Below are 576,716 nucleotides of genomic sequence, written 5' to 3'. Positions count from 1 at the left end.
TTGTATCTGTATTTCCATTTCCAGGCCCTTTATCCAAAGCATTCTATGGTTTTGACTTTCCTTCATGACTACTTAATTCACTGTATAATTTGAGTTTCGCTCATGTTTGCTCTGAAGCTAACTCCTGGGACCATCTTTAGGTTGTACTAGATTCTTGAGTGACCTCCACTTTAAATGCAATTTTTCTGTCTGTCAAAACCACAACCGTTCTTGGTAGGACTCTGATGTGGCTCTTTTACTTTGAGAAACTGTACATTTTCCTCAACCACAACTACATTAAATCCTCCACGCCCTCATCACACTGTCTGTGTCTTCCCGGAATGAATGAGAGAAATAAGGAGAGTGGGTACATTGTTTTATGAAGAAGAAGAAAACTGAATCATATATATCTCTTAGAATAAAGATCACAATTTCATGTAAAATGAAATAGTTTCAACATAGACACATGACATCCATGTCTTCTCGGAAAAACTGAAGAGTGGAACTTGTTGACTTGCAATGCTTCCCCACACTAAGGTTAATTCTTACTGACCTTTGTTTTTATAATGACTCTTTCAAGTATGGGCTTTTGTAGTGGTCTGCCTAATGTGTAGCATATGGAAGGAGAAATCACCTGTAGCACCACTGGCTGGTAGTTAGATGGCATGAGACCAATTTGTCCTATGCAAGTCTCTTGATGACAGGAGATAATCATTGCTACTGTCTGATTTTTCAATTTCATGGAGATCATTGGATTTGAGGGTAGAGCCACCTCTTTCATAACTATTGTGCTATTTATATATGACATATAATTTTATATGAAAAAGAATTTCTGCAGTATTTAGTGGTAGAATTGTCTATTTTAGGGACGGGATAACTTTAAATATAGCAATCACCCCAGGATTAAATTCACTTCTTTATATTCCCAGGACTCAACCAGTCATATGTAAAAATTACTCTAAATCTTGAATCTGGACTTAACTCCTGTTTTTTTTTTCATTTCCTAAGCAATACAGGATGACAACTAATCACATAGAATTTTCATTCTTTTAAATAGTATGAGCACAGTAGACATGATTTAAAGTCAAGTTAAGATATATCAAATTTATGCAAGCACTATACTGTTTACATGAAGAACTTGAAGTATCATGTTTTCTTATGCAAAGAAGTACTAGAATTTAGCATGGGTGTACATGTAGAAATAACCCAAACTCAAAAAGAAAAGATGGTATGTACTCACTAATAATGGATACTAGATGCAAAGCAAAGGATAACTAGACCACAACCCACAGCTCCAGAGAAGCTAGCTAGCAAGGAGGGAGTAGGTTGAGGGAGAAGAATGGGGGGAAGGGAGAGGAGGGAAGAGAGGGAGATCTGTGGTTGGTATGTAAAATTAATAAAAAATTTCTTAATAAAGAAAAATTATATACAGAAATTATTTAAATTAACATCTGCTCTGTTGTCAGTGAAAATGTTCCTCTCATGGCCATGTTATATAAGGAATGATTGTAGACATAATTTATATAAGACATACTACCTAAATTTTCCAGTTGACAAGAAGGGATAGGCTAATAAATGAATTGAAAATGACCATAATGATTTTCAATAGTTGTGAGAATTTAAAGGATTGAACAGTAGCCAGATTTCCCTTGAGTATGATTAACACATAGATCAGCAGCTGAAGCTTCTTATGGGCCAGGAACAAAGCAGCATTAGTGTCATTATAAGCAACACAATGAATTCTAAAAGAAAAGGAAAACTGAACTGTAGGATTGCCTGTGCCAGGGGTGGTTAGCATGTATGCAGCTACATTCATGGAACTCTGGCTTCCCTATAAGTAACAGATCTACAATTCTGAAAGAATGTATGGCAAAGTGATCTTTAAGAACAGTATGTAATACACTTTCAATCAACATTTTCCCCAATTGTTATCTAATTTTTTCTTCTACACAGTGAATATTATATTTAAGTTTATAAAATAAGTCATAGTTATTGGAATTTATCATTGAGACAAATTACAGGAACATATATTCTCAAATGAAGATTTCTAGATGTGGTAGAAGTTCATGAAAACATAGCTGATATTTCTCTTCTTGGGTGTAGTTCATTCTGCCTATGATACATGTACCCTTTAAACATTAGCATTATCATAAAAGGTTTATTACAAGCTTGGTATATCAAATTAGTTTTACTGGAATGGTATTAACTGCATTAGCCACTTAATATGAAAATCCATAGCAAGATATTTGATGAACTTTAACATCTTCTGCTTCTTAAATGTGTCAGTTTCTTTTCCTTGAATTTGCTGACAGGGGTTAATCTTTGACACTTGAAAACTATTTATTATTTTTGAGTTTTCAGTTGTCAATATCAATTAACAAATTTCTTTTTTATTATTATTAAGAAACTTTCTATTCACTTTACATACCCACCACAGATCCCACCCCCTTCCCTCGTCCCATTCTGCAGCCTTCCTCCCCAACCCACCATAGATCGCTGCATCTGCTTCCATCAGTCACTGGATGAAGGCTCTATGATGACCTAGGGTATTCACTAGTCTGTTCACCAGAGTAGACCAGTCCAGGCACCCTCTCGACCATGGCCAGTAGTCCAAGGTGGGGTCATCCTTGTGGATTCCTGAGAACTTCCCCAGCACCCTGCCTCTTCCTATTCCCATGATGTCTTCATTTATCATGGTATCTCTTTCCTTGCTCTCCCACTCTGTCCCTGTTCCAGCTCAACCCTCCCATTTCCTTATGTTTTTATCCCCCATTCTTTGCCCACCATCATACCCCCACCCCACCACACCCAGTTTCCTCATCGAGGTGCATAAATATGTAATGTTCTTCCTGATTTCTTTTGACAAATTTCTAAGTAAACGATGTATAAAATAGTGCTTTTAAAGACTTGTTTGTCAACACATTTGATATATTGTTAGCACTTATGAGAAAAAGTATTTGAAATACTTGTCTGCCTAGAGCTGTGTAAGGGCTATCTGGATTCTGACTGTTACTATGTATATTCACGGTAAATAACTCACTGTGATCCACTAGCTGGTAGGGATATGGCAGCTACACTTGTCTGTAGTGACTCTTAGCAATCCTCACTCAATTATAGGGTCTTAGATATGATGAATGACATGTCATATGTGAAGCCATTGCAGACAGGAGGACTCACAAAAAAAAAGAAAGAAAGAAATGTAAGAAAATAGGCAAAATACTACCAAACAGAGAACAAAAATGAATTTTCCAGTTCCTCAATCAAATTTGAATACTGACATCCTTCTCTTTCACAACTTTGTCTAGTTATTCACTCATTTACTAGGGGAAAGGTATAAAACTTCCTAAAGCAATAGTGAAAATTGTGATGGACTTTCATAAACAAAAACATCAGCATCAGATAATAGATTGCTTAATTCAGTATAAACATGTAATGCATTTTCCAAGCCAGGCTCGTTTGACAAGACAAAAAGCTCTTTTCACGATTTTGTGAGGAGAATAAGCAAAGAGGTTGACCGGAGCTACCTTTCTGCTCTTGCTCTTGTTCTTGGATTTCACAGAGCTCAAGCAGGCCTGGAGCTTCTGATCCTTGTGTCTCCTTCTTCCAAGTGCTTGCATCCCATGTTTGTGTCACCACACCTGAATATGAGCCAATCATGAGGTGTGGGCCATTATATCAGCTCCAGTCCTAGGCACTTACACTAAACTGTCACCTGAGTCACGCTGATAATCTGATGAAGACAAATGTGTATGAAACTTTTGTGTGTGATCAGGAGAACTGCCTGGTGATGGATTTCCAGAGGTTGAATTTCGCCTTGACAGATTAGGAACACATTGAGAACATCACTATATCTCTGACATATGTTTCCTAAATGAGACCCACAAGTTCTATGCCTAGTGCATTTTCAGTTCTGCCCGCAACATGCCTAAGTCCTCAATCCTACTAGCCCCTGACAGTCTTAGGAAATCATCTGAAAGCAGTGTCTTTGGGGAAGTAAATCCGTTAATGGGCAGAGAAAACTTAGAGTAACACAAGAGGAAAGTGAATCTGCGGATGCGAAATGTGAACAAAAGAAAACAATTCACCGGTAGAGCGTGAGCCGAGTTTGGTGTAGAGATGAGGATAGTGTGATTAGAGATTGATGAGTCTACAGAATTCAAATCAAATTGTAGCACAGGAAAGCTAAATGAATATGAGTTTAAGAGGAAATATGATATAAATCTACTTACTGTTTGTTGAGCTCTAAAAAATATACTTTTCTGTGCTTACTTTCTTTTATTCATAATACATCTGTGCAGCATTTATTAATCTATTTGAAATGGTACATGCCATGTAGGTCACCACATCAGCTATATATTTTTGCCACACTTACATGCACACAGAGATATATTTAATGCGGTACCAAGCTAACTAGACCATAATATTGTGATTGCTATTGTTATGATATTTTTCCTTGAACAAATAATAGGGCTTCTAAGGGTGAATAATAATTACTAACATTTGCCAAGTCCTTATGATTTTGCCAAGCCTTTTCTCAATGCTCTTTAACTATTAACTCTGCAAATTTTATTCAGCGCACCTGTGACCGCAACTGGTTATTTAAGGAATCAGTAAATGCCTTTGGTCATAAAGATGCCTGTGTAAGCACTAAGAGAGGAAAGCACATGCACCTTCCGGTTTTTTTTTTTTTTAAATAACTGTAACATGGGACTCCTGATGGTGCAGCAGCAGCAGCAGGTCTTAAGAGTGCCATACTGTGCTTGGTAGGAAAGTGCTCTACAAAGAACAAATGATTTATAATAAGTGGATTTAAGTTACGACTCTCCTCATTCCTCTTTTCCTGCTTGTACAATTCTGACTCTCAGTGTTACACTTCCTTGCATGTGAAGGTGCACATGCATGCATGCACACACAGACATGCACACCTTACACCTAGATGTAATGTTTTCTTCATGTAGGAAATACTGCTTTAATCCCAATGCTATGCTAAGACTGGAATTTAGAAAAGGCATAAGCAATGTTCTCTTATTCAGTCGGATCTCTTACAAATTCCAAATGTAGTAAAATGAAGTCATCATTAGTCTTTGTCATTTTTACAATCCAAAGTAAAGTATTTTAAGGAAATTATATAAATGAAATTCTATAACATTTTAAATCCTAGCTTCTTGTACGTCAGTAGAATAATAAATGTTATATCCAAGATGACTTATTGAGTTGATGTTTTCAAACCACAAAAAGAGTGGTTTGTAAAATATCCTACTATGATGGCAAATATAAATGATCTTGACAACAGTCACTGGTGGCAAATAGTATTAACAATGAAATTTTGAAAAATGATTTCGTCTTCATTACTATGTATGTAAATTATATATATATATATATGTATATACACATATATAACATCTTAACTTGATTCTACAACAGTCTTTTGAATTTTCTGCCATAGCAAAACCCACGGCACATATGTCACAGAAACCTGTTGGTCTAGATTGTATTTTGAAACAATTACTTGGGGTTTTATTAAAGCCAGACATTGTTCAGTGTTCTATCAATGACTCTGCCTGAAGCTGTCTCTTAGATGTCTCCATGAGACTACATTACGAAAATGGGGCTTTAAGTCTCTTATCTTACAGGGTGGTGCTATGAAGGCAGCAGTAAACACTACTAAGCAGGGTATGTCTCATAAAAGCAAATTACTAACCTCTCATGTTTCCTCTGCACTGTGTGATACAATGCTCACTGGATAGTTAATTTCAGTGATCCAGTTGAGGCTGTAAATTCCAAATGAAAAGATCAATTGTTTTTTCATCAGGTTCCATGAGATAGCCACTTTCTCTCAATTTGTTTTTGTATGTAGCTTCAAATATAATAGAAGTTGTATTGAAAGAGAAGAATACACTCACCAACAAAATCCTTAAATTTTAATATCTAAAAACCTCATACAAATCTATTGAGAAAAGATTTAGTGTATCTCTAGTCAAAAATTTAAAAATTAAAATTATTGTGATAATAAATAATACTTATAAAGTTCTTAGATACTACAGAGTACTCTTGAACACAATAAAACAAATTACAACAAACAACTTTCAAAAATCCTATTTTAAACTTCAAAACATTGAGCTGATGAGATGGCTTAGCAGATAAGGGCATTTGCCATCAAGCCTCATGAACTAAGTTTGATCCCTGAAACCCATAGTTAAAAGAACATTACTTCCATAAGTTGTCTTTTGACCTCCACACACACGAGTACACACACACACACACACAAATGAATGGATAAATTCAAACATTCATACGATAACCCATTAAGATAATATAATTTTAAAGAATTTGAAAATAACTTTGAGTTCAGTATTTTGGGTTCATTTATCTCACTGACTGATTTGAGAGTGTCCATTCCATTATGGAACACATGCATATCTTCAGTCTCAGTTGTGGAAGTAAAATGCTTACAGGCTTGCTGTATCTTGTGTCTTGAAATTAAATACTTTACATTTCCCATGTTAATAATCCCTTTCATAAAACTAATGTTTTGCTAATGACTTGACATGATATGATTACTTCAAAGTTTATCATATCATATCACATTTACAGACACACATACACATAATCATTTATCAAGCAAATCACCAACTCTTATGCTGAATCTTACTACATTTGCTGCATTAAACCAACTTGTAATGACTTAGGGGTTCATTTTTCATCTGAAAGCTGTTTCTGGTGCTTATTGCTATTGTCATTTCATAAAAGCAGCACTCAAACCCTCAGGGCTTAATTCCTTCACAGTTAAAGTTAACACTTGACTGTACATATTATAATTGTGCTGGATTTTTCTAAGAAAGTGCAGGGAATGGGATACCCAGGAACTGGATGACCCAGAGACCTAGTAAGAAGCAAACCTGACTGGAAGAAAAACATGTCAGTGTAATGATGCCTAACGATATTCTGCTATACACTCAGATTGGTGCCTAGCCCAATTATCATTGGAGAGGCTCCATCCAGCAACTGATGGAAACAGATGCAGACTTGCAGCCAAACATAAGGTGGAGCTCGGGAATCCTGCAGGAGAGGGGAGAAAAGATTGTAGGAGCCAGAGGGGTCAAAGACACAAGAAAACTCACAGAATCAACTAACCTGGGCTCATAGGGGCTCGCAGAGACTGAACCTACAACTAGGGAGCCTTCTTTGGGACTAACCTAGATACTCTGCATACATGCTACAGTTGTGTAGCTTGGTCCTCTTGTGGGACTTCTAACTGGGTACAGGGGCTTTCTCTGACTCTTTTACTGGATTTTATGACCCCACTCCTCATACTGGACACCTTGCCCAGCCTTAATACATGGGAAGGTGCTTAGTCTTACTGCAATTTGATATGCCATGCGTTGTTGATACTCATGAGAGACCTGTCCTTCCCTAAACAAAAATAGAGGAGGAATGGATTTGTGGGTTGAGACAGAAAGGCAGGGTGTGTGTAGGGGATTAAGAGGACAGGAGGGAAGAGAAACTGTGGCTGAGGTGTAAAATAAATAAATAAATTTAAAAAAGAATGAGGGAATGGGGAACTGTAGGCACAGTTGAGGCCAGGGTTTATCTAGGAGATCACAAGAATGTCACAAGCTGGTAAAAATTGACAATGACCTAAATTAAAACACCAAGATCTCGATTCAATAACAAACAACGACAGAGGAAACTATAACAGTGGGAGAGTTTCTCAGTTTCTCTAGGTTTCTGTTCATTATCTCTAAAGCAAAAAGGTTCTGGATAACATAGTAAGTGTTATGCGTTGTTTTGTTTTAGCACTTAAACGGAAGTTATACAAGAAACATGCTATAAAAAAAAAGCTCAATTTGTATATTTCCTCTTCCAATTTGTAGCGATAATGCTGTAAAACAATAGTTAACATGCTTACTTTTCACTCTACAACATTGCTTCACCCCATGCATCTATGATGAAAGACTTCTCATCATCTAAAGCAGTTAATTAGGTTGCTACAGTCCCAAGGAAAGATTATTTAATATAGCCAAGAAGTGTAACAGACTGGTTCAAGCACACCACTTGGAGGAACATTTGCATAAAAATTTTTCCATGCACTTTTGTCCTTTTGTGTATCTATGCACCTGTGTACTTCGTATAACAAAGAGAATTTAAACATTCCTTGTATCCAGAGAAAGAAAAATCAAGAAGTGTGTAGGCAGATCTTCTCTGTCCCATCAGTCAGTCAGTTCTGTCCCATAAGCTGCTCCCAAATAACCACATAGAGTCTTATTATTAATTATAAATGCTCAGCTGATAGCTTAGGCTTGTTACTAACTAGCTCTTACATCTTAAATTAACTCATATTTTTTATCTATGCTCTACCACATTATGGTACCTTTTTCATCTCCTGCTTCCTGTGAGTCTCCTGATGACTCTGCCCTCTTCTCCTTGTGCTCTTTTTGTCCACAAGTCTCCCCTAACCTCTTCCTGCTTAGCTATTGGCCAGTCAGTTTTTTATTAGCAATGAGAGCAACACATCTTCACAGTGTGCAAAAGGATTACTTCACAGCAACAGTGTAATGTTGAGGACCTCTTGTGTCCCAGGATCACAATACCCCATATATGTGGTGGCTGTGTATGGCATGCACAGTTTGAGACAGCTGGGCCTTAAGAAAACTTGCTTTTTGAGCTACAAACCAGTGAAGATGGCAGATGTTTCCACCATATCCTAGAAAGGGAGGCAGTAAAGACACTAAAACTATAGCCAAAGTCAGGGAGCTACCCCAATAAGTTCTCTGTGGTTCCCAAGTAAGCTGAAAGAATATCTGAATTCTCACCAAACACTGTGTATGGGTAAAAAGGGAAACAAACAACAAACTTGTCAACCATTCCTAGGAATGGAATTAATGAGTTCTGTGTTGTTTCCAAATTCCTGTGGTGGGGGAACTGAGTATTTGGAAGGAATCTGTGCTTTAAGCTGGCTACTAGATGAGAATATTGTCATGTGATCAGATGACAACATTAAGAACCAGCCTTCAAAGCTCTCACAACAAATCTTGCATTTTACAGACATTGAATTGACTTAGATGACAACTCAGTTGTATTTTTTCAAGAGTTAAGGAGATGGACTAACAATATATTTATAATCAGCATACATTCCCCTCCCTCCATATCTCTATTCTCAAAGCCTTCTCTTTTTGACAATATCTGTTCCTCTTTTCTTACAGTTCCCACAAATCCATCTCCTATACTGGCAGAAAAGTGGCATATGAAAAATATCTCATAGTAAAAAATACAATTTTATGGCTACTAAGAAAGAGAGATGAGATATAAAGGAGGAACTGAGAATATACTGTAATCTGTCATTAATTCATTTTGTTAAGAAATCATCCTTTTTTTAGATGACAGTTATTACCCATAATGTTATATATTTCTAGTGGTTGACAGAAAACAAAGGAGAAAAATGGACAAGACTACAAATAGAGAAATTGCTGGAAAGTTATTCATATGGTTAGCAAACACATCCAAAGTCTCAATTTACACATAAATAAGATATGGTCAGGCCCCAGGTGGAGCTCCAGGAGTCCAATTGGTGAGAAAGAGGAGGATTTGTATGAGCAAGAATTGTTGAGACCAAGGTTGGAAAAAGCACAGGGACAAATATACAAACGAAAGGAAACACATGAACTATGAACCAATAGCTGAGGAGCCCCCAACTGGATCAGGCCCTCCAGATAAATAAGACAGTTGATTAGCTTGATCTGCTTGGGAGGCATCCAGACAGTGGGACCGGGTCCTGTCCTCAGTGCATGAACTGGCAGTTTGGAACCTGGGGCTTATACAGGGACACTTGGCTCAGCCTGGGAAGAGGGGACTGAACCTGCCTGGACTGAATCTACCAGGTTGAACTCAATCCTCGGGGGAGTCTTTGCATCCGGGAGGAGATGGGAATGGGGGATGGGCTGGGGGGAAGGTGGGGGGTATGTGGGAGGGGGGAGAACAAGGGCATCCATGGCTGATATGTAAAATTAAATTTAATAAATAAATCAAAAAATGAAAAAAAATACTTCATCCCAAAAAAAGATACAAATTAGAGAAACCATATGATATCCAGTCTCACTATGAAGCAAAGGTGGGGATATGAGAAAAAAGATACTCATATTGTTAATAGAATTATCAAATGCTGCATACACTCAAAAAAACAAAAATAAGCCCTGTGCTGGTGATGACATACACCTTTAATCCTAGCACTTGGGAAGCAGAGGCAGGTGGCTCACTGAGTTCGAAGCCAGCCTGGTCTAGAGAGCGAATTCCAGGATAGCCAGAGATACACAGGGAAATCTTGTCTCGAAAAAACATCAACCAAACAACCAAGAAACAAACAAAAAAACACCACAAACAAAAAACAAAGCACAACAAAATAAAAACAAACAAAAACAAACCAATCTGGTAATAATGAATAATAATCAATAATTAATAATAATAATAACAAACTATAGTTGGATATAGGAGTTTCATTCTCAGGAAAATTACAGTATTGAGTACCACTGTCCTTGGACATATATATATATATATATATATATATATATATATATATATATATATATATATATATAATTCTTCATCTCTTAAGGTGATTTATTTTTTTCATGTTGTGTCTGTGTGTGTTGCTTTCACACACACACACACACACACACACACACACACACACACACACACCTGTGTGTGTATGGAGGTAGGAGGACAATTTTAAGCAATTTGGTTCTTTCTACCATGTGGGTTCTAGGAACTGAACTCAGGTCATCAGGCTTAGTGCAAGCCTGCACCATGCCACAGGCTGTGCTCTCTCACTGACCCTCTTAGCGTGGTTTTCTGATAGCCATCTCAGATTGACCACAGAACCTGAAACATTTCCCAGTGCAAGAAAGATAAAAAGTACCTGGCATTCTCATCACTCATTTCTCATGAGAAGTTTTAGATTTGAATTTAACTACAAAGAAAGAGATGAGAACATTATGATAGAATTAACATTTTGTGATGCTTGTTGCCATGTCACTGAGGCCATGTCCTGAGAGGAAAATATTAGGTAAATACTCACTATGATGCACTCTCTGGACAAATGAGGAAGGTTCCACTTCCTGAACTGTTTTTAAGTTTTGTATTTGTTGGAAAAGTTTCTCACTTCTTGAGTGAAAATCAAAAACTGTAAAATAAACATCAACACTGTAAAACATTTGACATATTTTCCTTTAAAAAGCTAATAAGTCCAACTTTAGTCAATAAGAGAGTTTAGGAACGAAGAGTGTTTCTTAATAGTCATCTTTCTAAACATTATTTAAAGTGCTTTGCCTGTAATTTAGGTTCTGCATTTACTTTGTCTAACCCCATTTCTGGAACTAAGTAGACTCAATAAATGGTATTTACAGGTTGGTAATATTACTATTAGTATCATGATGTTGAAATGCTAATTTATATATATTCACCATACTTTGGTTGATTTTGATAAGATAAATATTAGTTACAAAAATAGTAAATTCACATGTAAACACTGGTATCACTTATTTTGCAGGTATTTTTCAATAATTTTGGAAAGAAAGGAGAAGATATAACAAACAGGTGTACAGTTGTAATGTTTCTATGGATCACCCTTTGAAAGCATCAAAATAATACATTTGAATCTTAATTTGACCTACACATTCACAATGGTGAAAATGACATCATGACCTAATTTGTGAAAATAACTACCTATCCCTTGAATAAATGCCTCTTATACAAAGTATAATGATCACCCAGGCCAAGCATAGTAACGGTGAAATAAACTGGTTATAATTCTGATTTTCTTCTCTTCCTCATCACTAATGTATGGCTCACCTAGATGTTGCTCTCTGGGACCCCGGAAGGCCAAATAAGAACATGGGTTAGAAAACAGATTGAGGAAATATCAGTCTTTGCCCTTTCTGGAAATACAGACATAACGGAGGTGTCAAGAGCAGAACTGACAGTGACGGTTGAGCATCTGACAGCTCAAACACAGCCTGCCCATCAGTCTGATGCTGCCAGGCAGGCGATGGCAGGATTCCACTGTATAAATAAATCTGCTACCTTGGGGTTAGAAGGACTGCTTTTGTCTTCATGTGAGCAGAGGTGCTCATTATCATTAAGAGGCAGCTTTACCACTTAATCTGAAACTTTAGTGCCAATATTCGCTCTCATTCACAAGATGTATTTACAACATTATCTCATTTTAAATACACCCTATCTGAGCAATTTTCAAAATGTGGGCAAGAGGAATTATAGTTCAGATGCGTTTTTGAGATCTGTCATTTTTCTTCATTTACATGGCTCAATCAAGTTTTGAATTCTAATTTTCTGGCTTAGTCCTATGATCTGAACTGGTGATATCAGCAGTTAATGACAGTTATGTCAAGTGTTGCTTATGCCTTCTATCCTTAAGGGACTCATAAATCTCTCTTGCATCCCTAAGCTGTCAGAGGAGAATAAAAGTGCCGGTCACTAATCTTGTCATGATCAACATTGTTTCCAGCATCCTGGTTTACATCTTGGCTTTGATTTCAATGAGTAATACAAATGTGTGCCTTGTGTATTCTTTCTGCCTTTGCCATCCATTGATCCTCTTTTCAACTGACAGTCCTCTAAATCGTGTTAGACAGGTGCAACAGAAAGTTGAAAACATTACTTTCTGTGCAGAACTTCCATGTGTTTGTATTGAAGAAGTTATTGACCAGTTTATTCAAATTTCTTGGGAGTAAGACACCCTTTTAGGTGGCTCCCCACTTTGAATTCATCTGTTTTAGCTTCAGGTTAGAGTAGAAGGGAGAAGTGATGCCACAGTGATGTGACCAGCAGTAAGACCAAGGGTTCTCTGCTCAAGCCACCATGTTAAATCTACCAATGCTCCCTGGATGGCCTGTGATGGTTCATTCTTTCAGGAGAGAACACTTTGGTGCCCATGGCATATTCAATAATCTTGAACTGCTCTTCTGCAGAAAGGGTAGACATTTTCTCAAACTGTGAATGTTGAGTTTCAGAGCTTCAGAGTGAGCTGGGCTCTGCCGACTCCCCATGGGAGACCTCGATTTGGGGGATGTGGGGATGTGGGGTGGATTGGGAAAGAGGGCTGGGGGTGGGAAGATGGAGGAGGGGGCATCTGTGGATAGCATGAGGAATGAGTAGAAAATTTCTTGATATTGAAAAATAAAATAAACCAAATTGTTTTCATTATTTATACCTTCAGAGTGGATAGGCACAGAATTTCATTTTCTTTCTGTTAACTTAATTTTTATTAATAAGTATGGCTACAGTTCATGCACATGCATAGAATAATTTGATCTCATGACTATGAAGATTAAAATCTCTTTGTTTACTCCCAACCCAGATTTTTAAATGCTCATTTTTTTTCTGGGTGGAGTTTCTATTTTCAAAAATAGGGGGAATATAATTTTTAAATGAACATGTTAAAATTATTACTTTATTCTAATTTGGATCCTGGGGCTCTCTTTACATCCTACATAATTTCTTGGTACTTGGAAATTCATTACTGTGAAACACTTTTATTTTACATCTTTATATGGCGAAGAAAGAAAACATGAAGAAGGAATGTAGAGTCAGAGAAAAGGAGGAGGGAAAGAATAAGGAGAAGAGTAAAAGATGCTCTTACAGTGTTATAATTCTCCCAAATAAGCAGCTTAAAAGCATCAACAGCAAAAATGAGGTATCAAATGACTTTGAGAGCAAATTACCCTATGCCCAAGATTCCAGAGAGGTGTATTATTGACAGGATATTTACTGTAAGTTTTTCAATTCACTCATCTCAATAATGATGATAATAATAATAATAACATCATCATCATCCACAACAACAATTTTAACAATGCCAGTACTAACCATGTGAAATATCTAAGAAGCAGCCACTCCAACTTATTTCCTAATTGAGTCTCTACCTCATATGAGCAACAAGATACACACTAGCTGATAACACAATATTTTCTTTCTATGAAATCTGAAAGTATTGTCAGTGACATCTAGCTAAAAAATAAACTCCTTCAACATAGTCCTAATTTTTATGATGTATTTTGGACAATTTACTTTCCCAATGGCCATTTTATTTTCACAACAAACCAAGTGCCCTTTTGTGCCTGGAAAGAGATCTGCACCTCCACATCTTTTTCTTCTTGGCTACTTTTGATCACTTATTGCAGTAAGTTTGAGTCAAGTGATCAAATGGCAGATCATGCCAAGAATACCATGATTCAATTTGCTTCTTGGATCCACAGTGGTCAGAAAACTTTGTTCCCAATATTCACACAGGTAGAACTTGTGAAAACAGGATCATGTGGGAGACACCATGACCAAAGATATAATCTAAAGAGTGAGTAAGAGTCTGGACTTCAAAGTATGGACTTGGAGGGAGCAAAGTGGGAAATGTGATGCAAGGTTCTCTGATCAGCCCATATGTCTGGTTGAGCTTTTTCTATCTCATCTCCCCCTGATTCCTTGTACTGACCAGACTCAGGGGCAGAATTTTCTCTGCACTTAGATGGGAAACTATCTAAACAAAACAATTTATAGAATGAAACCTATGGCTCATCTCCTATAATGAAGAAAATCCATAAGTCTGAAATGGTTGAAGACTCTCTCTAGACAGTTACCTTGTTGGTTACCAAATGTTCATATTCGTAGTGCCAAGCTCCAGATGTGCAGCTTTGAGTATGAAATATATGTATGTATATATTTAAATTCACAGCACAGCTTTCCAAAAAAGTACAGTGTCTGGCACATTTGTTCTGTGCCTGGAGTTGCTTTCATATTGACCTTGCTTTTTGCTCTAATTTAGAATCAGTTAATCTGCTACTCCTGGGAGGTATGAAATTTCCATATTCTCATTGATTTATATGGATTTCCTGTAAACTGAAGACAGCAGGATGAAATCAATCACAGCGATGCCTACAGCAGTGGCCAGGGGTAGGACTTAAGAAACACCTGATGTGTTCCATTCTTATTAGGGATAAAATGAGAACATGCTGTTTGCATGATGCTCTCTACACTGTGAAGATTATCCTGAGAAATTCATGCCAATAAAAGAATAGAGATATGCTATTTCTTATACTTAGTTGGTGGCTAGTGATGGTAAGAAAAGAACAGCTGAAGGTTTCTGATGTTTTCAAGAATTCCTGATTTTTTTTTTACAGGATATCTGTGGGTTGGGTTGTGACTGGCACTCTGGAATGTCAGAAATTGCTGCCCTAAATCATTTCAGATACCATGTCCACATTCAAAGGAAAACACAATAGTTTTGAGATTCTGAGTTCTCTTTATGCCTTGAGGAGAAGACTTTGAGGACACTCAATCTAATTTGATTACTGATGGGAATTTTTCAATTTTTTTTTTGCATGTAAGGACTATTCCATGAATATTGTTCTGGAAGTCATATAAATTCTCATTATTATAATGAGAAACATTTTTAGGAAGAGAATGCAGCATTGTGACAACAACACCCGATGTTAGCAGGTTGTGGAATATTTGTTACCTTACAAAGGGAAAAAAGAGCAAGAGCCCTCAGAGAGCCACAGCATGGGCTTTTGGTAGTTGCTTCTTATTACAATCTTGTTTTCTCAGTGTCCAAATTCCCATTTGTCATGGAAATTTAAAATTAAGCCTCTCCAACGTGCACATTTTAATTTAATACGAGAGAATGTGATTTATTATTTGGCACAGATTTATTGTTGTAAAAAGCTCCCGCTGATGTCATGGTAAATTCTGTGCATGAAATGAGGGCAAACAAATGATTCATTTTCCATGAATATAAACAGTAAATGTTAACACTCCCCTCAAACTCTGGAATAAGGTTCTTTATCAAAATGTTCTACTGTATTCAGCTATATTTCTTTCACTGAGGACATGAGGAAGAGAGAAATTTTATAAAAATAGTGTAATGTATTATAAAACACAATAATACAGAAGCAGCACATGATTGAAACTAGCCAAATCTAATTGAATGAGATCTGTGAAGTCCAGTGTCAAGTGATGATGACCGCGTAGGGTAAAACTTACTTATAACTTCTGATTCATTTCCATGGCTGCCTTCCCATGTTATATTTGCTGCTGAGATGCTATGAACTAACTCGTTTGTACATATAATTGCATTATATAAAGAAAGCTCTTTTTAAATCATCTTTCATTCAACAAATAGTTATTAAGTTTATTATATGCTAGGATATGCACTTATATTTGAGTCACAGATGCTACCTCAGTGTCACTGAGCTTAAGTTTAGTGGAGGTTACTGACAATAAACCAATACAAATAGGAAAAGGATTGATTTTATGTATTATGAATACTATTGTCATTTCTGTTCTGTGGATTGGAATATAGTTGTTGTCCAAAGTCCCGTGTATTATAATGTAGCTTTAAAGAGAGACTTTTCCTCAAAAAAAAAAAAAAACAAAATGAATGCAGATTATATTTCATTTACAAATGGACACACTTTAGTTTATTTTTCTCAGTGTCTCTTCAGATATACGTTTCATAAAAAGAGCACATCAATTGGTTTTCCAGTGCCAAACTGTCAGCCCTGAAAATGTATATGCAAGTAACATTATATAGACTAAATGGGTTATATTAGAGAACATATGTATATAAATACACATAGATGGATTTGTATGAATATATATATATACATATATGACACATGTATATGAATGCAATAACAACTAGTAAAAAAAGAAATCATGAATTTGAATGGGAATAGGGAGGTCTTTATGGGAAGATTAGGAGAATAGAAAGGGAAGGGAGAAACGTAATTATGTTATAATCATCCCCCAAAATAAAGAAAGAAAGAAGGAAACAAACAAACAAGAAAGGAAGAAAAACCCCTTACTGTACAACCTAGCTACACAATCGATGAAATTGTTACAAATTTGGTCTTGTTAGTTAGGAGTGCTCATCAAGCTTTCACAAACAAAGTGGCTTAAACAATAAAACTGTGTTCCTTCTAAGTTCTGGAGGCCAGAAGTCTAGAGTCGTAATTGGCAGGGTTAGTTTCTGCTTTGACTCTGAGCGAGATTCAATTCCATGTCCTCTGTAAAATGCTTGTGGCAACAGACAACCACAGTAATTCCTCAGCTTATTTTTCATCGTGTTCACATCTGCCTCTGTCCTCACATATATTCCCTTCCAATTTCTCTTGAAATTGACCTAGGGTTCTCCCTAATTCAAATGACATGACCTTGAGACCTTTGCTTTGTATGCATGTGGACAAATTTTCTTATTTCAAGCAAGACCACATCTTGAAGTTTGAAGTGGACATTTGTTTGGGGGAGGACAACATTTATCTGATCACTTTATGACGCACACCTTATATATTCTATAGCAGACAAACAAGTGTTGTTAATGAGGGTAATGAAACAGTTTTCCCTATCAACAGTTTCAAGTGCAAATTTATACCTATCAGTCTATGTTGGCCACTGTTCTTATTATATATTCATCAGAAACAATGTGAAAGAACTACATGGAGATAGAGGAGAACTCACTGCTATAGATTTGGAATATGTACAACGTATACTGGCAAAGGACTGATCCAGCATTCATTAAACAAAAACAGAGCTATACAGAGTTGAATGTTTTTAATTGACAATGACAGCATACTTCATCTCACAATGAGGTGCATTTTCCACATCCTGGACCCTGGAATATTCCCTTTTAGATATAAGCAAATAGAAATAACACAAGCTATAATCTCATATCACAGTGGTATTAAACCAGAAATCAATAACAGAAAGGCACTTGGAAATTCACCAATTCTTATAGGCTAATAATTTTTAAATTTTAAAAATTAAAAATATTAAATACTTTGAACAAAACCATTCTACTTAAAATGTGCACATTAAGGTATTTTAGGGGAGTTTATAATATTGAATACATATATTAGTAAAAAAAAGAAAAATCTAAAATTAACATTCTATTTTCTTTATAAAATTCTGTAAGAAAATTAGGTTCAAAGTCAGGTGAAGGAAAAATATGAAAATAAGAAATTAATAAAACTGAAAGCACAAAATGAACAGATTGAGAAAATTATGTGCATGATGTTGAAAACTGTGAGAACTGTATCTAATTTTGGTAGCTGCAAATGGTTCAGAGGTAGATTGGGGTGGCTGTGTCATGTGGTAACATGTAAGAACTTCTCATATAAATTTATGAAACAATTACCACAGGGCACTCCTGAATCTGGTCTTGGGACCACAAACTTTTTGTTTTCCTTTGATATCAGTTCTAGTTTCTACTTGAGGATCAAACAAACTTTATAGTGAATCCCTAAGCAATTTGAATAATGGAAAGACGATTACTGGTAAACAGAATAAAGTGAACCATCTGTCAGTTCCCAGGATTCAGAGGAATGTAAGGTTTCAGAGTTGAACTGATATGTCCCCATCCATGTGTCAAGTCACCCCTAAACAGTGCCTTAGTCTAAACACAGTAAACTTGCTTAGGCTGAGAGCTAAAGAATCTTGGGAGCTTGGGGACTTCCAAGATCAAGTCTTGGCCCTAAGCCTCCAACTGATGTAAGTTCCAAAGGTTTTTTCCATTAGCTCTGGTTGTCAGTGAATTATTCTGAATGTTTCCTTTTCTAAGGCAATAATACCTAACACACTCATGCAGTTATATGTATTAATAACCAACCTTCCTTCATTTTCTCAGACATCTGGTATGCCACCCCACACCAGCTAGGAGCCATCTTTTCTGTCATTATACCACGCAAGCAGAGAGCTTTAATAATGGCCTGATAGTTTGAAGTCTGGACCAATCTATAACCCTGCCACTTCCCACTGGTGGAGTGATTGCAAGCCATAGAGTAAATGACACAGGAGCAAAGTCCCCTCTCTGGCTGGCTTTCTAAGACGGCTTCTAGCATCTATTATTCCTTTGTAGACACACAGGAAGCCAACTTCAGGCATAGAAAGTCCTCCGAAGGGTATTCTTGAGGCAATGCTCTTGAGATTAACTTTGAGGGAGAAAAGGCACCATTAGTCAAAGGTAAGAGTTGAGCCCTAATAGAGATTCAGTGGAGGACTCAGTTCTCATTCTCCCTACAGGGGAGACTAGGCTGCAATCACTTTTTGGAGATCAGGTCAGAATTAGTGTCCTCTACTGGATGGCTGTTTCATCCACTACATGTTTGTTTCTTCTCTTTAATAATAAATTCTTCACCTACAAGATAGCCTTTCTCAAGTCTTGTGTGTGTGTGTTTGTGTGTGTGTGTGTGTGTGTGTGTGTGTGTGTGTGTGTGTGTGTGTGTGCGTGCGTATTCTTAGTTGTCCTAGTATGGAATCCTTTGCAATGTTATCAGTTGTTTGTAAGTTCCAAGAGGGTTAAATCTCTGCTTCATTGGCCTTTCAGTATGCTAGGTTGACAATGTTCCACAGGTAAGCAATAATAATGTTGAAAGAGACTGGAGTTTCAAGTGCAGAGATGGGAACCTGTGCATGCCTGACCTAATCACTTAGAATTAAAACTGTTTCCTAGTTGGAAAAGGTCACAGAAGGGAGCTTAAATGTGGAAATATCTCCTGGATGTTTTATTGTAGTTGAAACACACACACACACACACACACACACCCCAAAACAATAGCTAACTCAGAACTCTTTAGGGATTGTTAGAAAAGCCAGAGACCACCTAACTGGATCATGAAAGCTGGTAACTCAAAGTAATCCACTATTCATAGAGAGTAGAGGGAGTTGCTTTGGTCGTGAGGGATCTTGTGTAGCTTCACCTCTACAGTAAGAAAATAGCAAAAAGCAATATTGAGCACCTTGCGATGCTAGATTTGTTCCTGATGCAAGAAGTAGGAGATGGATGCACTACAGTACACATTTTGTGCATCCTTTAACTTCTAAGCTATTGATTATCATTTTCTACTTCTTAATGGATGGGGACAAAATGAAAAATAGGCAATGTCATTGAAATTTTGGCAAGAAGACCATGTAAGGTTTATAAATATTGCATTTGTGCTTTACTGAAGTAGCCATTGCAAAAAGCTAATGTTTTTTGGCAGCCCTGGGTGGCCCAGTGCTGAGTGACTGGCATAAAGGTCAACTGCTTAATTCATAAGCTCTCCCTCCAGAAGAAAGACACCAGTGCTGACCCGCTGGCAGAGGAAGCTGCCATTGTCACCGTGGATACAACAGTGATGATGATTTAAAAAGAATCCATCCACCTTCTTTGATCTCTGTCTCTTGTGATCAATGGCACTTAAGCCAGGTCAGGATTAAGAGCTGGTGCTTCAAAGGCTGGACAACAATTAAAGCTAAGCTGCTAAGAAGCATCATTAACTTTTGCATTCTGTTCTAACAAACTGAACTTTCCAGACGCAGATAATTACTACCTCACTCTCTAGACAAGTTCATTTTCTATCAGTTTTAAATGGCTCAAATAAGAATTCAATGACTCCATAAATAGAATATTATTTTTAAACTCTTTCTCTGAAGTATGTTTTTCTTCTTCCTTTTCTGTGTGTGAGAGAAGGAAATGGGAGGGTAGAAGGGAGGGAAGGAGAGAGAGAGAGAGAGAGAGAGAGAGAGAGAGAGAGAGAGAGAGAGAGAGAGAGAGAGAGATTATACTTGTGTGCATTCACCCATGCAGCATGTATGTGGAGGCCATAAATTGACACCTTCAATTTCTTCTAGACCTTGATTTTTGCGATAGTACCTCTAACTCTATCCAGAACTGTCCTACCGTTGTCAAATATACTGACTGGCTCGTGAGTGTTTGGGATTTGCTCATCCCTGGTCCTGAGTCCTGAAGTGAGATGTGCACCACCAGCCCTGGCTTTTTATGTGGGATCTGGGAATGCAAAGCCAAGTCCGCATTCTTGCACAAGAAGCGCTTTCTCTGCTGAGCTATCTTTCCAGCCAAAGAACATGGCTGTTTTCTTATGTGCATGTGTGTAGGGGGCAGTCTATGGAGATGAGAGAATGAACTGTGGGAGTTAGCTCCTGGGCAATGCACTCACATCATCAGGCTTGGCATGAGGAGCCGTTAGCTATGTGAGCCCTCTTTGCCAGCCCCAATTTAGCTGTTTAGGTGCACCAGCGATCCTATGCCACACTCTTTCAAACACTGACACAGAACCGACTGCAACAATTTATGAATGCTGACAACTGTAACAGAACAAAATTTTACTTCTTGAAAATATAATCACACAGTTTGGTGGATTGTTTCTCAGTTTAGACACTAATGATATATGTTTGAGAAATTGTTAATGCATGATAGGATGTTTAGCTGCATCAATGGCTTCAACTTCTAAAATTCAGTAGAAATCTTCAGCTGTGACAAATTTATTCATAATTATTGTCAAATATCCCCATAAATTAATATCACTGCAGATTATATACTGCTTATTTAACAAATAAATATTTTTTTTTAGTTTCATCTTTCTACAAAAAAAAATGAGCACTGGGCACTCAAAAATATATATAATGGGGCTTCTATTCCCAAGTATCAGAAACTATAGTTTAAAAAAGTTAGGGTATTGAAGGAGAGATGGCTCAGTGATGAAGGCATCTGCCAGACAATTCTGAGGACCAGAGCTCAGATCTCTATGGCCCATGTAAAAGCTAGCTTGTTTTGTTATGGCCCACTTGTAATTCTAGCACTCAAAAAGAAGAGATATGGAATCAGAGCAGTTTGGCTTGCCCCATTAGTCATATCTGGGAGCTCTAAGTTCATTTGAGAGACCTTGCCTCAGTGAATAGGGTGAAGAATAGCGAATGAAAACTTCTAGTGTCAAATTGGGCTATCACATGCACAGGCATAGATACACACACATTCCTGAGCATTGTAGAATATTATTTTAAGATGTGTTACTTTTGTTTATGTTGCATTTGTTTAACTCTGTGAAGCTGTGTTATTGTTTAAAACACCTAATAGTCTAATAAAGAACTGAAAGACCAATAGCAAGTCAGGAGAAAGGATAGGCAGGGCTGGCAGGCAGAGAGGATCAATAGGAGAAATCTGGAAAGAAAAAAGAAGTAGCCAGAGAAGGAGAAGGACATCAGGGGTCAGCTACCCAGCTACCCAGCTGCACAGCAAGCCATGGAATAAAAGTAAGATTTACAGAAGTAAGAGAAATGTGGAAAGCCCAGAGGCAAAAGTTAGATGGGATAATTTAAGTTAAGGAAAGCTGGCTAGAAATAAGCCAAGCTAAGGCTGGTCATTCATAATTAAGAATAAGCCTCCAAGTGTGATTTACTTGGGAGCTTGGTGGTGGGCCACCCAAAAGAGCAAGAATAAACAACAACAAACACATGGGGGGTACATGTTCACTCACATACTTGTGAACCTGCATATACATGTACATACCACACATATTGCACATGAAGAAATTCAGTAGGTTAGTAAATGCAACTATTGATGTGTATATGGATGGTTTCAGCATTTTAAGTGCTTTCTATGGTTTAAAGTTTCTCGTTATCTAATACATAGTGTGTTGGGTGTTGTTTGTCGGTTGCTGTTGTTGTGATAACATACCTGGCAATAATTATAGAAGAAAAGTTTTACTTTGGCTGACAGTTCCATACAAAATACAGTTCATCATGGCAGGAAAGGCATGCCATTCAGGAAGCAGAGTGATCCCATTTCATCCACACACAGGAGGAACAAAGAGAACAGGAAGTGGAGCCAGGCTACAAACTTCAAAGCCTGTCCCAGTGAAGTACTTTCTCAAATGAGGCTCCACCTACTAAATAAAGAGTCTCCAACCTTCCCAAACAGCACTACAACTGGGACATCGGGATCAAACACGTGAGCCCATGGAGGACATTTCATATTCAAGTTTCCACACTGGCACTGAACCATGCATCAGTCAGTTAACGAGACCACTCCTTGTGGCTTTGCATGAAGGAACACTGAAAAACCTGGAGTTGCCAGCTAGAAACACTGAGCACAGGGGGCCATGTTTTAGGTAGGGTTTTTATTGTTATGATGAAACATCATAACAAAATGCTACTTGGTGAGGAGAGAGTGTATTTGGTTTACAAATTCTATGTCACAGTCCATTGAGGGAAGACAATGCAGGAACTCAAACCAGATAGAAATCTGGAAGTGGGTGTTGATGCAGAGGCCATGGAGGAGTGCTATTTGCTAGTGTGCTTCTCACAGCTTGCTCAGCCTGCTTTCTTATAGGACCTAGGACCACCACCCCTGGGATGCTATCACCTTCAATGGGCTGAGTCCTCCCTGACCACTCACTAATTCAGAAAAATCTCCTACAGGCTTGCCAACTGCCCAATCTATGGAAGCACTTGTTTTGTTTTCAATTGAAGTTCCCTCCTCTCAGATAATTCTAGCTTGTGTCAAGTTAACATAAAACTAACCAGGAAAGGCCATAATGAAAATAGAATGAAAGTGCTGAAATATGTGCCATGAAGTTTAATATCCTAGAGATTGATAACCTAGTATCTGAAGATGAAAAATGATGTTAATTGAAGGGCATCCATTTTTAAAGGATCTACAATGTAAATGTCATAGCTTTTTGAAACGTTAAAAAAGGATAACATTATATGGCAATGAAGCTACATTTGACACTTGTAGGGGACCAGTTCTCACACTTATTTACCCCAGGAACTCAGGAGAAATGAGGGATAAGAGACTTAGTTAGAAAAAAAAAGGGAGTGAGAAACAGAGATAAAATACAGGATAGTTTCGGTTGAGCCTGGATCCTTATCCACAAGCCCAGAACTTTATTCCAAAGGTCTATTTATAACAATGCCAAGGGGTGGAGCAGAAGACCTCCCCCTTGCTAGTTACAGTCACCTGGTACCCAGGCCTGTGGTCCAATCAACCTCTTATGCAGTCCTGCTGGGTACAGCCACGAGGAAACCTAGTGGGCTCCAACAGACACTGAATGGTATCTAATCTTACCACAGCTATTTGACCTGACATAAGAGCCTGGCTTTGCTCTCTCACCCAGTCTGCCACATTTTCCACCTCCAAATTAGAAGTTAAAAAAAAGCATCCTTTCCTGAAACTGACAAAAACTAGAAGGTGAATCCCAGCAGTGAGAGACGTGCTACCCAAGTTTGGTGCCACATACTGAACGGATAGGATGGATCCTGTTTAGAAGCCAGGCTCGGAAGGCATCAGATCAAAGGCAGTGAAAGAAGGCAGGCCTCAGTGCAGTCTTCAGAAGGAAACTGCTAATGGAACACAGTTTTCAGTCATGACACTCAAATTGAATTTGTACTAGTTATACGGCAAGAAATATTACTTAAGTCAACCATTTTGGGAAACTGTCCAGGAAAACCGCAACCATATGCAATTCTTCAATGGAAATCAATAAAACCCATAGCTGGTTCCCTATGTGAGGAGTCATCACGGCAGTTTAACAGCAGGCCTGAGATTATAACTATGCTGCCAGCAGTCCTGGGCAGGAATTTTATCTTCTAAACCCATATACCCAGTAGCATGTAAATACTCATTTCACATTCTGGGTACAAGTGTGCTGAGCAAAGCAGAAATATACAGTTTATATAAAATCTCTTTTTGACATTAATGAAAATTATCTAAGCAATTAAAAAGGGAAGGTATCTCCTAGACCAAAATCATTTTATCTTTGGATGATCAACTTTTATTTAGGATCTTAAGTACTATTCACTAACATATTCTTAAAATTCATAGTAAAGTTTAAGTTCTAAGAATGAATCAAGGTTAATAGAAATAAATCACTCAATATGAGACTCAAAATTATTATCTTTGTCTTAGGCTCAACTTAGACTCAAGAAAACATGTGCCCCATACTCTGCTCATAGATCTCTCATTCCTGTTTTCTAGAGTGAATGGATAGATGTGTACACTCAATTCAGTAGCAAGTGGCTTGATTTACTTTCTCAAGCTCCTGCTTCAGTACAAACATATCCACACTCAGGACCACTTACAATCCACTCCAAGTAAAAAGACACAACATGACAAGACAGAGTGACAGGTGCCCGCTTTGAATTTTCACTTAATACAAATACAGAGGACTCATAAGACACTCTGTGAGTTGAGCAGAAGATAAACCAAAGAAAATCATATCCTTAATCTGACTGCTATTTAGAGGAATGCAAAATAAAAGAACTAAAATAGACGCTATTTAAACATCATTAACAAAAAAAATTAAATTAAATTAAATTAAAACCTAGACTGTCCTGGAAAAGGGAACAGAAAATTACTTATTAGCTCTGGCAACTTTTAGAAATGTTTGCATATATCCACATTCATAAAATGTATTCAACGAGGTTTATTTTTTCTTGCTTATTCTGTTCTTAGTTACCAAGTGTAGACAGCACCCTACAAATATTAAGGAGGTTGTGAGAGGGCAATTTTGGAAAGGCCAGTTTGTCTTTCTCTTGCAGCTGTTGGGATTGTGCCTAAAGTTTCCTATGAAGTTGATGGTGTTCCAATCAGCATCTATGAGGACAAGAAAAAAATTCCAAACTTGTCCCAGATGTTTATTTTTTTTTTGAAACAAGTCATTCTATTAAAAATACAGCAGACGACATATTTTCAAACATACATTCACAAAGAAGCTTAAAATTTGGTGCTTTTTTCAAGCAGTATATTGCATTTGCCAATAAAATTTAAGAAACATGTAGTATTGCTTTTATTGTATGTGTTTTCATATTCTTATAATTATATTTTAATGCTTACAAGTGAGTGGGCATGTGTCTAATGACACACAGGATGCAGATTTATAGGGATGAAAACAATAGATCCTGCCTATATACCCCATTATATTTAGTTGAAATACAAACTGACTATTCAAGCCACAAGATGCATTTGCAGTCTAATTTATAACACATTTATGCTAATGTAGTGAGTTATTATATACTATTTTTATAAATTTTGGCTTCTATACTTTACATAAATTTCAATACATGTTTCTAGAGAAACCAAACTGCTCTTTACTTAACAAAGGAACTATAAAAATGGTTAACATAGATTTAAAAGAAAATATATAAAAAAGTATTGATTATTTTGAACCAGTATTGTTTTTTACTTTCCCAAATTTAAGAAATAAATCCTGACTAGAAAATGTTAAAATAAGAAAGGTATCAGTTTCAGAGAAGGTCGGTCCCTTGGTTCTACTTCAGCTGCATGTAGTTTGAAGCAGACTTCGATTTGAGTACCATTCAAGTCAGGTGAAATCAAGTGAAGCAAGATGACGCTAGAGAATCAAATCAAGAAAAAAAATAGAGATGCTGAGAAACTCTTAACTATTTAAAAATAAATTTAAACAAGAAGGCATGTAACAGGATTTATACATGATTAAGCTATTGGTGTACAAAACTACACTGAAGTCTATATCCTCCTACCTCTCCGCACATGAGAGCAGTAGACTTTGTATGGCCATAATGCTCATGTGGGAAAAGTATAATAAGAATATGCACATATTTAGCTATTTAACTAAAAGAATACAAAAGAACAATAACTAAAAGAATTAAAATGTGGTTGCTGACAAAGTTATTCCTTAGAAATCTATTAAGAGATTGCTGTCTTGTAAAAAAGACAGTGACACTTTCTTCCATTTCATTAACTAAAGTGAAGTCTTTGTAACATGTTCGATTATGACAGTGAGATAAATAGATAGACCATTGAACAGGTATGATGTCAAATATTCATAAATCTTATTGCTCTGTAGATCAACCCACTCACAAAAAAATCAATTCTGGCACTGGATTGTATCTGTGTTATAATTTATTGCCATGGAAAACTGATGTTGGGAAACAGTATGCTTGCATCCATGGAACAATGTACAAAAAAAAATCTGAAACAAGGGTGTCATTATAATAATCATCTGTAAAAGAAGGAACACAAATTATATGGAGGCATTTCAAACACAGAGCGTGGCATTACATGGGAGAAGTAGCATTGTACTCACATTTATTTCAATTCATTTTATGCTATTCAGGAAAATAGATACACCTTAGCAGGTGCTGTGCAGAAGGAAGAAAAATGAAGCTTTCTATTAGATGCACCTGTGGCTTCTGAACTAAGATAACAATAGCCAAACAAAATGCAATCAGTATGGATTGTAGGCAGTGGGACGTCACTGCTCTTCTCTGGAATGTTTTATTAAGCCTTGTGGTGTTATATCTTTTCAAATTAAGCTGGAGATCATTTCTAGCTTTTATTATGTGATTTAGCATGCTGCATACGAATGCGGTTGCAGAGTATTTTTAGGGGTGTCACCTGGGTGAGTGATTCTATAGCCCTCTATATGAAAAAGACATTAAAAAGAAAACCACAGTTTTTGAGTTATTGTTAGCAAGTGCTTCATAGTTATTAATTACTTCCTAGGCCAAAGAAATTCTAAAAATATTGGCCTATTCAAAATCAAAGGAAGTACATATGTGGATGAAGTAAGAGCTTAAACAGTATGTCCACTTCTTAAAACAGAAAATAAAAAAATATATATATGACATTATGACTGATCTGAGTGCAAAGAAATGTAATCTCTTATGATTATAAGGTCATACAATCTAGATACTCATTCTAAATGAGCCTTGTTAATGTAATCATATAAAATTGACAGTTATCAGTTTCCTGTTATTTACCAAGTGCAAGGGTAAACTAGCATTTTCTCTATTTTTATGATTGGAAATTTTTCTCTAAAAAAATTGCTAGAAAAGATCTCCAACATAATCAAGAGGATTTTTTTTAAAGGAAACTAAAAGGTTGTTTTTTGTTTACCTAATCATTAATTATCAGGCCAGGGAAAATCTTATCGGTGAAAGCATAATGATTAGAACTTGAATTCCCAGACCCCATGTTAAAGCTTGGTGCATGTGGCAGTATGCCGGTAATCCCAGCCTTACAAAGGTTGAGGCAGAATCTGGCTAGCTAGACGAGTCAAGTCAGTTAGTTACAGTTTCAACGAGAGACCCTATCTTAGCAAATAAGATGGGGAGTGATTCACGAAGGCATCTGTTGTCAAACTTTGGGCTCCACGTGCATTCATTTCATGGGCACACCACACACACTTACCCTCAGGTTTACTAGCAACACATGTATAAGAAACACATGTGCAGTCTGCACATACAAAAAGGACCTAAAGTATACATCCGAATGGAGATCAGTGGAGTCAGCTGGATTTGTCATTTTTACGGAATTAAATTCAGGTACTCTGACAAAAAAAGAGGAGCCAACAGAAGAAAGTAGGGAAAGAAGGAGAGTGACAGAGGAAGAGGAGGATGGAAGAGAAAGAGAGACTGGCCGGGAAGGAGGACGGAAAGGAAGGAAACATGAAGGGAGGAGAGAGAGATTGGAAAGGGAAAAATGTTCTAGCACATATCGTAAAAGTACAGAAACCACTTACTTATCCGAAACTACCCAGGCTCTTTCCTCCTCTGGGTTTATGCACTGGAACTTGAAGCCACGTTACCAACTAGGATGGGCCTGAGTGGGGGCTTTATCTCTTGATAATGAAAAGATCTAAAAAAATAACAAAACGCCTGTTTCAATTGTAATAGGAAATAAAATATAAAATGTTCAAGCTTCTCTCTCCCACCTTTTTGGGAGGGGGAGGTTAGGTATAAAATAACAATTAGCAATGGTAATTAACGTGCCTTGTCAGCATCTGTTCACCCAAGTAAACAGGCATAGAGAGAAGCTAACCTGGTCTACATGCGAATCTACTCATTTTAATTCCCGAGGACCAGCTTAAAGTAAAAAATTTGCCTGTTAGAGAGGAAAGAGAAAAGAGAATTCATCTTGGCTTCAGAGAATGAAGAAACAAAGCAGTTAAGAAATGGTGCAAGAATAGTGCAATCTGGGTGCAAAGAATCAGAGGACGCTCAGGAAAACAGTCTCACCAACACCTGGCTGAAACAGAAGACACACAGCAAATACAGAGGGACTAGAGTGGGTCTTGGCAAGAAGGGAGAAGACCAAAGACTAGATGACCAAAGAGCCCCGGAGGCAGCAGGGGGTAGGAGAGCTGGCTGGAGTTAGGAAGCTGTGAGAACGGTGCCAGTGACCATAGACAAAGTAGAGGCAGAGTTTGTGTCCTAAACAGCAATTTCTGTAATAAGACAGTGGGCCTGAGATTATGACTTGGATTGAAGAAGAAAAAAAAATCAGGAAAATGGGGTTGAAAAATAAACACTAGATTTCCAGCATAAAAACATATGGAAAATTGGAGCCTCCCCAACGCAGAAAGCAGAACAAATAGAGTAAGAAAAAAATATAGGAAAAATACCTTTCTGAAATCAGAAAATAGCTGAACTGACACATTGACAAGGTTCACTTTGTTCCCAGAAATGCTAATAGAGAACATTCAAAACCAAAAACATATCCTGCTTAAATTATTGAATTATAAGGGATGAAGAAAATGCCAAAGGCATTATATATATGTATATATACACATATATGTATATATAACAAGTTACCTATAAAGAAAAATAAATAAATAATAATAGAGTCCTGCACTTCTCTAGGCTATCCATGTGGACTGGAGTCAAGTCTGCAGTATTCCCAAGGAAGAAGACCATGGATTTAAAATACCACTCATGGGTTAAAAAAAAAAAAAGCCATATATATATATGGCTTAAAAGTATTAAAAACCAAAACCAATAAAGTTGGTAGAGCAAATATAATTTATAAGAAAGTGAATCAGAAGAGTGTGTGTGTGTGTGTGTGTGTGTGTGTGTGTGTGTGGTGCATGCATGCGAATGTGCAGCTATGCACATATGTACATGCATGAGGAGGCCAGAGCAGGACACTGTCTCCTCTTTCACTCTCTGACTCATTGCCTAGCGAGAGCATCTCTCAGTGGATGGGAAGCTCCCCATTCCAGTAAGGCTGATGGGCCAATGAATGTGCAGCCATGCCTGGCTTTTTATGTGAGTAGTGTGACTTTGAATGAGGTCCTCGTGTTTGCCCAACAGGCTATTAGTCCATGATAATATGGTCTCATGTGGCTGTCAAGCAGTAGGAGGTTTTATAAATGATGGGAAGAAGAATACTTTTATGAGACGTAATGTATGAAAAATAAGCTTTTTATTAATGTGTTTCAAAATACATGATATCAAATACTTCAGGTATATTCTTCACATATAAGAAAAAAATTGAGCTGGTAAAATGATTGAGTGGGTAATAGTGCTAGTTATGAAAGCCTAGTGTGCTGAGTTCAACCCCAGAACCCACATAAAAGTAGAAGGAAAGGAGAACTCCACAAAGCTTTCTGTTGACCTCTACACATGTCCCTACACACATGGAGAGTAATAATAATTTTTAAAAATGCAAAAAGTATATAATATTATTGTCCTTTACATCAAATATACCCAGATAAGTAAGGATCTGAATAAAGAAATTAATGTGACTGAGTCAAAAGAAATGCACATCCAACAAAGAATGCATCTTCTCCAGGATCAACGGAACATTTACTGAATAGGTTTAGCTTAAAAATGGTGAGGGAGAAAAACAATCTAGTAAGAATTAATACTACGAAAATAGATGCTACTCAGCGTCTATTACCTAAGCGATGATGATAAAATGCTTTGATTTGTTTACTTCATATTCATAATTATTTCACTCAGTTATCATTTGAATGCCTTAAAACTAGGAGAGTTTTACCTGGCCATGTAGACCTAGTGTTTGTGCTTATTTCAAGTGAAGCATTTAAGCAGGATTTTCCCTCTAAGGAGACTGAAAATATTTGCATCTGTGTTTCAGATTCTGGGAAGCAGCATGGGATGTCAGAGACAGATGAGCTAGTTGCTTCAGAATTCCATTTTATGATAGCATTTCAGGAATGTTAACTCTGGTGGCAGTTTTGCCAGATCAAAAACCTGTAATTCATTGAGGACATAAATGCTGAGCAGTGAGTTTTGGCTCTGCCATTTTGATGTCATCTTTACATTCACAGATCAATCCCCCATACACCACTGTCACATTAAAAAAAAAAATCAAGAGATCGTACTGTACAATTTGTCGTGATTGCCTAAGAGGCTTGGATTGAACCGGCATTAATTAGCTATGCCTCGCTATTATTCATTCCAAGTAAATTTGCTCTTGCTTTTCAGATCAGCGGTGAATTCGCCAGCACAGCAGTGGGCAGCAACAATATGCGATCAACTCACTGACGTTTGGACGAGTATTTCCTACACAGAAAAGTCAGTGCTGTAGAATTTAAAGCCTTCCAGTTTTTATTCCCATCCTTTTCAGCAGGAATGAATCACACATAAAGACAGTCCTGTTTAAAACTGTAAGTGCATCTCTGTCCTTCCTCCCCTCCCTGGCAAGTCTGTCTTGTTGAACTTCCACATCTCTCCCTTTACCTAGCATGCTCCTGTGTCTTTTATGGGACCAATTTACAGAATTCAAATGTCCAAGTTTGTCATCTTCCTATTCGTAATTTGTATAGATAAACTTCCAACATAGGTTAGGATTTATTATTTATCTTGATTTGGGAGCCCCTGGGAGGGAGAATATCTACTTCATGATTATGCCTTTACCTAAATAATATGTAAATCCAATTATATACAAGGTTAAGTAATGATCTAAGCTGGGGTAGGTAATATTAATTGTTGTGGTGGTATTGTGTTCCCCAAAATATTGTGCACCCTAATAAACTTATCTGGGGTCAGAGACAGAACAACCACTAGATACAAAGGCTAGAAAATGGTAGCACTCACACCTTTAATCCTAGCATTTCAGATGTAGAAATCCCTCTGGATTTCTTTGAGTTCAAGGCCACATTGGAAACAGCCAGGCATGGTGACACATGCCTTTAATCTCACAAAGCAAGTCCTTAATCCCAGGGAGTGATGGTAGAAAGGAAAAATATATAAGGCATGAAGACCAGAAACAAGAAGCATTTGGCTAGTTAAGCTTTCAGGCTTTTGAGCAGCACAGTTCAGGTGAGAGCCATTGGGATGAGGACACAGAGGCTTCCAGTCTGAGGAAACAAGATCAGCTGAGAAGTTGGCCAGGTGAGGTTAGCTGTGGCTTGTTCTGTCTCTCTGATCTTCCAGTGTTCACTCCAATACCTGGCTCAGGTTTGATTTTATTAATAAGAACTTTTATGGTTCCTGCTACAACTTGTGATATTGTTAATCACATCAAAACATTCTAGTGCATCTACTTCATGTCAGAAACTAAAACTTTATTCTTTTTTTAAAAAATGTCTATATTCATGCAAGAATATAGGATAGATAGTGTTTAATTTTGTTGTGAAGAATCAAAGTAGGCAGACAGAACATATAGATTGTATGCTTTGAAAGGGTAATTGAACAGCTCTGTCATATGGTTCTCCATCATATACGTGTGGAACATAGTATTAAGGAGGAAAGGAACTGACCCTGTAATGGATGCCCAAGACAAACTAATACATCTACAACTTAAGTCCTAAACCCAAGCCTCAGAGAAGATTGCGGGTAAGGGCAGCATAGATTGTATGAGATTGTGTCTACTAGACACGACAGGGACATTTTATCCATGATCCTTCAAAAATATGGCTTCCTAAACAAGACCTGAAGAAGGACAGTAGCAAAATACTTGCCAGGATAGGAGGGAGAAATTCACGGGGCCTGCTCCAGAGACAAGGAATGATGAAAGTGGATGAGGAAGTCTTCCATAGGGAAGAGTTCCCTGATTGGTTACCTAATACCACATGGGCATCCTAAAATCAAAATCATACTCATAACATTATATCGACTGAGCAGATTTTATTTTTATGTAAATGTGTGTGTGTATGTGTGTGTGTGTGTGTGTGTGTGTGTGTGTATGTGTGTGTTATAGTAGATATGTAGCAATAACTATTGAAGAAAAAAGATTAAGAATTTGAGGGGGAGAAAGGGGTTACATTTGAAGGATTGGAGGGAAAAAAAGAAAGAGGGAGTTACTTAATTATATTTTCGTTACAAAAAATAATAAAAAAGGAACTCAAGGTAGATGAGTTCAGGGAAACATAATGAGATGTAGAATATCAATTGAACAAGGCATATATATGAACGGTGCAAATGATAAAGACCCACAATGGAAAATAAACAAGTACAAAAACAAAAACAAGAAACAAAACATTTCTGCTATGAGAGCTCCACACTTATCTGGCAGAGGTGTACATTAATAGGAGGTGGTGAGCCAGGCGGTGGTGCAGGCACACGCCTTTAATCCCAGCACTGGGGGGGGGGGCAGAGGCAGGGGAATCTCTGTGAGTTTGAGGCCAGCCTGTTCTCCAAAGTGAGTTCCAGGAAAGGCTACACAGAGAAACCCTGTCTTGAAACCACCAACCCCCCCAAAAAATAGGAGGTGGTGAAGAGACTTAAGAGAAGGGAGATACCAAATCCACAGGATTTAAGTGGACACATTTCTCATCTTTTAATTTAGATGAGGACAAAGGAGGGTCTTTGACATCTCCACTCCACTGTTACGTTTATAGTCCAGACAATAGTGATCCATCTCTTACCTGAGTCACCATGTCTATTATTAGTAAACAACTACTATTCTTCAGAATGTGTCAATAAAATGGGGAAGACAGCAAAGACCTCCCTTCTCAAAGAGCTGAAATAACAAATGTTAAAATAGAAGACAAATTTGAAAGCCAAATGTACAAATAAGACATGTAGAGAACAATAAATATAATAAGCAATAAATAGTCTTTTAGAAACTTATAAACCCAATGTGGAAAAAGAGAGGAAAATGCAAAGCAAGGTGATGGTGCTTGGGAAAATGGGTGGGGTACAGTCTTCAATAGAGCATTTCCTATATTCTGTATTGAAGAGAGGTTTCAGTAAAGACTTCTTGATATTCATATTACCTCTGCTTATTGATAAGGAGTAACAGATGTATCAAATGTATAAAGTATCAATATATTAAAACATACTTCTCAATTATTTTTAAAGAAATTATGAAAACCTATTTGATTAAAATATGCTAGAAAAACTTCCATTTGATTTGATCTTTATTTTTTAATTTAATTTAATTTTATTTTATTTTACAATAGAATTTAGTTCTACATATCAGCCACGGATTCCCTTGTTCTCCCCCCTCCTGCCCCCCTCCCCTTCCCCCCAGCTCACCCCCCATTCCCATCTCCTCCAGGGCAAGGACTCCCCTGGGGATTGAGATCAACCTGGTAGACTCAGTCCAGGTAGGTCCAGTCCCCTCCTCCCAGGCTGAGCCAAGTGACCCTGCATAAGCCCCAGGTTCCAAACAGCCAGCTCATGCACTGAGGACAGGTCCCAGTCCCACTGCCTGGATGCCTCCCAAGCAGATCAAGCTAATCAACTGTCTCACCTATTCAGAAGGCCTGATCCAGGTGGGGGCCTCTCAGCCATTGGTTCATAGTTCATGTGTTTCCATTCGTTTGGCTATTTGTCCCTGTGCTTTATCCAACCTTGGTCTCAACAATTTTCGCTCATATAAACCCTCCTCTTTCTCGCTAATCAGACTCCCGGTGCTCAACCCGGGGCCTAGCCGTGGATCTCTGCATCCAGTTCCCTCAGTCATTGGATGGGGTTTCTAGGACGACAATTAGGGTATTTGACCATCCTATCACCAGAGTAGGTCAGTTCGGGCTGTCTCTAGACCATTGTCAGTGGTCTATTGTGGGGGTATCTTTGTGGATTTCTGTGGGCCTCTCTAGCACTTTGCTTCTTCCTATTCTCATGTGGTCTTCCTTTACCATGGTCTCCTATTTCTTGTTCTCCTTCTCTGTTCTTGATCCAGCTGGGATCTCCCGCTCCCCCAAGCTCTCTTTCCCTCGACCCTCGCCCTTCATTTCCCCCACTCATGTCCAGGCTGATCTTTAGTGTCTACAGTGGATGCTATCATTCCTTCTTATGTGTTAAAAATGACCATACTGATTGACTTCTTTTTTAAATGATTGACTGATAACGGGCATATTCATACTGCTATGCATAACCCTAAGTTTTACACTCACCTCTATGCCATAACCACCTAGATTTAGGACTAGCTGGAATACCACCTTTTAAAAATGAAGGTTACCTTCCAGTAATTTAAAAATTGACTTGAGAAAAAAAAGAATCATGGGCTTAAGAAGGATTGAAAAGGGAAGATTTTACCAGCTCTACCAAGGGGAAAAATGTCAATGATCAATTCTACTGATCAAAGATATGAAAGACTGCTAGATATCCCCTCAAAAATCCATTTATTCTTTTGCTGTAAAATATAGAAAGTGTTACACTTAGGTATAACTTCAATCAACATCTCTTATTTATTTCTTTGGATATCTCTCTTCATCTAGTCTCTAGGTACCTAATCTAATTGGTCATAATAGTTATTTTTTCGTCCTACAATATATTTTGATCATATTCTTTCATCTCCCTTAACTCCTTTCAAATTCCCCCTCCCTTATATATTGCAATCCAAATAAGGAAAGTAAATAATAATGGGAACACAGTGTACAGTTTAGAAATCAACCACTACACCTCAGACCAGCCCATAAAGGCAGTGCTTATCTCTCATTTCTAGAAATCTGTTGCCAGGAAGTGATAGGAAAGGATGGAAAAACTCAAATAAAAAAAGGACACGTTTACCTAACAGTGTAGTACGATTCTACTTTCCTTAGATTATATGTGGTATTATTTTTAGTACATTTAGCATATCTTGTAGGTATGTTTAGAAATGTGTGTGAAGGAAGGTATGTTAGAAGTAACAGACATTTCAAATGAGTAGTGACATTAGTGAACATGAGAAGCAGGTCAAACATTTCCTTTCTTTTTTTAGTTTTTTGAGACAGGGTTTCTCTGTGTAGCTGTGTAACTTTGGAGCCTTTCCTGGAACCCACTCTGTAGCCGAGGCTGGCCTCGAACTCAGAGAGAGATCCACTTGCCTCTGCTTCCCAAGTGCTGGGATTAAAGGCGTGTGCTACTACTGCCTGCTCAAATATTTCTTGTTTGTTTGTTTTTGTTTTTTCGAGACAGGATTTCTCAGTGTTGTTTTGGTGCCTGTCCTGGATCTCGCTTTGTAGACTAGGCTGGCCGCGAACTCACAGAGATAAACCTGGCTTTGCCTCCTGAGTGCTGGAATTAAAGGCGTGCTCCACCACTGCCCAGCTCAAACTTTTACTAATGTGAAGAAAATTCCCTCCCTGCTCCTCTGACCCAAATAATAACACTGGACCTACAGAGAAACCTTTAGCATGTGTAAATTGGCAAGGAAAGTCAAAGGAGTGTGGGAGGCCGTACAGTTAACACCATGGGGTTAACGATGGTAAAAGGAGGAATTCTGGCTACGTGGAGGGGAAGAGGATGGAGCATGGGTGACATATCTCACCCATTTCTAATACAAATGCAGGTAACTTTCCTCACACTTCAATACAGTAATTCTTATTCTAATCACTAAGAAAACAGAAGCACAAAGAAGAGAAATAATAGAAATTCATCATACAAATGAAATTTGGAACCAAGATCCAAACACAATTAGTTTCAAAATTGAGGCACACTGTTGCTTCACCTAAAGTGAAAGATACCAAAACGCTGTCCTGACTTCAAGTGTAATCAACTCCTTAATGTGTGTTTTAAATGCTGTGTATAAATACAAAGACTGCCAGGGGCTCCACAGACAGATCTAGCCACATAATTGTCACCCACATTCAGAGGGTCTAGTTCGGTCCCATGCATGTTCCGCATCTGACAGGGCAGAGTCCATGAGCTCCCACCAGCTTGGGTCAGTTGTCTTGATCTTGACCTCTGCTCCTGTGACCCCTCCTCCCTCTCTTCAACTGAAGTCTAGGAGGTCTTCCCAATGCTTGGTTGGGGATCACTGCATCTGCTTCCATCAGTTAGTGGATGTAGGTTCAATGATGATAATTAGAGTAGTCACTAATCTAATTATAGGAGAAGGTAAGTTCAGGCTCCTTCTCCATTATTGCTAGGAGTCTTATATCTTGCTCAACCTTGACACAGGGAGGAGGAGCTTGGTCCTGCCTCAACTTAGTATGCCAGACTTTGTTGACTCCCCAAGGGAGGCCCTACCTTCTCTGAGGAGTGGATGGGGGTGGGACTGGGGGAGGTGGGAGATACTGGGATTGGTATGGAAAATGGAAAAAACTTTTTAAAATAAATAGATTAAAAAAATAAAAAAGTAATGAATGATGATCAGATCTTGAATAAACAAACAAACAAACAAAGAAGACTGTGATCACAAGCTTGGCTTTTTCAGAACCCCAGTCTTTTTGTAAAAGACTATGGACTAATATTACTGTCATTCATAGCAGTATTAATATATACCTGCCTGTCAAGTATTATTCTTTCAAAAGGCTAGGAAGACTAGTGTGCAAAGGGTAAACACATGGGTAATATGATGTTGTGGTGAAACAATGAACTGCATATTTTTAAATTAAGAATTAATTTATCTCCCATATATCTCTGCTTTTTTGCCCTACAATTTCATCTTCCCTTTCTGAGCTTACTCCAAGCTAGTCTTTGACTTCTTTTTTCCAGTAAGATGATACAGGATTCAGGATGTGTACATACACAGATCTAAAAAGATTTTTGCATGCCTTCCTAATCTATTTATTCTATGGTGCTACACTTGTAAAAACAAACCTAAATCACCTACCAAAAATGTGATAGCTTGAGTAATATAGCCCTGTTAGGTCAGACAAGGTTATCTTGGATCACCCTATAGCAAGTGGACCCCAAGCATATGTAGCAGTCCATACTAGGAAATGCATCTCTGCTTCTCTTAAATGGTACTTTCTGTAGAAATTAACACTATTGAAGTAAAAATAGTTGCTCAGCTCACACATAGACTCAGGAACACTAAAAAATAGTTACTTTATTCTGTCAGCCCTCTGTCAGATGTGGTGTTGGTAAAGATCTTTTCCCATTCTGTAGGCTGTCGTTTTGTCTTATTGACCATGTCCTGTACCCTACAAAAGCTTCCCAGTTTCAAGAGGTCCCATTTTTTAATTGTTTCTCTAAGTGTCTGTGCTACTGACACTTAGAGATGTTATATTTAGGAAGTGATCTCTGGTGCCAATGCATTCACAACTACTTCCTACTTTCTCTTCAAGAAATTAGACATCAAAATACCCAACAGTCCAATTAAAAAATGGGCTACACAGCTAAACAGAGAATTCTCAACAGAAGAAGCTCAAATGGTTGAAAGACATTTAAGGAATTGCTCAACATCCTTAATCATCAGGGAAATGCAAATCAAAATGACTCTGCGATACCATCTTATACCTGTCAGAATGACTAAGATCAAAAACACCAAAGACAGCTTATGTTGGAGAAGATGTGGAACAAGGGGAACACTCCTACACTGTTGGTGGGAATACAAACTTGTACAGCCACTTTGGAAATCAATATGGTGCTTTCTTAGAAAATTGGGAATCAACCTCCCTCAAGACCCAGCTATACCACTCTTTGGCATACATCCAAGAAATTCTCAATTATACCACAAGGACACATGCTCAACTATGTTCATAGCTCCATTATTTGTAATATCCAGAACCTACAAACAACCTAGATGCCCCTCAACTGAAGAATGAATTAAGAAAATGTGGGACATATACACAATAGAGTATTACTCAACTGTAAAAAACGACATCATGAGGTTCGTAGGCAAATGGATGGAACTAGAAAATATCACCCTGAGTGAGGTAAACCAGACCCAGAAAGACAAATATTGTATGTACTCACTCATAAGTGGATACTAGATGTAAAGCAAAGGATAACAAGACTGCAACTCACAACTCCAGGGAGGCTACTTAGTAAAGAGGACCCTAAGAAAGACACAGGGATCACCCAGAGACAGAGAAATGGATGAGATCTACATGAGCATAGTGGGAGTGAGGAGGGGGTAATGGAGGGCAAGGGTCAGGGGAAAGCGAGCTTAGGGGAGGTGGAGGTCCCAGCTGGATCAGGAACAGAGAACAAGGAAAGAGATACCATGATAAATGAAGACCCCATGGGAATAGGAAGAAGCATAGTGCTAGAGAGATTCCCCAGAATCCACAAAGATATTTCCGCTATAGACTACTGGCAATGGTTGAGAGAGTGCCTGAGCTGACCTACTCTGGTGATTGGATGGCCAATACCCTGTCATGATAGAACTCTCATCCAGTGACTGGTGGAAGCAGAGGCAGAGATCCATGGCCAAACCCCAGGTGGAGTTCCAATTGGTGAGAGACAGGAGGGATTATATGAGCAAGTGATATTGAGAACATAATTGGAAAAGGCACAGGGACAAATAGCCAGACTAGCAGAATCACATGAACTGTGAACCAATAGCTGAGGAGCCCACATGGAACTGGACCAGGCCCTCTGTATAAGTGAGACAGTTGATGAGCTTGAACTGTTTAGGAGGCCCCCAGGCAGTGGGACCGCGACCTGTCCCTTGGTGCATGAGCTGACTTTTTGGAACCTAGGGCCTATGCTGAGACACTTTGCTCAGCCTTGGTGCAGGGAGGAGGGGACTGGACCTACTCAACTGAATCTACCGGGCTGGGCTGACTCCCTAGAGGAGACCTTGCCTTGGAGGTGGTGGGAATGGGGGATGGATTGGGGGGGAGGCTGGAGGAGGGAGGAGGGAGGACAGGGGAATCCATGGCTGATATGCAAAATTAAATTAATGATAAAATAAAAATATTTATAAAAAATAGTTACTTTAAGCAATTACAATTTAGAATGGTTTGTTATATAACAATGGTTCACTGGTATCGGTGACTTCATTGGGTGCTTTTTATAATACTTAGTGTTAACATCCCCCCCCCCCCGAAAGAGCCTATCCTTCTCTAGCTTCTCAGGAACTGGTGATTCTGAATGTATTGGTAGACCATATTCTTAATATAGATCCTGGCATATCTATCAAGAGAATGAGGACATCCCCAATAGGAAAACTCTTCCATGCAGCTTAAATATCTGAAGACATCTGCTAAGGGAGGCTATCAGAAAAGAACACAGTGTACCCCATTGGAGACATTAACAGATAGACTGACTTGCTAGGATACATGACTCACCATTTTGGACTACCCAGGATGTTGAAAATTTCTTGTAGTTAAACTTCTTGGAATTGAGTCATGATACAAGAAAATTAAAAACAAATCTGATCAAATTTTAGATGTTCAAAATTATAAATCCTCTGGCCTACCAGTTATAAAAGCAAAACTATCTTTCCATGCAATTAATCATGTCTGTCTTGGGTGGTTCAAGTGAAGCCAGAAGGTTTTGTCCAAATGACATTTTGGAATCCGTTTCCACCCATAAGTCCATAATTTTAATCATGGGAGGAAATTGTTACCAAAGGAATTGCTTATTCTACACAGAATACTCTTATTCATTATTGATACTTAACAGTCTTGTGTAAGTCAGCTTCAGTATTTTAGGAATCTGACAAAATCTCCAAAGATAATTATTGAGCAATTGGCATGCAATAAACCTTGAAGCCATCTTCAAAGGAAGAGAAGATTTAAGTGGGAGGATCTAAAGGCTGGGAATTACAATAATCAAATTTTGTGGCTTGTAGACATTAGATGTCGCTGTGAGGTCTCGGGAACATAAACATGGCTGAGCCCACACTGAACGAGTAGCTGACATCAACAGATTTTGTACCATATCCTACACAAACACATTGGGTGGGAAAAGAAAACTTCCAAAATTAAATGAGTTCATCATTTCCAGACAACGTTCTTAGAGCCTCACCACCATCCCAACTAGGGAGGATGTGCAGGAGGAAACCCTGAAACCCTGATAAATCATCTTGCAACCACTAAAATGTCATCTTACTTGGTTTGGAATAAGTAGAGACTTGGCTTACCCACCCAGGAATGTTCCTAGGAGTATCCTGGAAAACCTGCAAGAATAAGCCATTGACTAATGTATTACCGAATTTATTATCTGTCGTTATTCTTTATACAATTGTTTGAAGACAAGAATGATTGAGATAGTTAGTTCGTAAAAACAGTCTGTGACATTCATGTATGTGGAATTGGTAATACATTATAGTCCCTCCACAGCGAGTGTTCTCACTATGCTCATTTTTGTATAGGGAAAGCATATAGGAGTTCTAATTATTGAGTCATTTACTTCACCCATAAAAATTTCATAAAATCAATTTATGTTGCAAAGAAAGAACACAAATCTCTCTCTCCAATCTTATTTTAATGAAATATTATCTGAATAGTGTAGCTGTTGTTATCCTGTACCTGCCCAGCTCTCATGGCCCTCAGACCCAAGTAAACACACAAAGACTTATATTATTTACAAACTGTATGGCCTCATGGCTCAAGCTTCTTGCTAGCTGTTCTTATATCTTAAATTAACTCATTTCTATTAGTCTATAAGTTACCATGTGGCTTGTGGCTTACCAGTCTTTACATGTTGCTTCTCATCATGGAGGCTGACAGCATCTCCCTGCCTCAGCCTTCCACTTCCCAGATTGCTCTTCTCTCCTTATCCTGCCTATCCTATACTTCCTGCCTGGCAACTGGCCAATCAGTGTTTTATTTATCAATCAATCTGAGCAACACATTCACAGTATCCCCAGCAGAATAGATTAGAGAAATATGATCCAGTCGGTGATTGGTAAGTCAGTGCACCAAGGGTGAGTCCAAGACTGCCTGGTCTAGGAAGCATCTCACATAACAAACAATCTTGGATAATGCTGAACTTGAAGTTGAGCTATGAACTCCATCCTTCCCACAAGTGCACTTTTCACTATTCCCAATGTAAAGGCGCCTGTTTAAACCCCACGGAAGTATTTACACAATCTATGATTATAAATGCTAAATGCTAATCAATCACAAATGGCTCTTGTCTCTTCCTACTTACAATCCACATCCCCTGTCCCAAAATGACGAGTAAAAATAAAATAAACAAAAACCCCATTTAACTTATGTTCATTGAAGGGCTCTGGAGAAAATCGATAGTTACTTCACAAATCAGAAGCCAGTGTTTAGAATACCTAAAACATATAAAATATTAACAATTAAAATACAAAAAAACCTGTTACAAATCAACAAGCCAAATTGAAAGGTTACTGGGTTATGAACAGGCCTGGCAGCATGAAGAAAATAAGAAGTGAATGAAAGTGTGATCACACTCACTCCTAATGAAGTTTCTTACCTATGGACTGCCAGGTAACACAAATAAAACTTAGAGGCTCAAAACAGAAATGGTTAATTCTGTGCCTCACCTAAATATGGCTATATGGGATTCATTCTTATGTATTCAGCTTGGAGATTTTCCACACTGTCATAGCTGTCTGTTCTAGAAAATCCAGAAGCTCAGTTGTATTTGGAGAGCTAAAGGCTGGCCACCTATTTCTCTTTATTCAAGTCATATCTCCATCTATTTAGGTGACTAAATTATATAGATGCCCAGGGATACCAATGAACAAAAGCAGATGTTCCATCTGGCATAACCTCATTTCTCCCACAACTGACTAGATGAAAAAAAAAAAAATCACAAAACCACATTAGGGGAGAAGGGGCATCAGTGTCTTGATTCGAAGAAGGGTCAAGACTTTGCAATTATTTAACTGTCACACCAGATAAAAATTAAAATAACAGGAAGGTACTTACTGCTCATTATATAGGCAAAAGGCATACATTTAAATAAGATTTGTGGAAATGTGAGAAAGAAAAAATTTTAAAGGAGATAGATAGGTAGAGATAGACAGAAGTAAATTGGAAGATGAATTACTCTGAATTGATTTTAATACACTGTATACATGCATCAAATTATCATGTAGATAACAAATCTACACAAATATTATATCTCAGTATGTAATTATTATTGATTTAAAAGCACATTTGAGTTTTTGAAATCTTTTCTAAGAATTCAAAGTCTTAATTTTATCCAATTTTAACAAATTTTATTCAACAATAAATTAACATTGTAAAATGAATATATTTTCAAACAAGATATTAAGAATATCATAAACAGGTTGAAAATTTCCAAAAATATCACATTTTCTTGACCTAATTTATCTCATGATTATTTCTTATTCTAGACTACATAGTTTTTTTTAGGTTTTAAGTTATCTATGTCATGCTGAAGGGATCAGATAATATTTCCTAAATTTTATTTATTAGTGTCATCCATATTAATATTTACTCATGTAAATAATTCACTTTGAAAATGCTTCTTGATGAAACTATTAATATTTCAAGTATTGTTTACACCTTTAATGCACAAGTAACACATGAGCCACTGTTCGTTGAGAATATAATGTAACATAGCTTTACTATGTATATAGCATGCTGTCTTTACCTCAAGAGATACTTATCTTTAATTATACCTAGGTTTTATTAGCAATATTACCAATTTCAGGACAACCACTTTGAGAAAGTTTGAAATTCATTTTAGTAAGCCATCTTCATGATAGCAACTCTTGGGTCATAATGCAAATCAGTAAGCACATTGAGTCAAAATGGTTTCATAAAATTCAAGGGGCGGACCACAACTATTTCTTAGTGCTCTGTGGGATCCAGTAGTAACAATGAGTCTTCACTGACCCTGCAGATGCCAGCTGCCTCCATCATCAGACACTACTGCCATCTTTGTACTTGGTGTGTATGGAGGTGACTGATTTCCTGGTCTAGAACATACCTTAAAATTTATTTTCAAGCCATCTAGTGATGTGATTATAAGAGGAAAATGTTTTCAGTTTAATGTAGAAAATGGATTATGAACTAATTCATAAAAACCCTGTATTTCAGTCCTTCACTATGCCTTGTCCTAGCTATTCTATTACACATTTTCAGTGTAGGCATGAATCTGTCTGGCTACCCCAGCCATTTTTCTTACATTCTCCCCAAAGAATAGGACAACAGGCAAGATGGATGAGCTGTCACTTTTCCACACAGGGATGCCAGCGAGAGACACGCATTCCTGATGTAGATTTTGGCATTGAGTCTAGATTGGCATCACACTCCTCAAAGTTTCCTTAAATAACACTGATTAAAGTTTTCTACTCTGTGGTGATGCCAATCCCTGCTCCTGAGGAGAGAACTTTTTTTGTATTGATTTTGGATGGATTTTAAATTCAGCTTGGACATGTAGCTTTATTTAACTGAAGAACAAAGAGGGGGTTGTTGTTATTTGTTTGTTTTGTCTTGTTTTCTTGCAGTCACGGACATGCTGTTTTTTTTTTTTTTTCAAGTTACCCCATCCTCAATCCTCAAGAGATGTGGCTAGCTTGGGTAACAATCAAATCCCTAAAGCAAATCTCTTTAAAAACTAAAAATCAATTCTTCACAGTTATTCAAAAATGCATAATAATTGGGATTTTGTCTACTGGGAGGTATTACTTTCTCAACCATGAGTTCCTTCCATCTTGCTCAGTCTCCTTGTAAGGACACAGTGTGTGTGTGAGCCTTGGGTGGGCAGGGTGTTATCGTGATTCACTCTACAGAGCTCACATTGCCACTGTCTCGCCTAGAGCAATTGTTCTGCATTTCTTTGGGAGGCTGTTTCCTTTGTACTTTCTTCTAAAATGAAATTATGCTTGAAAGCTTGAAAATCTGATAAATATTTTAATTGCAAGCTACACATCATCAAGTCCTTTCAGTGTGGTGTTAACAATGTGAGCTCTACTGCAGAGAACACACTGAAATGATTAGCTAGAAAACTTCCTATTAAAAGGCAGGACTGTGCACTCTCTTTTTTTTTTTTTTTTTTTTTTTTTTTTTTTTTTTTTTTGTATCATCTTCCAGAAGCAGCCAAATGACACAGATGTTTGACTTTTACTACATGAAGATTAGTGAGCTCAAAATTGTCACATTACTAGAAAGGATCAAACACTGTAATCCTTACTTTAACACTGGGGTTTTCATTTATATCTGTGCTGCCTCTCTAGGTAGTCCTGTCCATATTTCTAGCCTGTTGTCTTTTCAATTGCATATAGGAGCAATTATGACACAGAGACTTTCTCTTTTACCTTTGTGTTATTGTTAAAGTAAGAGTCTGGAGTTGGCCATTGTAGAAGATCAAATCACCATACTATAAACAAATTTTGAAATGAGCTAAAAAAAATTCTCACTAAGGATTCTGTAGCATCCACTTGACAATACAATACATCAAACATCCTTGTGGATTCCTGGGGACTTCTCACCTTAGACTACTAGCAATAGTGAAGAGGGTGCATGAACTAGCCTACCCAGGTAATCAGATTGGTGAATACCCTAACTGTCATCATAGAATCTTCATCCAGTAACTGATGGAAGCAGATGCAGAGATCCACAGCCAAGCACTAGGCCAAGCTCCAAGAATTTAGTCAAAGAGAGCGAAGAGAGATTCTATGAGCAAGGGGCATCAAGATCATGATGGGGAAACGTACAGAGACAACTAGACTAAACTAGTGGGAACTCATGAACTGTGGACCAATAGTTGTGGATCCTCCATGGGACTGGACTAGTCCCTCTGTATAGGCAAGACAGTTTTGTAGTTTGTTCTACTTAAGGGGTCCCCTGACAGTGGGATCAAGACCACCCCTGGTGCATGAGCTGGCTTCTTGGAGCCCACTGTCTATGGTGGGACAGCTTACATGGCCTTGGTGCAGGGGGCCGGGCTTGGACCTTCCTCAACTGAGTGTATCAGGCTTTTCTGACTCCCCATAGGAGGCCTTGCCTTGGAGAAGATGGGAATGGACGGTGAGTTTCTGGGGGAATGTCGAGGGGTGGGAGGAGGGAGGAGGGAGATCTGTGGTTGGTATGTAAAATTAATAGAAAATTTCTTAATAATAAAAATAAAATAAAATAAATACATCAAACATATTTTTGATATTCATATTATCAAAATGGGCAAAACAATTGGTCTAGTTATTCAAGAAAGAGTCCAAGAGATATTTAAATGTTCTTGGATAATCTTAGAGGGCAGAAAAGGTTACAACATGGGTAGAAATGAAAGATTTATGAAGACTATGAGAGATATTATCATTTGATTCTTTAAAGGGCTTTCTGTGGCATAAAAACATGATGTGCAACCCAAATTTACTCCATGTTCAATATTTACTTTGGACATTAATTCTTAATATAAGCCCAGAGACTTATTCTAAGAGCCTTTACCTTTTAACTTATAATATACACATGCTATGATGAACTCAGACTGTTGGTGTTGAATGGAGATAAAGGAAGAAGGAAGAGCATGTTTTGAGCAAAACCAAATGGACATAACAAATGGAAGAGTACGCATGTGCAAAACATAAGATCTTTGTATAATTGTCCTTAGCTCCTTTGGAGAACAGAGACACTGAGGCAATGAAAAACACAAAGAAACCTCCCAAGTTCAAAGACTTGCTTTTGGCCCTTTCAGACTCTGCTGTAACAAAACACTTCTCTTCACAAGATCTTAGAATCCCTTTCGTTAACATTCAGACTCCTCTCAAGGCCTCCTAAATGAGTTGCAATTTTACATTTTGTGTCCCGATGCAATATGCTGTGGCATAAGGGCCTCTGCACAGGAAAGAACTCATGTATAATATTATAAGCCTGTCCAAGAATCCATGGCTCGGGAGGTTATAGGCTCTACTAATATTTTGTTGAGGAACATAGTATTAAACTATCTTCTAAAGACTTATACTTAGGCTCATACTTATATCTTACACCCTCACCAAAGAGACTTGTTTATGCACTGAGTCTTGGTTAGTAGAGAGACTGACACTGACAACTGTTTGAAATGCAGAGAACAAATGATTGAAGAGTGCTCAGCCCATAATGAGACATCTGTTCACATTCCCCTTCCACAAGGCTCAGCGAACATAATGGAAGAGGAGAGAAAAGATTATGTCAAATGATATATTCTGGACATGACAGGACCATTGCATTCATGAACTCATTGTAGCTGTGATTGCCAGCTCAAGGCTGCACAAGACCAAGCCAGTCAAAACTCAAGCCTGGTGATGGAAGAAGCTCAGGAGGCCTTACACCTACCTGAGCAGCTGGAACTGTTGATGCCACTCGGGGAAGGAGAGTATTTTCCTCAGCAGTGTGGGCAGGGTTGATTTCCTGTATTCCTAATGGATAATATCCTATACTTCTGCACATATGAGCAGCACTAAATAGATTCAGTGGATTACAAAGAAGAAGAGGCAGAGGAGGAGGCTGATGAGAAGGGAAAGAAGAAAGAGTAAAAGGAAGTATGGGAGGAGAGGATGAAAACATTCTTAGAAAGGGGAATGTAGGCTTGAGGGTGATCTTAATACATTGTAGTTATATATGATAATACAGAAGAAAAATAAAAGTTTTATAAACAGGACAAAACAGAAAAAAGAATTTATAAAACCCCAAGAAAGATGATAGTCATTAAGTAACGTTTCTTTTTAAAAGTTCTAAATTTGAAGGCTCTGTGGTAAAGAACACATTCGGTTATCACAGAAGATCTGAGATTGATTCCCATCGCCCATGCTGAGCAACTTCAGACTATCTGTAACCATAGTTCCAGGGTATCTGAGGTCTTTTTGGCCTCAATGGGAACCCACACATGAGGCATATACGTACTCACATACAGACAAACACCACACACACACACACACACACACACGGAGAGGAAGAGAGAGAGAAAGAGAGGTACACACAAAAATACATCTAAAATAAAAAATTAATTTATTCAAATAGTCCATATTTTATATCATGTCTTAAACTATTGTTTTATAAGTAAGGTATGTTTATTTCTTGCCATCTTAGGTATTATGTGATTTGGTATAATAATTCGAATTCTAGCTGTTATCAGAAATTATTGTAGCACATACAATGATCTTTACTAAATAACCATGTTAAAAAATCATCAGATGTTAAACACCATTAGCCAAATGCCAAGCTGTTTTTCCCTCAACATAATTCAACCCATGAGTAAAATTTCTATATTTCAACATCAACTCTTTTGACTTTCACAATGGGTGCATAAATAAATAATAAAATTGAGAACCCAAAGCACTATTTAAAAGGCATAATCGTATATGAGTCTGTAACAAATGTACTGAAGGCTGCAAGGTACCACATGTAATAAGGAAGCAGGAAAAATATATGTCCTGGTCTAAACTAACAGCTCGCTGTCCTAGTGGGAGATTTTAGCCATCTTCCACTCCTCTCAACTTTCACACAATAGCTGATAAATACAAGTAACTTATTCCCTTCTGCGAGCAGCTCTGCACACAATCCTGTCAGTATTCACTGTGCTGAAGTGCTATAATTAGAACTTGCTGGAAGCGAAATTATAGTGATAAATAATTATATTTTCTCTACTAACAGCACATGTGGGAATACAATAGAGATAAACACGACGAGAGAGGGAGAAAGAGACAAAGAGCCCTTTCTGTCTAATATCTGATTCAAAACTGCATCAGAGACAGGCAACAAACTTAGTATGCAACTAGTAACCCACTCCTAGGAACCCAGAGCTGCTCAGTTTTGTCAGTGTCCGGGAAGAAGGAGTCACTGGCATGCTTAGGAAACCTGTGGCACTGCCATGTTCAATGCTCCTTCATGGGTTACTACAGGTCAATCTATAAATCCCTCTAACCTCATTTTCCCATTATTTTTCTATTTTCTCTACCAGGTTTTAGTTTCCTTTGTTGACACAGAATGGTTAAGCAAATATCAGCACTGCCAAAAAAATGCAGGTGGATTAGCTGGGCAAACATAAGAAACACCACCACCTACAAAACGTATGGGGAATATGTTATAGAGGATGTATAATGCAGACCATAGACAAATGTTGGATTGACAGTTATGTTAAAGCATTTTGTCCACATTGCCCAGAAGAACTGTAGGATAGAAATAGAAGGCTCATTTCACAGGGGCAACCTCAGCACAAGAATGCCCCTGATCATTACTAGACCTGTCTATTCAGTACTTCTTTTTCTCTTCACTGTGTCACTTCATAAAATAAGCACGCAGACAGCCTGTTTAACCTTGAAGACTACACAGCTTAGACCTGTGTAGGTGCATGGTACAGCTGAAGTCACAGCCTCAGGGTAGATCTAACATCTTAAGAAATAAGATCCTTGAACAACAACAAAATTTAGGTTATCTATTATATGATTTTTAGGGTCCTACATCCAGTTATCTCTGTGCTACTTGAGAAATATCCTCATGAAAATATGAGCACTCTCTCATTTGAAAACATCTATTTGTAAGGAGTATTTGTGCATACAAATGATGGAAACGCAGGTAGTCTCTTTCTCCAATTCTCATTTGTTTCCAAGAGAAGGAAGTTTTTTTTATGAAGTGTGTGCATGAGTGTATTTCCAAAAGAGAGGGTGAGCAACAGGGGTTGGGGAAGCAAGAGGAACAAATACAATAATATAAGCTCAGTCATTAGTGAATTTCTCTATAAAGCTAAAAGGACCAGCTCCATGTGAGTTGTGCACTGAGTAGCACAAACATACTGTGTATGGATGCGACAGCTTATTGAGTGTGGAGAACAGAATAAATGAAGGTCACTTTCCAAAGAACCAACATTTTCCGGGTTAATTCTTACTGTTCTATTTCATTTATTTCTGCACTAATCTTTATTATTTTTTGTCTTCTGCTACATTGAGGTTAGATTTTTTAAAAAAATTTACCCCTGGGCTGTGAAATACACTGTTAATAATATGAAAATGATTATACTTCCAAAAGTAATCAAAAGAATCAGTGTAATGGCCATAAAAATTCCAAATGATATTTTCCACAGAATAAGAGAATAAAAAATATGAAGTTGGTATAGAAACAAAAGGACCACAGATAGCCAAATCAATTCCAAGAAGAAAGAACACAGCCAGAGATAGGGCATTACCTGGATTAAAATCAGTCTATGTATGATTCCACAGTGATAAATATGCCATAATACTGGCACAGAAATGGAAAGTGGACAATGGAACAAAATAGAAAACACTCAAATGAGCACTACTCTAGAGCCCTAAGTTTTACACAGGGGTCAAAAATCTCCATTAGAAGGAAGGCAGCTTTTTGCAGTAAATGGTTCCAGCAAAAGTGGATATTAACTTGCATAAGAATGAAGTTACAGAGCAGCATCTCTCACTATCCACACAAACCAGTTCAATTGGATCAAAGATCTTAATTCAAAACCAGCAATACTGAAACGCAAAGGGAATTGTGGGTGAGTACTCCAGGACATAGTTGTAGGAGAGAAATCTCTAAATAGAACACATAACACAGGAAATAGCCCTAAGGATTGACAGGCAAGATTGCTTGAAATTAGAAAGAACTTGGATAGCAGAAGAAACAATTGACAGACTGAAGAGCCTGCAGACATGAACACATGTTTGCCAGATATACTTCAGATAAGGGGTTAACGTCAAGGCTAAATCAAGAGCTGCAAAATATAAACTCCAGAAAAACAAAACTGAAATAAATTAGTAGGTGATGATCAGAGTAGAGAGTCTCAAGAGAAGGAACATAACTGGCAAGCAAATACTTTTTGAAGTGTTCAGTATCTCTAACCACCAGAAATAGATTCCCTCTCACCACAGTCAATGGCTACCATCAAGAAAACAAATGACAACAGAAGCTGGTGAGGACGCTATGAGGAGAGAGAGACAGTCATTCCCCGACGGATGGTGGAATGTAAATTGGTGCAGCAACTGTGGAAACAAGTATGGAAGTTACTCAAAGGGAAAAAAATCAAAGAGCAAATAATATAACTACAGGACATAGATATAGGTTACCAATTTCTACATGCAGCCTAGTAACACAAGAAATAACCCACTTATATGACTCATAATCCTCTACCAAAGGTTTTTGTACCCTACATCTGAGAAATTGACATTTATGGTCATCACTGCTCTATTCACATTAGCTAGGAAAGAGAATTAGCTTAGGTGTCCCTCAGCTATAAAGAAATAATGAAAATTGGCTACATATATGCAATGGAATTTTATTTACCTGTGAGGAAAAACAGAATTATGGAATAACCAAGAAAATGGATGAAATTGGAAAAATTACACTAAATGGGATAACTAACTCAAACTTAGAAAGACAAATACCATATGGTCTCTCTCATTTGCAGATCCTAGGCTCTAATTGTAAAACATGCACATCCAGGTGGAAATAAATATGGGAAAGGACAGGAAACTGGAATAAGGGGCCATGAAATTGAAACAAAATAAAAATAAAAAAGGCATTGAGGGAGAGAGGAGACAATAGGTCAAACAATGTAGACTATTTAGGCAAAATGTAGACTATTTAGGCAAAAGAGTAGAGCAAGGAAAAAGGAAAGGAAGGTGGGAAGCAGAATCAGTAAACTTGAATTAAGTTTGAAAATCCCGTATAGGATTTTGATAATTTGTAAGCTAATATTAAAAATAAAATAATTTATTTCTAAGGAAATGAAATTTTATAATTTATATTGCTTGCAACCTTATTACGCACAGCCCCTTGATTCAGGTAGGAAGCAGGACCATTTTATCTTTGCTGTAACAACTTCTTCATTAACCATTATCAAAATATACAGAGAACCAGTCATTCATTGGGCATGAAGCTGTAATCTAAATGATCACAAATCAGAGCACATACTCTTCCAGCACATGAACATGCCAATTTAGTTTTATTGGCATGGGACTTTTGGTTTAACAACTCTATCCTGTTTCATCTCCGCTCACAGTGGGTTAGGCAAACTTTCTCAACTGCTGTTCTTGGCATAGATCCTGGGCTAAACTAGGTGGTGTCTCTGAACTGGCTACTTCTTTCGGTGGGTAATACTTGTAACCTAAGGAAATTCATCTTTACACATTCTCATGTTCAGAGGCTAACTAATTTTTATTTATTATTTTCCATCCTGCTCCCATTTCCTCTTTTTCTTTCTCCTGTCTTTGCTAATCACACTTGGTCCCTATGAGCCAGGCTCTCTTAGTTTACACTCTCACTCTTCTCAGATGCTACAACCTTCAGTTATTTTACCCAGGTCTTGTATTATCACCAACAAAGTCACTCTTTTAAAAAATACATATCATATATATTCTTTCAAATGTAAGGAAGACACCTTTAGAAGCATAACTGGGGGTATTTCATATGAAAACTTAGGAACTTTCTTTCTTTCCTCTAATTTCTGTTAAACCTAAATTCTAAACACTTTTTCAGACAGACCCCGCCTTATCAGACAAAACAGTTTATAGATTTGCATCCATAAAGGAAATACCCACTCAGGCTACTGATGAGGAAAGGGAGGTTTCGTTTTATCTCATGTTTTTGGAGGACCAAGTTCAAGATTTGGTGACCTCATTTGTGTGAGTTTATGAAATGAGTAGCACACTGTAGTGGGATCATGTTAGAGCCAAAGTTCTTATCATCCTTATCTTAACAACAGCATCGCACCACCGGATTTGAGTGCTAACTCCACAGCCTGCCTGCTAGGCCTTAAATGTTAGTTGTTTTTGTTTTTTGTTTTTGTTTTTTTTTCCTCATCATGGACATCACCGTATCAGAAAATGACTCAATGGGAAGGGTTATTAGTATTGGATCTTTATTTCTTAGGTATCTGTCCATCATAGTTAGGAGAGGATGCTAGAATATAACTGTTGGTAAGTAGGGTAAGAAGAGGGACAGGAAGAGACCAGCAAAATCTATGGCTCCAAGGACATAGTGCATTACTCCCTACAACTTAACAGCATCTGCCACCTCTCACCAATGATGATATTATGTGAGTCTATCAAGGGTTCAATCTATTGACAATGTTGATTATGTCATAGTCTTCATGAGCTAATAATCTCTGAAAATACCTACACAGAGATACACACACACACACACACACACACACACACACACACACACACGTTACAGCCTAGGCATTTCTCAATACACTCAAGCTGATAATGTAATCATCATAAAAAGGTAGTAAAAATAAAAAGTAACAAAGATACATTACCCATTACCTCCTGATACTTAAATGAGTTTTATATTGTATAGTATAATCAATCACCCTTCACACAAAACCCTTATATGTGAATCTTGAAGAACTCTTAAATTATCCAAAACCCTATCAAATGATAAAATACAAATTTTATTTATAACAAAACAGATGACAACTAGTACTAATAATTGATCAGAGTTAAGTTACAGGATTGGGCAATAAAGCACATTAAATTTATCTAAATTTCTCTACTAGATATTACAGCATGATGTGAGTTTTCTTTTATCAATTTTCAACTTCCTTCTGTGAGCTAAAGCAAAACTGTTTTTCAACAGTCAAGTCACTAAGTCTTAGAATGAAGTTCATTTTGGCTCAGCTGTCCATTGTGATTCAAGCAAGAGAAATTTTGAAAACCAAACTCGTCAAGATAATTGCCCAAAATTTCTATTTCTCTTTAGTATGTGGACACAGTCTATGACTATTTCAGAAGGGATTATTTACTTCATTTTAAACAGCTGACTCCCAGGATAAATTTAATAAAAGTGATTTGTCGTCACCATTGATTAATGGTAAGTGGCTGTTCTAGGAGTTGGCACTGAAGGCTGGATTACAAAACTCTGTAAAATTCAGGATTATTACCTCTGGGAGTTTGGTCATTGAGCTGTACAGCAGGACATGAAACTTTTGAGCATCAGATGGAATATTCAGCAATAAGAATGGCTTAAGCAACATCTTCAGAGATTTTTGCCAGACATGGAGAAGAGTGTACAGGGATCACATCTTCGTGCGAATGTTCTTTAACTTTTGTCTGTCACAAGAATGTGTGTGAAACCAGCTGTGTTTGATAATGTAACTCAAACACTTCATAAAATCATATTCAGAAAAAGTAAAAATGACCTTGGATAAATTTTCCCTTTAAATTTTATCCCTGGGAGAATTCTAATTGAATGTCCTGAATTTGAGTCTGACTCATTTTTTCAGCCATTAAAGCATTACAAGTGATAAACAACACATTAGATCCTTAGTTTTATATAAAATTTCTATAGGAAGCAAGCAGGCTTTGAGATCACTGGAGGATTCAAATGTCTACCGAACAGCATCTGTAGAACAGAGTCTTGTCACTTTTCAGACAACGTTAAAGGATGCAAGATTTAAAAGAAAAAATACTCACTAACTTTCTCACTTCAGAAATGAGAAGGAATATTTTTTGCCTTACACTATCTATTTCACTGATTTTTATCAAGCATTTAAAAGTGAGCTAAAATTAATGCTTCTTAATTTTTTCCCTAAAAATCAGAAAGTAAGGAATACTTAACTCATTTTATGAAGATGTTACTCTGATATCATAGGCAGACAATGAAAGTGCAATGAAAGGAAACTGTACACCAATAGACTTTTCAACACTGACTTTTAAAAATAAGCATTCTTCTTGAAAATAGAATTACATCACTCACAACGCCCTTCCTTCCCTCCCTCTTGCCCCTCCCAGTACCCTCCTTCTATTACCTCTAGCCCCCCCAACTTTAAAATTGATGTGCTCTTTTCCGTTGATTATTATCGATACACATTACATCTATGACTCACAGAACACTGTGGAAGAGGAGGTGGTAAGGTTGTGAGATACCAGGATGTCTGTTGTGAAGCAGTCTTTCCTAGAAATAGCTGTATAAACAAGCCTGGAACGATGGCCATATTGATAGACATGCTGATGTGCAAGGGGGAGTTTTCATGGAGTTCCACTGTTAGACAAGGAACTACTGGCCACTAATGACTACTGAGAGATGGAGAATTAGCATCTCCCAGGTATAAGCTGCTCTATTGGTTCTCCAATACAATGCCATCAGTCATGGAACTAGTTGTAGTTAAACCTCAACAAAAGACTAGTAAATGGAATACACTAACATTTAATGAATTAGGGTCATGTTTCTGTAACATGGATCTTAAAAGGTCTTATAATTAAAAAAAAAAAAAAACAGAGCCAGATATTGGGGTGAAAGCTGAAAGATCAGAGAAGCAGAACAGCCAGCCACTAGATTACCTCTACAAAATCCTCAGCCTCAAGAAAATAAGTTCCTGTTTCCTCACGCCTTATATACTTATATACCTTTCTCTGCCCTGCCGCATTACCTCCTGGGATTAAAGGCATGTATCATCACTGCCTGGTTCTGTTTCTATGATGTAGCCCAGTGTGGCCTTGAACTCACAGAGATCCAGATGGATCTCTGCCTTCCAAGTGATAAGATTAAAGATGTGTGCCACCTCTACCTGACCTCTATGTCTCATTTAGTGCTCTCTCTGTCCTCTGATCCCCAGGTAAGCTTTATTGGGGTACACAATATATCATCACATTTCCCCTTTTTATCTAAAATAATAAAAGGTTATAACTAATATAAGAAAAACTATATAGTAAGTATAATAAGTATGTACAATATATACAGGCAATAAATACATCAACAACGTTTAGTCCATTTGCATTTGACAAAGTCAGAGAAAATACTCCATTATCTATCCTGTCTTTGTGAATCCAAAGGATTGTATCTAATTCACCTTCTATCCTATTTTGCATTAACAACCCAAAACTATCTTTTGATATCTTTCAAACGTATTCAATTTACACCTCCTTAGTGAGTTTCTTTTCTGAATTTGTTAATGAGGAAAACTATAACTATCTAACCTTCAATTCCATCAAAGACCCTAGAAGGATATCATATTACCTAATTAAACAGGAAGTGCTTTGTAAGCAAGTTCCAAAATCCTGGAAATGACAGAGACAGCTGGCTGCCTGGACAGTCACTTAATAGGACTGAAGGATGAAAAAAAACATGAGTCACAAATTTTTGCATTGGGAAATTTTTCTCTCAATAGAATTTTGGGTTTTGTTATTGTCATTGTTTTATTTTGTTTGAGAAGCATTGTCTGTCTAGGAGCTCACTATGTAGACCAGGCTGTCTTAGAATTCATAAAGATCCACTTGCCTCCAGAATGTTGGCATTGAAGGCATGTACCACCATGCCTGGTGCCAACTGAATGTTAAAGAAAAAGGTTTTTTTAGACCTTATGATTTCCTTTTTTTTTTCTTCTTTTTTCCTTTTTTTTATTTTATAATTTAATTTTACGTATCAGCCACTGATTCCCTTGTTCTGCCCCCTCCCGCTTCCCCCCTGAGCTTCCCCCTAGCCCACCCCCCATTCCCATCTCCTCCATGGCAAAGACTCCCCTGGGGATTCAGTTCAATCTGGTAAATTCAGTCCAGGCAGGTCCAGTCCCCTCCTCCCAGGCTGAGCCAAGTGTCCCTGTATAAGCCCCAGGTTCCAAACAGCCAGATCATGCACTGAGGACAGGTCCCGGTCCCACTGCCTGGATGCCTCCCAAACAGTTCAAGCTAATCAACTGTCTCACTTATCCAGAGGGCCTGATCCAGTTGCGGGCTCCTCAGTTATTGGCTCATAGTTCATGTATTTCCATTAGTTTGGCTCTTTGTCCCTGTGCTTTTTCCAATCTTGGTCTCAACAATTCTCGCTCATATAAACCCTCCTCTTTCTTGCCAATTGGACTCCTGGAGCTCCACCTGGGGCCTAGCCGTGGATCTCTGCATCCGGTTCCCTCAGTTGTTGGATGTGGTTTCTAGCACAAGGGCAAAGGTCAAGGGAAAGAGAGCTTAGGGGAGCAGGAGATCCCAGCTGGATCAAGAACAGAGAGGGAGAACAAGGAATAGGGGACCATGGTAAATGAAGACCACATGAGAAAAGGAAGAAACAAAGTGCTAGAGAGGCCCACAGAAATCCACAAAGATAACCCCACAAAAGACCTTATGATTTCTTAGTGGAAACCTAGTATTAGGCTTTTAAGTATCTGCCATGTTGTTTCACATGTGATTGGCTCACTTTTATGCTACCTGTAAGATTTCCTTTTATATGGTCTTACACTTTCTAGATACACTGGGAGATATTGACATCAACATGATTTTTCAAGTGTTTCATCGGTACTATCAAGAATTTATCCATCTATAATTTATTACTGATACTATATTCAACTTGAGATTTTGAAATTAAATCATATGCTTATTAAAGTAAAAACTGAGTTAGAGCAGGTTTAATGATAGAGAAAATTGTATGATAATAAATAATGCTGATATTAATGCAACGCTCCCATATGCCATCATCCTTCAAAAGGAAGAAAAGTCTAATTTGTATTGTTTTAGGTACTATTGACATATTGCCACAGTGAATATTCCTAGACATTTCAATCTCATTTTACAGATTACAGTACCTGCCTGGTTAAATAGACATGTTATTCCAAAATGTATTCTAAATATTCTAAATCTTTTCTCTAAGTGGCAAAAAAGTTATTCTTTAAACCTGTTCATGTCTTCACTCCATTTCAGTACATTGTTTGTTGTACGTCTCTAAAAATGTAGTGGAAAATTTGCTTAGTATCATATCATAATCATTGATGTGACCCCTCCTTCTTTGTAGACTGCCTTTTAGATGTGGACAGGGTCGGCTTTTCCCTTTACTCATATCTGGCTGGATGCTGTCTTAGTAAACTCTTGAAAAGAATTCTCTTCTACAAGGCCATGCATCACTCCTAAAATATCTTTTTATTTCTTCCTATTAATTGAAATGTATTTACATAAAAGCATATTAACGTCACTTATTGTCTGTCTGTCTTCTAACCAATGCTGGACCATCAAGGCTGGAAACTGTGCTTTGTGTACTTAGGTCTTACACCAGTGGAACTGGAGCTGAATAGTGTTTTATTGGCTAAAATGGTGCTATAGGGTCAAAGTTTCAGGGAAAAGGACAAGTCCTTTCCATAAGGGCTTTTTTTTATTAGGATGCAATGAAAGCATGGATTTAAAAAGGTTCAGATATCTGTAAGGTACAATAGTGGCATTTATAGCTCACCAGTATCCAAGAGCTATCTAATTGATACGAGACCACCTCAACAGGAAAGAAATTGTGTTTGGTACTGGAAACTGACCCAATTACCCGGGGCTAGTGAGGTCATAGATCTTAGAGAAGAATCTACTGTTAACACTTTACTAAATTGATGTAATTCCTATCTGCAGTTCTAAGTTTTCATAACCACAAAAAGTATATTTTTCATCTTTCATCAAGAAACCTTCTCATTTCAGCTGTAGTCTGTTACAGAAAGCCAAAACTGATCAAAATGTAGCCTACTGATCATGAGTTCCTCATCCACAATGGATACATTGAGGTATAAGTCTCACACCTGGGGCTCATGGAACATCAAGAAAGAGCAAGCAGAGAGACTGTAACAGCCAGAAGACCAGAAAGTCTGCCGCCAGATTGTATGTGCTAGAAGTGGCAAGGAAGCTATACCCATGTTTCCTCAGCTATATGGCTGCCTAAACAGGATCTGAACCATGATAAACAGAGTAAAATTGCTAATGTAAAAGGGGGAATATCACAGGGGCCAACCCTGAACAAGGAACTATAGAAAATTAATGACCGTTAAGGGAAGGAGAACTGTTCTCCCCAGGGATGAGCCTGCTATTTGGCTATCCAGGGCTAAGTTGGTAGTCCTAAACAAATACAAATATTAGCAACATTAAATGGGCTCAGCAGGCTGTATTTTTATGTTTATGCATATATAATACATATGTATATGTACACACACACAAACACACACATATACAAACACACACACACACACACACACACACACACACACACATGAGTGTGTAACAGTAATAATTAAAGGAGAAGAAGCCATGAATTGGAGAGGAAGTGAGGGGAGCATGAGTAGAGTTGGTGAGAAGAGGGGGAAATAATGAAATCATATTTTAATTTTAAAAATTACATGAAAGACTGACATTTTATTATAAGGTAGGAGATGCTGAATTATCAGGTACTTGTGTGACAAATGGACACTAGTATAGGAATTCCATGCTCCCCCGTAAGTCTTCATAGGATCTATAAAGGATCATCAAAGTTGTTGTTCTTCAAATTGATCATTAGCTGGTGCATTGGGATTAATCAGAATGTACACATTCATATAGCGTTACTTCATGTCTATCTTCGTGCATGGAAAGGACAAAATAGCAATTTGGTTACTTAAGACATCTAATTTTCTAGGAATTATTTCATAAGCCATGAATTCTTCATTTACTTTATCATGAATAGAAAGAAGAGCTCATCTCACAGAAAATGGCCTAGAAATTCTACTTCTGTAGAAACCTAACTGGGCCATGGGTAATACAAACTATTTTACAGGAGTAGCAGTCACAGCAGGTGGATTTTTTAGCCAAGAGAATGACCACAAATGGAGCCAGAGTATTTATTTTCTTGTCTGGTGTAACCACCCTACAAGGAAATGAGGAAATCAACAGAGTCAGCTAAAAATGGAGAGTCTCAAAAGGCTGCTGACTTATACATTTCATCACGTGACTGTACAGTCATTTGATATTATGCTATAGGATCAGGCAATTCTTTGTAGTATTGTTTTGCTGATTGGAATGCCCTCTTTCTTTCAGATGTAGAGCATTATCCATACTGTGTTTTCTATCATTTCCAGTGTCAGTGTCTTTAAGTTGAGAATTTTAAGACTCCAATTGAGAATTTAAATACAGTTTGAAGGCATCATTAGGGCAGAATCTTCTTGAACTTCTGGGGCTTTGACCATGACACTGTGAAAAAACTCCTGACACCTCCTCAGCTTATTTTAGTGACTTGCCTCTGTTAAATCTTTTGGGAATAGTAAATTCCTTTTGTGCTAATAAGGAAAGAATGAGTTAACGTTAAAGGAAGCTCCTTCTGGACAATGTGTAGTATCTTTCAGAGCTCAACAAAGGGCTTGCAGTTTTGATGACTGACAATGCTCCAGATGGAACCTTTGCATGAGACAGTGAATGAAATAGAACCAACTGCAATAAGCTAGCTCATTTGTACTTGGTTGTTTTCATAAAACATACCCATCAATCAACCGAAACCAGCTGCTCAGTTTTCAGAAGCTATGGGTGAAATTCTTTACTGAAAGAGATAATAAACCCACGACAAAAATACATATGAGTCTGTAATTCAGAATTGCCCTGTTAGGCTTTTATTAAATGTACACAGAATAAAATATTTTTGGTACTTTACTTTTTTTTGGGGGGGGGGGGCGGTTTTAATAACCTTTGTGGCTCAGGAAAAAAAAATCTTGGTTTTGTGCCGATTTCATGTTCTGTTCCTGCTGTATGAGTGCATCTGAGGCAATGCTGAATGGAATATTTTTATCAATTTAAAAAAACACAGTTTTAATCACAGGAACACATGTCAATTACTGCTCCGCAGTTTCATTCAGCATGGTGGTGCCTTTCTGAAAGCTGTGAGGTTTACAGCCCCCACAACTCAACTGCATTTGTATTCTCTCAGTGAGTGCCAGCTGCTTTAGTATTCTGTCCCTATAACTTCTCATCACATCCTCAATTTCTCGGGGATATAACATTTTTAATACATTTTCCATGAACAGTTATTATGCTCAAAACAGTCAAGTTTTCTTTCATGCCACTTACAGAATTTAGGCTAAATTTCTAATTTTTGATGGTGGTTTTGACGCTAAGGTATGCCCATACCTCTTTACATATCCATAAGACCTGTGAATTGAAGTGATCATGTCAGTCCTATGCCTTCCTCTTCATTTATGGTAAAATCTACACATCTGGCAAATGAATTCAGAAACCAAGACCATGTCTTCCTTTCTATTCATTTTATTGTTTGATAGTTTCATACATTTATGCGATGGATTTCAATAATTTTCTCCCTGCTCTCCTCTCCCCCATTCTTCTCTCTCTCTCTCTCTCTCTCTCACATTTGAACTCAACAGTTCCTCTCTTCATTTCAGGCCTTCTTTTTCTCGGTGGCTCACAGAGTTCAATATGACCTGAGTGTGGGTGGGAGGTGATTTGGTGCAAGAGTGACCACATATCTGTGGCCGTGCCCCAGAAGAAAATGATAGTCCTCCCTCAGCAACCATCAGTTGCCAATACTCCCTCTTGTGTGGGAGAAGCCCATGGAACCTGTCCCTCCATTATGAAATATTGGTGTGCCCAATCTTGCTCAGGTCTTGTGCAGATAACCATAACTATTATGCATTCATGATGGCAATGGCTAGGTCATGGCCAGAAGGCATCTTTTTACTTAATATCTACCCCATCTTGGTGTTGACATTCTAAGAGGGAGGCATATGGCTCTCCCACTGACAACTAAACATCGCTTATTCTTTGCACTTCAACCAGCTATGGGTTTCTGCACTTAAACCACCGCCAACAGCAGTGTGAAGCTTTTCTGTAGAACACAGAATACACCATTGATGAATGACTATGAGAATTTGTATTTAGGAGCCACTGTGACTACATGACTGTTTAGTTGAACATGAGAGTAGATCGATTGCTTGTGTCCAGTTTGAGATATTCATTAACCATCTTTTCTTGCTTTACACCAGTCCTGACCATCAGAAGACAAGGTATTTAGTAGCACTAGGGGGACATGTAGATTTGCATTTTCCTTAAGCAAATTCATTTTGCAATGCTAAGGGCCCTTGATCTAAAACTGGACACATTATGTTCATTTCAAGGCAAAAGTTGCAGATGCCCTGTCTATCTAAATTATTTTAGCAATGATTTAAGTTTGCAAGTAAATGACTCTATTAAAGCTATATTTGAATTTGTTCTGCAAGATTTGTGGATCTGAAAGGAAATGCAAAACTATTTTTGCATTAAAGACTTGAATTTGCACTATATTTTTCCCATTAACTTAATACTTCAAATATGATAAAATAAGACACAAAACACAATGACTTTCTGGCATTCAAGAAGAAATATCTGGAAGGAAAAATATAAATAGTAAAGAAATATACAGTAAATAAAAGGAAGCATACAGAGACACACAGAAATATAAATAGGTATTATAGGAGTCGTGTTATTAACACAAGCTGTAACTTGATGCTCATTTAACAGTAAATAATTCATGCAAAAGACTAGAGAAAAGAAAGATGAGCATGCAAGAGGTGCATGGAATGTTTTAAGAATAGAAGATGGATCCTCTGGTTTATTTCTCATTAACTGACACTCAGAGGTCATAAGTAAGACACAGTGAACATCAATTAGAAGTAATGGGGGCAGAGATCTTACAGTTTCAGTATACTGTTCACTTTTTTCTTTTCCTTTTTTTTGTTGTCTTTAAAAAAAATCTTGATCACATTCACTTCCCTATCTTCCTAGGTCCACTCCCCCTCCCTTGTGATCTCCCCTGAAGAAAAGAGAAAGAAGAAGAAAAAAGAAAAGAATAGGAAGGCCAATTTGTGTTGCTCAGATACTTACTTACTGGAGCATGGTCTGGTCGCATTCCCAGGGGCCAGCCCCTTAAAGAAAACTAAATCCTCCCCCACCCACACCCCTGCCAGTAGTCGTCGACTATGGAGAGCTTCACATCAGGATCCCTATCGCGATTTTTAAGAATTCTCTTCAGTGGCTTCCTGTCTAGACTGTTTCTTTTTTACTGGAGGGGGCTTGTTACAGAAGCCTTCTATGTCTCTCATTCTCAGCTGCGAGTCTGCTGTCGTCAGTATCGCTGCAAGAGCCTTCCTTAACCTCTACAGTCAGTGGCAGCATAGATCATGGCCGTATGCATGCTTTCTGGCTGCAGTACAGGCCCTGGACATCAGCATGACTTCAGGTGTTCCAGTCGGGGCTGAGCCTGCTGCACACCACCCTGCCAGCCCTACTTGGCAGCAACACCCTCTCCTGTCCACCAAAGCTTTCTCCCACACCTATCCCCTCCATTGCGTCTCCAGTTCTGCCTCTCTGCACCTCCCACGTGTTGCTCCGTTCCCCATCTTTCCCACCTCTCAATTGTATATTTGCTCATCGAAGTGGCATTGGAAACTGCAGTGTGTCCCACAGCATATAAAAATTATATATATATATATATATATATATATATATATATATATATATATATATATATATATATATATATATATAAATGTGCCCAAACAGCTTTATGTGCAAATACTCACTGCAATGCGTCATTGGTCTGGTTCAAGATTTCTGGCTTCTCAAGCAGCGTAAAAACCAGACTATTGCCAATACTCCTCTAGGACATCCTGCTGCTAGATAGGGTGTCCGGGGGCAGGATCTTCGCTAGCTCCAGGCCTCGACACACCTGCCGGTGGTGCAGGCCTCTGGGCATGACCAGTGTGCTTGCAGCCTGGGGGCAACACCTGGACAGAACTCTCCTGCTTCCAGCAAGGCAAACAGCAATAGCGACTCCATGTTGCAGGCTGACATTCAGTAATGCTGTGTTCTTTGTCAGCTGCTGCTGCTCTCCCATGTCGCTCCGATATCCGTCCCTGCCATGTCTCTAATTTATCCACTCTTCTCTAGTAGCTCCTTTGCACCATCTTTCTTTCCTTCCAATTTCATGAAATCACTTTCTAAAAGCATCTTCCCGTAGGACCTGAATTTATCTTTTTTTTTTTAAAGTTGTCCCATAGCGGGCTCTAAAGACTTCTTGCAGCAGCTCAGTGTTGGGGCTAGGGCTTGGGTTCCTCTGCTAGGGAGGCTGCAGGGCTGACTGAGAGAGTGAGAGGGACGCTGGCTTGGTTGGTGGTGGCATCTCTCATCTGTGCACTGAGCCCCGCTTGACTGCTGCGGATTATCAGCTGTAGCCTGGTGTGGCATACCCGGAGCCGGTGTGCCGGGAGACTCAGTTAGGCCTCCACCTCTAACCCACCACAGGAACTGTGTGCACCAAGGCCATCTTGGTTCCATCTCTCCTAAAATCTTAATTCTAGTCCACTGTTCTCAAATACCATTGCACCTAAAAGTAACAAGGGAGTCCGTCAATAGCATGTTTGGGGATTAATACGCAGATGTTCTGACTCTGTGCGTCTGAAGCAAAGTAAGAAATATATATATATTTGGCTCCAATATAGTGTGTTTGACTAAATATCTAAGACCCTAAGCAAGATATCCTCAAGACCAGGCCTTCCAAAACCCTGTCACAGACAGCAAAGTGTTTCATGGTGCACCACCCCTCCCTAGGATTTACATACAGATGAAAGTTGATGAGGTGGGGACAGGCATTTTTCACAGTGATACAAGCACTAATAAGGTTGCTCCTCAAACGACCCCCCAGCTAAGGTCCTACAAACAATCCCAGTGAAATCCCCGGATCAAAGAAGATGTGAACATAGAGACGTGTTAATTGGGAAGAGGAAGGATTTTAAGAACAGTGGGAAAGGGATAAGAAAATATCAAAAAACTAAGTATTATCAAAATATATTATGTACCTGTGTGGAAACGCCATATTGAAATCCATTGTTGTGTATAATTAACAGATGTCAATAAAAGTTTTTGGGGAAAAAAAAGTACAGACAGTAGGAATTATAGAAGAGTGAGCTATTCTGCTTGAACTTGCCTTTAAATCAACCCAGGACAGTTTTAAGTATTCATCCATTTGTTCATCCAAACAGGAAATAATTTGTGCATGCCTACATTGTGCCAAATATTATAGCAGTCATTGATGATGGAAACACCATTAAACAGAAGTCTCATTCACTTAAAACAGCAACAACCTGAACAGTACACAAACCTGAGCCTGGGCTTTTCTTTAGGGCTAATTCTCTCATCTGTTTATAATGAAGCGAACATTTTCATCAGGCTTGAGAAATAATCTCAGCGTGTATCCATAAGTTACCATTTCCATAATTTCAAACCACATACGGTAAATTTGTGCAGAATTGATCACTATTTGACAAATAAGCTGTTCCATGGAGCTTTAAGAGATGAATTCAACCCTGGTGTTGTTTGATTGCTTGAAAATCCAGTCTCTCCGTGGAGCCTAAATTTGTCCTGAAATTTGATTGATGAACAGTGTGTTACAACACAGTGAACTTTTTGTTCCATTTAAATCTTCAGGATAATCCAAAACTATGGTGACTGAGGCACTTAGAGTGTCATTTCCTCGAGATAATAAAATGCACAAGAAGCAACAATAGCTAGTCATAACGCCTTTTGAAATCAGTTCAAGTCTATCTTTGAACTTCAGCTTTTAATTAGTCATTAACAACAAGGACAGAGACTCAGTGCTCACAAAACCTCAATGGTCTCAGGGTTAGCACATGAAGTAGTTGCCACCGAGAGAAAAACCTCTGCTGTTTTATTTCAGAATACTTTAAAGAAAGGCATCCACCATCCAAATCACTAACAAAAACTGGGTACACAACTTAGCAAAAATAGTTCTTTAGACCTCTGTAGACAGTGTGATCTGTTCACTGAAGGACAGTGCTGCATGTTATGAGACACTCTTTCAAGTAGAAATGTAAAGTATGATCTAATGATCATACTTTAAAAGTTCAGTGTCTTCTTATATCTGATAGTGAAATTCTACTTTCATTATCTATATATCAATTTTATTAGTTTCACTGAAATCTAGAGTAATGTTCTCCAAAATAAGATGCAAAATTCAAAGAGCAACCATAAACAATTAGATACTAAAAACTTCTATTTTTAATATATGATTTTCCACTTGCATTTTTTAATATTTTATAGTATAAACATATAGTAAAGTCATGCACCTATAATATAAAACAGGAAAATATCAGATCCTTAGTACCAAAAACTACTGTGCTTATTATATTTTATGATATATCTATAATAAATCATATAAAATTTCCCATATATATTGGGGATCAAGAGTTCAAGGCAATGCTCCTCTACACAGTAATCCTGTGAGGTTAGTTCACAATTCTATATTGCATCAGTTTATGCAAATGACCTCACTCATAGATGGGATCCAGGACCAAGAACAAAAGAGAATTGTTAGCAGGTTTTTTAGCTTTTTGGTTTTGCCTTTTTTTTTTTGTAGTGTTTTGTCACTATGCATATATGCACATGTCCTACAGGCATGCCTGGTGTTAGCAGAGGCCAGAAAAGGGCATCAGAAAATTTGATACTACAGTTATAGATAGTTGTAATCCGCCATGTGGATGCTGGGAACCCATGAGCAGGTTTCCAAAAGGATATGGTATTGGGATTGGGAGGGAAAGCTCAGTAGTCAAGAATTCATATAGACCCTGCAGAGGAATCAAGTATGGTTCCCAGAACCCAGGTTGGGTTGCTCGCACCTGCCTGTAACTCCAGCTTCAGGGATCCTCTGGTCTCTGAAGATGCTACACCCACATGCACATATACACACTCAGAAACACACATCATGAAAAAAATTTTTTTAAAAAGGCATGATACTGACAAAGGAAGTTGAATGCCATAGGCAGTTATAGGACAATAGGTAAATGTGAAGTTCTCATGTACATGAAATTACCTAATATTTGCAATACATAAGCTAATCTAACATCTACCATATAGTTTTTTTTAAAGACTTCAATCTATAAAATAAATTATACAGTTCAAAATATATTATAAATGTTATTACACTAACCTGAACATGTATATAAGTAACTATCAAAAATATACACATTTATTTATGCTACAATAATTTGTTAATGTATATACATTATAAATAATACACCTTATTTCATAGCCTAACATCTAAATTATACTTATGCCAGGAAAAATATCTTAGCATTTGAACACCACATTCTGAATAACTGAGTCATTTCATAGAATTGAGTGAAAATGTTTTTTGCTTCAGCCTACTATTTGATAAAATAAAAGTTGAAAAGTATTCATCTTCAGAGTCATAATGATATTATATATTTCAGATGGGAGGAAATATATGCAATTCTAGGGATTTTAGAGTTTGGGCATTTCTGTTGTACAGAAGCAATGGATGTATATAAATTATTAAATACACACATACACAAATCACTAGTTTCATCAACTTGAAGGGACTCATCTTTTCATAGCCAAGATTAAGTGCAAGGAAATTCTAAATGGAATCAATGAGGGTCCACCTTTCTAGCAGTGCTAAATGGGAGCCTGAGCTTCATCTTTTCATTTCTTTTTATATAGCGTTCCAATTTGCTCTGTTTTAACCAAAAGTTTTTTTTTTAAAGTCATATAGCCTCTGTGAAAAGTGGAATACTTCATAACTACATAATGGCTTCATCAACAAATACGCGTCTGCTTCCTGCAGCTCAGCCACAAGTATGTTGAAAGGCCCTGGCTTTCGGCAGGATGTACAAAGATCTCCATTCCAGTCTCTTTTGGACCATTTCCCCCTCTTTGTGGTGGCAGTGGTTGTCTGGCTGTGTGGGTGTACATTTAAAACACATCTTACAGATTTCTTAATAGTGCATTTTTTGGGAAGAAGAGAAACCATTTTTCCTAAGCTATAAGTGCTCAAAACACTTCTTTTATGATTTATCATTTTTTTTCTTTTTCATCAGTAATACATGATTGATTAACTGGTGGTAAATAGAGATTGTCGAAGTATAAAAAAATACCTCAAGTGTTTTATTGATAGACACCGAAATTTTTTGTATTCATTTATTGTGAGTGCTATAAAATATGTGATGGGAAGATTAATATTTTAAATAGACTTTTTCATAGTGCGTTAAAGGGATTCTCATTTACTTGCTGTATAGGTGTTCCTTCTGGTTATGTTATGCACTTCATGTTAACATGTTCATTTGCTCACAATCTCCACTTGATACACTTAGCTGTGGGGTGCTCTGGTTCTGAAACCATTACCATCCCCAGCACATACACACAAGGAGTCTTCTAGGTCAGACATTACAGAGGGCATGTATCCTGAGGATTGTTGTGACCTACTTAGACTGCTGATATGATTAGCTGATGAGTGGGAAAGTTTCCCCAGGGAGTCTCCTCTCATCTGTGCCTCTCATAGCCAGCCAGTCTTCAGTAACGCAAACAAGCCTGGTCTCTTCTGGTTCGTTTTGTTTCAAAGCTAAGTTTTGTATCCTTTTGTAAAATTCTTTCAAGAATAATATTGACATATTAAGAGCAGTTTTCTGTGGCAACTTCACTGTCTGTCTAAGAGATAGTTTTAAATAAATTAGTGTTATTTCCAAATTCCAAAAGCCTCTCATGAAATTATTGTATCCTCACTTTGTAAACATGATTCTGTCCCTTTCCTTGTAATTACATCATAACATAAAGACAGGATTAAGTTTTTAAAAAGTAAAAATGTTGTAGGAAAATGAAAGTTTCAATTGAATTATTTCTCCTTATGTGACCTCTTATACTTTCCTTTCTAAAGATTTATTTTTATTGGTTGTGAGTGTGTGTGTGTGTGTGTGTGGTGTGTGTGTGTATGTGTGTGTGTGTGTGTGTGCGCACATGTGCACATGTGTGCCCTGTGTGTAGGTAGGTTCCTGGAGAAGCCAGAATAACACATTAGATCCTTTGAACCAGAGTTATAGACAGTTGTGAGGCACATGGTTTGGAAGCTGGAACTGAACTCCAGCTCTCTTGGAGAACAGGAAATACCCCAACCATGGAGCCATTTCTCCAGTCCCGACTCTTAGGTTCAGTACTCTGTGATTTTAAAGTCTTTAAGAGAGAGAGAGAGGAAAAAAAAAACAGCCTGGCTGACTCAGGTGTTTTCAATACCCAGGACACACATGGTAGAACCAACTCCTACAAGTTGCCCTCTGACTTACACACACACACACATACACACACACACACACACACACACACACACACACTCCCATGCACATACACTAAATAAATAAAATGCAATTTTAAAAAGTTTAAAAATTAAAGCCTTTAAGCATAATGTCTTTATCGTTCTCATTCATCTTTCTTCCTTGCAGATCTCTACAGTAAAGGAAGCTAGTCCTCATTAATCTTCCTTCCAACCTGCCCAGCCTAAATTACTCAACTTCGTATATACCATTGTTTTGTCTTGTTTCACCAAATACAGAAAAAAGTAAATCTTTGACCTTTATAAGATCACATCTTATCTTAGCAACTATAATTTATCAATTTTCCAACATCTAGATTGCTGGCAGAACCTTCTTGCTCATGTCATTTGCAGTTTTTCTTGTATCTTCCTTATTTGTGAACTTCAGTCCTTCGTGGATGGCAGCTTCATGTTTTCATGACTAAAACTCCATTTTTCTAATTTAGGCATGGCAGACACTTCCATACAGTCTCTGATTGGTTTTAAAGTGTCACCTTTACCTTCCTAAACCATCTAGCCAAAAGAACGTGCTAGGCATTGCCAAAGGAACATGCCCCGCATTCCCATTCACCTAAAAAGCTTTTAAAGCTTTACAGAGAAATTATATAATATACAATCCATTAGAGTTTACCAGAATAAATTCTCACTAGGATTTCACACTCAACGTTAAGCGTGTGCATTCACTGATAACATAAGCGGGTTCAAGGTACAGGAGGCCTTTGATTCTGGAACCAGCTGTGATGCAAGCATCCTGCCTGCAGAGGCCTTCTTCTCTGTAGGACTTCACAGTGATAGCTGCTGGTAACACTTCAGAATACAGATACCACTGTGACCCCACCGCTTCCCACTGCTTTTCCAAACCACAGCCCACCTTTGCAGAGCTCTGTCATAACATGAATCAGGTGCACAAACGTATACACATTATTTCAGGCAATACTCCTATCAGCCCTGCAATTCATGCCAAGTCATGCCATGATCTTCATAAATTCACACATCAGAAATTGAACATTCAGAGGAGCTGCAGCCTGGAGTCCACACAGGCAGGAGACAGGATTGGAATTCGAGCCCAGACAGGTTTGACTGTCATGTCAGTGTCTTCCCTATGCTCTCTGTCTGTGTCTTACTTACACTGCTCATGAGTCATGTCAGATTTGTCCCTCTCATAGTGCATTTCAGCCATTAGTCTATGTGACAGTTCCAAAGAACTTCCTTCTGAACACAAGGATAGAGCTTAGAAGGATAAACTTTTAAAAGTTACCATAGAGTTTAAAGCAACTTAAAAGGTAAAAATAATGTGCTGGAATTAACATCTGGAGTATGTGATTGCGTACACACACACACACACCCTCTTTGCTAAAACAAAAACTAATGAGTGAGCATCAATTTCTGGGTACATCGCATCTCTGCCCTTGGGAAGTCTCCTTTGTCTGGGAAGTGTAGTTAATGCTTCAATACTGTGGCTGAAATGAAGTATTTTCATTTATAGATATGTGCTTTAAATCAGTGCTTTCATAGATAGAAATTTTAATGTTTCAAAGATTGTGTCTTCATATTATAAACTAGACTCAGAGCTTCTGTAAATTGGAGAAAGTTATCCAAAACTTTCAGTCTTCCCAGCTTTCATAACACTGTCACAAGGATCCCTCTTCTCTGTTCCCTCTGACTTACAATTATAAATCAAAGATTAGAACAATTATCTCACCATAGAAGATATGCTGAACATTTCTCTAAAGGGGATCATTATTCATTTTCAAAATTTTATGGCTTTAAAAACCTTTTCAGTTTTCCTGATGAATTTTTACCAATTGACCAGTAATCAAAACAACAAAAATAGCTCAAGTAATTTTATAATGTTGCTCACTCAGGGAACTTCCAAAATATTTCCCTTTGGATGCCAGTTTTGCTTTGTTTTAGGAGTGTGATCCAGCTCCCAGTTAAAGAATTCTGGCTTTTCTTTGAAAAGTACTTATTTGCCTCCCGACTGCGATCATGTGCTTTCAATTTCTTCTGCATTTCACCACTTACTTTCTACAGCATTCTTTTATGGCTGAGCGACTGCCTGGCAAAATAGGAACTGAACCACAGTATGTAATTAAGTTCTTTGCACAATGGAAGTTAGTCATCGACAGGATTACACCACTGACTCTGGATGCTGCAGGGGGAGTGATCGGCACAAACAGAGAATTCTCCTACAGCCAGTGTCCTGAAGCAGGGCATTGAGTCCTCCATGCTGTCTTGATGCCATAACAGGAATCTCCAATAATTTGTTCTTCCAATTGAAAAAGAACCCATGATAAGTAGTAGCTCATGCCTTTTACATTTTTACAAATATTTTATGTGGTAACAACTCTGAATGGAGGTTTGGAAAATATCAGTAGCCGAGCTTCAGTATTTAAGCTGTGTTTTTGTTCATAGCTTTAAAAAAAACATTATAAATCATAAACCTACTTTGGGGAATAATAAAACAAATGCAGTTTCCCCTAATGTAATGTAAACCTAACAATTAATGAAATAGGATATCATATGAACTAGTTTAGAATATTTGAATAGATCTCATGTCTTTAGAATAGAGCATTTGTATTTAAGAGTGATTTTAAGATTGAGCTGGAGAGGCTGGTGCGATGGTTCTGCTGCCAAAGGCACCTGCTGTTGAGCCCGGTAACCTGAGTTTAATCCCCAGTTTCTGTGAGGTTGAAGGAGAGAATGGAATTATAAGTTGTTCCCTGACCTCTGCGCGAGTGCTGTGGCGTGTGCACACCTCCTTTCAACCTCACCCTCGCACATCCAAACGCACACACACACAAAAATAACAAATGTAATAGATAAACAATACTCTGGAGCTGTTTTAACATACGATGCAAAATTCAATTTCAACTTCATGATCAGATATGTACCTAGAATGAAAAATAAAATGGAAAGCCATTATGTGCTTGCAAAAGTAATAAAAGGGTGAACGGGGACAATAACTCAGCTAGTGAAATGCTTGCTGTGAGAGTAGGCGTTCCTAAGTTTTCATCCTCAGCACCCATACACAAAGGGCAGGGGCCGCACTGCAATCCCCATCCTGGGGAGGTAGAAAAAGATGGACTCTTGAAACTCCTCAACCAATCAGCTGGTGACCCCAATCCCACTGAGAGATCCCACCTCAAAACAAAACAAAAAAAACAAATAAGGCAACTAAAAGCCAGGTGGCCGGAGCTTGAGGTTAACCTCTGACTTACACACGTGCACACCCACACCCCACACCCATACCCACACCCACCCCCTCCCACCCCCCTCCCACACACACACACTCACACCTGTAGATACACATGCAACCCCTCAAATACAAAAATAATGAAAGAAGGAAACATTGTAAGTATGGCTTTCTTGGCGACATTTGTTTTTCAAGAAGCAACCCTGTTATTATTTTTTAAGAGGAAAATAATTCATATTATCAAAATGCTTCTGAATATGATTAAAATAATATCAAGAGGGTCTAGATGAGGTGCCAGTGAAGATAAAAAGACACAGTGTGGAATTCTACAAGTATAAAAGTAATCATAAAACTCAGGATTTCAGTACCTTCATTTGTTTGTGATATAGTGAAAAAGAGGCCTATAGAAAGAACTTTGCTTTGGAACTAAAGTATTCAGAAAGTCCTTGCCCAGCTTAGATCTGAAAGCATCTCATCCGCATTATCCTCTAATAATGTCAAAGTTCCAGTTCTTAGACAGAGGGTTACCTTGTATTCTAACCTGAATCCTCTATAGTCACAGACAGGGTCCTGTATCAAGCCCCTGTGTGCAGCTTCCAGCTTTCTTGACGGTGTTTGCTAACACTGTCTATGTAGTACTGTGTACTTTGGATCTCTTTGTCCAGAATCAGATGGCTTTGGCTGTGTGAGTTTATTTTTGGATCTTGTATTCTACTTCACTGATCTAAATGTTTGTTTGAGGGCCAGCACCATGCTGTTTTTATTACTACAGCTCTGTGATATAACTTGTTGTTGCTTCTTCACAGTGAATGAAATGGTTGTTGGATCGGAGACAGCCTGTGTACGGATGGAGAAAATCTTTGCCAGATATTCAGTTAATACAGAATACAAAAATAATTCAAAACATTTAAACACCAAAGAACACATGATTTGACCAGTAAATGGGCATGTGAAATGAACAAACATTTTTTCAAAAAGATGAAGGGAAAATAGCCAATAAGTGCATTAAAATTTTTTGTGATGTTTAGCCATGAACAAAAAGTGTAAATCGAAACTACCTTGAGATTTCATCAAAACCTGCCTACAATAGTTATCTTCATCAAGAAAACAAAAAATCAATCAAACAAACACATAAGCAAGCAAGCAAACAAACAAAAATACTAGAAAGTATCCAGAGAAAATTTTTATACATTATTAGTAGGAAAGTAAATTAGTCCAGATACTATAGAAATTAGTTGCAATAGAAGTAACAGTGATCTAGCTATGCCACTCTTGGGTGCATACTCCTAATAATCTAAGTCAGAACACCTTATAGTCCTGCCCATCCATGTTTATTATGACAGTACTCACATTAGCCACAATATAGAATCATCATAGCTGCATATATATGTGAGTTTAGCACACACATATATATAAGTGGTGTGTGGTGGAGTTTTAATACATATAAGAGTTTTTTGCAGTGATAACAATATCATGCAATTTTCAGGAATGTGTGTGTATAATTGGAGATCATCATGTTTTAAGAAATGTGAAATTGGAGGGCTCTGTTAAAGAAAAGAAAGGGATCAGAGAAACTGTGGGTGAGAAACCGGGGATAGTTGGGGTGAAGGTGATCAATTCAGATTCTATGCATGTATAAAAATATCACAGTGGAACCATTATTCTGTATACTTAATATGCACTAGTACAAAAGAAGAGTGGCTAATAACATGATCTTATGATTTATAAATTGCAAGGAAAAACTCTGTTTTTAATATTTTTGCTGTAAAGTTTTAATTATAATAACAGGCACTTAAAATACTGATCATAGTGAACCAAGAAAAATGAAGATGTTCAACGTGAGTATTCTGTTCAAAACTTAGGGATCACACTAGGCATGGCACTGTGGAGCTTGTGGACATACAGAGCCTGCAGTATAACATGCTTGTGAAACAGGTCACATTTAGATCTCTGCGGAAAAGTAAGAATGACTGGTACCTCATGTGGACCTGCAGGCTGTTGAGCTGGATGTACAGAGTAACCATTATTGTCAAGCCCAGAAGCATTCTGTCAGTCACCCTGACCCCAAAAAGGAGTAGTGGGTCAGGCTCAAGATATATGTGGCTTCTGCTGTCTATCTGATGTTCTTGATCCAAGATGCGTTTGGTGGACACCTGGCACACAGCTGAGCCATCATGACTGACACAGCTCACCTGCTTGCCAGTTTTGCCAACATGCTCTTTCTCCCTCTGTGTCTCTTCATGATCAGTTACCAAGACCATCATCTATTGCTGTTAGTGAGCCAAGGTAGTTGCGTGGTCTCTGCAATCCATCTGGGTGGTGACTGGTGGGCTCCTGTACTTGGCTGTGTATTGGTTGATTTCTGTAGATTATGAGATCAGAGGGACACATTTATCAGCACACTGTGGCTGTTAAACATCATACTGGGGTTGACCCTTCATCACTCTGAACAATTGGAATAGCATTGGCCAGGGGCATAGCCATGACAACAACAGCTAGCAACAGGAGAACCCCAATGTCTGAGCTGCCTTCATCCATGTGGTTGGAAACTTTGTGCAAAATGTGAGCGTATCAGTTGCAGCCTATATCGTATATGTCAATCTTGAGTACAAGTATGTGGATCCCATATACACGTTTATCTTCTCCATCCTTATCTTGGGGACAATGTTAATTATCCTAGAAGATATGATCTTTGTACTTGTGGAAGGGAAAAATAAGTTGTGGACTTCACATTTGTGAAGAATCTGCTACTATCTGTGGATAGCATGGAAGCTTTGCACAGCATGCATGTGTGGGCTCTGACAGTGGCCCACATAATCTGTCTGTCTGCATAACCATCATTCAGAATGCCAAAGTGCAGCCCATGTTGAAGACAGCCAGGGATCTCCTCCAAAGGAAGTTCTATTTCAACACTCTAACCAACCAAACTGAGAACAGTCTCAGGAAAGAAAGGACTGCTGGGAGTTTCAAGGTCTCTTGGACCAATTGCTTGGCTAGGTGCCTCAGGGACATGGCCAGGGCATGTGGGTGGCACACTAAGTGTCCAGCCAGGACTCTGAATCTTCTTCAAGTTCAGGAAATAGCTTCAGCCACTTCACAGTGGAGCCTCTCTTCCTTTCCTCTCACGAGCCTACAGGCAGCCTCAGGACAGGTATGAGGCAGATCTAAAGCCAGCATGGCCCTACTCTTCTTCCAGGGTCAGCTCCTAGCAAGGCTGTTTTAGGGCTGTATCCTGATGCCATCCCAACACCACAGCTGGGAAGGCTCTGGGGAAACAGCACAGTTTCCAGAAGGGGAATCTGGGCTTTCCTTTACCACCCAGGGTCATTATGTCTTGAACCAAGAATTGAGCAAGATACATGTTGCTGCAGAACTGGGGCTCCCTTTTGTGGGTATCTACTCTAATTGATAAAATAATGTTCAATCAAGTGTGTAAAATTATAGATATCCAAAGATAGTCTGTGACTGGTGATTCTAAAACTAATTTTTAGATTGTGAATTCAGTTTTCCTTTTATCCGAGAGCATAAATGCCTTTTAGTTGGTAGTGGGGGGAAAAGACCACTTGACTTACTCCTCTAGTCACTATAGCATTTTAAACTATTTGGATATTAGAGTGCTGGAAAATAATTGATGGAATAAAGATTATGAGCAAGTCTAGCTTAATTTTGGAAACAGTTTTCAATTTTCCTGTGGCCATTCTGCATCCACCCTTTAAGATTACCTGTAACTTTCCCCAGTTTCTTTCCTTGAATTTTAGGATTCCATCAGAGTCCTTTGCTCAGCATTTTCCTGTAGCTATTTTCTTTAGGAAACTTACCTTTTAATGAGCTGGCAAATGCCTGTAGATTAATACACTACTTCTTCATCAAAAGCAAGAAATGCACTGGTGCTTATTCCAGAGAGTGCTCCCATAGTTGTGATACCCTTCAGGCTTTGAGCATTCTTGGAAGCTATTTTATGACAGTATTCCCTTTATATGAAAGAAGAGAAACCTACTAAAATTGTCCTACAGTGGGGAGAGACAAGTCTGACCTCAGAACTAACTTTTTCTCCTAAAATTTATTTATTTTTAATTATATATATAATTAATATATAAATAATATATATGTATACATATATGAATGTTTTGCCTGCATATATGTCTGTGTATCATATTATGCAGCACCCAAGAAGACTGACAGATGGCACCAAATCCTTGGGACTTGAGTTACAGGTGATTGTTTGCTACCCTGTAGGTGCTGGGAATTGAACCCAGGTACTCTAATAGACAATGCTCTTACCCATTGAGCCATCTCTCCAGCCTCTATAACTAACATTTCAAAGACCACTTTTGCATCTGATTTTTAAAAGGCTACAATAACTTTATTTGAAGAAAAATAGTGTGTGTGTATATATATTATATATAGTTATAATATATATATATATATCATATAATTAAATCAGAAACATATCCATTTGGTCAGAAAACAAAAACTAGAATTCAAAACTGACAACTACAGTGGGTGGAAATGCTAGTAGAATATATGTTACTGGTGTATCTAATAGTTTTTTGAAAGATTAACTAGTTGAGGAATGACATGGAGTGTTTGTTAGTCATTGAAAATCAAAAGCTGGCTATAGGAAGGAATAGCGTACTACCTGGGCAGATGGGCTGTAGTCTGGAGTACATGGATTGAATGCATGCTCTGCCCTGTAGTCTGTATTGCTACTCTCTGATAGTCAGGTTTTCCTTGAGTTCCATCAACAATATTATTAGGCATGTGCATGATTTCTCATGTGATCTATTGGATTTGGGATGATTTTCAGTTCAACACATTCATTCCTTCATGAATCTTTGCCCCTAATTTATCAGCTAACCACAAATTCTCATATCTAATAAGATGTGAATGTTGATATTTAGGGAGATTTCAAATCTCAAATGAAGCATGACATTGAGATGGGTACCTTCATGGTACCACATAGGGACTTGGGACAAACATGGAAGGTACATGGAACATAGACCAGTAGGTTCTAAGGTTTTCCGAAGGAGAAGGCTGCTCTTCAACAATGACAAACAGTGAAGAGTCGGACTAAGCATCAGACAAAACGTAGCAGCAAGAGGACAAGCAAGGCTAGAGGAGAGAAGTCTGTCCTCCAGTGCTCTCAAATCATAAGCAATGCACAGCAAAAGCAGCTAGCAGAACCTAAGTGATGTTTGCCGTCATGCACACAAACCAGATCTTTAATTCTAAGCATCAGTGAACCATTCAAGTGTAAACAGAGAGAGGGCACTTTGAGTTATCTTTAACGGAGATTATTCAGGACACAGTAAATACAATTATTTGGAAGACAGCCAGAGTAAAGGCAGGAAAAAACAGTTAAGCAATTATGAGAATTATCAGGAGAATCAAGAGGATATGTTTCTCTTTTAGAGGAATAATCATGACCAGCATGCTTGTAAAAATCCTCCCATTTATTTAAATCTCTCTCCTAATACTTTCCAGGATTGTTTGTTCTCTTTTAAAGTTAAGAAATTGTGGTTTATCCTTTTTACTTTCTTTCAAATGGCCTCTCAATTTCTGGACCATGTCAGAGATGAATAAATATTATTGAATAGATGATGTCTTCATCATAAAAGCCTATATATTATGTAAATAGGCATTAAGAAATGAAGTAATAGATGTTAAGTACCTTTGTACAATGAGATACCAGAATGAGACTTAGTAGGAAAATTTCCCTTTAAGTCAGGGATCACCAAGCATATGGATGATTCATGGGTTGCATCATTTAGTTGTAAGCATGGTTTGACCACTTACAGAAGTTATTATATTAACTATTATATTAACCAGTTTTTCCTATTCATACATTTATTTGTGATGAACAGGTGTGTGTGTGTGTGTGTGTGTGTGTGTGTGTGTGTGTGTGTGTGTGTGTGTATGTGTGTGTGAACGAACATTTGTGGGAAGGGGTGGTCAGGTATGTACATGCCATAGTACATGTATATAGGTCATAGGACAAATTTAGGTGTTGGTCCTTGCCTTTCCATCTTATTTAAGACAGGGTCTCCTTACCAGTGGGAGCTAAATTAGCTGGCCCACACCTTCTAGAGCAGTCATTCTTACCCTTTCTAATGCTGTGACCCTTTAATGCAGTACCTCACGTTGTGGTGGCCCCTCAACCATAACATTATTTCATTTATACCTCATAACTGTAATTTTGCTACTGTCATAAGTAGCTGATATGGGACTTCTATGGGGGTCACTACACCCAAGCTGAGAAACTGTTCTAGCCATTCCTCAGTGTACTGGGATGACAGACATATATGCCACTGTGTGCTTTTTTTGTTAGGTTTGGAGATCTGAGTTCAGGTCACTACGCTTTGTTTTTTACTCACTGAGCTTCACCTTAACCTCTAACAGACTTTTCTCATAGAAACTGATAGAATTAAACCACTTAAATAAGATGACATTGGCGTGAACATTTATGGAATAATCGTAGTAACAAAATATGGTAATGTGTTCATAGAAAACCAAACGTAGATGTTAGTGGGTACCTGGAATTCTAACTTCAGCTAGTTTATCTTATATTAAAATAAATAAATCTAAATTTTATATTACACACTGACTGTATTTGCTGATTAAAGAGACTTTTCTTGACATCAAAATATGTGAGTTTGAATTTTAGATTTTTCTGTTGATGGTGTGCTATCATTTGCTCATCTTTCAGGGGTGTCAGATGGAATACAATGTTTATATAATGTTCTTTTCATTGTATCTAACTCTGAATTCCAGTCATGCATAAATTTCTATATATATGCACATATATATAGCAATAAGTAATGAAAAATGCAAAAATTGAATATAAACAATGGCCAATGTCTTATTTTTAGACACTTAACTTTCTACCTTAATTTTTCTAGCATTCTCTTTATGCAATGCAAATTTAGTTCTTTCTCGTCCATGCCTAACCATCATCTATGGTCATTTTTACTTAATTGCACATAAAATAAAAGATACATATGCTAGCAGTTCCAAAAGCTTAATTTGAAATTATAATGAAAGAAAAGAGTTGTATGTCTTCAAATTCTTGTATGAATGATTTGGGAGAATAAACGAAGTAGTTATCTCAAATATATGCATAAATTCTGAGAGCATCAAGATGAGCTGAAGTTCAAAGCTTGCAGAGGACCTTCAAACTCCTTTATAAATATGAAGGAATACAATTATTAAAGGTCTTTACATCCAAGAGCCACAAATTATTTATTGGTATTCAAACTCTAGTTTTTAAATGCTTTTCAGTTGTGAGTACTCTGGTACCCAAGGAAGTGAGCTATCTTAATGTGGTAACATGGAGCCTCTTAAACTTAACATTCTTCTCAAATCAATGAAACTGTGTTGACTTTTCCCTAAGTTACTTTGACCTAAGTACACCACAAATTTAAAAATTCCTTTTTGGTACCCCCAATTCATTTTTTGTGAGGCCAACATAAATTTTGATGACTTGTGTAGAACCACAGCTTTGAAAGTGCAAATGCTCTGTATATCATTTTTTTCAAGAAGCTTATTGTGACTCTCATGCTTTCTATAAGCTTTATGTATGCACGGAAATATTCTGTCCATTACGTCAAGATGCCCCCAGTAGCTGAGCAATTTTCATGTTTCGGTTAACACTACAATAAAGCCTTTGAGTGTCTGTGACAGCTAGGATCACAGCCAAGATAAATTAAGCTTTTCTCATGATCCTTTGAGCCAACGATTGATGGGCATTTCAAAACTATAAATGTGATTTGGAAAGGTCATATTTTATTAAACAAAATAGGATCATTTTGATACTCTATACTATGTTAAACACTTCATCTGTACTTAACATGACTTCCCCAGTTCAGCAAAAGAAATGTTTCCATGTTAGCTTCAACTGACCCTTATGATTACTATTTTTGTTCAAGTTTACAGAAATACAGTGTAGTTGATGGAGAGTAGTGGATAATTGACCTCAAATATAAGATGCTCACTTTTAAAAACTAATTTTCCTAATGTATAGAGTGAAATACTTCAGAATTAACTAAAGTACTGAAATTTGTGGACATAATGGGTTCCATTAAACCTAAGCTGTGAATGTGTCTGTTTCTGTGTGTGTTTCTCAGTGTATGAGTGTGTGTGTGTGTGTGTGTGTGTGTGTGTGTGTGTGTGTATGCATATGTGTGCGTCTGTCCATCTGCCTGTGTATCTCTGTGTGTGTTTCTGTCTGCGCATGTCTCTGTGGTTATTTGAGTATATCTGTGTCTGTGCATTTTAGCAGTGTGGTGCAAATTTTGGTCACAGAGGTTCATATTTTGCCATAAAAGTTTTTGAGACAATATTAAAATTACAGAATTCCATAGTATTCTTGTTTATTTGGAAATCAGAAAGGAGATAGTGATGGAGAATGTCTTTGGTTTACTAGTTATCAATGTGTATTTGAAATCTACAATAATTTGAGTTTGAATTAAATCTTTCTGCCTTAGGAAAAGTGTCAAACATATCCAAAGCAGATGGACATAGTCAAGTTAAAAAAGCATAATTAGTTTAATTTTAGCCATGCCTTTATACATTTTCAGCATTTCTTGGTTGCTATCAGAAGCAATTTCTAAAAATTATGCATTCTTTATGAATTCACCAACTTGAAGTTCTTCCTATTAAAAGCCTGAGAAATTAAAATACATTCTGTGGACTTAGGGTGGCCCCATTATTTTCTCAATCACATAAAGTTTATCATGTCTTTCATCATTTAAATAAGATATTTTCCAGGGAATGAAACTACCAGTTAGTTAAACATTCAATCTCTGTGCATTTAAAGTAGATCTTCTTCATAACAACAAAAATAGCACTGTAAAGGAAAATGGGGCAATGAAGAAAGCCTTTGTGGGCATCGTATAGAGTCATGTCAATAGCTCTCTATTGAAAAATCCAACATTATCACAAGAAAAAAAACTGACAATAGATTTCTAAGAAGACATTTGGGACATGACAGCTTCATCATAGTCAATGATCATCCTGTGAATTTGATCTTGGAGGAAAACACGTGCTGAACTGCTCTGTTTGAAGTCTTTAACTACCATCTGAGCGCTCATCACATTTGCTTGTAGGTGAACATCATTTTTTTTTGTACCCAGTCCAAGCACAGGAAAGGGTTTTGGAATTAAATTGCTCACTTTTATTTTATAGAAGAAAAATACAAGGTAGTAATAGATTAACCTATTCATACACATCTACAGATCTTAGAAGCAATGTCTTATCTTTGCTCTTCCACTTTTCTCCTTTCTTTCTATTCTACCCTCCCTCCTTTCCCAGTCCCTTTGTTTCTCTCTTTCCTTTTTTTCTCCCCCATTTTTCTCCTTCCCTTTGATGTCTTTGGTGTTCATAATATTCATAAATTTATGCTGCATAAGTACTATTTTAAGATTACAGAAATAATAGGAAATACATAGTGTATTTATAATATAAATATGAAAATCATACCTGTTTGTTCCAATGGAGTTTGTATTTTGAGACTAACAGGGATTATACACTCATACACATATTTAATATAGACAGTATTTCATTGTCAGTCTTAACATAGTAATAGGAAACATAATTTCGTGAGTCAGAGTCTGCTTGACTTTAATCCTTTTAGACATTGCAACCATTTGATTAAGTACTTTATGAGCTCTCTCCCCCAACACTCTCAAAGTGTCATCTGTCATAGCCTTTCTGTCACAGCTATAATATATGACTGTCTAATGATATTAGAACCAAGAAATATGATGCTGAGTTTGGCATTTCAGATCACAATGTTTCTTTACTGTAAGCCATAGTGAATGGTCCCTGTGTATACAAGGAAAAAGAAGATATGAACACAGTAGATTTGTGGGAAGTAGAATAAAATGGTAATGTTACCTTAGTTTTAGTTTTCTTCAATATGAAATGCAGAATATCAGAAAAATAGACTGTCACGTAATCCTCCTTTAATAAAATGTCTATAACTGTATTCTGAATTGTGAGAAGTGATGTATTTAAGTTAAATGACCTGATCAGCATCTTAGAAAATCTAGTTGCCTGGTTTAATACTACATTTAAATGGTTATTTTCTGGTGTTTAGATGAACCCTAATATGCTGCTGATGTTTAAACTGTCAACAAAATGTCATACACAGTCTCAGACTTTGGAATAAAACTATGAGTTAACATTTTCCCTCGTATTTATTTATATAATGTGACCTAGGTGGAAAGAAATCAAATGTGAAGAACTTAGCAGAAAGCTTAAGAGAAAATCAGATAGGAATGCAGTTATATTTGTCACTTCAAATGTGGTTAGACTGTAAATCTTACACTTCTCTCCTAGGTTTCTGTCTGTAATTTGAAAGTTTAGATGACTGTAATTAAAAAGTAAATAAATGAAATTTGTGAAGACTTCAAGGAAGTATGCTGTAGCTTATTGAGAAAGTATTTTCAAGAATTCTTGTTTTGATATATGTAGGCATGTATAAGTAGAAAAAAAAACATGGAGAGAAGAAACAGGCCACAATGCAGGGAAGATGGCGAGAAGGGAAAATGGAATCTGTAAAATAGAAGAGGTTTAGCTATTCTGCTAGATATGGAGAAAATCACATATTTTTGAACAAATAACTATTGAGAAAAGTGTACAAAACTCAGAGCTATCAGATCCTCCTTCCAAAACACATGTGTAAATGGAAGAACTGGAAAATACATAAAGACTCTCTGAGAAACATGCCAAGCTGAACAAAATGTACATAGGGCAAGAAACACGTGTGGAATCGTGCTGTGACGATTTCCTTGGACCTTTTTCCAAAAATGAAACAACCATGACTTCCAGCAGAACAACCATAACTCATGAAAATTATAAAAAGCAACTTCTTAAGTCTCTGGAAATTGTCCTAAAGGCATACATCTAACGGAGAAACATGTATTCCAAAAAGTCCATGCAGTCTCATTCTGTGTCATTTCATCCATAACTTGCTCCTGTTCTCCCGCACATCCATGAGACAAGAGTCTGAGGAAGGCAGGTGCGATCAGGAAAATGAAAAGTGCTCTTTCTGCTGCTTTAGTTTAATGTACTGCCTTCTTCCAGAGAAAAAAATATTTTAACATCCCTCGTCCTTTCTCCCCAGGCTCTCGCGTTGCAAAGTCTTTTTTTTTTTTTGTTCCAGGAAAGAATGCCAAGGGATCTTAGGTTCATTTTTCCCTTCTGGCTACCATGTGTAGAATGGAAACTCTAACCCAGGTATGGAGGGCCAAACAATAGTGAGGCACAGTTGTCCTGTATATAGCTTTCACATATGATAGAAGCTCCCTGATAGTAAAAGCAGGTGAGAAAATATTACCATCAATAATACCATGTACTGATGCCACCATCCCAGTGCCTTATCCTAGGCTACAGTTGTGATTAAGATAAAAAAAAAAAAAGTGCTGTACATTGTGTATGTCCTCTATCTTAAGTTAGCAAAATTACTAAATGGGGAAGATGTTAGCTACCCGACAGTTGTTATAATAATTTTCTTTAAAGGGATTGACTTTATTTGAAGTGTAAAAGAAGAAACCCGTCCTAGGGCATTGTATGCATCAAAGGAGATCTTGTAGAACGATTAGGAGATAGCTCCACAGTATGAACAAGCAGGTCATGCTTAAGTTTAACAAAAAGATTTAGGAAAAGAAAAAGAAGAATTAAACCTCAAAGGATGTTATGAAACAAGTTATTTATTCTTCCCCTATGAATGTGGCCATGCTTATTTTGGAAAAGACTGTGGAAAAAGCTAATCCCCAGAGCATTGTTGGAACAATATACCAATTAGCTACCAATTAGTGAGCAGTAACTGGATGTGATGCCACTAGAGACAGACCACCCAAAGCTTAGGAGGGAGATATGGACCAAGACAAGGAAAGTTTTATTCACAGTCATCCTTGTGGTGTTCAAAGAAAAAGCTGACCATTCACTCTCAAGGTTGTACCCTCTACGGACAATATCAGAAGCTTTATCCTGTGAGAAAGCATAGTTCAGTAAAAATAGTCCAGTCAAATCACAAAGCACAGACACAAGCAAACAATGAACCCAAGGAAGAGAGATTTCTGTTTATCCAGAGTGACTACAATTGAGTATCTAAAAATGTATATTTTTCTGTTGTGGAATATTAGTTTAAGTTGTGTTACACTTGTTTATGCAGTGGAATATTTGTTTAATGATGCAAAGATGTGTTATAATCTTTTATATGTTGCATTGCTTAACTCTGTGAAGCTGTGTTACTTTGCCTGCCTAAAACACCTGATTGGTCTAATAAAGAGCCGTAAAGCCAATAGCAAGCTAGGAGAGAGAAATAGGTGGGGCTACCAGGCAGAAGAGATTAAATAGAGAGCTGGGAGTGAGCGAATAAAAGGGAGAAGGAGAGGCAGATACTAGGGGCCAGGCACCCAGCCACACAGCCAGCCACAGAGAAAGATGGGAAGGAAGACATATAGAATAAATAAAGGTAAAAAGCCCAGAGGTAAAACATAGAAGAAAAACGGGTTAATTTGTTATGTTAAAAAAGCTGGCAAGAAACAAGCCAAGCTAAGCCCAGGCATTCATAATAAGATGAAGTCTCCTGGTGATTAAGAGTGGTGGGCCTCCAAAGAGTAAAAATAAAATAAAATATACCAACCCCAACTATACTTTTCAGCAAGGAAATCATTAGTTCCTGTAAAGAAGTAGAAAAATGTTGACCGTGTCAACTGTGATGGTGTAGATTATATTCTCAGTCATTTGGGAGGTGAAGGCAGAAGGACCACTTGAGTCAAGGATTTAAGTCTAGCCTGATGAGTGAAACCAAGTTCACAAAGAGCAAGGAAGGGAAAGAAAGCCAAGCAGAACAAAAGAGAAAGGTATATATAAATAATACCAAAGGGAGAAAAAAAAAAACAGGCAATACAAATGACCCTTTTAAAATATATAGATGAACCAGAGCAGACAGACACCACAGTTGCTGCCATAAAGATGCGAACACTGATAAACCTGTTTAAAGAATTAAGGGATGATACAGCATCCTGTCATTAATTAGTCAATTATGACATAGAAATTATTTTTGATAAAGCAAAGTAAATTCTAGAGTCATCTGTAGCTGGAAGGTTTCTCGGGTTCCTCTCGGGTTCCCTACATCCCATGACCCACTTATAAAATAATCACTCAGAGGCTTAATATTATTTATTACTGCTCAGCCATTAGCTCAGGCTTATTACTGACTAGCTCTTACACTTAAGTTAACCATAATTCTTATATATGTTTGGCCACGTGGCTTGGTGCCTTCTCTCAATTCTGCCTTGTCATCTTGCTTTCTCTGTGTCTGGCCTGCGACTCCTGACTCTGCCCTTCCTCTTCCCAGAATTCTCCTAGTCTGTTTGCCTTGTCTATACCTCCTGCCTTGCTACTGGCCAATTAGCATTTTATTAAACCAATGTACAAGAACATTATCCAAAAATAAAAAAATAAATAAATAAAAAGAACTGCCGATCTTTGCCAAGACAAGTGTGGTTGCAGCTTTGGAAAGAGGCATCCTCTGAGGCCAGGGCAATATGGCACCATCACTGACATGGCTTTGCAATCCAGAAAAAGTGCAGTGCCCCTTCCTTTGAAGGCAGCTGAGCAGGCAGTGGGCTGATGGCTCATGGTGTGCAGTGGAACGGTAGCTGGAGCAGTTATTCTTGGAGGAGTAACTAGGCTGACAGAGTCTGGACTCTCAATGGTAGACTGACATTTAATAAAGGAGATGAAGCCACCCACAAGCTGAGAAGAATGGGAAGCCAAATTCCAAAAATGCCATCAATTTCCAGAATTTAAAATCCTGAATCATGACATAACACTGGTGGAATTCAAGTTTATCTGGTACATGGAATACTCACACCAAATGTGGGGTTGAGCTGTAGGTCTTGCTTACATCCTGCTTCACAAATGAGTCTGTCAGATATGCTAAGCCTGCAACCTGAAGATGATGCCCTAACATTGCAGAGAAACCTTGGGTGACTGTCCAGGCAGTTGGCTGTTTCTATCATAACTCACAATGTTTGGAAGTCGCTTGTTTTCACTTTCTGTTTTCCTAGGTAATATTATTTCCTTCTCGGGTGTCTGAGGGAGTTGAAGATTAGATAGTTGTAATTATAGTTTTCCTTATTAGGAAATTCAGAAAAGCAACTCACTAAGAGGTGTTAAGTGTGTAAATTTGAAAGACATCATAAGATAGTTTTCTGTTGGTAATACAAAACAGGATAGAAAGTGAATTAGGTACATTTTGGACTCACCAAGATAGGATAGATAATGGAATATTTCTCTGAATTTGTCAAATGCAAATAGACTAGACATTGTTGTTGTGTTTATTACTTGTATATATTGTATATAGCTATTGTACTTATTGTATATAGTTTTTCTTATATTAGTTATAACTTTTTTATTTTTATTAGACAAAAAAATGGAAAATGTGATGATATTTTATTTGTGCTTTAATAAATAAAGCTTGCCTGTAGATCAGAGGAGAAACCAAGCCATTATAACTAAACTCAAAAGTCATGCAATGTTAGCACACACCTTTAATCCTATCACTCAGCAGACAGGGATCTATCTGGATCTCTGTAAGTTCAAGGCCACACTGGAAACAGAGCCAGGTGTGGCAGCACATGCCTTAAATTCAAACAGTAGTTAACCATGGAGGTCTGGAGGTCTGTACAGACAGACAGGAAGTGGCAGAGTTGGGCAGGAAGAGGAAGTGATGTAGATGGACAGAGAGAGCAAATCAGATGGCAGAACAGCAAGGTATATAGGTGTGGGTACACAGGAAGTTGCTCACATTTGTAAGCTGCAGAGTTGGTGAGGTGAGGTTACTATGGCTTTCCCTATTTCCTTGATCTCTTTCAAGCTTTAACCCCTATATCTGGCTCTGTGTGTGTGTGTGTGTGTGTGTGTGTGTGTGTGTTTTAATAAGATCATATAGAAATTCATCTACAGTCATCAACTACTACACCGGAGTGAAGAAATTAATGGAGGCAGTCAAAAAGAGATTTGATCAGTAATTTTAAGTCATATACTTGGAGATAGATTGAGCATGTTCAATGTGAAGAAGAGAGGATACAAAGGAATAAGAAAACATGAACAGAATTTCAGAGAAATAGAAGACACAGTTAATGAACCAATATGTACATAGTAGATATAACACAAAGGAAAGGCAAAAATATTGGAAAATGAAAATATTCTAAGACATAATGTCAGAAAACATCTTAAATTTGGTGAGATAGCATTCTATGTATCCTAAATTCCAATAATCTGCATTTTGAAGAAGCAAAAGGAGATCTTTACCTAGGCATATTCTAATCAACATGTTAAAAGTCAAGGACAAAGATGAATATGAGAGGCAGCAAGCAAAAATGATAAGTCATTGACAAGGAGCTTTCTCTAAGAACAGTAGCTGGCCTCTAATCCAGAATAATGGAGAGGCCTTGGGAATAGCTCAGTCAGTAAAGTGTTTGCTTCAACCTAAGTCCAATCCCCAGAACCCATGTGAAAAAAAACCAGGTGTGATGGTACTGACCTCTAATTCCAGCCCTAGAGAGGTGGCAATGGGTAGATAGACCTCTGGGGCTCAGTACCTAGCCAGCTGTCCTTGCTTGGTAAATTCCAGGACAGTGTAAGACCATGCCTCAAAGTAACAAGGTAGATGGTACGTACAGAATGACACCTCACCTATATAAGCACAGGTATCTGCACACATGCACACATGTGTGAGCAGACATTGATGCATGTGCACATACATGTAGGTCAGAAGACAGCACTACAGTATATTCAAAGTACTGAAAGAATCAAATAATGTCTGTTGAGAATTATCTGACCAGCAAAATAAAAGCAGAATATTTCAATATACACTATTGGTATGTGTTAAATATCACAACAAACCCCATTTGGATGTACAAATTAGTAATGTTAATCAAGTATATATACTCAAGTAAACATATATGTATTTTAATAAATATATAATATATATTAGTGAAAGGATTTCTTACTATCAAACAACAATGTAACAAATATTACAAGTATTATAGATTAAAAACAACATGAGATATTAATTCAGATCCATACAAAAAAAAATAAAGAGCACTAGCAACATAAACACAAAATTAATAATTGAGTGTTAGCTGCACTCTTTCCCAACTGATTCCATGAGTACAGTGTTACCATTCCATCATGAGCAAACAATGGCATAGGAAAAGAAAAATAAAGCCTAGAAAACTACACACCAATATCATCTCTGTTACAGATGGAAAACACCTTAGCAAAATATAAAAAAATACAGCAGCATACAAAAACTATTACACTCTATGGCAAGTGCAGATTATATGTGGGATCATTAAGCAGAACAATTAACTATTAATGGGATAAACATTATTAATAATGTGTTTTAGTTTCCTTTCTTCAATAAAATCAGCTTAAGGGATAAATGGCTAATTGCATATCATAGTTCTAAGATATATTCCATAATAGTGGTGAAAATAAAGTTTCAGGAGTATGAAACAGTTGGTCACATTAATGTCCACCATCTGTAAATAGACCAAATAAATATATGCATGCTTGCTAGTGCTCATCTCTCCTTCTCAATCTTTTTCAATCCAAGACCTCAAGCATAGGGAATAGTCTTGCCTAGAGTTAAAACAGGTCTTTCTGTATGTATTAAGGCAAAAAGGAATACCCAAAAGGCATGCCCAGAGGTACATCACCCAGGTAATTATAGATTCTGTCAAGTTGACAAACCAGACTAAATTACATCACATGATTGTTTTTATCATACAGTAATTATATTTAACAATTCCAACAAAAGTTCATAACAAAATCAGAATAAGGCATGCAGTTCTCTGAAAATACAGACTAGAGAATTCTTCTGGAAACTATGCTTGGACATTACTGGCAAACATACAGCTGCAATTTTCATTCCTTTAGATGCCTCCTGTGAACAGAATAACATTATATATCATTTGTCGGTAGCTTGTTTCAACTTCTATCACACCCTCAGTATTTATTCCTTTTGGAGAACACGTCATTTCCTCCTTTGTGAATACTGGGTAATACTTCAGTATAAGTATAGTCCATGCTTTCTATTTCAATTTATCCATCAAGAGATATTTGGATTTCTTCCACCTCATGGTTATTTCAGATAATGATTCAGTGAGCAGGAACGTGCACATTTCTCCGTAAGAGACTTCTTTGAATATCCAGAACTGGTATTCATAGATTACGTGGTATTTCTGTTTTTAACTATGTGAAGAACTTCCACAGATTTTTTCCAAGGCACCAGCATTTCAGTTTACCTCTTTGCGGTGCATGAACATCCAGTTCTTATACTACATTGCCAGCTTCATCAGCATTTGCTGCCTACTTATTTAATAGGGTCGTGACCATGTTAATGCATGTAGGTGATATTTCATTATTGTCTTTATTTGTATTTCTCTAATGATTAAGTATATGTAAAGCCCTTCAGTGTGTTTTCTGGCTACTCCTGTATCTTCTTTGGAGAGCTTTCTATTCAAGTCGTTTGACCATGTTTTTGTTTTTGTTGTTGTTGTTGTTTTGTTTTTTTTGTTGTTGTTGTTGTTGTTGTTTTTTCGAGACAGGGTTTCGCTGCGTAGCTTTGCGTCTTTCCTAGAGCTCACTTGGTAGCCCAGGCTGGCCTCGAACTCACAGTGATCCGCCTGGCTCTGCCTCCCGAGTGCTGGGATTAAAGGCATGCGCCACCACCACCCGGCTGTTTGACCATGTTTTAACAGGCAATTTTTATGCTTGCTGAGTTGCAGGAATTCCTTATTAGTTCTAATATAATTTTATTTTATATATGATTTGATAATGATTTCTTATACTCTGTAGGTTTTTCTTTGCTCTGCTGCTGCTTTCATTGACAAAGGAAAATGTTTTCAAAGATTAATATTTCTCTTTTTAATTTTTATATTCATTTTACATACCGACCACAGATCCCCCTCTCATCCCTTCTCCTGCTCCCCTACACCTTCTCCCCCAATATTTCTTTACCCAAATGTGCTATATACAAAAGTACAGTACTTCTTTAAAAACAATTAAAATTAAACAGTGCTTCCTCATGGTACTGGCTCCAGTGGCAGACACCAAGCAGGTTCTGTCATTTCCACTTCTGCTGGGCCCTGAAGACCTGTGTGAGAACCACTGATGTACCTGAGTCTGGAAATTCAACATAGATGCTGCTTTGACAGCAAGCTCAGAAAAATACATCTCACGGGCTTCAAAATGAGCAACAACTTCATGCACTTGACCAGTCAGAGCATAGGAATTTATGAAAAAATCATAACTACGATATATGACAGACTGGACTTTTGACATTTTGAGAATCTTACATGGAAGATGAGCTATGTCTCCTTAATGTAAATAATTCCTTACAGTGAATGATTGACTGACATTGTAGTTGAGACCTGTTGTATTCTATCACAGACATGCTTGTCCACTCATGTTTATTCCTGCTCTGTTCATAGTAACTAAAAAATGGAATCAGCATAGATTTCCAGAAACTGATTAATGTATGTTGAAACAGTGGTATACATATAGAATGGAATTTTTTTTCTTACAAACTGTATGGCCATGGCAGGCTTCTTGCTAACTGTTCTTATAGCTTAAATTAATCAATTTCCATAAATTTATACCTTGCCACGTGGCTTGTGGCTTACAGGCATCTTCACATGCTGCTTGTCATGGCAGCGGCTGGCAGTGACTCCTTCCACCTTCCTGTTCTTTTATTTTTCCTCTCTGTTAGTCCCGCCTATACTTCCTGCCTAGCCACTGGCCAATCAGTGTTTTATTTATTGACCAATCAGAGCAATTTGACATACAGACCATCCCACAGCACTTCCCATTTTCTTTTTTTTTTTTCTTCTTTTTTTTTTTTAAGAGGAAGGTTTTAACTTTTACTCATCTCCAAAGCCAGCTTGGTATATTTGGGAATTTGGGCATAGCTTCTCTTACTACTTCCTGCTGGAGGGGGGCACTGTAGCTTATGGGGACACAAAGAAAATTTTAGGATTATGGAGTAGTCCGTGAGGGTGCATTGTCTGAGCCAATTACCTTGAAATGGTTCTGGATGTTGGATCATCTGGGCCTTGGTGTTATCGGAGACCTTCCAGGGGGTCTTGGCTGGTCAAACCTGATGTATCTTAATCTGGAACAAATCCATAACCTCTGGCTTTCTGTGGAAACAAAAGCAGAGCCTCCTTTCCAAAGCAACATATCCTTACATCCAAATTTTGAAGTCAAGGTACCTTTAAAATATACATTTTGGCATAACAACAGCTTTTGCAATCAAATGTTTTTCTTAAGTTACGAATATCAAAGAGATCATAATCCAGATTCCCTGTGTGGTAACCATCTTTACGTGGCTTATTTTTTTATATTACCTTGAGCCAATTGCTTTAAACTGCAGCATTCTAAGACTGAAATGGCTTTGTGGCTACTGGCTCTGCCCACTTCAGCTTCCCAACATGGTGGTGGTACGTTTTCTGCCAGCTCTGGGAGCCATCAACTCTCAGAAATAGTGGGTCTATGCTTCTATCAAAGCAGCGTGTAGCCCAGAAACCTCTTTTTTTTTTTTTTTGTACTAGCAAAGGCTAAATCCACCACACAGCTTAATGTACCACTTTCAGAGGCCTCATTCCTGCCATACTGCAGGTCTAGCACACACACCAGGAACATGCCATAGTAGATAGTAGCTCAAACATGAAGGCTGCCACTAACTTGAGAGAAACAACTAGGAACTGTTTTTAGCTCTGTTTTAGAATCTTTTTTCTCAGGTTTTAGATGGAAATTCTTGCCAACACATTGGGCGCCATATGTAGTTAGAGTTTTCCTGCCTTGCCCACAGTCAGGACAAATCTCTGTTACGTGCCAGTCCCACAGCTGCTCAGACCCAACCAAGTAAACACAGAGACTTATATTGCTTACAAACTGTATGGCCATGGCAGGTTTCTTGCTAACTATTCTTACAGCTTAAATTAATCCATTTCCATAAATCTGTACCTTGCCACGTGGGTCGTGGCTTACCAACATCTTCACATGCTGCTTGTCATGGTGGTGGCTGGCTGTGACTCCAGAATGGAATTTTATTCAGCTGTAAAGAAAAAGAAAATCATATGAAATTTGCAGGTAAAAGGATGAAATTAGAAACATGTATACAGAGTGTGGTACCCCAGACTCAGAAAGACAGCCATCTCATGTTCTTTTTCACAGGTGGATCACAGCTTAAAAACCTTAGTCACATGTATTTATGATAGAGTGCCTTTTGAAAGACAAGAAGCTTGAAAGGACAACAGAGAATTGGAATACCTATGAAGGAGAATAGATCATAGTGAATTAGAGTGGGATAATGGTAGAGGTGAAAGCCTTAAGGGAGCAAGGAGTTAAAGTAGTGATGGAGATGGGGGCTACTTAACATAATGAAGGGTACATGAGAAAAGCCATAGTAGACATGCTATTTTGTAACCCAATAAAAAAACTATTGTTAGAAATGAATTAGAAGGGAGATAATCTGAATATTTGGATGATGCTTATCTTAGAAATGGTAGGTAGGGTTAGTAAACAAACATCTCAGTACTCTTTGTGGAATACCTCTGTATGAGCTGTAAGTCAAGACAGCCCCACCAAAACAATACAGCACTGGTTTCCTGTCAGAACTAGATGATAAAGTTCTATTAAGGAAGGTATCATACACCTTGGTGGCAAGATGAAGAGAAACCAAACTAGAACACTGCTGAAAACTTCTTTCTTAATATGTAGGTTTCATAGTCAGAAGATGTTACCCATGTTGCCCAAGGAGAAAAAAGACATCAATAGTCTTACCCTGCTGTGAATCTTAAGAACTTCAATACCCCTCTGCCCAATAATGTGTGTCCACTTGTGCATAGTGGCATAACTATAATGGTGGTAAACAACTGATCTCTCATCTGGAGACAGCTCCAAAAAAGAGAACCTACAAATCATACCATAACTAGGTCAAACATATACAGCTGGGGAAATCACAGACCCTAGTAGCAAACCTATTACTGTTGTTTAGTTAAATTAACAGAGCATATCTCTTCTAAATATCTATGGTTACGGCCATAGAAAAATGCTACTCTCAACTTTGATGAGAGAAGTCTCTCTTTGATTTATAAATGGAATCAATTTTAGGGACACACAACAGCGTGAGATACTGAGAATAATCTGTGATTGAATGCTAAGCAATAAACAAGACTATCCACCGAAAAGGTTTAAGGTACATTCTGGAGGAGAGGGTAGAAAGAATGTTAGGACTGGAAGATAAGAATAGCTGTGAAATGCCATGACACAATCATTACAGTATTAAACTCAGGGCAACTACAGTTACTTCCAGGGACCTGTATAGGACTGGCTCATCAACAATCAATTGTGAAAGGGCTCATGGGTTCTTTCCTACCACTCTCTGTTGAACTCGATGACTGAGAGATTTTGTGAGAGGAAGAATCATTGTCCAAAAATGTCTATTCACTGGGGATGCCCAACCTCCAACAGATAATTCCAAACTCATGGTCATACCATTTGCCTTAGTGAAACTGAGAAGGGCATAAAATAATTCATGAATGTGGGGGGAAAGATTTCTAAGGGAAAAGAGTGGTCAACAGTGATAGTTGAGAATAATCAGAATGTGTTTTATACACGTATGAAAATGTTGAAGATCAAATTTAATTAATAAAAATTGATTTAAAATGAACACAAAAAGTCATTCTTAATGCATAATTAAGACAGAAAATTACCTTGCTGTGAGTGATGCAATACCATTATATTGCACAATCATTTTCTAGATGAGCAATGATAGAGCCACTTGCATTTATGCACATATTACATGAGGTAACTTACAAGCCCCAAGATTTATTCATTTAGTTAATGTTATTGATTACATATTTTTCTCAAGGTACTTATAATTTTGAATAAAGAAAAGAGACCTCACCTTTATTTAAATAGAAAGTGTATGGAACTTACAAAAGCAAGACTGGGCAAATATACAGTATATTCGGTCATCTAGCTCAAAGTCTGTGATGTATATGATCCTAGAAGTTACAGTAGGTCCTGTCAAGTCTTAAGAGATGGACAAAACAGAGCCAGAGGATGTCAGCTAAGACAGTATTTCCTCATCAAAGATAAAAAACAGATTTCTGCTATAACGTTTCTATTAGGAATGCAGAAGCTACAACTCTAAATTTTCTTTATGATATAAATCCATATAATATTTTTCACTTATGATATTGCTTCAGTTCTCCAAAAGTTAATGACTTACTGAAAGTCCATTGGAACTTTATTGAATCTTTTATTATGTTAATGACAAGGTTTTAATTTACAAATCTCTTAGCATAGCTTATCTACATTACACTTCTCATCAGATTTTTACTATGCTCTTAAACTTCTTTCTCCCATCTGAAAACTTATATGGCATGTTTTCTGGGTTTAAGCATCTGTAATACCAAAAATACTGTTCTTATACTTAATCAGTACAGACAACATAGGGAATTTCCACTAATAATATCAGATAAAGAGATGGAATGTCAAAACTACTCAGATCCATTAACTTTTTAAAAAGTAAACATAAAGAAATCATGCCATTGAAATCTGCAATGCCTTTGGTCTACTCCAAAGAGAACAAAGCTATAATGCTCGAAGGAACGTTGTCCAACCAGCAAGGGGGACATTCAACTGAAAAGATGCTTTAATTTTAAGGTGAGCTGTTGTATATCAAGTGATGTCCACACACATGAAACAAACCAGATCCGTGCTGAGCACCCACTGTCTCCAGGGTATTCCAATCCATTCCTGGTCTGACTGAGGATGAACTTCCCAGATAAAAGATGATACATTATTGGGTTTTAGCAGTGGTGGTATTAGTTTTTCAGGCTCTTACCCTGAACCAGTGACAGGGGCAGATTTATGTTAATCCCCAAATTGGCTGGAGTACCTCAGCTTAGCATGGGAAGGCAAGTGAGATGTGAGTCACAACCAAAACAGCCCATTTCATGTGAACCTGGTGTGAGGGAGACCGTTAAATGGCATTGACAAGAGTGTGAATTTTCTTTTTTTGAGAGCTCCACCTGCCTAAAAGTGGAAGCTGCCCATGCTGCTGGCATGCTGTCCTCATTTGAGGGATGAACAGAAGTCTCTCCAAAAGACTGTCAATCCAGCACTTTGCTCAGGCACTGAATTCATTTAAAAGTGAAAAAAAACAGTGCTAAATGAATACATTGTCGAACCAAAAATAATTTTAATTTTTTAAAAGAAACGTGGCATACCAATTATCCTGAATAATTATCTTAACAATATGTAGTTTTGTGTTACCTGTTCCTGTGATAGTGAGAAATACAATGTCACACCTGTGATTCCAGTCTGTGGTTTCTATTCCCAGCAGAATTAGCAAGAAATGCTGCCAAACTGACTTGAGCAAACACTATAGAAGCTGACTGTAAAATACTCTTTCAGTATCTATTACTGAGAAAAGTATGGATTTAATTCAACATTATTAGCTTTTATTTTCTAACATTATTTACAAACTGTATTGGAAAGACTCTGCTATTTCAAACCAAATCATTATTTTAGTATATATTGACTCATTTGAACAGATTTGATTTACAAGAGAAGCTTATTAAAGCATTTACTGTTTCTGAAGGCTTTTTCTGTTTTGTGTAAATAATTATTGCCAATAGGTTTTATTATGATTTTTTTCAGGTTATTCCTCTATTCCAGGTTAGAGATGATTGTATCTTATCCATTTCTCTTTGGTTTATATATCATGCCTTTGGTTATAATGCATCCCAGTCTTTAACTTTCCAATAATCAAATTGGAACATTTTTTTCCAAGTGTTCCTTTCAAGTTCTGCTCTTCAATTTCAATTCATCAGCAGGCACACAGGGCCTGATCAAAGGTGGGATCTAGTTAATACTCCTGACTCATTGTACTCACAACAGCCTGCTCTGTTCTGTTGTAACCCCGAACAGGGCACAATAGGAGGCATTTTCGTCCTTATTGTGCATAATTATTAAGGTGTGACAAAGGGATGGAAGAACTGCAGAGGCAATCTGCTCATCTATCTGGACTGTCTGAGGGCTCTTCAGAGCAACAGAGTGTTAATTTCCTGAGAATCAACAATGAGGTTGGAGCAAACATGCTGGGGGCTCAGTTTCCTCTCTGGTGTGATAAAAACCACACATAAGTAAGAAGGTGAATTCCGTAGGTTAAGAAGCTCTTGAATTCCTTTAAGCAATTCATGTCCTGCAGCCAAGGAAAAAACAAAAAAGCAGTATTTTGAAAATTCTTGATTTCTGGAACTCACAATAACCATTAATTCAATGATGAGAAAAAGATCATTTCATAATAACTTCAACGACCATTCCTCTCTGAACAGATTATATAACACTCTTAATTTACACCAATACAGTTTACAGGCTTATACAATATTTACTTGTACATTTTGGTCCAAAAAACTGTGAAAATTATTAAACAGACTTCAAACCAAAATTATATATTACACAATAGAATTATCAACTTCAAAATCTTTTTTATACAAAATGGTTCTGATTGAATATGATAAACTAGAAAGGAAATCTTGGGTACATTTTTTTTGCCACCTTTAACATCTTTGAAGAAAATGCTCTGTTCCGGATAAAGATATGAATTAATAATTTGCCTTTGAACTTATTTGAGAAAAAATATGACAATAATAATTCAAAATACCAATTCTACCTTTTAGCTACAAATATTAGGTTATATCATACAATTGTGGCCTGCAAAGAAACCTATCAATTCATAAATAAAAGGCCATGTTTCTCAGCCACTTGAGAAGCTTCACACCCAGATGCCCTAGAGAATACTTTCTTATTTTATGCCTCCTTGAGAGATTCAGACATCAGCCTGAGAGCTAAAAGCAGTGGTCTTCTGTCAGAGGCTTTTGTCTGGAATGTGAAGCTCAAATCGGTGTGAGTGATTTCTCAATCTTGTTTAGTTCTTTAAATCTAATTGCCAATGTATTTTTGTCTATCGGATGAGTAGAAATCCAAGTGGTTCAGAGTAGAGGTAAATTACCTCAAAGGAGTATTAAGAACCTACAACTGAGATGCATCATGAAATAGAAATGTTTTAGTCACATGCTACTGACTACCATTATTCAAGTAGAACTTAAGAGGAGAAATAACTGTTTCCCACTGTCAGGGAATCTTATCCAATCTTATCTGAACATGAAACGGGTATCCTTAAAGTGTTTGGCACCCACCTGCTAAGAAAATCCCCAATATATTATACATACAACCAGTTATTGAAGATTACCACTAGTCTTAAGTCACAATATGTTGTGAATACAGATGAAACACCATTACCCTGCCCACAGACAGTTTGTAAAAGTCCCCAGAACAATATTCTGTGTAGTTATTAGTGTCTGGGATATTTGTGTCATTTGGGCTTTTGCCACTTATTTCTGTTTTATGTCTGTAGCTATATAATTCCTTCAGAGAAAGAATAAGTCTACTTCTTCTGCTGGTAAGGAATTCCCTGTTCTTGTTCTTATCTACAGAACAAAACTATTTGACTTAGGTTCTTTCTACTGTGATCTCACTCAGCTGAAAGTTGTGGGAAAGTTGCTTATGCAGAAAAAAACACTAGAAATACAATCTAGTTAAAGATTCAGTACTTGGTTTGTGGAAGGCTCAAAGCCGTTTTACTCATTTCTGAGTGGATAGAACATTTTACGCTGTGACTTCTTTCTGATGTCGGTCAACAAAGATAAATACTTCAAAGAACAAAATATCCACAAGAGTGAGCTTTTTGGCTTGGTGGGGGTAAGAGAGGCTAGGTGTGAAAGAAGGCAGAAAGGGCTGGAAATGTAAGGAAGATTAAGAGCAGAGTGATGGTGTGTTACTTTCCAGTGGCTGTGGCAACACATTGCCCCAAATTTGTTGGCATATAGCAACAGAAGCTCATAATTCAGCGATTCTGAGTCTGAAATCAGTGTGGATATGATAAATCAAAGGTAGGGCTGTGTGTCCTCTGAGATTCTATGTAGAAACTGAGGCCTTGAGTCCTCTTATTCCTTATGGCTTCAGAGTGAAATGTTTATCAGAAAAGAACATGAAAATTTTATTCCCTTGAAGCACTGGAGTAAAATATCCTAAACAGGAATTTGCACGAGATATAATTTTATCTAAATACCAAAGGGTGGTATTTCTTAGCTGAAATATAAATGGCTTTTGGTTTTAACTACATTACTTTATGGCTACTAGGAATCTGTTTTTGAGTATTCACACATTTCTGATAATTTTTTCGGATGCTTGTATGTTTTCTTTTCCATCTTTTCAATTGTTGACCTTGGCATCCCACTCTGACATGAACATATCTTGTTTAACTCTGAATGGCACACACTTATTAAAAATAAATTTAAAAAAAATCTCAGGCCCAATGCAGTAGGATATCACATCTGCCTGCTCTGGATTGTAGCTTCCATTAAGGAAATGAAATCCTCTTTTCATTTCCATTAGGATATCATGTGGTTTAAGGGGAAAGGAAGAACTTTGAGAGACAAATTTAAGAACTACGCCGATGCTTTGTAGACATGATACTTTCTACGATGAAGGACTTGGCTACCTCGACTAGGAAGCCTTTCTTTATTTAATGGCCCGGTCCCTATCAGAGGTTGTGAGAAGGTGGAAATAAAATGATTGTCAATGAATGACCTTGCATGAATTGGTTAAGGAACAAGATTGTTGTTACAGAAACTACCACACAGGGAACATTCAGAGTGCTGATGATGGCTCATGTTTCCAAAACATTCCAATTTGAAGAATATTGGTAAATGCCAAAACTATGAGTCATAGCTCTAACAGGGCTCCTGTGCTGTCCTTGCAGGGTGTCCTAATATTGCATCCCTGTTCAGAATGAAGATGAGCCCATAAAGAAGATGGTGCATGCTGAAAAAACATTTCCACCTCTGGAAGGAGGAATGGACAAGGTCTCTAAAACAACCCTCTGGAAGCTTTAGGCCTTTCCTCCAGACCTTTAGAAGCCAATTATGATTGTTGGCAAGAAAAGCCTAAATCCAGAGAAATGTGCAGGAATGAATTCTTCTTATTGCATGAGAGAAGAGGGCAGAGGATAAACTGCTCTTCTCTAGTGGGTCAAGGATATCCCCCGAGGAACAAACTGAACTTAGCCATATTCAGCTACAGAGGGCTTCCCGGGCTTCTGAGAGTTTCTTAAAAGGACAGAGCTTTTGTGAGCTAGCCCAAGGCACAGGGTATTCTCATTAATTTTAATACTCTTTAAAAAGTCCAATGGGAATATATATATATATATATATATATATATATATATATATATATATATATATATATAGAGAGAGAGAGAGAGAGATATTTATATACATGTATATTCTGTAGGCATATACATATAAATTTGAAATACAGATGTAAACATTTGATTTTTTTTTTGCTCACATACTGTTCACAGCTTTTAACAATAGGTGTAAAAAAAATCAGGGATGGAAGGGGATTTGGTTCCTGTGCTTTCAGATCCAGTTAAATAATTTTAAGGTGCAGTAATAATAATTTTCTTCTGCACTGTCATGTATCGAATACTAAAAATTAAAATAAGATGTTGGCTGCAAACCCCTGGACTTTTCGTATCACTTCCTTCACACTAATTTCTAATGCCATCCCCATGCACATCATTCCTCCTAAAGCCCTCTATGAAATGTCCTGAGCATATCTTCCTGTCACTTGAAGTGCAATAGGTTGCCTATTCATTCTATTTTTCTAAGTTTTCTTCATCCATGTATAAAATTCTTACTTCTCTGATTAACACTTACGATTATCTTATGCTTTTATACTCATACATAATCTGTTTTAAATTATAAGGACTCCATTGCTTTAAAGAGCAATCAATTTCTTTCCCTTCAGTAAATACTTTATGGACATTTTTATTAGAAAGGAATTGTGTCATATCCATTATGGAAAAAGATCGCTAATAATAAGTAAATAATCTTCAAAAGCACATATACAAATAATATTATATAGACTGAACAAGTTATATTTTGGGATATATGTTTATACACATACATTTATGCATGTAGTAATAATTAGTGAAAAAAGCCATATATTTAAGGGAGTAGAGAGGGTTATTGGGGTGTTTGGAGTGAGGAAAGCAAAGGGAGAATATTGTAATTGTATTATAATCCCCAAAACAGTACTGAAGAAATATCAAATTAAAAAATCATTGAGCACAATATATTGTGGAATATAAAGAAGAATCTGATGAAAGTTTGCTTACCAGCAGAAGTTTATTGGTATAATCCCCAAAACAGTAAAATGTGCTAAATGAAAAGTTGTGAGTTTTCAGTTAAAATAAAGAAATGTCTTGTGATGAGAACCCAATTTATGACATGGGATATTTGAGAAAATTTATGTTCCACTGTTCATAACCTCAACTTTGTGTAATTTCAGAAAGAGATTACTATGGAAATAAATACCAATTTGTTCTTATTTGTCATCATACTCAAAAGCCAAGAACCCAAAATAAATATGATCTAGTCACTAACAGCAGAAAGGCTTTGATTCTATGTAAATTACAGGTTTATGGAGTGTGTTCTAATTGAGTGAGTTTCTATGTGTGCATCAGTGTGTCAGAGAGGGGGGCAGGGAGAGAGTTCAGTACAGAATGCTGGACTTCAGTAGAAGCATTTGTAGGTATAGAATTTATTTTACTTTTTCCCTCAACCTAACCTAAAGTTCCTTTGGGGGTTTTGAAATTCAGTATACACACACACACACTATATATATATATGTATTGCATGGAAAAATTTTTGTTCAAAATTTCTGTTCAAATTTTGCAGTTTAGCTATTTTGTTAGTTTCTTTTTCTGTTGATAAAAAGCCCTGGTTAAAACCAACTTCAGAGAGAAAGAGCTTGTTTCAGCTCACAGTTCAAGGCACAGTCCGTCATAACAGGACTGTCCTGAGAGCAGGAGCTCGAAGCACTTAGGTACATGGAATCCACAATCATAAAACTGAGAAGGAAGAGGGCAATGTCCATACTCACTTCCCTTTCTACATTAACACAGTGCAGGATCCCAGTCAGGGAATGTTGCCCCCCTTGGTAAGAGGATCCTCCCACCTCAATTAATAGAATCAAGATAATACCTTATGGACAAGCCCAGTTGCTTGGTTATTTCCCAGTTGCTTCCTGATCCTGAAAGTTGACAGCGTTAGACATCACAAATACTCTATGCAGTTTGATAAACTTTTAGAAAAATCCTCCATCTCTTTGGTAATACAATATCATCAGTGCTGCAATACTGAGTGTCATTACTTTGTGTATTTCTAATGGCAGAGTGACTGAGATGCGTTTTGTGTCAGTCACCCCATCAAGATGGAAAGGGCTTCCTTCTCTTAACTCAAAACTCAGTTTGGTTATAGATATTGATGATGTCACAAACTTACCAAGAGGTTATGGAAAGGTTTATTGCTTACGTACTGACAACATATGAAAGAAAAGAGAAGCAATCCCATAACAGGTTTATGGATGGCATAAAAAAGAGAGGGGAAATGATGCCTTTAGGGTCTGTATAGTTGAGAGACAGTGGAAATGGGGTGAGCTTTTGTAGCTCAAGTCCTCACCACCACTAGTGGAGCAATCACCAGGCTCTTAATTGTCTCCCGCATATGTAGAGAAGAAAGGGAAAGGCGGGTGTTGGGACTAAAGCTGTTCACAGAAATTAAGAATGGAATCCAGCTCTCATAGCAGTTCATCTCTGATTTTGACTGGAGGTGCAAGTGAGCATTTTCTCCCTGAACTGAATTTGAACTTCCCTTAAAAAGCCATCGCTGTGCTCCATTAGGACTTCTGCCTGAGGCTGGGAAAGAAAGTGATTCTTCACCTCAGTTTTGTTTTGTTTTGTTTTTTCCCCCAGGACTTCAGTATTGGGTAGCTTTGGAGGTGAAATGAGTATTTTAAGTCACTATCAATAGGACCTAAAATACAGAATACTGTATTTTAGTATCACTTGCCATTGTGGCTTTAACATGTTTAGAATTTACAGGGTGTTTGATTCATTTCTTTACAGATTAAACATTATCCGAGTTCATTATACTGAAAGAGGCAACCTTAGGCATGCAATTTCTCATTATTGGCAATCATCTGGACAAAGCATTGGCGATGACCAAGAGTGTGTAAAATGCCCAGGTGAGGCCAATATTGGTCAGCATAATCCGTGCAAAGGTGCTTTCATAAGCCTAGCCTATTGTACTGATTCTTTGTTCTCATTATGAAGAGGGGCATTCTGGAAAAAATTGAACAAAATAATACCACTCCAGTAGTGTCCTCACTCTCACATGTGATGGTGGAACAGGTGTCCCTGAGTTATATAAACTTTGCTTTTATGTTCTCTGAGTTGGACTCAAAGTTAAGACCAAGGGATTAAGGGTAGAGTCCTTTTATTATAATGTTAGAAAGTAGCACTATGTGGGGTTAGAAAGGACATCTAAAAGATGAAGTATCCCAGAGCATATATTTTGGATTCTGTACTCCAAAATAATATTCTGAACCCATGGACTGCTGCCTCTGTGACCCAAGACATCTCCTGTATATGGTGAGCAGTGGGCTCTGGGTTTGCATGGTTCTCTGTTTCAAGCAGAGGCCAGTATAACCCACACACTGGTTAAGACTATATACTTTGAGCCCAAGTATGGAACTTACTCAACCAGGGCTTCCTGGGAAACTTATGGCCATTTTGCAAGTTTCAGAAACCAGGAAAAAAGGTTAATAACATAACAACTCTTAAGATTTTCTGGACTATAATAATAGGAATGTCTATTCTCTTATAATTTAGAAAAATTCTTGAGCCCACATTCTAAAATGTCTATAATGTTCCAGTCATGGCGAGATGATATGGAACAATATAAAAATTTTCAGTAGGACTTTAATAGAGGAATCCATTGCCTCTATAATTAAAAAATAGATGATGGCTGTTATTAAATTATGAATGTTTAACAATAGTTGTATTCTGACACTGTTGAGAATACAACAGTCCTATGATTGTCAAATAATCTCCAGGAATTTAGCCAAGGTTATATGCCTTATACAACTATTGGAGGACTAGCCAGCCTATTCTCTTCTTGTGAACTTTATTGTCTCTTTATGCCCTGAGTGGGTATATATAACATATCACATTAGAAGAGGAAGTCATTCACATAAAGTCACACTTGGCATTTCTGGAGAAAGGTGGATTGGTTGAGAACTTGCCTTCATCACTGTGTGATGGCCACACATACTGTTTCTTTCATGTGTAGCCAGATGAACGTACATTTGGGATCTTCCAAGATGAAGGTAAACTGGCCTAGCCTGCTGAAAGAAGAACAAATGTACTGGCCAAAGCTGGAACTACAGACTATGGAAGAGTGGCTGACTGGACAGAGTAAGCAGTCTTAATACAGGTGAGTATCCAGGCCTTGATTAGTAAAATGGGCACCGAGTATGGAGCCATGCAGCATAATTTCCATGTGTCCTCTTTAAAGAAGAGGGAAAATTACTTTGTTAAGTACAGAAGTGATGGAGATAGCAATACCTTTTTAAATAGGTCTTACAGAATATGTTCACCCTCAAAGGCCTTGTTTTACTTAACTTTATGATATGTTAACTATTGTAACTAATTCAAAGAAGGTAGCTGCAGTGACATTTGTTCTACCTTTTTTTAAGTGGCAAAGAATCAATTTTATTTTTATTGCTTTCAGTGGAGTATTTAAGACACTGAGAATTAAGAAAGTCAAAACAAGTCAGTATCTCCATGGCAGAGGCATGCTACTCTTTTTTATTAGTACTCAAGAAAATATGGGAGGTGCCTGAGTAAAAATGTAGTGCTATTCCAGAATTAGGTGTAATTTTAATGCCAGGAACACTTGTAGTCTTGATGCTGTGCCAGTTGGTGAACTTTAGCAGAGGTTAAAGTTGATTCATGACCTATGCTGACCCAAAAGAAAATCCAGTCAGTATTTTTTACAGGATAAATTTCTTTAGTAAAGTTCGTGTTTCCAATTGAATTACACTGAAAAGTCTTGTTTTAGATTTTCTTTGTCCCCATATTTACATTCTTCCTTTCCTCTTTGGTTACTTGTTTCACTGTTTATGAATACACACCAGGGAAGCCTAACTATGCTAACAATGGATGTTTCATATTGCTTAAAATCTATGGAATTAAGTTGGTTTGTGTTTATCACCCCATGGAACCATGAACACATCATGTTGCCTATGATCTTAAAGACCAGAATCTTTGCTATAGGATAAGGAATGGTTCTCAACCTGTGGGTCATGACCCATATATCAAATATCCTACATATTACATATTTGTATTACGATTCATAACAGTAGCAAAATTAGAGTTATGAAGTAACAACTAAAAATTTTTATTGTTGGGGTCACTACAACATGAGAAAATATTTTAAAGAGTCACAACATTAAGAAGGTTGAGAACTACTTGGATAAGACAACAGCATCTCAAAGGTAATCTGTTGGTTCCAAATTAAGAATTTGCTTTCAAAACTAGCCATGCCATGCACCACTTAATATGTCCACTGACGCTACTACTCCATGGGCCTCTCAATTGCACAGGGTGGCAATGCCCCTCTCCCGTACCAAGAATGGATTACAATCAATGTCTGGTTGGTCAAAACAGTAGGGCAAAAATTTTCCCTCTGAGCCTGTGTATGAAGATCTCTTTCCCTACATGGTACCCAGACACATGATTCAGTCTGAAATGTACTCAGAGGTCTGGACTGATCCACAAGGTACCTTTAAAAGTGGACCTTGACGTGTCCCTGGCTTGGTCTGTAAATGTCCATTGCTGAAACAAGACTTTTGCGTTACTTGAATCTGTAAAAGGGTCAGTCAGATTGCACAAATGGCATAAGGCAGCATGCCTGAAATCACGTTTGTAAAAGATAGTCAGTCCAGTGAGCAAGTCAAAGGGAGAGAGGAAAACATCCCAGAATGCAGTCACCTTCATTGGTTGTAGAAAACATTGCAGGGGGTCCAAATCCGGAGAAGTGATGATCCACCCCAGATTTGGTTCTGGTGTCAAACAGATTGTGTTTGTCAACAGAAGAAAGCAGGTTTTTAAAGGTTTTTCTACAGTGCTGCTTTCTGGGCAGAGCAGGCTGGATTAACAAGGGTGCTAAAACAGCTGTTGAGAGTAAACAGAGACTAGCTTGGGAGACCTGACGTAGATAGGGAGTGGAAGTGAAGTGAAGGGTTGTCTACTCAGGCTGGAGCCTACAGGATTTCAACTTCTCCAGTGAAGGAGAGACCTGAGATTGCTTATCTTCCTTCCCAGTGTGGGGCAGAGGCAAAAAGAAAAGCAATGGACACAGAAGTTTCTGGCAGTCAAACATTAAAAGGAGAGTCAGGTTCAATATCATTTTATTATAATCTCTCTCTCTCTCTCTCTCTCTCTCTCTCTCTCTCTCTCTCTCTCTCTCTCTAGCTTTGTGTGTCTCTCACTGTCTCACTGTGTGCACACATGTGCCTATGCCTACGGTGTTTGTATATCTTATTAATATTACAAGAAAGTACTTTATTAGGAATATTATCACTGTTTTTTTCTTAGTAGTGATTCCCAAGGAGAGGATGGTTATAAAAACATTACAGAGTTAAGAGTCAGACACACCTACATTCATATCCCTATTAGGCTACTACTGATTCTGCACTCAGTGAAATATACTTACACTTACCGTTTTCTCAGGAACCACCAGAGGAAGGATGCAAAATGAGAGCAGGTAAGCTCTTGAGGCTTGCTAGCATTCTAGCATTTGGGTATTATCAGTGCTAGCCTATCCCTATTCTTCCTATCTTTCAGCAGTTCTAAAGGGAGACTCAGATCATGGCAGGGAGGATTTTCCTGGATAACCAATTCCTGATTATTCACAAGTGAGCTGTACTCTTTGTGGAAGACGCCATGCTGTGGAAGTTTCTTGGCTGGCATATGATCTGGCCTGTGCTCTTTATCCTGGGGTAAGGATTGAGTCATACCAGTTAATTTAGTCACGTACCAAATTGGATTATACAAGGTTGTTTTCTCTATTGGGTGACTTTAAACCATAAAAAGGCCTATTTGGACCTTTATATTTAATCCTTATGAATCAATTATCTTTCCAACTTTGAATTTCAGGATGTTTAGCATGCACATTTACATCATTATATTCTCACTTTTAACAAAGATGCATTGTGTATACTGTGGTATACATTATGATTATGTATGGAGACATAGAAAGAAAAACATAAAGAAATTAAAATTTGTGTATGTAGCAAAGCAGAATATTGCTTGTTAGTAGACATACCTGGTACTGTCTTGTGCTAAACTTTTACCCTAATCAGTGTCTCATGAAAGCAGATTCATAACTGTGAATACCAGTACTTTGCTGGTATCTTCATTTATAAGGCCCATAGTTGTATCTGTAGCTCATGCCTACAATATATTGCTGTGGTTTTACATTGAGGGCATAGACTCATCCTGCTTCCACTATATCATTGGTGTGATTGATGTATTTCTCCAGAGTTGAAGATCATTCAGCCCATACAGCAAACATCCTGCAAACAGAGGTCTCAATAGCCATCAGGAGTAGCTCCCAAGCAGTGTGACGGGAGTTGGCATCTAAGGTCTCTGTCTTCCTCATTTCTTAGACAAATTAACACTGAAACATGTACTTTGCTTGGACCTCCAGAGAGCTTCGCAATGGTCGTACACTCCATTCACTCATAGGAGGCACTGGTCTTAACCTCTTACCCATAACTGATCTCATCTTTGCTCGTATATCTGTTCAGCTAATGCTCCTTCTTGCTAACCTCAGTTGAGCCACTTACTTTCAGTACATTCATTTAGAATCTACTTACACATTTAGAATCTGCTTTCTAGCTCAATTAAGATATCCATGGCAAACTTTAGGCTTAATTTGCTGGAAAATTTAGGAAGAACCAATATGTTACATACAGCCCCCTAACTCTGTTCAGATCTGTGAAAAAAATTGGGATTTCTTATCTATTTGTGAGTTTAAAAATTAGTCAATTGCATCTTCATGGTTACTAAAAGAATATAGAGGCATTCTGGTATGGCTTGCACTATGCAGAATAAACAAAAGAAACTTCTGCTCTTAGCATTTATCACTGCACCAAGGTTACAGGGCAGTCATGCACATGGACCAAGCTGAATGCTGGATACTCAGTGGGTTTGCGTCAAAATCAAGTAATTTTGCTACTTTTATATTGGTGGGTATGTAAATCCACTATACCAGGTAAGCACGCATTTGACATCCAGGACCTATAGTAAATGGCTTCTCCGATACACACACATCTGGTTTATATTAATTTTTCTTTTTGTTTTCTTATTCATAATAGCACAAAGGGGGAAAAAACTAAAATAAATCAGACTCGTCATTTCCAGTCATTCTAATGCAGAATGCATCTTTGAGTTTGGGTCTCATTCACACCTGCTATGAGACAGTGGCTGCGATATTTTCCTGAAGTCGAAGGGACCAGTGTCGACTGCAGAAAATAAAATACAGTGAGTACAAGAAAAGATGTGCAGAAAGAATGGTGGAATTCTATACCTGGCAAGAGTCAGGTTGTGGGGGGCTTCTCAATTTTCCTGGGGGCATTTACACCGCCATGACAAATGAGGGTCCCTGCAAAGACAGAGAGGATGAAGCACAAATGAAGAGAAACGGAGACAGGAGTCATTAAGATACAGAACATGGTATATTCAGGGAAGGTCAGGAGGCAGAAAAAAAAAAAACATAGGGATTAGAGGAAGTGATTAAAGTGGGGTGGATAAAAACAATGGTCAGTAGATAATAAGGGGGTCTGGAGCCAATCAATGCTGTCTTAAAAAATATAAAGTACATATTTAATTGAATGTGATATTAAGTTAATTGGGGTCTTTATATGATAGTCTTGCTTTTCCCATCATTCTTAAAGCAGTAGAGTCACATAATCTAGGGTGTGGAGGGACCCAGCAAATCAGTTGTCTCTTTGTGCTGTACCCGGCAGTACATAAAAGCACTACATAAAGTTCTCTACCAGAATACCCCTAGTCCTCACCACAGGCAACAAAAAAGTACTCTTTTAAGGACTTCTCTATTTCACTAACAGATATGAGGTAACATATGAATATTGTGGGAAGGGATGGTTCAGACATCAATGTATCAGTCTCAGAATTCAAACTCTCAATTTTCCAGCCCCACAGGGGAATTCACTTCCTACAAGACCTTCTACAGTTATATTACTTCCTCAGGTCATATTTTCTACATCTGTAAACTAGGAGTGAAGAGTTTACATTCCTCACGTTTAATGTTCTCGTGGCTTAACATGAACATTGATGCAAAGTACATGGTGAAGGACCTGGCACACATGAATGACCAAATGTGTACTCTTAGTCCTCCAATTTGAGTTGGAAAGGGATAGTATTTGACAGAACAGTGTGTGTAAAGTCAACCCTCTGAACACTCACTTGGCCATTATTAAAATAGTTAAGTACTTTTCAAACACAATGTAGTCAAGATGTTTATAAGACCTATTATTCTTGTCAATCCCGAAATCTGTTCAACTCAACATATCAAAATCTGTTACCGGGTAAACTTGGCCATAAAATTTCCAGAGTAAAATGTTTTACTTTCAGGAGTCATGATATATGTGTGTGTGTGTGTGTGTGTGTGTGTGTGTGTGTGTGTGTGTGTGTGTGTGTTATATCTAAAGCTAATTGTTTTTCTAGTTTTAACTACATCATTGACTTTTATGCTTTTGTTTTTCTTCTGTATGTGTGGTGAATAAGTACACACAAATGTAATTTATAGTGAAAGTGCACAGCTTCAGAATTTCTATCCTAACTCTATAGAAATTAATTGAGGTTTATAGACGTTGGATCAAGTTAATCTGGGTCACTTTGTTTTGTTTTCTCTTATAATTTGGAAGTTACCTACAATAAAGTTTTAATGTTGAGAAAATTCCAAAATAGTTTTAGGAGGGTTGATCTGTTGTTCACTTAAAAGAAAATTTTCATGTATTTATTTATTTTTAAAACAACTTGATGCATTAATTTCAAACAAATTGCTTCCACATGCTGTAGTTCAGTTGAAGAGTTGACATACTACCAAAGCAATGCTGAGGGTGGGTAAACGAACTTTCAACAGAAAGTAGGCAATTTAGTAGCTAAGAAATATCCAATATGGAACACTTAGTTCAATACTCAAGTTTTTCCCCCAATATATTTCCCTCTAATTGGAAATGAAGAAGGGTGAGTATGTGTCACCCTGTACCACAGGCATCTATAACACTTCTCTTGGCCAAAGCCCAATCCAGAAGCCACAAAATATCCCCCCTTGGATAAATTTAGGGCTTTCCCACTTGTATGCACACTGACCCAAGTCACAAACAATGCTTGTGCCAACAATGACATAACTCGTGATGTAGCTGTAGCGAGCCTGATGCTCTCTCTCTCTCTGGAGCACACTTATTTGTCGGTAATTTACCTTGTTTCCTGTTGCTGTTTCACTTGACCAGGTCCTCTAAGCACTGGCCCCCAAGTTCTGTACCACAGAGCCCACTCCTATGCATTTTCACTCTGAAACTTCACAGTACAGTGGATTTATTTTTAACCACAGTCTTCTATGTAGCTCTGCCATTCATGGCTTCTTAGAAGTTTGTCCTGTGTCTCCCTGCCACTTCTCTGTTGGCAGAGAGGTGACACAATTTCCGGGAATCATATGAGGGATTGTCTACTCCAACCCCATTACTTTACTGATGATAGGATCTCATTTCAGTTCCTGCTAGATTACAACATTCCTCATGGGGGTTTTATAGAAAACTTTGTAAATCACTTCAAATGAGAGGCTAATTTTTGGAAGTTTTCCACAATTGGCTAATCTTTCTTTCCGACTTATATTGATTTCTAATCATTTTATCATCAGATACAATTGCTGTCTTGTCCCCTGAGAAGGAACCTTCTTACTGATAGTGGACATGAAGAGAATATTGATTAATGACTCCAATTGTAGAAGAACAGAACTGAAGTAACTATATACCAGATAAATTAAATACATTATGGAATTTATTTCCCCCTTGGCTCTTTCTTATGAAATTTACCTATCTATATGTTTAATGCTTTCAAGTATTTCAATGTTTTTTCATACTCTACTATTACTAATAAGGAATAATGGTGTTGGGAGGAGAAATACATGACTTTATTATAAAAATTAGTAAAGTATAGATTACTTTACAACTGGGTAGATTGTAATATTGAAGAAAAGTACTTAAGAAAATATCTGACAAATGGATAAAAATCAAATGTTGATATACTTGAGATAACTGAATTCCTTAATTTATCCTCCCACAAGGCCAAGAGTTTGAAATACTCACAGATGGTAAAAATATTCAAAGTCCTTATCTCGTTGTATGCCATCTTTGGGATGTGCTAAAGGCAAAGCTGTAGGCATTTAAGAGCTACGTCTTTGAGATGGGTCATTTTAAAGTAAATTTTTATTGCTCATCTATCATTGTTCTAAAATATGGTATTCATATTTGTCTCTGCAGTTAATTTGGATGACAGCAAAGTTACTTTAAATTTTAACTATTTTGTTGTCCAAACAGCTAAACGAACATTTAAAAAGATATAAAATTGACAGTGTCTCTCAAAATACATCATACTCCATGAAGAGAATATCCTTCAATTGTTTTCCCTGAAAAGAGATTTGAAAGGAGTAAGTAACGAATGCTGTGTCTCAGTTTCCTCAAGATCCTCATTTGGAAACTTGGTTTAATATTCTACTAAGGAGATCACAAGTGAATCCATTAACTATTTCATTAGTACATGTTCATCTTAAAGAGTGAAAACCTTTCCATTGAAATTTACTCTTCTGCCATGCAGGACTACACATTAATCATTCCTTCTTTATCTAGAATGTAGGTGCTTCCTCTGAATTCCCAAGGAACATCAGTCAAACCAATCAATACTTTCCTTGTCCCTCTAAACATTATTTCTTTCACCTTATATCAAGAAATTCTATAAAAGCATATTTCCCCCTTTAAATTGTCAAGTTTTACTAATTAAAATAGATGTTCTACTATATGTCTCTCCTAGTGACAGAGCATGAATTGGATCCCTCTCGTTTAAGAAAGCTGACACAGTCCTCAGTATCATCATCACCCTATAACATCAAGTCTCTAATTCTTCACTTTACATAGCTATTCCTTTGGAAATAAACAAAAATTTATTTAACATAAACATAAGTCAGCTGACATTGGCGATCACTCTTCTAATCTAATCTTTGCACTTAATGCTATCAGCAAAAAGTCATTCACAGTAAAGTGGAGCATACATTGTTATGCTGTAGCTGTGACTAGTACATCAAGAGTGCACAATAACTATTTATTCTTCCGGCAATGGAACTAGTAACAAAAAGTCATTTAGAACTTTTCATTTTATATTTGTTAAGTAAAAAAAAAAGGGTCTAATTCAATTACTTTAAATCCTGGCTTAACTCCTTACCAAACTGCCACTCAGGTAAAAGAAACCCACAGAACAAAAGGTTCTCCATTCTCTCATCTGCCCTGCAGCAAAATAGTTAAATGAGGCCGGGCGGTGGTGGCGCACGCCTTTAATCCCAGCACTCGGGAGGCAGAGCCAGGCGGATCTCTGTGAGTTCGAGGCCAGCTTGGGCTACCAAGTGAGTTCCAGGAAAGGCGCAAAGCTACACAGAGAAACCCTGTCTCGAAAAACCAAAAAAAAAAAAAAAAATAGTTAAATGAATTAATGGCTGGCTAGAGATACATAGAAAGGCGATGGGTGGGTAGGTAGGTAGGTAGGTAGGTAGATAGACAGACAGACAGATGATCAGACATGTAGCTAGATAAACAGATACATGATATATACTGACAGACAACAGACATGTGAGTTAAGAAATATATATGTATAGATATAGATGATATAGATAAAAATATGTATAGAGTGGTAATAGACAAGTATAGAGTCTTTTAACTATAATGTATTATCCTACTTGATTTATAAATTTATGAAAACTTCCTGGTTTCTATAGGCATTTGATTGCCTGTCCTCTCTAAGTAATGTATAGTGGCTGAAGATACTGCTTTACAGCAAAAGGTCTTTTCATGGTTGGGATGAGGCAAAGATGATACGTATGTGCAGATCTTACTGAAGCATGGAGTCAATAAAGCATAGGAAACATTTGGCAAGTAAGTGCATCTTTGTATCTTTCCAAAAAGGCCATTAGGAAAAGTATACTATTACAATTTACAAATGGAAGCATCTATGTTGATCTTTAGAAAACATTCCCAGATTCAATAGCAGTGTTTCTGAACTTATTGAAACCTCAAGTTTATTTGCAAATTTATTTAAAAGGAAAGTGATATACAATAGAAAAAAAACTTCATTTCTTGACAAAGTCAAGGACTCATACCTTACTTTAAGTCATTAAATGCACACAAACAAACATGTGAATATATTACACACACTCACACACCACACAAATGCACACACACACACACACACACACACACACACACACACACACACACAAATAAAATGCAAAAGTTACCCATGCATGACAGTATGCTCATGATAAAATAAGATATTTGAAATATGTTTACTGGAGTGGCATTTTGCACTAGCAGTATTAGATTTATCAGTCAGGGATACTGCATGTGTCCATGGTAACAGATTTTTAATTGTGTTGCCTTGTTCTGAGTGCAAATGGCTTTGGCTCACTAGTAGGTAGCCATTAGTTTTCCAAAGTGTTTCCTGATGGGCTGAGGTAATTGTTTCCAAGCATAATATGAAACACAAGGAAAAATAATAACAATAATAACAGCAAACATATTATCTTGGTAAGAAACCTATAAAATATCTCCCAACAAACAAAAACAGATACCTCAGATGTCTTTGAACAAATTGCATCACTCACATTATCCTCCAACTTCTTCATCTATGATGCTCTGGAATTATGCTGGAAATTATCACAGTTGTATTTAATTGTTATTTGATATCAATTACACCTTTTATCTCACATTTGAAGAACTTGTTATTTACTTAGACTATCATTCACTACATGTTACATAGAAAACTGAGTTTTGAATCTGAGTTGAAAATAGTCAACTATTTTTTAAACTTATAAAAGCTATTCTATGTTATATTAAAACAAATGGCAGTACCAATTTAATTTATATGCATGCTTAGAAAAAAATTAAAGTTTCTTTGATTCAGACAAATTATTTGGAAGGACATATATTTCAAAATGTATTTATTGATTATCTAATATTTGCCTTCATTAATCCAGTCATTGAATGTAATGAAATAAGCAGATAACAAGGAACCACATGTTTGTTGGTAGACAGACACTGAAAGTCCCCAAATCTTACTTTGGAGTCTGAAATATAAATGCTCTCAAGGGTTGTTTGCCTCCTTTAGCTTCAGTTTATCTTTGTTTAATTGTGAATCTGAATGTATACACAGTTGTCTTCACAACATTGTTGTGAATCATAAACAAAATCAAAGTGCGTTATAGTACTTTACAATGTTGAGGTAGGTATTCCAAAAATAAGACAGTGCTGTTATTTGAAGATCTTGGTGTACTGAGGGGCATAAATCAGGACAGAAGACTAAATGTAATGAACACCCCTGGAACTTACAAAGGGCTTAATGATGTGCCAATACACTAATGTGCATCAGTTAATGAATGAAGAACTTGAGATCTCAGGTTATGTTGTTACTCAACTTTTCCCAAACACATTCACTCTTAGAATGTATGTAGGGGCTCTACCCTAGGTAGGGCAATGTTGTAAGGTGATCAGTATCCTACATGACATATGGTAATACAACAAAAATTCTAGAAAAGGCCACTGGGAGTCTAAATAAATAAACAGCTTGCTTTCCCTTAGCCCCTCCTACATAATTACTGATGACTCCTTAAAAGAAAGAGAAATGCCTCTGCCTTTTAAGAATTACTATTAATTTTTATTTTTGATATATATTTTAAGTTAAATAAGTCACTTTAAGCCTACCACATTTGCTTTCAAAATGTTGGCTTTATGTCTAGATTTAGAATTAACAGCAAGAAAAATGCATTTTTCTTTGGATCTAGAGCAGCTGCAGATGTGATCTCATCACAAGAACTGAAGTCAACTGTTCATTCTGCAAAACATTGTCCTTCCCAGACACTAGAATGAATATTCTGACTAATATATGCCAAATCCACATTATCAATGGCATCTACCTATTCTTCCACTGAATTCAGTCTACCTTGAAGGAAAAGAGGATAAGTATAATGGCCAACTATAGAAGGAACCTCATTCTAAAAATTCGCATATGATTTTGCAACCAAATATTGATTTTAGACATTTTGCCAATAATTTTATAAATAGCTAGTTGTGAAGAGGAATGAAATAAAAACATGTAGAGTAATTTTTAATTTGTTCAGCTGCCATTTTAAGAATGGCACTTTTATTCCTAATCAACTCCCCTTCCCTTTATTTTTGTTCCACATGAACTTGAAAAAAATCATGAGAAAAATGTTTTCTCTTTACCTAAAAATATTAGATATTTTAACATTTGTCTAAACAAATTTTGCTACAACATCAATCAACTGAAATAAAAGGAAAGGGGGGAAGTGAAACAAATATTGACATGAGAAAGAGCTAAGGGAAATACATTTGAAAGTATACGATCCTAGGTTTTACCCACCAACTTAGAGTTCTCAGTAATATACCTTTTTACTTAAAAATTTATCTCTCAGTTCCATGCAGGTTATCGGTTCAGACTCTGTGAGATCATATGTGTCAGGTTAGTTGTTTCTGTGGGTTTTCTTGTGATGTCCTTGGATCCCTCTAGTTCCTACAATTCTTCCTCCATATCTTTAGCAGAATTCCCCACGATCAGCCTAACTGTGGGTCTTTGCATCTCTTTCCACCAGTTGCTGGATTAAGGCTCTCTGATGACTATGGGGCTAGACACCAATCTATGAGTAGAGCAGAGTATTGTTTGTCATCATTACACTGACGTTTCCCCCCAGTTGTATTTGGTTCTATCCTAGGTCTCTTCATCCCGGTGCTCCAGGCAGTGTCAGGAGTGGGCCCACTCTTGTGGCATGACTCTCAGGCTGGACCAGTCACTGGCTGGGCACTTCTACAGTCTCTACGTCACCTTCATCCCCAGCACATCCCATAGGCAGGACAGACTGCAGGTCGAATATGTAGTTGTATTGGTGTCCTAATCCCTCTACTGGAAGTATATGTGACAGCTGTATAACTTGGTCTTTTTGTGGGACTCCTAACAGTGGGAACAGGGGCTGTCTCTGACCCCTTTACGGGCTTTTGGAATCATATTCCTCATACTGGCTTACCTTTCTCAGCCTTAATACAAGGAAAGATACTTAGTCTTACTACAACTTGAGATGCCATGCTTTGTCGAAATCCACAGGAGGCCTGCCCTTTTCTGAATAGAAATAGAGGAGGAGTGGATGGGGATGGGGCAGGCAGAGGTGAGGTGAAGGAAGGGACTGGGAGGAGAGGAGGGAGGGTAAACTGTGGTAGGGATGTAAAGAAAGAAAGAAGGGGAAGGGAGAAAAGAAAGAAAAAATTTCTCTCTCAGATGGTCCCACTCCTCACTAAGAGCATGGGGGAGCTGGCCCTGATGGTGTGAGCATAGGAGAGCTGACTCCACCTGAGTCGGGGCAGCCCCGGTGCCAGATCTGACCGGCTCAACTACCACCCAGGCCCACATCCAGGGCTTTGGGTTGGCCCACCCTAACATCTGCCCCATCTATGACCTACTGAAGCATGTGAAGAGATTCGTCCTCCTGGACGATACCCACAGGATCTCCATAACTCATGGCGGCCCACAAGGATATCTGAGAGGAGCTTCGATGAGGGTTCAGTGATGATGATGTACCAGAAACCAGAGGCCGTAAACCAGACTTAGGACTCATTGCAATGTACATTTATAAGTAAAGCTGATAGGACAAAAGGTATACTTCAGGACACACCCCAGTCCCCAATGCCACTAAAATGAATGAAGAGGTGTTGGGGAGGCAGGAAAGATAGACAAACAAAATGGGTGGGTTTTTTTGGTGGGGGAAGGGGTTGGTTTGGTTTGGTTTGAATTTTTTTAATTTTCTTTTGGAGATTGCTGCACAGGTGAAGGGCAGATATTGAGGGACTGCTAAGTGAGCAGATTGGAGTGTATGATGTGGAATTCCCAAAGAATCAATATGGAAATTATGTTTAAAAAAAACTAAAAAGAAAGTAGAGAATAATATTTCTCTCTCTCTCACTCTCTCTCTCTCTCCCTCCCTCGCTCCCCCCTCTCTCTGTGTACCCAGAATACTCATACACATTTAATGCCATGGGATAACAATAATCTGTTTTGTGTTTGTATTTCTTGACATATTGATGCTGGAACAGCAGACAATTCACAGATCACACATGGAGTTATATCTTTCTTTTGAAATAACAAACAGAAGAGAAGAGAGAACAAAAGAAGGGAAAAGGTTTTGATTAAGGTTCTCAACTGTCTAATGCACATTGGAAGCTTTTTCTTCTCTTCCTAATTTTTAAAATGTTCAAGAACATTACGTATGCTTTTATTTTCTAGTGGGTTTTTCCCTGGGTGCTCTCTTAGGTTCATAGAGTCTTTACTCAAGAGTGTGAGGTTGGGGGTCCTCAAATTTGAAAACAAATAAAAACTTGGGTAGAGGATAGAGGATTCAGAAACTGGATCTGTATAGAGTGGTAACAGAATATAGTAGATTTTATTTTTGGAAGACACGAATAAAAGATACTATAACAATCAGCAGCATTAAGGGAAGTTGCCCACAGTCTTGTCCTTCATCTCCCTGCAGGAAGGGAAAGGAAATAGTCACAATTGAACCATTAACTTTGAAGAATGCATTTTTTTAAATGGATGAGCAATCACCATGGTCATTTTGTAGCTTGGTATTTATATGTGTTTGACTATAAGAATTTCAAGTTAGACTCTTGTATCAGTTGGTTTAGATGTGGTCCTACATGAGAGGGAAAAAGACATGTAAGAGGCCTTTGGGATGCATCCTTTACCCCATTCTGTAAAGTGAAGTTCAAATGGATGCTTTCCTTCCCACAGACTGATTTAAAGATCAGATGAGATGTCTTCGGGGAGTTTCTCCAAAGTAAAATTCCTTCTTCATAATCCCCCATATTTTACTCTTCATCTTATTCATTCTTAATTATTTATTTTATGGTTATAGAAGTCAAAGAGTGTCAGGCACTCAGAGTAGTCTATATGTAGTCCTTCCTGCATGAGTTGAAAAACAGCATTTGGAAAAGCTTATGCTTATATTTCTAAGACCCTGAAATAGAAACCCCATTGAGAATAAATTTACTAAAGAAAAGCACACACACACAAAAAAAAACACTACACAAACACTAGACACTACATGTAACACACACACACACACACACACACACACACACACCATGCACGCACGCACGCACGCACGCACGCTCATACATGCACACCAAATACCGTAAAGACACTAGTGCATTCATTTAAAGTACCACTTTAATTATAATTGAGAATTGTATGTTCTTTATTTCAAAATAGCAAGTGAACTTGATTAATTTCAAGTGTGTCAAGCTGTGTGGTATTATTGTATTCTCCAAAAGCACAGAATAAATGTGCAGAACAAAGAAAAGAAGGTTTAAAAAAGTAATGATGTCTTAAAATACATCTTGAAAATAACATTTATTTCCTGAAAGAAAAATCTATATTTTTTCAAAGGATAGTAACTAGTTTCAATTAATTAATACTTTACTGTCTGTATTTGTAAAATGCAGGGATTTTGTTCTGTGGCCCATCCCCAAAGAACATTTTAATTTATCCTATTTCGACTATCACTATAGATGTTAGATTTTCTTTTCTTTTAAGGTAGGTTCTAGCTATATAACCCAGGCTAGCCTTTACCTCATATTCTCCCTGCCTGGACCTCTCAAGTTCTGAGATGAGAGGTAGATGCCACTGTACCTGGAAGAAGTTTATTACTAATGAGCAAAAGGATCATTAAAAAATGTATCTGTTCACCTTATGTTTTAGCATATGATTTCTAGCTTCAACAGCTTCCCCAACTTCCTGTTTCTCTTATTTTTTTGCTTTGTGTTTTATGTTTGTGGATGTGTAGGTGGAGGTGTGTGGGTGGCTCCATATGCTCATGCTCACGTGTGAGTGGATGTAGGCATGTGCTTGATGCTTGTGTGGAGGTTAAAGGAACACCTGGGGTACCAGTCCCCATATTCTACCTTGATTGAGATAATATCTATTTGCTCTTTTTTTTTTTTTCTTCACTGAACTCGCAGGGATTTTCCTGTCTCTGCCTCTCAATTCCATGGCTGAGCACTGGTAGCAAATAGGCGCTGTGTCTTGCCAGCTTTTACGTGATTCTGGAGATTCACACTCAGGCCCTCACGCTTTCAAAGCAAGTACTTTCTCAGCCCCACCATGTTGCTACTCTATAGCTTCTTTATATTGATTTTTTTTTTTGTAGAGGGCGACTTGCCAGATGTTTCTGTTCCCCGGCTTCCTTTCAGTCAGAAGTAGCCATGTCTTGCACCTCTGGTCTGTGAACTATGGGAAGATAATGCAGATTAATCAAAAGTGTGCTATGGTTCCTTCTGTCAGCTGCCAAACTAGATGCCGTAGTTAGAGTTGAAAGAGCCACCTTTTCTAAATATTTATTTTTTGTTCTGTCCATGTGTGTGGAGGAGGTCTGCCCCGTATATGCTCTTGCCCACGGGAAGATGGTTTTTCAGATCTCGTGTAGCGGGAATTATAGGCAGTTTTGAGCTATATGGCTGCCAGGAACTGAATTCAGGCCCTCTCCAAAAATTGCAATTGCTTTTAATCTCTGGGCCATCTTTCTACTCTGAAGCAATCATCTCTTGACAATGTGGCAGAAATATCAAAAGACAATATTTTTTCCGAGTATCATAAATATTGGGAATAAGACCTTTGATGATGTTAGTGAACTATGAATTAGCCATTCAGCTATTTGTCTCCAAGTACCATGTCAGGGATGTCATATATATTTAAAATAAATACTTCAATATTGAAGCCTCAGTCATTCAAGATTTGTGCAAATAGATCAAAGGCACATGATGATGATGCTAATTATAAGTAGTCTCACTATAAAGAATTAAAAATATTACAAAAATCTTTAAGAATCTGTAAGAAAATATTTTAAAAACATAAAAAATAGAGGGGATATATAAAAGTATGTTTTCTATATATAAATATTTAAAAATTTGGATATACAATTTTGATTTACTCCTTTAATTACAAAAAAATCCAAAATACCACTTTAAATAAATTTCACATTGTTCAAATTTTATAGCACTTTATGGTTAATAGCTATATTGGTCTTTGATAACACCATAAGTATGTGGTGGGTGTGTACATATACACTGAAAAATTTTGAACCCTGTACAGGCAATTTCTCATGTTGGAGAATGTGACTGATAGATTTTTAGATTCTCAAATATTTTCTATGAAACTTATTTCTTTCATCCCTCTGTGTTTAAAATATACAATAATCTAGCTCATTGATTTTTATTTTCAGTTTCAAACTTAGGGGGAAAAAAACAGAATTCTTCACTCTTCCTCACTCTGCAAAAACACTTAGGAGTGGGGGGTGGATTCAAAGCAGCCTCAGTTAATCAAAGCCATTCTTTTAGAAACAATCACAGATTTAACCAGATGGAAATGAGTTGTGAGGGAAAATTGATAAGAATGAGTAAGCAGCTAAAACAAGTTCCCAATCATTCTCATTATGTAGCATAAAATCCCTCCAACTCCATTCTCTAATGAACAGAGGAAAACCAGGCCTTCGTCATAGGGAGTCAGCTATGATTCTCGTTAGATGTCTTTTCTTACAAATAAACACAGGCGCCAGCTCCTTTTCCTCTCGTCTCCCGTCTTGTGCTCCCTGTCTTTAATAATGTACATCTGACATGCTAACAATCAGGCACATGTTCTGTCACTGTTGTCCTGATCTCAGCTGTCTGATAACAGCTTCAGACGAACGATGAGTGGAATCACACACCCAGGGTTCCCTTTGTTGACAATCTAGCCAGGGTGCATTTCCAATTTGCAGTTTGGTGCTGTGGATTTGGAAGTGGCACGTTTGTTTGATATCTGCTGGATGCTGTGCCATTAATCTACCAAATGCAGAGGTCAACTGGCCTGACAATGTGTGAATGGGGAATCAAAGATAAGAGCTTTGCAGAAGTTTGTGAAGAAAAAAAAAATCAAAGAAAGAATTTGTTTTCCAGGTTTCTGGAATCTGCAGATATAAAATAGTAAAATGACACTATGAAAAACTTGAAGTATGATATGTACATGCATTCTAAACTATCTATAGATTTGCTCTAAAAAAAGTTTCCTTTTTTTGCCATAATGAATGAAGAGTCAATCTGTTTTGTGTTTTAACGTTTGGAATTAGTCCAAGGCCAATTACTTTCCAGATTAACCTCACAAATGTACTGTATCTCAAAGTCTTCTTTAGGGGAAGATAAAGTTTTCCAACATTTTAAACATTTTATTCTATTCACACATGCTACTTGCAAAATAATAAAACTTATAAAAATTAAATTCTGCAACCTGGTAAAGTCCTTCAAGAAGGGATTTATTACAATTATTATACATATTACATCACACACATATATGCATAATATAATTCTATATAGAGATTATGCATATAATATTGTATTACATTATAGGCATATAACGTAATATGTATAATATTGTACATATGTGTATATATAATATAATATGTATAATTATATATACATACATACACATAAATATATATAAAACCTATGGGAGGGAGCTTGCCATGGTTCGTGTCTGTAGGTTCTAAGCCAACTTAGAGCTGTCAGTTCTCTCCTTATACTATGTAGGTTGTCCTTACACCATGTAGCTCAGGTTGTTGGACATAGGGGCAATCACTTTTTCTCACTGACCTGATTAGCTGAAATAGATTGCATTGCAAATATACTCTTAGCCTTATGCAAATTAATACTGATTAAATCTTTTCTGATATTGCAGCCACATTCACAACAAAGAGACATCATTTATCATAATACATCTTTGAATATATATGTATATGTATACACACACACACATATATATATATATATTTAAATATTTGTAAACACAAATCAACATTTGTTTTTTCCTGTTCTATCTTTGATGATAAACAAGTAAAAAATATTACTTTTTTATATCTTCTCAGTATTGATAGTTCTCTTTGCAGAGAGTGTAAAGCAGACTCATACTCAAATTGCCTTCCTACAATACTATAGACATGTGTCAGATAAGCTACCCTTTGTACCTGGATTTATGTATACTTCTTTGTGGTAAAATAATTATTTTGTTAATTTCATTTTATTATGTGTATTTTTTGACCTTGAGTGTATAGAAAGAAAAGAGCAAAATGACTCTGCATAAATTTAGTAAATGTCCTTTGAATCTCCACTCCCTTTCCTGAGAACTAGCTTTCCTGGTACCATAAGGCACTATGCCAGCTTCCAGAGGAGGAAGGCAAACTCCAGTCCAACCCAGCTATGACACATATGAACCATATCAGTGTCCAGCATACCACAATAACCTGAGGCTTCGCTATCCCCATACCTTGGAGATAACCAACAGCATTTAATTGGATTTAAAACCCGCTCAAGAAGAGGAGTACCATATCTGGTACTGGAAACCCAGCTAATGACTTGTTAGTGAAGTCATGATTATTGGATGAGGATCTACAACTACTATTTTACTAAACTAGCATAATCCCCAACAACAACTTATAAATTTTTGTCCTTATGCCCACACATAAATGTGGTTTTGACAACTCATCTATAAACAGGAGACTACTCCAGAAAACCATGTGAATTAATACTGCATTTTATGGCCACTCGTTATGCTTGTCTTTCATACCACTGTGAAAATATTCTATGTATACACCTTGAAAAGTTGTAAATCATGTATAGATAATATCTCAAGTCTGAGAATGAGGCTGACAGACTTTCAGAAACTGAGCAAAGGTCTGTAAAATAAGTTATGTCACAATGTAAAGTGCTAATAAACCGATTTCTGCTGCCTGGCTAGAGATTCTTCTTTAAGGAACACCTGCTCAGAAAAACAAACTCATTAGCTGAATACTATTATCTTCTACAAACATCAAGAGCTTGAACGGTCTTAAGTACTAACTTCTATGGCACTTTCTTTTAATCTGAGGTTTATCTATCACACCAAAAATCTATTTTTAACTTTTAGCTTTATAATACATATTTTACATTATTCAGAATGCAACCTGGTCCTTACTACTAACTACTCCAAAACCAGCTTCCATCTCTGGCGTCATGGACCAGAACCAAAGGGCTCCTAATTTCCTCACAGCAGTACAGAGGAGCACATGTCTCTTCTCAAAGAAGAATGCTGTTACTAGAGAAACAAGTCTGGCCAAGTTCAAGAGAGTATAAAAGAAAAGGTGCACAAATTGGAAGGAAATCTTTCATTAATAATGTTTTTAAACAAATTGTACACTCTATCTGTCAAATGTCTATTAGAATCCACAGAATAGAACATCAAAAGGATGAGTTTTGTTTTGTTTTTTTTTTCAGGTGTAGTGGCTCACATCTATCATCCCAGAATTAGGTAATCAAGGGGTGGAAGTATTATTATAAATTTGAAAATAGCCTGGACTACATTGTGAGTTCCAGGCAGCCAAGGTTACAGAATATGACCTGTTCCATCAAACAAAGGTGTGTGTCTTGGAAACGTGGATTTAGTAGCATCTCTACAAAAATGGTAGCTTCAGCAGTAAGTCCTCATGAAGCTTTGATACGATTCGAGTTTATTTAAATCAAGTCTATACATTCTGTATCATGGAGAAAAGTGGTATGGTATGTGTGTTTGTGTGTATACAAATTCACATATGTGTGTGAATACTGAGATTTGCATTGGGGTTTGTTTCTGTCATTTTCTACCTTTTTTTTTTTGAGAGGAGGTCAGTTGTTCACTGAAACTGGAGTAAACCAATTCTGCCACATTGGTTGAATAGTGAGCCCTCAAGAGCCTTTTGTCTTCTCCTCCCCAGAACTGTGATTAAGGAAGTATAGCACAACACCCAGCTTTTCTTTATTTCATTTATTTTATTTTATGTGTATGAGTGTTTTTGTCTGATTGTGTCTGCACCATGTGCATGCCTGGTCCCCCTAGAGGTCAGAAGAGGGAGCTGTGCAGACAGCTGTGGTGAATGGGAATTGGATGTAAGTCCTCTGGAAGAGTTTTAAAGGCTCTTAGACACTGAGTCAATCCTCCATCCCCCACACCCACCTTTTTATGAGGGTGCTTGAGAACTGAACTCAAGTCCTCTTTTTTTTTTTCCTTTTTTTGCACTGCAAGGAGATTAGCTGGGTCATCTTCCCAGCCCTAACAAGGCTGGTTGGATCATGGCAAAGAAAGCACCATATTATTCCTTTGGATGAGGAGGAAGGGGAGTATTCCAGTCACCAGGAAATATGCATCAGATCACAAAAATGAGCACTGTCTTTGGCATCTGAGAATCTAGAGACTGTCTTCCCAGGTTGCACAGATACTTTCTAATGGACTGTGTCTCAATCCCAATATAACAAAGTCTTTTCCTCATTAGTATCCTAATGAGTATCCTAATTAGTAAAAATTAACAGAGTTAATTTTTACTTGACTATATCCTATTAATTAAATTGGACTTTTGCTGAAATGTACAGCTGAATTTTTATAAAGTGATATCTAATATTTTATGCTTTCTTTCATACCAGCGATATTGACAATAAAGATAAATTTCATTTAGAATAAAAATAAGTACCAGGGAGGAAATTTTATATTAAACATTGCTGTTGAGAGGCATACATTTATAGGAGAAATTAAAATGGTATCATGTTTACTTAACTCTCTTTGGACATTAAAATGTCAAGTTGTCTTGCCAGCAATCTTTCACAGTTTTTTTTTTAAAATTTTCTTTTCATGAATTATACTTTCTAGGAAGAGTCTAGTTGCAGAAAAAATGTTGATCAATGTCCCTTTAAAATTATCTTTGGAAGAAAATCCACTTTGTCATAGAAACAACAGGGGTTAGAAATGATAGAGGATCAGAGTGAATATAAACTACTTGGTAAAACTGAAATAATTTCAGTATTTTCATTAAAATGTGAGCATAAATAGAAAAGTTGCTAATTTACTTTCACTTTTCAGAAACCAGATTCTGCTAAAGATGAGAAACAGATTTGCAATTTAAAAATACCTGAGTATCAACTGAATACCACGGTGCCTACCTGAAGTTTCAATAATTCTAAGTGCTGGGACAGAAGTTTGAAACCAGGAATTTATAGTTAACCTGAACAACATAAGGAAGTTTTACCTCATTCATATATCTTCTATCGCGCGCGCGCGCGCGCGCGCACACACACACACACACACACACACACACACACACATCGCTAGATGTATGTCAGTATGTTCTGGTTTAAGACTCTCTTTCATTTAAATTATTAATTTATTCAAATATCCTTTTCCATAGTTATCTTGCCAACTTACTTCCTTCAGATAAATGTTCTTTCTCATTTTTTCCTCTTCCCATTGTATCTCTATATATATCATGTATCATGTGTGTCTTTGAGGGATAGAGTTTGCTTGGCAAGCAACTACAGTCTTTGCATATGGAATCCTCTTATCTTCGCCATCGTATTATGTTTAAAATAGCTGTAGCGATACAATTCAATTTATTGAAAGGAAACTCAGTTTAAGAGCTGTAAATATAGCTCAGTTGGTAGGGTTTTTGCCTAGCATGTACAAGACCCTAGATTTGTATAAACCAGATATGTTGGCATTTGATTGTAATCCTAGTACTGAGGATGTATAGGCAGGAAGATCCTAAGTTCAAATTCATCCTCCAATATTTAGTGAGTCAAATCCAGGTTGCCTACATGAGACCCATCTCAGAAATTAGTAAGTAGATAGATGATAAATAGATAGGTAGGTAGGTAGGTAGATAGATAGATAGATAGATAGATAGATAGACAGGTAGATAGACAGATAAATAGACAAATTTTAAAAAATAAATGAAGAAAATGAAGAAAGAAACTCAATGCTCTATTTGCCTTCTCTGGATTGCTACTTTAAATTTTGTAGAATGTTAAACAAAAATTCTTGTCTCTTCAAATCTTGATTTTGTAAACCTATATTGTGAATGCTGTATTTGAAATAGGAATCGCTATTTGTTTTTCACTCCATTTGCACAAAACTTAATCATTTTTTATTAAATTGTCCCTGCAAGATTAATGAGAAACAGTGGTATTGATTAAAGTGCAGAAAGAGAACAAAACAAATAATATATTTTCAATCTTTAACATATTTAAAAATCTACTTTTAAGAAGTGAGGATAGTTTGAGTTTAAATTAACTTTGAATAAAATAAAATGTTAATAGTGGTCCCAGAAATCAACTAATTATTTTATGGATCTGTTTTTCTTGAGTCTTTATAAAGTCTAAGCATTGTTCTATGCCCTGGAAATGTATAATCGAAAAAAGAGGACAAATGTTCTGCCTTATGAGTGCTACTGTCTAAAAAACAAAAAACAAAAAACAAAAAACAAACAAAAAAACAAAAAAAACCTACTATTACATTTATTCTTTCCCACAGCTTTAAGTAACACACACACACACACACACACACACACACACACACACACACACACACACTGATAACATCTATAAGTTAGGGTCTACTAAAAAAACAAACAAAATAATCTCTCTAGGATTTATGGAGGAATTAAACTGAAACTCAATGGTTAGATGGCAATAGTAAGAAGTGCGGAGAGAAAACAACGAGGTCACTGCCACGTTTCACTCTCAGAGCAAAGCATCAGGTTGTGGAGAGACACAAGCTAGACACAGTCAGAGTCTGGGGTGATTGGCAGGCCCACAGAAGGAGACACCCACACCTCTGTCCTTTACCTTGCGAACTTCACTAGTGCCTTCCATTGTTCAAGCATCATAAAACTTGGCCAGCACTGACTAGGCCACTAGTGATGCAGAGCAGAAGAAGGAAAGGGGATGAGTGAATGTGACAACACACAGACCAGCCTGACATATCTTCCAAACTTCTGTGTCCTATTACTTTCCTCCTGAATTTCAGAAATGCAATTCTGTGCCTATGTCAAATTCCCTTTGAATGTGAAACCACACATTCTATTAAATATGTAAAAAAAAAAAAAACACTTGATTGCTGCCATGCATTCCCATACACTAACAAAAACTAAAATGAGGCCTCCTTATGTTTCTCTGATACAGTAAAAACCTAATATTAGTTAGTCTTATTGCTTGAGTTATTAAACTGAGGGATCAGCCTTCCATTTTCCTCTTTCTTACCCTTCTCCAGACCAGCACACTGCACTCAAGGGTTTTGTTCTGATTTTATTGTTCTCATTCTTTTGTTTTGTTCTGGAGATAAAGTCTTGCTGCGTTGCCCAGGCTGGTCTTAAATTCTGAACTCAAGTCTGTTACTAACTTAACCTCCAGAGTAAGTGAAACTTTACTACCCAGTATATCCATCATATATGAAAATAATAGTTTTAAAACTGTCGACTTTCCATTGTTTCCTCAACGGGCACTTTGGTTCAAATCACAACTATGTTTAACACAACTATAGGTGTGTGTGTGTGTGTGTGTGTGTGTGTGTGTGTGTGTGTGTGTGTGTTGTTTGTGTTTCAATGTTTTGTGTGTTTCATCCTATAGACGAGCCTCAAATTCATGGAAATTCTCCTGCAACCTGTTCCCAAGTCCTGGGAATAAAGGCTTGAGCTCCCATAGAGGCTTGTACAGTTTGAAATTTTATGGCTTTATTTTTTAGATTTGTATATTCACAGAAAAACTGAGTGAAAGATACACAGATTTCACATTTCTGTCTTGAAGATACTGATGTTCAGCCTTCACCTTTAACAGCGTCTCCCATCAGAAGACACATTTGTCATTAAACTGATGTTCTCCTTTGTACAAAACAGGCCAAGATTAAATAGACAGATTAAGTTCATGCCCAGTATTTTGTACATTTTGTGGGTCTAGATAAATGCATGATTCCAAATACTCAATATTATGGTTTCTAACATTATATTTTTATATTTTTGGTTGTGAGCCAAGCTTTTAACAGCTGAGCCATCTCTCCAGCCCAATATTACACTTTTATTCCCTTAAAGATCTTTGTGTTTTATCTACTCATTTTTTCTTTTTGTAACTTCTTTCAATCATTGAATCTTTTCACTGGATATGTTTCCAAAACACCACAGATTTGAAAGCTATAATATATAGGCTTTTCACTTCGGTGAAGGAACCAACTGAAATATAATATTATATGTGAATGTATCTCCATGTCTTCCCAATTGCCTTACCGCTCCTTTCTTCTTAGTGCTGAGCAAAATCCCAGTGTACAGATGCACCATTGTTTTCACCCTGGATTTTCACTATATGTCTCTTTTAGTCACCTATTGACCATCATGAAAATACTCATAAGCACATTTTCAGGAGAACTTATTTATTCTCATCCATGGTTTCAGCAGTTTGAGATCATGATCAGTTGGCTACATTGTTTCCTATACTCATAACACAGAGGATTATGACAGAAAGGCATGATGGAGCCAAAGAACTCATGGCTCCTGTGACAGACAGAAGTCAGACAGATGGACAGGATAAAGGTAGCCTTTCAAAACATCTCCTCAAAAGACCTAGTACCTCTAACTAGGCTGTTCCACCTATAATTTCCACTACATCCCAATAATGCCATGTAAATATGAATCCATCAACAAATAGATTGTTTCACTGATCAAGTCAGAACCCTGTCCATCCAATTATTTCCCAAGCTCCTGATGCTTTGACAGTTACAGTATCGGGACTAAGTCTTCAACACATCAGCCTGTCAGCAGATACTTCATTTGTAAACCACAATGTCTTCTAAATTTCCCCCTATGGTTGATTGTATTGTTCAAAGATGACCAAAGCAGACAAATTGTGGATATAAAACATATATAAGAAATAGACTGAAGTTTGCTTAAACACTCTGTGTGTGTGTGTGTGTGTGTGTGTGTGTGTGTGTGTGTGTGTGTGTGTGTGTGTGTTTGAGTATGTATGTGTGCACACATATGTCTTCGTGTTTGGGGAACACTGAGTGATGAAAATAAAGAAAAAGAGCTAAAGAATCAAAGGTCCCTCTTCTTGGATGATGACATTTCTCTAAAATTTGATCAAAGTAAAGGTTTTATAAACTGGTTAATATACTAAAAACTAGTGATAAGTACACTATAAAATAGAAAAGTATATATACTTTTCATATTATATATATACAGTACAAATTGTGTACTGCAATAACTATTAAAAAGAAAACCAACTAGAATTTATTAGTCCTGATAAAGGGTGGAATTACAAGTTCTCACTTAAAATATTTCTCTGACTTCACTTTCTCCTAGGATAGGTTCCAAACTGTTTTACTAGGCTTATAATCCTAAGAGTAAACTGTAAAGCTACAACCTGTCCAGAGGGCAGAGGAGATCTCTTTCAACTTCCTCCAAGTCCCTGTGCTTCAACATTTTTGAAGGGTTGATTGCTTCATATGGTCTGGATTTACTCTTCTTGTGATATCAGCATCAGATATAAACCTATACCCAAAGTGTCTTCTGACATGTCTTCCCATATTTCCATGATCCTCACCCTTCAGGTCTCAGCTTAGAAGCTCATATTTGAGAGCAGATTCACACATTGCCCCCTTGTCACTGGTTTATCCAACACCTTATTTTGACTTTATAACACTTCCAACACTACAAATCATTCCTGGGGTCTGTTTTATTTGTTTCCCCGTGTTATCTTTTGTTTCCACTAGGATTTGAGCTCCATAAGAATCCATACCTAATCTTTTGATCATTACTTTGCAACATCTGGAAGTGTGCACTAAGTACATGCTCGTTAAATATTTATTCAATGAGGAATTGTTTACTCTTGATTACTTTTTACATTTATTCTGCAACACATAATAGGCTTTTAAAACAGTCTGTGTATTGTAACCTTCCTTCTCACCTTCCATTGCTCAGGAAATCCAGGTTATCTTTACAGAAGACTAACATTATACAGCAAGGAACATCACCCTGTTCCTACCTGACTGCTTTACAAGCCATATCACTGGCATTCTCATAGCTCCAGAAATTATGAAAATAATTTACCATTTGTGTTTTTTTCCTATGTATGATGAATGATGATAATGTAGTAGACATGAAGCAGAAAATCTGAATGCTGTACTTCTTGCCTGGTTCTCCCAAAGGTATCAGATCAGTCAGCTAAGTGAGAATAAATACTGACCTTATCTTCTAGATAACATCTGAATCTCTCTCCTCTACTATGGGAGCATCACTTACAAGGGCTCTAAGAAGTGCTTGGTATAGGTCTCAGTGGTTTACTCTATTGCTGATGCCATACTTGAGGACTGTCTGAGTACCACCCTTATTTATGTGGAATTAGTCTGGGAGAGGTCATCTGGTTGTATCATACCATCCACTCACCTCCTGCTCTGGGATAACTCATCATTGTCAAAAGGCAATAGTTCAACACTGACTTTTAAACTTGACAGGACAAGCTATAAAGGAGAGGCCATGCAATGCATGTGGAGAGAACACTCTAGCTTTATCAGCCTTGGATAATGTTATGTTATGTTAACAATTATTGGTTTACCCTTTGGCCTTTCTTTAAGAACAAGGACTATGACCCACTTAATGTAATGACATTTTTATCTCAATAGCATGAATAAGTGGAAAGAATACTATATAAATATACTGAATATCACACTAAATGCTTTCCCCCTCCCTAACAGCTCCATGATATATATACTATTTGTCTCTCCATACTACACACAAGAAAACAAAGACTCAGAAAGGATAAATAATTCACCCATTGATTCAATTCACTGGAGATGAATAGACATTTCATTCAGACTGCCTGAGTCCAAAATTATTAAAGATAAATTTCATTGTCATTTTAGAATGAATGAATAAATAAATTCACTAGGACCCAACTCTTCCCAGTGGCTAAATACTTGAGCAGCAACTCAGAGAATCTTTGACTTCAGCCACCTCAATAAATATGTAGAATCGGGTATGTTTACTCACTGTTCTCCAACTCTTTGTTTTCCTTGTTTGTTTATGGATAAGTAGCTCATCTTCTACTATTAGAATTAATGAGTTGAATTATATGTCATATCATAGTTAACAGTGTAAGTAACATATTATTAGTGTCCATTTAAAGATATGTAATAAAAAGCTATATTATCCTTTAGTTTACTCAGTGTTAAAAACATCAATGTGTCAAATGCTTGAAATAAGAATTTCTATTTCTGATTCAGTATAAAAATTCATCATTATATTGAACTGAGTTTAATTCAGGCTGATAGACAGAAATTCTTACTAAATAGACTATCATATATCATCGAGAGGAGAGATAATGAAGAATTATAGAATCTATTTGAAATATTAGCACCCTGAAAATTACATTTCTATTTACATATCTGAATATAAGGACTGAACATATCTGTCATCAAGAGATTGAGTAGGTCATGATTCTACCATGTGTTTTGTTCACAAAAGTGTGAATTACTGTTAATAGTTACAATAGTGTCTACATGGGTTTAATGTTTTTGTGACTATCCTATATTAACCCTTATATAAGCACAGATAAGAATATGTGCTCTGTTTAACAAAAGTTTGAATTTAGAGTTTAAATCACTCTCATGTACAAGGAACAATGATTCCCTTAGCAAAACCCAGATAATTGCAATGCTTCTTATTATGAAATGATGAGAACTTACATGTATAAATATCATACTGATTATATAATATAAAATGAACAGATGCTCTCAGAAATAAAGTAACTTTGTGTGATAGAAAACACATTAGTAAATTCCAGCTGAACAACTAAGAACAAATTTCTGTAAAGTAAATCTCAAAAAGGCATATTAAGTGGCAATTGTGTTTTGGAGAAAGACAGAGAGGATAGGACGGTGTCAAAACTCTGTGATTCCATTTTATACCTGTCAGAATGGCTAAGAAAAAAAAACACAAGCAAAAGCTCTTCATACTGGAGAGGATGTGGAGCAAGGGGAACACTCCTCCATTGCTGGTGGGAGTGCAAACTTGTACAGGCACTTTGAAAACCAGTGTGGCAGTTTCTCAGAAAACTGGTACTCCATCTACCTCAAGACCCAGTTATACCGCTCTTGGGTGTGAACTAAATTCTAAATGATCTTATTAAATAAAAGACACAAAGCCAAATACAGAGTTAAAAGCCCAAGAGATCAGAGTGAATAGACTTTAGCTTACCACTCACTGCCATCCTTCCCCTGAGAGAGAGATCTTCTCCTGTGTGACCTGTCTTTTTACTGCCTTTCTGTTCTACTTTCTCGTTGGCTCGAAACCCAGCCACATGATTTCCCCATCACTGCCTGTCTATACAGACCTCCAGGTCTCTATAGTTCATGCTGAGATTAAAGGTTTAGGTCACCACTTGGCTTTGTCCTTGAACACACAGAGACTTTGCCTGCCATGTGATCAGATTAAGTGGGTGTGCCACTACCACCAGACTTCTGCTAAATAGGTTGTTTTTAGCTCTGTTCCCCAGGCAACTTTATTTATTAACATACAAATAAAATCACACCAGGCGGTGGTGGTGCACGCCTTTAATCCCAGCACTCAGGAAGCAGAGGCAGGCGATCTCTGTGAGTTCGAGGCCAGTCTGGTCTACAAAGTGAGTTCCAGGAAAGGCGCAAAGCTACACAGAGAAACCCTGTCTTGAAAACAAAAAAGAAATTTACAAATAAAATCACATTTCAGCACAAATAAAATATCACCATACTTGGGCATATACCCAAGGAATGCTCAATCATACCACAAGGACACTTGCTAAACAATGTTCATGGCAGCTTTATTCATAATAGCCATAACCTGGAAACAACCTGGATGCCCTCAACCAAAGAATGGATAAAGAAAATATGGCACATTTACACAATGGAGTATTACTCAGCTGTTAAAAACAAAGACATCATGGAATTTAAAGGCAAATAAATGTAACTAGAAAAAAATCATCCTGAGTTAGGTAACCCAGACTCAGAAAGACAAATATGGCATGTACTCACTCATAAGTAAATATTAGCTGTAAAGTAAAGGATAACCATGCTATAATCCACAGACCCAGAGAGGTTAGGTAACAGAAGGGCCCAAGGAGAGATGCATGGATCTTCCTGGGAAGGGGAAATAGAAGAGATCTCCTGAGTGGGCAGGTGGGGTGGTGGCACATTTGGGAAGTGGCGGGATAAGAACTTGAGGGATCATTTTGATTGAGTGGATAGAGGGGAAGAAAAATGAAAGAGATGACTTGAAGGGGGGAACATTTTGGGGTTGTGCAGAAACCTGATGCAAGGGAAGCTACCACAAAACTTCAAGGATTACAAAAGCTAAGATTCTTAGCAATAGTGAATAGGTAACCAGAATTGGCCATTTCCTGTGACAAGATTGGTGACTACCTCAATTGTCATCAAAGAGCTTTCATCCAGTAAATAATGGAATTAAATGCAGTGCTGTGGATATTGCTCTATATATAAATAAAACACTGATGGCCAGTGACCAGGCCGGAAGTAGGTTGCCAGGCAGGAAGTAGGTGGGACAAGGAGAGAGGAGAATTCTGGGAAGTGGAAGGCTGAGGAGAGACACTGCAGCCACCGCCAGGACAAACAGCATGTAGAGACTCTGGTAAGCCACCAGCCACGTGGCAAGGTATAGATTTATAAAAATGGGTTAAATTAAGATAAAAAAACAGTTAGCAAGAAGCCTGCCACGGCCATACAGTTTATAAGTGATATAAGCGTCTGAGTGATTATTTTATAAGTGGATTGTGGGACTGCGGTGCTTGGGGAACCTGGAGAGAAGCTCTCCAGCAACAATGCAGAGACTCACAGCCAAACATTAGGCCAAGCTCAGGAAATTTTGCTGAAGAGAAGGCAGAAGGATTGTAGGAGCCAGAGGGGTCAAAATCATCATAAGAAAAGCCACATAAACATCTAGCCTAGCTCATAGGAACTCAGAGTCTGAACCAACAACTAGGGAGCCTGCATGGGACTTACCTAGTCCCTCTACATATATGTGACCTATAGGAACTCTACATATACTTTTGTAGCTGGTCTACTTGTAGGACTCCTAAAGATGGAAGTGGGGGCTATCCCTAATGCTTTGGCTGGCTCCTCAGCACCTATTCCTTATGCTGGATTGCCATGTCCAGTCTTAATACAAGGGGGAGTGCTTATTTTTACAGCAACTTGATATGCTGTGCTTTATTGATATCCATGAGAGGGCTGCCCCTTTCTGAACAGAATCTGAGGAAAGTGGATTAGCAGGAGGGGGAGGGATCTGGGGGAGAGGAGGGAGGGGTAACTTCTGTTGGGATGTGAAATAAATTAATTAATTAAAAATATTTTTCTAAAAAAATGTGGATACAAAAAACAAAAAAAAACCCACAGAGAATAGTACCAAAAAGGCTCAAGCCCTGAGTTCAGCCTGCCCTGTGATGTAAAATCTTTGGAAAAAGAAAATTTGATGTTTTTTTAAGACAATGAGTCCCACAATAACAATAACATGTAATTCTATCTGAACTGAAGAAATATTTTTAGATCAGGAACACAGATGATGACATATTTTTTTTCAAACAACTATAGACATGAGTATATGATTGTGATTTATTTTTTTTTCTTGAAGGAAAGTGTGAATATGTATCCAGTTTCAGGAGCACAGAGATATATTTCCTCAAGAAATATGACATAGTAAATTATAAATGGAAAAGAAATATCACAATGATCATTTTAAAAGGTGGTTTAAAAATGGAATTCACAAGGATAACCCAGGTTAGACCATTAGTAGTGGTGCAGAAGGTGCCTGAGCTGGCTTACACCAGTAATCAGATTGGTGAGTACCCTAACTGCCATCACAGAGCCTTCATCCAGTAATTGAGGGAAGCAGATGCAGAGATCCACAGCCAAGCACCAGGCCAAGATCCAGGAGTCCAGTAGAAGAGAAAGAAGAGGGATTCTATGAGCAAGGGGTATCAAGACCATGATGGGGAAACCTACAGAGACAACCAAACCATGAGTGGGAACTCATGAACTTAGACCAACAGCTGTGGAGCCTGCATGGGACTGGACTAGGTCTTCTGCATAGTGAGACAGTTGTGTAGCTTGATCTGCTTAAAAGCCCCCTGGCAGTAGGATCAGGATCCATGCCTGGTACATGAGCGGGCTTTTTGGAGCCCACTACCTGTGGTGGCACAGCCTTAATGAAGGGGGAGGGGCTTGACCTGCCTCAATTGAATGTACCAGGTTCTATTGACTCCCCATGGGAGGCCTTCCTTTTCAGAAGCAGGAATGAGGCATGGGTTGAGGATCAGAGCTGGAGGGGCAGGAGTGGGTAAGAGAGGGGTGATCTGTGGTTGGTATATAAAATGAATAAAAAATTTTCTTAATAAAAGATAGTTTAATTATCAACCACAAATGAATGTTATTCAGGAGAGGATTTATTAGTAAGAATAAATATGACAGAAGTTATAACCATTGCTAACATTAAGTGAGCGGCACTGCAAAGAAAAAGATTTAGTAAAAAAAAAAATAGATTTGACTTTCCAAACCTGATTTAGAGAAGACTGTGGAAAGTTCAGCAGGAACTGTTTGGTAATGAGGTGGAGATACTGGCATATAGATATTACAGTGAACAGAAGTATGAAACTCAGAAGTCAGGCAGATTGCTTGCATGCAGAAGTAGATGGGCAATTGAGCAAAGATCTGAGCTGCAAGGCGGTAAGAAAATCTGTGCAGATTTTGCCATTGTTTGCTGGTAACTTTTAGTTAGACAAAATGGGCAAAAACCAACATGCAGTATAAATAAAGTTAGATGAGTAAATTGAGGATACTTACATGGATTATAGATTTAAAAAGTTTGTTGAATGAGAAGAGATATAATTACCTCCCATCCTGTACTGTCTAGGGACATCCCATCTCCTTCTGAATGAAACGTAGAGTTCAGATTGCAGTCTGTGTGAAAGAATGATAAACAGCACTGGTTGCGCTGGTGGTGCATGGTTCTGGTTACTGGTGGAAAAGTCATGAGCCATGGCCACGACTACCTAACTACAGAGAGCATTTCTGGGAGGAAGGGAGGAGAAAGAAGAGAGGAGAGCCAGGCCTAGAGAGTGAGAAAGATGGTGGGGTTGGGGGAGAGGGGTGCAGAGCAGAGAGAGTGGGGTCTGCATCTGGCTTTTAAGGGCTCCTGGTAGGGTGCTACATCATGCATGACCTGATTGTGTGACCATGCTGTGAGCACATAGTCACCAGCGCCCACTGATGACATATGACATAAGACCCTAAACTGCGCACGTGCAGTCATGTAGCTGGGGTGAGGGCAGAATTCTAACACTGTGAACATCCAGATCATTGTAGTGTCTCTGTTCTAATCCAACAAACTCAGAACTCTCCATCCCACATTGCCAACTCTGCTATAGGCACAGGCAGGTGGGTATCCCCGTCATGTCCCTGGTCAAAATATACAGGACTTTAAATTTGCAAGTTATGTAACTTCACCCATGTAAACACCCACCATACTTTGCTTCTTCATAGCCATCTGGTTTAAATAGTGTGGATGAGAATGGCCCTCACAGGCTCATATTTTTGAATACTTTATCCCCAACTAGTGCAACTGTTTAGGAAGGATTAGGTGTGGTATTTTTGGAGGAGGTGTGTTACTGGAAGAAGGATTTGATGTTTCAAAAGACTCTTGCCATTCCCAATGTGCTCTGTATGATCTGCTTGCCAATCAAAACATGAGCTCTCAACTTTCCCTGACACCATGATTTTTCTTTGCCACCATGGACTCTCACCTTCTGAAACTGTAAATCCCAGTAAACGGTTTTTTTTTTTTTATAAGTCTTTTTCATCATGGTGTTTGTTACTGCAATAGAAATGTAAATAATCAAAATAGTCTGACCCTGTGACTTAGATATTCTGAATTTTCTTTTTAACAGTTATTCCATGTAATCCAACATGTTAAAAATGCCAAGATGTTTCTATCTCTCTTTCTTCCTCTTGCCTCAAAGTGTGTAATGTAGTAGAGGATGGATTTCCTGTGTTTTCATGATTTTCTGTGCTGTGTCTCTAGTACTAGGAATAATGCCTGGGCATGGCAGCTATTCAATAATAATTGATTAAGTATGTGACTGGTAAAGTGTTTGTATGCTGATATATTGATAAAGAAGAAGCAGTTATAGAAATAATTTTCTCAGTCTGAGACTCTCTGGAGGTTGTGATGGTTCCTTGGAAAGAGAAATAGGACATAAACAGGTAAGAGCACTATTCTGGATTCAAGAGAGGATTAAGTCAAGACAGCATTTCCAGGATAAATCTCAGAAAGACTAGAACTTCTGCATCTGAAAGCTAAGAGGAAGTAGTGAACAGATTGAGGTGAAATCTGTGATGGAAATCAGAATCATTATTTTTTAAAATATAAACTCAAATTCAAGAATATTGGGGAAGAATAAAATGAAAAGTAGGACAAGAGCCTGGGGAGAGCTATGGGAAGGAAGGGGCTTTGGGTCTGTTCCATATGGTGTGAAAAGACTTCTATGTTTTGTGGAAGTCAATCCACTATAATGACCCCAAACTTCACTATGACCGATGTGCATAACCTCACTCAAATTGTGTGTATGTTTCTGTCTGTGGGAGGTGTCTATATGTTTATGTGTGTTCCAAAGAAATTTCAGTCCATCATAGCAAAGAAAACAGGGCACAGCAGCCCCATCAGTGGTGATGAGAAGTGACATAATATCTTATTTACATGGCAGCTGCCTGGTAAGAATCAGGGACAGGTGTCAATGTCAAGTGTCCATTCCTTGTAACCATCTTCAGCCAGACTTCACCTCTTAAAGGTCCCATGACAATTACAGCAGTTGCCACAAGCTACAGATCAAGCATTCAAAACATACAGCAATCTATATTGCAGCTATAACAGACCCCTATTTTACCAAGATATGGATGCTGCAGCCCCTTAGATTAAATGGTGCAGAATCTTCATATGACTTACACACATTACTATATATTTTAGATCACCTCCAATTTATAATATATAGCACAGTGGAAATGCAGTGTAAATAATAATCCTAATGTCCTTAGAAAAATAATACCAAGAAAGTTTGCTTTTTTGTCATTTATGTTCAGTAGTGATACAATTGCTCGAAGTATTTTCCAGTTATTGTTGGCTGTATCATGGATACAGAAACCGCAGGTATGGGAGGTGACTACTCACTCACTACACTCACATACATTTATGAATGTATATGTACAATCCACATACATATTTAAATACAGCAAATAAATTAGTTGTGCTTGGCATTCTTATAATTGTCTAGTAGACTTACAAGATTCTAGTAGTTTCTCTCTTGAGACTGAAATTTTTGGTCAATTCCTGGCAGAAATCACCATCATTTGCTCAGAATAATCACTGATATTTAAGTTTTAATGGGGGGAAAAACCACAGAATATTTAACCTTCTATGATGATCCATCTGCTTTATTGTATGTTGCTATTTCCTTTAAGGGCTCTGCCATTAAAAAGCAAATAGTAACTTTTTTTCTATCTTAATGTATTATAATATAAAAGTTTCAGAATTAAAAATGAAGGCTATGAACATTGAAATTCCTCTTGATTTCCCTGCCCACTGTAATCATCTGTTGTTTGCTGTATTTGTTTCCTTCTAATCTACTCTCCACATGGTTTTAATTTTAAGTGCATCAGCTAATAAAGTGTTTAATTCTACAATATGCTTTTCCACACTTTCTAAAATTTATTTTTAAAATTTCCAATGCAGATTTTCTATTTCCCAGCATCCCTTGAAGTATTCTCTTTATTTCTGTTTAAGCCTATCTTTATAACTATTTCTAGAGTTTTGTTTTAAACCAATTTACCAGGAAGAAAGTTGTTAAAATTCTGCGCTTATTCACTGATGCCAATAAATGGGCAAGTAACTGAGTTTTGGTTTGCTTTCTCTTACTCCAATTGCGGGTGTTCCTGCTCTATGACAAGTGCTGATGTGTGTTTGTTAAACTTAGTTACACCATGGGGAATAAATACACAATATGTATGATTAGCCCGACTAGATTAGACAAAGCGTTCTCAAAGCTGGGGAGTGGCCCAGTAAATAAAGGACTTTTTGTACAAGCACAAAGGCCTGCGTTTGGATCCCAGAACCTATAAAAAGCTGGGCCTGATAAGTGCCTATAAGTCTAAGACTGTAGGGTGGAGCTAAGAGGGTGGCTGGAGATCACTGAGTAGCTATTACTGACAAATGAGTGAGCTCCTGGTTCACTGGAATGCCTTGTCTCAAAAAATATAAAATATAGAAAGCATACAGGAAGGCACTTGACATCGACCTCCAGCCTCTAGGTGCAGGTACATGCACTCACCCATATATATGTGCTCATACACATAAGCATACATACCACACACATACATATAAGAAAAAACACTATTGTCAGTATTTTTGTCATGTGTTTTATAATTTTCACAGAAAATAGCGCTATTGCAGATTCATTGCAAAAGGTGGATGATGAGGTCAAGATATTCAAATACTTGAATACTGAGGAATTTGTAAGTTGTTTTTTTGAATAAGATTTTGCACCAAAATATTCTCTGATAGCGTGAAAAGCCATATTATAAGTCCACAGGTATTGCCTTATAAATGAAATACAGCTATGCAATGCTTTTCTTTTTCACTGGGCAGAAATATTCTTCCCTGATGCATTTCAAGTGCGCTTTCTCTCTGTTGTTCTTGTTCCAGGAACATAAGTGCTCCTGAGTGAATGGATAATGTTGGCTGAGAGAAGAGCGTAGCAGAGGATAAATCTCACATGTTCCTATTTGGGATTCATCAACGGCATCTGCTGATGTTCAAGGCAGACAAAGTTGCTTAAAATGCAGACATTTTGCTGTTCCCACCACAATCGATACTGCACATCTTTCATACTTTAAAAGCTGATTTTACTGTAAATCTTCCTACATTCCTTAGGTGATAAATAGCTAGCTTTTAGGGACTGGACCATTTCAGCGAATGTGGCAACTGTATTTCTAAGATTACGATCTGTGTAAGACAAACTGGACTTTGTTTCTAATATAACAGTTAGAAATGAAAGGGGCGCCCAGATCCTTACCAGTTCATCTGCAGAGTCACAGGGAAGACCATAGGCAGCATCTCCTCCAATTGCTTTGTATGTTTCTTACTGAAAGTTAAAATGCTTTATTTATTATTATTATTATTATTATTATTATTGTGATTACTATTATTATTATTTTGTAAAACAGTGTCCTGGGAATGCCAAGAAGTCTTTAAAAATATATGTGCCCCTTTGATCTTGTATATTCTAAGTGAAGGCACATGAGGAAACTTTCCTAAGTCCGATCATTTTCTTCCAGGGACACTGTTCCTAGAAGTCGCTAACATCTCCCACAGGCAAAATACCGTCTTAGTGATCAAATAAGGAAACAGTTGGTGAACTTTGGAAAGGGCCTGGAAAACACTCCCACTCACAGCTGAGCCCCAGTCTTGTGGATGGAGAAACCATGAGGGTAACTGAAAAGTAGCACTGGCTGTGTGTCAAGAAAAATACAATATGCTATGTTTAAAATTGATGTGTACTGAGGGCAACTTGAAAACAACTCGAAATTTCAAATGTTCCAGACACCATCCATTTTACAGCAAAAAAGAAAGAAATATATTTATCATTAATTTATCCTTAAAACTGTTCACACTTTTGTTCATCTGTTTTATCAGTTTTAAACAAAAATCTTCTTATTAAAATTCTGCTTTTATATAGTGAATAGGTCACTTTTGGATTAGAGTTAAGAGAATTTAATGGCAGCCAACAACTTGACTGATTGGAATCAAATTAATATAACCAAGATGCAAATAAGCAAAACTCCATAATTTAGAAAAAGGTTCTAAGATAATAGAATGAAGAAATGGTAGTTTTTTTCAGAAAATGCCATTACAGTAGATACTCACTTGCAAGAGAATTAAGATGTATACCTTATAATTCTTCTCACATGCTGCTTAAAACTAATCAAAGTAATTATAGACCTTACATGTAAGATCAAGAGATATAAATAAATTGTAAAAAAAAACCATAGGACTCAATCTTTGTTAAACAATAATGTTTATGGTCTCTTAGGTATTGAGTATCATATAAAAATTAAATGTTTAAATTTTTTAAAAAAAGCTAAGCTAAGTTAGAATTAGTATTTTATTTGATTTACTACTGACATAGTGAAAATGAAATAAAGCCATTATAATAGAATTTTGAAGAACTTGGTAATGATTAATATTCAAAATATATAAGAACTTAACAGTACTTAATAAAAATGTTAGTAATGCCATTAAAAGTAAGAAAGGGCTTTGAATACCTGTTTCCTCACTGAAAATATTCAAAGAAACCATAAGCACATGAAAAGATGATCATTCCTGTGGTGGGTTGAAGGAAAATGGCCCCCAAAGGGAATGGCACTATTAGGAGGTGTGTGTGGCTTTGCTCGAGTAGGTGTGGCCTTGTTGGAGTAACTGAGTAGACTTTGGGACCTCTTTTGCTCAAGCTATGTTTAGTAGTAGACAGTTCACTTCTTATTTCCTGTAGTTCAAAATGTAGAACTCTCACCTCTTTTCCAGCACCATATCTGCCTGCATGCTGCCATGTCCCGACAGAATGACACTAGAGTAAACCTCTGAAACTGTAAGCCACTCCAATTAAATGTCTTCCTTTATAAGAGTTGCTGTGATCATGATTTCTCTTCACAGCAATAGCCAGGTGGTGGTGGCTCATGCCTTTAATCCCAGCACTCAGGAGGCAGAGGCAGGCGGATCTCTGTGAGTTTGAGGCTAGTCTGGACTACAGAGTGAGTTCCAGGAAAGGCTCAAAGCTACACAGAGAAACCTTGTCTCTAAAAACAAAATGAGAGAGAGAGAGAGAGAGAGAGAGAGAGAGAGAGAGAGAGAGAGACCGACCCTAATTTGGACAAACCCCATTAACTATTCACTTTGTAGCAATTGCTTCTAAGTTGAAATATGCTGTCTTGGAGGAGGTTCATGACACTCAGGAAGTAAATAACCTTACAAACCAGATGGAGCTGGAACGTGCTCCATGCCAACACAACAAACACACACACACACACACACACACACACACACACACACACACACACACACACACACACACGGTTAAGGAAGCAGCAAACATCTACTAAGGGAGGAGACTCCAACCAGTCAAGCTGCCTGTATGACTCGCTGTGACCCATCAAGTTACCAGTAAATCCTGTGAAGAGTACCCGGGTTCCAGGTTTTATGAGATGTTCCCAATGTGGGGTGAACGTTTAGTGATACTTTTCCCCCTGAGTCATCTGTGCTCCTGTAATTAACCCCTCACTCATACTTAGACCTGTAAGAGGTGCCTGTAAGTGGTGTATCATTACTTTGATACTTTGGTCTGTCTTGGCTCTTTATGTGAGGTGAACAGAAGTGTGTTCATATCTGCCTAGGGATAGCACCATACAGTACCATTAAAAAAGCATAAATCAAACCCACAGTGAAAAACTATCTCACATTCACTGTGACAGCCACAATAAAAAATATGAACAATATCAGGTCCTGGAGAAAAATCAAATGGTAATGCTGGCTAGATATGAAATGGAACAAGCTCTTTGGAAAATTGGTTGGAGTTCCTTATAGGGTCAACCATAGAGTTTCAATAGGGTCTGGCAATTAAATTTCTATGTGGCTATTCAAGATATGCATGCATATATATGCAAGATCTGGAGTACACATTTTTGTAGCTGTACTGTCCATGAATTCCATAACTGGAAGCAGGCAAAGAATAGTAATGCACACCTACAATATTAGCACTCAGAAAGGGCTGGATCAGAGGAAAACATAGAATATATTATTGCTGTGGGATGTTCTGTATGTCCTGTGGGAGCCCGTTCTTGGGTTCCTCATGGCTTTACCCAGCAGGTCCACATTGAGGATGATTAGGACCACAAGCCTGAGTGCAGGTGTCTGAGATGGTCTGCACTTGTCTGTATATCAAATTGCTTTGATTGGTCAATAAATAAAACCTGATTGGCCGTGGCTAGGCAGGAAGTATAGGCGGGACTAACATAGAGGCGAAATAAAAGAACAGGAAGGCAGAAGGACTCACTGCCTGTTAGCCGCCCACCAGGACAAGCAGCATGTGAAAATGCCGGTAAGCCATGAGTCACGTGGCAAGGTATAGATTTGTGGGAATGGACTAATTTAAGATATAAGAACAGTTTGCAAGAAGCCTGCCACGGCCATACAGTTTGAAGCAATATATAAGTCTCTGTGTTTACTTGGTTGGGTCTGAGTGGCTGAGGAACTGGTGGGTGACAAAGATTTGTCCTGACTGTGGGCAAGGCAGGAAAACTCTAGCTACATATTATGTATTTATATTTTACATATAGAATGTAGAGGACAGCCTATGATACACAGCAAGATTTTGTCAAAAGAGAAATATGGAGTAAGAAGAACAGAAGAGAGAAAAAAAAATGTAGCTGGAAAGTTTCTCTCAGGGTCTCACCAAGCCTCCACAGTCCCGCAGCCCACTTATAAAATAATCACTCAGAAACTTATATTAATGAAACTGCTTGGCCATTAGCTTAGGCTAACTATTGACTAGCTCTTATACTTAAATTAACCCATAATTCCCATTTATGTTTAGCCATGTGGCTTGGAACCTTTTTTCAGTTCTGCCTTTACATCTTGCTTCCTCTGTGTCAGGCTGATGACTCCTGACTCAGCCTTCCTGTTCTCAACAGAAAAAAAAGGAGAAAACAGCCCAATGATTACAAACATATTACATAAATGAAATGGGTTATAGTCATACAATGAATACTATTTGTCAATTGAAAAAAAAATCTGTGTGTTATAACCTGGATAAATGGCAAAACTTTTATCTTCAATGAAAGAAACTTCTCACAAAAGGCCACTCATTGTGTGTTATCATTTTATATGATTTCTAGAATATGCAAATATATAGAGAAAATAGACCAGTGGTTGGCTAGAACTGGGTTGAATCAGTACAGGAAGGCTAATTCAGGGTATGAGGTTTGTTTTGAATTTGTTAAAATATTCTATATTCATATTGTAGTGATAGCTATGCATTTATGTAAATATGCTAATAAAATTGAATTTTGTGTTTTAAATGGGTGATGTTTAATCTCTGTATGGCATTTCTCAATGATTATATTTATGAAAATAATTTTAAAATTAACTTTCTAGGAGAAAAGTCCTGAACTTCCGTCCAATTCTGGAAACATAGATCTACTTTCGATCCCCAGGGATTTAGTAGGTTTGAAAAGGGATAGGCTGGCATTTGGATCAGTTAGATGCCTGCACAAGCCTACAGAGCTTGCAGATGCAATTCCATATCTGTTATACAAAGGCTGGACTCTTTGAGTTTTTCAGAAAAAGATAGTCATTATATAGCCATTTTCCTAGCAAATTTTCCTCTTGCTTTTCTGTAGGAATGGGAAGCAGTCATTAGTGATTCCATGCCTTTGTTGATAAAGTGAGGGACAAAACAAGAATGTTTGGGTGTATTTTCTATTTTTCATAAGTAAATGAGAAAATACTTCAAGCCAAAACCCATCCTTATTTATGCATATATCACGATAGTAGCATTTACATGTATGAGATTCTAACAATGGCAATAGTCTTTCCTGAGAAACTTATTGATTTTGTAGACCTTGGTGTAAGAGGGTCGTTATGAAAAGTTTTCTTCAAATGCAACATGTATACATAACTAATATTCTTCATAACTTTTATCATTACCCATGTATAAATGAAGATCTGTGTGATACATGTAAGTGTTTCATTGAGGAAACTTGAGACCTCAACTATGATTGTGAGTGTTCCCTCTGAACTGTCACAATGACGGCATAAATGTGGGTTCAGAAGGAGCATTCAGAAGCACAGTAGAGGTCTCAAGTTTCCTAGCTGTCATTGTAACAGTGTAGAGTGGTCCAGCTGTTTAGCTCATGAGAGCTGTTTTGTTGAGTGTGTTTTGTTGAGTCCCCTGCTGGTGGACATGTACTACTGATCAAACGGTTTTGGGTTCCTCTTCCCAGATGCTCTCTTGTGCTTCCCAAAGTCTACAGAAAAGCTTTCTCCTGAAGCTGATGCCGTGGACTTTCTGCCTTCTAAAACCACAAGCCAAATAAAATTTTGTTGCTTATGATTCACCCGGCCTGTCATATTCTTCCACAGCAGTGGAAGACAAAATAAGGACCCCTCTTAACAATAACATGGTGTATAGCACAAATCTTAAAAAGTCTTATTAATAAAATCAAACCCAGGACCAGGTATTAGGGTGAATGCTGGAAGATCAGAGAAGCAGAACAAGTCACAGTCACCTCACCTTGCCAATTCCTCAGCTGATCCTGTTTCCTCAGACTGGATGCCTCTGAGTCCTCATCTAAACGGAACTCAGCTGAACTGCTGCTCAAAACCCTAAAAACTTAACCAGGCCTACTTCCTCATCCTCACACCTTAAATACCTTTCTGCTTCCTGCCATCAATTCCTGGGATTAAAGGCTCTTGTTACCACATCTGGCTGTTTCCAGTGTGGCTTTGAACTCACAGAGATCCAGACAGATCTCTGCCTCTGAAATGTTAGGATTAAAGGTGTGAGTGCCACCATTTTCTGGCCTCTATATCTGGTGGCTGTTCTGTTCTCTGACCCCAGATAAGTTTATTAGGGTGCACAATATTTTGGGGAACACAATATTACCACAATAGTGAATCAGCAGTGGTATAAAAATAACTATAACTTGAATAAAGTACAAAGAGTTTCATACAGTTTCTGGGTACATTAACTAATAATTTCTTTATCTTTTATAATTGTTATTTTGATAGAGTGATTTCACTGTGAGTTGCATTGTCTTCTCTGCAAACTCCAACTCCCATCACTTTTTAGCAATAATGACAAATATATTTTAAACTAAACCTATTGAGGTATGCATATTAATTACACCTAAATTTTATTTAACAAGACCAGAGTGAAATTTTAATGAGAAAAAACAACAGTACATGTATATAAACAAAACTTGTAAATCTCCTTTTTGGTTATTAAATAATTTGTATTTATATTTGTGATCCACTAAGTAATTGAATTTTAGACATGATGATAAAACAGTCATAGGATATTGCTATTCACATTGTGTAAACTGGTAAAAACGTTCATAAAAGTAGTGAGAAAAGTGGCTTTTAGGGATTTTTTAAACCCAATAAAGCCATTAGGCATTTCTCAATGGAACACACTATAAAATTTTAACAGCTCTAATAAGGTTACAAGGAAATTATCCAGAAAAAATACTACAGCTTAAAGGCTAACAATGTACATCATCAATTCTATTATATATATTTATCATTGGATATGTCAAGAAAAATCAAGAACTTATATTAAATAGACATATTTAAATTTGCTTAGTATGACCAAAATAATGATGAAAAATTAAATAGAAAACTTGAAGTGACACTTAGTAAACTAATTAGCATAAATTTAAGAGACAATTGCAGTAAGAATTTAAAAATGCTGCTGAGAGGGATAAAATAAATACTAAACAAATGTCAGGCATGATGGAGCATACCTTTAATCCAACACTTGGGAGTCAGAGGCAGGTGGATATTTATGGGGCCATTGAGGTCAATAGAGAGAGTTCCAGGCCAGCCAGGAATACATAGTGAGACCCTACTTCAAAATAAAATAAGAACTAAGCAATTATAGACACGTAATTTCTTCTTGAAATTTTACCCATAAAGAAATTTCTATATCCCTAATCATATTTTCCCTAAAATATCCCTAATCATCAGGGAAATGCAAATCAAAACAACTCTGAGATACCACCTTACGCCTGTCAGAATGGTAAGATCAAAAACACTGAAGACACTTTATGCTGGAGAGGATGTGGAACTAGGGGAACTCTCCTCCACTGCTGGTGGGAATGCAAGCTTGTACAACCACTTTGGAAATCAATATGGCGCTTTCTTAGAAAATTGGGAATCAATCTCCCCAAGATCCAGCTATACCACTCCTGGGCATATACCCAAGAAATGATCAATCATACCACAAGAGCACTTGCTCAGCTATGTTCATATCAGCATTGTTTGTAATAGCCAAAACCTGTAAACAACCTAGATGCCCTTCAACTGAAGAATGGATAAATAAATTGTGGCACATATACACAATGGAATACTACTCAGCAGAGAAAAACAATGACATCATGAGGTTTGCAGGCAAATGGATGGATCTAGAAAAAATCATCCTGAGTGAGGTAACCCAGACTCAGAAAGACAAATATGGTATGTACTCACTCATAGGAGGATGCTAGATGTGGAACAAGGATGACTGGACTGCTACTCACATCACCAGTAGGCTACCTGGAAAACAGGACCCCAAGAAAGACACAGAGAAATGGATGAGATCTACATGAACAGCCTGGACATGAGTGGGAGCAATGAAGGGCGAGGGTCAAGGGAAAGAGAGCAGGAGATCCTAGCTGGATCAAGAAGAGAGAGGGAGAACAAGGAATAGGAGACCATGGTAAATGAAGACCACATGAGAAAAGGAAGAAACAAAGAGCTAAAGAGGCCCACAGAAATCCAAAAAGATACCCCCACAAAAGACTGCTGGCAGTGGTCGAGAGACAGCCGGGACTGACCTACTCTAGTGATGGGATGGCCAAACACCCTAATAGTTGGGCCAGAAACCCCATCCAAGGACTGAGGAATCTGGATGCAGACATCCACGGCTAGGCCCCGGGTGGAGTGCTGGGAGCCAATTAGTGAGAAAGAGGAGGGTTTATATGAGCGAGAATTGTTGAAACCAAGGTTGAATAAAGAACAGGGACAAATAACCAAACAAATGGAAACACATGAACTATGAACCAAAGGCTGAGGGGCCCCCGACTGGATCAGACCCTCTGAATAGGTGAGACAGTCGATTGGCTTGATCTATTTGGGAGACATCTAGGCAGTGGTACCAGGTCCTGGGCTCGTTGCATGAGTTAGCTGTTTGAAACCTGGGACTTATGCAGGGATGCTTGGCTCAATCTGGGAGGAGGGGACTGGACCTTCCTGGAATGAGTCTATCAGGTAGATCCCAGTCCTCGGGGGAGACCTTGATCTAGAGGAGGTGGGAATGGGGGGTGGGCTGGGGGGAAGGGGAGGGGGGCAGGAAGGGAGAGAACAAGGGAATCTGTGGCTATTATATAGAACTGAATAGTATTGTAAAATTAAAAAAAAATAAAAGAAAAATAAAGAAATTTCTGCGACAAATATTTCTTTGATCAAACCCGCTAAATATTCATCAGATTATCCATAAACATTGTCAAAACAAGAGAAAATGCTCCCTAACATAGATTTTGAACATCTTAATATCTAATGTCAAAACCTGAGAACAAAAGTGATGAAATAGAAAAGTATCAATATGACTCAGAACGTATAAACAGAAGTCAGTACATATCATTAACCAATAGGATACAAAGATGTCTTAAAAATAACGGACGATTGCTGGGGATGCTGTGAATGTGTTGCTCCGATTGATTGATAAATAAAACACTGATTGACCAGTAGCCAGACAGAAAGTATAGTGTAGGCGGGATAAGGAGAGGAGAATTCTGGGAACTAGAAGGCTGAGTCAGGAGACATTGCCAGCAGCCACCATGAGAAACAAGATGTAAGATACCAGTAAGCCACAAACCACATGGCAAGGTGTAGATTTATAGAAATGGGTTAATTTAAGATATAAAAACTAGATAGCAAGAATCCTGAGCCATTAGGCCAAACAGTTTAAATAATATAAGTATCTGTGTGTTTATTTGAGTCTGAGTGGCTGCCAGCCCTGGAAGGGACTGTAGATAACTCCAGCAACAGACTATGACTATACATTTCAGGATTGTTAATTTGTTTTAATATTCAAAATCAATCAGGCTAATTCATACTGGAATTAACCATGAAATTTTTATAATTCTTTCAAGAGAAAAAGAAAGGGCATTTGATGGCATTCAACATCCATTCACATTAAAAGCTTTTCCCTTCCTGAACAAAAAGTAATTTGATCTGATGAAAGGCAACTCCAAAGGTCTCCAGCTAATATCATTATTAGTAGTGTGCTTAATAATTTTATTACTCAGCTGGTCAGTGAGATGTTCAACAGTGTTCAAGCACTGTTTTGGGGGTTGGAGGAAAGAGATTAACATTGAAGTTGGTAAATATTGGTTAAATAAAGCTAATTGCTTTCCATATGGATTATCTAGTTGAAGGACTGAATAGACGAAAAAATATCAGACCTTTCCTATCAATCAGGAAAGGATTCTGCAGAACAACCCTGAGACTCATGTTCAGTGTCATCTCTCACTTGCTCTGCTACAGACTGCCTTTGGAATTTAGAAAATCAGCTTTTCTGGGTCTGCAGTAAGCCAGCCTCCAAGCAGGAACTTCTTACTGCTTTAACTATAAGACTTTCTATACTAAGGCTTCAAGTGAGTAGTAGGTCCTCCAGAGTCGCAATCAGATAGCCTTTATGATCTCTTCAGGATCTCTTTAGTCAACTTATAATATGTCTTTTTACTATCATCATTATGGTTAGTATATAAATCATACATTACACAAATTATGTAATTGTGTATGGAGATTTATGATTTGATCATTATCTCATGTGTGTGTGTTTGTGTGTTCAGGTATGTGTGTTTTATCTGTCCCACTTCTCTGGAAACTCTAGTTCTATGATATATTAAAGAATTTCTCTGAAAAATAAATACGAAGAACAAACTGAACACTCTCTTTAATTCGGCTCACCATTATTGCTATAGTTCCTAGTCATTTTAATAAGGGAAATAAAATGCAACTGAAAGGGAAAGTAAACACATTTCTCTTCACAGATGGTAGATTATGAATACAGAAAATCCTAAGGTGCGTACAAAACTACTTGAACCAATTAATAAATTCATCAAGGCTGAAAGATACAAAGCCAATAAATCTGAAGGATTATATTTTTATAAAACAGCTGAAAATGAAATGTACATTATTATCAGAAACCAAAACTACACAAAGAAACTTGCCAAACAATGGGCAAGATATTTATACTAAAAATGGTAAAGTTATAAAAATTTTCAGTGAGAGAAATTACAGAGGAGACCAGTCCAGTCAAGAATTCCATGTTCACAGATTGGAGCAGTGAGCATCACCAAGAAGCAACTCTTCTGTAGCTATAAATGCAATAAAAATTCAATGCACATATTTTTTGGAAAATACTAACACAAGTCATATAATCTATAAAGCCGCAAGTTATCCAGAATTGCCAACTTTCAAATGGAAGAGAAAAGTTTCAAAATAACCTAATCTTAAGACTTTCACTAAGGAAACTTGGTATTACTGAAAGAACAGAGATGAAGACAGGAGGAGGAGGAGGAGGAGGAGGAGGAGGAGGAGGAGGAGGAGGAGAAGAAGAAGAAGAAGAAGAAGAAGAAGAAAATATTGAAAAAGTATGCTGATAATGAGGTTTACTACAAAAATTATAAGACAATTCAGTGAGCAAAGAAACACATTTTAAAACATGTAGTATAACTGGACATCAATCATAGAGAAAGTATATGCACTTAAATTATTCCTCATGCCATACACAATAAAGAGCTATGAATTGATGAAGTACTTAACTATTTATACTTCTAAATTTTCTAAAATACAATCAAAGAAAAAATTTCCACTTAAAGTAGACAAATGTTACTTAAACTGGATCAAAAAGCATGATAAATATATCATGTATGCACTAGATTTTGTCAAATTCAAATCTTTTATTTAAAAATAAATTTACTTTAAAATATTTTTATTTCTTTTAAACTTCAATATAATATTAAGACAACACAATGACAGATGGCTTTAAAAATAATGGACTATGACTAAACATTCCAGAATTATAAATTTGTTTTAACATTCAAAATGAATGAGGCTAATTCATATTGGAATAAGGCATGCAAATTGTGTAATTCTTTCAAGAAAAAAAGGAAAAGCATTTGATGGTATTCAACATCCATTCATATTAAATATATATTGCCTAGTTATATTTCAAGTAATTAAAGTTCATGATATATAATTTAAATATATAAGCTACTATAAAGTAGGTGAGTAATTAAAAAGATTTCAAAAAGTATAGAAATGGCAACTGAACATTTGAAGATAAAATGCTTAACACCAATAAGGCCTCAAATAAAATGCTCCATGAAGCATAGGAACTTCCAAGGAAATATTTCAGGACTCATTTCTCCAAATGAAAAACCTCTCTATAAATTTGAATTGAATTTTATTAAATTGCAGCTTTGCTTTTCCCTTTACTTGAAAAATTTGCTCATTAGAAATGATAATATAATACCATAAAAATTGCTGAATCACTAAAATGGGTATTCAGAAAATGTATTGCTATCTATTGGTGCCTTGAATTGGTTTTCCTGCCTTTTTCTGATAATGAAAGTTTTTCTTCACCCTTTTGATTCTTAAATTCTTCAATAAATGTATGAACAAAGATGAAAGAATTTGACTTTTTGTTTTCTTCTTATAATTAACTCAATTAGTTTGGGGGCCTCAAAATTCTTCCCTCAGTTTAGTTGTAAGGCTGATAAATTAATTGCAAGTGAGTATGAAAGAGTTAAAGTCATTGTAGATTAAGGAGGAAAACAAAGAGGTGAAGTAGTGTTAATGGAAATCTGCTAACTCATGAGTATTGAAAGCAACATGAAGGACTCATGTCCTACTGTCCTCCCATGTTATCTGCTGACCCTGAGGAAAAACAAAGACTTTCAATTTCATGACTGCCAATCAGATTCTTTCCAAAGATCAGATGTTATAGTTATATCCTTGCCATTCTGCATTGAAATGTTTCATATTTATTTTAAAATATTGTTCATTTGCTGATTATCTGTGCCTCTTTGATGAATGCAACCTACCATAGAAGTAATTAAAACTACAAGTTAAACTTCTTAGGCATTAAATAACTTTATTAAGTGATTTTTCGAACAGGTTGAGATTCGTAGCGACACTAAGGAGAGACAGAGATTTCATACATATTCCTAGCCACTCCCACATCCACATCTCTAACAGAAAGGGACATTGGTCACCACAGTTTGGAGTCCTTCATTGGTACCCTACATTATTTGCCTTGATACACATGTATCCTTCATTACCATATTCTACAGAGAATTTCACTGACCCATAGAAACTTTGTACTGTTCTTATTCATTTCTTCCACTCCTGCCAAACTTTTAAGGGAAGTCTAAAAGTTGAAATTTGGATGATGTAATGATTATGTCTGCATATATTTAACATATACATACATAATAACTATTCCCTTATTATTTACATGTGTCCTAGAGCTCTCTGTCTGAGGTCTGACTTGATGGAAGCTTAACAGTATAAAACACCCTTTATTCTATTTTGGGAAAAATTATAAAATATTACTGTCAAATAATTAAAAACAAAGAACTAGGACAATCCTGCAGATGGAAAATATTTGCATAATTTTGTTGAATGAGAATTTTGTTTCCCTACCTATGAGATCAACGTATCATAAATGATAGCACATTAACATAAAGAATGTTAAATAAATTAAATGCATACACTGAAAACATTATCTGTGTTTTTAAAGAAGAGATATAAAAATTACCGGCTTAACTTTTCCAGAGTTGTAGCAATCTGTTCATTTACTCAAATATGATGGACTAAGACAATTACTTATGGCTATGCTATTATCTTCCTTTGCCTACATTTCTGAACTATGTTAAAGTCTTTGAAAATGAAAACTAAAGTCTAAGGAAGTAAGCACAGGACTGAAGTCAGGAATTAAATGAACTCCGAAAATGACAAAAACTGGGGCTGAAGAGATGGCTGAGTGAACAGGAGTGCTTGATGCTCTTGCCTAGGACCATAGTTCTCCGGACTCCCATCAGGTGGCTCACACCTACCTATAACTCCAGCTCCAGGAGATCTAACACGTTCTTCTGGCCTCTGCAGGTGCTGTATCATGTGCACAAACCCCCACATGGACACTCACAAACATACATAATCTAAAAATAAAATATTTTGAAAAGTGACAAAACAGCAAAATTATACTTTAAATATATTGTCATGCATTTGAATTATTTTTTCATTTACCCACAAAAATTGGATTGTCCATTGACTATGTGTCAGACACTGCTCTGGAGGCTGTAAGTAAAATCATAAACAAAACCAGACTAAAATGGCTCCCTGGCAATTATACTTTGCTTTCTTAATTGTATGGTGTCTTGGATGAAGTAGTTTTTGTTGTTGTTGTTTTTTTTCCATTTTTTTTTTTTTGGCAGAAACTTTGGTTACAGATGATCTGAGAGTCTTCACTGTACTTCTGTGTGGTTCTTATATTTCTTACAGTGAAGGGCTCTGGATTTATTGGGCTTCTTACGCCAAATTTGACATATCACTCCATTGATGAAGAATAACACCCCATCAAATAAAAAATACTGAGGTAGAATACTGCTAAACAAGATACAGTGTTAAATATTACGGATCTTGTGTAAGCATGCTCTCCGCAGGTCCTTAAGAGAGGTAAGTACTGCATTTTACATCAGACTTAAAATAACTTCATACATTTTGTATATCAATTAATTTGTCTTAGATTAATCCTTCATGTTCTTAGCTGTCTTGTTATTCTTTCAAAATCCTTCTTAGAAGTTTTCTATTCCAACCCAAAATGTGCTCCTTGTCACAGTTGAAAATTATGCCAGAGTAATTCCTTCTTATAGATGGGACCAAGCCACAGGAATGGAATTTGGTCTATTTCCTTTCGCTTTTTCTGAAATGTGTCTGTGCCTCTTTAATTTAAAGGACAAGGTAAGATTCTCTAATGTCTCTCTCATAGTTGTTTCCCCGGATATGTTCACTGTGAGTTCCACAGAAGGCGTGTTTTCCTGTTGTTCCTATAGGGGAAAAACTTAAATAATGGCTCCTTTAGATATTCTGTTTATTTCATTCTCAATTTTATTGCATTTCCGTCCCTTTTACATTAAATTTTACCTAAACCGTGTTTTTCAGATGATAACTTTAGTAAACTCTAAATTTACATTCATATCATTCTGATTAAATATTTTAATTGGAGGTACATTATCTCTCAAGGAGAATGAGAAAGGAGACAATGTACCACCCATCTCTGCCCTTTTTAGTGTGGAAAACTAGATTTCCCTAGACCAAGAATCAAATGTGACTCTTGGTTTTCTAACCATGATGAATTCAAAATCATATCTTGGCCAGGTAAGAACTAGATTGCTTGATTAGACAGAATTTATAGATGTGTATGGCCATTTGTAATAGTTTCAGAGTTTTCTACAACTCAAAATTAGTTAAAATGAACTAACAAATGAATCTTTGCTATTTTCTCCAATGGCCTCTCAGTAGTCTGGAACACTGTACTGAACACCTCAGTCTTCAGCAGCAGTGGCTGCTGCCTCTTCTCCGCCCTCTAGTGGAGGGCGTGCTGCGTCGCAGTTTCCCAAGCCAAGGCTTTAACAATAAGTCTTTGATGAAGTGGTTGTGTATGGTACTGCTCCTTCGTTTTGCTAGAAATGGCACCTTCAACAGACAGACTGCCTGTGTGTAAGCTTGACTTGTAAATGTATTACAGCTTTTGGACATTAGGATGAGAGTTTTTAAAAGTTGAAACAGAAGTTAAAACTCATTTTCTTGGGGCTTTACTCAAACACGTGCTTGAAAACGACAAACTATCTGAAATGTATAAACTAAGTAAATAATACAAATATCAAATATTACACATTTGAAAAATTAAAGTATAACATGCACATTTTAATTTCTTTCATTACTATCATTAAATTGTGAAACACAATAATATTTTTCTAAAATGCATAATGGTAATCAATTTTTACATCAATTTGTTAATCAAATTCTGTTTTATTTGAATTGCAATAATCTCTACAAATACATATTATGTTTTATTTAACAGGTATATTCACCGATACAAAATGTGTAGAGATATAAAAACATGGAATTTGAAATGGAAGTAACTCTCCCTTCAGTTGGGGAAATAGTACCTAACTAAGATGATTGACGTTCAGATGTGGATTACTTGTCACATATTCAATTATTTATCATCATTTAGCCACTGTATTGACATGACATAATAGGGATCATTGACCCAGAGCATAGTCTAGGAGACAAATTGGAAAAGCAGGTGAAGTTGCATGGGCACTTGTGGAAACTGGAGTATCCGTGAAAAATCACAAATGTTTAACATTGTTGAAATGAGAGCTTGAGAGCTCACTATGGATTGCTTTTCCGGTTCCCAGCAGAATTAATGGCTGTGGTCAGACAAGCACATAATCGGTTAATTATTCTGTATTGAGTAATGCTATTTTATGTTTGGGCTCACCAGATACTTATGAGACAAAACTGAAGGAATGTGATCTTCACATGTAGTATGACTTCAATGCACCACCACAGGGCATTTTGTAAGTCTATTTTCCAATCTTTTAATGGGAAGAAATTCTTTGAATGCACCTCCATTTTTATCAAGTTATTAATGTATCACCTGTTGGAACATCCTAAAATAAATCACCTTCAACTTGAAGGCCTTTGTTGCTATTATTTCTTTACTGAATCATAATACAATACACAGAGAAAATGAAAATGCCATTTTATACCTAAAATATATTGTCAAGAAGTGCAGGTTTTTTTTTTTTTTCAGCTTTAGAAAAACATTCTATTAGGCGGGTGGTGGTGGTGCACGCCTTTAATCCCAGCACTCCAGAGTCAGTGGTGGCAGATCTCTGAGTTCAAGGCCAGCCTGGTCTAGGAGCGAGTTCCAAGAAGGCCAGGGCTACACAGAGAAGCCCTGTCTCAAAAAGAAAGAAAGAAAGAAAGAAAGAAAGAAAGAAAGAAAGAAAGAAAGAAAGAAAGAAAGAAAGAAAGAAAGAAAGAAAGAAAGAAGTTAAAGAAGACAGGCAGAAAAACATTCTATTATTTATAAATACAAAGTCATTTTGTCTTTAGCCATGAGCTTGTTTTAATAATAGTGTTCTTATGTTTATTAAGCCTGAAAATTTCCTTGTGTAGTTGAAATTTGGCCTCTTAATACATCTATAGTTTGTTGAATAAATTATCAACCATTATGATCACATAATCATCACATCTGGAATAAATAAAATTGTTTTTTTTTTTTTGTGGGTTTTTTTTTGGTTTTTTGAGACAGGGTTTCTCTGTGTAGCTTTGCGCCTTTCCTGGAACTCACTTTGTAGACCAGACTAGCCTCAAACTCACAGAGATCCGCCTGCCTCTACCTCCTGAGTGCTGGGATTAAAGGCGTGTGCCACCACCGCCCAGCCCCATGAAATAGATTTTTATATATTATTTTGCCAGTGTTTTTCTCTTACAGAAGGGATAGGTATTTATTTTCTCATTTAAGAGTACCCAAAAGGTAATTCATACATTGAAAAATCAGAAACAATTATAATAATGCAAATAATTAAGTGAGAAAGAGCATATAAGAACGATTTTGGCAATAGTAATACCAGTTCACAGTAAGGAAGGCGTGGTCCCAGTTATGTACCTTCAAAATGAGAGGATTTATGGTATAGCATAATGTGTTTTACTGTAGCTGTAGGTTGACCTCCAGGCTTATGTGGAGATCCATTTTAATTTATTGAACCATATTTTATCCTTTTTTCCCATTTTGATCATGTCAGACCTCCTTGCATGTAAACATAACAAAAAGAGCTTTGCCAAGGTGGTCATACAGACATCACGAGGAGCTTTTGGTCAGAACAGTATTGTAGGCCCTGCTCTCTGTCTGATAAAGTTGATCCTTGAGTTTAACGAGGTCCCTAGATCTACTCCAGAGAATCCTAATGCATAGCATCCAGTCCAATGTGTGTATCGGGTACATGAATGATGAATAAGTCTATCGGGATGAATATGTGTGTTTGCATGGATTACTTCTCACAGATGGGCTTATATGAGGACTATATGGAACTAGAAGCTCCACATCATCCATCACCCTCTCTTATTCTCTCACCACATCAGCTCCGAAATGCTAGCTCGGAGTTTTCTTTGAGTTTTGGATATTTTCTCCAATTTTTAAAATGAGCTCCTGGATTATTTTGATGCTATTTTGACAAAACGGAAGTCGAAGCAGTAATTGTGGTAATAAAGTTTGTTTTAAAAAGTGAAAATATATTTAAATATATATAAATAGGCAATTTAAAAACTGAATCGTAAGAGTTCCTGTGAATTCTACCAAGCAAATCATATCTATGATCTATTTTTTTCCACTTCTCTTTGGGGAGCTTTACAACTGGGTGAAAAAGCTCTAATTTATAAATTTTTTTTTCAATTACTCTAGACAGGTTAATTTTTATACTGATTGCATAAACTTTTATGTTTAGTTTCAAGATATATTAACTCAGTAAGTATCAATGTTAAAATAGAGTGGATGAATTTGTACCACATATGCAGACTTTCTAAATCCCAAACTAAACTCAGCATTTTTTCTGGAAGAAAAAAACCCATCATCTTTCAGAAAGCATTCTTCCATCAAGCCTTTCTTCGGAAGACTTCTTGTAAAGGTTACGGCAAGTATCATTTTCTATATTTTACTTGCAAAACGGCACATTCTTCAAGATTCTTTCTCTCCATTTGCTTTTCACCCTGTGAGCATAATGGAGTCCCCACAGCATAATGGAGTCCCTGGTGTCTTATCCTTCTTTAAGAAAACATAGTCGGGGAGGCGTTTTGCATCTCAAAACCTAGTCTAGGAAGAGATTCTGGGTCTTCTGTTCTGTCCATTAACTACAAAGGCGATTTTCTTTTCAGTTTTGAGGAACCTTCCCCTTACTTTCGGTTGGTTGCTCACTTCCTGGACTTTGCATCTCTGTTGACCCCTCTGACTCACGCTTTACAACATACACTCTAGTTTACCATAATAAATTCAACCTCCTTTTGCATTTTTGAATACTTTTATTTTATCAGAATTCAATTCAGAGGCATCATTTCTCCTCGCTGTGTGCGATCTTTTGGGAAAATTACGTTTCTTTCTGTAAATTAAACTACTCACAATTTTCCTCTCATCTCTCACATTTCAGTTTATGCTCTTGCTTCCCTCAAAACTTCTGGCTTGGTCTCAATGTGTCTTAATAGAACTCATTTCCCCCCAAATTTAGTTCACCTCATTTTCAGCCAGTTCTTTGCATCACTGCTTAGGTAGGCACATAACCCTGCTTCTTCTGCCCCTCTTTCCCTTGACTCCATCACTGAGATCCAACTTGCAGACTTGGAGCTCGTAACCACACATCTGCCACCGCCATCATCATACTTCCACTCAGCAATCCCATTACTGGGCATACATAGGAAGGAAATAGATCTTTATGGAAAAGGATATCTGCATGCTCATGCCTAGTACCAAATTACTCACAGGAGCCAAGACATGAACTCAACTGAGATGTCCTCCAATGGATGAGTGCATTTTAAAATGTGTTAGATAGATGCAATAGAATAATATTTGGGTCGGGAGAGCTTGCATCTTGTTATTTTTGATAATGTGGATAAAAGCAGAAGGCATTACACTAAGTGAAATAAGACGAGCACAGAAACACAGGACAACAGATTGTTATCCCTTTGTGAAAACAAGAAGGTTGCTATGCAGAAGTCGAAAGTCAGAGACTGGCAGGGGAAAGCAGTGATAGGGAAGAATGAGAAAGCACATGATGAGAACCAGAAGACACAGAGGGAAGGAATTCTGATATGCATCAGTGTAAGTACAGCACATAGCAACTAATTGTCTTTTTCAAAGAAAAAATCCAGAGAAGAGTGTGAAGGTTTCCAACATAAACCTGGTGACATATGAAGAGATGGAAATTATAAATACCCTACATTGATTATTGTACATATGTTGGATATAATATTGTAGCCCACACACGTATGGGTGAAATCTAAGAACAAATGAAATATTTAAGATTGTTAAAAAAGAGAAGAGGCAGGGAAGCCTTTCTGTGTGGGAGAGATGTGTTTGTAGAATCTTACAAGTGTCAAGATGCCTAAAGAGTAGTCCTAGTCCTGGAATCAGAATACACACAACACAGGATGTCTCAACTGTACATCTGTCAGGCCAAGGAACATCAGCCAATAAGAGTCGCCATAATCTCAGCACTATTCTGCATATGTCTGAAAAAGAGAGAGTCATTAATCAGAGGGCAACAGTGTCTTTGGCCACAGTAGCAGAGTACAGGATAGGGGTAGAGGTTCATTGTAGAATGTATTACAGCCAGTAGTCACTCACCTATCAGGATCTTACTGGTGTTTGTATGCACGCTGCACTACTTAGAGTGTATGCCTGTGAAAACTCTCAAGAATATCTCACTCTTCTACTGAGCTCATCTCTTCTAGATCCTTGTCCTCCATTTCCACGTCAAGATGGTAAATATTGGTATGTGCTCCAGTTTGATCTTCAGCTGACTGATCTTGCCTACACTTTCCTTACACACATGTACCTTGTAACCTTTGTGCATATATATATATATATATATATATATAATCTCTATCAGAACAACCCAGGTAAGGTCTCTGTCTCCCAATAGCTCATTTCCCTTAGGTTATTTCAACTAGACTTATGTAACATAACAATCTCTGCCACTTTCCACCCTCAAATCTTTTTTTGCGCCCAGTCAAATGAGAACTTAAAAGGCTGCATGGACACTACTATTCCTCATTTTGTAACATGAACCTATTGTGAAGTTTTGACAATTTTCTCATGCTTGTTTGACTTGAAATTCTCTTACTACTCAGTATCAAACAGTCCAGACTCCACTTTGACTAGTGACTTTTTTTGTATAAAGTGTAATAAACGTTTTTAATATGTCAGACACTAGAATGTCATTTTCTCTATGGCATCCTAACTATTATATAATGCCTACACAATCCCTAAAAGGTAGGATCTGTTAGTGTCAAAATCTCTCCAAAAGGCAGCAAGACCAAACCAACTGCTTTGTAGAACTGATGTGAATGTAGAGCCCCACAGGAGATCTGTATCTTCAGCTATATCAGTCATCATCAAAGAGTGTTGGTGTATTACCTCCTCTTGTTATTGGTATTGCTATTTTTGTCAAAACTTTCCCATTTTAAATGCCAATTAAATCTCTTATACCCCTAATCATCCTACAGCCCCAAAGTCCTAGGAACTGATGATTAGGTTTTTCCAAACTTTCCTCTCTCTTCTCTCCCAAATCTCTGAAACCATCAATGTTCCAACAACAGAAGTTACATTTCCTCCAAGAAGCTTGTTTTTTAGTCTTTTTTTTTTTCTCTGAAGCACATTTTTTTTTGTTACCCACCCCTGCTCCTTTTCCTAGATATGGCTCAATTGCTATCTCTTTCAGGAATGTTCCTTTAACTTCTAAATCAGGTCCCTAACTCTGCTTTTTCTTGAAAAGAAAAAAAAAGTACTTTCTTCCCCATCCAGGAGGTGTTCGCTCTTTCTGATAGCTCCTAATGCTGCCCTGTAATGACTTCTGATGTAAGCATCATGTCTTGGAATATTCCTGTTTTTCACCCAGTAGCAGTTCAGTTCCAAATTACTAGGTCTCAAAGTCCCTGGTTCAGATTTCCTCTCGGTGGTGGGAAGAAGAGATCCCTTTCAATTCTCATTCTTGGAAGTCCTTCAACATCACCTGACAATGCCCAGGCCTATCCTATGACTACAATAATTTCCTAAAACTCAGACATGGTCAATTTGTCTCTCGATTTTTGACTTTGCTCTTTCTCTTTAGTCTTGGATAGGTTGCAAACATGTTGGCCTGTGGCGTGGGGATTTCTGTGCAGTTTTCAATCTGTCCTGTGAAGAATATTTCCCTAAACAATCACCATTCGCTCTGGCTTCCTTTCCATCCTCTGATGCTAACACTCTTCCTTAAAAAAAAAAAAAAGTACTTTATGCCCCACTTAAGTTGGAATTAAAAAAAAATTTCCTCCAACCAGATATTCTTCTTATCTTGTTTATCCTCCTTCAGCCTCCTGAAAATGCTTACCAGGTCCTTCTTTAACTATGGCATTTTTACTTCTCCCTACAGTTCAGCACCTCCTGTTGCACAAGAATCCACCATCCTCTTTTCTGTGTTTCCAACCCTACTGTAAGCCAAACTCATTTTTCTTTACTGGCCTGTTTTTCACATTTGTCCAAAACATTACTGGGTTGTGAGAACTTTTCCTTCTTTTCTTCCTTCCTTCCTTTCCTTTGTTGGTTCTTTCTTTTAGTTTTAGAGGCAGGGTTTCATGTAGCCCAGGATATCCTCAAATCGATTGTGTGATGGAAAAAAAAATCACCCTTAAAGTTCTGAGTTTCCTACCTTCATCTCCCAAGTGCTGCGTTACACACCCTGTTTCTGTCACGCTGGGTTAGGACCCGGGGTCTCACGTCAACACTCTACCAAGAGTGCTACATCCTCAGCTCCAGGAACTCTCGTTTTCAGATGTCTTTTGGCCTAAGGAATCTACAGATGAGAAACCCTTTATCATTTACTTTATGTGCCTGGCCTAGTCATTGCTTTAAACTCATGTTTTGTTTTTTGTTGTTGTTGGTGGTGGTGGTTTTGTTTTGTTTTGTTTTTTAACCAACTTGTAGTATTGTTCAACCATGAATGTCCTTTTCACAGGCACAAAAGTTTGATAGATGTGAAAGAGAAGTAACAGAATAGGGAGGGGAAAGCCAGTTCACGTTCATAAAGACCAGCTAATTATCATGACCTTTCCAGATGCGTTCAAATTGCAATCTGAAATCGATGTCATTTCTTTCAAATTTCCAGGGGGGGAAAAAAATCGCATTCAGTTGTGAAGCAATGGATCTGCTGTGGTGGAACTTTAAACATCTAGACAAGGTCTCCCTACCCTTCTTTTCTGATCAGCTTCTCTTTTTTTCAACAGAGACAGGTTTAGCAGTGGTGGGCTCTGCAGCCCCTGGTGGCATACTGTGAGAAGGAGTTAGGGAGACAAATAAGTCTCCCACGGAAGAGTGTGTGAGCAGGATCGGTCTCTTCCATCTGGCTTCCTCAAGCCAACCCCTCTTCACCAAGCAGCCAACAAACATATCAGAAGCCATTAGCCTAAATTCATGGGGAAATTATGCTGGGTCACCGGAAGTACAGTGCTTGTGAAATGAATATCTAATACCAGGACCTTTTCAAACTTACTCAGTCTCACTTCTCAGAGCTCGAACACTGATCATTGGTGTTAACACGGCCAACCTAGGTTTCCGTTTTGGATCTCTGTGAGGCAATCATCGTGTTTCTTTTCAGGATAGGCTGAGATGGATGGGTGGTGGGAGGGTGGGTGAGAAATCACTTTCTAGGACATATTTCAAAGATAATTGAAATATCTTTTAGTATGCATTGCAAAATGTATGTGACTGAAAGAGTTTGCAGTTAGATTGTTCAGCATGAGACCGTTTATAACCATACTGCAAAGTAAGTGAGAACGTCCAAGGGCATTATTGTCTGGCAGCTACTGGATTTTCAATGTTAAAAAGCAGTCTTCAAATATTACTAGATTAGTGGTGGCTGGGAGGCTGACCAGGGAGCTGTGAGTTATGTTGAAGTCTCACGCAACAGAAAAGTTCTAATGCTGGCTGGTGTAGGCAGGGGCATTCATTGTTCAGAGCTTGCAGTTTGATTTATATTACAATTCCAGCACCCTGTGGAGTGAGTGGTGGCCTGAAGCTACTGCTATGGCTAGGATTGCTACTGTCCTGGGAGGGCGAAGGTTACTTGGTTACTTCCCTGGTGTTCCGGACTGGACTGTGCCCTGGTTCGCTGAAATCGCTGTGCCAAATCCTTTAACAGTCTGATGCCATGTGGTGGACTGAACAGACTTTCTGATCTAGGACGTCTACTTTTGTCTTGCAGGAGCACGAAGAGAATTGTATCACACTGAACACAGTAAAGGGATAATTGCAGTGGTCCTAGCAATTATATAAACATTAAACCAATGCCTCCCATTTTATTAAAAGGATACTGATCTTTTTTTTGAACGTTAGTTTCTTTTCTACTCACAGAACCTCTTTCAGGGCTCTTCTGGAAATAGACAACTGATCAAGCATAGCAAACAAACAACTGCCTTTCAGCGAAAACGCATAGCTCCCACGACTCTCCATCGCTGTCCCAGCACAACTTCTCGCCTCCCTGACCCATTGGCAACACCCTGGACCTCCAACCCACCACGTTCCTCCGCGGCTGGGTGCATCCAACCTGGCTGCCAGCCACCGGCTGCCCTGCTCCCTCTTCTTCGGCGCCCGTTTCCGGCGGCACTAGGACCCAGCGAAGTCCCCGAGCGGGGTTCGCGGAAAGGCAGCCAGACTCCTCCTTATCTCCAGTGTCAAACTTGACATCAGACTGCGAGCGGAGCATGGTAACTTCTCCAGCAATCAGAGCGCTCCCCCTCACATCAGTGGCATGCTTCGTGGAGATATGCTCCTCTCACTGCCCGGTGCACCAGCAACATGGATTGTCACCTCTCCATCCTCGTCCTGCTCGGCTGCTGCGTCCTCAGCTGCTCCGGGGAACTGAGCCCACAGCCTTCCAACGAAGGTAAGCCAGGTACCGCGCCGCCCCCGGAACGGAACGGAGCCCACAGTTCCTGCACCCGCGCCTTTCCCCGAGGTGCCTTCCGAACGAGTGGCAGCGAAAGATTGTCTTTGCCCAGTAGCAGTCCCAATATACTTTTTGGGAGATGATTTGGGATTGTGGAAACCGTCAAAAAAAAAAAAAAATCTGGTTTTAATCTGATAGCTATTCAAGCGATTGCCACGTTTGCCAATTTGAAGCAGAAAGCAAGGAAACCCTCCGTTGTTTTTTTTTTTTTTTTTTTCTTTCACAACCTAGTCTGTTAATTGCCAAATAGCCAAGGCAGTATTTCATTTTCTAATTATGACCATGTGGTACTCTGAGAAGTTTTAAAGAAAAGGCTAGTCTTCTCTCTGGATCCCGCGGTGTGCTTTAAAGATAATGACAGGTTGCTCCTGCTAGATCCTTTGGCATTTATGAATGGACTAGAGGGAAGGGGGTTCTTTGGATCCGAGGTGTGTGTGCGCGCGTGTGTGCGTATGTTTATGTTACAACCGCCTTATTGAAGTGATGTGGATCCCGCCGGGCGATGCTGTGCTCAGCGATACAGGTTCTCAGGGGCAGCATATGCGTGCCCCATTAACAACAGTGATGTTTGCAGGGATATAAGTGAGCTTAAGTTGGGTTCTTTTAAATAAAGGGCTTTCATACAAATAGGAGTAGGCGTTTAATGATTGATTGATGAATAGCTCCTGGGCGGATACAGTAAATAACTGAATAGCAAATTAGAAAGACCGCTCATGGACAGCTAACGGCATTTCCTTGATGTTGGATTAATTATTGTCCGTGTAACGGGCATCCCTGGCTTTACAATGGATCAAAGTGTAAACCCAATATTGAGAATATTTGTTTTTGTGTGTACTGAGCAGACTCATCACGCCTTTCTACAGACTTTTCACGATCTAGTCCTAAAGATTTGTGAATACAAACTCTTAAAACGTAACTTCTCTAAATAATTGATTGCCTGGAAGCAACACGTACAACTTTAATTTCCTCTTAATGATTTTGAACATTTAATGTTTTATTGAGCAAGTTAACAATAGAGAACAAGTGATGGGCGGGAAGCACAGTAGGTGTGCAACACTCACTTACAAATACTCCGTCGAGCCAATGTTGTATACATTATTTTTATGCACATATGAAAAAAATATATATGTAAACGCCTTCTTACAAGGACTGCTCCAAAGGTTTGATGACCTACTTTCACTGCTAATGGGACAGTTTAATTTTCTTTCTTCAGTGCCCTGGCTGTCTTTATCAATTTGGCAGATTTCATAAAGTTTGTCTGTTTTCAATAGAGAAATTGATTTTATTTTCATCATGGTGGTGGGGAAAATCATCTTTGCCAAAAATATTTTTTAGTAACACAAATTAAAATGTTCATTTGAAAGAGATGATCTGTCATTCTTCATGAAAAAAATAGACACGAGTAGTCATATTTGTATGGATAACACAGCAGTATGTCAGAGTTTCAAACTATTTTCCCAAATATATTAAAACAGTAACTAGAAAACAATATAATTGCCTCATTGTTTTGATGAGTTGTATTTTTTCAAATGGAATGTATATAAACTATACAATGATTTCACAGAATTAATGATGAACAGGATACAGATGAAATTGCATTTGTTGGTCAACTTAACCTTTTTTTAAATTCCAAAAAAATTAATGCCCTTAACCTTATTCACACTCATATAAAAACAATGCATATTAATTTAATTAAATAAGTATAATTAAATCTTAATTGGCTTTAAACCACATTTATGTATGTATGATTGCATAATGTATGCCAATAGTCAGGTACAAATGAACAATTTAGATATATAATGGTAAAAATACTCATAAAACTCATGTAATATCATTTAATTTGCTTATGTGAAAGTTTTTATGTGTCTATTGTTCACAGGATTAGTCTTTCAGACTCGACCATATGCCTACTGTCTCATTTTCTTTATGAGGTTGCTAGCACTTTAAAACAAGAGTTAGGATGAATAGTTTAAGCTAGATAATACTTCAGTGATGCTTAGATTATTATCCAATAGCCTGGCTCTTAGCAATTGAGTCATATGGAAAGTGAAAATCCCAGATTTGTGCCACAATTTCTATGGAATTCCCCTAACAAAGTAATCTGGACCCCAACATAGAGCTAAGGTGAACTGAAATGGTTCATTTTGAAAACTGAAGATAATATATAGGAAGATAGATTGTGCTGAAAACTGTACTTTAAAACTACAGACAATTTACTGTGGCATATCTGCTAGAATACGTTCTCCTATCATGCAGTTAGACAGGACAGAACAAAACCAGGCCGTTGAGCTGGAGGAACTCGTCTTTACAAGAGCTTAAACAAAACCTGAGATAATTAAGTAAAACTATTGAAACTCCATGAGTCTAAGCCAAAGAAACATAACTGAGGTTTATATGAATTTTTCAACTCATCAGTTAATTAGTGATTTTCTAACCGTGCTTTCAAGAAAGTGATTCCAAATTTGACTTTCTCTCCCTGGCCTTCTTGATGATAATAGAGAAACACCATTTGGAGGATCATTTAAAATCTGGTCTTAATACCCACAAAGAAGTTAGCAAAGACTTTGCTAACAATGATCAGTTCTTTCCACTCATATGGCACAGGAAGAGACTTCCAATAGGAAATCACTTTTTCAAAGCAAATTTAGTGCTGCACTGCTTTATCAGGATAGACCCTATGCTTGTTCTGTCCTCTTGTTCTGTTTCCATCTCGCAGGGACTCAGATAATGGTGAACAGTAACTTTGGAAAAAAGTTAAAACTTATTACAGAGTCAAGTGATTGACCTTTATTAGTTCAGCCAACTTTCAGAACCGCCTGAAGTACTCTTTATACACAAGTATTTGTAGCAGTCTGAAGCAGAATGCACAGCTTATTTAACATTATATGCAATATTTTCCATCCATCAGTCCTCACAAATTGGATTCACATTTACCCATTGCACTATTTATACGGAAAATGAGTTTTTAAAATAAAGTTCAGTAAAATTCAGTCTATATACCTACATACTACTTATTGGAAAACTTTTCTGGAGTGGCTATTACACTGTCTATGAAATCTCTGCTAAGTACAAAAGGCGATTATGTGATTGAAGATTAAAAGTAAAACTTGAAGATGTCTGCTATATTCTTCTTTTAGAGCAGTAGGCAAATGTTGACACAATAAATATTTAAATAATAATTTCTTCATTGTAAAACTTACTCAGAATCGGCATTACCTTCAGTGTACATAAACTCTCACCCTCAAATAAAAACTCCCTGAGATTGAAACATTAACAGAGAGCTAAGCTATCATGTCATCTTTATGGGCTTTTTTTTTTTTTCCAAAGAAGGCTTACATTTGCTTTTAATAGCATTTCTTCATGCTAGACTAAATAATTGAATGCATTATACATTTGTGTAATTTAATAGTTCTCCTAATAGCTTGCCCCTCCACCCACCCCCAATAGTTATAACTGTGCTGTTTGCCTGGAGGTAGGAGAAACCTTAATTTCACTGCTTTATAACCCACAACAGTTAACACTTGACCTAGGTCATTAACAGGATTATCAGCAAATTTGTTTAAGCTTTTACTGACAATCTGAATTGCTATGATAATATTGGGATTGTGCCAAAAAAGAAAGTTCTTGTAACCTTTCAAAATTGATCATGAAATTAATTCATTGTGAATTTGTATCTTCCAAAAGAATAATATTGATACCACTAAATTCAAGTGAGGAAATATTCACTTTAAGACCCCACTCACCTCATTTTGACATCAGCTCTTTTCAGAAGTGAAGAACTAATAATCCTTTTAAAATACTAAGTATTCTAGCAAGTACAGTAGATTTAGACATACAAAGCAACCTTACTATGGCTATGAACTGCTTATAAGATTTTTTTCCTACTGATTCTATGATGCATACAATTTTTCTTCTCCCCTTAAACTAAAAAGTAATGTTCATAAGCCAGAAGTGACTAGACCTATAAAATGAAAACTACATAAAACACCATTGCTATGTTTAGGTCATAGCTATACTGTATGTAAATGTATCTTCTCCATAAATTAGTAGAAATTAGAAGTTTCCATAAAAAATGAAACAAATACCCACTCTTAAAGCAAAGTATATATCAAACCATAATTTAAAGGTATTTTCAAGTATTTACTAACTTGATAAAGTTTCACATAAAGTTTTCTGTTACTTGAATCTACTCATGGTTAGTTCCTTGCTCATATAAAATATGATAATTTTAACTTGATCATTAATTTGAATTTAAAGAGATGATTCAGTAAGATTCTTTATCTTGAGTGTATATTATCCCCATCTGAACATTCAAATTTCTGGATATTCTTTAAGGGTCAAATCATTTTTAATACTATTTAAAAGGACTTCTTCCTTGTAAAGATCACTAAATGTTCAATTTCTTAGGAGATCATTGAAATTTTTTTCTGAAATAAAATATACACAGCTTTTAAATATCAAATAATCAGTTACATATGCACAGGATTTTTTTAAGGCAAAGCATATTTCTACAATATATTTGATTTAGTGGCTACAGTGGAAATGGAAGCAGCACAAACGTTCCTGAAAGTTACATTTTCCAAGTCATAAAATCTTCAAGAAAGTATTAATAAAACTTTCCACAAATCATCAAAACTCGATAAGTTCTTACGGACAGTGCTTACTTAGAGATCTGGGATGTGGGCTACCTTTGATTTGAGTCATTTTCCAATGGTTTTGTTTGGCATAAACACTAGATGTACAGAGAAATATGTATTTCTTGGAAGAATACTAACTTCTATGAGAGTTTTTTTTTCCAAGATTGCCAACTTTATTTTTTAACATGCGCATTTGTCTGTAAAGTATTCAATAAACTTTGCTCTTTCAATTCTTGCTTCAGCGAGATTGAGAGCAGATTCGGTGTCTCTCTGTGGTTGTTTTAAGAGATCTGGATTTTATCACCACTGAGGGTCAGTAAGGGGCTTCTACCAAGTGTGCAAGTAGCTTTTCACACATTTTTCAAATAAAGGGTTGATTGGTGTGAAACCTTTGTTATATTATTTTTCCAGGTATATAGAAAGCTGGGATTAAACATTTACTCCTCAAAAAATAAAAAAGGCAATAAATAAGGAAAAACCTTAGATGGTTCTGCTGTAATGACTTTAGGAAGAAAAACAGTGCTGTGATATTAATAATATACAACAGTTTCCAAACCATGAATCCATCACTCTTGGAAGCCATTGCTCCTGTGTTCAAAGGACGGATTCTTGTGTGCCCTTGATTTCAAACTCTGCAGGTCTGTTCGCGGCTGTCCAGGATCAGGTATTTGTTTGAACTTAGCAGATAGCCCTCCCCCCACCAAAAAAAATATGAGCGTCAGCAATTTTTATTTTACTTTCCACCATTTTTCTTTTAAATACATTTTTAAAAAGGTAGTTCACTATAAAGAATGGCTATGCAAGTGAAAAGAAAATAAGTTGACTAGAAAGATGGAGAGGAGAACACAGGTTCTAAAGGCAATGATAATATAAAAATGTTTTTGCTTAAAATATATTTATCACTTAAATCATCTGGGTAATCATCAATTTTTTTTTATGAAACCCCCAAAACCTACAGATACAAAAAAAGAAAATGGGTATGCACGCTCATTTCTCCTCTTAAGTTTACACACTTACTGATATTTTTCTCCAGAAGCAAAAGCCTTGTCCAGGAAAGTTTTAAGAGTCTGAGCCAAAGCCTGCTCTCCCCTTTGAAAGCCTGGACTCATGCACGTGGAGGGTGGTTGGAATCAAAACCAGTTCAGCAAATAAAGCTTCAAACTTGAAGTGACATTATTAAACTGGAAGCCATGAATGTGCACCCCCCCCCCAACACACACCCCTTCATTTTCTAAACCACGTCCTGCTGTTCTAGTCAAAGCAAAGGGTGAAAATCCACATAATCCAAACCAACATGGTGAACTGAGAATAATAGGTGAGGAAGGAGGGGGAAAACAAATCGCAGCACTGTACAAACAAACTACTGTGAACGGTCTTCGTCGGGGACAGGGGTGGCCAGAGGAGGAGGCGACTGAGACTCTTTCTTTGCATTGCACTGCCCCCATTTAAAAACGCACTATGGATTAAGTTCTAGAAGTGTGTGCCCCTAGTACATTTTTAGCACCAAGGCACTTTACAGGGAATGGCTGTAAGGTTGACCACAAAGGAATCGAGCATCCCTGGCTGCCACCACACCCACGCCAGGGTGTCTTAACCCCCAGCTGCTGGAAGTGGGGACCCGTGGAGCCGAGGAAGCCGGGCGCTTCCCTCCCCAGCCCCATTCACTGTTTTCTCCCTGGAAGCTGTCTCATTAAAAGCCAGGCAGGGTGTGAAACAGCCAGCTGTAAGCCCTCCGGGGCTGGGGAGCTCTTCACGCAATTTCCCCCTCAATCCGGCGCGGATGGACCGTGTCTGGAGCGCGGCTCGGAGCCGGGATGGCCGTGGCGCGGTGGAGGGATGCTGGCTGCTCTGGACGCCCGGCGTCCCACAGCGTGCCGTGCGGTGCTGGCTGCCACCGTCACCTGCGCTGGCGGCAGTCTGAAAAGAGCCTGGACACAGAACTCCGACCGTTTCTAGCCAAAAAGCTGGCTAGCAAGCAACGAACGCGCGCCCTCTGCCTGCAGCCTCGGGGCTGCCACCGCGTTTTTCTTCCCCACCTGGCCGCCACCTGCACCGGATCAGGCCTAGAGAGAACGCGACCCCTCCTCCCTTCAGCGCCCCCCCCCCACACACAAATCCTGATCTAAGCAGGAGACCCCCAGATCTCTGTTTTCCTTGCGGCTTCTTCCGTTGGCTATCAAGCAGACCTTTCAACCTGGCGTCCGGGGGTGACCCGGTTGGTGTCTTTTCCATCTACCTTCATCCGCCCACCGGGTGATGGAGGGAGGCGGAGGATGAGGGCTGGACATGCATCTTCTCTCAGCTGCTGGCATACAGAGACCTCTGATGACCCAGTTGTCGCGTTGGCTGCTGTCTGACTCTCCTTGCTATTTTTTGCTCTCTCCACAGTCTTCTCTCCTCCAGTTTCTAAATAAAGGAATTGTTTTTCTTTTCCAGTTTTCTTTAAAGTCACCTGCCGGTGCCACCTGTTAGTCCCTGACTCACTGCTGAAGGGGTGTTTTTATAAGCCTCCTCCCTCTGACACAATCGGAGTGTCGCCCTCTACCCCCATCCCCTGCGGCCCAAATCCCCTCTCTCGGGGGTGGTACTATTTTTCTCTTTGGAGTTTGGTAAACTTGAAACGATCCACAGAGGGTTTCCTCAAAGTGGGGGTCATCCAAGTGTTCCCCTCTCCCGATATTTTTGTGGCTGTGTCAGGTTGAAAATATTCCTCTTAAATAATGGCTGAATCCAGTAGTTAAGTGTGTTTTCAATGTTCTGTCCCCCACTGGGATTATAAGCTCACTGCTCTACTGTCTATCTCTTCGTCATTCATTCCTCACTGGAACTTACATCAGTTACCCCTAAAATAAGTATTAGGGCACCTCTTTGATACAACTGAGGAAACAGATCACACTACAGGATCCAGGCTCCAACTCGTCCTCTGATTATCCATATTGACGGCATTCTCCTCTCTGCAAATCCTGTGTACCTGTGAAGTGTCCTTTCATTCCAGGACAGCACTAGATGGTCCAGCTCGGTCTCTGTGACCGAACTAGTTTGTTTTGTGACTTTGCAAACTTCACCTCAAAACACGGAGAATTTTGACAGGAGAAGTTAAGTGAAATCAGCCAGAGGACTTTGAACTCCCCAACTGGTGACGCACATAAATCATGATTATCTGTAAAGTTAGTCACAGTTTTGAATATCTGTTAGTTAGAGGAAGCTGAGGGAGAGAGCAGGAGATAAAGCCTGTGAAGGCTTTTCTGCACTCACCGGGGCCTCTGTTTTCTTTTCTTAGCACTCAGACACCACAGGCCTCACCCCCAAATAAAGTTTTCCCCAGGATTACACAGAGAAAATATGGTGAGAAAACTGTCGCCACAACCAGGGTGTGATGATTGAGGGTTTTATGTGATAAGAATGGAGTGTGATTTGACCCTGAGAGTTGCCACAGAAAGTCAGGAAGAGGGGGAAACAGACATGCTCCAGAATGTAGGTATGTAGGTGCTGCTTCCTGTGGAAACCCACTCATTATACATATATATATACCTTAAGATAAAAAATAAAATTAAGTGATTTATCTTAGTTTACATTAAAAATATTTGAGGCCTGTTTAAGAGAGTTATTTTTTAAAAGGTAGCTAAGAGCACTTTGGAAAATAGCAAATTAAGTGGGGGCCAATTATGCCTTTCATGGAGAATTTCAGCACACATGTTTAGCATTAATTGATGCAATAAATTCCCTTTACCTGCCAAAAAGCAAAAATAGCATATTGATGACATCAGGCTTCTAAGTAAGAAAGCAAGCTGCTTTTAAGTATCTTTCTTGCCTTGCTGTGATGTCAATGCTTAACCTATAAAAATGTTATTTATTGATTTTTGATTTTCTTTAAATCATGGTCTCATGTAGCCCATGCTGGCTTTGAGCTCTTGATCTTTCCAAGCGCTGAGATTGTAGAAGTGGGTCACCACCCCTGGCTTTTACTTAAAAATTCTAACGTATTGTCTGTTAGATTCTCTGACTGGAAGAGGGATCCTGCCACTGAGTCACCGGGAAAAGAAAAAGACTTAGCAGGTAGCCCTTTTCTCTTCCCTCACATCTGGAAAATAACTCAGCAATTCTTTTCCTCAAGTGTAACTTTTAAAATTTTTGTGTGGATTTGGATAACACTTCCAAATCAAAGGAAATGTAAACTTGACTTAAAAACACAATTGGTAATTAAAATATTACATGAATTTATGAAACACTTGTATTCTGTTAGTAAGTTTTTAATATCCTGTGAGATTGAAACCTATGGAAATCTGACCTTTAAAATAGTGTTGCAAAGTATGTCCTTGCATATGTCTAAGACTTAAAAATAAATTATTAAACAAAATGAAATAAATACATAAAAATCCCCAAACTGAGTTTTATTTGCTTTCAAAACAACAATCTTGACCACTTATCTAGCTGAGCCTGAAAGAGGACCAAAACAACTTGGAAAATACCATTCAATTTGGTTGCTAAATTGTACATTTGATTAATACCAGAATTGTTTCATCAACAGATTATGAAGAGGTTAAACTACCCTTTCTCTATAATAATTAAGAATGATAGATGAATAAGCCCTATAAGCATAGTGACACTGAAACCCATTTCTTAAAAATATAGAGTCCTCAATATATACTTTTTTTCCTGGTAGAGTTGGCTGATTTCTAATTCCCTTGCAATTTTAACATTTCTGATTTCCCTCGGAATGCCTAAAGGAAATCTGTGTTAGTAGTTAATGCATTTCCTGATTTGCAAACCTGGTTTAGCAATCGATAATATCTTTTGAGTAGTAATGTTAAAAGACATGTCTCTTAATTCAAAAGATGGTAGGCAATCTTCACACTGAAAAGTCAGGCTGGGAAACTGATTTGCAATGGCTTCCATGTGGCTCATTTTACTAATCCTTAGGATAAGCAAAACACTACTCCCAGGACAAGTCTGTTTGCAGCACAGGCTGTGTGTGTGTGTGTGTGTGTGTGTGTGTGTGTGTGTGTGTGTGTGTGTGTTGCCAATCATAGAGTTTTCTTAAAAAAATGAGCTGTTCCCACACTGTGACCATGATTTTATGGATGAGTATATACATGGTGGACATAAGATGCTGTAAATTCTATTCTGAAAAACAAATTGTCAGTGAGATTAAAAATTAAAACAATAATTCTTTATTTGCCATACTTTAATTTGGATCTTCCCCCCCCCTCCCACAACTGTCTTTAGTAAAGACAGTTTCCCCACAAATATGCCAAAGCAACTTAAGGTGTATGTGTGTTTTTTCTTTTTAAGAAGGAAAAGAACTAAAATTATTACCCAAAGTATAGCAACAAACTAAAATATTACAGCTTTTTAAAATATGAGAATCCTATTAAATTTAGCTACTGTGAAATAGCACAAATACTTTTTTAAGCATACTATTTTGGTCTGTTTACTTTTTCTGCCTGTTTTACCATAGATAAGACTCATTTACATTTGATAATTCAAAAGAAAAACTCACCGTCTTTATTGTGTGTTATCAACATTTCTGGCCTAGACTAGAGCCTTTTTTTTTTTTTTTTTTTTTTTTTTTTGGTTTTTTTTTTGAGACAGGGTTTCTCTGTGTAGCTTTGCGCCTTTCCTGGGACTCACTTGGTAGTCCAGGCTGGCCTCGAACTCACAGAGATCCGCCTGCTTCTGCCTCCCGAGTGCTGGGATTAAAGGCGTGCGCCACCACCGCCCGGCTAGACTAGAGCCTTTTAATGTCCTTGTTTTATGAAAAATAAATTCCTTTATGGGTAATTATGTGTATTTCAGGTGACTGAACTGGTTAATTTAATCTAAAATGAGAATAATGTTTTCCCTATATTCTGAGGTACAATTGCCTTTCTTAAAACATTTGTCCATTGCAAAATGTAGCTTTTTCTTACCCTTGAAAGCGATATTTAAAACCATTTCAAGTGTTTTAGTGTAAAAAGACTTTTGAAACTCAGAAAAAGCAAAAGGTATAGTTTCTAATATCTTTAATTTTTTTCTTCTGCAAAAGACAACCTTTAGGAATTATGCCTATTTTCATATGACCATGTTTGTATTCTAGTAGAATTATTACACTTAATAATGAAAAGGTCAGAGTTCTCAGGCAGGAGAGATAGCTCAGTGTTTCATAATGCCCAACATTCTTGCAGAGGACCCAAGTTCAGTTCTCAGCATCCACATGGTGGCACACAACCACATGGCATATAGCTCTAGCTCTAGCTCTAGGGAATCTGATGCTCTCTTCTAGAATCCCTGGGTTTCTGCACACATTTGGTGCACATATGCTCACACAGGCTCACATACAAACACATAAATAAAATATAAATAATTCAAAAAGTAATGAATCCTAAACTCAATTTCAGTCTCCTGGTTTTGGAAACGGTTAAGAGGGGTCAAGAAAAGTAAGGTACACTGAATTTCTTATTCTAGAAGAACACATCTTTCATAATCACAAGGTTTTGTTTATGTCTGTTTACCAAGAACATGTAGCTAATGGTTAGTTTCAGACTTAAGTCTGGAAAATGTTGTAAGTTTGATATGCTCTTTGCCCTTGTAAATACTAATTCTGGTGGGAAAGATGATCTTGCCATGAGTTCTTAGATAAAAACTATGCACTGATATATATATGAAAGAGTAAAAATTATGACATGAACCCCAGAGGAAGTATATTACTGTTGCAAATTCAGCATCTAGAAAAGATACATTAAATTATTTGTTGTACTTCATTTGACAGACATGAATATAACTTAAGACTTTTTAGAATGTTTGGTGAATGTTCCTGCATTTTAACAATTTAAACAAATTTGTAATAAACAAGTACATTTGAAAAACTGAATATTGAGAAATATTCCCAGCAAGCACAGATGTAAGGTGAATGTAAGTTCTATATTGGATATGCATGCATGCATGTGTTCATGTGAGTATATTGAAAACATATGTGACCAACACAAAAGGACCATCCCAAAATAGAAGCCTCTGTAGGCCGTCTTCACAATATAATTACACTACCAAGAAAAACCACACTGAAGTCCGTTTGAACTCTACCTTCTCTTTCATCAGTAAATTAAATGTTTTCTGACTGTCCCCAGCAGTCAGTTTGATATTTTCCATTGACACCATAATCCTAAAATTTGAAGAAAATGACTGGAATTTTTTAATAGATGGATCTTCAATAGACTATTACAAAGATCCAAATGTATTACAATAAAAAATCTGTTTACGTGTGTGTTTGTAGCTATCACTCAAATTTGTATCATCTTTAGTAAAATCCATAACATATGACTCTTTAAATATCTTCCTGAATATCAAGAATTCAAAGCCGTACCTTACTTCTGGTTATTCCAGATATTTAAGACACTTTATTTATAATAAAATTAACTTCTTTTTCATTAAAATGTGTGTTGAGCTATGACAATGTCTGAGGTTTCTTCTTAAGTTAAAATGTAATGTCTTATTTCTGCTCGTAAGCTTAGATTCCTTATGTCCAAGAACTTCCATGAACTTTTTTATTTCTAAAAAGAGTGTTCTATTCTATCCCATTTTCACAGCCATCAGTCAAACTCTGACTCAACAGAGCTTATCTTCAACATCTGAAGGTTACTAATCAAGATTTTATGATATTCTGGTTTCAGTGTACCAAGGCAGCCTGATTTTATAAGATAAAGACAATGCATATTTTTAGGTATTTAAAATGCTCTTTGTCTTAATTAGTGTTTTTATATCATAATTGAATTACATTTTCACTTTTTACTTTGGAATCTTTCAAAAGTCTTTCCTGAGTTGAAAGTAAATGAGTTGTTTTGTTTCTAGAACACTCTAAAAGAGACTATGCATTGAAAAGATGCCATTTATACCTAAGGAGTAATTTGCACTGTGAGACACATTTTGGAAAATAGGTCTAAACTGTAAAATGTATCTAAATGAGTCATACATTAGTTACCTGTGTGCAGAAACAGAAATTACTACTTTGTGATGGTTTCCACATTTGGGATTGATCATTTACTAAAACTTCACTGACAACCCCCCCCACACACACACCACCACTAGTTTAATAGAACAAGATTATTTGTTAGGAAACATTGCCCCACTGAAATTTTGATAGCTTCGTGGGTGTACGTTAGCCGTGCCAGTGTATAACCCTTGGGATTTTTTTCTGATTAGAAAAGACAAGCAGCAAGGTAAATGCTTTAAAATGTTCAGTGCTTAAAAACGGCACAGCTCACACCTGTGAAAGGCTCCGACACAAGTGCGGTTTGGGCTGTAATCTCCGAGAATTCTATGAAATCAGGTAAACAGGAAGTCTTATGGTGAGACTCGTGTGTTTCCATTTAAAGGCATTCTCCCCTCTATTTGTAAAGATGAAGAAGAGGCACATACTTATACTTTCTTTTACAAGTAAGCTCTGTACAGAAGTAAATCCAACATTCTTTCTTAAGGGAAAAAATTCCATAAGGACAATAGATTTCTAGGATACTGCCTTCTCCAGAAATCTTGTATTACACCCCCAAATCCATAAGTAAATACTTATATGACACTATATATTAGATTTAACATTGATATACAACAGCTAAAATACTTTATTTTGCCACTAACATATTAACAGCTGTTAGCTGAAGCACAAAACCTCTATTAAAATGTCCTATTATGTTTAGAAAGACATAAAAACATTAACACAAATCCCACAGAAGCATTCAAATGAAGAAAATCTAAAAATAGTAAATAAATTCAGGTTGGGGCATATCAACACTGACTTCTCTAAGTTTCTCCTCAATAGAATATCCCAATGTGTACAAATAAACTGAAGAAGAAAGCTGAGCTATAGTTAACTTTTGCTCAAAATATAAATCTTAATTTTGAAATTCCATTATTATTTATGACAGAGGACTACACAGAGATTTATAACACCAAGAATAATGTATATCCCTTTCTGTGTCATTTTTTTTTCCTTTTTGGACTGCTTAAGTATCATTTAGAAGCAGATTAAAAGGTCCTTCTGCTTTCTGTAACCGAAACCAAAGCTATGCTCCTTATTGTAATAGAAAGTGATGAAAACGATAAAGATAAGTGTGTATGAACTGTGGCTTGTGCAACTGAGGTGATGATGTGAACAGAGCAGAAAGCTATTATTCTTTAGTCAAAGCAAAAGGTAATGAAAGGATGGACTTGTCTTCAGTGGTACTGATTTTATAGTTATTTTTACTGGCTATAAAGGCCGCTTAGAAGTGAAGGTTTTACGAGAAAATATGTCTATTACTAGAGGAATCTGAAATCCTCTAGCTATTATGTAGCTGGATGTCCACTTTGAAATGATTACTTGATAATTATAAATAACTCCATATTTTCATGAAATGCAACCATTACATCACCACAAAGTGTGCTGATGCACTGTTAGACAACTGAAAAGATCTGCTTCAGGAAGAGACTATCTCATTTAGTTTTTACAATTTCTTAACATTGTTTGTACATAGCAGCACTTAAGCAACACATGTAGCTGTGAATATTAGGTTAAGTGTCAGTCTTTGTAGGTGGGCAAGAAGCAATTCTGAATCAAATATTAGAATGTCCTTGAAAAAATATTAATGTATTCATGGATTTTTAAGAGTGGAAACTCCAGAGATTTATGTTGTGAGGTTTTAATCATTCACACTATCTGACAACATTTGTTTTAAAATTTAATTCTGATACCTTCATCTTTGAGCCTGGGGATGTAGCTCAGCGGTAGAATATTCCTCAGCTTGTGTGAGGAATGTCAACCTCCAGCACTACAGACCAAGAAGAAAGAGTAAAATGAGGTTTGTATGATAAGAAATGTAATGCATTTCTATTAAGAATAAGAGAAGATGGAGCCAGTTCTTGTTACAGCCAATTCTTCGTGGTGTCATAAGTGAACTTGTTTATGATGGTAGGATCTAATCTTGGGTCTCCTGCAACCACCACTGAGACAGAGCTCAGGCCAGGAAAGGATTTGGGGTTGATTCTCTGCATTGTGGCAGACGATAGGAAAAGAAAAAGGAGGATGGCTCTCAGAAGCTCTAATTCATTTGTTCAGTACAGTAGGAACTGTGATAGTAAGGTTAGTCCAAAGAATGACAGATAGGTACCCCTCTTGCTAGAATTTTCTATAACCAATTTGAATTCATTTGCTCTGGACTTATTTTGTACAAGTTTAGTCAATTCTAACATGGGAATTTGCATTAAATATCACACTTGCTTGGGTCGACCAGATCTCATATTCATGCCAAACAAAGAGTCAAGTCCTGTGAGGATGGCGTCCCCATCTCAGGAATGTCAGCCCTTTGCCTCTTCATGCACCCCTATGTAAAAGCTGTAAAATGACAGACAGTAAGTATGTTGAAATGCAAAACCACGTACTTCCAAACTTAGAACAGTGATTTCCAAATAAAATTTTATTGTGAAACCCCACTAAAGTAGAATCTTAACATTGAGAAATGTTTCCAATTTAAAAATACCTTAGTTGAAAAAGTTAACATAGGCCATTTATCTGTTAAAGGAGAAAACATTATGACATTATTAAAATAATCCATTTCTATATTACACCCCAAAATATTTGGAACTCAATTCATTAGAATATGAAATATGGTAACAAGCAACTTACATCTTTCATAAGTAACTGGCATGAGTCTAACAACAGAGAACTAAATAATTCACAGGAACCTAAGAGCCTTCGAAACAACTTCCCAATTCTTCGTTAAAATTCAAATTGTGAATTTCAGTTTTCTAGAAATGGAATTAATTTCTTTCTATTAGGAGTTGTGGTTAAGACTCAGACTATAATATGACACTTGTACAAATCAATGCAGTTAAATATCTCCTCCCCATGGCATTTGAATGATGGTAACACTGTAGAGGAAATTATAGGTTCTTCATATATTTTGAGAGGAGAAAGCATACTTATCTCCAGCAATATGGGAATTAAAACAGTGTGTTTCCTCTGAGATTTAGTCAATGCACCAGAAAAATCACACACTGGTTTACTCTCAAATTCCCCGACTTTATCTACTTATCTCAGTCTGAGTGGGCGCTGCTCTCAGGGTATTCACTATAAAAGGACCACTTGCATGTAACTAGAGACTTGTTATGGAATTACCCATTCAGCAACCATTAACTTTAAAGTGTTTATGATTCTTAGACTGTGTTGTTCTCATTCGGATACAAACAAAGGGCACCTTATAAACCTAAATTAAGAACTTTAAAAAAAATGTTTTGATGTCAGCCAGTCTTCCCCATTAGGTCATGTGTTGATGGTTGATTATAAACAATTCAGAAGTCAAAGTAGAACTGTTGTTCCCTGTAGTAATTTTATGAGAACACTGGCTCCATAGCTTGTTATAAGCTCACAGTGGCTCAAAGTATATTTATATGATTGGATTAGTACAGTAATATTGTAAGATAACCATGCATGACAAAATTAAATGTTTGATAGTTAGCAGGATCAAAATTGTGAGTAATGGTGGTGTTTTCTTTACTCACTATAAATTAAGTATACTAAAAGCACAACTTATGAGAAGGTGAAAACAATTTAATTAATCTCCACACTTATTTTAATTGACTTTGTGGTATTATTATTCATTCTGGATTAGCTGTTCTTTGAGCAGAATCCAAATGCAGATGTGATTAATCTGTCCCCTTTTCTTCATCATTAACATCAGGAGCAATTTAAGGTAATTCTTTAGTTATAAAATTGCCTTCCATTGAGTTATTTACTAAGGAGACAATGTCAGTTGTTTCTTTCTTGCTTCACACATTGCTTTTTTTTTTTTTTTTTTTTTTACTGGCTATAAATATTGAAATTAAGCTAATTATTCATCTTAGCATGTGATGTGGCACACAAACATTGTCCCGTACCAATTCAACTATCACATGTATAATGACACCTTGATCTGTTTAGAGCACTAGAGACACTGGGGACAATGATCTAATGAATACTGTACTTGTTGGTTTTGTGTGTCAACTTGACACAACCTAGAGTCATCAGGGAGGAAGAAGCCTTGGTTGAGGAAATGACTTCATGAGATTCAGCTGTAAGGCATTTTCTCAATTAGTGATCAATGGGGGGAAGGCCCAGCCCATTGTGGGTGGTGCCATCCCTTGGTTGGTGGTTGGTCCTGGGCCCTATAAGAAAGCAGGCTGAGAAAGCCAGAGGAAGCAACTAAGAAGCAATATCTCTCCAAGATCTCTGCATCAGTTCCTGCCCTGTTTGAGTTCCAGTTTTGACTTCGTACAATGATGAGCTATGATCTGGAAGTATAAGCCAAATAAACCCTTTCTTCCCCATCTTTTTTTTTTTGATCACGGTGTTTTGTAACAGCTTTGGAAACCCTAACAGAAGTTGGTACCAGCAGAGTGAGGTATTGCTGTAACAGGCCTGACCATATTTTTGGTAGGACTGTGGAGGGACTTTGAAACTTTAGGCTAGAAGACCAATTGAGTGTTAAGAGCTCTGTGGGATACTCTGTGGGAACTGCGAAGAGGAAGGAGGCTTGTGAAGTTTGAGAGGTAAGGTTAAGGACTCTAGCAGAGCCATTTGTTATTTTGATTTAGCATTCTGTGAAACCCTAAGACAAATACTTTCAAGAAAGAATCTCCTATGCAAATCTCACCTAAAACACAGAAATCAACTAATGACTGTGAGCTGCAATGAGCCATCAATATATTTTTACCAAAAAGAATTTTGGCAATGCGTTTAAATTTAATAGTAAAGATATATGTTTTTATGTTTTCCAAATTCTTAAGTATAATTAGAAGATTAAATAATCAGTAAGTGGCTTTGAGGGTTTTTTCCATTGCTTTTTGAGAGAAAACTGCAATGTAGTTAAATGCACAATTAATTTTTAAACCAATATTTTAGGAATGATTGATTTATGAAAATTATAATCCATGCAGTGGCTATATTTTATAATATAAAGATAACTACTTTCCATTGAAATTAAGTTAATATTAGTTCATAATCTTTTTTAAATTATTTTATTTTTGAGATTATAAAAAAATTACATCATTTTCCCCTTCCCTTCCCTTTCTCCAAATATTCTTATAGGACCTTCCTTCCTATCTTTCAAAATTCATGGCCTCTTTTTTTGGTAATTATTGTTACATGCATATGTATACATATTCATACAAATTCTTAAATATATCCAGCTCACTCTGTATAATGTTACTTGAATGTATGCCTTTAGGGTTGACAATTTGTTATTGGATAAACAATTGGTGTGCTTTTCCCTCAGGAAGCCTCTCCCACTCCCAGCATCCCTCAGTTGCCTGTAGTTGTGTAGGGTTGAAGCCATCTGAGTTTTTCTCTATCAATATTAGCATGTCCACTGATGTTGTCCTTGTTCAGCTCATGTGTAGGCGGTCATGTCAGACTACTGCTGGAGCTTCTGACATTCATAGGAGATACAGTCATACAACAAACTCCCTCCTCCTCTGGCTCTAAGAGTCATCCCTCACTTTTTTGGCTATCTGTAATGGTATTCACCTTTTGTAGTTTCCTTGATGAGGGGTAAGGACTACTCTTACTGTGGACATAAGGACAAATATTTAGAATGTGGTTTTGGATTACGTTGGTTCATTAAAGTGATGGTTGTCGATTCTCCTTCAAGACCTATGATTTCATTAGCCCTGGGTAGTTGGCTAGGTGTACCAGTACCAGGTAATGGTTTTTCTTTTGCTGAGCTAAGTCCAATTAGAGAGCCTAGGTTTTTACATCAAGGTGTGCATATCTTTACTACACCCGGAGAGTTATTGTGACATATTTTATCATTGTGATTCGTAGGATCACAGCTGAGTAGGATTGTTGGTTCTTACCTTCTTTGGAAGCTCCTATGTCTCCGTTTGCTACCATAAAAAACAGTCCTCAGGGAGGAGGCTTTCAGATCGGGTCTAACTTAGAGACAGCTAAGACATGTTTCTTAAGTTTATGGTATCTTCAGTCACAGGGATTACATTCTACCTCCAAGGGGCAACAGGCAATACCAATAGCCTATAATGTTTTAGGAGTCTCTTGGATAACTCCGACCAAGAAAGGGGGCTTCTCATGCCTATTGTTGGAGTATTTTTTAGGTGGTTCATGGAGGGGAACATTGTCATCCCAGATGGGAAAATTTCATTTTAACTATGCATGCATGTTTACACACTGACTTACATATATTAGAGATATTTTTAGTTAGGTAGTTAGTAATATAATATGACTTTTATGGACATCCTTATTATTTTTAATTTTTAAATTTTTAAAAGAATAGATTAAATTTGTATTTTTTCATTTACAAAGGAGAAAATTCAATTTCAAGTTTTGTAATTTTTGGTTGAATGGTCAAGAGTTTTATAGCCATTTAATGTATTTATTATCTAACAGTCCAAGCAAGAAAATTCCTTGAAATTTTTAGTCATTTTTAATATTTAAGACTCTGTCACATATATTTTCTTCCTTAGTATACTGGACTATTTTGTTTCATTTGTAACAATTTAATTGGGATTTTTAAAAGAATGCAGTAATTTTCTCAGACCCGAAAACACGTGGATGTGTGGTGTCCATCGTGGGAATTGTGTTTTGACATAGGCATATTTGAGATTTTTAAAATGCAATTCTTGCTTTTATTGATTGCCTGCTCTGGTCTACATTAATAATAGATGCTTAGTTTATGTAACCCTCCTTTACACCTTCCATTAGTCAATCATGAGGTTGTTTTCTAATGTAGAAGGATGAGGTAAAACCATAGTTTCTATTATTTAACAGGTCAGAATGACAACAATAATACATCACATCAACAAAGTGAACTTTTATTGTTGATTAAATTTGAAGCACCGTTTTAATACATTAATTTCTGACCTATAAGAAAGTCAAAAATTTTGGTGCTGATAAAAATGATTTTCATTTATATTTAATAAAATGCAACTACATGCACATTACATTTTACTTTTACTTTATACATATGGCTTAAGAGTCAAACTAGTCAATAGTAATGTTATGAGGAAAATCACTTGTGCCTTTAGTGGAGTACCATTATAGGTAACCAAGGTTTTACAAGTGATATTCTAAAGCATTGCCTTCTTTACTTCAGCTACTCCTCAGCTCCATAGTGAATCACTTTGTTTATTATATATGCTAATAATTTAAACATGATAAATATAATTTGTATAATATGTTTGGTATTGTCATGTGGCAGTAAGAAGATGACATATACAATGAGGAATATTAATCATATAAGTACATATTTAAGACAACTCATGGGGGAATTATATGGTAATTCGAATTTGTTGTTTCTGTAGTTGCTTTGTGTTCAAATTAATTTCTTAACTATTTTGCATTTTTATTGTTTCCCTTGTAAGAGTATCATTCTGTCAGAATGTATCACTGTTTGATTGTTAATCTCTTCTAAACATACAAATTTAAAAGGCCATAACAACTTTAGATCTAGTTTCTCTACAGTTATTATTTGTAGCCTGCTTGTTGTACTTATCATGTATTTATAATAAAAAGAACAGTAGTGTTTATTAGACAGTAATACTCAAAACAGACATTATTAACAGAGCAAACATAAATAATTCATCGAGCTTACATTCTTTGTGTTATTTTGTTTTCTTTTAGTTAATCTACTAGATTCAAAAACAATTCAAGGGGAGCTGGGCTGGATTTCCTACCCATCGCACGGGGTGAGTTCAGTAGACCACTGAAATGAACATGATACTATCTTTTGCCTCTCTCAGAGATAATAAGGGAATGTTCAATGCATTTTCTGAACAAAGCTCTGTACATCTTATGAAAGATTACATTAATGGCCCAGCACAATTTAATGTTGATTCCCATGCAGCTACAGAAAATTTCTCTTGGATTCATTAATTGCTGTACTGAGATGATTAAATATGTTAATTATTATTGACATTTTATAGATAATCTGAGTATGGTTATTTAGATTTTTTGTGATAAGGATAAATGGTTTGACAAGACTTTGAAATTTCATATTATATTTCAAGTTTATTTTTGGTAATGATAATTTTCTAAGTTATAGCCTTAAAAATAGGAGTCCAGTAGAAGAGAGAGAAGAGGGATTCTATGAGCAAGGGCATCAAGATCGTGATGGGGAAACCTACAGAGACAACCAAACCAAACTAGTGAGAACTCATGAAATTTAGAACAATAGCTGTGGAACCTGTGTGGGACTGGAGTAAATCTTCTGCATAGCTTGTGTAGCTTAATCTGTGTAAGGGGCCCCCAAGCAGTAGGATCAGAATCCATCCCTGGTGCATGAGCAGGCATTTTGGAGCCCACTACCTATGATGAGACACCTTGCAAAGCCTTGAGACAGGGGGAGGGGCTTGGACATGCCTCTACTAAATTTACCACCCCATGGGAGGTCTCATCTTCTTGTAGGAGGGAATGGAGAGTGGGTTGGGAGGGGGAGGCTAGAGAGGCGGGAGGAGGGAAGAAGGGGATCTTTGATTGGCATGTCAAATGAATAAAAAATTCTTAATAAAATAATAATAATAATAAATGTTAAAAAAGATTAAAAAAATTAACCCTGATGATATGCCCTGGTGATATTTCTATTGTACTGAGTACAATAGAAATCCTTATTCGACTGTGGAAGCATATGTTCTGCTCATTTATTTTGAATATGTTTCACTTGTCCAGATTGTTTAAAAACTTGATTTTGTTAAGATGCTAAAACTAGCACTGCCTTAACTTTTTAGCTTTTTATATAAATTTTAGACTTTGCCAATTCAGGCACAGCTAACTAAGATGTATGGGATTTCCGTGTTCCATATGTTTATAATGAATCTTTTACTTAAGAAAATTATGTTTATTTATTTGGAAAAACCAGATCATGCATTTGGACAATTCTCATGCCTCTCAGAGCAGTAATAAATACTCAGACATACTTTCTTTGTGAGCATAGTTTGAATGAAATGCAAGCAGTTTGAAATATTTCTCATTGAAATAAATTTATGTGCTCTCCTTTTCTCTGTGACTATATTCTTTCTAAAGTGATTTTAATTACTATAATTTACTGTTGGCATCCATCTTTAGGTTCAGACACCTAAACATACTGACTTACTTGCACAGTACTATCAACTATTCCTTCACAAAGGGATGGTTTCTGTCAAGGATACTTCATCCATCTGTCATCTGTGTATCTGCTTTTCTTTCTGGCACACCTTGACATTGACAAAACGCCAAAACCCATCATCAGGCCTTCCATGTTGCTTAGGAAAGGAGAGAATGAAAGAACCCAGGATTTGCTTTCCTATAGGTGTAAGGGAATTCAATAATTGGGATAAAACACAGCTTTAATAGTCAGAAAAATAAGTCAAAACTCAGGATTGAGCTGGAGGACTCATACAGTACTACTTAGCTAAAAGTTATATCTAATTTTGCTTTTATATTTTTGAGTTTTTATTTATACCACTTATGATATATTGTGGAAACCTGTTTAAGTGTAGAAAAAACATGAATTCCATACTGTCAATTTTACTAACACATTATATACACATATGAAGCTATTTTCTTAACCACAGGAAATTAATTTGTATACCAAAACAACATTTTACCATATGTTTTTCTTTGAAAATGGCATAAAGATAATGGATTCCCACATATTAAGAATTAGGGTAAATAGATTCTTTCATATTTTGATTGCATAATTTAACATTTTCCCATTGTTAATCTCAAAGACCTTATGAGAAAATAAGTTAGGCATGTCTGTAGTGAGACATAGGTTTGGTGCTGAGGTTAAGAGTATATAAAATCCTGTAATACAAAGTATGGTATATATGTCAATCAACAGCATCAGCACCCAAAGATGAAGTGGAAATGGAAGTTATCAGGGTTGCCTCCTGTTTCCTGAATGAGAATGTATATCTCAGGGTGCTCGCTCCTCATTTGATTGTTAAGCACAAACTTGGACAAAAGTCTCCGGCCTCATTTTCTACTTCCTCTTGGCCTGGGTGTCTACCTTAGTGTACAGTTTTCAGTTTCTTCTTTGCTTCAGTGTGGTTCCCTCAGCTCTTTTCTTTCTTCCCCTTTTTGATCTTGCAGACATGATTTCCCACTTTCAGGTCAGTGCTTGAAGTTTGTCTCATAATTTTCAGGGAACAAGAAAACAATTCTATTGTTGCTGTTTGTGTATTTGTATGTGTGTGTGTATGTATGTATATGTGCGTCCAGTGTGGCATATACGTGCATACAAGTGTATACGTGTGTGCATGTGCGTTTGTGTATGTACGTCCAGTGTGGAATATACATGTGCATGAGTGTGTATGTGTGTGAATACATGTGTGTACATGTGAGTGTGTGTGTGTGAGTATGTGTGTGCATACACACACATACTCACACACACACACAGAGTGTTAACACAGGGAGTTAACTATGAAGCTGAAATTTTTTGTAAAGTTATGAATTATAATTTTACATTTTCACTTTGCAGTGAAAGGATTTGTTTGACATATTGCCTGACACTGTATTTCTTTAATTTTATAAACTGGATACAAGCAATTATCTTTCCTAGCCCTTTGATTCCTGGGTTTAATCATAGCTAGAACTTTCAAGAAGTAATTCCACATTTTTATAAATCTTTCCTTTTATGTCTCTCTATATATGTATATATATACATATATGTATTTGCATGCATATGTATAATACAGTCCCCAAAGCTTTCACTTACCAGTGTATTCTTGAACTACTGAACTTCAAGGAGATATCTTTGCGTAATCTGTTTTCTTAGTATTTCTCCTACTTTCAAATTAAAGTCACCCTAACAACAGAACTTGCTTTTAACTCTTATCAAACATCCTGCTCGTAATAATCTTTCTATAATGTCTGTTTATTATATTTTCCTTAATTGCATTAACTACTTTAGTAGATGATATATTAATTAAATAATTTAAGCCTACGTATTGCAAGACAATTGGAAACAAAACAAGTTAAAGTTGGCTTCATATTGTTATTTATAATGATTATTATCTAGTCATAAAAAATCAGAATGCTGCCAATAAATTCCTTTTGGCGAAAGAATTGAAAGCATTAAAAGTGAAAAAGAAATTGCAAAAAGTAAAAAAGAACAGTGGTGCATAAGACAAGCAATTGCTCCCCTGCTTTAAAGGACAACGGAATTTGGATTGACTTGCAGAATTACACTATCTGTGATTTTGTGAAGTCAGAATGTCTAAAAGTCTCTTGGATTTCTTACTTTCACTTTATGGTTGAGGTTTGAAATGCAGGGGAAAATATTTTGACAACAGAATGTGAGCAGCAATCACCTGGGAGTTGCCTTTGTGAATCATGGTTCAAGAGCTGGTCCAGGAAAATCAGTTTTGTGACACACAGACAGCATCCGTGATTCTTGGTCACTTGGAAGTCCTGCCTCTGCTCCTCTGCCTTGGATCTGTCACTTTCGTCCAATATGCTGATAAGATGAAAACCGTGACCAAGTTTTATAGCTTCAGAAAGCTTTCCGTGAAACAAAAGGCACCATGAAATAAGAGAAGCTATGGATAATATTAGAAGTTATCCAAGCTGAATTCTAACAACATTCAATCTGTGAAAATCAAAATGTTGTATTTTTAGTGCTTTAAAAATAGAATTCATTTTTCCACGTATGCTAAAATTTATATTTCTATGTGAAGCATCCTCTCTTTAAATTTGGGGAGACTGGGTTAGAATTCTTAAAACATAATTTGTTTTAAAATATAATACTTTGTTTCTTCTACTATCATACGTAGAATTGGGATTTTAAGTAAAGAAGACTTTACTTAAAATTTGTGTGTTTTTTATTTAATCTCACTTAAAAATTAATTTCTGCTTAAAGACTCTCACCTAGTATACATTAATGATAAAGTTAAAAAATTAAATGAATTCAAATAATTTCTCTTTCTATTTTTGAATATTTAAATGCTCCATACACTCACTGTGATCATTCCATTCTTAAACAGCTTAAAAACTCTTATCAGGAACAAATTTTTTCTTCTCACGTTCCTCCTATTGATGGTATTTTTCCTTAACACCAGTAACTTTTTGACTCCAAGATTTTTTACCATGTGCAAAATCAAAAGTTTATTTTCTGATCACATTGACAATTACTTCATTACACACACACACCTATAATGAGTTGAAAATGACATTCCTGGGCCCATGAGATAGTTGTTGTGAGCTCTTGTTGCCAAGCCTGTCAACCTCAGTTCAATCTCTAGGACTCCAATTTTTGAGGTAGAGAACTAACTCTTTCTGCATGCTGACCTCTGACCTCCATTCTAGTACACACACACACACAATGTATACACACACACACACACACACACAGAGATAAGTAAAATGTAATAAATTTTAAAATGACATTCACATTCAACTTATTAAAACTTAACTTGTTGAAATATATGTAAAGAATTGATTTAAACAAAATGCACTGCTTTACTTCTCAATAATGACTTTTACTTTAATTTTTATGAATAGTATATGTAGAATAATCATTGTTTTTAAGTTTTCTTCATTTGCATGTATGGCATAAAATACCGTCTGTGTACATATCATATCCATACAGATGGAAGCAGCTTCAATTTTCTTGTTCCACTGAATATTAAATAAGAATTTTGATTAATGTTTTTAAAAAGTAGTTATTCCCAAAGTATGGTTTATTGAAAATATTTTATTTTTTTTTTTAATTTAATGGTTTGGACCACTAGGTTTAATATGTTCCAGCTATTTATTTCTTTTCAAATATTTTTAGAGAAATTAAATTTTCTATTAGAAAAATGATGTGAAATACTCTTAATAAAAGTCTAATGATAAGTTTGCCTTTATAAGTCACTTGGCCTTTGGAAGAAGCAGAGTGCTAGAGAGATCCCCAGAAATCCACAAAGATATCTCCACTATAGACAATGGTCTAGGCAATGATCGAGACAGTGCCTCAGCTGACCTACGCTGGTGATCAGATGATCGAACACCCTAGCTGTCAGGGATAGAGCCCTCATCCAGTAACTGATAGAAGCAGATGCGGAGATCCACATCCAAACCCCAGGTGGAACTCCAGGCAAGAGAGAGGAGGGCTTATATGAGCAAGAGATATGGAGACCATGATTGGAAAAAGCACAGGGACAAATAGCCAAACTAGTGTAAACACATGAACTGTGAACCAATAGCTGAGGAGGCCCCTGGAACTGGACCAGGCCCACTGGATAAGTGAGAGTGTCGATTAGCTTGAACTGTTTAGGAGGCCCCCAGGCAGTGGGACCAGGACCTGTCCTTGGTTCATGAGCTGGCTTTTTGGAACCTAGGGCCTATACTGGGACACTTTGCTCAGCCTTGGTGCAGGGAGGAAGGGACTGGACCTGCCTCAACTGAATCTACCAGGCTGGGCTGATTCCCCAGAGGAGACATTGCCTTGGCGGAGGTGGGAATGGGGGGGTGAATTGGGGGTGGGAGGCTGGGGGGTGGGAGGAGGGAGGACAGGGGAATCCGTGGCTGATATGTAAAATTAAATTAATTATAAAATAAAATATTTATTAAAAATAAGTCTAATGATAGCTATTGGAGCTGAAATGCTGAAGGTCTTGTTGCCTACAAAGCATTTCATGTATTTGTATAACTTCTTACCATCCATTGATTTTCTATGACTATCCATGTTTTTAATGATTATATAGGTACATGATCAGTATAACACCTGAGATTCCATTGCTAGCTGCAACAGTATTTCACCTCCATTGCGTGATATACAAGAAGAAAATAGTCAACGAGGCAATATATTCTGCTGTAACTTAATTTTTTATATTTTATTTTACATCCTATGGGTGTTTTGCCTGGGTATGTCTGTGTATCACATGCATGCAGTGCCTACAGAGGCCGTAAGGGGGCATTAGACCTGGAGTTACACATGGTTCTGAACTGCCAAGTTGGTGCTGGGAATCTAGCCTGGTTCTCTGCAAGAGCACCCAGTTCTCTTAACTCCTGAACTCTCTTTCTAGCCTCTTACTTCCTGCCGATCGTCTTTGCTTTACTGAAAGTATTTTTATACAGTATATTCTGATCATGATTTCCCCTCCCCCAACTTCTACTAGATCCTCTCTACTTCCCACCCACCCCAAACCACATCTCACCCACATCATTAGAATACAAACAGGAACCGAGAAATACAATAATAAATTCAAATAAGATAAATATACTCTTATTTCCTAGGAAAACAATTGTTAGAAGTAGAATGAATGTTCAAACCATACCTATTGATTTAAGAAGTTTGGGTTGCAGGGCAGCAACTGGATTTGGATCTTGCTTTCAATATGATTCTGCTGTTACCCATAGTTTGGAACCCCAGTGACAGAATATCATTGCCCAGCATGTTGAGGTTCATTCTCACTTCCTACTCAGGTTCCCATTAGCATTTTCATTGGGGCTATACTTTACCCGAATTTCCAAATAAATCTAATACTACACATGATTCCTGAATCTTATTCCCCTATCTATCTATCTATCTATCTATCTATCTATCTATCTATCTATCCATCTATCTAAAGATTATGTATAATTTTACAATAAACACCCAGCAAGAGAAAAACAGGTCTTTTACTGGCAACTTGTAGGTTATATTAGCAATTTAAGAAGAAAGTTTGCTTTTAGAATCACGTGTCTTAGGTAACCATGGAGTTCAGTTTGAACAGCATGTATGATCTTCAGTATTTATAAATATTTATAATGTGTACATCTGGCATACATTGCTCATGATAATTTAAATGGAATTAAAATGAAAAGACTAGAAAAACCATGCGTTAAGTGGTAGGGAAATAGAAAACAACTCTGGAAGCCCCAGTCAAGTAGTTGCTACAGTATAAGGTTGTCTGAGAAAGGACTATGAGTTGTTCCTAGATCAGATTATGGTTGGTTTTAATTTGGTATGCTAAAATACATTAGTCAAAGATATCATGAATAGGTTATTACAGAGCAGTCGAAAGATGATTAGGAATCAGAGAGAGAGAGCTGTAAGAGGCTCTCAGGAGTGTTTCATGTGAGAACTGGTCCTTATTTGAACCATCATATATCTCAGTGGGTTTTGTATAAAATGGAATTCTATATAAATTTCAAAAGCTCTTCTTCCTTCCAATTGCAAGTTCCAGCTCCTTACTTCTGTTTATTCACTATTTTTCTCCCTTTCCATCTTCCTTCACCTTCCTCTTCTTCTTTCCAACAAGTTGCTTTTATAATAAAGACACAAAACAAAGAGAGCATGCATATGAAAACTAAGAAACATTTGTACTTGTGTGTGTTCATATGTTTGCATCCATGTGCACACAAAGGAAAGATGAGAGTGTTGTCTGTCTTGCTTTATCCCTGTCTGCTCCTTCCATGCAGGCAGATTGTCTTACTGAACCTTGAGTTTCCTGTGTTTCCCCAACACCTGCCTCCCAGTACAGCTGATACAGATTCCTGCAGCCACACTGGCTTTCACATGGCTGCTTAGGCAGCAAGGGCCCCTAACAATGGTGACATCTCCTCGGCCTGATTTTTGTGCCTTCTGAATTAAAACTCTCACCAAATTTTTGCAGCATATATTTTATAGTAGGATATGACAGTCTTATATAGCATTAAAATAATTAGACAGTTATAAAGTATGGTGACAATTTAAATCATCTCAAATTCTAGAAGCAGAAATATGAAACTACATAGAAATTTTATGACTCAATACTTATTTTATATGAAATTTTCCTGGATGGCCATATCTTGCATAATAAATTTTGTTGTGAAAGAAATGATCTGAATGAATGAGTAAACTGAATTATTTCAGAATGGAGAGGATGTCACATAACAGCCTCTAATGGGACAATGGTTACTATTGGCCCCAAGTGAGTGCTTTATATAGTTCAGTAACTGTTGTTGCTTCTCCTATAAGGCATGTACTGTCGGAGGCAGTGGGATGCAACAGTAGACAGTGGGATGCAATGCCAGAGTTTCTGCCATGTGACATATACTGCTCCTAGTGTTTTCTACCTATCTACTGTTTGAGGTCTTCAAAAATACCATGTAATTTTGCTCTTACTTTTAAAAAGAAGAAAGAGAAGTCCCCGAATTTAAATGAGTCAAAGATTATATGAATATAGTAGATCACATGGTCAAAAATAGAGAATAGACAATCTGACTCTTCTACCCATCATCATTGCTTCACACTAATCCGAGGGAGGTCCATAACCTATTTCTTGGGAACTTTAAGGCTTGATGGGAGAAACCACTAGGTGAGTCAGTAACTGTGTAATTGTAGCAATCCACTCACATACAGTAGAGATACAGTACTATTACATTGATAATGTTGTCAATTCTGCTGGACGGCAGTCAAGGAAAATTATATCCAGCAGTTGTGAAGCTTTGAGGAAGAATGGGGATTCAAAAAATATAATGCAATGCACCAACACAACAATATTTTGCATTGACAGATGAAACAGCCCAGGCATTCAAATGTAGAGAAGACATAAGTGATATCAATTCTGAAAGGGGAGAGAGAGAGAGAGAGAGAGAGAGAGAGAGAGAGAGAGAGAGAGACTGTTAGCCAGGATAAAGCCTTGGATATTAATGGGTTTGGATTGTTAAGTGCTCAGGACTCTAGGATAACTTTCATGATGTGCTTTTTGTTATCTTATTTGACAGTTTCTTAAACTGTTGTGCATCAGAATTGTAGCATGTCAATCCTGTATTCAGAATGAATTGGTAGTGGTACTGGTCCATGAAACATATCTGGAATGAAAATACAAGATCAATATTAAGAGATGATCCTGAAAATTTATTTGAAAAGTTTTGTTTTAAGTCATGTAAAGGGTACAAATTAAATGAACTTAAACATGTGATATACTGTCACATCACAGATGGCCTTAGCAAACAATATTTTTGAAATATTCTAAGTTGCCTATGAACATGTGCATGCACACACACACAAACATATCTATTCACAAATACACACATACATGTACCTGTAACACTTCACACAAAGAAAATAACTTCTTAAATGCTATTTCAATATTTGAAATTATACATTGTTACCATATAAGGATAATTCTTAAGACATAGTCTTTTAAGAATCTTAAGACTACAGTTTCATGCAGATAGCCAAAGGAAATTGAAAGTTATCATGAAGTAAACAAAAAAAAATCAGCAAATAAAACTGAATATTTTGACAGCAAAGTGTGGGGACACTAAAGTTAAAAGTTTTCTTCCGATAGTAATTTTGTACTGTAGTTGCATTGCAAAAATGATAATTACTTAAGATCTATCCTAAAACAGAGTCATGAATTGTTCACAAAGAGTCAATTAGAAAATGTATAACCAAATGCTGAGTACAACTCTCCAAATGCTGTGGTTGCCTACACCACATGTGTTCACCAAGTTGTTCTTTTTAATATTATCCCTCTGAAAAGCAAGGGAATGTCAGCTATAACATTTATACAAATTATCACCCTCAATGGTAACATGGAAATGTAACATGTAACAGTGTATACAGGAGATGAGTGATTTTTTTAGCCTTGATATATTCAGGGAGTATTCCACAGGTAATGTGTCCAAAGTTAGGGAGCAGGGCCCTTCTCAAGGCACTAATGACTAAGTGAACTAACTATTTTACATTTAGACTATTTTCTTGTTCTTTGTTTATCTTTTGAGTATCAATACTAATTTAATCTAGAAACATTTAGAATGAAATAAATATTTTTTAATTTTTTAATATTGAGTTATTTGATATAGAAACTAACCAGTTATGTATATTACATTCCTCAGGCTATATCCTTGGGAACTATACATATATCTGCATTTTCATCCAGGAAGGATGGCATGAGCATTCCTTAATAAGATTAATGTAAAACTGATTCTTTAAATTTTCCATAAATGATTTTTTGTTCTTGCACTTATTTGGGGTTTAGTATGATACAAGCCACTAATCCTTATGTAAACTTATTGTTAAGACCCTCCCACTCACCCAGTTCAAAATCCATTTCTACATTTTTTAAACAGAGTAGAGACTGAGCACAATGCTCAATAAAAAGCCATATTCAGAAATTAAAACAATGAACCGTTAATCACCTGTGACGTGTATCAAGTGGGATTCTCATGCAATCGTTTAACTAATTAGCCAGTGTTTTAATGAGGAAGAATCTAGGTGTGATTCACAAATTTTTAAGAAAATATAACTGAGAAAATGAGAAGTCTAACTGTACAGAATCAGGCGTGTAGGATCGAGCAGTGAGTGGTGAAGCATTTGTTTAGCATGCAGGAGCTTCCCTGGATTTGTTCTCCAATACTGTCAAACACACATAGAAAAGGAACATCGACATTATCTGGGCTTCATGTAATTCCACAGGATTTCTATATAGTTCCTTGTTTATGGTGGGGAACGTTGGTTTATTTATTTTGTGTCTGTGTGTGTTTGTGTGTATATATATGTTTTATAATTGCTTTGCTTTTACAAGTGACAAGGTTACAAGTGTGTACCACCCTATCCAGCTATATTACTGTTTACATATTTTTGCAGGCCATGTATTTATTAAGAGGCCTTATTACATCATTCCCTCTATTGTCTCCTAGATTCAACTCTTCCATGTCTCCCTGACCCTCTCTCAAATTCACCAACTATTTTTATTATTGTATACACACACACACACACACACACACACACACACACACACACACACACACACGAAGTCTGTTTTGTGGTGGCCAACTGCTCTAGAGCACGAGGCCTGCCCTGGATTATGATTAATATTCACAGTATGAATCCACTGAGGAAAACTGATTTTTCTTCTCCCAGCTGTTGTCAATTGCAAACTGCTTCTTGGCTAGGGGTGGAAATTCGTGTCCACTTCCTCTTGTGTGTGCTGGGGTTTTTGTCTTTCTAAGCTTATGTAGGTTTTATGAATACTGTCCCAGTCTCTGTGAGTTCATATTTATATCAACCATGTTGTATCTTGAAAACACTATTTCCTTGGGATTATCTAGCACCACTGGCTCTTACAACCTTTCAGTTCCCTGTTTCCTGTAGCTCTTTGAGCCTTGAGGGGAGGGGCATGATAAAGACATCCCCTTGAGGAGTGAGTGAACCAAATGGTATTCCCAGTACATTGTCCAGTTGTGGTTCTCTCTGTTAATTATCATCTACTAAAAAAGTTATTTTTCCTCATCAGGTTTGAGTGACGCAGTGCTCCATGGGTACAGTAATGTGTCGTTAGGAATCACTTTATTACTATGTTGATTTAGTAGAATAATAGCAGTGTGGTCCATGTTCTAGCTACTATCAGATTCTTGACCTCGTTAAGGGTGTCAAGTATGGGTTTCATTTCACACAACTAGCCTTAAATTTAATAAAAAGTGTCTGGCTGCTCCCATAACACTTGTGCCACTATTACACCAGTGGGTATATCTTTCAGCCAGGCCACTAGCTTTCAGTGTTCCTAGCTGGGTGGGAATGAAGATTACTTTTCTCTTATATGTATAGGACTTTTCAGCACTCTGACAACTAGTCAGAGTGAGGCTACTAGTACAGGTGAAGCTTATAATTGATCAATCACCAGCTTGATTTGTCAGTGTTCAGTGACATAAGTAAGTATGTAGTTTATTCAGCAATGGGGTCGTGTGGTCAAATTGTGGGAATATAGCCAACAGCAGGGAAAATAGACTGAAATTTGGGGGGCAGGTATGGAATCCCTTTGGTCAATGACTCATACAGATGTAACCTATTCCTGGTATTGGGGATTTTATTTAGTAGCCTTTTGTCTAGTTTGAACATATCTCCCTCACGCTATAAGTTCATGCAAATTCCTTTTATGCGTGTAGATATTTTATTACACTTCTACATAAGGAGCTTTTGATATGGATTTTCACAAAGGCCTTTAATGTTAGCTGTCCCTTTCCGTATTCCCACTTCTTCCCTGCCCCCTTACTCCCCTCCTCATTTCATCATTCTATTCTAAGTTTTCCTTTATTCCCTTATAACACTATATTCTAATTTCCTTTTGCTGGAAGATTCCTTCTCCCTTTTTAGCTCTCTAACCTCTGAATATTCTGAATGAAATAAACATATCTAAAGCAGAAGAACTAACATACACATATAAGAATAGATGCTAGTTCTTTAAAGAAAGTATGTTACCATTTAGCTTGACCATGGGAAAAATTACCACCATGTCACCAACACTAACATAATATAGAAAGAGAGGAAAACAGGTTCACCCTTACATTTTGTAAACAAACAGAAACCACATTTCGTTAGAGTTAAAATGTATTATAAAGCAACTGTTATAATGGAATCAGTATCGAGACCTGAAGGTACTGAGTAAGAGAGAGGTACAAGATTATAATGTGAATTGTGCACTTAGTGAACAGTGGTCAAAGGTCATGGTCCTTTGAAAGAGACCCTGTAGCAGGAATCTTAGAGAGTCTTATTAATAAAATCAAACCCAGAGCCAAGTATTGGGGTGAAATGCTGGAAGATCAGATGCAGAACAAGCCACAGCTACCTCACCTTGCCGGATCCTCAGTTGGTCTTGTTTCCTTAGACTGGAGGCCTCTGAGTCCTCATCCAGAATGGGTCTCAGCTGAACTGCTGCTAGAAGCCTGAAAGCTTAACCAGCCAAATTCTTAATCAGGCAAATGCTTAACCAGCCAAATGCTTCTAGTTTCTGGTCCTCATGCCTTATATACCTTTTTGCTTTCTACCACCACTCCCTGGGATTAAAGGCTTGCTTTCTGGGATTAAAGGCATGATGAGTCACCACGCCTGGCTGTATCCTTGAATACATGGATTTCTGCCTCTGGAATGCTAGGATTAAAGGCATGTGCTACCACTGCCTATCCTCTGTGTTTAATATTGTGGCTATTCTGTCTCTGACCCCAGATAAGTTTATTAGCATCACAATATTTGGGGGAATACAATACCACAAGACCCATACCTGGTGGCAAAGCAAATGGTACCTCAGTAGTCCATTGAAACATGCCAAAACGATTGTCAAAGTTTCCACACTTCAAGGGGTTTCATGGAATATTGGTTTCGTCTGAAACCAGGAATGTCTGGCATGATTTTGCAGATTCAAATATAAAGGCTGTAAGCAAATCTGTTTTCAAGGCTACTTGCTCCTTCTATAAATATTTACTTAAAGGCCCTGTGTACTGAAGCAGTACTAGGGATCTGAAAAACTACTGCATGGGCATGGACCAATCAATAGTTTTGAACATCAGTCATTTTATGGAATTCCTTTTCTGAAATATGAAACAATTACAAACTCACATTTAAATCAGACACAAAGAAGTGATATGTCATCCATCAGACTCTAGTCATAAACTTTGAATAATTGGCATGTACTTATTGAAAAACTGCCTAATTCAGTGCACAGAAAACTAAGAAAAGGCACCATATAATATCCTATAACGAATGTATAGATTTTTGTATATTTTTCAAATAGTAAGAGTAATCTATGGTACTTTATATGTGCAAAGCAGTTTACCTGTGTGTAAATATGAGTTAAGCAAACATAGGTGATATTTTAAGTAACACCAAAAATTAGGTATTTGAACCCTGGACACTCAGATTAAAAGTCTGATGCTCTACCAAATGAGCTGTTCAGGCTCACTGGAGAGATAGCTCAGTGGTTAAGAGCACTGACTGCTCTTCCAGAGGTCCTGAGTTCAATTCCCAGCAACCACATGGTGGCTCACAACCAGCTGTAATGAGATCTGATGTCCTCTTCTGGCCTGCAAGGACACATGCAGACAGAACACTGTATGTATAGCTGGGCGGTGGTGGCGCACCCCTTTATTCCCGGCTCTCGTGTGGCAGAGCCAGGTGGATCTCTGTGAGTTTGAGGTCAGTCTGGTCTATGGAGTGAGATCCAGGATAGGCACCAAAACTACACAGAGAAACCCTGTCTTGAAAAAAAATATTAGGTGTTTATTTACTTATTTATTTTATGTGTGTGCATATCTGTTTACATGTGTGTCCTGCATGTATGTAGATGCCTGTAAAGGCTGCAAAGAGGACATAAAATCACTTGATCTCTAGTTAGGTTTATGAACCACCTGACATGGGTGCTGGAACCTGAACCTAATTCTTTATAAGAGTAGCAAGTGTTCTTAACCACTGAGCTTTTTCTCCTACTCTAGGTAAATATTCGTATATCCCTTTGCTCATAGAGTAAAGAAATTAAATAACACTGTAGAGTGTTTTTGAATATAGACATGTTCTGGGGCATCATTGCAGCTCATCGGTTACCATAAATGGTTTCAGAAGTCCTGTGACTGCTGGCTAAATATTCATTTAATTCAACTTCCAGTGTTTTCAGTGCTACCAATTGGCATGGGAAGTTTTGTGATTCTTAAAACATTAGTGGCATGCTGATGTTTCTGTGATTAATTATTTAGGCTCCTACAAACTCAAATTATATGTAGTCACACAACAGACACCACAGATGTGAATGTCAAAGCAAAAATAAACAGTATGAGGCTTCTGTGGAGTTTATTTTTGAACAGATGCTTTGAATTTTAAACTAGATATAAAATAATCAGTGTTTTCTAGCAAAGTGTGATAGATATTCTAGGATATACTCTACATTCATTTATAAGGTAGAAAACAATGCACATTGAGTATTGAAAAATGAAATAAAAGAGGCCAAAATAGGTATCTATAGGAGGGGCTCATATACTTCAGTTTGAATATATACAGGAGAGTTTATTAGCAAGTTGTCAGTCTTCGAATTTGAAATTCATTTGTATCTGAGAAACAAATGAAACTCCTGTGTTCCAATTATGTGAAACTTGTATGTTGCTGGAACATGTTAAATATCTATTTTATCATTGAATTATTCACTTCACATGATACTAAAATGATAGAGTAATACAAACAGAGCAGAGCATCATTTGTGTCTGAACACATATTAATTTGACACTTTTAGTTTTGAATTCCTGAGAATTTGGATCAATTCTGACACTTCTTTTCTGCTATTCAGGAGGAGATGCTACCAAACACATGCCTGATGCATGAAATTTGTTAATGAGAGATACACTGTCAGTAAACTAAATACAGTAAGGGGGATAAAATTATTAACGATTCCTGAAAGCCGCATAGAAGAGATCTAGTTCTCTATTTTTCTCAAGATTGGAGAAGTGATCATCATTGTTAGGATATTTATGTGGACCTGATTCTATGTTTTCCCACTTTATTGACTTCCAACTCCAACTCTGTGCACAACCCCACAAATGATGGGTGGCAAAATAGCATGTGGGACTCTTACATTGACATCCAAATACAGGAAGTGCTCTCAGTCTTCTGCAAACCTCAGCCGCCTCCTGGTGCTCTTGCTGGTTATGATAAAAGGCTCTCCATTGCACAGGCCTTCCTTCCCTGCCCTCAGTCTCTTTCCCATATGGATGGCTTAACTCAGGGTCAGGACATTCAGGATACTGAGGTGATTGTAATAATCTGTTTTTATGAATAATACTCAGGCTCGGCATGGTCATAGTGTGAACATGTCACGAAGGACTAATAAAATACACACTATTATATACTCATAAAAATTCTGCAGCTTGCACCGCTATCCTCCCAATGAGAGCTTCAATCCTCAGAATCACATCTATATTTTTTTCTGAAAGACCATATGAGTGCATTTACTACTCGGTCACTTTTTTTTTTTCAAAACGAAAGTTGATATGATACAAAATGAGAACATTTTCGTTGTTATAGGAATACACCAACATAGTGCTCACAAGTTTATTATATTTTAATACATATGTATTTTTATGAGCTGTAGCAACTAGATTAAAATCTACATAGGCATGGCTTACATGAAACTGGATGATCAAATTACAAAGTACTAAGAGTAGGATTTTATCTTTGTTTTGAGAGGTGTATATGAGTCAGAGAAGTGAGACCTTGTCATATTTACTTCCCAGGGTCCTGTGATTCTGCAGTTTCCTACTTTAATGTTTACATAGCACTGGCCTCTTTTTCAGGGTTTGGCTGTTGTCTCTTGGTTCTCTGTTGCAGACTTCTCTAAAAGACAGACTCCTCAATATCTCACCTTCCCCACTTTGTCCCATTAAATAGACATTTCTTGTAGCCTTCCTCCTCTCAGTCTGTGGCCCCATCTCCTTCCAAGTGGCTGACCTAGAACCTCTGAAGCCCAGTTTAAATCTTTTCATAGTCTCACATTTTACTTTCAATGGTAGAAAAATCTTCGTGTTTTGATTTCAAAAATATATATGTAAAAATCCATAAACTTTTATCAACTTTTTTTAATTAAATTTTTTGGGGGTTTTCAAGAAACAGGGGTTTCTCTGTGTAGCTTTGCACCTTTCCTGGAACTCACTCTGTAGCCCAGGCTGGCCTCAAACTCACAGAGATCTGCCTGCCTCTGCCTCCTGAGTGCTGGGATTAAAGGTGTGTGCCATCCTCCGCCCAGAAATTAATTTATTTTTTAAAAACATTTTGTTTTCTCATTTTACCTACCAATCCCAATTGCCCTCCCTCCCCTTCTCCCACCCCTCCACCTTTTCCAATTCTACCTCCATCCACTCCTCAGAGAGATTAATGTGTCTCTTGGAGAGTCAACAAAGTCTGGCATACTAAGTTGAGGCAGGACCAAGCCTCTCCCTCTTGTGTCAAGGCTGAGCAAGGTGTCCCACCCTAGGGAATGTGTTCCAAAAAGCCATTTTATGCACCCAGGGTAAGTCCTGGTCTCACTACCAAGGACTCCCCAAGCAGACCTAGCCACATAACTGTCACCACTTACTTTTACACCACTGAATAGTTGTAAAATCGAGCCTCACCCCTCTGCACCGGTCTAGGTATAGTAAAAATCTGTATCCAATAAAAACTGGTCCTGGTAAAAATACCAAGTCAGCGAGTGAGAGAGATGGTTCAGTAGGTAGAGTGATGGCGATACAAGACAGAAGACGGAGTTCTGGTTTCCAGAATCCACATAAAGCTGGATGCAGTCACACACATCTGTAAAGACAGTTAGTTGTCCTATGACAAGGTGAGAGGGTGAAACAGAAGAATTCCCAGAGGTTCATGGGCCGGAAGTCAAGATGCCCTGACACACACACACACACACACACACACACACACACACACACACACACACACACACACACACACGGCAAAGGAGATGGCAAGACACAGCATGTGAGATATCCTCTGACCTCTGCACCCGAGTCTTGTCATATGCAATTCTTCAGCCACAGTAATACACACACAGGTATATCTAGGCATGCAGACATTTTTAAAAAACTATGTCAGCTTATGTCACGCCTTTCAAAACCTATTTTCCAATGACATACTGTCTTTCTGAGTAAAAGCCAATGTTGTCAGAGTCACCCATCGGGCGCAGTCCGTTCTGCTTCTCTGCGCTGTGATATTGTCTTCTCTCCAGCCATACAGCTCCATCCTAGGGACCCTCCATCTTGACCTGGAAGGAACCAGTTCTTTTGTGTCTGAACTTCAGCATTATTCTTGCCTCTCCCTGCAAATGTATCCCCCGCTGTCTTGCAGCCAGGAGATGCTCCCCCCACCACCCTTCATTTCAGTTCCTCTTGAATGCCAGCCTCCCAGTGGGTGTGTGCTGAGCACTGGGAGCCAAGCTGTGGTTCCCTCCCAGCACTGCCGGCACCACTAACTGCTGCTGTCTCATTACCACTTATCACCTCCTAATATTCCCTGTGGCGTATTTAATTTATTATTATATCTCCCTTTCCCCCACTTTTTTGTTTTCTTTTCTGACTTATCCCAAAGGTGCAGAAGAAAGTGAGTGCTCAATAGATATTTACTAAAAACTGAGCTAATTAAATAATACTTATAGAAAAATAGTTCCCTCCCGATGAATTTTTCCGCATATATGAGGAGTATTAATTACTGACTAATGCTTATATCCTTCTAACGAATGTGTGACCATAGAGCACAGAAAACACATTCTAACATCAATTTTGAAAACACTGACTAGGACTTGGTTTCTGCAGTTTCAATGTTTAAACACTGCAAAAAGTCTTTTAAATTATCTGATCTACCTAGGTCAGTTCTATAAATTATGTGAAGCTCTTCCATCAAAGTTTTCAGAACCAAATAGATCGTAACTCAGAACATTGGAACTGTGAGATGAAGGTAGCACGTTATTTGATATGCTTAGCAAATATCCATATATTGAACCCCAACATAAATTACCCACTCAGCCAACTTCTTTAAATCACACAAAGTATCCAAGAGCATGCATACAATGATTGTGACTGTGATAGCAGAATAACGGCAATTACAAAATGTGGCTTAATTTATCCACACCCCATTGACATAGGCTTCAGTCCCTCAATAGCTGCAGAATAGCTTGGTTACTTTTTCAGGTTCTGTTGATTGCGAAAAAGAAAAGAGATCTCTTAAAATATTTTGCACAAATAATTTTGCAGTTTTACTTCACTGCTTAAGGTACTTTCAACTTGAAATTTAATTAAAATTAATGAAATTATATCTTGAAAACTAAAACAGTTTCACCAACAAAGCAAAGCAAAGAGCAAGTGTGTGGCTCCGATGATCCACTTACCCAGAGAGCTAAGGGTAACTTTAATTAGTTCATGTTTGTGCTTTGATCTATATAGAATGTAACAGGGAATTTTTCCAATAGGAAAAATTACATTAAATTATATAAAATTTATGTTAAATCATGTTTAAATGTTGAGAAGGTTTTTTTATGGTTTCAAAAAAATCAGTAACTATAATTGAAGTCTGTTTAAAATGTCAATTATTAATCACTTACTGTGCATATATCTGATTGAGGTACATATTAAAAAATAGAAAGTTAGTACATGGCTTGAGCACCAGACTAGACACCTTTTAGAGAATATGAAGTCCACAGTAGTGTATGCACTGTTCCAAGTTATGGCTAGTATTCTTGTACCACTTTACACTTTAGTAATTTATGAATATTTCATGTGTTTAGACTATAATATGATCTGTTACTTAAAGCAAAATGCTCAAAGTTTAGGAAATATACAAAATACTTTTTTTTTAGTAATTATAAACACTTGCTTATTAACCAGCACTTAGTGAATATTTACTGTGTGTCAGATACTGGCTAATATGCTATTTTATTTATTCTTCCCAAAGGTGCATTGATATTCATTTTTCATAGTGAACAATGTATGCTATTATTAACGAGAGAGAAAAATAAACACTTTAAAGCAAGATTTTATATCACACTATTACTGCAATCTGCTTTGATATTCAGGGTGGCTTTGTTCATAGAAACTGTGAATAAAGAAAAGAGGAAGGAGCTGGAGATATGACTCAGAAATTAAGAACAGGTTAAGAGCATGTGCAGGGCTTGCTGAGGACTGAATTTGGTTCTTAACACCCACATGTGTGTCTCAAAATCATCTGTAAGTCTAGCTTCCAGAAAACTTGACTCGTTTGACCTCCGCAAGCACCTGCACTCATGTGCTTATACCCCACACAGACATGTATGCATAATTAAAAATAATTAAAATTTTAAACAGATGCAGTGGTCAGTACAAATGGCAGGTTTTGTAAGTTTTTACAGCCCCCTCCCCAAATAACAATAATAAATAAAATGAAGCAAATGCATCACTATTTTCCAGTTACATTTCGGCAGTGTTAAGATGTTTAAAGAGAGCTTCTCGTATGTATAGCTGTGTGCTAAGGGCTGCATTTTCTTGAGGGAGTAGAATATGGTTTTCATGGTCCCTTTTATGAGCTTGCCCTTCTCATCTTCACACACGCTGAGCAGATTCATGCGTTCTGCAGTGTGTGTATTGAATGTTGGGAACCAAGTCTGCAGCCGTGGTACGAGCAAGGACAGCTGTCAGTTCCTTCAACACGACAAAAGAACCTCGTTTCCCTGTTACAAGAAACAGATTCTAAGAATCCAAACGCGAAGAAAGTACAGTCCAAGGGCTAAACAGCGCGGTGATTAACTGGTAAACTTGGCCTTTCAGAGCACGCTTTCTACACTGTGGGGGAAGAAGACCGAGTTTTATAAATGCAAAACATAAATATAAACACCAAGAACCTTATCAGGAAGAAGCCAACGTCTAGAATGCTTTCCAGGAGAGAGAGAAGCCATGTCTAAAGAAACTTGGCACAAGTTCTTTCATGTGGGTTTGTTCCTGTGAGAGAACTTCCTGTGTAAGTGGGTGTTCCTCACATCTGGTTTATTTGGATGGTAGAGTTCCAGTGCTTCCTCGTACCAAACAAGAAGAAAATAGATGAAATTGGAAAAGGTTAAGACACGTTATGAAATGAGGAGCAAGTAACTGGCCTCCAATAAGTTGTTTATTTTTAAAGCAATTTGTTTTGCGTATCATGCTGCTTCTCTCATTATGGATGTGGAGGGCAATTTGGGATGCTTTGGGCAAGATGAAGCCTAAGCACCAGGCTCAGATATCTGGAAAACAGGCGAAAAACTCATCCATTATTTTTGGGTTTCGTTCAACTGTGAGGTAAGACTTCAAGACCTGGATTGCTAGTGTCTGCACTTTTTCTCTTTTTCTTAGTGAAAAAAAAATGCAACTGCTTCTCTTATGAAAGTGAAAAGGGAATGATATTAATTGGTAATTTAATTGTAAATTGTTGAAGCAAGTCAGTCTGTATATTTATAATTAGATGATCTTGATGTGTGGCAAAGAACGCCTTTCTTTTCAGAGCTCAGCAGATCCTGGGCATTCATCTGTACACATTTCTCTGTCTGTTTGCAAGCATTTCTGTCCTTTTCTCCCTGTATTGACTCATGTCTACTACACAGTCTTTTTCCTGCACAAATTGTAACTAAGGCAGCCAGATGGCCCAGGACAGAAAGCAGGACACCTCTTGTTGCTTGGATAGGTTTCAAAATTGACACAGCATCAATTCCCACACGTTGTGGATGGTGTGACAGAAGCAGAGTGTCTAATTTTTAAAGTGGAGAGTCCAAAACTGAGGGGACAATAAACTTTCATGGACACTGTAGTTTGCAGATGTAAAAGAATGAAATCATGATGAGATAAAGGATTTAAAAAAAAAAAAGGACATGTAGGCAGAGCAAACCCTGTAATATTTTAGGCTAAAGACTTTACTATTCTGAGTGATATTTTGTTCAGAAAAGTTTAGACTAAGATAGACAACTTCAAATCAATTGTCAGATAGTCTATTGTGCAGCTTTCAAACAATTGTCTGATACTGCCGAATAAAAAGAAATTGTATTCCACCCATATTAACCAGGCTGCCTCTCTCACCCTTAGCTGCTCTTCTCAACACCTGTAGCTAGTTCTTAAGGTATTCTGTCTCAAAACCAGATCCCCTGAAAAATGTTGAGAAAGGAGGAGGAACAAGAAGCATAGGTTGTCACACTTCTTGGGGGTGTTTTATGTTCTAGGACATGTGCTTAAGTCCATTGCTATCTCAGTCACCAGGCTGTTCCACACAGATGATTGTCGTAAAGGTTAATCTTGGGGGAATAAAAACAGGGTCAGGAACCAAGCCACAGAGATGCAACCCTCTGGGGCTCATAATGTACTTGTATTGATTTCACAAGTATCCTGCAGGTACTAATTCCAGGAATTTGTCTTTACATGTCTCTCAGGACGTGGAAATAAATAAAAGAACAAATTATCCTATGGGCTGTGTGGGACAGACAATGAACAATATGAATAATGTATATGATATTTAGATGGCGACATTAGCTATAGAGAGAAGAAACTCAAATGAAGCCAAAGAGAATGTTGGGGAGAGTTGGTATGTAGGGTTTCAGTTTTCAGCAGGGTTGGTAGAGAAGTCAGCTCGGTCTCTGGTGCTACCCTTTGTTGTGAAAGACTGGCATTTGTTTGATCATTTACCCATTTTACACATGTTTCCATGGCTCAATGTGTATCAACAAATTGCAAGTACTCATAGATTTAAACCACATAACACTATGTTACAGTTGAAAAAAGTAGAAGAAATATAAATTAATTACCTGATGTTTTCCAACCAGTTAGTGGGGGAGACAGAAAAGATGACTATTAAGCTTAGTTCCAGAATCTTTTCAGACATTTTGACCTGTCCCCCCCCCCCCAAAAAAAGATGCATTATCACAGACTCTACCACATTATTGTATATCATTTTCAATGAGTGTGTAATTGTTAGTTATGTGCCCATTTTGCTTACTTCTCAATTAAGTTACAACTATACAATGATAGTGTTTATTTTTGTTGTTAAACCAAGGTGGTTAAGAAAACATAACTATTTGTTGATAGTTTGAAAATGTGAAGAACTCCCCAACTTCTCCAACATGAGAGAGACCCTTCGTTGCAAAAACTGTGAAAGTTAACATTGTTTAACGAAGGTAAAAATGAATTTATGAGATGCTGTTTACTATGTCACTACTTTTACATCCACAGTAAACAATGTTAATACTTTATAGGCCTTCAGAACTCTTGCTTAAAATAAACATAATCTTTCCAGGAAATCTTTCTTATGCTGTGTCTTTTCCTTTCAACACAAGCAGCTCCCTCTAAGAAACTTGGATCAAGTGCTCTGTTTAAAACAGTTATATTTGAAAGGAGTGAAAATCTAGGAAACCTTTGCAAATGAAAAACATAAATGTATTTGTTCTTGTTTTTTTTGAACATAAAGACTTCCATGCATGTAAAATGAAAAGAAGAATGAAAATAATAATGTTTTTTGTTATTAAACTAAATAATTTATTCTAATGACAATATATTATAAATATTTTTGCTCATATCTCCATAAGAGTACATGCATTATTTACTTATTTTTTTGATATATTTAATTCATTATGTAATGTTCTGGCTGGTATGCATTCAGATATTTCTAATGTGCTTTGTGAGCTTAATAAACAACATTTATCAAACATTTACCAGACATTGTGATGATGCAATCACTTTTATTGCTTTGGTTATATCATATCAATCAATTTCTCATTTTTAGAATCAGAATAATTAGTTTTGTGCATTAGAAATCTATTGACTTCTGGTTTAACCAGGAGAAGAATTTAACTAAACCAAATGATCTGTAGAAAAATTAAAGAAATGAAGTTGGGAAGGACCAGAGATTATACCATCAGTCTCTGTTGGTGAAACCCTTGTAACCACCTCCATTCTTTGTCCCGTCCCTGGCTCTCATCACTGGTACTGCTTAGCAAAACTGTTGTGGAACCCACCTGGCATTGCTAAAGCCTAAACCCCCAAAACAAATTGCCCACTGATTTTTCTTCCGCAACAAAGTCATAGGCAGGAGTATTTTATGATGTCTAGTGGAACCTAAAAATCCAGTGGAGGAACAATTCATGAGTAGGTGCCCAAAACAGAAAAGTGATGATTAAATACATTGCATTATTAAGTAGGCAAATTCTTTAAACCTACTAATATTACTCCTGTGGCTGTGAGTGTTTTATCTTTGTAATTGTTACACTGGGGTATACAGACATGTAACATCACCTTCACATGGTGATTTGTGAGAGTCTGTGTTTAGTATTGAAGTAAGTATGAGCCTGACTACTTAGGAAGGATTACAGCTGTAGTAGGGACTCTACACACGCTTGGAAGTACCCTCCCTCCTTCCTCCTGCTGTCCTTTTGCTCTCTCCCCTCACCCTCCTTCCCTTTCTTCATTCTCCCCTCCCTGTATTCACCCTTCCTTCTTGCCTTCCTCTCTCCTTTTCAGCTTTCCTCCCTCCACCTTCTCTCTCTCCCTCCCTTCCTTCCTTGCTTTTTGAATCCTTCCCTCCTTTCCTCTCTAGCTTTATCTCTCCCTTTCCCTCCCTCCTTACTTGTTATCTGATTTCCCCTTCTTCCTTTTATTCTCATTTTCTCTCTCTATGTACATATTTTGATTCTTTACAGAAAAGCGAAAGGCTTGTAACAAATTTAGCTATATAAGTAAATAGCAAAGTCACACTTGAAACTTTAGGCTGAGACTGTAGCTCAGTTGGGATAGTTCTTGTGCGGGAGGCAGGAAGCACTGGGTTAAATCCCCAGCACTATATGAACTGGGTCTGAAGGTGCAGGCCTCTAATTTCCATAATAAGGAAGTAAAATGGGAGGATCAGAAGTTCAAGGGCATTTTCACTACACACTGAGTTCAAAAAGCAGACCTTGTCTTAAAAGCATTCTTATCTGAGAATTGTGTACTATAGAATGAAAAATGTTCCCAATCAACTTTATAATCTATCAGTTAAAGATAATGTGTTAGAAATTGATAATTTTATGGAGTAATAATTACAGAAATTCTTACTTTTAGGGGTTTCTCCTCTTACACAGCTATGAAATCTTGAGCTTCAATGTATTACATAGATACAATAAAAACCTAAATTTTATATTATCTTAAAGTTTGATAAATTATATGGAAAAATAGCAAAAGCAACACCAAGTATCTAGCCAGTGCCTGTTATTTACATCATGGGGTAACTCCCCAGGTCATTAAGAGCATGAAGGAGTCAGTATAGGATTTTAAAAATTATCAATGTCCATAAATAAATAATTATAAAATGTTCATTAATAAATAATAACTCTTTGTACTACCAGTCATAGAAAAGCAATGTTAATTCTGAATATATATTCTTTCTCCCTTTTTTCTACATTCATGTTAACATAGTTGGGATCATGTTATAAGACAAACTTTTGATGAATGCATGTTGATTAAAAGCTTTGCTTTGGTCTTAATACAATTTTGTTCATCTTGCTCACAAATGTTCATCATGCTTTTTTTTTGGTGAAATCTATCACTAAAGAGATTTGCTTTTGTTATTGTCTCACAAGCTTTCAGTATAGTTTTCATCACAAACTAGTAGATGTTTCTACATTAAAACTGTAAAGAGAAAAGTAAATTTCTTCATACTTGGTTTTTCGAATTTTTGATCTGAGGGTTATGTTCTTAGACATTGCTTTAGTGCTGGGTACATATGTGAGTTATGTCCATGAGGATTTACCCTACAGGAAACTATCCTGAGAGATTTAAAGAAATTATTAAGTCATCAAACATCAATGGGAATTCAAAACATAAAAATGAGGTCTAGAAAGTGGTGCTGAGCCCTTTTGAGGCAATAAGATTGGTAAGACAAAGACCACTTGAATTGTTAAAGTCTCTTGCCAGCTGTGAGCCAGGAAATGAATGATAGTCCATATTGACTGTGAGGGTTACTGAGATATAGGTAGTGTTTCTTTCATAGAGATCTGTTTTCAAATAAGATTATTAAAATAGTAATGAGCCATTCTTCAGACCTGAACATATTTGACTTTTTTTTTTTTTTTCCCAGATAGAGTCTTCACATTTGCCTGGAATTCACAAATTAGGCTAGACTAACAAAGCTCAGTTGTCTTTCTTGTCTCTGATTCCGCACTAGTGCTGGAATCAGAAGTGTGTAACAACATGGCCAGATTTTTTCATATGGGTCTTGTGGAGTGAACTCGGGTCCACAAGCCTTCAAGGCAAGAGCCTTATCAACTGAGCTATCTCCTAGTCCCAATCATGTTACTTTAGCAATGGTAGAGACAAATCAGTTATCTGCTCTCTTCAACCTTTGCCTTGATGACTAAGATCCATCTCCTTCCTCTGCCTTGCTGTTCTTGGTTCCTACACTCCTTCAGTTACTCTGCCTCTAACTAGACTCCAAAGTGGCCTTTCATCAGGAATTTCACACTATCAAAACTTTTTTTGTAATGATGTTGATGGGGTACCAACACAGAACAAAATCTTTAGTTGATTTGCAGGGCAGTACTGCACGGGCATTTTGAGTGACGGAGTCTCCAAGACCACCAGTTAACAAATACCCTGAAAGTATGAGCATGAAAACATAGCAAATATAAAAGGGGGAGGAGTAATATGACAGGCCATAGCCAGGAAAAACATTCCTGTATGTTGGCCCATTTCTCTTTGAAATGTGTCTGCTGTGCAATGGGGCATCCTGTGTTTCATACAAAGAAAATAACTCAAGAGAATGACAGTTTTCTGTTACATCTTTATGACCTAAAATTCAAGCACCTGAATAAAGGTAAAAATTTATATTAACTTGGAGACCTGAAGATGAGGTCATTTTAAATAACAAGTTTAGGTAGATTTTTTTTCATGCAATGTATTTAGACTCTGATTTCCCCTCACCAAACTCCTCTAGCCTCCATTTTCTCTCCCATTTTAATCCCCACCCATTCTCTATCTCCCTTGAAAACAGACAGGCACCTAAATAGCAAAATAAGATAAAACATAAACAAACTGGAATAGGGAAAACAAATAATGTTTATATTACTTTTAATAACATTTTCTTCTTTAATAACAACATGAGTAGGGATGGAGGGAGAAGTGAATGATGATGAAGGGCATCTCTAACATTCGCAGTTGTGAATAAAGAACACTTTGAAGAGTGGCTAGAAATATAAATGTATCATCTTTGATCATTAAGTTTACTGCATAGTTTGAAATTTGTATATATTTGAGATTTTGGTATCAGTGGTAAATTCATGGATTGTCAATCTATTTGTCTTAAACAAAGGCCAAAGGAGGATTCTTGAGCTTGCTAATGAATAGCAGAATGTGAAGAAAGCCTTCCTCTGGAATGTGTAGCGACTATCTAAGGGCAAATTTCATACAGAATACAAATATTTGCAGATTGCTTAAGCCCATATTTTTTCAACTGGAACACAATATAATTCCCAGGTAGATTATCACTGTATTTTGAATCCTAATATCACATACGTGCACCATTTGTAAACATCACTATCAATCAAAAAGGTTTTAATGTTACTCCACTAATTGTCATCTCTCATTTGATATATGTATAAGTGTATTGCAAATTACATATTTACCAAAATTTTAACCAGCATATTATTTAAAAAGTTCAAACTAGCTGAAAGTCACTAGAAAGAAGTCCTGAGGTTGGCACTGTCTGGAAAGACAGCCTTGAACTAATTTTAAAGTTTGCAATTAGCACAGATCACAGAGTGGCAACTAAAAGTTTTAATGATAGACTGGCCTGGGCCTTGAGCTAAATTATGCATAATTATTCATAACTGCTATTTTTGGCTTGCCTGATTTGTCCTAGACCTCTGGCTGAGGAAACAATTTGAAATAATTAGTGTACGAGTACATTGACAATGATGAATGAATTGAATGCTTCTTGTGCCAAACATAGGTCTTGATGGGAAGCAGATAACTTTGGCAATGGTGGTATTCTGTGATTGGGTCTCTAGAAGTGCAAAGTTTTATTTTTGTGTTTGTTTTGTTTTTGTTTTTCTTTATTTCCCGAAGGTTGTTTCTTAAGTCATTTTCTCAAATTATAGAAGATAGTATAATTTTAAAAAAATAAAAAAAGAGCATTTATTGGCTGCAAAATTCTAAATTTCTTATTTGCTTGTACTTAATTCTTGTACATTTAATGTTGAGTTGGAACTCTGGTGCACCAAATATATAACTTCATATTAATTAAGAAATTCCATTTACATTTTAGTTACACAGAAAATTTTTAATAGTATACTCCATCAGATCATAAATGTATTTAAAAATATAATAATGAACTAAATTCAATTTTTAAAGATTATAGGTAATATATATATATTACATGCAAATACAATAATACAATTTGTGAAAACACTGTATTTATGAGCTGTTATCTTGTAAATAGGTAACACAAAATGGATATCTAGCTGTATGTTGAATTCTTATTGCTAATATTTTACACTTAAATTTATTACTCTATGAAATAATCTTCAAACACACTAATTTATGAAGAAGTGGAAACATCAATAGTGATATAATTCTAACACACCATCAATGATAAAACTAGAAAAAAAAACTTATGAAAACATTTTCCAAGATGTTTTCATAATTCATTGCCAACAAATTGTATGAAGCTCATTTCTTAAATAAGTACTCAAAGACACAATATATTCTCATTTTTCAGGTGAATAAGCACCAACAATAGTTTATGTCTATGTTCAATTGTATCTTGGCTGGTGTTTAAGACAATCAATCTTTGTTCTGTGAATTTCAACCCTCCTTTTAAGTTGTCTGACTATGAAACTATGCTTCCTTTTCCTAAAACATAAACTAATATAAAAATATAAATATGGACTTTTCAGAGAAGCTTTAAAATTCACACTAGGCAAATTTTATCACATATTATCACTATTTTTTAATAGTTTGTTAAGGCATTCACACACAGGAAAGAGTATGCTTTTCTTTGTCTAAAGTTACATGGGTACGTGTACGTGTGTGCTACTCAGCTAGAATAAATTATATAATGCATAAATATTATGTATTTTATATAATATGCAAATAAACATATATTATACTTGATATAATAATCTTACACTTGTATAGAGTAATTGAGTTTAGTTTGGTTTCTGAAATACTGTATATAATCTAATATTATATAACCTTCTTCATTAATTATAACCGTAACAGTTATTTAAATGATGTTTGCTTTTCATTCATAGGCAAACATACAATTTTAAATTGTCTTTAGAGATGTAACATTACCAAAGTTTAAATTTAAAGACCTTGGCTATGACTGAAATAACTTCTCAGTTCCTTTTACTCACAAGCATTTGTCATATCAGATTACGTTAGACTCAGCCAGTCAAGAACACCTCTGCTCATCCTCTGTCCCACTGAAATAGAATAAAACCTCTGGAGATTTTACTGGTCTGTGGCATGAACACAACTTTGGTGTAAAATGCAGCCAAAGAATTGACATATGAACTGATGCTTTCCACAGGTTTCTTCTGTGACAAATGTCCCCTGTGACCTTTCCTATTGAAGGCAGAACAAGAAAGTGTGCAGTGAGATCCCAACCCCCAAATAAGTAATACCAAATTCCAAATAGGAACTATAATAAAAGATCATTTTCTACATGGTGTCATGGGAAAAAAAGGAAATTTTGACACCCCTGAGTAGGAAAAATCAAAAGGAATAATCTATTTGAAGGTAGCTTGTAAATTATAAAAGTATTTATGAAGAACATTGTATTTATTAATTATTGTGTTGGGTGAAGTTATATAGTTGGCTTATATGGTCTATAGGGCCATTAAAATTCCGCTCATTTCTGAGGTTTCATGATGTTTACAGTTAGAAAAGCAAATATTTTACTCTTCATAACCATTTCTTTCAAACAAATTTATTCTAATACGTTTGCTTGGCTGGCTAGAGGAATATTTTGAAGAGATTTAACATGAAAGGAAGAGAACTCTGTATCATAACAAGGCCATGCATATGCATATTGGCACAAATTAGCCTTGATAATACTTGAACGCTTTGATGTTCTAATGTTAAGAAAGTTATTTGAAAACTTTTATGCAGCAGGAAGGCTCTGTAAAGTGGAGCCAACTGAATTCTTTGAGGTGTACCTACTTCTGGGGTAAGCCTTTGGTTCCTTTTGATTACAATCTAAAATTTGCACACCATGCCATTGAAATTCCATTTCCCATGGAAGACAACATTTGCAGTTGTATAGCAAGAATCCAATACTGAAATCTATGGTGCACATTAGTTCTGAAATGGTCCAAGCATCACTAGTCAGCACTGAAGTCTGAGCTGCTGTCAGAGCAATGAATTCCGATGAACAATGTGACAGGCAGTGAGGGACGATGATACAAATTAATGCTTAATTTTGATGCTCATGCTGAATGAATATGGTGAGAGATAATATGGCACACTCTGTTTTCAATTTATTTAATTTTTAAGGAAATGATGAATGAGGAAGGAAGCAGCTTCTACAGCACAGTGAGGCTTGTTTACTCCTTTCTAAATTACTTCAGGATATACCACTGGATAGTGTTTTCAAAATGTCTTATTTTTTCTTATAGTCAGATTTTCCCCCATTATCATTATTTAGAAAGTGTTCTTAGGGCTGTGGTTCGAGGGTCTGTCTGGACTTGAATGGAAATCCTCTTGTAGGAGATGAATGAATGAACGAAAACCACCCTATTAAACACAAACACAAAGGTTTCTCTGACTTTTTGGAATCCACAATAGGATGGTAGCAGTCAAGTTTACATGCACACCTCATAGGGAGGGGACTATTTCTGATGACACTTTCTCTAAGTATCATGTAAGTCTGGCTATATAACCTTGCTTCTTTGGAATGTTTGAAAAGTAGTTTCCTCCCAGATAAATTGCAGTTTCTTCCAGTTGCTTTTGGTCTCTTCCTCCTAACCAAATGCCCCCTTCCTTTCTCTTCCCTCATCACCCCCCTTAAGTCTGAAGCCATCAATTCATGCATTTAAATATCCTTGGAAACTGAAAGTAATCTAGAAGGTTATTAGCATATTGTTATAAATGTTAATGGCCTGACACCAAGGATGGCCCTTTTCTTTTATGGGTGTTGTTGTGAACATTATGAGTTTAAATGGGGAAAATCTTCCCCATTCAGCACACAGCCCTGGCCCTTCATTCACATGTCAGGAGCCCATTGTGTGCACAAACCTTGTCAGAGGCCGGGAGCTGTTTAGTGGCAGCAGCTTGCCATTGAGTGCTGGGAAGAGGGCTGCTGGGATGAGGGAGAGACTGGACCAGGCAGCCAGGTGGTGGCCAACTGGCCAGTAACTGACAGACAATTTAACCTAACTAGCCTGTACAGTCAGACCTGCATTACAAAAGACCCACATGTGTCCTTAGCAAGCTTCATTAACTCTTTTGGCTGGGGCTGTACTCCTCTGACATATTAATTAGTTGCAATGCTTTCTCTTGCTCCAACTTAACCTTTCCATTGGTCAGTCAATCCAAGTGGATCCATTGAGAACTATTAGAATAATACATACGCAATGTTGCTGGAAAAATAAGGTTGGAAGAGAAGAAAATGTTCCCTCACTGAGATGATTTCATATAAAACCATAATGATAAAAAAGAAAATGAGTGACTGCTCATACTGACACAATGCTAATATCTCCTATATTGCTAATAAGAAATAGGACATGTCAAGTGGATGGATGACAAGAAAGAGTGTCCCTTTTTCCTTATGTCACATGGACAATACTGTGAAAATACTGTCAGACAATAGTTTTAAACTTTAGATTCTCTCCATGGACCAGAGTGAACTGACCTTGGGACTAGAAATTGATTCAGCATTTCAAGTAAATGGTACAAATTCAAAAACAAATTCTAAAAATAGGATAATATTGATACTTTTTAAAGTAAAAAGTGCAAATTATTCAGAATGTATGTTTCATGAATGCAAAAGTAAAGATTTACACTTAAATTGTCCACTGACTAAGGTGATGAGATTTTCAAAACTCTTATAATTTCATATTTAATAATTAGAGTTCTGTCATATAAACTATGACTATTGACATAGCAAATATTGAATTTAAGGATGATAAGCCCAGTTTGCATCTTTTGTTTCTCTTGCTTATGAAATATTCTTAACAGCAGTTGTCCACAAAGGAAAGTAGATTAGAAAACCAAAAGGATAAAAACAACATATTATATGTATCTGCTGTCACTAAGCAATTAGCTTCAGTGACAATACTTTCAACCTCTCTCCAGACCAGTCAGATGTCAAGTCCATTATGACAGCAAATTCTGTCTTAGTTTATCATCTTCTATCTGGTGATATTTCTACAGAGACATTATCATGGTACAATGATATTTGGCTCAATGTTGTAAAGAGAAAAGTTTGTAAGAGCAGCATCTTAGTTGTATAGTTGCTAAACATATGAAATATACTAACTCTAAAATAAATAATTCTAAAAGTAAGTTTTTACCTTTTTAAACTTCACTGAATTTAAAAAAGAAAAACCTCCTTGAATATCTTGAGACTAAGCTCTGCTTCTGTTCCTCTTTGTTTTTTTCAATTATCATACAAGGTAGGAGATAGCATTATGCCAGTTTTGAACATATTGTGTATTAGTAGACTCTCCAATCACCTTGCTTCCCCAATGTACTCACTGGACGGAGTGCTTATTGGCACTGCAATCATTTTGATTTCAGTTTATGCTTTATTTGATTAAGTGCTCAAGGATTATGTGCATATTCCATTGAGGAAAATTATGAATTAAATATCAGTGTGTCTCAGGTTCTAGTGGAATAGATGTTTTCATACATAGAAGTTTTAGTATCACACACAGCAGTTTTAGAAAGGTGCAAAACATTTAAGTAAAGATAGCAATAATTGTTCAGAAGCACACGAATGTTCTTCCTGATTGACAAGCAGTTTGAGTACTGCTGATGAAGAAAAATGTGTGGGCAAGCTTAATATGACTACTGCTTTATTATATTTAGCAGAAAAATGACAGTATCCACAGCTCCATGGAGGGAGCTTGCTATCTGTTGTTAGAGCGTGTCTGTTAAAGTCTGATTTTTAATTGATTTGTATATAGCATATGCATTTAAGTAATCTGAATATCACCTTAGGTAGTAAAATTACGTTTAGATGAATTGATTCTGGACCATCATTCTTCAAAAGACAATTCCTGCCTTGAATATAAATCAAATTAATTATTACCTTTAATTACATGTTTCCCCCCTTTTTTATTTTACATACTTTCATTCCCCTCCTTCCCTTCCTCCCACATGCCCCCTCACATCCCCTCCCATCCACTCCTCAGAGAGAGTAATTTTATAAGTTAACATTACTTATGTGCTCACAAAGGGCTTTTCCTTCTACTTTTATTAAGTATCAAATTAAGTTATAAGCATCAGAATGTGATATCAGCAGAGGTAACTACCTAAAAAAGCAAGACATTTGCAAAAACATACACTAGTTACTTTCATTAAGTACCTATAATTATAGAAATTTATGAATTTGGATTTATTTATTTTTGTTTTACTTGATTATTTTAACCTCTCTCTATCTCTCTGTGTCTCTCCATCTCTCTCTCTTTGTGCGTGCGTGTGTGTGTGTGTGTGCGTGTGTGTGTGTGTGTGTGTGTGTGTGTGTGTGTGGTATGTTTGTGCAGTGATGCCACAGCACACATGAGATCAGAGGACAACTAGAGAAGTTTGTTCTCTCTTTCCACTATGTGGATATTTTGGACAGACATGAAGAATTTTATAAGTATCATGCATAGTTTGGATATATGTCTTAATTAGAGTTTCTACTGTGGTGAAACACCATGACCAAAGCCAACTTGAAGATGAAGGGATTTATTTCATTACACTTCCATATCACTGTTCATATTTGAAGGAAATCAGGGCAGGAATCTGGAGTCAGGAGCTGATGCAGCACCCCGGGCAGGGCAGAATGCTGCTGAGCGGCTTGCTCTCAGCATTCTTATTTTCCAGCCCCCAAAGAACAACCTATTAAACTCTGAGTGCTCCCGATGGCTTTTATCACAAGGTTCAAATGTGACCACAGTCCTATCCAAAACACACGTTGTACCTATCATCTTAACACTCTGGATATCTCACTTTGTTTTGGTCAGGGTTCTCCAGAGGAACACATCTCCGATTCATTAAAGAGAGTTTTAAAAGCTTGGCAATTGCCAAATGACACCTGAGATTCTGAGAAAGCAGTACTCAGTCCTTGAGACCAGCTGCTTCAACAACCAGAGTAGGACCAGCATAGCTGTCTCTCACTCCTGGGCAACAGCTCAGATAATGTGGTCACTGTAGTCCCGGCCTGGGGTCAGGAGCTTGGGAAGTTCATGGAGAACTACTGGTCCCTAACTCAAGGTGAAAGCTTTGAAGCCGAAGTGCTGGTTTTACTGACAGAGAAGGAATCAGTAGCAGCAACAGCATAATAGATCAACTCGACAGCAAGAGGAAAGGTCAAAAGGGTCCGAGTTGCGAAAGGCAAGAATAAACCTCCTTCTGAAATATGCCCTTTTATCTGAGTTCCTACCATAATGTGCTGCCCACAACTGGGAGGGACTTCCTACATCAATGGGGACAATTGTTTACGGGGTGCTCCTTATTCAGGGGATTCACTTGTGGCAAATGGACATTAAAATTGATAATATTCAGTTGAGGCGGGATCAAGCCCCTTCCTGCTGCATCGAGGTTGAACAAGTTGTCCGACCAGAAAGCCAGCTCATGCACCAGGGACAGATCGGTCCCACTGCCAGAGGTCCCTCAAACTGACCAGCTAAACAACTGTCTCCTGTATGTAGAGGGCCTGGTTCAGTCCTGAGCAGTTACCCTTTCGGAGGAGGGGATGAGGGGTGGATGGGGTGTTGGGAGGCTGGGGGAGAGCAGGAGGAGGGATGAGAGGATCTGTGGTTGGTATGTAAAATAAATAAATTTTTTTTTTTTTCCGAGACAGGGTTTCTCTGTGTAGCTTTGCGCCTTTCCTGGGACTCACTTGGTAGCCCAGGCTGGCCTCGAACGCACAGAGATCCGCCTGCCTCTGCCTCCCGAGTGCTGGGATTAAAGGCGTGCGCCACCAACGCCCGGCCTAATGAATAAATTTTTTAATTGAAAAAACCTGATAATATATCAGTTTGATCAGACGTATATAAAAATAACGTTACCTGCTCCTGTGTTGACAGAAATGTTTTATGTTTCTGTGGTGTGTGATATGCATCTATGTATAGCCTTCCACGTGTAAAAGCCAAAGAAAGACCCTGTCTCGAAAAAACAAACAAAAAACAAAAAACAAAAGACATCAGGTATCTTAGGCTGCCCTCCACCCTAGTCTCTGAGCCAGGGTCTAATTGAACCAGAAGCTTGCTGTTTAAGATAGCCTTATTGGACACATGTAGCCATAGTGCAGGAGATTGGAATTCCGGCAGGTGCTTTTGCTTATGAAAACATTCCCCCACCCCTCAAATATTTGTAAATTAAGTAAAGCTCCAAAAATTTGATGATATAATGTTTTATAATGAAGAAATAGAGTTTTGTTTTTCTTTTTCAATTTGGCCCTGAACCTTTCACCTGAGGAAATAAACACATATTGGTTATATTTGGCAGTAGAATGTTGTCTTTGAAAATATACCCCTTTTTTGATGAAATCTAAAATAATACTTGAACAAATTGGGTTACAAGTGCCAATGCTACATAATTTAAGGTGTTGTAAAAATAATTGGTGTTTACGGGTACAATTTGCTCTGGGAAAATTTGGAAACACTAAGTTGGAAAAAATGTCAGTGTTTTAGAATATATTTTATACCAGCTGCGTCTAGGTTTCAAGATCCAGTGAACACTAGTGAACTTTGTTCTTTAAAGTCAAGTAGTGATCTATGTGTGTAATATAAAAATGTTTATCATTTATTATAGCACATCCTTAAGAACTGTTAAATATTTCAGTATGCCATAGTTTATTTTGAGCCTTGTGGATAGATTTATTCATTTAGATTTTTGACTCCATTCATAAAATTCTGCTGTCATTGTGTAGGTTTTTAAACAAGTACTCCCAACATTACTCAGCAAACTATTCCATTTTCACAATTCGAGTCATGTAAATAAAGAAAATATTTCACTAAAGGAATACCTCTCACCTAACATTTCTCTTGGTTTCTGAAAGAATCCTAGTGTTCATATTGTCTTACCTTCTTGATCTAACAAAGAAAGAGAGAGAAAGAGAGAGGGAGAGGGGGAGAGAGAGAGACAGACAGAGAGAGAGAGAGACAGAGACAGAGGGAGAGGAGAAAGGAAAGGAGATGAGTGAAAGAAATAATAAGGGCAAAAATGTTCTTTTCTCGTGGACTTTATTTCCCCTTCTGATTAGATTGATTCAGCCTAATTGTCAGTTGTTTTAATGATATAACCTCCACTTCATTCTGGATCGACTACATCAATATCATAGCAGAGCAGAGGTGATGGATATTTCAGTACAGTCCTTTACTTGAGAATATCATCTTTCTGTTTACATTTCTACTTGTGACTTTAACATAGCCCTTCGAAGTCTCTGTGAGCCTGTCTGCAGATTGAGAGCAATAATATGAGTTTCACAGAGTTTCTTAAAACTACAATATAAAGTATGGTATAAACATTAGCTGTCTTAAATCTAGTGTATCCACTCTATATGTGTAATTAAATATCTGTTAAAATACCCGTCACTCACAGCATTCCTGGTGTAAATTACTGGAAAGGCACATGGAACACACCATAGGCACCATAGGAAAATGAGTCCTGGGGATGAATATAGATTTCAAATTGACGATCAGAAAATGAAGCATATTCAGATAATTTCCTTTAGGTTTCAGGAAACTACACAGCAACAAATACGTAAACCAACATGTACTACTTACATATCACATATGTGTTCATACTAAGTTTTTCTTCATATAGAAGAATGACTGATTTGAAGAATTAAAATACTTGATGATAAGTGGCATAGACTAAAGGAATGTGTGTGTTGTGTGTGTGTGTGTGTGTGTGTGTGTGTGTGTGTGTGTGTGTGTGTTTAACTTCTCAAAACATTTAATTGTTTCTAAATACTTACAATTCCTACTTCCCTTCAAGCATGTGCAGAATTCCGGTCAGCTACCTGCCAGCAACTCTGTACACCAGATCTGCAAAAGACACTTGTCTGGCTGGTGTTCATTCCTTAGTGTGCACTGACAACTGAGTGCTGAAATCTCTAGGGGCTTCTAGCAGCAACCTCAAGCCAGATGCCCCAGTTCGCCTGTCCACAGTTGGAGTTCTAGCAATAAAAAAAGATTTATCTCTCCTGCATCTGCCTTCTCCCTTCCGATTTGATACTCCCCCACCTTGGTAAGGCCTCAGTAAACAACTTCAAAGACTGACATAAGCTGACAGCAAACTGAGATGGGGAGAGTTGGTTTTTTCCCCTCTCCTGTTGATGTTTTCATTTTTATCAGAAATTCTGGTGGAAATGATCAGTTATGCTTAAGATTTCGTTTGTTGTGAATGAACTTTGAGAAGCTATGCAAGATGCCAGTACAAGTCTAAAACAGCAAATCTCCTAGCTGTTAGTACTGCTTAGTGATCGCTAATTAAATGCACTGCTTCATCACAGCATCCTGTACCCTTCCTCAGGGAGATTCCAACTGTGGTCCTGGCATGAGCACATGCATTTTAAACATTCCTACATGTTGGTTCTTGCTCCTTCCTCTTCTCCCACCTCTCATTTGCATACTTCAAAACACCTTTTATTTAGATTGTATTCAATTTAAATGGTTGTTCACTGATGAATTAATTTAACCACATCTAGAATTTTACACAAAATGAAAACGTAAGTCTGAGGATAGTGAAAACAATATTCCTAAGGAACCAAACTTAAAGAACCAAGGGTGGAGTGTTTTGTTTTATCTTTCCATTGACATTTCATCTTTCCATTGACATTTAATGTCTCCTTTGGCATTCTATTAAAATATTGAGACAGTCTTCATCTTAAATCACTGAGGGCGCAGTCCATAAACTGCTACTAATTAATAAACTATATTTTGAGGGTTTATAATTAAGACACATGCATAGCTTATGTAATTATTAGTACATATATGCAGAATTTGTATATACATATATTCATATTTGGCTACATTAAATTCATGTTATTTTGGCTTCTAAGTATGTTTAATGGACATTTTGGTTGCTGTAAATAAATTGTACCATGAAACACACAATGACACATACACTATAGTGAGGATGTGATTTGAAAGGGAGGTCTGGCCATGGAGTCATTTGTCATTGTAAAGAGGTACCAAATTTTCTTTAAAGAAATTCTTGTTCTGAACTTTTCAACCCTGGGGAATAGTGGCTCCTCTAAGCTATTATTTATTACTAGAGATGTAACATTATCTGAGAGGTATCAGGTGTTGGAACATTATTCCATGAGGACAGAGCTTCCTTTTAGGTTCCTTGGAAAATATAAGGACTTCTTTGGTATTATTGATACTAGTAATAAAGTTTAAGCATTAAAACATTAATATTTCTGATGTTTTGCTATTCAAAATTTATTTATTTTTATAGTATGCCTATAACCTATCTTTGATGTCCTGATACAAATAAAAATTCATGTTATATTTTTAGAGATTAAAAAAATAGGAATCATTTAATATTGATTACTGCCTTTCAGTAGTACCTCACATTTTTTCAATGTGATTAAGGTCACAATATTGTACTTCCAGTTATGATACATTATATCCAACAAGACAGTCACATTTAGAAAATATTTACAGTGCAAAACCTAGATAATAACATGCAATAGCTTACTAATTGTGAAATCTTTTTAAAAGCAAAGGACAATACCATATAACATTATTTTTTTCCCTTTTAAAACTTGAAAGGCATGATTGCTTTTAGTTGACCCAGCCATTTTAGAAATGTTATTTATAATTTCTTGAAGTAATGGGTTGTTCCAGTGCATTTTCATATTTTAATGAAGTCCCAAGCACTGGAATAATATTGCAAATGAAACTGACTTGGAAGATTAATTAATACATCACCTCTGAGTGTCCTTTTTACTTTAATGTTGATCTTAAGACTTTCTGATCTGTCCCAATTATCATACTGGGAATGGAGTGCTGAGAGACTCTCAGAGAAAGAGTTTTAAATACATCTAATTAATCACACACACACACACACACACATACACACACACACACACACACACACACACACACACACACGAGCTTTGGGAGCAAAGTACCATAATCTGACTTCACTTCTGACATCACAGGACACATCCACAACATTCTCCATTGTATAACCCGAAATAAATTTTATGACCCATAATAAGGTTCTTCATGGTCTGGTTTATCCAGACCAGTCCAGGATAAAACTTCAAACTTCTCTCTTTTGTTGCTTAGACTGAGGTCAGTGGCAGGGCAGACTTGGGAGCTACATGGATAACTTCCATGAAGACAGCCTTTGGGGCCATGCTAAATGTTGCTGATATTTTATGAACTCTATCTAAAAATTCTGGAACAGATATGGACAATGAAATCCTTGCCTAGATCTTTTTATACTTGTTCCTATTACTTCAGAGGCCCAAATGAGTGAGACCAAGGCAAACACACTTGTGTAACTGCCTGCTGCTATCAGGGTTTCGTTCATGTTTAGTGCTATGGTTTGGTGCAAATCTCTCATGTGTAGTTGTTTTCATTTTTGAGCTTATCATAGGATGAAATCAGTGAGAACACTTTTTTAATACCCTGAGATTTAGAAGCTAAGTAGTTTTAATGTCTTGATTATATATTAGGAAACATAGCTCATGTGGTTTGTATGTTCCTATTAATTCAAGCTATCCAAGGATATAATAGTTACATAAAATGATGTGCTCTGTGCTCAGGGGTATTTGCAAAATCCATCTCCTTATTTTCCTATAATGGGAAAAAATCATTCCTTTATTAGAATTTATAAATAATTATTAGATCAATAATTACTTTCTAAAAAACACTGTGTTTAAGAAAAGATTTCCATTGCAATATCTATGTACTTAAACTATTTTATATGTACCTGGCTTGAATGTAGAAATGTTTAAACATTGTTTTGTTTTTCTTTTATAATTCCCAAACTGATATATATATATATATATATGTATATATATATTATATCTCCCCACATTTATATATATTTCTTAGACCTAGTTCCCACTATACTATAAACAGAGGCAGAGTCACTTTCTCTTGATTTCCAAGTCTGTGTACATACACTCAGTTCCCCCAAGCAAAGGAAAGATGAGAGCACAGTCTTAGATTTATGGTGTGCACTTTTGCTGACTGGTATGTGATGGAAACATTGGTTGGAAAGCCACAGTGATGCATTGGGTCAAGTGCTGTTTTGACTTGCAGCTTATTTTACAGTAATCAGCATATTGAACCTTGCACGGCTTTTTAATATGTTTACAATGCAGTTGGAAGGCTGCAGTTCGAAGGTTGTGCTTTCAGGCCATGCAAGGTGAAGCTCTGCTTGCCTTGGGGTGCAGCTGATAAAACAATTGAAGTTTCCAAGATTCCTCAACTCCAGCTTTGTCGATTGTTTTTCTCTGTCATTTTTTTTTCCGAGCAAGGAAAAATAAAATCTCTTAATTCCATAAAAAAGTGATGTGGCAAACCTGAAGATTGTAACTGAATCATATATGGAAATAACTGTAGCAAGTAGTTGGTATAATCTGTAAGACATATGTAGATGACAGGAGTTGACATGATTTCCAGAGAACTGAGAAAAGCAAGATAAAAGAGATATTTGTCACAGACTTTTGACCAGATGTTAAAAGCCTCATAAAGTGTTAACTGCTTTAAAAAGAATATTTTCTTTACTCATTAACATATAAATAGTTACAATCTTTTGAAATACATTGGAAAGACCTTCTTTTATATAAACATAACTATTCCTATATTGTAAGTAAGCTATTTATGTGTGACAGACCTAATAACCACTTGCTCTTATTATTTAAACAAATCCCTATTCTACTTTTCTTTCTAAAGATTTCAGTGATTTTATAAACAATTACTTGATATCTGTGTTGTTCTCAAAATTGTAGAAGAGTTTTAACAGATGTGAAAGAATGTCTGCGTTTACCGTCTGGTTGAATAATTATAACAAATGCAGAGCAAGTAGCTATGTAATGACACACACTTGGAATCCTGAATTCTGGATTAAATTATTTGAGAGAAAATGCATTCAAGTTGCTGTATTTTGTATGTAATCAGTTGTGACTACAGATGATGATAGAGCCATATAAACTCAGTAAATAAATGAAAGCCTGTATAAGGGAAATGGTAGTGGAGACAGTTTTGAAACGGCGTTTTCTTATTTAAGACCTGTATGTTTCTCAGTTTTTAGTCACATAATCAGTCAATAACAATGACTGAATTTTTCCCTACTATTTACCCTACCAACTGGACAATGTTGGGCTGGGGGACACAGGTAAAATAGCAAGTATCTTCTTCAAAATTTAGAAATTTTAAAATGGTTATGTAGGAAATATTGAGCAAAAGTCACACCCTCTCAAGCAGATAGTTCTGGGAGACAACACTTCTAAGCACAGACCCATGTGTGGCAGATCCAAGACCCTATGAGGCTTGATGGTGGAGGAAAACTAACAAACAAACAAACAAACAAACAAACAAAAACTCAATGTAGAAGTGTTTTTCAATTCTTTAAATTATTGGTTGTCAAAATTAGAGAACATTGTCTAAGAGATGTTGTGAATATCAGTAACATCCTGAGTACAGACTGTCCAGGCAATGATGGGTCCTTTCAACTACACAGATAAATGATAATCATCATGTCCACACCTTTCTGTTGGAATGTTACACTAAGGTTTTTCTCATATTTACTGGTCACCCTATCATGTATTTTTCTTGTCCTCTTCTTTTTCCTATCTTTTCTCTTCCATTGTTTTCAATTCAGTTCACTTCTTGAACCAAACAACAAATATGGATCTCACACAACCCTTTACTTCTTTTACCGGAATATGCCATGCTCAGTGGTGACCCTTTTCTGTTCCAAACATACCTCTATCCTGAAAATTTTTATTCAGCTCTCTTGACATCTGTGAATGATCAGTCTGGGAATGTCTAATTGCTGGTGGTGCATGCTGTGTGGTGCAGAAAACGTGGCTGTTAGCTATGGAGAATGGCCAGGTCATTGCAGCTTAAAGTGTGCAACTGTCATTTTTAAAGAAGACTCGGGAAATCCCGTAAAGTTTGATGAAGCAAATTTACAGTTGGAAGAGGCATTCAGTAGATTCTGTACATTCCACACAAAGATCTATTTATTTTTGTGATTATATTTAAAGGGGTCTAGTTTAAATGTAATTTCAATTTAAGGATTCTTAAAGTCAGAATCTCAATGTGATTTAAAAGCATCCCCAATATTTTTGATGATGGACCCTGATAATTAAAATAATAATTTTAATTATCCTTTTATGTGTATGTATCAAATGATAAATTTAGTTATTAAATGGGTGCTTCTAATTTTGATAAATAGGACACAAAATTGAAACACCAGGAGGAAGACAAAGTTCCCTGAATGAAAAAGAATCCATACCTATACAACATTTGAGCATAGAATGTGCAGCTTAAGCAAAAGCAGTTTTTTTTTTCCTCCTTAGCTATTAAAACTGTGTGTGAATTATATGAACATATGATCCTTTTGTTTTATCTGGACAAAGCATGTATGTGTGCTAAAGTTGAGATAGAATGAACACAAATTAATGCATCTAAGACTAAAAATGACAGAGTTAAGATTTTCACCACACTCCTTATTAAAGTGAATCTTAGAAAAACAAGAACATTCCCATGAAATGTGCAAAGTCATGTATTATTGTTTTACAGAATAAATAGCATATAGATTAATAACATCTCTAATGTTTTAGATAAATAATAATTTCCTGTGAGTAATAGGTTTTATTTTTATTGGTTCACACAAAGAAGGAACTGAAATATTATTAGAATATCTGATATTTTGAGTCTTGAAGGGCAAGGTTATTTTAAATGTAATTTCAATTTAAGGATTCTTAAACTCAGAATCTCAATGTGATTTAAAAGCATCCCCAATATTTTTGATGATGGACCCTGATAATTAAAATAATAATTTTAATTATCCTTTTATGTGTATGTATCAATTGATAAATTTAGTTATTAAATAGGTGCTTCTACTTTATGATAAATAGGACAGAAAATTGAAACACATCATAAAATTAAAATCCTATAAACATTAATGTAATTTCTAATATGCTCCACTTCTCCAAAAGCTACTGAACCCCAGAGATATCTTGATCCCATTTTGAACATTCCTAAATCATGCTTTGGGTAGAGTGAAAGGTTCAGTCATTTCTCATCTTGGACTTAGATTTCTTCTTGTTTCGTCGCTTTACCAAAGACTGTTTTATTCATGGATGAGAGAAAGCGCTGAGCTGCATGTGAAGACATCGACATTTTCAGTTTTATTTTGAACCTTTGCTTCTCTCTTAGGTCCTTAGTCAACTGCTCTTTAAAGTTCTTAAACTACTTTCTACACACACACACAGACACATGTCCACACACACACACACACACACACACACACACACCACACACACACACACACACACACACACACACACACACACACACATACACATACACACACACACACACACACACATATTTAACCTTTGGTCAACCAATCTACTTTTCCACAACCCCAATTATTTTTTTTTAAAGAAGACAGGTGTGAGTGTTAGGACTTTTTTATTAATGTGATTATTTCTTTACAAAGAAAATTTGTTCTTTCTGGTTTATGAACACTTTATATTTTTAATGACTGAAGAAGTAGCAACATAAAAGTAGACTTAATCCTTTTCACTGCATCTGAAATTCCTTTGCAATTCTCTAGAGTTTACAATATTATAACACATAATATTTTTCTATTATATTTTCAGGGTAAATAGAATTGTTAAAATTTAAATGAACAACTAAGGATCCTATGGGTGTAAAATGTACTAAGTATATTATTTTCAAAATGTCTTGTTTGCTTTTCTTGCCACTCTTAAAGGTAATACCTTTCAATTAAAATATTCATTTCATTCAAAGTAGTATTTTACATTGGGTATGTTGGTATTTTTCAAATGTTTCAGAGATCAAATAGTTGACATCACTGACAAAAGGTAATAGTCACTCCTGTTCAACTTAGAATTTGACAGAAACTTATCAACAACAACAACAAGAAAAAAAAAACCCTTCAATCAACAACAAAAACATCCCCTTATGGGGGAAATAATGTTTTCCATTGTCCTAGTGAAGGGAATATGAGGTCATGCTTGGAGAAGTAGGTGAGTGCCTGGCTGATTTGTTTCAGTGACTTCATCAAACTAGAGGCCCCTGTATGCTATGGCATCTTACAGGAAGTTCCAAGCCACAGAGATTTCTTGGCATCAAAGCTACTGCATTGTGTTTGTGCTTAAAAGACCTCCATTCATGGAGCTGGTAGTTTACATTGGCATTAATCTAATTACACCCCGGTTGTTTTGAATTTAGTTTAGATATGCCATAAGTGATTTTATTTTCAATAATCACAAGCAGAGATTGCAAAGCAGCAGTCAGAGGAGGGCTTTTCAAATAAACAAGTCCAGGAACAACCAAACCCTTGTGTTTTTTAGGAGTATAATCCAAAATATAAACACATGCTGAAATGCTCTTTAAAAAAATCAGTGTAAGATACTGTACCCACGGAACACAAATGTTTTCATGCCAGAATCCCTGGTAGCCTTAGTGAGTGCTGAAATGGAATAAAATAAAACTCTTAAGAAGCAATCGTTTTACAAGTTTTCTCTGTATCTAGTAATGGTGAGTGTGTTTTAGTGAAATGATTCGAATTTGGGCAGAAGGATGGAGGGCTCAGGAAAAGGACCTCCTGCAGAACTTGCAAATATGTCAAGTTCATAACTGCTATACTAGTATCACCAGCTTACCTAAGCATTCTCAAACCTTTGTCTACTCCCAAGAGACAGATGCATGGTGTGGAAAACGCCCTTGGTTTCTCTAAGCTAATTTTGCTGTGTTTCTCCCCTTATTTCTAGATTGTTTTTCTGATATGTTTTATGCCTCCTTTACTCATGTATTTGATAAAAGACCACATAACTATATACTTAAAATAAAAGTGCTATTGGAAACCGAACTTAAAGTTGGGCCTGGTGGTGAACACCCCAACACCCAGAAGATAGAAGCATGGGGTCAGTAGTTCAAAGTCATCCTTAGCTATTTAGTGAGCTTGAGGCCAGCTTTTGGGTACAAGAGATCCTGTCTCAAAAACAAACAAACAAAAAACAAAAACAAACTTGCAAAAAATATGCCTAGCTAATAGAATTTTTTTAAATCATCAATGATTATAAGGAAGTTCACAAGAATTCTAGCCTTTCCACGGAAAAGATTATTGTTGAGTGCAGCAAACACTTCTTTAGATTCAATGATTAAAAGAATTATGTAAAAATTAATGACATTGTCATCCCTTAGACACGCACCTATGGAACCAGTAGGGAATGTAGGGTACAGGAATTGAAGACTGAGTTTTTATTCCGCATGGCTCTCAAAGCCTCACCTCCACCCTCCCCTTCCTTCATGTCTGCTGTCAGAGTGTTCTTGATTAGTCCACTAACACACAAATGATGGTTAAGCTTTCTTATGTGATTACATTCAGGAATGCGATAACTTCCAGGCATGAAATAAAGCCTGATTTAGAAGAAGTGGTGTCTCAGTGGCAGAATGTCATTGTCTCATTAAAAGGAACCATTTTGAAGAAGAACATAATTTTGCCCATTGTTAAAACATTGATTATTTTAGCAATTCATGTTTTACTTTACTCCCTTTCCTCCTCTTTTTTTTTCCTCCTTCCTCCCTCCTCCGTTCAGTAAGAAGTAGTGCCTGTCTACTGTTTGCATTTAGAAATGGAAACCTCGACCTCAATATTGTATCACTATGATGAGTCCAGCACACTAGGGTTTAGATCTTATTTTTTTTCTCATAAACGTGTCTTCGTCAAATCTTGCCATATTTCCCAGAGATAAGTAAACTTTCCTCTTACAAGATTGGGACCTCTTCAAGGGTCCAATATCCTTCCCGTCTGTGCTCACTAAATGCCTCTGCTCTTCTACATGTGATGCAAAGATTACTCATCAATACCTACTACTGCATTTAACACAATGCAGACCAAATGGCAAACCTATAACTCACCTACAGCTTAGTTTACATTTCTTTCTTTAAAAAAACTTTTTTTTATTTCAAAGGCAAAACTGCTTAAACCATTTTCCACTGTCATAAATTCAATTATGAAGAATGAGAATAAGTCAAACTTCACAATGCAATGCATTTTCTAATATTTGTGGGTTGTGCCCATGTAGTACTGCCAATTACATTTATTAGCCTTCAATATTAAACAGCTGGCAGAATTCCACCGTATATAAATAAGACATTTGAGACCTGGACAAGTGCCATTTTGAATGCAGCCAGCTGGTGCTTTTTACAGTTTCATTCAACCTAGCATACTGATTCCACAGTGCAGTCAGTGTTTAGGTACATGACAAGAGAAAAACATGTTGTGAGTTGAGAATTCTATAGGACATTCCATTGTAGAAATAGAACACTTCAACGACTTGTTAAAGAAGGCAATGGTGGGCTGTGCACCTGTCTAAGGAGCTGGCTTTGTTAAGCTTATTGTTACCTGAGGTCTGTTTTTATTCTTTAATTATTTTTATGTTCCTGTTTAGGAATATTGCACTATTCTGTGTGAAACCAATTTCAGCTTTGTTTAGATTTCATCCTGCAATAGAATCTCAACTCTTTTCTACACCTGTGTATTGTCCCTAAAAAAATAAAAAAACCATGTAGCTTCATATGAGGCTTATACTCTCACATTTTTGTTTTGTTTTGTTTTTCAAGACAGGGTTTCACTGTGTAGCTTTGTGCCTTGCCTGGAACTCACTCTGTAGCCCAGGCTGGCCTCGAACTCACAGAGATCTGTCTGCCTCTGCCTCCCGAGTGCTGGGATTGAAGGCGTGTGCCACCGCCGCTCAGCCACTCTCATTTTCTTTGGTGAAATTTTTGGGGGAACAGTATAGAACCAAATTTTTCTCATCTCTATAATTTTAATGTGCATGTCCTTTCTTTGGTAAATTAATACACAGAAGTACTTTTACTTGTCATCAGGTCAAACTCGTGTTTTCCAGAGGTCAAGGATTTACAGGACACTTAGTTAATTTCCCTATAATAAATACACTTATGTTTTGTTTCATTGATGAGGTACAAAGACAAATGCTTATAAAGTGAATTGTTGCTAATACAATAAATGTTAACTGCTATTAATTTAAATTAAATGCTATATCCATGCAGGTAAATATCACTGTAAACCTAACACTATTTTCTTCTCATTTTTTTTTTCTTCAAGACAGGTCTTCTCTTTGTAGTTTTGGAGCCTTTCCTTGAACTCACTCTATAGACCAGGCTGACCTTGTACTCACAGAGATCCTCCTGGCTCTGCCTCCTGAATGCCGGGATTAAAGGCGTGTGCCCCGCAACCCAGCTACTATTTTCTTATTACATTTCATTTATTTATTTGTTTGGTGTGTGTGTGTGTGTGTGTGTGTGTGTGTGTGTGTGTGTGTGTGTATGTGTGTGTGTGTGTGTGTGTTTGTACAAGAACCTGTGTTTGCATGTGTGTTGGTGTCCTCTAGTTTGGATACATATGTGTAGCTCACCGTGTAACTTGAAGTAATTAGTTTCTCCTTCCACCTTGTGGATCTTGGGAATCAAAGTTATGATGTCATGCTCAGCAGCAAGTGCCTTTACTGAGAAATCTCACTGCCCTGAATATTCCTTTAATTTACTGAATATTGTCCTAAAATTAATTGCTAGCTAGCATACAAAATTTTTGTTGATACCTCTAGTATGTGTGTAGAAATGTTCATGTCTGCCTCTCTCATGGGTGTGTGGGTGTGGGTGTAGCCCGTGTGTGTGCAGCAGTCTCTCTCATGGAAGCAGTAGCTACATCAATGCCTGCAGTAGCAGGGATACTGTTTTTCTCTTGCTTTCCTTGCTGTTTCTTATGTTCTCTCACCACATTCCACTGATTTCCTTGATTTTTTTTTTTTTTTTTTTTTTTTTTTTTTTTTTTTTTTTTTTGTGGAAGAAAATTCCAGTACCCTTTCCACTTCCTTTCTCTCTCTTGACAGTTGTGACCCAGGCGACATCACCCAAGTTGACAATTCTTACTTTACAACTCTGACTTCATGTTTCTTATTCCTGGACTCTCATGAACAATTGCTTATCATAAGGCAGGTTCCATAAAGCCGAGGAGGACTTCCTTGTTAGTTTCTCACTGGCTTTTATCTACAGTTTAACTAATGTTAATTCAGAGTATGTTCTTAGTAAGTTCTTTTGATTTGCTTAAGTATAAAATTACAGTTTTCCCTCATTTTCTATCCAGATCACTTTCCTATACCAGGAGTATAATTTTTTACAAGGATTCTTGCTTGCTTAAAAAGTATGAATGTGGGGGGCAGTTATGTGGCTAGATTTGTTTGAGGAGCCCCTGGCAGTGGGACTAGGACTTATCCCTGGTGCATGAAATGGCTTTTTGCTCAGCCTTGACACAGAGGGGAGGGGCTTGGTCCAGCCTCACCTTAGTTTGCCAGCCCTCGCTGATTCCCCAAGAGAGGCCCTACCCTCTCTGAGGAGTAGATAGGAGGTAGGTTGGTGGAGTTAAGGGATGAGAGAAGGGGAGGAAAGGGGAACTGGGATTGTTATGTAAAACAAAAAAAACTTAGAAAATAAAGAAAAGAAAAAATATTAATAGCATTTTGAACATTGAGGAAGAGGAATAACAGAGTATGTCAGGGCCAGAGTTAGGAAGAAGTCCTGTGAAATGTCATTTTCTGGGCAAGACAAACCCATAGCATTTATGAACTCACATTAGCTGTAGAAACCTATACTGGGCCAGCCAAAGAACTGGGCTCTCCACGGTCAAGCATGTACTGAAGAGGAGCTCAGGGGCTGCCACTCCTCACCGTTAAACTCCTTGGTGCTGGCAGTCTCAAGACAGGCAGAAACCATTGCCTTCAGTCATGCCTGAAGTTCAAGTCCAACAGTTGCATGGATTGCCCTAGATTGTTACCAAAATGGGTTATAAAACAAAAGCGAAGTCACGAGTTTAGGATAGAGACTCGCAGGGAATAGTTAGAGGGTGGGTATTGACAGGGCTGGGAACTGATATTAAGTGAACGTCTGCCGTGTGTTTTCAAATGTTCAAGCAATAGTATAAATCCTCACTTCTTATTCAATTATAGTCTTGAAAACTAACTATTGTGGAACATGCCTGTTACTACAACACAGGCAGAGGCAGGAGTAGCCCTTATGCATTCAAGGCTATTCTGGACTAAACAGTGTGTTCCAGGTCGGGGGGCTTCAAATTAAGAGCCTGTTTGAAAAGACACCTGTAACTCTCCCAATAGCGACGAAGAAAGGAAATGTGTCCTCCAGTTGAGCGAAACTTCTCTTTTAGAAATCCTTATTTAACATATTTTATTGAAGTTTTCATTTCTTAATGACTATTTGAATTGACAAATTTCTTTCACTCCTAAAAGGAATTCTTTGCTTCCTTTTATATTATTTGTTCCTCTCAGCAACTCTTTTAAAACAATTACTGTAAATAGTCTGTTTTCTAATTTTTCAAAAAGTGGAATAGTAAGAAGGCATTGGTTTTCTGTAATACACTCTGTAATTTATTATTAATATGTCTTCCTTTGTTATTAGTCATGCTATTTTCCACTCAGATTTAGTAATAGGCAACAATTTTTTTAACTCAGCTATTTGTATTTAAAAACATAATTTCAATCATACATTTGAGTTGAAAACAGCTGTCTCATTGTGTAGAAAACTTGGACCTTCAGGCACATTTTGTCCAATAGCCAGTGTTCTCTGCCTGTTGCAGCTCCATGTTCTGCTGTTTAATCTTCATCAATGTGTGAAACATAACCTAAAAGCTACATTGCATTTCGTGACTTATGAATCTCATTGAAAAAAAGGGTCATAATTTACTTAAATTTCCCTACCACTTACTAAAAGATAGCCATAAAGTAAAATTGTAAGTTTGTCTGGACACATCTGATCATCATGAATTTTTATTAATTTCTTTTTCCTAAATCTTTTCAAAACTGTCTTGTAGCTACATCTATGAAAACAGACAAAATACCCATTAATAAAATAATATTGCAACCAATTAATTTTTCATATACAGGTATGACTTTCTTTGAAAATTAAACTGCTATATTTTGTACAAACCTTATAGCATGCAGCATGATTATAGTGAGTGACTGGTACAAAGTTCTTGATACTGGGTACCTTTAACAGCAGTAATGTTTTTCTCACCAGCTGAAATTTTTAGTTCAGAACCAGGGTGCTAGCTCTTCCAGAGGGCCTTGAGATACATCTGATCCAGGTTTGTCTCTGCAGCTAAAACATCTTCTTCCTGAGTGTCCAGATCTTCTTTTCATGTTTGTGAAAATTTTTTTTCTTTCTATAATCTCCAGCCCTGCAAAGAAATTTCAATCCTGAAGCTCCTGTAATTTTTAACCTTCCAGGGAATGTATGCCATTTTTCTTTTAATGGAAAATGTCTAAGGAAATGACTCTAGTCTAGATCTTGAATATCTCTCAAAAGCCCATGCGTTGGCTAGATTCCCAACCCAATGCAATTATGAAGCCAAAAAGCCTTTGGCTAGGGATTAGAGACAAGTCTTTAGATGACTAGGAACACAACTTTGAATGCTGTTTGCCTATCTCCCCTCTCCTTTCCTTTCACACACGATCATGTATTGAGTGGTTTTGTTCTACCATGTGCTCCTACTGAAATATGTGGCCTTATTATAGATCCAAACACTAGAGCAGCCCCATTGTGGACCAGACACTCGAAAACCATGAACCAAATGGAACTTTCTTCTTTACCAGTTGAGTATCTTGCATATTTTGTGACAATGTCATAAATGTAACCCATTTATCAATACAGTCCTAAACTCTATAAAATGGTAGGATTGCTTAGGAGGCAATGAAAGCACTCAGTTAAGGAGCAAATGACGATCATCTGAGGAAGAGTAAAATCTTATCAAAGTGTAAATTGAGTGATATCACTTTTAGAAGCAGTGCTCAGAAAAGAGACAGTTGGGTGCTAGATGAGTGGAATAAGGAAAAAATATACTTATCTGGGAACTACCAAAAATGAAAAAGTTAACAAAAATGAAAAAGAAAATGAGCTATGTCAAGCCATCAATACAGGAAAGAACAAATTCAGTCTATGAGCAAACTTTGCTGCCAGAACCTAGTATGATAAAAAACCTTGCCTTAATCCTTGGGCAACTCATGTTGGAACTTTATTAACATTTTTACTTTGTGGATTAATTATCAGGAGTGAATCAGGTTTATCCATTTTATTAACATTATTAAAAACATTTGGTCTTTCATATAGTAGACTATCCTGATGTTAGACAAAAAGATTTCCCATTTCCCATCATGTTTCCTAGTTGCTCTGCTGTTGTTTCTGCAAATGGCATTATTTTCAGATCACAAATTCAAATTAGGGGAAAATAGGAAGATAGGAAACTTAAGCACTCAAAGAATTTTGTGCTTGAAATATATTTCCTAATATATGCTATGAGGCAATTTAGTGACCCCACCATGCCCCCTTCCCAAACTTCCTCTCATTTGTAGAATTAGTTGACAATAAAGCCAACCACAGAGAACTTTTCAGTGACAAAAGGTTCAGTACTGACATAACCCATTTCCTAGAACTACATTGGTCAGTGGATTTTCAAATGTTAGCTTACAACCCCAGGGTTACTCTAAAGCTTTTAGTTTTCTCAAAGCAGATATCAACTTTCAAGTCTTAGTACCACTTCTGAAATATTTTCATTCAAAAGTTAATCAATTCTGCATTTTGATTGTTTGTGGTTTTGTGTAGTGATCTCTATCTATTGCAAATTGTTACATAGTGCCACTCATTCAACCAAGAAAGCAAAGCGATAACATTATACAAATTGAACAGAGAATACTTAGGAATATATGCATATGCATGTATAGGCATGCAATATCAATTAGTGAACAAGGAGGCCATGAATTTGAGGGGGAGCAAGGCGGGGAATATGGGTAAGTTTGGAGTGAGCAAAGGGAAAGGAGAAATGTTACAATTAAATTATAATATTAAAAAATAAGACCAATAAATTTTAAAAGCTAATTACATTATCTTCCCTTTAGTAGTTGAATTATGTGGCCTTGCTCTTGGTGCTGGGTCCCAGTAAGGGTCACAATGAGGGTACCCTGATTATTTCTCCATAAGGTAAAGGCAATAACCCTCGATTCCTCTGTCTTCATTTCTTCTCCAGGTCTCCCCAACACTTCCAGTGTAAGGTTTCCAGTTCTGTACTTGTTCTCCAGCTCTTGCTGGAGATGAGAAAAGTCCTCATAGTCTAAACCATCCGCATAACCACTTCTTAATTCTCCAACTTCCCAGCGATTTTTAACCAGCAGCTCCAATGACCACAGGGAAAAGTGAGCCTTTGTCTTCTGCTCACATCTCAAGATGGGACCCAACTCCTCTTCTCTTACTTTTCTCCCTCTCCCTTGTGACACCCAGATATTACTTCATAGAAGGTTTCTTCTTTTTTCCTTTTCTTGCATCCATGTCCCTTTATTAAAACACTTCCCAAGCATTCTTCCACTACCACAAGCCATCTTTTCAGTCTTTCATTCAAATGCTATCTTTTGAGGAAACTTTCCTGCGAGATCAACAAACAAACTCACCAACTAAAAGCCAAACAAAAATAGCCCACAAAACTTCCCACCTCTCAAGAAACACAAATTTACTCTTCTCGTTGTGGTCTCCATTGACACTCCAAGAGACACATCACCCTACAAGACAATGTACAACCTTAGCTTTTCATTTTCTCCTTCTATATGACTACAAGAAAAAATAGGACATAAGAGAGAATTCAGGTTATGTTGGTTGCCAAAGTTCCAGCATCAGCCACTAATGTCTAGCAGGTATTTGACAAGTATGTGCTGAATTAGTCATTTGAAAACCAGCCTCGGCTCACAGGAAATTGTCTAGAGATAGCCAAACTTGGATGGTATTCAGCGCTTCTCCCTTCCTGGCATGCATTCCTTTTAATGGTCTTCCTTCCTCACCTATTTTTACTAGTATTCCACTTTTGTTTGAGTACGTTGCTAAGTGCTGCATTATGATTTTTCTTTTTCTTTTGTTTCTCTGGTTCTCACATCAATAGCAGCCAGTATTTGATGATGTAAGTCAGACTCCCAACCTCCGCTCTGGTGTTGTGACTCACACTCACCCTCTTCTCCAGTGTTCCATACTCATCTCTCATCAGGTCCTTGGACTCAGTTGCAAGGTACTTCTAGAGTCCAATCTGTTCCTCCCTTTCCCACCAGTGCCATCGCTTTCTGACCTCATTATCTAAAAGCTTTGTGCTTTGTATGTTTTTCTTCCTCCACATAGCAGCCGGTCCATGACCTTTCTATACCATTCCTCCATCTCAAACATTTACTGAATTCCAATGTGAAAGGCATTTCAAATTCTTGTATATGGCTTAAAAGGATTTCCTAATCTTTAGTCAGATCCATTTCTCCTCTAGTACTTCTCCATTGATACCTGTACTCTCAGCCTCACCCACATTAACCATGATACAGTGCTTTTTTGGCTCACCCAGCATTCTCCTAGTTCTTAGCCCAGAGCCTCCCTGTTCTTTCTATCTAAGATGCTTTATTCACAGACATATCTTTAGCCTAGGTTCTCGTTTCATTCAAGTATCTTCATAAATGGCTAGGTATACTCCTTACTGTATGTAAAATTCTACTCAACCCTTTTATGTTTCCTTCTGTATTTCTATTTTTGTTTTATTTTTTCATACTGCTTTACCTATCTTTTCTAACACAGGTGCACAGTGTGTGTGTGTGTGTGTGTGTGTGTGTGTGTGTGTGTTTGTGTGTGTGTGTGTGTGTGTGTGTGTGTGTGTGTGTGTATGTGTGTGTGTGTGTTTTATTAATTGTTCCCCTCGGGTTGAATATTGACTCTGTGAGAATAGTACTGAACTGCAATTGTTGGAAGTTTTCAGGGCATAGCAGACATTCTGGCCTAGAGTGTATTTCTGTTAAATAGATAAATGACTAACATCTCCTTTATAGTCTTATACATTAAAATTCCAGAAGCTATAATTTCTCATCTTTATCATAATGTTAGTATCAGACATTTTGAGAGAATTCAGGTACCTAACATTCACCTGCTTTCCTTAGTTAACATATGATCACTGTGCAAGCACATACTTTCAGCCTGGTTTGGTAAAATCAAGGTAATTAGTAGGCATGTGCTTAGTCAGTGTCTGACCATGATGTAAACACTTACTATTAGGTTAGTAGAATACAAATACATAATAAGTACATTTGCTTAGCTAGCAGATGATTACTCTGGAATTATTTGCTCTCAGTCTCCTATTTTAAGATGAAGAATTCCTATAAAAAATTTACTTTTATAATCTCTATTTTAGGCATGCGATAACCAAGGCTAACACACTAGCCATTATAAAATTAAAAGGCAAACCAACATTTACTTTCATTTTTACTAAAGTATGGAATATATCCATCAGCATACTGTATTGATCACACATTTTTTAAATAGAACTGTGACAATGAAATAAATGTCTAGTAATAGTGTAGTGCTATGGAGCTTGGTACCGTGTGGTACAGTGCTGGCAACGGTTTTACTAGACACAGAAGTAGTGCAAACTATTTGTAAAGAAATGATGACAGGCTCATTTATAATAAAATGCTAAGGAACAAAAGATTCCCTTAACTTTTACTATGAATTATCCTCACTGAATTTTAAGAGAGTAAGACAGCTTATGCTTGTCATGAGTTGTGGTATCCTTAAGTAAAATTAAAGAAACTCTAGATAAGCATTAAAAGTGAACTGTAGAAAGCTTAAATTAAAAATGCATTCTTCTTATAAGACAATTAATCAGCATGTTGTTTTTATCTTAAGAAACGTCATGTAGACTAACTCAGCTTTAGCAGAATAATAATGTAGCATGCTTACTGCTGGCCCTGAATGACACAGGTAAAATCATTTTAAATGCACAAATTTACTTAGTACCAGCCTATGTCCAAAAGGTTTTCTACAGTATTTTCCATGTTGCCTTGCATAAGTCAAACCATTGCTTATTAAATATCTTAATCATTAAACATCAGAACTCAATTTCAAACCTAGTTTGTTTATCTTCAGAGCTTCAGCCTGTAAGTCTAGAATTCACAGGTTATTCAAGGTTAGAAAACTGAGAGTGTTTCCATGCAGCTTGGCTGCTACAGTTCTGAGGAGGTATTCCTCACCGAAGTGTCTGCACTTTTTGCCTCTCACTGTAAAGCAACTTCGATTGCAGAGACGTGTTCCTAGGAGTAACACATGCTTGGTTAAATTGTAAACTTCCTATCAGAAGGTCCATAAAACTTAGCACAGGATCCATGTCACACAAGTTAATTTCATTTCCGTCACTGTGAGTGCTGTACAGGTATATTGCAAATTGCTAAGGATTTCGGCGGCTGTGACCTATTATCAGAGCAGGAAATTACATGGTCTCATAGCTGATGTGCAGTGTGCTGCTGTCACTGCTGTGCATTAATTTCTAAGTCATTGGCCATTTGTAATAATTCTGTAAGTGCCTATCTTAGCAGTTTTCAGTCTAGACACGTTAAGCCCATGTGCATGGAATTTTCTCCCATCATTTTCAAGCAGTTACACTCAATTCTGAAATTACCTTTTTTTATTGGACAATTTCACCTTGAACATTCTTCTAAGGGTTGGAAACACGATAGCCTCATTGTCCTGCTCCCTAATATTTAGGAGAAATTTATTCTAGAGAAAGTAGAGTCATTTAGCAGTACATGTAATAAAGATAGAGAAAGTCTCTGATGAATGCCTATATTGTGTTGTTTTTCCTTTTTTTCTTTTCAGTTTTCATAGACTAAGTGATAATTCACTACCCAGTATAATTTACTTCCTCTTATCCGGTGTAATTTTGAGTGGTAGAAAACTTTTCATTTGTAGTTTTCTATTGTAGATAGAAATATTTCATTGTGCACAACATCAAGCATCTATTCTGAAAACATTTCTTATTCTTCTTTCATATTGTTATTTATAAGAAAACTAAATCCAAATATCAGATGGAGTTGAAAGTATTTAATGTTATTATGTTTAGGTATGATTCCTGTAGGTAAATCTTATACTTTATTTATATCTCATTTTCATGTATATAGGTATTTTGCCTGCATGCAGTATCTACAGAGGTCATTGGATCCTCTGGAATTGTGGTACAAGAGCCAGCATGTCGATCCTGGGAACTCATCCCAGGTCCTCTATAAGAACAAGTGCTCTTAATCACTGAACCATTTCTCTGGCGCTTGTGTTATATTTCTTGAATACTAATTCCTCTAGCTAGGAATTCCCTTACGTTACCCTGTCTTTAAAGATATTTTTTCATAGTTTAAAATGTATTCGATTTTTTCTAACACTATATTCTGCACTTCCAAATTTCTTGTCTTATAAAATTCATGTCATCAGTTCTAAAACTCTGTATAATAAATTTGTTGACACATGGTTTAAAGAAAATTTCTTTCTTACTCTGTTCCTTCTAAAATAAATTTGTCATAGGCCTGATATTCAGTCAGTTAAGGACAGTATCTGATATAACTAAAGTACTGGTTGTTTTTAATCCAATGCCTTATGTAACCAAATGCACATTTCTGTGCTTTGTTAATTGCAATATGTTTGCCACTTGGCACATCATATGCCATTTAATTTTAGTTAATCTCTACGGAGTAGTAACTTAGTTTTTTGGCACAGAGGCTTCAGAATAGAAATTGGTCCAAATTAGCGACCATCTAGAAATCAGCACTATGGGGGTGGAAGTAGAAAAATCAATGTGGTGACAGTCCATCTCCAGATTGGCAAGAAACCTTCCTCTCAAATGAAAAAGCCCAAAGATGATGGAACAAGACATCCAGCATCCTCCTATGACCTCCACATGTGGGAATGCATGCATTTGCAAATACCATTGAGGCACCGCAGTCACATACATACTAGTATTTATATTTATATGGGTACCTTATATATAATAGCTACACATACACATAGAATGGCACTTCCTTAATGACAGATTTCCTGTCTCCTTCACTGCTGAATGTCAATGTAGTGCTTGGCACATCGTGCTTAGTGCTTAATCAATATGAATTAACTGTTTCTGAAAGGACACATAGTGTCTAATGAGAACACATTTACACTTGTTTACATACGAGCACTTTGTTTTGTCCTGATACTGCCTCTCTCAAGACGAAGAGTCTTCCTGAAATTTGTTTTAACAAGAGGTCTTACACTCAGCATTTACAGCATGCATTGGGACAGCTTTTCATGTTATTTTGGGAACCTGAGTAAGCACTGACTCAGCAGAGGTGATACTGAAGCTGTCATTTAGACCTTTGAGTACTCCCTCTAAGTCTCTCCTCTTCCCTTACCTCTGAAGTGCCAACATCTCGTCCCGATCTAACTATGTGCCTCTTTTTAGAGGTTTCTCACAGAAGCAAATCAAGTATACAGGCCAATTCAGATTCTCTAGTGGCCCCAGTCTGCACCCCCCCCCCCCGCACATGCTCTAATTGTTGGTGACTGACTGACGCTGATAACAGTGTAACCATTTTTCTGTCCTGCCTGCCAGCTCTCAAATAACCACACTGAGACTTCTTAATAATTACAAAAGCTTGGCCTTAGCTTAGGCTTGCTCCTAACTAGCTCTTGCTTTTGTTTGTTTAATTAATTAATTAGTTAATTTTTTTTTTTGAGACAGGGTTTCTCTGTCTAGCTTTGGAGCCTTTCCTGGAACTCAGTCTGTAGCTCAGGCTGGCCTTGAACTTACAGAAATCTGCCTGGCTCTGCCTCCCGAGTGCTGGGATCAAAGTCGTGCATGACCACTGCTCAGCTTCCAACTGGTTTTAATAACTTTAATTAACCCATATATTTTAATCTAAATTCTTTTACATGGCTCCATTATTTTTACTCCAAAATGCCCATGCTGCTTCTTCTGCATCTGCTGGTGATCCCACTGTTTTCTTCCCAGAGTTCTCTCTCTCCAGAAGTCCTACCTATACCACCTGCCTAGTTATTGGCCATTTAGTCTTTCATTAAACTAATCAGAGTGCCACATCTTCACAGTGTATAAAACGGTCATTCCATGACATTACTGCCATCAAATGCTGGAACCCAGCTATTTAAAAGGATTCTGCTCTTAATAATCTTCAGGTTGCTTCTTCTCTCTTCTGTGTGTACCCCATACTGGTATTGTTGAAGTTGTAGTTACTGCTTCCTTAATGCTTAATCCTTTCCTGGTGTTTTCTTCTCATCACTGATCCTTCCAGTCTTTGCATGCCTCAAATAATAGCAAGTGTAATAGCAAGCGAACCTTCTTTCACTGTCAGCTCTACCTCATCCACTATCAACTGCAGGATAACAGCCACATCAACAACAACAACAAATCACAATTATTTCTCTTCTTTTTTTTTTTTTTTTTTTTTTTAAAGATTTATTTATTTATTATGTATACAGTATTCTGTCTGCATGTGTGCCTGCAGGCCAGAAGAGGGTGCCAGATCTCATTACAGATGGTTGTGAGCCATCATGTGGTTGCTCGGATTGAACTCAGGACCTCTGGAACAACAGTCAGTGCTTTTAACCTCTGAGCCATCTCTCCAGCCCTTATTTCTCTTCTTAATACTTATATATTTCTAGCTCAGGATTTATTCACAGAAATATTTCATGTATTCATGTTGATTGAAATTTTTATTAAAAAGATATTCTAAAAATCACCAGAGTATATCAACCTATAGCATACTATGAAAAAATATTTACTATATAAAAGCAATTGCGTTTCATTTACAACAGAGTAAATATGTTGGGGGAAGTAGCCATCCACTTCCTGTGTGATGCTGACATGTTTTTGATAATGCGTGGTTCACATTTATACCAGTCAGAAATAGAAGCCTGTGATTAGCTTTACTCTGTTTATCGTACTAACATCTGACAATTCTTTGTGGGAGGAAAAAGAGGTTATCCAGGTGGATCTCTGTACAAGGCATGCCAGTGTCTTGGTGAATTTAGGGTACAAAATTAATTTGGAGTACCTGTTGAGCTGAGCGCTAAACATGACATGGAAACAGTTTCACTGTGACCCAGAAGTTGTGGAAACTGACATTGCAGCCCTTTGACATGCCACTAGGGCGTTGACATTGTGAAGGACAAATAGCAAAGAGAATTCTCTGGTTCTCAAACAAATATTCATTATTTGCACTAAGTCCCTGTGTATCAGAACAAAACAAGAAAAGGTGGGGAGGGACCCACAGAACAATGTGTTTCAGAAGTTGTCTGACTAACAACTGTCCAGAATGAAGAATCACTGAAACAAGCGAATTAGACGCATCATAGTTAGAGAGGAGGCTGAGAAAACGACTTTCTGAAGGCTCCACATCGCTCTTCTTAGTGCCATCTGGGAAGAGAGAGCTGAAACTGCAGACAGAGGTTTGGTGGAACTGGGCCTTCTGTAGTTCTTAGGTCAGTCTCAACATCTTATGAAACTAAATAACCGAGAAGGAAAACAGATGTTTCCATGAGTCTACCTTGGACGTGCTGTATCATATAGTAACCAAGACAGGTGCTCAGGGGAAACCTAAAGGTCCCATCCACCCAAGCTTTCTGGGGACCAGGTGTCTTTAACAACATCCTGTTATAACTCCAGACATCACCACAATCTGCACAATATCCTGAGACTCCTAAATGGAGACCTTATGTCACTCGTTCATGACTGATGTGCTCACTCTGAAACCTTTTGCAGCCTTTCCTCATCAGTAATCCCGTCTTTGCATCTTCTTATTGGCTTTTCATCTCTTTCCAATATGTCTTATCTACATGAGGCTGTTATCTTCCCTATATCCAGTGATACTGTGCTAATATTGTTATCAAATGTCTAGAGGTTAAAGTGGGTGAGGGGATGTATATAGAGAACTTATTACCATGATTTCCAACCGCACCTTCCCAGGCATGACATTTTTGACATTTCTCTCCTTGACTCTGGTCCAAATTTTGTCTTGAATGCTGATTTCCATTCTTCTTTTTCACCGATACATTGATCACAAGGATGATGCTCTATAGATTCACATACATAATCAAAAAACTATATTTTTATAATCCTATTCATTTGTGTTAATTCTTAAAACAGTTGAACTTTTATACTAAGCTATTGGAAATATATCCCTGCATGTATGTTCACATATTTGTACATACTTTTTAGTTGAGATTTGGCTAAGAAAGCAATGCATAAACAGAAATGCAATAATTTTTGTCAACATATCTCTGTGATGAGCTTAGCAGTGGCATCCTTAATGTAGGAGAGCGTGCCTCTTCAGACTTCAAATGCTGCTTCTTGGAGAGTACTTGAATATTTATGGGACAAACATTGAGGTTTTGCAGCAGATATAGCTGTACAAAGTGGAGAACAATATGACTGAGAGACATGAGTGGATAAAAGGAAGAACACTAAACCACTTGATATGACAATTAATCATTAGCATATTAGGAAAGTATAGATTTATGGCTTCCTGTGAAGCATTGGAATCTACAAGTAGTTTTAAACAGAATAATACTATTGGTGTTATTTTTATTTTTGTCATCTGCAAATTCTTGAGAAACCAGTTTTATGTCCTTAGAGGTAAATTATGAAGTAACTTTTCTCACTTTGTTTATGTCCTCCAACATAGTGGCTTATGTATGCACTAAATAATTGAACGTTTCCCAACTTAGATCAAATGTATTTCTTCTTTCATTTCCATAACTCCCTGTTCTCAACTCATTCAAAATGTTCTCCATGAGCGGTATTAGTATAAGCCAGAAAATAAATCTTTAATTAATATAATTGTCGTACATAGGAAAGACAGTTTTTAGGCAATTAATTATTAAAAGTGTTTGTTTCCCTAAAAAGTACATATTTGGCTCCAATGGAATAGGAACTTTGCTTTCTAGAGACTATTAATGAATTCTCTTGGGGAAAAGTTGTGGAATGCTTCCTCCAAGGCAATCTGAAGCCTCTGTTTGCTGTAGTTATGGTAATATGGATCATGAAAAATAAAGAACTCAATCTGCACTCTTTGACCAGATAACACAGATTTAGCATATGGATCTGGAAAGCAGGCTAAACATTAAAATTGATGATTTAGAGAATTGAAAAAAATGTTATCATTTTTCCTTAACCTCTTCTGCAGAAGGCAAGATGATTTAGACTTCCTTTTACATTTAAAATAATGAAAAGAAGAGAAATATGCTTATTATAGCCAAATTCTGTGTATCACATCTATGTATCACTTGTATTTTTTCTCCATGTTTGCCCTAGGGCAATTGTTGTATGGCATACTGTTTGTAAGAATTTATGAATACGCACATTAGTTCTGAGTCGGGGGAGGGGGTATGACAAAGCTGAATATCTTTTGAGCTGATAAAACCATGCACTTGCAAGAAGGTTCTTAGCCGTTTTGGCATTGCTGGTGTTAAGAAAAAAAAAATGTTACTTTAGAGATTACATTTCTGCTGTCGCTTGTCCTTAGCAATTGCCAGAGTTAGAGAATCTGGTGTTGTAAATAGTTGGAGATGGCATCACTTTCAGGCAATTAGGTCTTCATTACAAATTAATGAAGTGGTAATTGCTCCCTGCGCCTGTCTCGGTGAAAGGCATGCTGGTGTTGTTTGCATTATCTTCATGCAATTCATAACTCTGTACTCAAGGACTTGCGATAGCTTGCCAAATTAAACTACAATGAGAATTCTTTAATTAAAATCATATTTTTACATCAAATTATGAAAATCTCTACAGAAGGTGCTGCTTGATGTTTAGCTGAATGTGGCTTATAGCAAAAGAAATTTGCAAAGAATCATTGATCAAGTAAGCATTTGTCTATTCTTATGAGGAAAGTTGGATTTAAAAATGCAAAGCCAATTGATCTTATTTTTTTTCTCAAGTCACAATGTCATGATCTAATTGTAAGGACACAGAATAGATCCAGACTTGCTTCACAGTCCAGTAGTAGAGCACTATATTAACACTAGAAAATTTTGAACAACAAACACAGCCCATTCCCCTTCTAAAATTAAACTTTTTCCTTTAATTAAACTTTAATTAAGTTTAATTAATTAAGTTTTAATTAAAAATTAAACTTTTTCCTTTTGACTGTGAATTTATCACTATAGATACCTTGCCATAAGCTCCTTAGAAGCAAGATATCTCTTGCATGAATTTCTTCTGAGAAGATTCCTATAAGAACACATACACAATGAATGTTGGAAAATGTTATTGGAGATTATTTTTAATTACATTTATATATTTGTTTGTGTCCTTATTGTAAGGTGGTTTTGAAGTTACCTCTTTGCACCATGTGGGTCCTGGGGACTGACCTCAGATCATCAGGGTTGGTGGCAACCCTTTACTTGCTGAGCCACCTCTCTGACTCCTAGGACAATTATAAAAAGTGTAGCATAGATATTTACTCTCCCTACATTAATATGCAAATATATCTTATATTTTGTTTCCAAAGTTATCTATAATAGTGCCAATGTGTCCCTTTCTTGCACTTATGTTGGTCATAACAATGAAGTTAAGCCAATTTTTCCTCAACAAAATTCATGCCTATGCTTGATTCTTCATGCCTATGAAGGTTTTTAAAATAACTTTTGTTACTTGCTCATATTGTTTTGTTATATTTTAGGTGAGAAATAAAAAAAATTTAAACCATGTTTCATATACTTACAAGGTCCAAAAATTGTTTTGATCATTTAAATACTCTGAGGTAAATGGTTTATATTTCTCCAATAAGGCTTAAAAGTCAAAAGGTAAAAAATGCTGTATTTCTTTTTTCTTTTTTATTGAAAATAGATATTTTTCTCACATATTATATCCTGATTTTAGTACACTTTCCCAGTACTCCTCCCAGTTCCTCCCCATCTCCCCTTCTACCCAGATCCACCTCCTTTCTGTCTCTCATTAGAAAAAAAAAAACAGGCTTCTAATGGACAATCACAAAATATGATAAGATAGAACAAAGAAAACACATCAGAACTGGACAAAACAAACAAAAATAAGAGCCCAAGAGAAGGCATAAGAAAAAGAGACTCACCTCCTCATATACTCAGGAATCCCATAAAACACTAAACTAGAAACCATAACATATATGCAAAGAACCTTTAGGGTAAAAATAGAGAAGAAAAAATATAAGTGAAATAATTAAGAACAAAAATTAAAAATAAGATAATATAAAAAATAAGAAGAAATGAAAAAGGATAAACTGTGATATGCTATGAAGAGGCAAGGAATCTCCAAAATTGCCATTGAATTCATTTTTCTTTTCTTTTCTTTTTTTAGCATTATTAAGAGATTTTCTATTCATTTTACAAAACAGCCACAGATTCCCCTCTCCTCCCTCCTCTCGCCCCAGTCTTCCTCTGTCAACCCACCCTCCATTCCTACTTACTCCAAGACAAGGTCTCCCACGGGGAGTCAGCAGAACCTGGTACACTCAGTTGAGGCAGGTCCAAACCCCTCCTCCCTGCACCAAGGCTGTGTAAGGTGTACCACCACAGGCACTGGGCTCCAAAAAGCTGGCTCATACACAATGGAGTACTACTCAGCAGAGAAAACAACGACATCATGAAATTTGGAGGCAAATGGATGGAACTAAAAACATTATCCTGAGTGAATTCATTTTTCATTGGCCATCTATGCCTGAGTGTGAAGCCTACCCTTGAGAGTAGTTGAGAGAGATTCCCTTGGAGGAAACTAAATTTTCATTTGATAGTGGATATCAATTGGAGATCGCTTCTGAGTTAGGGATGGGGGCCTGTGCCCACTTCTCCTTTCAACTCTAAGAACTTTTTTGGTGCACAGCCATGCAGGCCCTGTGCATGCTGCCTCAGTGTCTGTGGGTCCCTGTGTGCATTGACTAGTTCAGAGGACTTTGTTTTCTTGGTGTCTTCCATCATCTCTGGCTCTTACTCTATTTTATGCTATTTCTACCTCTTCTTCCATGGGATTTCCTGAGCCCTGAGGGAAGGGATTTGCTGGAGATCTTACATTTAGGGCTGAGTGTTGCAAGGACTTTTACTCTCTGTATAATGTCTGACTGTGGGTCTCTATATCTGTGCCCACTTCTCTGATGGTGGCTGAGCAAGGCCCTGATATATGAATATAGAATCATTTTATTGTTTTGCTTGTTTGTTTTTATTATTATTATTATTATTATTATTATTATTATTATTATTATTATTGTTGTTGTTGTTTTTCAGAAGGGTAATATTTGGGTTTACCCTATGTCCCTGGGTAGTCTCAAATTGTTGGTCACCCAAGCAATGTCAGGTACGTGTTCTATCTTGTGGAGTAGGCCTTCAACCAAATCACATATTAGTCAGTTACTCCCACAAGCTTTGTGCCACCATTGCCTTGGCATATCTTGCAGGATGCCATTGTAGATCAAAGTGTTTGTGGCTGGGCAGATGTTCATGCTTTTCCTTCGGTAGCATGCAGATTACATGCCTGTGCCGAAGACTCTAGGTTATAGAGGTAAAGTCTCTATGTATGCTCCAGCTCAACTTCTTCACATTCAATATGTTGTGTACGTGTTGTCTTTAGCAATGGAGCTTTGCGGTCGTACGTCAAGAGCATGCTATAGTCTTTGCAACAGCCTGATTTGTTTGTGTGTTTCCAGGGGTCCCCTTTCGCCAACAACTCAATTAGGTATAACCCAATTCCAGTACTCGATGTTTCTTTTGGTGACAAGAGGTGACCAACTGGGGATTTCTTTCAGATCTCCTTCAGATATGTATATATTTTAGGAATCTTCTAATGTATTAGGTTACCATGTTATCTTTCAAATGTCCCTTAACCTTAGTCATCTCTTTCCCACATTCACTAACTCATCTCTTCTCTCCTTTTTCCATCATATCACCCACTTCAGTCCTTCCTACAACCATCCATAACTACATGTTCTATTTTTCTTTCCTAGGAAGATCTATCTGTGCATCCCTAGACCCTTGCTGTATACTTAACTTCTGTGGTTCTGGAGATTGTAGCTTAGATATCATTGAATTGACAGCTAATATCCACATATAAGTGAAGACATATCATATTTGTCTCTCTGGGTCTGGGTTATCTCACTCAGGGTGATCTTTTCTAGTTCCATCCATTTACCTGCAGTTTTTACGATTTTATTTTTTTTAATGGCTGTGTAACATTCCATTGTGCAATGTACTACATTTTCTTTATCCATTTTCTGTTGAGGAGCATCTTGGTTGTTTCCAGTTATGGGCTACTATGAGTAGAGCTGCAGTGAACATCATTGAACAAATGTCCTGGTGGTAGGGTCAAATATCCTTTGGGTAATTGCCCAACAATAGTATAGCTGGATTTTGAGGTAGATCCATTTCCATCTTTCAGAGGAACCACCACACTAATTTCCATGCTGACTGTAGATGCTTGCATCTCCACCAGCCATGGAAGAGTGTTCCCCTTATTTCACAACCATGCTAAGATGAGCTGTTACATGTTTTATTGATCTTGGCCATTCTAACAAGTGCAACATGAAATCTCAAAGTAGTTTTGTTTGGGATATCCCAAATGACTAAATTTCATAAACAAACATTTGAGTTTCCTTTTGAGAATTCTCTTCATATCTGTACCCCATTTTAAAATTGGGGGTTATTTATTTTCTTGATACCTAATTTTTTGAGTTGTTTATACATTTTGAATATTATGTAGTTGGTAAAAAAAAAAAAAAAAAAAACTTTTCCCCCTTCTGTAAGCAGCCACTTTATCCAAAATACAGTGTACTTACTTTGCCATACAGAAAATTTTCAGATTTATTAGGTTCTATTTATTAGTTGTTGATCTTAGTGTCTGTGCTAATGGTATCATGTTCAGAAAGTCTTTTCCCATGCCGATGAGTTCAAGGTTATACCCACATTCTCTTCTAACAGGTTCAATGTATTTGGTTTTATGTTGAGGTCTTTTATCCATTTGGAGTTGAGTTTTGTGCAGGGTGAGAAGTATGGACATATTTGGATTCTTTTTCGTGTAGCCATCAAGTTTGACCAGCACCACTTGATGAAGAAGCTGTCTTTTTCTGGTATGTGTTACTGGCTTCTTTAGCAAAAATCAGGTGTCCATTGGTGTGTGGATTCATGCCTGAGTCTTCATTTTTACTCCTCTGATCAACTTGTCTGTTTTTGTGCCAATACCATGCTTTCATTTGTTTGACTTGAGTTACCCAAAGATATTTTATATTATTAAAGATTTTTGTAAAAAGTGTTGTTTCCCTGATTTCTTTCTGAGTCAGTTTGTTATTTGTAAATAGGAGGTCTGCTGATTTTTTTTTTTGTGTGTGTAAATTTTGCATCCAGCTGTAGGAGTTTCTGGTGGAATATTTAGAGTTACCTATTAATATTATCATATCATCTGAAAATACTTTGTGATTTCTCCCTTTTTATTCCCTTTATCTCCTTCAGTTTTCTTCTTGGTGATAAATTTAAGAGAACAATTAAAATGTATACTACAATGACTTGTAGTGGTTAGCCATTCCAGCTTTGATCTGGAAGTTCTAACCCCCATTGAGGCTTCGGTAACTGGTAACTATCACTGGTAACTATCACGCCTACAAAGCGGGAACCAAGAGAGGGCGGTGAATCTGGATCTTCAGGGCCCTCTCTTGGCCCTGCCTTGTAGGCACAGTTACTGAAGCCTCAATGGTGGTTGGAACTTCCAGACCAAAGCTGGAATGGCTACCCACTACAATGACTAATCTCCAAAATTTAAAAATCCTCTAACTTGTTTTTTTCATGCTGCAAATCAAACATGGAACTTTGCATATTACTGACCAGATTCTACCACTGCACCACATTACTAGCTCCAATAATAATTTCTTATGGGTTCATGCTCATGAATTATATCTGGATATATTAGATGAAAAATAATGTATAATTCGTTCCCCAATAATCTTTTTATAGAGTATTTCAAATATAAATAACTCAAAATTTCACTTTAGAAAAAAATCAAATTTATCTTAGAACACTTGATGAATCTTACAAATAAATATGATGTCTAATGGGTGACATTTTCTAAGAATAATTGGGTTATTAATGTCATGGAGGAAGAAAAACATATTCCAATCTAATAACACTATAAACAAGAGAATAAAGGCCAGAAAATCTAATGTGGCTCTTGAAAACAGTAAAACAGTTTTCATTGAAAAGACAGTTTCTATTCTCTATTTGAACTCTTTAAAAATTAACAAGTAGGTTGGGATCATTTTTGAAGAAACTAAAATTCCAAACTTCGAGAGTTTAAAAGTTTTTGCATAGTCACTTGGGAACCATTGAAGACTTTGTATTAAAAAGCATCTCAGTTAAAGACTAGTATTCCTGAAAAGTCTGAACAAAACTGTATGTGAGATATAGAAAATACACATGCAGGAATAACAGTTAGAGCAGCTGGCATAATAAATTTAGCATCATGAGTAATATAAGAAATATTGTATTAAATTAAATTTCTCAAGCTTTATTATAATGATCACAAAATGTAGTTTTTCACTGTTTTAAACTCTTAAAAATTTTAAAAATCGTTTATAGTGAGAGAAGTTATACTAATATAAATGTAACTAATATAATAACAGCACATTAACTTTTTTCCTGTCCATATAAAAGTCCAGTATGGAAATGAAGGCAGAAAGAACTGAAATGTTCACTATATGGCTGTTTCTTTTTCACATATAATAACTAAGTATTTATTTCAGAGAAGCTGGCATTTTCCCAGCTTGGCACCACCAAAATGAGTGAGAATCTTTAATCATGTTTTGTGTGAAGCTAAATGGCAATGTTATCATTTAGAGTCTCTGAATTTTACTGTCTACCAAATTTACTTCAATCATGTTTGAAAGAAAAATAGTTAGTTTTAGGCACTGTAAGTTTTCATTTTCTTTTAAAAGAGACAGACCAAACACAAAATTGTAACAAGTCTTTGATGTGAATCACTATTCACCATTTATTCCAGGTTTTCATCCTGCAGCCTTTGGCTACACATAATGACTTGCCCAGTGGCCTTTTCCTGACTATCTAAAAGCTTACAGTGCAAGGCAAATGTATTCATTCAATTATGAACTGCTTTGTGGCACTAAATTCCCAAGGCTTGCCAATAATAAACCTACGCTAGAAGGTTAGGAGTTGGTCCACAGATCTCTCAAATGTATAGCATCAAATTTTTGTTTATGCTGTTTTTGCGAGTTCATTTGCCTTGGTGCTTTTGTCCGGTGGGTGCCATCATTACACTTACCTCACTAATTCTGTCTCTCTCTTTTTGCTTTGATGCTTCAGTGGGAAGAGATCAGTGGTGTTGATGAACATTACACACCCATCAGGACTTACCAGGTGTGCAATGTCATGGACCACAGCCAAAATAATTGGCTGAGGACAAACTGGGTCCCCAGAAACTCAGCTCAGAAGATCTATGTGGAGCTCAAGTTCACACTACGGGACTGCAACAGCATTCCATTGGTTTTGGGGACTTGCAAGGAGACCTTTAACCTGTACTACATGGAGTCTGATGACGATCACGGTGTGAAGTTCCGAGAGCATCAATTTACAAAGATTGACACCATTGCTGCTGATGAAAGTTTCACTCAGATGGATCTTGGGGACCGCATTCTGAAACTCAACACTGAGATTAGAGAAGTGGGACCAGTCAACAAAAAGGGGTTTTATTTGGCTTTTCAAGATGTTGGTGCTTGCGTTGCCTTGGTGTCTGTGAGAGTGTACTTCAAAAAGTGCCCATTTACAGTGAAGAATCTGGCTATGTTTCCAGACACAGTACCCATGGACTCCCAGTCTTTGGTGGAGGTTAGGGGCTCTTGTGTCAACAATTCCAAAGAGGAGGATCCTCCCAGAATGTACTGCAGCACAGAGGGTGAATGGCTTGTCCCCATCGGCAAGTGTACCTGCAATGCTGGGTATGAAGAACGGGGTTTCATATGCCAAGGTAAGAAGAGCCTTCTCTTTTTTCTTTACAGTTGAATTTGTCTCCTGTGAGTTTATTATAAAGTAATGAAAATAAATTAACCTGATCTGATCTCACTTGGCAGCACAACACAGCTCAGAATTACTCGTCTATTTATATGCTAAATTTATCCCATTTGATGTGTTGATTCATGATCTGTTGTGAAATATTAATGGGTGTAACTCTGGGGTGCTGAGCTGCACCCTGTGGAGGTGTCATATGTGCTATTTTTTCATTGTATTTTAATTTATTTAGTTAGTAGGAAGGATGCCCACATACAATGGTGCACTTTGTAAAGGTATTAGGGCAGCTTAAGAAAATAAGTTCTCCTTTTAACATTTGGATCCTGGGCATCAAACTCAGGTTATCAGGCTTGATAATAGGCACCTTTACAGGCTGAACCATCTTCCAGGCTTGTGGTTTTCTTGCTAGCTAATGATTGATGGTGTTGTAACTGTAGCAATTGAAGTGGAATGTATCTGCCTTTATTGACATTGAGGGTGGATACATTTTGGTGCTCAATCAAGATTAGATATTTTGGTGACTATATCTAGGTTCACCTATCTCAGTAATATTGTCTTAATATTTATAAAGTATAGCCTGCTCTTCAACGATAGTTGGCTACCAACTGGATTTTTAAATACTCTAAGAAAATCATTTTATTTAAAAATCCAAAGCTAATGTATTTGTATTTGCTAATTGTGGTGTAACTTTTTATTGGTGTGAGTCAGGGAGCAAAGAACTTGAAGTTCTGGGGAAAGGGAGGCAGGGAGAATCTGTGAGAAGTTGGAGGAGGAAAACCTGATCGATACATATTGTATGAAGAAAATAGGCAAAAAAAAATGTTTTTAAAAAGAAAATTATAAATTATAAAAAGATTATCTTTCCCCATTATTTTGATTATCTGTTACTCAAAATATTATACGTATTTCCCTTGAGTCGTGTGTTATGTGTATTTTATACTTTATTATCTGAGAACCTGAATTTTGTCAATAGTTTCAGTTTTATTTTTTAAATCTGTGTATTTGATATAAAAGTCACTTAAATATATTTTTATATAATATTATAAACATATACAATTTTGTATATATCAGTCATGTAACATTATAATCCTATTACTTTCAAAAAATTTTATTTACAATTAGGTAAGATTTTTGTACTATCATGTTGAAAGTATCAATTAAATTTGAAGGGTACAAATATGTAGACAAATATTAGTGCACAGTCCTGTGGGTTTTTTTCATTTTCACACTTTAATTTGCTATTAGCCTCTGTCACAAGAACAGAGTCTGTTAGTCCACTGATGGACATTCAGTAATCACAGTTCAGAAGCCCAAGTAAAGGAAATAAAGTACTCTCTATATGGCTTGTCCTTTCAAAAACGTGAACAGACTATAGCACCTTTCTTTTGACTATAGGCATGGTTTATAAAAACTTACTAGATAAGGGACTGGCAGGGTGGCAGAGTGGGTCAAGCACTATTTGTGCAGGCATGAAGACCTGACTTAGATCTCTGGCATTCACATAAAAGCCATATGTGGTGGTATTCACATGTAGCCCCAGTGCTGATACAGGGAAGAAAGGAAGCCTTAGATCCTAGAGCTTGGCCGTCAGCCAGTCTAGTCAAATCAGCAAGTTCTGTGTTCTTTGAAAGAATTCTCTTTAAAAGAAAGAAAAAAGAAAGAAAGAAAGAAAGAAAGAGAGAGAGAAAGAAAGAAAGAAAGAAAGAAAGAAAGAAAGGAAGGAAGGAAAGAAGGAAGGAAGGAAGGAAGGGAAAGAAGGAAAGAAAGAAAGAAAGAAAGAAAGAAAGAAAGAAAGAAAGAAAGAAAGAAAGAAAAAAAGAAAGAAAAAAGAAGGAAGAAAAGAAAATAAAGAAAAGAAAAATCCAACCAACCAACCAAGCAAACAAAAAAACTATGGAGAGCAGTAGAGGATGATATGCAATATTAACCTCTGGCTTCCACATATCCACTCATGGGCAATACTACATCCTTGAGAACATTCACTTATACAGAAAATTGTTTAAACTCAAATGTATTAAATAAGCACAAATTGTATACTCTAGCATCATATTTCAATGTATTGTTCAGAAAAGTGTGATAATTATGGCATTATTAAAATGGTTTTATAAGTTCTAAAATAAAAAAAATGTATAATTACACTTTACTGAGATTCAGTATTGGAGAAAAATCTTTATATTCCATTTGAATTCTGTTTTTTTTTCTTTCTTTTTTTTTTTTTTTGGTTTTTTCGAGACAGGGTTTCCCTGTGTAGCTTTGTGCCTTTCCTGGAACTCACTTGGTAGCCCAGGCTGGCCTCGAACTCACAGAGATCCGCCTGGCTCTGCCTCCCGAGTGCTGGGATTAAAGGCGTGCGCCACCACCGCCCGGCTCCTGTTTTTTTTTTTCAATAGGATATTTGCTTATGATATATGGTATTTGTAAAATCTAATATCAAATAAAATCATGAAGGACTATCCCAAAAAGAAAAAACTGTTCAGTTTACAAATATTTACTAGATATCTACTTCATTTTTAGGATATTAAAATTTCAAAGAATTTCTTTTGCATTAGCCACTTACTACATTACAGACACTGAGCTACTCTCCTAAGAAATGCCAATGACCTATTTTATTTATATCTCAAAATAACCTAGCAAGTCTATACTGTTTGAGCTTAATATTAATAACATTAGTTGCTTTTATTTTTAATTTATTATTATTATTATTATTCTCATATCATTATTATTTACATGTATATTTATACCCAATGTGCATGCCTGGTTCCCATAGAATGACAGATCATATGGAACTGGAGTTACAGGCAATTGTGGCTCAGCCTGGAGGCACTGGGAATTGAACCCAGGATTCTGGAAGAGCAGCCAGTGCTCTTAAACACTAAGCCATCCCTCTAGCCTCTGTTTTTGTTTTGAAATTCACACCTTGCATTTAAACCTCAATGCATTAGTATTGAAATTGAGACAGGCAACCAGGCTGGCTGGACCCAAAGGCTAAGGTCTCAATGTTAGCCCAAACTTCTTTCTTGCCATTTTGCTTAATGGTGACAGAAAAGGGGAAATACAAGTGTACATATTGTATGGGAGTATTTTGAAGGAAATAAGCGCCCCCCCGAATTTGTACAAAGTCATTAAGAATCTATTATAAGCCTTATATGCATCTGTTTATTTCTATTTTGTTTTCAGAATTTTAAGGATGAATTGTTACTAAAAAGATCATTTTTGGGGGATTCCATAAGCTATGTCTGGGTGACAACAAAGAAAATTTAAATTTGAAGCTTATCAAGAATCTTACACTTGCAAAATAGTCTGTGCAATGAGAAATTCATTAAGTATTCCCCATAGTCTATTAGTGAAAAATAGTAATATGCCGGACAAGGGAGAAATGCAGATGTATGAGTCCTTGTATCTACCTTCCAGGAGCTCACAGTCTCCTCAGAATGACAGATGCATAAATTAGTAATTTTGATGTAAGACAGACCAATTAATCTTCTACCCTGTGTACAATGAGTTTTGCCACTATAGAAGAGGAAGAGATTAATATGGATTTCAAAATTAAACATAAAAATTGCTAATTAATTATGAGATGGCTTTGTGTTGGTTTTAGACTCATGGTTATTGTGCTTAGAAACTTTTGGAATAGCAAGAAAAGAAAGAGTTGTCTTTAATGAATCTTACATACTCCAGAGGACAGAGTTTCCATTTGTTATTACATCATTATGCTGAAATCCCAAAAACCTACAGAAGACACATGAGAGTGGTTTATTTATTTATTTTTTGTTTGTTTGTTGAGTCTTTGTCACAGTGACACATTTAGAAAAGTTCAAATTTCATTTCTAGGCCATTTCCTAACATAGCTAATCTGATATGTCAATTATTTTCCCAATCTAGACAGATAATTAGGACACTTAATGTTCAGTGATCTAAATGATGAAAATGTGACAATTTCTACTTGATAGGAAAATTACACTGATAAAAAGGTTTTGTATTCAACAAACACATCCATCAGTTTTCAAACAATGCATAGAAATAAAATTAGCAGTCTCCAGAGGCAAAATTCTATGTATGGAATTCTAATGTACCTAATTTATATTTTTACAATAATTCACTTTTCCTGTATTATTTAAAATTATCAGGCTGTATCACTTGAACATGAATTTAATTCAAGATTTATCGAGTCATTAAGTTGTGCTAAGTTCAGGGTTGAATATTGGAATAAAAATCAAAAGACAAATATCATCATTGATGAATTAATTTGTTTTGTACTAAAAAATGTGTGTGTTGGTGCTGAAGAGATAGATGGGTCAGTAATTAAGAGTGCTTGCTGCTCTTGCAGAGTTTTGTTCCCAGTACCCATGCTAGGCATCTTATAACCACCTGTAACTACAGCATCAGGGTATCCAACTCCCTGTTCTGGCCTCTGCATGCACATGTGCCATGCACACACACACAAAGACAAATCCTTAAAATTAAAATATGTATCTATCTTTTAAAATGATTGGATCTGCCTATGAAAGAAAATAGAATTTCAATTAAATTATTGAAGACATAAATAATAGTTTAATGTAGTGCTCACATCTGTAATCCCAGTACTCAGGAGCTCATGGCAGGTTAACTGTTATGAATACAAGGACAGCCAGAGCTACAGTGTGAGCTTCAGGTGAGGCTGGGGTATGGTATCAGATTCTGCCTCAAGAATTAAAGAGCCAATAAAAAATAAATCAATTAAGAAAGAACACTTGGAAGTGAGCTATTGGTGCTAATGTGGAAACAGGCATTCCTGTGGGAGAAACGTTACAAGACAGTAATCCCCTCTGCAATAAGATGCAATATTATGTAGCTGATCTTACATCTTTTTTTTCTTTTTATTGAAAATGGATTCTTTTCTCATACAATATATCCTGATTATAGTTTTCCCTCTCTCTATTCCTCTCAGTTCCTCCTTACCTCCCCTCCCCTCCAGATCAACTCCCTTTCTGCCTCTCATTAGAAAAAAACTTTCTTGTTTTGGATCCTGTCCTTATTACTTTGTTTGAGCCCAAGAGATAAAAATCCAGAAAAACAGAGGAAATGGTGTACCTTTGTACTTCAGTCATTATGTAGAGGCAGAGAGTAAGATAGGAAGGAAATATTGGCAATAAAAACCTTTCAATAGTTGCTTGCCAAGAAAAGTAAGAAAACAGGAAATATGTAGTCTAGAGGATAAAGACGCTTATTGCAATTAATGTGGGCAATAGATGCCCTTATGAAGGACCAGCCTTGGCATAAGCTGATGAGTAAAGTGGGGATGAATAAGGAAGGTAAGAAGTCATACATCATTTTGGCTTTCTAGAAATTCCTCTAGCATATCTCCTCTGTTTAAATTAGTCATGGCTCCCATTTAACAAAAGAAGAAATCACTGTATCTCTTTTCATTTGCAATGTACATAATTTAAACTTTATCTGGCTACATGATAGATCTTGGATAGATTACTAGCTCAGTGCTAGAAAGTTATCTTACTATCACAAGGCTTCAGCTTTAAACTCCAGCATTCCAAAATAATAAAAACAAATGTATAAATAAAAATAAAAATGGATATATTTGAATACCCAAATGATGATATAATTTTGTAAAACAATATCATCTGGTTTTGTTCAGCACTTGGTTATCTCTTACATAGCAGCATAAATCTTCACCAGATTTTTTTCTTTTCCTTTTATAAATTGAAGGTGTGGGATATTTTGCATTGATTCCAGGGAAAGACATGGTTACCCCCACACACACCTTTTTAATCCCTGCTAATGAACTGTATTATCTACTTCAGTTTTATTTTGAAAAAAAAAATGAAAATGCTAATAGATTTTTATATGATCAATTAATGGCATTTGAGGCAGATAGCAGAAGGTTACTATAAATATTCCAGCTCACACAAAATTTGTTTAGACTTAGTGTACCAAATACCTTATTACTGTCACTGAGGAATCTGTTGCTCTGTGCTTTATCTGCACTCTAATTGTGAAATGTTAACTTTATTCCATGCTTTACCACATTAGAAACTTAAAAGAAAAGTGTGTTTGATATAATATTCCAAGACAGCTAGACTATTGATGACTGCTCAAAATTGTTTTGTTTACTGATGACTTAAGATTCCAACTTTCCCTCTCCACTCTTTTCTGTGCCAGCTCAGAAACTCTTAGAGCAGCTGTCAGGTTTCAAGTACAGGGTGATTTAAGGATTCGTTGTGCTGATCAGAGGAAACACAAAAGCAAAGACTTCACTGAAATATTTTTAGTGCTTTTGAGTCTGTGCACACAGCCATAGGCACTGTCTAGAGCTTCGAAATGCTTTGGTAGTTGAATAAATTGAGAAAAAAAATACTTTCCCATAATTTCCAGAGAGGAATATCCTTGAGGATAAAGACTATAAATATCTTTTCAACACTGTCTTTCCAGAATCTGTAAGAAACTAACAGTGATTCTCAACTGCAAACTGATAGGATGAAAATAACTGTGTAGTAGTTTCTGTCAACTATGCAATCCTAGCATATAAGTTCTGAGGAGAACTTAGTTCACATTGTTTATCCAGGCTCTTCACTAAACCATGCAAATAAAAGCATGGATTTTATGTAGTCTTTGTCTATTATTAGGCCAGATACATGTACAATCAGCAAAACAAAGACACATCTAAAGTGCCATTAAAGAGTAACAGATAGATGATATGAAGAAATTATGGTATTTTCAGTATTTTTAAATTTTGTGTATTTGATAAGTATTATCTTATTTTTTATAAAAATTAGTAATGCTAAATTTATACCTGTATCCAGTGAAGAGCTAGTACCTTTTGAAAACTATTAACATTTGAAACTTTTATCCCTTTTGTTTACACAGTTCTCACAGCATTGAATCCTCCTCTATTCCTTTTAACATGAGAATTACATTATTTATAACTCAAGGATTTATCTTGACTTATTCAGATCTTTCATGTGTTTAAGATGATAGCTCCTTACTTTTCTTTGTCTTTAATATTTAATTACCTATAATCCTTCAAGTCAGTGAATTTATTTATGCTGCTAGTAACGAATAATATAAATAAGTTTTCAGATAGGAAATTAAACAGATGTGTTATGACAGCTTTGTAATAGTTATAACTTGATTTATTTGGGATCATATGTCTTCTCACAAATTTATGTAACAAGTTATTGGAACATTAACTTGAAGCTCAAACTTCAGCAAGCCAGTCCTTGAGGCTCAGCCTGCATTTAATTGTTCTAGTTAGCAAAAGGTCCTTGTCACTAGCAAGTGTGTGAGAAATGTTACTTGCTAAGTTTTTGACAAAACAATTTGATCTTCTAGTTCTTCATCCACAAATGGAAATACCATGAGACGGCCAATAAAGATCTTGCTCAGCTCATTATGTCATATCCAGCAGTATATTAAAGATACACATCATTAGTGTCTCCAGTCAGCATCTCTGAAATGTGTTAGCTTTCCTCTCTTTCTTGTTTCAGTCTGTTTCATGACTTGAATAAGATAACCCCCATTTGGTAATCTTTTTGTTATCTTTTAGTGATCTTAACAAGAGAAATATTATCAATGAATTTATTTACTTGTGTTTATTATCATCCCTTCATTGTTCACCTCTCAAACAGCTTGTTTTTCCTTTCAGGAGAGATTTATGGTTTGCCTGGGATGTAGCTCAGTGGTAGAGTGCTTGGCTACTGCACTCCAATTTTCTAAATCTTCCTGTCCCACTGCAACATATTTCCTTACCATCTTCATATCATTTTTGTCAACTTTTCTCTTTCTTCTTGTAAACACCAGTCACTTTGGGATTTTCCCATATTCTATTTGACCTACTACATTTTTTTACATAGCATGAGCCTTTTCAAGAAATTGTTTCAAATATTCCATTAATTTAAAGGTGGACTTTTTTTCTATTGCCCATTCAGAAACAGAGATTTCAACTGATGTAAGACAATATAGTTTAAGAAACAAGTGAAGAAACACGACAATGCAATTTAAAGTATGCCATAATTTGCAAGATATTTAATCTTCAAAAACATTAATCCTACTTTTATAGTACGCTAATGTCCTAATAGGTTTTTTTAAGGGGTGGGTTGTACTTAATGACCTTTTTTTGAAAGAATCATGCAACTCAGAAATCAAGAAGGAAAGGAGATATGTGTTGAATGGATTGACTTAGCTGTGAAGGAATGGTTTCCTCATTTTGGATAATCTATATATGCAGTTCCTTAAATATTAAAAAGATTGTGGAGAAGCTGAAAGTTGTGGGATATATGTGCCAAGTGATCTTACAAGAATTACTATGTGACAGTACTGAAAATCTCCAATCAAATTATGTCACTACCTAGAAAGTAATTAAGTAATTTTTTTTTCAAATAAACAGAAGGGAGTGTATTTGATTTGTGATTCCTTATGGTATCATGATTCAATTCTTTAGTCTTGCTATAGACAAACAGTATACATTTCAACCATAGAGGTGCATGTTTAAGATACTAGAAAGATCTGTGAATTCTTTCTTCTTTATAGACTACAAATAATATTTTTAAAGTAGTCAGAGATAACTTAATTGCAAACATATGTAGGAGATACATAATCATGGTTTTAGTTGGGAAGGTGAATCTTGATCCGGCTGTTCAAAAAAATCCATGCTGACTCAAGGATTAGCAATGAAGACTATGAATAATCATAAAATTCATTAGGAGTTCTACATATGTTAGAAGCATTAAACAGTGCTTTTAAAAATGTTTTCATTTGTTTCTTTAGCCCCCCCCCTCTTTCTGTGTGTGTGCACGTGCGCGTGCGCGCATGTGCGTGTGTGCATGCATGAGTGTGCAACAGTGTGCCCATGGAGCTCAGAGAACAAATTGCAGAAGTTGCTTCTCTCCTAGCATCATGTGGGTTCCAGGAACAGAGCTCAATTCATCAGGCTTGGAAGTAATTTTTATTTGCTGTGCTGATATCAAACACATCCAGCATACGGTTGCAACTAAGATTCTTGTTATAGGAAAATGTGGATTTTTCACTGTGTGTGGATTAGCATTAACTACATAATGTTATCAACTCAGAAATAAAAAGAGTAAGATAGACCTTCTTTATTCCAACCTAGAAATGATTGTAAGGGTCCTTCTTTAAGTATTTTTTCCTGAGGTCTAACACAAAACACAGATATCGCTTGTAGAATTTCTGGGTACTATCTCTTTGTGAAAACCAAGCTCTGTTTTTCATCGTCATCTTCTATTATTATCACCACTACTGCTCTGGTTACTATTATCAATATACAAAATTCTCAGGGCTGTAGATGCCTCTTCTGATCCAGGATTCAAGGTCACAAATAACAATTGAAGTAAATCTTCACTAGCAAATGTGTGATCTTTGGGAAGCATAAGTAATGGGAATATAGAGAAGTTTGTTTCTTGAGAGACCATTGTGAGTCATGAATCAAACATGCATGGACAGTGTCCTCTGGGGTAAGCCTATATGACTAAAATTACTTCAGTTTAGAAGAGAAAGTACTTCTTCTGTACTTGAAACAAATTGTTTCTATTATAATATTATTCTGTAAAACATTCTCTGAATATTTGTCAGATATTGACTCATCTGTAAAGTGCTTACACCTTTCCAAGAAAAATGATCTAACAAATCTTTTTGAGATGCTGAATAAGGGTTATGTTGAATATAAAAATACATATGTTGATGTATCATGCTTTATCTGGTAGCTCATGGAAGTGCCACAATAATTTACTATTAAACCTAACTGAGTATGCAACAGTGTGCCCATGGAAAGAAAAAAGTGTCAATATTTCTTTGATTTAGCTCAATCAACTTTATATAAATAGCGTTCATTGTTTTTAATTTGCTGAATGCTATTTCTCTAAATATGTTTTATGAAATGTAGTCTTGCTCGACTTTTGTAAAGGACATATGGATTTTATTTGTTGCACTTTATAACTATTAATATATTATCAAATATCCCATATTCTATATCATGCAAAATGCACTGCAAACTCTTTTGAAAACATGTAACAATTATAAATACATGTTAATAAATATATATTCCAATTTATTGATCTTCTAAACCAACATTTTTCCAAAGTAAGGGAGATCAAACAACATGTAAATGAAATGGGGAGTGTTGTCTTTTTCTCCCTTTCAGGTTCTTGGAGTCTGTTAAATGTGTTGGTAAGTGTTTCACAAAGGCTGCTTTTGTCCATCCATGTTCACCGAATGCTTACCACCTTGTCCCCTGTGGTTTCTCCCCTACAATTCTGCCTGTGTTTAGAGTTTGGACAATCCCTCATTAGTTCCAGGGTAGCACTTTCAAGAGCTAATGAGGGTTAACCTTACAGCTGTGGCAGCTGGCACTGAACATTAATAGAGAACAATTGTGAAGAGAAGGATAACTTATGATAACATTTGATGACAGTATTTTTCAAATAAGAGCCACTTGGAAAGTATAAGGTGCTGAGAAATGCAGTTTGCATGCTCTTTTGCTGTGGTGTCTCATCTTCAAGCATGCATACAATACATCCTGTTTGCAGGTAGACCTGAAAACAGATGCATGACTTGGGAACATATCATTAAAAAGTAAAATTTGATCATATTCCTATTGTCAATACTGCAGTGTAGAGCTGTTGATCTTTCTTTGGAGAAACAATCACAATTTCAGTTTCAAACAGACATACATGTTAGAGAATACCTGGGTCCCAATGAAGAGTAATCATGGAACTCAGAACCACCACAACTTTAGATACAGACTTTCTGTATCATGAAATAGTCAAGGACTGTGGGGATGGTTCAGTGGATAAAAGTGCTTATTATGAAAGCACTAAGACCTGGGTTTAAATCCTAGCACCCACCTATAATGTTAGCACAGTCTAATGCACCAGTAACCCTTGGCACTATGGGAATGAAGACAAAAGGATCAGGCTTGAGAGATTGTCTCAAGGGGATAAAGAAGAGAGGAAGACAACTACCTTATTCACTGTTCTATTGCTGTGAAGATACACAATGACCGTGGTAACTCTTATAAAAAGAAATCATTTAACTGGGGATTCCTTACAGTTTCAGAAAAGTAGTCCTTGATCCTCATGGCAGAGAGTATTATGGGGAGCACAGCAGCATGCAGACAGACACAATTGCTTACAGTTCTACACCCCGATCTAAAGGCAACAGGAGAGGGGATAGACCTATTCTCTAGCAAGTATTGCCATGCTTAATGACCAAGCATTCAAATCTATGAGCCTATGGGGGTCATTCTTATTCAAACCACCACAATAACCAATGTTTTCCTCTTCTTCCAAATTTGCATGTGCAAACACATGTGTACATGCATCACACAATATACTACATGTACACTTATGTACACACACATAGAATAAACTAAGAAGAAATAAATACAATTCAAAAAATATTCAATATTGAAAGACCCCAAATGTGAAAGTTTCAACAAAGAATGTTCAAATTAATGAATAAGGAAGCAAAATGTGAAATTCATAAGCAAATTTGAGTATATAACAGGTTGGGAAAGAATATTGCTCTTCTCTGGTAGCTACTACAAAGGAATATATATGTGAATCAGTGTTTGAGACCTATTTGCTGTAGTTTCACATAGCCATATATATGATGAAATCTTCAAATGATGTCATGAGGTATCAAAGTCATGTAGAATATTGAGGTGATTAACATGTAAACAGTGCAAGAAGAGTACATTTCTTATTCTCAATCTTTGTACATGAGACAAGTGCAAGCATACTGCTCCTAAGAACAAGAGTATACCAATTTTGAATGCTGTCTAAAGATTCCTGAAAACTTGTTGCTAAACTCTCAGGAAGACAGTTCCATTGCTATAGAGTAAAATATTTCAACATTGCCTTCTTTCCCCCAACAAAAGTTATGCTAACTTCTACACCAAATATTCTTAGAAATGCATCAGTAAGCAAACCAGAGAAATGCCCTACCCCCAGAGGAGCCCTCAGATTTTAAGGAAATAACAGCAAGCCAAATGCTAGTATGGGTTATTTTAGCACATCACCCATGAAAGTGTTAAGTTGACCCTTAAGTGCTTAATCAACTGATTTGATCACCTCCATCACTCCAGGACATTTAGCAATGTCTAAAAGCATTTATGTTTCTTACTACTAAAGAGAAGCAAAGAGTTACTGACATCTCATGACATCCTAACACAAACTGAAGTATTCAGAATACTATGATGAAAGCAGACACATACATGTTGAATCAAGGCAGAGAAAGCCTAGTCTATGTGAATCTTTTTGCAGAAATAAAAGGTAAAACCCCACATGAGAGTGTAAATTGAAACCCAAGCTAACACATTTTAAAATAATGTCTCAGCATCGTTTGTTCTGGATTTATTAGAGAGGAACATAACTTCTGAAGGCACAGGAGGCCTACTAACTGCTTCATTGATTCAACAGTGATGCCTACTCGTAAAAAGACAAAGTTAAGAGTATTTGGAGAAATAATAAAACTTTCAGGATTGTTCAAGTGAAGTTGCTCTCAATCAGCGAAAAATGTGTGCCAAGATCTACACAATGGCTTGATGATTAGTGGTCCTGCTTTGGTCGTGAAGAGATGAGAGTAGAAACAGAGCAGAAAAGCTGTCACATAGAAAGGGCGTAGAGGGTGAGTCTGCTCCTTCCAGACACAGTTCACATGTCTTGATTCCTTTTTGTTGTAATGTGCTGCGAACATGGCAAGTAGATGGGAGTATATTGTGAGATATATTCTATTACAATATGTATGTATTAATCACTTCTGCATTAAAAATTTCCCAATTCTAATTCTAGAACTGGGTCTTTAAAAATAAAAGCAGCATGCCAATAACAGTTACTTGTTTAAAAAAAAAAAAAAAGAAAAGAAAAGGACCATATCTTTGTCTTTTGTTGTTGTTATGTAAACCGAGCCTGGAACTTCCTGTAAGTCTCTCAGTATTCTATGAGGAGCATGCTATTATTCCTCATTTCAAAGGAACAGAAAGTGGAAGTTGGAAAAAGTGAACAAATGTCTAAGGTCACAGTTGATAAATAACCGAACTTTGAAATTTCACGGCACACTGTTTTTGGACCCCATCCCCTCCTGTAGAAAGCCAAGGAAGGAGAGGCACCTGAGGCCCTCCCATCTGCATCACAGGAGATAGGAAGCTGAGAGCTGGACTTCCTGCGAGCATGCTTCTTAATCTGCTGTCAGTGATTTCCAGCCCATTCTTTTTCTGAGACACATAATACATATTCAGCCCTGGTTCCATTGCCAAGACTCGTTGGTCCTTGGACAACTGGATTGGTTCTGTCAAGGGAATGGTCATTGAAGTCTTATTTTCCTTCCTTATTAACTCAAAAAGAATTATATGCACTCATATATGGTGAGTATATATGCAGATATGCCCTCAATATATGCCCATGCTAAATTTATACTTTAATGTTTTCATATTTTTGGTTAAAGAAACAATATATAATTGAGTGCACAAAAAAGAGAGCAATGAGCTCGGCAGTACACCAGACTAGCACCTACTACATCTTTCATCTTATATATTTCCTTTATTCTTCAACTTTTAAAATATGTTTTATGATAATCTATCCCAAACTGGACTTTGGGAACCTTGTCTTAAATATGAAAAGTATAATTACATTTCAATATCCATAATCACTAACATAAAATGTCATTGAACCCCAACAAAAAGCCTTCATTGACCATACTTTGTCACAATAGGACTAAGAGGACTTACTAATTTATGTCATGTCACAGTGGAAATTTAGGTATGGCTCTGAAACCCAACACTTGCAGTCATTTAATAAATGAATATGTTTTATCTAATAATGTTTTTCCAAGTCACCATATTGTGAAAATTTTCAAGTTCTTGCTTCCAAAATGCATACAAGCTAATTTAGTTAAGAGTTGAGAAATGAAAAATACATTGCTAATGGTTAGTTAGGGAGACCAGAGCTTCACATTCATTAACACTAACCCATTGCTTCAATATGTAATTAAGTAAGACAACAACACAAAAAGATTTTTCACAGGGTATAGTCTGGCTTTTGGTTTCTGGGCATGTGGAACTGAGTCACGCCTCTAATTACCTCTGCTTCTATTTCCATTGCCCCTGCTGTTGCTGAGGACATGATTGATGGGAGATGATGCTGAGTGAGGAACCAGCATTCAGAAAGACACTCGCTATGTGCCCAGTGTTTATGCCTGCACAATATGCCTCATTATGAGCTTGACAGATCTCCAAGTGGCAGATTGGGAATGGGTTTTGGAGATGGCTGATGTATCTGTTACAGGCTCTGTTATTTTTTTTTAAGCTCATAAATATCATTTTATGCAAGAATAGTTGCATGAAGGTAGATAGATGTGTACACATGTATACATGTGTATGCATGCAAATATGTATGTGATATATGTATATAACATTATATATGCACACTTTCATAGTTTAGGTTTACATATTAAATATACCCTATACATAATACATATCATTATGTACTTAGTATTTATATATATTAGGTAATTAAATGTGTTCTTACAAACATACTGTAAATTCTTAATTTTTAACAAATTGCTGAAATCTATAGTAAAATATTAAACCGAATTCAGATAGTATTATGCTAATTCATCCGGTCTTCTAGTGCTTTGTGTTAGTTTTTGGGTGAGGCACCATTCAAACTCCAGTTAAACTAATGCACACAGCTTCCAAAATTTATTAGGATTGTACATACTATTAATTCTTTGAAGTTTCTTAGGCATATCAGTGTAGTTCAACATACACATACTTATCCAAGTTATCAGTGAGGATGTTTCCAATAGGATCACATGTAGCTACTTTTCTATCAAAGATGATGGATCACAAGGTTCTGTGTTTCCCTGAAAACTGTTGCAAACTTTTCAGCTTTCTAGAAGTTGAAGGTGGATTATTGAAAATTTTTGTCATAATAGTGAAACTTTTAAATGTCAATATTAAAAAAAGAACAGGATGCTCAAGGGTTTCACTGTTTATGGTTGTGCGTTCATGAGGAGAAACACTGCCTCAAATGCAAATCTTGGTAATGATGGTGGGTGGTGTAAGGGAGGTGTTGGTGCTTTAGTGAGGAGCTGCACAGAAGAAGCTGGATTGAAACTGACTCTGTCCTTCCTAAGGCTGACAGTTATTAGTGATGAGAAGAAAATGAAAACATTCATTGACTTACTCTTTATTAAGCACAGTAGGTAAAGCAGATGAACACTTGAAAGCTTACTGAGCTGCCATCCAGAAATTTAAACATCCTCTCACTGGCTAGTGGCCAAGGATATGCTGTAACTCTATGGGAAGGTCACCATTTCACAAGGATTGTCAGATCTAATGGGCAAAGATTCTTTCTGTGAATTTTCCAGTAATAGAGTCAAGACTTACTCAGCAGGGTTCATGGGATTGCACTTGATTGTGGGACTATATATATATATATATATATATATATATATATATATATATATATATATTTGAACGGAATACAAAGTAATCTAAAGTTTCCTTAGGATGGGATAATGGTGTCACGAATTTAAATCTTTCTATGTTGTTTACATCAAGTCATTAAAATATGTTAAAACTATAGATACATTTGTTGTCATTGTTTTTGCATTTTTTTTATCTAGACTATTTTGTAAGAGTCCAAAGGGAACTATTAAACATGATACTAACACATGGTTAGTAAATCAGAATGCTTTTAAAGATTAAAAACACAATCTGTTGTTGCTACAGATTGCATTGATTCTAAGATAAGAGCCAGTGCTTTCTATTCCATGATACATTTTTAGAACATGATTCTGAAGCTATACACAATGGGAGAATATCTTATGTAATATGTATGGACCTTTTTATTATCAATGTGTTATTACTGATGAATTTATGTACTCTCTGAATGTCTAAAGGAAAATAGGTACCAATTGGAACTATGAGTAGTATTTTTTCATGGAAAAATACATGCTGGGATAGGAGGTTGTAGTGCTGATTCCCTCACCTTTAGTTATTTCAGAAACCCAGCATTACCCTTTTCTGTAGAAATCATTTTCCACCAAATTTATTTAAAATCTAACTTCATAACATAGACAAACTATCTGCTACAAGAACCATTCTTCTTGAACAGAAATGTAAGGTTTTGAGACCTTCAAGTCAGATGTCTTGAAGTAACAAGAAAATGATTAAGGAGATTCTACTAAATTAATGAAAACTTAGTTGGCCTCACAGGAGTTCATACTTTTTTAAAATAAAAAAAAAACTGTACAGATAAATTAATGGGATAAGGAATTGCCTTTGCCTTTATTTCTGAAAAAGAAATGTGGGTGATGGTACCATTTGCCTATACCAACATCATTATGATACTCATTTTCTTTTTAATTGTTACTGTTCTGTTTTTAAGACAAAGTGTCATATAGTTTTCTATGTTTCAGAAAACCAAATGCATTACAGGATTGCAACATGAACAAAGAAAAGTAAAATTATTCATCATTGTGCACTTGAATTATTAGTACATGCTTAAATTATATCAGTACCACTTAAACAACATGATCATTGCATTGATCATTGCATGATATATTCTGTTACACAAAAAACAAAGATGAAATATACCAATGCTTTAGTCAGTATCTGTTGGGGAATCAAAGGACCTGCGTTTTGCCATGACTCTAAATCATTCTAACTTAGCATGAAATGGTGTGCAAATTACTTATCCTTTTGGGTTAATTTCCTCACACATAGATTGGAGAACATTGAACATGTTATCTGCCTCATAGTTTCTGGGGTCAAAGGGACATGAATACAAGGTTTGCAACACATCCTGGTACACAGACAGTGCTTAAATTGGACTGACTTGTGTCCTAACAAGAGAAAATTCTCTAATAGGGTAAAGTTAACTGTCTAACAACATCTTTTCCCCTAGATTTTTCAGAAACACAAACAGCCAAGGATTTTTTCTCCAATTCCAAACCAACATAAACTTAACTAAACAGTATACAATTCATCTTATAACATAAACTATTTCTATAAGTCTAAATTGATAGGTCTTCAATTCTTAAACATATTTAGAACTTCAACTGATCCATGGTTGAATAATTTTTCAAAATCAAATTACTTTACTTGGTTTGGTAGTTGGTTTTGATGGTCTGTCTACCATGGTTTAGGGTTGTTTGCTTTAAAAATGGCAAATCATACCATTCTCAGTTCTCCATATTTTCAGGACTACTTTTCTATGTTATGTTTTTGAAGTAACATACAAGAATATTAGTTTATAATCAATATCAGATAATTCATATTTTACAAACATCAATAAACTTGAATCCTGTGCAAAACATCTGAGAGTCACTTTTAACCCCCCTCCTGTGCATTCTATTGTACAAGACTGTAAATATATAGGAAAGTGTGTGTGTGTGTGTGTGTGTGTGTGTGTGTGTGTGTGTGTGTGTGTGTGCGCACCTGTTTGGTAATGTTCACATGTGTAGGTCAGAGAGCAGCTAGTAGTTAAGACATCAGGCAAGATTAAAATGAAGCAGAAATAAGAGAAAGTGTAAGAACATTATGTAATAGGCTTTGTTCAAAATAGTAAGAGAGAATCCATCACTATGCTCGGGAGTCTGTCAATTTTATATATGTGCTCTCTGTTAGGTCTGAAATGTAATTATTCTGAATAGCAAGTTATCATACTTAAAATGTTTTAATTATTATTTCTAGGTAGTTTTATTTGCATTAAAAATAGAAGTTTTCAGGTTAAGAAACACATTATGGCTACTAATATTAAATCAATTTTAAGTGAATTGTTTGTAATTATTGAGAAATCAGTCATGGCTTCTTTAGGTAATTCTGAAAATAACCTTAGGTTTAGAGGCAGTCTTGCCTAAATATTAAAGATATAAGCTCCAGGGATCAATTTTAGGTCTCTGATTCCTCATTTATCAGTCATAATTTCTTTTATATGTGTTTCTTGAGTAAATATTAAGTGGTAGTTAGGAACTAATACATCTCTAAGTAATGACTGTTAAGTCACTGTTCAGTGTGTTAAGAAAAGCACCAATAAGTCATGACACTGATTTAAACCCTGGAATTTGAAATGAAGTTGTTTGAGTGTCTAGTGTCCCTTCAGGAATAAGCTGTGAATCTTATTTGTGTAGGAAAAATTGATTCATAACTTTCCCTATGATTTCAAGAACCCTAAAGTTATTTTTATTTATTTTAACTCTTCAGGAAAATTTACTATAGTAATTCATAGTGGGGATATCCCAGAACATGACAGCTATTATTTGGGGCAGTTTATTTTTAATGTCCCATGTCCAAGAATGACTAACTCTTGTTTAAGCTGAAAAGGTCAAATGACTTAAGCTTCCAAAAATGTATTTAGCAAATTTCACATTTGCTTTCAGCACTGTGGGTCCTTTCACAAAGTACGAACATGCTAGGGCTGTAAGCAAAGTGAATTTACAAAGTTAATTATAGTGCATTCTGCATAGCACAGTCATTTTGTTCGTAGTTCAATATTATGTTTGGCGTGTGTGAAAGTAATGCAAAGTGGATTTGCTGTGACTTTGACTTTGCTATTCTTAGTTAGAAATGACTGTTCTCTTAGACGTATTCCCCAGATAAAATGTCCACTGAGAGTTACTTAAATAATAAAAACAAAGAACTTTCTGCTGAGAATAATTTTAGTTGTTGGTTGACATTCCTGGACAGTGTGTGTGTGTGTGTGTGTGTGTGTGTGTGTGTGTGTGTGTGTGTGTGTGTGTGTGTGTATGACAATGTATATTAGGTGATAAACAGTTTTAAAAAAGAAAGCAGAGTATTGAAAGTGAAAACTTGAAAAATTTAAAAACAAATGTAGAGGATAGGAATTTGAAAACCTGCTAATACAGTTAGCATAAGTTAATTTACTAGTTTTCATCTAAAGGCTTCAGATATACATCTTATCTACAAACACAATTTAGCACATAGAGTGCATTTGTCATTCATTATATTAGGGAAGATATGGTGAGATGCAAAACAATGCTATGTTTTTTTTTTTAATGAGAAATTTGTATGTAAAATCATGGGGCATAACATTGACAAGGTAAATACTTTATGTGATGATGAGACTAGGAATTAATTGTCATATATAATTTGGTTACCTATTAAGTTTAATTCACTAAATACAGTTTTGTGCATGATTCAATGCTCATGAAGAGCATCTTGGGTTTTCAAGATACTTAAAATCACCTGGAAGATTAAATCATATGGGGATGTGGAAAGAATGTAAGAGCCAAAGGATGGGAGCATATGCAGCAAAAAAAATTCTTCTCAGCAAGAAATAACCCTTATGAATTCACTGGTTACTTGTACATGGCCTATACAAAGTTGAGCCAGTCAATATTCCATCAAAGGTGGGTCTGGGTGTGTTCTCTGAGACCTGCTTAAGGGACTATTGTCAGGAGATGGTGGCTGTGAAAGGGAGTATCATTTTATTCAGTGCTATAGGCACTGGTAAAGTTGCCTGTGATCATGCTGGTGTCTCTAATTAAACTTTAAGTAAGACACAAAAAGAAAACATAAAGTAGGGAACTGACAAATTCGGAAGATGAAGGGTTTGAGTTGAGAGATAGGCAGATACCTGTAGTTAATGTGGGTAAAAGTCATCATATACATAAAAGAATCTGTCAGTGATAAAAATAAGTAAAAAAAAATGCACAGATGTATGATAATATGGACCCATATTCTTGATACTAGTAACTAAGACACAGGCATTTAAACTGAGAAATTTCCCAGAAATCTAGAAATTGAAATCCATGTAATCTAGAGATTCAGTCTTCCCAGAGAGATATGTTATATGTATAGTTTTAAGGAAGCTAATTTTTACATACTCAACTTCTATATGTGTGAAAGATGACCTGTCTAGAAATTGTATTGTATTTAAATCCAGATTCTCAAGCTTTTATTTATTCCCCACATCTTTTCCCTTTTCCACAGTTCTCTCTCTCTCTGTCTCTCTCTCTGTCTCTGTCTCTCTTTCTCTCTCTGTGTGTATGTATGTATGTGCGTATGTGTATGTGTATCCTTACATACATAATTACAACCTGTTCAATCTCTATACTGTTATTTGTAGACATGCTTACATCAATGGTAGAAAGTCCAACAGACCTCAACTCTAATGAAGTAACTACAGGCAACTAAGGAAGGCAGAGAGTGGGAGAGAAATCTTTCCCTGGGAAGAGCAAACCTATTTGTTATCCAAGACCCACATTATTTTGAAATGTCAACATTTATAATCAATCCAATGAAATATTTTAAATTTCCAGTAATTTTTGTTTTAAGAAACTTTTAAAACATTAACTTAAAATGAGTTTATATATAGGCTTTAAAATTATTACAGAGCATGAATAATAAATGTTTCTCATTTACAGATCTAGGCCAATCACTTTATACCATCAAGGAAGAGTTAGAGATCCAGTGAAACTAGGTAAATGAGCCCAGGTCACCAAAGCTAGTGAGTAGTAGATCCCCAACTAGAAAGCAGGGTCTATAAAATAGTGACAGGTTTCATGAATGAGCTAACTGTAAGATGATATTTTTCTTATAAAATTATCTCTTAAAGCAATGGATATTTTGAAGATAGGGGCTTTTGCCTAGATTTACCTGTCAATCAACTCCCCTCCCCAAAAGTTTCATTTGCCTCAACTGAAAAATATTATTGCATTTACACATAAAGATGCGAAGTTATATTGGGATACATAACTCAGGTCAAAGGATTTTAATTTTCTTTGAATGCAGTAATTCTAATTAGCTATTGAAAATTCTTAAGCAGGAAGATAGAAACAGTACAATGTTAATATAACACTTATCAGTAAGTATATGGTACATGATTACATAAAACCAAGTTATTCTTTCAGAAAAAAAGTTTTTTATAAATAAAAGAATGTATACTTGAATGTTAATATTTGTGTGTGTTTTTATAGTATTCATGAATTGTTTTCAGAATTTAATGTGCAGATGGACACGAGGGGATCATTCAGAAAGCCTCACTTTAAGACTGCAGTATTATTAGTTTTATATTTATTTATTTACTTATGCTTTATTTTTGTACTTACTGCAAGTGTCCTTATCAGTTGAACACTCTTTTAGGCTTGAAACTTCAGTTTTGTGTGAGGTTTAGATGTTGCATTTCTTTGATTATCTGAAGAAATTGTCCTATTGGAGAGTAAAAGGATCATTATTTGCAAGGTTCTTGGCTGAGAGTCTTATTGCCAAAAATAAAGTAATAAGAAAAAAAAGAATAAAATAATCAATGTTTTCCAAGTTTTGCATGATAACAATGAAGGGCTAAAGACCCAATAAAGCTGTATTTTATCTTTAGTTTTGACAAGGAATAGTCATGCAGGTGTTGCCGGTTGTAACTCAATGGAAGCCACAAGTTCAGATGCTTTGCTGTGTACTTTCTTCTTCTTCTTCTTCTTCTTCTTCTTCTTCTTCTTCTTCTTCTTCTTCTTCTTCTTCTTCTTCTTCTTCTTCTTCTTCTTCTTCTTCTTCTCCTCCTCCTCCTCCTCCTCCTCCTCCTCCTCCTCCTCCTCCTCCTCCTCCTTCTCCTCCTCCTCCTTTTTCTCCTCCTCCTCCTTCTCCTCCTCCTCCTCCTTTTTCTTCTTCTTTTTCTCCTCCTCCTCCTTCTTCTTCTCCCTCTCCTTTCTCTTTCTCCTTCTCTCCTTCTCTTCAAGATTATAATTTAATTGCACTTCTCCCTTTCCTTTCCTCACCACAAAACTTCCAAAGTACATTTTCCAACACTACTTCAATTTCTGACAGTTTTTTTTAAAATAATTTTTATTGCATTTTTTTTCCTGCTAGAGAGCAGAACTACCGTCATCTGAGTCTCTTCAGAGGAGAAAAGAGAAGACTTTTCTGATTTCAGTGTAAAAGACCAAAGGGTTAGAATTAGAATTTTTTTCTTTTTCTTTTGGTCTCTTTTTTTGTGGGGGAGGGCAATACCCAGCTCTCAAATAATCACACAAGGAGACTTATTTCTTATGAATACCTGGCCTTAGCTTGGCTTATTTCTAGCCAGCTTTTCTTAAGTTATCCCATCGGACTTTTGCCTCCAGGCTTTTACTTTTCTCTATTTCTGTATATCTTTCCTTTCTTTCTTATTCTGTGCCTGCCTGTATGGCTGGCCCCAGTCATCCTTCTCTCCATTTCTTGCTCCTTGATCTCCTCTTCCCAGATTACTCCTCTTATTTATTCTCCCTGCCTTCTAGTCCCATCTATTCTTTCTCCAGGCTAGTTATTGGCCATTGAGCTCTATGTTAGTCCCATCAGGTGTTTTAGATAGGCAAAGCAATGCAGCTTCACAGAGTTAAACAAATAAAAAGTTACACATAAAAGAATGCAATACATCTTTGCATCATTAAACACATGTTTCACAACATATACACATGTAACTCATCTTCAGCTAGTATTCTGCAACATAGAATGACCCTTAGGTTCATTTCAAAGTGAATTATTTCAGTTATCATGGCACAAACCGCAGCAACCACACACCTTAATACAATTTTAGAGAATAATGTGAGAGATGTTCATAAGACATGTTTCTTTAAGAATGATGTGTTGAAGAAATAAAAATAAAGTATTTAGAAGTTGGGCAAAGAAGACCTATTTCTAGCCAGATTTAAATACTGAAAAGCTTTGTTACTAGGAGAATCAAAGTCCTGGCACCCCCGAGGTGTCTAGACATCTAGGCAACAGGTGCTTGTTGAATGGGATAGACAAAAGTATAAAAGGGAAACAAAACAAATTCATGTTGAAGATAAAAAGAAGAAATCAAGTGCTTCAAATAACTTTAATGAAAGGAATAATATATTTTAAGTATCATATTAAAAGAAAATAAAGATTTTTTTTAATTGCTACATTTTAAGTATGAAGTGTTACTACCAAAAGGCTAAAGTTCTGGAGTGTGTTCCCCATCTGGTAGTCTTAGTCACCATTTAGCTGTGGTTTGATCATGAGAAATCTGACATAGTTATCGGATGATTCCACTGATGGGTTTGGAATGTGAGACTATCTCTAGAAGGTGGAATTACGAGGAGAGTCCTGGTTGACAGAACTACATCTGTATGTCTGTGCTTTGGTAGGGTGTGTCCTGCCTCTTTCTCTTTGCTTCTTGTTCACACAAGGTGAGCTGCTTTGCTTCCGTGCATATGGCTCATACTGCTGTTCACCTTCTCTCAGACCCATAGCACTTAAACCAGACAAACATGAACAGAGACCTTTGGAGCACCGAGCTTAAACAAATCTTCCCTACCTTTCTTTGTTCATGTCATGTATTTTCTCAGATGCCGAGTAACTGTGATATTTTCAACTTATTGGAAAATGGGAAATTATAATTGTGGGAAAAGATAGTATTGGTAATAATTGTAATTGTGCACAGAAGCCATTTCTGAATTTGAAGGCAGATTAAATCATGAAAGATAGTGAATATCAGTATACCCTACAATCTGTTCTCTCCAACTTGAGAATAAGAAAAGAAAGACACAAGAATTGAGTTGTTTTAATTAATCTTAAAAATAATTACAAAAGAATATCTCTCTCTCTCCCTCTCTCTATCTCTCTCTCTTCAATCCAGACTCCAGTCTAGAACAGATTTAGCTGTAAGTAAACTTTGACATGCATTGAGGTCATTTTGTTATTAGAATTAGATAGAATATACATCAATTGCTTTTCCAGTATCTGAATCTACTATGTATAATAAAACACGCTGCCTTTAAAGGTGTAAAAGAATGGGATATAATTTATATTCAAACATGATCAGGATAGGACTGATAAAATATTATAATTTGTCTAATACAAGAGGATCATGGACTTTCCTAATCCATGTCTAAATGCTGGCCTTTGGGTGAGAATACAGCTCATTGATAGAACACCTATCTCTGGGAATAGAATGGTCCTATCCCCAAGATAGCAAAAGAAGAAAGAAAAAGATAAATATTTATTATATATCAATATAGTCGCACACAAGATCAATATAGTCACACACAAGATTTGGAATTTTGGAACAGAAAAAGCTCTGTCCAGGCGTATTCATCATGTATTATTCTTTGGTTCTATATATGAGGTGAACTTTATAAAACAAAAATTCAAAATGAAGAAAGAAGGCCTTCCTTGCTGGCAGCATTTTGGAGAAATAAATACAATGATTGTGCTGTCAAATTAACTGCATCCTTCCCAAGGCCTGCATTGTCCCCCCACTTTTCTGCCTTTGGCATTGAACTAGCCTGTATAAATGAGGTTGTCTGCTCTTTTTGCGCTGTTGTTAAGGCTGGGACAGCAGGCCCTGCCTTTAGTACTAAGGCTATTCATAAGATCAAAGCATTCTAAAATCTTTCCATTGTTATTGTTGTTGACAAGTCTCTCTGCTTCTGTCTCCCTGCTGAGCCAGACCCTAAGAACTCCATACCATGATTGTTTTTTCTCATGTCTTGAATAGCTGCTAGCTTTCAGACTGCAAGAGGAGAGCAAAAGGAATTCCATAGATTCTCAGTTACAGTTAGCACCAGGAAGACTTAGCAGTTTCTAATTTAGACTAGAGTGTGGTCCTCCTGCCTCTCTCTGAGAACAGGATTGGACATAGAAGATAAATAAATGCAATTAGGACTTTATTTGCTAGAAGAGGTACAAAGTAAGTTCTTCCTTCGACTCTGAATCACCTTTTCCTTTATGGAAATGTGACCCTAGGATTGCTTGAGATTTCTGAGAATTGAAATTATAAGAATGCTCCCCAATTCATTTTGGATCTTCAGTTGACTAGATCACCAATACTGCGAAGCATGCATATGTGAATGCAATGATTGATCAGGTGACTTATTTCTGTATTCCTGTAACCAATAGATGCTCCTGTGTTAGAGGAAAATAAAACAGTATTACTGGACTGCCTATCACATTTGCAGTTGGACTATGAGACCATTTCCAACTCTAGAGTAACTATTGATAGAGAGCTCTTCAGGGATAGCTCTCCATGCTGTTGTTCCTATTGCATCCAAGGACTTTGGAGTTCAATATCAATGTGGCCAGACTCAGCGAAGATGATTGATGATTTAAGATTTACAATATACAAACATTTAAAAGTAGTATTTATGCCAGGTTGTCAATGTCCTGTTAATCCTTGGAAGTTTAATAAAGCCCTCCATATTTTTCATGTGTATTCCTATAGAAAAGCTTGTGGTATGGAACACCTTTGAAATTTTTTATGGTGATGATTTACAATATTTAAAGTGAAGCCACCTAGGAGAACTTAAGCCATGATTTTAAACCAAATTAACTACCACAATTAAGTGATCAAGACTTGTCTTATGTTATATGAAGGTAAGAAGAAATACATGATGTTCTGAGGCCTCAATTAAGGTGCAGAATGTTGGCAGGCAGAACATAGGAGGAAAGAATGATTGACAGTAGGAATCTAAATGGAAAATTTCCATAGTTATAGTACTGAGTTCCATGGCCCAGAAAAAACAAATGCAATAAAGTGATATATGAATTTAATGACTAATGCATTTTAGGAAAAAGAAAGTAATAACATTTTAAAATGAAAATAAAGATCAATAAAATGTAATTTTGTAGAATAATAATGGTGCTCTATAGCCAGCAATAAAAACAGAATATGAATTTCTTTAATACCATAATTATATAAAATCTTAATATTGACAGAAAAGAGAAATTCTTTATACTAGAGCTCACATATAATTTAGTGTTACCATTGTTTCATATGATAGCTGCTTTCATGTATTATAATCAATGAAATTTTATGGTGCTTTGTAAAGCCAAATTGAAAACTAAGTATTTAAATCTAATAAATGCCACAATTCAACCTAGGTAAAATTTTATTTGTTTATTTTCTGTTAACTCTTTGACTTGGTAAGATAATTTGGTAGGTTATGATTTTAATCAATAAGAAGCAATAAAACTTTCACTTTCTTCATGAGTAGTAAACTTGAAATAGCAGATAGTCAGACTTCAATACAGTTGTATTGTTCTGAAGATGAATATTAAAGACAAAATTATGTGACTTTTCATTGTAATATGGACATTTATGTCTAATTGTGAATGTATTTATATATAATGTATTTGCTATTATGACAATATTTTACATTAACAATTATAAAGCTTTGTTTATAGTGATACTTCAAGAGATCAGACTCTAATTTCTGCCCTTCATATTACTGACAATTTTTACCTTCACTATTTTACATGCTTTTAAGAACCATGTTACCAAATGTGAGTAAAGTTAAAGTTTTTTCTTTAATATTTTTCAATACATAGGTACATGTGATGAGTATATTTTCAAAACGTTATTCTTATCTGTGAACATAGTATATATCTATTAAAATTACTTACTTCTATGAAATCATATATTTTTTCTCTATTGAGTCCATGACTGAATTTGTAATGATAATTTTTTATATTAAAATATATTTAAGGGCTGGAGAGATTGCTCAGAGGTTAATAGCACTGACTGCTCTTCCAGAGGTCCTGAGTTCAATTCCCAGCACCCACATGGTGGCTCACAACCATCTGAAATGAGATCTGGCACTCTCTGCTCTATTCATAATGAATAAATAAATAAATAAATAAATAAATAAATATTTAATATATATATATATATATATATATATATATATATATATATTTAATTTAACATGTGTTTTTAAAAATTGAAAAACGGAATTTTTCTTATCAATACCAAAGAATGCATTAGTCGCATGTAAAGAATATATTCAGGCTAATATTTAATGCAAAATGAACACAGACAAAAACTGACATTTCTCCAAAGAGTACATAGGTATATGCTGTGGGATGGTCTGTATGTCAAATCTGTTGTTCTGATTGGTCAATAAATAAAACACTGATTGACCAGTGGCCAGGCAGGAAGTATAGGTGGGACTAACAGAGATGAGAATTAAGGGAAGAGGAAGGGAAAGGAAGTCACTGCCAATGGCTGCCATGACAAACAGCATGTGAAGATGCCGGTAAGCCATGAGTGGCAATGTATAGAGTTTTGGAAATGGATTAATTTAAGCTATAAGAACAGTTAGCAAGAAGCCTGCCAAGGCCATACAGTTTGTAACCAATATAAGTCTCTGTGTGTTTACTCAGTTGGGTCTGAGTGGCTGCAGGACTGGCGGGTGACAAAGATGTGTCCTGAGTGTGGACAAGGCAGGAAAACTCTAGCTACAGGTATATTTTTAATATATTTCAGAAGATACATAAATATCATCAATGATTTGTGAAATATGAGTAGGAAGGCAAAGAGTGACTAATTCTAACTTCTTATTTGGAGTTGTATGTGTCCTAGTTTTTAAATTAGATATATGAATATTTAGGGAACTGTGATTTTGTGTCTTCTAGTATAAATATAATAGAAAATTATGGAAATTTAAATGTATTAATTACTTTGACAATTAGAATGTGAATAAAACATGGATAAGAAAGCTGCTATCTTGCTAGGTGTGTGTGTGTACTTTATAAGTACTATTCAAACTCTGTCAAATTTAGAGGTAATTTAAATAAGATTAAAAAGAAAGTAAGTTGTGATATATACACGTAATACAGTATTATACAACAAAGACAGTAGAAATACACATATAAATTATACATATACCTTAGCACTATAGTATTTAGTGAAACAAAGACCTGAAAACCGCATTTGTCGTGATACTTTTACATGAACTTAAGGACAACTGAAGTATTTACAAATTTAGAAGCACAATGAGACATTTTTTTTTCCTGGGATATCAATCATAATGGGAGGAGAGTGTGGTCTGGTTAGAAAGGTAAAGTTATGATAGTGAATTTGCAGATGCATATTTCAGTTCTGAGTTTTTATTATTTTGAACTATTATGCTTCTAGGCATTGAAGCTAGGCCTCTGAACAGTGATACCGAAACTCTCAAACCCTACATCCCCAATGCTTTTTCATTTTAGATGACGAATGTACCATTCTTATTAAAGTATTATCAGAGAAGCATTCAAATGTGTGAGTGACTAGATGACCAAATTAAGGAAAAAATGAAAATAAAGGCACAGATGAATAAATATGGGACTCATTTCCATTCATGTTCCAATTAGTTAAAATTTTCACATACCAAAGAATCATTATTCTTATTTGTAAACTCACTTCCAAAACCAAAAAGTGGCAACTGTGATGTCATAATACCCTATCTCCTTTCACATCTGTTTTCCAAATATCATTACCTGTTATTACAAGGCAATACTTCATTGAGAAATGAATGGCTATGAAAAGTTAGTTGCTGAGGAGATATTTAGAGAATAGAATGACTTTGATCTACTGGGCTGAATCATGACCAATATTCAACTTCTCAGTATAATATTGTAACAAAGATTTAATGTTTGTATTATATCTCTGTGATAAGGAAATTCCAGTTAATTTGCTGTATAGTTACACATATCTCAGAATATATAGACATCATAAATTTTACTTGATGGGTTAAAAACGAAGAGGAAACAAGATTGAATAGATAAGACAGAAGGCCTTGATCTTGGAGCAGCTGTATGAGGAAGAGTGACTATGATCAAAATGCACTGTATGAATTTTTCAATATGAAGGAAATAATGAATCAAGGAAAGATTTTTCTTTTCTTTCTAACTGAAAGAATAGCAATGGCAATGGTACATTATTAAATGCCTGATGTTTCTTACACATTGATGCAGTGGATCCATTCTATAACAAGGAGAATGTGTATTTTTAAGGAGGAAAATGACATACCATGGAGTTGCCAGATGGAAGCATGAAGCCAGTTTCTATTTAGTTTAGCATTTGGTTCAACATGATCTGCCAAAGAACAAACAGGAAGGGTTTGCATAAAAATCTCCATAAGAACAATAAAAAAATTGGGAAACTAAGACAATTTTTCCTTATCCTAGTAAATTAAATTTCCTGCCATACATTTTTAATTTTGGAGTTCAAGAGTAAGCTTTCTCTAAAGTCTTATGTCTTCTATCCTCAGTCAATGTTATAGTTAAGGACATCAGAAAATGAAGAATCTCAATTATTTTTAGCCAAACATACTGCCTGAGAAATTTATCTCCAGATTAAACAATTCTCAAATAAGGGAAACATTCTGTGTTAGTGCTTGTTAATCTACAGATGATTGTCACCTAAGGCAATATCCTTACAACCAACTTACACTTTTAGAAGTAGTATCCTTCAGCAAATTTCATGACATGATGGCCAACATAGAATTGATCTGCCTTTCTTCATGACATTAATAATTCCAATAAATGTCTTTCTTTAATGTTAAATCTTTAAATAGCAGTACTTCTAAAATAATTGTAAATATACAAAGAACTACTCATATTTAAAGAGGTTTATATACTAAATTACACCAGAGAAGTTGAATATATATATATATATATATATATATATATATATATATATATATATCTTGAGAGTTATTTGGGAGCCATGAATCTACCCCTTTATTTGTCTCAGAAACAGAAAGCAATTGTATTCTGTCTCAAAAGATAGGTTTATTTTAGGTTTTTTAAAAAGTCATACCCAATACATATATCTTAAGTGTGACCATATTTCTCTCCTCAAGAACATGTTGTAAAAAGTCATACAGTATTCAGGAATGATTAAATATATTTAGTCTTTGGACTTTCCAGATATTACAGGGGTGGGGATGGGGAGAGAATTCCATATGCTGTATCTGTAATTGTGCACATTGAATATGGATAATCAATGTCATCAGTACTCACTCAGAAAGTATTGTCATGATCAGCAACCTTATTACACAAGTTTCATTCATGATATTACCCTAGGCAAGTACATCGAAGGTAAAGGTGCTTATAATAATGTTTTACAAATGATCTTATTGTGTTCTGTATTTCAGAATACCAGTTGTTTACATTGAGATGATTCTACATTCCCAAACATTATGCTTTGTAGACAATGCTGCATCAAAAAAGAAAATGGAGCCAAACAAGCAAAATTACGATATTAACAGTAATAGTAATGGTGATGGAAGTGATGTTACACTGTAGGGACTTGATGAAGTCACTGCTGCTCCTGACAGTTTTAAACCGAAGTCATTATTTGAGCAGTCTGTAATTACACCAAAACAACACACTAGTCTCATATAAAATGGGCAGAAACTCAAAGGGGAATTTTTAAAAGCTCTCTGAATCTATTTCTTGTGTTTATAGACCTACACACACCTCCAAGACATTTATCACCCCTCCTTGTTTCAGTAGTCTTTTGAAAGGAGCATCATTCATCAAACAAGTATTTTTCAATAATCTCTGCACAGGACAATTTGCCTTTTTTCTGATCTTCAAAGTGACAGATTGCAAAGGTGGAGCCTTTGTGACTGAAACCACAAGACAGGCTCGGGTTTCAGGTGCTTTCCTGTCTTCTGGCTGACTTGATTTATAATAGTTGAGGTAGTGCAAAATTAAAAATTAATTAATTTGAGTGACCTAGTAATAAAGGGAGCTGAGAGGCTGTATTGAGATGCTAATAGGTCTATCCAGACCTATTCTGGCCATCTGATCCTCTGGAATATAACAGCTGCGGTAGTCGAAGCTGACAACTGAGCACACTCAGGCGGAAGGGTCAAGGGTTTGCCATCTCAGCCCGGTGGGGCCAGAGCAGGGGTTAGTCTTCCCAGCTTCTTGTTGGGGGATGAAAGCTTCTTGTTGGGTCAGATGGTTGAAATAACACATTTGTACGACATTACTTGAGCCTCTGTACAGAAATAGTGACGTGGCCTTACAGAGTAATTCAGTGAAGTTCTTTTTTTCTTCTTTTCATTATGTGGAAAAAAGACTTCCCAAGCAAATCTTGAAAAGCTTTAGTAACTATAATGCTTGACTCACTATTTCATTTGCAGAGTGTGTGATTTAAGCAATTAATATTTGCAAATAAGCAAAATACAATTGTTATTTTGAAATATTAGTACATATTAAATAGTATTTGACTATACATATATGTCTAGAATAAACTATGTTTAAACATTTTAGGAAACACTACTGCTGAATAAGATATCATGTTTATGAAAATAATGTTCTTTTTCTCATGGGAGCTGAATATATAAGTTATCCAATTTGCAATGAACTGGTATAGGATATTTTTCTATCTACAAAATGTACACACATAAACATACATTCTCTGATTATACATATTCATGAAGTTTTGTTTGTAGAATTTATTAATTTTTTTGAAAATTTCATGCAATGTATTTTGATCCTATTTACTCCTGCTCTTCCTCCAGTCTCTCCCCAGATCCTCAGGCAGAAGATGCTGTGTCCTGCAGTGTTTTCTTTTAAACTTTAGAGTCATCTAAAGTAATAAGTAAAAAGTATAATATTCGATCTTGTTAATATTTCCAATTTATTACCTGTATGGACAGGTCTATTATAAAGATTGACAAGCTGATTTGATAAAATTGCATCAGTATTACAGAGTAAGTTCTGACAAATATATCATGAAATATAGAAATATGTAAATATAAACAGGCTTCTTAATAATTAAACAAATGTATAAGAAATATTTAAATGCCATTTTTGTACAAAAAAATGTAATTTCCTTTAAAATTAATTCTTTACTCTTTGAAGTATATTTTATAAATCTTGTAGATTTCTATGTATAAGTATAGCCAGTCTGTCGCTTAAGAGCAGTCTAATCTAATAAGAACATCAAAATCAAAAGTTTTAAAAATTATCAGATACCGTAAATATTCATGTTTCCTCTGTTTGTTTTCCGCTTATTTTCCCTCAGGGATAATAAGGTAAAGGTGATTAGCTATTTCACTGAACACCCAATTGACTCAATGTCTCTAGTGGGAATTTTTATATCATACACTAATCACCAAATCAGCCAGTCACTGTTGATATCCTGTAGCTAAATGTCAGCTAATTGAAAATCAATGGGCATTTGCCCCTGATTCATGCACTCAACTAAAATTTGCTGTGTGGTGATAATTGTTCATGTATTTTAGCAATCCTGAAATAAACTGGTGCTGTTATATATTCCAAACCATAAGAATAAACATAGGACCACTATCATTTAAAATTTTATTAAAAATCTACTACTGCTAATTTATGTGCCACCATTAATAACACATAGCACTGTTTTCTTGTTTGTAACAGATATTATTGCACCACACCCACAGAAGACAAGTACATAAAGATATCCATATATATGAGCCATGTACATTTAATCACCATTACAAGTCTCTTTGACAAATAACAATTGTTTTATCTATTTTAAGAACAAGGAAATCTGTCATCTCTTTTTTAGATTTCCTCTATGTGTTTTAAACAAAATACTATGAGCATTTTTATTTCATTTTAAGTAGGTATGCCATCTCTATACTAGAATACAACAAGTAAAAAATATAATAGTGTATTTCATTATGGGGTTAGATTTCAAAGACATGTAATCGAATATATATTCCAACTAGCTAGCTAAATATTTCCTACAATTCTTGAATGTTTCAATTTATTTCCTCCCTAGAGATAAACTAAAGAGATCAGCAAGCAGAATTCTGAGCCTAAAGTCTTGGTCATTTATTGATGGGTCAGTAAATAAAATAACACTTCTCCACTGCCACAAACAAGATGAAGTTGTCCTTTAGTGCAATGGAAGGCTAATTTTCAACTTGGGTTCATTCTCTGAAGGTGCTTTCCAATCAATGAGGATGTGAAGGAAAATGCACAGTTGGCAGAGCTGGTAATCTAACTCAAAGACTTGAAAGGAGTGCCTTTGTCTAATTGCTACAAATGGTGCAACCTGAGCTGATGATTGGTAAAGCAATTGCAAGCCAAGAATTCTAATTCTACTGAGACTCACATTCCCGCTACAGGGTAAAATCTATAAAGGATTCCTGTTAAATACAATAGGAGTACCATAGTGATACCAAAGCTTCTAAGAAAGTATGAGTTGCTACATAAGGTTGAGATTTCAAACAGTGTCAAAGTGCACTACAAGGTCTTTTAATGTTTCTATTACAACTCCTATTTTCTGTATGTAATGAATTTGAAAAGAGGAATTTTCAAATCATTTAGATAAATATTAGGGAAACATTTATTTTCACTCCTATCTTATTTAATCTACTACTTATTATTTTGCACATTTCTACCCATTTCATTTAGTAAGTATAAAATATCTTATAGTCAGGGCAAACAAAAATAGAGGCACTCCCAACTTTCAATTTTCTCATTATCCAATTCAATAATGTGGTACTGATGCTGTGTCTTAGGAATGATGTAATTTTTCATTTGGAAACATAAAAATATTGCTATCTCATAATACTTTGCAATTTTCAGTAGGAATTTTATGTTTCATTATTGGCATGTGAGCTTTAATTCAGAAAAAATAGCACTATGAGAAAGTTGGGTCTTAACAAATATTCTAACTAGTATTTAACAGAAAAATGTCAATATAGTTGGAATTTCAAGAATGTACATTTTAATGAATCTAAAGGAAAATTAATAGTCTCATATTTTATATTTTTGTTGATGTATCTGCATTTTAATAACTTAGACTGAAATATGGTCTTCAAATATATAGCATGGTAATACACTGAGTTAAAACTGCTACATCAATTACATATGTTTTTAAATCCCATGTATTTAAGAGAAAAAAGACTTTTTCAACATTTTTATATATACCAATAATTATGGAAATAAATGTGATTTTATTTTTTTTCTTTTAACAAACATATTCATTTACAAGTATAACATTGTGTTAATAATGTTTCTATGAGCACCTGCAGAAGAGAAATTACTAGTGTAGAGTAGAATTTCAAATTGTCTTCATCTTATATTAAAATATTAATTTATCACCATGATGTCAGTACACCACAATCAATAATAGTATACAATATGAATGCTTCTTTATATGATACTGAACAATTAATTATATTATTAGAGGTCATGACTTAAACTTTTCCAAATAATTACTTTTGTGTTAAGCATTCTTTTGGTAAATCATGACACTTTGTCTTATGAATATATGGTTCAGCAGACTTCTTTGGGCACAGTTCAGTTACAGGTAACCCTCTTGTTAAACACCTCTGCTACTCATATTCCATGGCCCAGGGGCCAGTCTGAATAATAGATGGGAACTTCAGGAAGGGTGAGTGTTATTGGCATTCTTAAGGAAACATTAAAAAATGATGAGTAACCAAGCCAAAAATTCCACATGTAGAACAATTGATACTCACATCCAGATCTTTTCTTAAAGAGCACTAGTAATACTTGTCTGGAGGTGTGTGCACTTGGACTTTGTGGTCAAGCTTAGACACACCAAGACACATCTCTTTAGTGTCTTGCTTCTGAGATAAATTCAAATTAGCATATTAGTAATGATAAATATTGAATAATAGATATAATCTGAAGAATAGTCAAACACAGCAGAATGAGTAAGAGCAGTGTTTTATAATTCTGAGATGGCTTTGTGTAACCTGTGGTTGGTTGCTGACAGAAACTTGAAAAATTGTCTGCATTCTCAAAAGATTATCTCTACTTTGATTTTATGAAAGAGAAAGGAGACTTTCTGTTGATGGCTCTGATAAAATGGAACAAATACTATGTGAGGTTCTAATTCTGCTCCCTTCTGCATTTAAACCCTGACCTCTAAATATTGTTACATGACTGAGAAACATCACATCTCTAATGTAGTAATGAAAATAGAAGTCTATATTATATTTATTCATAATAGTTATAAATGTAGTGTTATCAGAACTGCAAAATCACCAAGGAATCTTCTCAGACAATGACAAAGCTCTTTTTACATCATTAAATTAGAGATTGTTTATCTAATATGCTTTACATTTTAGAAAAAGATAAAGAAAAATTTTAATTTCAAAGGAAACAGACTTTATATGTCTATATTTTTCTGATGGCTTTGACATCACTTTAACGTGACACAGGACATATCTGTCCAGAGTGTATAACATGCATCTGGTCCCCCGTTGATTTAGTTCTCTGACTTCCTGAGCAGGCTGTGTCAAAGAGCACACAAGGAACACAATGAGGGTGCCACCGTGTCGATGGGCAATGGCAGTTCAATTATTTTATGTGTGAATCTGCAGAGTGGCAGTTGCTGCTCTGAGCTGGATTTGATACACTAGACAAGCTTTCAATCACTTTTCTTGACAGAAATTTGCACAGGAGTTAGGAAAGAGAAATATGAATTCTGGTATGAAAAGTCCCAGGGTTATTTAGAAATTCATTCAGAATATCTCAGTCATTGAAATCTAATGCTCCCTTTGCTTTATATTACATTTGAAGTAATTAGCAGTAATGTTTTAATGATCTTTGGGTGTTATTTTCTTTCTCAACAGTGTCAGTCTGGATTCTAATCCAAGTAGATCTTGTTGATTCTTGCTGATACTTGACATAGGAGACAGGTGAATGTGTGTGTATGAGAGAGATACATAGTATACAAAGAATAATATGTTCCACTTTGTATTCTGTTGGCCTAGTAATATCTATCGATAAAGCTTCTCAATAGAAATCATTCAGTAAAAATCCCCTGAGCACCAACCATCGCAATACTTATCCAGATAATCAGAATTATTGCAAGGATATATAAGACCAAAGAGCTCCATACTTGGGAGTTCAGGAACAGGCAGATAGCAAGGCAATGAAGTAATCTCAGCAGGAGCATTATCTGCTGAGACTGCAGAAAACGCCGTCTATGCAAGGTAGATAGAAGAGAAGTCTACGGAGAGGACAAAGTTAAATTTGACATTGAAGAGCAAGAAGGAGGATAGAGCTGCTTGTGACTGGGTTACATTGTTGTTGGCTTCTTGTGTTTTGCATCCTGTAATACACATATTTTAAAATACATACCAATTTCTTTTAAAATATTAAGCAAAGAACTAGTAGGAGACAAGCAAACAAAACTTGAGGATGAGTACAATCTCAAGAAAATTTTACAATAGATTGGATGTTAAGAAGAAACATCAGCAAACGTGAAATACTTAGTGATATTCAAACAAGTTTTAGGGGACGTGGGAAGAGAAAACAATGAGAATTGGGGGCCAAATAACACAGTATCTCATGTATCATTCTACCACTTAGACTATGTATACATCCGTATGCATCCAGGAAGTTCTATTGAGAATAGCCTTCAAAAGGCTTTAATCACATTAGTAAGATGCAGTGTGTTGAGAGAAAAGTAAAGACAAATTTGGAGGCTTATCATAGCCAGCATTTCAAGAAACAGCAACAAGCTTTCTGGGACCATCTTATTAAATAAAGAAGTTTTGTTTGCAATAAACAAAATATATTTATATGATATCGACGGGCATGTGTTACTTAGGGGAGAGGAAGTTTAGGTGACCTAGCTTTTATTCAGAAAAAAAGAACAGGAAAATAAGATTGTGAGTAGAGTGATGGGTTCACTGAGGGACATCTGTGAATTGAAAGTGGCTGGGGAACACGCAAAGCAAAGTGCAACATCAAAATATAAATGTTAAGCTGTCTTCGTCTGTTTTTTGGTACAATAAAATGCATGAGACTAGATAATTTTGGCTCATAGTTCTTGAAATTGAAAAGTTTAACATTCAGTGGGTGCAGGCAGTGAGGGCCTTGTGGTGGAAAAGGGCATATTAGAGCACCCACACACAAAGCAAAAAAAAAAAAAATTAAATCTGTCACTAGAGGATAAGAAATCAACGCCAATGGAAACATTTAATCTCTTCATTAAGATGGAAATTCCATGACCCACATGCCTCTTAAAGGCCCACCACTTATCAATCTGTCACACTGGCAATTAAATACAAATAAGAATTTTGGAAAAGATAAAGCATATTCAAACCACAGTGAACAAACTTGGAATTTCATGACATCTAGATTGATGGTCTTTATTGATGTATATATACAGAGTTAAAAAATGTAGACATTGTAGGTGTTTGGAGATATTGGTGTTAATAGCCTAGGAATAAGGTGCTTAAAGAAATTTTCAGTTCTTAATTTTCTTGTATATTGTTTATGCTAGCCATCTGTTTGCTTGTTTGCTGTTTGTGATTTGAAAACAGTGCTTTACTTCATTACCTAGGATCACTTGGGATTCCTGATCATCCTGGCTTTTCTCTTTTCTTGGGATTATAGGTGTTTACCATCATTTCTGATAACACGTCATGAGTTTAATTCTTTCTTTTCACTTTGTCTTTGTGGGTGAAAACGTACATCGTCTAGTTGAATCACAACCCAAAGTAAAAAAAAAAAGAAATCAGTGTATTATCTTATATTACTATGCTGTTTATCTTAATTCTTTCATACAAATGTATAGGATGATGTAATTACTTGCTTACATGAAGGGTAGATAACTGTGCTGATTCAATGTAACATTTCTGTGAATTTATCCTTGTAACATTGCATGGAAATCACATTTCATACTTCAGATCATGGAGCCCATGTATCACAAAATCCATGATCCACTTTTAAAATTATTTTTCTGTTCTGTTATATAGATTTCTAGACACATTCTAGAACTCTGCCTTTCTGTATCTCTATGATTTATTATTTGTGTTTCTTTCTGAATCTCTTTTATACCAGTCCACATGATTGTTTTATTCAGTTGAAAACACAGATTCTGAGCTGCCAAGTCAAGGTAATTATTTTTAGTTCTTTTCAATCCTTTAAAATACTAATGAATTCAAATTCAAATTCAAATCCTTTGAAATGTGTAAGGAGTTTTTAGGTGTTGAACTGAATCTTGACCTCATAATAGATACCCTAAATTGAAGTGGGATAAAAAATAATGAAATTTGTATAAATTCACACCAGTAAGATGAAAACAAACATTTGCATTGGGCAATGCAAAGTACACTTTGAGGGATTGTTGATGTAACCAACCATCTTATTAAATATGAAACACAGAACCAATGTAAAAGAGAAAGCCAAGAGGTCAGAGCTCAGAGCTAAAATCTCACCCTTCCTCCTGCAGTGGTCCTAGCTCTCCAAAAGAGAGCTACTTCCTGTGTGTACGTCTTTTCATAGTTTTTTGCTCTGCCTTCTCATTGGTTGTAAACCCAAACATGTGACTGTCTCGTCACTGTCTGTATGTACAGCCCCCCAAGTCTTAAAGACATATGTCTCAAATGCTGGCTGTATCCCTGAACACACAGAGATCTACCTAGCTCTTCTACCAAGTGCTGGCATTAAAGGCATGTGCCACCACCACCACCATCACCACCACCACCACCACCACACTCTTCCATATGGCTCTAATAGCTCTGACCCCCGGGCAACTTTATTTATTAACATACAATCAAAATCACATTTCAGTACAATTAGAATACCACCACAAGGGATGCTTTGGAATCGGCTAGACAACCACCCATCAGTTGCAATGGTATGGAAGGGTAATCTAATCTGGAACACTTTAATCTCTGTAGCAATCTGTTCTCAGAGGGATACCTCAGAAATTGTTTCCATGGGACTTGTTTGTACAGAGGCTACTATCCACATGAAAATCTCAACAGTTATAGAGTCAGAAAAGCTTCCAACCTTTTTCCAAAGAAAGGCTAAGGGATCAAGCAATGTGCTGCACAAGCATATATCAGTCCATAACTTCAGCCTTTAGAAGAAGATGTATAAAATCTCATTGCAATGCAAAGCCCCAGATGCTGAAGATGTTGGGAATATGGAAAAGCTTAAATCTGTTGATAAAGCAGTCAATAGAGCCCACCCCAAAAAGAGATACCATCAATCTCAAAGTTTAAAGGCGAGGCTGCTGATGCCCTTCAGAGAACTTGAGTTCTAGACATGGTGCTAAAGGGTTTAATGTTTTCCCTGCATTGGTTCCATGCTTCAATTCCATGTCAACATTCCTTGTAAAAGAATGGGAATGGTTCATCTGTTTTATTACATCCTAGAATTACATAATTTGCTTTTTAAATTTGACAGGGGATCACAGGTACATATTTGTCTTCTATCTCAGAGAAACTTGGATTTTTACAACATTGCTGGAACTTTTAAGAGACAGAATTAGAATTGGTAATCTTCGTTACTCACTTGCCTAGCATGATGGATGCTTATGATACTAGTAAAGCATACTCTTGGGTGTCTGTGAGTGCATTTTCTGAGAGCCTTAACTAGGAGTGAAGACTTGAACTAAGAGTGAGTGGTGCCATTGCACAGGCTGGGGCTTTGGATTCAAAGAAGAAAAGGATATAGGATATGAGCATAGATCATCTTTTTATTTATTTATTTTTTTTGGTTTTTTGAGACAGGGTTTCTCTGCGTAGCTTTGCACCTTTCCTGGAGCTCACTTGGTAGCCCAGTTTGGCCTCGAACTCACAGAGATCCGCCTGGCTCTGCCTCCCAAGTGCTGGGATTAAAGGCGTGCACCACCACCGCCCGGCAGCATAGATCATCTTTCTCTCTGTTTCCTGACCACGGTGATATGACCTACTTTATTCCATCACATCTGCCATACAATGATAGGTCAGGGTTATTTTAATCAGTTTAATTACTTTTAAAATAGTTATTACCTGATAAATCATTTGATGTAGACTTCACTTACTTTATTGTATGGTGATAGATTTCTGCTATATCTGTATCAGAACAGTTATCCAATTGCCTCTAATGTTCAATAATCTTTGAAGATATGATGAAGGCTGGTGATATAGTTCACTGGTAGAGTCCTGGCCTGAGATCTACAAGTCATGTGTTTAAACTGTTGAGTAATAAATAAATAATAATTTCATGTCTAATATATTACCATTGCTTACTCAGAAACTGGGGAGTTTAGGTAACACTCATTATATCTAAGACTACACTTCTGAAATTTACATAATTAGTATCTCTGAAATATGTATTAAATCACAAGGATTATCAACATCATAGTCAGGAAAACCAGTGTGTTTGGAACCTATGCCTAACCTCCTCCCCAAGGCAGTTTCTAGTTTTTTAAGATATTAAATTGAAATTGCACTGTCTTAAGTACATTCCTGGGAAAAGGACAGGCATCTTGGTTTTAAGACTGTAAACATTGCCCACCATTATTGTTATCTGACTTTTCTCAGCCACTTTTCCAAGTTAGTAGAAGCTCATTTACCCTTACTTAGAATCATGGGATCTTTATAAGCTCTATGGTCTTCACAATCATCCACTTGCTTTCTGCTCTTAGAACTTTATCGGGATTCTTCTGTAGCTTCAAATTCTCTAGAATAAATTGTCAAGCCTTTAACAAGACTTCTCCCATCTAATACCAAAGTATTAGTATTTACAACATTTTTGTCCCTTGTATTTTACTGGCTCTTTCATTCAAGAATAAAACTATAAAATTCAGATATTTTATATAAACTACAAAAGTAGATATATTTTTTCCTAAAATATGTTGTCCTGTATGCATCACTTTCCTATTTAGTTTTGATACTTCCCATTAAATACACACACACACACACACACACACACACATACACACACACACACACACACACACACACACACACACACACACGAGAGAGAGGGGGGGGAATCATATCATTACATAGAATTTTAAGAACTGTCTCAGACACTTTCCACTTTTATTCCAATGTGATTCTTTCCTATCCTAAAACACCTTCTTATATATCTGCATGGTGTTGATTTTAGAATTCTTCCACATACCAAAATCTGTCAGTGCTCAAGTCCCTTAAATATAATGGTGTGGCATTCAAATATAATTTATGTGCATCCTTCTATATACTTTAAATAATCCATAAGTTACATAGAAAATCTAGAACAGTGCCACTATTTACTGTGTAAATAATTATTCTGCCATATGACCTAGGGAATGAAGAAAAAGAACTGTTGTAATTACTCAATGAGGGTGTATTCTCTTTGTTGATTGTTTTCAACGTTAGGTGACAACACTCATAGGTATTAAACCTGTAAATACCTAATACTGCTAAGTATAAACTAAACTAGAGGTATGTCTATGTTTGTCAAACTTGGGATTTAAATTACATTAGATTTACCTCTCACAGTCCATTAGTTCACCTTTTACCTGCTAACTCTTCTTTGGGATGGCTTTGTGTTAAATTCCTGGCATGCATTTTCAACACTGTAACACCATGTTTACACAAAGGCTCCATTGATTTCACCACTCTTCTGGCTGAGTGAAATTTCATCTCAATAATTATTTGATGATGTGATTAAAATGTTCATCCACAGAAGCTCTAGGGCCTTTTCAATGAAACTCACTGGGGACAATATTGACAGTGACCTTTCATTAGAGTTACTAGGAGGAACATTAGATGTAAAATAGACTGTCCCATGTCATGGCACAAAGGGTCCAGCCTTGAATCTAAGCAGCTAGAAGAGCAGAACCATGATTTCGTACCTGAAAATAATCTTAGTGAAGTCAATAATCAATTTTTTGAGTATCTTCCCATCAAACTGGCTTTTGTTTGAATTAGAACCTTCCAGAAAAAAAAATAAAGGAAAAACAAGACAAAATTATTCAAGTACTCTTGAATTAGAGTCTGTGAGAATTTTGCTTCAAAGTTTAAAAAGAAAAGTTTTCCAATACAATTTGGTTATTCCTTTAAAGAAGGTGATTTATGTAACAACTCATAGATAGTGATAAATGTTTCAATCACAGCCACCAAATTAATGTATCATACATAAACATTGAAAATGATATATGAGGGAGGCAGTTAAGATGTATGAAAGCATATTAGGCATTAGCTATGCTGTACATAATATTCAGCAATATAAGTAGATGATATGAATCTCATTAATAAAGATAGAATAATTCAGATGTTAATATTTCTAAGGTAGCAAAATCAGTACGATGTACAACTGTGGTTTAAACGCTAATCAGTATCATTACTGAGCCCATTCTCATTTAACTATCTCGTGCCTGTAAAGATAAAGTATATCATATAATCAAGTCAAAGTTATAATAATATGCAAATGCTGTTTTTATTTTAACCAATGGAAATTTTGCTAATTTGCATTGTACAGAAGTAAGTGCATTGGTCTTTCATGTTTCACTCCAGGACATTGTTTTAAATATGTATGGATGAAAAAGTACAAATTGAGTAACATACAGGCATATGTTCAATGTAATAGAATAATGAGACATTTTATTATTTCTAATATCTCAGGGTACAGAACTTCTCCTTGTGAACTGACATATTTAGTTTGGTTTGACGTTTAATGGAACATACATGGGTGAAATTAATTATGGCATATACAGCCTAAGAGTAAGAAAATCATGAATTACACTGCAGTCACAGGTTATATAGATCTTTGATTCAGGAATAATAAATTGTGCATGAAAAACATGTCATAGTTATAGGAACATTTCTTTTCAAAAGAAATATGAAATATTTGAGGAGTAAATGTGTTTCCATATATTTCTCATACTGCAAACCATTTCCAAATTTCCACATATGCTTGCCAAGAACAATGATAATTAATGTTTCATTGAATTCTTTGAGAAATGCTGAATTCCAGAACTAGTTAGGACCATATTTAAACATATATTATGCTAGACCAAATTCCAAATGAAGAGAGAATATTTTATATTTTTGACCATTTATTTTAAAAAAAATACTCAAGTGGCATACAGATGCAAAATACATTTGGTTAAAAAATAACATATGCCACTTACCAGTTACTCTTTCACACACACCAGTTTTGGATATTTTTCAACATACTTCACAATTGAGAAGAATTGAACTTTTTGTTCATTCATATTTTTCTCCATATTGTTAAAATTTTCCATCTTACCTTTAAAAAGTATATAGTAAGGCTAGGGAGGGCAAGCAGATTACTGATGATTATTGATCATTTATGTGTGTGTGGGGGGGAGACAGAGAGAGAAAGACAGAGACATAGAGAGAAGAGAATATAAAGAAAAAGGAGTATGGTGGGTAGAGAACTGGGTAGGGCCTGAAAAGAATTGGAGGAGGCAAAAACATAATCAAAATATAAAAAAAACGATGTAAATAAAAATATTTTAAATTTTTAAAGACTTTAGATATATGTGTACACATAACTACTTATTTCCACATTTATGTGCATACACATATTACCTTTTTATTTAATATAATATTGTAGCAAAATAACTTAGGACAAACCTTGATTGGATTTAGCCCTTCTAAATGGTTTACTTCAAACTAACTTTACTTTTCTCTGCCTCCGACTTAGTCATTCCTCATTGCCAGTTGTCAGTTAGTTATTCCAAGCAATAGAAAAAGATTTATGCCTTGACAAGTGGAGAGGTGAACCACTGGTTAAAAGAGTTGTGCGGACGATACTTCTGATCCCAGCAGGAGTTATAGGCTTACATTAAGTGACAGGAGAGAAGAGTTCTCCCTGTTAGTAACTGTAAATTATAAGATGTAGTATTTTGTCCCTTTATTCTTTTCCCAACATCTAGTAATATGTTAACTCAAGAGTAAAACCAGTCCCTCAAGTGCATGGATAAGATGAATCCAATACATATAAGACATTTAGATGTGGAGAGCTTGGGATATTCTTTGTAAAATGGCATTTATGAGATTGAAAAATATACACAAATAACACCCACATCATGTGTTCCTACACATCAATGCTTTAACTCTTTTAAAGACAAAATGTTAAAGTTCTGAAAACACTGCGTGTCTTAGAGCATTGTCTATTCTCTTGGTATCTGTAAACACTTATATTCTATTACCTTGTCTTAAAATTGTATTCACATATAATATAATATAATATGATATGATATGATATGATAAAATATGATATAATATGATACAATATAATACACACACATATATATTTATATTAAGAAGAACTACTTGCTTAAAAGGTTGAAATAGTTAACATTTTAGAATTAAAAACTTTAAGATATCATTTTAAAGACATGCAATTTACATAAATGAAATCCCTTAGTACCCTATTTTGGGGTAAATTCTAGATTTCTCCTAACCTCGATACAAAATGATAGCCTATAATGATGTGTGCCTGATATCACTTTCCTGCATGCTGGCCCTACAGAGAACATTTTTAAAATTTAGGGTTGTTATCAAATACTTTTTTTCTATTATTATCATCTCAACTTCAAAATTTTACATTTATTCTAACCAAGATGATATGTGATAAATGATTATTTACAATTTTTTCTAGTAAATTGCAGAATTTTCAGCTATGAACTTTAAGTTTTGTTTTCTATTGCCTCAAATCTATAAAATTAAAGCAAATCATTTTCCAGACCTACATACTGGTAGCATTTAATATGCTAAGCAGTAATTTCCAAAGTGTCAATAGATCATTCATTCTTGCTTTACTTAATTACTCATGATCAGGAAAACTGGAGGTTTTGATAACTAATATTATCAGAAAGTTTTGCCTTTGAACTGACAAAGGATGTCTTGTAGGGATTCACATCTTAAGTATCAATCATAATTTCAGTAAACTATGTCTTCTATAAGGTGGAAAGCGTGGTCTTGGGTGGGAGTATGTTAATGGAGGAAGAAAATTTTCTGATCTTGTTTCATACTTTATGTTGAGAATTGTTTTCCACAAAAGATTATTTGATCCACTTCTTCAAACTGACTAAAGATACATAGTACTTATACAAATGACAGAGAAATAGATATGAACTAGCCTTAGAAGTTTTGAATATAGCCTTGTCCTGAGAACACAATATCTCCATGCATATATTTTTTGCATAAAACAGTTTTTATGAAATTCTTATACGTAGCAGATACTTTGGAAATTAGTTTCCTCAATATACTGGTGATAAGCTAAGTGTCGTGTGAGTATACAACAGGTGACAACTATTATTTAACAGGTTGACTCACTAGATGAATAACTCCTACTTGGAAAAGCCATGGAGGTAATGACTGTAAATGCCTGGTTGCTTCTGTCAGTAATTTTTCTCATGGACCATTATATTTCTTTCCTAAAGAGAACGGCTCTGAGGTTCCTTCCACAGCCCATTTGTAGTGTGTTTTACATCTGTGGGCACCCATATAGCTGTGGATGGTATATAAGATGATTTCTGCTTAATCTGTATAATTATGATGAATAGAAAATGTATTAGAATATGTTTCATAACTGACCTAGGAAAGTAACAGTATTCTCATTCACAAAGACAGCTAATTTTAGACTTCAGAACAAATTCAAAAGCAGAATAGCTGTCCCTGCGGAGAATACACAAAGACAAATTCCCAGGTGTTTATTGCTGAATCAAGGTCCAACTTGAAACAACTTTGGTAGACATAATCCTCTGCAGGAATTGACTTTCTTTACATACTCCTAGCCTCAGTTCATGTTACAGGACTCAGGATTCAGCCAACTAACTGTTATTGTTAAGTCCTGAATTTCAACATCACTTTCTGTCTGGGAAAGAACTTTGTGCATGGACAAGCATTACTCACTGGTCAGTGTGCCCTTTCTAGCCTAAGAAAAACTGTGTGACTTATCATGTCATATGAGAATGGGTCGGACCCTGAAAATGTAACACATAATTGTCCAGAGTTTGGCTGTTAGGGTGTGTGTGTGTGTGTGTGTGTGTGTGTGTGTGTGTGTGTGTGTGTGTGTGTGTATGTGTGAGTGTGTGTGCTGAAAGAGAGATATAGCTGAATGTGAGAGTGAGTGAGTCAGAGTGAATGAGTAAAGAGAGAATAAATGATGTAATAATATGTGAAGGAATGTAACAGAGTAGAGAGAAGAATTGTGTATAGAAGAGAGATATGGAGCAATGTAAAAAAGAGATGTAACTGTGCAGGAGAGAGATATATGTATGTAAGGAGAGATATATAGCTGCATGTTAAGGGATGTATCTATGTGGAGACAGAGATTTTCAGAGAGAGGGTTTTTTAAGGTGAAGCAAAAGCAAAAGTTACCATCAGAAAACACATGTTTCCTTATTTTCCCCTCAGACAGAAAAAGTCTAGCCCTCACTGCATTCATGGATTTTTTTTTTGCATAGCCTGGGCTGCTGGAGGCTGACCCTTCAGTTAGCAATAGTAGTACATGTATGCTTATATGTTTTGCTATGCAAAAGAAACTAAAACACAATGTTAAAAAAACTTCTGACATTTTAAAATTGTGACTTCAACTGTGATCTGCCATACCAAGGCCATAATAATGAGATACCAGTTTTCAAATATTCTGTTTATTTTCTAGCATGGACTTTGGAAACCTCAAAGCTACCTCCACCCACCAGTGACACACTTCCTCCAATAAGGTCACATCTCTAAAATCCTTTTCAGATAATGCCACTCCTTGATGACTAAGCATTCAAATATCTGAGCATAGGGGGCCATTCTTATTCAAAACACCACAAACCTGCAGCACAAGATCACCCCCACCCTGTCCTTCATAGATTCCATACTCCTAGTTGTTCAGCCATAGACCTTGAGGCACCTTTGCTTCTGCTCTTTCTCTTAGACTCCGCATCCAATCAGTGATGAAGCCGACCTTGGCTGTATAATGCACCTCTTACCACTTGCATCATGTAGACTTGTACTGCTCTATGCCATGGGCTAGTGCATCTTCTTTATCAAAATACAATGATGGCTTTGCCCAACTCCTGTACCTGCTTCCAGTTTGGGCACCACTTCTCCAGATCCGTTCTTAAATGATAACCAATTGTTCCTACAACTCCCTACCAAAAGCAGCCAGGTGCTCTCAGAGAAATGGTTGATTCCATACCTGAAGCAGTCTATGATGATCACTAAGTACTTCATTGCTCAAAAGCCAGAAAGCATTCAATGACTAATGGTTACAAGGCCAGAGTACATAGGTTTGAAGGAGTCCATGTTGGCCAAAATTCAATTAGCATACGAAAAGTACATATTAATTAATGATAATGCTTAATAAAAATGGGAAATGAAATGGAAATAGTAACATTAACACCAACACTAAACTGTATGTGAAATTTATGGATCTAAATGAATGACAATGATGATGATATGAGAGAAAATACATCCGTATAGAGTATTAGTTAAAAGGTGGTCAAAGTGTTGATACAAAGTATTCACACAGCCTTAAGCATTACTATGCAGATTAATAAATAACAAGAAAAGGAAAAATTATATAAAACTTAACATCAGTCATGAGACAAAACTTCTACTCAGTGTCTGGTGTTGTAATACTAGAAAAAGTACTGCACTGGTTGATTTTTATTGTCAAGTTGACACAAATTAGTGTCTCCAAGGAAGAGGAAACAGTTTCAGAACTGTCAAGATCAAATTGGCCTGTGGACATGCCTGTGAGAGATTGTCTTAATTGCTAGTAGACGTGCCCAGTCTACTGGGGTTAGTAACGACTCTAGGATGGTGGACCTGGGCAGCATAAGAAAGCTAGCTGAAGATGAACCAATGACAGGGCAATAAGCAGTGGTCCTCCATGGTTCTGTTCCAGGTTATTTCTTGAGTTCCTGATGTGATTTACTTTGGTGATGGACTGGAATTTATCAGATAAAATAAACTCTTTGCACTACAGATTGCTTTAGGTATGATGTTTATCATAGGAACAAAAAGAAAATTAAAATATTTGCAAATCTCTAATTTCACATTTTTACAAACATCATCAACAACAAAAAACAAAACAACCCACGAATTAAAAGAAAACCATAAAAATATCAGGCAAATCCATCCATTATCTTAGGACACACAATGTACTTATTTTCTGGAATCTTCAATATCCCAAACCTGGGAGGCAGAGCCATTTTTTTTTTCTAGAAGAAATGAGAGAAATAGCCAAGTGTTACCTGTGATAATGATTAATTTTTTGATTTTAGTATCTTTACTGAGTATTTGAAGGAAAAATTAGTGCTACATATATTGGATAAGATATTGTCAATGTTGAATTGTTTAATTGTGATCATGTACTCACAATGAGTATGACTTAGTTCTTAAATGAGGCATGTATTAGTTGAAACTATCACTCTATACACAGATTATTTTCAAATGATTTATACAGAAGAAAAAACACATTTATAGAATCTATATGTGGAAATGCAAAGTAAATGGAATAGAGACTGATAAGTGGAAATACATATACTCACATACATACATACAAATGTGTTTATTTTTTATCACGTAAATTTGAAATTATTTTGACAATGCCAGGAGTTGAACTCAGATCTTTGGGAGTGGCAAACAGGTGTTCTGCTGCTGAGAAATATCCCTATGTCACATAAACATGAACCTTTTTAACACACAATGTCCCAAAACATTTACACACCTATACATAACTATATATAATTAAATGTTATTTATATAATACACTATGAAATTCAAGTAGTGGGTAGGTATACTAAGCCCTAATATATTTTGTATAATCATATATAGTATATAAGATACAATAATATATCTGTAAAGTTGCAGTCCTGCCATTCATTTATTAAAAACTCTTCCAAGGATCCCCAACTCAAAAAGAAGGGGAGTGTTATTTTGTGTTGGGTGCTCATCGGGGGTTAGAGATGTGGTAAGTCAGTAAAGAGAGAGACTTCTGGAGAACAAGGAATCCTGGACAGAGTGTAGTAAATTTTATTTATTCTTTACCCAATTTAAATCTCAAACAATTTTATATGACCAATAACAATGAGAAGCAAACATATGGAAAGTCTCTTGGAATTTAAATGTCTCTACTTTCTTATAATCTGATGTATTTCATGATGCTGATACCAAGTCCTTTGCCTTGTTAATGGATGTAGTTATGTAATATGAATGTGTATATGGGGAAGCTGTACTCACATATCCTGTGAGCAAATTTATTTGGAGATATATTACTTAAATCCAAGCCCGGCCTCTGCTAGATCTCCACAGGTTCTCTTCACCCTCCTCTCTACTGCTTTCAGACTCACTGCTTCACCTTATCCTTCATCATTGTCCACCTTCCTGTTTCTCACAGCTTATGCCATTTCCTCAGGTCTTTGTTCTAACATTTTTCTGAGCTATTCCATTGAGTGATCTCTAATTTTTAAATTGATGTGACGTACACTGGATTTTAATATCATAAGCTTCAACCCTTTGAGTTTCTACCAAGCCTCACCATGGCAGGCAATGTTTTGTTCTCTATCTTTGGGCCACATAAAAGCGAGATAAGTTAATACTTTCTTTTGTGATTATTTTGAATAATTCAATGTCTGGAGGGTCATCTCTATTGTAGCGATTGCTCAGATCTTCTATATTTAAGACAGGTTATCTATTATGCTCAGGGATTTTTTTTTTAAGTTTAGGACCCTCCATACAGTTTCCCATAATGGCTATACTTATACTAAATTCTTACTAACAGTGTATTTAGGATTCACTTTTCTTCACATACTCACTAAAATGGTTATTTCCTGTATGTTGATAATGGCCATCATAATAGTTGTGAAGTAATAATGTGAGTTTAATATATAAATAAAGTTTCATCTATCCATTGCATATTTTTATCTTTTTAGTGATAGATATAATTGAAATGCTTTGCCTTTTTAAACTGGATTTTCTTTTCTTTTTTTTAAGTTGTAACAGATATTTGTCAATTTTGGACATTGATAATTGGTCATATATGCAATTTGCCTATATGATTTTTCCAGTGCATGGATGAACTTTTTCATTTTCAGTTTCATTTTTTCTTTGCTGTGCAAAAGATCTTTCTGTGTATATGATTGATTCAGAGCTCTGAAAGGAACAGATGAATAAGTAGGCATTGTTCTTAGCCTTACGGCTGTAGGCACCATTTGCAGGACCTCAGATTTCTTCTTCCTTTGCCCTTTTCCATCACACACCATCAAAATCTCCACCTGTGCTGCTGCCATTGCATGGCCCTTCATGAAAAGCTGACACTTCCCACTGTTTCCGGTCTGAAGCCTTTGCACATCCACAGCATCCCAATGTCTTTGAGGCTTTCTTGCTATTGCCCAATGCCTTGCAGCTGCTAAGGTCTCCCGCTGGCCTCATGCTCTGTGTGCTGCCTTCTGTACAGCTATATTCCGACAAAGGATACTGGTGTGCTGGTGAGCTTCTTATTCTCGTGGCATTTAATTTTCAGCAAAGTTTACTGCTGGAAGGAGAGATGGCAAGGCAAGCTGGCTACAGTGTTTGCCTTCAGACATGGTCCTAAAGAGCGTTCCAGGACATCTTTTTTGAGAATTGAAACACTTCTAAAGACGATTTCATTTTTACAGTTTTAGAGTAACTTAAACACTCACATGCCATCTTTTCTTGGCATATTTAAAAATGTATAATTCATGGCTAAACACTCTTTGTACCTATAGAATGTTTTGTTTTATCAAAATACTAACCTCTTGCTGTGTTATTTATGTTCACCACCATTTAGTATTATATCTTTCAGTTAAAAAAAATATCTTCAGAGTGTTCATCTCTGAGCCCTGAACTGATAATACACTCTTTGCGGCTCTTCCCCATGGATATCATCTCTGTAGAAGCTATTACTTTAAGTGGTTTTTTTTTTTAATGCTTTCTATAATCTCGTCCCATATCTCTGTGGGTCTTTTTTCTCCTTAGAGACTGTAAGGTGGTATACAGCACCTTATTTTGAAGAAAAATTAGATACTTTTTAAAACAAACAAAAAATCCATAAGATAAAGTAATTTAAGGTGAACAAGAACATAATAAAATCAGTAAGTAAAATAATTACTTGTTCAAACACTGTATTATAAAAAGTATATTAAATCATGATAGAAACATCAAGAAATTCAAGTTTGTAAGCATCCTTACAATTTTCTTTGTAGGCTATGTTAAAATGATATCTGCATACTTGGAAGTGAATGAATGATGTCTCAAAGCATATAATTAATTATCCCTGGTTATTTTACACTGTAGCTAATTTAGATGTTACTCTCTCAGGCAGACAGGGAGAGACTTGATTGATTTAGTCTGGTGTCCTATTCTCATTAGAAAAGGAATGCTGTGACACCTCCTGACTGACACTTAACAAGTCAAGGCTTGCCTCTGGAAACAGAGAGACTGAATACAAAAGAAGGAAATGCCCTTCAGAGGAGTTGTATTAAAGAGAGCCTGGAAGGGTTAACAGATCAGTGTTTACAGAGTGATAAGAAATAGCAAGTCTCATATGACCATCAGTGTTTGTTAGTTTGTTTTGTTGCAGTTTTCTGTGTTTGTTATTCTTTTATTTTGAGACAAGATTTCCCACACAAGTCTGTATCATTGGTTGGTGTTGGAGAAAGGTTAAAAATCACAACTATGTCATTTCTCATACTGAAGCACATCAGTTCAAAGCTGTCCCCAGTAGGTCAATTATTTTCCTTTTTCAATATTTGTGCTTTGTAATGCTGTTGCTGCTGTTGCTGCTCTTAAGATGCATCTTCTCTTGGGGCTAATTTCATTGCTTGAAGAAAAAATTAGAGGGTCAGTCAACCTGAGGAAGTTCAGAGTCCCTACACTTTAAAGAGAAACCTTGTTTCTAAAAATTCCAAATTTCACTTTTTCCCCTCTTCTCATTTCTTCATATATGTGGTCTATCTAGTTTTTCCAGGCTTTTGAAAGTAATTTTTAATCAGTAAAATTTTTCTTATATAATCAATGCATTTAAAAGTGAAGAAATCAAATGTATTTTCTGCATTGTAGACGTTTACACTAGTATAAGCGGTTTCTATAAAGCTCTCAATACTTTTAGCACTTTAGCTGTAACAGTAAATCAGCTAGTGTATTAGAAGTTTACAATGTTCTTTGAGAAAGATGAAATTTATTATTAGCTTTTACAAACTTCATTATTTTCACAAAGTGCTATTAAATAATTTTACAAGATCTTTTTAGCCTTCCCATGTTGTGGTAAACGATACAGCTTTTCTTATGCATAAGTTAGAAAAAAGAAAAAAGAAAGCTGAGGTGAGGTCAAAGCAAGGCTGTTTTGCTAACACAATGCTACAGCAGAAACCCATGGGCACTAGAATTTTTAAAAATAATAAAGGCTTATGCGATGTTGGTCTAGCTTTCTACTGTTGCAAACATCGTATTCTAATTAAAGGAAGACTTTTGTGAGTCTACCAGACCCAATAATAAAAAAAAAATCTCTCAGGTATTTAATTTATTATATGCTAGACCCAGTACTAAGTGCCTTTCACAGTGTTATTTATTCCTCAAGGCAATATCATAAAGATTTATTTCATACATCTTACAAACAAAAATGGAGGCACAGAGAATTCATATGACACAACCATAGAAAATACTATAGAGTAGTAATTTGGAACATCTTTGTCACTTTTGCCATCTGGAAATCCATCAGAGTTGCATATGCTTGGCTGTCACCTTCCACTAACTGAGACATTCAAAACATATGGCCTGGAGGTATGTGTTCTAACACATGATCTTGGTATGCTACAATCTACAGACTTCTGCCGGTGACAAGGCAGAGGATCTCCTAGGAGGCACAAAGAGTAAGAGAGACTTACAGTCACTGGCTCAGAACCTTGTCACCATCAGAGGATGACTTCTGAGGGACACAATAAGAACCTGCAAGAAAGGTTTTGTTTCACAGAGAAAGTGGGAATTCCACTGTTCACAGTGAGGCCAGCTGCTGGGTTTTCAGGCAATATATTTTATGGTCACGATAATGAAGGGGGAGGATAAAAAATGAAGTGAAGTGAGGATGGTATTTAGTCCTGCTTTCATGTACTTCTGCCAAGTGTTCAGATACATAATGCATCAAACACGTTATGGCAACAGCCAATTTTTTTTACAGCCAATGATATAGAGATGTCATTATAATGAAGCAGAGGATAGTTAGAGACCACCTCGGCAGGGCATGTTGGTTCCAGTTTGAAGTGATCTTACTTATCATTGAATGGAATGACGGCCAAACCTGCTGTCACGATGTCCTGGAGCTCTGCTGTGGCAGCAGTCTTCAATTACTATGTGGTTTCTTTTTTCCCCTGTCATCTGGGCTGCCTCTGGGCCACTGATGGAGAACAGCCATTCTTAACATCCACTTCCCAGTTTACCAAGTGTAGCATTTAAAGTCACTGACGTTTGCCGTGACTAGCAGTTAATAGAAACTCATTGATGATGCTATCAGGAGGAAATTCATTGATTTATTAGGTTCAAGCATTCTGAGGCTGCCTAGCAGTAAGTGGTCAGTAACTAAAGTATCACTATTATTGTTGCTAGTGAGATTGTTATCCGTAATTTTCAGTGTCAGTCATTTTTTGACTTGTACAGGAATAGGTTGTAGGTTTAACTAAGATCTTATCCTCAGAAAACCCTCTTCCTCTTTCAGTTGAAAGGGTTTCTCCATGTGCCTACTCATCTGTGTCTGTCTGTTCTAGGGCAGCTGCTGGTCTAGCTGTTCTTATAACTATCAGTATTATCCATGTCAAAACTTCTCTGGGTCTATAGTCAATGTGACCATCCTGTCTGTCTTAGTTCTTCAAGAAGACATAAAATAATAGATTAAATTATTTACTTTGGGAAGGAATTCAGTGTAATATAAGTGTTTAACTGTCTAAGCCTCCTGTTAAAAGCCTTTATTTTAGGTTAAATGAATAAAACTAAGGATATAGATGTGACCAAATTATAATGGTTTAACATTGTTTTAAGATTTTTGTCAACTCTGCCGGGCGGTGGTGGCGCACGCCTTTAATCCCAGCACTCGGGAGGCAGAGCCAGGCGGATCTCTGTGAGTTCGAGGCCAGCCTGGGCTACCAAGTGAGCTCCAGGAAAGGCGCAAAGCTACACAGAGAAACCCTGTCTCGAAAAACCAAAAAAAAAAAAAAAAAAAAAAAAAAAAAAAAAAAAAAAAAGATTTTTGTCAACTCTCAAATAGGATTTCTGAAAACTTTTCTTTCTATGTCATTGTTTTACTTTTTTTTTTCACAAAATTAATGTGGTAATTGAAGGTAGAAAAAAATATCATGCACTATAATATTTCAGTACAGCAATATATTTACCCAAATTGATCGAGTGTAAAAAGCTGCATAGAATTAGTAATGTCCTTGCTCTATATTTTGTAGTTGTTATACACATCAAATGTATAGTATACATATCTCTTATCCCTCATTTGTTGATATTGTTACATGTTTTGTTTGAGTACTGAGGAAAAAAAAAAACAACCCTGTATTTTCTTTCTTTAGGACAAATCTTGGCCCAATAATAGTGAGAAAGCTCTATTGTTAACTCATTCTGCTCCCTTTGGTGTCTCCAAGTGGGCATAAGTTAAGGTATAAAGAATAAAAGACACCATTAGAAATTACAGCTGCATATGGCATTCTACAGACATCTACAGAAAGAGCTATTCTTTGTATCATGCAAAAAAAAGATGGCTATATTCTTGAATGATTTCATAGAAAATGCCTTATTAATATTTTAATGGTGAATGCTATAAAGTTGGACTTCTCTTGAAGGAGTCAAGAGATGTGCATGAGCTTAATCTCATCTTGTCTTCTTCAGTGTTCATTAATGTGGTTATTTAAAAACTCCTTGAGATCTCCGAATTTATGATCTAATCTTCTAGTCAGCTGGTCACCTAGTAAAAACAAACTAGATTCTGTTTTATCATCCTCCATGTTCCTAAATCCATCTTGATAGCTTATAATTGACTGGACCATGTTGAAATAAAAGAACAGAAAGAGAAGGGGATAGGGAGAGATGAAGAAGGAAAAATAAAGGAACAGCCAAAATAAATACCCAGAAAAAAGATAAACTGCTAGAAATAATAAAAGGAAAGCAAAGACTGTTCAGTGAGCCATGTTGTACTTAGTATTAACAATTTCATGCGCTACCTTTAACAATAAAATTTATGTGGTTTTAGTAAAAATGTAAATAAAATATTTAATAAGTCATTTGGTGTAGCTAATATACCTCACATCTGTGGTTCTTTTGATAGACCATCCAAAATATAATGACCTTTAACCTAAGACTCTCTTTTAAAATAAAACAATATCTCTGAATGTTCATGGTTAAAAATATCAAGGAATTTCCACTAATAGCTGCTAAAATAAATGAGAAATATGTATAAGATTGCTTGCCTAACATGCAGTAGAGTCTGGAATCTGTACTTGGGACTGTAAATTAAATACATAAAGTTTTAAAAGTAACAGGAAGCCACACACCATTCCGGGTTTGTAACTGCACAGAATGCAATGTTAAGAAAATTAATCTTTATCATGTTTCTAGCTGTATGTGAGAATCGCACATCCAATACCTTAGAGTCACATGGTCTAATGTGTCTTGCTTATCTGATCAGTACTTCTATTTGTTGCTTTTTTCTTTGTCCAAGTTCATGTTATTCAAAATGTCTCATGTTTAAAGGTAACCATGGGATACTTGAAAGTTGGAATATCCTTAAGGGAATGAACGAACTTACTTTTTATTAACTTGGAATCACAAAGAGGTTTTTAAGTAAACATGCAAAGCTGGGAGGTATTTTATAGAATTAATGTTCTCTGATGGCCACTATAAAAGCTCTAAGTTCTAAAGCATCCACATCTCTGGCTTGAAATAAATTCTGACTTTATTATTCCTTATAAAATCATAGTCTCTATGATCTGGTTATGCATTCATTAAAAAAGTGGGTATTTTATTTATCTAGCTAGTCATTTATAGATCAAACATACATGGTTTCATGGTTGGATAAATTTCCAAGTAGTTTCTTAATGTTTGTAAATACTGAGAGCCAAAGATTTGGTTCTTTATTCCAACTCCTCCAACTCTACCCCTGCTCTTTTAATGATATTACTTTATCTTTTGAAGCCTCTCTGTTTACTGTTAAAATGAAGATACCAATCTTATAAATACCAAAGCAAGGTTCAAATGAGTTAAAACAAGTGACAGAACCCTAGAAGGACTCAAAGTTAACTAGTGATACTTTCCTCTTAGCTGAACATTTCTAAAGTTCACTTATTGCCGTCCATATTTAGATGAGACATTCTATTAGTGCCCTAGCTATCTTCTTTCTTCTTTCTCATTCCTATCAAAAATTCTCACTATCTATCTTTCCAGTTTAAAAGAAAGCTTTTCATTAGTGCAATAGATACAAATGTTTAGTACGTTAGTGAAAACTAAACTATCAACAGCTATACTTAAGAGTTTGAAAAGACTTAGTTTGAACAGTCAGTTGATTGCCATTATTTCTGGTAATCACTTTATATAAAACAATTCATATATGTAATAAGGTGAAGCTCTTCCAGTCACTGGTCAAATTTTTTATTAAATTAAATATATTGTTTTCCACTTCCTACATGTGTATTCTATATCATTACCGCTGCCTGTACCCTCTCATGATCCTCACTCTCTTTCAAAATCATGGCCTTCTTTTCTCTAACCATTATTGTTAAACATACACACACACACACACACACACACACACACACACACACACACACTAAATAAATAAACAAATGCTGAGTCTTTTTTGTGTTTTTGTATTTATATGTTTTTGTGGTTCACAATTTAGCATTAAATAACTAATTAGGCTATTATTCCTGGAGACAAAAAAATTCTCCCTCTCTCAACGGCCATTAATTACCTGAATCTCTTCACTTAGAGAGATGTACCTGTGAAATTTTTGCCATTCACACTGACATGTCAATTAGTTTTGGCATTGTTCAGGTCTTTTTAGGCAGCCATATTGTTTTCATGCCAATCAGTATGTTTGATTTCTGTGGCTTCTGTTTAAAACACCTTTTTATAATAAAAGGATGATTCCTTAATGCTAAACTGTTGCTAGAGTTTTCCGCCTTGCCCACAGTCAGGACAAATCTTTGTCACCCACCAGTCCCACAGCCGCTCAGACCCAACCAAGTAAACACAGAGACTTATATTGCTTACAAACTGTATGGCCGTGGCAGGCTTCTTGCTAACTGTGCTTATAGCTTAAATTAGTCCATTTCCATAAATCTATACCTTGCCACGTGGCTGGTGGCCCACCGGCATCTTCACATGCTGCTGGTCATGGCGGCGGCTGGCAGGCAGTCCTTCTGCCTTCCTGTCCTTTTATTTCTCCTCTCTGTTAGTCCCACCTATCCTTCCTGCCTAGCCACAGCCGATCAGGTTTTATTTATTGATCAATCAGAACAACTTGACATACAGACCATCCCCCAGCACAGCCAAGTGCAGACCATCTCAGACACCTGCACTCAGGCCCATGGTCCTAATCATCCTCTATGCGGACCTGCTGGGTAACGCCACAAAGAACCCAAGAAGGGCTCCCACAGGACATACAGAACATTCCACAGCACTAAACTATACTTTGACTTATGTATGAAAAATCCCTGCCAAAGAAAAGTGATCCCTAAATAAAATTTAAATTAAGTTAAATTTTGTCTTTACATTGAACACGAATACTTGGTGTATTGTATGTATCATGTGATACTTTGATGTTTGTCCATATTGCTCAAATCACGTTAAACATATCTGCTCTTCTAAAACATTAACCATTTCTCCACGATGAAAGTATACAAGAGTCCCCTCATTCTTTTGAAATATGAAGTACATTCTTGTTATCTGTAGTCACCCTGCTGTGCAGTAACACACCAGACCTCGGTGCCAACTAAGTGTAACTTAACCTTGCTCCATCCTCCCTTTAATCCCCCAAAAGCGTGGTGTTTCTAACACACATATTTTCTTAAAAGCTTTTTTCTTTGGCATTTAAGAACACTGTCTGACACTTCAGCTGGAAACTGTGGGGCCAGTTTGTACAATGAAATGACTAAAATTGTACAGAATGTAAGGATAGGGGCACTAAATAGGCAGCTACTGAGGAGACTTGAGAGAAGGAGAGTTGGCCTTGCTTGGCATCAGTTCCAAATGCGTGTGGCACATGTCAGCAAGTGAAAGCAACATGAGGCATTGACTTTGGGGTCACAGATAAATTTTAGTAAGAAGATGAATTTCCTAATACAGAATCCACAAAAATAAACTTTATTTGTTAAGTCCTACGTGTTTGTGTCTATCTATGTATCAGCTAATAATATGGCTCCTTCCCATGAGTCTCTTCAAGTGTGTGTTTGTTTTAGTTTTCATGGTTTGGAGACAAGGTTTCATAGTTAGGGTCAGACTGACCTTTGAAGTCAGTATTCCTGCCTCTGCAGTCCCAGTGAACTGAGATTATACAATTGTATTCCATAGAAAGCAAAAGACATGTTTTTAAGTTTATTTTCCTTTTAAAACTTTGAGAAGAAAAAAATCATCCATTTTATCAGGCAGGCATTCTAATAACTTGCTTTCTTTGAGTATTATGTAGTAGCTTATGAATATTGCAGACACTCAAGTGTTAACTGGTTGAGTTAATTATTTCTGTGCAATACACAGGTAAATTTAGAGGATGGAAAAGTTAGATCAATTGATTCAATAGAGTCCTCAAACTTTTTGTCTAAGTAAGAATTTGTACTAACTAAATTCTGAGTTTTTATTGAATAAAGAACATATAATAAGATCACATAGAATATGCTAGTTAGAAAACAAACTTTCCATGAATTAGTAGAGAATAGATATGCATGTATGAAAGAAATCTAAATTGTAACATGAAGTTGCTTATCCGGTGGTTAAAACCTATACAGCTGCTACAGCCATCCTTTTAATATAGCTCTTTAAATGTCTTTCTGGTACTTCCATCTGACAAGGTTTTCTGCATCTTTAAAGACTGAACAACAGTTTACAGTAATAACTGGTGAGAGGTAGACTAAGATTATTTTTAAATAAGAGAGGCCAGTAAGAACCTATCACATTTTTCAAGACACTGAAAGCGAGGAGAAAGGTCAGATGAACTGTAATTTCAGCCTCCCTCTTCACATGTGTCAATCAGATTCCAGCCCTGCCTATGCCAGCAACATCACATTTACATTTATGCTCCTCCTACTCTCGACATCTTGTCACAGGAACGTTGATATCCACAGAGCTTTAGTAACAGTAAACTAAAGGCTGGAGAAGTTATGCTTTGTTGAAGGTCAAGTAGCAAGCAAGTGATTTAGTTAACATTGTGTGTCTCCATTCTACACAGTGTCCCTTATATCTGCTTTCTGTGAGTCAAAATAAAGTTTGTAGTATTGAGTCTGTCATCAGAAAGTTCTCAAGGAGCAAGCTAAATTCTAGGCACCCATGGAGATAATATCCTTCAAAAAATCACTGACAACCTGGGTTCAAGACACCAGCAGAGAAGAAGGGAGAAGGTGTACCTGACCTGGTCTCTTCCCAAACATTAAGCATCCTCATGATAGAAAAGCAGATTTTCCTTTGTAGGGTAACACTCTACATCTTCAGGGTGTGCAATGGGAAAAGGTGGACTTACCGTCTCACACTAATAGAGTCTTTCACTAATGAACTCACAGCTTTCTTCTATAAAATATGTAAACTAAAAGTATAATGCTTTTTTTTGTTTGTTTGTTTTTGTTTTTTTGAGACAGGTTTCTTGGTGTAGCTTTGCACCTTTCCTGGAACTTACTTTGTAGCCCAGGTTGGCCTCGAACTTACAGAGATCTGCCTGGCTCTGCCTCCCGAGTGCTGTGATTAAAGGCGTGTACCACCACGGCCCAGCAAGTATAATGGTTCTTGTCACTGATAGGTGCATAAGGCTCAAATGAGAAAAAAATAAATGGCAATGATTTTCAAAACATAAATTCTTAACTCACTTACAAATATAAGTTTGTATTAATTAATTATTACATTGTAAACATGTAGTAAGTTTTTCTCCAATGTCAAGTCTTCTCAGGAACATGTTAAAATTTTCAAGTTTTCCTTAGTTGGTAGGTGACATTATAAAATATTCCTTGTGTGGACTTAACTTTCTCATATTTTGAAGTATTTAGAATCTGTATCATTCAATAAAACGTTATGAAGGGAATACTAAAAGTTGCAAATTTTGCTGAAAACTGATTCTACAAGAATGATTTCAGCAAGTCTCTCCCCTGCTGAAATGATTGTGTGGTGGTGCAATAGAAGACAAGAGTTAGCTAACATTCATGGCTCAGGAGAAAAACTCACATGAACAGTAGAAGTTGGCTGAACTGGAACTCGTAGGGTGAGAAAAAGCCAGTGGGTCCTAGAACAAGGTCAGGGGAAAAAGGAATCACAGACAAAATTCCAGGTGGCCACAAGAAATCAGACTCAGAAGTTCTAAAACAGATGCGCGTGCATTTCTAAAATAGGTATACAAATGGTTATGAATGTTCTTCAAGTATTCTCAAACTACTGTTAGGTAAGTTCTACTCCAGAGCCTATTACGACTAATTCATCAATGGGCCAAGATGCCATCCCTAAAATTTTGATTTTTTTTTTTTGAAAAGTGTGTAAAGAATGAAAAACTCCTAAAGCCTTTTTTCTATCCCCTTTCCCACAGTAGAGCACATCTATAGTCTCTGGGTACTTAATAATTTAAGCACCTTGTCTGTAGCAAGTACTTATACTGGGTACATTTTGATTGAGTAGGATGGAATACTTAAATGGATGATTGAATGTGAGGAGAAATTTTCCACTGTGTTCCTAATGAAAATGCTGGTAATACAGCATTGCAAGATAACTTGCTCTCTTCTATCTTTAATACATTGATTTTAAAATGTGCATGGAAATTAAGAACACAGGAGTCAAACGTATTCAAGATTGATGATAGTGTTTCTTTTCTTCTTAGATGTTATTTGTAGGAAAACATGTATTGCGTTTGATTGAATGAGAAAGTAATTCTTAGCAGGCTTTCTGTACTCCAGAGAAAGATTTATGATTCTAATCTGAATGGGCCTCTCAGGAAGCCCAGGTTCCCACAGAATACAGGAAATGATGCATTTTTTTCTACAGCTCTAAAGGACACATTATGTATTAAAGAGGATAACTGAAAGTCAGTCCATTCTGAAGCTATCCAGCTGCACTATTAGCCTAAATAGATCATGGCAACCTTTATGCTTTCAAGGTTTTATGTATCAATTTAACACTTTTCAGCAAGTACATGCTTTTTAAGGATGTCATCATATGGAGCTTAGGATTCCTTGTACACATATGAAATGACCACATTTCCAAGTAAAAAAGCAAATGCACAAGGAGCCGCAGAAACTTCACAGGCTAAATTGTTTTCCTTTTTGATATGGTCCTGTCAACTTTGCATCCACTGGATAGCCCCACCAGAGGAAAGTCTCAAAAAAAATGTACACAGTTTCTCTAAAAAGAGCTGGGTTTTTCAAATAATAGATGCATCTCTATCCTATGTCAAATAATACTATACAAAACATATTTTACTTCAGATTTATTAAGTGAAATAATTTGCAGCAATGTCCACCATCTTACTATAATGTAATTAATTGAATGGAATGAGCCTTCAAGCTTTTGAATACTTCTGTGCTCAAAATATAATGGATATTGCATTTCTTTAACTATTATACGTCTGCATAGTTGATTAATTGATTAGATATGTTCATTTTTTAAATCTTAAATTATCATGGCAGTCTCTAGAATAACACAAATTTCCACCATGAAAGCTGAGTTGAGAACCACATGGCAGAACATCCCTGAATCACCAAAATCAACTTCTGTTTTAATAAAACATGTATTTTTATTTCTGCATTCCTAGATATGTTACTAAGGATGTGGATAGGGAACACCACAGACTGCATCCATTTTTATAGTTTTACAAACTTGAAACCACCCATTTCTAATGGGAAGAATGATTGCAGTGTGTAGTCTATTTGTTGTCAAAATATGATGCCCCAGTGTTCTGTGGCTTTTACTCTAAAATTTCCTAAGCCTTTATACTGCAGACTATTCATTTTCATTTTTATAAAAATTCCCAGTGCATTAGCTAATATGATTTAAAGCATATTTTTTTCTTTCTTTTTTTTTCTACTCTAAAAGAATCTTTTACACAATGATTCTCTATTGGACCCTCCCTGGATGGTGAATATAGTTTCAATGGGCTGTTTAACTCTTAACTTCTCATACCACAGCCAGGAGGCTGGCTACAGCTGCTTTTCTGAAAAGGTTCATGAGGTTTGTCTCAAATATATTTCAGATTTTGACAACGAGCTTTGCTTTTACAAGCTATATGATGGGTTTATACTTTTTACAAGATGCCGTTCTCAAAACATGTATAATTCCCCAGCAGTCCTTTAAAATAGAGTCAAAATGCTTTCCCTTTGAATGGGCTTTACCCCAAAGACTACTATGTTATATATATATTTCCTGCTTTACTTTTCATTTTAAAAGATTTATTCTTAATCCCACGCATATTGGAACATTGTTCAGACACAGTATCGGGTTTGCTGGACCTTAGTGGCATAGTGGCAGCCTGCATTTTGCCACAAGAGTGGCGAGAATCTGGTCTCTGCCCTGTAGGTGGTTGAAGCTAGAGAAGCTTGTCTCTTCCAGGTGGGAAATCAAACTGTCAGGAAGAGTCATGGAAGTCTGATTGGTTTACTAACTTCATTAAATGAAAACGTTTGCAGTGCGGGGACCCCCTGGTCTCACTGTCTGCTGCTGTTAAACAAGCCCGCGTTTCATAGGCTGAGTGGAATGCCATGTGCAGGCCCAGCAGGAGGACATTCCAGAAGGTCTGTGGGCTTTCTTACCTTGTCATCTGTGGGCTTCCTAAGCAAGTCCTACTTGGGAGACTCCAACTCCCTCTCTCCATTACTCAACAACCCAAACCTCAGGCACAAAAATGTCCAAGTGAAGTAGAGGCTGTGCTACTCTTTTCAGATCTTGATAAATCTGATTTCAGATTGACTCTAAGAGCTGTTAGCTTTGGGGCTAGAGCGTGTCTGAGGACTAGGCCCAATGCCTGAGAGGTTTCCCTTAATTTCCCAGGACAAATGCTCCAAAATGAGTGTGAATGAATGTTTTAAGGAAGGATGGAATTCATTGTTCTCTGTGCCTGGGGCTGGGGGAGGGGTGTCTCAGAGTTCATAGTTAAGTGTGTTTAGAACTGCATCCTATGACTTGTGGATTCTTAACTATGCAGCCAACTTGCTTGGTGGTAGTTTAAACTGTGGAAAATCTGAACCAAATGTGTATACAGTTGGTTGTTTTTTTTTTTATTATTTCTTCATGTTTTTTAAAAAATTTAAAATAGCAGACTGTGGAATATTTGAATTCTAAAAGAAGCTTTTTATTTTAAAAGTAAATAACTATGTTAAATGAATTACAATGGTTTTATAATTCAATAATTGTGTCATTAGTTTCTTGGAAGTTCTGGTTTTTTTTTTTTTAATTATTATTACAACAGTCAAAAAACTTCATTGAGGTAAAAAGAAATGTCTGCTTGTCCTAAGAATTAATTTTAAAGAAAGCATTCTTTATTTCTTAATAAAATTAAAACAACCTGTTGCTCTTCTCAAATGAGAACTTGTCTGTAAGAAAGACTTGGACTTTCATATTTACAACTATTTAATTATATTCATACATATTAACTACTTGATGAATTGCTGGTTTAGACATGTGTTTAAGTATTTTAAGTGATAGTAAAGTTGCTAAGGTATTGTCGGTATCCTTCAACTTACTACACAGGCTTAGCATTCAATGAAGTGAGCTGCACCATTAAGCGACTGTGATGCAGAACTTCGGCTAATTGATTTTTTTTTTAACCTCACAAGTAAGTGTTCTTTAACGAGGCCATCTGTTTCAAAAGTACATGCTGCAGTACTTATTCGATATAGTTTTAAACTAAGGGTAGGTCAGCCGTGATATATATGTCTACCAGCTTGTCTTATTGTTAGATGTGTTTACAGTCCTCTTTGCTAAGGATCAATGAAAGGAAATAAGAATAAGCAATGAAATCCCTAAGATATCTACAAATTGTTGATGCCTCAAGGAGGAACTGCTCCAAATACCTAAATAGAAGACATTTAATTCAATAATAAGACATGAATTTTATTAAATACATTAGTTATATCTTCCAGTGTTTAATCATCAGTCTAATAGGTGAATTGTATTTACTTATTTCAAGAAATATATATATATATATATATATATATATATATATATATATATAATCCTTGACTACTGTTTCAATAATTCCTGTTGTTTTCAAGAGGAAATGCATGTCTCTGTGTGTGTGTATGATAACAAATAATAAAATATTGCATCAAAAATGTAGTTCTAAAAGGTTAATCCTAGATATCAGGTTGATATAATGGCATAAATGATTAAAATATGTTTATTAATTAGTAATAGTCTTGTTTTATATTGACTTCTATTATTTCATAAAAAAAATCACTATTTCAGATAGAAAACTCAATAAACTTTTAAAATAAAACTTGTTAGTAATAACAGACAGCTTGTCTCCAAGTCTGTGATTCGGGTTCTAAGAGCATCTCAGAGGTGACGGTAATCGATGTACAGGCTCCAGCAGGTTAAAAAGAAAAATGAGACTGAGTTGGGCAATGGTGGCTCCATCACCATTCTCCTGTCTGTAAAATAGCCATTACAAGTTGAAACCCTTGAATAGTGACAAGTAGTGTTCCTATTCTTATTGATCAGCACTGATTGAACTGTTCTGGAGGGGACTGACTGCTTTCAGTCAAGCATGGTGACCTTAGGCTTCAGTGTGCTGAGCAGTGAATGCGTCTACATGGTTAGAGCCATGGCTTTGGTACGTGAGACAATTTGTCTTGCATTTGTGTGTTTCACCTTATGTGCATAGCCTCAAAATCAAGCATAGGTATACCACCAACTAGTAAGTATTTCAGGATCTTTTTTTAAACTGCATAAAATATTAATAATACTGCTTTGGATATGGCTTTAAATTGCCATCTAACCAAAACTTGAGAGGAATTTGAATTTGTTTTCCCGAAGTAATTAGTAATTTATTAAAATGACTATGCTCTGTAACATAATCACGATTCTTGCTATTGATATGTGTGTTTAATTAGAGGAGTGTCTCACAATAATAATAGATTTTAAAAAAATAAGCTTTTAAATTAATTTTCTGCCATGATACTCATATGATCATATTGAGTATCTAAACAAATGAAAAAAATCATACATATTAGGAGTATCTTGCACAAGAACACATCTCAGTACAGACCTTTGAACCATGGTATGAATGCAATTCTCAGTCACATCGGAACTAGCCCCACTTCGGCTAGACTACACAATCTCTATCAATATTTTACTTAAAAAAAAAAACTTACCTACATGGTACATTTACAAATTTATTGATTGACTTCATCACTAATCAATCCATTACTTTTTTTTTAACAAATTTTTACTCTTAAATAATTATATAAGTATTAATAAATGAAATTAAATTATGTAAATATTTAAATTTATATATAAAATAATGTCCCTAAGATGCTTCTTTGAAGATACAGCTTTAGTCTACAAACTGTGGGAATAAAAGAAAATATTTGAGCACATTTGTGTTCTGTACTTCATGCTAGAGCTATCAATTATATGTCTCCTAAAACTCTCCAAAGAAGCATAAAGGTGGCACAGTGCTCAATACTTTGGATTTTGTGTCCACTGATGAAGAAATGCCCATTGCACAACATTCCCTGCAGTAAACTAATAATGTATTTCCAATGCTTAGCTTTGTTTCTTCAGCTGGTTTATAAATTTTAATTGAGCTGATAAAATTAAAATAGTTATTAGAAAAACAGATACTGTAAATTAGATCTTAAACTATTCAATGACTTATCTTGTTCAATCTTTCATTATACAATTGATCAAGGATCTTGTGATGGGTCAGATTTTATGGGGCTACACTTGGGAATTCTCTTGACTTTTCTGGTATTTTTAGTATTCAAGAAAAAAATATATTAACAATGATTCAACCACGGCTGTGATGGTTGCTACTATAGACTGTTCTCTAAAATGGCAGAAAGTGACATTTAAATTGGCATCCTGCAAGTCTTCCGAGAGAATGATTTCCCAGAAAACACTGATTTGGGTGTTGGGAAAGGACAGTGATGTTAGATGTTTGTTCTCTAATACAGAAGCCGTTATTGTTTCCTTTCTTGGGCCACAAGTGTTCCATGGTCTGCTAAGACTTTCTTTTCCTATCAATTTGCTCTCTTTCTTCACAGAGGGAAAGCAATTCTCTATTATCTATTCTCATGACAAGTCATAGTACTTTGCCTTTAGTGGCAGATGATCATTTCTTTGAATTACATGCTATTTTACCATGTTTATTATTGATTATAATGTCATTTTAAAAATTCCATAATCAATTTTATGTGCCAATATTGAACTTAAACATAATAAGATAATCAACCTGGGAAATGAAGAGAATTATATTTAAAACACACACACAGACACACACACACACACACACACACACACACACACACACACACAATAGGTGGTCAAAAGAGTCTTCTCTATGGAGAGAACAATCTAGTATATAAAACCTGAGATGCAGTCTATCCTTTTAAGTATAACATGATCATTTCTGTGTACCATGCTGATTCCTTAGGTCATCAACAGATATAAGAATTATAGGAGTCACTGAAAATTTACGGCATCATTTCATGAAATTTAAGTTGTATCAATCTTTATGTAAAGGTTTAACAGTTAACAGTGTCTGTGATACAGAAGTAGCCAGGCAAAAAAGTTGTGTAGATGCGATCAATATAAATCACTATGCCTGATAGAAAGTGTAAGGAATTTCAGATGATGAACAAGGCAGTGGCAGGTTTTGACAAGTCTTTCTGAGTAACAGAAAGCATTGATCAGAGTAGATTTGACAACGTAAGAAAAGAAAACAAAAGTTTAAATTTGAAAGTGGTATTAGGTCACTAGGCTTGCCAAACATGCAAATTCATATATGGCTGAATGGCTGTGGAGTCTGATTTCAAGGCAAGGTGACCCACAAAATAAAAGAGAATTAGTATTATGTAACTATGTCTTTTCATTTAGCCCCTATGATACATTGAAGTTTTTCTCTTCACATAAAAGCATGCTTAAATTGGATAGAGAAAATAATTGTAGTTAAGACATGGAATGTTAATCTTAATTCTCTCCCTCGCTCTCACTTGTGTGTGTGAGTGAATGTGAGGTGTGAGTGTGTGTGTGTGTGTGTGTGTGTGTGTGTGTGTGTGAAGGTTAGGGATGTTATATACTCACACATGAGTGCATGTTCATGGAGGCCAGAGGGACAACCTTGGATACAGCTCCTCACTTTTTTCTTGAGATAAGGTCTCTCATTAGCCTTGAACTCACCAGTAGGTTACATCATCTGGTGACTGAGCCTCTATTTCTCCAGTTTGGATAGGGATTACAATTGTTTAATACCATGCCTTGCTTTAACATATGTCCTTTAGCTGTTGTCTCTATTATTATTCACTTATTTCTTTGAGGCAGTGTTACTCCCTGAATCTGGAGCTCATGTTTCCTTAGATAAAATAGAAGCCATCAAGTCCCAGCAATTCTCTTTCCTCTGTTCTATTTGAAGCTGGATTGCAGGCAAGGGCTAGATGCCCTTCTTTTTAAAATGAATTCTGAGGTCTGTAACACAGTCCTCATGATCCTATAGGAAACTCTCTTAACTTTTAAGCCATCTTTTTAGGCTGCCAAGTGAGCTTCTGAAATAAAGTCAGACTATATCACTTCTCCTGAGCCTCCCCTTCAGTAACTTCCATAGACAGAGGTACCTCTCAAAAGGGCATTCTGCTTCCTGTTGCAGCCCAGAAAGCTCAAGTCAACTGCTCCGTGCTTCCTTCTCAGATTTTATTCTTAGTACCCACCAAATTCAATCATTTAACAATATGAATTATTTGATGCTATTTCCTTTTCTCTCTGTAAGAACTGACAATGAAGAGTCTCTCCATCTACCAAGAGCACTCTCTATTTGCATATTGCCTAATTCTCTCTCCCTCTCTTTCTCACTCTGCTATCATTTAAAGAAGCTTTCTTGTTCTATGTTCATGTGTTGTTTCATGCATTCAATAAATATTTGAGTAATATTTATTTGCTAGTTATTATCTAGGCAGTTGAAGTTCAGCGTACGGCAACAAAGGGAAAGCATCAACAAAGGGAACAGCTGATTTCAGCCTGTTCATATCTGATGAAAGACTAAAGAACAATGCAAGAAAAGAGTGAGCAATCAAGCAGGAATTACATGGAAGCAAAATAAAGTAGAAATGATAAAAGAAAATCCTAAGGATTAAGAGTTATGACATTTAAGAGAAATTATTAAAATAGAACCCATTAAGAAGGTAATATTTGAACAAAACTCACAAAGAAATTGAATCATAAAGCATTGTGATAAAAGTTCAACAATATCCAACCATTTGTAGAGGCCCAATGGCATTCAGCCCAGTGCATTACTGGTGTGCTTTTGAAATATTAAGGGCAATTTGCTTGTTGCAAAGTGAAGTGGGCAGAGAAGAGTAGGGTGTAGCATATGTGAAACTACACAAGGTAGACCAGAGTAGCAGGGACCTTCTTAGCTATAATGATTTTTTTTCTAATGAAATAAGAGCTGTGGAACTTGTGGACAGGAGAGAATTGCCTGGCTGCTAATCCAGATTCATCTGTATGAGGAAAAATGTAAAACAGAGAGGCTAGTTAGAAAAATTTCCTGGGAAATGTTCAAGAGATGGAGTGGTGGAGCATGAGGGTGTGGCTACAGAGATGGTAAGAATGGGCCAAGTGGTGGATATATTTTGAATGCAAGCAGAGTTAAGTGGTTTCTTCTTATTAGGATGTGAGATGAAAGAGGAGTCCTAACAGCTTCAAGGTTCTTGCTTTTAGAGATGGAAATAAACAAAAACAAATGAACAAAAAATGCTGTTTATTACAAAAGCAGATATAGCATAAGCAAGTTTGAGGAAGAAAATTAGTTATTTTTAAATTCAGTTTTAGGTCCTGAGTCTGAAAGAGGCAATGAAGAATGGTTATACACACAGCACAGAATTGTACAAGAACTGGGCTGCTAGGAAGAATCAGTGGTAAAGACCATGTACTGTTCTTACAGAGAACCCATGTTCAGCTCCCAGTACTCTTATCAGACTGCTTACAATTGCTTGTAACTCCAGCACTGGGGAATCTGATAGCCTCTTCTGGCTTCTGCAAGCACCTGCACTCACATATGCACATAAGCACACCACCCCACCCACCCCACCCCCATACACCCCATACACACATACAGATTAAAATTAAAATTAATTCTTTTAAAAAATGTGCAGTCATGCATATGAGGTCAAATTAATTTAACCATCTATTCTTGTTTTAACAGCAAACTCATTTATTGGGACAAATAGTTATAAGAAATAAAAGCTACCACTGTTTTCTGTGTCAGATGCCATTTCCTGTCTTTACACATAATACAGCCATCAAAAGTGTAGAACAACCTGGTAATATAAGTGTTGTTACTGCTCTCATTTTATACACAAGAAAACTGAGGGCCGGAAAAACTAAACATCTTCCAAATTTAGGTAGAGAATATTTTCTTTAAAACTTACACAAGCCTGGTGTCTATTTGGCAATTGTGTTGGGATAATTCTACATTAATATTTAAAAGAGGAAAGAAATAAAAATAGTGAAGTGAACCGAAGTATCATATCTACAAGTCTTGGAAGAGATTATAAACTGCTGTAAGTTAGAAATGTTATGATGTCAAATGAGAAAGGAAACTAGAGACATTGTTATAACAAATCTATTAAACTGTCTTGAAAACTAACAATAAAACAGTGTTAAAGTACACTGGAAAGAGCAGAGCATCTCTGTTTTTTCTAAAGTAGAAAATTGTGTGTGTGTGTGTGTGTGTGTGTGTTCTTTTCTATAAACTGAGAAACTGAGAAAATTAAGTTGCCAATGTAGATTCAGACTCAAATGAATCTCAAATCCTTGCTTGACCATTTCTTTCTCTTCTCAAAATTCATCCAGGATGGGACTCTGACCTTGAGTTTTCCATAACAATGGATGAAAATGCAACACATTGTCATTCTTTCATTTCTTCTGACAGTGAATGTCTGAATATGGTAATATAACTTCAATTGCTATTACAGCTGCACAGAGTTATGTCTGCTTGACAGGAAAACATACCACAGCTGATATTTGCAGGAGAAAATGTTAGAAAATCACCAAAGATGTGCCTTTTTCTAGCAAGCACATATTCCCCAAAGTAGCAAAAGAATAACAATTAAAAACAGCACACTCATGCAATGTTTATGTTAATGATGGCCACTATGTAAAATAATTCCTCCCAGCCAAAGTCAGTGTTGTATATCTAGGTTAGATGCTCTATGTAGTCATTTTTATAATGTAACATTCTAAGTGAGAAAAACAGCTCTGTAAATGGATGTGTCATGCTATTACTTGATAGGATATGACTGATTACAGCCTTAAACTGGTAATATCCCTTCCTGACACAAATCTAGGACTATGATGATGTACAATGTTGACATTTATAGTCACTTTCATAGACTTTATCTCAAATCCTTGAGTGGTTACACAGTGTACTGTATATCTATTTTAAAGTGCCTGTATGTGGGCAAGCATGTGAGATGGAAAGTGTTATAGACTTCAATATTCTGTGATGGTGGAGATTTTTAGAAAATGGAAATATAGACTTGGCCAATGCTTCTGTGCCAGCCACAAATGGCCACTCTACATAGCCAGATCTCAAATGACAAACACAACTAAACATCCCTGTAATTAGTTTCATAATAAATACTGTTTCTGGAAACCTTTGGACATTATTATGCATATTAAACTTAAGAACACCACATAGGTTTTATAAAAGATACCCCATTTATTCAGCTTTATGGGAAAATAGTAACCTATGGTGTAGAATATCATCAGGATAGTTAAAATTTTAGTCATAAAAAAATCCCAAATTTTAAATCTTAGCTTCACAGAAATGCAGTTTTAAAGGCTTTTAGTGTTTTTTATCTATATCTATATCTATATTTATATCTATATCTATACCTATACCTATGTACATATATGCAAATGTACACACACACATTTACACACACATATTATCTAGACCTCACACATTCTAGCTAAGTACTCTACCATTGATGGATAAGCTCATCCGTGAATAAAGAATTCTAAGATTTTCAACCTATGAGGATAACCAAATATCTCTTACAGATATCTTAATTATTATAATTGTACTATCTATAGCTATTATTAAAATAAGAATAATTGTGATAGACAATAACCTGAGTGCTTAGTTTTTAAGATGAGGTCTCTATGTGTTGCCTAGAATGGCTCTGAACTCCTGGGCTCAAGTGTTTTTCCCTGCCGTTAGTTTCTCAAGTAGTTAGCTGGAACCACAGATGAAAGTCACAATACCTTCCTAAGTTTCTCCGTCTTCATATGTGTTTTTACATTGGAGTCTATTCATTATGTCTGCACATATTCAAAAGTGTATACACAAGGGTATTTTCACACATGTGTGTAATGGAATTTGACCACATTTCCCCACCATATCTACTTATACTCTCCTCTTTTCCCTGCCCACTTCATGTTAATCCTCTTCATTCACCTAGAGTTTCATTTCTGCTTTTATGTCATTTATATCTATTTGACTTTTGTGCCTATAAAACCTAGTGTCTACAGTAGGGGAAACACACGGTATATTTCCTTCTGAGTCTGACTTAATTTGCACAGTATAATGGTATCCAGTTGCATCAATTTTCCATCAAATGAAACATTCTGCTTTATGGATGAGTAAAATTCCATTGTGTATATGTACCACATTTTCCTTATCCATTCTATATTTACAGGCTTCTCCTTTGATTCCATAATTTAATCTTTATGGATAGTAGTATAATTAATATCTATGTACAAGTATCTTTAATTTGTTGTTTCCTAAATGGTGACTATTTTGACTGTGCTGAGATTTAATCTCAAAACAGTTTTATATTTGTACTTTCCTAATGGCTGGGGATGCTGAACAATTCTTTTCGTATTTATTGGCCATTTCTACTTCACCTTTTTTGTGAAGTGTCTGTATATTTTTCAGCCCATGCATTTATTTGTACCTATAAAATCTAGTATCTGCCGGGCAGTGGTGGCACACGCCTTTAATCCCAGCACTCGGGAGGCAGAGGCAGGCGGATCTCTGTGAGTTCGAGACCAGCCTGGTCTACAAAGCGAGTTCCAGGAAAGTTGCAAAACTACACAGAGAAGCCCTGTCTCGAAAAACCAAAACAAACAAACAAACAAAAAAACAAAAAAAAAAATCTAGTATCTACAGATAAGGAAAACATGAAATTTATTTCATTCTTGCCCTGACTTAATTTACTCAATTTAATTTCTTTTATTTAGTTTTTTGAGTCCTTGGATATTCAGTTGTTAATCTTATGTCAGATCTGTAGTTAGCAGTTTTCTTACATTGTATAAATCTTCTCTTAAATCAATTAATGATTTCCTTTGCTGTTAAAAAAAAGCATTTTAATTTCATCTAATCCCAGTTGTCAATTCTTCCCATTATTTCCCCAGGGGCTAGAGTCCGTCCCTTTCTGAAACCACTCCCTTGAAATACTTTTCCCTCTTGCAGTGTGAGTTTCAGGTCTTGCTTTAAAACTTTTAATCAGATTGGAATTGTGTTTACCTGTTTGTTTGTTTTATATTTGCATAGTATGCATGCGTATGTATTTTCATGTGTGAGGGCATGCATGTATATGTGGGTGTGTGTACAAATATCTGTGCATAGAGGTTAGAGATTGATGTTTAGTGTGTCTTCCTCAATCCCACTCTACTTTATGTACCAAGACATGATATCTCAATTGAACTCAGAACTAAAGAATTGGATTAGTCAACACAGCTCGATTCCTTAGGAGAGTTCCTTCTGCCATTTTTTTTTAATTCTAAGTTTTCAAATGCAAGGCTTCATGTTAAATTAAAAAAAAATTCTAATTTCAAAATGTCTCTCAATGGCAGAGAATAACTCAAAAGGTTAAATAGGTGTGATTGTGTACTTGTGCTATGCAGAGCAGCAACGGAGACTGCAGAGCAGAGAGAGGCCTTGCACAGGAGGGTGTGGGAGGAACACAAAGATGGGAATCCAGCTCTTGCTTCTCCTCTTTCTGCTTGTGCTTGACTAGCAGAAGTAGACTTTTGTGTTACATTTCTTTGAATGGCATTTCTGGTTAGTGAAACTGTTGTGGATAAAATATGGGTTTCTAGGTTGGAGGCATCAAAGGGAATTCAGCCTGAGGATTACATTGCCTGATGTAGCTGCCCTTGATGTTTTCCTTTCATCCTGACTGGTCACCTGTGTGATGATATCACATGATACAAACCACCTATGAAGCTGCCTTGAGTTCCTTGACAGACGATTCTGTTTCGTTCTAAAATTTTCTTTCTCTGGGTTATATAGTACTATTTCTCCCAGTCTAACTAGGCATGTTCCCTCTAAAGTTTTTGTGCAGAAATATGGCTCAGCAAAGTTTATCTTCATTTGTGACATCATTCAAGTAAAGAACATTTAAGTATTTTAACCAGTTCTGTCCTGGAGTTTCTGTTCAATGTGCTCAAACATATTCCTCACTCCTTTTCTGTGGTGGCTTGGTGGAAATAGTAGAGCAAATGTGATCTTAAAAGAGCTACATGCTCAGGAAAATATTTTTACATTTGCAACATATGCCATATATAAGAGTGGCCACCCAGATGCACTCCAACGTAACAGTGCCACAGTTACTTACTAAAAGTAAATGTGAAAACGCCAACTCAAACTCATTCCTAGTGATATCTAGGATATCATCATTCCTAGTGATGCTTTTCTTTTTCCACGCAATTTAAAGAAAACAGAACAACGTGTTTAAATCAGAGAGAACCTGGACTACAATGTTTTCAAAAACATAACTGCAAACATGAATCCTCTCCACCCCTTATTTTAGACCCTGATGTCCAAAGCTTAAATGATAGATTTTTTCCCCCATGTTAGTGTGAGATGAGTGGGATAGGTAAAAAACTATACAAAAGTCATCATCCCCGAAGAGATTTTCTCTTACAATGCTCTTTTCTGTATACAGTCCTTGTAGTTGATACAATTCAGACATCATCACTGCAACGTTTTATTAATAAGTAGATGAGGACAGAGATCCAAATTCAGTTAGAGGGTGTACTTATTCTAAATAAACTTGCAACTGAAACACTTAATGACTTTTACTAATACCTTTAATCTCACTACCCTCATTGTATCATTTAAATATTATGGTGTTTGTTTCAATAGTTTTCAGTGCCTCTCCCTCAATTTCTCATATATTTTGATTATAAAATTTCTCCTGATAAATCTAAAAAGTAATTAAGGAGGATAATTCACTATACATATTTTCTTTCTCTTCTTTCTCTTTTCTTTTTCTTTATTGATTCTTGTTTTAGGCAGGTTTTATGTATTTCAGACTGACCTTGAACTTACCATATAACTCAGGATGATCTGATTTTCTGATCTTCCTGACTCCATGGACCACTGCTTGAATCTATGGCACCACTGCATCCAGTCTACCCAGTGCTGGGAACTGTGCTTTGAACTTCATGAGTTCCAGAGAAGCACTTCCCTAACTGATCTAAATCCCTGAACTCCACTGTGCATGTTTTCGTTTTTCAGTGTGCGTTACAAAAGCGTTACTATAGTAAGTCATATATTACATAAAATTTGGGGGACTTTTCGGATATAGGAATATTCTCCAAATTTTGCACAGAGGAGAGACAGAACATATGTAACTGTTTTGTAAATTAATACCTGATTTTTGACCAGCTTCCCATAAAAATATGACAACAGATAAAAGTTATTTACAGGAGTCTTGAGTAATAAAATCAGTAGCAGAGGGCAGATATAAGAGAACTCATGGTCAATTGAGGGTACTTAAAAGAGAAGAGCTATTACTGCCTTGGCATCTGCAGGCCTTGAAGTGTGATGTTGCATGGGATTATGTGTAAGGATCATTTGCTCCACTTTATGATACTGACACTTAAAAGACTGGGACTTTCCGTCTAGTGAGGCTAATGTTGGATCTGGCTTGTGGGAGATAGGCCAGCCAAGCAGGCTAAATGAAAAATATCTGCTTCCTCAACATACTTGTGATAATCTATGATTCTTAATCTACTGCTTAAAAAAAGATTATTCTGTACAGTAGCAATAATGCCTAAATCTGTAAACTATCTACCAATCAAATTAGTATGTAATTAATAAATTACTATGCTCTTGTACCCAAGGATATTTTTGGTTATCTGAGATTAGTATAACTAAATATTTCTACAGTTATAAGAAAATTCAGAAGCACTAATTCCTTCCATAAATGCCTATTAGTGTGAAATAAAACTAAAATGTCAAACTATTGAAAAAAATTTACAAAGTACTTCTAAGAATTAATTTACTCAAGTTTTTTTTCCACAAAAGAGAAAACATGTCTTTATGTATTAAATGAAATGTCCTGTATTCTGAGGTTATCTGTTAGCCCAGAATTCAATCTCAAAATTTGTTTAAAAGTTTTATGTATACTTGGGCTCTAAGACCATAACTCAGATTCACTCCCTCTCAACACTCTGCAATGTGCCCAGTTTCCATTTATTTGGTTTAACTTTGTTCTCTTTGTTTTACACACACACACACACACACACACACACACACACACACACACACACTGCACACCCAAGATGGATGCTAAAGTTCATTCTGAATTTTAGAAATGTTGAAAGTGTACACATTTTAAATAAAGCTTTCTAAATAGTCACATGCTTGCTTGTGAGTACATTCTATAAACAGAATGCTGACTGCATTTAAACTTTTAGATGGTGTAAGAATATTTTCCACAATGTTTGGAACATTTTATATTTCACCTGAAATATGTGTGACTTCTAAATTTTCTATGAGATTTTCACTTTTGCTTAGTATAAACAATCAAACATTCAAATTTGTTTTTCTGAAATGGCATCTCATACTATATTTAGTATGAATTTCTGTAAATTAAGCATGTTCAATATCTTTATGTACCTATTTTCCATATCTACTTTTCCTTTTGGTGGAATGTCAGTGTCTATTGGGTGTATTTTTTTTTTAAATTATGGGTATTCAAGGCTCTTTAAATTTGTTATATAAATTCCTTATCAGTTACTGATTTGCAGTTACCCCTCATTTTCTGAACTGCCTTACATCCTCTCAATAACAACTTTTCAAGGACAGAGTTTGAGATTTTGATGAAACACATTTTTATCATTTTTTTTAATATTGCTTTTGTTGTCATATATTTGCCTAGACAAAACGATGTTACATTTTAAGGGATAGATGATAAATAGCTGATACTTTGCTCTCAAAACTCTCAATGACTTATCCCTGTAGTTGTAATAAAAAGCAAATATGAAATATATATAGTCCAGTCCCATGCAGGTTCCACAGCTGTTGGTCTAAGTTCATGAGTTCCCACCAGCTTGGTTTGGTTGTCTCTGTAGTTTCCCCATCATGATCTTGATGCGCCTTTCTTATAGAATCCCTCTTCCCTTTATTCAACTGGAGTCCTGGAGCTCAGCCTGGTGCATCCATGGGACTGGACTAGAGCCTTTGCTTAAGCAAGACAGTTGTGTTGCTTGATCTGCTTAAGGGGCCCCCTGGCAGTAGGATCAGGATCCAACCCTGGTGCATGAGCTGACTTTTTGGAGCCCATTACCTATGATGAGACACCTTGCACAGCCTTGATGCAAGTTGAGGGGTTTGGACCTGCCTCAACTGAATGTACCAGGCTCTGCGGACTCCCCATGGGAGGCCTTACCTTTTCGGAGAAGGGAAATGGGGGTGGGTTGGAGCAGAAGGCTGGAAGGCATGGGAGGAGGGACAAGAGGGGGATCTGTGATTGATATGTAAAATGAATAAAAAATTTCTTAATAAGAAAAGAAAGAAAGAAAAATATATAAATGAATGGGCATGTCTATACTCTATGATAAAGGAGATTGCTCTTTGGAAAATATTTCTTCCCATGATCCTCTAGAAAAGCCCCCAAGGCTTCTACACTGCAATGAAGCTTAGCTCTTAGAGGATGAAGTGACCATTTCTTAGTATATGTCTGTGTGGGAAAGAGCTACAGCACACAAATCCTCCCAGCCTTTCAAATTAGTTTAGAAAATAGCAGATGGTCAGTCTGCTTCTTTTTAGTTTGGTAAAACCCACACCTTACCTGTCCTGCTCTTCCTTATGCCTTTTGACCCCATCCTCACTTAAACTTTTAACCCGAATACCTCCAACATATACACACTATTCTTTAATGTCACCTGTGTTCTATTACCTCCTCTAATTTCACTTAATTTTTTTGTTACATCTTTCAGAGTTTGGAATCATTTATTTTGATTACATTAATTTCCCCAACTGTTCTTAGATGAACCCCCACTTTCCTACCTATCCAGCTTTGTGTCTTAGAAAAAAACAAAACTATCGAGACCAATTTGAACTGCCCAAATATTATCAGACGTAGGGTCTTACACCAGAGAGTGGTAGACTTAGCAGAACTTACACTCAGAGAAAAAAATAGTTCTTCTCCCAACAGCTAACAATTGCCAAAAACACACTGGCTGTTCGAAGGATTTCATGCCCATCTCCCTATCCCATGCTAGGATTCGGTTTGGCTTGGGCTTGCACTATAATTACATTTTTTACTTTGGTTGCAAAATCATATGTTTCTAGATAGTTTTTCACACACCCCTCATTTGGGTTTAGTGTTCCTTCACTCTTAGTTTCCCCACCCACCACCCTTCTCCGTAACTGAAGCTACAACCCCGTATCTCATGTCTTCCCTACTCTACTTTCATTTTTGCCGTTCTCAATGGATCCTCCCTCAAGCATCTATTTTTATTTATCTGGTTCTACATCTGCATGTACTCCAAGTTAAACATACAAAAGAAAAAATCAATGGTAGGAAACACATGTGAGAGATAACATGAAATGTCTGTCTTTTTAAGCCTGAGGGATTTCACTCTATATATATTCCCAAACTTAGCCATTTATCAGCGCATTTCACTTTTTCTTTGCAAGAGAGAGTAGTATTATATTATTTATCTATACGTGACATTTACCTATCCATTCATCAGTTGATGGGCATCTACCTTTATTTCATTTTCAAGCTAGTGAATACAGAAATAGTTAGCATGTGTGTTCAAGAATCTCTGTAGTAGGATATTAAGTTCTTTGGATATAGATTTGGTGATAAAGATAGGCCATAAGGGAGTCTTATTTCTAGGTTTTTTGAGAAACCTCCAGACTGATTTCCAAGAGGCTGCCCCTCGTTTATGTTTCCTGAAACAGTTTATAGGTCTGTTTCCCCACATCCATACCAGCATACTTGTTACTATATTTCTGATCATGCCTATTCTTACTGGAATGAAACAGAATTTTAATGTGACTTTAATACACATTTCCCTGACTGTTGAGTATATTGAATAATTTTTAAAGTATCTACCAGCCATCTGTTTTTCTTGTTTGAGAAGTTTCCTTGTTTATTATCCCATCGTTTATTTTCTTCATATTTAATTTTTTAATCCTTCATGTATTTTAATTACTAACCCTCTGCCTGATGTGTAGCTAGAAAAGATTTTCTTTTACTCTACAGCCTGCCTCTTCACTCTACGGTTTCTTTTGCTGTTTAGCAGATTTTTAATTTCATACGATCCCATTTGTCAATTGTTGACCTCATTACCTGAGTACAGAAGACATATACCTATACAGAAAATCCTTACCTGTGCCTATAAATTGAAGCTCATTAACTACTTTATCCTTCAGCAATTTCAGGACACCAAGTCTTATGTTGTGGTCGTAAGACATTTGCAATGGAGTTCTGCACAGTGTGTGAGATAAGGACCCAGTTTCTTTTTCTTTTTCTTTTCTTTTCTTTTTTTTTTTTTTGCATGTTGATATTCAGGTTTCACAGCATTATTTCTTGAAGATACTTCTTCTTTCCAAGGTATATCATTCATACCTTTGTCAAGATCATGTAACTGTTATTTATGGACTAAGATTGGGCCATCTAGTCTGGTCAACTGACATATTTGTTTTTACCTTACTCAGTTTTGAAATCACAGGAACAACATACTGCAGCCTCAAGGGGCAATGCTTAATGAAAAACGGATATACTGTCCATCAGGAGACTGAGCTACCAAGGCACATCTGTATGTTTATTCCTTACCGCATGTCTAACTCCAATTTGAAAGCTCAGTTCCCATGATTGACCTTACATCTGTCTGCTGGTTAAGCAGATTGAAGCCTTCCATGAGAGTTGGGGCTAGGGTTTACAATAGGTTTACAATAGCTTAGTGGTTCTCAGCATTCCTAATGTTGTGACCCTATAATACAACTCCTGCTGTAGTGACCCCCAGCCATAAAATTGTTTTCATTGCTACTTCATAACATAATTATCCTGCTTTTATGAATCTTAATGTAAATGTCTGTGTTTTCTGACTGGTCTTAGGCAAACCCTGTGAAAAGGTCATTTGATGCCCAAAGGGGTCACAACTCACTGGTGGAGAACCACTGAAATAAGCCTGGAGGCTGTCAGAGTTCCTTCTCCCATTTCCAACATTTATGTGCATCCTATATACATAAGAACACTAAGTCTATGACTCGTATTAACTTTGTTAATTACTATGTACTGTAAGCCTTTTCCAAATGCATAGTTGTTTCAGAACATTTTTTGGTTGATTGTGCTTTCTTCACTAAATTATCTTTCTACTTTTGTTAAAAATATTTGTTCAAATGCTGCTCCCCCTAGTTGAAAACTATAATGACTATATTACATTATGTAAGTTTAAGTAGTCTTGACACTCGTGAATCTCTACATTTTATAATTATTTTCCTCTGTATTTTTTTTTATTTCAGGAAGCTTTTATTTCTTTGTGTTCAAGCTCATGAGTGTGTTCATCATTGTATTTAGCCCACTAACAATTTAATTTAATGTATTTTCAGAGCAGTTAGAGTAGCTTTTAACCCACTCCTGTCATTTGTTCTTCCTTCTATCTTCTCCCTTTATATTCTTTCAGAGCATCTAGGACACAGTTATACTAATTTACTGTATAAAATGCATACCTATATAACTTCTGCTTTCACTACTATTTTGTTGCTATAGTAAAACACCATGACACAAAAAAACTACTGGAAAGGAAAATTAATTCATGTTAACTACAGTTACAAAGAGGAGTCCATAATCAAGCCAGGAAGCACATACAGAAAGCTGAAGGTTCTCATCTTCAGCCACAGACACAGTGCAGAGAGAATACTGAAAACTAGATGAGGCTTGAAACTTTCAAAACTTGCAAACAGCGACATACTTCTTCCATGTAGGCATACTTCCCAAACAGTGCCCAAAGAGTTCTACTAACTGAGGACCATTCTTCAAATACCTGAACCTATGGGGGATAGTTCTCATTCAGTCCACTACCTCTAATATCTACAGAAGTTCTGAATTGACTTGAGTTGATTTTCCTCTTCTGTCAGAAGTATACTGTTCTGTAGGACAAGTTAGTTTTCATTAGAAGCTTATTATTGTTAATTTTAGCTTTTGAATGTTGGATAGGTTTGAATTCCAATTAATTAGCTTTTCAGTGAGACATAGTCTAGTTATCAAGAAACAACTTTGCTCTTGGGAGCTTTGGTCTTTAGATTTGCTACATTGGTTAAGCACAATGTTTATTCAAGGTCTGGTTAGTGCTCACCACTTAGGAGAGGCACCTCTGTGGGCCAAGTACACCAAGATTCTTGAGATTTTCTAATTTAGTTAGTGAAACCAACCTTTATTTTTTAAGTGAAAATAGATTCTTCGCTCATACAATACATCCTGATTCCCTCCTTCCCTCACTCCTCTCAGGCCCCACCTCCCCTCTCCCCCAGATCCACTCCCCCTCCATATCCCTTTAGAAAGGAGCAAGCCTCCAAGAGACAACAACCAACAAGGCAAAACAAAATAAAATAAGACCAGTCAAAAGCCCTCATACTGAGGCTGGAAGAGGAAACACAACAGGAAGAAAAGAGTCCCAAGAGCAGACAAAATAACAAGATTTTATTTTAATGCCTTATAAAAATAATACAGCTCCAAATCTGATACTTCTAATAATCAAGGCATTTTTCCCTGTGGTCTTAGGAATTTTTCTTGTGCGTGGGTTGAATAATACTCTGATGGAATGCAAAGAGACATCTTTTGCTGATGGAATGTTTCTATGTACAATCTTCTCTTTTTTGCTTCTAGCCCATGCACTCAGACAGTTTCCTGAGCTCTAATTTGGTTGCTTGCCCTTGTGTTACAGACAGAAAATTATCCGAACTGTAAAACATTACATATGAGGTCTTTCTGTTTCTGTTTACCTTGTTTGGAATTACACTGCTATTTGTTTTCTGATATCCAGGTATTGGAAAATGGTGTTTAATGTAATTTTATATGTACTTTCTTGGTTTGGTTTTGTTATCAATATGGTGGTTAATATAGTTCCGATCACTTCCTCTTAGAATGGACGCCGTTTTGATATGAATTAGTAGCTCTCTTAAAATAATTAACAATTTATGATATAAAATCAATGTCCTATAAAGTAAATAAGTGTGCTACAGATGATCTTTAAGGGCAACAAAATATATGGAGTATATCAACAATATAGACACAAACCATGTATTTGTCAAGAAATTGGATTGTTAACAAATTTGCAAATAGATTCTAGCCGTGAGAGTTTACTAGGATAATTCACTGGGGTTATATGCCAGTGACAGCTGCTCCCCCAAGGTGCTCCTGCTGATAAATTACTTTCGGCAGCTGGAATGAGATATTTGGGTACAGTCTTTTCACTGTGGCAAACTCTCTTCTATAAAAGCACATTTTGTAAAATGATAAATCACTCTGGTAAGAGAGCACCAAAGTATAATATTTTCAAAGAAGCATTGCAATACCAAATTTCAGAAATTTTAAGTTTTTATATTCATGCCAGGTAACAATAAGCACTGCCATTTTGGAACGCAATAGGATGTAAGCCACTTTATATCAAGTGTAAACCATTTTAAGTAAGTAAAAAAATCACAAGGAAGAAATGTCGATAAATATGAAACTCGTATAAAGACTACTTATCCAAGGAGAACCATGAGTTGGCATTGGGGATACAGACAAAGGTCTGATGGAAGAGTCATGGCATAGTGTGAATTAGCAAAGTTAGGGTTGATTGTATGCATGAATGACAAAGGAGACCTCTAATAGGATTGAATTTTGATGAAAATAACATTGAAACTATCGTAGAAAATGAAACATCCAAAGAACTCAGTCTTAAAAAATAATAAATGGCTGGGCAGTAATGGTGCACACCTTTAATCCCAGCACTAGGGAGGCAGAGGCAGGCGGATCTCTGTGAGTTTGAGGTCAACCTGGGCTACACAGTGAGTTCCAGGAAAGGCTCCAAAGCTACACCGAAAAACCTGCTGTGGAATAATGATCTTATACACTTGTTTAATAAAATGCTGATTGGCCAGTAGCCAGGCAGGAATTATAGGCAGAGCAGGCAGACAAGGAGAATTCTGGGAAGAGGAAGAGCTAAGTCAGGAGTTGCCAGCCAGTCACAGAGGAAGCAAGATGACAAGACAGAACTGAGAAAAGGTATCAAGCCATGTGGCTAAACATAGATAAAAATTATAGCTTAAATTAAGTGTAAGAACTAGTCAGTAATAAGCCTGAGCTAAGGGCCAAGCAGTTATAATTAATATAAGCCTATGTGTGTTTGCTTGGGTGACGCCCATGGAAGAGATTTGTCCCCACTCCTCGCTGGGACACAGAAAAACTTCCTACTACAGAAACCCTGTCTCAAAAAAACAAAAAAAAAAAAATTAAAAATAAAAAGTAAATAAATGAACCAAAGGAGAACTACAATGTAGTAACATCAAATGAAAAGATGTTAAATGTGCAATATAGAAAGCAAAGCAAAAGGCTTACATGGATAGCCTCATTGCATTAGCCCAGCACAGGTAGGAGATTTTTTTTTTTCTTACAATTGCTTGGTGTTTACACATAACGACACTGGTAAGAGTCTACTACCAACAGCACAGAAAGTGCTGATAACCACATTTAGAGATCAGTACATCTAACTCCAGGACCGGGTTTCTTGTTACAGGCTATTATGCTGACATGGTTTGGGTACATTGTTAAAGAGAAATAATTGAGAAAGACTCTAACGTTGTGTAAGAAATGGGAAAACAAAATTGATTTTTGCCATATATAACCTTAAGAAAAATATTCGAATAGCCCAAACTTCTCTCATAGTTATGTATATTTGCAAACTAAATTGGCATGTGAATAGTTTGTTTCTATGCTTAGTGCATCAATTTATCTCTTGGTCTTAAGAAGCAAGTTTTATCTCACCCCATCATGGTTGCACACGTAGGCTAAATTCAAACAAGGCAATACTACACACAGGGGAGGCAGGAAGATAGAGAGAGACAGAGACAAAAAAAAATGAGACGTGTAAGGTCTTGGTGGCAAATTACCATGTTCCTGGCACCACCTTAAGCACTTCTATTTTTAGATGACACACTTAATACTTTCAACAATTATGTCCATTGTGTGACAGCTGTCCAATATAAATCAGGTAATAAGCTTTCCAACAAGTTTTCACCCTTCACCGTCTCACTTCAGAGTTCAAGTTCTTCACCACAATGCTTAACTCTTCTGTCCTAAGATATACTGAGTCAATATGAACAGCCTTTTACTTAAAACAATCTTGTGCAGTGAAGTCAGTTTCTTAAGAATGAAATATACCTAGCAAACTGCACAACCCCTGTCTCCATACCACACAGCCACATTTGCTTTCCAGAGATCCCACCTCATTCCTCTCTGTCACTTCTGTCCATAATGGGTTGGTTATGCATCTGTGGCTTATGTTTCCATGAAGTTACCACAGCATGTCTTTAGAACCTATGGACAAGTGCAAATAAATACAATACAAATCACCAAATAAAACATCACATACAGTTTTTGTTTTAGTTTTTGTTGAAATGGATCATGGACTCAAAGCACCACAGGAAACATTTGCATGTGAATCATGAAATGTTTCTTGTGGTTACTGAAAAACAGTTTTAAACCATCTGCTTCTATCTACAATGTATGATTAAGGTAGAGACGCCGCCTGCTTCAGCTTCCACTTTTGAACTGCTACCATAATTCAGAATTATGTATGATAAAGGGATTTTCATAGAACAATCTGATAGTGTAACTCTACAACCATTTTACATTTACCCATGAAATCAAGGGGATGTATTAAGCTCACTTTCAACAATGATTAGTATATTATGAAATAGATGATTGATAAATTTACCTTTTAACAATAAAATTGTTTCCTATTAACAAGTTATATGTACCTCAATTTACATTTTCAAGTGTTTGCGTCGATCATGTTGGATGTTTAATACAAATCCAGAAGGCATATTCACAAAATAATTTGAACTGTATAAAGTTCAAATATGGACATAGATAGATTAGTAGAAAGGTGTAAATTTTGTGAAGCAAGAAGTACCACATACTTGCTCCTTGAGAGATGATTCAACAGTTAAGAGCATGTACTTCTCTTGGAGAAGTTCAAAGTTTGGTTCCCCAAATAAGTGCTGGATAAATCATAACTGGCTGTAACTCCAGCTCCAGAGGATCTAACACCTCTGGCTTCTGAGGGCACTGATCTCATAGGCAGATACACAAACACAAATGTACATATTAAAAACAATAAAAATAAATCTTAAAACCTACCATGCTTAGTGTTGAAATGAGATTTCCTTCTAAAAAAATGGACGCGAATGAGATTGTGTATACAAAACATATTAGTATTGAATGGTAATTGAGAATATTTGACACGATTGTTCCCGCGTTGTCTTAGAGTGTGTAGTAGTTTGGACAAAACAATAGAAACATAGCAAACTGAAATGAAAGTCGTACCACATGTAACTTGGAAGCATTCATTTGTCTCCATATTTAGTCAAACATTTTATACTGTGATATAATTTTAAACTAAAACCTCCCATGTGTTGATAGGGATTTTTACATACAATTTTATTACCTGTATGGATGATCTTTTATCTGTTTGATAGCCATCTTGTTTTATGCTTTTATTCCAGTTAATCTGAAGAAGCAAAAGAGGTCCTAACTCATAGCTTTTTTTGCGAACGGTGTAAAATCCATCCATTTAATGTTGTTTGAGAAGTTTGACATGATCCTAACTCATGAAAAGCTGCACAGCAAAAACTGAATAGGTGGAAATGATTAGAGAATTAGGGTACGGAGCAAAGTGGTGAAAGATACTGCATGTGGGTGCAGAGCACCATCTGGTATTCATTTCACATGTATACCGAGACTGCTTATTTTTCTAATGGCCTTCCCTCCACATGTTTTAAGATATTGGAAAAAATATTCATGAAGTATGCTGGTTTTCAGAACTTGGAGTCAGAGACAGAAGCAAAGAATGCTTCCTCATCTCTTAACACTCTTCTCCAGCCTGTCTTTCCTACAGTACCCTTAGCTCTTTTGTTCTCTGTGCCCTTCATCTTTTATAACTATGTGTTGTGGTTTAATTGCAATAGCTATTTGTTACAGAATTTCGCATGGCATCATTTGAACTGATAAGTTTTGTTGAAACTTGTTCTTGTTGAAACTATTCTGTGAATTTCTAGACATCTTTTATTAAGGGTGTTTGCACCACAGCTCCTTTTTCTTTTGGGGATTGCTGGAACTATTCTTTCCTGTCAGTGTTCACTTTTCTCTTCAGATATCTTTTCTGTATACATTTTCTTTGTGCCCCAAAAGGGTGATTTTTGAGATATATACCATGATCCTTGGCAAACATAGAGGAAAGAAAGAGAAGATGTCAGGGGGTAAGAAAGAAAGGAAAATAAAATGGGTAATGGAAGGCAAAGGATATTTTGTTACATTATAATAAGTTTTCATATTTTTTTTATAAATTCATGTATCTGAGTCTATAACTATCAATTCCTTGTTCATAAACTTTTCTGGGATAATTAAGCCCACATTTAAGTATATGTTGGAGAAATATTTCAATTCCTCAGCAACATTTTTGACAAATAAGTGTCTAAATTGCTCTTACAGATTGCCTCAAATCATTGACAACCTTTATTCACAACATTTGCTTCCCATAAGCCGTTTGTTTATTAACTTCCATCCTGGATGTATGTTTTTTTTTTTTTACTTCACTATGTTAATTTATGTTGTATCAAATGTGACATAATATGCCTATTTATTGTATCTATATCTACTACATTCTTTATTTCTCCTTTCCCTGTCTGCTTTTCACTGAATTATGCAATGTGAATTCCTACAATGGGTATTTTATCCTCCTTTTGCTGGTGAACCCTAAGCAACCTCAGAAGGGCATGCAGTACAATTGTTGTTAAGTACTTTTTGGACTTATTACTGAGTGTTCCCAGAAGCATCATGAGGTTAACAGACATCTTATTTCCATGTTGATTTTCTCTAGCCATACATTAAAAGATAATTAATTGCATGGATTTTTTTCCAATTCTTGTTATCTGATTAAGACTCTTTTCACATAGCATTTTTATGTAGTTCATCTCATTATGGTTTCTTATATCAGGAATTATTTCTTAAAGATTTCTTTGATATCCAGTCAATATAATTATCATGTCCACACAGAGTTTACTTATGTTATTATTTCTTCCTGTCATGGCTAGCTTCTCAAGTTTAATAAATGTTTCTACCTTCTGATTTTGGATTGTGTAACATGATGTGTTTAGCACAGCACTTGAAACCTATTCTAATTTCATGGAAAATTAAGTGGCCAAGAAAAGTATTATTTTACTTTAAAAATCTATCGTCTTCTCATAGGTTTCTATAAACTGTAATCCTACATATAGTCTACAAATACTTTTTAGTTTGAAGGTCAAAAGTATAGAGATTATTATTTTTTTCTGAATCTATCATGTACAATACAAGAAAGACTTAAATTGGAATTTAAGAAAACATAGATAAAAATTCTCAATGTTACCATTTTGTTACTTGGTAACATGAATGGATTGCCTCAGATCTCTGAAAGATATCCCTAATATTCTCTTTATTCCTAAAATGCAGTAATTCTACTATGTATTTGAGATTCTTGCTTGTTAGAATATATTCCATATATGTTTATATATATAATATAATATAACACACATGCATTTATGTATTATATATCTATATAGTGAAATTTTTAAGAATATACTCCACTATATCTACAGTAACCGAAAGCATTCGCCTCCATTTTCATTGTAACCATGTCAACCTCTTTCCATGGATTTAACTACAGTCTCCTAACTGGTATGTTAAACCAGATTACTTGACATTACTTCTTATTTCAAGGAATAATATTGGAGAAAAAAAAAGCCTACTTGGGCATTTTTCCTAAAGAAATTAGTAACAAAATATCAGATTAAGTATTATATAGAATGAAAGTGACTTTTTAAGAGAAATCTTTATTTTATAAAAGAGTTGAGTAGAAAAGTTTCAACTATTATTCTGTGTGTTTAACATCACCTTCCAGACCAAACTATGGATAAAAACACTGTTAGCATCAGCATCAATGTCAGGGTTTCATTCCTCGATGTATTCTAGATCCTACATTTAATAATGATTGCTGTCTACAACCCGGGAATGAGGGTATTAGCATTTTAATCCTATTTTAGAGATAAGAAACTGGAGTCTCTGGAAGATAATGTAATTTTCTGGCAGGTGTAGACTGTATAATTAATTATACTGCAAATCCAACTTCAGTGTCAAGATTTGTAGTCCATTCCCTTAATGATTATATTATTTTGAATTTATCTTAGTCACTAAACTATATAAAGAGAATTCAATTCACAATAAGACAACTGACTGTTAAAATCATCACTAAATAGCAAAGTAGAGGGGGTTCAAGGACACCATAAACAGTTTCTGTGGTTAGAGTGGACTTTGTGTTAGCAATGGCTTTCAGAAAATTAAATTTTACCATATTACCCATTTTAAGAAAGTATCCCCCAAAGTACTTAGTGAACATATTAAAGCCTGGAATGACAAATTATCTTTGAATTTTGGGTAAGACCTTTGGGAGACAAAGACATGAGCTATGCAATGGCGGTAAAATTAATGATATAAAATTCAGGTTTGATATATTATCAGACACTCTGGCTTTTCCTGGCTGACTTGCCTAAGCTCAGTCTAGCCATGCATTCACAGAAAATTGTAAATAATACTCAGCAAAGCCTTGTGGGTTTGGATCTATTTGATCAGAACACTACTGTGGTTTTGGCTAGCCTGAATACTGTGTCTTCTACTATTTGTCAAATGGACACTGGCCAACTGTGAAGTTAGGCTCTTTGAATTGCATATAATCCTCTGTAGATTAAAGAACTCTCAGTGTTTCTCATGGTGAGAAGGAAGAAGGAAGTCTTAGAATTGAAAATATATGTTGAATTGATGATCTGTTTTTCTTACAAATTTTATAACTGGTTAGGAATCAAAATCTCAATGAAGAACAATTTGGCATTAAAATATGTTAATACAAGGTACGAATTCTTAATCTGAAAATAGGAATGTTTAAATGCATGAAAGCTGAGAGATGGAAACTTTTATGAAAAAGTTTTATCTGTCATTTTGCTCATCATATTCACTTCTCCTACACTTTCATATCCCTTCTCTCCCACTCTGGGTGATTCTACTCATTCTACAATAGTTTCCTTTTTCCTATCTTGTTTAATCTCTCTCTCTCTCTCTCTCTCTCTCTCTCTCTCTCTCTCTCTCTCTCTCTCTCTCTCTCTCTCTCTCCTACACATACACACATACTTAAATTTAGATTCTGAATAACATAGGAACCATATATTTTGCTCTTTCCTCCTCATTACCCTTTTGTGTTCCCCTGACTCTCCCCTTAATCATCTTCCTCATCTCTCTTGATCTACTGATATTTTCACATGATTTGTGTTGGATGTGTAACTTTGTGAGCACTGACACTACACAAAAGCAGAAGATGACATTCCCTAGGCTCTTATGGCTTATCTCAGTCAAAATGCAGGCATACTAAAATTCCTATATAAAATTACATTTAGTTTTTATGTATAGGGTGTATGTGAAACAAAGATAAATTATGTGTACAAACCTAGGTCCAGTTTACTCATAACGTACATATCCACTTAAAAATATGAAAAAAAAATTGAGAAGGACACATTCCCGGGTATTCCATGCCCAACCTTGGTGTTTTTGCTTGGAAGCAGTGGCATTTGCAATATCTTAATTCAGTCATGCAGGATACCTTTCTTCCAACCCTTTACTTAAGTTTCAAATTATGTTTTAGTTTGTTTACACAATACTACTAACTTGTAAAGATTTTTAAAGATTTGCCTATTTGTATTTTACATGTATGTGTGTTTTGCTTGCATGTATGTCTGTGTATCATGTGAATAACCGGTGCCCATGGAGGCCAGTACAAGCACCAGATACCTGGGACCTGGAGTTACGAATGTCTATGAGCAACCATGAGGATGCTAGAAATCAAACCCAGGATAATTGGACTAATAGCCAGTGTTTTTAATTGCTAGGCCATATCTCTACCCTTGACAACTTGTAATTTTTTTAAATTATTCAGCTGCTAAGATTAATAAACCACTTAATTTGAAACAAGTCATGAGTTTATTCAAAAATTTGTGAAAAATCACATCCCAACTTTCCTAGTATGTGGCAGATTAGCTTTATGTCTTCTGAACAAATTTTTCCCATATATTTCCAATGTTTTATTTAGTATGATAATCTTGGTCACCATAAGTTAAATAAAATTTAACTGGATGTCATTGTAGATAATAGTTTGTGGTAGTTACTGCAATTGAAAGATGTCTTTAAGTAGTGTAATCGTTGTAGGCATATTTGTTAGCTAGATCATCTAATTCATTTTCATATGCAAATATTTTCATTTCAGTTATGCAGCCACTGATTATGGAGTGTGTACTGCATATTACGTCTTTGTAAAAGTGTGCAAAAAAATGCTTAAAAGAGGCACTAATGTCAACTAGGTCTATGAGACATGAGAACCAAGCATCAGGTTGGAAAACACAAGTGACTATGCCTAAGGCAGGGTCAGGAGAAGCATACAAGAACACTAAGACCCAGGCTAGGGAGTATCTGAATACACAGAACAAAGATTTTGCTAAGAATTCTATCTGGGGTAGCAAAAGTACAGTAACATCAAGGAAAACAATTTATGGAATAGAATAAAAGGCATAATTTTATTTTTCCAATTTGTAACTTTAGAATTTTGAGGAGAAGAGTGGACAAATAAGTAAACACAATGAGTAATAATCCACATCACAGTTGGTTGTTGTTGGTGAGAAGGGATTACTGTTTGTGAAATACCAGTAAATTGTGTTTAAAGGCAACCGAAAATAGCAATTTGAATGAAACTTGGTAATCATATACATAGTAAATATGTTGATTAAGCAAGTTAATACTAAATACATATGTAAAATAGATTAAAAATTGATGAGTTCTGGGAGACATTCAATACTTTCTCAGACTAACTTTAAATGTGTTCAATCATTGCTTCCTAGTGACAGCATTTCAGTTTGAAATTTCCTAGAGGAAGATTCTGAGAAACATCCCAGAAGCTGGACAGTAAAACAAGAGAGCACTGAGTCAAAAGGCAGAATTCTGAGGGCTATTAAGATGAACTGAGGAAAATCAAATGCTGTATAACATCAAGTAGAGTAATGAAGTGAAGGAGACTTTGGATTTAACACCCGAAAGACTGTTCTTGCATATATTCAGATGGTTCCATTTGAATTCGCAGGAGCTAGAGAATGAAACGGAATAATACAGCAGAAATAAAGTAGAAGTTTTCCCATATTGACTTTTGGGAGTTAAAAAATGAAAAATGCATCAGGTGCTTTGTGCTGGAAAGGGAAGGAAGGAAAGGTCTAATTTATGCACTACTGGAATTAGGTTACCAAATAAAAGAGATGTTACTATGATAATGTCTAAAACTCTAGGTGGCAATGACCAAGAGTGTAGGTAGAAGGGGGTTGGAGTTCAAAAAATTGTTTAATCTTAATTCCTATAAGCATGAGACTTCTTGTCCTAACTCCTGGTTAATACACGCCTCTTCCCTGCATGCACGCGCACACACACACACACACACACACACACACACATACACACACACCTATATGTATTTTTTAGGCTCTCCTCCACATGTTGAGAGACACCAAGATGACTCCAACTTGATTCATTGTTTTAATGTTGTTTTTGTTAAGTCAATTTTTCATAGTCCTCAAGTAAAAAGACTTTGAGTTTCACTGCCAAACCTATGTTCCCTAAGTCAATAATAATATAAGTCAAAGTTTTCAAGAAAAACATGTTTTTAGTGCACAATACTTAAAAATTTAAAGGAGGCTGTTGGGCACATTGCTCCTTTCTTTTGCTCACTCTATAAAATACCTTAAAGGAACAGAGAGAGAAAGAAAATCTTAGTCTTTGTCAGAATGCATTACTCCTCTCCTATATCAAAACTTACAAACTGCTTAAATTAATACCCTGCAGAAAATTGAATTCATGACCTCACAACAGAGTCCCTATATTAGTGAAATTTCTTACCAAAACCTTGCTTTGTGTGAGCCTTTAAACTCTCTTCCTAGTAGAAACTGACTGGATTCTGAAACTCTCTGTTTTCCCTCAGAGAGCTCATGAAGTGATGATGCCTAGGCATGGAAAAGTAAAAGGCAAGTGAAAAAGTGTTTGGTGGACCTTGGGAGCACAGATTTTCAGAGAGAGGAAAGAGATACCACAGTGTTATAAGCAAAGAAGAAATTAAAAGCATGATCACCACGTATCCTAATAAATGCTCAAAATAGCCATCTTAGGAAAATTATGAAATGCATTCCTTAAAATATGTGACTATCCCCAGTGTTCCAACAGTTCATCTGTATCTTCCCCTGGGCAGGCAGATAAACTCAACACATTTTCATTATGGACATGGAGTTTAAACTACTCTAATTCCTCACTTTCTTAGTAAAGGCTACTGCTTTGCTTTTCTTCTATAGCCTGTTTTTTACATTCTCCAGACCTATTACTTGCCCTCTTCTTTAAAAGACAGAACTACAGTCAGTTGCATTCATCTAAGCATATCTGTGTGTAATTCATGCCAAATTAACAGACACACACTAGATGTCTACTCTCAGAGGTCAAAAGGGAGGGAGAGAATCTCTCAACAATTCATCTCCCTTATATGTAAACAGCTATTTGAACATAAGATATGGATAACTTTATTAGAATGCTTATGTGTTATATAGCATATATATTAAGTACAAACATCAATAAAAAAATCTTTAAGTCTTTAGGAGATATCTTCCTCAACTCATAGTTTGTTTGAACCTAAGGTTTTATTGCACAATCTCAGCCAGAAAGACTAGAATTTATCCTGACTCTGCCATGTTCTATTTCATCACTTCTGTGGTGTCTGGTTTTCTTTCATAATTACATTCACAGTAGTACTGTCACTGAAGACACCGTGACTATTAAATGACAGAAAAAGGATGCTTGGTAAATGATAAGCCTTCTATAAAGGGTTGCTATGATTTAATAAATTATTTTGGGTATTAAAATATAGCATTAATTTAATCTTAAGTTAAAATTTTTCAGTAAAATGCATTTCAGAACATGAGTTTCAAATAGAATATATATAAAACTAAACCAACACTTATTTTTCTGTCTTCTCCCAATGAACAAATTTGACAAAGGAGCATTGACATTTCAGAGAAATGAACTTTACCATTTCTTTCTCCTTGCATTTGAAAAGCATGTTTTCACCAACAGTTTAACTGAGATGATGTCAAGTTTGGTGACTAAAGTGTAACAACGTTGATGCTGCAATTTGAGTAATAGAGGCAAGTGGTTAAGGTCTGTATTTTGTTTCCATCTTGATAATTTCTAGACTGGAAAGAAACAAATTATAATCATAATCGAGCCAGTACATGGTTAGAATTTTCAGATGTGCTCAAGTATAGCATTCTTTTCCAGAGGAACCTATGGATTTAAGGGGTTCAGAGACCGAGCCATCAACTGTCTCTTAAAATTATTGTTTATTATTCTGTTTTAGTGACTACAGATTGCCTTCTTCAGCAAATGCCAACTCTGGGATTGTTTATTAAGTGTCTGTATCATTAATACTTCCAAAGGGCTCTTTAACCTCAGTGTATGCTTCCTTGGCATTGGGATCTGTATATGTAACACTTCATAACTGGCGGTGTAAGTTGGAATATTTTCCATCCTATGTCTGAGAAATGTTTTGATGCACCTTAGCCAAGAATATTGAAAATGGGGGTGTGATGTAACTAGACATGGTTTTATGGGAATAGAGAGAAAACAACAGATACTCTTAGAGAAAAATAAGAATCATTTGAGCTGAGCTATGGTGGTGCAGGCCTTTAATCCCAGCACTTGGAAGGCAGAGCCAGGAGGATCTCTGTGAGTTTGAGGCCAGCTTGGTCCACAGTGTAAGAGCCAGGACAGGCACCAAAACTATACTGAGAAACTCTATCTCGGAAAGCACACACACACACACACACACACACACACACACACACACACACACACACAGAGAACCATTTGAAATCAACAAGAAGGAGGTATTGAAAAGAAGTGGCTTGTCACTGCCCACCCATATCATCATCCTAGGATTAGCTCATTAATATAAATCCAGTTTGCTATTCCCATTCTCTCAGTCTTCTTAGTTACATATAGTGGTGATTCTTTACAATAGAAAATCAAACATAGAACACATATTATTGATAGAGGAATAAATGCACATATGGATCAAAATGATGCCTGTCTTGTTAATTTTCATTCACAAATCTCACAAATTATGAAATAATTAAATTTGTGAAGTAAGGAATATGTTTTTGAGAGATAACCTGAATCACCCAAGTTCATTCAAAGTTATGCAACACTGTTTCAAGTTTGTTTTGGGCTGTGTTTCAATTCAGTAGACTCAATAAAATAAATAAAATCAATTTTAAATTTTCATTTCCAATCTTATAATCAAAATTTAAAATCTGATCAATTTGACTTTTTTCTATGCTGTTGGGTTCAAATAGAGTTTTTCTTTCAACCATATTGATCTTTTATTACACCCCCTATCTTTTATAACATTTCTGTCATTTGTTTCACATTAATATTTTTTGTTCTTACTCTATAATTTGCAAATACTTTCTTCCATCTTCTTACTTTTAACTATATTTCTGAAAAAAGCAAATTGTTGTACTTTAATTATAATACATTTCTTATAAGTAGCATACAGTTAGACCATGATATTTTTTAATCCAATGGGAAAATTTTACTAGATGTTTGGGTTGCTTAGTTCATTCATATTTCAAGTATACTAATTGAGTTAGGGTTAGGATTGAGGTTTTGTTTTTCACTCCTGTGAATGCTTCCTTGAAGTTACATTTCTACTTTAATATCGTGTGTGTGTGTGTGTGTGTGTGTGTGTGTGTGTGTGTGTATGAGTATGAATGGGTGTGTTTATGTTTTCCCACCATGTATGTTTTTGTGAATGACATGAGTTCAGAGCCCATTGAGGCCAGAAGAGGATTGCTAATTTTGAAACTGGAATTGCAAAGGATTGTGAGTCACAAAGAGAGTGCTGGGAATCCAACCCAGCCTTGTAGAAGAGCAGTCAGTGCTCTTAACAGCTAAGCCTTCTATCTAGCCTCTATGTTTCTTCTTATACTGACAATTTAACTTAGATATAGTTTGGTATAAGATACTGATCCCTCTACTGACTTGAAAACTGTCTTGTGTGTGTGTGTGTTAGAGTGGATACTACAATGATCTCAATAAACATTGGTAACACACCAATCTAATTAAAATTAGTGTCCATTTTTATTCAGTTCAAGTTGGTACTGATAAATTGTGTTAAATTTTCAGACATATAGATCCCCTTTAGTCTTATGCTATCATTGTACGTAGTTATAAAACCAAATATATTGTTTCAAATTTATTTTAATCACTCATGACTTTGAAATAATTTGAGGAGGAAAAACTGTTAATAAATTTATAGAGAAAGGAATAAATTTTTATGAGACTTTAGTACTTTGGACATGTCATTTGGTTTCCAAATGTCATTTCCTGCTGTTTAAAGTTTTCATAGGTAAAATAAATGGAACTATCATCTTTATATGGGTGATACATATATTTTTGCATAGCATCTTGCTCTTGTGAAAATTTTAAGCATAGTCTGCTGTTAACTTAACTGAATCCATTGTATCCTTAAACTGTTGTCATCTATTTGCACAGACATACATTATTGCTCTCCATTTTAGAAAATATTTTCAACACATCTTTCCTCACTCAGTTATTTGAGAAATCTGCTCTACTAGCACTTTGCATGTGATTTAAGTTCATGTCAAAAGATCATTTTATTTTTTCAGTTTTAGTTGTCTGAACTATTAAATTATCAGCACATAGTCAAGTTATTTTTTTAGTCTGTATATGAGATTACTTTTCTAGTTTAACATTCCTTCATGTGTCCTTGAGTTGTCTCATCAGGTAAACATGCTCCTGCAAAGCTGAAAATCAGAATTTTGTCTTTTGAGTCTATACAGTAAAACAAAAATGACTCTTATAAACTACCCTTGACCTCCATATACATAGTTTGGCATACTAACTGCCCCCAACATGCACAATGCTCAAAAATAAAAGTAAAAAAATAAAGTTATTAATATATCATCACTGTTTTATAATGCTTTCTTTTATGATGACAATTAAGCATATAGCTAATTTTATGCAATTTATGATCATCTTGAGATGAATAAAATAATTTTGGCAAACAATTTATTGGAGAGGGCATCAGTATGTGTAGAATATGTATAGACTGTGCTCATCTGAGACCCAGAGCACACTGGGTGCAGAATAAAAGCTTCTGGAGATGAATATTAAAGAACACAAATGAAGACACATACATTAGAAGACCGCCTCATTTCCCAAGCCTGGGGTCAGTCCTGCTGTTCTCAGCATGCTACCCAACGGTGACCTCATCAGTAACATAAGAAGTATTCAGCTATCTGGCACCTTGAAGGCAGCTTACAAAATATAAACAGAGTGCTTTTCAATGGACCATAAAGCCTGACTAAAATCTTATAAATTAGTAAGAAAAATACCTGTTGCTTCATTACATCATCTGAGAACACCCAGCAAATTATTCCCGGATGGCTATTATGTGAGTGTGTGTGTGTGTGTGTGTGTGTGTGTGTGTGTGTGTGTGTATGTGTGTGTGTTTCTAAAAAATATTGTTCCTATTTTTCCTAACGTTTTAGACAAAAAAAAAACAGACTTGGATATGATAATAATTAAGAGACATGCTTTTTCTGTGAATCAATTGTATTATATATTGGTATATATTCTAATTTAGAATGAAACCTATAGTTCAGAACTTTGTTTGGACTTAGCCCCTCAATGCCCTTCCAGGGATTAATAAAAGATCTTTTGTCATTTGGATAATATTGGCTCACAGAAACCTACTCAAATTGATCTGTTTTAGCAATGATATTTAATCTTATTTTTAGGAGAATCTTCCCTGAGATAAAAAGATGTCATTATCGTTTGAAACCTGTGCAGAGAAATAAAAACTGGTGCCCTCTTCCAATCTAAGCACAGCCACAGGTCTGATGAGTAAAGTTATATTTCTTTGGACCTCATGCAGAATTGGCCTCACAGGCAGGTTTGTGGAGAAAAGCACACATTAAGATGCTGATTGCCTGGAGTCTAATTGTGATATATGGAGCCTAATTTGAGGTTCAAGGTTTATTCTCATCTCAGAACTTCATTTTCTAGTTGACACAAATCTGGAGTATAGATCCCATGAATCTCCCTAAAGATAGATGTGTCCACTGAGTTGTGTGCCAGGGAACTACCTGAGCATGGTATCTGGCAACCAAGCATGCATAAGTCATGGTATGTGGCCACTTGAAATGTCTTTTTTAATACATAATATGAACTCAGGAGGAATTTCTAGAAAGGCATCACACCAACAGGTAGTTTGCCTTGGAAGATATATATATAGACAATTGTTAACACTGTTTCAAAAGTAAGTACCGGAAGGGAACAGCATCCCTGAATTAGAAATTGCATGTGCCTTTTTCATGGCACCAGGTGGGGATGTTCACACTTAATCAGGCTCTCTGGCATTATTTCCCAACCATGTTGCCAAGTTTATCACCATGAAAGATGCTTTGATCCTTACTGTGGTGTCAAGAACAACAGGCCACCACATCAGTGACATCTACTCAGCAAGGCATCAGTTCACATTAGTTTTTATGTCAGATGTGATATTTCACTAACACATTTTGACAACATCTGGATATAATCCCACCCTCTAATATTTCTAGGTATCTTTACTTCTTTTCCAAAAATAGAGATCAGCCACAAAGTATTCCCCCTTTCTCCCTAATGTTTAAATGGAGAAACATAATTTTAAAACCTGCTTCAGTTTTTTTCTTTGCTGGTGCTTCATTTCCTTTGATGGAAATGGAAATTCTTAGATTTCTAACATATTTAGTAGCTACTCCACATTAAAACAATGCCACAAAGTAAAGATTGCAGAGTCTTGGTTGTTTAATATAATAGTATTACAGAAAAGTTTTCTTTAGGTGAGCACCTCCACATGGTACACAATTATTCCAGTGTTCAAAACTGCCATTTAAGCTGCTGTCTTCCCTTAATCTCTCCTTCCCACTCTCCTTCCCTCCATCCCTCTCTCCCACACTCTTTCCCTCCCTCCCTCCCTCCCTCCCTCCCTCCCTCCCTCCCTCCCTCCCTCTTTTCCTCCCTCCTTCCCTTCTTTCTTCCTGACAGATTTGTTATATAGCCAAGCTTGGTTCACAATTCTTAATCTTCCTACCTTAGTCTCTATATTACTGACATTATAGGTGTGTGCCACTGTTTCTTACTAAGATGGATATTAGTGTTTATTATATACACAAAATTAAACTCAGACAGGTTGAGTATTATAAAATCACAAACAAAATTTAAATCTCTGAAACTTCAAGTCAACACATCTACATACTATGATCTGACAATCTAGTTTTCTACCCATCTCCCCCTCCTACATTTTCAAATGAATTTACTTGACCATCTAATGAATCAAAAGAAAATGAGAAAATACAGAATTTCTGCTGTGATTACTGGGGAAATATTGTAATGGGATAACAAAGAGGACCACAGAACTTCAGATTGAAAGTTTAAGAGAATTCCATAGATTAAACCATTCATTTGAATTGCCATGTCTTTTGTCAGTGACTAAAACAAACAAACAAACAAACAAAAAACCAGCAGGTATACTTCACAAGCATCACCACCTCAGAGGAAGGAAAAAACTGGTATATATCAACCTGGAACAGATCTTAGGCAGATTTGGAGCACAGGAAGAGTTTAGATTTGGCTGTGTTTAAATCTGCCCCATCTTGCCAAGGGACAAGTATGTTATTGGAAAATGCACGTGGGGAAAGAGATGTGCAAAGAGAGAGATAAAGAGAAGTAATAAATGTCATAAAAGCAATTTACAGCCTCCCTACTGATTCCATGAAGGCCAATCCTAATCACTATATACACAGTGATAAATGTTGCTTGATTTATATGAACCTGAGAAGTCAGAACTCTAAGGTGTCTTAGACATAAAACAATCATTTTTGCTCTAGCAAATCAAAGACGGTAAAGCTTGTTCATTCTCTGCTCAAAGTGTGTGTGTGTGTGTGTGTGTGTGTGTGTGTGTGTGTGTTTTATTTAAGAAATGCAATGTCTTGGTACTTATGTTTTCTATCCATTCAATATATAAAAGTAAGACTAGGTGTTTTACTAAGATTATTTGTACAATTAAAAATGTTAGAGAACGTTTTTACATTATACCAAAATTCAAACAGATGAGGTAATGCATTCTTGTGCACCTCTCCTTCATAAGCAATATTCTTTGAGGTTTCTAAGTGGCTTAAATGGCAATTTTATGGGTTGAAATATTGTCTTTTCTAGTTTTATGGCCAGAGCAAAACAGGACTTGTCTGGAATGCATATAATATCGCACATGGGGTTAATTAGGTTAGGATGAATTAATTTGTAACAATTTCCGTTATTTGACACACATCAATAATACAGTCTATTACTTACATTCCAGACATCAGCCTACTACCATGACCCAGTCAGATACAATTTGGGAAAACCTTGGATCACATGAATATTTTTATTATTGATTTTGTGTAACGTATTTTATAATTTGAGATGGTCATAAAAGACTAGAGTAACTTGATGAGGTATTCTATAAAGCCTTCCTGTTGGTGATGGGAGCTCACGGTTTCCATAGGAAAGAAAATTTACTTCTTTCTTCCTGCGATGAGAACTTGAGGCATGACTTCAATCACTACTAGCAGCTATAAAGAAAGTTGCTTTTCTAAGCTACCCCTCCCATCCTTTGATTTGTTTGTTGTTGTTGCGAGGAATGTGTATTGTGTCGATTTATTGTCACACCATCTTTCATATACTGTGTCAAACCACTTTTATCTGGTGCATTTGGCCTTTCGTGGAAATCTTTCATCTATCAAGATCCCCATTTGTTCCATACAATGACCATATAGATGACAGGATTCGGTACCAAAAAAAAAAATGATCAGACATCAAACTAGTTGTTATCGTAGAAGCTATGCTTATAGTCTCTAAATAGTTACACACACACCAAGGCCTGGAAAGACAGTGGCAGCATTCTGATTTTGCACAGGTAAGCAGAAATAACTACAATGTGTAAAAGCATAAGCAACCAAACAAGAAGAAAACAAACATACCACCTGCACAATGTGGTGGAGGTATAAATCACAAGAAAAAGTTAATTACCAGTAATTCTATTGTACTCTACTTATTAGGTGTCCTGATATACACAAGTAATTATACAGTGTAAATTACATGCAGTTTCACGAAATCAGAGCTGCATACTGTCCTTTACCAGAGAAATGGCAAATGTTGATGTTTCATTGGATAAAGGATTATTGACCTCTAATATCTATAGATCTCATTTATTACGTTTTCTTTTCCTTTTCAGTATCATGGTTCTTTCTCTATTTTCCAAAATGTAGAAACTGTTGTGAATTTTTTTTATTAAATGTCCTTTTTCTTTTTTTTTCATTGTTTATGCTAAAAAGTTAATAGCTTCTGGGAAGAATGACTGATAGTATGGACAGAGGGAAGCAGAGGTTGAGAATGGAGCTAGTATTATGGCATGACATTAGGTAATAGAAACATACATATATCTGTATGGATGGATGAACAGGACTGGCTATTAATTATACTTTTGTGTTAGTATATTAAATGTTGAATAATATATAGATAGGACATGATTCCTTTCTGAATGAATTAGAAGGTCACAACAGGAACCACAAGTGAAGGTGGTAACAATATCACCTACATGGTAAAATTAAACTTCAAAATGGATATGTCATGTCATAGCAGCAAGAAAAGGAAGCTTAAAAACTTGGACATCAACTATCATAGCCCGATTCAGAAGACTGGTTGTTCCCAAGACTAAACCTTCTTGTGAATAGATTTACCTTTTGTATAATAACCAGAGCTTCAGATGGCTACATGTAATGTAATCAAGAGTTAATTCTGGATTTCAAAATTTGAAATGACTAAGGATACTCCTTAGAACTGAAGAGCTGAGTAGCTTTCCCTTAAGTCTAAATGTTAATTTCAATCTCCAGTCTGTAAATATTGGCAAAGATAAATTAAAGTGCTCTGAGGATTTTCTTGACAAAATAATATTATATATTGTATAGATACTATACAACATTTATTATACATCTGTATTTAAAAATCAATTTGTCTAAGATTATAATAAACATGTAAGCAACTGTTTTGTCAAAATGCTGAGGATTCTGAATATGGGAAATTTTCTGATATTAAAATAAATGTATGATCATTAAATGCATAATCTTCATCCTTTTATCTCTAGAATTAGATTACCAGTTTCGTTAGTAATAACTAAAAGAAAGGAGTATATTTCTACATTTAAGTAAAAACAATAGTAAGACCATCGGGGAGTCAGCTGAAAGCACCAACTCCCTGCCATTATCGTCCCATGACCCCCATGCCACTCACTTCGGTGGATGCAGCAGCAGCCAGCAGGACTCCAGCTGTGGCCAAAATGGTGTTCTTCTTGTGCTATTCCCTGGTGTCCCCAAAGGTGTTTAATTTTCAAGTTAGATTTGACACCAAGGAATAGAAATTGCACCAATGAAAAAAGGAACTTGGAATAAAACAGTAAAGGTGACTATGGAGACATTATCTTAGCTTGAGAGGAAACATATTCTCCATGTTAATCACTGAACCAACTTGTATCATCTTCTAATCCTGGGAGACAAATGCTAAGTAGAGGTGAAAGGCTGTTTATTCTGCAATGTGGGATTTTAAAATAAAGCAACCATAGGGGTGTTACAGTTTTAAAGCGACAGGATTGCATAGCAAGAGATTCCCTTATTACACAAACTTAATTACATACCTACTTAGGATAGAGAACAGCTAATAGTGTTTAGATTGCTACTGAAGAATACATACATTCAGAGCTGTAAAACTCCTTAGAAATCTTTTTAATATCATAAAAATCCATTTTTGTAATATGGATAAAATTACCCTTCTTAATGATGAAAAACTATCACTTTGGTTGCTGTAACTGTCTATAATTTAAAATGGAAAAGGGATATCTAACATAATATCATTATCACTGTAGCTGCTGAAGGGCAATTTCATATCTCTAATAGTTGATAGTGGAAGAATTGAGAGATACTTTGATTCGAGGGGCAGATGCCTGATTGTTTTGATTTTACTTCTCCACCAGGAAGTTCATATCACTGGCTTGTCAAATGACAGTCTTCCCAGGTTTCATTACATCCACACAGTACATGAATTTAAATATGGTCAGAAGCCCATGCACAGCATGTGAATTGACACAAGAACGATGTGTTAGCTGCCCTTGAAGCTCTATGCTGTGAAAGCAACATAAGCAGTGAGCAGGATGGGGCAGCAGGTCTGCTCTTCCATCTATTGACCCCACCATATGGTGCTGAGATGGGAGGGATTCCTTCACAATAAAACAGTACTCAGTAAGTACATGCCCATCAGGGAGAGATTGGAGAAGGCTCTTTGTCTTATGAGAAAGCACACAGTTGAGTAAAGAAGCCATACCTGCAGCTCAAGACAATTAGAACATTCTTTGCACTAAGAAATATCGAGGGACCTAAACTGGTCCACCACCAGCTTGGAATACAAAGAGTGTGTTCTATCCAGTTTGGACTTGGAAACAGGAAACAACTCAGACAAATCTAACTCTCCACAGTCAAGATGACTCACGGGTTAGAGAGTGAGACTTGGCATCAAGGAACTTAAGGCAGACTTGTGGGGTAGGGGCATGGCGGCATAGGAAAGATGTGTGGGGGTGTGAGTTTATTGCTCTTGCCTCTTCAGTTACGAGAACTTCATGTACCATCACTGTACTACAATTGTACAATACGTGGTGGAACCCAGACTGCAGCAGTGTAAGACCAGCAAGGACAAGCCAGTTGCTGGTGGCACAGTGTGGTTAGGGAAGACCTAAAGTGTTTTATTGTCTGAAGGCTTCGAGGTCCCAAAACACAAGAGCAAAGAATTTTGCTTCCTTCTAGGAGAGCAAACACAAGTGGGAGACAGAGAGAGTGGATTCAGTGTGATCCCTAAAATCCCAATGAACATTTTTTTTTCCAGAAATATAATAGCTAATCCTAAACTTTATTTGGGATTTGAAGATAAGTAATTGATGCAATATTGACTTTCCTATAAGAAACTGCATACCTTTTACATTATTATCTCTTAACTGTCTTCTCAAGTAAAATACAGAAGTCCATATATCCCAAATATGGCAATATATCCATAGATAAGGTGATGCCAAAGCAGTAGGGTAAAGCTACGGCTTTACCAGGTCTGTCAGTGCTGAAGACAGTTTGTTTGAATGTATTTCTGGGCTACATGAGTGACTGAATTTGAGATGCCAGTTTTAAATATTTGTTGAGGTTTTTCTTTTAATGTGTTTTGGAGATACAGTTTGCTTTTTCTTTTTGGAACAGTCACTCTTCGTAGTCCAGCTCTCACTGTGTTGAACCTACTTTTGATGTATCCACCAACCTATTTTAAAGTTGTCTTGATTTATGACTTTCTTTGTTCTGTAAAACTATAAAAAAAAAAAAAAACCATGACAATACTTCCATGTTGGAACATGGAATTTGGGGTAACCTAAATCTGTGTTCCTGGGCCATGATCACTCAGAATGGCTCCAGAATAAACTATCTCTCATTCCCTTTTAAAAAGAAAAAAGAAAAGAAACCCATCATCATGAAGTCAGTTCTGGAATGTGCAAGAATAGCACTTTCTTGAAATGTGAGCCATTCCTTTAGTGGTAACATTTTCTCCTGTTCCCAGATTGCTTGAAGTCTAATGAACATTCAATTCAATATAGAGAGTAAGCAAACAAAACAAGACTGGAAGGAAGCAGGAGGGAGACTGACAGCCTCAGAAACTGGTGTGGGTAAGGGAGCAGGTTTAGAAGTATAAATAAATATACATACAGGAAAAATGGAATCCTTACAAATTAAATGTATGATTAGCTTCATAAGGTGGAATGCTGTGCTTCACAAATGAACAGGAAGTGATGTTTAATTAAAGCCCTCTGTAAATGTTGCTGACTTTCTTGAAGGAAAGTAATTGATGGAGCTGGCTTGCTGCTCCTAGGTTTATGACACTTAGAAACCCAACCATATTGCCTTCTGCATGCTTGAATCCCAAAAACTTTCTGCAGAGTGAGTATGATTACTATATTTCAAGCAATCAAAACTGCTTTAAATATAAGCTTAGAATTTTGTTACAATCCCATAAATTTGGACCCATATTATTCAGATGAGTCAGCCTCACCAGAAATATCCATTGGGTGAAAAAAGAAAACCAGTAATGCACAAAAATGTACATACTTACCTGTACAAAAGAGTTTCCTATTTTGCACCAAGGAATTATGTAAGTATCCATCAGACTTTGGGCTCAGTGCTGGGATCACCTAGAAGAGCCTGCCAATTATTGCCATATGTGAATGTGGTTTCCATACTCTGGACACTTATTCCCTAGGATTTAAACTGATAACTGTGGCCTTTTCTTTCTCATTAACTGTCAGAAAAAAACCTATAAGACAGAGGAGACTTTGGTCAGTGTCAACATGATGCAGACTGGGGCAAGTGACAGAAAGCTGAGAGGGTCAGTGTCGCCTAAGCACAGCTCTGTACTTATTAAGAACTAAGACTTAGAAAACTAAAAGATCGCAACAGTCTATGTGTTTTGACATCCCATAAAGGGAAAATTCTTTCCCAAAGTGAGGACAAGATGTGGAGGGAAGGCAGCCAAGTTTGGAAGTGTTTGCTGGTGGATGTGGCAACCTCTAAAATAAATGTAAAAACTTGCTGTAGTAAAGATTGACAGGGTGAATCGCTATAAAGATGCAGGGGCTTTGAGCTACAATGTTGGAGGTAAACGTTTCATTTAGCCTTTAACAGACCCACTCAGCCTTGGTCCTCCCACAAGTAAACAAGAGGATTACAGAAGACAGTAAAGGTATTAGTGAGCTGTGTTTGACCAGGTAAACTGACATTCATCCAAGAGTAAAATTTCCCCTGCCTTGAATATGGATTTATAGACAAGTTATGTAGAAATAATATTGTCTATGAAAATCTCAGTAGTTATGAGTATTGAATAGAACAAAAAATCTATCACTTGTTTAGCAAGAGCTGTCTTTGGGAGGAGGAAGCTAATTTGTATTGTGTTTTTGTAAATTGTTTAAGGGTATAATTTCAATAGAGAATGATGATGATAATATAATATTCCAACAAGCAAACATCTTCAAAAGAAGGGAACTAAGAAAAAGGTAAATGTGTTTTAGTATTACTCAAATATATTGATGAACTGAGTTGATTCATACATTTGCAAGCATTTGTGTTTATTATCCAACTATTTAATTATTCTGGTAAAATAGTTCACTACTAAATTCTAATATGCATTTTAAGACATGTTCATTTAATGCTCCCAAAACTCTATTAACATATTTTAAACATTTCCATTTCATAGACAAATAACTTGAGGCATGAAGATGCCTTGTAAATTATTCAGTTAAATAATAGAAACTGGCAGAGTCAGGATTAAAAATGAAGTAGTTGAAATCTATGCTATTAATATTAACATTTGCCCACCAAAATCAAATATCCTCATAATTATCAGCAGTAAGAATCACTATAAATTGTTAGTCTAAAATTATGATATATAGGGGGGATCTGCTCACAGTCTCTCTTCTGCTTTATCACAAAGATTATGCATTAACAAACAGCAATAAAGCTTTAATAGACTCCATGAAACATTTTTTTTCTGTTTTTGAAGCCAAATATCTGGTGCATATGAAAATAGAAATCAAATATTCTGGTTTAATTATATCATGTTCTGAGATGAATCAGACAACTCAGCAAACTACATCACTTTTTCTAACATATTAGTAATTTAAACTACTTTTAAAAATGAAAACTATATGGGGTTTTAATCATGACTGCTTTTGCAAATAGATAGTTTGCTCATGTGTGCACTTGTGTTTGTGTGTGTGTGTGTGTGTGTGTGTGTGTGTGTGTGTGTGCGCGCGCAGTAAGTAATGATCTCTGCATCCAGGTGAATGAACATACCCATCATTTTATGTAGTCAATGCTTAAGCTTTCTTTCATCATCCTGCATCTCCTCTATGCATCTCCTACACTCATCAATATTACCTAGAAATAATGGATTGTGCTTCTGTATCTATAACAATTTCTCTGTTAACTCCTGCTTTGATTGCTTCAGCAGACTTTCTCTGTTGCCTCCTGACTCAGGTCAATACATTTTCTTCATGTTGTAAGAAGGAACTTTGAAACATAAATCTGATTACTGTGTACCTCATGCGTGAAGTTTCAATGACTTCTGACAACACTCGATATGTATTAAAGGCAGTCCCTTAGCATGCGACTTCCCAAGTATTTTATGCCTTGATTGATCTGCATGACACCCAAGATTAGTTTGACACCCACACATTGTGTTCCAGTGATATTCAGGTTGGTTTTCTTCTCTTTCATATTCTTGCCAATTCGTTCCAACCTCTCAGTCTTCAGACAAATAGTCAGCTTGCCAATTAGCTTTATCCTTTTATATATCACATACGTCCTTGAATTAAGTTTGTGCATACTAGAGAAAATTGCATTTTGTGTTAATATTAGATATTAAACATAACCATAAATATTTTTATTCAGTTAAAATCTTATGTCTTTTAATTTTAATATAACTTAAAATAATCACTTTGGTAATGTTTTCTTTCTCTAAAGATGTTGCTTTCATCAACATTTTCTGAAAGAAATGTTTGGAGAAACTGGGGGAGTCATTTTAAATTTTATACTACAACTTATGATTGGTCAATTTTATATATTATTGAATATTGTATATATGTTAGTTATATTGTATATTTTCATATTTATCAGCGAATGGAACACATAAATATATATTTTTAAAATCTGTTCATCTTCTTTCCAGTATTTTATTTTGAAATTTTATAACTGACTCCTACCATAACATTAATGCTTCAAAGGAATATTTTTTCTCTTAAGATATCTGTGGCTAGCTAAACATGGTAATTAGGCATACAGAATATGATAATGAGGTATTGAGAGTTGAAAGAGGACTCTATTCTTCCTTTAAAATTTATTGGTTTCCTTATGGGAGTTAACGGTTCCGACATAGGTCTGGGGTTGGAGTGCCATAAGATTTCCCTTTTCTGTGGTAGTACATTTTCTGATATTGTCCTTGTTCAGGTCTCCTTTAGGCAACCACAGTTTCGAGATATCCAATGTGAATCTTCACTGCCATTTCTAGAAGACACAAGTTCACTGCAAATTTCTGCTCCTCTTGCTGTTACAATCTTTCTGGCCGTCTTCCATGATGTTCCCCAAGTCTTAAATGCAGGTGTTGTGTTATAGATGTTTCCATTGGGGCTAGATACCCCAAATTAGCTGTTCTCTGCATTTTGACAAGTTCTGCTTTTTTTTTTTTTTTGGTATTTCTTTTTTTGAGATTGGCCTCTCACTGTGTAACCCAGAATACCTGGAATTTTGCATCTTCCTATGTTTACTCCAAGTGCTGTACATCACAGGCATGTGCTGCCATGTTCAGTGCCACAAACTGTAACCAACATCACATCCAGGTATATATGTCTTGTATGGACATATAATTGTAGCATTGTTTTATTTATGTATGTGTAACTATATTGGGGGTTATCGTATCTCATCAACATAAGGTGATCATTTTCACTTTAAATGAGTTTGCCCACTATGTGACATTGAATAATGAAAAAATGAAAAAGTTTGATACTGAAAGATTCAAATCTCCTAAGAGAAAGGAAGTTACAGATAGCTGTGAGCCACCATATTTGTGCTAGAAACTGGACTTATATCCTATGTGAGCATAACCAGCGCTCTTTAGCCATCTCTCAAGCCCTCACATTGATTCTTCTAAGTTTGGTTTAGAAATAATTTATGTTTCCCAACTATACAATAAAAGTTCCTTGTTTCAGCTAATAACATAGAGAACATAGGTAATTCAATACATGATAATGCTCTCCTAATAAATCCATCCTAAATTCCTTTAATTAGAAATAAAGCAGGCATGGCTGATTCTTCCTTCCTATAGGAGCCATTTACTTGTCTAGATGCTTCAGATATTGATGGAAAAATAAAACATGTTATAAAACCAACTGGTATTGGAATCAATCAGAAAATTAACTTTCTTATATGCCTTGAAAGAGATCCAATATCGACACCCTCACCTCTCATATAAAGTTGTTACATTTAGTTTTCTGTTTGTAAGTGTGCGCACATGTGTGCACCAGCATATGAGACTAGAGGTCGACATTGAATATCTTCTTTGATCATCTTACTTTTTTTTTTTTTTGGTTTTTCAAGACAGGGTTTCTCTATGTAGCTTTGTGCCTTTCCTGGATCTCGCTCTGTAGACCAGGCTAGCCTTGAACTCACAGAGATCCGCCTGTCTCTGCCTCCCGAGTGCTGGGATTAAAGGCGTGCGCGGCCACGCCATGCCACGCCATGCCACGCCACGCCACCCTCCAGCTGATCATCTTACTTTTTAAAACTGTATCTTTCATTGAACCTATAGCTCACTGGTGTGATTTTACTGAAGCTGTAACTCACTAGTGTGGTTTCACTGAATCTGTAGCTCGCTGGTGTGGTTTCACTGAACCTGTAGCTTACACTGTGGTTTCACTGAACCTGTAGCTCACTGGTGTGGATTCACTGAACCTGTAGCTTTCTGGTGTGGTTAGGCTGGCTGTTTGGTGAGCTCCAGAGATCCTCATGGCTTTGCTTGCCCTGTACCACCTCACCTGGCTTTGACACGGGACCCATGAACTAAAATTCAGATCCTCATGCTTATTCAGTAAACATTTTGGTGACAGTACTATCTGTCACTATCAAGCCCTTTTGCACTATTTTTATTCTGGAGTCTTTTATTCTATATTAGTTGCTAATATGAAACTTAATGGCTATAAGAAAAAGTGGAATTTTTATGTCTGGGAAGCCCACAGACATCAATTTTATGTCTGTTTACAAACTTAATATTGGGAAAGCACAGTTAATTCTTTAACTTCTGTGATTTCATTGAAAAACTAAATGATGCAGGTCTCCCATGAATGTTGAAAATTAGTCAAATACAATACTAGAGAAGGAATAGATTTTTAGCAAATAGTACTTGTTATGCTGCATGCAGTGATAACTGTTCCCTTAGGAGAAGATCTGGAGAGGGTGGTATAGACAGTGTAAGGCTGTCTACCTAGATTTCCAAAGACAACAAAATGTGTGGCGTGGAAGAAGATGTAGCAGTCTCAGAACACTCTTCCCATTCCTCCTTGATCTTCTAACACTTCCTAGCCAGGGTCTAAACTCCTAAATTAACTAGATACAAAACAAGATCAATGATTAACCTTAAGGAATTAATGAAGTCAATCAAATGTAGATAGATAGATAGATAGATAGATAGATACATAGATAGATAGATACATAGATAGATAGATACATAGATACATAGATAGATGATAGATGGATGGATGGATGGATGGATGGATGGAGAGATAGGTGTGTGTGTGTGTGTGTGTGTGTGTGTGTGTGTGTGTGTGTGTGTGTGTGTGTATGTGTGTGTGGTGGTGTTTTCTGTTTTGTTTTGATCTGGGAAGAGTGGGAGAAGGGTAAAAACACCAAAATGTATAAAAAAAATTAAGCAAAATAGCTAAATGAAAATTCATAACAAAAGTTTCTAAACAAAACAAATATGAGGCAAGAAGAATTAAGAGTATTCAGTTACTATTCTCACCCTGAAGGAGAATGGTGATTTAAATGGGAGAAATGTAAAACTTTGTATAAACTTATACATAATTGCAAAAGTGTCTATTTCAGTACCAAAAGAGAAATCCTATTATGCCTCTCTCCATGTCACCTATTATTTGGGAATGGCAACCCTGAATATGGATGGACACATCTGAGCTTCTTTGAAATGACTGAGGGAACACATATGCTCCTTCTGTGGGCCTTCTTGTTCTTTGTCCCCAACATCTCAGTTACTTGGACCTCCAGATTGAAACAGGTTTGATGAGTATAAGCAATGAACTTTAATATTTCTGCAACAATTCCTCATGTTTCTCCCATGTAGCTGTTTTTACTCTATCAATCTGGGTACCCTGGGGGGCAGGGTATGAGAAGATGCAGAGTCAATGACACAGACTCCAGGAGTTTGCAAGCAATTCCTCATTTATTAAACAAAGGGCTGAGGTTTATGTGTGTGGCTGTTGGTGGGCTTTGCTCCTAGGTACCATGGAGTTTCTTGGTTGGCTCTAAGCTGCAAGTCATCATTTTCGGTTTGGAGCTTATAGGTCAGGTTTCCTCTGGCGTGAGTGCTCTCTGTGCATGTCATAGCTCATTGTTTGCTTACAACATGACCTGCCTGACTCCCATTCATTCTTCCCTTTCATTTCTCTCCTTCTTAGATATATGGACACTCCTTATTCTTTTAATTTGCAGTGTATCTTCCAAGGTTAGGCTCCAGGTTGTTCCAGTCACACCATGAGGAAAATATGTTTGTATGTATAGTCAGATATTTCCTACCTTAAGGAGTCTTGCTTATATTTATTTCATATCACTGTTAAATACCAGTATGTATTGTTATAGCACCTGCTTGTAGGTACTTCTACATCACTGAAATTAGAACAAAGAGGACACTTTGTGGTTCTAACATATACATTTAAAATTTTGTGTGAAAAGTTTTTCATTGAGAAAATAGCATTTTATGTAAATAATAATTTTTACCTAGAAGACAAAACTTTTTATCTGAAATTGACATATTGTATATAAATATTCTATGAAGATTCATTTCTCTATTAACAGTTCAAAACAGATGAGAAGCTTCAGTTTCTTTTTCTCTGTCATCCTATAATTCTTTGAGACACAAGAAGTCCATTTCTTGATAGAAGCCCTTATGTTCTAACAAAAAATATTCCCGGATGGTTTTAAGATCTCATATCTTGCTCTTCCTCAATGATCTCCCACTTAGATTTCAATAGCTCCCCTTTCCCATATCCTTGCCTGTGTGGATGCTCCTCTATCAAGCCCTAAGTGTTTAGAAAGACCTATTGAGCAAATCTTTAGGGTGACATCCTGGGCATTTATTTTAGCTTAAAATGGTTGTCCTAATGAAATCCATATATATAAATATCTGAAATAGAAATCTGCAACAATTTTAATGTATATTTATTTTAAAGAATAAAGCCACATGCAATGATTTCTGTTAAAATTCAATAATAATATTGCTCCTCAGATGTCAGAGCCTCACCCATTTCAGAAAGTATGTGACCAACACTGAAAATAAACTCACAAATATTCCAGTTTTGTTTTGAAGCACTCAAAATTTTGTATGTTTTGTCTTCATATTTGACAACTATCTTAGATTTTTCAATTAATTTCTAGATTAAAAAATAATATGCTATTTCTTGATAAATTTTCTCAAGTGGGGAGGTAATTACTTGAGATCAAAAGTGTGAAATTCATATTAGCAGATTATCATAATTTGCAGTCGACCATCATGCTCAGCCATGTTGCATTTTTTAAAAGAAATATGGGGAAGTAAGAAGAATTAGAAGCAAAATAATATAATAGAAGAAAGTGCTAATAAAAACTGTGATGAGTGTATGTGTGTGCACCAGACTGTGAATGTAAACAAACTGGAAAAGAGAGATGAGTGGGAGACTTCTGATGTAGATACAGTGTACAGCCTTACATACTTTGCATGTACATGACTTGTACTCAATGTTCAAATTACACACACACACACACACACACACACACACACACACACACACACACACATTTGGTGGTTATATATCTTTACCTTATGTGTCCACTCATTTTGCTTTGAGCATCTATAAGTTTATTAGATAACAGAACATCCATAATATTTGGTAAATTAGTTAAAACTTATAAAACATAAGAACAGATGATACATAATTTTGGCCTGTTTTTAATGTAACAATAATATAAACATATTTCAATATAAAATATAAATGTTTTCAAAAATGCAATACATTGGCATTATGTACTCATAAAAATGTATGAATATAGTATTATTTATTTAACTGCTTTTCAAATCTAAGGAATCATGTTTTTTTTTTCTAATTTATAAATATTATCATGTCTTCCTGTAGTTGTACATACTTGAGACCAAATCATCCATTTTTATTTACATACAATAGATCTTTTGGAAATTACTCCTCTAAAACTTTAGCCCCTGTATTTTGAACTCCTCATCTTAGACATTTAGCAGTAGTATCTTTCATATTTAATTAATTACTTTAAATCTATTTTCCCAGAACTGTAAAGATAAAGGTGGGATTAGTAGAGGTTCTCATTCTCCACTCATGATTCCCATGCTGGAAGGGACATTCTAATCCAAAGAAGGGAGTGTCTAAGTGTAAATAGGATTTAGCTCCTCCCAAGTTCCTCTTAAGGACATTCTCTAGACATTTTAATCCTACTATAGTTTCAGGACAACTTCTAATACTTTGCCAAAAGCTTCAGAAAGACATTGAATTCAGAAAGTCTTGAATGTGGATTTTCATAGTGCACATTGACATTTATTGTACTAAGGTGTCATAAAATCATATTCTCTCTCCATATACATTCCTATTAATGGATCTTATTCCACTTTTAGGACAGACAGTTCTTCCTAGAAGGCAATGCAGGGAAAAGATAGCAAAACATACTGTCAGAGCCAGGCTCATTTAGCATTCTCCGTGGTGAAAGCACACTGGACATATTTCAATGTCCTGGCACCTCTCCTGCTTAATCTGATAGGACAACAACACACTGAAGTCTTGTTGCCAAGCCATCTTTGAGCCATACCATATTGCTATGGATTCTGTGTGGTAGCATTTTGCCTTAGGCACTTTTTTTTTTTGAAGAGAGGAAGTAGCCCAAGAAGGAAACACTTGATCATTTTGTCAGTGATGTGATTTGCAGGCAGTTTAATGACTAAACGGAGACACTTCCAATGCAAGAAAATGTCTCAGTCTTGCTACCAAGCATTGTTTCCTCTATTCAGAGGACAAAGAATAGAGTTCCTGTAAGACTAGGGAGTCAAGCTCATTTGGAGAATAAACAGTTGCTTTGACCTTGCACTGGCAAATAGCCCCTGTCAGGTCTGGATTTGTAAGGCCAGGAAATCGACTGTTTAGTGGGTGGTGGTTCTGGCCAATAGTTTGTGTTTACGGCTGGGAATTGGTGGTATAGGCTTGTGTGTAGCAGCTCAGCTCTGAATAGTGAAAGACCACTATTTACCAACAGCTTTGTTTTATAATTTAAAGTTAATTCAAATTGAAATGAGCCTTTTAAACCTTAATTAGGACCATGTTTCTTCTAAAAGTCAGCCACATTAGTCACTGGGAGACAAAATTCACTTTGTAGCTAAAGACTGTCTACTTTCTTTCAACAGTAGCCACCAAGGTCTACCAAGTGCATTTGTTTTTCTTTCACTATGGTAACTTGATCCACGCTCTGTATCAGCAGAGCTCAGTCCCATCAATTATAACCTGCAGGAAAAGTGTGCTGTGTGCTTTGGGAAGGAGGCCAACCTTGTATCTCAAAACGCCTCTGTAATTATTACTCACTACATGTATTGTTCCTGCAATATTTCCCATTTCATTCTTTCCTTCTTTGTTATTTGTTGGGGCTGGCAGGGTGTGATTTTTAACCAGCTATGGGCCAGAGTGTTTAATTTCTGTTTAATTGCTTTCCTTTTTCATCTATAGAATTGGAAGTTCCCAAGATATTTCTAATTCATGCACTACAGATTAAAATAATCTTGACTTCCTTCTGTTAACTTTATTCAAATTTATTGTGTTCTCTGATTAATATTTGGCCTGGGCTTTGTTCTTGTTTGCTTTCTGTTGTTGTGATGAACAATATGACCAGAAGCATCTTAGAGAAACAAAGGGTGTATTTGTCACACATGTCTTAATCATAGTCTATCACTGATGGAAGCTAGGACAGGAATTTAAGCCGAATCAGAAGAGACAGGAACCATGGAGAAAAACTGTTTGCTGGCTGGCTCTCATGGCTTTGCTTAGCCTGCTTTTTTATATAGCTTAGGTTCACTTCCCGGAGATGTTACCACCCACAATGGGCTATGCTGTCCCATATCAATCTGCCATCAAGAAAGTGCCATATAGACAGGCCCAGTCAATCTAATAGAGGCTATTTCTCAAATAAGATTTTTCTCTTACTGGGTGTGCCTAGGTTTGTGTCAAGGTGACAAAAAAGTAACTATGACAAGTGCCACCTCATCCATTCCATGGTAGTCATCTTCCCTTTTTCTGTAAGTTTAGGGACCTTCTCAGTAAGAGAACAATTGAATCCTCACTAACTCACCACTCTAAATAAGAGTATTAAAGCCTAATTTGGAAACTGGAAAAGAAATCAAACTCATCCTCAATGCAAACTAATCAAAAGAAGGAATATACACTCTCTTTTACACTGTATTTTTAACATTAGGTCATCTGATACTTTTCTTTACCTTTAAAAGAGAATATACTCCTATCATTTTATAATTTTTAAACTTAAAATAAATTAATATCAACATTTTGATTGATTTTCACCAAATTAAATTTATGTGATCATATATGTTTATATGAGTATTGTAGATGCACACATGTATATGTTGGCCAGACATGCATCACTGTCTACAAATACAGATGCCAAAGGAAGATGTCCTGTGTCCTGATTATCACCTTATTTTATTTCATCGTAACACCGAACACGGAGTTATACTGGTGACCAGAGGTTCTCTTGTCTCCACCCCGCATATATACACTGTCAAATCCAGCTTCCTACACTGTTGTTAGTAATTCAAACTGGGGCCCTTTTGAGTGTGCAGTTCTTCCCCACAAGATAATCTTCTCAGCCTCCAAGAAGATTTAACATTTTAAAGTATCTAGCCTGAAGGGAATTAGAAAACAAGTTAATCAATAGCAGTTCTAGCTCATTCTTTCCACTCACCCTTGTATCCTTAAAAACCCTGGAAGCCAGCTTGTGCTTCTGAAATGTCCTTGGGAATGTGGCCTTGCACTGGAACCTGGTACACAGACCAGGGGCTAAACTTAGAGTAAACTGACTCTTGCTCTCCCAGCAGCTAAGAACTATCAACAGCTTCTTGGCTAGGAAGGGAACTTTGAACCCAAAACTCCTTTCCACAGTTGGGTTATATTGATTACTTTGTTCCTACAGTAGCATGCATAGAACCTTCCAACACTGTGAAAGCAAGTCAGTAGGGATGAATTTTTCTGTAAAATCACAGTCGGTTTTTTTCTATGTTCTATGAATAAAATATGTGGGGTCTTTAGCAAGAGGGTGTTACTGTAAAGTTCTGAGAGTAACCAAGAGCAATGACTGTATTTGGAGGTCTTTGGGACATCATTCGTAAACAACTCCAAAAGAAGTAACCCATTTCCTGGATTGGCCTTTTTATATTTAGCTATAGTGTCTAGGAGGATTATTGCTGTCTTGTTATGTGGTAACTCCATTTTAGCTCTTTTTAGGTATTATGTAGATAGATTTTTGGAAGGTTCTATAATAGTAGGTTTCCATGTGACTGTCTTGATATCTTTAGTAGTATTTATCCCTTTTAGTTCTCCTCTTTTACATTATAATCCCCCATTCAAGTGTACCCTTTCTTGTTCCATAATTCCCTTCAGTTTCCTTTCAAAGCCCCTCCACAATGGGCCCTTGGTAATTCATGATTCTATGAGCATTCTAAATGAAATGCTTATATCTAAACATTCAAAGCTAGCATCCACAAGTGAGAGAAAACATGTAGCATTTCTTTCTGTGGGTCTGTCTTACGTCACTCAGAATGATTGTTTCCAAATCCATCATTTACCTGCAAATTTCATTTTCTTAATAGCTGAGTATTATTTCACTGTGTACCACCCTTGCATTATTCATTCCCCAGCTGATACACATCCAGGCCATTTCCATTTCCTGTCTATCATGAATATAGCAGCAAGGAACATGGGTGAGCATGTGTTTCTGGAGTAGAAACTAGAGTCCTTTCAATATATAACAAGAGTGGTACAGCTGGATTGTGTGGTATATCTATTTAAAGCTTTTGGAGGAACCTCTGCATTAAGCCCCATATGGGATGGACCAGTTTGTCCTCTCACCTCTTTCTCCACATCCGTGAATCTCACACCACCTTTCTGTTTGCCTCTTAGCCATTCTGACTGGGGTAAGGTGAGATCTTGAAGCCGTTTTCATGTTTAATTCTAAAATGACTAAGGATGTTGAACATTTTAAAAATGTTCCCCAGCCTTTTTTTGTTTCATCTTTTGGAAATCTGCTACTTAGTTGTATGCCCATTTTAAAGCTAGAAAGTTTAAATCCCGAGAACACAGTTAACGGCGAATCAATCTTAATAGATTCCACCATTGCTAAACACAGGCACACAGTGTGAGGGAGAAGTGTCAGACGGGGAAGGCATCATGATTAAACGTAGATGGTAGTCATCAGTAGAGAAGCAAGTCTCTTCCCAGTCATCTCTCAGAAGTGAGAAGAGAAGGCTCCTTCAATGAACTGGAGAAGACACCTCTTTAGTATAAAAGACCAGGACAAAATCTGAATTTCCTTCCTTCTATTCTGCAGCTTCTCCTCTAAGCTTGTAAAAACACATTGAAGCTTTAGAATAAAAACAAGAAAAATCAAGGAATACTTTGATGGCAAGAACATAACAGAAACCAAAGACACAATGAGGTCAGATTCCTAGAAAATCCACACTGATGTGCAGTAGGCTTGAGGGGATTCATCTCTCACATTTAATCAATGACTATTAATCTAAACTGACCTATCATCCTACAGTCGCTTATCCATTTAAAAATCAAAGGATGAGAGTTCCTATTCATTACTACTTTTAAAGTACCTTGTGTAACAAGTTGAGGCAACATACCTAGGACCACGTTATCAAACAAGTGGACAGGAAAAACAAAGAGGTGGCACTTAAGATATTCCCTATCACTTAAGACATCTGAATTGTTTAATTGTCTTTTGATTCAGTTAACATGGAGTTGAAATCTATGAATAGTTTTATCTACATTTGACCAAGACCATTTCACTACCCCATTACCTAAGGGAAGTTATAAATTAGAGCTCTGTAATTTGGCAGCCAGTTTGACATATGTTTGTATCTTCTTTGCATATATTTGGGCTGGCCTGTATCATAGGAATCTTTGACTTTATAGCTGAGGGTTTTATTTTAAAACTAGATACTGGGGCTGGAGAGGTAGCTCAGTGGTTAAGATTTGCAACTATTCAAGGGGTCATGAGATCCATTCCCAGCATCCGAATCATTAGGCTCAGAAATGTCTCCAGCTCCTGGCAATCTGGAATCCACACACATGTGGCATAAAAACACACAGAAACACACACAGACATACAAAGGGAATCTTAAAGCAATTTCAGAAAAGAAATGTTGCAATGTACATGTGTTTTGAAGTGTTCCTTGTATTTGCTGCCTAATATTGGCTTACTGGAAGGTCAGAGGAAGGTTGACAACTTCAAAAACAGGGTAAAACCAAAGATAGTAGCTCAAAGAGGTAATTCTACCATTAAGGAGTCTTTGGCAGGAGGGCAGTCCCAAAGAAACACATTATCACATCAAATTTCTAATCTTTACTTGAAAATGGTTTTTCTTTTCTTTTTTTTTTTTCTTTTTCTTTTTTTTTTTTTTTGAGACAGGGTTTCTCTGTGTAGCTTTGCGCCTTTCCTGGAGCTCACTTGGTAGCCCAGGCTGGCCTCGAACTCACAGAGATCCGCCTGGCTCTGCCTCCCGAGTGCTGGGATTAAAGGCGTGCGCCACCACGCCCGGCTGGTTTTTCTTTTCTAAGTGGTATCTGTTTAGCATACAAAATATATTTGCATGAGAGAAATATGTAAATTTTTACTGCACTACTTTTACAATGAAGGAAGAGAAGCAGATATTTATGCATTTTAATGTAAAGTATTCAATAATTCCATAAAATTTTTTCTGAAGAATGAACAATCCATAATTGATAGATAGGTGTTTTAGCACAGATTAATTTCTGGCAAGGGAGGGAGATGCATTTTTGAAAAAATAAAGTGAGATTGCTGTCTAAGTTAATATACATACCTATATATTAACACACACATGTGTAAGTATAAAATCTTCCCATGATAAATTTAGTTTTTTCTCCAGAACAATTAATGAAAATTCATTCTTAAGAGTTTTTTAATTTAATTTATTAACAATCCTTTCATTTATTTTACATATCAACCACAGTTTCCCCTCCCTCCTCTCCTCTCAGCCCCTCCCCTTCATTCCCATCTAACACCCTCCCCATCTACCCACTCCTCCTCTGTCTCCATGGGCTTGAACATAGCATAACCTTGACCTTTGTCATGACCTTGATCCCCTCAGCCTCATACAATCCCTCTTCCCTTTCTTCAGGAAGACTTCCGGAGCTTGTCCCAGTCCTTGACTGTGGATTATTTTATTATTGATTATTTTATTAGTGAAAATGCTTTATTAAGTTTTATTTTCAAATATATTTCAAATGAATTACTCAAAGAAATCATAATGAAAATTATACTACATAAAATAACAACAGCAGAATTTATTTTTTACATACTAGCCCAGTTCAACATGCCACCCTATTTGGGTTTTTTTTGGTTTTTTGTTTTGTTTTGTTTTGTTTTTTGAGACATGGTTTCTCTGTGTACTTTTTGGCGCTTGTTCTGGATCTTGCATTGTAGACCAACCTTGCCTCGAACTCACAGAAGTTCACAGAACTCACAGAAGCCTGGCGTTTGCCACCACCACCTGGCTTCACCATATTTTTGAAATTGCCAGTCTTTCTCTGTTCTTCCAATAAATAATGCACTTTCCTCTCTCCCATGCCAGCAGTAGATAAGAAATACAAGAAAGATCTTTGATGCAAACAAGTAGACAAGAACATTCCTGTTTCTGAAATTGTTTATTTGTAGTAGATGACAAAAAGTAAAGTTAGGGAGAAAAGCTTACATTTAAGTCATTTTGGATGATTATTTTTCTAAAATGCATGTACACAGTTTCAATTTTATATGAAAATCATGTTTCAGTGAGTAAATGACTTTCAATTATTTATTTCTATAAAATTAAAGGCAGAAAAATGAGTTAGACACGGTAGCATAATCTGCAACCCAAAACTTTGCAGATGAGGCAAGAGGATTGTCAGGGGTCCTCAGCCACCCTGAGCAGCACAGTGAACATTAGGTAAGCCAGGACTATGTAGCAAGATGCTATCTCAAAAAACCAAAGGGGGGCTGGGCAGTGGTGGCGCACGCCTTTAGTCCCAGCACTCGGGAGGCAGAGCCAGGCAGATCTCTGTGAGTTTGAGACCAGCCTGGGCTACCAAGTGAGTTCCAGGAAAGGCGCAAAGCTACACAGAGAAACCCTGTCTCGAAAAAACCAAAAAAAAAAAAAAAAAAAAAAAAAAAAAAAAAAAATTAAAAAAAAAAACCAAAGGGGGAAATCAAAACCAGATTTATTTTTTTTTCTTCTATGAACTGTTTCATAGAATTTCTTTATATCAGGTAAATTATTGCTTTTCTTCTCTACTTCATCCTCTTCTCTACTCCCTCTTTGTTTGAATAATCCAGGATATAAAATAAGCAGATTCATATCTACCCTGTCTATTTTATGTGTTGTAGGATCTCACTTAGATGTGCATACGTTAATCATTCAGAAGGAATAAGGATGTCTACAAAATTCATATGTTAGTATAGAATCTATTGTAGATTTGACACTCAGTTAGCAGATAGGTATAGCTGGAGGCATCACCCACTGCAGCTCTCAAGTGTCAGCTTACAGAGACTCTGTCCTGAGTTATGTGTGACCTACTTTCTGAAAGTCAGTCGTCAGAAGCAACACAAACCTATGGTGACTAATGTGATTTCTTAGGATCATTACACCACCACCAAGGCTCTGGTTCTTTTACGTTAAAGTGAGCCCTGATCTTTCAAATTTCAAGAATTTCTGAGACAGGTGCTGGCCGAATCATTGAGTACACTGTACACATTCCTCTAATTTTCTTAAACCTCAACTCTTTGTCTCGTGAAAGCTACTATAATTATGGGCATACTACTCTCACAGTGAAGGTTAGAATCATGTAGACTACAGAAAGCAGACAGTTGTATTCGCCCATATTGTTAATTCTACTACTTTGGTCACATTTTTTTTTGCTCTTATTTCTGCCATGGCTTTATAGTTGACATAAAATATGAAAAAGGGAGTACTTGGCAGGGTACAACTCTCAACAAAATTAGAACTCTATTAACCAGCAAGATGAAGGGTTTTGGTACAATAAATATTCTACAATGCTGGCCATACGTCACTAAATAACAATTTGCCTTTACATATTGATCTATTTGGGGACTTAATTGAGTCTTACTGGGCACTTCCTACTCAAGTTTCACGATGTCTCTCAAATTACAATCCATCTGTGGATGTCTACAACTCACTTAACATTTCAAGAGTATCCCTCTCTCTTTTATTTGAGACAGGGTCACACTTTGTAGCCCTAGCCTGCCTGAAACTCACAGAGATCTACCTACCTTTGCCTCCCAAGTGCTGAGATTAAAAGCGTGCCCCATCAAGCCTTTCAAGAGCCCTTTTTGTCGTGATTAGAATTGGGGATAAGTTTCCCTTCATGTCTATCTGATATCCTCAGCAAAATTAGTCAATTTCCAAATATTTATTAAACTGAACATGTTTATAGCTATTTTATTATCATCCATTATTCAACAATGATTGAACAAATTCTACTTACTAGTTTGAGTCATGTATACTTATTAGCTATAAGTATTTTCAAGTGCATAGACTTATTGAATATAGCTATCTTCAAGTGTTATCAATAATCTAGATGGAACGTGATGTAGCTAAGATATGGCTTTTTGTTTTAAAAAATATCACATTGGCATTTACAATATGAACAAAAACTGATCAAGGACTTAGTGAATACCTTTATGCCAGATGTTGAAACTGTAAAAGCCTCAAACAAAAACATGCAGATAAACGTACAAGCAAACAAAATAACAAACTACATCAGTGCATTGCAGCTTAATTTTTTAAAGACTCAGCAAAGACTTTATGAAAATTAAAAGCTATTCTGTAAAGAATTAAATTGAAAGCAGAAGCTTAATACACGGTTTGTTTATGTAGTTTATATCATTTCCGGGTGGCATGATAGAATGTGAGATATGAATGGTTTCTAAACAGTGCTTAAGGGCAATGGGGGTGAATAACTGTAATCCAATGCAGATTGGATTAAGGGAATAGGATTTATTTGTTTGCACCTCAGTGTAACAGCAAAAGTTACTTCATATATTGTAAAAACATTCTGGGATAGACATTCTTATTCTAGAAAACAGCAAGACTGGGTGAATGATTTTCATCTTTTATGTGACTCTAATGGTCCCCTTTACCTCATTTAATTTCAAGAAACTTTGAGCAAGAGTGAATTCAGTTTGTATGTGAACCTTTATCCTTGCAAAGTGCACTGGATGATATAGAAGTTAAGAACTGGGGCTGGAGAGATGGCTTAGAGGTTAAGAGTACCGACTGCTCTTCCAGAGGTCCTGAGTTCAATTCCCAGGAGTTCAATTCCCAGCACCCACAACCATCTGTAATGAGATCTGGTGCCCTCTTCTGTAAAATAAAAAAAAAATTTTAAAAAAAGAAGTTAAGATCTGTCCACATAAGTTGTCTTTTCTTTGAATACAAATAATACTTCATTCACAAGATAAACTTGATAGAAGATTATTAAATTTGTAATTATTAAATTACACTGTGTGCATACTAATGTATGTATAGATTCCACAAACCATCCAAACTTAAGGTATCTTTTAATCTAAATTTTAAAAGATAAAGCCTAGAAATTGGATGCTAAATTCTTTCCCTATAATAATTTCTAGAGAAATCTTGTTAGAAGCTTCACAGTGATTTCAGTTCCCATTGTGGGTTTTTTGTTGTTTTTTAAATGATTCAAATGAAACAGAACATGTTATATATTCCATGAGACTAAATGAAAGTAATGGGAGACAGCCCTCTATAAAGAGTCTTAATGGTAAGCAGAAATCAGTGTTTGAAAAACAGCTTATTGAACTTATACAACTACATTATGCAGAGATACACACAGAAAGAAGCTAACAGAGTTTGAGTTTTCAAAGAACTTTAACCTAGTAGCAATTCATACCTACAACAGTATAAATGAGAAAATTGCTTTCTGATTCAGTCATAGAGAAGAAAATGTACTTAAATCTTATGGGTATTCCATTGTCCTAGAAGTTAAGAAACATTATCAAGACATAATAATGATAACTCATGAAAATCCTCTTAATCATCTTAATATATGTGGCACACCATGATTTTTCCCCTTCAATCCCTTACAGTATTCAGAACAAAGATATAGACAGATAGAGATGTAAAAACATGCAGTTTAAAGGTAACTACAGTGCAGATAGGACACACTGCCTCATGTTTTAGAATCAGAATGACTACATCATGACATAGTTTTGCTTTATTCTCACCACAAATTGCCCGATGCCAAGTGAAGCTGTGAAGACGCAAGCTGAAAAATTCACCATACTTTAGTGCCAAAATAATCTAAATCTTGTGGCTTTTTTTTTTTTTTTTTTTTTTTTGGTTTATTTCCCTTGACATTTGGTGCAAATCAAATTCAAATGAATACCAGGGGAAATCACACTGCCCACATGACTTGCTGCTGTAAATTATGGGAGGAGACAAATTCATTTTACACATAAGGAATTCATACTCTGACACCCAGCAATGTTTTACATATTTCAAGATACAAAAACAGTTGCAGAAATTTATAAGAGCTGTTTTGTTTGCAGCTTGTCGACCAGGCTTCTACAAGGCTTCAGATGGTATCGCCAAGTGTTCTAAGTGCCCACCACACAGCTCGACGCACGAAGATGGTTCAATGAAGTGCAGGTGTGAGAATAATTATTTCCGGGCAGACAAAGACCCTCCATCCATGGCTTGTACCCGTGAGTAGTTCTGCTGCAACCCATGCCTCCATGTTTTGTTAGTTTTATTTTATCCTGTGGCTGTGCGGTTTGTTTTTGAGGTCTGTGCTTGTGCGCGTGTGTGAAGCATTCGCCCATTTCTTTCTGTTTTCCATATGCAAACTGAAAACTCTCTGCCTCCTTCTCCATGCTTGACTCATCACAGATGCAACATTTATCACACAAAAATGAATTCGTTTTTAAATCACTTCCTGCAATGAAACCCTATATAAAGAAAGCAAAATTCTGCATCTGACTTTAGAATCTCACAACGTATTTACCAGGACAGAGGAGGTTACAGACAGGGATTTAGGTTTGGGGAATTTTATTACCTTTTGCCATCTCTTGATCATAGGTCACAGTAAATAAAAGGGCTGGGGGAGGAGGGAACTAAAATTTATAAACATAATACTGAAGTTTTCATAACTATTCACCAGGGTATTGAACTTAGTACTAAATTTCTTTGTTGGACATTGTGGACAGATCTTCAATCATGAGTAGAAACTTCCACCTCATATAGCTCGGGAAGGTTGTTCCTCTTGAATCCATGTGCCTATAATCTCATGGATCCTCTGAGGATGAATTAGAGTAGCTAATAAAGACAGTATAGTTATTTACCTCTTCAGATCTTTATAAAGTTTCCCGTTTACCTTGTAGTAGAAACCAGAAGTGATGGTCATTAATCTTTGTGGAACTACTTTGCAGGACCTCCATCCGCACCAAGAAATGTTATCTCTAACATAAACGAGACCTCAGTTATCCTGGACTGGAGCTGGCCCCTGGACACGGGAGGCCGGAAGGATATTACCTTCAACATCATATGTAAGAAATGTGGGTGGAATGTCAGGCAGTGCGAGCCATGCAGCCCCAACGTCCGCTTCCTCCCTCAGCAGCTCGGACTCACCAACACCACTGTGACAGTGACAGACCTCCTGGCACACACTAACTACACCTTCGAGATCGATGCCGTTAATGGGGTGTCAGAGTTGAGCTCGCCACCCAGACAGTTCGCAGCAGTGAGCATCACAACTAATCAGGCTGGTGAGTACACCTTGGGCAGCTTCAGACTGCAGCTGTCGTGTCCATTCAAGCCGTGTGTGGGCAGAGACAGCGAGGAAAACATGGCTGCACGGGGAGATGGAAAAGAAATCCCAAGTTCTTCTCTAATCTCATGTTTAGACAATTGTAGTTACATTAGTAATTCAGTTCAATTCTCTGAATCAGAATAAGCCACATTTGCAAGGTGATGTCAAAAACTGTTTTAAATGTATTGCTGTCTAGTTTGGCCCCTGAGGTGGTAAGGGGGCTCCTCGGAACATTTTGTTGTTGTTGTTGTTTTTGTTTTTCGAGGAAGTGTTTCTCTGAATAGCTTTGCGCCTTTTCTGGCTTTACCCTCTGTAGACCAAACTGGCCTCGAACTCATAAAGATGCGCCTGACTCTAATTCCCGAGTGCTGGGATTAAAGGCGTGTGCCACCACCGCCTGGCTTTCCCTGGGACATTTTTAAATTTGAAGAACCTAACAGGCTTTCAAGGTTTGCAAAGGCGACACAGGCAGTTTAAGAATATATATACTTTTATTTTGGTTAAATCGGAATCATATTTAATCACTCACTTATTTAATATTATGAGGAAGTCCTAAGTATCATAGTTCTTTTCTTTTCTTTAAGAGTGGAGAAATTTAGTTGAATAAAGGCAAGCCAGCAACTGAGCAAGTATGTGTTTGTTTCTGCCTGATCTTCACTGTGGTGCCACATGACTAGCTTTTTAAAATTCCTGTCACCTGAGACATCCTCCAAATAATGGATTATTACCCAGAATTGTGAGCTAAAAGAAAAGATTTCTCTCTTAATATTACTTCTTAAGTAATTTACCAAAGCAACACAAATAAAACAAGAACATCTTTGCTGACTGTCTGAAGAAGGTTAATTTAACTACAGCTAACAAGGATCATCCATAGCAAATGCTGGATGACTTGTCTGTAATATGGCTCTGCTGGATGGTGATATTCTTAGCAAATAGCTCAAATTCTAGTAGTTCTAATTCAGCAAGTCAGACTAGAAATACAGCAAGAAAAGGTTAGGCCCCAAACATGCTAAGAAATTTCCTAAACTAATTATTTCAGGTCCACCTTCATCTTCCCAGAACCCAGGTATCAGAAAGAAACCTCAGTATTTGAGGACTAGCACCCCTTTCTCCCTTGAGGGGCCTCCTCTATTCCTGACAGGACAATTGAATATTACTCCTTTCAGAGTATGTATTCCCACATTTGCCTTTCTAATTCTCAGTTCTAGGTTTTGTTTTTGTTGTTGTTTTCCCTCCTAACATTACTTCTAATCTCTTATCTTAATGAAAATGTTGTTTTCTTTAACCTTCTCTCATAGTGATGCATAAACATCGTCTGTGGGAACTGTGTGACTTTTCAGTGGTGTTCATCAACCATTACTTTAATCTTTATTAGGAAACTTGCATTGTCCCTATTGCTACGGGAAGTTTCTCTGGTCGAACTGGCACCACGGTCTGGACAAATCTCTACCACCCTCCCTCTCGCAGCTACTTACAAAATAATCACTCAGAGGCTCAATATTAATTATGAACTATATGGCCTGTGGCTCAGGCTCATTATTAGCTAGCTCTTATAGCTTAATTCAACCCATTTCTATTAAGCTATGTTTTCCCTCATGGCTTCACGACATAACCTGTTCTGTCACACCTTGCATCTCCTGGAGGTAGCTCACAGCTTCTCGATTTTCCTCAGGTAGATAGACAACACCTGGCCGGAAAGCCATCTTTATGTAATTAATGCTTCATTACAGTTTGGGAGGAGATAGATTCAGACTGCTTCCAGGAGGAGGTGTCCTTATGTCCACAGTGCCATCTTCACCTTTGATGAGATGATGATCTCCACAATCCCAATCCCATCAGAGAAGGCATTTACTTTACTGCAGTTAATGGTATTTCGTATTTGCCACTAGTCATATTAAATGTGTAACTTGGGTTTGTTTAACTGTCTTTATATAAAAAGATGAGCAATACTCATGTTATATGACTACGGTTTTTCCTGTCCGGTGAACATGGGAATTCTGCAGTTTTAATGATGTGGTAAATGATTTACTCAAATCTCCTATTTCAAGCTGATTTACTACCTTTAAGCAGGAGCATCAATCTGTACTTTAATTATCTCCTATGTCAAACAAAAACATTTAAAAACAAGCAGGAGCTCCTGTGCCCTATCTTATCATTCCCCTCTGGCTTTCTGGTAATAGATTAATCAGAAAATTAATAGTTCAGAATACATACATACAGTGAGAGGAAAGAGTAAAGCGGCAACTAGGAGAAGGCCAGGACTTTACAAAATAGATGAGATTGTGCTCCCCACCCCCACTGCCAGTTATAAATCAGAGTATGGGTCAGAGATTCACCAGGCTTCCTTTCTGGCTTTTCTTAAACAGATTTCTTTTTCTTTCAAGAGCATTCAGAGATTTGACCACAATGTGGAAGAACAGACATGATAAATTTATTACTTGGTGTCTGTATCATTTTGTATGCCTGTAGGGACAAAAGTCTTTGCTTTATCTTCAATCCCCAGGGTGAGGTGTGTAAGCATGGTTGTATGTAAGCAACACCATGTCTATTGAGAATGCCTCTTTGTTTTACTTTATTCTTATTCCCGCGAAGGTTAATGGACTGGTAGCCTTATAAAACTCACCTCCCAGCCATTTGAAGGATGTGGCTGTGCTTGATATAATGCCTCTGTGCTTCAATTCCTTCTGTTCTCTCTATCTTTGACATGGCTATAAAGGGCAAAAGTGAATGTGTTTCTTTTAATTTAGTTTCTCAGAATGAGTTTACTGATCGTTCTCTTGATTATATTGTTAAAGCTTCGAGATAACAACTCGATAAGGCACCGTCTAAATTGTAGAGGATTATGTGGCAAATTCTGATATTTGTTCTTAGCTCTCAATACTTGCACAAGTTCAGTAAGATTAAAAACATAGACCTGGTTCCTATATAAAGATTGTATCCTTCAGTGACCAGGTCAAACATGTAGAGGAAGGATTACAGATTGCAAAATAAACATCTTAAAGTTACAGCCTGAAATAAACTGTTGCCTTTTACTTTATTCCTTCAAGTGGGAATATTTACCTTTCACCTCTGGAAATGTACGTTCCACTGGTGGAATATCCATTTGTTTAGTCTTCATCTCTATCTGTGGATAGACAACTTTTAAATGTCCTATAGCAGATAACAAATCCAGATTAGATGAAGGGGTAGAGTGTGAAAATTTATGAAATTTTGAGTTCTCTGTCTGTTCAAATGCTTCTGCTGGAAAAGATCCAGACACTTTCCCAACATTTCATCACATTTCAAACTCCTTTGTCTCCTCACCCAACTCTTCTTCTACATCCTTCTCACATTGCCATTCAATGGCATATGCCATGAAGCAAAGAACAGTAATGCTGACCAGAAGATGGATAGTGGCCTTGGAGATACATGTCTTGACCAGGCACAGTTAACCTGGTCATTGGTATTTTTACCATGGGGCTCTAAAGGGGTGGCTTTGCACAAAAATGATCTCCACCATTCACAAGACTGGATCTCATCATAATTCTGATGATTTTTATCCTACATTTTTTATTTAAAATACTATTTAAAATTAAGATATTTTAAATTTTTTTTCGAGATTTTTAATATTATTACATCATTTCCCTCCTCCGTGTTCTCGTTCAAAACCCTCCCACAAACTCCTCCTGGCTCCCTTCTAAATTCGTTGCCTTTCTTTTCATTATTTGTTGTTAAATATAACTATCTTTTCTCTCCTTCACTCTCCTCCCTACTCCCTCTCAAATCTCTGCTTTTCTTTTCTTTGTTACGCTACATACACATATATAAATTGATAAAATTTAAATATGATTTTCCCTGTCCATTTACTGTTACTTACATGACTATGATTTCAGGGATGATTAATTAGTTATTGAATAGCCAATTAGGAGGCTCATCACTGGAGAAGACGATATCTCCTGCTATTAGCATTCCTTAGTTGCCTGTAGTACTTCATCTAATGGGACAGGCCCACGAAGTTTCCCTCTTTCATGTTAGCAGGTCTATTGATGCTATTCGGGTCTTGATTAGGCAGCCATATTGTTGGGTGAAGTTTTCCTGTCATTTCTAGGAATTAATAATCTCACAAAAGATGTCATGGTCTTCTGTTTCTTACACTCTTTCCGTTCCACCTTGTATGATGTTCCCTGAACCTTGGGTACAGGAGTTGAGTTGTAGATGTATCACCAGTATTGGGTACGCTGTAGTTATTTGTTCTCTGCATTTGGACTAACTTTGGTTTTCTGTAATCATCTAAAGCTGTTGCCAAGAGAAATTTCTTTGATAGGGGTGGGAGCTACACTTGCTGTAAAAGAATAAGTAGTTTAAAAGTAGTTATGAATTAAGCTAGTTTAGTAGGGTGGTGGTATAAGGTTCTCCTCTAAGATCCATGACTTCACTAGCCCTGGAATGTTGGCTAGGTCTCCAGGATCAGGCATCTTTTCCCTCCTGTTGAATTGACCAGAGGGCTTATTAGACAGCTGTTGATTGCCACCAGAAAGGGAGCCTCACTAATGTACCTATAGGGATCTCCTACCTTGCTGGTCATTGTGGATTGTAGGCATCACAGCTAGGTAGGACTATTTATTGATTGTTTCCCTCCCTTGGAAGCTTTTAAAGCATCTTCTGGTGTTATGAAAGGTCACTCTTAAGAGATGAGGCTTTCAGGTTAGATCAAGATGTAATTCTTCAAATTCTGTCTGAGGTGTATGGTGTTTTCAGCAATAGGGACTTAACTTTACTCTCTGTGAGTACACCAAGGACAATAAAATTAGGTACTATACACGCACACACAAAACCCCACATATAATAAATATATACATATGTGTTGGTGTAATTGTGTGTGTCCTAAATATAATTTAACTACATAAAAAATAATGACTCCTTATGATTTTTTTCAAACAACTTTAGTCTCATTTTTCCTACCTTTCTTCCTCTTCTTCTGTAATTGCCCTCCTGCCCCCTCCTCAATTAACCCTTCCCCCCTCCCAGCTTCCCCAGGTACTCTTTTACATAATCTGTATCCTGTTGTTCTCTTTGCAGCTTTCTCTCTTTTGTGCTAACATTTTATTGCCTAGTTTTCCTACTTTCTGCAGTTACTCTAAGTTATCTACTCATATCTGAAGATTTGGAGCTAGTAAACCACAGATAGAGATAACATGAGGCCAATAACATTGTAGAAAGAAATGGAAATGTTATGTTTCTATCTCTAAAATCTAGTCTAAATGTAGTTCCATCTGGACTCACTAAACCCTGTTTATTCAGAATTAATAATGTGAATTTTCTTCTTAGAAGTATTCTTAGAATTGTTCTTCCATGTTTTATTTATTGATTTTGTTGTTGCTTTGGTTTTCTTTAGGACAAGAGTCATGATAATATGCAAGTTGAAGTACATGCTTTTACTGTAGCTTTTATGAATTGTTCTTTATAGTCTCATTCTACATTTGATTTAATTTTCAAATTCAAACTTTTTAATTGATGGAACCTCCTGTCCAATCCCCCTTCTCAGCACTGGGATACTATGTGACTTGTACCTTTGTAAACCCTATGGATGATGCCTCAGTGTGTATTCATGTGTGTATCAATCTAGATCATCTAGATTGTTCCTTATATCCCCCGTCAACATGTGTATATGCTTATATATGAACTTTTATTGCCCATTGAGATGTCTTTAGAGTATATAATAGAAAAAAAAAGTTACATAGAAAATTACATTGATCTCCATTCCTGAGATTTCCTCAAAGCAAATATAACAGCAGATAACTAATAAAAGCTTTATAACGTCAACCAACAGACAAGAAAGCTACACATATCTTAAAAGACTGAAGAACACAATAGAAAGAGATACAGGAAGAAATGAGATGACAAAAGAATGTCCAACAATTCTTTCTGGCTAATGAGTGAGAATAATCTTTTGCCATGGATCCCACAGATCCAAGAAAGGGGGATTCTGCACTTACTTATGAAAGATCCATCTTTTACTTGTAATCACTGATTTAGTTGTACTTATTGTTTTTGAAGTACATTTTAGTAAGATTAGTATGTAGCTAAGAAGAGAAAATTTAAATGTTGCTGAGGGCCACAGGAATATATCATAAGAACTCAGCTGATTATGGCAAAGTCACTACCTGGAGGGATCAGGGAATTCCTCCAGAGGAAGCCAAATCCCAAGGAGTTTTTGGTGTTACTTGGCTTGTTATATATCAGCTGTATTCTGTTATGAAAGTCATGTGTGCCTTCATAGTTTTCCCAATTGATTTTTCCCTAAGAAGGGCTAACAATGTGGACTGATTACTCTATAGACATACACATTCCAGGCATTTGGAGAACAGCCTCAGGAAAGGCTTTCTCTGGAATCAGGTATCTCCCCTAGCCACTTTCAAGGACTAAAGGAGACACCACCCAGGTGGCCACCCAATTTCCGAGGACTAACAGTGATAACAAACCACAGGTGAGTCCCCTGACTTAAGGTAAATTCCACAAGGGGACACCGCCTAGGTCAGGTAGACATTAAGTAATAGCTTTATACAATTTAGCTCAGACCCCTCCTTTCTTACAGCCTTACTAACTTTATAGACCTCTAACTACTTACCTAACCACTTCTAGGAATATTTAGATAACCTTCTGTGCTAACAGCTATGCTCAGCCAGAACTCCCAGTTCAAGCCTCCCTGTAATTATCATTATTGGTAGCATCCGGCCAAGTCCACCGGATGGAGGAAAGTACCTTATCAGAGATACCTCTGTACTATCTAAGAACAGACTTAAGCATCCAGGCTACCTGTTTGAGAAGGCCTGGCGGATGTGCCAATTAAGCTTAACTTCCTCCTTTCCCAAATCTTACCTCCAGTTCCAGATCTCCCTTTAACTATCACCAGAGGCATCTACCTGTACACAGGTTGCCTAGAGACTAAGCACACTTTGCCCCACCCTGAAGAAAAACAGCAGACAGCTTGGATTGATAGGAGTCACAGGAAAAAAGAAGACAATTTTATTTTCTCCCATTGACCTAGCAACTTACAGATTTTTTAAACATATTTTACCAAACACATTTAAGATTATAGTTGTGCACATAAAATCCCTCTTCTTAGATATTACCCGTATTTAACCTTTAGTTAATTCATTAGTCACTTCCCCTTTGGGTTGTAAATGGTAATTAACAACTAGTGCCCCTCTTTGTGATTCTTATCACCCCTCCATTTGATCCTGATATCGGACAATCACTGCCTGAGGAAGTTTGGGCTGAGTGTCCTGGGTGGAGGGGAGGATTGTGATTTTTGGGGGATATATAACTGTAAAGCAAGGGACGAGGGGAAGAATTAAAGCAGATGGACTAAAGAACTCTGCGTGTGTAGATTGATTTGCCGACCTTAAAGAATAGATTCTCAGCTGGTTGATAGATTCTTCCGCGGACCCTGGAAAGGAGACTATTAGGGGCTGGGAACTATTAAATGTTCCTCAAATATAATTTTGCCTACCTTGGACATTACGATAAAATGTCATTATCATATCATCAATTTACCATCAGTTTCATTTGTCTGACTTACCATGTTGTTTGCATGTGCATTGGATCAGATATTTTCCTTCTTTAATATTTTTTTCCATAGAAGATTATTCTGTTTGGGTCTTCTAGGGACATGACATGCTATGGCTGTTTTCAGATGGCAACACTGTTCTTGCTTCATTAAATTAACCTTGTTTTATTTCTCATCTATTAAAACTATTTCAGAAAGTTTTTACAGCTGACCAGTGAGGTAGATTGTCAGTACGTCAATTAAGAATTGTGTGTTAGAATGGAGAACATTTTTTCCTGTGAATTTATAAGGTAGAATAAAGCTTTTGTAGGGGAATCTCATCAATTTCACTTCAGAAGTATTAGTTTGAGGTATTTTCATTAATTCTGATTGTTATACATAAAAAATCAATTTTTATTAAAATCTTAGTATAAAACACCTAGATAATAATCAGTGTTTTACAACAACTTGTATTTATATGTTTATATGTACATATGTTAATTTGCATATGTATGTAAATTCATGATGAACTGAGAATATAGAGTTCTAGAAGGTATAAAGTTCTATCCTACACTAATGAGGTCTAACAGATCTGAGAGAACAAACCTTTAAACAAAATTTTAACTAGGTTAGTTTTACTGAGTATGAATGAGTGAGTGAGTGTGTGTGTGTATGTGTATACTCATGTATATGCACATATATGTTCAGGTTTGCTCTCATATCCATGCATATGGGGTTGTATCACTTCCCCATTGTTCTCTACTTCAACCTGACGTTCACTTCTTTGTCTAGTCTGACTGGCCTGTGACCGTCCTTCCCCCAGGATCTTTGTTTCTCTGTGTTTCCTCTAGTAGTAGAGTTCTAGGTGTATGGCAACCCATGTGGATTTTATGTGGGTTCTCTAGAACTGAACTCAGATCTTCATGTCTATGAGTTAGACACTTTAGCCACTGACTGGGCAATCTAGTTTTAAACACTTTGGATTGTGTGTATGGTAGAATTTTGAGATGGAAAGAATAAATGCATAAAATCGAATTTCATATAGTACTAAGTATATGTTGAATGATCAGTGCTTGGTAGTTTTATTTTTTTTTATTTTTATTTTTTATTTTCTTTGGTTTTTCAAGATAGGGTTTCTCTGCGTAGCTTTGCGCCTTTCCTGGAGCTCACTTGGTAGCCCAGCCTGGCCTCGAACTCACAGAGATCTGCCTGGCTCTGCCTCCCGAGTGCTGGGATTAAAGACGTGCGCCACCACCGCCTGGCAGGTAGTTTTATTTTTAATAATGATGCAGAACATTTAACAATAGACTCACACTAAAAACCCTGAGCATTTTTTTTTAGATAATTCCTGGTTTCGCTTGGGAATAAAGAAGACACTTGATTAATTACTATTTTGTGTGTTTCCTGAGCATTGACCAAAGACTTACTTTGAGCCAACTACTATACCTCATGTACTATGTACAAAATGATGATTAAGATGTGGTGACTATCTTCAAGGAGCTCCCCATCCAGGGGATTTGAAAAGGTCTAAAACCCTTGCATGAAATTGATTGGTTTGGCCATGGGAAGTCAGGGAGGCCAGCTGCCAAGAAGCTCCAAGAAGCACCTGCAGCTGAATGAAGACAACAGTAATTTATCTTGCATACACAGAGTGGCTAACTCTATCCAAGAGCATCGTCCTTTCCCCCCATTGCCTAAGTATGAAACTAGGAGCCTACTCATGCTACATGATTCTAACACCAACACACACACCCACACACACACACACATGCACACCACATATACCTTGAAACAGGAACAATATCACAAGCCCAAATCCCAAGCTCTGGAACTGACACAGAAGGTTCAAGATTTCAAGGCCAATCTGGTGTGTAAAAAGACTTCATATCCCTCAAAGAGGAAGAGTATACACATGTAGATATATGATAATAGATAAATAGATAGATGACAGATAGATACAAACACACATAGATACAGAGATAGATATATAGATACATACATAAATAGATAGGTAGATGGATGCATATATATATATATATATATGTATATATACATATATATATAAACTTACATAGATGATAGATGGACAGATAGGTAGGTAGATACATACATACATACATACATACATACATACATACATACAAACATACACGACAGGTAGATAGATAGATAGATACATACATACATACATATATGTTAGATGATAGATAAATAGATAGATAGATAGATAGATAGATAGATAGATAGATAGATAGATAGATAGATAGATAGATAGATAGATGGATAGATGGATGAATAGATAGATAGATAGATAGATAGATAGATAGATAGATAGATAGATAGATAGATAGATAGATAGATGATAGATAGATAGATAGATAGATAGATAGATAGATAGATAGATAGATAGATAGATAGATAGATAGATAGATATGCTAGGTAGACACACAGAGATATAGATTAGTGGATAGATTTCAATGGTCTTCATAGAGAGAGAAGAAAAAGATACACTTTGCATTGTTATATTTGTATTTCTATTGCTGTCATAAAATACTCTCAAAACAAGCAACAAACAAATTTGGAACTGTAAGATAAAATGAAATGTTCTACGCTGAGGCTTTTGTGTACAGAGTATCTTTACAGTTGTCCAGGAACTCTCCCATCAGCTAGTACTCAGTGTGATCAGTTAATTTGTCTGTATTTTACCTGTTGGTGGATCAAGCTTCTTATTGGTATGGAATGCAATATTCTACATAGATAAAATATATCATTACATATTTCTGCTATGTAACTCACTTGTCAGAAATACCACTAAACAGGGTTGGCATTATTTGTCATTTGGCCAATGAAAATAAAATACAACCTTTCATAGGGCTAGGTAGATATATGTTAAGAAAAGAGGCACCATGAGGACTATACCTGATAGGGATTTGTGGGGGTTTAAGATCGGTCTCTCCATATGGAAATTCACTACAACAATGGCTTGAGTACTTGGCATCTGTTTTCTGGGTAACATCTTACACAGACAAATATTTGCTTTCAGACTCTCATGTAGACTGCACATAGGCTAGAAACTGATAAAAACACTGAAACATCATGAAAAAAAATGACTACTACTGTAGCATAAGTCAGAGCCCAGACCTTGTCTTCTCCAATCTTTGGAAATAAAAACCTCTGAGTTTCTATTCTTCTAGTTAAAGCCATGTTTTTGATTGTTATATGTAGCCTTGGCTACAGCTTGAAAATTGATATGAGGAGTGCTTCATAAAAGAACCACAGATGTTCAGCGTGTGATATATTTCCTTCTTACCCCAGTGGCCCTTATAAAAAGAGCTTGAAGATCAGCTTATAACAAGTCAGCTAATGACATGATATAGAGAGGCCCCTGGTTCAGTGGCTGTTATTACAGCTGTGTCCCATTACATATTAGATGCCTAGAACATGCTTGCATTCCGAATGGCATTTATCTTTTGAATTTCAAACATTCCTACCATAAATAAAGATTTTATGCTTTTCAAAAATGTTTCACAGTTTAGTCTAGGGAATACTGAAAGGTCACTTTTACTTGATGGCATTCCCCTTTAAGGATTCCTGGAGCTAAGAGGCACATTTTCTGAGCACTCACCTCCACAGACCTATGCCACTCTTTCCTTTGCCCATTTCCTGCTATTCCCTTATCCTGGGGAGGCGATAATAACTTGAGTTTCACAAACCACCAGTGTGGGGACCAAATGAGAATTGGCCTTTGAACATAGCTTAATGATTTCCTCTTTTTGACAACTTTCTAATAGGAGTGATCTAAATCTAACATAAATGACAACAGTACTGCTGTGGGAAAAAATGAATTTGTGATATGTATTCTGTTTCAAAAGTAAAAACTTTTAAAACCATTTAAAGGGAGAGCTTTACAACACTTCTCTCCGGAGTCCCAATTATAATTCAAAGAACACGAAGTTTCACCACTTAAAGAAGTTGTGGGAGGTGTCTCCAGTGTTGATTGGCGACCACAGTCATTCCTTTGAAAATAAAAAGTGAGAGTGTTGTTCTTTTTATCTTTTGCAAGATCAAGTGGTCCAAGGCATGTAGTGTCTGCTCCTATTTTTCCCAACATGAACATATCTCCTATCTTAAAGAATGAACCATTGAAGGAAGGGAAATCGTTTCCTGTGCCATTTTCCTTTTGTTCTCCAAATACTTGTTGAGCTGATAGGAGATTAGTTTGGGAGTTATTTCTGCATTAACAACTGCTTCTGGGAATGAGCTCTGCCCCACCTCTATGCAGGGGAAGCAGCTGGCCTGGCTGTCTTCTGCAGTTGGTGCAAGGCAGCTGTGTGTCTTGTCTGTGTTTCTTTATGGGTGCTCTTGTGCTCACTGTAGTCACCTGCGCAACCTGATTTGATTTTCTTTTTCCCAGTCACAAGCCCAGCAGCCAGAAACCTTTCCATGACTGCTGTAAAGAGCAGCACAGAGAGTGGATGGAACACAAAGACATTTTCCCTTGAACGTGTGTGTGTGTGTGTGTGTGTGTGTAAGTGTGTGAGTGAAAGTGTTGGGAAGTGAGACAAGGAAGAGGGTGCTTAGCACATGTGATTGAGTGTTTGTGAAAAGTCCCAGATCATATCCCATCTGGGAGGAGAGGCTGGGAAAGCTGGAGTCTGGAGTCATTGTCCTCTAGAGAAGAAATAGCAGCAGCATCAACAGAATCAAGCGTAGACCCAAAGGCTGAAGCTTCACATTCCTTCACAGTTAAGAGAATGATCTCATGGATTGGGGCTATATTTAACTCAAACTAATAAATTAGTCTGGTCTATATTTTCTTCATTACTTTGTCCTCAAGTTTTACTAAGCAGATTCATGCCAACACAAACTGATAATATTTGAAAGGTGGCTAGTGGTGACATTCAAGAAAATACTCTGTCACTCCACTATGTGTAAAACTGCAGAGATACCTTTATTTCATGTGTGGTTTTAGTTTTATGAGTTGCACTCTTTAAATTATATTAGTATCAGTCAAATCCCCTAGAGAAACAGTATGTGTGTGTCTACGAAGATATATAGAGATATGAAGAAGTAGAGATAACAGGAGATAGAGACACAAGATTTTAATAAATTAGTACATGCTGTTTTGGAGTCTGGAAAGTCCAAAGTCCATAGGGTGGGCTGGCAAACTGGTGACCAGGGAAACTGATCATGGCCACATCAGACTTGGCAAGCTTAATTCAAAATTATGATTTCATTTTTACCTTCTTTTTTGCCTCCTATCGATTGGAACCAACTAAATAAGGCCCGCCAATATTGTGATGCATGCTATGCTTTGCTCTGAATCTATTTTTTCATTTTTTACTTCATTTAGAAAAGCTCCATCATCTTGACATTAATATCAGTGTATGTACCAAGGTTCAATACTTAGTGAACTTGCCATATAATATTATCACTGTTCCCTATGTCAGTGGTCTCTTATATTGTCTCTTTATTAAATGAATTCCTACTCCATATGTTTAAGAAAAATATCAGGAAACATGGGTATAGCGGCTCATCTTTTTTTTTTTTTTTTTTTTGTTTTTTTGTTTTTTTGTTTTTTTGTTTTTCGAGACAGGGTTTCTCTGTGTAGCTTTGCGCCTTTCCTGGAACTCACTCTGTAGCCCAGGCTGGCCTCGAACTCACAGAGATCCGCCTGGCTCTGCCTCCCGAGTGCTGGGATTAAAGGCGTGCGCCACCAACGCCCGGCAAGCGGCTCATCTTTAAACTGTGTACACCAGTCATACAGACATTCTGAAATTCTCTTCCTATGTCTCTCAATTCTTCCTTAGCAGACTTTCCTTGAGTTTTGCTTGGGAGACAGCATTCAGCCCATGGGAAAAAAAAAATCTTTCTCATTATCTTATTCAAAATATGGGGAATTTCAAGAGCTCACCTGGATGATCCATTTAAAATACCAATAGATTTTAAATTAGATCTGTGTCTCTAATTGTGAGAAACTATATCAAATTGTTAGAAAGCTGCACTATAGAATATTTCCTGGTAAACATCTCCATGTGAACAAGATGGGTTGGAGGTCACCTTCTTTTCACATGGCTTGATGATAATACCACAGGAGCAAGGTCAGACGTGCTGAGACAGGCTTCTGAGCACATGTCTTTTCCTGTGTCCAAGAGCCGTGCTTATGTTCAGGAAATAACTATGCCACAATGCAAGTGTCTGTTAGTTATCTTCGAGTAGTAGTAATGATGAAGACCCTTAGCAAGTAAATTTCAGATTCAGTTTCTAAAATAGCTTTTAAAAGTCTTCCAACATAGCAGTAAGTACTGATTTTCAGCCAATACTACATATTGAGACAGAGTTTCTGAAAATAATTGGGAGATCCCTAAGATTCTCTGCAGATGAATTTGATCAACAAACACTGGGAAAGTTCTCAGAAAGAAGATTTCTTCCCATTTATAAGATTGCAGACAGTCATGATATCTACATGCCCTTCACATTTCATCTTGAACTTAAGTGAACTGCTTGGCCAGAGTTGTAGCATTTTGAGTGTGTTGAATAGGAAAGCCTTTGTGAAAATACAGATTTACGTAAACTAATATCTTGATATTAAAAATACATCAAATATTTTTCTGTTTTATTCAAATTAAAATATTGTTTTCTTTTATTACCAACACTTCCTGTATCCATTTAATTATAAAGAATTTTAGTATCCATTTATGTTTGGTTTCTCCCCAAAATTGTCATAGAGTAAAAATAAGATTGTAAACCAGTATAATGTAGAGTTTACACTACATATTAACTGATACTCAAATACTTTATCCTTCTACATTTTGATTATTTTTGTAGCTTAATAAACATATCTTTGTAGCTTAATAAACATTCTGTTCCTGCCTGGTCTGTATTGAGCATAAAGAGGGTATAAAATTGTCTTTACAAGTTTTTGGTGTTGATGAAAGAATTGAAAAGCATTCAGAAACTAGGTGACATGGCTCATGCCTATAATCCCAGCATTTTGCAATCGAGACAGGAGAATTACACCAGACCAGCTAGTACTATAGTGAGGCCATGTCTCAAGAAATGAAAGAAAGGAAGGAAGGGAGAGAAGAAGGAATGGAAGAAAGAGGAAGGACAGAAGAAAAGATGGATGGATGGAGGATGGAGAATGGATGGATGGATGGATGGATGGATGGATGGATGGATGGATGGATGGATGGGTGGATGGGTGGATGATGGATGGAGGGAGGGAGGATGAAGAGAGGGAGGATGAAGGGAGGGAGGGAAGAAGAGGTGGGAAGAAGGGAAGGAGGGATACTGACACCAAAGGGAGGTTAGGGACACTTTTTTGGAGTCAGAGAGAGAAAGCAACAGAACAGGAAAGCTGCAGATTTCAGCAGCTGCCAAGAGAAGGGTTGCGGTAAAGGGATAAAGTTAATAAAGCAGGGAGGAAAAGGTAGAGTGCTAGAAGACAAAGAAACAAACAAACCAAGAAAAATAACAAGCACAAACAAAAACCCATCCAGAAGAGATAACTTTTCAACCCTGCTGTTTCCTTTCCTGGTCTTTACCACGTCCCTGTTCTCTTCTGAGACCATTCAAACCTCAGTCAGTGTTCATTGTCTTCTTTAAAGTCTACCTCTTCTCAGTCTTTCCAGACAAGATTTAGTCATGATTAGTACTATTGTTATTTTATTATTTTTCCCAGCACCTTTGCTCATTGTATTATATATCGAACAGGTTTGACCTTTGAGGGCCAGCCAAAGAGAAAATAGTTACCCTTCATGTTACATGTCTCAGCACTACAGTCAGGTAAGAGTGACCTAAAACTCAGCATGTCTAAGACAAGGAAGAATAATAACACTGCATTTCTTGTTGTAAATCTACCAAGTTTTGTTGCCTTTGAGCCAGGAAGAGATAATTAACAGCATCTATTGCTGTCAGTTTAGCCTTCCAGTTTTGTTAGTTTTGAGCCGTTTTAAGACCCTGTTACCGGTTCATTTATAGATTTGCAATGACTTAGAAGCAGTTTGCCAGTCATTCTCACTTACAGAAAGGCCAGCTCTGGCTTATTGTTAACCTAGCCATGGAAGCCCGTACTTGAAAATGAGTTATAAGCAGCTCAGGGATTTTCCATTGTAGTGCTTGAAATCCGTTTCCTTTCAAAATCTTCTGCTCCCTATCCACAGGGTATTACCCACCGCTCTCTATGCCATTTGTCTCAGAGGAATCTGACAGACTGACACCGGAGTCTAAAAGGTGCCTGGAAAGATGGTTTCCTAGGTGTTTTCCATTCTCTTTCTTCCCACACGGCATACCTATCATCTCTGGTAGTATAGCTGTTCACCTTAGTCTGTGCCAACACCGAATGCTCTTAGGTGGCACATATCATGTTGTATAGTTCAGGTGAATATAATGCTAATACATAGCTGCTACCCTGAAGAAATTTGTAAAGCAATATATAATAACTAAATGTAATTTATGTGAAGAAAATGATTCATAGGAAAGAAAGAAAGTGAGGGGCGGAAGGTGTAGCTGGTTTGGGACAGTGCTGGTTTAGCATGTATGAATCCCTGGTGCCCAGTACCATCCTTAAAAAACAAAAAAAATGTGTACATGTTCCTGTATATCTTTATTTCTCCAAAGGGATGAGGATTTCAGTCACCCTAAGCTCTAAACTACGCAGTGAGTTTGACGCAAGCCTGGGCTACAGCAAACATGATGATTGATGATGATGATGTTAATGGTGGTGGTGGTGGCGATGGTAATTTCTATTCTAGGAAGACTTTGTAGAAAGGGGGTCTTTGGGTGGGCAGTTAAAATTGGCTAAGGATTTAATAGTCACAGAAGAGAACAGATATTACAGATCAGAAAAAAAAAAGGAGTAACAAGGTCGTAAAGGTTAATTCTCTTCCAGCACAGATGTGCAGCACAGTCATACCATAAAAAGTAGTGAGTAGGCAATATCGACTGAAAAATATATGGAGGTCTGCAGGGTTGCAGGGATATGAGAGGTCTTGTTTGCAATGAACACCCATTCACTTCTATTTCCTAACAACTTTCCTTCGCTGTGAACTCATTCACTTCTATTTCCTAACAAATTGAGTTAAGAATATACAGAAGACACTTCAAATTAGGTTTTTATCCTGGGTCTTGGCTTCCTACAGCATAACAGCCTGGATCTATCTATGCAGCCGTGGCATTGCCTGACCCAAAACACAGGCTCACCATGCTGTTGCACTGCTCATCAGCACTCAGTTCTGTGCCACAGGATCTGTCAAAGTCACGTGACAAATAGGGCTTCTCGTGTTTAGGGGACTATTTACACACACTGCAATCCGTTGGCTGCTGAACCAACTCTGCACCATCAATACCAACAGGCACAGAGGAATGAGGCATGAACCAGAGCCAGTGTCGCCACCTGCTGCTTTCCCCTTCACAGGAGACTGCTACCTGAAGGGTCAGTCACAATTTCTCCACTTAGTCAGACAGGTGTGCACAATTTCCTATATTTTGTAGGTATCGTGCTTCCTATGTTATGAATGGTTCGGGTGGGGCAGCCGGAAGGGAATGTTGATGCTTGTTGCAGTAGAGAAAGATATGATCTGCCAGTGATTTAGGAAAACAAAGGGAGCTGCAAGCGAAATAAGTCAGTTGACAAACTGACATGAGAAACAATCATTTGAAATTAGCTGGGGAGAAGAGATAGCTGACCGTTCAGGTATTAAAAGCAGATGGCGTGGTCTAAATTGGCCAAGTGTGAACTGAAGGCCCAGGAAAAGTAACAGCCCACTCAGATAGGAAATTTCCTTGAACAGAGTAAACTCGGGATGAAGCCATCGCTCAATGTCACACTGAGGAAGGGGCATTCTAGAGATGATGCCAATCAGGAAAATAGAGGTTGTCCTTCTAGAGAACTGTACAAAATAAGCAAGTGATGAGAAATATCGGATTATGAGGGGAGCGGATCTTTACATACTCATTTTATACTTGGAAGTCATAAGATTTGAAGAGAAGGGGAGTAGATCAGAGTCAGAGATAGAGGTTTTATTTTAATTTCTTATTGAAAAAAAGAATTTCTTTTCATATCCTTTCCCTTTTTACAACTCTACCCCAGTCCTCCTCATTTCCTTACCCAATTGCATGTTCTTTCTCTTTCTCTCTAAGAAAACAACAACATTCATAGGGTACAGAATTTCTCAGCAATTCCTTGTTCCTCTGTTCCTTACAATCTTTCCATCCCCCCCTACCACAATGATCCCTGGGCCTTAGACAGTCCAGATCCCTTAACCATACACAGAGGACTCCAGGCAACTGGGGAATGCTGAAGATGAAACTCTTTTCCCCAGGGAAGAGCACACCAGTTGGTTATCCAATACCAAATGGTCAGACTTAAAAACCTCCATCCAAATAACACTATACAGACTGAGCAGATTGACGTTTCGTGTGTGTGTGTGTGTGTGTGTGTGTGTGTGTGTAGTGTGTGTGGTGTGTGTGTGGTGTGCGTGTTAACAACTGAAGCTTGAAAAAGAGCAAGGAAGGGTATGTGGGTGTATTTTGAGGAAAGAAAGGGAGGAGGAAATGATGTAATTGTATTATAATCTCAAAATAAATGAGAGAAATAATTTAAAAAAAAAAAACAACAAAAACCAAAATAAACAAAGAGAAAAGCCAATAAGACACAATTACCAGAACAAAACAAAAAGCCACAAAAAAACGAACAACCAAAAAGGAGTCCTTTGTGAGTTGGCCAACTACTCCTGGGCATAGGGCCTACTCTGCAGTGTAGCTAGTCTTCCCACCAAAAGACACTCCACTGGAGAAAACTGACTTGCCTTTTGCCAGGAGTTATAAATTCCAAATAGCTTCCTGGTTATGGGTGGGACTTTGTATCCACTTCTTCTCCTTTTTGCTGTTTTTTGTTTTGTTTTGTTTTGTTTTGTTTTGTTTGTTTGTCTCTTTGAACTTGTATAGGTCATGTGCTGTTACAGTCTCTATGAACTTATGTATGTATCAACCCTGCTCTATCTGGGTGACACCATTTCCCTTGGAGTCGTCATCTGCCACCTCTGGCTCTTGCAATCTTTCCACTTTTTCTTCCACATAGGTCCCTGAACCATGAATAGAGGGATTTAATGAAGACATCGCATTTAGGAGACATTGCTCCAAAGTCTCTCACACTCTACACATTGTCCACTCATGGGTTTCTGTGCTAATTACCATTGACTGCAAGAAGAAGCATCATTGCTGATGGTGGAATGTACTGTTGTATGAGTAAAGCAATGTGTTATTTGGAGTAATTTTATTGCTGTGTTCTCTTAGAGTAATAAAAGTGAATTTTCCTCTAGGACCCATGAGTTATCTAGCAAAGATAGATTAAAAAACATAGGAACAAAGACATACATTGAGGACAGCAGATAGCTGATGAACATACACGAAGAAGCCCAACTTCAAGCAGGAAGTGGTCACACTCAAAAGTCTTTAGGAAATGTTATTATTTATTTATTTATTTATTTTGATGTGTGTTGTGAATATACATGTTTGTGTGGGTGTGTGCTAGGTGTATGCTCATGTATGAACGCAAGAGATTGGTGTTGGGCATCATTCTCAACCACCATTCAACTAGACAGGCTGGTCAATGAGCTCCATTGACCTGCCTGCCTCTGTACCCTCACTCATATGCTGGGGTTCCAGACATGTGGTGCACCAACTTTTATATGGGAGCTGAGGATGCAAACCAAGCTACTCATGCTGATCTGACAAGGACTTTATTGACTGAGCTATCTTATGGGCCAAATAATTTTATTTTATTATTGTCTCTTCACTTACCATACCTCAGGAAATTGAAGTTCTGGGAGGACAAGGAAATTCTGTCTACTTGTTAATTTATTCAATTTGTTGAATTTCTTCAGTGTTTACAGTGTCCTGTTTACCAATGGATAGTGACTTGTTGAGTCTATAACATCACTTCTACAATAATATCCCTTCACTGATGTTACAAATTTCAAGCTCCCATTATCTCTAGTCTAGGTAACTATAGTAACCTCGATTTGGGAATTACTTTTCCACGTCATCTGTGAAAATCCTTAAATCCAAATGCTTTGCTATGCTTCCAGATCCCCCTATGAAAAATTTCATGGAAATACAGGCCCTGTTCTCCTGAACAACTCCTGAAGTTTTGTGCCTTTTAATCTCTATTTAACCTGCAGCCACTTAGGAAGTTTTATTTCCTTACACCTGGTTCATTTCCCTTCTCTCAAAACTCAATTCCTGTGTCATTTTCTGAAAGAATTTTCCCATTTCCCAACTAAAGTCATCAAGCCACCTTTTGACTCCTGTATACATCAGTCTCTAATGCAGTCACTCTGCTTACCAAATTGTGTGGCTCTGTTCTTAACTGTCTGCTGAGCTCTGCAGAAATCAATACAAGGTGAGTCTGACTAACACATGGTTTTGATCCTCTTACTTTTCGAAGTAATGGCTCTCTATAGTAAGCAGTAAAAACACCAAGCTTCTTAACCTAGAAATTGAAGAGTTTCACAGTTGTTTCAATCTTGCCTTCATAGAAACCTCCCTTTAATCCTGATTAAAACAATGAATTTAATGCTTTCCTATTCACCAGGGACTGTTTGGAAACTTTGTTACTTTAACCCAAGATGTATATACTAAATATCTTCATCCTTCAACATCCAGATTGAATGTCAGAATCTCCATTCTCTTTTTGTAATTTTTCTAAGATGGAGATAACTGTGTTTTTTCATATGAACTTCTCCGTCATTTGAACAGGAACACCAGCTATCTGTGCCTCTCGTATATGTGCCTGAAATGTAATTTATTTTATAACAAAATTGTACATGTCTTTAATCTCAACTCCTATACTCTAAATACTTTGAGGTCATGATCCAGGCCTGACCCACAGTTTTTCCTTCATAGTGGCTAGCGTGGGTCTTATCTGGCATGGCAGCTTAAGATATTATTTCAACTTAGAGACCAATAAACATAGCTTAATAAGAAGGATTTCTGTACTTGAGGATTTACAGAATCTCAAATTCTAAGTGCTTTAAAAAAAAAAAAAACTTCCTGTCAGGCAGTGGTAATACCAGCACTTGGGAGGCTGAGGCAGGAGGATCTCTGTGAGTTAGAGTCCAGCCTGGTCTACAGAGCTAGTTGCAGGATAGCCAAGGCTACACAAAGAAACCCTCTCTCCAAAAACAAAAACAAACAAACAAACAAAAAACTTCCTTAGACTGAGTAGGAAATAATGTTTTCCTAGCCACCTGTGTATCTCTTAGCCTAGCCAAATTGACATAAAAGTAAATACTACAGACAGAAAACATTGTTTTTATTTATTGTTTCTAATTGTACAAAGCTGATCCATTGGTCATTTCCAGGGTCTCTTAGCTACTTAATCAAAGCAGGTACTGTTGATTTTGATTTCCAATTTATGAAGTGAAATCACCCAGAAAATTGGTAAGTGTGGATAGCTTCAAAGTGCATTCAGCAGATGTGTTTTATATCAAACGAATCATCTTTTGGCACCAGCTACTCATTCTCCAGTCATTCATTTGAAAGCTTGTGTCTCTGTCTCTTGAAGGCTGTGGCTAGCATTATTCTTGATGAATGAGACAGTCTCTGTAAGTCATAAATAAAACAAGTAGAATAACTTACCATTTGACTCTCAAAAGAAGGTATGTTACCACATGTCACGCAAGTAATGTATTTGAAAGTGTTCAGAAAATAGTTTCAGATACAAAATCATCCACCATGTGCCTACATAGAGTGGCTGCATACAAAGGCAATTTGATCAAGCGCATGCACCTTGCTTAAGAATATGCAGATTTGTGTGTATTTCCCTATAATGTATCACTTTGGTTTCATAATTGTTCCCTTCAAAAAAATCCCCTTTATTCTTGTTTAACTTTCCAGTTTAAAACTTCAGACACAGGGTGAGAATCATACTATAAAATGTTGTTGTATTCATCCCTAGAGTGATTTTTTTTTATTAATTTCAACCCTCTGGATTGCTCTTTACAGTATGGAAATATACAGAGTTCTTTTACAGAAAAATAATGAATGTATCTCAATTCAGGTTTTTAAATTGGGCTTTCCCTGGGTTTGTCTAATTGTGTATATGAGCAAACGTATAGTCATCTGAAAACTAATACTTTTCAAGAGATGTTATGGCTCATTTATAATTTATTTATAGCCATTTGTAAAACAGTGTCCTTAGGAAAAACAAATACTTAATAAAAGCACAGAACATTATTGTCATCATTGTTCTCTACCAAAAGTAAGCTTGTATATGTGCCCCTGCATTTCTCACATCTCTTTAACTTGGTAAAGCATACTCTGGAAGTAGTAATTGTGAAACGGAAGTGTTGTTACAGAGCAGTCTTACTGGAGCAAGCAAGGCCCAGGAAGTTAGAAACAGAAGATTGTGTGCAGCCCAGTTGCCCCAGCTCCTAAGTGGCAGGTGTCTCCTTTGGTGAAAGGTGTTAGACAGGTGAATACCAGATATCATCACCCTACCTGTGAATGAGTCTTTCCCAAGGGAGCCTTCTTCTCTGCCCTTCTGTCTGATTCCTACTAGACTGTAATTTTCACTCACTATGTGAACTGACAGGGAAGATTTATTGTTACCTCACAGTCAGTGCTAGTCCAAGTTTCTATAGGTCAGTTTCTGCAGTATGTTACATGAACATGCAACTAACTTTCTTTCTTTAAGGCTTTGAGAATTGCACAGTGGAGAATATGTCCTTAAATGGTTTTAATATTCTTTAATAATGGAACTTTATTCTAGCACAAATAGGATCTATTTGAATCAGTTATTATGATATACAATATTTGTACATACAATATTATAAGATTGCATATTATAATATCATGCATAACAAATACCACAGTGAAGATAACAATTTTTAATTAATTTTAAAATAAATATAAATACATAGAATTTTAGACTCATGCAAACACACGGACTTAGATCCCTAGTCATCTATGAAATGTTAAGCTAGCTATTTTCTGTTGCTTGAGATTTGGCAACACAGATCTCTCTCTCTCTCTCTCTCTCTCTCTCTCTCTCTCTCTCTCTCTCTCTCTCTCTCTCTCAGACACACACACACACACACACACACACACACACACACACACACACACACACACACAGAATGTCCTCTGTATGCTACTTCCAAAAGAGAACTTTAAATTTTGGATGGAAGCACTTTGGATGGTTTGCAATGGGCAGCACCTGGTCCATGCAGTATACGATTTACAGAGTCCTCTGAAACAGTGAACTCACACTCAGTGAAACAGCACCGACCTAAATGGCTGTGATATTCAGGAAAGGCAATGGAACTCAAACATAAGGTATGATTGTCACTCAGGCATGTACAATTTTCCCCATAATCCATATTCATTGCCACTCTATCATAAGGGAGGGGAACAGTTAATGAACTTTTTTTTCTTGGTTTCAGCACAGGAAATTTTTTTCACATAAATGCACATTGAGCATTTTTAACAGTAAGTGACCAGAATGCTGTAAAACAGCCCAGATACGGGAAGTTCAAGGGCTCCGAGGGGCTCTTTTCTCTGTATTCTGCATTTGCAAATCATTCCATCTGCTTGGTTGACTATGAGTGTCTGCTTCATGTTTGAGATCTGGGTCTGTTGTTTTGATGTTTCAGCCTTTCTCAGGGAATCCCAAGAATGGCCAAGTGTTGAGGCAGCCCTGTTCCTCTAACCAAGTATGCTGCATTCTGAGCATAGAACAGGAGGTAAAAATGAATGATTAGGTTCAGAAGCATTATCTTAATTTGGAGCAAAAAGAAAAACAGAGACATCTATGACTAAAAGTGTTGCCATTAAATTCTATTCTTCATTCTACAGTACTCGCATTATCAAATAATTTTCAGTGGTATCTATATTAAAACTCAAGATTATAGCCCCAGTATGAGTATGAGTCATTAATAATACTTTAGTTGTGAATTCCTGTGATTTTTGTGTGTTTCTGGGTATGTATCTGTGTATGTGTATGTGTGTGTTTCCGTGTGTGTATGTGTATGTCTGTCTGTGACATACACATACACACATGTGAGTGCATGTGTGGTGTGGTGTGTGGGGGTGTATGGTGTGTTGTGTGGGAGGAGGTGGTGTATGTGTGTGTTTTGTTTCCCTAAAGCTATTTTGACTAGGTGATAATATTTCCTAAGGATACTAGCTAAGCCACTAACCAGAAAAACCTACATCGTTTGAGCATGTCAAAATCAAACAAAGCCATGTAAACTCTCATCACCACCCCACAGTATCTTCAGAAATACAGAATGTCTTAGTTTACATCCCCCAATAGGTAGCTGTTCAGAGGAGAATCTGAGTAACAGCTGCTCACTGGGAAAATGACTCTAGGAAACACAGGAGGCAGAGAACAAAGCTAACACTTTGGAAGGGAGGGAGTGCTGAGAGAAGAGCAACCGGACATGGGCTCCCTGGGAAACTGGACAGTGTTCCTGAACTGCAGGGATAAGCAGAAAGCATCTGTTCTTTAGTTATCAGAATCAAGAGGAAGCTGGGGTGCTTGTGCACCAACTCTGTCAGTCACCCTCTCCCTAAGTGTGAAAAGTAATTAGAAAAGCATTTGTTCCTAAGACATTTAGACGAGACTGTGGAGGCAATAGTGACTCCAGGCAGAACATGATCATCAGTTAAAGAGACTGTCAGCTGAAATAGAAATTTCCTGTAGAGTCAATTCCAAAGGAGGGTTTGTATCATGAATCTTAAAAGTTCTTATTAATAAAATCAAATCTGAGGCCAGTTATTGGGGTGAATGCTGGAAGACCAGAGAAGCAGAACAAACCACAGCTTCCTCACCTTGCCAATTCCTCAGCTGATCCTGTTTCATCAGACTGGAAGCTTCTGAGTCCACATCCAGAATGGGTCTCAGCTGAACTGTTGCTCAAAAGCCTAAAAGCATAACCTGCCTAGTTCCTGGTCCTCACGCCTTATATACCTTTTTGCTTTCTGCCATCACTCCCTGGGATTAAAGGCATGAGTCACCATGCCTGGCTATTTCCAGTGTGGCTTTAAACTCACAGAGATCCAGATGGATCTCTGCCTCCCAAGTGATAGGATTAAAGGCGTGAGTGCCACTATTTTCTGGCTTCTATATCTAGTGGCTGTTCTGTTCTCTGACCCCAGACAAGTTTATTATGGTGCACAATATTTTGGGGAACACAATATCAGCACAAGGTTTATTGGATTTACCAACACCATATGCTCATTCGCTGTACAACACATAATATACAACACCTATATATGAGGTGAATATACTATAACTTGTGTATGCATATATATGTCTTCTAAGTTGAACTTTAAAAAATAGACATCCAAATTTTTCTCATTGAAATGGATTTTCTATACAATATATTCTGATTGTTTTCACCTCCACAACCCCTCTCCGATCCTCCCCACTTCCTCACCTACTCAAATCCATACCCTTTCTTTTTCTCTCTCTTTAGAGCACAAGCAGACTTACCTGTGGTGGGACACCTTGCACAGTCTTGATGCAAGGGGAGGGGCTTGGACCTGCCTCAACTGAATGTACCAGGCTTTACTGACTTCCCATGGGAGGCCTTACCTTTTCATGGGACAGAATGGGGAATAGGTTGGCGGGAGAAGGCTGCCAGAGGGAGCAGGAGGAGGGAAGAAAGGGGGAATCTGTGGTTGGTATGTAAAATAAATAAAAAAATTATAATAAAGAAAAAAGTAATAAAAAAATAATACAAACAAGACATCTAAAAATCATAATAAAGAAATGAAATGAGAAAAAATAAAAACAAGTTAGAAGAGGAAAACTTAAAAACAAACAAACAAGGAAAAAGCACAAAAAACTCCTATAGACAAAGAGATACAAACACATCTGCAAATGCACAAAACCTAAAAAGACAAAATCATAAACCATAATATATAAGCAAAGATCTGTGATCTTAAGAAATGTCCAAACACAGTATTGGGAAACAAAAAACAGGTTTTTTCATTTCATTGGTTTTCTTCATTTAAGTATCAGTTATGGGTATATGATTTTCTTCTATAGATTTCATGATGGCTCATATGTTTTGTGTTTTAGTTTTATTAAATATTTGTACCCACCAATTTTTTAAAATTATGTATTCATATTTACATGCAAGCATAGTATCCCACCATACTATTTTGGGACTTATTTTTTTATAAAAAAACTTTGTTGGGAGTATATTTACATCTTATGAAATCCACCCATTTCAGGGGTAAAAATTTGTGATTTTAATAACTGTGTTGATGGATGCCATCAGCTTCATAAATTAGTTTTCAAGGATTTTCACCTCTATTGAGCAACAATGACAAGTCCATCATTACACTTACTTACATTTTTAATTATCAATTTCAATTTAAGAATCCATATGGAATGTCCATTTTAATCAATAAAACAATTTAGGTTTACTTTCCAAGCTTAAAAATGAAGGTTTGGCGATTTTCCAAACATTAACTAAAATGGAGTGTTTCCCCCATAAGTCTGAGACCACACAGGGCCATCTTAGAATATTTCCTGTATGTCAACTAGTGAAGATTTTGTGTTAATTGTTAGGGTAAAAATTCCAAATACCTACACTGAAATAAAAGCCATAACTGAAAAGAAACAAGCATTACTATATTTGTATCCACATAATTTTCCTTTTAGTTTTACTCATGCAATCCAAAAATGGAACAACTTGGGGCAATTTTCTCTAATGTGCTAAAATTTTTATGGTGCAGAGAAAAATTAATCTGCTCCAGTTCTCAAAATCCTAAGGTCAGTTATGTGCAGTATTCATAATTTGAAAAATATGCACCAATGTATTTCCCTGATTTGGATGGACTTGAGAACAGGAATTTTGCTTCAGCATTCATGGCTGGCTGAAAGATATTTAACATTTTTTTTCAAAAGAATGAGCTTATGCCTGGAACTAAAGAGGACAAGTCACAGGCGTCATGGATATTTACAGCAGGTAGTTTGCCTTTGCAATTTCCCCAGTCTTGTTTTCTGCTTGGGTTCTCAAAGCTCTCTGCTCATGAGGAATCTAGCTATTCATTTTGACTAAATGTTTGCATTCTCGATTGAGTGAGGAGGGTCAGAGAAGGAAGAAATTTGTTTGGAGCAAAATGAGGTTTGGAAGTATTACTGCATGCTGACACAGAGCAAGCTTAGCAAGCCAGAAAAGACATTTTGCAGGCACAATAGCTTTTGAAAACAGCGAGTCTCTGCTGGTGTTCATCTCAGTCGTATAAACTTGAAAACATGTCCAAATCAGCTTATTTCCCACCTGCTTCTTACAGCCAAAAAGACTAGAAAAAAATTAATAGACACGATCTCTTTTTAGCATTTAATTCGTTATATGTGAATTGGAATTTGACAATGGGTTTGGAATGTATACTTGGTAATGATGTAGAAGGGCTCTATCAGGTCAGAGTTATCAAATACATTTTTTCCTTTTTTATTATTAAGAAATTTTCTATTAATTTTACATGCCAACCACAGATCTCCCCTCTCCTCCCTCTTCCCAACCCCCCCCCCCCCCCAGCCTTCACCACCAACCTAACCCGCATTCCCACTTCCTCCAAGCCAACACCTCCCATGAAGAGTCAGCAGAGCCTGGCACCTTCAGTTAAGGCAGGTCCAAGCCCCTCCCCCTGCACCAAGGCTGTGTAAGGTGTCCCACCATCAGCGTTACGCTCCAAAAAACCCACACATGCATCAGGGAGGGATCCTGATCCCACTGCCTCTTAAGCAGGTCAAGCTACACAACTGTCTCGCCTATGCAGAGGGCCTAGTCCAGTCCCATGGAGGCCCTACGGCTATTGGTCCACAGTTCATGAGTACTACTCAGCAGTATCAAATACATTTAACATTGCTCCATTTTATTTAGTGTTATATCATCTACTTTGAATTAATGAATAAAAACTTATGTTGTTTAAGAACATACCCATGTTTTAAATAAGTTTCTGGTATCACAGTGATGTGGAATTAGGATTTGTCAGGAAGACGATTTTATGGTAATCAATATATTTAACATTCTCTACAGTCAGTAACCTATGAAGTTGTCTCTCTTTTGGAACACTCTTGCCCTTTGTGTTTTAAAGGCAGTGAGTACTTCTATATGTGAGTAACTTGAATGCATCTGAGCTGGTTTCTAAAATCTGATTTCCAAATGGTCAGGCAGACTCCATATATTTCCTGTTATGGATGGTTTGGGTTTCTACCTCCCTAAAGGAAGGATCAACTATACCATTCTCAGGAGGCCTTTACTCTGTGCTGCAAGTTAGAGTCTGATGAGCTTGGAGGAGGACTGCTTGGCTTACATACAAGCCATATGGGCCAGCCATCCACCAGGCATGTGCTAAGAATATCTCCAATTATTTTTAATTTGTGTTTGCTCCCATATACATGATAAATAATACTTAAATGACATACACACTCTTGTGGTTTCTAACATATTTAAAAATGAAAAAAGACAGTGTACAATAAAAATTCATAACTCATAGAACAATAAAGAATTAAACAATAGCTCACTTAAGTATACAAGATTTATAAGGAACATTATCATACTTTCAGCAGCAAATCTCTTTCTTTCTGACTTACGCAAAAATGTATTTAAGTGTAAATGAGGTTATGGCGGGGCCACTGCTGAACCTGTGTAAATGAATATATGTATGTGTTTATGTGTGGGCTTCAAACATTGGCATGTCAGTTACCGTCGGCATTTGTCAGTTGCGATACAACGCTCCCAAAACAGTTTGTCTGTAGTAACAATGGATTCATTTTACCTTTTTAAAAAATGTTCTCACTTTGAAAATAAAAGGATTCAGCAAAGATTGAAAAAAAGTAATGCTGATCTGAGGCCTCAATTGTGCTAACCAAGGATTGGGTGGCTCAAGATGCATGTGTTAGGTTGTGATTTAGTGCTACCCTCTCATCTCAATGTAATTCGACTAAAATCCTGGAGCCTGTTCTTTCAGAGACACAGGAGCCTCAAAGGTAGTAAGCTTGTAAGTGTAGAAGTACCTATCCTTTAACTAGTATGTGTCGTTGAAACCATATATTACCTTAGCTTTTACAGGCTTTTTAAAAACTTGGCTATAAATTAAACATCAAAGACATTGTACCGCAAAAGTCTCTTATGGTCTGATTGTTTGTAGCCCCTCTAAATTCTTAAGCTGAAACCTAATAACCAATGTGATGGCTTTAGAAGGTGGGGCCTTGGGAAGATGATTAGGTTCTGAGCATAGTTCTCACACGAGTGGGATTATTCCCTTGCAAAGACTGGTAATGTACTGTATATTTCATAAGGCTGGAAGGAAAGACTTTGAATGTTTTCACCTTTAAAAAGTGATAAATATTTGAGGTTTCAGATATGCTTAACATACTTTGTAAGTACTGTGAGATAATTGATTGCACCATCAAAGCTCCCAGCCTATTTTTAAATATTGTATAATACATTCATGTTTCAAAATATCACATTATCCAATAAACATGTATATATTTGTTTGTATGTGTAGAAGTGGAAATAAGATAACATTTAAAAGTTGTAACCCAAAATAAGTTTTCTGTTTAAGTTCCCCAAAAGCCACGGGATGCCTTGTGACATGGGGCCACAAGGAGATATTGGAAGGTTGATAAACACATAGATGTGAGGGGGAGCACAGAAAGGACTACTATTTACACACAAAGGATTTGGCTGATCATTAATGGAAAACTCCTATGACAAACACACATACTTGAAATTGTATAGAGATGGATTACTTCTTTCACTTTAGAGTGATCTGTGGTTCTGCTGTCTAGTCTACAGCTACAGTGTTAATTGAAGTTTAATTTGTTTAAGGCCAGTGTATATTTTCCCTAATTTGTAAACATAATATAGCCTAATAGATGTAAATTGTTCTATTCTTCTGACCTGATGCTTGAGGCTAGAAACCAAATAACACTAGGTAGATTGCCATCCAATAATGTTTTCTCATCATAATCTTTAAAGTGGGAAATTATCTGAAAGTCTTTCTTATACTAAAAGTGTCTTTTAATTATACCTCTCAATTCTTTAGCTAATTGAGACATCTCTTTTTTTGTTGTTGTTGTTGAGAAGTCCCATGCAGTGTCCCAGCTGCATCCAGAAGTGAACCATCTGTGCTGTACTAGAATGTGGTAACTCCACCCCAGTCATCATGATTCAAAACAGAATAGTCATCTTAGCGGGCCTCTCAAACGAAACCAGCAGAGTAGTAAAACCTCCATGTGATTAGCCCTGCTTCTAATCAGAATTGTGTTCTCAGTTTATTTGGGCTCAGTTTCAAATGATTGTGGTCATTCTCTTCTCCTCACTTCATCTCTTCACTAACATCTAACCGCTCCCCTTCTCAGGCTTGGGGGACCACCTCTAATAAGAATGAGCTTGTCTGCACTCAAAATTTCTGTGTGATGTTTTCTAATTGTTCCTACGACTTCATGTTTACCTACTTGATTATTGTATTATTACTTCATATTTGTAGACAGCACTTGATTAAACACATTTTTTATTTAAGAAACAAGCTGATGTACTGTCTAGAGCAGCCCACCATTGGTTGTGGACTTGGACTCTTCTAACTCCAACAAAGAATTTCTTCTAAATATTATCACCAGTAAATTATAAGCAAAATGTTGCCTAATTTAGAATTAAACATTTGGCTACACTCAAAGCTAAGTAGTATGTTTTGGACATTTAAAGCTATTTAGAAACCTAATGGAGTGAGGAGTTTCTCAAACTATTCTTGGCATTATGGAAGGAAAGATTCTATTCTCTGCATGTGGATTATTTTTATAACATTTGGAATGCATTTTGCTAATTTGAGGTTCAGATAAATACTTAGAATATAAAACACATATTTTTAGATATGAAATGGTAAATACTGCATTTCAAAGTTGAACTCAGAGTTAAATAACTATTTGTCTAGGAATTTGAGCATGTTATGTTTCAAGTGCAATGGATTTTTAAAAATGGAAAGATATATACATGTACTAGAATTCCATTTCTTTTGTGTCTAAAACAAAAGATAGTCAAGTGCTCCAGCATCAGTATATCGCTTAAGTAGAGCAAAAGCTCAGGCTGAACACTCCTCAGACATTGACCACAATCATTCTCACAATCTTGAGTAACAAAACATGATCTCTTAGAATAAAGTTTTCTGAACCTGAAATGGCAGTCTTAAGGCCCTTCAGTGGACCTAAAGAGAGAAGAAAACTGGGTTGGGGATTTAGCTCAGTGGTAGCACGCTTGCTTAGCAAGCACAAGGCCCTGGGTTCGATTCTCAGCTCAGGGGAGAAAAGAAAATATGAGACATATTTGTCTTAAAATATACTGATAATGCATGCATGTGTATGTATGTATGTATTAAGACTCTACATTTAGTCTACATTAAAACTCTACTCCAACACTTTACAAAAGAGAAGAGCTACCTTAAACAGCTTATCTGTTCTGGTTTGCATCATTTAATCATTTATTACATAGACAATTTCTAATTATTGAGATTAATCAACTTCAAATGCTCTTTTTGTTTTAAATGTGGCTATTTGCAAACAGTAAATTCATTCATATGACAAGTTGTACTTAGAAACATTACATTTATCCCATAGACTTCCTAAGGCTATGATTCAAGGTAAGATGCTTATGATTCCATTCAGACACTGGATGGTTTAAAATAATGAATAATTTTATATTTAAGGATAAATTTGAAATGAATTCTTCCTCTAGACCAGAAGTTCTCAACATTCCTAATGCTGTGACTATTTAATACAGTTGCTCTCACTGTGGTGACTCTCAAACATACAATCATTTCATTGCTACTTCATAACTATAATTTGTTAATGGTATGAATCATACTATAAATACCAGATATGCAGGAGATCTGATATGTGATCCCCATGGGAGCTGAGACCAACAGGTTGAAAACCACTGTGTAGCAGGAATCTTAAAAGTTCTTATTAATAAAATCAATCCTGAGGCCAGTTATTGGGGTCCATGCTGGTAGATCAGAGAGACAGAACAAACCACAGCTATCTCACCTCGCCACTTCCTCAGCTGGTCCTGTTTCCTCAGACTGGAAGCTTCTGTGTCTTCATCCAGAATGAATCTCAGCTGTACTGTGTTGCTCCATAGCCTGAAAGCTTAACCAGGCCAAATGCTTAACCAGCCAAATGCCTAACCAGCCAAATGCCTCTAGTTTCTGGTCCTCACGCCTTATATATCTTTCTGCTGTCTACCACCACTCCCTGGGATTAAAGGCTGGCTTTCTGGGATTAAAGGCGTGTCACCATGCTTGGTTATTTCCAATGTGGCCTTGAACTCACAGAGATCCAGAGGGATTTCTGTCTCTGGAATACTAGGATTAAAGGTGTGAGTGCCACCATTTTCTAGCCTTTGTATCTAGTGGCTGTCTGTTCTCTGACCCCAGATAAATTTATTAGAGTACACAATATTTTGGGGAACACAATACCACCACATCTCCTCTCTTTTTGTCTAAAATTTAAAAAAGCTTATAACTAATACAAGAAAAAACTATCCAATAAGTATATACAATATATACAGCCAAAAATTACATTAATGATGTCTAGTCCATTAACATTTGACAGATTCAGATAAAAACTCCATTATATATATTAACAATGTCCAGTCCAGTAACATCTGATAAACTCAGACCAAAAAATTTTCATTACTTATCTTATTTAAAACAAGTAGTTCCTTTTTAAAAGTAATTTCCATAATCTCCCTTTTTATCTTATATCCATGTTCTCTTTTTTCTTTTCATAATAGATTCAGTAGTCTACCTTTTGTCATTTTTATATCTTCCCCTTTTTCTTCAGTGTAGATTCAATGATCTACCTATTTATCCTATTATTTCTTTACCTTTTTTCTCAGAGTAGATTCGATGATCTATCTCATATCTATATTCTCTTTTTCTTTTTGCTTTCTAGGGGTGAAGATATCTTTAGGGAATCTTGAAAAGAAAATTTTGGGGTTAATCATCAAGTCCTGTATCGTTTGTCCAGTCCCTGGATAATAGGAAAGTTCAGGGCTTGTTTCAAGTCTTTGTTCAAGTAGTCTGTCAGGCTGGATCATCTGAGCTAGTCCTCTCGAAAATGTTCTGACCAGTTTGTAGTCCAAAGTCGATTTTTCCATGGTGTTAATAGGCTTAATGGCTTTATCATAGTCCATGTGGAATCATCATTGTAGGATCCTGTCATCTTTTTGAAGATTTCAAAGTCACTGTTAGGCATGGTCATGGTTTCCTGCAGACTTTTTTTTTTTTTTTTTTTTTTTTTTTTGCCTCCTCTGTGGTTTGGAGCAATCATAGTCTGATAAATGTCTGTCTCTCTCTCGGAACCATGAACATTCTTCCCTAGAACAGAAAATCTTCACAACAATTTCTCCCCACCATTTGTCTTGCCAAACTTTTCCAAACTGACCTTTGCCGATGCTTTCTTGTAACACGATGGTCCTGGCAATTCTTCTCTGAACCAGCAGCAGTAAACCCTTCGTCCCAGGTAGCAGCATCACCATAGTCACCAACACGATGAGAAGGAGCTGGCAATGTGGAGCAGTAGCCACTGCTTCCATGGTCCCACCACTGTTTGTGGCTCAGTCCGGGCCGAAGCTTCTCCCAAGCCTCCTTGGCCGGCCTCAAACTCGGGATCTTCCTGCCTCTGTATCCTTCAGCAAATCCTACCGGTGTGTGCCACCACAACCGCCTGAGTGTAGCTTGGGCCTGAGCTGGGGCTCACAAGGCCACAGGCAAACAGCTTTTTCATGAATTCGTAACACGAACGTTGGGCGCCAGATGTAGCAGGAATCTTAAAAGTTCTTATTAATAAAATCAATCCTGAGGCCAGTTATTGGGGTCCATGCTGGTAGATCAGAGAGACAGAACAAACCACAGCTATCTCACCTCGCCACTTCCTCAGCTGGTCCTGTTTCCTCAGACTGGAAGCTTCTGTGTCTTCATCCAGAATGAATCTCAGCTGTACTGTGTTGCTCCATAGCCTGAAAGCTTAACCAGGCCAAATGCTTAACCAGCCAAATGCCTAACCAGCCAAATGCCTCTAGTTTCTGGTCCTCACGCCTTATATATCTTTCTGCTGTCTACCACCACTCCCTGGGATTAAAGGCTGGCTTTCTGGGATTAAAGGCGTGTCACCATGCTTGGTTATTTCCAATGTGGCCTTGAACTCACAGAGATCCAGAGGGATTTCTGTCTCTGGAATACTAGGATTAAAGGTGTGAGTGCCACCATTTTCTAGCCTTTGTATCTAGTGGCTGTCTGTTCTCTGACCCCAGATAAATTTATTAGAGTACACAATATTTTGGGGAACACAATACCACCACACCACTGCCTATCTCTTTAGTTTTTCTCTTTTTCCTTGCTCTATACAGAATTTGAGATGTGATTATAAATTGTGATTGTAGACTCCAGACTTTATAACTATCCTCAAATCTTTAATATTCAATAGTTAACACTTCTAGTGTTCAAGATATGTAGGACTCAGATATCCAAATACCTATTCCACTCTAATGACCACCATTTATTTTCAATGCATGATATCTTAGACTGTTTTCTCTCAATAACAATGATTTGGTTGAGAAAATAACTTTTGTCTTTACTGTAGATTTCAGATAGCAATTTTTTCTCTTCTAATTATACATTTGGTATGAGTTTTGTTATTTTTAACATAGAATGCTGAAGAAAATTTATCCTTGAAAAGAACCGGACTCAAAGTATATTCTGTATTCTGTCAAAAGCTAACTAAGCAGTTTGACTAGAATTGAGCAAGACTGGCTAGAAGATTGAATAATATGACTACCTGGAAGATTAAATAATTAGCATCTAGTAAGAAGCTTTCATGATAAGATAAAAGAATATAGCAGTCAGGTGTGTCGGCATTCACCTTTAGTCAAGCCCCAGAAGGCTGAGGAAGGAGAACGAAAAGTGTGAGGATACCCAGGGATAAATTGCTGTAGATTACCCTTGTTCATGATTTCACTTCTCTTGGTCTCAGTAGCCTGACATTAACTGTGGCTTAAAATATTAATGGAAAATTCCAGGAATAAACAATTCATAAGTGTTAAATCATTCATGGTTCTGAGTGGTACGATGAAATGCCATGATATCTCTCTCTGACCCACCTGGGATTTGAATCATTTCTTTGCACACTATCTTTATATCCTAACATGCCACCAGCTTGTGAGTTACATAGCTGGTTCCATGCTTACCATGCAGACTGCTTGAGGACCATGGTGCCGACTTGACTTTAGGAACTTTGCATTATAACTAATGCATTATCTTCCCTGCTTTATAAATTAAAACCCTTCATACAATTGAATGTAAAGTAATATATATATATATATATATATATATATATATATATATATATATATATGCCACCTATATAATAGTGTTGTGCATGTTTTCAGATGTCAACTGAGGAGGTCAGGAAAGACAGCTGGTGTAAATGCTGACAGAGGAACACAGAACTGTCATTAAAACTTTATGTTTAAATAGGGAGCAATGAGTAAATGAGCAGTTATGCAGTTATATTGCAGACTTAAAGGAAGACTTAGGTTGTAATGGAATAAATTGTCTATCATACTGTGTACTACATTTGTGAAATGGTTGTGAACCCAAGAGATTTCCAAAGTCAACTGTTTAAAAATATAGATGTCTGGGTTTTTAATCTTGGAACTTATTAGCCCATAGCAATTAGGCATTATTTAACAGTTGAAATTCTGAGATATTGAAGAATCAGGAAGTGGATATTTCACTTGCTTCATGCACTGACAGCTCATTCAAATGTACAAAAAGTGGAAGTTCTGGACATTGTGAGATTAAAAGCATTAAATCCAATATGGGGCATATGATAGGCCCTGACCCAAAGCTGAAAAACTAGAATTGAACTGAAAGAAAATATGTCAGCCTTCAGAAGATGGAGATGATGGTAGGCCTGGAAAAGATACAAAGAAGTATACTCTAATACTATAAATGGGGTACACCAAAAATAGCGATGTGTGTGACCAAAAGGGGAACTCCAGAGAATGGCAAGTTATGGGAAGTTGAATTGGGGTGGGATGGATAGAGAACATTCAGCTATGAAAGATTATGCTAAATCAAACCCAGGAGTGTTTTCTGGATTTAATAGAAATGTTCATGTCTGAAAAATACTGCAAAGGAAATACTCTTCAGTGGGCATTGAAATGAATGTTAAAGAAAACTAAAGAAATAAAGATTTGGAAGGCATGTCTGACTCAAAAGAAAAATCTATCCACCATTTACTGCACAGCCTTTTCCCATAGAGATCATTTTTAAAGGTCTTGGCTCACTTAGACAAGAAATACTGAGCCCTTTTTGTTATTACTTTAACTTACACAAACTCCTGATCACAGAGATACCTCAGACGTTCATTAGAAATTCCCAAACCCAGAAAGAGGAAGGTCCCAATAAAAACAAACACGCCAAACCAGATCCTTTGGGAGTTGCATTTTAAAGTTTTTGTTTCCTGATTCGAAGGAAGGGCTGTATTTTAGTTACAGAAGAAGAGGACCTTCAGCTTGAAAAGCATCATAGTTCAAATAATGGACCCATCCCCTATCTGTCAGGGTTCATCTTGTCTCATACAGGTCACAAGCAAAGCATGCCCCATGTCTTACACAATAATTTCACACAGGAAAAATTTTCCCAGGCAAAACCTTTTGAAACAACACTGATATAACTAATTTTTCTGTTTTTTTTTTCTTCAGTACAGGGAGCCAGTGACATAGGTTACATTAGCCATAAAACTGTTGTCTTTCTTCTATAGATAATTGAAAAAAAATCTTTTAGAAAGTTTTTTTCCACCTTTAGGCTGGGTCTCAACTCTAAACTATTATGGGTTATATCTGCCTCTCTGTCACATGCCTGAATTCAACATTGCATGTTGCTGACTCAAAAGCATTTCCTTGCTTTGGAAAACCATCAAGAGAATCATTCAGCCCCAAATTTCCATAACGTTATGTCTCCTCACAACACAGAATGAAAAACACACACTGGCAGAAAATAAAGGGAGAAAACATCTATCTGTCCAGTCACCTGTTAAGGCCACAACAACTATTACTTTCATGGCTAATGAACCATAAGAACCATGCACAAATCCACTGTGGCAGGAGTTAAGAATTTATTACTACTCACTCACATATAAATCCAGGAGAGCTTCATGGAAGACAGTTAGTTGTGTGATGTATGAACCTGACCCCCTGTACCAACTTTACTACATTTTGCTTGTGTTTTAATTCTTTAAAGAAACATGAAGATAGTCAATATAAATTAGTTAAGTATATTATTGATGTAATGTCTTCCTCCTGTATTGGTTTATAAAGGACTCACCTACTAGTTTTACCCTATGACAGCAAAGCTAAAAGACATATTATCTTCCTTATAAATGCCAGTGAAACAGTTTCACATATCAAGACATATTTTATAGTAAGGAAAAGTTATTATCTTCACTTATTTCAAAATTTTCTCTCTACCTTGTTTTCTCAATACATTATCTAGTTAATGATATTTGTGTGTATAAAAACTTCTTAAAGTTATCGTATCCTCTTAAATGGGAGAATAACCTTAATTATCTTTTGCTTAGAGCATGTTAAAGACACACAGTTAAAATCCTATGTGAATTTATGAATGTGTTCCCCAGTAACTACTAGTTTGCCTACTCAGCATTCTCACAAAGAAAACACATACTATAGGTAGAATCTTGGACTTTCCACATACAAGGCAGCACTCTACCACAGAGTGACTTTATTCTTAATTTCTGTTTCTTCTGTTTTAGTTGAGCTTTGTTTTTTTTTCCCCTCAAATGCAACCATTGCTTTCATTGCTTCAAGTGGCAGTTTTGAGAAAACAGAGGCATCTGAAGAAAATTAGTCAAACTGATTCTATAATATAGACGCAGTACTGTATTATTTACACAGATGAATTAATGGACTGCTGAATATGGAATTTAGCAATTAAGACAAGTCACCATTCTTACCTGAAAACTAAAGAAATATAATTCAAATGGCTTTTTCATTAGTATTATAAATTGTTTTAGAGCATATGAAATATGAAAGAATTATGATTTAATATGTGAACTAAAAAGTGCTCTCAGAAACTTTAAAAAAAATTGATAAAATACAGTGTTCATAGAATTTGTCTTCCTGCATTATTTGGTTATGTCTGACCATTATTTACAAGGAGAGAGAAAAACAATTTCTGTTAATTATTTATTAATACTAAAATATTGATGAGCATTGCCTAAGAGTAATGAGCTTTCAGCTGGTGAACCGGGGTGGACGTGCTGCAGCACAGCCAGGAGAAGGGGCGTGGACTGAGAAAGCAGAGCAAATGACTTAACAGGGGCCTAAAAGCAGCAATCAGAAAAGGTTCATTTAACACGGAGATGGCACAAGCTTCAAGCAATTGCCTCTACTTAAGTAAGTGTGGGATTACAAAAGGCTATTTATTACAGTCCAAAGGGGCCCTGCAGCTTGCTCAAAAGCCTTTGAAGAAATCCAACAGTTACAAAGTCTTGCTCACTTCAGAAGCAGTAAAATTTGGGCAGACCCCAAAACTGCCTCTGAATGCTTTCATTACAAAAGGTTAATACAATCCTCCTCCTAACTTTTCCTGGACCTGAATTATTTTCTCTCTCAGCTATTTACAAGGAGCAATATTAGACCTGGTTATTTTTCAAAACTACCCTGACATGTATTTTAATCATAATGAAATATAATGTAGTTTCATGATGATACAGAATTCAATGTAAGGCTTCTTGTGCTTAAATGGAAAGGCTTTCAACATTAACTTCTTTGAAACATTCAGGAAGCAGGTATTAAACATTACTGTGTTAAAAGATTTGCTCCAGCAGAAAAACTATAGAAACTTCTCCATTGTTTGTATAAGAATTCAATGTGGTTCCGCCGGGCGTTGGTGGCGCACGCCTTTAATCCCAGCACTCGGGAGGCGGAGGCAGGTGGATCTCTGTGAGTTCGAGGCCAGCCTGGGCTACCAAGTGAGCTCCAGGAAAGGCGCATAGCTACACAGAGAAACCCTGTCTCGAAAAACCAAAAAAAAAGAATTCAATGTGGTTCCAAGGACATTGAGGGCTGTAGTTTTATTAGTGGTTGGATTACAAATTCATTTTTGCATTAGGGTAAGTAGAGAGAAAATAATTCTCAAATTTTCGACATAGCTGCTACTAATATGAATATGTTTATGTCAATTACAATGAAAATAACATATTTTGCTGGAAATTAACTTCAGGGCAGCAAAAGTGGGTAGAGGGCATTTTGCCTATTAAAACAGAATATTGAATAGATGAAGAGTAGGCCTGAGAGGTAAATGACTTAATTGACATAAAAAGATAACTATTTCTTAATGAGAAAAATTAAAATAAAATCAACTGATGCTTTCATTTAAAAAATTACATTTTTCCTTAGCATAAAATATTATATTTTCATTCCCAGGCCACTTGGGATAGTAGTGCTTTCATTAGAGCCTAAGGTAATATTGGGATCTAACAAACAAAAGGAAGAGGAGGGTGGAAATATATTGTGATGGATGCGAGCTGGAGTAGTTCAGTGATGAGTAGTGAAGGAAGCTTTACTTTTAGGAAAATAATAAACATGAGAGTCACCTGTCAATAGAGACAGTTTGAATGAAAACTTGGATATAAAGTTGTCATGTGGTGACTGCAGAAACACCCAATTAAGAACTAGTATGTAACCTAGTGATGTTCTCTCTGGTGGGAAGACAGACCTATTTCAAATAGTGCTTGATTTTGTAAGAATTGCTAAGAATTTATAGTTTCGTTTTATCCTTTGTCAGTATAATTTCAATATTTTGAAGCATCTAATATAACCAACCAAGTTATAATGACAGAAGAGCCCTGTATTGGTTGCTCTTGGATGATGTCAGAAAACATTGTTTTTAAAAGTCAGAAGCAAATAAAATCGGTCAAGCATTTATTTAATTTTATCAAATTATACACAGAAGTAATCAATGAATGGGTGAGGGCAAGTTTCTTTTTTAGAGTTAAGTGCACTAATAAATTATAAAAGAAAAGGATAAAATAGTACTATTTTTGTAAACCTGAATAAATAAGTACTATTTTTGTAAACCTGAATAAATAAACCTGAATAAATAAATAAATTTTGTATAAGGATGATAACATAAAAAAACTAAACATTGCTAAAAATAATTAAAAATTGCTTCGTTCATAATGAATGGATTTCAGTGGCTAATGTATCTAAAACTTCCTGAGTTTTTGCTTGGTGTTTTTAATGCAGAGTAGTATATTCAATTAGGGCAGAGGGCCATTGCTCCCAGCAAGGCATTTCAGTTATCTTGGGAAACAAGACTTGTAAGTACCAGGATGGACAGAATGTATTTTTCTTCTTAAAGAAAGGATTCTAAATGGAAAATTTCTTCAAATACATTTCATCTTGTTAGAAATGAAGATGCCTGTATTATAACTGTCCTACATAGATGGGTTTCTATTACTATTTCATGATTTGCATAACGTATGTAGAATCACCATTAAATAAGGTATTTAAAAATGTTTCAGCATATTTAACACATATAGCAATCTTTTTATATTTTTTATTAATTTTTTCTTAAGAGATGAAAATTTAAAAGTAGAATATTATTCCTTGAATATGTATTTTTATTCATGTAATTTATGTTAGAAGTCAAGATTTACTGTAATATGTTATGTTTCATATTTAATGTATAATACACTAAATACTACCATTACCTGTGGATATCATGGGACTCCTTGTACATAATGGATTCCAGTCCACTTCCAGAGTTGCACATGAAAATGTTATCAATGAGAATGAGCTGAAGAATCTGGCATTAATAACTTTGCAACATTATAACAAATAGGTAGTCCTGATGTTTAGTTCCATGTTTTAATGCATCAAGTATATTTCACTGCTTACATTATAGTAGCAGATTGAAAACATCTGCTCACTTGCCACTAGTCCACCAGCAGGAGAAAATTTCAGCTCATTTTCTATAGGCTGTCCTGCATCAGGGATGCAATCCAGCTGCTGGAGCAGCACAGGAGGCCAGATTAATACACGAGAGCCTTGGAAATGGGGGGGGGGGGGGGGAGGGGAGGCCTTCTTGCCAAAGATTAGAGCAATGGAAAACTCCCTGTGCTTGATACCTTCTCTCTGTATTCTTAATCCTCACTCCTCACTCTCTCCTCCCTTTATCTATTTTACAGCTCCATCACCTGTCGTGACAATTAAGAAAGACCGGACCTCCAGAAATAGTATTTCTTTATCTTGGCAAGAACCTGAACACCCCAATGGAATTATCCTGGACTATGAGGTCAAATACTATGAAAAGGTAGGGGAAAAGGTGTTACAGGGTGAGATTGGGTAGAGGAAAACCGTGTTGTCTCATGACACACTCTTTCAAATATCCCAGTGATGTTGCTTATGAGTGGTAGAGACCTGTTTATAACATGGTCATGTGACCTCTCTAATTTTTTTTGGTAGAAGAAGTTTCAAAAACGTCTTGTCAATTTCTCTTTTTCTCTACAGCAAATAGTAATATTAAGGATGTCACTTTCAAATGTAAGCCAGTTAGTAATGGCAATAGACAGGGCATTTAAGTCTGTTCTCATCAAAACTCCTGCTATAACAGTACTTTTATAGTGATTCCTCAGACAACTGATAAACATCATTTTAAAAAAAATTAGATAATATAGGATAAAAATTCTAGGCATTAAAAATTGTGCATACATAAATTTAATATTTAGACTACACACACACACACACGATGCACTTTTAGCATCCAGACATGAATTTAAAAATTATTCCCAAATAAATATTTTGAATGTTTTAGTAAAACTTTTCCCATAAGATCTATCTTCTTTTATGCTTACTTTGCTAATGGGAATAAATAGTGCCTAGTTTTGAGTATGAGAGCAATGATTTTTTTAATGAGTAAGTTAATGATGTAAAAATATATTCGACTCTGTTCATTAATGTAGTAGCTCAGATATCATCTGATCAGTATCCTTAGTTAATGAGCACCTGTAATTATGAGCTAGAGAGATGGTTCATTTGGCAAACAGTTTGATGTATAAACATAAGGAGCAGAGCTCAGATCCCCAATAAGACGCAAAAATCCAAGTGTAAACATGTACCCGAAATCCCTGAAGAACAGGAAAGGTGGATACAGCAGGGTACCTAAGGAGTGTTGGCAAGTTCATCTAGCCATTCATTCAGTTAGCTTCGTGTTCAGCGAGAGGCCCTGTCTCAAAGATAATGTGGCAAGCAATTGAGAAAGACAATCAATGTCAGTCTTTGGCCTCTGCAAATACACAAACTCAAAGGAAAGGAAAGTGAAAAAGAAGTATCTGTCCAATTATCACGTGAACATATTCAAGAAGGAAAATAAACTTCTACATCTATTCATGTTTTAAACAGTACTTGATGAAAGGAATTTTAATGTGCCATATAAACCAGGTAGAGCAGTGGTTCTCAACCTTCCTAATGCTGCAACTACTGAATACAGTTTCTCATGTTCTGGTCACCCTTATCCATAAAATTACTTCATTGCTACTTTCGTAACTGTCATTAAGCTACTGTTATAATCATAATGTTAACATATGATATGTAGCATATCTGATCTGCAACTCCAAAGGGGTTGCAACTTGCAGGTTGAGGATCGCTGCTCTAGAGGAAGCTGTGATTTTTTGGGGGGAAGTACTTTTTTTTTTTTATTTTGGGAAATACTTCTAGATTTTGATGTGAAAATACTCAAAATATTCATCTCTAATCAATTTCAATTAGTTACATTAAATGTGATATAGATATAGGTATACTAAGATAAATGATTTAAATGATTAAAAGTTTATTATTATTATTATTATTATTATTATTATTATCATTATTATTATTTGGTTTTTCCAGACAGGGTTTCTCTCTGTAGCTTTGCGCCTTTCCTGGAACTCACTCTGTAGCCCAGGCTGGCCTCAAACTCACAGAGATCCGCCTGGCTCTGCTTCCCACGTGCTGGGATTAAAGGCGTGTGCCACCACTGCCTGGCAAAAGTTTATTTTTTTTTTATATTCTAAGATTAATATAAGTATTTACTATTGGATATTCATGGGATATTTTTCTTCCATTTAACTCAGAAGAGGTATTGTATTTATAAGGTTAATCTTAGAATTAATTTAAAGTTTTATATCAGCTTTGATTTTGAAGAGAAGGTATATTCATAAGGATATTAGATAATTCACAAGAGTGAAAGCTAATCTTTCCTGCTTTCTGTACAGGATGTAAATCGTCCCATACAAATTAGTCTGATCATTTGTACCCAAATAATTAAATAGTTAACATGACATCTTTAAGCTTTTTATGCTTTATGACAAAATCCTAGGTATCTACTATGATAGCAGTATGAAGATTTGATATTAACATGATTTTTTTTCTTACTCCAAAGCAGGAGCAAGAGACGAGTTATACCATTTTGAGGGCAAGAGGCACAAATGTCACTATTAGTAGCCTCAAGCCGGATACTATTTATGTATTTCAAATTCGAGCTCGGACAGCAGCAGGATATGGAACCAACAGCCGCAAGTTTGAGTTCGAAACTAGTCCAGACTGTATGTATCACTTTGGTTTACGATGAGAAGTGGGGTACTGCAAAAACCTGATCAATTGCTTTTAACATTAGCCAAAAGTCATAAAGTGTAGGTCTATTGAGAGGACTTTTAGCAAGTTGTATGTTCTTGTGTGTGGTGTTATATTGATGTAGTTGTAGATCTGTGTCCTTTTCCCTTTTAAGAGTTAAATTTATTTTAACTCCTGGAATTTTGTTAATTAGCAATAATTAACAGTTTAACATTAGGTTTGTTTTAATCTTTAATACACCCTATGCATACAAACTAGAGAAAATGACTTTAAATTTTTAAAAATGTGCATAGAGCTTCATTTGTATCCATAAGCAATTTGAATAGATTATCCATTTCACTCAAGGTGGATAAAATTTCTCTAAATTGGCAAACATTTTTCTCAATAACTTTTCTTGAAATGTACCTCTTATTTTAAAAGTCCTCTGCTATAATAGAATTGCTCAAAGGGTACTTATCATTACTACAGTGCTAACACAAAATAAATGTAAGTGAAAGATTTATTCTACAGAATCACAAATGAGATTAAAATTAATTGAGAGCAAAATTTAAACACATGTATACATAATTACATATGCATGTGTGTGTTGAGAGTGAGGCATACTGGAAAAACTTGTTATAGGATAATAGTCATTAGTGTATTACATGGATTTTATCCCATGGAACAAAGAAATTTAATGATAAGGACTATTTTTGTATAAGATATGATTCACTGTATCTATAGTGAATAGATATTTTAATTACAATAGAAAAACACATATGACACTAACAGTTTTATACTGCCAAAGCCACAATTATGAAAATAGCCCTCAGAGATGATCAAAGATCCACACCAGTCAGACCCAAATTATCCCGGAAAGAGCCATGAGGCTCAGAACTCTACTGAAGAGAAACCTTATAATCTCTTCTGACCATTCTAATTTCCCATTTTTTCGGGCACTTGCATTTTCTATTTTCTAAATATTTTTGTTCAACTGTAAAAATCACATTAAACTGGTATAGTGATCTATCTATGACTAGTGAAAACACACAGGGGTAATAACATGATCTGAGTTATTCAGGTATACTAATTTAATAGTGCTGGGGCTCACATCCTTGGGCAAAATGTCAATGTGCCTCTATGGATTCTAAGTTTCCATGTAAATAGATTAGGGACACATATATATGCTCCCACTCTTTTGTTATGTCAAAACAGCACTCATCCTATTTAACCCTTTCTTTTCCACATTAGTACATTAGCAACAGCATGGATTAAAATGAGAAGAGCACACCAATTGACCACTCAATACCAAATGGTCAGCCCTGAAAGCATACACACAAGTAACATTATACAATTTAGGAATTATATTTAGGAATATATATGTATATGCATAAATGCATAAAACAATTCACAAAAAAAGAGGCCATGAATTTGAAAGGAAGAAGGGGGATATGTATATGGGAGGCTTCGGAGGAAACAAGGGAAAGCGAAAATGATGTAAAGTTATTATAATCTCTAAAATAAAGGAAAAAAAGAGATGTGATTTTTTTGCACAGTTTAGATAAATTCTAGGAATAATGCATGTTTTGAGCAGAGAACTCATATCTTAATCCCATGGCTGAGAAGAGAAGAGACAGAGCATTTTATCTCCTTATCATTTCCTTTTTCTGTCTCAGTGAGCTACCTTAAATCAATTACTCTATTAAAATAGTCCACAGAAATTTTAAGTTATTGGTCATTAAAAATTAATCATACAGAATGAAGAGTAGAGTTGTCATCATGTGTTTATTAGCATTATGGAACCCAGGTTAAGCTGTTTACCAACTAATCACACACCTGTAGCCAGTGGACAGGAATACATATGGCAAGCGGATAGAAAGATACAATTTCAAGAGCAAGGGCTTGATGGAGAGGTACATGAAACATCAAAAGGTGGGATGCACTAGACAGGGGGAAGACTAGAGAGGAACTGCATATAGATTGGACAGTCTCATCACATCAGGAAGGAGCTAAACTGGATCCAGGATCCTTTACTGGTCCCACATCCCCAGATTTCAGCATTCCTGTCCCTGTTCTATTTAGTCACCATGGAGGAGATGGTCTATGCTGGAAGATGGCAGTGGATACTACAAGTGCAGCAGCTAGAGGCTGCTTGTTCCCTGTACTCTGTGCAGTAGAAATATCTGAGCCTGAGCCCACAGTCCCCTTTATCACCTGTACTGTGCTGAAAGCAATAGGAAGCTAGATGCACAAGATAAAGGGCTTACAACACTTTACACTCTGGTGTGATCGCCATCCCACTCCAGTCTCTTTTCTCAGATGCATAGGGGACTCTAGGGAACATAAGAACAGCTGCTCTGCCCTGCTTCTTATCTTGCATCTGTTAACTGCTCCTGAGAAACAGCTTGGTTTTGGTTTGTTTGTTTTGTTTTGCTGTTTTTTTTTTTAATTGAAAATGAAGTTATTTTCATACAATATATTCTGATCAGAGTTTTCCCTCCTCATTTCTTCCTAGAGCCTCCCTACCTCCCCATCCTTCCAATTATGCTCTCTCTCTCTCTCCCTCTCCCTCTCCCTCTCCCTCTCCCCCCCCCCCCTCTCTCTCTCTCTCTCTCTCTCTTCTCTCTCTCTCTCTCTCTCTCTCTCACACACACACACTCACTCTCTGATGAAATTTTGATATATCCTCATGCCCCCATTTTCTATTTTGAGTCAAAATTTCATCATGTGTTCAATCACCATTTTGCCAGCACAATGAAATATGCAAACATTAGCTTGCACAGTGCTTTCCCAGGAACTTTGAGCATTTTGAAAACCTGCAGATTAGGATGCTCATGAACTTTGTAATGTGTGAAAGCAGAGACTTGGGCCCTAAATCTAAATGCCTTGTTTAAAACTTGTACTCAGTCCTGAAGGTGTCAGAAACCAAGAATTTGTGTACAATAATAGTACAGCAGACTGGTTTTATAGAAGAAATATTTGAATGGTGAGGGAAAAGAGAAGAAAGGCAAATAGAGAATGATTTTGAGCTCCTAATTATAATCTAGAAGACAAGTGAAGACACAAAATACTGTATGGAGAGTATTCAGTATTTGGAATTATCAATGTGCAATTATCAGGAGTGAAATGAGGAGTAGACTTCATAATTGAAGTCTTGCTCTTATATAGTTAGATGCATACTCTGGAGCCAGGACCACCATCATCATCTGGGATCTCATAAGCAATGTCCACAGCCTTAACTCTGGTTCCACAATGCACAACCGGAATTTACTTCATCCCTCAGTGGTTTGTTGTTTACATTACAGTTAGAGAAGCATTGGTCTTAGGAAAAATTCTATAAACTGTAATTGGGCAAATAAATAGTTGAGTCTATGTGTACATACAATCTCTATTGATGGTGCTCACTTTAACAAAATGAGTCATTCCCAATTGTGTCTATGTTCCAATGAATATTTATTAATGAACATAGAAAATTGAATTTCATAGAACTGTCAAATGTTATAAGATTTTGCTCTTTTGAATTTTTTATACTTACCACAAAAAAGTAAAGCTGTTTTAGATGAGAGCTGTATATAATCTGGAAGATGAGTAGATTTGGCATTAGAGTCATTTCTACTTGCCTCCTTTCTAAATTAATGAATCAATGAATGATGGGCTATTTAAGAAGACAGGAAACATAGGGAGAGTTTGTTGGTGATGTGATGTACACAAATCAGCATTTCATGATTTTAGTGTTCTTCAAATTGTATTTGAAACTGACAAAAAATAATCATGTATATATAGCAAGTATGTATAAACTATGCTTATATTTATATTAAAATATTTAATAGGTTAAGCTCTTAGAATTAAAAATTATCTTCTTACATCCTTCATCTTTTGTAGTGAGGGATTTTAATATGTAACATGTTATAATAGCTGTAGTTACATTAGCATGAGTTTGAAAAGTCCCTTCCATCTGGAACTTGGTTCCCACATACCACATTTCCTCTTATCACTCTCTCTGAGCCTCTGATATCTGCACATCTTCTAACTATATGAGTCTAACTTTTATTAGACTCTGTGTGTGTGTGTGTGTGTGTGTGTGTGTGTGTGTGTGTGTGTGAGAGAGAGAGAGAGAGAGAGAGAGAGAGAGAGAGAGAGAGAGAGAGAGTGAGAGAGAACATGAAGTATTTGTCCTTTGCCTGAGTTATTTCAGTTCATACAATACCTCCCAGCTTTATCCACACTGCTGTAAATGAAACTTGTCTTTGTTATGAAGCCATACCAAGTTCAAAGGAAGATTCTTCCCAAAGCTCATTTGGTTTCTTACTGGAAACTCTACTTGTTCACTGTGATGGGGCAGTGACTTCTGTTTTATCCAATGGGTTTCATGCCAATATAGACAGACTTAAAACTGGCCACCATATTTTATATGTAGACACTCAAGTAATGTTGATGGTATGAAAACAGAGTAATTTATTATTAAACCAAATACATTAATGAGAAATTATGTTAAAAATTATAAGAGGTGTGTCTCTTTTTTGTTTGAAATTCAGCGAATTTCTCCAGTATTATTTCTGAAAGAGTTTCTATTTCTCAGATAAAAACTATTTCTCAGATAAGAGCAGGGTGTAGGAAGAATTTATAGTCACTGTCATGTAGTCAGTCATGGTGGTAATGTTTGTTCTTATATTTCTTTCCTTCAATCTCACAGCTTTCTCCATCTCTGGTGAAAATAGTCATGTGGTAATGATCGCTATTTCAGCAGCAGTGGCCATCATTGTCCTCACTGTTGTCGTTTATGTTTTAATTGGGAGGTGAGTTGATTTTGCTGAACTATTGACCTTAACTGTGGTTTTCTCATTGTCCTGAGTTTCTTTAGAATGTGAAGAGTGTGTACTCAAAAAAGTCATTGAAAAGATTAGAATGTTTCTGTTCTAGATCCTTCTGTTTGTATTTTCATCTATTCTTCCTTTCAGTTTTATTTCTACATTTTAAAAAATTTTTGAGATTAGAGTATGTTTACAATATTTCTTCCTTTCTTTTTCTCCCTCCAAAGCCTCCCACAATCCTCTCCTTTTTCTCTGTCAAATAATGGTCTCGCCATTTCATTGTTATTGAATGCATATATGTATATACATATATTCCCAAATATAACCTGTTTAGCCTATACGATATTTCTTGTATGTATGTTTTCAGGGCTAACAGTTTGGTATTAGATAACCAGTTGGTGTGCTCTTCCCTTGGAAAGACGGTTTCTCCAGCTCCCCGTATTCCTTCCTTGCCTGTAGTTTGTGTATATGTATGTATGTAGGGTTGAGGCCTCATGGGCTTTCCACTGTCCACTTGAGCATGTCTACTGTTATTTTCTTTGTCTAGCCCATGTTTAGGGGGTCATGTCGATGAGACTTTGTGGGTGTAGCTTCCAACATCACCCTGTCACAACAAACACCCCAATCTCCATTAGTTCTAATCCTCACCCTCTAACTCATAACACTTCTTTTGACCCCACTCCTAGTCTCCACCTTCTTTTTCCAATTATCCCCTCACTCTTCAAATAACCCCAGATTTTCTTGACACTTTCTCACCCTAAACACTGGTAACAGGCCACAGCACTAATCATTACCAACGGAGACTTTACCCTTTATTCATTCCAACAGTAGTTGTTAAAAATACTATAAACACATTCTAACGCTATTATAAAAACTGAACTGGAGGTGTCTGCTCAGTGGGGAGGCAACTCTACATATCTCCTCATTAGGCAGCCTTCCAGGGTCCCCCCAAAAAGAAGCTTTTGGTGGAGGACTTAGAAATATAGCATCAGTTAAACTTTCACTAAAGTATTGTTTCAAGGGAAAGCTTTATTGGGGGGTCTTTACACAATCTGAGAATGGATAATGCATTTATGTATTTTCTTGCTTTGCTTTGCCTCTAGGTTCTGTGGCTATCACAAGTCAAAACATAGTTCGGATGAGAAGCGGCTTCACTTTGGGAATGGGCACTGTGAGTTTCCAAACTTTGTTTTAACAATTCAGCTTTAGCAGTTGTTGATTTATGATTGGGTAACCTCCCTTCAACAAAAAAGAATTATAAAGCAGTCTTATGAGGGGAAAATAAGCAAATTAAATTTATTTTAGAAAGAGGAGGAAATCCATGGCTCTACATTAAGCGATTTTTCCCATGGCTGCATTTCAGCATACTTAAAGTGAAGGGTAACCTGTGGTTTATGTTCAAATAATGTCTGTCATGAGTCCTGAGAACTGTAGTCAACTTTGCATGGCTGAAATGAAAGCATATCCTCAACTTCTTCATTAGTAATTCTGGGCAGAAATCTGAATAGGAGCATTTTCCCTCTCTTGACTGCCAAGTAAATATAAACAACCAATGTTTATGTGAAATGCCTTACTCCATTTGTTCTTCCAACCAGGAAAGAGCTTTTAGAATAAACTGTTTATTTTAAGTACGTGTCATCCGATTGGTAGGAAAGACAAGATTTTTCCTCTCAATTTCTATACCAACCAATTTTAACCTCTAGTAATAGAAATACACTTTTCAGTAACAAAATGTTTGCATCTAACAAAAAGATGTGTTTTTTTTTTCTTATTCCCTCTGGTGAAATGAATCATTTCATGTGTCTACTTTTCCAAATCAGCTTTATTCAGGAGGGCAAATACTAATCAATGGCCTTCAGAGGAATGGCAAGATCTCATGGAAGTTAACAAAAGTCCAGACTGATACTCACTTGTCTGAAATATCTTCATAGAAGTAATAATGAAGTCTTGTAAGCAAGAATTACTTTAGCATTTGCTATTGCCTTTTAAAAATGTCTCCAAATAGAAAGGATGCTTGCTATAAGTTACTTATTTGGAGATCTAAAAAAATTATCATTGTAGCTATAACTCATGTAAAAACAATTATTTCCTAGTCTGCATGTAGAAAGCAAACAATAGATTAGAACAAAAGAGAAAAGAATGTTTAAGAAAATGTAAATTTATGTGTGGAAGCAGTACAAGAGTTTGCAGACACAGTATTTTTTTGTCCATTTCATTGTACAGTTGTAACAAAATATTCATTTTATAATAAAACACCAAGGTTTTAGCTTAATTCAATGCCATATCTATGCAGGTTACTCCAACTCAGGTAAGCTAGCTTACCAAATATACTTTGTGAAATCATCAAATTACAGAAGAGTGGGCTTCTGTTTTTTTCATAGTTTGACTATGTTGGGCCATTTGATTCTTATGAATTCTTCTTAGTTAGAGGTGGATGGTTACTGGGACTATTTTCTATACTGGACCATGCTGACTTAACTATCTTTACGGGGATCATAAGCCTTATGAATATAGACTTTGATAAATGTCTGTCACCAATTCCATGTAAGTTCTAGTATTTTACCTTTGTTTTTTATGGCTGAGTTTCTTAAAACATTTTTTTTCAATGCACCATATCTTTACAATAGACAAAATTTAAAAAGAAATGCGTATTATCTCGGCTTTAAAACTGTAAAGCAACTACATGCGTGTCATAGACTTTCTGCCTCTCAATACTACAGCTGGTTTATTTCAGACCATTTATTTGGTATTACTTTAAAAAGCTCTAGCTATGAACTATTCCCTCAAGCCTTGTTACAAATCCTATAATGTTGCTTCAAAAGAAAAGAAATGTGTTTTGCCTCTTAAGATCCTGTCCCCTTGCCCTTACTGCTTGGGCATTTTTTTTTCACTCTTTTTTTTTTCTGTCCTTAGGGCAACTCATGCTGGTAAAATGGAAATGTAAATTATTGTGTTTGCACAGAATGAGCTGTAAAGTAGTGCAGCTTAACACGTGCGCATGTGTTTATTATCTGGTTTTCATGGCAGAGCCCAGTTACCCTGTATGGTGCCCTTAATTATTGGTGTGAAGGGATTACTTGCATTGCTGCCCAAACCTCCTGGTTCCTAGAATGTCAAGGGTGAGCAGTTAAAAATCAACAGCCAAAGTCCCTAGCGAACAGACCATTTTACTCATGGGTGTGTGTTTATGTTTATAATTTTTCACAAATGTCATGTGGATGGAAAATCAATTTACTTTATGCTAACTAATAGAAGTGAATGTGATTGATTTTGAGGGAAGAATGATTATCCAAGCTCCATATTATTTAGTGAAACATATTTTTTTCTCTAGTGTTGACTTTAAAAACTCAGTTGAGAACTTTTTAAAGCAGCAGTTTATTTTTTTTAAATTTTCAGACATTGCATTTCACCAATTAAATAAATTCTAATGCCAGAAACTCCCCCTAAAATGAACTTTATTCTTCAAATGTAACAAGGTCAAGGATTTGCAATTATTTAACAAAAATATTCAACCTTATATAATGTTCAAAATGTTATTTTCTTTAAGAGAAAAGCTAGGTTCTTTTACTGTTCAAACATAGAGGCAGATCAAAATACATCAGAGAATCAGTAATCTAAAGTGAGTATTTAAATGCAACCAAACTCTGACAAAAGCTAAAAGATTCTAACACATATTTACTTCCTAAAATATTATAGTAACTCAATGGTTTCCAAATCAAGAAATGCGTAACAGTTTTTCTTAGGCACAGTGTCTGAGTATTGATAGTATTGATAGGAGCTGTATTAGCTTACTATTAAAAATAATAGATCCTTGTGTCAATTTTTTGACACCATTCATTTTTATAGAAAAGAATAATAGTTTTACGGAATAAATCAGCCTTAAAGAACAAATATACTATGAAATGTTGGGCTCACTGGTGATGCTCTACTGTGTTACCTTTAGCACAACCGCTAGCACTTGTATAATGCTCGGTAAAGCTAACTCTAACATCTATTGGGTCTATACAATCCTTAGTCACATGTTTGGAAAAGAGATGCTCCAATTCTAAAGTAATTTTTGGAAATTACGGTGTCTGATTTTATTTTATTTTTTTAAATGAAAAGAAGATGTCCTTCTATATTTAAGTGTAATTAAACAAAAAGCTAGATCTTTTAAGCATCCATGGTTCATATTAAAACAATATGATTCATGTTACCAAAATTAAAATCATCTATAATGTCAACAAATGTAATGTGGCAATCAATTTTCATCCTTAGAATATGTTCATGGATTGATCTTATGTTCTTGTTTGAAAAGTTTTCCTTTTAGAGAAAGATTGTTTGAACATTCCTCTATGTTACCTTTTTTCCAAATGTAATCATTTTTTCCAAATCCCGTAATACTAAATAATATGGAAAAGATTTACTTATGGATTGTTTTATATTTTATTTATAGAAAGCCATGAGATGTTCACATTCAGAATAATTCAATAAATAAATATAGCATGAAGTTACATGTATGATTTATACTTGAGACAGCATTTCAAAATAACTATTAAGCTTATAAGCAATATTTATGTTGATTTTAGTTATGTTGAAAGTCATATGTGATTTCTGTCCACTGATAGTATCCTGGTATGTACATAAAATATACAGCCTAACTTAAATTTTCAGTTCAGATAGGTGAACTCATTTGTGAATAAATAAAACCACAGTAGTATCGGAGATGTTTTGCTTTCTGAAATAGTTTAGTTAATGCATACTTCAGTCTCTCTTCTGCCTCTGGAGCATATTTGTGTGTTTTGATTTATTATCAGATAGTACACAGCAACAGATATTTGGCTAGTCCTGTGCTTCCGAATCAGACATGTTTAGTAGCACAGTGGCACGATGACATTTAATAGTAATTACCTTGCCTACTCATGTCCTTGTCATCTTCCTTCTTGAGACCTGCATTTCAATGCCCCCTCCCATTGTTTTAGCAGGGAGGATATCGTAGTTTTGCTTCCATTTTATGGTATATCATAGACAACTTTTTAAATTTTTTCTTCACTTACTGCAACATTTATATCAGATTTTAATTATTACAGAGTAGTATTCAGTAGACTAAAGATCAATACAACTTAATAGAGTAAAGATGTTTTCAGTTACTAACGTTATGAAATTCACTCCATAAAATCATTCTTTTCTTTTTATAATAGTAAAACTTCCAGGTCTCAGGACATATGTTGATCCACATACATATGAGGACCCTACACAAGCTGTTCATGAGTTCGCAAAGGAGTTGGATGCCACCAACATATCCATCGACAAAGTTGTTGGAGCAGGTAACTAACATTTCAATAGCTCTCCTAACAAGTTGCTAGTCATGAGTTTTCAACTAGCAGTAAGAATGCTACATGAGGAAAACAAGCTTGCTAACTTTTTTGAGACCTATGTATATTCCTATGGAGAAAGTAATTTTCTGATTTCATGATCAAAGACAGGCAATAAAAAATGCACCATTTAGTGGAATGCAATGATTTCAAAGGTGCCAGACTTACCGTCTCTCGTACCGTGGCTGCCTTTCATTTATTGAATTCTGGGGACAGCAGTAGCAGCGGCTAAAAGCTGATCATGTGTCACAAAGCTACTGACTAACTGGGGACAGCAGGATAAAAGTGAGTCTTGTGATAAACAAGACTAGTAAATGTAAATCTTGATTTTGATTTTAAATGTCTCTTTCAAATTCAGAGAACCAACAATCAAAAATAAAAGGCTGACACATTTGGCATAAATTCCATATGACTGTTTTGAGTGTATGTTTTAAATAATGTGAAATACATCACTTGAGTACTCACCTCATAGGTTTTTCCACAAATGGCACTAAAGCTCTCTGGAAGTGTTCAGATAACCCCATGAAAGGAAAGGAACTCCTGTTCTTGCTTTTTGTTCTACGTTATGGTGCAATTCCTATTTTCCCAACATCTGTAGTGACATATTCTAACTTGAGTTCGGGAAAACAATTGGTTACTCAAATATTGCTCCTTCATTCTTTCCACTCCGAGGAATACTAGAGTTATAGACTATTGCCAGGAAGAAAGGATTAGTTCTTGCTGGCTTCCTTCAGTGGCTTTGTCAACTTACAGCATAAGTCATTGCTTTGGAAACAATGGAGAATTTCTTTCTCAACATAAGGTGAAGTCAGGGCTTAAAACTTCCTGAAGAGACTGTACACAATTTGTTGTGATGGAGCTGGTAAGTCAATAGAATATTCTGCTATTTTGTAGGTCAAACCACTCATTCGCGAAAAAAAAAAAAAAAAGTAAGTAAGTAAGTAAATAAATAAATAAATAAATAAATAAATAGAAGATTATCACCCTTCTTTCTAACCGGTACAAAAGGCACTATACTCGAGAAAATCACAGCAACATAAGACCATAAACAGACAAAATTATCACACAGTTAATTAAAACACACTTTAAAATAACCTCTTTCTGGTTACTACAAGATTAATTTGAAATATGATACAATACAGGCCTAATAATCTGTAAAACAATAGGAAGAGATTCTGTGGGAGGCACTATTTTGTAACAATCATGGCTGCCATGGGAGCAGAGAACTATTTGCAACAGGCTTCTGCTCAGAGGAAGCTCAGCATATCTATTGGAAGAGTGAGAGGCGAATCTTATCATTAACCTGGTAGGGTCCTAATAGTTCAGGGAAATTTTATATCAACTCTATTGGAAACTTTAAAATTCAGCAATATTTTATGTTCAACAAGTTTTAGATCCTTTGCACATCAAGACAACTTTACAGGGGACATCCAGGCTAAGAAAATATTTCTTCAGTAAGCTTTTAGATAAAACTGGCTATGCTTCATTTGATATTGTTATATTATTGCTCTCCTCCCAGAAGCCTAGAGAACTTTATAGCAAGTGTGTCAATAATACAACAAACCAATACTCCAATAAAGCGAATTGATAGCAGATGCTTTCCCTCTCATTTTCAGTGAGCCTAAGTCTATAGCCAATTTGGCCCTCACAGTAAAAAGAGAATAGTTTCAAACATCTGAAGTTAATCCAGTGTTCAACCCTAATATCTGTGCTGGCCCACTGATAACCCTGAGATAATGTTAGCTGTTAGAATAAGGAATGCAATGCCTGAGAGATGCTTCTCTCAATTTTCCTCTTGCATTTTCATGATGCGGTGACTTAAACCATGTCGAGCTCCTTGAAAGGCCCATGAATAGCCTGGGAATTCCTAGGCCATTTTATATTGCTATCTTCCAAAATATTTTTGAGCATATGGACTATACCTCGAAAGTGAAAACATGTATCCTTTAATGGAATTATTTAAAAGCAGCAATTATTCTGTTTTGATTATTTTGGTGTGTATGTGTGTGTGTGTGTGTGTGTGTGTGTGTGTGTGTGTGTGTGTGTGTGTGAGTGTGTGTCGTATGTATGTGCCTGTATAGGTGCAATCACATATGCCTGTACACATTGAAGACAGAGGTTGACTTTGGATGGTTTCCTTTTGATTTTGTTTTGTGGTTGAGATACAGACTTTCACTTAATCTGGAGCTTAAAACTGAGTCTAGACTGAGTGACCAGCAAGCCCAGGGCTTCCTCCTGTCTCTGCCTCCTCCCAGCATGATATTGTAGGCCTGACTTTATCCTGGGTGCTAGGGTTCCTAACCCAGGACGTCATGCTTGCAAGAAAGCACTTTACCGACTAAGCCATCTACTCAGCCCCATGAATCTTTAATTTTTGATTATATTTTTTTTCTTTTCTATTCTAACAGGTGAATTTGGAGAAGTTTGCAGTGGTCGCTTAAAACTTCCCTCAAAGAAAGAGATCTCTGTAGCCATCAAGACCTTGAAAGTGGGCTACACAGAGAAGCAGAGGAGAGACTTCCTAGGAGAAGCAAGCATCATGGGACAGTTTGACCACCCCAACATCATTCGACTGGAAGGAGTTGTCACTAAAAGTCAGTAAAATCACAATGCCCACCTTTGTTTATGCTGAGTAGATATTGCATAAACTCAATCATTGAAGGATTTTCACATCACAAGTAGCCTGGGTCTAACTAACATTCTGTCTTAAATGAACACATATTTTTCTGACAATAGGTTTAATAGTAGTGCTGTTCTACATCACAGAAACCTTTGACTTTTGACATTAGTCACTTGATTGAAAGCCTGTTTTGAAGAGAATCGCAGAGAACAATCTCATTCGCAGAGTAACAGGATAAAGAATGGCCTGATTTTGAATGAACTCCCAACTAGCTACCTTTTCTTGTGTTACTCACCAGCTTGGTTGAAACTCAGATCTTTGCCCCTTGCTCTCCTCCTGCCTGTAGGAAAATTATAGGAATCTTGGGGATGCTTCTAAGATGTGAGATTGGGATTTAGAGGAGACCCAAGCCTTCTCTTTGTTTCTCCATGGATTTCAGGTAGTTCTGACCTAGGCTTCCAGGTGCATTCCTGGCTGTGCTGGGGAGCCTCTGGCTCAGAGCCATCACAGAGGTCTGGATTTATTTCCATGATGATTTCTTCAGCCAGGCTAAAGGGATCCTGTGAGGCAGATCTGTGATTATTGGCTCCAGTCCCAAAGAAAACCTCTTGAGAATGCACTGGGAATTTTTTTTTCTCAAGATTTTGAAGCACAGGGTGAAGAATAAGTGAAATTGGCAACAGACTCCATATAGTGAATGACAACATATGGCAGAAAATTTGGCATCCTTCAGGGGATAATTCACTGGCACCACATTTCCATACTCTATGGTTACCAACAGACATTACTCGTTATATTTTGCACAATGTTATTTTTCTTTAACATTACATGCAGTCCTTTCCAAGTGGCACTGATATCTTCTATCATTTTAGTGTAGCTAAAAAGGATTTTCTTCTATACAAGTACATGGCGTAATTAAAGAATACTTTGATTTTCCTTATGAAATAAATAGAATTGAGGAGTTACCAATGTGTATAAATTTAAATATATGTAACATAACTATGTTAAATCTTGTATTTATTTCTTGCCTCTGTACTCTTAACTATCAGCCTATATTTAGTAATACTGAAATATTCACTGATGAAAATATATTTGTTTCAGCAATTAATTAAAACATTAGTAGTAGAAGTGGGGATTATGAAAACAAGTGATTCTATTGTTCCTCCAGGGAAAGATCATAGTGCTTTAGATGTACAAGATCACATTTCATTGGATTTTCAGTGTCACTTAGACATTTAATGTCCTTTGTGACATCTTGATCAAGTGGTTGCTCCGTGGATCTGGAGCCCAACCGGGAAAGTCAATCCATCCATTTGTATTTATGCAGCTATTCGTATTATTCTCCGTTCACAGTTTTAGTTTCTCATGTTACTTCGTGAAGGGCCTGCTGGTTTTGACTATAAGCTGTGCTACACTTCCATCGCCACTACCACCTGGTGCAGAAGAAATCGATCATTTCTCTTTTCCATTTTCATAGACAACCAGACGGCATAAGGTTCTTTTCTAGAAGTCACTACAGATGTTGAGAAATACAGTTTTTCATTTTTAACTCTATCCCTAAACACGGGAATAAAAACAGATTTTCATGTTTTAATTTTCTTATTTTAGCATGGATTGTGTGTGTGTGTGTGTGTGTGTGTGTGTGTGTATTAGGACACATGTGTGTCATAGCACATGTGAGTAGGTCAGAGACAACCAAAGAATGTAATTCTCATCTTCCACTATGTGAGTCCTGCAGACCTAACTCAAACCATCCAAATTGGAGACAAATGCATTTACCTGCTGAGCCAGCTCACTAGCCCAGGTTTCATGTTATATTCTTATATTACACTTAATAATCCTATTTCTTGATTTTGAAAATATAATTTGCCAACTTCCATGGCAAAGCACCACCATCTCAAGGTTCTGAAACATTTTGCATTAATTTGTTACTGTTAAACCTTAACACAAGGGGCTGGGCAGATGATCCAGTGGTTAAGAGCACTTACTGTGCAAGCATGAATATCTCATTCTTAAATCCTCAGAATCCATGCAAAAAGCATGGCCACATGTTCCTCAGACTGCAGTGCTGAAAAGGAAGCAGCCAGGAGGATCACTATGTTTGCTGGGCATAAAGCAAGCACCTCAGGTTCACTGACAAACCTCATCTCAAGGGAATGGGACAGAGAACAAAAGAGAACAGCAGATATCCTCCATTGGCCCAGGGATGCTTATGCAGAGTTCCATTTACCACACTAAAAAACTAAATAAGTAAATGAAAAAAAAAAAAAACCAAAAGATAAAATATCTCAGAGATTACAGGGATAATGACTAAAATTAGCCCTGGGTCAAAATAGGTATTTAATTTTCTAGTGTGTCAGGAATCAAAAATGAATTGATTGAAAAAGTGATATACATGTATATACATAGATGCATGTAAAAACAATTAATGAAAAAAAAAGCAGGCCACAAATTTGAAAGAGAGCAAGGAGAGGAATGAAGGAAGGAGAGGGAAAAGGGAAATGATGTAATTATATTGTAATATCGGAAAAATAAAATGTAATGTAAAAATTACAAAACAATGAACATGTAAATAAGTGAACTTAAAGAAAAAGGAAGGGGTAGGAAGGTAAAGAGCAGGAAGTGAACGAGAAAGGGAGGAGCAATATTTACTGGTAGTAGGCTTCCAGTGTCATTGAATTGAGTGTATTTTTCACAGAAGGTCAATTACATGACTGACTGCTTCAATCAGAGAGTGATGGAGAAAATGATTACGTTTTAGTCTGGATAGAATCATCACTAATTTTTCCAGCATAATCATTTAAAAAAGAGTGGGTAAAGGTCACCATCAAACAGAATGCTAGGCCTAAACTGATGATGGGTTCTATTGTTTCACCCACCAGGCATTGATTCCTTTGAATCCAGTGTGATGAGTTAGCAAAAGCAACCTGTCCTGCTGAGACTTAAGAACATGTTTACTGCATTAAAAGCAATGCAAACCAGTGAACATTCCAGGAAATTTCCTTTGCATCCCAAAATAGAAAAATACTTTGAATTACAATAACCAAAAGAAATGACAACAACAATAAAATATCTAAAACAATCCCCAAGACAAAAATGTAGGAAAAAGTAAACATATTTGAGATCAAAAAGGTGTTCAAAATGCAGGTAGCATATGTTGAACATCTTATTCAAGTCTGATGCTGGAATGTTCTGGTGTCAATTACAACTACCTCCTTGGAGCAAAAGTTCTAAATTTGCCATATCTCTCTGCTCAAAGAAGAACATGAGCAGCTGCCAAGCCCACTCCATAAATACAGCCGCCACATGCACTGTAAACATAATAGAGTAGTCGGCTTAGAATTCAATTGTGAGCTTCTCAGTGGCATGTTTAGAAGCTGTAAGTCTGGCCTCCTGCAGTGGCAGAAGGAAATGCAAACCTTTTAGTATCAATTTAATATGTTTCACTTAATACCAAATAGAGTTAATCTGCCTCTAAAAGTTAGTTGTTCTGCTGTCCTGTTTGTTTTCTAAAGCTCTTTGACTTCTAAAGCATTTCAGTCTACAAAGTACAGAGAGGGCTGTGCCCCGACAAGCAGAGTGAAGGGGAACTTACTTTTCATGAATAAAATGGCATTTACAAAGCAAACATTCATGTTTTAAATAGGAATCAGTGGGTCTGAAATCAAATTCCAAATCAACCTTACTCAGTGTGAGACCTCTTGCACATCAAACCATTACAAGTATTTCCTTGAAAGGAAGAACTAACTGTACTGTGGTATTTTCAGACACTTTAATTATCAGATGAGATTATACAAGACTAGATTTACCACTTCTGAGTAAGCAGCAATCAATGAGTCAACAAAAGAAAATTCTGGAAAATAATTCTTTGAGTTTTTTTTTTTCTGTTGTTTTTTATTTTGTTGTTGTTGTTGATGATGGTGATGATGTTTTGTTTTGGTTTTTGGTTTTTGCTCAAAAGCCATTTTTATTATCACTATTAATTGTGTACTTGGAAGCACTCAACCTATGTAACTTGCTATTTCAGATCAATTTTGGGGGAAAGCTCATTATATAGTCATTATTTTTACATTTATTTGAGTTCAACCATAAACAATGTTAATGGCATGGTACTTGCCGAGCCTGATGGCCTTGAACAGGAGAAGGTGATAGAGTCTGTGATCTTCAAAGTAGCAGAAAGCTGGGGCACACTCTGCTCAGAGTTAGGCAATAACATGTGTTATCAATTTTACTTGAAGTTCAAAAGGATGGAACTTAGTTTCAGTAAATGTTTGATATTTCTGCCATCACACCATTAGCTAAATGATGCTCCCGGCTCCAACAATAGTTACCACTGGCAAAATCTACCTAGTAGAACAGAAAAAGAGTTGTACTAGATGTGGAAGGTATATTTTCCTCTTGAATTATTTTCTAGAAATTAAAATAAAATGATAGCAACAACAATATTTACTACGAATCTCCCATGTAAACTTGCATGATGAAAAATGCTGTGGACAGTGCATTAAATGATTTCTTATGTGTCCCTTTCTATGCCTGTATGGCACAAAGGGCTTAGACATTTTTATTTCCTTCACATAAGATAAGAAAACATTACTAGAAGATGATGTCACATTTAAGTGACAATACCAAATCTTCATTATTTCACACACTTCTCTCTAAAAGTTTCATCTGTGCTTACTATAGTACTATATTTCATATGACTTTTTCAGTAGCCAGTATGTATATGATGTTTATTTCACCAATTGTAGTAATGATTTTGTTGAATTTTGGCAATGTTAATGATGCAACTTATTTTCATACATTCACGATTGCAAATGAATGACTGAGTCAGAACACATGTATCAGCATGCCATGTAGCATAACTGGGAAGGTCTCTATAGGTGTATTATAAGAAAAATAAGAAGGGAATGAGGTTTTACATGTATAAATAATTTGGATTATTTCCTTTTTATTATTTACTAATTTCTCATGAATAGCTACATTGTAATTACAAAGGAATTGGTGTTACATATTTTCCTCATTTATACAAATAGCATGGTTTCCTGGCATTATCATAAAATTAAACTCAATTTAAGGTAGATAATGATGAGCATAGAGACCCAGAAGTGGTCAGTTTATGGAGATTGAGCCATAAATGGGACAATTGTGTCACACCCCCTTTTCAGAGATCTCTAGGGAAGAAGTAGCAGAAAGCCTGTAAGAGCCAGAGGGGTTGATGGCTACAAGGAGACCATGTTTTCAGGACACTACAGGGCAATTGAGCATATTAAATCATCGCAATTATGACAGCATGTGCATGATCTACACAAGGCCAAGGCAGGCAAAAATCTCTACGTGGAGATGGGAGATGGCATGAAGTCCCACATATAGCTAAGAAATTGTTGGGAAATGACAGCTGATGGGAGAGGGGCAGTCATCCTTTTTGAAGAAACAGACGCTTGTAGGTTAACCATGTTCCAATGGAGGTCCACCTATGTATATCTGATTGCATGTGGGAAAAAAAAAAAACAAACCATACTTTAAAATTTTAAATATAAAGAAAAAAAGGAAGACAAAAAGTTAGTTTAGTGTGGGCTGGGGAAGGGGTTAATATGACAAAAACACATTGTTTAAAATCCTCAAAGAATTAATAACATACAAGAATATTTTCAATGCATTCTTACTACCTGGGCTTTGTTGTTGTTTTGAGACACGGTTTCTCTGTGTAGCTCTGGCTGTCCTGACCAGACTGGCCTGGAACTCAGAGATCCACCTGCCTGGCATGATCCCTGGCACCTGATATCTGCATTTCAAAGAGCATGAGTTCATCCTTTTTTTTTTCTTTTCTTTCTTTTTTTTTCCTTTGTTTGTTTTTTCTTTTGAGATAAGGTTTAAAGGTGTGAGCCACCACTACCTGGCCAAAAGTGACTTTCTTAAGGGAAGAAAAATAAACACCAAGACAGTACAGAATAAAATTTAATAATAGAAATCATAAAGACATGTCAACCAATGTACAAAAGAGAGAGCTGTTAGTAGGAATAATTTAGATATAGACAAAAATGTAATATACTATGCTCAAGTTTAGTTTATTTTAAGAATGAAAAATGGTTTGTTTAATAATTAATAATTTGTAATACTTGCCTTGCTAAAAAGAATAAAATATTAATACCTTCAGAAAACAAACTACTTTAAATTTAAATGTTGTATTTAACGTATCACACATAGAAAATATATAAATTTAATGGGCAGGGGGACATGGCTTGGTGGGTAAAGTTCTTGTACACATGGATGATGACCTAGGTTTTGATCACCAGGAGAAGAACTGTGTGTGGCAGCTGTCCACTCAACTGTGAACTCAGTTGCTTGGGTTAAAAGGGAGATGAGGTAGAGACAAGTGGATCCCCAGAGCTTGTTGATACTTCCTTCTAGCTGAGTCAGTGAGTCTCAGGGTCATTTAAAAGATTCTGTCTCAAAAACCCTAGGCGGAAATCAATAGAAGAACAGACCTGAAATTGCTGTTTGGCCTCTTTATTGTGTCTATGCACATATGTGCACACATATGAATGAATGTTCATTTGCTACACAGTTTTTTTTTTGTTTGTTTTTAAGAAAACATGTGTTCTTTAATATCAGCTGAATATAAAGATTCAGAGTTAAAATGACAAGTGTGGTTGTTAAGAAATTCTTCAGATCCTACCTAGCAAAATCAGGGGTCATCCTTAGCCAAACCCCATTCACAGACATGACCTCTGCAATTGTCAATGGCTTGATAATTTGCAGCGCAGTTAGAAGTCAGTTCAAATGGAGGTGGCCTCTGCTTTTATTAGCACACACATTAATGGATATAACTGGTTATTTCAGTGAAAGAATACTTCTGTTAAAACGGAATCAGGAAACACTGACTTATATTTTTGTAATGGTATAAGAAAATAAAAATATTTAATTTGTTACAATATTTGTATTAATTTATTATCTACAAAGGAAAATCTATAATGTTTTCATTATGCAAATCTTCTGTCTCAGAAATACTGTGAAGTAGTTTTTTTGGAATTTGTTTCAATTTCTTTCTTTTTTTTATATTTTTTATTCTCCGATTACTTAATATTACCAAAAGAATACTATCTGCTAGTGGCAATGATTTTTATTTTATATCACATCCATTTATAAAAGTATGCTTAAGGAGCCGCATGTAACTCATTGACAATCAACTACACAAGAAGTTCATGCAAGAGTGTCATGAGTTTAAGGGCAGCCTGGGCAACACAGCAAGTGTCAGGCCAGCCAGGATTCATAGCAAGTCTCTGTCTCAAAACAAACAGAGAAGTAAACAGTGTATGCAGGACTAGAAGCAGCATATTTAGAGTGCTAGACACACTTGGTATTGTTTCTGGGCCACTAGCATTTCCTTTAATATTGCCATTGGGCAGTGATTAAGTGATTTCTAGCATCTCTGAGCCACTGTGGATAATTGGGGAAATGAACTTATTATAGCAGACTGACTTAATTCTATTACTGTACAGCTGTAAGAGACTGCCCCCACCGCCCACCCCCCATTTTCTTTCTGTACTGAGTACATTTAAAAGCAGAAATGAAACTGCACTGTTAAATCTGCCTCGGTGGTTTTTGATGGCAATTCTTCAGTCCCTCATAGAATTGAATTTCTACTGGGCTTAGTACATAGCCCCAGATATGTTTTGGGGTCTCTCGTGAAAATAAATGACACTGGCTCCAGTTTTAGGAAGCAGATTGTGTCGTGTACTAATCAAAGAACCCAAGATGAGTCGTGCAAACTTTAATACCAGCACACTGCATAATGTGCAGATGAGCTGCTGTTTGGAGATCATTTCCCACTGTATTTACTACATGCTACAGCATATTCTCACCACTACTCCAGAGCCCTTGTTTCTAACCATATTCATCGAGATCACAAAGGAAACTCTTAAGTTAAGATACTGCTTTCCAAGTGATTTTGTTTGCTCTTTGTCTGTACATTTGGGTTGCCGGATCTTTGAACTTAATGCAAAGCATATTTCCAGGCTTGCCTATCTTAACTGAAGTGTTTACAAATACCTAAATTAGAAGAGCTAAAGGCAGCCTGATCTGATTTCTGAATGGTCATGGGGCCATGGCTTAATTGACTAGTTTGACTTTTTAGCTACTTTTATTTCCCTTGCCAAACATTTTACAAGACATGCTAATGAGAAATGAAATGGCCATAAGGCTGAGAGCCAAAGGAAATCAGTGATAAGCAGAGATCTGAGTGGTATACAAACGCAGTCACCAGCCAAATGAAGCAGTGTCCTCGACTACTATTGAAGCATCTACTCAAGTTTGGTAGTATGTTATTCTCCCCCAAAATGTATAATGGAGGAGCACAGGCCCGGATAAAGATCTATAGACTTAGAATGAGCAGGCTTTCTTTTCATTCATTCCTTAAATCATTCAATTATTTTACTACAGGACAGGACTTTAGGAAAGTATTTTAGGAGACATCAAAGTTTCTAAGGCACAAGTAAATCTTGTATTTCTTCTTGAAAATTATCAAACTAAAGTTTAGCTAGGATTTGGAAAATGCAACGCATAAATGATGAAGGTTTTGACTAAAATATTTTTTTAGATATGGTTAGATAAGAAGGTAGATTGATGGCACCTAGAGACTATAAATAAACCAATGCCTTAATGAATATAGGCCATTGGATCAGTTGAAATAATATATGTGAAAATTATCTGAGAGTTTTTTATAACTTAAATGTTTGGATATTTAGTTAAATACAGTTATTAAGATACATTTGTTAGGGTTCAAGAGAAGCCCCCAAGAAAGACCAACAGTCACATATGTAATTTAACAAAAACGTTTATTGGTTCCAACAGGTTGGGGTGCCAAATAGCAACCCTGAAGAGATGTCAAAAGGTCCTTTTAAGGGAGTTAGGGAATTCCAGAGAGGAGGGATTAATCTGGTGCTGATTGGTGGAGGAAAGATTAATCTGGAGGCTGATTGGTGGGAGGCTTTAGTGGTTATGGACCTTCCAATGACAGTGTAGGAAAAGCTATCTTTAGCTAGCAGAAGGCTGGGGGCCCCTTGCTGAGCCAGCAGAAGGCTGTGGGGTGCCCGCTGATTGGTTGCCCCTGAGTTACAGTCTTCCAGGGAACTGTTTGCTCAGCTCCAGCCAGTTCCAGTGAGGCCTGGTCCCCGGCAGGGCTATCAGAAACCTGTCATGCTCTGGCTCCCCGGCCCTCTCAATATTAAAACTGTAAATGCTGTAAGAATAATTTTCAAGTTACTGATTCATTATTCAATGTCGATTTTCACCTATCTAAGGAAAATGTAAAGAAATGAAGACAGTTTGTAGTATCAAAAGGGCAAACTAGCTGAATGGGTAGCTTATTTGATACAAGAGGCCAGCGGTCTGATCCCTAATGCTAATATTCTGATCTGCCCCTTGGAGACACACCCAGTGTCCTGACATCATCTTATGTTAAAGCCCCCTTAAGAGAAAAAACAAAAACTCTCATCCCCCCTCTCTCCCCCTTCTCACACACGTCTCTCTCTCCCTGCCCCCCTTCCTCCCTCCCCTCTGCCCCTCCTCCCTCCCTCCCCCCTCTCCTTTCTCCTTCCTCTTCCCTTCATTCCCTCTCCCCTCCTTCCCAAATAAACTTTCCAGGTAGTGTAACTTTCCACCACACCACGCCACACCACCGTCTGCTGCCTCTGCGCAGGGAACCTTGATCCAAAGCCACCAAAGCCTCTCTAGCACTGTTTCACATTAACACCCAGCGCTGGACCTCCTGAGTGTGGCAGATGTGCACAAGAGGCACACTCAACAAATAGAAGGAGGGGTTATCCGAATTTCACTGCCAGGCAGTACTGCATAGTGAGTTCAAGACCCACCTAAATTAATGAAAGCCTGTGTTAAAGTTAAAATTAGGTCACTAAAACCACAAGGAAGAAAAAAAAATAAGACAGGCCTAATACTATAAAAATAATCAAAATGTATAAATATAAAGGAAAAATACCAGAGAGAAACTAAAATTAGAAATAAATAAATATATAAAAAAATAAATGTATCCCCATATCAGAGAAGATGCTTAGAAGGGAAGATTTGTGTGACTGTGTCATATAATTAGATGGATGTGTTTGTTTGGTCAAAGCCTATTATGTTTAAGGACTTTCAAGAACTCTGAGTTCTGATCTAACTTGGGTCCTATTGACTTGGAAGAGGACCAGTTATATTATGTTATGAAATACGTTGTTATATGAAAGCTTAACTATAGGCACACTAACATCAGAAATTAGGGGGAAAGTAAAACTAGGGGATTCATAACAGTATGACAAACAGCTTACTGCTCATAATTACTACAGACAACTGAATACTAAATTCCTGAGTGTCCTCAGTGTGGTGACTAATTTTAATAGTCAACCTGCCACAGTCTAGAATCACCAGTGAAGAGGGTTTCCATGAGAGATTATCTGGATGGCTTGACCTGTGGGAGGTTGTCTTGACTGTACTTCTAGATGTTGTATGACCCAGCCTAAAGTGGATGGCATTGTTCTTAGGTTTAGGTTCTGCATTCTTTGAAAAGGGCGAAATGCACTGGCATGCATGCATACATTCAGTATCTCTCAGTTCTTATCTGTGAAAATAACTCAATAACGAAGACCTGGTGTCTTTATTCCACACAATAATGGACTGTGATGTGGAATTGTGACCTAAAGCAAAACATTTCTCTCTTATTGGTTTTTGGCAAGGTATTGTTACTTGGAAGAGGACCAGTTATATTATGTTATGAAATACGTTGTTATATGAAACTATATGTTATATAGTTGTTAACTATAGGCTTTCATATAACAACGTTCATATAGCAACAGAAATAAAACTAAGGCAATGAGGTTGATGACAAAAGGATCGATTCTTAAAAATACCTCAGAAGCAAAACAATAAAGGGGTATTCTTGGATATTTTATGTCTGTCAAACACTATGAGTAATAATTTAATTTAGATGAAGTAGTTTATGGGCCTTTGTTCTAGAACCTAGCATTCTGTGTTTTGGGTTTTTTTTATTTTATTTTAAGACATGGCTGTTTTTAATTACAACTTTTTAGTGTTTAGAGGACAAAAAAAGTTCCTTGTGTTTATTAGATGTTTCAAAGTGTATTATAAATGTGTATTCTTTGGTTGATGCCAACTCAGTACACTGATGAATATATATTTATCATTTATTGTATGTTTAGGTAAGCCAGTAATGATTGTTACAGAATACATGGAGAATGGTTCCTTGGACAGTTTCTTACGTGTGAGTAAAATATCATATGTAAAATGTTTCTGTGTTTATATGATATAGTGTATATAAATATATATATTGACAAGTAAGTTATAGAAAATATTAGATACTTTCTAATACTGTGCTAAACATTTTCGTGTCTAAATTTCAAGTAAAATTAAAATAATCTAGGATTACTTAGCAAAGAGAAAATTGTAAAATTTCATCTATATCTTGTAGTTCCAAACATAAATGGCTTGTATTTTAGAACTTTTTTAAATGTATAAGGCTTTTGTGTTGTCCCAAATCACACCTTTAAAACTATATATTGCTATTTAAATACAAATCTATTAGAAGGTTTCTCTGTCAAATGACTCTATGATTTTATCTTTCATCATAATTTCCTTGATTTGCTATAATTAAAGATCAGGCAAAAAACATACAAATTAGGTCAACACACCTTTCTCATATAGTATTTATGATGATGATTAAAACTTTAACCAAGAGAAAAGAATAAAATTTCAATGAAATGCTTTTTTTGTTGATGTTGTTCTTAAACTTAGTTTTTGAGAAGTGACTTGTGAATCATACAAAGGTCAAGACAATCCTGCTTTTGAACTGAATTCAGATTGTATGATACTGTACTGAGTAGTACCATCATTATCAATTTTGTGTTAGCCATGCATTCATTTATCTAAATGTCGTGGTAGTATTATGTGCTTTTAGTGAAAATGTGTGGAGTCAATAATGAAAAATGTTGGTACATGAAATTGTAAAGTCAAAGGGACATATTCTAGCCTGTATTGCAAATGCATTTCAGAAACATGATGCCCAGTTCACAGTCATCCAGTTGGTAGGAATGCTCCGTGGGATAGCATCAGGCATGAAGTACCTTTCAGATATGGGCTATGTCCATCGGGATCTTGCTGCTCGGAATATCTTGATCAACAGTAACCTGGTGTGTAAAGTTTCTGACTTTGGACTCTCTCGGGTGCTTGAAGATGACCCTGAAGCTGCTTATACAACTAGAGTGAGTAATGGGGATTCCCGCTATCTTTGTTTTCCATATTATAAATATCTGGGCGTACAAACAAGTAGAAATGAAACTTAGAATCGTGTGTCAGTTATGTTTCCAATGGATGGAGACAACTCTTAATAATAAAAATATCATTTATTGTGTTAAAAACTGATAGTTTTCATTTAACAGCCAAATAATTGTTATGATTCTGAAATAACATGCCTGGCCAAACACAGCAAGGTTTCTACATGCCTAAATTATTGGTATTTTACTACACACTATTTTTGATTGAATGACCTTTATAACAGGCATGTTTGGTAAATTCTTTGGATTCTTATACTACTAGATTATTTTTAAAGCATTTAAAATTAATGTCCTCAATAAATATTTAAAAGTTAAAGGAAGACTATTCTTTATCCTGTTTTGAGGCTTTCTTTCATCCATAACATGTATGTTCTAAATATGTCTTTGTGTAGCAGGTTCACTTCATTAATGAATATATTCTTTGTATATAAGGAAAACATTTACCCTCGTAGCTAGTAGAATGCGTTTATAACAACAGTGAGTTCAAATATACAGCTCTGAACACGTGATGGAGTTAAAAACATGGGTGGTTAAACAACGATTAACAGTCTCCCTTGAAGCTTCTCCTCCGCTCTCCACACACATCAGCCGGTACAGGGTCTACAAAAACAACATCATATTTCTGACTACACTCTCCTCCCAGGAGAAAACATATGTAGCAAAGGAAAATATTTACTTATCATCCTAAGAAATGACTTTATTCTCCCCACTACTGCTCTGTCCTCTAAAGATATCTTCTATAAGGGTCTGCCACTCTATAAACTTCTAACAGTGCAGAAGGCGTATTGTTGCTTGTTTTGTTCCTATAACAACTGTCATATCCCAAAAGATCATCCAGGTTTAATAAAGCACATCTGATAGAAGATTTATATTTGAACTTATTTATAATATAAGCTAGTTCTTGAGCCAGGCTCTAATTTCTCTGTGACATACAACTATTCAATGTGAATATCCTTGACCCCAATTCGAACCTTGATCCCAGAATACTCAAAGGAATGACTGATTTAGTGGGAAGCTGGAAGGGTCTTACAAATATGACCATCTGCTTTTTGGAGATTCAAGTGTGTTTCTGCTCAGAGTTTAATTATACCGGTGTGACTTTGTTAGAAGTAAAGACACTTGAGGACCATTTCTTTGGAGTTAGTAAAGAAGGAGGAATTGCTATGTCAGTATTCTCATGTATCATTTTTGAATAAGGATGCAAGAGGCTTTGTGTTGAAATTTCAGTGTCAGAAGATTCTTGCCAACCACACCAGCCAAGTGGATTCATTCCCTTCCCACACACAGTTGCTCAGAGCACTTCAGTGTTCATCCTTGTGTTCCTCTGGCACTCTCTCAAATACCCATGGGGTTCCCAGCTTCCTTCTGAGAGGCATCTGCATGTCTACAGTAATTTGGAAGTCGTTGACTTAATCTCCAATAACAAGCTTTGTTTAGTACAGTAATTTCATGATTTACTCTTAAGATGAGTATGATTATAAAGTCATTGGGCTGCTATTTTTTTATGTAAACACACCAAAACAGCTGAGTTGCCGTTCTAAGCAGTTCTGTAGAGGATGTATACTAACTGAAGGATCACTGTCAAGCAAAAATATTAGAGAGCTCCTTTTTCTGAAATTTAAAGCTGAATGTGTCAAGTAGCATTAATAAAAATTATTTAAGCAAAATAATTGGGGAAATACACTTGAATTAGAGAAAAGTTTTTACTATGAATAAGAAAACTAATACCACATAAAATATATAATACATAATAATATTTATTCATTTTATTTTCTAAACAAAACTAGTTTTATCCAGTTAAAATGCTATATTATTTATTTGGCTTAATATTCAGTGATTATTGTCTTTTACAAAAAAATAAAAATGTTCAAAAGGCACATATTTTATATGAATCTGATGAACCCACTTTAGACGTAACACTTTATTTACTTAAGTAACACTTAACGTATTTTGCATTGTATCTGTATTTTTTTTTTACAGTTCAGGAATTAGCATTCAGTATTTCAATGCATTGACTGTTGGCCAATGCCTTTTGGATGCTGTTTCCTTTTCGTAGAGAGAAACCAAACAAAGACATCATGAACTATATTTGATTCTATATTGTTGACAGGTTTCTGCTCCTTCCATTTTTTTTTTCAAAAATCTCTGTGAGATTCAGGCAAAATAAAAGAGAAGTGCAGAAATTCTGTCAATTAACTGTGTACTTAAAAAACCACTTAGAGATTTGACACACAGATCAGCAGGCAGAAGCACTTATGTAAAAACTTGGGCTCAGATAAACATAATTTAAATAGTAAGTAAATAAAATGTAAATCTTCAGATAGAGTATTTAGGAAGTGGAGAATATGCTTGGTCTCTAAACATATTGCCTGTTTCTTCATTGCTGTTCTTTTCTGTGGTCTTAATTATATAGTGATCTTTCCTTATGCTCTCAGCAGTGTTATGAAATAAGGGGTCAAATAAGCAGTCATTTGCATGTGCATGTATGTGTTTGGTGTGTGATTCTATTTTCATAAGCATTTTAGGGAGAAATCAGCTATTTTTCAGCTATCTTTAGGACTCACGTCCAGTTGTTACTCTTCATTTTTCACTTGTGAATTATGCAAAAATTTCATATGTTGACACTGCACAGTTCGCAATATTGTTATGTATCCTGTACCTTCTAAAATCCCACTTCAAACTCTTGGAATGTTACAAGTAAAAAGGCTATAAAGTTTTAGTGTTGTTATGAAAATGGCTTCATCCTCATAGACTCCCTGAAATGCTCTTGGGATCCCTACAGATGCCTGAATGACACTTTGGAGATCATTGCCACAAGTGCTTTATCAGGAAAAGTACCTTAGAAACTAAATAAATATCTCGGTAACCATTCAATGATATACATCTAAAATATGAGGTAGTTTTATGCAGTCTGATATGTTTTAAAGAGCTGTTTGTGAAGCATAAGTGCAGCTGCTTCACAAATCACACTGGAAGCCTCTGGATTTCATTTGGTGGGTGGGACTGGAACATACAGCCCCACAAATATAAATCCCCCCCAAATTCTGCTGTTTGGTAACAAACAACAAAGAATTTCCTCTTTCTGTTTTTTCAACATGTTACTTTCAAAGTATAATTATGATGTTTCCGTTCTTCATTGTTTTGGCCTGTTGTACTATCTAGCTATTATTTTTAAGGAACCGTGTCAGAAGGCAAGCATCTAATCATAGAAGTTGTATTCTGACTTCCACACACATGGATAATCCATGGTACATGCTCTGTGGCTTCTGCTCTCCCTCCTTCCCCCCTCTTATCACACATACACATATATGTACACTCATGCATACCCATATACATACATATACATAAATACATACATGTATATATATCCACGCACATGAAAATACAAAATAAATAAAGAAATTAATTAAAAGAACCATATTGCTATTGGTGACAAATTGTTCCACTCAATAAGTTTTCAATTTCTCTTTTTTTATATGATTTTTTTCAGTTTAACATATTTGTATCTATGTATATCAGCATGCTTCTATGCCAATTAACATTCTTACCATCATGTTCAAATAGTACCCACAATTCCAGTCTACCAGTGGTGAATCTGCTGTTACGTGCATGGTTCCCACAAGAGAAAGAATAGACTTTTACCTAATCTATATGGAGAAAGAGTAGACTTTTACCTAATCTATATACCATGCAATCAGGCAGCCTATTCTTTTTTACAATCTCAATCATCTTAGGCATGTAATTATTGCACGGATTGTTTTAGGAAATTTGAGAAAACCACTTGGCTTTCTCTTGGTTCTATCTTCCAGTGTTACATCGTTTTCTCTTGACTTCATTCTGACATTGCATAATGAGCATAACCAATCAAATTTCAAGCATGGTTAGGAGCATCCCATCTTTGGTCATAAAGAAAATTTTATATTCTGTAGCCTTTCGATCTGTGACTCTACTGATTCTACTCTATTCTAGCTTTATATTTGTGACTATGCTGACTTGATTGATTGTGGATAGCTTTGTAAAATATAGCTTCATATTTACAGTGAATAAAAAGGATGACTAATGTGAAGAACTTAACTGGTCTTCACAGAACCTTCATTTTAAATGATGTTACTACTCTTTGTTCTAGAAGGATTCTCAACTAAAAGCTATTAACATCAAAAGTGACATGGTACAAAACATATTAGATAGATACTTTGTTTTTATAAGAATGAAAAATATTTTCTAATCAATTTCTAATCAATGTTCTATGTACTTTAACAAGAAACTTTCAAACTCAATTAATAAAACCAAGGCCAAATTACTCCCCACTTTCTTATACTGGGCATGACAAATCCTGTATGTAACTTCGCAAAATGAAGCTACTTACTCCTGCAAAGTCTACATTATTTGTTGATTTTAGTAATCAATGTTATAATAAAAATTGATAAGTCACCTTGAACATTCTCAACATTCATTTTAGACAGATTGCTATTGTGATAAGTGTAGCCTGGGAAAAAACAAATCTGTCTGTATTCATGGGACAGTGAATCAAGGCTGTAATTTGGAAGTGGAACCCTGAGTAAGGAAGCTTTATGGAAATGTGTATAAATATATTATCCATGGTCCCTGCAGGGATTATTTTTCTATGAAATGTATGATTCACTGATTCACAGATTTGTGCAGTAAATTTGTGGCTACTGTGTTCCAGACACAGTCCTGGAGACTAAGAATCTTGAAGTGAGCAGAGCCAAGATCTGTTATCATGGGTTTGTACTCACTGTAACTCAGACCAGGCAGGGAAAGCAAATGAAGGAAGAGCAGTTACATAAAAGGAAAAGCTCATTTTTTTTTATCTTTCCCCCCTTTTCTAGCAGAGGGGCCAAGTGTTATCCTGTAGCCCTACCAGGCCTAAAATACGCTATGTATCTTTATCATTTCCTTTTGCTAACAAGCTCTGTTCCCTCTAATCCCTTACTCTATACCTACCCTCTGTGGTTCTATAGATTGTAGCTTAGCTATCATTTATTTTACAGCTAATATCCACATATAAGCAAATACAGACCATATTTATCTTTTGGAGTCTAGGTTATCTCAGTCAGGATGATTTTTTTTTTTCTAGTTCTATCCATTTGCCTGCAAATTTCATGATGTCATTTTTAACAGCAGAGTAATACTCCCTTATGTATTTTTTTTTAATCCATTCTTCTGCTGAGGGATATCTAGATTGTTTCCAGTTTCTGGCTACTTTAAAAGGGATAGCAACAAACCTGGTTGAGCAAGTGTCCATGTGCTGTAGAATGAAGCATCTTTCAAATATATGCCTGAGAGTGGTATAGCCAGATCTTGAGTAAGATCAGTCCCTGTCTTACTGATGAACACAGCGCCGATTTCCATAGTGGCTGTTTAAGTTTGCACTCCCAATAGCAATGGATAAGTGTCCCTCTTAATTCATAAATTCACAAGCATGAGATGTCACTTGTTATGTTGATCTTGGACATTCTTACAGGTGTAAGATAGAGTCTCATAGTAGTTTTGATTTGCATTTCCCTGATAGCTAACAATGCTAAATATTTCTTTAAGTGTTTCTCAGCTATGTGAGTTTCCTCTTTTTAGAATTCTCTGTTTAGATCTGCACTCCATTTGTAACTGGGATATTTGCTTTCTTGATATCTAGTATTTTGAATTCATTGTGTATTTTGGATACAGCCCTCTATCAGATGTGTAGTTGATAAAAAAATCTCTTTTCATGTCTGCTATTCTGAATAACGGTGTCCTTTGCCATGCAGAACTTTTTCACTTTCATGAGGTCCCATTGATTAAATGTTGATCTTAGAAAGTGTGATAACAGTGTTCTGTTTTGGAAAATCTTTTCCTGTGCAAATGAGTTAAAGGTGATTTCCCAATTTCTCTTTTCTCAGGTTCAGTGTCAGCTTTTATGTCGATATCTTTGATCCATTTGAAGTTTAGTTTTGTGTGTGATGATGAGTATGGATCTATTTGAATTCTTCCACATGCAGTCTTCCAGTTTGACAAGCCTGTTTAGATCTGTATCCCATTGTTAATTAGGATAGTAGTTTTCTTGATGTCTAGTTTCTTGAGCTCTTTATATATTTTGGATATTAACCCCATCAGATGTGTAGTTAGGTTAACAACTGAGTTGCCACTTATTCCTACTGGGAGAGGAAAAGTCAATTTTTTTTCTAATAGAGTGCCAGTGGGTGTATCAGCCACTCCAGGACAGGCCTCCTGTTCAGGAGCAATTGAGCAATATATGTTGGACTCCACAGATTCTTTTATGTGCTTTCATTTGGTCACAGTTTGGTGTTTTGTTTTATTTTGTTTTTTGACTTTGGGTTTGGAGGGGTTTTTTTGTATTGGATTTTTTTTTAAAAGAACTTAAAGTTGAGTGAGTAAGGAGGGAGAGAGGATCAAAATATAGGTAGGGAGAGCATCTGGAAGGATTAGGGAGGGGAAGAATATGATCAAAATATATTTAAATTTAAAAGCTTCTCTAAATAAGAAAAATAAAGTGTGTATGAATAAATAAATGAAATGCAGAACCTGTCATGTAAAATTTAACTGAATTTTGGAAAAAAACTGGAGCCATATTAGGTCATATTTTATCTTATTCTTCAGGTTTTATTTTGTGTTATAGGTGCACATTTCCCATCATGTTAACTTACTTTTATATTGTTTTGGGAGCACCTAGAAGGGCCATAAACATTGCTTACTTGTGCTTTCATTTTTGCATCCTTAGAAATCTTTGAATGTGAGTATTCTCCTGTCTATTGATAAATTCTTAATCATTTTACATAATGTTGAAAATCTCAAGTTCAAGGGTGGGCTTCTGCTTCTTTAGAACCATCTGTCTCTGTTCTCTCATGGCAACCAACATCTGCTGAAACTGTTCTCTCAGTGGTCCTTAGGTTGGAGCTATTTAGGATTAGAATAGATGTTTCCCCTGGGATGTGCTTCCTCGTGGATTGTGCCTTGTTGTCTACTGCAGTGAGTGGAGCTGAGTCCCTGATAACAGCTAAGACCTTCAGCACAGTGATTTATCTCTGTAGTTCAGCTTTCAACCTGAGAGGCTAATATTTGTCTACAGGTTCAATACTCAATCACTCTGAGTTGAATCAGATTAACCCTCCTGAGTACTTTGTCATTTGAAGTACAATCTGACAGAGCTCATAGGCAAAGATAGGAAAAGAGAATTCTCAGAATAGTTGCTAAATCAACAGGGAATTATTTTCACAAACAAATAGAGGTTAGAAAGAGTAGTAGATATTGCATAGTATGCTTTTGCACCTAGGCATTTAAGCGATTGTACTTATCTTCAGAAATCAAACCAGAGGCCACCCACATGCAGCAAATGAACTGACATCAAATGAGCACCTGGGGAGGAGATTATAATTTGGCCAAGTGTCTTATGCAGTGGTTCTCAACCTATGACCCCTCTGTTGTAGAATGACCCTTTTTACAGGAGTTACGTATACAATATCCTGCATATCATATATTTGCATTATGGTTCATAACAGTAGCAAAATTACAGTTATGAAGTAGCAATGAAGTAATTTTATGGTTGGGGGTCACCACAACATGAAGAGCTGTATTAAAGGGTTGCAACATTAGCAAAGTTGTGAACCCAGATCTGATTTAAAAAACTATCAAATTTAAATTATTATTTCCTAAAATTCTGACTTTCAGAATTTTGTAAGAACAGTTCACTATTTTATTTTAAAGACTTGAAGAGGTCTTTTAAACTTTTAAACTTCTGTGACTAACACTGGATTGGAACATAGCAGTTAAGCACTATTTCATTGAACCCCAACCACATATATTTAAAACTATTTTTTCACTGGGTGTGGTGGAGCACATCTTTAATCCCAATACTCTGGAGGCAGAAGCAGGCAGATCTCCATGAGTTTGAAGCCAGCCTGGTCTAGAGAGCAAGTTCCAGGAAACCCAAGGCTGTTACTCAAACCCTGTCTCAAAACATAAATAAAACACACAAAATAAATAAACAATGAAACTCTTTATTCATCCTCTTAATTATTCTATAAATTATATAGAAGTAACACAAGATACGTGTTCAAGAAGATACCGAGTTTGGAATGAAGGTAATCTCTCTTAAAAAGCTCAAATTAGTTATCACTGTAAATGTCAGCCCCCTTGCTGTTCACGTACATTTAGCACAGAAATTTGGAAACTGAAGAGCTAAGGTTTATAAGATAGTCAAGCTGTTACGCTGTTAGAGAAGGTAACAGTTTTATGTTCCCCATGGTCCTCAGTTTATATATGGCAAAATAACTTCAGAAATGTCAAGCAACTTGGCAAAATTAAACAGGAGGATCAACACAGGTCCCAGAAAACAACACTATTATTTCTACTAAAATGAAGTAATCAAGTGGGACAAATAACTGAATATTCCCCAGCAGCACCAATTCTTAGAGCTTCCCATTGATGGATGTTGCTTAGAAATGACTCGGTCTGATGCTTCCAATATAGGAAGCAAGCATTAACTTCAGTTTCTGCTGAGATTGAGATGGAGATTCCTCTGAAGTTGAGGTTTTAGATATAGTCCATATGCTGCTATTCTGGGATTGCTCCAAAGGACTGAGATCTTTCCTCAAATGCATAAATATCTGAGGAGTTTTAAATGTGGATATAGAAGACATTCAAATAAATGCTTAGTTTAAAAACCTATTAAAATATGGAAAAATGAATCATCATAAATTATTTGTATAACTAATTGTACTTCTAAAGTATTCTGAAAACTGGGTGGTATTTTACCAAGAAGTTGTAAATTATGAAATGAGTTCCAAGTTTAAGTACATCAATATAGTTGTGATAAAACTGTTTTGCTGTTCAGGAATCACATGGGCTAAGTAATGACAGCACACTGTCTCATCAAATCCAACATTTTGCATATTTCATTGAAACCTGTGTTTGGCAGTTATTAAAAAACTAGTTACACATATTTAATGTATTTATTAATAAACTCTAAGCCGATTTCAAAACAAATTACAAACCTTAAAAAATCTGAGATGAACTGTTGAGGTGGGTGATGAGGAAGGAAGAAGTTTTGTGTTCAGCATCATGAGCAGAATGATGGATAAGATTTGGAGTTAATTGTTTGTAAGAAATATAGTAAGTGTGTCTTTCATACCATTCAATTCAACCCTAGAGTTACTCAGGCAAAAGAGAGATTGCATTGTAAGTTATGACAGTATCAAAGCTTCTGAGTCCCACTTTCTTCAGGTCACACATTTCTTCAGGAGTGTTCTGTGCCCTTGGCTTGCCGGCATTGCAGATGAGGACACTCTGCTCTCCAAGTCAGTGCTTCTACTGAAATCCTAGGCCACTAGGAAGCACCTCCTGAGAGGGACAATGATACCTAACCTATTAGATTAATTAGAGGCTCACTGAGAATAGAAAATAATCACCCCTAAAAAAATAGGAGAAGGCAAGGACAGGAGAAAAAAAATGAGAGAATGATTAGAATTAGGGAAAATTCCAGAAAGGATATGGCTAATCATCAAAATCTAGGTATTAAATTCATTCTTGAGAATTGTACTGTTAGTTTTCATAATGGAGTTAAATCACAGGACAAGAACAGAACTATCTACAGAAAGAGTGAGTGTGTGAAACAAGAGGTTCAAGCTCAACCAGTTTATATAAAAGCCCCAGTCCTGGATTCATCTGGCTCCGTTTCTTTAGCTCCTCGTGAATTATCATGCATCATCTGAAACGGCAGTTCTCACCCAGGGTGATGCCATTCCCCCATTGGACATTTGCTACTGTCTCGAGCTACTTTGGGGTTTCATAATTGGGAATCACTAGTCTCATTTACACACAAAGGGAATAAAGGCACCTAGAATGCAGAGTCCCCATCACTGGAATAATCTGATCTGAAATGCCAAGAGCAGCCTTTTAGAGAACCGGGCTTTAATGTTACCCTACATGTGTAAGGAATAAGAGTGAGAAGACAGCCATGTTCTCCAGTCTCATCGAATATAGGTGCATCAGGGAAAGAAGGAAGAAAGAAAGTCAGTATAGGTGCACAGTGGAATATTCTTCTCTGAAAATAATAGAACCCTACCATTTGTATCCACGTTGGTGGCCTGGGGAATGCTGTGCTAAGTGGTTCGTGTGTATTGTAATAAAACTGATCTCATAGAAACTAATATGGAACGAGGGTTACCAAGAAGGGATAGAAGGTGTAAGGTAGAGGAATGAAGGCAAAGAGTTAACCAATAGGTGCTGCACTGCAGAGAGACAAAAACCAGAAGTTTTACATGGGTGAGTGTAGACAGTAATAATACACTATACACTTTAAAAAGCTGGAGGGAGGGCCCCATCACAGGAAGCAGTGGGAAGAAGGCCTCCCAAGAGGGGGGAGGACAGTGTGATTTTAAGGCACCAAGAACTTAGGAGAAAAGGGATTCGACTAAGATAAGCAAGCTTTTCTTGAATGCCTGATCTCTTGCCAAGACAATAAATATAAATATAAGCAACAATTCTGTGTGGTCGACATGGACCTACATGCGCTACACTCATAACCTTTACTTTTATTGCACATTCAGCTTTCTTGAGCTTGTGACTTCAAATTATAGTTTGGGAACACTATATTTTATTTTTTTATTTAAGTCAATGGATGTTTTACTAGTTCATTATATTAGTTCTGTATCGTTGTACTAGTGGTGAACAAAAGGATTTTGAAACTACAAGGCTGGAACTGAACAATTTGTAATGACATACTCATTTTTTTCCCTTTTAATTCTACAGTCATTTTATTGATTTTAATCCTCTTCTGTAGTTGGTGTTTTTAATTAAATATATTCATGGTCAAGTTCTTCTGTGGTCATTTAAAGCCAGAGTGACTTGATACTGCCCCACATGGAAAATTAAAAACCTTTTTAGTCTGGTTTAGTTAACAAGGACAGCAAAAACTGCTAACTTTCAATATTGCTTTGTAGTCAATAGTGAGCTTTTCATGATTTCCTCACGTAATGAATTTATGTAACATTATAGGGGTGTTAACTAGTGACTAATGGAAGTTAGTTGAATGAGAGGAAAGGATAGGAAGCTTACAGTTCAATTTGTTAAGGATCACACATTTTATCTTTTGTTACTACATAGTAAAAACCTGTTAATTATGGAAATTCTAATTATTAAGAAGCCTCCATCATATAATTTTTTGGACTAATATTTTTTGGTAAATCAATAAATGTCTATTTATGATATCTTTAAATTCTAAGAGGATGGCTTGAGTTGTAAATACTGGGGAACTTCATTTCTTTCGTGATTTCAGTGTTCTTTTGATATATTTAGGGGTAAATTTATTTCTCAAGATGTTTTCCAATCAGATCTTAGAAAATGCCCACTGAACCTACCACTCCCTGCTGAAGTATTGACTGCTAATAGCTTCTGGGAGAAAAGTAGTTACTATCTATAGCTGTGCGCAAAATAATTTGCCCTTCAGGCTTCTATGCTTAGTTCCATACCCATGGTCACAAATATCATCTTTCCTAAACTCAGCGGGACTTAAAGGAAAGGTATATAGATACTTGAAAGGTGTTATAGGGAGGAAAAATGTTAAAAGGGTGGGGGAGGATACTAGAGAGACTAGGGGTTTCCTGTAACCACAGTCCAGGTTTTTTATGCATGGAATTGTCAAAGGAAAAAAAAATAAAATACAAGTTAAATGTGGAGAAAATAGAACATTAGGATGTTTTAGCAGAATCCTATATTCTCCTTCAGAACAGATACCCTGAACAATTATGTCTGATTTCAGAGTATATTATGTATATTATATGTTATATTTCTTATTCACTATACATGCAATTTTTATGTCCCAAGGGAGGGAAGATACCAATACGGTGGACATCACCAGAAGCAATTGCCTATCGCAAGTTCACATCAGCCAGCGATGTGTGGAGTTATGGGATTGTTCTCTGGGAAGTGATGTCTTATGGAGAAAGACCATATTGGGAGATGTCCAATCAGGATGTAAGTGTGCGCTTGTGGTTTATGAGTTATGAGTTGAGATTAAAACTTCAAGCTGTGCAAGGAAGTGGAGCATAATGAAGCCAGGTGGTGCCTACTTGATGACACCAAAGCTGAATACTTAAATGAAATATAAAAAAATATTCTTGCATCTTGTAAGGGTATGAATTGAGCTGTTTTTAGAACTTGTTTCCCTCAAGCAGAGACTTAAGAATGGAACAAAAAGGAACAAAAAGGAGCATTTCTAACAGGAATGTAATAAAAATAATGTGTGTGTTCATGTTCATGTGCATGTGCAGGCACATCATGGAATATGATGTTTCTACTAAACTTTATTAAGAATATGCCTGCCAACCTGGGCTACAGAGTGAGTTCCAGGAAAGGCACAACACTACACAGAGAAACCCTGTCTGAAAAAACAATATATTTATATATGGTTATATAAAAACCATATATATATGCCTGCCATCACTTCTTGACTCAATTTTTACAACTGCTCCAGTATTTAGCTTACTTAAATTTAGTATTCCAAAACAACAAAATTAATAATCTCTGCCATGTTGTTTCTAATAATACTCTAGGCTTGCACATGAATTTCATCACAAAAATTGAGTCAGGCTGGAGGAAACAATCTTAACTATAGTATGAGTATTTTTTTTAAGGAATTGTGCTTGAATTTATTACATATTGCTACTGCTTAGGAAAAATATACTATTCACACATGGGATTAGCACATTTCTTCATGCTTACCAGAAATTTTGAGCATGAACCCAAATATATAAGAAAGCAAGATGAGATGATGCTACCCAATTTCAAGTCACTGCTTATGGGATTGCCTCTACTATCTTTTGATATATAGATAATATGGAATTTCTCAAATGTGCTGAGTGTTTTTAAATAAAATAAGTATAGGAAAATCACACTAAGTTTCCCATGTATTTTCTCCAAACTGTGGTTATATCAGAGCAACTAATGCATAGTACCTGGGCCAGCAAATTTAGCATGGCCTAGGAACTTGTTAGGAATAAAAATTCTCAGGATTTACCCCCCTGGGTGGATGATTCAGAAACTCAGTTATTGAGAGAAAAGTACTTTGTACATTAAGAACTCTTCCAGATGGTTCAGATTTACATTAAGCTTTTAAAATTACCACTTTATGTATTTTAAAACAGTAATACACTACATATTGGAGTTTACAAAAGAGAACTTCTCTGGTTTACAAAATTCTAAACTGTTGTATAGCTAGAATCTACATCCTGACTTATTTTGCATGAACCAATACATGACATATAATAATCTGCATAATAAAAATAATTTTTAGTAGCAATAAATTTCCTATCCTATGAACTTTATTTTTGCCTTGATTTGCAAAAGACCTTTACACACATTGCTTTCTCTTATTTATTTTTCCTTTATATAACATTTTCAGGCATGGATAATTTTTTTATGTCTACAAGCCAGCTATTGTCTTCGTGGGTAATCAAAAAAAAAAAAAAAACTCTTATTGAACTTTAAAATATTCCTACCAGTGTGAATGAAAACATCCAATGAGTCTCTTGTCTTCTGTCCCCAAAAACTCTGCTTCTCACATAGGTAATCAAAGCAGTGGATGAGGGCTATCGTCTCCCACCTCCCATGGACTGCCCAGCTGCCTTGTATCAGCTGATGCTGGACTGCTGGCAGAAAGACAGAAACAACAGACCCAAGTTTGAGCAGATCGTCAGCATTCTGGACAAGCTCATCCGGAATCCAGGCAGCCTGAAGATCATCACCAGTGCAGCAGCAAGGTGACACATTAGATGTGCATGATGCACGCCCTATACAATGCATGTTCCCTCCTCCCCTCAACTGTGTTCTTAGAAACCATAGTTCTCAGAACTGGAGAGATACTGCTGGCTTGTCTTTCCTTAACTTGGGGAATAATTCTCATGTGACTTTAGAATAATGATGAAAATATTACTAGGATTCTTACTTAGAAGTGTCTCTCCAAGCTTAAGTCTAGGAAATATGAAAGCTGAACACATAGCTTATTTTACCTCCATCATTCAAGGAAAAGGAAGGTGGGCTATTTGCTTAAAGCTATCTTCCAATAGGTGAGCCCAGTCTGATGGTGCACACCTGTAAATCCAGGTTACAGGAGACTCTTAACAAAAACCAGCGGCAACAAAAACACAAAACAAACCCATAGATCAGGCAGTGTGAGTGTGTGATTGGTTATGTGTATGTGTGTGTGTAAATATGTAAATATATGAGGTTCAATTAATTATAAATTTTGACAAAATTTTTATATAAATACTTAATGTAAATTTTAAGAGAAAAAGGAATGTCCCTAATCTACATTGAAGAAAATATTAAAATTTAAAATACAAGCATTAATTACAGCATTTTAAAAATGAGGCCAAAGGGGAAATGAGCACCCATATATATACATATGTGTGTTCTTCTTTTTTTTTCTTGAAAAATTCAAGTTCTGTAATGTGGTTTTATAGACACGTGTTGTAAATGGAGTAGCATGATCAAATTAAGTAATGCTTAATCGTTTTAGATATTTAACTTTCAGATCAGTTAGTTAACTTATCAGGGAGACATCTTGAGATCTTTGTAAGCCAATATACTAATGCCTATAAACTATTTTCTACAATCATCATGATGTACATTAAGTCTCACAGCTTTTTTATCTCATAATGCAAGTGTATTTCTTTTGATTACAACCTTCCAATCTTTCTCAACTCTAACTTAGAGAAAACTCTATTCTCTCTGTTTCTGTGTTGGACCAGGTTTAAATTCAGCTTGTGATTTCATACCATAGTTCTTTGTGCATCTGTGGGTTATTTCACAAGATCTATTCACATTGTCATAAATATTAAATGTATCAATATATGATAAGAACATGCATGAGTTCTCATGTTTTCCTAATCACTTATTGCTGGTGTTTGTGTTATTTATGTCACTCCCATTGATGCAATAGGGAAGGTATTTTTGCAAGATAATTAATTTATTCCTCTTGCTATCTATCTAGAATTGGGAGTACTGGGTAATATTTTAATTCTACTTTTAATTTTGAGAAAATTCTATGTTATATGAATTTACATTTCTACCAACAATATTACATTTTATTCACATCTTCAATAACTCTTAACATCTATTGCATTTTAAGTTATGCCCATCTTACCAGATGTGAGGTGATTTTTATAGTAGTTTTTATTTGCATGTCCCAATGATATGTGAATGGTTTGTATATCAATTCTAACTTTTTCAGGTCCCTTTGCATAATAAATCTGCATAAGTCTTTTGCTTGTGCTTTATTAAGTAATTTGTGGGGTGTTTGTTGTTAACATGTCAGTTTCTTAAACACTGTGGATATTAACCTACTATTAGCTGTATTGTCTGTAAAGATTTCTCCATTCTTTAGCTTCCTTTTCATATTTTTTAATGATTTCCTTGTCATGCAGAAGCTTTTAGTTTGTTGTAATCATACTTACTTTCTTTTCACTTGTTGGTTTTGCTTTGGTGGCCATATCCAAAAGTCATTTCCAAGACCAATATAGCGGTGTTTTTTAAATCTATATTTTTTGTAAGTATTTTATAGTTCAGATCTTATGGTCCAGTCTTTAATCCACTTTGAATTGTGTAGAATGAACATACACGATCAAGATTTATATGATTTTCAATAAAAAGGAAGGAAACCTAAATCATGCTTTTAATGTCATTACAAGAGGATGATGGTTTATTAGTTTCATATAACATTTAGCAGTTACTACAGTGGAATTTATTGATGTATCTTTAGATGAGATTTACCATAATTTATTCTATCAGAATTCATCTCTGTTCCAAACTTCACAAGGAGAGAGAGAATGCAGACTCTGTGGAAATCTACCTGACAGTTTGACAACTGGCTGGATTGTAGACCCTTCCTAGCCAGGGCATATGGTCCTCATTTTACACCTTGAAGCCATTTCTTTTGATCTTTGCTCAGTAGTAACTGTACCAAGGAAAAACAACTCTTTAGCTCTCTTCATCTCATAAGAAGGCATTTAAGCCTTCCACTGGATGATATTATCCATATAAAGATAAATTATGCTATATGGTTTAGAGATATTTAACCTCAATTTCAGGGATGAAAATAGTCTTACATCAGATTACACAATGCTGGGATACACACAAGTATCCAAAGTTTAAGAGACTTTCTAAATTGATTTTTCTATTATGTGACTTTTTGCTGCTATAGCATTAACTACCTAAATAATTTCCAAATATTTAGTCACAAAATATTAAATTCTAGGGAAAAGATAGATATTTTTCCTACAAAGTACCATTGGTTTTAGTGCGCATAATATAGAACAGGGGACTCTATGTTTATTTATTGTTATAAAGGCAATTACCTTGGGAGACCAGTCAATACAAAGTCATTATCAACCATATTCACCACCACTCAAGGATTTCAATATATGTTTTCCTTTAGAAATAAAAATGAATTTCCACTGTTTTAGAGTGATTGTTACTTTTTCAAAATTGATTGAACTCATTTTCTCCTTTATTTTTCAAGAGAATGATTATGTACTTGGGAGATTTTTGGCCACAAAATAAAATTTACTGCCTATTGCTCTTACCCACTTTGTTGTTTCTAGTAATTTTTCAAGGAAGTGTCCTTCTGACCATCGTGAGCAAATTCTTCCCTTTTTGCATACCTTGTCCTCTGTCTTCTCTGCACAGATCTAAAGTTTTTATTTCTATGTTAGATTTGCCATAGAGATTTATCTTATGACATTATTTCTCACATTTCATAGTGACAGGCATCACCAGGGGAATTTACAAAGTGCATCTGACTCTGAATCTTTAAGGAAGAACGCTAGAATCCAGTTATTTGATAAAATTCTGGTGACTGTTTTTCCTCAACAGATTAATTTAAGATGCTGTGTTCAGTACCACATATATGGGCAGATATCTTGGATCACTACATCCCTGTTTTTCTAACATTCCTCAAAACAAAACTTCCCAAGTACAGGTTTCATGATATCTCCAATTTTTGTTCTGAAACTTTCATCTTTCTCTGTCCTACAATTAACCAGATTTTTTATACTGTTTTTCTAGGGGAGTTGAGGTAAATACACCAATACCTATTCATTTACCCAATGGGGTATAGGAATAATTTTTAACATGCCATCTTGCAACATCTGTTCCTGTCAACTAGACTACTGCATTGACTGCCTAATTAAGCTCCTCTTCTGTTTTTCTCTGTACCAAACATCTATCCATATAGCACTCAGATAGTTTTATCCAAACAAATATAACTTCAACCAGTTGTTTATAGCTAATTTGATATTCTCTTTATAACACAGAAGAATTGATTTACTCCTTTGAAGGTTCAAAAATTCTTGCTTTCTCCAGTAACACTTTTCATTCATTCAATAATTTCTGTGGGTGCTTATGGTAGACCTACTGTAGCTGAAGTTGTCCTGTGTCCTGCCTGGCCTGTGGTCAGGACAAATTTCTCTCACCTGCCAGTCCCACAGATGCTCAGACATAAGTAAACACACAGAGGCTAATGATATTTACAAACTGTATGCCCATTAGCTCAAGCTTATTACTGACTAGCTCTTACACTTAAATTAACCCATAATTCTTATTTATGTTTAGCCACGTGGCTTGGTACCTTTTTTCAATTCTGCCTTCACATCTTGCTTCCTCTGTATCTGGCTGAAGATACCTGACTCAGCCTTCCTGTTCCCAGAATTCTCCTCTCTCTTTGTCCCACCTATACTTCCTGCCTGGCTACTGGCCAATCAGAACTTTATTTATTAACCAATCAGAGCAACACTTTCACAGCATACAGAGCGATATCTACAGCAACCTACTTTCTATGTAATAGAAACTATGTAGTCCCTGGAAATGAGGAAGCCAGATGGTCCTGAACACATTGATAATTATGCTACAGAAGATGTACAATATGCAGCATACAGTACAGATTATAGGATGAAATAAATAGGTAGTGATGTGGAAAATAAACCCTCTGAAGAGCTTGAATTTGAGCTTTTATCTGCATGGTGGTTGACTTAGCTGTTTGAAGAGTCAATAGCCTCCTCTTCCTACATACAACACACAGTATTCTAGGCATAGGATAAGTGAACTGAAGATATCTTAAGATGAGAAGCGATTTAGAGGTACTTGGGTGTGAGTGGGAGATGAGTTATATTACTGAAGAGCAGTGGAGAAAGGATGGTTTTGTCATAGCCTCAAGGTGCAAACAGAAGCCAGAGCACTTATGGTATGAGACCATAGTGAAGACCTTGGGATTAGTTTTCAAATGCATACGGAATCCTTTAGAACATCTGAAGCAGAGAAGTTACATGATGTGATTTGCATAGCTGCCTTCTGGAGGCAAGGTGAACCTGTGAGGAGGAGGGGGTGTTTTAACCTTACAATTGAGCATTTCCACTTGAGCAGCACACTGGCCTCAATGGTACTTCCAGGTCCTTCAGCACATTGAGCATTTCAGGAAGCAGAAGCACCCACATTCACCCATCCCAGATTTTCCTCTGCATCTCTTTGTCCTTAAGGAGTCACCTAATGTACCATGTATTTGTTGCCAGAGTTTTCTGATGATATAATTAAAACCCAATGCCATTATTCTTTTATAGAATGAAATAGAACAGTGAGCATTGTCTTCATTTTGGATTTTATGTGTGAATTCTTTAAAACTATAACTCTCTTTGAACAGAATCACAACAGAATCTATTATGCGTCTTTATGAACATCACTTCCTCAGAGTCCATGACTAGAGTAGACTGTAAAGTAGATGGTCGGATGCTCCCATAACCAAGCCTACATTAGACATTACAAGGCACAGTAAGAAGGGATGTTGTATTAAATTTTATATTATACTCCTTTTTCAAGCAATTGATTTATTTCCTTCAAAGTAGAGTAAATGGGAAAAGACATATATGAGCTTAATGTGCTGACAGCACAGCAGTATGAGACTACACAATCTCAGTTAAAAAGCATCCTTCATGTAACATTATTATAAACCTCATGATCATTATCTAGGTAGAAGATGCAACTGCCCCTCCCAGCTTACATTTGAGTATGGGGGAAAAAGAATACTCAAAAATTATATAATACCTCACAGAATATGAAAGAAAATTACAAATCATTCAGGAGCCATTAAGGGATGTGAGTTTAATTTTATAATACCCTGGAAATTGGACATAATAAATTACTTTTGTACTTTATACTAAATTTCTGTAAACAACTGAAAGTATTAACCTTTACAGGCTAGGAAACTCAGAAGAGAAAAGAAAACTGCAAAAGAAACATAATAGATGTGTCTAAATTGCATGGCATAAACAGTTGCATCTTCTACCTATAGAATTATCTTGAGGCTATAAGACAGGATTTAAAAAGAGATTATAAGGATTATGAGTAGGAGCCTAAGATATTATTTTTGTATAATAATAAAGATTGAATATCATCTAGAGGAAGGTGAGCTTTCATGCATGTGCAAAAGGGAGACAATAGTTTGGTGGCAGCCCTACCTCAGAGAAGTGGACAAAGAAAAAGGAAGGAAGGAGGAAACAATTGGAATGTCTGAAAAGGCTGAAGCTGGGATACAGTAGAGGAAACAGTTCTACCAATGCAAATACTATAGGACATGGTAGCAAATGAGATGTACCGAGTGGTGGAACTTATTAGCACATACTTGTGGGTCTTACATTTGAAGGGGTCTGACTCCTGTACACTCCTGGACAGAGACAGAGAGAAAAGAAGAAGACAGATGGGTGAACAGACGCATGAAACATTCTCTACACTATAAAACTGAGTGCCACAGGAAGCTGAAAGTTCATGACAGTGTGGAGGGGAAGGTGAAAGCTGAGCTGTGTTTGGAGTATTCTTTATATGAACATGAAATCACAGACATGGTTGTATGTTTAAGAAGTGAAATCTCAAATTGGTGATATTCATCACCAATATATCCTTTTTCATTATTCTCAGCACTGTTCAATTTCTAAAAAAGTACTTGTGCCATGGATTACCATGTGACTTTATGGAGGGGATATGTGGTTCTAATATATTGACAATGAGCTACCCTAATTCCAATTTGCAAGTTCCATATTGCTATAGGATTCAAAGATCATAGTGAAGCCTCTAAACAGCTCAGTTAAAACTTGCAAGTAGCCAAGTTAAATTCTACAAGTGCCAAGACACTCACTGAAATGGTCAAAACCCTCTGTTGAATATAACCTACTTTTGGTGGTACCTGGGAAGATTCCAGGCTGCTTGTGCAGGCACTGTGCAGTCGCTCAATACCAGGAGATTTTTAACCCTACAAAGAAAAGAGAGATAAGCATCCTGTGGCTATCCAAGGTCATAACACAGTTCAGTCACTTCCACCTAGAGAGAAAACTTCCTGTAGAGCTTTGGGTAATAGTATCCCCTATAACTCAGAGAAATGTTAAGTGTAATATAAAGAATTAATAAACAGTGGGCAAAAAATTGTGGTAAGTGGAACGGTGAGAATCATAAAACAGAGGGGGCAGAATGACTTGGACTTCAGCAGTAGAAGATTGCTGGATTCTTTCCTGGGAACTATTTTGGTTCTTTTGGAGCAGTGGTTCTCAACCAGTGGGCCATGACCCCTTTGGAATCATATGTTGGAAATCCTGCTTATTAGATATTTCCATTATGATTCATGACAGCACTACAATGATAGTTAGGCAGTAGTAATGAAAGAGGATCCCATCATTTGAAGGTTGAGAACTCCGGTCATTTTAGAGTGACAGATCTGAAATTATGGGAGGTCTGTTAATACCTAGATGATGAAGAGGAGAGAAAATGTAAAATGGTGCAATTGAGAAATTTAAAAGAAAATTTAGAAGAAAGTAGCTACTTCATAACTGTAACCATGCTACTATTATGAGTTGTAATATAAATATCTAAAATGCAGAATATCTGATTGTGACCTTTATGAAAGAATCACTTTACAATAGAAGGATTGCTACCCACAGGTTGAGAGCTTCTGCAGGCATGGCTTATTTGCTGAGTCATCTTAATAGTGCTCAAAGCTAATTTCCATTAGTATTATAATTGATTCAAAGAACCAAAATCCTTGACATAGGAATTTTAAAAAGGCATTAAAATGATTAGGCTGAAGTTGTGAAATGAAATTAACCAATGGCATAAAGACTTAAATATTCTAATTAATATATGTATAATGAGGTCCTGAAGACCAAGTCATATAGAGTTAATTGAAATCATTGTAAAGATTGCCTTTCATTGCATTGCTCACTATGGAAGGCTCATGTTAATGAATTTACAGCACAAAGAAGAGCAAAAGCAAACACTGCTCATTATTTCCCTGTTAATGGCCATACAAATGCTATTTTAAAACACTTCTTACTTCTGAGTACATAAAACAATATTTTTCAGAGAGCTGATGTTTTGACAAATACTTTGTACTTCAAGGATAAAACCTAAAACAAAAAAACAATTCCACTTTATTCTTCAAAATGACTTTGACCTCAAATTCTGAACTGACAGGGTGATTTTGCTCTCTGAGAAATATTATGAAGAACATTTTACAAGGAAACAAATATGCTAGATACCTAGGCAATTTCATCTTCATATTAAGAATCTTAAAATCGCCGGGCGTTGGTGGCGCACGCCTTTAATCCCAGCACTCGGGAGGCAGAGCCAGGCGGATCTCTGTGAGTTCGAGGCCAGCCTGGGCTACCAAGTGAGCTCTAGGAAAGGCGCAAAGCTACACAGAGAAACCCTGTCTCGAAAAAACCAAAAAAAAAAAAAAAAAAAAAAAAGAATCTTAAAATCAAAGTAACTAATTTTACTATAGGGAGTGCTTAAAGTGGACATGAAGCTAAAACTGTCTGTTTCTCTTAAAAGATAAAGATAATTAAAGTAATACAATAGCCTTATTAAGGTTTCATTTGCATAGTATTTTTTCATTGGGAAACATTTATTCTACATATAATTTTGAATGCATAGTATCTATTCAAGGCTATTTTTCATTACCAGTGGAAAGTTTACATATTTAATAGTATCTCGAATTTTAATTTTAGAGATAAAGAGATGAAGTCTTGATCCAAATTAAAATAATTTGAAAATCTAACATTCCTTCTCAAATATAGTGAACAGGCATCAAATTGAAACTTAAAAGCAAATTACAAAAGGAACTGAAAATGATAAGGGAAAATGTCATTAATATTTTGGCTTTAAGAAATAACTTAGCATTCCTGAGACTATTCTCAATAAAAAAATAAAATTTAAATAATTTATACCATGCATCTCTAATATTAGTGATCTTTTTTAGATGTCATGGTATCTGCTCCTTGGTTTAAGAAATATATAACATTCATAATCTTGGCGCATGGAAATAGAGAAATTTGTAAAGAAAAAGTCTGAAAATAACCCCTCAGTCCTAATGAATCTGGGACATTATTGAAACAAGCTGATTATCAGGAAATTTTCTTGGACTTGGCATTTGGTAGCTGACATTTGTTCCCCTCTACCTGGTGCTAATTGGTATGTAAGCACTGGCAGCTAAAATAGGAGTTGATGGGAAGAAAAATATGTGTACCTCTTTAATGCAAGGGTATGAAAGCCCATAAAAGAATAATTCACAAACCCAAATACAAGGAGGGAGCAAGCAGGGGAGGAGAGTTATTTTTTGCTTCCCCTGAGCAAACATGTAATTTCCATGATTTCTTTTTAATGACTGCGGTCTGTGGCCAGTAGGCACTGATTTATGAAAAGCTGTAAAAGATCAGGTGGAACTCTGTAGGACATCGTTTACAGCTGCATGGATTGAAACCTATCTAATTTGTCTAGTAAAAGTGTGAGCTCACGGTGCACATCGCCCTGCCTATAAATTTCCCCTTCAGACCCAAAGTCTGGGGCTGGGTCTAAAAAAAACCCGCTGCCTGCAGCTGCTCAGAAAGCTGGATTCCCTTGGTGTGCATGAAGAGACATCACAGGCTCTTCACAGTGAGAGACAAATTCCTATCCATTGATAAACTCTCCAGATGTCCTCTCTGAGGAGGAAAGGAACCAATTTTTATTTGAAATCCCTAGAGAAATCCTGGAAGTGGAAAAATGATACTTTGCAGGACTGGTTATTCTGAGGTCACTGGCATTAAAATTAGGTTCCTTTTTTTTTTTTTTTTTTTTTTTTTTTGGTCTTGGTTGCACTTTGATCCGAGTCATAAACAGAAAAACTCAGCTGGGGTCACTCTAATCCCTAATCCACACGTCCTGTTCTATTTCAATTTGTTTATACTAATTTTCTCCAACTTCTTGTTGAGTCTGTCCAAAGTGTTGAGTTTAAAAATACAAACCATCCTGAGCTGATCCTGAGCTGAGAAGAAAATGTTTCCCACTTTGCTATTAGGCACACTTCATAAATATCCTGAATAAATGGCCTGGGGTTTGATTCTTTGTACCCACAAACCCATAAATAAAAAAGTATTACTATTCATGCAACTAAGGGACGACGTGGGTTCTATGCAACAGCTACTGGAGACGTGGAAACTGGTCTGTGTGTGTTCACATCCTAGGCACTTTGATATTTCTCACATCCAAGGTACTTTTGTATCTCATTGTCTTGTATTTCAGCCTCATTTGACTTTTCTTACAAAACTTTCACATACTTGATTTAATGTTTCTGTGCACTTTATATACAGGAAGGGTGATTTGCCCAGAAAAGTTCATTGTTTAGCTCTATGGTCTGTAACTGACAAGAGCAGAGGCAGACTGAAATGTAACATTGCCCTCTGTCCCTTCACTCAGTTTTAAATTTGAAAGTCTCAATCAAATTATTTTAGTGTATCCATATGATAGTACATCAGTTTATAGGTTTCTCAGATGCTGAATCATGGTATCTAGCTCTGGGGCAGGCTGTGAAGTTCTCCTTACTTAAAAGCTCAAGTTCTGCGCCGGTAAGATGGCTCAGGGGGTAAAGGGGCTTGCTGCCAGGACTGAGGACCTAACTGAGTTCAATCACCATCACCCACATGATGGTGGACAAAGACAACCTATCCTACGGCATTGTCCTCTGACATCCACATGTGCACTGTGGCACAAGCATCTAAACACACTGTTTTCTCTCTCTCTCTCTCTCTCTCTCTCTCTCTCTCTCACACACACACACACACACACACACACACACACACACACACACACACACGCGCACACACACACACACACGGGGGGATAATAAATAAAATAAAATTTAAAACTCCTCAACTTTATACATTACATATCTTTTGTATGTTAAGGAATAATGGGGACCATCAACATTCGTAGATGAAACTTCCCAATTAAAAGCACATTTGAGACGCAGAGTTGGCACATTTATGAATTCTCCTCCGAGCCATTTTCTTATTTACAACAGGAACATTTCCCCACATGGCCTATGTGATAACCAGTGATTGCTTTCATACATGAGACAGCATACAGCTCCAGAACAGCTGAATGCTTATGGTTACTTAATAAGATATGACTATAATTAATTTACTCAATTTATTTCAGAAATTTACTTCAGCTCAATTTACTTCAGAAATAAAGGAGGAAAGCATACTAATTATTGTTCACATATCTTGGACTCCTCTGGATCCCCAAGTTGAGTTCCCATATTTATAAATGTTGAATTTTAACATTTTACATTATATATGTAGTGTAGACACATGTTTTTAAGAGGATAAAAATAAAAGCATTTTAAAACTCATGATAACGGGTATTTCATGCCACAGATTGAATCTAGGAAGCTAAGAATATGCTCTAAACTGAACTACACATTTGGTCTTAGGTATTTTTAAAATACACTAAAATGTCTTAAGAGAGGAATAAAGATTAAATCCAATATCAACTTCACAGAAGGTAAAATATTTTGAACAATAATTCTGATGAGGTAAAAAAACAAGATGCATATTCACAATTATAAAAATTATACTACTGTAGATAAAGTTTTAATGTAAACAATATATTCTGTTTAATATTGAGAACAATAATGACATTAAGCAGAACAGCACATCCATTTACAAGAATTGCCTGTGACCTCATAATGAGCTTGTAAAAGTTATTGACTACTCTAATGAGGCCTCTAATAATAGCCACTTTACAGGGCCATTGCACTATCATATACATAATATTACACATGACTAAACATATGGCCCCTCGTGCAGCAATTAACAATATCACACCAATCCATGCATTATATAAAACTTGGAGTTTATTGAAACATTTTCTTCTTGAAGTTTTAAATATGTAAACTAGATTCAATGAGTTTGCAACCTATGTTAGAATAATAGCAAATCTCTGCAATTATGATGGAGCATTACTCTAAATATAACCTATACATTTACCTGCCAGCTATGGGACACCTATGCTGCTTCTATTACATAAATCCCATTTTACAGATGGGGAAAACAGAAAACTCTCCAGGCCACACAGATAGTATGTGTTATACACTAGATTCCTCCTTCACACCAAGTATGGATCACAGGCCACATCCTACGATCACAAATACAGTAAGAAAAAAAAAAAGGAAAAGCAATTTAAACAACTTTCGACCAAATGGTGTCGCATAGCAGTGGAGAGTATCAGTTCCAGTACAAGTTGTGTCTAGCTCCCTGTTCTGTCTCCCTTGCCTGAGGAAACCAAGACTGTGACTTAATTTCTGTTAGTGTTGGCTTCTGCATCGATTACAAAGCCTACACCATCTGTGCTAACTGATGCTGCAAAGGTTAACCCTGATGTCTGTGTAGTGCGCTTAGCATAGGGCCTGGAAGAATGCAAGTGCTATAAATTTAAAATGGAATCCACAAACAAGGCCCTTGTATCGACTTTGTTTTCCTCCTGAAAAAAAAATAATAGAGGTGTCGATATTTTCTCCCAGTCTTATGAGTTAAAGGACAGTTAAAGAAAGATGTCACTAAGAGCTAAGAGGGATGAAAAACCAATCAAACAAAAGCAGTCCCACCCTAAGAGAGTTTACTCATAGCTTGCTTGTTTTCACTCTTCAGGAATAGAAACACAGTGTCCACCATTCCCTAAGTTTCAGTTTTGGACCTTTGCATCAACAAATCTGGCTTACCTTCCTGGATGTGGGAATAGGACCATAACTCTGTAAACCAATCCTAAATGTGTTCTAATGAAGGTTGATGAATGCTGTCAATATAAGTCACAATCTACCTCTGTCTCCGCATATATACATAAATACACACATGTACACATACGTGTGTGTGTGTGTGTGTGTGTGTGTGTGTGTGTGTGTGCAATATCCATTTGGTGTTGTTTAATAAGGAATTATTTCATATATTATAATTCACCTGCCATTTTCCAAACTTTCTGTAATTTTTACTTTTAAATGGCATTGGTAGTATTATCAAAATCTGTGATGACTTCATGTCTTACTGTAAATGTACCTTATATTTCAAATTCTTCTTTACCCACCAAAGCTATACACTCTCTACCAACAATCATTTATTTATGAAGGATTGGATATTGAAACAGAGTTCATTAAAAGGCAGATAGCAAAGTATTTACTGTGTCATTCCTGCTGCAACTGTATATAAATTATACCATTTTGTTAATGAATTAAAATGTTCAAAGACAAAAAGATATGTGTGGTATGTTTATATGTTTTGCTGGCAAATTTGTGGTGGATTAAAAAGCTGTGAAGGGCAGAAAAGGGAGCACTTCGATGAGATGATGATTACCATCTCCTTCCAAGGAGCCAGCTTGAACAGATGAAGACTTCATGGCAGATCAGTTCCTCAAATAAACAGGAACACCGCATGCAGTCTGGAAGTTCCTGCTGCTGATGGTGTCAGATTTTGACACTTGGCCACTCCAATCACTCTAATTTCTCTGTTTTTGGATGTTTTCTTTTCTTGCAGGCCATCAAACCTTCTTCTGGACCAAAGTAATGTTGACATCACGACCTTCCACACAACAGGTGATTGGCTTAATGGCGTCCGGACAGCACATTGCAAGGAAATCTTCACAGGGGTGGAGTATAGCTCCTGTGACACCATCGCTAAGATCTCCACAGAGTAAGTGGCATACTGGGGAGAAAACTGAGGGTGGTGAATTTCCTCCAGATCATATATATCTTTATTAATGGATTATAAATACCTGATTGTGTCTGTTTAAGACTGATGGGTTATAATATCCACCGTCACAGCAGAGCAGGACCCTGGAGTCCTTTGTACCACACCTGCATTGACATATGTTGAGGTATCTCCCTTTTCATGAAAAATCTTCAGGATTGAGTCTTCCTAGATAGCAGGAAGTGCTGGTAGATAAATTACCCCAACCTCCTAATAGAAAACATTATCAGGTACAACATGTATTCCTGTGGATGGGACTTCCTGTGATTTTTTTTAATGAAAGTTTTATATCTGTGGCCATGGGAAACTGAGAAGTGAATGAATGAATGATCTACTAGAGAGAGAAACATGTCAAAATCTAAAAGCAGTTTCCACAACTGCTAAATATCTTCTATTGTCATGTATTATTAAGCGTTTACTCCATGAAGAAAAGCATGCAAAAACTGAAGTTAACAGTAAGTTTTAAACTGGACATTTTTAATTTAAAAGAATGGTAGTTGAGGATGACAGTTGGTACTTCGTGGGGGGATGTTACTCTTAACATCATTTTCTGTGTTAAAGATCAATAATAACCAATTATGCCATACTGTGTTTCTTAGGGTCACTCTGAGAAGAATCTTTTTATTTGAGAAGCTTTGTTACTAAAGGAAAAGGGTTTCCTAGAGAATCGAGTGAGGGCTGGATATATATAGCTCAGTTCGTAGAGTGATTGCCTAACATGAATGAGTTCCTGGGTTTAATCCCAAGAACTATATAGCCTGGGTGTAGAGGTGCACACCTGTAATACTAGCAATTGGAAATGAAACAGAGGAGCAGAAGTTCAAGATCATCCTTATCTACGTAAAGGGTTTGAGACAAGTCTGGTCTACATGAAATCCTGCCCCCCAAAAGTAAAAGGATAAGAAAGAACCAAGTTATCCCAGTGAAAATGATCATATTTTTCTCTTACCCTCAGCGTATGGTGATTGGAAACCAGAAAGCAAAAAATAAAACAACAAAACAAACAAACAAAAAACCAAAAAAACTGGTCAAGTTCTTTATCTCTTTGTAAATGAGGTTCAATTTACCTTACTTTCTGATATGATGTATCCTTTTCTCATCTTCTGAATGTCAGTTTTTTTTCTGATCACACATGTGCATACACACACACACACACACACACACACACACACACACACACACACACACACAAGCTCTTCAAGCCTTCTATCTTATACCTGAGCATGGAGCACCTCTCTTAACTAAGTCACTAGTAGACATACAAGGATATTTGGAAATTAGAATCTCAAAAGCCACATGCTTGCCATTACTTATCAGTTCTGTCCAGAAGTAGGGTGAGAGGGTATTCATTTAGTTCCAGAGGCCTTCATCCAATTGTAAAATGTACGAGTGTCTTAAAGAAAGATGTTTGTATAGGGCAGATATACTCCAAATTGACCAAAATACCATGTCAGAGTCTTTCTCTCTTTGATCTTCACTTTGTTGAATGTAGCTGTTAGTCATTTCAAGTTCATTTAAGTCTTACCCTCTTCAACTGGGGTATTTAAAAGTTATTGCATGTATAAAGACTTTGGATGTTACCCTGACAGTCATTTCAACATTGTCACTGTAAGGGGGCACATGTTAGATCTCCAAAAGAGGAGTATATAGTGTAATTAATACATGCATAAATACACAACAAATAATTTGTACAATGGTGTTCAGATCAGTAACATTTAAGATCACAGAAGAACTTGTGAAAGTGTTTATTGTTATTGGGAAGGACAACTTGTCCTCAGAAAGTAAACTTACTTCAGTGCATCTAAAATACACTGACAGTCCTGTTTAAAGTGGAAGGTGATGTTTACTGAGTGGATTTCTTATCCAATCAACAGTACTCTGAGTTTCCGTGGGAGTTGTTTTGATCAGCCACAGTTACAGGATATATTTGTGCATTCAAACTTTTTTTTCCTTTGAACATTTTTATACATTCTTATTTTAGTAACATAAACAGTTAGGGTTATGATATACAAGACACCTGCTTTAGAGCCTAGAAGCATGACAAAGAATAACCACACAGTTAAATATTTCCACCCAATTGTCAGATTTTCAAAGGCAAAATTATGCAAATGTTTATTCTCCATAATGAATAATGAAATACTGCATAGAAATATAGAAGGCAGAACACTCTTCATAAGATTAACTGCTAGTTTGTAATATAAATACAGTCAGCCTTTAGAAGATATGCATGGAATAAGAAAGCTATTTGTTCAAAACAGGTGAAACAAAAACATTTTTAATTAAAAATTAGGGATTTATTTGTGTCAACATTACAGTAGTGAACCATAAACTATTTGGGCTGGTACAAAATTTCCTTCCATAATTATTTGCATTTGTATAATTGGTAAGTTTGTATTCAGGAAGCAAGTTTTGCTCTTCTGAGTGTCTCCATTCCTTCAGGCTTGTTCTTAAGATTCTGAGGGTGTCTTAGCTACTGTTCTATTGCTGTAAAGATGACCTAGACAACGTATAAGAGAAAACGTTTAATTGGATGGCTTGCTTACAGTTTCAGAGGGTTAGTCTATGACCATCAGGGCAGCAAGCATGATAATGTTACAGTAGCTGGAACCATACATCTGATCCACAAGTTGGAGACAAACACACATACATACATACATACATACATACATACATACATACATACATACATTAAGAGAGAGAGAGAGAGAGGGAGGGAGGGAGGGAGGGAGGGAGAAAGAGAGAGAGAAAGAGAGAGAGAGAGAGAGAGAGAGAGAGAGAGAGAGAGAGAGAGAGAGAGAGAGAGAGAGAGAGCTAACTGGGAATGGCCTGGGCTTTTAAATTTTCACAGCTTACCCCCTCTGACACACCTCCTCAACAAAGCCATACCTCCTATCTTTTTCAAACTGTCCCACTAAATGGAATCCAAGGATTCAAATGAGGCTGTTGGGGCATCCCCATTCAATCCTCACAGATGTCTTTTTCTCTCTCTCTTTTGTCCTCAGTTTAAGATCAATGTAGGATCAGTATTTATCACCTTAATAATGTTTCTATATCCTGTATGTTATGCATGGTTACGGCTATATTATTACAAAATTACAGGATTAAAATAAAAAGAAGTAAAAAATGAGAAAAAAAAATCCTTACTTGGCTGAGGAATGGGCTCTGTTCATTAAGTAATGTGACTCAAGCACAAACCTAAGACCTGAGTTCCAATGCCAACATTCACAAAAAAGCAAAGCCCTGTCAAACACACACACACACACACACACACACACACACACACACACACACACACACATGCCTACACACCCAGGTGCACTCTCTTTGATTCCCTATGACAAGGATAAACATAGTCAGGCAACATTTCACTTCAAAGCTGTATGACCCTTACCTTGACACTTTGAGTTTCCTTTTGCCCTTATGTTCTTATCTTTTGAATTTAATTGCTTCAACTGCTATTTTCTTTGTGACATCCAGGCTCAATTCAGTAATGATCCACTTGACCAAATAACCCTAGAAATTCTCTTGGAATAGGGATACACCTGGGTAGATATTGAATGTCTTTCTGTTTCCTTGCTCAATAGACCAAGCCCTGTGAAAAGGTCAGCAGAGTTTCCCTCCCAGATAAATTTCAATAAACTTAGGAATTTCATTGAAATGACACCTACTTGAGTCCCCATATTTCCACATGAAGCCAAGAAAATGCTTTTAATGATAATTAACATTATTAATATATTATTTTGCAATGTGAAGTAGATTTAGAGAGGGTCTATCGAGAAAAGAGAGCACAGAGATGAACAAGGTGATGGAAATGGTAGAGACAGGAGAGGATTCAACTTGGGTAATGAACACCAATCAGTAATTGCTTCAAGTCATTATTATGCATCGTTTGATGGATTTCCCTAAGTGCTATCCACCACCACCCATCCCTTTGCCTGGTCCTGACTTGGAGGTACTCTACAGTCTTGAAGTTTTCTATTTTTCTTCTGGATAGGATAATCCAAATGGCATGTGACACAGAGCATGCTGTTGAGACTGCAGCAGCTGGTAGTCAGACTCTGGATATGGCAGGGTGTTAGACAAGAAGACAAAGAAGCTACAAAAGTAGAGGATCCATTTAAAATAAAAACCAGACATGGAATAACTGAAAGGAATAATTTATCGATGTTCTCCAAAATCACATGTAATCTTCTGCAGTACAGCTAAACACATATAGGTGTACTATTCACTTACATCACTGACTTAGGACTCTAAGGCATGTTTATATAGATTTCTTTAGGAACATGTTTCAGGATGGCATTTATAGAGAAATAATAAGGAATGCTCAAGCTATTTTGTGGACTGTCAGTAGTTCCTCCTCTTTTTCTCCTTTCTCCTCCTCCTCCTTCAAGACAGGCTCTCTCTGTGTCGCCCTGGATGTCCTGAAACTCACTATATAGATCAGCTAGCTTAAACTCACAGAAATACACTTGCCTCTTCCTCCTAAGTGCTGGGGTTAAAGACATATATATGTTTCTTTCTGTAGTAAATATAAAGCATCTACCAAATGGAACCCATTGTTGAGGGTGCTGTCATTTTGCAAAGGTCAAATTAAAGTAGAAATTCTGTTCACATAGAATTCATCTGCTTGTGAGACAAAATAGATAACAACAAAATAAATCAGAAAAGTGGTATAATTGATACTAATAAAAATGGGGAAGGAAATGAAGAAAGAAAAGGAAATAGAAAGTTCAGGGAAGTTGTATTACTTGAAAAAAATCAGGAAGTTCTCAATAGAAGAGAATACTTGAGGGAGGACCTGAAACATGCCCATATCAGAGAAGTAAACAAAGAGTAATTAATAAAATACACTAATTTACCTATTTTAATTTAAGATGAAATTATTTTTCTTGCAATGTTTATTTTAATGATAATTCTGAGCTTAAACTACTTTAGGTTTAATAAATATATACCTTTGTCCATTTATCTATGACCAGACAAACATAAAGGCTAGGAAACAGCAATTTCAATTACAGTGTTGTTGGTGAGGAATTTGGGAGGAACCAATGAAGATCAGATCTTGGTGCTCTAGGTCTGGTCTTGACTGAAACATTCAGTTGATAAAGGAAGAGCTCCCATCTAGGGGCCAGCAGTGTTTTCACATCAATGTCTGCCTTGGTATAAGTTAGAGTTACACTAGACCAACATGCTCACACACGGACTCAGCATAGTCAAGCTTATAAGTTAGCATCCCAGAAAGGGTGTTTCAAGAGAAACAAAGTAGAAGCTTTCTATGTCATAAGACTTGAGTACAAGAAATAATACAATATTGACTTGGATTTTAGCTACGAGCAGTCAAAACAGCCCCTGAAGTGGTCCTGATTCAAGAAAATAGAAAAAAAAAAAAGATTTCAAAATGAATGTGTGATTATCTACTATCAGTTGGGATAATAAATAAAAGTTTACTGTTCTGCCATCACATATTTCCATAAAGTTGTCAGCTTCAGTAACAAGTGTATTCTCTATAATTTTGGAGGAAAGAGTCTGACATTGGGGCAATGGTAAACTCTCTCAGGAATCTCTGTTAAATACAGTCTTGCTTCTTCTAGTGCTGGTGAATCATGAGATTTATGAGTGACAGCGTAACTCAATCCCTGCCTCCATTGGCTTATTTTCTTCTTCTCCATGTCACTCTGATTGCTTTCCTGTCTCTTATAAAGACACACACACTGAGCCGGGCGATGGTGGTGCATGCCTTTAATCCCAGCACTCAGGAGGCAGAGACAGGTGGATCTCTGTGAGTTTGAGGCCAGCCTGGGCTACCAAGTGAGTTCCAGGAAAGGCACAAAGCTACACAGACAAACCCTGTCTCAAAAAAACAAAACAAACAAACAAACAAACAAGATACACACACTGTATTTAGTGTCCACCATTACCTAATACTCTATTTCCTTAATCCCTGCCTGAATTATATCTCCAAAAAGTGCTCATTCTACACAAAGACATATTGTGAAGTTGTGAGTGACAAAAGATTTGAGAAGCATACTTAATCTACTACAACATCTATATTCCTACTTAAGACAAGGATAGAATGGCCAAATATAATAACATATCAATGTTTAAAAAAATTAGAAAACCAGGGTCCAAGCATGGGGATTTATAATTGTGTCCATTTGAAACTAAAGAAAAAAAAAGTCTCCTTTCTAAACTCTTCAGAACTCCATAATTCTCATCAGTTATTTTTTTGCTGTTTTACAGTGACATGAAAAAGGTTGGTGTTACTGTGGTTGGGCCCCAGAAGAAGATCATCAGTAGCATTAAAGCCCTAGAAACACAATCTAAGAATGGTCCAGTTCCAGTGTAAAGTACCAGAAGGATGTAAGAGATGGGGAAGATGCAGCATCATCTTGAGACAGATGGAAAAGTTGGAGACACTGGTGAAAGCGCCAAGTCGAATAAGACACTCAGTTATAAGTCCAAATGCCTTAAAATGGAATTGAAAATCTCCTTATTTTCCCCTATCATTTTACAGATGGGTGGGTGGGTGCATTTTGTTTTGTAATTGCTTTTTTAATGTTAATTGATGGGGTTAATTAAGATTCTTCAGCTCAAAATGGAAGAACTAGTGTAGAGCCATTGATCATAAACTATCTTAAAAGTGAACCAAGTTAACTAGCAAAATGGACCTGACGGCTTTGTTATAAATGGCCACAGAAGAAAAGACTTGTGATATTTTTATACACAGAAGAAATCTGTAACAGGTATTTTGTTTCTTTAAAAGCAAACAAAATAGAGGCATTTATACCTCAAACTATCTGGCCATATTGACTACCTTATCACTTTAGTATTCTCTTTTATCTGTTTAAAACATAGAGATGAAGTTTGTAGTTGTTTTAAATGCTACACATGTTTAATTGTTACCTTCCTTAAGCATACCATGTAAAAACATGTCTTAATTTGAGGGGGAAAGTGCATATTTATTTTCTTTTGGATGGTTTTTATTGTTTTATATTTATGCCTTGATGATTTAATTTGGGTTTTGTTACAGCCAAGTGCCAAATGCTATCTCAAATTGTCAGCAGTAAGAAACATGTTTAACTAGACCCAGAGAATGATGTGTTCCTTTCTAGAACTGTTGAACAATTCATTTATGTGTACCAACGAAATGAAACTCCTTCAGTGCTCATACAGTAACCAAATCACTCACAGCTTGAATTATTCCATTCATTTTTGTCTCTCCATTTATCAGTAACTGTATCCTCCTTATTTAGTGTAATATATTGGCTTGTATGTAATAGATTTTTAACCAGATGTCATACCTTTCCTGCTCTGGTGCTTAGAAAACATCAATTCCTTCCATTCATGAAGGAAGCTTGTTAGAGCTCCTTAGATTTGCAACACTGGAAAGATCAAAATGAAGTTAGATGGTTACATGAATTGACAGCAGCCTATAGGTAAATGCATGAAGCCAAAAAATAAGTCACTGACTTTGAAAAGTCTCTTAGTATCATTGCTCAAACATGCAGAACTCTTTATAGAGAATGATGATAATTAAGCTACTCATGTGCATCACTGGGATGTAAGTCAATTATTCACACATTTTCATCATCAGTATCAGGTATAACTATCTTTGGGTCTTCCATTTCAATGTACCTATTGTGAGTTGGGTGCATGACTAGAAGCCTTGAATTTCTACACATATTATTAAACATAGCATTTTTGAAATAGCAACTCATCTAGCAAATGAATGCGCATATGCAGGTAATGGAGATGTGTCTCATTGTGAGGATTGTAGACTTGCTGTTCTCTAAAGGCCAATTGTGAGCATGTTCATTAATATTAAGAAGGATGTGCTTGGTAGGCATCCTGCTAACCATACATGCTGAAGCAATATTTTAGATGCTGGTTTCTCATGCTGATATCACCATTCCATAGGTTCAAGAAATGCACATGTCACAAGAAGAAGACAGTTAAAACAATCCTGCAACAAGTATGTCTATATGCAAAATGGGACACTAAAGAAATACAGCTTCTAATCATAGAAGAAAATTGCCAAATGCTGATCTTTGTAGGTTCAGTATAGTAGGGGTTAGGTGTATACTTTCAGATGTGAAAATGTTTCCCAAATTTTGGCAATGTTCCTTATAATCAAATAATGCTACTAGAATTTCTATTGGACTTATAAGAGCATGACCATTTTGGAAACAGGCTGATGAAATTAATCATAAATTTTGCTTATATCCCCTGAACGCAACTAGAAAAATCTCTAATCAAGTAATTTACATTTTGGAATATAGGTCAAAACTTAAATCTTGCTTCTATACCAAGTTGCTCATACTAGTGTTCACTTTCTTTGGCAATATTCTGTACACATTCAACAACAATGAATTTCAAAATAAGTAGATGATGAAAATTGTTGAATCAATTGCATTTATTTGGACTGAGTTTCTTCTTTACATTTGAAAGTAGAGGTGGTTTACACAATACATTGCTCTTCATTCATCATTTATTTTTCTCTATCTGACCACTTATGAATTTACGTTGCATAATCCCTTCCCTGTACATATGTAAACATAACAATGTACGATTCTGGACTGGGGAGTAGAGGTACTAGAACACTTATGGCCATCTCTTTGTACAGGAACTACATTGCCTTCCCATAACAATGAGGCTACCACTCCCTCGCAAAGTCATGTACCATATTATCTGATTTGTATCTTAAATTTGATTTATAGATTTTATTTATTTCTGGCAACACATCCAGTCTATGCTGTACTAAGTATCTACCAAGCCATGTATAAATATGATATATGATTGGCAGTATGTGTTTACTTTAAACTTGCATTTTCAAAACATTTTTCATTTAGTTTATGTTGCACAATGTAGATGGCCTCTTACTAATGTAAAATGATTTCTAGTGGGAACATTTATATTTTTATAATAAACATAATGAAAATATTTTTACAGATTGGAATACAGAAGTGGTCTTTGATGTCTTATTTAAACATGAAATATGTGCTCATTTAAACAGCAAAGTAATGAAGCATTATCTATGTCATTAAGAATGTGCTTTTGGTTTCTTTGTCCTCTTTGTTATTGTAACAAAACTCATTACTTTTCCCAATCTTATTATCAGAAAACTTGGAAAAGTCATCAGTAATTCTAATTTTCATAGATAGTAAATATATTCATACTAGTTCTCTTGATTATGCATCTATTTCACATATGCACATACACTCTTTACATAAGTATATAAAATTCTTATGCTCTCACCCTGGTATAGGTGTAACCTTCTTATTAAATAAGAAACACAGAGCCAATGCAAAGATGAAAGCCCAAGAGGTCAGAGCAATAGCCAAGAGCTAAAAACCTTACCCTTCACTGCCACTTCCTGTCTGTTTGTCTTTTTTATAGACTTTCTATTCTGCTTTCTCATTGGTTGTAAACCCAACCACATGACCTCCTCATTACTGCCTGTCTGTACAGACCTCCAAGTCTTCTATGGTTGGTATTGAGATTAAAGGTGTGTGTCTCCATGGTGGCTGTATCCTTGAACACACAGAGATCCACTTAGCTCTGCCTCCCAAAAGCTGGGATTAGAGGCGTGCACCACCACCACCCAGCGTCTGCTATGGCTTGCTATTAGCTCTGACCCCCAGGCAACTTTATTTATTAACATACAAATAAAATCACACTTCAGTACAATTAAAATATCACCATGCCCTGGTCCACATATCTGGCAGAGGTGGAACCCAAGTTTAAGCCATGATATCAGGTATAAGTCTCTCATGTCTTCTTCCCTTCAGCCCATATTTCTACCAGTCAATTTGAAGCTACATGTTTTTACAAGTGGAAAATCATACTCTAATTCTAATGTAAGTCAATACTAATCCTGTGAAATTATCATTGCTCCTTAATTATCTGAACAGAGATTCTAAATTCTTGCCTTGATTCACAATAGGTAGGGATAAATATTACTCAAATTGACAAATACTCATATCTGTGTTTGTCCTGGGAGGCAGTGATGGGATTATGCCGAAACTATGATAGATATTTCAGGATGGTTCCTGTCCAAAATAAAGAATGTGGCTGACATAAAGGAAGCCAGAATAGCATAGATGGATCAAATAAAATTGAAAAGCAAATAACTAAATTGCAAGCTACATGCTAAGGCATACCTAATACTTGAGGTAAAGTAAACTTCTTGCCACTATAGTCCACTTAAAGAAAATGTTTTACACGAAAATGAAGTGTTTTTAATTCAAAGAGAAGCAAATTAAACTAAGAGGCCCAAACAGGCAGAAGTAATTAGGAAAAGAACACAAAACAAATTAGAAGTGATTTTTGCCTTGAAGGAGAAATGGCATCTCATCATGTTGAGTGTTGCAGAGAATAAATAGTAACAGATAAGGTAAGTAAATTCATTGGCAGAAAAGAAAAGGAAAAAAATGTTCATTTGTTCTGTGAGCATTTAATCATTATTATTATTATAGGAAAACTGTTTTGTCTGTAAACTACTTTGTTTTAAAATTGTCAATCCTCCTGCCTCAGTTTCCCAGGGATGACATGCATGTAGCACTGAGATGTTATCACTGAACAGCCAGACACTTTGTTCTTGGTAGTCACAAGTCATTCATTAACCACTTACAACAATTTCATGAATAACCACTAGCTACTTTGAATAGAGGAGAAATGTTAAGCTCAAAATTGCCAAGTGACCTTCTCTGGAGTCTAGTCCACTTTTGTGCATAAATGAATTTATGAAAGAAATTAGACCCTTCTGATGCTAGTTCCTTTCAGGCCTGCCATGCAGGGAGTTAACCCTTGTGAGCTGCTAAGCTTTCAGAACTCCAGAGTATATCCTGTACCAGGCCTTGCTCTACCTCAGTTGGTCCCTGGAAGAGATTATGGGCATAGAAACAGCAGAGGCAGGTCATTTTTTTCTCACATAGTAAACCATTGTTGACAAGAAATCTTCAGTCTTACTATAGTCATCTGGGTTGAGTTTGTTTTTATTTTTATTTTATTTCTTAATGAAAATAAAGTTGTTTTTACAAAATAGTCTGATCACTGTTTCCCCTCCCTCAACTCCTCTCAAATCTTCCCTACCTTCCTACGCTTCCAATTCCATGACGTCTTTATCTATATTAAGAAAACAGACAAGCTAGTAAAAAGAAAAATAAGGACAAAACAAACAAACAGAGCAAACTAACAAACAAAATAGAAAAAAAAAGAAACAAAGAGCAAAAGGAATGTATGCACTTGTACCTGTGCAAGGGCACACACACACACACACACACACACACACACACACACACCATAAAATGCAAAATTGGAAATCACAGTCTACAAGCAAAAGACAAGTATGGTTAAAAAATGCACAAAGCAACATGAGCTGAAAATTAAAAATCTCCAAAAGTACTATTAAGTTTGTTTTGTGCTGGTCATCTATTGATGGGCATAGGGCCTGCCCTTAAGTGGAGTTTGAATGCACAGCAAGATTCTGTTGGAGAGACTAATTTTTCCTTTACAAACAATTGTTAACTGAATATAGCTTTTCGATTGGGCATGAGAGTTTCCCCTTCTCCATCTCAGTTTGGGGAAACTATCTGGCCCTGTGCATGCTGCCGTAGTCCAGATTGAGACTTTCTTAAACATCCCCTGTACCCTGAGCTCTTTCCTGTCTAGTCTTTCTCCTTCTATTGTTTTCTTTCATAGTTGTGCTAGTTTGTTCTGCTATAGCAAAACATCACAGACTGGGAAGTTGGTAAACAGTAGCATTCATTTCTCTCTGTCCTGGAGACTCAAAAACCCAACATCAAAGTCCCAATCGTTTGGAGCCTAGTAGGGATTTTCAGAGACAGAAGGATGAATGCTGTGTCTTTACATGAAGGAAGAAAGAATGACATTCAAAGAGGCCTAAGTTAATTCTCTGCAGCCTGTAATAACACAGAACATATATGACCCAAAAGCTTTGAAAACCTCTCCTCTCAGTACCAAAACTTCTCAATACACAAGGCCTAGCATCTACATGGTAGGTAATCTCAACGTTCCCTAGGGTATTTGTAACCCTAGTGCCAGTGATTGCCAGGCATTTCTACCAAATATGTGCTAGCAAGTCTGACTGGTCCTGTCTGATTTTGAAATATATATATTTCAAATATGTATATGTATTTCATAGATGTGTGTGTTCTCTGAAAGTATAATATAATTACATCATTTCCATTTCTTTCACTTCTTCGTTCCAATCACTCCTATACTCCCCTTGCTATCTTTCAAATTAATGGCCTCTTTAAAAAAATATGTTGTTACATATTTACGTGTATGTGTATGTATGTTTGTGTGTGTATGTTTATATATTCCTGTTCAGTATCTATGTGACAAATGACAAATGACATATATACAGAATGTGTATGATCCCATTTGGTATCAGAAAACCAGTTGGGGTAATATCCCTGGGTAGCACATTTCCCCTGGTCTCAGCATTTCCCAGTTGCCGATAGTACTTGTTTGTAGATGAGACCCCCAAATGCTTCCCTATGTCCATGGTGTCCATTGGTATCATCATTGTCCAGGTCTTGCTGAGGAAGTCCTGTTGATGAGACATGACAAGTGAAGTCTCTCTGGAATTTCTAGGAGACACAATATCACAACAAAACTGTTCCTCTGGCTCTCACATCCTTCCTTCCCCTCATCTTCAATGATCCCTGAGCCTTAGGTGTGAAATTGGCACCATAGATATATCACTGGGGACAGGACAGATACCACAGAATCTCTTGTTCACTTTACTTTGATTGGTTGAGGTTTTCTGCAATGTTACAAATGTTACAGGCCCTCTGTTACAAAGAGAAATTTCCTTGATGAGAGATGAGGACTACACTTATCTATGGGTATAAGATAAATATTTAGAATATATTTAGGAATTATGCTAGTTAAGTAAAGTGGAGAATGGAGATTAATCTTCAAGATGCATAACTTCACTAGCCTCCTAGATACTTGGCTAGGTTTCCAGTACCAAGTCTACTTTCACTCTTGTTGAGTAGATCTTAGGTCCAATTAGTGAGCTGTTGATTAACAGCAATGTATGCATGTTGCTAATAGAGCCATAGGGATAGCATGGCATGCTTGCCTTTGTTGTGGACCACAGGCATCTTAGCTGGCGAGGACTGTTGTTTGCTTCCCTCCCTTAGAAACGTACACATTCCCTTCTGGTACCATAAAAGCTAATCTTTCTTTTTTTATATTTTATAATTTAATTTAATTTATATATCAGCCATGGATTCCCTTGTTTTCCCCCCTCCCACCCACCTCCTGCCTTCCCTCCACCCACCCCCCCATTCCCATCTCCTCCAGGGCAAAGACTCCCCTGAGGATTGAGTTCAACCTGGTAGCTTCGGTCCAGGCAGGTCCAGTCCCCTCCTCCCAGGCTGAGCCAAGTGTTCCTGCCTAAGCCCCAGGTTCCAAACAGCCAACTCATGCACTAAGCACAGGACCCAGTCCCACTGCCTGGGTGCCTCCCAAACAGATCAAGCTAATCAACTGTCTCACTTATCCAGAGGGCCTGATCCAGTTGGGGGCTCCTCAGCTATTGGTTCATAGTTCATGTGCTTCCATTCCTTTGGCTATTTGTCCCTGTGCTTTATCCAACAATTCTCAACAATTGGTCTCAACAATTCTCGCTCATACAAACCCTCCTTTTTCTCGCCAACTGGACTCCTGGAGCTCCACCTGGGGCCTAGCAGTGGAGCTCTGCATCTGGTTCCCTCAGTCATTGGATGGGGTTTCTAGCACAACAGTTAGGGTGTTTGGCCATCCTATCCCCAGAGTAGGTCAGTTCGGGCTGTCTCTCCACCATTGCCAGCGGTCTATTGTGGTTTTTTTTTTTTTGAGTTTGTGTGTGTGTGTGTGTGTGTGTGTGTGTGTGGATTTCTGTGGACCTCTCTAGCACTTTGCTTCTTCATATTCTCATATGGTCTCATGAGGTTTGCAGGGAAATGGATGGATCTAGAAAAAAATCATCCTGAGTGAGGTAACCCAGACTCAGAAAGACAAACATGGTATGTACTCACTCATAGGAGGATACTAAATGTAAAACAAAGATGACTAGACTGCTACTCACAACTCCAGGGAGGCTACCTAGAAAACAGGACCCCAAGAAAGACACGAGGATCACCCAATGACAGAGAAATGGATGAGATCTACATGAACAACCTGGACGTGATTGTGGGTAATGAAGGGCAAAGTTCGAGGGAAAGAGAGCATAGCGGAGCGGGAGAGCCCAGCTGGATCAGGAACAGAGAGGGAGAACAAGGAATAAAAGATCATGATAAGCTAATCTTGAAGACTCAGCTTGGGTTCTCTGTATCATAGATCTAAGGATCATGGAGTCTTTAGCAGTAGAGACTTCCCTTCAGATCTCTGAGAGGGAAACAAGAACACTGCAATGTCCTATAATATTTTGGGAGTCTCTTCGACAACCCTGACCAACAATTCACAAAAGGCTTCTTATGCCTGGTGTTGTGGTTCTTGTTAGATAGTCTATGGCTCTTGAGAAGAACATTGTTATCACAGATGGCAAATTTTCATTTAAATTATAGATGTATACGCATACACAGATTTATATGCGCTACACTTAACTGAGGTAGATAAATAATGATATGATGCCTGATGACTTTTTGAAAATCCATATTGTTATTTTGCCCTCGTTCTTCATTTCCTTCCCCTTCCATAATTAAAGACCCACCTTCTCACATTTAGCCCACTTATCTTCCTTGTTTCTGCAGTTGCTCTAGGTTATATACTTAACATATGGTGATTTGGAGTTAGGAACTGCCGATAAGAGAGAACATATTATGTTTGACTCTCTGGGCCTGGAGTACCTCCAACAACATGATCTTTTCTAGTTCCATCTGTTTACCTGAAATTGTTATAATTTCATTTTTCTTCACAGCTGAAGAGTATTATACACTGTATATGTACCAATTTCCATCAGTTGAGGAATATTTAGATTGTTTCCATCTCCTAGCTGTTATGAATAAAGGAGCAATGACCATGGCAAAACAAGTATCTATGGAGTGGGTTGACAAGAATTTGGGGCACATACATAAGCATATAGCTGGGACATAGAGGAGTTTTATTTTTGGCTTTTTGAGGATCCTCCACAAAGATTTCCAGAGTGGCCGGTCCAGTTGCAATCCCACCAATAGTCAATAGAAGTTCTCCCTTTGTTTGTTTGTTTGTTTTCCTCTATCATTTATTTTGGGTTATTTTGTTGATGTTTGCCTTTCTGACTTGGGTAGGAAGAAATTTCAAAGCTGTGATTTCTTAGCTATTGTTATTTCCTCTTTTGAGGACTCTCTGGTCAGTTCCCAGACCCATTTTTTGGGAATGAACTATTTAATTTTATGGCTTTTTTTTTAACTTTTTTTTTATATATTCTGGATATTAATTCTCTGTCAGATTTTAAAGATTCTCTCCCACTCTGTTTTACTTCTCTTCACCTTGTTAATTGTTTCTTTAGCTGTGTAGACTATTTTTTATTTTAACAGTTCTTGGTGGTCAGTAGTTGGCTTCAGCTCCTGGGCAAATTGAGGTCAGAAAGTCCTCTTCTACAACTGTATCCTCTAGGGTACTTCCTGTGTTATCTCTAGTAGGTACAGTGTTTCTGGTATCAATGATTTGTCTATCGATTTTGTGTTATTGTGCAAGGGGACAGATGCAGGTCTAATTTCATTCCTCTGCATGTCACCAACCTGTCAAGGACTCTCCTAAACTTTCCCCTACTCCAGTCCCGTTATATCCAACATATTTTCCAGTAAGCAGCCAGACTAGCATACACTAGCAAGTTTAAGTTTTTAGTTCTTCCTCAGGAGGCTCACAAACTCAAATGCCTCAGGAGCCTGCAAGGTTATATAAACCTATATATAAACACATGAAGCCAGCAATGACTATGGTGACCCATAAAAGGCACATTTACTTCCTCCAAAGCAACTCATATATACAAGACATCATTAATCTAATGTCAGTTCCTGTTTTTTTCATGAGAATCCCTAATATGAATTTGTGAGAATTATTCATACATTTAAAATATGATAAACACCTGAAAAAGTAGAGAACAAATCCATAGGCTGATATGTACCTATACCTGTACTTTGTATTTCTAGCATACAGAATATTTTGGATTATTGGTACATAAGATCCTCCTTGAAGAATAAACTAATTTTCTCTTATGTTCCCATCTATCCACCAGATATCATATATCTAATACCATACAATTATTGCAAACTATATATAGTATTCAAGTGATGACTTTTTTAAAAAAATCATAATATAATGTTTTTTTTCTGTTCCTCTGTTTAGAATCTTAATCAATATATATTATTCCTCAGACACCCTTTCTCCAATATAGGATGAAGGGACTTTCTCTTGTACTGCCAAGAATTTTTTTTTAATTCTGTGCTTAATATTTTCCCAGTATTTACCATCTTAAACAAAAATACCTTTTCTTCACTTCCCATCACCACCCTGCCCTGACAGCATCTTGAAAAGAATTCACGCCTTGAGAACCAGTGTGGTCATATTGCTCACAGTCATATGCCTGATGTTTAATAAGTATACACATAAATTTTGAGTCAAATAGCTACAGTATAATAACATTTGATAATATAATAAAGGGATATATCCCTGACTTTTCTCCTATAGGGAAAACTGTCAATTTCCTTCATGTCAATAAAACTAGTTAATGTTTTAGTTATGTACATTGGATCATTGGCTGTGCTGATCTCTGCTAGAACTGGTTCATTTTCATAGAATTTTGTAGACTTATTTCATTGGTCTCAATGCTCCCATTTTTCTTCATGCAGCTAAGTCGTTTAAGTAGATCCTTGAACCAGAGCTTAGCTATAAAATTTTAACAAGAAAAATGCCAAAGCTTTTCTGATCCTCTCTACTCTCTTACTGTGTACAAATAACATCAGCATGCCTACTAAAAGGGCCCTTCTTATAGGGCATCTGGGATGCACATTCCATTGACCCAGAGGATGTAGATACAACTTGGGAAACTAAGTGGTAGAGTTAAACACACAATAAAATGAAGATTTTAGAAGTTTATAAACATTTTCTCTATGAAATTCTCTGGGAAAACTTGCTTATAAGTTGACAGAGAAGAGTCTTAATTGAATCATTTTTTTAAAAAAATCAAGCAAGGTGGGCTGTCATCTTTCCTCTATGAAAAAAAGGTTTTTTTCTACTGAAATTAGGAGCACTAAAAACAATAAGAATAAATAATAAAAATAAGGTACCTAATAACATACATTACTTACCTGTTACAAACATATATACCTTCTATGTTTATTCTAATAATTTCAGCTAATTGCCAAGTGAGTATTTACCACATGCCAGACCAATTTTAAATTATTTAAATCTCCCCACAGCTCTTTGAGAGATACTGTATGAGATGAGGCTTAGTGTGGTGGATCATATCCAGTTGGGGAGCAAATGCAGAGCAAATAGAAAGGAAGTCAAAATCGACCCCAGAATGTTTATTCCAAAATACTAGCCTATTAACTTTCTGGGTAATAATGCAGCTAAGCGTGAAATGTGAAGAATAATAACGGAATGCTTTATGGAATTAGTATGTTGGGTCATCACCATTTTGCCACTTTTCTAGATGTGTAATGTTACTGGTTAGCTCAACTAGTAACACGTTCCTACATAATCCTTTGATTGCTGCTGCCATGGTAGAGGAACAGGCAGTTACCCTTGATTTCATCTCAGTGAACTTTATTTCAATAGTATGCGATCTGCCTGACATATGGTGAACACTTCAAGCAAGCATGCTCTCTGGAACATGCAACAAATAATATAATTTGGAAACACTGAATACCACAAAAAAAAGTAGGGCTCTTGAGCTCTTTTCTGACAGGTTTCCACACCAATGATTTATGGAAGTGTGTTAAGTTTGGGATTCTTATCTGAAGCCAAAGAAAAAACGCTTACATTTCTGAAGTCCATCACCCTCAATGATGGAAGACAAAACCTCAGAATGTTTGCTGAAATCAAGCATGAGAGAACACAGAATGTCATGTACTATCAAGAACTTACTGACTTTCATATGGTTCCCATTTATTCTCGTACTTGGTAAATCGAAAGCCTTGGGAAGAAGCCAATACAAATTGTTATAGATAACACTATCTGAATTTAACTGCCCTAGGTATGCTTTGTATCACAAATATATATTTCATATCAGCAACACAGCAGTAAAAAAATTGAAAGAGACTGAAGTCAAAATTCATTTGCATATGTTCCTTCAGAGAACGTACAATTTGCCAATATCATTTTTATTCTTGGCTCATGCTTTAATATATATTCTGTTTCATGTTTCTGAGTATATTATAAATATCTATGGTAGGTATATTATTAAAAGAAAATTACGGTAATATTTTAGATTAACAAATATGTTTATACACACACACATTTATAAACGTGTGTGTGTTTACGTGTATTTGCAAATGAGCAGAGGATGACTGGTAGGATTCAATTTAGACTTTCTTTCTACTGTGGGTCACAGGGATTGAATTTAGGTCACCAGGCTTCATGTTATGATACTTTACCCACATCACTAGCCAAAACTTGAATTTTAATAATGTAAAGTTAGTGTGTGCAGGTTGTTTTAATATTTTCAAGTTGTTAAAGAAAATATTACAGGAAAGATATTTTACTATATTTAATTAGTTCAGTTTAAGGCATTATTTAGGGAATCTAATTTGTTACTATCATTAATGCAATTTTTCATCTGATAATGGTGGGATATTAGTTGATTGCCTAATAGAAGACATTACCAGTGGTTATTAATTACTTAAATAAGGTAAAATTGTATTATTGAAAAACTAATGAGTAAAATCACCTTTTTCAAATAATGGGTCATTGGTCTTGTGCATAACATGAGGCTTGATTCTACTCAGATCCTTCTTCTATTGAACACTTACAAAGAACTTGCTAACAACAAATCTATTGTGCTGTGGGATGTTCTGTAGGTCCTGTGGGAGCCCATTCTCAGGTTCTTTGTGGCGTTACCCAGCAGGTCCGTATAGAGGATGATTAGGACCATGGGCCTGAGTGCAGGTGTTTGAGATGGTCTGCACTTGGCTGTGCTGGGGGATGGTCTGTATGTCAAGTTGCTCTGATTGGTTAATAAATAAAACCTGATCGGCCGTGGCTAGGCAGGATAAAAGGACAGAAAGGCAGAAGGAGACGCTGCAGCCGCCGCAATGACCAGAGAGGCTGCAGCCGTCGCCATGACCAGAGAGGCTGCAGCCGCCGCCATGACCAGCAGCATGTGAAGACGCCAGTAAGCCACCAGCCACATGGCAAGGTATAGATGTATGGAAATGGATCAATTTAAGATAAAAGCACAGTTAGCAAGATAAGGACAGTTAGCAGGAAGCCTGCCACGGCCATGCAGTTTGCAAGCAATATAAGTGTCTGTGTTTATTTGGTTGGGTCTGAGCGGCTGTGGGACTGGCGGGTGACAGAGATTTGTCCTGACTGTGGGCAAGGCGGAAAGATCAAGCTACACTATTGTATCATATGGACTTATCCAGGGTTTGGGCCATAGAATAATCTCACAGTTTATCAAATAACACACATTTTTAAAACACTGTTATGACAGCAAATAAAATTATATAATTTCTTGCTACAGAGGGAAAAATAAGTGTATAGTAAATGACCTACTAATACTTAAGGGATTAATAAATGCCAAACCAAGAATAAGATTTAAAAACTCTGAGAAGTGCTTCCTTCTCAGACAGGGTGTGCAGGAATGGGATCAAAAACTATAAAATAAGGGGCTCGTTTGATTTTGTTAGTCACTTATCCAGTTACCATGCTTTCATAATATTACTTCAGGATTTTGAAAGAAAAATGCTAGTTATCCCTCATATTTTCTGTGGGTCAAGCCTTCCCTGAGGGAGAAGTTGTCTCTACTCCATGTAGCTTGGCTCTCAGAAGGAAAACTCATCCTGGTTTTGGAGCCATCTTGTATTTCATTCATCCACATATCTGTTTATCTTACTTGGCTGTCACCAAAGGGCATAACTGGGCTACTAGCTGCGATACTCAGACATGTTTTTACTTTCTGTCTGTGCTTCCTCACAAAATAGTGTTTGGTTTCAAGCAAAGCCCTGGTGTAAGATGGGAGGGGAGGAGAGAGGAAAACATCAAGAACTACCACGAGTCAGATTTTACCCAGTTTCCCAGCCATCAAGTTAGCCTGCCGCACATCCAGGGTTGCTGGCAGGAGATCTGAGGTTTTGGGTCAGAGACAAAAAGCTTGGCTTTCACTGTAGATGCAGTATCCAGAGTGTCATCATTTTCATGCTCTGCTTCCCCAGTTTACACAGTTATGAATGAGCCAAGTCATGCCTACATACGCAACAGGCTGTGTTGAAAGAAAGAAAGCCCACATATAAAGGGCCTCAATATTTTATGAGGAACTGAAAACAATCTTGCCTGTCATTTGCCAGAGCAAGTAAACCTGCCAACTGCTGCAGCAGAAGGTATTTCATATTCCTAATTTATTCACTATGAAAACATTCTTGAAAAGGTAATCAGGAAGAAGTTAATTAATGATTCTCTTTGCAAGACACACAGAAACAAAATGACAGACAGGTAATTGCCTTTGCTCCCAAAAAACCAACCAATCAACCAAACAAAAAAATCTACTTTTGATATGAAAAATAAAATAAATTCGTATAAAAACACTAAAGCAATCATTCCCTCACCATTCTTTCCTGATTCCTTTTCTGCTTATGTGAGAGTTTTCAGGAGGGAACAATAAACCCCTTTGGACTCTACAGGTCAAGAATGCCCATCTAGGCACAGTGAGAATCGTGTATATAGAAAGTGGTTTGTTAAGTAAACAATATAAGACATATGAATATTTTAAAGTGTATAATTTAATAGTATTTTTATTAAAGCAACAGATAATTTGGATAGAATTGATATCTTTGAAGTAATAGATTTCAAGCCTGTGTATATATGAAAGCATACATTTCAATCTAGGTACTCTGATATTTTTCATCACTGTCTTTATTTAAGCATAATAGTATGTATGATTTTTGTTTCTGTCTAAGCACTTAATTGTCTTTGAAGAAACAACAAAAAATAATAGAGTGTTTTTAACCTTAGCTACCCATGCTCAATTATTACTATATAGGTCATTTTTGTTTAAATTTGATATTCTGCTAATTTCTTGAATTAACATACTATTTTTGTTGTTATTGTTTTCTTTTTCTCTCATCGGTATTGATTCTTTGAGAAATTCTTACAATATATTTTGATCATATTCACCCTGCTCTCCCACCTCCTCCCAAAACTTCCCACCCTTCCCTAACCACCCAACTTTCTGTTATCATTTATTTTTAATTCCATCAAGTCCAATTTGTTTTGCTTTTCTATTTTGGGGTGTATGACCTTCCACTGGGGCGTGGAATACTTAACAGGATTCTGTCTTTAAGATGTTGCCCTGCTGTTTCCTTCTAGCCATCCATTGCCTTTGGTTCATACTCTTGCTGGTCCTTCTTCTACAGTGATCCCTGAACCTTGGGAGGAAAGGACATATAGAAGTCCAAATTAAAGCTTACCATTAGATAGTCTCTTATTTTCTGTCCCTTAGGATGTTGAAATCTCTGCATTAAACACAGTCTTGTACAAATATAACATACTGTGATGATGATTAAAAGATGCATTGATCTGCATGTATAACAATATGCTTAGAAAGCCAGCTTTATACTAGTCCATTTAATAGAATAGAGGTAGTAGGTTCTCTCCTAGGACCTATGACCTATCTAGCCACATGTTCTTGGCCCTATATTTCTGACAGGTATAGGCTTCATCTAGAGGAAAGAAACTAAAATCCAATCAGAAAATAGTTGGCGAATTCCATGATGTTCATGCCACTATTGAACCAATGAGCATGTCTTGAAAAGCCAATCATTGTTATGACTCATAAGTAAGATTGGTGATTGTTTTTCCACTCCATTAGCATGTTATAGCATCTTCCAACACTATGAAAGATAGCCAATAGACATGAAGACTCCAGGTAAGTACCAGCTTGATTTCTCCATGTTCTATAATTCAAGTATGTGGTGTCTTCAGCAATGGCATCTAGCTGTCAGGTTCTAGATGTTAACAAATATCATTGACAATATCTTGTAATGTGTGGGGGTATACAGAAACTAAATGGCCAACAACTTCAAATGGGTACCTCTTTACTAGGACTGTTTTCCTTTCCTTTTTTATATTTGTCTGTGGTTTATAGTATGGGTATTGTCCTTTGATAGAGCAACTCAATCCTAACTATTTTTTATGTACAATACTAGCTTTTACTGTAGTGCATTTCTGTAACATGAATTGCTAAATGGTCTTGTTAGTAGAAAATCTGGAGCTAAATATTGGGGTGAAAGCTGAAAAGACAGAGAAGCAGAACAAGCCAGCTACCAGCTTACCTCTATGAAATCCTTAGCCTCAAGGGCAAGACTCATGCCTTATATACCTTTCTGTGCCCTGCCATCTTACTTCCTTCCTACTGCTGGGATTAAAGGCATGTGCCACCGTGCTAACTATGTTTCCAGTGTGGCCTTGAACTCACAGAGATTCAGATGGATCTCTGTCTCCCGAGTGATAGGATTAAGGTGTGTGCCATCACTGTCTGGCCTCTAAGTCTAATCTAGTGACTGGCTCTGTCCTCTGATCTCCAGATAAGTTTTGTTGGGGTGTACAATGTATCACCACAGATCTCCATACAAGTTTTTGAAAAGTTCTTTAGCATTATTTTCCTACCTGTTTTCCTTCTTCTTCCCCACCTCTCTATCCTGCACACTAATTTAATGCTCCCTAGTCCATTATTACCATTTAGGACTTTATATTATTATATTCTCTGTCTCTTCCCTAGAAAGCCTCTCTCTCCAAGTCACTTACTAATTTCTTGACCTCTATGTGTGTTATAAACTAATATATCAGAAGATTCCAAGCTAACATCCCCAAATAGAGAAAATGTGTGACATTAGTCTTCTATGAGCCTGAGTTATCTCATTCAGAATGAATGTTTCCAGTCTCATTTATTTGCTTTCAAATTTTATAATCTTTAAGCAACTGAGTAATATTCCATCATTTAGATAATCAACTTCATTATCCATTCATTAGTTGATGAACATCTAGACTGCCCCTATTTTCTGCCTGTTTTGAATACAGCAGTAATTAATATGAATGAGCAAACTTCTCTTTAGTATGTCCTAAAAAGTGATATACCTGAATCATATGGAAGATCAATTTATAACTTTTCAACAAACCTCCATGCTAATTTCCACAGTAGCAACAGCAGTTAACTCCTGTAAGAGACGATTAAGTGTTCTCTCCATTTTCTCTCATCCACTCCAGTATTTATTGTACTTTTTCTTAGCTATTTTTACTGGGGCAGAAATCCCAAAGTGAATTTAGTTTGCATTTCTTTGATGAAAAAATAATATGAGCATTATTCTTTACGTTTCTCAGCTACTTCGTATTTCGTAATGTGTGAACTCTGCTGAGTTTCAGTCTTCAGCTTTTGTTTCTTGATGTGTTTAGTTCTTTATGTGGTCTAGATACTATCCCTCTGTCAGATGAATAGCTGCAAAGAATTGTTTTTCCGTTATGAAGGCTCTCTCTTCACTTTAATGATAGTGCCCTATGATACAGAGACTGTTTTGAGTTCATGAAGTCTCACTGATTGATTGTTGAACTTCATGCCTGTGAAATCAGGTCCTGTTCAGAAAGCACATTTCTATGCTAACAGGTTCAGGCATACTTCCTAATTTCCCTTCGTAAGGGTGCTAGGTATTATTTGGAGGCCCTTGATCCATTTGGAACTTGAGTTTTGTGCAGTGTGAGACATAAGAATTAAGTTTCGTTCTTCTACATGTAGCTGTCTAGTTTCATCAGCACTACTTGTTGAAGATTCTCTTTTTCTCCAATGTGTTTTGCTGGCCTCTTTGTTAAGAATCAGATAGCTGCAGGAGTGTGGTCTAGAAAAATGTCTTTTTTACAGTAGGTGGTCATTAATATACATACTCACAAGACAACATAGAGAGAACAAGAGATTTTGTAATTTTCCTCCTAAATACAGCAGTTATGTCACACTCTTATCCACAGGACTTAAAAAACATCTCCAAAGAGGGTTAACAAGATTACAAGAGCCAGACATAATGGAAGTCTGAAGCGACATGGGATTTGCTAGTCATGACAATGTCATTGCACATGAGAACTTACAGTGACTGCGACTACATGCACAAAATCAGGTCAGCCAACTTCCTGGCATAGTTAATGAAGGGCTGCTGAAGTTTCTAGTCAAGTAGCTATTAACAATCAATAGCTACTTTAGAATAAAAGTCAAGTTTTTTCAGTGACGACTATGAGAATAACCAAGATCCTGCAAATGGTCCTGTACCCATAGACACAGAGGCATCACTAGATGAAATTAGTGTATTTTTTATGTTCTTTTTTAAAATTTTATAATTTAATTTAATTTTACATATCAGCCACGGATTCCCCCTGTCCTCCCTCCTTCCCCCCCGCCCCGAGTTGTCCCCCTAGCCCACACCCCATTCCCATCTCCTCCAGGGAATGGACTCCCCTGGGGATTCAGCTCAACCTGGTAGATTCAGTCTAGGCAGGTCCAGTCCCCTCCACCCAGGCTGAGCCAAGTGTCCCTGCATAGGCCCCAGGTTCCAAACAGCCAGCTCACGCACTAAGGACAGATCCCCATCCCACTGCCTGGGTGCCTCCCAAAAAGTTCAAGCTAATCAACTGTCTCACTTATCCAGAGGGCCTGATCCAGTTGGGGGCTCCTCAGCTATTGGTTCATAGTTCATGTGTTTCCACTAGTTTGGCTATTTGTCCCTGTGCTTTTTCCAATCTTGGTCTCAACAACTCTCGCTCATACAATCCCTCCTCTTTCTCGCCAATTGGATTCCTGGAACTCCACCTGGGGCGTGGCCGGGGATCTCTGAATCTGCTTCCATCAGTCATTGGATGAGATTTCTAGGACAACAGTTAGGGTGTTTGGCCATCCTATCACCAGAGTAGGTCAGTTCAGGCTTTCTCTCAACCATTGCCAGTAGTCTATTGTGGAGGTATTTTTGTGGATTTCTGGGGGACCTCTCTAGCACTTTGCTTCTTCCTATTCCCATGGGGTCTTCATTTATCATTGTCTCTTTTTCTCTGTTTGCCCTCTCTGTTCTTGAACCAGCTGAGATCTCCTGCTCCCCTAAGCTCTCTTTCCCTCGAAACTTGCCCTTGATTACCGACCCCCCTCATGTCCAGGTTGCTCATGTAGATCTCATCCATTTCTCTGTCATTGGGCAATCCCTGTGTCTTTCTTAGGGTCCTGTTTTCTAGGTAGCCTCCCTGGAGTTGTAAGTAGCAGTCTAGTCTTCCTTTGTTTTATATATAGTATCCTCCTATGAGAGAGTACATACCATGTTTGCCTTTCTGAGTCTGGGATACCTCAATCAGGATGATTTTTTTCTAGATCTATCCATTTGCCTGCAAACCTCATGATGTCATTGTTTTTCTCTGCTGAGTAGTACTCCATTGTGTATATGTATCATATTTTATTTATCCATTCTTCAGTTGAAGGGCATCTAGGTTGTTTCCAGGTTCTGACTATTACAAACAATGCTGCTACGAATATAGCTGAGCATGTGCCCTTGTGGTATGATTGAACATTCCTTGGGTATATGCCCAAGAGTGGTATAGCTGGGTCTTGGGGGAGATTGATTGCCAACTTTCTAAGAAAGTGCAATATTGATTTCCAAAGTGACTGTACAAGCTTGCATTCCCATCAACAGTGGAGGAGAGTTCCCCTGAGAGGATGTGGAAATTAGTGTATTTTTTTAAAGGCACTTGGAGTTGTCAGGGAAAAAATCTGGGAAAATAGAGAATTTGGAGAAGAGTAGAAGGTGTAGATTTGAACAAAATAAGTTATAGCCATTTCTAAAATTCTCAAATGCTTAAAAAAGAATGTTGTTTCATTATTAGATCCAGATATTTTTGTAGTCTTTATGTCCTTGGTTCCTTTTTTATTATGTTTGATTAAACACTATGGCTGTATAGTTTCATTCTTCTGAAAATGTTTCTCAACTTATGAGATGTCTTAGTGAATGATCTATCAGAATATAAATACAATACATTTTGTAATGTTACTTAGTTGGTTGGTCTACGGGTGACTATTGGATTGTTTTTAGGTGATGGCATTTTCCAGTTCTGTCATTATTGTTTTTCCATCTGGTACTTCTATATATTGCTGAGAGGTTAGGTTTTTTAAATCTAAATTATCCTTGCATAGTTACCTCGTTTTTTCACCTCTACCCATCTTTTTCTTATTAATTGTCAAGATCTTTCTTTGCTCTGGACACATTTACCATTACTATAGCTTTTCATTATTACATATAACTCTTTTTGTCTCTAGTCATGGAAGTGTGTGGTTCTATGATCTACTTTATCTGACATAAATGTAGCTGAATTGGTTTTTAAAATCAAAGATGCATAATATATGTCTTTATATCTTTAATTATTAACATACCTGTCTTATTTTTTACTTCATGTAGTTGAATTTAGTTTTTATCCATTTTCACCACTTTATTTTAATGATGGTAATTGAATCATTTAATTTTGAAATTAATACATTATGACAAAATATGAGAATCTATAATGCATTTTCTAATTTTGTTCTATGTTAAAATGTTATCATTTCTTCTTTCTTAATTTCTTGTGAGTTATTTGGACTTTGATTTTAGAACTGTTTTTTGACTTATTCTAATTATTTTCCTGTGAGTTTTGATTATCATGAATTGTTCAAAGTAATTAAATTAAACATTTAGAATAAACTTTAAAAATACATCCAAACCCATATTAGTGATAATTGAGGTAAATAATTGATTTCATTCTTATTTGTGCCAAATGAAAATGCTATAGATACTTTCTACAGGTCCTTTGTGTTTTAACATGCACCTTATATGATAAAATATTGATATTTTAAAATTGTAAAGGTCTGTATGGGAAAATAAACCCTTCAGATCTTAAAAGGGTTATGGAGCAGGGTCTCCAGAATAGGCCTGCACAAAATTAAAGGATTTAAGTGGATACAGTTTAGGACACTCTTGTAATAGTTGGAGATTAGTTGAAAAATTTGTGGAGTTCCAATCATTACTTTTCTTTCTCATCAAATTCTTCAAACATCTAAAGGATTTTATTTGTATTTTTGTGTGCATACTTTTATCTGTTAAAAACATTAATAATTTTAAATAGTGTTTTGTAGAAAACACGGTTTTAAAAGCTCACAATCTTAACCTATTTGCACTAGAGCATGAAGACAATAGAAACAGTATGAAGTTAGCTGAGTTGGCACTTTTCACTAAAGCCAATAATCCATGCCATTTTTCAATAGGCAAGTGTTTAGTTTTGTTGGAAGTGTGTGTGTGTGTGTGTGTGTGTGTGTATAATGTGTTGATTAGGAATCCCTACTTACCTCATGTAGCTGGAGAAGTTCTCTCCAGCTCCTGCCAAGTCCCTCCAGTCCTGTAGCCCACTTATAAAATAAACACACAGACTCTTACATTATTTAAACTCCTTGGCCATCATTGTCTAGCTCTTACTCTTATATTCAGCCCATTTCTATTAATCTGTACTTTGCCATGTGGTTCATGGCTTACTAGTACCTTATATCTTGCTTGTCCTGGCGGAGGCTCCAGGCAATATCCCCCTTCCCTTCCTGTTTCCTCAATTCTCCTCTCTGTTAATCCTGCCTATACTTCCTGTCTGGCTATTGGCCAGTCAGTGTTTATTTATACAGAGCGATATCCACAGCAACCTCATTCTTGCTTCAGGATATATTTATGTTGGTGATATAAAGAGACTAGGACTTTAATATGAACATATATTGATATTCTGAAGATTTTTGTCTATATAAACTTTGTTATTTGGCTGTCTTCATTATCATGCCATTATTATTTTTCATTGACATAAATTTATTATTCTAGCAAATGCTTTTTAGAAAGAGAAAATAAGCAGTAAACTTTATTTGATTCTAGAAAATGCCTCCATGAAAAGTTCATTTAAATAAATATCAAAATATTCAACAGGTTAATAGCACTAAACAACTTTTCAGAGCCTAAAAACTTTTGAACTTGATATTTCAGAAACTACAGTACTTGTTTAAACACACTTTTAATTATTCATTAGATTTAATGCAAGCCCTTTTACATGGACCTTGATGGTGTAATTTTCCTCATGAGGTTCTGTGAAAACACTCATACTTCCTTTTGCCGTAGTGAGGAAAGGGTGAAGTTAGTTGTACTCATGGGAGATTTGAATATATATGAAATGGAGATAACGAACTATTACCTGAAAAATTATATTTACAGCTCCAAATTACTCACATGACCTGTGTCGTCTTTGTTTTTCTTCTCCAACCCTTGACTGTTTCATTCATGTGTTCCGTGTATGCTGATTGCACTCAATCACTCATTCCCCTCGGCCACTCACGTTCCTTTCCTGCTAAAATCCTTCGTCTTCCCACTTAGTCCTCCACTGGCTACAAGATTAAAAGAAGATGAAACCTCGCCTCTGGCAGCCATTACCAGTCACGAGCTCTTCAGGAAAAGATAATGCTTTCTAAGAGCCACTTCTACCCATGGAGAAAAGGTGGTGGCCCAAGACTGTGCAGAAATTCATAGCTATTGAGCGTTTGTGGTTGCAACAGCAGGGTCATATCTGGGTGGCAGAGTTTTATGATACCCTTCCTCATGCTCTGACTGCTAAATTCTTTCCCTGCTTTCTTCTGTAATGTCCCCTTGGGCATCACAGTGCAAGGTTCATGGGAAGCTAGAGCTGAATACTCATCAGCCACTTATTCAGTGTTTTAGCCGGGATGAACTTCTATGTTTGAAGCCTGCCATGCTTTTCTGTCTTAACAGCCCAAGAGTTCTGGTACCGAGACCATTTGCTGCTGTTCCTAGGTCTAACTCATTAGTAGAGAATCCTGTGAAAGAGCCTGAAGAGCAGCTTAGATTGTCAGACGACTGACTCTCCATTTCAGGATGTTCAGCTAGAATTATTTTTTATTTGAATCCGAAGGGGCTTTAAAATTGGCTGGTTTTAGTAGAAAGTGAATGTAGACTGATACTTTAGAACTTGTGTGTTGTGTCTGTACTTGCTTTCATGTTTGTCATGCTTTACCAGAATGAAAGGAATTATAAGATGGAGTAATTTTAAGACCTTAAGAAGTTAGCTTTTCTTAGCTGAACTTAACATGCCTGAATTTTAGAGTCAGTCTTCATCATAAAAATAAGATTAAGTATATCAAGCTAATAAAGTTAGAGAGTTAAATTTAACTATTAAGTATTAAGTTCCCCCCCTCAGTTTGACTAACTACATACTGATATAGCCTGTCCCTAATTATATACCTTGATTCTGGTTCTTGGACTTAGGTTTATTAAAATTGAATTCTGAACCAATTATACTCAGATGATAAACTTTGGGTAACCCAAACTGTAGAAATTTGAACAACATGGATTTTAAATTTTTAACATTATAACTTTCCAGTCATTTTTCTCAAAAATGCACAACAAGCCTCCTCTTATACTTCACTGTGAATAAAGTAATTTTTGACCTTTGACATTTCTAAAATCAAAAGTTATAGAAGGCAGTAACTTTCCTACAGTGAATCAGGGTACCTACACTTTCTTTGAGAGCTATTATGTTTGATCCCAGGTTAAATAATAGTAAGTTTAGTTTCCATTTCCTGATTTTAATTTATAAGCCATATATTTCTAGTTTATGGACTATATACATTTAGAGGAAAGAAATATTTCAAAAGAACTGATATTAAGTGCAATAAATAGCTGTTCTGTAAATATTGGTTTTTGCTATGTATAAGATATGAATTAATAGATTTAGTCTGAAAGGGGAAATGTTTCTCATATCTCTTAATAATTAATAGAAAATTATGTGATGCTCTGAGAAGATGTGGTTTAGTTTATAAATACATATTCTGATTGAGAGAAATATTTCATCTTATACAGTCAGAGTATGGAAAAACAGCTGGTTGCTTTGGTACCACTGTGGTGACGATAGAAGAAAATGTATATATGTAAGGTTTGCATCTCATGCTGCTTTGGGATTGCTTTTGTTTACTCATGGTGGAAATCTCCTTATTAAATTGTGGGCAAGAGGCACTTTTATTGACTTCCTAACAGTAACCTCTTATTTCAGGAAGCACCAGATTAAAATTCTACTGGCAGATCTCTGGAACTGATCTTATAACATTACTAGAGCACATTGACTGGATGTTTAGACATATGCAGGAGACAGACAATTTCCTACAGGGCTGGATGCAATTTGGTCTTTTCACTCTAAAATAAATTTTAACAATTTTTTTTCCTACAGTCACTAAAGCTATGGGCATATGTATCTAATGATGAAGCTACATTAAAGCTTACCCCTCATAATCATCTCACAAATGTGGGGCAATGGAAACGTGTGCCTAAAGTAAAATGGAACTTCAAGGTGCAAAGAACGTCTGCATGTATGATGGGCTATGGAGAGCTGCTGAGTCCTTCATGGCTGCCTTAGGAAGGACACTCTTATCAACACAGCACTGAGCTCATATTGTTTCCCCTTTCACTGCTAGCCCTGTGTTCCTCTTGTTCGTGGGCCAGCTAAGCCATACATCTTGTGTCCTAAACCATATGGAACATGTTTTTGTATGAACTTTCATGATTGAGGACATCTGTCTCAGCCCTGTGTTTGCCTTCAGGGGATCATTGCACCATTTAATGTACAGTTAACAGCATGTTTTGCATCATGTAGTTGGCTATACATAGTTTGAGGGGATTTCACTGTTTTTACTCAAAAGAAAGAAAACAAAACAAAACGGAGAGATTTTTGAGGAGTTCATGTTTTCTCTTTTTTTCTTTCTTTCTTTATTTTCTTCTGTTAATACTTACTGTGTATGTTTCCTTTGATAGGCAGGGCCTAAGACATACTAAATTGCATGATTCCATTATAACTATAATATCTAAAGGTAAGTTACCTTGCTTGATTTGCATATAATTTTAACGTTCTAAGACTTTTTTTATTCTTTCACAAATTTCACTGCCTGAAATATGATGAAAGATTCAAATTTTGCCCCCTTAGATTTAAGTAAGAATTATTCTTAAATCATTCTATCCAAACTTTCTTCCTATTTTATAGCTGCTTATCTTATTGGTCCATAAGTATATATCACTTTGAATAACAATAAACTTAATCATTTAAAAATATTCACAGGTGTGGTGATATATTGTGGACACTAATAAAGCTTGCCTAAGGATCAGAGGACAGAGTCAGCCACTAGATTAGACATAGAGGCCAGACAGTGGTGGCACACACCTTTAATCCTATCACTCCAGAGGCAGTGATCCATCTGGATCTCTATGAGTTCAAGGCCACACTGGAAAAAGCCAGGTAGTGGTGGCACACATTTTTAATCCCAATATTGGGAAGCATACATGCCTTTAATCTCAGGAAGTGACAGCAGGGTTGAGAAAGGTAAGTAAGGCATGAGGAAACAGGAAATAAAGCAGGTCAGCTAAGACCCTTTGGGGTGAAGACTCAGAGGATTGCAGTCAGAGGATTCATGGAGTTGGTGAGGGGTGGTGGTGGCTGTGGCTTGCTCTGCTTCTCTGATCTTTCAGCTTTGACTCCAATATCTGGCTATGAGTTTTTCATTATAAGACCATTTAAGATTCGAACAACACACAGGAGCACTCAGGAAGCAGAGATGAGCCACAGTTAGATGCTTTACTACCATTCAATGTTTTGTATCAACACTATTTTCAACGACCTGCTGAGCTCTCACACTCTCCATTTCAGTGCTTGTTGTGTTTCCCTCTCAATTCTTGGACCACTTCAGCTTGTAGTCCAGGCTATTGAGGGCACCACTGAAATGCTGAAACAATGGAAATGATATATATCATTAAAACTTGATGAACTAAATCAGTAAGATATTGGTGAATTTTACATTGCTTGTAAAATGTCCTATGAACTTAGCATGAGATTTTTCTCCCTCAACAAATGTCAAGTGTGTAGCACCGTTTTTGTTTACCATAGTCACAACATTGTGCAGCAAATCTCTTAGAACTTAGCATCCCTGAGTAGCTTAAACTTCATTTCTTCCCTCTTCTTCAAGCCTGGCAACCAGCATTCTATACTCTGCTTCTGAGTTTGATTAATTTATATTACACACACACACACACACACACACGTATTATATATATGTATGTGTATATATATGTATGTATGTATGTATATATGTATAATGTTGGATTATTTCATTTATAATACTTTTAATTGTCACTTATGTTCTTACATGTAACAGCACTGAAATATTCCTTATCAAATTATACTTTGATGGACATTTTAGTTGCTTTCTTGGTTTGGCTATTGTGATCATGTACCTATTGCCTGGAAATCTTAATTTTGTTCAGCTGAATCATTTTATTTTAGTGGAATCAGAGACAAGTTCTTCTGGAGCCCAATATCAGTGGCAACCTAATATTGAAATTATAAACTACACATGTGTTTACAAATAAAGCGATATAAATAACATAAGATACCACATTGCCCCTCAATATTAATTGAATTTTCTTAGGAAAACACTTTGTTAGTAAGATTTATCTTTATTCCTTTTGTTTTTTTTTTTAATTTTTTTTTATTTCAGACTGATGAGGTGGGTCAGTAGTTGAGGATGCTTCACCAGAGCCCAATCCCCCCAACCCACAGAATGGAAGAAGAGAGACAGCTCTCAGCAGTGTAAAGGCAATACTGTGGGCTCTTTCCACTATAATGAAATGTTTATAGACTCCCCTGGATTGTTAGCTACATGAATGCATAAGTAATTGTATGTCAAAAGTGTTTGGAAGTAATGAAATGCTTCAATATATGTTAGAGGATAACAAAGAATAATATTTACAATGTGTGTGCAAAATTTCACATTTTTAACTGTCAAAAGCAAACAACAAAACAACCTTTCTTCTTCGTTTAGTTCCTTAATGTTTGCAAATAATTCCAAATGGTAGGGATGAATACAGTAAGACAGTCTGGGTGAAGGTGGATTAGTTAGCAGATTAGATTTTTGAGAATTGGAAGCTTTTTCTCAGCTTATTTTTGTCAGTTCATTAAATATAATACTAGAATTCTTCATTATATATGACATTTCCCCAAAGAAATGAATGTTGAGCTTCTACTACTATTAAACAAAAGTATAGGAATGATCAATAGCCCCTGCTCCCATATGGACACAGTGAGTTGTTGATATTCAGGTTTGAGAGAAATACACACAGAGGATGATAGACACTGAGGCTTGAGGTGTAGTGTTCAGAGAGAGTGCTTATTAGCATGAGTAAGACCCTGAGTTCTAACAATCACTGAAAAATATGATTATGAAGACATTTATACTCTATATTACAATTTGTTTTCAAGTAGAATTATTGTGTTACAATTCATGTATCATAAGTTTAAGCATTTAAGTGTACAATTTGACAAGTTTTTCTTATTTTATTTTATTGTTTTATTATTAATTAATTAATTAGCGTCTGTGTGTGCGTGTGTCTGTGCGTGTGTGTGCGTGAGTGCGTGTGTGTGTGCGTGTGTGTGTGCGCGTGTGTGTGTGTGTGTGTGTGTGTGTGTGTGTACTACACCTAGAGTTACCCATTTGGTCCAGACTCCCTGTCCAGCAAGGACTAGAGATTGCCTTGTTCCAGTTCTGGGGTTACAGACTTGTGTGGCCACATTTGTTTCTTTACAATTGAGGGTCACAACTTGTTTCCTTGTGCCTGTTCAGCACGTGCTTTACCCACCCAGCCATCTGCTCAGACCGAAGTTTGTTAATATTTTATCATTGTATCGGACACACCACTGTCCATTGTTGAACCCTTTCTTCATCCCAGCATATTCCCTCATTCCTTGCTTTAATTTCCATATACAAAGCCTTCATACTGCTTTTGTTAGTACTAGGAAAATTCTGAATGTTAACGCCATCAAATTTTGCCTGATTATAGCTTTACCCCTTTCTAGCTGCAGATTCTAGCTTCTTAGAACCATTAGAAGTAAAATTTTCACTAGATATAATAATGACACAGACAGAATGGTGAAGAAATAGGAAAGTACAATAAGTATCAAGACCAAAGAAAAAATTTGTTATTAGTGGCTGTAGAAATAGCTCCATAGTTAAGGACACCTATTGTTTAGTTCCAAGCAACCACATAGTATATAGTGTTCCACAATAATCCTTAACTCCATTTCTAGGCATCCAATGCCATCCTAAAATGTTTGAAGGCATCAGGAATTCATCTGGTGCTCATACTTACACATTCGCAAACATTTATTTGTATATATTATATACATTTGTATATTATATATATAAGCTTGCTGTCAAAAACTTTAGTCAGTTAATGCTAACAATTAGTACAAAATACAGTATCTATTATCTGAATTCTTTTGGAGAATTCTCTTATTTTATTTCATATTTGTCTTCTATTTTGATTTTTAATGATAGTTTAGAGTTGAGTCATGTGATCATGTGGTTAAGCCTATCATTCAATCTTCATCAGAAAATTGGAAATTGAAAAATGATTTACGTGTGGGTATGATGCCAAAAGAAAAGCACTAAACTAGTTAGTGTTACTAAATGCCTTCCAATAACAATGGCAAAAGGAAGTTATTTGGGATCTTAGAAAATGGTTAAGGCAAGAAATGAAACCTGAAACTGAGGAAACAAAAGTTTAGACAAGATAATCCCAACATCAGAGAGAACATTTGTCATTGTCAGAACTCCAAAGAGCAATAAAGCTTTAATCCACTTCATGGACCCAAGGACTCATGGTCTAGTAATTCTTATGTCACCGAACCGTCTTGTGTCTGTATGAAATTACAGTGTGTCACCACTCTCCATCTGCAGCCTTAATGTTTCCGTCCTTTGATTGCATGACAAGGAAACTCCTGAACCAGAGCACCGTACTTCACAGGCATCCGAAGGGAGCAGCTGCTCGTAATTTCGGAGTTTGAGAGGGGTTTCCCGTCCCAGAGTCCTGATGCGTACTGTGTCCATGTTTAGAATGTTGCAGGAGTAATTTTGACTGTTTTAATACCTGAAACATTTCGAAAATAGTGAGAAAATATTTCAGAGCTGCTCATAAACTTATTGTCTTCCTAGACTGTTTTCTCATTCAGATCTCATTGAGATCTGAAATCTCAAGACCATTTTAAATTATATTTCTCTGATTTAGATACAAACAGTTTAGGGGCCCTTTATCATTTCCTGAAAAAGAAATATTTTCTAAGATTAACTTGCATTAAAAACTGATGTCTTCTTGGATTATGATTTAGACAAAAAAAGAGAGAGTTTCAAATGCATCAGATTGTATTATTGATTATTTCAGTATAAAGAAAGGAGGATTTAGAAATATAATGAGTGGAAAATAAGCACTAGATTCTAGGTAATGATTCACAATTCTGATTTTTTATTTTTCTATATTTAGAGAATACAAACATTATAAGGGATCCTTGATGTTTTGTAGAAGCCTAATGATGCTTAATGTTATTTTTCTTCCAACAATACAACAAATATGTAGCAATACTGTTTTGTGTTTAAACACTATTGCATCCACAGCTGAATATGGTAAATTAGATAGTTCGTGTGTTTTTCTTTTTTATGATATTCAGAATGTTTCTTGACCTAAGTATGTTAGAAATCAATCAAGACCATAGTGTATCTCTAAGCAAAGGCGGGGGGGGGGGAGAGAGAGAGAGAGAGAGAGAGAGAGAGAGAGAGAGAGAGAGAGAGAGAGAGAGAGAGAGAGACAACAGAAAACAATGAAAATTAAACCTTTTGAGCTACCTGTAATGATTCTACATGCCAGTTTGTGAGACAAATAGTTGAAGTATCACTTTGAGTTGTAGTTAATTTCTTTCCAAGCCTCCCTGTGAATGTTTATTGCTAATAAGTAATCCTATGTTATAGGAACATTTCAGTGAAACACACAGAGCCCCTGAGGTGGAAAATGAAAGAGTTTAAACAAAACTCTTTCCTTTGAAAAAAGGAACAGAGCTACTGTGACCCATTCAGTTTGGGAATGACCATATGCTCTGTTTGTCCGCTGGTGAATCTCTTCATTGTTCTCAGGCTAAAGCCTCTAGAAAGGGCAGTTCTGAAAACATCTGTTTAACTGAGTTCATTTGACATCATTCAAATTTATTTGACCAGAGAATGCTTTTCACTAGGTATCTGTTTTGCAGAAGGGAGCACATGCTGGGAAAAGCTGTCGTGCATGGCTCTGAATCATAGTACAATGTTTTGTACTGACATCATGGTCAAAGGTGGACATGTTTTCTTTGCTTGTTTTGCTTTTAACCTTTAGAAATGTTATGGCAAATATGTAAGGCAACGCGATTGTCAAGAGACCTGTGATTTTCTGTGTATATTTTTTGTCCTTTTTTCTAAGTTGTTGCAAATGCCTCTTCTGCTGATTCAACAGACAATTTTATGACTGCTTTTTCTTTAAGTATATCCATGTATAAAAGAAAGTAAGACTCCCAGAAGAAGCTGGATCTATGAGTCCAGAATTAACAATCTATATTTCTCATAGTCTAGCTAGTCAGAACCAAATTTCTATTTCATCACACCTAAATCAATGTCATATTTAGATATTCCTTTTATGTTATTTACATAATATAAAACATATAACATATACAAAACAATAACATATTTGAGAAGATTATTAATTATCTGAAATTTGTTGCTGGTATGACATATTTTATGTTTGTTTTTTGTATTAGCAAAATGTCAGGGCTATTTTATGTACAATTAGTGATGCCAATTATTAAAATTTCATCTAAGGTAACCTTGAACAATACTATTTTCAAATAAAGAAGCAGCCAGGATTTTAGTGTGAGTCATTTTATTCTGAAGCAGTGCCTAAACACACTTGAAGCATATGAAGCCCCAAAAAGATATACTTACAAAAATATTGAGTTAGAAATCGTCCCAGGGCACAACTAACCTACAGACCATGTCTTTTATTAGGTTTCTTTAATTGTGTCAAGTTTCCATTCCTTTTACCAAGTGCAAAATTTGATGCTCTCTGCCTGCAGTTGAATGGAATTCTAATTTTCCTACATTTCTCTTTATTACTCTAGCATTGGCTCAGTGTCTCCTTGAAAATTCTGTTTAATATTTAACGTTGGAACTAAGAGAAACTATTGAGATAGGACAGTAATCTATGGGAAGAAAAAAAACAAACAGAAAACAATTATTTTGTTTTTGTTTAGCCAAGATTGTCATTTTTTTCACCTCCTGAAGGACAGAGAATAGGTAGTAATAGCATTCCTTCTAGAGCATTCTGCAGGTTAACAGAGCTCTTCTACTTATCAAATAGACTGTCAGCTACTGCTGCCACCTGGGTTTCCTGGTATATGATACAAACAATGGATACTGTCATAAAGTTTGAGAGGATTCTTCAAGCAAAGTCATTTGGAGCTAGGAGCTATTTCACTGTGTACCAACCTATCCTAGCATAGAGAGTCAAGTCATATTCTCAACAACAAATAGAAATGCAAAATGCAAAACATAACACATCAAGTTGATAGTTAGGATCTGTATCAGAATTGATTTGAGGGGAAAGTATGTTAATATGCACAAATATTCTAATCACCTAAAGAACCTAGCGATATTCATCCAATAATTTTGACCTTGATATGACCTCTTTTTTAAATTATTGTTGCTGCAGACTGAAGCAACCAGGTCTCCTCAACTCATCTTTGACTGTTTCCTGACAATAATTCAGAGCCTTAAATAGCTCCACATACCTTGTCAGCTTGTTTTAGCCAGGTCAGCCAGTCATCCTGAGATATGCAATATAGATGCCATATTAAGGCTCTTTGTGTCCAGAACATATGGCACGTGATATTTGTAAAGTCAAGGTAAAATATGTTGAATTTTGTGGCAACAACTGGTAAAAATGACTACTGGACATCTTCAAAGCAATTTTTAGAGATTACAGATAGAGGCTCCAGCAGGGACCATGGGCAGTGATAGATGCAAACTGTTTGAATTTGGGAGTGCTAGTTCATGTCGACATTACCACAGCTGTTTGTGTCAATGATTATAAACAAGTTATTTCATTGAAACTAACACACTGCCTAAAGTGAATATCAATGTTTGTTTTTCAGTGAAGTGAGTTCTATCTCTTTTTCTATGTACCTTCAAGCAACAGTGGGTACAGCTGGTTAGTGGCCTCTGGAAGGAAACTGAATAGATAGTTTTTCATTTGTCTAACAAAAGAGATGATGAATTACACAGAAATAGGAAAATGTGTCTTTGGAACAGAAAAAGATAATGTAATGAATAAATGATATCTTATGCAGAATCTTTCAAAAATAGTGTTTTCTGCCCTATGTAACAGCTAGCTTAGCTTTGTCTGGATTCATTTTTTTTAGTGTCTAGTGTCTGAGATCACCAGTATAAATTCAAAGACTTCTTGAACTTTTGCTAGCCAGGAAGTGAAAACCTGATTGATAGTTCTAAGAGGGCATAGCTGTGTGCATGCAGGAGCTGAGCCGTTATTTCTCAAGTAGCATTAAGCCAGACACAAATCAGTCAAATCAGAAGCTGGTGCTATCCAGACATGGAGCTGCTCATGGATAACAGCAAGCATCCACATATCACTTTCATGTCACATTACAAGACATGAAGTGATTCCAGTCAGTCTTGAGCAATACTGCACAGGATGCAACTTCTATTACTTTGTTTTCAAACAAAACTCACTTTTAAAAATCTTCAAATCTTCAAATATAAGATTTCCCTAATGTAAACATACAAAAGGAGGAGCAATTTTTCAGATCTGAATGTAGGGGAGCAATGAGATCTATATTATTCCTTACACATCTTATAAGATATCACTTTCACACATCCCTACTGGGACTAAATATCTCCTGGGTCTTTAGAGAAAGGACTTCATGTCCAAAAAGCACTTGGAGAAGTTATTCAGACTGTCTCCAGGGAGCTTTAAATGTCCAACTTCAGCTTGAAACTCAAGTGACATGCTGACTGCCCAGGGAAATGCATGTCATAGAGTAAGCTCATAGAAGCAGGAGTTTGTTTCCCAGAGTGTAGGATGGAGAATAAATACCAGGAATGATGCATACTATTGCCCTGTGTTTTCAGGGTTGTGGAGTGTTGCAAGTTTAGAAATAAGCTTTGATAGTTTCACAATGTTTTATAAGTTGTAAGGAGTATGAGTTCATAGATAACAATAAAATCCATTTTTTTTTCCTATAAAAATATTAGCTGTGTAAAATTATATCAGGATGGGATGGTTTGGGGGCATGCCTCCTCTGTCTGTGATTCACCTGCTCCTGAACACAAAGCTGTTTCTACCATGGAAATGCGAGTACCTTCTAAAACTGGTACCTGGAGGTGCTATCTGTACGTGTATTCCATAGGGTGCTGTGGAAGAGGGCTCTGACACCCTAATGCTGACTCTCACCCTATCTGCCTTCTTGTAGTACGTTTTTTTTTCTACTGGATATTTTGTGTCCATGTGTTTGTATATGTACATTTTCCTAGCGGAGGTGCAAATTCATGTGTGTGTGAGCATCCATGTAAATGCCAGAGGACAATTTCAGGCACCACCCACCATTTGTTTATTAATTTTTATAGACAACGCATCTTATGTCTGAGATTGTACATGTGAACCACCACATCTAGTTCTTTTGTTCTAGGAATTGAATTCAGGTCCTCATTCTCACGAGGCAAACAAGCGACCGCCTGTGCTGTCTCCTCGGCCGCATTTCCTGTACTTTTGCAGTGGATCTCAGAGAAGCTTGTTGCTTGCCGGATACGATATGATGCATTGTGATGAAGCAGAGAGGCCTGCCCAGTGACAAGAAGGAAACAGCAAAGTTCAGGCCTCCATTTAATAACTGAGTGATACCACATGTACGATCCTGAATGTTTATACAACCACGTGGGTGGGTTCATGGAACCAGACATTGTCCTGAACTTTCAGTACCGTTTACAGCTGTCCTCAAGTAAAAAGGGAAAACTCAGGCATCTTGCTTAGTATACCACTGGGAAAACGATGACCAATTTGTACAGTTTGGAGGTTTTAATGCAAAAACAGTATAAAAATCAAGTTTGTTTTTCCTTTATCTTGATGAGAACACTGGTTTAATTATTGTGTTACCGTTTGGCATTTGACTTTAGCTTTGTGTCCTTTGGGGAACAAACATGCATTTTATTCTATTTTAATATGTTAAGGGGTTGTGTTGCATTTAAAAACTTGGTGGACAAATTGGCCTAGTAAATCTTTTGTTAGGTTATTTATCATTATAAAACACAAAATAGGCATTCAAATAAAATACCATAAGAAATTATTAATATATTAGTTGCGTTTCTTCATAGACTGCAAGTGAATCCTTTCTTATTTGAGAAAGGAGATTTCCACCTGCTTCAACAACACTGTCCTTGAAACATGAGGTCCTCAAGGTATTTACACTTTCCACTATGAACTTATTAGGTGACTTCTTTACATATATAAAAATTATAAACAAATGGTCAGAAATGTGTCTGTATCTGTAATGTACTATACATTTTGTAGAGTATTTGTCTGATTCCAATCTTCAGAAAATGCTTTTTAAAAAATTTCCCAGAAAGATTAATGCACAATTTATTTTTAAATTTTCAAATTTCATGAAATTCCTGGTATATAAATATCATCCTTAATATATAAATTAACCTTATACTCTTTAGATATAATTAGACTAAAATAGGGTATAAGAACTTAATTATCCAATTTTTCATAAATATTAATTGACTTAAAAATCACTGTAAGGTTAGAGAGATATGTCCGAGGATGCAGGGGCTGGCTACAAAATCATGAGGACCCCAGCAAGCCAGGACTCAGGCAAACACCTCAAATCCAGTTCTGAGGGTTTTACCTCCTTGTTCTGGCTTCTGCGCATATACTCACATGGACACACACACACACACACACACACACACACACACACACACACACACACAAACACACACAAACACAAATCAATAAATTTAAAATTACTAGGGTCTCTTTTTAGCGTTCCACAAGAAATACGTATGTATTACACGTAGCAGCTATAAGACAGACGTGCGGTTTACTAGTTTTCTACTAAATTGTGTGATCTTCAGCTGGAGAAATAGAGTGGCTCATTGCCTCTTCTGTGAGCTGAATGTGAACACTCCGCTGACCTCATGAGCTCCACTTACTCTGAAGAGAGAACCACAAGAACAAGTTGACTGGCCAAGAACGAGTGTGCACTTAGAACTGTCACACATTAATGCATACAAGTTTGCTTGGTGTCCTTTTCCTAAAGTGCAGCTAGTCAGGTAAGTATGGGTAAGCCCCTTTGAGCAAAGGCTGAAAGATTAAAAGCATAAATTCTTTCAGTGTACCAGAGTCCTTCTTCAAGGGGGCCCAGGCTCATCCATCCAAGATATTCTGAAACTGCATTAAGACTAAATGATAGCAGCTTTCTTAATACGAAAGTTTCCATTTCTCCACATACCCACTACCATTTTATTTTACTTTTTATTGTAGACATTCTACTGGTTATGCAGTAGTCTCCTGGTTTTGATTTTCATCTCCCTAATGACTAATTTTATTAACCAACTTTTCCTGTGCTGTGTAGCAAGCTGTATATCTTCTCTGGGGAAGATTATTCAATCCAAGTTTGTTTATTTATTCAAAATTGGGCTTTTAATTATTAATCTATGATTATTTATTTATTTATATCATATAATTCTTCCATTTCATATATTTTATTTGCAAATATTTTCTAAAATTCCATGTTGACTTAACTTTTATGTCCTTTGAAATAATAAAGATTTCTTTTTGGTGAAATCTTATTTATACATTTTAAATACATTTCATTTGTGCTTCATGCCATGAATTATAAATAAGTCTCTAATCAAATATCATGAATATTATTTTTTATTTTCTTCTAAGAGTTTCCTATTTTCAGCTCTTACATTCACAATATGATTCCTTTGGAACTAATCTCTATATGGTACAAATTAGAGGCACAAATTCATTCCAATGCATATGAAAATGCAATTATCCAAGTGCTCTTCTTGAAAATATTATTTTCCTTTAATCAACTTCCTTGGTACCTTTATTAAAAGTCAATTGACCTTAGCTATGTGTTTATTTAGGACCCTTCAAATATATTACATTGAACTATATATAGATTCTTATGAGAATAATACACTCAATATTCATTACATTTTGAAATTAAGAAAACCAAAGTTTTAAACATAACTTTATTTTCCTCTTTAAATAATTCCCTTATAGTCCTGTGTGATTTTTAGAAGCAGATTACTAATTTTTTCAGAGAAGTCTTATAAACTTATATAAAATTTGTATTGACTTAATGAATACGTTTGTATAGTGTTGTCATCTTGACCGTATTAAAATTCCTACTGGTTATTAGTCTATTCACACATTTCAGTCACAAATAGTTTCTGTTTTTCCTTCTGTGGTGTTTGTAATGTATGAAACTTCCTTGCATGATGAATCTGTACCTAAGTATTTTGTTCTTTTTGATGCTATTGTATGTAACTCAAACTGCTTTTTAATTTCGGTTTCATATGTTCCATTGCTAACGTATATAAATACAATTCATTTTTTTTACAATAATCTTGACCATGAATCTTTTTTTGAGGTCAATTATTAGTGCTTTTCTCACAGATTCAGGAAGATGTTTCCACAAGACATTTCTTTGACAAGAATGCATATTGTTTTTCCTTGCCAAATGCCTTGGCTAAGACAGGCAGCAAAATATTATAGTTTGTAAGAGTAAGCATTCTTGACTCATGTCTGAATTCCTGAATTTCTGAATTGCTTTCAGTACTCACCAATCTTAAGTATAAAGGGAGATGGAAGGGTTTTGTTGTTTGTTTTTCATAAAGTGAACCATGCCAGACTGGTGGAGTTCTTTTATAGAACTAGTTTGTTGGGTGTTTTAACTAATGCAGCTGGTTGTTTCTGAGATGCCTCTCTCTCTCTTTTTGAGTAAATGCTGCTACATAAGCACTTAATTAAATTCCAGGGTTTTGAAACTCTTTAGTTTTTGTTTGTTTGGTTTGGTGTTGTTTTTTAATTTTTACACGGAGTATGGGACTTTCTATGGTCCTTACTCTGCCGTTCCAGATGATGTCTTCCACATACATTTTAAACAGTAAAACAGTAATGGATGTCAGCAAGAACCATCAGCAGAAAGGACCAAACTTGCCAGAGTCACTAAGTGATATTTTTCACTTTTTCTCCTGACCTTATAATCTCAAGGGAATGACCACATAAAAGAGGATGTTCATGTATAAATTCAGAGCTTCTCATCTCTGCAAGGTCAGGGGTTCAGCCATAGTCTTCTGGAGGGCCAGTGCACTACTACAGTACAAATATAAACTTTGAATGAAATTTTAAAAATTATGAGACCTTCCTTCCAAAGAGAATTTTATCACAATTCTCTTCCATAGGAAGCTTGACATGGTGTGCTCATTTTTTTTGAAATGTTCTTGTAATTTAAATTGAGATATTTTGAATTAATGGTTGACTATCGTGGTATTTAGTCTATGTATAATATTAAAAGTCTGGGAGCATCATAGATTTCAGTACATAGAGTTCTAAAGGTCTCTTGATAATAGTTTATATTTGTCTTTGTAAACTTGTTACATATTTCTTATATAGTTCTTGTTAAATAGTGAACTAGATCCATATGATCAGTATGTGTTTGAAGTGATTTTTTTTTTAAATTAGACACTTAATTAACCCTTGGTGTTGATTTGGGTTGTTGAATTCTGTCTAGTAGAAACATTAGTAGTTAAACTTTAGACATTTACTCCCTGGGTTCCATTATCTGTGCTGGTATACTTATGTTAGTTCTCTTAGGTTTAATTAAATGATTGTGATTAATAAATCTCAACTATGTCACTTTCTTTAAAATCTTAGTGTCTTCAGTATACTGCTTGTATTCAAATCTAAATCATGGTAATAATGTAATTTTTCCTTATTTCAAAGTATTATTGTTGTTTGCTTTTTATAAATGATTTCTATGAGGTGAAAGAAGTGTCTTTATATTAGTTTTTAATAAATAAAGACTAAGTTTAACTTTTCAGTATGATACTTTTCTTTTATATTTTGTAATATAAACGAAGCAAGTCACTACTTAATTATAATTGATAGATTTTTTTTTCACTAGCATTCTAATTTGTAAACCTTGAATTCCAGCATATACTTTATCCTATTCTTTTAAATACACCTTTGGCTATAATATGCTACTATTTTTAAAATGTCTCTTCAGATTCAATGTGTTTACATTGTGTCCTCACTAGTTTTTTTGTGTCGACTTGACACAGGCTACAGTCATTTGGGAAGAGAGTAAAATTGAGAAAAGGACTCCACCAAATTGTCCTGTGGGCAAGCTTATGAGAACTTTCTTCTTTGCTAATTGATGTGAGAGAGCCCAGGTCATTGTGGGTGGTGCCACCAAAGTCTATGTTGCCCTTAACTATGTAAGAAATCAGATTGAGCAAACATGAAGAGCAAGCCAAGAAGCAGCACTCCTTGCTTTCTCCTGCTTCAGTTCCTGCCTCCAAGTTCCTGCCTTCCCAGGTTCCTACCCTGGTTTCCTCAGTGATGAACTGTTACCTAAAAGTGTAAGTTGAAATAAGCAACTTTTCCCCCAGTTGCTTTTGGTCATGGTGTCTTATCAGAGCAATAGACAATTCTATGACACGATGTCATTTTGTTGTATTTTTCTTGTATTAGTTATATCTTATCATAGTCTTAATTTCCCAAACATTTTCCACATTCAAGTAACATAATCTCAAGATCTTTAATGTGTCAAAACTGTGTGTCTTAGGAAATGAACTAAGTGATCAAATTTGCCTCTTAAAATTCATTCATCTGGAGGCTAGGAGGATGGCTCAGCAGTGAAGAGCACTTACTGATCTTGCAGTACCAACAACAGATGGCTCACAACCACTTGTAACTCCAGCTCCAGGGGATCTGATGACCTCATCTGGCCTGGTTGAGTTCCCAACTCTCTGTCTCTCTGTGTCTCTGTGTCTTTCTCTGTCTCTGTCTCTCTCTGTCTCTCTGTCTCTGTCTGTCTGTTTGTCTGTCTGTCTCTCTCTCTCTCTTTCTCCCTCACTCCTCACTTTCTCACACACACACAATTAAAAATTAGTGTTTTAAAAAATCCATTCATCTTCATCGATAAATTCAGTTTAACCTAATGTGCAATTACTTCTGTTAACTTACAGATATATGTTTTCTCCAAAATCAGTTATTGAAATGGCTGTATTTTAAAATATATTCATCATTCAAAAATGAAATGTGTCACTTTAACATAAACATTTTCTTTGCATGATAAACTACATAATCTCATCTTAGCTGCTCGAATACTATTTAGTATATGAAATAAAAGATGACTACTTTCCCTTTTCTCTTCTGTTTTTTTTTTTTAATTCTGAGATGAATTTTGTTCTTACATATTCAGTTTTGATAACATTGACAAACTGATACTTAACATCTAGTCAGATAAGTAGCTCACCTGATATGCCCCTCTTGATAGAAAGGACAAGCTGAAATGCAGTTTGAAGACAGTGAAATTTTAAGCATATATTACAGAATCACTTTCTTCAATAAAAAGATAAAATACAAACACCTCCACTTAAATACCACCATAAAGAACTCACAAACTTAGAATACTAGTTGCAGACCTTTTGTGTATGGCCTAGTGGTTTATGTTCCTAGCTTTAACTGACATCTCTGTCATCCTTTTAACTACAATACAAAGAACTCAGGATACCTTCCATGTAGAGCACTGAAATGATTCTTACACTCTACTAAAAAAGAGCTTATGCTAGAAAAGGAATCACACTGTCAGCCAGGACACCCTATTAACTTACTATCTTTATCACTAAACGGTATGATACTTGGGCAACTTTTCCTTTTATCTCTCTATAGAGTTTGAAATACACATCTCCCTCTTCCATACTGTATCTAGAATTCTGTGATACTGTGTTGATTAGAGACATAGTATTTAAGTGTTAGTTGATAGCTTAAAACTGGATGTCTAACCTTCCTTCTAAAAACACATTTGATGTTGAAATTAGCTGATTTATTTTTGGAAGAGTTCTGCTTTGATCTGGTTCATAAATCCAAGCCATCATGATGTGCTTTAGAAAGAGTTTAAACATCAAGTGACAGGCTAAAGGGAGAAAAACTTTCAGGTCTAATTTTCTCCAGAGATTATATTGCAATTTACTCTTAATTAGCTGGAAATTCTAAGTCCTTATGAAATTTTGGCTCTCATCTGTTTGTTTTATTCCATAGAAAACTTCACCCAAAGCTGCAACTAATAGTTGTAATAAACTATAGTTGATAGTTCAATCTTTATCACAAATACAGATGTTTTAAGATTTATTAAAGCATACTATTAAATACTTAAATATTTAAAACTTACTATACAAAGTTGTATTCTCTTATGTCATGATTGAACACAAATATAATCTGGATGACTCTATTTAAAATTATGATGGAAATCAATGTAATTACAAATACTTGGATTCATATTCAGTGGGTGTTTTATGTCTATTTATTTTATCTATTAACTAATCTAGTAAGGTTCCCATGAGCATACATTTTTTCATATTTCACTTTTATTACATGATTTTTATATAGACACTGTAGATAATTATTTATAATGTTATCTTTAGCTTCTACTCAATTAAGTAAAATGTTAGCATGTAACATGACCACTTAAGTTTTAAAGTAGAATAATGAAGAACTACAGGAAACAACTGACTGATGGGAAAAGAATTAGCCTCTCCCAAGAACAGCACCCTTACTGGTTGTCCAAAGGAGAGTGGTCAGCCTGGAAACCATATACACACACAACAAAATGGACTCAGAAGGTTGTATTTATACATATATTCAAATATACATACATAAATATGGTATATATGGGTATATATCAGATACATACACATGTATGATAAATATGGACAAACACACACACACACACACACACACATATATATATATATATATATATATATATATATATATATAAACTAATATAATCAAAGAAAAAGAAGCTATCAACTCAAGAGTACAAGAGATGGGGAATATTGAAGTGTGGGGGAAAGTGTTGTAATTCTATTTCAGCTAGAAATATATTTGAAATATTGGATAATGAGTGCTAAAATGGTAGTCCCAAATCAGAGTCCTAATTTTATTAACAATCAGCCTATGGTCTATATGAAGATAAAATAAATAATACTCAGAAGCTATAACAATAAATTTTCTAGGCAAGTATGAAATATCAAAAATCACCAGCTTTAACTTGCTCTTTAGCCTAATTTAAAACAAACGAGAAAATTTCTGAAATTATTTATTGAATTAAATAGTTAAGGAACTCCATTTTCCTTCATGTTCTTCATTTCTGCTTTTTATTATCTTCCCTTTCTTCTTCAGGAATGAACAGCATTTTAAGAAGTTCACTTAACAAAAGTGTTTGGCTGGGGTATTATGTCCAAGGAGTCCCAACTACCCCCAAATTGGGGTGGAACATGACTGAAATGAAGCTTTTTGTCAGTACAGAATGTTGTAAATGGTAAGATGAAAGGATTTCTTCCCCACCTAAACTTTGCTCAGTGTATAATCTACTATTGCTCTTGTTCTCAAACCATGCCAGTGGTTTTAATCTAAATTCACTTAAGAGTGATTATTTTTAAAATAAACCTTTGAATGATGTATTGTGCATTTAAAAAACTCCCATCTCTCATTATTCAGGAAAATGTATTTATTTATATTTTTGTCTCATTGAACAGTATCGGGTTTTGTCTTCTCCAGCCAGACATTTCACTGAACTTGTGGTAAAGAAGGACACAGATGCTCCAGATAAACAATTAGAATCCATAGCACAATACTTAAGTCCCTCTGTGGGTCAGTGACTGATTGACCTACATTCTTTGATTCATTTTTATAATCTAGGCTCTAAACTGAATATATATGAAAATTAAATTATTCAGCCTTAAAAGTTTAAAAATAAAAAAGGAATAAGACACGTTATGCAATAAGTTTAGTTAAGCTCCAATGCATATTAATTTAATATAAGATTCACTATAGAATACGTCATCAAGAACTACTTAAGAAAACAATTTGAACGTACTATTTTTACCTTTTTAAAGCAATTGATTTATTTTGTTTTGGTGTTACCAGTGCAATTAATGAAATACAAATGTTGTTGCATCATATATGGATGTAAAAGTACTATCTTCATCAAGAAGTTAAAATGTAAGCTCAGCCACATTAAACATTCATCTCAGCTCGGATGAAATAGTTCCTAGAAAAGATCAAATACAGCTTTGTTTTTTAAAATAAGTGGACATCACCTTCAAAGAGACCATGCATATAAAAAGTTACACTATGGCACAGACACAGACTTATCTTGGAAATGATGCATATCTATTTGCTTTTCTTTCTACAAGAGGGTTTAGCAGCATGGTAACAGTTGTGTGGATTTTAAGATAAAATTCCTATGCTTAAATTGCTAATTTTTAAGTCAAAATAATAAAAATGGTCCAATCTTTAACCACTGGCTCCTTTGAATAATTTCCTTATACCTATAGTATTTAAATAGTGTATATATTGTATATTATGTAATTCACAATAGCTTTCTCACTTGGACACCAATTATGACTCTTAAGGCAACCCAAAGCAGCAAATAACTGTAACAAAGAGAAATATGAGGTCTGATGATATAAAAATGTTAGCATTTTAAAACTTAGAACCATGATCCATACCCAGGAAGAAAGAAGGAGGATTCTGAAGGTCTTAATGCTGAAGGAATTTGGGAGAAATAGATGGGTGGGAGTGGGGGACAAAAAAATGAAGCCTTGCAAATGAGTAATCATAGCAATACAATAAAATAATAATGAAGAGTTATTCTACATGTGGAATTCATCATGTATTCCAAAATAACACAAGCTCTGAAAGGCTATTGTCAGTGCAGGGCAATGTGAAGGCTGATGCTAATTAGACAAGCTTTGCTCACACATAGGTCTGTCTCTCCTACTCCTTGCTAGCTGTAAACATAAAGAGTCAGTGATTTAATGACAGCTAGGGTTTCTTGCACAGTGAAGATAATGGTTTAGAGATTAAAGGTTAAAATATTTAAGCAAGAGATGTATTTAAATCAGCTAGTACTGATTTTGTTGTTGTTTGTTTGTTTAGCAGAAGCACGAACCTATACTGGTTTAAAGACATTGTGACCCGACAAAGGTAAATTGCCATTTTGTTACACACTAAACAAGAGGAAGAGGGTTTAGCTTTCCCTGGTGCAATGACTTTATCTCGACCCTCCTTTTTGTTGAAATACTCATTCCTGAAAGAAAGGACTAAGAAACCCTCAGGATATTCCATCCACCTCTCCTAAATTAATTCAGGCAGAAAGAGGAACCAAAATATAAATACTTGTTTAAAGGAAACATCAGAAACAAAAATGTTGAATGAAAGTGGGAAATGCTTCATCTTCTCACTGCTGGAAAAACAAATGGTTGGAAACAGCCTCAGGTATCACTGGACTACCCAGCACCACAGTCCCTGTCACTTTTATGGGCTTGACTCTCTCCTTTGAGATAACATAACAGACACATTGTACCAAAAGCTCGCACAGCATGAGGTCCTGTGGGAATTACACATTGTTATATTTATGCCTGTGTTTCAAAGGACAACTTTTTTTTTCAGCCGAGAACAAATATTTCTTTGTTGATTTCTTTATATTTAAAATTTAACTCTCAGAAAGGCAGACCAAAGAAAACAAGTGCTTATAAAGAAAATACGGAGGAATCGTGTCTTCTATACCTGCTTATCATTGTTTTCTGTAAATTGTTCTGGTTCCAACATTTTTTTTCTGTCTTGTAATGTGGAGCACATTCCCCTGGATTCCGGAAGCCCTAGTAGATTACATGTATCCCATCTATGTAGTTAATATTCTACCTCAAAGGTTTATTTCCTCCTAAGTGAGCCTTTCTTTTAAGATAAAAGTGTGATTATCTTCAGTAAAATTCTGAACGTTATCACGGGAAACTGAAGTTTAGAGAAATGTAGCTAATTTATTGTGGGGCATAGTGTTAATTACTGTGAAAGCTGATGCTAAACTCTCAGGTCTCTTGCTTTGTGCTTTTTGGTTTTCATCCTATTGTTTGTGGTACACTGACTCACAAAGGAAAGGGACAGAAGCAGATGTGGAGACAGGTAGAGGAGACAACACAATGCCATCTGTGCTTGTTCTCTCCAAGATTTGGCAAGGACGACATTTTTTTTTTTCATAATTGCATTCAACTTAAATTATATAACTCCCCCCACACCCTCTTGACACCCCTTTACCCTTAATTCCCCACTATTGATTTATTGCAGTCTCTGGTGACTAGAAAGAGAACTGCTGGTACACAAGACTCAGTAAATATTTCCACAGTACACAAACTGTATTTGTATCTGCAAAACTGATACTGTTAACCCACTTTGCGTGGGGCAAGCCCCAATATTTAATTAATCATGTTAACCAAAATATCCAGCCGGGTGGTGGTGGCCCACGCCTTTAATCCCATCACTCCGGAGGCAGAGCCAGGCAGATGTCTGTGAGTTCGAGGCCAGCCTAGTCTACAGAGTAAGTTCCAGGAAAGGCGCAAAGCTACACAGAGAAACCCTGTCTCGAAAAACAAAACAAAGCAAAAATATCCATTTCCTAAGTCTGCTTTAAGTCACTTACTCTCATACTGTCCACTGTGTTAAAGCGTCAACTCTCCTGAATAAACAGTAAATACAAAATAAGAAATGTGGTCTTTTCTGTTGTGGATATTATTGGAATCTTAAATTAAAATGTAGAATATCTTTTGTTCTTACTTACTATGAAAACTTTAAATATACCTAAAAGAATAAAATACTGTTGGGTGTCATGGCATTAATTTTTTTTTTAAATGTATTCTTCCCCCTTTACATTGTATGGCCATCCATTCTGCCTTAGTATTTGTGAGACTAAGGGCCACTTGAAGACAAGCACTTGCATAGAGTTTTATTTTCATGTGTACCTTGAGAGACTTTCTTTTAATCAAGTTTCTGTTTTATGCGAAATGCATATGTTGTCGATGAAAATAAAATTGGTCCCTTTCAAAGTCCCACAGCAGTTAAAGTTTACGATCAGATGTGTGATGAGTTGGTGCTCGATTGAATCATTACTGAAAAGAGATATAAATTTCCAAAAGGACCAGCGTGTGAGATTCCAACTTATGCAACAGGATGCTGGGCAGTGGGGTGGATGGAAGGGCAAAGTGTGTGTTCTCTCCTTCACGGGGAAAATGTTCCTCCCTCTAAGGCCCTTAACACTCCCAGACTGATTTTCCCTACAGGTTTGTAGTCATTAATCTTACCACCTCCACCCCAGCTGAGCCAGCACTTACACATTCAGCGCTTTCCACAACAAGTAAATGGCTCTTCAGTTGTTAGATCTCGCCCAAGAGGCAGACCCAGCACAGCAGGCAATGTACAGGCCTTATGTATTTACAGTTCCAAAAAGCAGTGAGCGACAATTGTGGTCCAAGTAAAATTCACCTTTGGGTAGTTGTATTATCTACTAGGTGACCGTGAGTATGATGGCGATTGTTTTTATTAATATAAAAATAATTTATTCCAGAAAAGACACAGATCCACAGTGATGTCCACCTGTTATCATCTTGTGAAATAAATTTTTCAACGGTTCTACAAGCTAAACCTCAGGCTTCTGGAAGGTTTTGCTCACTTACCTTATGAACTTGGAGGGATACACATTGTATTTTACTCTAATAAGTTTCTTATTTCCTAACACATTTCTTATGTAGAGAAATTTCAATAATCTTTTGCATAAGCTTAGATTTAATTAAAGAATAAAAGATCATGACAAATTGCCTTTGCACCTTGAAGAAACACAAACATCTTAGAAAAGTTATATACTTCTGGATATGCTAAATTCTAGGTATTTCACATATGCTTATATATATTTGAAAACAAGAGAACTTGTTAAATGCATATTTTTCCCAGTTTGTTGGGAAACGAACACTTTTTTAGTTGTTTTTATAATTAAGTTTATATCTTTCAAAAATGTGTCCTATAATTTTGATTATAAATGACTATTCAATATAAAACATGCATACCATCAGGGCACACAGAAGCAAAGGACAAATTCAAATCTGTGACATTTTTCTTAGTATGTGCCAAATATGCACCTAGAGTTCTTCATAGCTTCCATACTTAACTCTTTGATTGAACATGTTTCTTAGGTTAATAAACTTTAAGCCTCATGAAGGCCCACACCAAACTCATTATGTGTGCTTTCAAATATACCATCACCTTTCATAAATAAAAAGTGATACCATTTACAGAACTGAATGATGGGAAAATAAACTCGTTACCATCATCAATGAATGCATCCTTCCTTTGAGCCAGCCATTCCCAAACTTTAGTGTAAGTGAATTGTGGAAGATGTCTGCGCAAATGTAGATTCAAAAGCCTTGTGACTATGCAGGTAGTTGTCTTTAACTAGCCTTATGTGGCTCTAGAATCTGAATGTGCAACGATCATCATAATAATGTTGCCAACCATTTCCTAGACAATATTTTGAAAAGTAGTGCTTTATCTATAAACAATACCACACTTATCCACAAGCATCAATTTATTCCGTAATAAGAAGGTAGTTTGTATATAAATGCCCTTAGCACTAACACCTGCTCCTAGGATGACTCATGAACATATGTTTTTGCATGAAATAAGGCAGGATTTTAATGCTTTTTATTCTTTGAGAAGTCTATACATGTATACAGTAAAGTATGATACACAGTCCTCATTTCTCTCCTTCCAACTCTCCCCATATGCTTTACAACATAGCTCTTTCCCAACTACTGTCTTGTTTATATGTGCATAAGCAATAACCCTCTTGAGCCAGTTGACAACTGGCAAGCCTGGTGGGAGGTTAGCACTATCATGCCTCATTTGCATGAGGAAATTTGAAAGAGGGAAACTAAAGTGTCTGGCATTTTCTGCCCAACAAGTTGTCTGGCTCATAGGAGGACATTATTGCTTAAAAGGGTTGATAGTGTTGATTTGTTCAATTAAAGAGAAGAGAAATGTTGCCTTAAAAAGTTAGCTTGTTGGGCATAATTACTTAAGTGACATCATGCAGACTGATGGGGCCATGGATGTGTTACTCTATCTATTGCTCTAGGAAGAAAGCTTGTGAACAAAAGGGCTGATCCTAAGGACTACCACAGTCTCTCTTCTGCCTCTTACCCTCCTCGTTTGTCACTAATTGTAAGACCATAGGAAGGGTTCAGAAAACAGTCCTTAGACACAGGAACAAAACCCAACTGTGTCTTCCACGGGTTTACAGGTTATTTATAAGATGGGCTACGATTCTGACCTAGAATGGTGTTTGGTAGAATGAAAGACCCAACAGCAACAACCACAAAGATTCATGGAAGGAGGCCTTGGGAGAGGCACATGTTGGGAAGACCTTACAAAGAAAGCAACAGGACTCCACTGTTCCTGGGGCCAGAGGTGCTGTAGCAGCTGAGGCGTGTGTCTGTCTCCAGTTTGCCAAGCCCCATACCTTTGAAGCTGCTCTTAGGATGATGTCTCTTCTCCCTTCTTGTTTCTGGTTCTCATGTTGGCTACCCCCCTCCCCCAAGGAAAAACAAACAAGTCTGGCTTTTATAAGCTCTTTGTAGCCTTCAAATAGTAGTTTGGAGCCCCCTCTTGGAGATGGAGTGCCTGAAGTATTTATTACAAGAGAACCGAAGGCCAGGGCCTGCAAGCAGAGGCCTTTTCATCTGGTTTATATAGCTGGGAGCTCACTGGCATCATCTGCACTGATCACTGACGAGCTCCGCAGCTCTGTTCTGTGTTAACCCTCTCAGACCCCGATGGCCTCTGGGAGACCTGACCCCTACTTTGAGACACACTGAACTGGAAATAATAACTCCCATATGGGAGAAGAATACTCCAGCCTCGAGAGCTTATCAGGCTTTGTTTTTTCTATGACGACCAAGAAAGGAGTGTGTATTGGAAGCAATTCTCTCAGCTTATGGCTATTTTCATAGGGGTTCTATATTTAATAAAGGTTAAATCCATTGAAACAGTGAGTCAAAGGCACTTTTCATGATCAACAATTTCACCTACTTCAGAAGCCTGCCTCTTCCCACTCTCCCCATGCCTGCTCAAAGCGGGAACTCGTCAGCTCCGGCTTTGTCTCCTAGGCAAATGGCCCTTCCCTCTGAGAATATAAATAAGAATTTTCAATCTGAACTTGTACATCGCTCGTAGATGTCTAGCTCCTCCGCACAAAAGAAAAGCCTTTTGAGTAATTGCAAGACTTAATTAGCCTGTGTTCACACAAAGTCTTCCTTTGTCCACCTATCAACAGGCTGCTTTCATCAGTGGTCCTCCGACTCTCTGAGGACCATTCTTTTTCCAAGTTTTACACAGATTTCTATTTTCAGCTTTGGAGTCCTATGATGTAAGGCTCTACATCTGAGTACCCAGTCTCTCTTTCCTGATTCATTCCCACCACAAATAACTACATCCAATCTTGATGGTGATCTGATCACCTCCCCAGTCTGCTAATGCCTAGTCTTCAGTGACATAGAAAGGACATTTGGAACAGCAATGGTGCTATGGTGACAATAGGCTATGCAAGCTGGTTTCTTTCCAGTCTATTTTCCCATCTTTATCTCAGAGCTATAGTAAAACCAGGAAGGATGGGGAGTGATGGATACCTCTAAAAAAATTATACCTAGCATACATTGTAAAAATGTAACCTGCATTTCCTTTATCAATGAAAAGATAGCAGATGGTATAGGATTCTGTGCATTAAAGAAAGTTCAGTTCACCTGTTAGAATATGGTGGCAACCATATTCTGAGTATCACCTAATGCTTGTGTCTATACCTTTAGAGCTGAATATCTAGGCAGTCTATCAGTCCGTACCTCCACATCAAATTAAACAACTGAAATTATGTACTGTTTCTATGATTCTTCCAGCAAAATCTGTTAAACATAAGTCATTTGCATTATTATGACAGTTGAAGACAAAAGATGATGAACAGCATTAGAAAGAGATGGCATATAACTTTGGTCCTAGCACTTGGGAGGCAGAGGCAGGCAGATCTCTGAGTTCAAGGCCTGTCTGGACTATTTAAACAAGTTTCAGGACATCTATGGCTGCAGAGTGAAACCCTGATTCAAAATAACAAAAGAAAACAAACAAAAAAAGGTGTTTCCAAATGATAAACATTTTAACTCTCAGTAACACTGAGTTGTCATCAAACAGAACCAGAAATACTCAGGATTCACACACACACACTTTAGGAAAGAAGGATGTAATACTTGTTGGAACATTTGCTAATGTAAAGCATATTATTTGTGACACTTTCATAGATGCATGGTTTCATTTACTAGTCTCATTTTTTTTTAACCAAGGTGAGGTATGTAGCCTAGGCTAGCCTGGAGCTCACAGAGATGTGCAGGGGTCTGCCTCCCCAGCACTGCTTTAAACGCATGCACCACCACACCCAGCAATTCTCAAATTTGCATGTGCCATAGTACAGTACTAGTGTCTCCAAGTGAGCATACATGCAGACTGTTCTTAACCCACTCATGAAAGTTTGCTTTTCAAGGAAGACCCTTTGAAATTAGATGTATCCTTTCCACTGACTCACTGCTAGAATTCCAAGGTTATCTATAGCCTATTCAACAGTATTTTGGCCAAATACTCAAAGCTAAACCAAACTCACAAACCTTTTGTTTTGGGATTGGAAGAAATATTGTTACAATCTCTGACAGGGACATATTCAATTCTGTGGCACAGCCTCCTCATTCCCTGAGTGCTGCTACTTCGACAGCATTTTCTGTCTGCACAACTACAAAATCTAAGAGGGAATATCTTCTTTTCTCATGACTTTGCTACTGTGATCACTTTTCTTAAAGAAATATCTTGTTTTTGTCAGGAAAAGGAATAATCAATTTTTCTGATTAGCAGGTATTTCTGTAGAGACACATTTTTGTGGCTAAGTTCTCTACATGCACAACTGATCCTATTGAGTAGCCACTTGACAAATGAATTCTTTTAGATTCTGGCCTATGATGCCAACTATATGTGTGTGTATGTGTATATATATATATATATATATATATATATATATATGTGTGTGTGTGTGTGTGTGTGTGTATACATGTATACATATATAAGTATATAGATATTTTTACTTAATTATATGTATTTACTTAAATATATTTACTTAAATATATATAAATATTTACTTAAATATATATTTACTTAAAAGAACATGATCTACTATTTTATTGCCAAATTTTTCAAAGTATTTTTTAAATGAAACCTGTGTAAACCAACTTTTTGACTTTTTATTTTGCTACCAACAAATAGCAGCCCTGGGAAAAAGTAAATCACCTCAGCTAGTGGCAAACAAATTAGCAGTGTTCTGTATTTAGTGTTATGCATTTTTTCCAGCAAGATAAAATCCAGGTTTATTATTGATGCTTCCAGACAAAAAAAGTCAAAACAAACAAACAAAAAGAACTTCCTAAATTCTTAAGCCAGTGAACATTCTCTAATTTTGAGTAAGCATTTTGGAATATCAGACATAGAAGGAAAATATGCCCTGTGCTGTGAAGAATGGGAGAACACCAGCTTTACCATCCTTGGCAGGCCTATGGTACAACGTAAGAGTCAAGCTCCAAACTCACCATAATATAAGAGGTAAAATAAGAAAGCTTATACATAAAGAGGAATGGAGGGAGAGAGATGGCTGTGTTAAGTTGCATAATATACAGATTTTGAACATACCCAAAAAGCACAGTAAAATAAGAATCAGTGAGATTTATTGTATAATACGAATGAATGATTTTCCTTATCCAGTACTGTGAACTGAACACAATGCTGCTTAAATATAATTACATGTCTTTTTCCCTGAGACAACATCTGTAGGCCTTTAAAACCTTATATGTTCTTGATATATAGAACACATATTTGTACATCTTACCTAAAGTTTGCAATAAGTCTATGATGAAAGTTTCAAAACTCCTTCCTTCTAACTTTTTTGAAAAATACTGTAAATTTTACCCAAAGTCACTCTAATGTGTAATAGCACACAAGAACATCTTGCTCTTATCTGATTGAAACACAGTATCATGGATCAACATTTCCCCGATTCTTGCTGACTTACATTCCCAGCATCTGGTGACCATCCTTCTCTGTTCAGCTTTTAGATTATATGTACGAATAAACTTATGTGGTGCTTGCCTTTCTATGCTTTGTTTATTTCACAACTCAATGATTTCCTTTTTTATCAGTGAGGTATTAAATGACAGGAATCTATCCTTTTTTAGATATACAACACTTTTCCTTCATGTACATGTATTATATGTTTTTATCCATTCATTGTTTAAGTAACTCAAAAATTGTCTCACTGTCTTGACTACAGTGAATAATGCTGCAATGAACATGAGAATACAGATGTCTGTTCTACATGCTTACTTCATCTCCTTTGGATATATGCCACGGAATAGAATAGCTAATTATATGACAGCTCTATTGTTAGCTTGTCAATTTATTTAGGAACCATTACAGTTGTTACTAGCTGGCACTTCAGGTACAGTGGGCATGGAATTCCTTACCACATTCTCATGAGCCCTTCTACAAGAGTGGTTTAAAATTTACTCTCTTGGTTTACTAAATTTTGATTTTGGAAGTCTATTTTCTTTTAAATCTGGAAGTGTTTGCAAACATGTTTTAAGTCTGAGAATTTTATCACTATATTTTAAGTATCAAAACAATAAAAAGAAATTTAAAAAATCTTTCTTGACGTTGTCAGCTTGCTGTTCCAAAATGTGGTGATTTGACATAATGAAAATACATTTCTATTACACTGAGATTTAAATGAGACAAACACATCTGAATTTTTTTACCTTATTAAATAATTTTCTTAATACTAGATCTTAGGGTTATCATTAAAACAGAAGTATTAAAATACATCAAGTATATTTTAGTTATTTTTACAGTTTATAATGAAAAGAAACTTTAACCCCAAGAGTAGAGTTTTAACAGAGGACATTTAGGTCAACTTGGGTGGGGCTCTCATCTATTTTTCAGTTTTGTTTCATGCAAGTCATTGAGATCATTGCTTAAATCTGAATATGCTGAGTGGTAGTTCAATTTGAAAAACAATTTTTTTCCTATGGATTTTAGTGAGCTTCTTTCTCTCTCTCTCTCTCTCTCTCTCTCTCTCTCTCTCTCTCTCTCTCTCTCTCTCTCTCTCTCTCTCTCTCTCTAGTTTACATCTATTATTATTCCCTCCAGAGAGGCTTCAATATCTCTCCCCAACTGCTTGGGGCCCTGGACTTCCCTTGTTCCCATTTCCTCCTACGGCTCTTCACTCTGTAGTAATAAAAGAGGAAAGGATATGGACAGAAAAATTCATTTTAGGACCTAAATATACAGACATTGTTACATATTAAACTCAAATCCATGCATTACCTGTAAGTAACCCTGAAAAATCAGTGTTTTATGGAAAGAATCAAGAGTATAGTTGTAAGATGCGATTCTAAGTAATAACTAATATCAATGTAACCATGATTTTTTTAACTATAAAGGATATTCAAGACTTTATCTAAATCCTGAAAGACTTGATTTTCTAAGAAACAATGATCTGACAGACGTAAAGAGAACTCTGTGGCTGTTTATTTGGTTAAAGGAGGAAAAGCAGAAAATGTTACAAAATCAGCACATAATCAATAATACCTACAAATACACAATGTTCTCTATACTTGCTTTAAGTTGGATGTTTCTTTTTTTTTCCTCAAAGGTCTTCAGTTTGGCTAGAGAGTGAAAAGTCTATTCTGCCTATTTTGCTGTAACTTTAGAGACACTTAAAGCATTACCAAGATGCTACAAGAGAAGTACTGTTGAGTTGGATGAATTTAGTGTTAATCACAGAAATTTAGCATGCCTTTTCAATTTGGAGAAAAACGAAGAATGACCTAATCCAAGACCTTGCATGATATCTGTGCTCTGCTGTGCACAGAGGGCTGTTGATTCTCACAATTGTCTTTCCATGAAACTTGTGTGGTCCTTGTTAGGAAGCCTAACAGTGAGACAAAGACAATAGCACTTACTATAAAATGGTTTTGATCATTATGTTTGCTCCTTCAATTTGTGGTTCAAGTTACCCTTTATTAAGAAAAGCTGGCTGATGTAAAATCACTTGCTAGACAGCACAAACACAGCTCCCTCTTCTCCAATTTTCCATGAAACCATTGGCCACACACACACACATCGCTGTCAAAGGCTCTGCTTCTTGTCAGCTGCACACTGGGCAGAGGGACGAGAGACTGGTCGTGTGCTAATTTGGAGGGCAGGCTTTAGATGTTTAGTCCATTCTGAAACCCATAGGCTCCAATTACTAGATCATTCATAACGGATTTAAGGAGATAGACTTGTGAAATAGAATTTAGAAAGCTTTTGTGCAGGTTGTGAAGACTGAGTTGAGGATGGCACCATTTGAGTGAAATTCTAGCCTGAAACAAAAAAGGGCTAACCTGTGATCATCTTAGAGCTGAAAGTTCTGGAAAAAAAATACAAAACCATAAAATTATTTGTGCAGACTTGAATGAGTAGCTGTGTTACTGAAATAATTATAAGCTAGAATGTTTCTGCATTTATAGGAAAGTCATTAATCTAATTTGACAGAAATAACAAACTGTAAACTTGCAGTACTTTGGTGATTTCCACATCTGAGTGCTAATTTTAAAATGCTTGAAATTAAATATAGTTTTAACAATAAAAAAGAGAATACTCTTTTCCAATAGTAAATTAAAATTTCTGACATGATTGTAATATGGTAGGAAGTTTCTAATGTTTCAAAATATTTTAAACGCTGTTGTATTATAAGGAACTTTAGCACAAGATACATATAAATTCAATTAAAAGGATAATTGCAACAACAGGAAATTTAAATAAAATAAAAACAAAACTAATAACTTTTTTGAAACCAATTATATGATCATTTTGCTGAAAAACACACTAGAATTTTCATACTGCCATTCCTTGCAAATTTTGGATTGTGCTTTAATTCCAAGTTCATTGTATCATGTCTTACTGTACATGTGAATACTATAGAGTTATGTTATCTATCATTGAAATATTATAAAACTAAACTCTACATTACCTTCAACAAAAACATTAACTAGCCAGATTACACTGCTTTGCTAAAGCTAACTGCAATTGGCTCTGGTTATTATGACTCTTAGCTCTCTGGCTTCAGTGATCATGTATGCTGGGTGTGTTGTCTGAGGACTCCATGATGCCCATAGATGCTCTGTGTACTGAATATGTCCATCAAGGAAAGCCTAATGGAAATACAAAAAGTGTTTTTTTGTTTGGGGTTCTTTGTTTGTTTGTTTGGGGCTTTCATTTTTTTAGCTTTTATCTAATTTACCTTTAATTTATTTGGTGGTATTTAGAGATGTGGTGTTTTACAAATGTTTGAAAAATATTCAGACTTCTCAGTTGTTAATTTCTAATTGAATGAATTTTGATCAGATAATTGCCTCTTTTATTATATTGCTTTATTTAGTTGGAGTTTATTTGGGGGGATGATCCATGATATGACAACACATGAGTGTTTCATAATGGATATGCATAGGTTTAAAGTCATATGGAAGGTGGTAACTTATATTCTAGGTTTCATTTTTGTGGCTGCTAGCTTTTAAGTTAAATTGTTCTTATGGAATACTAATTTTAGATTTAATTTTTATGATTTTAAATTATGTATATGTCTACAGATCTACATGTGGGCATATGATTATGAATTCCTAAGCCTCTGGGGGAAAAGTGATGGATACCCAGGGAGCTGGAGCTACAGGACTTTGTGAAACTACCCCTCAGTCTTCTCTCCAGCCCATTCCTTTTCAGACATGGGTTTCTGGAGGTGCTTGCTTTCATTTCAGTATTTGCTCCAATTCTGCCATCCTGTGAGATTTCCTATATTTGTGTGTTCACGCTGGGCTTGAAGGTTTTCTTGAATTTCTTCTTGCTGTTCATATTTACATCTTTCTTTTGTGTGTGTTGGCAGAGTGGGGAGTGGGGGGTGGGAGGATGAGCATCTGTAGAGGTCAGAGGTCAACACTAGTATCTTCTCAACCATTTTTCTCTTTTTTTGTGTGTGACAGGATCCCTCACTGAACATGCATTCACATTTCAGCAAGCATGGCTGGCGAGTGAGGCCCCATCTTCTCAAGGGTCTCCCTTTCCAGTATTACAAGTGCATACCGTTGTGCCCAAATGCTGCACGGTGTGGCTGGGCATATGAATCCAGGTACTCCTGCATCTTCTCAAACTGTCTTATGGACTGAGCCGTCTCTCTAAACTACCTAGTCTCGGGTTCTCTTTTTGTATGGAACTTTACAGCTCTTGCCCTTCTGTGTGTCTTTGCCTGAGCAATATCCTGGAATTGCTTGATCCTTGTTGCTTGCCAACCTCTGCTAGGAGTCAGGGGTTTCCCATTATCAGTCTTCAGACTCAATATGAGATAGTCCATGGGGCTCAGCGCTTGAAAAAATTCTTCAGGAGCCAAGTGTCATTTTTAAATGATTCTATTATGCTTCAAGTATCAGAAAGCCTCTAACACAATTTCCTTAAACTTTCATCAAAATAATGTATTCAGGAAAAATAATCACTTTATAGGCTGTACTGATGAAGTTATGCTATATTGTGCTTCCTACATTCTAAGAAGAAATCAGACTCCAATCTTTTATTTAAATTAAAACTGTTAGTTCCTCATTGCTACCTAGTTTCTCTGGGGTTGTGGGCTGTAGCCTGGTTATCCTTTGCTTTACATCTAATATCCACTTACAAGAAGTGAGTATGTATCATGTTTGTCTTTCTGATTCTGTGTTACCTCACTCATTAAAGGCCCTAGGAGAAGAAATAGATAAGATCTCCTGGGTAAACAGGGAGGGGTGGAGGAAAGGGGAGGGAATGGGGAATGAGAACAGAGGGAACAGGATGGTCAAGTAGTGGGAGACCCAGAGAGGGAGAGCAATGAAAGAGGTATCTTGATAGAAGGAACCATTATGGGTTTAGGGGGAAACCTGGTGCTAGGGAAATTCCCAGAAATCCTCAAGGATGACCCCAGCTAAGACTCCTAGCAATAGTGGAGAAGTTGCCTGGACAGATCTTCCCCTGTAATCAGATTGGTGACTACCCCAGTTGTCATCATAGAGTCTTCATCCAGACACTGATGGAAACAGATGCAGAGATCCACAGCTAGGTAGGGGACAGAGCACCTGGAGTCCAATTGAAGAGAGAGAAGAGGATTTGTGCAGGCAAGGTGTGGGGGTGTGTCAAGGTCATGATGGCAAACCCACAAAGTCAGCTAACAAGAGCTAGTGGGAACTCAGGGACTCTGGATGGACTGCTGGAGAACCTGAAGGGGACCAAACCAGGTCCCCTGAATGTGGGTGACAGTTGCATGGCTCAGTCTGCTTGTGGGGCTCCTGGCAATGGGGCCAGGATCTATTCCTTGTGCGTGAACTGGCTTTTTTGGCTCCCACTCCCTATGGTGGGATACCTTGCTCAGCCTTGATGCAGTGGGGAGGGGCTTGGGCTTGCCTCAATTCGATGTGTCATACCTTGTGGACTCCTCATGTCTCCATGGGAGGCCTTACCCTTTCTGAGAAGTGGATGGAGGATGAGGGGGAATGGGGAGTAGCAGGAGGAGGAAAGGGAAGGGGAACTGTGGTTGGTATGCAAAATGAAATAAAAAAACTTTTAAATAAAACAAAGTATTTTATTTTCCACATGTTTTCTGATTATGTCTAATCACATTGCCTCATTTTTATATAAAATGTAACTGAAGATATTTTAAAATCAGTATAGTGGTTTAAAAGCTTTACAATTGTGTTTATTGTTTAACTATTTATCTTGTTTTAATATTTGATAGTAAATATAACTATTTGTTATCAACTACATGGTGTGTGTGTGTGTGTGTGTGTGTGTGTGTGTGTGTGTGTGTGTGTGTGTAGTTACATTATATATTTATTTGTGTGATCTATGTAGTTTCTAGTGTGGGTATGTGCCCAGCATGTGGAGGATAGAAGCAGTTATAGAATATCTACTTTTATTTTGAGACAGTGTCTTTCACTAAACTTGAAACTCTTTGGTTTTGCCAGAAGGGCTTGTCAGTGAAGCTCAGGGATCCTCTGATCTGTCCCTGAACGCCCAGCTCAGTGCTGGAGTTCCATGCTTGTATCACCTCATCTCACTTTTTATATGGGTGCATGAAATACTAGCTCAGTTCCTTATGCTTACAAAGCAGGTACATTTATTTATTATATTATAACAAGAGACTGTAACAACACAAGCAACACCTGCTATTTGACCCACAAAGTTACCTACTTTTAACTCACTTCCCCTGATAGGTGAGCATTTGCATGCTCCAGGAAACTTACCTTCTAATGGTACTGGGAAACAAACTGAAAATCAAATAATAAGATCATGGTATATGTTTTACCCCTTGTTATAACAACTTAAACATAAATGATTCCATAAGTGAACACAGAAGTGCAAAAAAGCATTATGTTTGAATATACTCTGTTTTACAGAATGTGAGCTACAGTTACCAAGGTCAGAATGCAAAATGCACAGATTCTTCTCCATTACAATGCTCACCCAACCAAACCTACCAAAAGCCAGTCTTTGAGGATTTTTTTTTCAATCCTGAAAATCAAACTCAAAAGCTCACTCATGCTAGGCAAGTATTCTGTCATTAAGCCCTGACATTTGGGGGTTTGTAATTTATCCTTGTACTTTACATCTATCCATGTAAAATTAATGCATTTGATTTCATCTTCTTTCATCTGGTTGAGAACATTTTTCTAAAAATCATACTTTTATACAGAATACTATCTGTTCCCTCCAGCTTCATGTCAACATTTATTTGAGTAATCGTGTTTTCATACAAGTCATTGATAAATGGTGCTAAATATTAAACTGAACAGAGCTGAGAAAAAATCCTTATGTGCTGCCACCAGAACTGTCTCTTTAAGTTGACACTCTTTTATAAATAAGCATGTTTGAATATGTCCATTTAACATATCACAAGGCTGCCTAATTATTATCTTAACCCAAAATGTCAGTGTGCTGACATCTTTTCCACACATATTATAGAAATAATCTGTTTTAATGACATTTTTGAAATTCAGATATGTCTCATCTATTTCAACACATCCACTTAATTTATTCCAAAATATGTTTGCGATATACATGTATACGTGCAGAAAAATACTGTAGCAGATTGATTGCAAAGATGACTTCATTCACCACTCCTCACTGAACGAAGTGCTTTTGCAGTGTAGCTTTACAGATTGTCCAGTCAAAATATGGACACTGCTCTTCATAGTCCTGAATCTAGAATGGCCTTGTGGCTTGATTTGGCAAACAAATGTAGCTGACAGATGCAATTAGGAGTAAGGTTGCCACCGTTCTATCTGCAGTTAGCCAGGGTTTCAGACCTAAGGAAAACAAAAATGTCTGTATGTCCTGCTTCAGTTCTAAGAATACCAATTGGTCTTTACTCTATACCATGGAAGCTATGGAACCCTAATCCCAAATGCCCCGACTCATTAAAATGTCCACGAGTCAGAAGCCTTTGGTATTTTGACTGCCTTGTCCTTTCACCCCAACTCCTTTGGAACTTTTTGGCATGCTTTTACCTGATCTGTCAACCAGGCAGAATTCCCCACATATGTAAAAATGAACCAACCAAGATCTGGTTCAGAGCCCTTATTACTCTTATAGAGGTACCTGGGTTGCTTCCTAGCACCTACTGCATGCTATTCAGAACTACCTGTAACTCCATCTCTAGGGAACCCAACACCCTCTCTTGGCCTCCACAGGCAACTGCACTCATGTGCCTGTAACCACTCTCTCCCCCTCCCCAATACACACACACACACACACACACACACACACTTAATTAAATTTCTAAAAGAAGTCAAAAAATCAGGTTCATTCTACCTACATGTCTAACTCACATGCAGGTAGCACCATACTATACATTTCCCTGGACTTCAAAGAACATCCCTTCCAAAGTGCTACTTGGTAACTCATCTTTGAGACCCCTCCTTGCTATGGGGAAAAATTACTTTACTTCTCAATAAACTTTGCTTTCTTGCACATCTACTGCCCTGACATCATTCATTGGAATCATGAGACATCGGTTCTGACACAGGCAACCAGCAACATACACAAAGGATCATATTGATATGACTGAATCTCTGTTAGCTCTCCAGGAATGTTTGAAGTCTTCCATTACTCTTTGGAATGCTGAACCACTGTGAGAAAACTTTTCAAATAGTCCATTGGTCAATAAAAATCTAATGGAGCCAACTGAAGGTGCCCAGGGAGCAGAATACAGGCAAGAAAGTGATCCTAGAAAGTAAAGAGACCATTCACAAACTTATGAAAACATTAAGTGTTCATTATTTAAGGGCACTAATTCTGAGCATGTTTTATTGTCCATCAACAGAATGTAACCACTATCAATTTTTTCCTTGGTAAAATTTAGATAATGATTCATGTGTGGACTGTTGAGATGTCTTTAATTCTAATTATTTTTCAGAACTCATTTATTCATTTAAATTTGATAGTGTCAAAAAGTGACTATCTTAGGCTCTGGATAACCTAAATTTTATCTAATTTTATAGGAATAATTTTTAGCAGTAATACCATATAAAGAAATTAAAAGATCCATGATTTCTAATAATTTCTGATTATCTTTTACAGACATGGAGTAATGTTTTTGGTTAAAGCACAGTACCATATCTCTGCTATTCTTAGTTCAAAGTCTAGTGTATTTTGCATAATATACAAATGTGTCATTTTCCATAAATTTTGACTTAATATTTCAAAAGCATTTGGATAGTGTTTCCATAATTACTATTGAATTTACATTTCTTAGAGAAAGGTTTTTCTACTACTTATTCCTGAATATGAATTAATTTTCCAGATTTAGCAATTTTTACTTTAAAGTGAATATATATTGTGTTAATAACATGACTGCCCAGATAAAAGAAAGATGAATTATCCTGGGACATAAAAGGCACAAAGAAAGGCTTCCTGAGGAACATCCTCACACCAGTCATCAGTCTTCTTTCCCCGAGCTATCACAGCAGAGTGACTGCCATAAGTGGTCAATCATAGTCCAGTGAGAATGAGCCACAGAGATTATTACAGTATTTAATATGCCTACACTTACTACATGGAGTCACAGCTTGTATATTGAATATTTTTATTTTGGTAATTCAGTATAAAAGACAGAAAATGATGGAATCTTTTAAATGTTTTCCAACTTATAGCAGAAATCTAGAAATTTTAGGTAATTGAGTTTTTTTTTTCAGGTCCTTAGATTTGTGCTTTTTAAAATGCTTACATAGTAAGTTAAATAATTACTATGATGTTTCTCTAACATATTTTGGCATCTGATATACAATCATTAGATTAAAAATCCCCAATGAAAATTAAAAAAATCAAATCTCTAACACATTTGAAATCTACTAGACTTAATTAAATTCTTTTAAATATTTTAATTATATAAAACTTGAACTTAATTTCCCTTTAAAACTACATATAATATAAAATACTACATGAATACAAAATTACTAAAAGTAATATAATGTCTACTTAAACCATGTAGAGAAAATGTGGAGAGGTTAATGGATGAAGTATTTGTTTTACACACCACCTAGAACACTGGTTATGGTGAAATTTGCAAACACTATGTTCCAATGTTATACTATGGTATGCATATGGTATACTGTTTCACCAGTAGAGTATATATATATATATATATTAGTTTTTCGAGACAGGGTTTCTCTATGTAGCTTTGTGCCTTTCCTGGATCTCGCTCTGTAGACCAGGCTGGCCTCGAACTCACAGAGATCCACCTGCCTCTGCCTCCTGAGTGCTGAGATTAAAGGCATGTGCCACCACCACCCGGCATGAGACTGTGTTTCTCAGTCAAGTTCTAATAAATATTCTACAGTTATAGAAAATTTAGTGGATAAACATAAAGGTGTAACTATCTCTACAACTCTCTAAGATTAGACTGTCAAACCTATCAAAATACTTGCTAGATCTCTGAGCTGAAACAAACATATAATGAATGGATTATATGTGCGCTGATAAATAACATGTTAGTTAAAATTTTCTGGTATTTTTATTTATATTTTGTCATGCCAATTTTATCAAAGTTATGAGTGTAGTAGCTCTCTTTTCTCTGTCATCTATAAGGGGAAATATCAAATGATATATTAGCCAAACCTTTGTGCACAATTCTCCTGCTTTTATTTATATAAAGTGGAAATCTATAATCTGTATCAAAACAAAAGTTTCCTACTTTTTTTAACCTCCGTTTATTCACTTATAGCATTTTATACTTTCGTGGTCCTATAAAGTGCAGATTCTGTTGGTTAAATGTGATTGAAACATTATGCTTACTGGTTTAAACTTTTTAAGTAAGACTTTTTTGTTAAAAAATGTCTAGAAATGTTAGCCAACTAAAAATGTAAGATATTGATGAAAATAAGACAAATGACAACTCAAAATTTACCTTCTGATCAAGTGTATCCCTATGTACCAAATAACTTCCAAATAAATAATTCAAAGTCATTGTCAAGCTTCACGGCCTAGGTGCATAGCATATGTAGATGAAAAAATCACTTAGATAAATGTAACTGGATGTTAAGAAATGCATACTATATATGAAAGTGATTTCTCATTTCAGATTAAGACTACAAAGTATTTCCTTGAAATTCATGTAGGTTTGATTCTAAGTGCTTTCCTCTTTTATACATTGTAAATCCACCTACAGAATGGATCATCAGTATCCTATACTAATACATTTTCAGAAAAAAAGGTCTGTTTCTATACCTTGTAATATATAAATATTTATATATTGTATTTATATATTAAGTATATATATTAATATATAAATATATAAATAAAACTAACCTTATCCAGATGAAACTGAAATTCTAAATTGTGACAAAATTAAAAATGTATGTAGAGATTGTAAATGTACAGGTATATCTAATATAAATCAAGTGTCCAGGAAATATTTGACTCTGCTCACAATATGAATATGTAAATATAAATATTATATACTACTACACACACCACTATACACAGTAATTATGTTTAATATATACTCACACAATTTGTATAATTTTGGGGGATATCTTTCATTGAATATAATGATTATAGCTTTTTTAAAATAAAATTGATTTGAATCATGTTTAAGTCAGTCATTACTTGTATTTAAGGACATCTTGGGCCACAACCTATGCCCCAAGTCAAGTCCAGCCACCCATATCTAATAAGCAAAGTTAAAAAGGAAAATAAGCCAATAAAGAGACAAAAACTGAGAATCAAAAAAGGATATTTATTCAAGGTGACCATTTTGGGAAGGAAGATAAGAGAACAGGCAAAGTCCTGAAGTGCATCACCCGTATTTTCTTAAAAAAAACACATCACTCAGCCGGGCAGTCGTGGTGCACACCTTTAATCCCAGCACTCGGGAGGCAGTGGCAGGCGGTTCTCTGTGAGTTCGAGGGCAGCCTGGGCTACAGAGTGAGTTCCAGGACAGGCTCCAAAGCTACACAAGAGAAGCCCTGCCTCAAAAAACAAACAAATAAATAAATATAAACAAACAAACAAAACAAAACAAAACAAAACAAAAAAATGCATTTCTCTCATGTTATTTCCCAATAATTACCACTTCTTTCAAATTGGTTTTCAAATTTAAAAACAAACAAACAACAACAAGAACTTCAAAAAGAACCATTGTCAGCTATCCAGAGTAATTTCCTTCCTGACCTGAAAACTGACCCATAACTGAGAAAAATCTTGGCTTGTTCATTGTATCAATTAGAAAAGAAGACTGATAGGATGTGGCCAGACCTCCCATTGTGTGTGAAGAGATTTATCTAGAAAACTTTCAGTGGTTGTGCTGAGGTTCCACAGTGTTCTCAATCTCTCTCTCTCTCTCTCTCTCTCTCTCTCTCTCTCTCTCTCTCTCTCTCTCTCTCTCTCTCTCTCTCTCTCTCTCTCTCTCTCTCTCCCCCCCACATTCCTTCAAATTATCTTCCCTACCAGATGTTAAGAACACAATGTGAAACCTACTAGCCTACTTTTTTAGCACATTTGAAGTATATTGGGAGATTTTAATATTGAGAGTCTTCTATTGCAAAATAGGCATCTTATTGTGTGAGTTTTTGCATGTGTGTGTGTGTGTGTGCAAGAGACAGAGACAAAGAGAGAGAGAGAGAGAGAGAGAGAGAGAGAGAGAGAGAGAGAGAGAGAGAGAGAAATAGAGAGAGGGGGGATAGAAAAGGAACTCAAATATAATTAGATTACAGCAAGACCATCAGATAGCAGATCCGAAGTTAATGGGAGAACATAAAATTAAGACAGCAGCTGAGCACACAAGGTTTAAAGATCCATAGCATCACTATTAATATTGTAATAAATATGAACTATTTCTACCATGAAAATCCTGAGGGCCAATTTCAACATTCTTCCTCAAAGGAGGTTGATATCTAGACCAGAGTTTGGTCATACTTTCAGGTATAGCTTCTAACTGTCTCTGTTCAAGGTAAAGAAAGAAAACAAGAAACCAGTAATAACTAGAGCTCTAAACACTGCTCTCATTTCTGACCTCTGGCAGGAACACGATCAAGGCTATTTCCAGCTCTGACCAAAGATAAGAATGGAACAGTTCCTTTTGGAAGTCTTTGCCTGAAAACTTCCTGACCAATTTCTCCCTCCAGGTCTCATTAGCAGTGTATGTGATCAGTATTTGGCATCTATGAACACATTCTCTTCATAAGGACCCTTGAGTTTAAACAGCCCGGAAACAAGGTCACATCTGTGGAACTAGCAGTAAAAAGAGCAGAAAGTAAAGTCAAGAGACGTTAACTGGAGAAATCTGTAAGTTATTGTGGCTGCCCTCCTCACACAGCCTGGCTTCGAGACGTTGATCTATATGGCCCTTGGATGCCTATTCTCTGTATCAGAATATGACAGACGAGTGTACATTTTTCAAATCCTCTAGAAGTCATGGTGCATGCTTCTTCACTATTGGAAAAGTAAATAAAATGTGCTGTCTTTTATATCGAAGGGTTAAATGGCACAAAGGAACTTCCAGATTTAAAGAGCTTTGTAAAGAAGCCATCTTGCAAGGGATCCCTCCCCACTTCACACTTTTCTCAGATCAATGTCTGTGCTCAAGTTGCATCCTGTTCTCAAGAGTGGCACTCCACTTGTCAAAGCCACTGTGTAACTAGAATTTTTTTTTCAGGTTTTAGGTGGGAACTCTTGCCAACCCGTTGGGAACCATTTGTAACTAGAGTTCTTCTGGTTATCCCTGGCCCATGGTCAGGACAAATCTCTCTCACACGCCAGCCCTACAGCCATTCAGACCCAAACAAGTAAACACACAGAAACTTATATTACTTAAACAGTTTGGCCTAATGGCTCTGGCTTCTAGGTAGCTGTTCTTATATCTTAAATTAACACATTTCTATTCATCTATAAGTTGTCATGTGACTCGTGGCTTACCAGTATCTTAACATCCTCTCATGGCAGCGGCTGGCAGTGTCTTTCTGCCTCAGCCTTCCACTTCCCAGAATTCTTCTGACTCCTTGCCCCGCCTTTACTTCCTGCCTGGATACTGGCCAATCAGCACTTTATTTATCAATCATTCACAGCACCACTGCTTTAAATTGATCTTGGTCATAGATGGGGTTAACTTTACTGTGATGAAATATGCAAAGAAAGGAGAGGAGGAGCGGGTTTATTCTGTTTACACCTCCACATCACAGTCTATCACCTAAGACAGTTGGGCCAGGAATTCAAGTGAGAACCTCAGGAGCTGATGTAGAGTCCGGGGAGGGGTATTGCTTACTGACATGCTTCTTATGGAACATAGGACCACCAGCCCATGGAGTGGTCCCGCCCACAGGAGACTAGGCCCTCCCACACCTATCACTAAGTAAGAAAATGCCCTACTGTTTCGCTACAGCTAGACCTTAAGAAGGCATTTTCTTATTTGATGCTCCCTCCTCTCTCCGATGACACTAGCTTGTGTGAAGTGGACATAAAACTAGCTAGTAAAATCACATAAGAAGATGAAGCACAGCTCTGACCACTCCGAATGAGCACAGTACCACATTGCTTTTGGAATAATAACCCTATCTGAGTTATATATTTGGGTAGAAGTATAACTTTTAGCCTTACTAAAATACTTTCGACTCCGTGGTCATTTTCTTGAGACTCCAGACCCATTTGTTGTGTTCGTTAAAGCAACATTTCAGGAAGTGTATTCTCTATTCCAGTAGTTAGTTGGGATTGCTGTTTTGCATGTCTAAATGTCCAGTTGTAGAGTTTGAATGGAACCACTGAATCTGTCTTTAAGTGGTATTTCCTGGAATCTGTAACTTAACCAGCCTCTCAAGTACTTGGTACTCATGATTAATTTTGGCTGTCATGTCTAGTGGGCAGTGTCATTTCAAGGAAAGTCATTATCTTCTCTCTCACTCTAACACACTCATATACTTTGCACTTAATGCCAAGGAGTTCCTAAAGTAGAATCTAACATGTTTTCCACCAAAAATTAAAACACAACTAGGCCTGAAATGCAAACATCTGTCAGCGTTATCTTTCAGGTAAATGACAGCATTGATTTTTCTAGACTCTGACGACTTTAATCCTGTTTCATTTTCATTTTCCACTTCAACCACTTCAAAGGTTGGAGTTATTCTTCTGTACTTAATGGGACACTCTTCAGGATTCGTTATTTTATCGTTTGACATGTGAGAGTTTGGAATTCACACAGTTTCTCCAAATGAGAATAAGTCACTGATTCATTTACTCAGTTAGATCCCACTTCCCTTCCATTTAGAATGATTCTTTGATTCACTTATCCAGTTTGCTCCCACTACCTTTCTATTTAGAATGATCCATTGATTCACTCACCTGGTTTGCTCCCACTACCTTTCTATTTAGAATGATTCATTGATTCATTCACCTGGTTAACTCCCATTCACCTTCCAAGTTCCTCTCAAAGAGCACCACCTATGAAGAATAGTTCCTGCTCTCTAAATCCAGGTTTTTTACTTCTTTCTATGTACTCTCCAGGAGGTTCAGGTTTTGCAAGTCATAAGCTACTTATAACTACTAATAGCTGTCATTTTAACATGAAAGAAACCAATGAAAATAAGCAACACTGTTTTCTAATAAAGATATGTTTATTTACAAAAACTGTCAGTGGGAGATTGACTCTATGGGTCACTATTTGCTGAACCCTGTACTACACTTCTATACTATTGTAGTTCCAGTTAGTCCTTGGACCAAAGAAAGCATTCCAGCCTATTTGTAATTTATTCTGTACTATATAAAGAGCTTGCATCGGCTACTAATAGTCAAAAAAAGTGACTAAACAAGATGGCATATTTCTCTAATACGTAAGTGAATTGTAGATATAGATGATGCCAAGCAAGAAGAGTGGCTTCATGGCTGTGGTGTTCTCAGTTCTTGGCTCCTGCTTTGTATATGTTGTCTATTTGTCCACCTCAACATGTGGCTCTCATTTTCAGAAGGATTTCATACATGAATGAGGGAAGGAAGAAGAGAGGTCTGTTTAATCCACTTCCTGAAGTCAGATACCTGTCTATGTATATGCAACTGTCCTGAATTGAATTGTTGCAACCATAGTTATAGCTATGAGAGGATGGGGAATACAGTTCTTTAGCAAGGAGTAAGCTAGAAATCAAAGCACACCTACAAAGAAAAAGTCGATGAGGGCATTCAACAGACAGACTAATGCCTGCTATTGGGTGTTGCTTGGTATTTTGTTTCAATATTATGTCTATGGGTCAGTAAAAGAGACCCAAATGCCATTTACCTGGAATAGAGGAGATATAAGAAAGAGAAAGAGCAAATACCTTCCCAGACCCCCTTCCTATTTGCTCAGTATATTAGTTTATAGACACTGGGGTAAAAATCAAACAGCTTGAAAACTTACTTTTGAATGGCACCAGAAGTTCACAAATGAGTGGCCTCTTTATAAATTTCATCTCATGATTAATGTGCTTACATTCACTCCCATCTCCTGTTCTACGCTTTGAAAAACAAATGGTGTTTGTGTTAACATAGCCCCACCCACAATTTCTAAAGCAACTGTTTGTACATGTAAGGCAGCCTGAAACATGCACAATTAGAAATGTTTACATCTGTTTCCAATCTCTAAATTTGAGCATAGAATTGCTCTTGTACCAGCACTAGCACAGTGGGTTCTTTGGTTTATTTATGTTTTGGTTCTTGAATTATATGTAAACACACACACAATGGCAACCGTGTTACAATACCTGATATCTGTCACAGGGTGAGTTTAGCAAACAGGAAGAGATTTGGAAACTTAAGAGCAGTGGACATTTTATTTCCTAAAGAAGTATAGTATACTTCAAATTAGAAACTTGCTAAAACTATTTGTTTTTCATTAGTGAATCACAGTTTTTAATGAAAATGTTCACACACTGTGTATGGAAAAAAGTTAAACAATTCTGTCTTTCTCTCCTATTATAACCGATGTCTATCTACCTACCTACTTTTGTAGAGCTATAAACTTAGGCTTTAGTATGTCTTTGCTTTACTTTGACATTATATTAAATTTTCTTTATGTTTTTTAAGTAAGGGGGATCAAACCCAGTCCCTTGTATATGCAAGGTAAGCACTCTACCACTGAAATACCTCTCTAAAACATCTAAACATCTGAAAACATCTAAAACATTGTATTTCAGATGCAATTATAACTTTCTTATTTGGAAATAGGCCTTCTAGTTCTTAGTTGACAATTTGCCATAGTAAATTTGTATAGTTTTGTATACCAAAGACTTTAATATATATATTAATTATATATATTATATTATATTATATTATATTATATTATATTATATTATATTATATTATATTATATTATATATATTTTATAATATTATAATTTACAATTATATTAATATTATATATATGTATAATCTTAGTAAATCATTCTTAAAAACATCTTAGAGTATCAGCAAAGATGTGCCAACTCTGTAATCCTTTTGTGAGTATATTTTCATTCTTCTACTTCATCCAAATTTGACATGAGAAGGTACAGCAGAATTAGCAGTGATCCTTAAACTCCTGCAAGAGTAAACATGCTTGAAATTCATATAGATATAGATTCCAGGTCTTTGTGTCTAGATATAGTGATTAAGAAGATGCTTTACACTTCTTTGGCTAAGAAAGGTGCATTTTTATAAGCAGCATTCGTTGTTAATGGTTTTAGAATACTGTGTTTTTCTTTATTTGTTCTGGCTGACTGCCTTCTTCCTGGAGTGTGTGGTATACGTAGCTTGGTTGCCTGCGTTCCTGCATGCATGCATTTGTGCATGGGTAAGTTTGGATTGTGGAATCCTTTCTCCTCTCTTACTGGAGAATCTTTGAATTCCTCTGCTACTGTTCCAAAGTTTCCTCTCCCCAATCCCCCTCCTCCCTACCCCTAGTTGACCTCAATTGTACCTGAAATCCTCAGTGTTGATGCTTTTCCCACAGAACTGCTAGGCATTTCTGCAGAAAGTCATCCCAGCTGTGCTGGTTTCATTGGGCTCCAGTTGTCATTCTTACTTTCCATTTGTACTACAACATTCCTCCTTAACATGTGTATGTGTTCTCAACCAACAAAAAATTCAAACTTTGTGCAAGAGTGCATTTTTAGATGCCAATAACTTTTGAAGCAGTTTATTAGATGGACAAGCCCTAAAGATTATCTTATTTAAGAGTTATTTGTTTTCCTTTTCTTGAAAATTACATGGACTTTTTAAGAACAACATTGATGATTTATCCTTTTGAGAATTAAGTGTTTTTGGTGTTTCATAAGCATTGACATTTACAAGGACTGAAAAGATAGCTTAGTTAGTAACATGCTTACTGTGTTTTACAGAACCCGTAAAACGCCAGCCTTAAAGGCTTTGGCCTGTAATCACAGCTCTGAAGAGGTAGAGAAATGAGGATCTCTGGGGTTTGATGGATAACCAGCCTAACCTAATTAGTTAGTTTCAGGTTCACAGGGAGACTTAGTCTCACAAAATAAGGCAAAAAGCAACTGAAGATTCCACACACATGTGCAAATTCATCTGCACACACAAAGATTTCTACACATTCAATATGCACACACATGCAGGCAAAAAAAATTATTGACACTTAGAGAATCTTGAGGATTGCCTCATGCATTGGGATAAAATTAAATACTAGAAGATGTATCACTTTGTAGCATGTCTATCTTTTTGTGCATAATGCAAAGGAAACTTTTCTGCAAGAATCTTTTCTCAGGAATAGTACCTTACACAACAATAAGCTTTCTCTGTAAACTGGATAAGAATGAAAAAAAAAATTAACAGCTGTGTATCTTCTCATGAAGTGTCAGGTGTGTGAGTGAGCTGTGCTCCCATTTTTGTAGTAAAAAAGAAATCTAGAAAAAAATGCATCGTGGAGATCCTTGACTAACAACTTGGCATGAAGGAAGATCTGTCATCTTACATTCATTGAGATATCTCATCCCAGCTAATAGAACCGTCTTTTTAGGATAGGACTATCGAGTAGATTTCTAGATAATTGCAACAAAAATAGGAGAAGAAAACCATACTTCTGTGTTTGCACATACAAGAAGCACAACGTAATGAGAGCAAGTATGAACAAAGTCCAATTGTACAAAAGTATAAAATGTCATAATGAGATAGTATTCCACGTAGCCAACTAAACCATTAACAAAAATGTAAGTTTATTGATAATTAGCCACCAGTTTGCATGGTATTCAAATTAGACTTTGTATATTTTCTATTTTAAGAGATCTTTTTCAAACCAAGGTAAAAGTCAATTGTAGCTAGTCTTTTTTCTCTCCCGCCAACCAGCTCCCAAATCATGACGTAGAGACTTATTATTAATTATGAAAGCGTGGCCTTTAGCTTAGGCTTGTTTCAACCAGCTGTTATAACTTAAATTAACCCCTGTTTTAAAATCTACGTTTTGCCATGTGGAGTTACCTCTATTCTATCATGTACCTCCTGTCTCTTCTCCATGTCCTCTGCTGTATCTCCAGTTCCTAGATTCATCTCCTTTTCTTCTCTCTGCATGGAAGTCCCACCTAACCTCCTCCTGCCCAGCTATTGGCCATTCAGCTATTTATTAAGCCAATCAGAAGGCGCCATGGCAAAGTCACATCTTCAGTGTACCAAAAAATTATTCCACACTATCTCCCCATTTTGCCCAAATAAAAAAGAAAAGTGTTAACTGTAACCCAGTAAAGCTATGTACAATGAAAGCAATGATCAGGTAAGAATTGCATTCACAATGTCCAGTCCATTTGCATTTGGCAAATTCAGAGAAAATATTCCATTATCTATCCTATCTTGGTGAATCCAAAGTTTTGTACCTAATTCCTTTTCTATGCTAACTTGTATTACCAACCCAAAATTATTTTTTAGACCTCAAATCATTTTCTTAGATGAGCAATTCAAACTTTTATGTCTCTCAACCTTATAAAGTTTATAACTTTTGTGAGTTTCCTTTATTAATTTTTAAAAAGGAAAACTGTAAATATAACTATGTAGTCTTTAACGCCATAAGAGATCCAAGAAGAATATAATATTAACAGACTAAACAGGAAATACAGAGAAAAGAACTTCCAAACTGTAGAAGTGACAGAAATAGCTGGTTGCTTTGAGAGTCACCCAAAGTTTTTCTGTAATGTTGGGGAATCCATCTTCTACCAACTAACCTAAAATATCTGACAGATTTTTCTCTGAAGCAGGAATTTTGAAGGACTGGCCTACCTTGTCTTAGCAAAGTTTGGCAGCTGCTTCCTTTTGTGTCCTGCATGGCCAATTGGAACAGCATTCTTTCAGTAGTTAAGGCAAGGGCAATTTCTTTGCCCAGTGGCTAACCTTGCCACAAATGAAAGCAAACTCCATATAGAGGTTCTTTAATACCTGTCATCCTCTTTTGAATTAAACTGAAGCTCCCATGAGCAGATGTGTCTCAGTGTCATGAAAAGCCATATGTTGTTAGAACATCTTAAATGCTATATTCTGTAGCTCTCAGAAGTATTTGAAGACCATCTGTCTGTCTAAAATACATATCTGTTTGACCTTGAAAATATACCTAACATGTCCACAAATTTGATAAAGCCTCATTTTTTAATTATCTTAAACTTATCAAGAGATACCATTTGCTTGAAAGAAATAGTATGTTGACTGAATTATTCTTTTCATCATAAACTAAATGCAAGGGAAATATGTTTCTAGAAGTCTGAATGCTTGCACTGACTGTCCATTTTAGAGAGGCGATCCTGAGTCAGAATGATCAAAACATTCAGAAGGCATTTGCAGCTTTATAGAAACAAACAATGTCTGTAAATGTGAGTGAACTATGTTCCCTGTCTCCAAGGCAGACAGAAGGCTGTAGAGTGTAATACAGGTGAGATCATAGAAGAATACTCGAAAGAAGGGAAATAATGGGGTATCACACATCTCATCATGTCTCTTCTCCTAAGGAAAATAATAAATACTAACACCTCCACTCTTCTCTCCTTCTTCCCTGCTCTCCCTAGTCCACTAGACTTTTTCTGTAGTTCTTTACTCTTTTATCTACATTAAATCTTCATTATTCAGAGACAAAAGCTAACATTCACTCAAGTAAGTTTATTTTCTGCAGAATGTCATTTCCAATGAGCCATTCAATAACTAGTTCTTTAAGAATTAAATTCCTCAATATGGGTAGTTTATGCTTAGAGCTTGATCTTCCTTGTGTTACTTTGTCTATTATTGTTGAGTGGTCTTCAATGATTTATCAAAACTCTTTTTGTGAAGAAAGAAAGAAATCAGTGTCACACATTTTCTAAGTCAGTACCTTCTCTGAGCAACCTACCATCCCTAACTTTTTTTGTCAGCCAGACATTTATGAGTGTCTGTTTACTATAGAAACATATCTTATTTGGCTTCACAGTGCTCAGTCTTCCCCAAGCCTTCTCTCTATTTGACTTGTCATGTTCATACATCTTTCTTCATTTGGCTAACATAATTGATCTGAATTTTACTTGGCTCTTATAACAAGATGTTTTAGATTTTGTATTTGCTTATTTTCTAGGCTAAGTATCAGACAACCTTAACTCATTACTTAGCTAGGACCTTCTTTTCCTGATCTTCCCACACAGGTATGGCTGGCCTTGAACTCCTAATCCTCTTGTCTTTAGCTGCCAAGTACTGGGATTACAGGTGTTTTAACCTTGTGCAGCTATCTTTTAGAGTTCTTAACTATAACTAATATTATTTATGGTTTAATCCACAAGTTGTACTTTAGACCCATCCAAGTGTACTATGTTCTCCTCCATTAGTCTGTGTGTACCATTGCTGAGTTGGGAATCCAGAATACTTCCATACATGTTTCTTGTAAAATGATTACCTATAGAACTATATTAAAGGCTTAAGCATCCTATAACACAAACTACCTAAGTTCCCAACACAGAGTTTTCCTTTACACATGAGTGTAATGTGTATTATATTTGACTATCCTTTTTTTCTACAAAACAAATCTTATCAGCAATAAGGCTCTACTGGTTCCTATTTTGAAATGCAATTCTAACAGTCTGCTCTGTTTATGATTCTGTCAACTAGTATTATTACATTCATCATATTTACATGTTACTTCCCTTACCAAATTGAAAACTCATGCAGAACAACCCTATTCCTCTTTCTTCTAATTCACCCTATTTACCATATTTACGGTATGGGTTTTAACTTCTTATCTTGACTTGCTGGATATTTAGATAGTAAATAAGTGGTTCTTTTAACAGAATTTGGTATATATAACCTTGGAATTTAAATGTAAACCACTTACCCATTTTTTCTTTCTTTCTTTCTCTCTCTGTCTGAATCTTAAACGTAAGATGGTCTTCAAGGTTATAGTCTTCATCGCTATAGTTGCAGTTGTCTCTGAGATCCTTTCCAAAAGAAGAGCAATGGTCTTAAAGGAATCTGAGGCTGTCTTTGTACCTGACAGGTCCCCTGGAGTCCATACAAGACTGCCAAGGCACAGCAGAGAATAGCAAATAGAAATACCATTTCATTCTTATCATGAGTTTGGCTGTTTCTGTTTGAGAAATCTATATTTCCAACACACTGGAATTAAAGAAAGCAAGCATGCTATATAGCTGACCACAGAAAGCTAGAGCAGCGGAGTGGAGAGTTTTTCAATGTAGTTCTCCTTATATTGACCTTCTTGTTTGGACTATTATGAAAGAAATGATACTATGATAATATTCCGTATCAGTGCTCAGCTCTTGGGGTTTTTGTTTGTTTGTTTGGTTTGGTTTGTTTCTTTTGTTTTTGTTTGTTTGTTTCTGTGGGTTTTTTGCTTTGTTTTTTTGTTTTCTTTGTATTTTTGTTTGTTTGTTCGTTTGAGACAGTATTTCTCTGTGTAGCCTTGGCTGTCCTGGAACTGGCTCTGTAGACCAGGCTGACCTTAAACTCAGAGACTCATCTGCCTCTGCCTCCCATTTTTAATAGAACTGTGGAACTGGGTGTGGTTGTGAAGAAATGACTGACTTGGGAGACAATTACAGGGTATATATGAAGTCTAAGCAGTAAATAAAAAAGGAGAATGAAGAGAAAGGGGAAGAGGAGGATGAAAGGAAATAGGCTTAAAATTACAAATATGAATATATAAAAGGCCTTCTAAAGATTTGGATCTGTCTGCATTGCTTTACTTTAATTTGAAAAACCTTAATTATTCCCTACATGACTACAGTCTGAGTATGACCCAAACATATATGTGACCTACATCTGTGTAATCTAAAATCTCTCATACTCCAAATCAGTACCCAGTCATTTTTGATGCAATATTAAGACTAACCATAACAGCAAGCAACTTAACCCTTTCCCTGGTGTCTGGGTGCTCCCATGGACTACTTTTCACCCCAAGAACTCTTATTTACTGGATTTGGTCAATTATCTTGGCTTCAGATAACTTTCTTTATGGTAAAACATGAGAAAATTTTCTTGGCCTATCTAAAAATTGTTTTTTGCTAATGTAAAAATAATTTCTCCATAAAACACCCTCAAACAGCATCATCTCTGTTTTAAGTAGAATTCCTTTCTCTATTTTTCCCAACCTCACCAATCCTTTCTTTTCCTCACATGCTAGGAATGGGAACTAGGTACATTAACAGCTAAATGTTCATGCCTTTTTCCTCTAGAAAGAACCTCAGTATTTTTAGGAAATGAATTTGGGGGTAAACTTTGTAATTATCTAAATAAGGAAAATTAATAGTAAGTCAAGTCGTCTGCTGACCATGTTCCATGTGTCATAACTTAAAAGAGAAATTAAGGGCAGGGAATAGAGCATGCAATTCCCTGGGATCAATCTCTAGCATGTATAATAAGTAAGTAAGCAAATAAATAAATAAAGGAATAAAGGACTGAATGAATAAATAAAATATATGTATGAATGCTGGCTCCAATGGTGATTGTATTTTTACTGTTTTCAGAAATTGCCTCCTATTTTCCACAGTGGTTGTACTAATTTACATTTCCAGAAACACTGTACAAGGGTTTCCTTTGTTCCGTATATTTACAGAAATGCTTAGTCACCTTAATCATAGCTGTTCCTAAAGGCTTGAGCTGATAATCTCATTTTGGTTTTGATTTACCTTTTCTTCATGCTTTATTTTTCTTATGTATCTGTTGGCAAATTATTATATTTTCCTTTAATTTTTTTATTTAGTTATATCAATCAGTTTTAATTAGTCAATTCAATATTGTATTTTGGAGTTCTTTCTATGTCCTGAACACCAACTGTTTTCAAACATAGTTGCTAGGGTTTTCTCAAATTTCAATAGACAACTTGAAAGCTATTCTCACCAAAGGGTAATAATAATGTTCTAAACCAGCACTTACAATCTGCAATATATATACTGCATATACTGTATATGTGTATGTATATTACATATATGTACACATATGCACATATATACATATACACATGTACTGCATATATATAACATATTTGTTATGATATATGTTATATGTGTGCTATGTGTTTGTGTTTATATATATATATAGCATGGGACAAATATCTGTTATAGATGAACTGTGGCCATGTACAATTACTTGATTTGTATATAAGAATTATGGTTTATTTACAATATAAATGGTATGCACTAATTCTTAGTTGCACACTCATGATAATTGTCATCGGCTTTTAAGTTTCCAAAAAGAATGTTGAAATTAACTTAGGAGTTTTTAAATCAGAGTAAATATCTCTAGTTTGAAATACTCCTTACCTTTCACTCCCTAAGGGAACATAAACAACTAGTTAGTTAACGGAATTCTCACCCTTTACTGTGTCCAAACAAAGTCCTAGAGATTCATATGCTCCTTCTCAACAATCACATGCTCTGTTTCTCCTCATATAACACTCCATGAGAAGGTGATAGACTGCCTGGAAACTCTGTATACAAATTTAAGGTGATATCTGCCTACTGACAAAGGCAAATATGGCCCAAGAAAGAGTTAAAAGTGAAGGCAGGGTGTGCCATAACTTAGACAAATGGCGTGCAACACCAATAGGGAGAATTCAGTGCTCAGGTTTGTTGCAGTACTGTTCATAACAGCTAAAATAGGAACTCAGCCTCCTTTTCCTTCAGTGAGTGAATAGATAAAAGAGATCCGATGTATGCATGAGCTTCAGTTGCTTTTGCAATGCTGTGAAAGAATAACTGATGATGACTTATGGGAGGAATTATTTATTTTGGTTTATGGTTTCATAGAGTCTCAGTCCACCAGGCCAGGAAGGCATGGAGGAGTGACTCAGCTCATTGAGCCAGGAAGAAGCAGAAGAATGACCTGTCCATCAAGCCAGAAAAGCATGAGTAGCTTAGCCCATCTAATAGTGAAAACACTGAAGAGTGGCTCAACCCATCAAGGAAAGAAGGAGTGAGAATGGCCCAGACCATGGTGCCAGAAGCACGTGATTTGGGATTATTCATGTGATAGTAGACCAGGAAGAACAGAGCGGAGGGTATCAGAAACAGGACTTGGACTCTGATCATCATGGGTCATCCATCCCTAATGATGTACTTCTGTCAGCTATGCCCCAACTCTTTTTCCATGTATTTACTTTATATTGAATGTTAATATTACAGAGTTCATGCTTAAGAACCCAAAGAAATGGTTCGATGGCCATCCACCCATCAGATAGTATTGTAAAACTCGATTCATGTATATTTTGATGATTTCACAGTCTTAAGGAATTATAACAAGGCTTGGAATTTGCATCTGCTGCAGGCTTTCAGCTTTCAGGTACAGTATGCCATTAAACTAACAATGGTATCAGTTCATTTCTCAAACCATAATCCCAACACTTTCTTTTATTCTTTTTTTTGTGAGAAAACATACTTTAAGGGAAGTATGTAGCTCAAGGTCTGAAATTAATGTTAAGGTCTCTGGTACCCAAACAAGTCTCAGTTTAACCAAGAACCTCAAATTTCTGTCTAATCACTCAACCTCCTCCTACCTATCTTGGATCATGCTAACATTATTGCCCAAAAGGGACTTGCCCTCTCTATTGAGGAGACATTGACCTAGTGCTTTCCCACACTACTGCAGTCATTCACTGAACTGTCAGAAATGCTCTCAAGCATGGAGAGCTCCCTCACTGCCTGTTCTAGTCCTGTCAATAGTGAACAATTCTGAACCACATTTGTATGCCCCAACACCTCAGTCTCCCACAGTGCTACCAAACTAGGGAAGGAACAACAGAGACATGAGCTTTGGGGAGGACCTTTCAGGTTCCACCCATAATAATACACAGTGGAACATTATTCGGCCTTAGAAACAATGAAATCCTAACACTCACAGTAATGTGAGTAGAAATAGAAGTCATTGTGCTAAGTGACATAAACTAGATGTAGAACAAAAGTGCCACATGATCTCACTTACTTTATGAAAACAATTAAGTCTATTTCATAGAAAAGTGAATGGGCCTGGCACTGGTGGCCTATGCCTCTAATCCTAGGATTTGGGAGGCAGAGGCAAGTGGATCTCTGAGTTTGAGGCCAGCCTGGTCTACAGAGTGAGTTCCAGGACAGCTAGGGTTATGCAGAAAAACCCTGTCTCAAAAAATAAAAAAATAAAACAAAACAAATTTTTTTTAAAAAAAGGACAAAAGAATGGAACAATGACAACCAGAGACTTAGAGGAGCCAGGAGAGTGGAGTTGTAAGAATTTCAATGGGGAATCAAAACAGAGCCCAGGGATCCCTTTAGTTCTTCTGTACCACAGTAGAGCTGCCATTGATTAAAACAATCTAGGATACAGTTTAACATGACCAGAAGGCTACAAAATTCTAGACACATAAAGGCAGTGATTGAAGTGATGGGAGTGCTAATACACTCATTTAACTACTGCCCCGCCCATAGTTATACCAAATGTAATACCCTGTAACATGAGAAAGGAGAAAACATACTCAAGGAGCTGAGTCCTAGAGTCTCATTAGAAGCATTTGTGTAAAAGACTTCAGAGTAAAATCTAAAGCTGCTAACGGTGACAACATACTACTTGCCTAGAAGAACATTACCGTTCACCCAAACCGCTACCTAGCATGTAGGAACGTGGAAAAAAAGAGCCTTTTTTTTTTTAAACATGAAGGGACATGTTTCAAAACCTCCAGTAAGAAATGAATTCTGTCTATTCCCTGCCAAGCTGCTAGGAATACATTAACAAGTAACTCTTGATACATAGGACCTCATTGGGAAGAGCTGCCAGGAGGTCTGCAAGAACCATTATCATTTAGGCTTAGGAACGTCTGTAATTCTCTTGAGAACAGCCTCTCTCTCTCTCTCTCTCTCTCTCTATACATATATATATATATATATATATATATATATATATATATACATATATATATATAATCACACACACACAAACAAACACAGGAGAGAGAGAGAGAGAGAGAGAGAGAGAGAAGAGAGTGAGAGAGAGAGAAGAGGAGAGAGAGAGAGAGAGGCGCAGAGTTCTCCTTCAGGTATACCTGTCATCTTTATACTATGTGTCTCTAAGCTTCATTTGAAAAGTTCAGCTCCAGGTCAAACTCCTCTACAAACTCCTGTCTGACAAGCCTCACAATGGAGAAAGCTACTCCTGCCTGTCACACACTAGACCTCTGTCTGGACCATGTGTGGCAGATTTCTTCTGGAGTCTGTAGTATTTCTGGATGCGTATTTCTCTCCCTCTTTTCCCCTGGGCCAAACCTACTAAACTGAACGGCCTGCATTCCTAGCCAGGTGCCCCCATTCCCAGGCTTCTTTATGGTGTCAGGGTGTCCATTAACACTCACTTTTTCCCATTCAATACATTTCCACTCCTACTGGACTCCTCTCTGCCTTCCTCTGGTCTCACACATCCATAAAAATAACAAAACCTCTGTTTTTCATGGATCCTGAAGAGATCCCCAGTCTTTGATGAAGCACCAGATTTCTGCCCAGTGCTGTTCTGCGGAGAGAGAATAGAGTGCTAAGAAGGTAGTGTCTGTTTTTCGTCCTCTTTACATGCTATCAGGAAATGAGCATAATCTTTACTGTTACCTTCAGTCTGACCTCTCATCTAATCAGCTACAAAGAAACCTGTCAGGTTCATAGTGAAGCACACAGATCTGTTTCCCACACGCTGCCAGGAATCCAGAACATAGCTTAAGAAAATGCGTTGGGAGACAGTGATTCACCCTTTAACCCAACTAGTGACTAACATGTCCGGTCCAGGTTTTATCTGTTCTGAAGTTGGCCAGCTGTCAACAGTATAATTATTTTATCATTGTGAGTTACTCTAGGAGAAAAATATGTGAGTAGCATCTACCTATGAAAACACAAGCTGCATATTCCTTGATACTTTTGTTCTACTATCACACACGTGTTCTCTACTTTCTCTCCCACTGAATGCTTCTGATGAAGCTAAGCCAGATCTTAATGCTCTGGCTTAGAAGATACAAGTAGCCAGAGGGAGAGAATGCACAAAGAATCCTCCAACTGGCATGAGTAAGATAGAGTGATTTTTCTTTTGCTGCTGTAGCTGACATGCTTAATCTCAGGCTGACAGATGGAACCCAGAAGAAGGTATTGGAAAAGAGAGAGGGAATTCTTGGGGCTTCTGCATATTGGCTACAGATGCACAAACTTGGCTATCCCACAGTCCCAACCCAGTTCTATAAGAAGTCTTGCTCTTCTGTGAAAGACCCTTTATCAAGCTGCATTATCACAGGCTGCCAAGCCAATCATGGGTCCCAATGACAGAGCATTAGTGAAGTAGGAACTTCCCAAATGTGAATACCACACACACAGACATCCTCTAGGATTCTGCCAAAATGCAAATTCTGAATTAGGAAGTTGAATTCAAAAAACATGTATTTGTTTTTGTTTCATAAGACAGAGTATCTTACAGCTAAGTCTGACCTTTAACTTACCATGCAGTAGAAGATGCCCTTGAACTTACCATGCTGTTGAAGATGCCCTTGAACTTCTGAGCATCCTGCCTTTACTTCCCAAGTGCCAGGATAACAGGCATGCACATTGTACCAGGTTTGTGAAGTGCTTAACATGATGGGGCCTTGTGTGTGTGTTAGGTGAGCATTTTACAAACCATATCTCTAGCCTGTAATTTTGCATTCTGAACAGCTCTTGTGAAGTGATGTGATGTATGTGGAATTGTGGATCATATTTGAGTAGGAATCTTGTAGAAGGTGATGAAAAGGATCATTTGGATGTGAACTATGCAAACTTCACAAAAGGTTATGATGGTCAAGCATCAGCAATAGGGACAGAAGAAGCCTTGTCAGCTTTTTGATTTCTCAGGTTTCTTCATCACTTAAGGAAAAAAAAAAAAAGAAATGACAGTTTACTTAGTCACCTACCATATTCTATCACCTTGTAGTAGACACCCTCTATGCTAGCCTAGTTTACTACTCACACTAACAGGAAGGGTTTTTTTTCCTAAATTCTAAGCAAATTAAAACCATTTTCTCTTCTCTATGCTACAGCTTTACCATTAACTTAACTAGTGTTCATTTCTAAAAGCATTGTATAGCTAACATCACATTTACTCACAGATCATAGAATTAAGTGGAAAAGTGAAAATAATACAGTTTCTGGAGGAGAAATTAGGCTAAAGTGTTACAGACCTTTATTTTGAAAAAAAAAATGAATTAGAAACAAAAACCTTGGCCAAGGAGTAAAATCTTGATGAATAGTCTAATGCTTTTGCTCGTTAAAACACGTATAGACTTACAAGTAAAAATCAAAGGAAAAAGGAGAATCACTTTTAAAATATTACTGTCATCAGGATTTCACATAGAACATATAAATCGTTTCCAACTCAATTATAAGGCAAAGATTTCAATGAAGACCCACTCAGATGTTGTGAATAGACACTTTGCTTTAAAAGATATACAAGTGTCCCACAAGTGCATGTGCAATGCAATCCTAAAAATTTTAAAATCTTGCTAGGAAATTGAATGAAAACTTAACAAGACACCACTATATAAGCATTAAAATGAAGAAAATTAAAAAGTTGATCAGATCAAGTATTGTCAAGAATCACTCCTGAGTACATGATAGTCATCTATAACTATACAAAGAGACTAGGATCACATGTCATTACAGTGGGGGGAAAATCTGGAAGCAAGAATTAATTTTAAAAGACATAAAAATCCTTCTGGGTGATTACTATTTTTATTAATTGCCTACAGTGATTCTTCAGATATATTCTGTAACAAGTCTTTCTTGTTGTACTTCCTTTGAACTGCCAACCCCCAAATAATGACATGGAGACTTATTATTAATTATGAAATCTTGGTGTTTAGCTTAGGCTTGTTCCCAACCCAACTCTTATAACTTAAATTAACCTACTTCTATTAATCTACATTCAGTCACGTGGCTTTTTACCTCTCCTCCATTCTGTATACCTGACTTGTGCTGTGTCTTGCTGGTATCTCTCTCATGGTGAGATTCATCCTGAGTTCCTCTTTCTGCACAGAAGTCCTGCTTAAGCTTTCCTGCCTAGCTATTAGCCATTCAGCTCTGTAGTAAATCAATCAGAAAGTGCCTTTCACACAGTGTGATCAAATATCCTATAACATTTCTCCCTTTTTGTATAAGTAAAAAGGAAAGGTGTTAACTCTAACACAGTAAAACTATATACAATAAAAACAATTGTCTGGAAAAATTACATCCACAATGTCCAGTCCATTTGTATTTGGTAAATTTGGAGAAATTACTCTAATCTATCCTATGCTGATGAGTCCAAGTTTTATATCTAAACCACTTTCTATCATAACGTATTACTAGCCTAAAAATAATCTGTTAGACCTTAAAACCTTTTCTTAAATAAACAATTTAAGCTTTTCTGTCTCACAACCTTTATAAAGTTTACATCTCTTTTTTAAGTTTATTTTCTGAATTTGGTAACAAGGAAAACTGCAAAACTCTAACTAATTTAGTCTTCACTCCCATCAGAGACCCAAGAAGGATAAAATATTACCTGAGAAAACAGGAAATGCAGAGTAAACAACTTCCTGGAAAGCTACCCTCATTTCTTCTGCAACATTGGTGCATCCATCATCAGCATACGGACTTTGACTATCTGAGAGACCCATTCAGTGAAGCAGGAATTTCTAAGGACTCTCCTATCTTGTCTTGGCCAAGTTTGGCTACCTTCTTTTGTATCCTGCCTGTCAAATTTGGACAGCATACTCTCAGCAGTCAAGGCAAGAGAAGTTTCTTGCCCAGTGGCTAACTATGCCTCTTTGAAAGCATACTTCCATAGAGAGTTTTTTTGATGTCCATCATCATTTTTTGAAATAGATAGTTGTTGCCAGGGGCAGACATGTCTCACTGTCAAAAAGCCTTATGTTATTAAAACATCTTAAATGTCATATTCTGTAGGCCTCTGAAATGTTTGAAGAACACTTTTCTATATAAAATATTTCTCTGTTTGACCTCAAAAACATACTTAATATGACCAGAAGTTTGATTGTTATAGATGACTATTAACCTGTATTTCTAAATATTCTAAAATAGTTTGGAGTAATAGCTTTCAAGGACTAAAACTTTACATTTTTAAATGAGCTGCATAGGCACAATACCTTAAGAGTAAAAACATATATATAGTATGTTATAACAACAATAACCTTAAATTTGTATCAATATACAAAAATCTACACCAATGTAAAATACTTGAGATTAATAGATGCTTTTTAGTTTAAAAGTAGATTCAATAATTTACCCTTTATCCTATAATTACTATTCCCCCCCCCTTTGTTATCTTTTTATAAAGAGATTCCTGAATCTAACCTCCTTTGCTTTGTTTCCTTCTTGAACATGACAAGTAACAATTTGCAAACAATCCCCTAAATGATGACAAACATCTATAAGTTACCAAACAAATAAAAACCACTCAACCCACATATCAGGAATGTGGGCATTATGTTCTTAAAATTACTTCTTGCTGTCTTAAGGTGACAGCTTTTTTTTTAGGAGACTCTGAGAAAATTGAGATAGTGGACAAGTTCTGGGAGAGCTAGGTGTATCATTTCTTGTCCAGTCTCTGTATAATAGGAAAGCACAGGCTTATCTGAAGTCCTAGCTAGAGTAGTCTCTGAGGATGAACCATCTTAAGTAGCTGCTTTGAAGTTGTTCCATATGCAGAATTTTGAGGAAATCGTAACAGAGGCATTTTGTGAGGCTGAATCATCTAGGCTACTTGTCTTCACTGGTCTCTGGTCCTTTTTTTACCCTAAAAATGCACAAAGTTTTAAAAGAAGCATATATATCTGCATTAACACATATATGAATGTATAGTATGCATAAATCAGCTAAAGATGATTGATTCTCTGTTCTGTTTTGGGGAAGCTAAAGGACATCTGTCAACTTTATAAGCCTGTTTGGACTGTATAACCAAATTGTAATAAAAATCTTTATCCATGCCATATGAAAGGTTGGCATGTAATAATAAGTCATGATGACTCTGTAGCTAAGAAGGTTTATCATGTCTGATCCAGTATCAGAGATGTTCCCATAGTAGAGGGATCAGCATACATGTCACCTGTCATAGTTTTTCTTGGTTCCTTTTTTCATGCCTGAAGTCTAGATTTTCAGGGGGTATCGCTCAATCAAATTTGATCTGTATTAATATTGAAGAAATCTATGCCTTTTTGTTTCCTGTGGAAACAAAAGCATAACCCCCGCCAATGTAACACATTTCCTGACTTCCATCCTGAAGTTAAGATAGTGTTAAGATATATAGGCTGATTTAATTCAGTAATTTTCTCCACAATCTAATATCTCTCAGCAGATGCCTTTTTTTGTTTGTTTATTAGCATTTAAAAATTTCAAAGTCAACAGAGTACCACACAGGATCCAGATTCCCTATTTATTTCCCATCCATATGTGGCTTATTTCTTTTATATTACTTTACTCTCTCTTTAAAGACTTTACTTATTATTTTCAAACTATTTATTTTTATGACTTACTATACCCATTTTCTTTTCTTTCTTCATTACCTGAGCAGATTTTTAAGCACACTGTTCATGTTCAGAGATTTTCTTTGCCTGGACCTAGTTTTTTTTCTTTCCTTTTTTCTTCTTTTCTTTCCTTTTCTCTCCTTTCTTTCTTTGTTTTTTTCTTTTGTGCATCTGCAACATTTCTCTGACCACATGAGCCAAACCTTAAATAGCTAGGCAGCCGACTAGGCCGCATACCCTGTGGCTCTGCCTAGCACATGGTGCTGGTGACTGGCTCTGCTTGTTTTGGGTTGGTGAGAGCCAAGCCTCATGCCTGCAGGCCCTGGGCTGGTACTGCATCTATCTGTCCCAGCTCTGGGAAGTTTCTGGGCCTGTGTTGTGGCAGGTATTTCTAACTAGTCTCCCACCAATAGCACATCATTTAAGTGCTCTGCTGTATAGCAGGGCTTCTTAAGGAGCTGTGCCTCTGTGTGCCATAAGCATTGAGCCTTCCCATGGTTGGCAGAAAGCCTCATCTGACTTTATGTTTGGAACATTTTTTTTTCTCTCTCTCAGACCCTGTCTTTGGATGTAAGGGTCAGGCATATATTTGGGTGCCAAATATAGCAAGTCTTTCTTGTCAGACATTTCTTGGATGGCTAACTCCCAAATAATGGCATGAAGACATTATTATTATTATGGAAACTTGGCTGTTAGCTTAGGCTTGTTCCAAACTCGCTCTTATGCCTTAAATTAACCTACTTCTATTAGTCTGTGTTCTTCCATGTGTTTTTTTTTTATCTCTCTTCCATTCTGTACATCTGTCTTGCTCCATGTCTAGCTAGCTTCTCTCATGGCTAAATTCATCCTGAGTTCCTCTCTCTACACAGAAGTCCCTCCTAACATCTCCTGCCTAGCTATTGACCATTTAATTCTTTATGAAACCAATCAGAAGGCATTTTTCACACAGTATGATGAGATATTCTGCAACAATATTCCTATCAAAAGAAATAATCAAGAGTGATTCTTTAGATATGTGCTACTTATGGTTACCTGTTTGTCTGTTGCTCTCAAATATAACCCTGACAACAAAAGGCTTCAATATTAGGATATGTCTATATAAGTTACTAAGGCAACTTTGAAAGATAACAGCCACAGTAGCTTAAGTCAGTGGCAGTCACATTGTCACCAGGAGCAGGTTTAAGAATACATCTCTAGTGCTATGGAAAAAACTTCATTAATTTATTCTTAGAGGTTTTGAATTTATTGAATTTTTAACTGTTATGTGTCCAATATTCTCTTTGAATTTCTGATAAATCTTTACTCTTAAATTGTTTTCATTAAAACTTATGATCTTTATGAATAAAATCAAGAATGCTCAAATTTTACTCATTATTACAAATTTATTTATTATGAATTTATGATTCAGTCTCTTTATAATAGCAAATAAAATTTTTATGTGAATAATGTCTAGGTCATCTTGTAGAAGAAAAATGTCATATACATTCTGATCTTTCAACAAGTAATACTGAAATATTGACTGAAAATTACTGTAAAATAGGAATCTTTTTCTTATAAACAATCTTACAGAGTTCTCAGTGGCCCTCATTGAAAACTTGCTAAAAATGAAAATAGAGAAACAAAGAAAAGTAAAATATTGATGTGATATAATTCCTGATGGATCATCTTCTTTAATCCATCTGTGGAAAAATCTCTAGTTTTACTATCATTAAACTTAGTCAATATAAAGGCATTTAAATTTTTAAAAATTGTTTAGAACATTTAGTGCATGTGTGTGTATGCTTGTACGTGTGTGTTGTGTGTGTGTGTGTGTGTGTGTACTTGCAAAAGCCAGAGGACAACCTTTGGGAAGTCGATTCTTTCCACCATTTCAGTACAGGGAATGGATGGAACTCAAGTTCTCAGGCTGGATGGCGAGTGTCCTTACCTGCTGAGTCATCTCATTGGTCCAAGATATTTAGTTTTAAACTGTAAAAATGACAGGGTTATACTTCTTTTTCTCCAGTGAATATAATACTATATAAAACTCGAAATTAAAAATGACCCATGAAATAAAAATTTCAAATTTTTCATTCAACAAAAATAAACTCTATCTTGTAAAATAGTCAGAGATGCTTTTTAGTGGCTTTGTTCATTTTGCCACACTCTCTCTGCTCTCCTGTTGGCATTTTATCTTCCGTATTTAGGAATTTTCATGTTCTTTTTGTACACTCTCTTACCCTATCATTTCCTCTCTGACTCTAACCTTAATGTAGAAACATTACTTTACCCCAAAAAAGGGAAATCTTAGGCTTATATTCTTTTTTTACCATTGGTAATATTTGTGTCCAAAGAATGGCTTTTTACTTACAAAACTTTAGCATGAGTTAAAGAAGGAGGGATTTTGTTGGATACTAAATGATTCTGTTGCTGTGACTGGAGGCGGGGCAGGGGGCGGGGCGGTGGGGGTGGCTGATGCACAGTGAGACATGGGCTGTTAGATGCCCTGTTGAACTTTGTAACTCTCCCTGAAATGAAGCATCAGAAATGGCCTTGCCTTTCCAGATAAGTAATGAGAAAACAGATTCATGCCTCAAACCTGGAAATTGAATCCCTTTGACCTGTAAGTTGACCTAAAATGTAATCAGTGAGAGGGGAAGTTATAAAAATTCCTTTATGTTGTTTCCTCAGGCTTGATCTGATCGTATGTGAAAAGACTATCTCAGAAGACTTTGTCTTTAACCAGCTGCACTGGAGGAAGTAAGCATGTTCTGAATTCTAAGAAGGGCTCCACAGCCAGTGTTTGGAGCTCTTCAGACTAACTCCAGAGTTACATTTGTATTTTCAAATTAGTATCCATGGTGGTTTTATTACAAAAATAAGATGAAAGGAATACAAATAACAAAACTAAAATCAAACTCCCGAACACTAGACCCTGTTTTTAAACTTCTCTGTCGATTCTGGAGTATATTCTAATGTAGAATTTGAATAGCATTTAAGATGTGTTTTCATGTGGGAAAGAAGAATAGCAGATCCATTTTTCATCTGTATTTGCATACTGTTTTTTCCTATTTCCATTTAGCTATGATTTTTGCCTCAATTATTCACTTTCTGTCCCTATGTGGGGATGCAGAACAATAAATGGATACAACAGGACAGTTATAACAATAAGCAAGACAAAAACACAACCCACATTCCAGACTTATATAAACCTTTTATTTATCTTTTACCAGCAGACCCAGCATTTACTATTTTTATAATATATTTTAAGTGAACATAAACAGAAGTTAGCTTTATTTCTATTGAAATAGCTCTTTTGTTTCTAGCTTATTCCTGATAACATGTAGTCTTCAGACTCATTAAATTGTAACTTTCATAATAAAATGAAGAACACTGTCAAAGGTTTTCTTTAAACCTCTAATTAAAGGGAAATGCAGTAAGATATTAAAACAGATTCAACTGAGAATTACAAAGACTGATATTCAATATAAGATTACTTCCACTGCCAAGAGCATGGACTATATGTATTGCTGTGTAATCCTGTTCTAGGGAATATGTGCATTATCTTATTTCATCCAAGTAAACTCCTGTCTATCATAAGAAGACTCTCACAAAACCAGATAAATTCACAGGGTACACCATGCAATTCTCAACATTCTCTTCAAAGGCCATCCTGTTATCTCCTTGGCACATCTAAAGACTTATATCAATTTTCTCAATTAAGAACATGAAACATTATACTAGTCTATCATTATTTTGACAAAACTCACCAAAGCATCACACTTAACAGCTTTTAATTAAATATATCTAAGTGAGAGGTGAAATACACGAATTCTACAAAGGTTTTGAGAATTAATTCCTTTACATTGTGGTTAGCTTTAAATATAAACTGGAGCCTCAGTCAATAAAGTGACTATGACTTGATTTTAAACACATGTTGAAATTTACACTAAATTATTAACTATTCTTTTAAATTAGAATAATAATAACTAGTTTGGGGAAATGGAAGAAAAAGGTTCCCCAGTCAACTTTAATTACTATAAAGGTTAGCATAATTTATCTTCGAGCAACCATAATTGTTTATCTGTTTTTTTCCATTGTTTTTGCAGGCCAGATATTAAAGCATGGTAGATAATTCCTCAGTTTTCTGTTTCTAACTTCTGAAAATAAAAACTAAGTGATTCAAGTACTGCATCATATTTTGAAATTTCTGTTTACTATTTAAAATAATATACTTCCTCCAGTGGTGGATTACTGTAGTTATTCATTCTTGGATAAATATTATTAATTATATGCCAACCACTAACAGAAAACTCAGCTTTGGGGATTCTATTACACTTATTTTAACCCCACTTTAAGCTCTGCCCCATAGTTCCATACAAATTCATAATCTATTAGTGTTTATTTATATTTTTCTACTGATGGTAAATGTATCAATGTGGAGAGATAAGCGTTCACCCAGTCCTGTGCTTCTTTAATGCACACTCAAAGGACATAATAAAATTACCTTCCATCTAGCTTTATCTCCGCATCAAGCTCATGAAGAAGCCCTCACTCCCCTTCCCTGGGACGAAAGGCAGTCAGTTCAACTTGTCCGCCAATACAATGTGTTTGGAATATTTCACAGGCAATTAAAGCCACGGAAAAATCTCGAGCTATGCTCTCCTCCTATTTGGAGCTGCACCTTGCCAGAATTTTGCACTGGCACCTCCGTACCCTCTGGGTTTCTCGGCTCTGTAGTGCACGGCACTTTTCATTTCTAGTCACGGATTCTGGTTACCAACCAAGCTGGCAAATAAAAAGTAACTCAGCCGGGGACATTTCACCCACCAGTGAGCTCTGTCTGTAGCTAATTCCTCCCTGAGGTTTCTTTCTCTCCACTAGCAAGTTCTTAAAGGCCTAACGCCAGGCTACGGCCCGGCGTCACTTGTCTGAGGTTTCAATTAAGATGTGGAAATATCAAAGAAGAAGCAAGCAGGCTTGTCCAACAATGCCTCACATTTCTCTCCCAGTTCGAATTCAGAGATGGCAAGATACTAGCGGGGGTGGGGGGTGGGGGTGGTGATTCATTAATCCTTGCAACAGACCCAGGAGGTTTAGAGGACAGAAATGATGCCAGCAACAAGATCAGTTTGAATGGGTCCTCTGTTGGTTGTATACATTGGGAGCTGACTGTGAAATCTGTACGGACGGACTGAACCCGATGGCTAACCTCATGGTGCAAATGTGTTGATCAAAGGCACTCTGTCAGTATCTGATTAAGAGCCATGTAAGAGCACTGAAGACATTTCCTTCTGCTTAACAACTCTGATTACAGGGGTTCCTGGAGTGAGTGTTCCTGTAAGCAGTCAAGCAGGTCCCTGGGCTCCAGCTGTAGCTCTGGGGTTTCCCAATGGCAGCGCTTCCTGTTGCTGAAGGCTTCAATTCATTCACAGCTTGTAAATCAGGAGCCTGTAAATCAACAGATCGAGCGGACTACCGTTTAAAACACAGTTTCCTCAACAAGCTTCCTTCTGGTTTTGTTTTCATATATCAAGGGCATGAAAAAAAAAAAGTGTCCAAATTTTAACACCTGGTCCACGGGGGCTCAGCAGGAGAGGCGTGTTACACAGAGCTTCGAGGTTTTGTTTTTGTTTCAGTGAAGCAAGGCCTTGGTGGCTAAAGTCATGATAGCATTTACTTAGAGAAGTGATAGGAGCCTACGAGGGAAATAGAAATAACTAATGCCGTATGTATGCAATTCAGCAACTCAGACCGGCTAAAAGGAAATGGACAAAGCTATACCGAATTGGAGTTTAGACCCTCATATTTGTTTTGTTTTCCAAAATGTCGCATGTATAAATAAAATCAGAAATGGATCTGACATGTTTCATCCAACTGTTTTGAACACTGTGTTGAAATGTCTGTCAAAATTGGGTGGACACAGGATTGGTTAATTACAGGACATATCTGTCATATCTGTTGGAGAATGATCAATTATACAGAATAAAGCATCGAAAAATTCATCACAGAAAATGTGTCAAGCGTCAGAATTCATCCTTTCATCTATCATCATGGAACATTTTGGATGACAATAACAGATTTTACATTGTACAATAAAATAATTACTTTCAATCATTCTTTTTTTTTTTTTTTTTTTTTTTTTTTTTTTTGGTTTTTCGAGACAGGGTTTCTCTGTGTAGCTTTGCGCCTTTCCTGGAGCTCACTTGGTAGCCCAGGCTGGCCTCGAACTCACAGAGATCCGCCTGCCTCTGCCTCCCGAGTGCTGGGATTAAAGGCGTGCGCCACCAACGCCCGGCCAACTTTCAATCATTCTTATGTTCCCTTGAGAATGCAGAATTTTATGTGATATAAATTATAAAATTTAATGTTTTGTCCAAAAATCAGCATTAGATGTTGACACTAAATATCAAAGAAAATTGTTATTTACATTTTACACAGGCCCCCAAACTAAATATAACAAAAATAGAAAAGAAACTTAATTTATGTTCCTTTCCAGAAATTGGGATGATGGAATATCAACTCTGTGTATATCATTGTCCTTAGGCTCTCAGAAAAGAAAGGATGGGAATTTTGGAAATAATTCCTAAACCTCATGCTTACCTTTAAACAGACTTCGATTACAAGACTTATGCAGTTCTTAGAAGAAAAGGTTTGTAAGCCTGAAGTCCCCCCATTGGGACAGAGAGATGAAGACACCTGGCTCTGTTTTTAGAATGGAAGGATAAGACAACTACTAGGATGGTCATACACAACTAACACGCAGCATTGTTCTGAAGGGACTTGATTTAGCTTCCTAGACAAAAAATGCGTAATTCTCTAGAGAAATGTCCAAGGACCAGAGAAAGTGGCAAAGTCACTGAGAGGGTATATTTTACTCGCAGGTAAAAATGTATTAGTATGAACGGTTTGAAACACAAAAGAATTGAAGGATCAGGAAAATAACTAACCTCTCCCAGACATTTGGAGAAAAGAAAACATAGATATGGGAAATGTCCTTCCCTAACGATAGAGGGACGAGACTGTGCATAGCATCTGGAGCTCCCTTCCTAATGGAGGGGAAGCAGAGTGAGTCTCAGTGGGGCCGGGACTTTGAGTAGTCAGCAAGGAAGCGGAGCCTTCCCTCTGTCTTACAGCTGATGTGAGGCGACAAGCAACCACGCATTTCCATGTAAGTCGACAAACAGAGGCAGTTATTCTTCTCTCATTGTCTTCAGTGCTAACATTTTAGCTGTCTCCCTGGATCCTCAAATCCTGTTTACCTCTCTACCTCTCCTTCCAACCACTTGCTACTTAGTTTCCTTATTGGAACACCCCTACTCTTTCCAAATATAAGTTGAATTTTCATAATTTAAAAAAATCGTTTTCATTTATTATTCAATCCATAGGCAGGTCTTAAAAGAAATATACATTTCATCTTAATTGAGGAAAAGCTTTACTTTTGAAAACACATTTATTACCACTTCTTTATGGCTGCATTTCTTGCCTATGCCCCAAACATAGAGCATATAGGGCAGCTCTTCCTCTCTCCCTGCTCACTACAGGTGTGTCAAAGCTCTTCTCTTCCTGTCCATCAAAAATGTGCTTCATATTTTTTGTAATGAATTTTGTTCATAATTGTCATTTCTCTGATTCACTATATCCATCATATCAAGAATACTGTCAATACGCATTCTTTTAGTCTTCATTGTTATAATGTATGTTTGTAAGTCCCATATTTGTCTAAATATTAAACCTGAAAATAAACCATTCAAAATATAGAATACTTCGTGTTTCTCACCATGCCTCCCCTGACAGTCCTTTCTATCTTTGCATGCGATGGCTAGGTAGCACTTCTACCATTTGAATGCCAGTTCTTCACTGATTTCTAGAAGAAAAAATAAATTAAAAGGGGAGTAATTATAGACTATTCTAAGAAATACACCCTCAGTAGCCTGGCCCAGCTCTATTTTGAGTGAGACATAGTTCAGTAATTTAATCGAAGTTGTAACACAGGTGTTGGGAACAGCCTCTCTGAATAACAAAATCTAATTAGAAATCAGTAAAAGAACTTTAGACAACCTTTTTGGGCTTTGATGTTTCATATCACACTAATTGTGGGAACAGTTGTCCCCTAGTGATGCAAAGCCAAATTTCAAAAGTAGATAAACTTTTCTCTCCCATCACCTCCACTGGAAATCTATGACTGTTGAACAAAACATCTTCGTGTATGAGTAGTAGGCTAAAGTTGGAGATATTGTTTGAATTAACATAAATGAAAGGATGATAAAAAATGTTACTTTCCTTTTGCAGAAATATGATTATTTTCCAATTATAAAGATTTGATAAGGAGGCTATATACATACAATGCAGGATTTGAAGCGGTATAAACTCCCCAGGAAGGAAAGAGTGCCTGGATGGGCACACATACATTGTGAGGATCTCTCCTTTCTAGATAATGTAAGACAATGGGCAACTTAGCTACCAAACTTTACTTAAACACAGTAAAATATCTTTCTTAGAGTCATATTTTTGAAGCAATGTGGTTGTCTATATGGTAATCTAGAACGGTATTATTGGTGCAGGTTGGTGATGTCAAAAATGGTGTGGGGTGATCTTTCAAGGAACTACTTTGAAAACTGAGTGAAAGCCAGAGAGGAGTTGTGGGGCACATCTGTGTAGACTTCTCCACAGAGTAATCTTGGTTTATAGGTAATGGAAATGAAATATAGAATTACACAGCATGTCTATGAAGATCCCACACCTGGGAAATTAAGGTCAGACACCTTGTTTGCCAATTTACAGCATAAGAACTTAACCAAGGAAAGTAAAAAATAAAATGCCTGTCACACCTGGGCTACATTATTTGACTTTACATTTTTCATTTCAGCTCCCTGTTGCATTTTTTTGCCTTCACTAATGAAATAATTACACCTAAAACTTTCTTGAAAACCATAAATCCTTTATTTATCCTTTAATCTCAGAGTAATAGCCCAAATGGCTATACTCAAAGTATTCGGGTAATTTAATGGAGAATTTGTAAATTTATTCCTGATTCATGCACAGAAACATCTCAGTGTCATTGCTTCTGTTACTTAATGTATGAAAGAATACTCTTCACAATCAAAGGAATTCAAGAAACCAATTTTTGGTACACCATCCTTACCAGAGCATTGCCACATTATTGTATTCTTTATTATTGCATCTTACACCTTGTAATTTAGTGTAGTGGGTGCTTCTGTTTATGCATATTGATGGATGTGCATATGTGTAAGCCCGTGGGAGGTATATATGTACATAGATGTGTATACATATGGAGGCTAGAAGTTGACCTCAAGTACATTCCTAATCACTCTTTTCCTTATTGCTTTGAGGCAGGGTCTGTTATTGAACCTGAAGCTGGTTGCTGCAGCTAGACTGACTGGCAGCAAGCCCCGGGGATCTTCCTGGGTGCCTCTCCAGCTCTGGGATTGTAGACATACACTGTCACAACTGGCTATTATGCCAGTGCTGCCCATTGAACTCCAGCTTTATATTCATGCAGCAAGCAAGTTCCCAATTCGGCCATCACACCACACACCTCAGGGTTATACATTTTTAGAAAATGCATTTATCTTTTTTCTTCCATACAGAGAAAACAGTCAAACCTCAGTTGAAATAATGTTCTCTTTGTTACTAATTTAAAACTATAAACAGATACAGTTTCATCAATCTTATTATAATCTGTGTAATATAGGCATCATTTTCATATTGTCAGAGTAGTTCCATGTCACCAAAATATCAGATATTATTGAAAACTTTCAAGTGTCACAACAACGTTATTAAAATCTTCCTTAGTTTTCACAAAAAAACAATAAAAATTATATTTTAATTTTTTGTTTTACATTCACACATATTAAGACAAGTAAATTGTCCAACACAACACTACCAGTCAGTAGAAAACAAATTTAATTCTACATTACATGATCAAGGTCTTAAAATAATCATTAGTCTACATAAGCAATAATAAAATAAATGGGAGCAAACTATCAGTCCCTTTTGTAAGTTAAATGGAACTCAGGATCACTGGATGATCAGCAAGCACTCTTAAGCACTGGGCCATCTCTCCAGCCTGCCTTTGCATTTTATTTTCCTATAACTTCATTTTAGTGTTCTGTACCATCTTGTCATTGAGCTGTTGATCGGAGTTTGGCTTTAATTTGTAGGAATATTTAGCAGGAATCAAGCTGTCATGTCTGTAAATATATGTCCAAAATCTTAGTTTCTCTTGATTTTGTTCATAACATCTATATACAGGTCTATTTTAATTTAATTCATTATTTTACATTATTTCTGGATTGAGCATCATGATATTTTAAAATATTTTTAAATTATTTGAATTTAATGCAATTACTTCATTTTCCTCTCTTTTCCTTCCTCTAAGCTTTTTCACCTATCCACCTCCACTTTATTTCTAATGCATAACATCTTTTTCTTTATTTACTGTTAGGGGTGTGTGTGTGTGTGTGTGTGTGTGTGTGTGTGTGTGTGTGTGTGTGTGTTCCACAATATATAAATCCAACCTAGTCAATCCGTAAAACGTTCTTTGTATGCATATGATTTTAGGGCTGATGACTTGGTATTGGACAGCCAGTTGGCGTGTTCTTCCCTGGTGAAGATATTTATTCTCCTCTCCGCCTTCTCTCATTGCCTGCAGTTCTTTGTCTTGGGTTCTGCTCTTGTGAACGATTTCCCCCTTCCACATTAAACATACATATTGGTGTCTCTTTTTATGATTTTAACAATCTATGACACATTCTAACTACATAACACTATTCTATGTTTTATTTTCACTGCATTGAGGTTCAATTAAAAAACAGTACTTGAACATTTTCCTTGAGAATTTTCTGATATGAGAATTCAAGTACTGATTATAAACATTTCACACATGGCATTGTCTAAATGCCATTGATGACTCCTTCTTTCCTGATTGACATGCACATACCTTCACCATGCAAAATATTCCCATATGTGTATTTCTCCTAGCTGATGCCCTGGTGTATATGTGTGTATCTACCACAGCATTTAAAATATGTTTCAATTATTTGCATTTAATTTTGCACATTTGCTATATCATTTTTCACATTAGACTATGTTATATATGTGACCTGTGGAATTGACTTTGATTAAAAATAAACTTGATTGCAAATTTGTTGGAATTAGAGGTATATAATATATATCAGCAAATTCCATCTAGCCTTTAAGATCTCTTTGTTAGAATTTACTAATACATGGCAAAAGTTACTCATATAGTCACTGTCTTTTACTGTGTTTGTGCTATAACAGAAATATTTAGTAGTTATTGCCAAGATTATATAAGCCCAAACACACTGAGACCTATAGAGTAAAGATTTTTCTAATTTCTTTGCATACTATGTGTTCTATAATTACTAATGAGTTTCACTGGCTTAACACAACAAAACTGTATTTCTTGTGTGGCTGATCACTCAACTCATTTACTATCTAAATTATATTTAACAAAGAGAACTTCATTTAATATACTAATAACTTCAAGGTGTCTAATATAGAGTGGAACTCACTTGTATAGGCAGCAATATTAACTAAATTATGCAAAATTTAATCTCACATGAAAGGTAAAAACAACAACACTTGTAAAAGCTAGGTATAATAGATCTGTTTCAGTACCGAAAGTAGCCTTGAGCCTGAGAGTAAATTCGGCAATGCTCCAAAGTCAGTTAGCGTGATTTAAAAGCAGTGATCCAAATATTTTGGAATGTAAGCATTTATATATTACAACATTCGTGCCATTTTTCAATGTACATATTTATTTGCTTTTTGAAAACTATTGATTTTATAATACTAACTGTGGTTTCACATTCCTTTTAAACTGCTTACCTCAGCACCTGCTATCACTGAACCCAGAGTGTACTTTTAATTAATTGTGACTAAACTTGTTTTAATACGTAAGTTTGTACTGGATTAGGGCTTAAACTACTTCTAAGACAAAAGAGAAGTTATTGAGAGCTTAAATGCTCATAGAGAAGCCTATTTAATCTGAATAAATTTTCAGTTGTTGATATCACAATTGGAAATCTTGATAATTTTATTGTCTTTTTACTGTAACATCCAGTTTATGAATTTTATATTTTAGCTTTATGATTGAAGTACATGGCTTGGGAGAATCCAAGGGCATTTCGAAATATTTACTTTGCCAAAACCAGTTTTCATGTATTTTTTCACTTGGGAGGAAATGGCATTTGGCAGTTACAAGAAGTTCCCAATTTTCCTGACTCTACAACAGAGGCCTGAGGGTAACTCAACAATTCATTTCCCATCCCCTGGAGAATCTAGTTCAATTGAGAAGAAAATAATAATCATATATCACATTTGGTGTCCTGAAACAACATTTTTCATGTACCTTCAAGACTCTTTCCATCATGGCATATGAGTGACATGAAATAATAAGGAATAGAGACTTTCAATTATTGCCCAACGTGGTCTGAAAAGATAATGCCCACCTCTTATATATGGTCAACAATCAGGTGTTGTTGTCAAGAAGAAACAAAAATCATCCTAGCTCCACATTCACATCAGGAAAATGTGACAGAATTATAGAATTTTCATAAACCAATTAATATATTTAAAGTCAAGTACTCTGCCAGACTTTTGTTCTAAAATGTTTGTTTTCATTAATTAAAACAATTATTGAAAGACATATAATGTAAAGGACTTAGTAATAAATTCAAACATAGCAATTCAAATCAACACACATTTTCTTCAGTTATTTAAATCTCAGTGACCAAATATTTTCTTTGGTCTTACTGCCTTACTGTCAACTTCTACAATATTAAAACTACACACATGTGTACATTCCAAAGAGAAATAAATTTTGAGGCGTCAGTTAAGTTCTTATGGTTATAGTTTGATGAAAGAATTCATGCAGCTTTTGTTTATATTAAAATCAATAGATAAGTCAGTTGATAAAATGCTATTTATGGCCATTACTTATAATATTTGAAGGAGGTGAGCTCCTATGGCTCATTTCCACTATAGTTTTGTTGTTGTTGCTTTTCTTTGTAAAAACTATATTTATTTATATTATTTCTTCCACACGACTTATACTTACTTACATTTTCCTCCCTCAGTTTGTACTAGAATGTTCATGGAAGATGGTAATTATCATTTATAATCTTGTTTAGATATCTTCAAGGAGAGGGGTAGATGGGAGGTTTTGAAGTTAGGAAAGAGAAGTGAGAAATGTAATTATAATCACAATTTTTTAAAATTCGTGTTCAAACAAGGACTTACTTCTCTCATGTTAATTTTAGTGTGTGTGTGTGTGGGGGGGTCTGTCTGTCTGTATATGTACATTTGTATATATGCCTGTTTGTCTATCTGTCTGTCTGTGGGGTATGTTTATGTGAGCACAGGTATCTGGGAGACCAAAAGTGTTCAATTTCCTGGAACTGGAGTTACAGGCTATTGTGAGCTGCTGTATATGAGTGCTGAACTGACTTCCTCCAGAAGAGTTGTGAGTGCTCTAAGTCTCTAAGCCATCTCTCCAGACCTCTAACTGAATCTTAACTCAATAAGCAAGACCTCTTGATTCCCTTCTTCCTTTGCCAATAACAACATCCTTGACATCTAATGCTGCATCACATTTAAGGCCTTTGATTTCATATTCAAGTTTTTAAATAAGAAATCAATATTGTCATTTATATGAAAGGAACAATTACTGGCTTAGCTTCTAAATGACTTTGTTGTATGGATTATAATTTATTACACAAAATCACACAGTATTCAACTGACCCTAATAATTCAGTTACTTTAAATAGATTTTAAAATCAAGGTTATTGACAAGACTGTGACTCTTAGTAATTCTTATTCTTTGGAAGGTCTAAAATATACTTGATAAAATGATCATTTCTAAAATCTATCATTTCCCTCTAAATAATTGCTATTTTTATTGGATGGATTCTGTTTAAATTGATGAGATCATTATAAAAGAAATATAGTGTTTATTTCCTTAATATTAGTTGAAATAATTTTGAGGAAAGTATAGACATAAAAGAAACTTAAAGTGCAATTAAAAATTAACAGTTTTGTCTATTGCTTACCTGGCCCTATATATTGTAATTTCTGTGACCCTATTTCATTTTATAATTCAAATTTTCTCCACACAATACTTTGCATATGAGTTTTCATGGCCAGCAATACAGTAGTGATGTAAAATGCTTTGACCTTCTGTACTTTCTCATCTATTCCTTTACATTCATTTTAAATTTTATTGGTCATGGTCTCTGAACATCATACATTTGAAGCTGGAAACTAAATTATTAACTGGTATTGATGGCAAAGCTTATTGAACTTTTACATTTGATATAAATAATCACATAGCAATAAGATATTTAAAATGTGTTTGTAAAAGCAAACAACACTGGTGATAGCAGAGGTAATGCAGACACTTCCAACTTGGTTGCTGACTCACAAAATGTATTAAAGATGAAATTAACTTTTCCACATATATTTCAAACCAATTCTAATTACACAGGGGCCAAGGAAGAGACATTCTACAGTGAGGTGTGCTGATGACCATGGATGGTATCAGTAAATAATGTTTGGGTTATTTTTTTAATATTTTTTATTTAAAAATGTTTTCTTTCCTTTTACATACCAACCCTTGTTCCCCCTCCATCCCCTTCTCCTGTCTCCTGCTCCCCTCCACCTACCCCCATCCCCTCCTCATAGAGGGTAAAGCCTCCCTTAAGTAGTCAACACAGGCTGGCATACCAAGTTGGGACAGGACCTAGCCCCTCCCCACTGCATCAAGGCTGAATAAGGTATAACACCACGGGGAATGGGGTCTATTCGTGTACCCGGAATAAGTCCTGGTCCCATTGCCAGGGGACCCACAAACATATCAACCACACAACTTTCACCTACATACAGAGGGTCTGGTGCGGTATCATGCAGGCTCCCCAGCTGTTAGTCCAGAATCCATGAGCTCTTACTACCTTGGATCAGCTATCTCTGTGGTTTTTCCCATCATGACCCTGACCCCGCCCCTCCTTGCTCCTATAATCCTTCCTCCCTCTCTTCAACTGAACTCCAGGATCTTGGCCAAGTGCTTGGCTGTGGGTCTCTACATCTGCTTCCATCTGTCACTGGATGTAGGTTCTATGATGACAGTTAGGGTAGACACCAATCTCAGTGCAGAGGAAGGCTAGTTCAAGTACCCTCTTCACCATTGCTATTGTCTTAGCTGGCGACTATCTGGTGAGTTCCTAGGGTTTCCCTACCTGCAGATTTTTCCCTATCCCCTTAATGGTACTTTCTGTCAAGATATCTCTTTTATTGCTCTCCCTCCCCATCTCTCCCCCAACTCACCCATCTCCAGCCATCATGTTCCCACCTCCCTTCCCCCCCTATTCCCCACTCCCAGTTCACCCAGGAGATCTTAATCCTTTCCCCCTCCTGGGGCGATCCATGTGTGTCCCTTTTAGTGTCCTTCTCTTTACCTAGGGGTTGTAGATTGTAGCCTGGTTATCCTTTCCTTTGCACTTTGCGCACTAATGTTCACTTATGAGTGAGTATATACCGTTTTTGTCTTTCTGGGTCTGGGCTACCTCACTCAGGATTTTTTTCTTGTTCCATCCATTTGCCTACAAATTTCATATTGACATTTTTTTTTGAAAAATACTTAAGTTTATTGCAAAAGATAATATCCCATTTAAAATAGTTTAGAAATTTACAAAACCTTACAGTGATACATTGTCTTCAAGAAGGCGCTCCACAGATGAGCTGGCATTAAGTTCCAGGCATAGTGAGTGTTTTAACTATAGAGCGAGCAGCTACAATAAACCCCTGCAATTTGAACAGATGAATCAGTCCCTCCCATTTCACAAAAGTAATTTTTGCTAAATTAATCTCTTTCCATAAAACCATATACTCTCAAGGATAACATTTCTGTAGATGATC

The 576,716-nt window shown here is 36.4% G+C and overlaps 1 protein-coding gene and 1 pseudogene across 1 annotated transcript; both read left to right on the top strand.

Annotated features, from left to right (window-relative positions):
* Positions 1-71,005: 71,005 nt before the first annotated feature.
* On the top strand, positions 71,006-74,737 carry LOC102924450 (proton-coupled zinc antiporter SLC30A2-like; annotated as a pseudogene).
* Positions 74,738-162,313: 87,576 nt separating this feature from the next.
* Epha3 (EPH receptor A3) lies at positions 162,314-479,904 on the top strand. The gene is made up of 17 exons (XM_006981616.4): positions 162,314-162,532; positions 182,849-182,913; positions 251,035-251,695; positions 374,147-374,302; positions 375,026-375,361; positions 416,235-416,359; positions 418,466-418,628; positions 423,329-423,431; positions 424,550-424,617; positions 428,627-428,752; positions 431,209-431,394; positions 442,631-442,692; positions 443,480-443,689; positions 455,600-455,749; positions 457,340-457,533; positions 470,653-470,808; positions 477,103-479,904. Exons 1-17 carry the CDS (start codon positions 162,445-162,447, stop codon positions 477,206-477,208), a joined length of 2,955 nt encoding a protein of 984 aa, XP_006981678.1. The 5' UTR covers positions 162,314-162,444; the 3' UTR covers positions 477,209-479,904.
* Positions 479,905-576,716: the final 96,812 nt, after the last annotated feature.

This window comes from Peromyscus maniculatus, chromosome 12 (assembly GCF_049852395.1).
Source record: "Peromyscus maniculatus bairdii isolate BWxNUB_F1_BW_parent chromosome 12, HU_Pman_BW_mat_3.1, whole genome shotgun sequence".
Taxonomy (NCBI): domain Eukaryota; kingdom Metazoa; phylum Chordata; class Mammalia; order Rodentia; family Cricetidae; genus Peromyscus; species Peromyscus maniculatus.
The sequence above is the reverse complement of the archived record's forward strand: the minus strand, read 5'-3'. Positions and strand labels throughout refer to the sequence as shown.

Excerpts from the sequence above, each read along its gene's own strand:
- Epha3 (XM_006981616.4), top strand. The coding sequence starts at position 162,445 with ATGGATTGTCACCTCTCCATCCTCGTCCTGCTCGGCTGCTGCGTCCTC. Across the intron at positions 162,533-182,848 it reads CCCACAGCCTTCCAACGAAG|TTAATCTACTAGATTCAAAA; the intron begins GTAAGCCAGGTA and ends GTTTTCTTTTAG. Across the intron at positions 374,303-375,025 it reads TCCATCCATGGCTTGTACCC|GACCTCCATCCGCACCAAGA; the intron begins GTGAGTAGTTCT and ends ACTACTTTGCAG.